The 576,716-nt window shown below is 38.4% G+C and overlaps 4 protein-coding genes and 1 non-coding gene across 5 annotated transcripts; 2 read left to right on the plus strand and 3 right to left on the minus strand.

Moving 5' to 3' along the window:
• Positions 1-35,862: 35,862 nt before the first annotated feature.
• Positions 35,863-370,971, minus strand: LOC139689989 (uncharacterized). The gene is made up of 14 exons (XM_071587153.1): positions 370,853-370,971; positions 302,500-302,727; positions 264,680-264,813; positions 214,169-214,352; positions 202,528-202,651; positions 199,724-199,867; positions 125,548-125,751; positions 113,536-113,604; positions 105,027-105,136; positions 88,856-89,070; positions 81,623-81,761; positions 71,713-71,818; positions 69,831-70,196; positions 35,863-36,609 (listed from the first exon to the last, which is right to left on the minus strand). The coding sequence occupies exons 2-14, from the start codon at positions 302,670-302,672 to the stop codon at positions 35,863-35,865; spliced, it is 2,715 nt and encodes a 904-aa protein (XP_071443254.1). The 5' UTR covers positions 302,673-302,727; positions 370,853-370,971.
• Positions 370,972-418,220: 47,249 nt separating this feature from the next.
• On the plus strand, positions 418,221-419,765 carry LOC139690686 (tubulin delta chain-like). Its single transcript, XM_071588187.1, has one exon. The coding sequence runs from the start codon at positions 418,239-418,241 to the stop codon at positions 419,610-419,612; it is 1,374 nt and encodes a 457-aa protein (XP_071444288.1). The 5' UTR covers positions 418,221-418,238; the 3' UTR covers positions 419,613-419,765.
• Positions 419,766-437,231: 17,466 nt separating this feature from the next.
• Positions 437,232-555,355, minus strand: bma (SCY1-like protein bma). The gene is made up of 17 exons (XM_071588122.1): positions 555,183-555,355; positions 491,088-491,462; positions 478,800-478,920; positions 478,123-478,218; positions 472,717-472,862; positions 470,637-470,767; positions 468,411-468,525; positions 467,909-468,054; positions 462,456-462,609; positions 461,510-461,759; positions 459,352-459,520; positions 458,114-458,298; positions 457,590-457,843; positions 445,882-445,944; positions 441,869-441,886; positions 438,358-438,498; positions 437,232-437,476 (listed from the first exon to the last, which is right to left on the minus strand). Exons 1-17 carry the CDS (start codon positions 555,348-555,350, stop codon positions 437,450-437,452), a joined length of 2,559 nt encoding a protein of 852 aa, XP_071444223.1. The 5' UTR covers positions 555,351-555,355; the 3' UTR covers positions 437,232-437,449.
• TRNAI-AAU (transfer RNA isoleucine (anticodon AAU)) lies at positions 473,225-473,298 on the minus strand. The gene has a single exon. It is a non-coding gene; the product is annotated as a tRNA-Ile (tRNA).
• On the plus strand, positions 555,349-556,362 carry LOC139689990 (spidroin-1-like). The gene has a single exon (XM_071587154.1). It carries the CDS (start codon positions 555,349-555,351, stop codon positions 556,360-556,362), a length of 1,014 nt encoding a protein of 337 aa, XP_071443255.1.
• The last annotated feature ends 20,354 nt before the right edge of the window (positions 556,363-576,716 follow it).

The raw sequence follows: 576,716 nt of genomic DNA on the forward strand, positions 1-576,716 counted from the left end.
AATGGAAGGCCTATAAATTTCTGGAAATTTGTTGCAAATAAAGCTTGTATAACTCTTTGGTTATTTAGGTAGCAGTTACATGCAGTATATGCGTCGAACTTATTCCCGACTAATAAAAAACTCACGAGTCCTTCACTCATACAAGTAAATTGTATAAATATGTTTTGATAATACCGACAGAGCCGAATTTAAAAAGAAACCCATAATGCTGCGAAGTTTCTTATATTAAATCAAAATGAAATGCATTTTCTTCATGCATACTGTTTAGGGCATACAAATCTGGTTGCTGAGGTTGTCAATAAAATTTAGATTGAGACCTAAGGAAAAAGTCAGACAACCGACGCCTTTTAAATTTATTTTTCTGTCTAAGAATTCTCTCTAGAGGAAACAAAGTTACTTGTTTAGTTTTGAGGCACAGACGTGGTATAATTATGGATAATTGCTAGTGTTGTAGAATTCTAAGAAGAAACCAAAAATATTGAAAGTATTAAGTCTAAAGTGCACTAAAATACTGTACATGATGAATACCTTTGCGTAATTAAAGTCCAAAAGCTTAACTTACGTGTGTATTTTCATAAAAAAAACAGAGCAGAGAAATACTGCATAGAGCTTAAGCAATTTATAAATAACATAAAGAAATATGAGAGGGATTCAGCACCAATGTTTATTCGAGCCTCCTTTCGCGCCGGAGTGAGGAGTTTCAGCACATTTGCTCACGTCCATATATTTTCACGCAAAAACTTCAGTGCGAAATATTTTTAATTCTTCCTCTTATTCATAAATTTGAGCTATTTTTGAGATTGCTCGAGGGCTCAGGGGACGATATTGTCGAACAATTTCACCAACTCTAGGTGTTATCATACATTTTCAAGGTTCGACCTCGGATGGGGTACGGATCTCAGATGTTAACATTACCATTTGTAAATTTGTAGAACCACTCAAAAATGGAATATGAAATCACTACTTCAACGAATCATACGTTTCTATAGGAGAATGTCCAGATTTCAAAAGAAGAATAACGTTCACAGCTCTCTTGACGTTAACACATGGTACTCGTCATTCCAACTGAGCACAGGTTACACGACCTGTCTGAAACAACAGATGTTCAAAATGCATTGTTCAAATAATAAGGGTATACATTCTATTTTCTCCCTACCCAGCTCGCGAAGCAACCCTAAGTATTTTGGAAAAGAATATGATTTCTCCATAATCAGGTCTCGTATTAATCTGAATTGCGTGTATTTTTCTCTTGAATTTATTTGGCACTACGAATTAATGATTCTCGCAACTAAGAATGTACTCGTGAACTAAGGAAAGCAAAGAAATGATATCGATTAGAAAAACTTGTTTCTATTGTCAATTAAAATCGTTTCTTCAAAATTCCTGTAATCACTACTATTGAATGCTGACTTTATAGAAAATTGATAAAGTTTTGCTTTCTTCACACCAGTGTCTTTGATTATTGCTCATCCCAATGACTCCTACCGGATGTAATTTTTTAAAGTTGATCAAATTATTAAAAAAATGCTTGGACAAATCAAACCCATCAGAAAGTATTTGCCGATTCATAAAATGTGTCAACACGATGAATTCGAACACGATGACGCTTCTGTATGGACCACGGTGGTAGTAATAGATTATAAGGGAGATGACCGATAGCTGTGGTTATCTCCGTCTTTAGGAATAGATAAGCAGTTTGGTAGAGTTAGAATTTTCATGGAATGAAGAAAGGATGAAAAGAGACTAGGCTCTTAACTAAAGACCCCTCCCCCCCCCGCACCAACCAGATACCTCTGTGTCTACTATCACTACTTTATTGAGTCTGCTATCTCCCCAACTCAGTTATTCGTGAATATTTTCTCAATGCAGCGACTTACCATGCTACCACACCTTCTTAGGATATTTGATGCGACGGTAACTTCACTCTCTGATGGATAGCTAATCTATGCATTTGGTCTTACTCACCGTCATCTGCTTGGCGGACGAACTGGATGACCGTGTCCTTAGCCACAAGTAATTATATGTTAGCGCAAAAGAATTTAACTCATACTCTGGGAAGATAACAAAATTTCCAGATTTTTTAATCTCAATTTCCAAGAATGAATGCTATAGCGTTATCAATTAACTTGAAAATATGTATTCAGTACATACGAAAGAAATAAAACGACGTTAGTGAACACAAAAAATGTTTTTTCTATGGTAGTAACTGAATAATCCAATTATGTATTACATTAAATGCTCTTTAGAGATAGGGTCAATTTTTAAGTAGGTATTATCCTATTCCAATAGGAAAAATATTGTGGAATATGCGAACCGAGCCTTTAAAATTCATATTTGATGAATCGCTTCAGATTTATGGTGGTCACAAATTGAAAGAAGAATAATTCTGAATAATTCGAGGTATATTAAGTATGTTTTATCATAAATTATTTCAACTTTATCTACTGTCGAATTATTTCCCTATTAATCGCCGTTTCACTGATGAAAAGAAGGTTACGACGTAATTTAACACTCTTCTGTTTACAGCGATAATTTGAACACGACAAGAATGATTAATGAATGTATTCTGATTTAAAAAATTCAAAAGTAATTTTAAAAACCCATGTACACTTAATGTGCAAATGGAGATCCAGGCAGGTGTGCCTCACGTTGAGCTACCAAGATATCATAGTAAATGGACAAACTGATTTTCATCGCCGTTCTTCTTCCAACCTCGCTTAACGCATTCAGCACTCCAATTTCAAACAGAATTGCATTAATACGAGATGGATTTGGGTTTTTTAACAAGGAATAAAGGTCAACCCAAAGTTGGCAAGCGGATACTGAAAGTTCATTCCCATATGATGAAAATTTCGGTTGCATAATCGAAATCAGTCGCATGACCGAAAATATATTCGACTCTAAAATAAGGTTTTTCTCCCTAAAAATATGAGTATTTCAATTATTTTAAAATCATTTTTTTATAGAAACCTCGTTGAAATTACAGTTTTAAATTCGAGGATATAACTAAGGCATTCTGGAAAGGAGAAAAACAATTCATGCATCATTAATTTTTCCTCCCCGTGGTAACAATAAGCTACTAAACTTTGCGTTGGCTTTTCATTGAAATCGCTGCCTATCTAATTGTATGATGGCAAAGTACTTACCACCGCCAAGTATCAAAGCACCATCCGTTGCTGGGGAAACATTAACTATAAATGGTATAGTGCCGAGTAATTTTATTTAGTATATTTTTTACGTTATATGAATCCAGCTCCCTAATGATGACATTTTTTCCTATTTAAAGGACAAAGTTTCCCGTACCTTACCTTATCTGCCGGTGCCACAAGTGTCACAAGGCCCCGTCTGGTCTGGAGTCCTGGTCTTCAATGCTGCGCCTGAAATAACCTTGAATACAACAAGCACATAGGCAGCAGGATATCATTCATAGAGGATGACATACATGTCAGGACACGAGATTTGAAAACAAAGTGCATGGGGTACGATCATTTCAATGGCTTAAAATGAGATATAGTAGGTGGTGAACTATTGAAATGTTGGCCACGTTCCTCCTTGAAGTTCATCGGGTGTTTTGCGAATCCGTTAATTATTATTAAGTATAAATTGCGTTTTGTATGAGTTATAGAGATTTAAAGTGAAGTGAAAGTGAAGTGAAATCAATTAGAATGAATGAACTCATCATCAATCAGATTAAACCAATTTCAAAAGGATCTCCTAGTCGGATGCCATCTCCGAAGTTACTTACTACGCTATTGTCCGACGTTTTCGGCTAATAGAAGAATAAATAGTGGTATGTATTCTTCTTTATTTATTTACTTTTAATTATAGATATGAATACTGATGTGAAATGAAAGTTTTAAACGTTTCACATATTTTGAATGAAATGAATCTACCATGATTCAGGAGTGATTTTTGGACTGGGTTTGGGTCTGTCTGGTCTCGTTTCCCCAAATCTTGTGTCGTGTTCACATGCCGACCGATGTACGATGCTCTCGGTTCTCGTCTCGCTCCGTGATATAAACATGTTAAAAACGCTGGGCCGGGAACCTTTACTAAGTAGAAGAAAAATTAGCAGACTTTGTGGAATGTTCCGCGTTCTGAAGGAAGAGAAAGCTTGGGCAAAACTAAGGAAAGAGGCGGGAAATCCAAATTTGATAGGGATGAATGATCACAAATCCGACGTAAAATGCCAGGCTCAAAGAACAAATTTAAGAACATTTTCATATATTCATAAAACTATTATTGATTGGCACAGTTTACCTGCAAAACTATTTGAGCCCTTTCATAACAGGGTAAATACTTTTAAGAAAAGATGCGAACAATTTATATAATAATTTAATTCATGTGTTTTGTAAAATTGTGTGTAAAATTTTATCTTTGATTTTTTTCTTGTTGATTGGGAAACTGATGTAAACGGGATAGGAAGTATTTTTGTGCCAGAGATTGTTGTTTGAATTTTTCCTTTAAGTGCATTGTTTTTTTGACAGATTTTATGTATTATCTTTCGTAATATTGGTTGGATTTGAGATGTCATGTTATTTTTCCAAGGCAAGCTTGATTGCAATACTTTGGACTTGTGTGCCCCTTGACATATCTGCACATGTGCGTTTTCATAATAATAATAATAAAATAGTATGCATTTTTAATCTCGCTTACACGCGCTTTTGAGGCGTTATTTTATCCATTTGTGAGTTTTGTAAGAGATGAAAGAAACTAACGAATCCTTTAATCCACCATTGTCGTCTTTCATAATTCATTTCACAAAATCATACACGATATTTGCCTACAGGTGAATGACATATTATAGGACACATACATACATACTGATAAGAATCGCCAACCAATGCCAAATTGTAACTGTAAGCAAACCTTTCCCGTTCGACCGAACTTTTTTCGGACTTGGGTCGTGCTGAAGCTGTGAATTGGGAGGATTGAGCTTTAGTTTCCACGTGGTAACCATAAACCCACGATTCGTCACCAGTTATGACCCTCTGGAGCAAATTTGGACACATCATTAGCAATGTTAATGCGTTGCTGTTTTTGGTCAAAATTGAGCAATTTTGACTTGAATTCCGCGGCGACCCGTATCAAGCCCAAATTATTGGTAAATATCAAATGTCATGAGCCAATCGATATGTTTAGGTCCTCAGGAACGTCTCTGACGGTGATTCGACGATTGGGCAACACTAATTTCACTTCACTTCATCAATGTTTTCGTCTGTTGTTGACGTGCTCGGGCGTCCGGCACGCTCTTCGTCGTTCAAATTTTATCGGAGCTCTTAGAACATTTTGTACCACCGATATACGTAGCTTCGGTCCAAGGTAGGCTCTCCACTAGCCACAGTCAACATTCGGAATTTGTCCTCGCACTTAATTTCGTTTTTCACACAAAATGTGATATAGAACTTTTCATTCATTTTTAAAAAACAGGCGAAGACAATTAAAAACACGTCCAAGCAAAACATATGTCAACAATTAACTGAACATTCAAAATGGCCAAACTTTTCAGCATAAGTGAGTGACATAAGTGCTAACATAACGCCACAAAAAATCAGATGTAGGCAATCCGCGAAAATTGAAAATTCGCGATAATCTTTGAACAGGCATCGTGTGTGTGTGTGTATATATATATATATATATATATATATATATACACATATACATTTATGTACATGTAGGGGGGTGCGCCACATAACTTCCTTTTGTTAAAGCGTTTTGCGATATATATATATGTATGTGCATATATATATATGCACATGTATGCATATATATATATATATATATATATATATATATATATATATATATATTTATATACATGCATACATATTTAATAACCAAACAGTTTTGAAAATCTGGTAGCAGTAGTCTTCTCTACTCAAGAGTTGGTCTTGTGAATGTCTGGCGGATACATGAACTTGTATAAGCAATTTTTAAAAGTCATTAAGAATGAACTCGGTGAAATTTTAGAAAACAATGGAATTATGATACTTAAATGAAATAGTTCTTGAAAATAGAAATTGAGTTGGTATTATGAAGGAAATTGCCCTTCTACCTAGACATATTAGGAATTGCATTTTAATGATGCTAACCAACTTTGTTATACATGAATATTGTAAGAAAAACTCAAAGTAGAGCGCTATCAAGAAATGCTATATCAATTTTAGTTCTAAAACTCAGATTATTGTATAACGAGTGAAGATATTATAGAATCAAAATACTTCTTGATGATTTTTCACATTTTATTACGGTGCCTATTGGACCTGGTCCCACAATAAAGTGTAGGAAGTGTTTTATCTCTAATGTGCCAGATGAGTCATCAAAATTATGCCTGATTCCAAAGGAATATATAATGCTTTCATGGTGGCTGTGGAATAGGAATGTAAAATTATAATTAACTTTAAATCAGCGATCGTTTATGACAATGAGCAGTTGTACGGGATGAAAAATGTCTATAATTATTTTATTTTCAATCTTAGATTAAACCATTGATAGTAACATTCTAATATTTAATTATTTTAGAGCTTAAGGTTTTCGTAAATGTAACATTTTGTTGCTAAAGAAATACTCTTACCTTCGAAACAATGTTTTACCTAGGGCAATTATGGTGAACGCCGTAACAGGGTATAGGAACTCGTAATCATCAAATCATTTAGGAAGTACAGGGTTGGATGAGGTCTATAATATATAAGGAGGGAAAAGGGCGAGGGTAAGGTAAGAGAGCGAGATAACATTACGGAATGGTGAAAGACTTAGGCTCGTATTTATAGACGGCGCTCATCTCTGGGGGACACGAAGAGGTCCTTTCTACGTCAAAATTTCCCAAGTTTTATCGTAGGAGACTCCTCATTAACTCCCAGCGCTAGGTAATCATATGGGAAGTTTAGACGTAGGGTTCGAGACCAACAGAGCTGGCGGGTGACTATAAATGTAGGCCTAAGTCGACAAAGAATAGAAGAATGGTTGGAGGAAGAAGGTCTTAGGGGGCTCTCAGCTGTGGATCGGAGACCTTACGGGGGTGTTGTGTGAGATGGGAAGGTGGTCTGGCACTAAGGGGAATTCTCGAAACCGGTTACATCATTAATCCTCCGGTACGCCTGCCACTGATTATGACGCGAGTGACGCATGGCTCGTTATGGACTTATTTAAAATCTGTGGACATATTCAATTGTAATTCAGATATCAAGCAAAATTTATTGCGAGAGTTATTAAGCATGTCAGCTTAAAAGGTTTGGTCATGAAGTAAATGATTGAATGCCATTTAATAGTAATTTGTTTCAACGTGATAATTGAAATGCTCGTCCATCTTGTATGTTAAACTTGTGCATCCGCGAATGATGCTAATATGCGTGTAGTACATGTATAGGGGACCCCCGAGCGAATGATATTCGGGAAATCCTTTCCAATATGGGCACAAAGAAAGTTTTTTGTCTCGTACTCGTAGTTAGGGATAAATTTAATCGATTGAGAGTAGTATTAATTCTGTTGCGTATGATGCAAGATGCAGTGTGAGACAGTCAAGGCCATGATAGGAGTTGAATGTGGAACATACCACTATTAAGCATTTTCAAATGTAGGCTTCGGGAGAAAGTGGGTGGTACGTAAGATTGGAGCTCCAAAGAAATGGGAGTCAAAGTCAAAAAGCTACAAAACAGAAACGTACAAAGGTGATATGAATTCGTGCTTGAATAATTAAGCTCAACTTGAATCAGCCGGAACGAAAAAAAATATATCGGAAACGTAAAGGAGAGTGAAGATTGTGAGAACTTGAAAGGTATGATCATTGAATTCGTTGGAAATGCATATGGAAAAGGTGTTGAAATGCTATGAAAGGCAATGCCTTGTGGAATGCAACGAAAGGTTCTGTGAATTCAAAGAAACGGGGAAATGAGAGGATGATTGCAACTAAAGGCGAGAAAGTTCGAGAGATAGCATTTGATGTGCTCATAGGGAAAAATAAAGAATGCAACAGCGCCGTGAAATACAACAAGAAGTCAAATGCAAAGGGCCAAAGGAAAAATATTCCGGATGACTTTAAAGTAAATGAGAAACTTTTGAAATTGGGTACAAGGGTGAATAGATATGAAATGAAAATAAGAGGTGATATTTTCAAGAATGAATTCGGAGTTAGAGAACAATGGAGGCCGTGGTGATTTATGGAAGTGAGTTAGAATACATTAGGTGATATTGAAAATGAATCAAGGAAGTAGATGCTAATGAAAATAATGTCGTTACAGGATGTTTTTGAAAAATAGAATACTGGCTGACAGGGATGTTTTATTTATTGAATTATTGAAGTTTTCATGAACTTCTTTTTGTTTGTGCGAATTTTTCAACTTATTTACATAATTTAAGTTCTCCTGCTGACTTATCGAAAGAATGCAATGTGCCGTTGAACAAAGCGAAGGGGAGTAAAATGGGATGTAGAAATCATAGTGCTAACTATACCGGGTAAAATATACTTTGAAAAAAACAGGCAATCTTTGGCAAAATTTGGGGAGTGAGTTGTGGTTTTTATTTATGCAACGACGCTATTGGAGCGAGATTGAGACTTTATAGTCCCTTCTTCCACCTAACTCTTACATATTACATTGAAGATAAATGCGACTTGCTACTACTTTTATTAATAGAATGGAATGTATGTATCATCTTTTTAGCTTCGGCAAGCTCTTGAGGACTTTGTTGGCGTGCAGAAGAAAAATTTTGCGTGTCGAACATTTTTCGATTTGGGGATGGGCAAACGGTAAAGATAGAAACGTTTTGGAAGCTATAGAGAGGATATAGAGTGAGAAACAGTTATAAATGCTGTAAAAGTTAGGCATAAAAATAGTGAGACAAGTGTATAAATGAATGGGGCGTTGAGTGATTTTCCTGAAATAATTCGTGGGGTGAAATAAGGATGTATAAATTCATTTTATTAGTTCAGTATTTTACAGTCGTTGGATATATGTAGTATTAAAGCCTTTGCTCTACACGCCAAAGGTTCAGTATTGCTGGTTCAGGGCCAAAAGATCAACGGACAGTCCGGATAAGTCCAGCGTGATAACTGAGAATATTATGTCAAGTACAGTCAGGTTCATTGCAGAAGTGCAGGGATGGGCTTGGAAAGGAGGAGAGAAATATGATACTATATGGAATTTAAACGGCAAAATAATTGATCAGGTAAATGATGTGGAATTAAAAGATCTCAGGAAAGATTAAGAGATAACAAGGCGTGCTAAATGCTGCAAAAAGTTTGTTTATTATCTGAAGTATATAATAAATTGGCATTTTAAGGTAAAAATGGCAATATATTGAAGTACTTCTCACCTCCTTTTTATGCTAGTAAAATTAGGGTGTCATGATGAGTGTAGGAATCGGCTAAATTCACTGGTATTAGGAAACCTGAAGGAGAATAGTGGTAAAAATAAAATAGTTAAATTAACAAGGGGAATGGGCACTTATGGCTCAACTGTGAAGTAAAAACGGGAAACGTCCTATATGGTATTAAAAATAAATAACCTTGTTAATGCACACAAATAAATGTATAATGAAAGTCAAATAAAGGTTGGTGATTTTGGCGAAGTAATTTCGGGGAAAAATAATCCCACCCTCGGAGCCAACCCACGTAGGCTTCATAAGCCCCGTGCACGAGATTGATTCTGTTTTATTTATTTTTTATTTACAAGATTGGTTGATTTTTTACGCCTGCTACAGATTCCCACTTTTAATTTAGAAGAGTAAGGGTAAGAAGTATGTGTGTAATGAATGAATGCGGGTTCAAGTTTCCGAGAGTACATTAATATTAAGAAGTGTCCTACACTTATTTGGTGAGATGATGGATAAGAGTCAAACCACTCAACAGGTATATGAGAGAAGAGGGAAAGGTTTAAGGTGAAGGGAGGGACCGTGAAAGTAATGGATGAGCCTGGTCGCAAAAGCTCTCAAGGTAAGAATTAGTATGCAAGTGTAGGGCAGCGCATAAAAAATGGTAAATGGGAGTGTTTTTTGAAGAGAAAGTTTTGAAAGGTTCATTTATGTCTAGGTCTATATATTGTGGCATAAAAATAACATATGATTGAATTAATTGAAATACCTCTGTTATAAAAGTAAATGGATTTAAATCTTATGAACCTTTGGCAATAAATTTCATGCTCTAATGCTGTTCTCCCGGGTGATTGAGAAGATATTTCTATGTATTATGCAAGTAAGAATTTTGTGGAAAAGTATGGTTCCTCAAAATTATCTTCCTTAGGTTTTGGTTCTGTTTCCAGATTTCACCGTGTTTGTTAACTCAAAATGTATGCGAGAAACGGAATGAAAAACTTGTTACCCTCTAAAATCAACCATTTTAATTTCATAAGTTGGCCTTTATCTAATTTATACGTTATAATTTCTTAGATAATATACGGGGAGTCTCCAGTATTCCTTAATTCATTTAGATGCTCTACCAACTTCATGGCACTGCGGTGTTGGTCGAGTTCTGTATTAACACGGCACTGAAGTATTATTGTTATTCAAAGTCTCTTTTAGTTTCTTACTTTCCGTATGTTGCAGAACAAACTTGCGGATTGTTTTTCCTTTGACTTTAGTGGCAATAGCAATATATATATATATATATATATATATATATAGTGCACTAACATAGCAGGTGCCTCCATAATGCCTGAAAATACTTAGGTAATCACTTCGTGCAACAACTCCGTACTTTCAATGGCTAACGGCGTAGGAGGTAGGGATCGTTAAAGCCATACCGTAGCCTCGTGATGTATGTGCGAAACTTGAGTGAGAATACACTCTTCTTATAGGAGTACCTACTTATTCTGTCTTGCGGAAGTGAGGAGAGTTGAGGAAGATTGCCATATATCTCTTCCCATTCTCCCTGTCAGTCGATTCCCTCCTCCTCTTCCCCTGCGCCATTTACCTTCGTCTCATCATGTTCTCCTGTATCGCCACCCTCCTTCATCTCATCCATTTCTATCTTGTCTCGGATTACGCTTCATTGATCCCCTTAGACCCGTCGTGGAATGGAGGCTAAATTGCGAGCATCTTTTTGCAAGGAAATTACATTGAGGGAATATGCAACCTATTTTCCCACAGATGTATTCAAATTTATTTTTCTACGTATATTTGAAGCTTGAAATGCCTTGTTCAATGTGAATAGAACCACGTGTAAGGGCCCCGACGTAAACTAGGCAATGCGTTCCATACACTAACAAGGAAATTTTATACCGAAATGAATGAGAGTTGAATCCACGTTAAATGATAGGATGGGAAATGTGATGGCATTAAATAGACGTATCACTTAAGTTTAAAGCATTCACGATTCAATGAAAATAATAAAATCCAATATTTTTTGGTAGAAGCAAGTGTGAAAAAATACTTTATCAAGTTCAAAATTGGAGTTAATTTAGTTGCCAATTGTTATTCTATCTGAAATGTATTTTGAAATCTACTCAGAAATCTCAAATTATATTTGAAAATACATGAATAATTCATAAAAAATGAAATATTTTTGTGATATTCACGAAAATGCTTCACTTAAATTCTCTACGCGCTTTAAACATAGTCTTATTAAAAATTTAATGGTGTACAATTTGTTCCCTATTTTTTTCTTTTTGTTTGCGTATGAAAGGCTTTGCGTATTTAGTTAAAAACATAAAAACTTTGAGTGTTGGCAGGCCGCCCAAAAGTGTAAGAGATTTTGCATCAGCTATTTATTTTTGAAATAAACAACACATTTTTGAGAAAAACCTCTGGTTCTTTGTTATTTTCATGTGGGGTTGAAATGTTGCATTGCTAAGCATATCACCAATATTATTTAGGCATAAAGAATTTGAAATTATATGATACAAGCTGACCCTGCGAACTTCGTACCGCCTAACAATCAATGAACAGTTTAGTTACATCATGTATAAATCAAGAACGGATGCACCTCTTTTAATCACATTTGACTTGTTATAATAGTGGAATAAAAAATCAATAAAACTACGAAAAAAAGTATTGAAATGGCTTGTCAGAAAGGCATTTTCTTTATTCAATCTACACATATACCTGTATACGTTCGGGTTTATTCTCTTGAGTCACGCACCTTCTGATGCACAAAAGTTTTCGTCTTGTTATCAGGTGGAAGAAGATATAATGCCGAGGGTTTACGAACACGTGAACATGTACATATTGTGACCATGAGAAAAACATGGGTTTTCTAGATTTAGACCACAACTATTCAACGATTGGCCTTGTGATTAGTTAATAGTCATCGCGAATGCAATACGAATTGGAAATTGAATTCATTTAAACTGAAAGGCCATATTGGTTGGAATCGTGGGAATCCTCGGAATGAGAACTTCCTCTTCTTTGAATATTCCTTTGAGTAGTAACGCGTGAATCACATTGATCATCAGTTTTTTAATCATCAAACGCGTTCCATTGCATAATTTTGGTTGGCTTAGGTTTCGAAGCATCATGACCACCGAGTCTACCTTCAGCTGTTAACTGTGCGGTAGTAAGCCAGGCCCATCCAAGGAGTTTAAAAATTCAGATGGACAGTTGGTGACTTCGTCTTTGTTTGTTGCAAAGTCAATAGATTTGAATGCAGGCAGGGTACCGACGATTTGATTCTAAATTGCGAAGTTAAAGTCATCCACATCTTTGTTCTTGGCCGCCAAAGTTGCTCGCTCACTCAACCATTTGTGATATTGGTGGTTATCAATGATATTCGGGAACACTTTGTTGAAGAGCTTATCTTTCGATGAACCGTAAATGCAAAAATTCCGAGGAAATTAAACCAATCCGCTCGATTCGTCGACAGGAACACGGCCGTTACCGATATTCGACATCAGCAGATGCATCGTTCAGCAATGCAACTCTCATATTTGTGGTCAGTTGAAATTTCTTCCCATAGCGCCACAGTTTTGATGATTTGAGGCGAGCGTTTATTTCATCGGAAGAAGTTGATCTTGGAATGACTGGCAGCTTTTGGCGGAAATCGCCATACAGTAAAATCATTGCGCCACCAAAGCATCTCGAGTCATTGCGCAGATCTTTCAATGTCCGGTCAAGTGCTTACAATGCGCGTTTGTGCGCCATCGTGCATTCGTCCCATATGATGATTTTAGATGCTCCTAAAATTTGGCTATTGCGAACTGTTTCGAAATTTTACATGTCACTTGTTCAGAATTTTGAAGGTTTAACGGCAACTTTAATGCTGAATGAGCCGCACGGCATCCTAGCCGTATGCCAGAAGAAGTAACTGCTACCGCAATCTCCGATCTCGCACGAACATTGTTCAAAAGCAATGATACTCGTATGAATGTCTTTCCTGTTCCACCAGGGGGATCCAGGAAAAATAAGCCACCATCCATCATCAATTGCCTTCATTAACGTATCATGTACTTCCTTCTGTGAGGGGTTCAGCAGGGGTACATTCGTTTGAACTGATGGATCAAATTCACGCCGATCATATTCACGTTCACGTTCCAATTCTCTACCAAATGCGTCCTTAATTCCACGATCTGGCGTTGGCATTTCTTACTTCACTAATAAACTGCCGCACATGAAGTAACACATGTCTTCAATCAACAGAAAGCCTGGTTATGCATCTCCTCATTTACCTCAGTATCGATATTTCTTGAACTTACACGAATTCGGTGTAAAATGTCTTCTGACATGTTATCCTTGTATTTGTTCCACAGGTCACGTGGATTGGATAGGAAGCATGTCGAATGGACGATAGCAAATAATGTGCGTATCTGACTTGGAGATGCAGAAATAGTTGCTTCAGCCATTGTCGTGTCCCAATGATTATCGCTTTCAAGCAAATTGAGCTCTTAACATGCTGCACGAAATGTTGGGCACACTATACCATCAACAGTTTGTAGTGATTCGAACGATGTTGGCCCTCGAACATTCACCAGTAACAACCGCAAATAGAAGTATTCATCATTCTGTGGATGAACTGTATTAATACGGCCAAGAGCATCAGTAGAACGCACGTCCGGACGACCAGGAACCTCGTCACGTTGCTTCCTACGCTGAAATTTATTCGATGAAGCGATAGGATACGTTATTTTTACGATATTTTAATGGATATTCTGCTATTCTGGGGTGAGACGAATCCAGAAAACCAAATATAATTAAAATCGGCAATACGATTCAATATTTTACGATGGTATATTTCTTGAAACGGTATTTTACGATGCGATACTTTTACGATATTTTAATGCTCATTCTGCTTGCATGCTCGCATGTTTTGCAAATTTTTATTTAAGATTCGGAGCAAGTTTATTCAAAAGTTTAAGATTCTACATATATTTTATAGCAAGCTAAAATTGGCAAGCTGGCATAACCAGGTAAATTTAACAGTATAGATGTATTGGAAACGTTTTTCGGACAAATGCATTTATTTTTCTAGGTTTTACCCATAATATCGAAAGGTAGCTAGTGAGATTATGCAGGATTCAAATAGAAAATCCAATGCAACTTAAAAATGACTGTATGGATATGAATCTAATATTCTGAAATCGTCGAAAAGTGTTTTTTTCCCGCTGAGATAAATATGCTTTATAAGTACTGGGATATCAAGGGAAGAAGACCAATTGGCCACTCTTCATGACTTAAGGGTGAACAGCAAACGACAGAGAGCTCTTTGAAACTAATTGGGAAATTTGAGAAAAAATCTTGCTCGACCAAGGCCACAACTCTGCAGCGACAGAATATTACTTTACTTTAAGAAAACATCTGCCGGAGGGTAATGCACATCCGTACTGAAAATTCTGGATATTGCGTCATGGCGATTTTACCTCGTTGCCGCTGCATGATGACATCTTCTAAAGCTAGCAATAACTACGACGGTTCTCTCTTTTTCCACAGTTCTTTCTTGCTCTTTAAAGGAGCTCGATTTTGGTTTTAGTCTTTTTTGAGCCACCAGTGTCGTTCCTTTCAACCTATCCAATATTCCCTCTCCACTGCACATGGTTACGTAAAGGACGACTATTCATTTCTTGCTGGTTGAAGGCATAAAGTTTAGATACGGCGCACGGGCAGTGAAAATCTGAAAGGAAAGGTGGCTTTGTAGACAGAGAATAGTGGCCGAGCGGGGCGACCCGGGAATGAATACCGGTCGGCGAGGACACTCGGAAGGAGAGGACGAGGCTCCACGGAAAAAGGTCTCATATACTCGTGATAGAATTAAAATAAACGTCATTCATTTTTTGGAAGTCCACGGGAGTTATTTATTTTATTTAGGAACTTTATTTGAATCTCCTTTGGATAAACTCTTTAAAAATTATTTAGACGTTTCGCATCCGATGCTGGTCGTCAGAAATGAAGACATTCATAATGATTTGTCCCCGAGGACTCACCGGACGCAGGACGCGAAAAGTCGAAATAATGTCAAACACTTTACTCAGGAAAAACAAAAAATTCTCTTATATAAAGCAAATGAAACTTATTCAGTTGCCGAGGACATAATTTATTAACTGGTAATGGAAAAAAATATGAGCAGAAGTGTGTTTTGTGGTGCTACCAGAGGAGAACTGCTTAGCCTGAGGAATGGTTAAAAAAAATTGAAAATAAATTAGCTTGCAGAATTGTTTCTTTCAAGGAATTAAATGATCAAAGGGCTCCAAATCCTTATTCTAACCAAATTTTTCGAAAAGAAGGAAATAAGAGTTACATCGACGAAGAAAGACAAATTTTGACATCGCGATGAAAGACCGTGATATATATATATATATATATATATATATATATATATATATATATATATATGCCGAAAATCTGTTACACTAATCTCGGTAATGTGCTATCTGGAAATACTGTAAAATATTGTCGCTTAACGTGTGGTATTTAACCAAGAGGAGTGGAATAACTTTTTAAACTTTGATATAAAGAATATTTAATGATAGCAATTCAAATTTTTTGCTGCCACAATTCACACACACAAGACTCGTCTGATAGCCCAGATGAACCTTTGTGAGGATCTGTTTCCGTGCTTATCGCAGAATACGTAACAGAGGCGTTAGGAACACGTTTCCCACTAAAAAGATCGAAACTGTTTGGCACAGATGAGCGATTGGAAAGTATCCATCATGTAAGAGTTTTATTGCAATGGAAAATATTAATAAAACTGAGTTGAAACATTTTTGAAAACTTTAAGTAGTCATTGTCTTTGTCAATTCATAGCATTTTTTTGTTCACATTTTGCAAGTTGATTTTGAAATGTGATAGTTACCGAAAATTGGTCTCATAGGAAGTAATTTATAACTTAAATCGCTTAATTTAAGATATTAATCAACCTAACTATTGGAAAATTATTGACAAACTTAATTTTGTTTTTACCGTAGTTAAATTTTAATTTTATTCTCATTTTTTGGCAAATTTTCGGCCAATTTATTCATAGCCCAAATAATCAATATTGCGATTAAATAACAACTACTGAGATACTCAATCAGTAATGAGGAATTAAGAGCCCAAAATCAAAGAAACAAGGGAACTTATGAGGATAGCCAATCCATTTTTAATGTCGCAAATTTCCCCTCAAGGTAACTGACTATCCTTCCATAGCTAGCTGATGGTTGTTCAGTTAATAATGCCCCGATCTTACTCCCCTCTTCACTGTTATCGTGTAATTGGGAGTAGATATCCCTTTAATTATACTAATGGAATTAAGGATAGTGTAATAAAATAGTATATGTTGTCATTAGAATTATTGTTGATAAGGGAAGTCAGCATACAAAATTACCACAAAGGCTTCGAAAACAGAGCGTCTACTTTTATCTTAGTGTAATTTAGTATTTAGCACTCTTTATGTATTGCTATCTACTATACAAATTTTCTTGACCTATTCAATAAAGTTTAGTTATTATATGGCAATTTAATGTGTGATTATATTTGTTATATTATGAAAGTTGCACAAAATATATCCTCGTTTGCGCGAAAATCTTTCTTTCTTTTCCCTTGTAAACCTTACAACATGATCGTTCTTTGTAGTTCAAAGCCTCTGATTTTATCTGAAACGAGCCAACATCTTGAATATTAGAGTAGAATTTCTTTCAAGAACTGTTCATAAGATGATTTATTGTTGACTACTTGATTCCCAGTAAACGATAGATAGTATATCAATATGTGTAATTATATCAGTCGAGGTAGAAGACTATTGATTTTATGGGAATTTGATAGATACTTCATTTTGAGCATGTTTAACTTAGTTGCGCTGCCATAAACAGACCTTTTTTGGTCATTAAAGCATAAGATTAAATGTAAATACATATTATATAACCGGTTTCTAAGCCTCTGACATTTTAGTGACGTCCAGGTGCGATCACTGCCAGATTTGTGTCCTAAATGAAAAAGTACATACAGCCCTTCGTAACGGTGTTATAATCTACACTGATTTAGGAGAAATATTTTGTTGTTGAAGGGAATAATATTATAAGCAATTTATTAATTTGTTCATTCTAGTCGGTTATTTTATCATGAAACTTAATTTAAACTCTTTTCTCCTCGTAATGACTCTAGTCAGAATATATTAGGGCAGTATTTCCCCACTGAGAACCTCCCAATATTTATTATTAGTCCCATTCAGCCATGAAAGCTATGGTTCCATGAAGCAACTGCATTTTTAATTGATGATGTATTTTTGGGTTGAGCTCTCAGCTATTCGAGGATGAAAACAATTCATTTCGCTAGGCACTATGTGTGGCACCAAGGAAAGGCTTTGCCAGAATCCATATCTCTTTTCCCTGCGTAGGTTTTCTGATTGATGACCCAAGGAGGTGATGCCACTTTTTTTAAATATCTGATCCACTTTAATTGAAGTAAGAATCCTCTTTATTCGGTTTGAAATATTAAATAAATCTATATTCAATTTTGAATGAATGTGATGTATAGAACACCTTGTTTAAAATAAAATCCGAAAAATAATAGAACATTTAAAAAAGAAGTGAACGTATTAGTCTGTAAATAAATCTAAATTAATATCTAAAATCATATTTCATAAAAGGCTACAGAGCTGTAAGTTATATTGATTGAGTTTATAGATTGAAATAAGAAACAAACGACCTCAGGAAAATACGTGATGTAAAAAGTCTCTGAACAATCAAATACAGGATGATAAATTTCAGGTTTTCATTTTTTACGCATAATACTGATAAAACAGAAATATTACTCCGTAGGGGTTTACATACTCCTACACACCGATCACGTAAAAATGTAAATTTCAAACACACAAATTTTCATGGGGAGAAAAATTTAACAGATTCTTTACCTTTGTCATTTTACCGTCATATTGTCAGAGGAAAATTTAGTCATATCTCTCAAAGAGGGCGTTCTTTATCACTCCGGCACATATGGCTCATAAAAAAATAATTTAACAAATGTATCGCCGCAAACACATTATACATATAGCCATTGCTCGCGCACTAGGTTTTCTATCGCTTATATTGTCTTCGATTGTTTCTCCAGAAGTGCTGTTACGCTTCCACATAGTTACAAGTAGGCCTATTAATGAGAAAAGTACGGGCTGCGTTCATAGCACCGATTTTATGCCAAAGGCTACGCACCCAGGTGCCACTTCAATTATTACCTCAAAGTTTTAGGTTGACGCTTAGGTACAACGCTGCAGTTTAAATTGATATTCGATCATTCGCTTATATTCATGAACTACAAAAAATCCAGGAAGGCATGAATCCTGATTATAATATGGCACTGACTATAATGGTGGAGAGAAAGACTCTTTCCCTCATGCTTTGGCGGTACTGAGTAATGGAAGGCTGTGTACCTATTAAAGTTCCTCTGCATTTTTCTGATATCAGCTAATGAACATCCTGTAAGCAATAACCTCAGCGAAAATTCTCGCATTCTTGAACTAGATACCACGCCCATCCGCGGCGTTAATCGTTGAGGAGGTATTTTACGCTTGACTATGCTAAAATTTTGTCGCATTCTTTTACCTTTGTGGTAGAAGCCAAAATAATTAGTGGACATCTATGGTCACTGTTTATATCACAAGCAACTACTACTCCACAGGTTGGTTTCACACAAGTGACTGACTTACTTTTTTATTTAACTAAAAGAATAATTATTTGATTGCTTTGATAATTGTTGATACTTTGAAAAAATTAATACTCTTCCGTAATGGTTCGCCTAAATTTAATTTGAGGTTACCGAAAGTCACATCCATTTCTCACTGAATAGCTGAGTAGGTATTGCTTTCCACTGTTAAATATTTCTTCGCTTCACTAAAAAAATGATAATTTCTTCAAACCTATCGCTGTTTCAAAGATTTCGAAAAGCTCTCATGAGCACAGTGTATATCTTTTCATTGACATCCCATGAAATACATTCAGATGTTCTACATTGCTCATTTATTGTCACTAAGAAGTCTTTATGATCAAATAAAAAGGGTTATTAATGAAATTTTAACCTCGAGAAGAATATGTTAACGATTATTCTTCAAGTTCACCAGTAAACAAAATCGTAGTGGTTCAAGTGTGCGCCAAGATGTGACCAAAAATCAAAATATGGTGCATTACTGCAGTATTATCATTATAAATTCTTTTTCCTATCCACTTGAGAAACTTCCCTTAAGTTGCGACATTGCTATAACAAATTAGGTAATAAATGAATGGCAAAAATTAATTTTAAGTAGACGAGTCTACTATTATCGGGGAGAATACGTTGAATGGAATATTAATATTTCATCTGATACCTTTCGCGTTTACTTGGCAGGATTTTGCTGCACCCTAGCCCTTTCAAAATTTTTGACTTTTCACACTTGCATCAATTTTGAAGAAAGAAAAAAAAGTGAAGTTAGAATGACCGCTATATGATCGAGAAGGTGCCACTGTTTTCCACATAGCCCCATGATATTAATTATACATTTTCAAATTGAACCAATTGAAAATTATGGTCCTTTCAGTGCCTCATAAAGGAGATTTCAATGAAATCAACAAGGGAACAATTCCTCTCTGAGAAATGTAATCTCGCGATGTGGAATATTACGCAAATATACACTGGTTTCAAAGCTTAAGCATTATATCAATTATTCTTGTATATGAAAAAACGAAGGTTGTTAACTTTAGCCTAACAAGTAAATTTACGTTAGTCAAAAAAACTTTCATTGTTTAGGCAAAATCCGTTGTAATGAAAAACAATGCGATTAAAGCTGAATTAGGACGAGATGGGGAACACCGGCGATGCTGTTCTAAGATCGGCAAAAGCTGCGATTGCTTACCTTCTGGGAAATGATTATGGAAATTTAAACTTGAAATCTAATAATTTCTGCAGCTTACATTGCATAATTGACATCTTCTGCGGAGATTATTTCTGAAATTTCTGTGTACCGTGACGTGAAGTGAGTACAGATAATTTAAATTTTTTCGGTGATAATTATCTAACGTTCAAATTATCGAATATTTTTTAACGTTGTTTGACAAATATGATTTATATGATAATGTCTTAGGTAAGTTATAATCGTTTATCAGTGGGTCAATCTGGTAGTCTCTTCAAATAATTAAAGTGTACACGTATGGTGAGCGAGAGCTCTTAGAGATGTAGTCTGGGATGTGCTTGATCACCGAGCTAAATGAATATACTCACCTTAAGATCCTAATAACTGTAAGGCCATTGAGGCGACCAATTTAGACACATGCAAATCTGGCCGTTGAAGTCTTTCACTTCGAGCGAATACTATTACATGATAAATGTTGGAATGTCCATCTCATCAGGTTTGGTTAACAAAGCAAAGTGGCATGGGATTTCACTCTGAATCTCAGGCTTTGAAGTTCTATGCTCTCACTTGAGAGTCGGCATTGGGAGATGTGACATTCATCCTCCGTTCTAGAAGGGGGTTAATGAGTATTTGCTGACCACTTTGGTCCCAGCTTTGTGCTGCACTACGGGATAGCATTCGGCATGTTTAATAAAAAATATATATATTAAACATATGTGTTATATATATAAATTAAACATACCGGATATATATATATATATATATATATATATATATATATATATATATATATATATATATATATATATATATATATATATGTGTGTGTTAGATTTTCAGATTTTCCTCGGTCAAGGAATCATTTGGTATTGAAAATGAGTTTTTAGCTTTCTTGTCACTTTCATCTCCCGAGTCTTTTTTCTGAAGCCGGAAACATTTGGGACTTCACGGAGTAAAACTTGTACCTTGCTCGCCGATGCGGACGCTATAATATAAGTCAATAATCAATGCACAGCGTTCATTCATGCAGAAAATTTGTAAATGCTTAATTGAGTAAATTTTTTCAAATAAATTTGTGAAATATTCTGGCTTACTCTTCAGTCATGTCAGCCAAAGATGAATTTAAGAAGATAAATGCTATGGAATTAGAGGATATTTGTCCCTGATTCTCGCTCTGTCACTTATTTACGCCTTTTACCAATGCAATTTTTACCGCGTTTCATCCGCAACACCATCTGAGAGAGTGGAGGTATTGGGCCTGAATTACTCCTGCGGCAGATGCACCTGAGCAGCGAACAGAGGACAGCACTTTCATTTTCGGTGGCGCGGACGTGAAGGTGTAGATTTGGGTAAAAATATGTGAGGTGGTATCAGCAACATGAGCAAAAGCTCTGTGTGTGTCATTTTATCTAGGCCTCTGCCCCCTCATGCTGTGCTATTTATTTGGTATGACCCAGTTTTTCTTGATTCCACAAAACTTACATACTTCACAATTACTAGTGTAGTTAGTTCACAATTCTAGTGTATGTTGTTGAGTGGTCATCGGATGCATCATGATGACTTTCTAATTTTAAAAACAAATCATGAAAAACAGTTGTAGTGGAATACCATACAATTTATAAGGAAAGGTTTATCGCTTAAAAATGAATACTTACTGTTGGATTGGGTGATATAAATTAACTCCAGACCACTAATTGACCCAAGAGGTGCCAAATTTTATTCCTAGTCTCATAATGGTCTTTGATTTTCAAAAATTGTTACGAATATCATCAAGTGCATTAATATATTTTTTATTTCGTGGCATACATGTATTGCATAGGTAACAAATGTCGATATAAATTTAACGGTATCTGCGAAATGGATTAAATATTACGTCTAATGAAATCGTAAACATCTGACGGGGCCAGAGAGGACTTGAACAGAGAGTTTTTACGAGTGCATAGTCAATCTTTGCAGCTGCTATGTCGGAGCCAGCTTGCAGCAACGGTAGAGGATCAGCTCACGCTATCAAAGCACGCATTGCGATTAAGGGTCGTTTTGGGTAGCGGAGCAAAAGTGTATAAATGAACCATAAACCGTTGTTCCTGGGCGAGAACTTTAAAGACGGGCCATTCTGACGAGGGGAATTTTGCACGGGGAGAATTGTACTGTATAAAGTACCATCTCAGTTCGTAGTTTCCTCGTTAACGACCCCCTCCTTACGCCTTTTAAATTTACTGCTTCCGAGTTCACAACCTATCGTGAAGCCTTCCTTCCCGATTCGCTTCCTGTTCCAAGCTCTCACGGGAGCCGGTGTATCGCACACCTTCCGCTCGTTACCCGACGACCCATCTTTCTGTTCTCCCGCTCTCCCCCTGCCTATTTATCTGTCTAGCTCCCTCGCTTTCCCTCGACCCTTCTGCTTCCCCATACTCCATACACCCCCTCTATATTTTCCCTACCTCTCTTGTTCCTCTTCGTCCTGTGAGGGGAATTGCCACATTATCGGATAAGCGCCTCGCCATTCCATTCCCCGTATATCTCGGTAACCTACCACACTTCCAACCCCCTCCCACCCACCCTAACTCCCAACTCGCCTCGCTCGCCCCTCACTTAAGTGAGTTGACTCCGACTGAGTAAACTTCATAAACTATGACCGTAGGGGGAAGGGAAGTGAATGGAACAGTGCGTGGAGGTAGATTGAGAATTTTATTTACGATCAGCCTATAATGAGATCTTTTTTTTTCTTTGGGGTTAGGCCTTTCTTCTAAAATGGGAATTAAATCTCCAGAGCGATGGTTATTAAAATATATCATTTTTCTCATGCATTAATTGTGATATTTTCTGTATAATTCCATCTCTTTTTCCAATTACCATAAACATAGCGTTGCTTGAAAGGGGTTTTATCGCTTAATAAAAATCTCATGTATGAATTTCACATTATTTAGGGCTTTGAACGAGGTCAGATCTAACATCCACTATCAAAAATATCTTTGGAACGATTAGTTTATTGTTTTTATCGAAGCCTCATGTGCATGCTAGGTTGTGGATGACGCAGGTCGATAAAGAGTTTTCAGTTATCCGATTCTCTGTCTAAATTTTTATCTAGTACGAGAATGATATGAAATAGGACAAAAAGCTATCATTCAAGATACGGAAATCGATCTATTTTTATTTTAAAAAAGGCGTTATCATATTAGCACTAAAGCTAGAGTAATTGTATGCGCTTCAAAAAAAATGGAAATGAAATCTTGTTACTATTTGATGGAATCTTCACATTATAATAAACTGTTCATGGCGTACTTACTATTGATGTTTGCTAAAGAAAGGTCGTGAACGGTTAAAATTTATTACTCTTACATTATTATTAAACAAATAATAATGCGTTTTGAAGCATTTGACGGGAAAAGTGTACATTCCCTTTATCTCTCTGCTAGAGCTGGAAATAGCCTTGTGCAAATATGAACTGTCTCCTGAAAATTTTCCTTCATGCGAGTGCATAGTGGGTGCTATGGTAAGAGGTACTATGAACTTTTTTAAAATCAACCAAAATCGATTACTCTTTCTCTGTTGATTTATCCTAAGTTTCAACTATATGCGAAATGCATTGGAATATTCCTGTAGCAACAAAGCTAAATATCTTAACTGTTGACCTTATCGTATCGTAAAAATTAACTCAAGGAAATTACACCTGGGACCATTTTCTCTGATGCACGAGTGCTATAGGTCGATATTGTGTATTTATAATTTGCCCATTAGGAGTCCAGTCCAGCTGATTGTAACAAATAATACGCAACTTATACATGTATGCCTTGGACAGTATGCATTAAGTATGTCAGTTTTGTATTCATTTAAGATTTCAGAAGACTTTTAAATTTGCTTGTAGCCTCTGGAAAGGGACTTCAGGCGGCGCTCCGTATCATATGAATATGACAAACCGGGATAAGTGGATTTTGGGAAATCGATGCCTGTGAATAGTGTAATAATAATAATAATAGTGCGGACATTTTCACTACTTTTGAATCATTGCATTGGCAATCTCAAAAAAAATTAAGGGGATATTTATTATGCTTGCTCGAATAATACTGGACTAAAGATTTATTATTTTCTAAGCTTTCCCCAAGTCAACTGTGAGAAATATTGTTGGATCATGGCAGCTGCTTCATCGTTTATTTATTTGTTGAGTGAAAGAGTCTGGAATCCCGTAATTTTGATACCGGACCCTGGGATCCGAAAACTCGGGATTACCTGGGATTGTAATTTGGGGTCATGGATACTTAGCCTTAGCCTTTGGGGTCTTGGATACTTAAGACCCCGGGCTAGATTTCTTGGTGAATTCAGGTTCTGGTAACGACGAAATAAAAGCTTGGAAGAATAATGGCTACAAGCAATGTTGTTTAGTTTAACGAATGCGGCATCTCCGAGACAACGACTATGGCAAGAAAAATTTACGTTGCATCAGATTAAGTCAAACAAAAATCTCATCACTTCTCATAGATAATGCAAGGAAAAAATGGCCAATGTTTATATCTACAGTAGAATCCGTCTAATCTCGCCTTAGTGTGTCTTGGGGCTGAATCAAAAAGGTACGCAATTAAAAAATATATTCTTTCAGGGATGTGGGATCTATAGTAAAACATTTCAAAGGCATACGTTGATGGAAAAGATTTTTCCTGCCTTATACCTAGCTAGAAGAGACTTTCATAAGCTGAAGTTGCATATTTTCTGAAATCTCTTTCTCGTACTTTAAAATTAATTTAAGTAATGATATAACGAGAGTACATCATTAAAGCTGCTAAACATGGTATTATTGAAAAATATTTTTTATCATTAACCCATATAATTTTATCATAACATGGGGACCATACCCATTTAAATTAATTTTTAGCCTTGAAAGTACAATTTGAACCAGTTACCGGATTAACCAGCGATTCACTTATCTGACTAAGGGTCTCGTCCCTCAAGTCTCTTATATATATGTGTATATATATATATATATATTTAGTGAGGGATGGAAGCTCCTAGGTTCAAATCTGAATGGTGCTTCTGGACGCTCACAGTGAAGAAAATTTGTTTGCTATTCTGGAAGCCAGGAATCTGAGTTAATCTCAGATGGCATAAGACCCAGATGATTAATCTGGCCCCAAGTCGTGATGTGAATTTTGCATGTCTTAACGTTCAGTACCATAAAGCTAGCATTTGTGGGTATTACGATGGCAGTTTTATTAAAGAGAAGGAATTCAGTAAATTCTTCGCAAATAACTTGCGATCAAAAATGTCGTGCGTTAAAAAATCGAGTTGTCTTAAAAAATCAAAGTTCTGTTAACGTCGTTAGATTTACATATGAATTTCAGTGGACTATATAATTAATAATTTATTTTATGTAAATGTATTTTAACATGTTAAAATAGAAGCTGCTTGAGAAGGCTTTAATAATGTGAAGTAGAAATAGGTGATTTTCCTTGATCATTGGCGGAAAGTGCTCCCGTAGTTCCAAAGCAAAGTTTAAGTCGAAAAAAGGATTAATGGTAGTTGAATTTGCGGTCAATAAACTTAAGCATAGTCGGAGTTACAATAAAAGAACTCGTCTCTTTAAAATTAAAAGCACATCCATGTTTTTTCTCTTTTATTTAGTGAAGGTAATTCATAAATTTAACTCAAAGGCTATGCATTCTTTGTGTCAAAAAATAGATTGGGTATTGAATATATCTTTTATTTCCATTTGCCTTAAATGCCAAATGTTAAAAGAGATAAGGGTTTGCAAAACTCAGTTTCCTTCAGTGAAGAAGTTCAAGCGGCTATGGTCGCATTAAGTTGATTTTCATGAAAATTTGTATCCGATTAAATGCGAAAACACTGCACTGTAATCCCGCCCAAGTAATTATTATTAATGTAATGCTGGTGATACGAGTAGGGAGAGCGAGGAAACGGAGAGAGGATGGGGTCAAAGGAGGAGTTGATTCCTGAACCCACGGCAAGATGACTAGTTTATCTACCTTCTCCCATCCGCCCCTTCGTCCGACCGTGAGACGGGAGTGTTAATGTAAGTAATGCTGAGACTGCGCTGTGCATAATTAAAAGCGTGAGGAGTCGGACGTGGGAGGAAGGAGTTAAAATGGCAAACGGACATGCCAGGAATGGAAGATTCACGGAGAGAGATGGAATGGAGAGAGGATAAAGAGGTTGAGAGAGAGAGAGGGCTTGGCGGAGAGAGAGAGGGAAGGAAGTAGTTTTGGGAAGAGGGACTGACAGAAGGGAATACGCTCTGACAGATGGAGAGACAAACCCCGGGCTGGAAGGGGGGAAATCCGTAGGGAAATGTAATTGGCAGATTGGGACTCAGGAGGGAGGGAGGCACTGCCGATCCCCTTGATGCGGCGGGTCAAGGAGAGAGCAAATGGAAGGGCAGGGGGAGGAAAGAGAGAGAGAGAGAGAGTGGTAAAGGTGGAGGTGAGGCAGGATAGGGATGTCGTTTGGCAGGGAAGAAGGAGTACAAACACCCTTGGCTTAGGTTTTCCGGGAGACGTCACCCGAGTCCACGGACCCATGCGTGCACTCGAAATATGTGTGGCATTCGACATACCCGCAACAGCCTTAAATTGATGAAGGAAAGGAACACATTTCCCAACCGAATTCCTCAATTCTTTTAAAAAAAGTTTTCAATGAGGAGAATGATTTGAAAGGAGAGAGTGGAGCGCGAATAATTTGGGCGGGTGATGCCTTCTGTTTCGGATGCTCAAATCCTGGATGGATTTACAGGGAACGACTGCTTCCTCCAGACAACGCGGAAAGAATACAGAGAAATGGAATACATTTATTTCTCAGTTTTCCCCATAGCATAACTGAGTGGTTAAAAAATTTTTCAATAGAGCGATTTGCTCTTTCATTTCATCGCTTGAGATCCAGTGATCCGAAGGAACTCAAATTCACGGCGGATCTCTGCTCTAAAACTTTGAATCCTTTTTTAATGGGGTCTCGGGAGAACATCATAATGCGCAATATAATAATCCGGAATGGTCGAGTGATTTTTGCTTCACAATGTATTACTTATATCGATAGATATTCTTTTATGCAGTATTGATTTTGGTGGGGGAAATTAAAAGGAGATTCCTAATGGTATTGAATTCTCGTAGGCTCTTAATTTTTAGATTTTCACCGAACCAAGTAAATTCATTTCTTAGCAATTGAACAGCAGACCCGTTAAGTCCATTTACACGGATACTCACGAATGCAGGTAGAAGGTCAAAATGTATCTTCCTCACAGCCATGAAGTGCTGACCATTAAGACTTGGGGTGGAACGTGTGATATCTTGTGAGGACCATGCGAACGAAACTTCGCATTACTTGCATCACAGATTCGCGAACAAGTGAGCTGACTCCCTGCGGAAGTGTAGTCAACTGGCGATATCTACACAACGGGAAGGATTCGACAAACCAAATGTCGACCACAAGAGACGGAGGGTCTCCCTAAAGAGAAGGGCATCGATGGATCAGGGGTGCATGAAGTTAAATATGGGTATGCATTAAAAGCTCTAATGTATTAGCTGCGCCCAGACTCGTTAGGCATTAGGGAGCATGCTCTTAGGTGCCTAAATGTTGCGTGCCTAATGAAAAGGCAGCTTGAGTTTGGACACCCTACACAGCAGTACTACCATTTATGTAGCTGAGAATACGAAATAAAGAGATGCTGTCCGAATGTAAGCATTTTGATATTTGAGATAGCTTGTGCAAACGTTTGTGTGCAGTTGCGAATCCGCGGAATGGTTTTTGTGAATCCTGAGATCACTCTATAATTCATTCTGTAGTCTTTTATTAAAGGTCCCCATGTATTTCTCTTGATTAAGTAACTTGGGCGATTTTTGGAATAATTTCGTATTCATTTTCTCTTATGAGCTATATTTAACTCAATAGATAATCCATTTTTTATGTTTTACTTTTTATCTTATTATGTAGTATTTTACTCCTGGGTAATTTTTCGTTCATAAACCTTTGTCAGTATCTATGGAAAGCTCCGCCTTTTTCCACCTAGGGTTAATAAAGCTATCGTTTTGTCAACGAGTTAAAGTGTACTCTCTCAAAGAAATAACCAATGCTATTGCAATCGACAAATACCATATAATACACTCCCACCATGGCGATTATTCTTATGCTAGCTGTCTCGCTTTTAGCACTCGGAATTATGGGACTTGGAATATGGCATATATAGGATACACTTCTTGTGTCCTAAATCCGAGGACCGGAAAGGAGCCAAGATTTACGCGCTCTCGCTGCCTGACGAGTTTGGACACCCTTTAAGATGGCATTCACCCTAAATCGAGCTATTTAGGCGCCTAATTGGTGAGTCTGGACGCTACTATTACGTTTTCGGATGTTGATTAATCTCAATACCTAAGGAGAAAAAAAGTACACTGTTACAATCAGAAATAATATTATGATCCTCGTTCACTTAACAGTTGTCGTGCATTAATAAGATTTTTCAACCCGGCATAATTTTAGGATGATTTTTACGGAAATAAATCGGTATCATGTCTCTAAAATTATTTAACGAAGTCCATGACCGAATTCTGATCAATGGATATGGTAGATAATCTAGGGGAGTTCGGGCAACGTCTAGCATGTAACCGTTTACTTAAAATAATTATTTTTGTTTATTTCGTCGCCAGATTTTAATAAGTGATGTTTCAAAGCACCAGTATTCATACGCATCAGTTTCCTGTCCCACTATTCGTATTTACTTATTCTATAGTAATACAATGACAACATGAAATGCATTTCAAAAATATTTAAACAGCTCTAAAAAGAGTAATTTTCTTCCGGTTATTCATCTCATATTTTTCCCGATGTGAGACTCAAAGGACTTAGTAAAGTTATTCTTTTTTGAGCTTCAGCTCTCCCATCGCGTGTCATTAAGTCAGATAAGTCGGTCTTCATTCTTTTTCTCTTGATTTCCAGCGGCTTTTCTAATGTAAAATGGAGTTAGTTGAGATTAGCACAAAACTGCGTACCATTGTATTGAAACAGTTCGTTGTGTTTGTCTGTTATTTCTTCGCCAAATGATTTATAGTGACCTGGAAAGTATGTTTCACCATCGATCAATTAATTGATACTAATGATTTGCGAAATATTTATGTTTACCAGGGTTGTTCAGTGCATTTGGAGAATTTTTCGATATTTGTAAGTTGTGTGTACAACTTATTTATCTGATTTAATGCAATATCGGATTTACCTGAATAAGAGAAAAATTTGTTAAATATTATTTCTTAATTCAATTTTAAAAATATACTTGATCTGGATTTTATTTTATATAATCATGTATTTATTTCATGTAATTTGAAACATTTTTCAAGTTGTTATTTCACCTATTTAGTCATTGGTGTATTATTATTTTAGCCTGTGGTAACAAGTAAGCGACCTCTCAGTAAATGATTTTAACATGACAATCGAAATCAGATGAGAAATCTGACGACTAGTTTAGTTTATATTTTACAATCTTTAAAGTGTTACTTGGCGGAAATCTTTCACACTAGGCGTAAATGAGGGAAGACTAACTTTTCAGATTCCAATCGAATTTTTATTTCTGAAACAATGGTCGCCCAAAACAAGAACTCTAGTTGAATCTGCAAAGTTAATCCTCCCTCATTTACGTCTTTATTATGTTCAATGAAATAACTAGGAGTTCCATAGTTTAGCAACTCATTTGACGAACAAATTACTGTACTTGAGGTTCTCTCTACATACCGTTCCAATAAGGATTTTAATACGACTGATGAATCATCATCATCGGAATTTTAAAATTTGGCTCTCGACTTGACGAGTCGGCACACCATTTATTATTCCAATCCTATTCCATTACGCTGCGTTGGATCATAACATTTCCGCTCTCCAGTTCATGATATAGCTTGTTTGTTATTACGTTTTATTTGTCCCCCTTGCAGAAAAACTTTTTCACCCACTTATGAGGATTCGCTCTCGGTGGGACATTTACATACTTCATCCCTTTTCTTCAATTTGTAACCTTTAATTTGCAATCCATATTCTATTGAAATGCATTAATTGATTCCAGTGCATGTATTGAGCATTCTTCAACAAAACTTAGTCGTGATTTATCTGTAGTGAGTACCTATCTATAATTACATATACTCTTCACATTTTATTTCATATAGTTTTGGATAGGCTATGGAGTACCAAACCCGCTGCTTTTTCACAAAATGATTAAAAACGCCCTATTTAAATATACGCCGTAAACCAATGGATATGATAATTGTTGTGTCAAGAGGGGTGAACCAATGGATATGATAATTATTGTGTCAATAGGGTTCCAAGTTTAATGAATTCGCGCGCACAGGAGTGGCAAACCAGTGATAATTGAATGCAAGGGTGCTACACGTGTATCAAAAGTCCCTCAGGCAAAAAGGTTTTAATGTTGCCCATTGGTTGCTGGAGAACGAAAAATAACAACGACCACGCAAACAGCGACGCAAGCAAATAACATCAGTACATAATACTCTGCAAACGCTAACGCCTAATGCAAAAAGGTGATAAATTCACACTTGGTTATATATTTTTTATTTTTACAATTTTACGTTTCTATGCCTTTTTGATTCACGATCTCCTCAAGCTTCAAAAATATTCATCAATCTTAAACCACGAAAAAGAATCAAAGGCTTTGCGTTTCCACAGAAAAGAATTTATTGCTGTCGACTAGTTTCACTTACGTGTAACGAAGCTAGTCGACAACAAGAAATTATTTCCTATAGAAACGCAAAGTCTTTGAATCTTTCTTCTAGCTTTACTAATAGATTTTCACAAAGTATCGGCCTAAACCATTGCTAAAATTCATCAATCTTTATTGTTTGTTACCAAATATATACTAGGGTAATCCCAAAAGGAAGATCTCCTTTTTACATTTTTAGAATTATAAAGATACATTTTTTATAAACAGAAAAACGCATTTATTTTCAATAAATTATACATTATTTTTAAGCTTAAGTATTATTCTATTCTTTTACATAATTTTCATTACAGTTAATGAATGTTTTTACTCGCTGGGGTAGTTTTTGTACGTCCATGTTGTACTAGCTCGCCGCCATGTCGTTGAGGAAGCGTTGGACCTCATCTTTTACCTCGTTGTATTAGCTTGTTACAAGTTACGAAACCTAGGTATTCCACTTCACACCTGAGATCAAACAGCAATCACGTGAGTGGTTGAATTACTCTTCGCCCAAGCCGCGAAAATTCAAACAAACATAGCCTTCTTGCAAAATCGCGGCAACTGTGTTTTGGGATCGAAGCGGGCATTGTTAGTCGAATGCATTAATTTTGCGACCACAATAAACGCTGCCAGGTATTGTGAGATACTTAAACAACACAGATGGAAGATTCAGAAGAGGAATGTTGAGCAATAGTATAAGCCATATCCACGGCAACACCCGTCCCCACGTCGTCCGTCAAACCGTCTCTCTCCTGCAACAGTTTGGATGGGGCATCATCACCCACCCACCCTTTCGTCCGGACTTGTTACCCGGTGACTACGACTTTTTTCCCACGTTGAAAGAAAATTTGACCGGAAGGCGCTTCAGTGACGAGGTGAAAGTTGAGGTCCAATACTGGCTCAACGACATCTTGGCGAGATGGTATGACATGGAAATAAAAGAGCCATTTCAGCTCCTGTGAAAATTCATTGACCGAAATGGAAAATATGTAAAAAATAGTGGAATTTAAGGTCTGTAAAAAATGTATCGGTTATTCAGGGTAATATTCAGGGTAACGTATCTATTCTATTTATAAACAATTGGAGAGCTTCCGTTTGGGATTACCATCGTAAATAACTGTGAAGAATGGCCCGTGAAGATAGGAATCTTTAAAAGTTTCGTATTTTGAAAAACATCAGTACATTCAAGTAGATATAAATGTAAAACTTTAAAGGCGTAGTAAATGCATTTATATATGCTTAATTTTTACCATATGATCCTTTATTGATATTCCAAGAAATTACGAAACTTTTTCTTTCATATTATTAATATCAGGTATGAATTAAATTTCAACGTTAAAGTTAAGAAAATAGGTCCATGAATAGATTTTATTCATGTAAATTATGCTCCTGAAATTTTGAATTATCACAGAGCTGGATTTCTGATGGCATTAAAATGAAAATATGAATTCCTATTCTGCTACGAACGCAGCAAGGTGAGCCTCATTCCTAATTGTTTAGTGATGTTATCCATGAACTTCAGGGAATAGTTTTGAAGAATCCAAAGAGAGTAGTAACACTTGTGAGAAAATAAATTAAAGACAATTCCTTTTAATTACAGAATTAACCCGGAATTTAAAGGCCTTTTGAATTTAAAGTAATTCTTTGATTATATTCCTCCAAAATGATTATGTTAACGGCATTTTCGCTAAACAATGAAAAGAGCTTCCTAGAACATATATCTAGAAGACATTTGTCTCAAAATTGAGATTTGTTCGTTTTTAGCGTACATTTTAAAATACTTAGTGTCAACTGTTCCTCCTTTGCCAGCTTGAAAATTTATCTGTTTAATTTAAAACATTTCACAATGAAACTACTTCCTTGATATGATCATATCTGTGAAAATATGATTTCCCTGGGGAGGCAAAAAAGAGTGTCTTTGCTCGGAAATAAAAGTTTGTTGAAAGCCATATTCACTGCGGTTAAGATAAATGTAAACTTCAAGTTCATCGTAACACTACGAAATGATTGGGCGTTTGGGGTTCTAGGGAAGTAAAATTTAATAGACCACATTTCTGGTATTGAATAACCTGGTAGTGTAGAATGTACTAATTTTATTCACAAAAAAAACGGAAGGATTTAAATATATGGTCAAAACATTAGGCACATATAAATTTCTTTCATAAAATCTCTTCATCTTTATTGACGATTTCATCCAATAAAATGAAATTTTACATACACTTATTTACACATAGATTACCACATCTCATATTCCCATTTTTTCCATTCGACGATATTACATATTTTTGTATACACACATTTAAACTTATGAAACATGTTTGGATAGAGAAAATACATTACATAGCCTATTCAGTTTCTTAGTTGTTATGATATTACTGGTTTCACGATAATCATCCGAGATTTTGGTAGCGCGTAATGTTTTCATCGTCAAGCAAAAAAGTAAAAAAAGGAAATATTACTTTGGCGCTCGGGAATAAAAAAACTGGAAGAAAACTCGACTGGTCGTACTTCATCCACGGGATCCATGGTCTCTTTCATTTAGCTTCTTCGTATCATGGCAATGGGATACAAAACGATCGTTATTTCCGGAACACTTCATTAGCGTACATGTTTCGAGGTCAAATATTGGTAAAAATGCCTTTTTTTTTAAAAGCCTAGGAGACTTGGTTGGTTTGTAGACGGTATGGTGTGGGAGGGGGCAAACGGGAGGAAGTAAAATGCTGACCTTAGGAGGGGGCTGCAAATATGCGTGAGTTTCCAGACTATTTATCTTGCTCTATGTTGGTCGTGGATTATTTACGAAAATGTTTTACTCTTAAAGACATTCACAATGGAAGATATGGATATTATCTCATTTTTTCTTAATCGTAGCAGTTTGCGTGAAGGTGCTCCAAAAATTGTTTACACTTATTCTTATTCTAGATTGAAGAATGCCATTTCCGGGATAACTACTCTTAGTGGGAAATTGCATGCAAAGCAAACTATGTGCCTTGGCAGGTGCCGAGAATTCGGCTCGAAACATTATCATGCAAGATAAATATTTTCGGAAATATTTATTTTTTGGAAGCGAACGAAAGAATTTCATCTTGCTTCGAAGATATCTGAAAATTATTCTTGGCAAATGACTACGTTAATTTTTTTTGAAGCCCGTTGGCAAATTTCACTGTTACGCAGAGTAGTGAATACGATTCACCATTAAGCTCAGTCATTATGTGTGCTTCTTCACCTACGGATTTTGTTGGACCCAGTTCCTGCCCCGTCTAAAAAGTGACGGGTGCCACTCGAGAAGATCGATGAGCTCGTCCCGAGCCGTAAACATCTTTTGCAGCTATATTGAAATGCGCTTGAATTGTTCTTCCGCCGTGCTCAGTGCCACTTAGCTCTTCTCCCTCCCCGCTCACTATACGCTAAGACGAGACCGAAATTAATGTAAGGCACTTCCAATTCCTTTTAGATACTCAGGCAGAAAAATCCAAACGACGGCCGACGCTACCGGAAATACAGATGATTGGGTAACGGACCAATCTCTCGAGAGCGCACTTCCCTTTTCAGTCGTCGCCTCATCTGTCCCTCGAGTACGCTCTTTTCTCGGCTGGAAGAATTCGTCACATGTGTGTATATTTTGTTCAGTTTCCAGTTATCAGTGTTCGGTGATATGTTTGTGGACAGTGGAAATATTTTTGCATAAAAGGATACCTCAAAATGAAAGGAAAGATTCGATGATAGCATTGAAATCATTTTTCGAGAAGGTAAAGAAAACAGCTTTGAGGTTTTGTTGATTGAGCTTGGTTCGTTGGTTATGGTTCACAGGAGAGATGGCCCTCGAAAAAATAAGCGATGCTTTCATTTCATCCGCGCTCCGTATCAACAGCGAGAAGGAAAAGGGAATATGACGAAGTGAAATATTTGTCAATCATTAAAAATCGCCTAGAAGAAGGGGATTAGAGAAGAGTATTGTTATAATAACAATCTTACCAGAATTGGCGACTGTCAGAGCGGGAGGGAAGAGAATCAATAAAAAGAGCGCAGATCTCATCTCCTCTCCCGAAGCCCCTTCCACATCCCCTTCTCCCTGCCACTTCCTCACTCACCCAATCTTACAAGGTTTCCGTTTTTTCCTTCCTTCACCCCCTCCGGGTTCCTCGTCGTCTCCTGACGTCCCTCGGGGGGATCCTAACTCTGCATTCCGAACCCCTCCCTCTCTCTCCGTCTCCACTCTTTTTTTTTCTTCCTTCTCACTCATTCTCACAAAAACATGCTCACGCAGACTACTTTTATCCCCTCCTTCATCATCACTTATTATAAAAAATGGGAAACAACTTTCATATCAAGTTACCAAGGGATTCATTCGATTGTTTGCTTGCCTGATTGTTTATTGTTTCCAAACTACTTTTGCGGCATGTTTAAGTTAATTGATTTAGGAAAGTTCCTCCCTTACGTGGTCTTTCCCTTCCCTCTTCTACTTCGTCGTTTTTATTACATATATTTTTCCCTTTACTCCTGATATTCCCCTCTTAACTCAACTTCCTTTCTATTTTTTTCTCTTCGATGGGTCGCCCGCCCACTTCCCGGCGTCGATTCCGTACCCAATCCCACACCCACCTTTCACGCCTAACCTCCAACCCACACCACTGCTTCTTTCTCACCACTCCAACCCCCCAAAATCCTTCCCCCGAGGCCCCAACGACTATTTCTTCGCCGCCTTCCCCACCTTCTCTCTCTCACTCAACTTCTCGGAAACCTCCCATCTTATGTCTCCAACTATTATTCTCCGTTCCCCACCACCCAACCATATCCATCTTTCACTTTCCCACAACTTCCCTTCTTATGGGCGAGGAGTTCCCTTCCGCATATTTCTCTCTTCTATCCTCCGCCCCCACCGCGCCATCGCTCCTTCTTCCTGAGCCGCACACACCGCGTCACCGTCACCTCACTCTCTCCAATCCCCATCCCACACCACTCAAACCGTCACTTCCTCGGTAAATCTGTTCTTGTCATCCAGGTCTATCACGATAGCGTGTGTCCTCGCGTGGCCGGAACGTAAATCGTTTCCCTGCCTCCGGCTTCCTCCGCCCCTGCCGCCGCCCCCATCTCCAGCAGCCCCCCCATCCCCGCCGCTCGACCCCACCTCGCCTCCGGACCCCGCCGCCCCGTCCCCCTCCGGCCGTGCCCCACCCCGCCGTCTCCTCTTGCGCACCGCCCCGCCCGACCACTCGTCTCCCCCGCCGCTCCACGGAGCGCGGTGGGGCGGGGTCGCCGCCTCATCCACCTCCTTCTTCTTCCGCCTCCAGCGCATTTTCTTCTTGCTCCCCACTTTGCCTTCGCCGTCGTCCGCCTCGCCCTCCTCCGCTACGCCGTTGTGGGCCGCCGACTCCTGCTTCCCTCCCCCTTTCCTTCGCCTCCTCGATTCCTCCTCCTCCGTACCCTCATCCCCCTCCTCCTTGTTCCCTACAACCACCACTACCACCTTCTCTCCCTCCTCCGACTCATTTCCCCTTTTGCTCCCATTCCCCTCTTGGCCAATCTTGCTTGCCGCCCCGCCTTCCCCCACCTCGTCCTCCTCGCCCAGGGCAGCGCCGTCGACGCCACCGACAGCCTCCAGCACTAGGGCGAGTTTGCAGGCCAGTGGGGCGGTCGCCTTTTCGTCTCTCCCGGAGAGCTTGGAGCAAAGGGAGTGTATCTGCTGGACGATGCCTTTCCATTCCTCCTAAGTGCCACGAATGAGAAGAAGAGAAAATTATAATGAGCGAATTGCAGTATTTATGTATTTATATTATATATATATACATACATATATACATATACATATATATATATATATATATATATATATATATATATATATATATAAATATATATATATATATATATATATATATATATACACTCACACGAGTACATACACACACACATATAATTGCATTTTTTGCTATGTGTACACACACACACACACACACACACACACATATATATATATATATATATATATATATATATATATATATATATATATATATATATATATATATATATATATATATGTGTGTGTGTGTGTGTGTGTGTGTGTGTGTGTGTGTGTGTGTATTTTATATGCATGCATGAGAAGAGAAAGAGATAGGAGGATATTGCATTTTTATAGCCACTTCGGTTAAAAATCGGGAAACACGAAAAGGAAAAGTAGGGTGAAGTGCCAATATTGGTTTAGGAAATATCATGAACTTTGAAGGAGGGAATCGAGTCCCATGCCGTGTTTGCCTAAAACAAGACCACGCGCCGGAACAAATTTCCCAAAATCATTCCCGATCCCGGGGTCGAAGAAGGAACGAGGAATTGGAGAATGGGGTTTAGGTGAGGCGGGAGGGTGGGTAAAGGTGTGGGCCACGAAAACTCACACACTCGCTCACGTGCCCAGCTAACCCACGGATAAATGCGAACGTCACGCGAGGAGGAGCAAGGGCCGCTTAGGGGGTATAGCGGGCGGAGGGGGAGGAGGAGGGTTGGAGGAAGTCAAGAGCGTTGGGGGTCGATGGAGAGATTGAATGGACTCGAGCGATGCAGCGACTCTCATTCAATTGCGGCGATGCGAGAGGAACATGTAGCCGCTGCACGTTATCGCAAAATTCGTCGAAAGGGACTGCCGAACGTTTTATTGCTCGAGGGAGCCGTTTTCATTCCATCACCGCGGACTCCTGCACCTTGGGGACGGGGGAGGGCGTCTATGGTGGGCGAGGTATCATGACCGACAAAAAATTCACGTATAAATGAATCGAAAAGAGATTCAGCTGCTGGACAGGGTTTTCACACCCCGCCATTGAATCTCTTGTCGAATCAAATGATTTGCGAAGGCGTCGCCGAAGGTGGGGATGGAGAGAAAAATGGGCAGGGAAAATCTGCGCATTACTATACTTATTTTCCAAACCGATTGTAGGCTGATAATTTGTTCTAATTTGAGTGACGTGAAGTCATTCTCAATACATTTTCGTGCTCACCTTTTTGTTTATAAACTGAAGTTTTTACAGTAGTTTATGCAATCACTGATACAAAATGTGTGTATGTGAGTTCATGCTAGGGATATATCCTACTAAGTTTACCTTCTTTCCATAAATCGTCTTCAAAGGAGCAATGCTGGACTCGGGGTCGTTCCAATTGATGTCGAGATATCAGTAAGGATAGAGAAAAATAAAGACCTCTCCTCTCCGAAAGGAGGCATAATGGTGTGTGCCTCCGCCTACGGAGAACCCCTGTGGCTCTCCCCGCCCCAGATTCAATGAGTGCTGCAGACGTTCGTGAAAGGAGAACGAACTATAATTTGGAAACCGCGAAACATAGCGTAGGGGTGAGTGTGAGACCATTCGAGTCGATGAATTAACTCGTCTAAATCTGGAAGCTGCCTTCCCTCCAGCTCAGAGGATGATGAGTGGGGAGGGGGGAATTTCTTTTTGGAGAACGAGCCGCAATTTCAAATTGTTGGGCGTGGTTCTTACTCCTCCCGTTTCAGGAGTTGGACGGATGGGGAGGTCAAACATATCCCCTTTCAAAGGTCAGGAGAACTTTTTTTTACCGGAATCACTCCGTGATATTTAAATCTGAGCGACCCTTAAAAACTTATAGCGCGCTGTCTTCTGAAAGGCAGTTCGTCGGAATTTATTTAAGAGCGAAGCGGCATGAAGGGGGTTGAGCGTGGGGCGAAGGGGAAAGAGGAAAAGCGAATAAAGTTAGAAGGAAAGATTAAAGAGGTGAAGAGATGGTAGGGGATATATTATTGGAATTATTTTATAATTTTTCCCTTTTCCAAACACGCGTCATCATCAACCAACAAGGTCGACCGCTCAGCGTCGTCTATTCAAGCAATTTGAACGGAGTTTTCCTTCTTTTCCGACTGTCCCCAACAGTCCGAGCATGGATGGGCCCTGGAATCGGTCCAGCCCTGTCAACAGGGTGGCGGTAGGGAGGTTCCTGAGTATGAAATGAAAAATAATGGGGAAGAGGGATTTTTTTAATCAAGGTTTTGCCGTTTTGGTGGTGTGTAGAGTAATGGTGGAGGGGGAGGTGAAAGAGTTGTCGAAGAACTTGAAAGAATTGGGTCGTCCACGGCCGAAAAACAACCGAAAATAATCCCGGCGGACGAAATAAAAAACGAGCAGCGGGGACCGTATGCAGAGTGAGAGGGAGAGGTGAGGAGGTATCCAGGCCGACGTGGCCTCAGGCGAAATAATCGACCGCAGTGTTGGCGAAGGTGCTCCGACCAGAAAAAAAGAATTTGGAGAAGAAATCTCTCCTCTCTCTTTCTCCTCCATGTCTTTATCTCTCTCGGTATATGGGAGTGAAATATACATATCAAGGACCTCTTTACACTGACGAGATTAGGTCGTAATCCAGAAAAAGTTTTTGCCGGATGGGCATGATGTAAAATTGCATCTTGCGCCACGGGGTTCCCCGGGCTGCTCTGGGGAGATGATTATATTAATGCAGGCCTCTCCGGTAGGGAAGAGGGGGAGGAAAAGACAGGGAGGGAGGAGAGACAGTGAGTGTGAGGGAGGGCGAGAAGTAGGAAAAAGGAAGGGAAGACAGTATCAGAGAGAAGAAAGGAGAAAGAGGGAAGAAGAGAGCGAGTGAGGACAAGAGGGGGAGCAGAGGGAGGAGAAAGAGGGAGAATGAAAGAGATTGAGAGAGATAAGAAGAGACTGAGAAAGAGAGAGATGGAGGTAATTAACCATGATAGAGAGAAGAGAAGAGGAGAGACAGAAAGAAAGAGAGAAAAATGGAGAAATATGAAAGAGAGGGAGAGAGATAATTAACCAATTCCGCGACCATGGTCGGCTCTAAACCCGGGCGTACTCGACACGCGGTTTTTGTGAACCAACTTGCCATTTTTTACCCACAAAGGGTTCGTTATGGATATTAAGGCCTGCAAGGTGATACGATAGACAGGTGAGTGGGCAGAATATGGCGTTATTAAAAGAAAAACTCGTTTATTGTCCAACGTAAAGAGAAACAATGCTGGAGCTGTTGGAAAAAAACGAGTAAATCTGGGAAGTCAGACGTTAGCAATTTTATGTTCTCTTCCACGCTCGCTCATGCCGTCCGAGGTTTAATTCCCTGCTGTCCGATGGCTGTTTCCTTTATAATGCTAACAGTTCCTAGTCGCTCCCAAAATGAAAAGATATGAACACCATTATATCTTAGTTTTAAATGCATGCTCTCAATATTTAGAAAGTTTCGCCGGGCTCTTTTAATAGTGACCCTTAATTATTTCAGTGACCGTAGTTATACCTAGAATGTAGCTCTGATACAATGACCAAACTTTTTATTGAATATTATAACAATGGTCTAATGACAAGTTGGTAGTATGATGTCTACAAATGAAATAATAGTTAAAAAACTTGCGTCCTCGTCCTTTGGTCCTTATTTGCATTCCGGTCAGACCTTGATTTGCGTATCCCTTTTCTCTAAATAAGTATTGTGTGGCGTGTTAAACTAGCTATTGTATTGTTACATGTAAACTGCAAGATTGAAAATACTGAAAAGAAGGCAAATTAATGACATGAAATTTTTCAAACTTAAATAAATATGCATGTTCATTCAATTTCTAACATGTACGATGTTATCGACAGTTTCAATGTGAGCGCCACGAGCACTGGTTTGCCGAGTCCAGGCGCACAATTTGATTGAGTATTAGCTGCAGTTGCGAGCGAGTGAGATTACGAACGAGTTTATGGAGCACAGGATGTTTAAGTGGATGAGCTAGCTGAATTAAGGAAACACAAATACCCGCGAGGCATATATTTCAGCAAATCAAATCTATTTGCCACAAAACGTGCATTGAAATACAGGAAGCAATTCAAACGAAAATCGAAAAGATACGTCAGTGATTTAATACGAAGACGGATAGCGAAGAAACTGCATCATGCGTATTATTCGGTAGTAAGTTCGACAATAGCATACGAATAGACTCCATAGAGCTGCCTCAAAAGGAAGTGTTTCGGGACCCCTTTGCCTCGGATTACGATAATCTTCATAAACTGTGTAAACTGAAAATTAAATGCTGACAAAAAATTAAACTGGAAGATTAAAAGTTATATTTATATCCCGTTAAATTTAAAATTTGGAGCTCCTGATGACCTGGCCGTGACCACAGTATGAAGTGTGATTATAACGTATGCATTTAGGCATTGAGCAGAATCAAAGGAATGGAATAGGAATGAAAAATATAGCTCAGGAGTTAATCAAAGAATCAGTGGTGATCATGCTTTTAACATATTGGCAGTGGTAGAGCTATGACCTTACATACTGCAACTTTCCGTTTCTTTCTTTGCTAGCTAGAATACCACCGATACAAATTGCATGTATTTTTATTTAAAAACTCTCACTAAGAGCTGAGATAAGCCATTACCTCTAACAAGTTATAACATCATAAACCCCACTTAGCCATTCGACAAATTGCCTCAAATGACTCCATTAGATAAAGCGCCCTCCCACCTTAACGGAATGTTCAGCCAAGCTCCCGTCGTTCTGGCGTGACGCTGATATCACGCCCTCCGTTGTGCTCCCTTAATGAGACGCCCTGCAGTGCACCATTCATTAAGTATTCCCTGCCCCCCCCCCTGACTTCTCGCGCAGCCCGAGAATACTGCAGTAGGCGTTGTCAAACCATACATGTGCGATAATCCCTTGTCGTTTATAGAGACGCTTGCGATTTCCTTTGACTGTGGCTCGTAGGCAGTGGAAGTCATTCAATCTGAGAATAGTGGCCTTCTATTTGTGTACTTAGTGACATCATCACATAATGAACGGTGCTATCCTTATGCTTCTATATCCTGCATCTATGGTCATATAATCTTTGCCACATAAAATATCAATCTATTTTATTATGCTTTAAATTTATATTATCATTGATTTGCTTCAATTATTTTGAATATTATTATTTTTCTATTCATTATAAATCTATTCATCTATCATTATGCTAATATATTTCGTTTAAAGATGCAGAGAAAGTTGTAGAATTAGTAAAGGAAAACAGTTCTCACGTAACTTAAGTATTGAAAGTGTGTAAAAAGAGATTAAACTTCAAGAAAGGATTTCGGTTACATACTCAATGCCTGTGATGAGATTCATAACGTATTATTATGTGCGATATTACTTCTCTATTTATTCTATTTCTATTCCTTTTTTGTTTGAAGTTTACTTCAGATCAAGGGGTGCGGCGTTAGTTATCAGTGAACATCTCCAATTATTTTTAATAAAGTGAAAATGAAAAATGGAATATTTAAATAATTCAAAAATAAAAAGTGGTATATATTAAATGGTACGGGAGTGTAAAAAGGCCGAAATATTCACGAAACATGAAAAGATTAAAGGAAAAAATTGGTATACTGCGCTTTGAAGACGATATTTCTGTGATGGAAAAGGGTTCTGAAGAGTACGTTTGTAAATATGAAGTAAAGAAGATTATCAGGGTAGAAAAAACTAACAAAGCTGATTCGGCAGGAACTAATAGTTTCGCAATTACTAAACCTAGAAATTAATAGAGGAAAGGAAATGGTAGTTTTTAATACGTAGAAAAGACAATGGAATATGTTTTACATTGCACTGGCAAATATTATAAGAAATAATTATCGAATGAGGAATCCAGCCGATATTTTTATTAAAATCAAGTTAATGCAAAATTTAGCTTAAAGTTTCTCCAAAGTTGACCATCAAAAGGTCACTGTTGTTTACAGTCATACTCTCTTATGATCAAATCTCACTTTTAGATGTTCGACCCTCTAGCAATAAAGGTTCAGTTGTTCAAACAATTTTAAATGGCTGCAATAAATTTAGGTCTAGTGATGACTTTTGATGAGGTAACATTAATCAAATAGGACGTCAAATGATGATATGAAATCCTACGTCCGAGGAATAACATCTGCCAGAGATAGATATTGCAGTATGTCCATTTTTTAGCAGTGTGTAGAGATCTATTGATCAGGTAGACTTTGATTGCATATACTACTAAACTGTACATGCTTCAAACACAGTCAAGAGGATTTCACTATTATTCTGCTAGATTTGCAAATCGAACTGAACTCTAAAAATCCGACAAAAAAAGAGATATCTAAATTTTATAAACGATAAGAGCTTGCGGGGAATTTAAGGATTTGTGTAACTATGAAAAAAAGATCCTTCAAAGTAGTTACTTTGGGTGAAAGGGAGTAAGATTCAGACTGTATTATCCGAGGACAAGTTTCGTGGAAAAGGCACATTTCATGCAAAACTATTCATTCGGTCGGCGAACATTTTCACAAGACCAATACTTTTGGAAGTTAGTGGTTTATTTAACAATAAAATTTTTAACGCGAAACCAGTAATTACGAAATAGTTTTCATTGAAAAAAAATAAAAAAAACTAGTGGAGGGGGAAAAAGGAGCACTGGGTATCTCGTATTATCACCTAAGTCAGGAGGGTCTTGTTGGGAATAATTTTTTGTAGAGAATAAAAAAAGGGAGATTTTCTCTTTCGTAATTGCTTGTGACACAGCACACAATGTTAATCCACCTCGAAGGGCTGACTGGTACTCATTAAAACGGAAGGGGCTTTTTGTTTTGATATAAGAGTGGATTGAATGGGTGACGTTTTTGGATGAGAAGAAGTGATTTTCACTTCGCTGAATAAGTTGAAGACATAACGCTGGATACCTCCATCTTTACGATACCCCTAGGTAGCCGCAAGGGCGCAAGGCGGGATGTTTTGGGAAGCCAGCTGTAAAAAGTGATGACGTCTCTGCAAAAGGTAGATATATTTTAATAGCTCTTATGTTCCTCTTTTTGTGACATATTCCTATATTGTGAAAGGGGAAATTTTCCAGGGATGTTTCTGTTCGACAGTCGGTCTAATTTTTTTTCAACTACTACTTACTGATCTGTTTATAAGACCATCATTTAATCCAGTGCCAAGTCTTCATGAACTCTCACCCTGGGCTTAGTACTAAATATTTGACACGTTGTGTTCTTCCCTTGTGTTATTTCTTTAATTGGTTGGATTTGCTTTATTTTCACTTGTGAAAGCAATGAAATTTATATGGAAGGAAGTTAGAATTTAATTTTCGTGAACCTTCTCTCCGTATCACGCGATCTCATCTCAAGCGGTCGCAAACCTCGTGCTTGTTTTGAATGGCTAATTACAGCTCCTACCTGTAATCCGTGGATCGCATATTTACTTTCTCTTTTGCGATTCATAATAGAAACAAACATTCAACAAGAATCCGCTGAGGCGGCCGTCAATGGTTGCGAGATATTTTTAGGAATCCATTTCATTGATATCCGAAAATGAATGATATGACAGGCCTATGCGATTCGATTAAATGGATACCCAAAGAAAACTTTGAATTTCTTGAGATACTCCTGTTATTGGACCGAGGGTCTCAATATGGATAAACTTAATCTTTCACGAGTACGCCGTACTTCCTGCTTCGAGGTGTGCAATGCAGTTTAGCGTAGAGGTGTGGACGATAAAATATTGCAAAAAAAGAAAGCGCTGGTGGTATTTCATAGATGTTCAAAAATAGCGGGCTCGAACGGAGTGACAGCCGTCAAGGTTGAATGAATGGAAATTTTGAATACGGTCCAATGAAGGCCAATCTCTTTCCTGCCTGAAAAAGACGAATATGGATGGCCTCTTCCCATTTCGTTGGATGAGGATCGGAGGAGGGAGAAATCCAATGATGGGACCATTGGGAGATTAAAAAGTTGGGAGTCTTATTGACAAAACGTTATCGGCAACAGTATGTCGTGGTTCGCGAGGCACGGGCTTAGGGGTCCGAAAACCTGGGAAGAGAAAAAAATTGGAAGCTAGGTACGCTTATATTGCACAAATGATGAGAGAGGAGAATCGGGGAAGGATAATTAGGGGAGTTTTGAAATACAGCGGTGAATGGGAGTAGGGGTAGTCTTGCAGTTCCCCACAAAAGATGAGGGAATGAGCTGGAACCATGGTAATAGCAGAGCGATATTATCCTTGTGCTTGACACTTGAATACGAAGAAAGATATATTTCCTTTATTTTATAAAAACGTGGAAGTAAAAAAAGTTTTATCGGGAACTCTGATAAGAAAAAGAGGAAACATAAAGGTCGAGTCATATCCAGAATTCGGAATTGTACCTTGGTGGACAAGTGTGGCGAATAAGAAATAAATGGCTAGAATTAAGTTGATTCAAATATTCACCTAGTTAACCTGATTATCTAAAAATTTACTTTTTAAGAACATTTTACTCTAATCTACATGTATATGAACAATATTTGACTGAATACGAAAGTTGAAAATGAGAGGCAAATTATAAATGTTTTTAAAAATCTGTCTCCCGTTGGCGTTACTTCGTCGATTCTGCTTACCTGTATTAAGGTCGAATCTTGGATTTTCCTATGCTTATTCAGTTTATTAGATTTGATTCATGATTAATGGTTTTGATGTGCTAATAAATATTATAAGCGAGCAAAATGTTTGGTTAACATCACTCAATTATTTGTCCAAAGCAACTCCACCAATATGAGACGTAATTCGTAATTTTGGAAACTAATTATGCAAAATTATTTTAACTCATAAATATTAAATGAAACTACTTTCTTTTTCTATTAAGAGACATTTATGGGTTTATTATTCTAACACATTATTTTAAAAATTTCAAGAAACTAACTGATATAAGATTAGACGAAAAATCTTCTTATAATATTTGTAACATTTTTCATGTTAATAAAATAAGATCAAGCTTTTTAAGTTGAAATTTAATCTTCTTAAGATGAATTGAGCCACTTTATTATGCATCGCTTGTTCCTTTGATGTCCTGGTGTTGAGCTTCAGGCATAGAGAAAAACGCAAAATGTAAGCATTTCGTCCAATGGGTTGACCTTGGGTGACAGAAACTTAATAACGAATTGTTTCGCTGACGAAGGTGAGTTCAATTTGTTTATTTTACCTAAAAGAAAGCTTAGGCGTATTTCGTATATTTTTGGCACTGGCAAAGATGGAGGCATGACTTTTAAGTGACATAGCCAAGAAAATATTTAACAGTGATATCATCAAGGGACCTTTAGTATGCTTCGTCGCATTGCAAATGTTTTTAAATCGGGGCTATAAATACATTTTTTCCCTACATTGGACAAGTAACGGATGAGTCTGGTCCACAATGCGAGACCACTGAGACACACTACTTTCAGTCTCCGGATAGTAATTGAAATCAACATTTTTTCCGCCTCAGCAAGGGCCGTCCGTGTCGAGGCTGTGACGTCGGTCGTATGAAAGACTGGGGAAACATATTATCCCATCGCGCCTTTCCATCCCTGAGAGTCAGAAAGACGACAGAGAGAGAGAGAGAGAGAGAGAGAGAGTGAGACACGCCTGGACCCGGGTGGAGATTGAGCCGGGATGAGAGTCCCCTGCCCCGACTCCCGTATCCTCCGTCACCCGCGAACAGGGAAGCCGGCGTTGCCCACAAAGACCTCGGCTCCGGGGAAGGGACCGCACCGCGACGGGAAAATTTTCCGACGAACTTTATTGGTCGGCACGAGCCAGGACGATAAGTTAGCGGAATTTTGCCGCCGCTAGAACAAGGAAGGCTGCTTGGTGGGAGGAGGTTGTGTTCGGGAATGAGTTTTGGTTGGCAGAAGGGAGGGCATAGTAGTGGATGGAGGTGGTGGGAGTATTTGGAGGAGGGAACCTCTCCCCTTCGGCGGTGATTTTCGTACAGTGGAAAGGTGCGAAACGAGTTATCGATCACCGTCCTTCCCAGGCCATGCGTGGCGGCAAGCGCGAAATCAATTGAGTGGCAAGAGAGGGAGAGAAAGAGGGAGAGAGAGCCGTGCTTTATTTGCCCGAGCGACATGGTGGCAGCGGTACATCCGACGTAATGCTTTTGCTAATGAGCTCCGCAATGCACGTGTCAATTGGGGGAATCGATGAGTGAGGGTGGAGAGGAACGACCGTAGTTGGCGAAGAGAGAGGCAGGGACGGATGCTTGGAATTAATGGAGTGCGGAAGCTTCCGCTCACAAGTCCCCCGTGGACCGCGTGAATGGCGGGAATTTCGATGAGAATAATTAGTTATCCGCCTGTACTCATGAGATTGGTTTCTGCCTACATCCGAACGGCCTACCTCAAAGTCGGCGAGCGTATTTCACTTTTATTTTTATCGGATTTGACAACACTCTGCGGGAAGGCGAAATAAAGGCTTCTCTCTTCACTCGTGGATTTTCGCCCGCACGTTAATGCACGCAAGCGAGGCTTCTTGTGTGTCACCTCACATAGCGATTAGTTTGATTAAATTTTTGAATTGGAAGGTTCTGAATAAAAGGGATTTGGGGAAAACGCTGTACGGAAATCAAAATTCGTCTTTGGGAACACATGCATCGAAATGTCTCCCTTAGAAAACGAGGGTGGTTATTTGCCATTCCCTTCTGTACGAAAAGAAGACTAAAAGAGAGGTTTCAGTGTAGTTTGGCCTGCATTGAACGAGCCAAATCTACCCGTGAATTCTTTATATTTTTGCTCCATTTCCACTTAAGTGTTATAAATAAAATTTGGGACCTCCTCGGGAATTTATTTTGAGGCCTTTCATCCCTATGTTCCATTAAAAGTAGTACTTGCGCTTAATGAGCAAGGGAGACTTAAGGGTATTGGGTCGATGTTTTTGGTTTGTACTGATTTCATTGAAATCTGTCAAACGTATTCATAAGAGATTTTGATGTGCATAGAATTTGGATGAGAATGAGCAAGTTTGTGGGGCTATTTGTGGAGTTACTCAAGGTTTTTCGAGACTTTGAATGCACAACCTCAAGATACATGTGATATTATTCTTTTGGACCAAGTGTTTTCCTGAGTTTCATTGAATGCTATTGTTAGATACTACAAATCATAAGGTTGTAATTTTTTGTAATCTTTACCAACGATATATCTTAATTATTTTCCCCGCATATAATCCCCGTTAGATGTTAAACAGTTGTGCCAACATTTCTTCCAATCCTAGAAGCACTTCAAAAAATTATTTTTGTGATCTTGTTCAGCTCCTCCGTCGATGCAGTCTTTATCTCGTTAATCGTAGCGTAGCGTCATCCTTTCATGGGCCTATTCAGTTTCAGGAACATTTAAAAGTCAATGGGGGCCAGATCTGGAGAATACGGTGGCTGTGGCATCATTATTGTGTTGCTTCTGGCCAAAAATTCGCGCACAAGTAACGATGTGTGAGCTGAGGTGGCGCAAAAGCCAATTCTTGTTCTTCCATAAATCCGGGAGTTTCTGGCGGATTGCTTCGCGCAAATTGCATAACTTGCAGGTAATATTCCTTATTTACCGTTCTACCCTGTGACAAGAACTCATGACGCACCACGCCCCTGCAATCGAAGAAAACTGTAAGCAAAACTTTCACGTTCGACCGAACTTTTTTCGGTCTTGGGTCCTGCTGCAACTGTGAATTGGGAGGATTGACCTTTAGTTTCCACGTGGTAACCATAAACCCATGATTCCTCACCAGTTATGACCCTCTGGAGCAAATTTGGGACATCGCGGAAACCTCATTAGCAATGTTAATACGTTGTTCTTTTTGTCGAAATTGAACAATTTTAGTATGAATTCCGCGGCGACCCGTGTCATACCCAAATTATTGGTAAAAATCAAATGGCATGAGCCAATCGATATATTTAGGTCCTCAGAAACTTCTCTGATGTTGATTTGACGATAGGCAAATATTATTTTCTTCACTTCATAAATGTTTTAGTCTGTTGTTGACGTGCTCGGGCGTCCGGCACGCTCTTCGTCGTTCACATCTTCTCGGACCTCTGAGAACATTTTGTACCACCGATAAACGTAGCTTCGGTCGAAGGAACCCCCTAACTAGCCACATTCAACATTCGGAATATGACCGAGCACTTAATTTTGTTTTTCACTCAAACTTTGTTTTAGATTTTTTCATCCATTTTTTGGAACAGGCAAAAATCGAAGACATTTAAAAACACGTCGAAGAAAAACAGCTGTCAACAATTAATTGATCATGCAAAATGGCCGAAATTTTCGGCATAAGTGAAAGACATAAGTACCAACATAATGCCACAAAAAATAAGAAATCAAATATACCTAACCCGCGGTAATTCAAAATTCGCGATACTGTTTGAATCGTTACTAAATCCTTGTCATTTACCTTCTTATAAGTTTCGTTCATTGACGAGGAGTTTCCTCATCATACTCCTTCATTGGTCTCTTTCTGTCCTTAAGATCTCCAGTATTCCCTATCATTGCTGACACTAAGAGAGACTGGATTAATAATTTTAAAGTTTCTGGGCACATTTTCTGGCGCACCAAATCTTAGATAATATATTCGTCAAAATGTAATGAGTTCACTATATTGTACCAAACAATTTTGATTTCGTTGACTGCGTCAGCCGAATGCTATCCAGCATTTAAATGAAGTTATTATTTGATAATATTAGTTTCATTCGAAAGACCCTTTTAAAATACCATTAAATGCCTTATTTACACATCTCATAGGAATGACTAAATCATTGTCATAAGTAAGCGCAAGGAAAAAACTAGCCCTTTAGTAGTCGAACTCTGGATCGAAGGGATCACTTTTTTCAATGTTTTAAATAATTTTCATAAGGACTGCATAGTGTTCAAAAGTTTCTTCAACTTTTGCAATTACTGAAATGCGGTAATCTCCTGGACTGAGCTTCGTGCTCAAGAACTATACATAAACGAATAAAAAGACACGCAATTCACAGATAAGACTCAGACTTTCCCGGAGGAGTATGTTTGAAAAGAAGAGGACGTGAGGAGCATAGAGATCCTCTGATTTCATTTAAAGGAAAATGGGAATTGGGAAAGGCTGGAATCTTTTTCTTCCTCTTATTTTTAGGCACGCACGTAGTAGGTCCGAGGAAGTAGGGGTTCAATTGAAGGAAATTAGACCTTTTAATCGATTCGCAGCGCCTCTGCAAAAATTAAAGTGTGGAAACATGATAGATGTTAAGGCAAAAAAAAATAAATTTGAGCTGTTAAAAAAACATAATTTCTTAAAATTGAATTTTTTTAATCGTGCTAATAGGAAAATTCTAAAAGTTAACAAGTATGAAGACAGCCTACTGAAACTTGATTGAACATTGGCTTAGAGTAATTGTGTGTGAGTGAGAGTGTTTAGGCGTATTTATAATTCTTATTCCCCAAAATCTTCGGCAATTTCTTAGATGAGGAGTCCTAGACTTTCCCCCTTTACGTAATAATAAAAATATTCTGTATCTTATGACTGGAACTTGGATCACATCACATGCATTCTAACAGGTTCAATATGAAAATTCAAGTTAATCATTGAATCCCATTTTTTAATATCTTAAAAAATTGTAGAAGTTATCATTGTAAATAATATGTGATGTCTGTTTCTTGACATTAGAAAATATATTTACACGAAGCCAGCATAGCTTTATAAAAAGTAATTCATATGAACTCACTTGGGGAGGACATAAATACAAATGGTGGATAGTAAAGTGGCGGATACTAAATTAGATTTACATTTTAATTAAACTTAAATAAAATAATCATGGCGGTGATGGCGACAGACAGTTAAAAACGAGCGTGATTACCGATTCCTCACCGAATCAACGAAATAAAAGCTCCGAGCTACTTTTTCATTCATACAAATTATTATTCTCAGAAATAAAAGGCCAAGCCAATCTCATTCGTAAAGCTGCCACGTATTTCGGGAACAACCGGCCTTAGAGCTCACTGGTATCCTATGATGAGCCAAGAGTGCGACAAGATTCGGTACAGTGAGGGAAATTAGATAACTGCTGCCATGTGTAAGAGATGCCATTCTCTTCTCCAGTTAGAAGTTGTACTCGTATAATGAGATTCGACATACCCGTGGATGGCTACGTAGGAAAGCAGAGGAGCATTTCATTTAATTGCCGGGGCAAAAGATGCTCCTCGATGATGCTAAGAGTTAGGCAAAAATTGGGTTATATTATTCTCGTGTGATTAGAAAGCAATCGAGATAGCCAAACGGCTATCTAGTTGGAATAGGGAAGGTGACCATCTTTTCAACTGTGCACGTGTGGAAAAGACAAATCCGCTCCAATTATTATTAACGTACAGCTTATATTTCTCAAAATTATTGTCAAAACTGGTCATCAGCCTTCGGAACGATATACAAGTACATATGGAGACTACAAGTAAAAAACTCTTCAGTCAGCTCTTGTCAAAATTCTCAGCAGAAAGAACGAAGCGTAATATTTTGAAGATGTGCACTGCAGGAACTCCAGAAGGTTTAGCGTAATCAGCGAAAACCAGTGTGGACTACATTTATAGCGTAAGGTACAAAACGATATAGCGAAATACTGTTGACTTCAGCTTGGACTTGGAAAAACATCTGTCCTTGTGGGACTATTATTAAGGATTCTATGAGAACTTGAAGCAATGATGTAAAGCATCCGTCCTTAGTGGACATGTTTATGCAAACAAGCCGACGTAGACAAATAAACGGGGGACTTTCCTCCTGAAATTTCATTCCAACGTTGCATCTTCTTCTTGTATTCGAATGTTCTGCGTAAGAAGATAATCAGTGAGAAATCCTCCGCATATGACTGCACTTCTTAAACTAACGATTATTTTAGTCGTACCACACAGCCGCGGGCGTCGACCACTTTGTGGTCCCGCGTGAGGGTACCATAACACCCTTCTACCGGGATTACAAATACAGAAAACCATAGTATTCTTTCAGTCTGTTAATTATAACTTTAAATTCAAAGCGGTTCGAAAACGAAAGTTCATGCTATTTGGTTAATCAGAAAATTTATTTAATTAATTTGAAAGGTAATTCTTAAACCTTTATGAACTACTTGAAAAGCTTGAGTTTACTTCTGGCTTTTCGGAAATCTTTCAACCACTAGTTTGTTGCCTACGTTAGACTATTTTGGTGAACAGAGGTATCGCAGGAATGGTTCATGTGACCACGCGTTGGTTATCGTCACAACTTAAAATATAATGATGCAATATTTTGTAAATGATAAAAGTATAGGTTGATGGTAAAAATAAAAAAACACTGGGAAATGGTCTCCTTAAATTTAGGTACGTTCTTTAATTCTGAATTTAAAACCTTATGAAATCATCAATTTCATTTTCTTTCTAATCGAACTGTTTACTATCGGCGCACAAAGAAGCATCGCTGAACTTAAAGCATGGTTCATGCTGCCACAGGTCCTTCATAGACATATGCTCTACGGTATTTTGCGGAAAGTTCGAGAACTCTTCTCATGAATGAGCGCTCCTTCATCCATAATCGATTACTCGTACTCTTCTAGCCTCGCTTGAAGGGTAACATTTTTGGTGTGATGCAGAAGGTCCAATACAACTTAGAAATAAAGTTTGTGCTTCGAACAAAATGATGAAATTTTCGCTGTTGTAATTTTCTTACAATAATGCTATATTAATAATCTGAGAACTATGATACCAATTTGCGAACGCATCGACAGCTATGAGAGGGTTAATAGCTCAGTATTAATTTACATTTCAGGCCCTTACCTTATTCCAAAGAAACTGCGGGAGATGCCGCAACAGTAAATTTTAACGGAGTCATCCGCTAATGTGCATTTCAATTCAACAATTTCAGAGTGTAAAAATCATTCGCCTTGACTGGGATTCGAACCCAGATCCCTCATTATCCGGTCGAGTGCTTTAGCCACTTAAGCTACCGAGGCGTCCTCTTAAACTCTGAAATTTTGGGGCTTTTAAAGGAACAAGATGTTGTGACGAAATACCGTACATACAATGTCACAGGCATTCGTAGTCGTGCGCGAGGCGCCACAGTCCACGAGGTTAAAGCCAACTTTAAACACTTATGGTGTTTTCACTTTGACAAATTCCAAAGAAACTGCGGGAGATGCCGCAACAGTAACTTTTAACGGAGTCATCCGCTAATGTGCATTTCAATGCAACAATTTTTCTTGCGACAATCTTTCAATGCAACAAGTTTCTTTGGAATTTGTCAAAGTGAAAACACCATAAGTGTTTAAAGTTGGCTTTAACCTCGTGGACTGTGGCGCCTCGCGCACGACTACGAATGCCTGTGACATTGTATGTACGGTATTTCGTCACAACATCTTGTTCCTTTAAAAACCCCAAAATTTCAGAGTTTAAGAGGACGCCTCGGTAGCTTAAGTGGCTAAAGCACTCGACCGGATATTGAGGGATCTGGGTTCGAATCCCAGTCAAGGCGAATGATTTTTACACTCTGAAATTGTTGCATTCCCTTACCTTATGTTTATAGCTTCGGTTGTTTACGGTGAAATTGGTAACACAGTAGTGTTTCATGTTTGATCGCCGAAAGTTGTTTGTCTTGTTTGGTTGTCTTGTTTATTTACCTATTTCACTTTAGTTTAGCGCATATATGTTACTTTCAGAATCTGCTTAATAATTGGCTCTTCAATGAATGTGACGAGAGTTACGTACTTTCAAAATCTATGTTCTGTAATTTTTAGCCCGTCATTTAAGAGCTCTCGGCCTCGGTATTCAAAAATCGCGAGGGCCTAGCATTTTCACAATTACCAACCACGTGGAAAGGTAGGTTGCATTGCTTCGGGGTGTTTTTTTTTATTTGTGGTGCATTTTACGTTAGAGGAAAGTAATCACCATTTTCTTTTTATTTCTTGGGGGATTTTCAATGGCCATCAATCTCGACTTGGGGATAAACGACGAGTCGGATAAGGGTTGGGTGAGGATTAAACAGGGAAATAACTCACGGAGTTCGTTTGCTCGCTGGAGAATCTTTCGATGATTGGCGCTTGCAGAATCAGCTGGATATTGGTGACATTCTCATTTTATCGGAGCAGCAAGAGATAATGGGTGGTGTGGTGGAAGGCAAGGGTGCGGGGTTAGGGACAACATTTAAATATTTAAGGAAGGATCAAAAGAAGGAACAGGAGAAAGAAAGGGAGATACAAGGCCGTTCCAATGGCAAGGCTATCTTTTTCAGGCAAAGAATGATTACCAAAAGCACTAAGAACGATCGTTAAGAAGCGAGCTGGCAACAACTGTTCCTGACATTTCAAATTGTGTATTATATTTTTTCGGTAATACATTCAATTTCGAAATTTATATATTTTTCAAGACTCCTGAGTTTAAAGACTAGCTTTAGGTCATTTGAAAAATCAATGAATTAGTTCAACTTAAATTAATTTATTTGACAAGCATATTTGTAATCTACGGATATTACCCTTTGAAACAATAAGTAGTCTATGCCTATGCCCACAACTTCATTACTTGGCGGTAACGAGATGAATAAGTCGACTGATTCTCAGTAATAGCAACATTTTTATTTTGAAAACTTAGAAAAAAATATGCTTTGTAGATGAATTACAGCGAGTGGAATGACATACACGGTTTGTATAAAATGTTTCGGTAAAAGCTTAGGCCAAAAGATTTATTTCAAACATTGCTGCAATGGCTCAAAGTTCTTAAAAGTACATCCCTTGAACATCAACATATCAAATCAGTTGCGGTTTGGCTTTGCCAGTGGTTTCCACGACTCGAAGGCTTCCTGGTTGGCGGATTCCGGAAGGTCCCAGAGGGTAGGTGTACAAGCTTCTTTGACGGGACTTAGGGTTCTATGGTGGTGTCCTTTGATGGAGGATTACACTTTTGGGAATAGGAAATCGTTGTTTTCTGTTGTCCAAAAAGTCGGGGCTTCTTCAACACGTTGCGAAAGGTCTTTGCCAACAGACAATCGACTCTGCTTTTGGTCGTCCGTCAAGACCTTCGGGACGAGTTTAGCGAAAACTTTAAGCATCGCCAAATTTTCAGTGATAATGGTGTAAACTGTCACCTAATCAATGCCAATACAATCTGCAATCATGTGTAAACTCAACCGACGGTATGAATTCAGCACTTCACGCTCACGTTGTCCGTTCTTGACGTCGATGGCCGTCCAGCGCAGAGCTCGTCCTGCACACTCTCTCGGTCATCTTTGAAGAGCTTGTGCCGCGAAAAAACTGCAGTTTTTGACATGATTTTATACTTGAGCACTTGGCAAATCATGACCAACGTCTCCATACCCGATTTCCCCAGTCCAATACAAAATTTGACATATCGCTTTTCAATCGTTCGCTGAATTTTGGTCTTGAACCAAGTCACTTGACAGGGTGATAGGGGGAGAGAGAACCGGCTCCAAAGAAGGCGAAGACCATTTTATCTGCAGGCAAGGTCATGGCGTCGGTTTTCTGGGATACGCGTGGGATAATTATCTTTTACTATCTTGAAAAAGGAAAAACTATCAATGGCGAGTATTATGCAAACTTATTGCGATATTTGAGCGAAGAAAACAAGCAAAAGCAGCCGCATTTGGCTAAAAATAAAGTGTTATTTCATCAAGAAAATGCACCAGCTCACAAATCCGTTATTGCAATGGCGAAATTTCATGAATTAAAGTTTCAATTGCTACCTCATGCATCCTATTCGCGAGATTTAGCCCCCTCTGATTATTTTCTGTTTGCAAACTTGAAAACATGGCTCGCTGGTCAATGATTTTTCAACCATGAAGAAGTGATGTCGGCAGTTAATGGCTATTTTAAGGAGCAAAGCAGTTCTTATTTTAAAAAGGGTATCGAACTTATTGAACATTGTTGGGAAAAGTGTTTACAGCTGAAAGGAGATTATGGTGAAAAATAAATACATTTTTTCCTAAATTTTAGCGTTTTCTTTGTTGGGTCGGGTACTTCTGGAACTACCCTCGTATTTGATTTGCCGTTCGCTGTTTTCCACTTCGACCACCGCTCTACGGAATAGTCTTGCTAGATTGGTGGCTCCTATCGGCGACCGAATTCAATTCATTTAATCTCCCTCCTTCTTTATTATCCCTCCCTCCACCTCTCGGCTGCATCTTCCCAGTATTGAATTATTATCCTTATCTATTAAAGTCGTTACTCTCTCCTGTTGAAAAGTTTAAGGTGATACGATGGCCGTCAGATTTCATTCCCAAGAAACACTGTCAGTTTCTATGCATCCTTTAGAATAGTGGACTGGGGGAATGTGGTCCATGCAGGGTGTGTGCCGAGTGCCCAGCGTTAGGTTCCCTGGCTGGGGACGAGCCCTTTTGTTATTACGGTGCTTCCTCTGGGTCTTCTTTCGAGTATGATTTCCCCAGGGGCGTCCTGCCGTGCTAATGTCGCGCCTTCTTGTTATATACTGTGAGTATACCAAGGAAGGCCTCCATTGGAACCAGTAAGCTCTGTGTTGGTAGTCTCCGGATGCTGTCCTCCCGTGTTTCTCATCTCTTCTCCGTCTTCTTTGGTTCCCTTCCCACCTGTTTCCCGAACCAGTAGGTCCCTGCTTCGTTTAAAAATCAAAAATGATTGACTAAAATATTTAACAGTTGTGTTTGTATAGTAGTCAACTCCCGTAGAAGCAAATCTATTCGATTTTATTTACGCATTCATTGAATACCTAGCATAAAATTAATGCTACCATTTTTTTTCTTTTCAACCTTCCCATGATCCCTCTACGTGGCTGAAAAGCGAGTCACGATTCACATGAATTCCGAATGCGACGATTAAGGGAAACTATTGTGTGCGGCTATAAAATGTCACCATGAATAGAATAAACAAGAGAGCTGTATTATTTCACAATGATGGATATGCAAAATGTCTATTAACAAAATAAACGTGTACATTGGTGTCAAGCAACTTTGAATGACGTTTAAAATCGCATTGCAAGCAAGAATTGAAAGCATCATTTAGTGTGATATATTATTTTAGAGTAGTTTTGAACGGGCTGCTTCACGTCCATGACGATAATTAACTCTCACTCGTAAAGTGAGGTTAAATAGGGACGTTCTCAATTAACTTTTATTTAATTTCGCATAGATTTACCCATTGTATTTCGATAAAATACGGCCTAAATTTATTTATAATTTGATTTTGGCAAGCTATTTTTTACTCCCGTCGAGTATTCCTAATCACTGAGTAAATTATCATCATTATTATTTTTTTATCCTCATGCTTAAATTATGTATACTTTATGCATTGTTCTTTTTATATTGATTCTTATGTACACTCCTATTATATTTCATACATGCATTCTTTATATTTTACACGATCTTCCTTTTAATTTGAAAACCACAGAAAAGCTAATTTTGTGCAAATGAAACCCACTCGTATTCCTTCAGTGGTTACCTCCAAAAAATTGAACATGTATGCAGCGACAAGAGCGAGGTCTGATAAGGACACTCAGGATCAACCTTAACTTCCTTAATGGGTGAAGATTAATTATCGCCTTTAACACGAAGCCTTTGGTCTAATACCGCTCTGGAATGACATGTATATATTTTGAATGCGTAACAATGAAAACTCAATGTTTATATCATTGTGTGCGATTTTTATTCCTTGCTTTTTTGTCATATATTCTTAAGTTTGCATACAAATACGACTACATAACAAGTGCTTGCATTTAAATGACAAATATGTAGCAATTGCGGAAGGTGATACAATTTTGACCGAAATTGCAATCTATTCTCGATGAGTTCATAGTCGCCCATTAATGATTCGAAATCATGAACATTTGGTCATGTTTCGGGTCCCTCGTCGTGTTTTGCGTGTGTAAATGCAACAGGAAACAAATCACGACATTCCTTTTATGTTACAAAATTATTAACTGTGTGAAGCATCCAGAATGTGTGTTATTGTATTTGGTTTGTCGAAAGACTAGATCAGAGGAATACGCCCAGACAGTCCAACGGCCTATTTTTTCGAGTCCGTTGGTAATAATTTTAATTTTTGAGAAACCAAAACAAGTGTGATTCCTCTCTCCTGTCTATCTCTATTTAAAGTGAGCCTTAATCCTCGAGGGGTATATAATCTCCATTGTTAGGTTGGCAACCTTTCAGGACCACAAAAGATAGCTCAATCTGAATATTTATGATGCAGATTTTGTATGCCTTTATGCTCGAATGGAAAACGCGAAACGGAGGTGAGGTTCCAATAACACGGGAAAATCACCGAGCTGAGAATTTAATTTGTGTTTGTAACCTGCATATGCATGTAAAATTACTAGGCAAGAAAATTATACTTGTGGTGCAACAAAAGCATCCCGCGGTTGATTAAGTGTTTACCAAAGAACTACATATGTTATTTTTTGTCTACAGTTTTACAGTCCACATTAAGCGTTGTGAAAGAATGACTAAATATTTATAGTTTCTAATTTAAAATCACATAAATACACCAGTTGATACAATTTTTCGGGAATATATTTTTGGAATGCTATAAAAGAATTTTCATCAATACCTTTCGTTTTAAGCGTCTATTTTAAACAAATTAATCAGGTAGTAATAAACATGGAGATGAATTACTCTGGCCTTTGAATATAGAGCACAGTTTTGTGAAAATAATTCCTTAAAATTAGAATAATCTGTAACGATATGTCATGAATAAGGTGTTCGCATTATTTCTGTGGCTAAATGTTCGATGGCGTCGCATTATTTCACGTGAATGACTCAAAAGATGAAGTCAGTAGCTTTTATTTGCCGCGAGTTAAATGCAACGCCTAAGTTAATCTTTACTTGGTAATGAAGTATATCACTTTGGTTGGCCACTCAGGCAAATTCCAAAAATTTTGATTAATTAGAGACCTTTTTTGTAATGTCTTTTGAATGAGAATACGTTTCAAATGACTTAGGAAACTTTTCGTAGTTGTGAATAACAGTGACTACTAGTATTGTACTCGTTTGTTGCATTGGATTTTAACTACTATTCCATCTGCAGGTATTCCACAGTCTATACTCCAATAAATCCATATACCACAATCCCGATCAAATAATGTGGGTGCAACTACTGTTGCGCTAAACTTTAAATTGTAGAGTAACCATTGTGCATCAGTTGGGACATCTTTTACTATTTTAATAGAGGCAATATCCATGAGAAACTAGTATGACACCGGGTTACGTTACCGGCACATTTTTACTGATCTAAGCAATGAATCCATCTTTCTTCCATTGTCAAATTCGTAAAAAGCAAAAAGCTAGGAGTAAGAAATTACTATATTAACAGACAAAAATAGTATTCTTAAAGCCAAGAGAAAAGTGAAAGTAGACTCATGGTCTATAGGCGCAAACGGATCACCATGCGAATCAAAATGAAAATAAGATGCCAACGTAAATGCATCATCCAGAAGATAAGTATGAGTAACTTAGCCCAAAAACAGAAATTGTAATTTTAGCAAAGATATTTGTCCCACACCAATTTATACATTTTGTTACATTGGTATTCTAAGATGAATTTTTAGCCTCGAATCTCAAGTCAGGTTGCTGAAGTCTGACGAAGTCTCTCGAACACTGAAAAGGGCAGTTATTAGACGGTGATTGCCATTAATGGCGAGTGTCTGAAGTCACTTGTGTTCAAAAATTTCTACCTTCTATCGGGGGTATTTCTCGAAATGTATATCTCCGTAGCTACGAAATAACGTATCTCTAGACCGAGGACTTGGGACTAAATACCCATTGTGGTACGGCAATAAGTCTCCGCATACTACCTTGATCAAAAATTTCCCGGAATTTATTCAGAAAATTAAAAATACAAGTTTATTCATCTAAATCTATATTGTCCCCTTCAAAGTAATCCCCATCGACTGCAACACACTTATGCCAGCGCTTGATCCAATCCTCGAAACATTTTTTATATTCGGTTTTCGGTATGTCCATCAGTGCTTCCTGCGATTTTTCCATTACTTCCTCTCGGCTGCTAAAACGCGTTCCCCGTAATGGTTTTTTAACTCGATTGAACAGAAAGAAGTCACAGGGAGCCAAATCAGGTGAATTCGGTGGCTGTTGGATGGTATTTGTTGCATTTTTCGTCAAAAAATTACGAATAATGATAGCACTGTGCGACGGTGCGTTATCATGGTGCAAAATCCACGAGTTTTCTGCCCACATTTCTGGTCTCTTTCGGCGAATTGCTTCACGCAAACGTCTCATAACGCCCAAATAATACTCTTTGTTTACTGTCTGGCAAAAATTCATGATGCACTACACCGTTGTAATCCATGAAAACCGTCAGCATTGCCTTCTTTTTTGACTGAAAACGACGTGGTTTTTTTGGTCTCGGCTCATTTGGTGAACGCCATTCACTTGCCTGATGTCTGGATTGCGTGTCGTACTCATAAACCCACGTCTCGTCACCAGTAATGATCCTTTTGATGAATGTGGGATCGGGTTTAGCCTCGCAAATCATGTCTTTTGCGACGTCAACACGGTCTCTTTTTTGCATGAAATTGAGGTCTTTTGGCACCAACTTTGCTGCTACACGACGGAAACCCAAATCATTAACCACAATGTCTTGGGCGGATCCATAGGCAATGTTCAAGTCCTCCGCTATTTCTCTGATGGTTAATTTGCGGTTATTGACCAACATTTCTTTTACTTTATCAATTTTTTCACCGACTTTCGATGTCGATGGTCTGCCACTGCGTTCATCATCTTCGATTGACTCACGACCACTTCTGAACCGCTCGTGCCACTGGTAAACGACCGTTTTTTTTAGAGAATCGTTGCCGAAACACTTTTCCAACATTTCCAACGTCCGTGCGCCACTAAATCCGTTTTTTACGCAGAATTTAATACAAGTTCGTTGTTGCAAATTTAAATCCATTTCTGAAATTGTAAAAAATCGCCAACACACACAGAGATAGATGTACTCTTGGCTACGTAACTTTTGCAAATGTCAAGTTATGACACTAAGATTTAAAGGGAATATCAACAACAGATGTACCAATTTAACAAAAAAAAACAGAACTCAAATCGGAACGATGGGAGCGCCACACGGTGGTTATTCCGGGAACTTTTTGATCAAGGTAGTATATACATTCACAAGTAAATATCCTGGTCCTGGTTAAATACATGGTCCTTTATGAAAGTCATGCCAATGATTTTATTGTGACGCGACTATCCATGGCAGCGCGCTACACCTGGCCGCGAAATGTGGTGGGGGGTCTGCCATGCCAACGCAACCGGTTGCCAGTTTGCCCCGACCAGACTGAGTGGAAAGACATGCCTCCAGGTGAAGTGTGTTTTTAGACCTTATCGATTGAGCATCCAGCAAATTGCTGACACCCTACACATGTCCAAATTTGCGGTACATGGATTAGTGACCGGAGATCTAGAAATGCGCAGTCTGCGCGAAGCTTGTGCTGAAAGTGTTGGCGGAAGACCAGAAAAAACTTCGGGTTACGCGCTGTAGAGAATTTTGGATTTAATTCAAAATGATCTGGAATTTCTTAACTCTGTCGTACCCGGAGACGAATTCTGGATGTTGCAGCACGACCCAGAATCGAAAACGCAGGTAGCGAGTGGCATACAAAATCATCCCCGCCCCAAGAGAGCGCGAATGAGTAAGTCTTGCATCAAAAATATGCTTATGTCTTCTTTGACGGCCGAGGATTCGCCCATTTTGAGTTGGTACCGAGGGGGAAACTGGCAACTCAACCTTTTACCTGGAGGTGCTCAAGATATTGAAACGTCGGGTCGCGCGCGTGAAGGCTGGGATTAAAGACACAGTCATGCTCCATTGAGACAAGGCCCTCAGCTGCACGTCCTTCATTGTTGCCAACTTCCTAACCCGGAGCAACACCCCTGTGGCCTTTCAGCCCCCTGCAGTCTCGACTTTTATCCGTGCGATTTTTTTGGCTTCCCCAACTGAAGAGAGAGCTGAAAGGTTTTCATATTATTCCCAATCCTTCCATATTATTCCTACACTTCTAAAACTCCCCCTCCCAACTCCTCCTCTCGCAAAAATTTCCAGCCCCTTTCTAGTAAAACCTTTCCCGCATTTCCTCCCTTCTCTTCCTTGAGAGAGTTGGCTTGGACCACCGAATATTCGAAAAATAGTGAGTTTCTTTAATTTTTTGTGTTTCTGTTTGTCTTTTTCAGTTAGTGGTAACTTCATATACATTCAATAATATTTAAATAATTAAATATACATACTATATATAATGTGACGGCACAATAGAACACAAATAGAATAGCAACATTTAAAAGGACACTCACACGGTAAAATGTTCGAGCTTTCGGCCTTCTCCGAGGCCTTCTTCAAGTAAGACTATATATATGCATGTATGTATATATATATATATATATATATATATATATATATATATATATATATATATAGTATATATATATATAAGTGTAAAAATGAATATATGTATGTGTATACAAGGTGTGATCAAAAAAAGCCCAGCCTGATTTTATTCTGCGCTCACCGTCAACCAGATCGAAACAAAAGACAGTGCGCCATCAAGCGATATACCTAATGACTAAAACGAGAGGTGTTGCGTTTGTTTACGTCGAGTCGTTACGGAGCAGCAGCGGTACTTGCCTTAACCTCGCAGCGTCACTTGCCCAGTTCGAATACGCGCGCCCCTCTCGCGAGCCGTAGAACGGCGGGGCGCTGTCTGTTGGCGCCGACAACGTATGTAAGAAAAAAGAAGAGCGGAGCGCGCCGCGCGCGGAGAGTGCCGGCCAACACGTGGGAAGCAGAGTTCGTTGTGAGATGCCCGAGAGGGAAGGTCTTGTGCTATCATCGTCGAGTCACCGACAGCCTGCGAACACCGGGGGTGCGCGTGCCAGCAACCGACCTCGCCGTGTGGGCCCACCGCAGGCCCCGACCGGAACATCGGGAGCCAGCAGTCGACAGCGAGGCGGCCATCTTCGGCTGCAGCCGAGCGGCCACCCAACATCGTGGCCCAGCAGGCGTCGGCACCGCGCGTCATGTTTGCTTGGGAGCGCCCACACCTTTTCTTGTGATAATAAATAGTTCTTATGAAGTTTACTCGTCGGAGTCCATTTTTATGCGCCTCCTTGCGCCCCTCGTGATTTCAGCTGAAGAGCCGCTGCCCACCCCGGGGCACATAAAAGGTGAGCGAGCCCTCCCCTGGGACGAGGAGTGTGATGGGCCAGGTGACAGCCAGCGGCGTGACTCTGCGGCTAGCCATGCGGCTAGCCTGGCGCCCTCAAAACAAGTAGAGTCGCGGCCTCCCTTGTCTCGCGGTATCGGGGAAAATTTATCTATAAATTAAATACCGCGTCACAATATATATATAGTATATATATATATATAAGTGTAAAAATGAATATATGTATGTGTATACAAGGTGTGATCAAAAAAAGCCCAGCCTGATTTTATTCTGCGCTCACCGTCAACCAGATCGAAACAAAAGACAGTGCGCCATCAAGCGATATACCTAATGACTAAAACGAGAGGTGTTGCGTTTGTTTACGTCGAGTCGTTACGGAGCAGCAGCGGTACTTGCCTTAACCTGTTCGACGCCGTGTACAACGGCAGCGATGAAGGAGCTAGAGGAACAGCGTGTGTGCGTGAAATTTTGTTTCAAACTTTACAAAAGTGCTATGGAGACATTTGGAATAATTCAGCTAGCCTTTGTTAATGAAGCTGTGAGTTGAAGCCAGTTTCGAGTAATACAGTCGTTTTAAATAGGGCAGAACGTCGACAGATGAAGATTCGTGAACGGGGTCTTCCACTCGACAGACCCCAACTATGTCAAACTGGTGTACGATTTAGTGCGAGAAAATCGCCGTTTAAGTGTCAGGGAGATAGCCGAGGAAGTGAAAATTAGATTTTGATCCTGTCAGACAATTTAAACAGACATTTTGGGCATTACGCGCGTCGCATCGAAATTCGTCCCGCAGGTGCTTACTGATGAACAGAGACAAAAACGTGTGGACTCTATGTCAGGAACTCCTGGATCGAGCCAATGTCGACCCAGGGTTTCTTAAAACCATCATAACCGGTGTAGAACCTGGGATTATGGTTATGATGTTGAGATAAAGGCCCAGTCTTCTCAGCGGAAAGGTCCTCATTCTCCGCGACCAAAGAAACCTTGCATGCCCCGGTCTAATGTGTAGGTCATTCTGGTGTGTTTCTTCGATTTGCAAGGGCTGATTCATTAAGAATATGCGTCTCAAGGTCAAACCGTCAACAAATATTTCTACTTGAGGGTTGTGAAGAGGCTAAGGGTCGCAGTGAGCCGGAAGAGGCCGAATATGTGGAGAAACAATTCATGGAGTTTCTGCCACGTTAACGACCCGGCTCACACGACGCTAACAGTGACAAGAGTGTTTCTCCAGAACCGGAACTTCCGTGATCCCGCAGCCCCCCTACTCCTCAGGCGTGGCTGTATCAGACTTTTTTTTGTTCCCAAAGCTGAAATCAACCTTGAAAGGGCGCAGAATCGACTCTACTGCCGACATTAACACTATTTGTACGGCGGACCTGAAGAGGACCCCTGAGGCAGCTTACCAGGCAGGGTTCGAGAGCTGGAAGAAACGTTGGCAAAAGGGGTGTCGTCAGCCAAGGCATGTACTTAAAGGGCGACAAGTTAGATTAAGCTGTATCCGTTAGTTATAAAATAAGTCCTGTCTTTTTTTGATCACACCTTGTATACATATATATATATATATATATGTATAATATATATATATATATATATATATATATATATATATATATATATATGTATAATATATATATATATTATACATATATATATATATATACATATATATATATATATATATATATATATATATATATATATATATATGTATAATATATATATATATATATATTTCTATATATATATAATTTGAAGGAAATTCTCACGGATGTAAATAAAAATATACACCAAGATCTAATCGAGAAGGCGTATATCTGACTCCTTGATTTCTGGATAGAGCCAGGTTTTAATATCAGAAACTGATTACCCCAATTTCCAGATATTTTCGCACCTTCGCCGCTCCCAAAACCTTCCATATTAAACCCACACTTCCAAACCTTCCCTTCCCACCTCTTTCCCTCCAAAACCTTACCCTGCTCTACCCTTCAGTCCAGTGCCTCGTCTCCTCCTTTGGAAACCTTATCCTAAGTTCCTTCTCTCCCTTGAAAAAGGTGGTTTGGCTTCTGAATTCAGGTGATACGTGTGTTTCATTTTTGTGTATTTCTTCGCTAGAGCTCTCTTGGTGAACAGCACATTGTTATTCACATCTGTGAAACTTTCGTGCAAATTATATATGTATATCATAGATGCATCTGTGTGTGTATGTGGGAGACCATAAACACATTAATCAACCCGAAGGTCGCTTTGGTAGGTTATGGTAGAATTCACCCAGTACTAAGCCCGACGGCGTGTGAATATCCCACATTAGGGTAGGGGGGGGGGCAGTTCCTTTCTCTGTGCCGGTAATGGTTTCCCAGAAATATCATATGCCCGAAAAATCACATAGCTAGGGTGGAGCTGCAAGCTGACAGAGTGGCTTGCCCAGGCATCGAACGAGGGCTCTCCGTCCAGTAGTTCAATGGTCTCCCCTGGACTACCACGACCCACACCCACCATACATACATGTTTAATGCATGGACTTGTATATATGCATATATATATATATATATATATATATATATATATATATATATATATATGTGTGTGTGTGCGTATACGAGTGTGTATATATATACTATATATATATATATATATATATATATATATATATATATATATATATATATACTCGTATATACATATATAATTAAAAAATGGTGAATACACCAATTTCATATTTAAATGACAAGCTTATTTGATAGGCCAAGTTCATTCATCCCTTTCCTTTTTCAAAGAATATCAATTTAAAAAATATTTCGGCGTATTTTGAGCATCGAGTTGGTCCTTTACCGGACATTTTTACCGGGAAAAATACTCTTTCAAAGTTCGAGATATTTACGAGTATCTCGTATTTAATGAAAGATCTCAGGTTTTCGCGGCGTATGGTATTCAAGAAATTCTCTAGAATATCTCTCAAGTAGTGCTTCACCCTGCAGACGATGGCAGAGTCAGCCTTCGAAACGTCGATGTACTGCAACCTGACCCGTTGGGAAACCCGAGAGAACTTCTTGAATCTTGTGTTTAGTCTTTACATAATTTATTGCGGTATTGCTGCATCAAATTCTTCGGAGACATTTATTTGCAAATTAAGTTTCCTTAATGAGAAAATATCGCCTTAGGATTCTTCTCAGATAAAATTTATTATTCTAAAACTTAGAGTATTTTTGAGTTCCTACTCATCAATAGTTTTGAATTTTTAATCAGGGTATTTAAGGTTATACAGGGGATTCTAACATGTCGGTTTATTGCATGTACTGCTACACTTAGTTTACTGTGCTGTATGATGGACGCTTTGAAAAATTCGTTGTTATTCCACCCTCCATAAAACATTGTAGTTTTCCCAAAAAATATTCGTAAAATATCATTTCCGGCGTTGAAGGTAGGAAATATCTAGGGGAATACACACGCGCAAAGGTTAGTTACTCCTTAGTAATAATTGTCTATTGTTTCTTGTTTGTCAAAGAATCCATCAGTTGTACTCACCGTAGCCCAAGAACAACGTGGAGTTAATTTTTACCGGAAAAAGTAACTTTCTATTTGATCCTCAAGAATATGATTGCAGAATTAAAAAAAAGTAAATGCGATCAACAATAATAGTGCAAGATATAATTTGCAAAACCACCAGAATATCAAAGCGTCAACGAGAGTCGTTATTGATTCAGACCTCTAATCCACTTTTATTGTTATTAAATCGTAAAATTGGTTAAAATACATTTCGATGATAATATTAGATAATTAATAATTGAAAATGTAATATGCGGTCGGAGTGAATAAAATGGCCAATGATAAAATAACATGTTATAATTGTGTTTACAGTGAAGCCGCGAATCAATAATAGCCAATTCGTTAACCTCAGAATGAGTTTTTATTGTTTTTTGACATTCCCTTTGACAAAAAAGTCTTATTCTTGAATAAGCTCAGGTACACATTCAGTGCCTCTTCAAAGTTAATAGTCAACATTTCTTTTTAAATTCCATTCGAATTTGTACAGAAATTAGCTCCAAGGAAATTAACTTTCCATTTCACGCCTCTACTATCGTTAAAGATTGTGGATTCGGACAGCCAAAATCAATTGTATTTATTATGATAGTAATGAAAGTTTTAGCTGGATCTTTCTAGTCCCAATTTCATTTTCAAAGGTCGCTCGCGTTACGAAAATAAATAAATAACACTTAAATAAAAAAACGGCCATTAATGAGCTCGAAACGGTTTTAATCACATCCGGTAAGCATCTGGGTGAAAGATTCTGATAATAACCAATTAATAACACTATATCTAAGATATTTCTGCCGTTCTATCTATTTGGTTAACCTATTTTTCAATTAAATAAAATCTAAACTACATGTTGAGGGTGTAATTAATTTAATTAACATACGTATGTGCTACGTAGTAAAAGGCATCGCAGATTCTAATTTACACATTCTATGATAGGTTGCCTTCCTGACCAAACTAGGTTTAGATGCATTCATAATACATTGAACTAAGTTATTAAAAATCCTTTTTAGCATTGAATTCGTTCATGTTTTTCAATTCTACTCTTTTAAAAAGTCCACTCTTGGGAAAACCTGGAGCAGTTATTTTTGAACGTTGGTTTTCAAAGATACGGCTATGAAGTTTCATTGAGTAATAATGCTTTACTATTAAAAAGATACATAAAAAAGAGCAAAGCCTGTTAAACTGCAGGAGTTGACGCCAAAATTATGAGATATTTGAATGTTAATAATTGAAATGAATACACCCTAGTTCGCACTTCGGCTGAAAAATTTTAGAAATTCAAAGAGAAACAAAGCATGTATTCGTATGTTGAATAATTTGCTTATTGAGCCATGAACAACGTGATCAAATTTTTACACAAAAGAGAATGGTAGCGAGACTATAAGGGAAAATTAAATGCTCACAACAAACAAAGTTGATTTTGCAAAATTATTTTAATTCAGGTAAAAATTGCAAGTGTTGAGTGAAATATGTTCCCTGAGCTAAAAGAAACTGTTTTTGAAAATATAAACTTACTCTAAACCGGACATGTTTGGGTGAACAGTGTTATGCTCGCCATTTTAACAAAAGTCCGAAGGTCCTTGGGAAGACGCTTGGCAATGGAAGTCATTCTATTGCGAATGATTTTTACACTCTGAAATTGTTGCATTAGAATTATAGGCTTTATCCGTGATCTTTTTGAATGCCGTGGAATGCATTAGGTATACAATTTCCCGTTGCGAGTGAGTGCATGCAAATTCAGTGCATCGTCAGATGACGTTACAAAACTTTCTGGGATTGGACAACTACTGTGTTTCTTTATACACTAATTAAAGTAATCTTGGAAACTGTCAAATCTATTCAACGTGTGATAATTGCACCGTTTGAATGAGAATCCTTTAGCGTGAGCAGGTTAAGCAAATTTGAATTCCCGAAAGATATTGATACAATATAATAATTCGGTAAAGTTTTTTCTGTAGGAATTGAATCCATGAAGTCCTTTTATCTCATACAGAATATCTGGCCATCTTATTAATCCACAGCAGTGAGAGGCTAACATTAGGTTATATGCAAGTATCAAATGGGACATCTTAAAGGGAAGCAGGGTTCTCCTAGTTGCCGAGTACCTCTCACTCTCGCATTACGATCGATGACGTGAATGAATGAAAATGTCGAGGATATTCTTTTACTCCTGAAGGTTTAAAAAATGCGTCAAGAATGCTTCATCGTACTGCGTCATTCCTGAATCTCTTCTCCCTCAAGATACAGATAACGCTTGTTTCTTACACTTTAACTTTGCATCGTAGACCAGAAAGCGCGAAAATTGTTTTAATTATAAGGTATTCATGGCGTGTTTATGTTGCTTATATTACTAAGCACTCACTTTCTATTTCATAGCATTACCAATTCCTCTCTTTCTCTTGTCTCTATTTTAATTTTGAGTGAAACATTCTCAGGCTGACATTTTGGCATTCTTCGCCAGCGTCTTAATACATGTCGGTACTTGTAGTTTTGCTCTGGAATGAAATCTGTTATTGGTTTTATGATTGAGTGTACTGCTTCGGAAGAAATATAGAAAGTAAGTATTGGGTATTAAATCAATAACAATACAATTTGCTCACCTGAAATTCAATCCCTATCGCAGTACACTTGAAGTCAAAGGATGACGAAGGAGGCTTTTCTGCTCTGCTTTAATTAAGCTTTGGATTTCTGTGCCTATCTTTGTATTGGGGTATTAATTTTTAATTGACGCCCGAGAAATGAAGAAGATGGTTATTCTATTTAATGATTGAATAGCGTAATTCAAGTGGGAGTTTCCCTAAAAGGAGAGGATCATGTTTCGAAGAACTATAAAATGAGGTCAATCCATAAATCCTTCTTTGCCAGTTGACAAAGCACATCGATTTTTGTGAATTAATCTTTTGGTAATACCGTCTTAGAGAGTTCAAAGGCTTCGCTCTCTTAAGGATAGCTCGTCACTTCCAAAGAAGAAAAAGACATGAGAGAAAGATTTCTTCTCCGCTATCGGAATTTGTCCCAGAATTCGCTTGGCTGTCACGCTCAGGACCGCGTCCGTCTAGAGCCCAGGGGCAAGAGGAGATTCAAACCAACTTAGCACGTATCGGTCATCGTTAGAAGTCCGAGCCCTTTGACAATCCGAGTGGAAGCTTCAGGACTAGAAGAATGACTAGCGGGGAGATAAGGGGGGAGGCGTGGAGGGGGCGAGAACAAGCCGAAGGAGGAGGAAGAGGACCCCTTTTGACGGAATCGAGAAGGTCGGGGGTGGAAATGGGAAACCGGGTCCCCATGTTTGAAAACGTGTCGTCCTTCTTGTCCTCCCAACCCAACCAACCCCGGACCCAAAGCTCGGATAACAATGGTCGTCAAGGGAATAAAGGTTCTCTGAGAAAGGGGAGGATGTGTTTGGGGTTGCTGCGGCGTCGAGGGTGAGAGAGAAAAGATGAGGAGATCGGCGTGGGGGTGGGCGTCGCTAGTCGGAGTAGGGAGGCCTTACCTGTGGATCCACGTTGGCAGAGACGACGGGCGACGAGGCTCCGTCTCTATGCGAGGGTGGCGGCACGAGTCCCTTGGAGGCGGGGGCCAGAGGCTGCAGGGTGGAAGGGGTCAGGCCCCCGCCGCCTCCGCACACGGTGGCAGGGTAGGAAGACGCCGGAACGGCCATGGACTGCTCGGATCGGGTATACGAGGAAGACGATGGCTTGGAGAGGAACTTGGCCGTAGGTTGGGCGCGAGATGCACCCAGGGAGCCTCCGATGCCTCCGGCGCCGCCGGCCCCACCGACGCCAGCGCCACCTGTGGCACCCTCCTCTGAGGAAGACGAAGAGCACCACTTGCCCCGCCCCTTGAACACCATATATGCCTGCGGGACGTGAGGAAGGGTGTGAGGGGTCGGATGGGAGAGGCGGGATTGGGGAGTGAGGGGATGGGATGGAGGCGGAGAGGATCAGGACGCGAAAGAGATAAGAGTGAGATACACACATATGTATGGAATTGATAGATCGAGTGGTGACGAGGGTCGAATATAGTGGCGGGAGAAAGAGTAGAGGGCATTCGGCTGTTGAGAAGAAATCGAACGTTTTGGTACACTAAGGGATCGCTTTCGAGGGAGGGGTCGGAGGATGGGAGAAGTGGTTGGAGGGAGGGGTGGGACAGGGAACGAAAGAGAGACCGAAAAGGATGAGAACGTATCCGGGTGCAACCTTATACGTATGTAGTCATCCACTCTATGGGAATCAAATCGAAAAGGGTGCTTAGGATCACAAAGGAGGCATGGACACGTCAATGGGAAAGATACGACGAGGCGGTAGCGCCAATCAGTTGCGAGAGGAGGACGTATTGATTGATCGTTTCTCCCAGTGAGCCATGGTTTTATTGGGTCCCTTTCAGTGTGAAGTGTGCTATGATTTTCCGCAGCGCTTGTGATTCACTAGGGTCGTAAAGAATAAATTCAAATCTTAAATGATGGCTGTCAATTCATCAAAATGTAGGCATCCGAGGTATTTCATTACTAATATCGTAATCTTCAATGGCTCATAGCTTGAGTACCAAGGTTATATTCCTTGTTTTTGGATTCACTGGTGCAGTGTGGGTTTTTGTGACTTCGTTTATGCCTGTAAATTTTTTATTTTATTTCTCACTGTTGTTATTGGTAACCGAAATTACTTGTGTAACCTTTTCTTCTTGTAATTATTTTGCAAGCCGTGAGAAAGTCCCACTGCTCCGCGGATCTTTGAATTAATGATTCTCTCCTTAAAAACCTCCTTCAGCGCAGTTTTAATTTGTAAGATCAGAATTTCTAATTTGAATGAAGCTTAAACTGAATTTAGTGTCTTAGAATTCACTATAATTTTCCATAAGATTGAAATAAATAAGCACAAATGTATTATTGTACATGAAGTATATAAGTATATTGTATGTGAGGACAGTTGCATTATTGTATGCTTATATTGTCGCATTGCCGTTTAAAAACGCTTTCCATATGTTTTTATCTTCAGTTGTGACTGGAGTTACAAAATATTGCAAAAAGTACATTTTAAGAGGAATATTTCTTGAATGAAATGGGTCATGGGAAATTTAAACCAAATGTTCATCATGCCCGTTAGAAGATGGAAGGGCAACTGGTTCCATTTTATAGCCCTACAAGATCATTTTTTATCCTCCATTCTTAGTGTTAATAATTATTCAAGAAATAACATCCATTTTGTAGTGAACTATCACAAAAAATATTATTTTATTTAAAATGAAATCCTCTATTCTATTGATTAATTACTACCAGAACTTAACCAACTACAATTTATGAATATCTACCTCAACTAAAGCCATAGTAAGGTATTTGAAAGGAAATGAAATGATTAAAACATAGTTGATATTTTTACCTTACTACCGAAAATGAGACACAGCAACATAGTGATAGTGAGCTGAGTGTGGCAGAAAAATATCATGTAGAGGAGGTCGGGATTGGCTGGCGACTGCAGGAATATCCTGGTTGGAAATGAGAAAAAAAGGAGAAAAAGATAATTGATCTACAACACAATTCTCATTTAATCTATACCATTATTTATACGAGCATAGCATATTTTATTAAAAGGTGCGAATAAATTAGAGTGACATATGAGGCATCTAATAAGTCACACACCGTAATCATGGAATCTGGCAAAACAGACTCTTTGAAGAAATTATGTCAAAAGTGTTCTTCACTATCCAGGTAAAATGTTTTCCTAAAGATATTTATTTTCACTGACTGCGAAACATTCACTTTCATTATATTCAAGCTTGCAAGAGATTCGTTTGTCATGAGGGACTACTATGACGCCAATAAGCGAGAGCATTTCCAGTAATTAGGGGTATTAAATATGCTGGGTAAAGAGCTCTACATCTACATCGAGAAATTGAAGGCGCCCTTAGTTCGTGTTCGAAAAATCATGCCCCTAAAGCTGCGCGGTGGTTAATTGTAAAGTTAGGCACTGTCATACTATAATGGAAAAAAATACATTCAATTCACATCTGAACACATTGTAATAGCATTTAATAGGAATTATTCTGCCTTACAAATTACGTTATAATAAACTCAACAAACTCATTACGTTATAGACTGCCCGGGCTACCTTTCGCCTGGCCCACCCTTCGACCTATGGCATGACATGGGTGGCCTAACCAGGAGCAAATGTCATTGCTCCCACATAGAGAGCTCTAGGGGGCATCAACATGCACAGGCCCTTCCACCATGTCAAGGTTGAAGTCCACGAGGAAGGATATGGTCATTATGAAAGTAATGCGCATAATTTAATGAGACTATTCATGGCAGCGCGCTAAAACCGGTCGGGAAATGTTGTGGGGGGTCTGCCAATCCAACGTAAGCTGTACCAGTTTGCTCCGAGCAGTCTGAGCGGAAAGACATGCGCCTTCGCGTGAACTGTGTTTTTAGACCTCGTAACACGGCGCGATGGAGCGTTCACTTGAACAGCGATACACCATCTAGTTTTGCGTGCAGCTTGGATATAATGCGACCGAAAGATTCCAAATGCTTCAAGAGGCCTTCAAGGACGTCTGTATTTCAAGGTCACTGTCCGGGAGGGGGCACAATGTGTTCAAGGAGGACCGGGAGGAGGTCGCCGACGTACCCCGTTCTGGACGCCCAAAAACGGCCAGAACCGACGAAAACTTGAATCGTCTGCGGGAAGTTTTGCGTTCCGACCGTCGATTGAGTATCCAGCAAATTGCTAGCATCCTACACATGTCAAACTTGCGGTAAATGGATAGTGACCGAGAATCTGGAAATGCGCAAGGCCTGTGCGAAGCTTGTGCCGAAAGTGTTGCTACACGTACTTCATCGTTTACAAGTTCCTGGCCTGGCGCACCCTTGTCGCCCAGCCCCTTTACAGTCCCGACTTGGCTCCAAGCGATTTTTTTTGTTTCCCCGACTGAAGAGAGCTGAAAGGAAAGCATTAGGAGACCGAGGAAAACATCCAATATTATGGTAGAACATTCCTGAGAGACATCCCCGTCGAGGAGTTTCAGGGTACCAGGTTTGGCAGACACGTCTCCGTAAGTTTAATGATGCGGGGGAATGTATTTTGAAACATTTTAATTATTTTTACCAGTGCGATCAACAACTATTTTTCCCATAGAAATAAATAAATACATAAAATCATGCGCATTACTTTCATAATGGACCAAGTATGGATGCACATTCAAATACGAAAATCCGCCAAATAGCAAACATAGTCATTCACATAAATATGATTACAAGGAAAAGGGATAGGAACGCAAACACAAGACGAACAAAGGAATGGTGGGGAAGATGGGATCGAGCAGATCAAAAGAGCAAAATAATTTCCTTGAACGGGACTTAAATCATCGATCTTCGACTTGCCGCGTCGATGCTTTTAACCCTTTGAGATATCGAGGAAACGTTTTTTATTGGAGCTAGGGTACAAAAATCTTTCCTGCAATAATCTATTTTGGAGATGCTTCTATCAGTTACTTATCCATTGAGATGAGTAACTTGCACGATTCACGATAGACCCTCTTGAGCTAGTAGTCAGTTTTGTGTTAATTTAATTAAATGCATTGTGATTACCTGAGTCAAAGGGCTTTACTCAATACACTTGTAGTACAATATTAAACCTCAGAAGGTCAAATGTTCCTCTGTGAAATTCCGCGTAATACCCATACCCACAATTCGACACCCTTTGGTAAGCTCTGGAACACCTTATCAGTAGACGATCTTAAAGTTTTCCTTTTTATTTTCAAAAAAAGGCGATATAAAAACTCGAAGCAAGAATTACCACCACTAATGAATGATTCAAGGATTTTAGGCCTGTATATGTTATTTGAAACTTTTGCTGATTTCCTGGAATCTCAAAATATTTCTTTTAAATTTAGCAATTTAGGCATTTATAAATTATTTTTTACCACCTGCAAGATATATTTAAAGTTAAGAATTTTTTTTGTACCAAAAATTGTCACTGTCTATTTTTTCTAGGATTTCTGAATCAAACCTATCACTCTAACAGAATGGTTTAAACAATTTGAAGAATAGAAAAAGGAATAGAAATTAATTTTTACAAGAGTCAAATTTGAATTGATAAAATTTCCCTGGCTGCGTTACTTCATTTCATTTTTATTTTATCATTCAATATTTTTTAACAAGTGTGTTAATGGGCAACTTTAATAATTTGACGGCTCAAAGGAATTTCGTAGTTGACGGCATATTTTTGCGTACGCCTTTTATTTATTTTTTATTTGAAGCGGAGCGGATTTCGAAGTAAATTTCATGATTTTCAAGATTGTTTGAATTAACTTTTTCCCTCTTTTATGTGTCCAACAGTTGAAACGAAGGACCAAATTTAACTGACGAACGTAGCAATCATACAAACGTAGCAAACGTAATATAGGGTGTGCTCCAAAAGTAATGCTTTGTCATCGAACATATTTGCACAAACACTTAAAATTCTTCAAAGAACTGTCCTTGGACCTCTGCACATTTTTTCCAGCGACTCTGCCATGACCGGTACGAGCCCTTGAAGGCGTCTTCAGGGACCTCTCTCAAAGCCTTCGTCACGGCTGATTGGATCTCTTCTGTGGACGAAAAACGGGTTCCTTTCAGGGCTGCCTTAACCCGAGGGAACAAAAAGAAATTTGCTGGGGCGACGTCAGGACTATAAAGGTCGTGGGTGCAGCGTTGGCACCTGGTGTTTGGCCAGGAATTTGCGGAATCGTAGGGCATTGTGGCAAGGTGCGTTGTTGTGATGGAGTTGCCAGGTAGCGGAGATGTCTATTTTTTGTCCTGATGGCCGTTTTTCGGAATCTTTCTAGCATATCCACGTATTAGGAAGCGTTAAGTATCTGTCCTCAAGGAACAAACTCCTTATGAACCACTCCTTTACTGTCTGAAAAGACAATGAAGATTGTTTTCACTTTTGATTTGCTCATTCTTACCTTTTTGCGCTTGGGGGACAGGTCGGTGTGCCACTCAGAGCTTTGGCGCTTTGTTTCTGGGTCGTATTCAAAAACCCAGATTTCATCAGCAGTGATGACGTTGTCCATATAATCAGGTTCATTTTCACTACCTTGCAAAAGTTCACTTGAAATTACCGCTTGGTTGGTCTTTTGGTCGTCTGACAACACCTTGGGCACGAGCTTGGCGCACACTTTCCTCATCGCTAAATCTTCAGTAGCAAAGCAAATCACAGTAGTATAGAAGTTCATTTCATTGGCAACCATCTGGATACTCAATCAACGGTCAGAGTCCAACAATTGTCGAACACGAGCCACATTATTGTCGGTTTTGCTGGTTGACGGCCGTCCAGAGCCGTTCGTGAACCTCTTCCCGGCACTACTTATAGGACTTTAACCATCTTGAAACTTGTACGATAAATAGAACAGAGCAGAGCCCCCATAAGCCTCACGAATCATTTTGTTAGTCTCCTCAAGAGATTTTTTCAGTGTAGCAAAAAAGTTATTTGCGTAACGTTGCTAGATCGTGGATTCCATTTTCTTCGTGACACGGTTGGCGCGCAGAGATCAAAAATAACTGACGTCCTGCTACTTCCATAGCTTGGAGAGCCCTGAGATTAGTTTCGCTTTAGCGAGTTAGCGTCCCCTTCACTTACTCCAAGTAATTTGATTCCACTCAAATCAATAGGAGCGGTGCGGGAAATTCAATTGCATTACTTTTGGAACGCACCCTGTAGTTCATAAGTTATTGTTAAAACAGCCATGGAGACTAGCCATGTTAGAGCCACAAAAAATGTGGGCGAAGAACTTTTGGTTGTAATGAAATTCTCATACAAAAGGAGAAAGGTAGTCTGTTTAGAACCCGAGAGATCGATAAAGTCTTATATTTGTGAAATTTAATAATCTCTCTTGAACCTACCATTCGGGCCAATGCGCCAGTACCAAGTCGATAGTCATGATTTATTTTTAACGATCCACTCATTATAAATGAAAAATAGTTTGCTTTTCTATTTTCACCTTGAGTTCTGAGACCATCAAATCTGAGACTCCTGCAAATATTATTCTCAGTGTTTCTGAATTGATGTCACAGAAAAAATTTTGTGTGTGAAAAAATACTGTTTATTAATTCAGTGATCATGAATTTTGACAAAGTAGAACCTATAACTATCGAATTTATCATTCTTAGTGACATTTGAAATTCTCGAAGAAATTTAACATCTCTTAAAATCCTAAAGTTTTTCTTCTCTGCACTTAATTAATGAACACGTAAATGTCCTTATCTATCATACTCCAGCGGTTTAGGATGTTATAATGTATCATTTATTTCACTGAATCCTATTGAGCTGATCTAATTCAGGCTTTTATGCCGTGCTCAAGTAAATTGTATCTAACCCTTTCAGAATGGAAGTCATTGAAGGATTTTCTGTCCCACGAAGCCTTCATGGCGTATTTTCAGTACTCAAAAGGCACTAGTTATTTTCAATACGATCTTGTAGAAGATTTATTTCTGCTCAAGAAAGCATAAGTGATTAGCAGTAGAGGAAATAAGTTTTCAACAACAACATTTACAAATGAATCCCATATTCTGGGATCAATCAAGTTTTGTTTTATTTGACTGTGTTGCTTATTAAAAGCTCTCAGCCGTGTAGTTTGTTTTGAATTATCAATAAGCCTCCCTCCCTCTTCTATCGGAGTTTTTCACAGACAAGGTAGACGTAAACGAATTTTCGGTAGCGCATTCACATCTATTTGAATATCCTGTAGACATCGACGAGAAAATGTTAACCGACCGTAATACACTCCTAGTGTGAATAGTGTAAATTTTTCTATTGTACTGCTATTTGAAAATTTAAAAGTGTAAAAGTGATTCGCCTTGACCGGGATACGGACCTACTATTTAACAATTTAAAAGTGTAAAAGTGATTCGCCTTGACCGGGATACGGACCTAATGTCAAAGGGAGTGATTTTTACACTTTGAAACTGTTGCATTGTAACGCGCGTTGGCGGGTGACTCCATTATTAGTCACTACCGTGGCAATGCTCGCAGTTTCTTAAATTGATATTTATGTTGTAGCATAACGATGTTCGTTTGAATAAAATATACATTTCACTCTCATAAACACGCTAAGGGAACGCTGAAATAATCATTCGCGATGGTTCAATGGCACCTGCGGCACGATTTCTTGGGCTGCAATTCACTTGTATCTATGCACTCTACTGGCATGGTATTTCGTGCACCACCAAACAATAGGCTGCTTTGGTACTTGCAGCAGTGATAACATTCGGTACTGGAGACCACAGGAGTGGTTGTAAAAACAGCCTAAATTATTTCATTCTTTGCCTCCGAGTTCAGTGCTTGTACATTCAGAACTGTAATTTTTTATAACAACTTTCATCAATTCCTATGGTGAGAAAAAAGTTAGTTTCGTATTTACAGAGATTTTCAATGGTAGTAGTAGATGCAAGAACTCAATGCGACTTGATGTGCTGCGTTGAACTCTCATTGTTGATAGTACGCGATGGGCTATGGATATTACGAATAGTTAAGAGAAGAAGTCGGGTCTGCTACTGGACGAGATTTTGGCCACAATGCTTCAGCGATTTAGCTTTAACATTCATATCGCATCTCACCTCCATTATTAGTTTTTCCTAAAACACTTGCTACTCGCAATACAGCTATGTGCAATTTTAAATGAAAGCCCTACTCAGTTCATATAATAATATGAAAAATGAAAATACTCAATGAAATTTTGATTCACTTTGTGTCTCTGCTGAAACCACACTTATTTGTCCTGGAAAGAATTCCTCCTTTTTAAAACAAAGATTTGATATTGACTCATAAAAAATTAGTCTGGCTCCTGGCTTTTATTTCCTTTGTATTTTCTTTACTTTCAAAATAATCATGTTTGTTTGGTCTGAGAATGTGAATATTTTTTGGTTCAGTGCTACGAGCGTATATGGCAATAAAAAAAATCCCTCAAATCAGAATTGTATATTTTCTCCACTCGTTGAAGCGGCTGCGTACAAAGAGGCAAGCAAGCTCTTTTATGAGACCCATCTAGTGCAGCTGTTGTCGAGATACTCGGGGAATTATTTCATGGGGTTCCCGGAACGCCTATGCCAGACATATCTCGCCAAACTCCAATGCCGTGGAGCCCACCCTGCGTTTAAAAGGGGGGTTTAGCAATTCGACCGTTGCGAGCAGCATTTTGTCTATTCGCTGTGAAAATGTATTCCCAAATCGTCCTTTTAATTTTAGTCGTGTATTTAAAACGTTTCTGAAGGCTCGTATCTCGGAGAGAAAATCATTGAGGTTACTGTGTGAAACTGCACCAATCATTTTTTCCCGATAAACATAATATATAGTATTTTCACGAGAGATTGCATTTCTGCATTGCAAAATTGAAATTCCAATGGATGGTTCTCCAAAAGAGAAATGCGAAGTCGACAAATCGATTTGATCACATTAAGAATCTTTGCTGACTTTATATAATTCCGAAAAGTCTTCACAGTGCTAATTTGTGGCTCCCAACTTTAAAGAATTACACAATATTTAAGTGTCACCTATTATATTTGGTTGAATTTTATTCGAAGGTGAATTATTCATTCCTATCGTCACCCGAATCTCCCAATTTATGCTATGGCATGAAGCTTTAAACTATGTTCTAAAAACGAACTTTAAACTAAGCTCTAAAAACGCATTTTCAAATACGTAAGAAGTTAGGCATGCAACATAAAACATATAAAATGTTAATATTCTACAAATTTATAACTTAGCCATAAAAATTAACGCCTTGATATTTACCTATTGTAGATAATTTATAAAATATGAAATGAAAATTCTGGATAGTTTTTTTCGAAATGCCTTTTTGAAGAATGTTTAGGCAATTCGATTGCAACCTTAATTAAATGATTTTTGGAGTGAAGTAGGAAAAACTGCTGCCATACGAGTATTTTCTATTCTTGCTAGGTTTTTTACGCCTTGATATTAATTTTTAACTTATTGTATGCGATATGAGAGAACTGAAATTGGGTTAGTAATCTTGATGATTTTTTAAGATAAACTAACTTTTTATGATTGCGTAATAAATATAAAACATTATCCGCTTAATGTTTGCGTATATGCAAGAGCACAATAGACAAGAAGGTCATTAACTTAGTAACTAATTCACACGTAAGTTGACGGCATGGTTATGTTAAATGTAAATATAGGTATTACTATGCAGACGTTTAGACATGCCTACTTCAAAGTGCCACGAGGAAACGAAATAACTATATATTTTGGTGAAAAAGAATTCAGAGCACATACACAGAGTTGTATTTTCTCCAAAACAAGGGATTTTACGAGTTACGATGATACGTTTATCAATGAAGTCTCATTCGTAGCTGAATATTAATGTGGCGGGTGGCCTGGGCTTGATCACAGTTAATGTGTATGCAAAACGTTTGTCCTGAATTTGGAGTATTCATGTGTATGCACGGCAGCTATCCCTATTTCCCTATTTTAGGCTTCGTTGGCGTATTTTACTGGATACATAATTACTTTCATTATTTTCGACTGGTCCGGATTTAAATTTGGCAGTACGACCGGAGGGGTTACGATGGCATTGAACGAAAATGAAATTGTAACGAATAATGAGGCAACCCCGGTTAAGCCCAAGGATATTATTTTTCATTTGGAAGAAAAAAATGGGCAAGTTTGTCATGAAGGATCATTTGTGAAACTCATTGCAATGTGGAAAAACTGATGGAGGTCTTGATATGATTAGCGTGGAATGTGGTGTAGAGGAAAAAGAAAACCTTCGGAATCTCCTGGTTTTCGAATGCTCATCTGGGTTTTGAATCTCGATTTAAAAGCGAGTCGAAAGGAAGAGCAAACCTGAATGATGATATTTATTGTTTTTTTGTGATTCGTAAAAATTGATATTCTGGGCTTGACGTTGCTGATGCTTTAGTATTGGCCTAAATTCCTCAAACGGAATATTGTGCATTTTCAATTTTTCCGTGACATTTTATGCTATCTTCATAAATAATTTTAAAGCATTAATTATTTACTAATAAATTACCTGTAAATTAATGATTTCGAAAAATATACGTGAGCCGATGAGAGATTAAAATGCACGTACATCGTTTGAGTGACCAAATAGTAGCATTTATAAAAGATGTGTCACATAATTAGATTCGATTCATTAAATGGCCAATTTTTGCTACTTAATGAAAAATTCTGTTAATATTTCTTTTATTCGCAAAATTTAACACCTATCCAATAATATCCTTCCGAGTCCAAATTTCCTTTTATCCCATTCAAAGGGAAGTGCTAGCATCAGAATAATCCTTAACCACCTGTGAGTACGTAGGAGGATAGGACTCAATGAATCAATATGCTTGAAAATTGCCTAAAGATCTTTCACTTATTCACTGGCATACGTATGTACATTCAGATGCTTCTAGATCGAAATTAAATAAGTAATGTGCTACTTCATAAAACTGCCCAAAATTCTAAATATACGGAAACGTTGCCCGGGTTTGAGCTCAGGAATGTTTTATGATCAAATCAGATGAAAGGAGGGGGCAGTAAAGAGATATAAAAATTTTTAAAAAAATCACCTGCGACTATGTTAGCTCGTGTGTCAAGCGAAATTCAAGGAAATTAATTTTCTAATCATGGCCGTATGGAAATATGATTGTCAAAGTCGATTTTTTTAAATGATCTCGCATTTTTCCAACTAAGGTCACATTGGACGCTGTATTCCTGCTCCCACCTTACTATTCACACTTGAGTAATACGGAATTGTAAGGTCAACAAACATACACATCATTTTATTGTCAGCCATTTAAACGGAACATCATGATTTAAGATAATATTATAGTAGTCTGAAAATACGTTATTTGATTCTACGACTGTGTTTTCCACATTTTTCGCGCATAATGTGAAGTGAAGGTGATCGATCTCTTTGTAGAACAAGTACCAAGCCTATGGTAATACCTATACTCATTTATTACGCATTACTTAGAAAACATTTTCTCAATGAATCAATAGATATAAAAAAACGCTTGCTAAATTCAGACACCATTTGCATTTCTTGTAATCGAAGCAAGTTCCTTTCGACAGTTGCAAACATTTTTCCAACTATTTAGCTATTAAAATTTGATTGATGAAATGGTACTATAGCCGTGCTTAATTAAGATAATATATTATTTTATCTGTCTATCAATCAAATGCAAATCTGTGAGGAAATTGATTCAAGTTTGCGAATAAATTAAATAAAATAATCTTAAAAGCGTTAATAATAATTAAAGAGAACTGAAACAGGACCTTCACTCACATTGATATGTTTAGGAAGAGGGAGAGGAGGAATTCGTTATATATTGCCATTGAGATGAATCGACTCTCGTTGAATTCGGACGGCGCCTTCCGCACGACGATGCACAGCCGAATGCCCCACACAAGGAAGCACACCTCCACTGTCAAAGGAGAGAAAATTAATCAGTGTTCAGTAATAATAAAAAATTTAGAATTTGATTTCACTCATGATTAATTCAAATCCCACAGTTTTATCAATTTTTTCCCTTGAGAAACTTCATTTTATGGGATTCAAAGTAATTTATTTATATGCAGACAGATAATGGAATATTGGTGTACATTATGTTTTTTAATGATTAATTATTTTGCTGTTGCAAAAGAATGATATGACACTACTTAATGAACCATTGTGAATTGGGGATTTTTGTTGTAGGGATAATTTAACAATAGAGAGTGCATTAAAATGTCATTTATAAAATTTAGATGTGAAGTCAAAGCGATGGCATTGTATTTAGAGTTAACAAATAATAAATACGTTTATTCATACAAATCATTACCTGATCAACACAAGGTTTTACCTTCTTCTTAAGTACATTTATTCTTTCACCTCTAGTCCAACTAGAGTAAAACCTTTTTAACCGATATTTTGGAACTAGAAATCGTTTTGGCCTTTTTACTTACAGATATCACAATTTACATAGACACGCCTGCTCGAATAATTTTGGAGGAACGTCAGAAAAGTTATTCTAATAGTTAACAAATTAAAATAGCTAAAAATAAATGATATATAGGTAAATTATGCATAGGTTGCCACCATCAAATGAGGAAGTCAGTTTTGAGGCTCACTTTTACTATCTTAAATTGAGAAAAAGGACGAAAGGAATGGCACACCATCATTGTATAAATACGCAAAAGCAGTAATTCCGCTCCAGTGGCAGAGAAAATTACTCTCTATCAAAATGCATCATACGTAATTTTAAACCACTTAAAGTTATCATTGATATTTTGGACCTATCACGTACTACTACATAAATCAATTTTTGTATGTCTGTGTGGATATTTATACGCATCGGCAATATTTTGGGGAAAGAGCGGGATAGGAACCTATAGCGACTACTTTCATGGCAGATAAATTCTCAAAGTCAATCTACAATAATTTTTTCCTATGATATTCAGCCAAAAGACACCACCTTATAATTACTCTCATGTGAACAAGTTACCTCAAAGTGTCCCGCTTACCTTGCAGTCAAACTGAAAATCCTCAGACTCCTCCTGAAACCCTCCCAACTCTAAAACGTTCTTCACGTCTTATTCCTCTCAAGAGATGCACGTAAATTATATATAGCGCGTAAATTATAGTGTCATCAACCGCAGCACTTCATGAAAGTTTTCCTTTCCACTAGCATCTCTTTTAGTTCCTGGTTAGGATTTCAACCGTGGCAAACATTTTGAAAATTGCCACGTTTCAACCCTTTCCGTCCCATCCCATACAGTCAGACAACAAACGTGATAACAACAGGATCGTCATGCATTTCGTTGTTTGAAGCTTTCCAGATGCCTGCTTAACTTACTGCACTAAATCACGACAACTTCTCCGTTTCCAGCCCTTTTCATAATGGTCCCGTAATTCTCGCCCTTTCTCTGAAGAAGGTGTTTGTAGCACTGAAATAATTCGAACCACATCGTCTGTTTTTGGTGCGTGCGCTATATTCACGCCCATTCAGTGGACATAGTCATATGCAAACACTTCCAGCGATTGCATTTCGGGACAATGGTGCAATAAATAATTGAAAACGGAAGGTAGTTCCTTATCTGAGAGTTTACATCATGAATTAACAGAGCCACCGAATTGACATATGTAATAATAGCTCCTAAATAATGAGTTTTCTAATAATTATTTTATGTATTCTTAGAATACTTCGACAAATATTAAATATCGATCAGAAACCCTTACATGAACCGCATGATAAAAGAATAGTAGTTAACTTACACTCAGCCTTACTCAAATGGTTTGTTTCAACTACTTAATACCGAATCGTGGAAAGATTATCGTTTCTGTGAAGCAAGTTGGAAAAGCTGGTAAATAGAAGTAAGAGCCAAGGCACAGACCTTCGGCGAGTTTCATTTTTATCCAGGAGAAGCTTCATTAGGTGTGATACTTGTAGTTCAGTATTTACCATGATTCGATCACATATTATCCCAAACGATCACACTAAAAACCCCCGGAAAGAGAATTATGCATTCTAACTTTTAATTCAAAATAAAGTGAATGACATAAATTTATTTTTTAAATCTTTTTTCTCTCTACAACATTAAAGAATTTTGATATCACACGCCTTCTAAGCTACTTTAAAATTATTTGACACCAGAGAAATTGTAATCATTGAATTTTCTCGAAAGAAAAATTACGTACATTTTTGAAATATTTCTTGCAAGACTCATAAACCTGGAGGTATGAATACGATAAACTAAGTAGTAGTAGTATTTAGGGGAGGAGACCGAGAGCTGAGGTCATTTGCGCCATAGGGAATGGACAGGAAAGGATGAAGGGTAGAGAGAAACCCGGCGTCGGCATTAGCCTACTCTTTACGAAATGCGCCAAGGGGTCCGCCGCTTAACGTCCCATCCGACGGACGGCGTACTCTCACCAAGTGCCCTCCACAAAGCACCTCAAATAGGGATCGAGATACCTCTGAAAAATACTCAAAACCGCCGGGATTTGAACCCGGGCCCTCTGGGTGGGAAGCCGGTACGTTAGCCCCCACACTATCGTAGGGCGTTGGATTGATAACCTGAAGGTCGCTGGTTCGAATCTCAGTGATAAACTAAGGCATAAAAAGTTATCAAATTCTTACAAAGCAATAATACCTTCTCATAAGTGGGCCAAATATTCTGCTAAGTGGTTTTTTATTTATATTTAGGAAATAAAACCATTTGGAGTGTTTTTTCTCTGATGATTTAGAAACCACATAATTTCCTAATGATGCGGTAGTAGTGGTGGTAAACACTGTTTACTAACTTCAACGGTCTCTTTTTTCTTCGAAAAGTTTGAAAAATGCTGTACTAGCCGATAAATCCAGGATAAATGTTTGCTTTCTCTTAATGTGACCAACCGATTGACCGAAACACCGAATTTAGCCAGTGAGCGACCCAAGAAAATAAACGGTGCATGACAGTAGAAGTCACCATCAAATCGTTGAAATAATTGTAACCGCTGATGGCGCTCTAATAAGCTATTTCACACATATGTGTATAGCCTGGCGAACAACATTGACCAAAAAGAAATTATTCTCTCAGGAGAAGAAAAATTCGGTCTGACAAGAAGAGAGGAATAGATTATGATGCTCGGGAAATCACTCTCGCCTGAGTGTTCACTTTGGGGCTAATGCACCAAAACACAGTCGATAATCAATTCTTTCTAGCTAGCGTTTATGGAGCCAGTTGACCTTAATTTCAATTATTGTCTTATTGTCATCCTAATTTTTAGCAGAAATCCTTAAAAGAAATAAATAATACAGAAGAAATGCATATTCAATAAAAAAATAATCCATTATGAATGAAACTGTATGAACAGTGACGGTGACATTGGCGCGGAAAATTCTTCGATTCAGCATCTGGAATCAAACTATTAAATTAATTTCACCAGATCATTGGACTGGCAATGCATGAATGCATGAATGTATGAACCATTGTGAGGGCCACGCGCCAAATAAAGTAGACTGAACCACTTGGATTCAAATACCCACACGTCCAGATGGTGTCAATAAGTTGTTGGGCATCCAGTTAGTCGATGTTCAACAGTGTTGTGGGCACAAACGGGTCGCCCGAGTTTCTAATGTAGACTCATCCGTAGCAGACCTAGGGTTCAGACTTGGCTCAACTCAGGTGCGGTTTTTGGACAATTTGCTGATGTAAAGAGTAAATGAGAGTAGAGTATAGGGTAAGTTCAAATATACTCAACGACTGTAAAAAGAAATACAGTCGCATAATCATGGACAGGGAATAAAATATTGAAAGTTTTTTTCTGCTTTACTTTAATGGGAACGTATAGGGAAAAGGCAGATAAGAGAATGAATAAGAACACTAATATTGGCGAATAAAATTTTTTAATACAAACAGAAATAACGCACTCAAAACTGCAGCGTAGCAAATTATTGGAGATGACTGAAATATTTCGAGCGCAAAATTTAAAAAAAAACAAAAGAACGCCAAAAAATGTCGTGGGGAAGGGGAGATGGAAATGAATGGCTGGTGAAGTGCAGGAATCGGAAGGGAAATGGAGATTGAAAGCGGCGCAGAGGAGAGAGAGGGATGTGAAGCGATGCGTGAGGGGCAGGCTTGGAGAATCAGGGTAAAAACAAATGCACGCCGGACTGCGAAAACCCCTGAAATCAGCAAGTGGCTTTCGCATCGTCACTACCTACTTCCTCGTGTTTACTGCATTCATAATTTCCCTCCACCGAGAGCCGCGGTCATTAAGCACAAATGTTGGAATGTTTTTACGACCGAGCGAACTCCTGCTCCGGGCATTAAAGCTACGTGGGATTCATGTGAGGCGCAAGAGGAGTCAATATGACGAGGGGGAGCGAGCGTATCAGGAGTCCAGGGGTCGGGAGAGGAATAGGGAGTGGCGGGGAGTGGCAAGGCAGCGCTCTGGCCCTGTAACCTTCTATCCGCATGGTAGGTGTTAAAAAGAGCTCTCGTCCTTCACGCAACATGCGAACGCTCCATGTTGGGAAGGGTGCTGATTTCTGCTTGGCACCCTATGGAAGAGGTGCTTTCGATGGCAACTTAAACAATGATTCCGAGTGTATCGCAGTAATTATTCTGTTATGAGTGGTCTCACATCTGTTTTTGATGCCCTCGAGCTCTATATACTGAGGGAACCGATTTTGAGGGTGCGTTTGTATCAATGTGTTAGGGGAGAGTAGAAATTGAGGTTTTATGAAACTTCTGGGAGCATAACGTCGAATGTGCCTTTAAAAAAAAATATTATAATCGATTGGATAGTTATTAAGTCGAAATTTTTATGAAAGTTTGATCAATCGAAAAAGCATTAACAGATGGCATAAAAAGAAAATATTATTCAAGGGGGTATTTCGTCCATGATGACATTTTTTATAGGAGCCTCAAGTAAATCGTAGTTATAGAATGAAATAATCATGCTCCAGCTTAATTACATGGCACCCTTTTAGGACATGCCATTCTATAATGCTTGTAAAATATTATAAACGCTTTTATTTCATTCGACAGAAATAAAACATTTAAAAAACTCACCATGTAATTTGATTAAAAATTTCAAAATTGCAAGATGTATTATAACAGTACTTATTATGGGAACTTTTAACGGCAGGATGAACTGTTTTAGTATAAGTAATATAAAATTCTGTGCGTTTTTAAGTGGCACATTATAGAAATGTATTCATAACTGTACTAATATGATTACGTTGACGGGTTCCCATTTGGCCAACATTTTATTTATCGAAATAATCTGGCGGGGTTGAGACCAATAGTCCCTTCTTCCACCAAACTTTTACGTTACAGACATTACATTGAAGATAATTACATACAACTAAGCCTTAGATGGAGGAAAATCCACCTAGGGGGGAATCGAACCCGCGACCTCTGAATTGGTATGCAAGGACGTTACCCCGCTGCCATCGGGGTCGGCTTTCGAGGTTCTTTTACAGTTAATCAAGTGTACTAATTTCAGTTAACAGTTTTACCAAATTTTGCGTTTGAAATGAGGGAAAAAACTTTTCTGAAAGTAATTAATTAATGCAAAAGAAAATATCGGATAGATTGAAGTAAGGTCATTTTCACTCTTTTATTGTTGTTGTTGCATTGAAGGAGATTATATTTATATCAAATATTGATATTATTGCTCTAACATTAAAGAAATATCTACCATATTTCAGCAGCATACCAGAATGCTCTGAATTTTTCTAATAATGCCATATACGGCATCAATTGGGCATTCTGTTCTCCGAAAAATGAGAGTTTACGCATATGAATTGCCCTTTATAAAAATAATATCTATTAACAACCCGAAAAAATAACAATTGGTACATTTGTTTCAAATTCCTTGGAGATGAACAGAAATGAATCTTATCGTAATGGGCGTAAAGGACATTCTCTCAGACTTAACTAGGTAGAATTTTTCCAATCCATTACTAAAAAAGAAAGAAAGACTCGTACTTTTCCACAGATTTTATTATTATTTATAGAATTTTTCCAAGTTTCAAGTGGTGGTAAAACACTCTACAATCCATGAATTGAATTACACGGATTAGGGAATTGCAGCGTTTTTTTATCCATTCCTCTCTGATGAACATATCCTTCTAAACGTCTTTGAATCAATTAAAAACATGGAAACTCAACCACAGCCAGTAGTTTATTGTTGGAAATCTAATATACATTTATAAGGATTGACTTATATCTCGATTATATTATCTGCCTCCCATGCAATTATCTTGCCGTTAAAATCAAAATTGAGATATTAAAATAGATTACAGCGTTTTAATTTTCCCTTCGGCGACTTTCAATCAAAATGGATGAAAAAACAGTATAATAATATAATAAAACTTTGTGGTATATAGGCTTTATCTTCTTAACTTGCTATTTGATGGTACAATATTTATAATGTTAAATGTGACAGAGGCAAGATGAAACATTTATTTGTAAATTAATTGACTAGATGAAAATTAAAAAAGATATTGTGATAATATTCAGCAAAAAGCGCTTTAATTCTTACCCTGGGTTGAAATAAATACTAATGTATGGATTATCATATAGCTTTTAAAGAAAGGAATCAATAGTGGCATGAATCTTGTTTTTTTCCGAAATAAAATAGAAAACACTGGAAGAAAAATGTTCAGCGACTCATCAAAAAAAGGGATTACCTCAAGTGATATTGATACTTACTGTTTCAAAGCACTTCATTATCTAATTTAAGCCGATTTTTTTCACGTGTCTCTGGGTACAGTTTCATAGAATTCAATTAGAGGTGCTGACGAACTGACGGAAAGAATCAGAGAGTAATCGAGAGACACGTTGGTATAGAACTTAGATAGGGGCTCAAGAGGAATGATCCCGAGGAGTGTGATTGCCCTCCTCGAATTTATAAGGGCACAGGGACGCTCGTCTTGGGGCATCAGCTAATTTCGAGCCACGACTCATACCACGGCTTCCCTCAGTTCGGGATATGAGTTGCGCCCACTCTTCCATCTCTTCGGGGGATACCAACAACACTTACAGCTAGTAAATGAGTGGTCCCACCAATCCGTGCTGCAGAGATACGCCTTTAGGTCGTCGGCTGTCTTCCCAACGATGACTTCCGGGGGTGCTACCAGCGTGCGGATGCCGAGGAAGACGCCTACGACTGCCACGGCACCGCCGAGGCGTTTGAGCAGGTCTGCGTCCGTGATTTTCACCGCTTTTGCAGATCTAACCCGGAAGATGACCGATATCCTGAGGAGAGGAAAATGAATAGCATTTGACACGTGCTGCATTCGTGGGCCTCAAATCTAAGGGACAGCCAAATGAAAACCAAACACCCGCTACAACACCCAGTCCGCGCACCATAAAAAACGTAATTCTTTAACTGCGTGCGTCTGTGAGTTGTCATAATGCAGTTTTCCTACCTCAACGATGCCAGTATCGATGCGTAACAACATTGGTTCCACCTTTCACACGGGCTGTGTGATATATAGGGTGTTCGGTTTTCATTTAACTGCCAATAGTAAATTACTACTCGGTCTGGTGGAATTCCACTTCGGTGTTAGTTGGGGGAGGAGCAAATACCTCCCGATAGGGATCAGTAGTAACGGTTTTTTTTGGAAATGAGGGCATACGCTATTTATACCGTCCTATTATGGAAAAGTTGTGACGCAAAGGTAAAGTCAAAAAGAGCTCGTACTAAGTTGTTTAAAGAAACCTACCCTCTTTAGCGAATATTAATGAGGGTATACATTAATTGGAATCTTTTGTCTATGCATCAGGTTGTATCTTCACCATGACGACCTTATTTCCGTGGTCATACGACCACGGAAATAAGGCGAGTTTCTTATAGTAAATGTAATAGAACCTAGTATTTGGGTCTAATGAGCGTCCTGGTACCCAATCGCACTTTGACCATCGGATATATACTGCTTTTTACTGAAAAATGTCGTTTCAAGAGTGATAATCATATGTTTTGAGAAATGTGGATATCTTTTACTAGTTATCGTATAAAAATTATAAATTACATTGACACAAGTAATATGATCACAAAAATCTTGAAAAAGTTGAAGTTTCTTTTCATTATGTGTTTTATGATGAATTTTATGGTGTTCCTTTATTTGTGCCAATGAGCTAATCTTCGTATGGGTATATATCTTGGACAGTAAGGTGTGTTTTAAATGAATATTTCGTCTGTGATTTACTCCTCATGTTAACTAAACGTACAAAATGTTTACATTGAAATCATACTGTAAACGTTTCTGTCAAAATGTTGTCAGCAACACAAATATTTCTAAGTTGGCAGCTATGTCACTTAATACTAAGATCTATGCTTTGTAGAAAACGTGTGCTGAAGAAATAAATATTCCTTTCTTCATTCAGTAATTTTAAAATTAAAATTAATAAAATTAAACTAAATTTAAAAGTGGGCATAGTATCCTTGAAAATAAAGTATTAATTAATTAGATTACAACGAAGTTTGGTTGCTACGATGTAATACATGTAGAAATTCAATTGAGGTTCAGAAGATACTGCTTCAAGGATTTAGGAGGCTTCGCACTTAACGCGCTAGGGAATACACATTTAAATGTTTCGTGGCATCTCAAAATGGAAAAAAACTTATTTATCATTTGCAAAAGCTACATTTTTATGATCATTGAGCAACTGATCAACGATACTATTTATATTGCCAGCTAAAAATTTTATATATATCTATTTATGTTTATACATGCATACTTTTATGCACTTGTATTTGTATGCATACACATGTATAATAGACCCCCTTGTTTTTTGAGAACACTCATTCTATTAAATATTTTTTGGCGTGTTTTCTCCCCGTATTCATTACTATATTTTAAAAGATAAAATTATCAAAAAGGATTCATGTGGAATATACTCTTTATTAGGGAAATTAACGGGAAAACTGGCGGGGGCCATGCAGATATTAAAAATATTGGCAATACTCTATTTAGAGAGACATTTCGTTAAATTTTCAGAATGTATCGGGCCATCCTCCTCGAAGGGAGAACCTTCATGCAGGAGCACCACAATGGAAAGTTTCGGAACTTCGAGCAAAACAGAATCTCTCCAAGCTCTTCTCTCTCGAATAAAACTATCGTTTTAATTTCTTGGGAAAAAACGCTGCACTAAACTTTTCGCTTCCATGCTTGTCATATCTGACTTTGATACTGATGAACCCAAGTTGATGAGCTTCGAAGTCGAGAAAATCTCCCGAACCGGAAACACCTCCCTTTTGCACCGGAAAATCTCTGGGCTTTTGCTCACAGTAACCATTCGGTCTTTAGTTCCATAGATTTCTCCCTATCCTTTTATTACGCCTACAATAATATTTTTTAGTATTCTAAGGTTTACGGTAATTTTTGGAAATGCACAAAGTGAACAATGTTGCATGAATAGATTTCGTTGCTACTCAAAATAAAACAAACCCTCTGCCCCCCCACCCTGAAATAGGCTTTTTTTTTAATTTTCATGCATCCTTTTTATCTGAATTTCGTCCAACATGCCTTTTTTTCTTACCTTTTCCTCGATAGTCTAAAATTCTCTCTTCTATCACAGCCTTCGATATCCCGTTGCTAATCAAAATGCTCTGCGTTCATCTTTACTGCCTCTTTTTGAGATCTCCCAACAATGCTCTCTCCTTACTATGCCTTGGACTTTCTTGCTTGTTTTACTTTCGGTCCATTTCATTTTCTCCATCCTTTACCACACCCAAATTTCAAAAGCTTCCAATCTACGTCTGTCTCCCTGCTTCGGTGACCACGTTTCCGCGCTGTACATAACTACGCACCATATCAAAGTTTTTACCAGTCTTTTCTGAACACCCTTACTCCAAGTCCTTATCATCATTTACCCCCTCATTGTTATGGCTTCTTTTCATCATGAAATTCTTCGTCATATATTCTTAATACTTTGAACATTTTGCTCGAGAACACTTCCGAGAGAGGTTAACTGCTCCACCAGCACTAATTTTTGTCCTAGTCCTAGCTCAGAAAACCGCGTTACCTTTATTTTGTTTATATTTTTTCTCCTCTGATAACTATCGCACTTGCTTTCCAATGCGCTTAGTAAAGCTTGCAACCCATTGGCTAACTGGCAAACTAAAGCTTTATTATACGCTAGCGTAACTGATTTTATGAATTTTCAGTTTCACATTATTGAATTAGTTTCTCACCTCAGTTTATTATTGAAGTCTGTGCACTTAATGCAACAAAACCAGAGTGTAAATATCATTCATCTTGACGGGGATTCGAACCCGGATCCCTCAATTTCTGGTCGAGTGCCAGTTAAGCTATCGAGGCGTCCTCTTAAACTCGGAAATTTTTGGGGCTTCTCCCGCAGTTTCTTTCGAATCTGTGTACTTAATTTTACCTAAGCCTGAATTTACATTCTTCCATTCCTATCTATAATATATCTTACATATTATCCTGTCGGTTATCCATGGTTTTATCCTCCCTTTCCTATTAACTGTTCCTATAATTTCTTTTCCGGCTCTCGTATTCCTTTCTTACTATGTTCCCATTTTTCTTTTATTTTACCCGTATCCCTGCCCCTTTTAAAAGTCTTTCTACAGCCCCTGGGCTTGGCTTTCCTTTCCTCCGAGGTAATAATTCAAAAATCTATTTCCTCAACCGTCTCCTCTGTATAATTCTCTTAAATCTGACGTTATTGTTTATCAGTAATGAATTATGATCTGAGTTCGCACTCACTCCCGAGAAAATGAGAATCAACCGAGCTGTTCCTAAATATGTGCTTTACAAAATTTTCTAATATTTTTCTGAATCCTCGGTCATGTTCCGTCTTTATCCACTCCTGTTGTGGTGTTTAACCCAAGTGTTCATTAGGATTGACCCCTTTCTCCAGCAGACATCCATTGCTTTCTACCCGTCGTCATTCCTTGTTACTAAACCGTAGTTACCTACCTTACTGCCATATATAGTATTCCTTTGCCTACCGTCGCACTCTAATCTTCCATCTCTGTGAAATGCCTTCTTCCAGGAACACCCGTAGGTATTTCCTATTATTGATCGTGATATTCCATCATTCGACTCTTGTATTTACGACGCTCCTTCCTTCCTTTTTATTTAAAAATATTGCCACCTCTCCTTCAAAATATTGGCTTCCTTTCCCTCTGCTGCATATTACTCCGTAGCTATCGCTCCGGTAATCCTCGCTGACCTATCATCATATCTCAGACAGCCCCAAAAATCTATGTTTCCTCTATCTTTCTCCGGATTATATTTTCTAATTTACCCGTCTTCAACATCTTTCTAAGATTCCAAGTTCCTATCTAACTGGTTAATTCCTCTTCTGTACTGCTGGTCTATATTTCGCTTTCTTTCTTCACGGATTTCGTAAAATGAAGATCTCAGAAGCTTTGCCTCTCCTGCTACCGGGTACAACACACGGCCGATTGGGTGGATTGCAGTAGTTTCCTGGATTCCTTTTCAGTATGCTAGGGGTAAGAAGTTATTATATGATTTTTGCTGAGGAGTAGACGCTATGCGGACTACCTTTCGCTGAGTCCTTCCCTTCGAAATTCTTGGCTTGAGTGACACAATTAGGAGCATTAGTATTGTTCCCTTCAGTATAGCACTATGATTTATTAGAACGTATTCCACGTCTGGGCTGTAGTCCATGGGGAGGTTATATATATATGCCTCCCTTGAAATATTATAAACAATATTTTTCATGTGCAGTTTTCTTGAGGTGATAGATTATATCAGTTGTTTCAATAAAATTGAACTACTTAAGATTTCAGAGCAAATAAAAGCAAGTTAAATCTCATTTAAAAGCTGAATCTGGTAGCCGCAGACTTTCATTCATTTAACGCACTTATACATATATATTCGTTAGCAACAAATCGACTTGCTGGACAGTGAATTGTGAGTTCGATCCCGATTCTATGCTGAGTAAAAGTGATTCGACTCTGGGATAGCGTATGATGAATTAAAGTTTAATGGATACCTATAGTAGGCGTAACCGGAAAACAGCAAGTAGTACAGTATTTTAATAAGCATTTTTTTGCGATAGATTCTCCAAATAAAGGTGTAAAATTGACGATTTAGTTTTCTCTAGTGTAATGAAGAACGAAGAACGTCGTTAATAATTCGTCATTTCAAAATGCGTTGTTTACCGTAGCGGCACATATCTAGGACAACTCCTCGTGTTACGTGATCCATGCGTTGGATTCATTAGACCACATCCGTGCACAGAACCCGCAAGAGTACCGTCGGTTATAGGCATGAAATATTTGGACGTCTAACGGCGCTACCTTACAACTACACAAGCGTACCACCGTCGCTCTCTATTACCGAGCGTGTCCAAAACGTTAAAAGAATTTTACGCTGACTTATTTTTATTTTTTTTCACGTTTATACACTTGATGTTGGCGTAAGCATTAAAATAATGACTTTCTTTGCAGAAAAAATACTTGAGGCCGCACGTTCACTGGTGACCGCAGAAGAAAAATGGGTGTAGTAGGCACGATAGGAATGCCGGATAAGGCCTTGAATCAGAAGAAACCGCTACAAATGGCAAATAGTACTAACGTTGACTCAACGAAGCGAGCGAAAAAAAACTTTTACATAATGATTATTTTTCGACATACTATATATAAGAATTGGAGGGCAGGGTAACCAGAGAAAAGAATATCGTAGGCAATGAAAACATAATGCTTCCGGACAGTGACGGAAATGAAATGAATAGATATAGTTAACAACACAAACGTTCCTTGAAGGGAAAGTGAGTGAAGGGAAAAATATTGTCTAAACAAAGGCGAAGAGAGGAGGCACTTCCCTTCAGTGCCCATCCTGAGATACGATAGCTCACTGAAGACCGTAATTGAAGGTAGCATACGGAGGGAAATAATTCATGAGAACCGCCAAGATGAACTAATTGTATGTATCATTAATAAAGGTCGTATTTATTTTATAAGGTAAACATTTTCATTATCTAAGCAAAGTAAGATATCTTCCGAAATGTTATACAGATTTTCAAGAGCTTTCTTTTTAATCCCATGCGCTAACTTAAAGGGAAAATTATTTTAAATGATTTACTGGGGAAGAAGTCCCCATGATATGTATACGAATTTACAATTTTTTGGTAGGTTAAATTGAGACAAAGTTCGGCGACAGAAAATTATTTATTTAAACTTAAAGACATAAATGTCTCACATTGAAAATACAACACCCTCGGCGTTTTTGCGAGTTCCATGGATTTCAAGGCACGCCAATGTTTTATAGCAGTTTCCTCTGGCTTCATGCAGTATTTAATGGGAAGGAATATTTTAGTGGGAAAGTTTATACTGGAAAAACAAACCTAAATCGGTAATAATTTAAAAGAGCACTATGCGCAATACTACTTGGGACGTTGGAAATTTATGAAAACGGACCAATTACTTGGAGTTTATTCGTTTCTGCCTAAAGAATGATAGAAAGATACGTCTGATTCAGTGAAAACCAACAGCACCGAAACCATTTTAATATGCCATTACCCGGAAATTAACTTAGGAACTGACTTACTGAAGAACTTAAATAAAAGGAGCATTTCTAATTCAGAATTCCGTCATCTATTTGAGTTTCACCGTTCCTGTTGAACATTCCCTTCATCGAGACTGGCTCCTATTTAATATTCCATATATATTGGTTCTCAAAGATTCAAGTTTACAAATTTAATATTATATACTTTAAACAGATACCAGGAGTAAGAGTAGCATCTTGGAACATTTACTTTTTCTTATTTTTAAGTACCTGCTGGGTAAATTTTCAACGATAAAACTTATATCGGCGATAATTCTTGAAGAAAATATCGCGAAAGCAGCATGCAGTAGAGATATTAAAAGAATTGATTTTGTCCGAAATAGCCTTTTTTGTCTTCTTCTTTTGTATTTCAGAGTAAAGTTGTTTTAATTAAAAAATATAAATGTTTTATTTTTTAAAAGCTTACATTAAATTACGTAACTTGTTAGATCCAGGCATATTTATTTTAGAAAGTATAATAATTCTCTGTGTAAACAAAGTTTCAGCTCTATGAAATAACTGCTGATTTTCAAGAGCCTTTTTTAAATCCTATCTCATATATCGAAAGGAAATTACACTTAGCAATATATTGGTGAAAGGGTCACCGTAATGAATACTTATTTGCATGCATAAAAGTTTTAAAGGGTCCATTAAGTTTTTCAAAATGGTTAAAGCTTTCCGTTTAAATATCATCATCGGATATCGATTAAATTCTGATCATTTTCTCTAATCCCACATTTTATCTGTCTGATACATACTAATATATGTTTCTTTTTGTAATGGGTAAGTTTTAAGTCATGAATTGGTCACGTGACTTGTTGAATCCCCGTCTGAATTCAACAATTCAGACGGGGATTACACGTCAAATTTCACCGTCGACATTTTTACATCAATTGATCTAAAATACATTTGAACGATGGGGAGTCAACGCTTTGGAATACATTTGAAGCCATTGGTTTAAATCTGAGAACAATGATCCTTCAACGTTCACGTTTCAAGCAAAACTCAGTCATTCATCACGCTACATATCCTGAATAAAGCCATCAAAAACACACTCGCAGTGCATTACGTTGAGGGTTTCCCGAGGAGAAGTTATTGCAGTAGCAGTTTCACGCGAGGAGGGGGTTTCCATAGGGCGCATTTCATGGCGGTCTCGGCAGTTTTTGCGAGCCATTCTCAGACCATGCCTTAAGGGCCGCGGGGAAATTTATCTGGTGATGACACGCGCAAATTAACTTTAAAGTGATGCCTCGTAATATACCTGATGCCTGGATCTACTGAGGTAACCGCCATCATCCTCAGCTGACCCCGTAGGATCCCGAATATCTGATATAAATAGGTAACTAATTCATGCGTTAAAGAGTATTTATTTTTATTCTCTGCGTGTGTTTACATTTGTTGTCTCAATTGTTCGTAGTAGTTATTGGGAAATTCCGCCGACAGCTAATTATCTACGGAGTAAGGAGGCAGGATGAAGACCAATCCGGCTTCGGCATTAATCTACTTTTAATAATAGGTACCCAGGGGTCCACTGTTTAACTTCTCATCCGACGGACGGCGTGCTAATTTTAAGAGCTCTCTGCGAAGCACCGCAGATAAGAATCGGGTTATCACCGAAAAATTCTTCCACCTCCGGGATTTTAACTCAAGCACTCGAGCTGGGGAGCCAGCACATTAGCCACCGACCATCCCGATCCCCTTTTTGGGCTCAAATCGCCATTCATCACCACTTCGTCATAATCATATGATTTGACCTAAGGGACAAGTGCAGGAGGGAGGGAGTATTGCTAAACACTAAAAATATGAATACGGTGCGTGCATCTCACTCTTTATTAGCTATTTTAAATATTGTGGAACAGCCTTCAAATATGGTAATAGCGTACCAATCAAATATGTATCAGGAGAAATCAAGCATGAATACGTCACTCATTCGTTAATTGCAAGTGCGTATCAGCCATCGGTATTGGTATGCTTGAAAATTCTGCTCTGATAAATTTACAGTTCTGAGATAAACTTCACCCATAAAGTTTCGGTCTTTGAAAAAAAGAAACGTAAGAAAAACAAGTATTACTATATGTTGATCAGTGATGAAATGATGATATATTAATGTTTACACTCTATATATATCTACATATTAATCACTACGGAGTTCTCTGTGGTTCATTATTTACGTAATTATTTATTTCTTATAATACTCATTGATATAACAGGATTATGTGCAGGTTAAGTGCCAAATTAAGAATAAATTCAAAAATGAAATGTACTTAGCAACTTTTATTCCTTGTATTCCGGTGGCGGCGGGTTAACGTCCTCGTTTGCCAACCCAGAGGTCGCGGTTTTGATTCCCTGCTAGGTGGTTTTTCCTCCACTTTGGACTTGGGTGTATTTAATTGTCAAATTGTTATATCAATGTGCAAGGTCCGATGTAAAGGTCTAAGTGCTGTTTTCAGACTAATACAAAATAAATAAATACATTTCGTAAATTACTGCCATTTAGGTAAATAAGAAAACACCTGCTTTAGTGGAAAATTTGTGAAATCACCTATGGTCAAACCGTCTCAGATAATGAAGCAAGACGTACAAAAAGCTCACCGTTGTGGAAGGCCGAGGGTACAAAAACAAAACAGCGCTGACACAGGTTATGCCAACAAAAACCTTTCGTCGAGTGAAATAAGGTTTTACGGGGAGCCTAAGCTTAGAAAGGAATCAAGAACAAAGTGAGAGACAGGGCTGGACCAATAAAAAGGTCAAAAATGAGACAAGTGCGAGTGCACGGAATAAAGCCGAGATATTATTCTAATATTTATTTGTACTGATAGACATGGCTGCGAATTGACGTGGAATAATCTCTTAATGGTAGAAAATATTCTACCGTTGTGTGTGAGACACTGAAGTGCAGTGATCTGAGGCCGTAGTGGATCTTATTGTCAAATGATTAAGTGCAGAATTCCTGGAGAAATCCATAGTGACCAATGTTTCTGGGAATAATTGAGCCCGTAAAGGGTACGGAGGGTACGGATAAATTTATTGTTATCCTATTTTTCAAAATGAAATAATTTCATTTTAGGGTATTCGTTATCTTTTTGCAGTTCATTACGATTGAGATAGCACAATTCCAAATAAAATCAATATATTTTAATCTCTTGCTCATTTAAAACCTCATATACTATATGTACAATGTTTACCGCCTGCGAGGTATGATTTTATAACGTTATAAGATAATATTATCATTCATTTCATATCGAATATATTCAATGAAACGTTTAGCCTTTGGTTAAATTAACCCACCACCTACCGCCTACTAGACTGAATCATGGAAATATTCAAACTTATTAAATTATATGCAGCTCACTGGTAGCATAAGGGAATGTGATGTTAACAGCCAAATATATAATTCCGTCAAATTGAAATTTCATTTCACTGAAATATTTCATGAATAAATAAAATAAAATTTTTCTTGATAACTTCTTGATTACTGCGTGAAGTGATGGACAATGGAGTTAGCTTTAATGACGGTGAATACTTTTCATATCTGAAAAACACAATTCCGAATGCTAATTCCGAATCCTGGCTGGATCATTAACATCATTGGCTGTGACAATGGGGGCAGTTCTTTGCTTCCAAATATATTGAACTGAAAGCAAATTGTAATACGCACAGTTGATGGCTAAACTTTGATGATGGAATATTTAAAGTATTGTGCATAAAATTGGAAATGGTAAATTTACCATTGCTACATGCGCTAGAGTAGCAGTGATTAAAAAAAAGATTTTTGAACTTGTTACTAATGATAATTCTCCCTTTTTATGCTTTTTCTTGAACTTTCTAAACGATTGTCAATTAAAACCGAATAACGACTTATCCTTTTGAGCTGATCTCATTTTTGTATATGCATAACATAACATGTAAGCACATAAAGCGAAGGTTTAGTTGAACCAAATGTGATACGTATTTTTTCCGATTTATGAATGTCCTTAAAAAGACATCCAAATTGTTTCGTTACTTCTTTTATGGGCTATTATCTGCCATACCGTTAAGAGTTTAATTACATACAAGTTTTCACATGTATACCAATTAGTACTGGTTAAGACAGTAAAGAGTAATTAATTTAAGCTAATTTGCGGAAAACTAAATGTTACTTGTATTTTCCCTTGGAAAAAATCTCATTTATAATTATTCTTAATAATTCTCAAGGAAAAGCTTCCGTCAATAATCGCTCCCTTTGCCCGCCGTCATGAGCCAGTTTCTCTACATTTAAATAGTTACATTTCGATAGTTATTTACAAAAAATTATAAATCTTTATTATTTCTACATACACAAATCTTTCCTTGATTTACGATTTGACAAATGTCATTAAAAATATTATCTTTGGATTAGCAATCCTAATTAGTATGCTGGTCGGCCGGAATATGTAAGGAGTTTGAACCTCCTTCCGAAATGACCTGCAAATTTATTTGTTATTTAACTTGTAAACATAATCCAGATGTTAATCGTAGAAAAATGGCTCAAATCTTTGGACAAGAATGGCAAATATACAATGTCTATCAGCCTTGAGTTTGAACCCTATAAACCACGAATTTAATCTTAGATTGACTTTGAAACGTTAATAACTCGCCTTAAACTAAGCCCTATGAGGTGTGAATATTCATATTCATACTGGGGAGATATTTTCTATTCCCTTCGTCCGTTTCACTAGATCCTGCTTCCGAGCCTTTAAACCTTAATGTTAAATGAAGCTCTTCTGCTGACAGTATTGAAGCAAGTTTTATAATATCTTTAATCGTATGTCCTCCCTTCCATTGTTAATCATTTCTTTCATGAATCAGCATCAACAAAAAACTCATAATCCCAGAACACATCCGTTGTCGGGATCAAGTGAGCTGTAGATTCTTGATTCCATAATTCTTCAGTTCGACTTATTTAAGTTAAAAATCACGGTTTGGCTGCCGTATTACGCACTTCATTGTTTTTCGGCTTGCATGATATATCATAATTACTGTAATAGTATTTTAATGATGCATTCGGTTTCTCGTGATTCAAATTCATCGAAAAATTATTCTTTACAATATTAAGCAATCGCAGCAAAATCATCAAATTTCACGGTTTCCCTACTACCTCGTTCCCTCTTGGAGCTTGGCGTGAGGCTTCTCCGCGGTGTTTTTGCAAAACAGTGTATCGCCGGCAGATCTTAGAACTCGCGCTCGTGGAACTCGATCCTGCTGTAACCCATATTTAAAGGTCTGCCCAAACGGGTAGTTTGGCTTTTAATTAAGCTTTATGACCCCATTTGCGCCCCTAAAATCGGAAGTATGTTTCGAAGATGACGGAAAAAGCGGGATAGCAAAAAATTCTTGCACCCTCTGAAGAACTTTTCATTCTGAGTAGGGTAAGTTTAATTATCAGTTACAAGTATATGCACCTGTATATTTACCTGTTATATACCTGTACATTTTCTTACCTTTTCGCATTAATGCTTAAAGAAAGTGCGTTATAGGAATAAGAGAAAAATCGAGAACCATAGGACGGCCGGTTTCGATGAAACGGCGAATTTCATAATTGATCGGCAAAGTCTTCAAGATTGCACTCGAAGCATTTGCTGCATTGGAATCCAAGAAATGAAACTAGAAAGATTTTTTTCAATTCAAAATGGTAAAGAATTTATTTAGCCAACAGATTTATTTTTTTCAAAATATATTTAGTTATCATGGCGCCGTGAGGAGCTAACATGTGGCTTTTAATCATTCTTTTAAAATATAATCGTTCAAGGAAATTTGATTGTTGCATCATCAATATTTATTTCACCCTCTTATTTTCCCTCCATCCCTAATCCTGTCTAGGAATTGTAGGCTTTCTCGTCAATTACCTGTTTTGTTGCCCTGCTATCAAACCCATTCAGTTTTTTACCACATTCCGGCGGGATTCAAAAGGTACTAGGTGACATTGAGTTCATGATAAGTCAGTCTTTGTATGGAGTGAGGTAATGAATGACATATGAAAAGAAAGAAACCCACCTTTGTTGTACTTGATCACTGAAAAAACTTGCTTGAGTTATTTGCTTGAAATTCTCCAGAGTTTTTGTTGCTTTGAGTGATCGTATTTATTAAATGACTTAATAAAAAAAAGAGAAGAACGAGATTTTTGAATTGAGAAGAGGTTAATAAAATGAAACATATTCTGTTTTTTGGTGGCCTCTGTTCCATCGTGGCCAGAATTAAGATGATATAAACACTGACGCCGATTTTCGAAAACTTGCTTACTTTTCCTCGGACCCACCGTTACTATAATTAAACGAGAATAAGTACTGTCAATTATCGAGCGTCTCCCAGCTATAATATGCTTATCCCACTGCCCTCATTGCCTCCAGCGAATAAAAGATACCGCGAGACACCTACATGCATGATGCGAGTTGCCTTTTAATAGCTAATGGAGGGTATTTATGCTGTCGTGCACTTTAACCGAAATTGAATTGGAAGATCTTTTATGCACGGTGTTTAAGTAAAAGATTCCATTGCGACTTATCATGATCACTGAGGAAAAGAAAACACGCATTAACGAAACTTTCTACAGGAAGCAATCATATTTTCCAAACTTCACTTATTCGTTTAAGTTGCTGTACTATCGTTTTGGTAATATTTACTCCCGTACTAAACTGCGTTGAACTGCACTAAGAAAATATTATCTCAGGATCAAATATGCCAAAAATGACCTAGTTCAATGATCAAATTGTCACATTCACCTCTTGGAAATATGTTTCAGTTCATTTTAATTAGATTCAAAATGCACAAATTCAAATTTTTTGGAGAAAGGAGCAGGGAAAAAATGGCCATGAATGCTTAGGTACAACTTTAGGATTCATTGAAGTAACTTGCATAGTTTAATAGGTAAAATATTTATTTTCTGTTTTTATCCATGTAATTGATTGAATGCGTTATCGAATAATATCAAGTGCCACAGATTTACTTAAAACAAGATAGAAGCTACATAGCATTAAAATATATTGACTGGAATAATAAATACCAAGTGTCTATATAATTTTCTGCTCTATTTTACGTCTTAATAATTTTATCGACTACTTGATAATGCAAGTTTCTACTCTTAAATTGATTTGAATTTTTTACAGTGGAAACTAACTGAATTTTTGTAAATGATATGCTCTTACCCTGCTGTTTTTACAGTTATAGACAGTCTTTATCATACACCATTGTGAGATGATCTTCATAATATACAGCAGTGGAACAAATAAAAAAATCATAAATGAAATCCTCATTCTGGTTCTGCTAAGGTAGTCAGTTCTGGCTTGACAGCAGGTGTCACATAAACAAAAATAATAGCTTAAAGTGTTACAATTATAAACTTCATATATTTCGTCACGTTTTTTTCCAAGCCCTAATTAATTCTGTATAATAGCCATACTTTTATTCTCTCCTTCACAGCATTAACGACTGTAATATTCTTAAATCTTAAGGTATATCATTAAAAATTAGAGGTACAGTAACCTCCAATTTTCTTTGGTATGATATATTTTTGTTATATACTTAATATTGTCCCTCAATGTTAATTACTTTTTATGTAAATCACGTGTTTTATATTTGCCATAAAAATAGTTTCCTATTATGATAGCATATCTATGCAACCTGTCTACCCGCAGAATTCCTCATTTTTCAAAGGTATTTCTTTCATCTAGAATATTTGTATTTTTTGATCTAGCCCCAGATATTTTCTCTAGGATTTTATATTCAAACCATCAATTTAGACCAAACGTAATTACTTTTAGAGGATAATTTGAAAATGTTGCACTCCCTAACTCATATTCGTATCCCAACCCTGAGGGTGGACATGATTGATACCTAAATATTTATCAGATGACGTGGTCCATAACCGTTCCCAGTTAATTAACGTCAATCTCTTTTTATACATGCAGGTCTCGTTACTACCACACTTCGGCTCAGAAATAAAATCGATTTTATGCTTCGAGGGGTAACTGAGTAAAAACTCAGCTTCGGAAACACGTCAATTTTTACATCTCCGTTAGCATGTCACGTTACTCGAGTACAATTCATTTATCCCCGTAAGTATATGCAGTACTTCATTATACAATATTGCCTATTTAAAATATTTAAGGCTCTCATATTTTTCGTATAATTTTTTAGGCCAATCTAGGCATGTTTTTCAAAATTTAATTTATTTGTACACCAAGAGAGAAGAGATTTTCCCTGACTTTTTTCTGAAAAATTTAACTTAACGATAATAAAGGTTGCCTAACCAATTTGAAAAGGAATATATACAGGCAAAACCCGAAAGAGTCACTATTGAAGAAGTATGAATAGTCTCGAGCTACAGGATGCGTTTTGAAAGTAATGCAATTGAATTTCCCGAGAGAGAATCAAGATGGTTGCCAATAAACTGAACTTGTCATCTACTGTTGTATTTCACATTGCTACTGAATAATTAGCGATGAGGAAAGTGTGCGCCAAGCTTGTGCCAAAGGTGTCGTCAGATGACCAAAAGACCAATCGAGCGGAAAGTTCAAGTGAACTTTTGCAGCGTATTGAAATTGAAAATGATAATTTGGTCAACATCATAACTGGTAATGAAACCTGGGTTTTTTAATTCGACCCAGAAACAAAACGCAAAAGCTCCGAGGGGTACACCGACCTGTCCCCCAAGCGCAAAAAGGCAAGAATGAGCAATGCTGCATTTGAAAACAATACTCATTGCATTTTTCGACAGTAAAGGATTGGTCCATAAGGAGTTTATTTCTTGCGGACATACGGTTAACGCTGCCTACTGCGTGAATATGCTGGAAAGACTCCGAAAAAGGGTCATAAGAACGATAACAGACATCTCCGCTACCTTGCAACTCCATCACGACAACGCACCTTGCCACAATGCCCTACGAGTCCGCGAGTTCCTGGCCAAACATCAGGTACCAACGCTGCCCCCACCCCCCTATAGTCCTGACATCGCCCCAGCAGACTTCTCTTTGTTTCCTCGGATTAAGGTAGCCCTGAAAGGAACCCGTTTCTCGCCCATAGAGGAGATCCAATCAGCCCTGACAAAGACCTTGCGAGGACCCCGAAGACGCCTTTCAGGGCGCATACCGATCAAGGCAGGGTCGCTGGAAAAAATATGTAGATTCCCAAGGACAGAGCTTCGAAGAATTTTAAGTGTTTGTGCAAATACATTCAATAAATAACTTAAAAAAATGAAAGCATTACTTTCGGAACGGATTCTGTAGATATTTGATACCTGTTCATTTAATCATGTGACACTACTGCCCTAAAATGAAATGAGTAATTAAAATACTCGAATTAAAATAGATAAAAATAGTCGTTTGTAATTGGAAATATTATTCTCGGGTCCGCAGCAACGTTGACTGAAGTGCAACCAAAAGGTGTGGCTGTGGACCAGTGGGAAGAAATTTTGTCCATGTTTCTCCTCATTTTTCTCTTTATATGGCTTAAACATAATGGATGTGGACGAATATTTATTTTACTAATTTACAAATGATTTGCAGCTCAGCTATTTTATCCTTACTTTCATACTCCATGCTCTCATAGACTCCATAATTATGTAGATGCCTACCAGATGACGAATCACAGCACACTCCTTGATCCCAATTAAGGGGAGCACCATTTAAGAATATTAATCAATGGAAGAAGACTCACCGCCAAGTTTTAAGCATAAGTGCGCCATAGGTTAGGCTGAAACCAATCTCTCGAAGCCAGACGCGTGCAGTGCATGTTGCGACACTAGGCGGGGGGTACATGACCACCATCTGAAATAAAAGAGCAGAAGGTGGATAAAACGCGTGCACACGTACAAAAATTACATAAAAAGTGAATGATGAATTGCGAAAATCGTGCAGCCGTGTAAAAATAATTCATATTTGTATGGGAATGCAATAATTTTTGATGAAGTATCTGGATAATAAAAAAATACATTATATTTGATAGGTAACTCATATTAATCTTCGGGAGATTTTTATTTAGTTAGTCTATAGTTTAAGGTATAGCTTATAGGAAAAAGGTTAACCTGTTCTGCATATTAAAAGCTCGCCGAAGAAGACATTACGTGACACACTATATCAGGATAAACCCTTCTCCAGTTCTTTCAGTCCCCATGGCCCCTCTTTTACCTTTCACACCCCGCCTACCCGTCCTTCAACCTGCTACTACCATCTTCAAAATTCCATCCCCGTGCAAAATATGCTGCATACACCTTTACTGAATCCTTTGGATCTTTGCGACTGTTACTCTCTCCTCTCTTTTCATCATTGGTTCTTCGTTTGCTTTCCGTCCATTTTACCTTGTCCACACTTCTCCATCCACATATCTTCCACTCTGAGTCTACCTATAGTTTTCCTTCAACGACCAAGTTTCCGTGCTTTATAGAATTAGTTTTTCAAATAAAAGTATTTTATCATTTTTCCTTAACATTCTTGCTCAATGTCCCTGTAATCAATCAATTGCAAATACGAAAACATTTTAAAATAAGAAACGCTAATCGTTGATTTAAATCAAATAGATTAAAAGTATTATCAACTTTCATTTCAACATTTTATGTCATCCTGAATTGGCAAATGGTATTTTTGTTTGTAATTGGCGGATTGTATTGTATATTACGAAAGCATTTGAAATCAGCCTCGGGGAATATGCTTAACATAATCATATGTATTAGAAGTATAATTTATTTTTCAGAAATCATTTGCTGTTGGTTCAATTTATATTCCCTTCCCACAACACAAGGGGCTTGGTTTGTTTTTCATTTTTGGACCGTGTATATCTGACATTCTCCTGATTTGTATCGTCTATACGAGAGTTCTTTGATTGATACGAGGGTCATCCGGAAAGTAGTACCCGTTCGTGCCGCATGAAGTGCTGACGACGCGAGTAGCCGCTGGACGAGGTCAGATAGCTTCAGTGGCTTGTCTGCCTTCTCTGAGCCAAGTTGCGTGACGCTAGCATTGCCTGTGTTGTTTCTGTGATTGTTTACAATGTTTAAAAAAATTGAGAACGCCGCCAGTTGTGAAGTGAGGGCAGTGATTAAATTCCTCAATGCAAGAAACGTTCGCCCATGTGATATTCATCGCCAATTAAAGGAGGTGTATGGAGACAATGTAATGGACGAGTCGTCTGTTCGGCGGTGGTGTCGCAACTTCAACATGGGGAGGGGGAACACACACGACGATGAGCGTTCGGGGAGACCGTCTGTCATTACAGACCAACTGGTGAGCTCAGTTGACGAATTCGTGAGGAACGATCGGCGCGTCACAATTGATGACATCTGTGAGCATTTTCCCAATGTTTCTCGAACAATTGTTCATGAAATTGTTAAACACCATCTGCATTATGCAAAAATTTGTGCAAGATGGGTCCCTCGCGTATCTCAATGAGCTGGCGGCGAAGGACTATGCAGCAGGAATACAGAAACTTGTCACACGTTATGACAAATGCCTTAATTTGCTTGGAGATTATGTTGAGAAGTAGTTTAAAGTATCCTCTTTCAAATAAAATTTTTTATGTTTGTTAATATTTACTTTTGTGTCTTTATTTCACGAACGGGTACTACTTTCCGGATGACCCTCGTAATTCAATATGTTCGTCGTTCAATTAAGCTCAACCATATTTGACGGATCCGCTGGTAGCCGAATGGTGCTGTCGAAAACTCACCTGTTCGGGGTTACAGTGTTTGATTGGCTGATGTGTGTGAGGATCGGAACGAGTTGGCAATTCTTGGCCCAGAATTCCGGAAATATCCTCGGGGGAAAAGCAGAGCATGAAACTAGCGGCCAGGAGCACGGATACGAATAACTATAGAATCAGTTCTGTTGACGTCAAGGAAGATTGAGAGGAAAACCAAGTTATTCCTCTGCTTTTGAAACTTAGAATAAGGGATATTGTTCGAGTGAATTCCAAAGCCTCCGAACAATTAACACTGAGTAAATTGGTAATAACAAGACAGTAAATATTTTTCTTGAGACTCATTAGAAGTTGTGATATCGTTATTTTTTACGTATATTTCATGTAGGTTATCCTGGAGAATGTTTTAAGCAACCGAGTGTATGTATCGATAAGGGTATGGTAGGACGAATTTCAGGAGTTACACGTATCTGCGAAATAAACGGCCGTGGTCGATGAATGAACAGTCAAGGGTGATAGCCTCAGGGTGAATGTGATCAAAATCTCGGCTGAGAAAGAGAAAGAGTAAAAACCGATGATTAGGTAATTTTGCATTTGTCTATATTGCGCAAATATGCACGTTTATACGCTTATTCACCAGGAAATGATAATGATTTGGGAATAATAATTGGAGTTTTACCCAATCTATTAGATGAATGAACAATATTGGCTTGCTTTAAGTTATTCTTTTCATTAATATCCCACGACCATTGGAATTTTGCTAATAAAGACTATGGAAGACTTTCGATTATCTCTTTGATCCTCTTAAAAAATAATTATAAGAAAATATTATTAAGTGCTATGGGTGTAAATAATTTTTGATGTTCAACTTTTTTGTACGATATCAGTATGGTGATGATCATTTCTCTCCCATTATTTTACAGGTTATAACGCTTACAAAACTTTAATTTGAGACAACATTAAAGATAAGTTATACACAATTGTAGAAATGTTGTAGAGATGTGTTGCCCTAGTGAGTTAGGCAGGGTTATCCGCTAGTTGGGATCGGGTTCAAATCAAGATGCCTCTGGGCAACCTTGATTTCAACCAAATTGTGTGAATTTTCAATTGCCAGCGCTTTCTAATAATCCCAGAAGACATAATAAAAGGACTGCCACGAATCGTATCTTTTCTAAGCTTTAGTGATTAGAATGTGGCGATTTCAATGTCAGAATAGTTCTCACTCTAATAACAACAATCTTGCTGGAGAATATGTTAAAAAAGAGATTTCATAAAAATGTTTTCTGAAAATCCGATTGCATTTGTGTTTTTGCTCGAAGTATACATACTTGACAGTTATTCCAAAATTGATGTGACGGTTCTTTTCCCCGAAACGTTATATTAAATGATAAAAATCATCTTCTTCGTTGGTATGCACATACGATGCATATCGCTGAACATTAAGCTCCGTTCAGTTAGTAGGGAATCAGAAACACGCATCACATTATTTTTTAAGGTAACTATAGAAAATAAAAGGTAGTCTGTTGTACTGTTATTGTGAATAACACTAACAGTTTGATTTATAAATGCCTTTTTAAATATTAACAGTTAATTATCAAGGATTTATATTATTACAAATCAAAACAAATTGTAGAAATGATAATTATTACATGCAGAGTAAGCAAAATTATACTTTTCATTTAGAAAAAATCTTCGAATTCTAAAAATACTATTTGCAAACCGTGCCTTATCTCTTCAGGTATGGAGAGGGAGCAGAGTTAAAGTTTTTGCAAGATATACCCAAAATTGCATAATTATAGGAAGATCATAATAGAATCGAGTGGTGCATATTCTTCCTGAAAATCGATTGCTCTCGGTGCTTGGAGCGCTAATTCGAAAGTCAGCCTCTTTAATTGGCGTTTTTCCGAAATCCGTCCACCATAGATAATTGTTTAAAAATGCTACGTGCTGTATATTAATTCCAAGGAATATAAAAACGCCTATATTATTAAGTAATCTACTGGTTAAGGTAGGTTTTGGATGGACACAACTACCAAAGAAATATTTTGTGAATCCTAACAAAACACAATCCAGCAACCTACTCTACATCAAGTCCTACTTCATCTCTGTGTACTTCCTTCCTCCCTTCATCCCGTCCAATATCCCTATCCTGTTCCTGTCCTTTCCTTGTTTGCATAGCATTCTCCTCTCTATTACAGTCTTCAGCATCCCACTGCTGATCAATACGCCGTTCATCCATTTTTCCTGGATCCTGATAATTTCTCCCGAAAAACTCCTATCCTCGCCCACCGTACCAAGAACTTCCTCATTTGTTTTCCTTTCTGTTTATTTCACTTTCTCCATTCTTCTCCACGCTAACATTTCAAAAGCATCCAATCAATGTCTATCCTCCTGCTTCAGCGGCCACTTTTCCAGACCGTACATAACTACGCTCCATATCAACGTTTGACGGGTCTTTTCTTAATATCCTTACTCAACGTCCCTGTCATCAACTCCCTCCTCCTTGTGAAAGCCTCTTTGCCTAGCGCAATTCTTCTCCTTACGTCCATAAAGGTTTATATACTATGGCCATGTTGGTTCAAAACACTTCGGAGATACGTAAACTGTTCTACCTGCTCTAGTGTTTGCATTCCTATTTTAATATTCAGCTTAGCCTTTTTCTTTCTGGAAAATCGCATAACCTTTGTTTTATTAATATTGATTCTCATCCAATAACTTTCGGCTCTCAACTCCTTGACCGACTGACAAACTAGAGCTTGGTTAAAGCAAACCTAACTGATGTTATGAATTGGCCTCCAACTTTCATCCCTACCTTCAGTTCTTACCAGGCCTCTTAAATCATTTCTTCCACATATGTATACGTTGAACAGCACCGGTGACCCTGCCTTACACCTCTTCCTAACACTGCCCATCTGGACTCTCCGTTCCCCACTCGCACCTAAGTAGTCTGACACATGTACAGGTTGAAGATTAACCTCCTATCTCTCAAATCTAATCCTATGTTCTGCATTTTCCTCGAGTTTTTCCAATTAACTCTCTCGAACGCCTTTCCGAAATCTACAAAAGAGTGTGTCTATAAAAATCTACAAAATGTGTGTGTGTATATATGTATATATATATATATATATTCACACATACACATATATATGTATATATATATATATATATATATATATACACACACACACATACATAAGCATATACACACCTACATACTTTAATTACTAATTATATACTTAATTATATCCCTGAGTGAAATCGAATGATGTGTATGAAACGCTTTCATCATCTTAGATGGATGATCTTTAGGAGCATGAAATAATAGTTTACGAAATAAAAGTTTATATGACTTAATTATTTCTTGTTTGTAGCCTAAAATCCCGTTTTATAAATTTTTTAAAGAATTTTAATTCATGCATTAATTTAAGGGTGACATTTTAATGCGGATAATCGAGCGTTTAAATACCTTTATTTCTTCATTAATTTGCCTCTGCCTGCCTTGGCTTCAAAATTGCCTTTTTAAACTACTCCATTGCAAGACAGAACGGAATTCCTTTATGAGTTACCAAAATTATTGCAGGTATCATAGGAAGAACTTTTCGTACCTGCTAATAATTTTCATTTTCAAATCTACTGGTAATAAGCAATAAGATTAAAGTTAATTTGAGCAATACGAATTCCATTGCAACGGCATTGCAAAGGCATGAGCAAATTGCATTTCTATGGCAAATAAATGGAATTCGTAAATAAGAAAAGGTATTTGAGTTGTATGCATTAAGTATAGTAAACTGAAGCTAGTGTTTGGACGATATTTGAAAACGCAAATGGCACACACAAAAACCCTCCACTGGTATTTTCCCACAGCTCCTAGCCAGCTGTAGATATTTTGCTGCATTGAATACTTATAATGCATTTGTTGGCTAGTCAGAAATAGCAAAAGTACGTCATAGTAGAATCAATTTACAAACGAAATAAGGTCAATTTCACGGTGCACCAAAGGTGCACGCGCTCTCCTTATCGCTAATTGCACTCGGTCCAGTGGCTTTGGTTGTCGGACAAGGGAATGGCTGAGGGACGCCCACTCATACCCGCGTCCACCCAGACACCCACGCGCTGCCGTCGAATGCGACCGCAGGACGAGCCGCGCCTCCAAGTGTCACATTCAAATTTTATATCGCTGCTGCCATGGTTGGGCAAACCTGTGATTGCAATGCAAATTAACAAACTCATTCGGGTCACGTTAATACGCCTTTTTTCCAAAAAACGATGGAATGAATAAATAAATGCAAGAAGTAACAAGAGTTCATGCTAATGCTCATCTTCATGACACACTCGAAAACATTTATTCTTTCTCTTTATCTTGGGCAAACTGCGTCGTTGTCATAATATTTCTTTCCAGGCTGTTGACACTTTATCGTGCTATTATAAATGGGGATTATAAGAAGTTGGTAGTTCAAGCAAGCGTTTGAATTATTTTTGTGAAACGATTAACTGAAAACAGGAGGAATCCCAATATTGAATATTTTTTATTGAATACTAGTTATAGAGTATAAGTTGCACCCCTCCAATGGACTACAACCTCGACAAGGTGGAAGGGCTTGTACGTTCCGATGACCCCTAGAGCTGTGCAGGCGGGAGCAATGATCCTGTAGTTACTCTTGAAATTTTGGGGAAGAGTTTAAAAGGACGCTTCGATAGCTTTACTGGCTAACGCACTCGGCCGGACATCGAGGGATACGGGTTCGAATCCCGGTCAAGGTGAATGATTTTTTTCACTCTGAATTTGTTGCATTGCAATGCATATTAGCGGATGACTCCGTTCAATGTCACTGATGCGGCATCTCCCGCAGTTTCTTGGAATTTAGCCACTAAGAAATCACAAAGGGGAAGAAGTCAATAGGATATACGATCGGTCAGAGGACATAATCGCCAGTGTTCCTGTAAGAAAATATTGGAAAGTAATGGCGGATTGGAATGTCACTGTATGCTAAGGGAGAAATGAAATTTGGTTTAGGATGAGGGTAGTGGTTTAGGTACGATGAATGGCCGAGGGGAGAAAGTATTTGAATTCTGCAGGAGAACAGGGGCTAGAAATCGCCAACACTTGGTTTAAGCTCCACAAAAGGCAAATGTTTGCATGGAAAATTCCAAGTGACTCAGAAAGGTATCAGTTTGATTATATTCTGGTTAGGAAAACTTTAGGAACAGTGTGATAAATTCGCACAGCTTCCCGGGAGCGGATGCGGACTCTGACCTCAATTTAGGTCTTATGTAGTGTAGAGTCCGTTTCAAAAAGATAAAGCAGGGGAGGTGGCTTAGGAAATCAAATATGAAAGCATTAACTGAATTGGCAAGGAAGGAGTATCAGGAGCAGGCAGTAGACAAAATCATGAATGAGGGAAAAGAGCTGAGCACTATCGAGGAAAAATGGAAATGCATCAAAAAAGGGATATCGGAAGCTGCATAAGAATCTATAGGACCCGTTAATGGGAAAAGGACAAGGGAACAATGGATTACCGATGAGATGGTTTTATTATAAATTAGAGAAGTAATTGTAAGAATTTAAACACAGAGTTAGGCAGAAGGAAATGCAAAGAGTTAAATAATAAATTAAGACGGGTAACAAATAAAGCAAAAATATCATTGTGAAAGACGCCGCGCGAGGTTATGGAAAGTTTCCATAGGAAGGGGGAAATTGGTGTGTTATACAAGTAGGTTAAAGTTCTATAAGGAATAAAGAAGGGTTTATCTTTGTTAATAGCTAGAGATGAGTCGGGTAAGGTAATAGCCGAAATAGAAAAAATCCAAGAGAGCTGGAGGGAAAATATAGAAGAACTAAATGGTAAAGAAATTAGGCCAATAAGCATAGACATAGAAAGGGGATATGACATAGATGAAGATAGCTTAGGTCCTGGAATATTCGATGAGGTTATGGGAAGGGTATTAAGGAGGGTGATAAGGCTACATCATGTGGGGACTGCAGGACAGTAAGTGTGATTTCCCACGCAGCTAAAGTTGTTCTCAGGATCACGAACAATAGGATTGAGAGTCGGGCAAACGATTACTTAGGGGATGATCAGTTTGGGTTTAGCAAGGTTAGAGGCACGCGTGATGCCATTGCAGTAATGAGATCACTAATCGAGAGGAATATAGAATACAATCAGGACGTTAGAAAGAGGTGTAGAGCGGGTTTGTCCTATATCACCGATGCTTTTCAACGTATATATCGAGGAAATGATTAAAGAGATTATGATTCAAATGGGACATAACATTCTGTTAAGTGTTAAAAGCGGGAGTAATCAAGTATTCTGAATTTAAGAAAACGGACGATCTATGTTATGGGGTTACTAAAATAAATGATGTTTCAAAATAGTTTTCAAGAAGTGAAATAAATATATTTCACATATTGCTTAGAATAGAACACCGACAAATGTACTGTTCTCTTTGTATCAGAGCAACATTCAAAGCTTTCTTAAATAGAATATTGTGATATTTAGAAATAATCACGCACTTAGGATTCATAATAAGTACTCACCGTGCAGTAAACGAAAAACGCCCCTAGGGTGATAACTCGCAGGAGGACGGGGCTAGCTGCACGCACCACCTGTAAAAGAAAAACATGGAAACATTCAAGGAGGGGCATCTATTTCATAAAATGCGCAACGCGCATTCACCACGATTAATTTAAGTTTGTTGTCTCAGGCGCAACTTTATGGAATTTGCATAACATATTGAAATGAGATGAAATAATTTACTTTGTAATTCGACACACTTTATTTAAAAAAAAACGCGACCCAGGTTTCGACGTTGAAGATCATCATCAGGTGGTCCTCATTGAAACCACAAAAGTGACTTTGTGACAAAAATTATTCATTTTGAAAATAAAGGTCAAAGGCTCGAAGCTTTGGAGCAGTTAGAAATTTTGAAATGTGTCCGTTGAAAGATGAACTTGCCAACGAAATTTTGTATCCCTCCCACTCCCCACTCCTAGACCTACCACTAACCTAAGTCAAAAGTGTAAATCTCTTTTCTTCCCAGCTATATTGTAACCTTTTTACCCCTCCAACGTCCCTCTCTGACCAACCCCCCTCCTTTGATCAGAAGGTATATATAGCAAGTTTACTTCTATGAGGACCACCTGATGATGACGTTCAACGTCGAAACCTGGGTCATGTTTTTTTTAAATAAAGTGTGTCGAAGTACAAAGTAAATTATTTCATTTCATTTGAATAATTAAAGTTTGTTGTAAGTGGTGTTTTGTATATCCCAATTCAAATTACTGGCGATGATTACTTCAATCAAATAGTCGAAAGCCATTTATATTTATTAGAGGAAAGAATTAGCTAATTACAGTCAATGAATAAATCTTATTAAAATACTTATGATACTCAGAGAAGAACAGAGGTCATTAAAATTTATTCTCCTTTACTCTACTATCCTATTTTACATTCTCATTTGAAAGCAAATGTAGAATCAATGGGCATTGTATATTGGTACCTTTTCAAACTACATACAGTAAATTAAAGAACCTACTATTGCCAGAGCATAAGTAATGCATGGCTATAAGATCCTATAAAGATGGCAAATACTGAATTTCTGTATTAATTCATAACAGTTAAAAAGAGACTTTTAAACTGTAACGCTTATGTGTGCAGATTTTATGCTTGACTTCGGCCCAAAATCGTCCAAAAGTTTATTTTTCTTCCGTACTGTCATATTTGGTTACAGTCAAAATATTCGTGTAGTCCATGCGTAAGGGCATGGTACCGTACCTTCACCTCGTCAAAGGCCCAAATCTTACTTCAATAAGTTCACTGAAGAATACAGAAAACACTGGTAAGAATTTATCTTTGTCATTTTCTTATGTTATGAAATGTGGAAAGACGTAATTGGAAATTTAAATTAGAAGTGGAAGTTTCAACCGAGCTTCGATTGATGGCGAACATAAAAAAATTTCGAAGTCTCGTCGGTCACATGAATACTGTGGTTTTTTGCCGATGCGGACTCTGAATGACGGTGATGCATTGCACAGTGGAGAAAATGCTGCATAAAATTGCTCAAAGTAATATATTTTTAATGAGTAAAAGTAAAATGGTAATTTACATAAAACTTCATTTGGAGACAACTTCTAATTTGCAATGAATTTCAAAAAAGGTCGTTGTTATTAAAAAATATAAGAAAAAGGATATTAAACGTGTTTATAATTATGTGCTATGATATTTCTCCGAACGAACTTTAGTTACAAATATTATTTTCGAAAAATTTAATGAAAAAGAAAATCGGGGCATAAAATATCGAAAAATGGTAATTAACATTCTACACGATATTAATTTGATATTAATTTGATTGAAATAATTCTCGGAAACGGCGTTTACTCAACTAGAAAACGAAAATGAGAAAGTAATGAGCTCATAGAGGCAAGCTTCATTATACAGATAATCACCTGAATGTAATTAACTAATGCTTTCAATTACCCAAATACTTTTACGTTTTTGAAAGGAATTCTCACTCCAGGGGGAGCAAGAGAAGCATGGGAAATAAAACGTGATTTTTAGGGAATGAAGTAAATAAAGCCGTGATGTTAAGGAATTAATATAGCCCCAAAATATGTGAACTGTGTAAGGATGTACTTTAATCAGGGGAATTTACTGATTTCCGGATGGTTACTCAAGGATCTTTCAACTTTGTAAAATCTGCTTTTACGATAAATAAATGAATCTTATAACTGCATAAATAACTTTGATTGATAACATGATTTTAAAGTGTATCCATAGAATAAAATGGACTTAGAAACACAAATATAAACCTATATATAAATGCTGGGAAAAAAGTCTATAATGGTAACTCTCTGGCGACGCTTCACGAAATACCCGCATAAACTTCGAAAAGAAGATTAGTAAACTTCAAATGAAGTTTGCCAACTAAATATGCTACGTGAATTAAGGTAATATTAGTAAAGCAGTTATAATAGGGATATAATTCGAACATTTTTTATTTTATTTTACTACTACTTTTCCTTATAGGTTGTTAACCATGATAATAATTTTGAACAAAACCTTCGACTATGCCTATAAATGTTAATTTTAAAGAGGAATTTTCATAAAATTCTAACCCGTGTGTGCCGTTGTCCTTCCAAATATACCCATCTTGGCTGCGCGAATTGGAAGAAGAAAATATTTTCCTGAGTTAGGATAATCATGGAAAATAATGTTTGGTTTTGCAGTAATGGCACGTCGTCGATGTATGTGATACCTCAGTAGTCATTGTGGCTGGTAGCTCATGAAGGCCCTTCGAAGAAGAGTTTGAGTGCCTATCTTATTACACAAGCGGAAGGAGATCCAGGATTTTGGCACACGCAACAGAATGGGTCGTTTACGATACATTTAGTTTCACCATCCCTACGTTAGGAATGTCTTTGCTATTTGAAATTGGCGATAATATGATCGTGATAATCACATCCACTAAGTAGGCAAACGGAATACCATAGTTATATAAGAACTGGAAAACGTGTCCTCTAGGCTAAATGTGCAACAAGCCAGGCGGTCAATTCATTTGTAGTTGCCCGGTGGATTTCCAATATGAATGTAGAGATATAAACTTACGAGCTCTAAAAGTAGTTTTATTAACATGATCTCAGACGATAAACTATGAATAAAAGTCGGAATTTTTTTGCTGTTTTATCTAAAACAGATGATTTTTGGGAAAGAAGTCATTCTCAAAGTTTAACTCTCAAAGTCAGCCTTAAATTTGGAAATAATTGAAGTTTTAAGACCTCATTGAAACTTCCCAAACTCCCTTCGGTCTGACGCTTAAACCACTCACTTCCAAGCTGTCAGTAAAGAGGTTATCAACAAGGGTGACCCCTCAACTGCTATTGAAATTCACCGAAAACTGCCCAAAGATATTTTTCCAATTACACGTGGGACTTGACAGACAGATGGTTATGTGCATAGCTGTATCAATACTCACATCACATTGATATAAACTATGTATCAGATTGATGTTATATGATATGCATACATACATATATATATGTGTGCGTATTTTTGTGTGTATATGTGCATACATGTACATTCCCACGCGTATTCTTGCAAAAGATCAATTCAAGGACTGAGACAATATACATCGCCCTCAGAAAAGGATGAGCGACATGCCTACAAATATGCTCATGCTTAAACGCAGTCTATTGTATTGTTTTCAAATAGATGAAATAACTTACAAACAAATATTAAGAAATTTCTTTACCTTTTTCGATAAATGCTTATTGATAATTTAAAAAAAATATTCTATATAAAAACCATAGACTAAAGATATTACCAATGATAATAATACCAGTACTCAACGGGCTCAAATAAGGTATTTTGGCCTCTGTACTTTTCAGTGGTTGATTGCATTGGGAATTTATCCAGTGAATGAGGTACAAAATGCGCATAATTCATCATGTTTCTCTTTTCGATTAAAAAACCCAAAACTGTTGCGGTAGATATAAAAGTCACATTTTAATTAAAATTCTCCCGAGAGAGAACCATCGCATAAAGCGAAATATAATTGGCCCCAGCACTTGACGACCTTGGAGTAATATATTATATCATATGGACGAAATAAACTATATTTTCGAGCATATAATAGACACCTATTATTATCCGTTATTCGACAACTATTATTATCCGTTCATATATCGTAGTTCATGAGTTATCTCAAATTAGAAAATTTATCCATAACACCAACTAAAATTATTAAGTATCTTATTTCTTGTGTGCAAAGCTATTGCCCCGTACTTAATGTATTAATCATAAGGTGCATTATGGATTTTCTAATTTTAATTAGAGAAACATAAGTAATGTGGATAGCTGTGTGTTTTACCATTTAATAAATTAATCTGTTTTTACAAGAAAAATATGTATAACAAGGTTAATATGTTGTTTCGGGATTATTGTTTTCTGAGGAAGTGGTAGGAAGGAAAGTAAATTGTAATAGATAACCGAGCCATCATTTATGAAACACTCCAAGTAGTTTTTGTTGTAGTTTTGCTACAATTAAGATTCACTCTCAGCACTGACATCCAAAGTAATGTAGTAATGTGGATTATACACTTTTGACGAAAACTGTGCACACAAGTAAATTTGATAATAACTCACTTTCTCTTTTTTAATTGTTTTCAAGCTTAAGTAAGTGTCTCCACAAATGTCTAAATAACCGTTAAATTAATTAAAAAAATGATAGCCGCTCGACTCGGTCATTTATTGACGCCCGGTTCGAGGAAAATTTGCCGATGCAATTTAAGCACCCTTAAAAGTATACTCTTTTCTCATTGAGGGCTAATGACATCATGATGGCGCTTATTTTATCATCAAAACACTCACAAAACACAATAATCCTTGACGACCAACAAAGTCAGCGTAATTTTGGTATGTATACGAGAGAAATATGTTTAAAGGGGCACATTATTATAACAGTATAGTTAATTCATCCAAGTAGTAATCTGTCGAGTGAATTAATATTGTAAAAGCATTATCTTTTATGCCGAAATGACAAAATAATTTTCAAGCCTTAAAGATTGCCTTCCGTAAGTTTGATTGCTGGATTGCGTACGTTTAGAGAAGTTTCTTATGCATAAAATTCTCATATTTAGAATTTGGGGACCGAAATACAGAAACAGAAGTCTGTCCACTCCACTATTGTAATAGAGTAGATGAATTTAACAAAGCAAGGAGTTAGAATGTATTGTGGTGTTGCATACAAGGTTTGAATAAAAAGTATGTATAGCATTTTATCTTACGTGTGGGTAAAGTGCTGAATTCAGACCGTCGGGTAAGAGTGTGCATGATTGCGGATCGTACTGGCATTTATAAAATGACAGTGCACACCATTATCATTGAAAATTTCTCTATGCAAAAGATTTGCGCTAAGCAAGCCGCAGGAAAAAGTGGGTCAACGTTCAAAAGATGTACTACGAAAAATTTTGAGGCATTGTAGCGATATCTGAAATAAACATATTTGTCTAAAATTAAAAAAAAACATAATTGAAAAAATAAAATACCTTTTATACAAATATGTTGGTGATATGTAGCCTTAAAATCGTGTAACGTAATCGCCTGTCAAATTTCAGTGACTCTACAAGAAGATTAAATGAAATAGAGACGTTGGTAATATTCGAGAATATAGCCAACAACGAAATACTTGTTATTCTATATCTACTCTATATTTGAGAAGTCCAACAACAATGTTGACTTTCGAGATATAGTATTCCGTTGCATGACACAGGAAAATTAATTCTTTTCGGTTCTTATCTGGATAACTTCTTCAAACCTTTCGTCGCCAATGTACATACTAATTTCAAATATTTTTAAAAAATTCAGGCATGGAGATTTCACTGAAAATACATTAATAAAACTAGATTTTGCTACTTTAACTGATTTTAGTGGATAAATCTGCTCTTTTGGAAGTTCTCAAAGAGGAAATTTATTGATACAAATTAAAGACGCTCATCTTATCTTACCTTGAATAATTATGTTCTGAGTTTAAAAATCAGATGAAAACTTGCGGGTCTTTTTCACCGATTCCTCAAAAACGATTCACCACGGCTTCAACATTTTATTTGAAATGTTAGGTCCGCTGCATTTATAGGTACCTGCGGTTTATAGAAATTTGTTCAGGGAAATTTGTTCCGGTTCATTTGTTCTATTTATTTATGGTTCCATTCAAAGGTCCCTTATAAGTACACATAAAAGTAATATGCTTTAGTATTACGATCGAATTTATTTATTCATTGCTTAGACTTCAATGATTTCAGTGGACTAAAAACTAGGGGAGCATTAAATGGGTTAATTACTGTGTTTTTGTTGTGATCTTTAGCCGATATATTAATTTGTTGACGATGATTCATGATAAAAACTTCCCCTTATTTAATTTAAATTAATTTAACAATTTTCTATATTATGGTAAATAATTCACCATTAAAGATTCGTATTAAGGGAGCGATTATATTCTGCTCGAAGTTTCGGATTACACCACTGTGAATTTTGACGGTATAGCCAATAAATTCCTTCTACTCGTGAGAGTATTATATAGCTATCAGTTAACACAGATCTTGTAATGAACATGCTTCTTATGTGCCTAGAAACTTGTACGATTATGCATTGGCATTTTAGAATCTGATGAAACACTTCCTCTCCTTTGGATTATGAAAATTTCTAAGTAGTTAATTGATAATAGATTGAGCGGTATGCCCTTAAGATTATATAGGACATATATGAAACTATATATGTCATTTAACCGAGGGTGTTAAATAAGTATTTCTTGATTTATTACCGTTTCATGTCTAATTTTAGGATATTAAGACGCATTACAATGTACAATTACATCATTTGTAAATTACATGTTTTAAACGAAGTATTGTGCTAAGAAGAAATGTATCTTTCTATAGTGTATGGTGTGATTGCGGAGTAATTTGAGGTTTTTGAGCCTTTCTTTAAAGATAAAAAACAACTAACGTTAAGGTAAACTTTAATTAGATTTTTCTTTACTATAAGTGAAATCATTTTTCTAAGAACCGAATTGGAGGCACTGGCTCGGATAAGGTTTCAAAGCAACAAATCTCATGAAATGGCCCAATTTTCGTAATTTCCCAATGGGACGGGCCAGTAGATTCATAAGCATTCCCAGAACGAATGAACTTGATGGAGAGGGTCATTTCATCCGGTTTATTGGCGAAAAAGTCGGTGAAAGGGAGAGGGGAGACACCACACAGGCAGCCAGAAGACCTGGCGTACACCTGATTAACTGCAGCTATAATCGATTCCGTGAGCTGAAAAGATATTCCACTAAATTCATAGTTTACATCATGCTAAAATATAGTTTATACTGATACTGCTCTTAATTAATATTGAATTATTTCTCCATAGTTCGTGCATGTGAGTTTGATAATGTTTCAACTTGCGCATTTTAAATTAGCATGCCTCTTGATGAATATTCTACATCTTTTTTAATTCAATCAGTTAGCTTTTTAAAGAACATTTTCTTTTTACTACTACTACCTACTGCTAAGGTTTAATTAAAATAAAACTCATTGTTTGGGGAATATTTATGCTGGTAGTTTCATGAGGATCGCCTCTAGCTATGCAAAAATGTTAAGCCGTCTTACTCTCCAGAAGGAATTGATGAGGTCCATATATCAAAGTTTTATACTCAACTTATCAGGTATTGTTTACATTTATCCATTGCACACATCTATAAACTATAAATATCTAGATTTATGAAAGAGCGATTGGTACACATCAATATTTAATAATTGGGACAACTTCCACACATTAGCTCTTCTTTGTCATATACGTAATCAAAAAGTAAATTCAGTTTCTTTTAATTTTTCGAAATCTAATATACCAAAGCTATTTGGTGTATTCTAAATTCTTCATAGCTAAATATGTCAGGGTAGGTGACCTCTGATGAAGTTATTATTTTTAAGCGAAGTTGTCGCAAGAATCGTTTTCTAAGAATATTTCCAGCTTGATTACCCTTGTTTGTGCTACAAATTCTTAAGCATTAAAAGGAATTAAAATTATTTTAGCTTGCCTTCTTTATATTTAGTTTGCTTTTCCTTTTGGTGTAAAATTATTCAGTGTATTTATTCAAGCAATACATATTAAACTATTTTCAAAAGAATAGATGGTTTGTTAGAAGATTTAGTGACAACAGTTGGTTAGTCAAATATTGTAATCTAGGTTGATTTAAAAAATAAATTGCGATTTAAATTACCTACTTTTTAAAATAAATTTCCCAGCAGATAAAAAATAAATAAAAATGAGATCGAAATGGTTTCATTTTACAGTAACACTGTAAGTATTGGACTAACACCAGTAATCATTTATTTCACTGTTGGAAACAAATAATATCTTCGCATTTAACTAAATAAAGTGGGAAATGCGTAATTTAACTCGACGGTAAACGTAAAAATGTATGACATTAAAATGAAATCGTGAAAATTCAGTTACGTTTTCAAGTAATGAATTTGCTTTAATATATTTCATACAAAATGCCCACTCCTTTTGTTAATAGATTAATTAAATAATTATCATATATGAAGTGTATATAATTATATTAAAGTTTTTCTGGTTTTTTAAACCATTTATTTATTTGCCGAAGTATATTTTTACTTATTGCGATCCACTTTGAGCGTACGATGTAGCGATATTCTTTCCCGTCTTGGTTAGATTTTTTGCGGATTTTTACTGTTGTTAAACCGATAACGCAGTTTCATTGGTGGTAAATATAGATAAGATATTTTAGCTATTATTTCTGAGTAAACCGTGATAGACTGAGTTTCAAGTTTTTTCAAGAAAAAGTTAAAGTAAGAAACCTTTATATCGTCTACCTTTAAATTAAAATTTAAGCCGAAAACATTTCGTTATTTTATTTTGTATCATTTAAAAACACGTTTCTTTATTCGATACTCATCGAAGACGACGTTGCCTGAACAAACAAGCAGTCTTTTTGCTTGAATCTCACCAAGGAAAGAAGAACGTAAATTGACTTTCTTTCTGCTCAAATGGATATAGAAGATACGCCTTGATAGTGAAAGAAGACTGAAAAATGTTTGCTCAAGTGAATGAGTTGTCTGTTTGAGTTAATCTTAATTTTTATTCACACAATTTTGAGCTGAATATTTGGACACCATTCGTTGTCCGCTCATAGCTAACAATTATTTTCCAGTTGAATGGTTCGTGATTCTGAGGCATTAGATCTTGCCAGTACTTATGGTCGAGTTTTCCATCAATATATTATTTGACTTCGCGACAAAATAGCCTGATTACCGTGTCATGCAATACTTTTGGATTGGCTACTTCTTCATACCTAAGTCTGATTGTTACCCGAAGCCCTTTTTATCATGTTATGTTCTGTTTTGGAAGAGGGTAGAATCCACTCAAAATAGATCAAAACTGGGTCCGTAAAATTGTTAACTTATGGGAATTTGGAGTGTTACTCTAGAATTGAGCTTAATATGTATTATGATATCATCAATGATGTGCTTAATGTAGTTATGCTTAGGGCATGAAAATTGCGTAAAACTTTTCTGGAGCATGAAAACAAAATCTATTGCTTTTGTAGTCATCAGGCGAACATTTTTGTTTGTAGTTGTGTAGCTGTATAGAACATTTACATACTGTAGCTTCAGATTCCCAGGAAAAGGATTTATTAACTAACGTTTGGATTATTTACAACCATATCACCTCTATGTATCAGTTCCCACAGTAAAACTTACGCATTTTCTGCCATTCGCATACACTTCATTAGCTTTGAATCCACACGTGGTGATTAAGAGAAACAGGAAACAAAGGAGGTATGAAGGACAGAAGTCAAGGAAAGATCAAATCATCTAAATATATATTCATTCGGGCTTAAGGGAAAAATCGTAAAATATCGTAAAAGACTACGTCCAGGCAAAATTTATGAGTTGGAATTTGGTATATAAAAGGCATCGAAGCAATGTGAACCTCTCGAGAGCAATTCGTGGAGTGAAACCCATCGGTTTGCACCACCACTGACGCCAGCGAGTTGGCGGGGATGTTGTGGCAGCACTGCGAGCTCAATCCACGTAAATGTGATTTTCTGACTGGATATTGAGTCTCAGCATGGCTAAATGCTGTACTGTATCTCCTAATATGACACAAATATATGCATTTGAAACTAAACTTCTATTAACTACAAACATGTAAATTAGATTCTAGCTTCTGATAACCTCTTTTACAGTGGGAAACTATATGCTACTTTTCTGTACTCCTGTATCAATATGACTGTTGTAAGAACACTTGGTTTAACCGTAATACTTACGTACTTCTATGTGGTTTGCGGGAAATCTTGAGAAAACTTTTGGAAAAAAATAAGGACAACATGACTTTTAATAATATACGTAGGAATAGAAAACTTTCCTGCCAAAATAAAAAATGGAAGGAGAATGTGCTTTCTCTCAAATAGTAATGCCTACTTCTTATCAGAGTAAATATTTTGGGAGACGAAATGCAAATGTTGATTATTATTCTGACAATAAATTGCCCATAGTGGTTCGTTCGTATTTATTTAACTGGAAAATTCAAATCAGATGTTTTTAGATTTATAGACCATTTTTTGTATAATGCCAATGGGAATCCGGCTAAAGGCATTAATTCATTCAATACAAATTCGTTTCAAATGGGCTTTAATATATTATCCATGCTTCGGGGTGTTCACGCATTTGCAACAAATGAGGCTGTTGACCAAAAAATAAAAAATTACCGAACCTACCAAATACTGGGAATCTCCAAAAATAACTCAACAGCTAAAAGGTTTTAATTTTTCTATGAATAATAAATAAATTACATACAGAGATGGAAATTGCGAATTGTGTTTCGGGTAGCATGAAATACAGCCTATTAGCAGATTTAAAGTGAGAGAGATAGCCATTTGAGACAGAACCTTATCTCTGTACCATTTAATTCGGAAACGAAAGTCGTACGGGTGTTGGCAATAAAAGGATATAAAACCTTTTTTTCAGAAAATAAAACGCTTTGCTATTTTAATCGACGCTCACATTGTTATATTTCCCAATAAATTCGAGAGCTTCCACTTGGATCTCTCGGGCTTTGAAATATATTGGGCTGACGATGACGCTGCCTCCAGTGTATCTCTCGAACCAAAGAGTGCGCTTCATCAAAAAATTTAATACTTTATTTCTCCTAGAATTCTTTTACGGGGCTGTGGTATGGATGTGGGGGAACAAGGTTGATTTCAGATTTATATGCATCTTATTATGTACTGCATAGGTATAATGATGTGTGGAACTTGTTTTAGTATCAAAATCCATACCTTAATGATTAACGCCGGACGCTTGGAGGGTAAGTGTGCCGATTAATGAAACAGGTGATGCGGTTCTCCCGACTACTGCGCGGATTCTTATGAGACTGTAAATAAACGTCATCAATCAATTCCTTCACATAGCATATGATTATGTAAATGAATTCAATGAAAATATAAGTAAGTAAAGTTCGTTTGAAACAATTATAAATGGGCGTTTCACCGCAGGGGAAGGATGGTAAATTCGTCTCATATCCTAGGAAGTAAACTTGGCGAGAGCGAGCGATATTACCATTCCAAATCAAGCCGCTTCCGAAATCATCTTCCAGGTTTTTGGTGAGGCCTACTCTGGGAGATATAAATGGATAGTACTGACATGATTCGATAAGATTTTTAATGTGCTCAGCAGGGGGAACATAATTCAAACGGAAGTTTCAGTCCACAGCCGAGCCAAACCGCTCTCTTAATAGGAGGATGAAATTGCCGTCGGCAACACCACGACTATTTAGCGCAACCCTCTTGGGAAATTACCCAGGCGCCCAATCCTAAGGGACCGTCACAGAATATTAGTTGGAGAACCATATACTTCGTGAGCTGGCGGCGTCGTCGACGTCCGAAACGGCTGAATTTAAGTAGGGCGAGATATCCCCTCGGGCCCTCTGGCCGACGGATTTCAATCGTTTGCATGGTGGGGAAGCGGAAGGAGGCGGGTTGACTGTACCTTTACGTGGGCGTACTTCCAAGTGAAAAGGAGCAGTGGGGGCAGGAGCAGGATGACTGTGGCCAGGGAGAGGCACAGCACGGCAGAGCGGAGGACCCAGTTGAGCGCCGCGATGCACGGGCTGCCGTCCACGCACCGCTCGCATCCCTCTGCGCAGGGGACGCACTCGAAAGAACCAGGGTCCGCGTAGATGGATTCCTCACCCTGTTCGAGAAAGGGAAGGAAAACGACGTTAAGGGACTTCAATTCGAGTACAAACGGTTTCGCCTGGAAAGGTATACATAGTAGTCAGTAGTAGAGGGTCTAGACAATCTATAAGTGGGCGTTGAGGTGGGGGGTGGGCGGTGGGGTATTTTGATGCTTGAAAAATATGATGATACTTTTGCTACAAGAACGTGTAAAAACTATTGCAAAAGTTGAAATAAAACCATCAGTTTTGATACCGTGTCACACCATGCTGTAGATGATCGGGGCATAGTAGGTATTTAAAAGTAATGTTAGTCATGTAGATATTGTCCATTATGACCCAAAAACAGTCCCCTGGTGGAGACCCATGGCCTCCCTTTGATCCGTATCGGAAGCAGATATATTTCTTTTTTTCTCTATCAGGAAACTTTATGTCCTCATGCTACTTTCAAATGTTTTAAACGGCAATCGAAATTCCAATTCCAGGTCAGTGTATTTGAGCTAGGAATAGTTCCCTTCAAAAATCCCGCATTCGAAACGTTAGATTTCCCCGGAAAATATTGGAAAACTCATCGGCGTTAACGAACATTTGCGGCTTATTCTGGGGATATTTGATAAAGATTTCATTATTCAATTGTATTTCAATGCCAAAGAGTTCGATGATGGTGTTTCCCTCTTTGTACAATACATCCTTGGGTAAAATCCACACTCGTTTTTCTTATAGAGCGGAAATTCATATTAGTAGGCAACATTAATTTCACCGCCACAAATTACATCAACTGTAAAATCCAATCTCGGCAGAGAAAATAAGTTTTGGTGAGGAGTGTGACACAGAAAGATGTGAAGGAAGGTAGGGAGTGTAATGGAGGGAAAAAGAAGTGATGCATTAGCGTTATTACAATTGGAAGAGTCGAAAGAAGTAGCGTTCCCAGTTCCATAATGTTAAAAACCTTATATGAAAAAAATCATTGCAGTGCTATTGATTCCGAATCAATTTTTTAAATTTCAAACTGAGAATAGACAACGAGTGAAAGAATATTGTTCTATATTTTGCCGTTGGGCCATGATGATAAGGGTTTTGGACATTTTTGTAAATTACTTATTCTAAAATCAAAAGCTAATGACTTAGTATTATTGATTACGCAGCCCAATATTACCAAATGTGTACTTTACCCCGCATATTATATTAAAATACGATCTATATGGACGATGGATATAATTTTCAGGAACATTACCTATGCTAAATCCAAAAAATCAGTACAAAAGCCTTTTAAGTTTCTATTATTTTTTTCTAGCAAAATTTCATTAGTTACACACGATTATATCGATATTGAGTACATTTCTCCGGAGGAGTTTATATTACTTTTTTATTAGGAAGGACAGCTATAGTATTTAGTGACTTGTTAAATTTCCTTAAGATTGAAATGAAACTATTTCAGAGTGTAAAAATCATTCACCTTGACTGGGATTCGAACCCGCATCCCTCAATATCCGGCCGAGTACTCTCGCCAGTCATGCTATCGAGGCGTCCTTTTTAACTCAGATATTTTGGGGATGCCAAAGGAACAAGACGTTGTAACGAAGACGGGACTCGAATCTAAGCGGTCGCCTCGATATCTTAACTGGCTAAAGCACTCAACCGGACTTCGAGGGATCCGAGTTCGAGTCTCAGCCAAGGCGAATAATTTTTACACTCTGAAATTGTAGCCTGGTAACGCATATTACCATGGGTAATGCATTACCGTAGCGGATTTCCGTCAAAAGCTACTGTTGCCGCATCTCCCGCGATTCCTTGGAATTAACTTAAGAGGGTAACTTACTGAATTAATACTATTATTGAAAATATAAAAATTTCAAAGTGTGATGCACAATTACCCGAAGACTTTGATAAAAGTCACTGTTGCCTCATCTCCCGCAACTTTTTAAAACTATTATTTACTCTATGTCTGGGGACCCTGTGGTATCAATTTCGCCGGAGTAGTGGTTTTAGGGGAGCCGACCGACAACTGAACTCATTTGTGCCATTGGGAATGGATAGGAAAGGATGCTGGTGAGAAGCCGGCATTAGTCCGCTCTTAACGAAAGACGCCGAGGGGTCCGCAGCGCAACGTTACATCCGACGGACAGCGTATTCACTCAAAGTACCCACCACAAAGTACCCTCGGGTGCCCTCTCGAGAGATCCCTACTTAAGTAGGGATCGCTGAGTTTGGTACCATGGAAAAATATTTTCCGCTTCCGGGGTTCGGACCCGGACCCTTGTGGGTGAAAATCCAGTACGTTAGCCACTGCACCATGTTGAACCGCTGCCTATTCGCCCGAATAAAGACGTTAATCTATCTCTACTATATCTATCTATCTGCTGACAGAATGCATGGTAGTTTCAGTGAATTTTTTTTTGTCTCGCGTATTTAATTCCATTTTGTTAAAATGCATTACTTATTAGTTATTAAACACTTGTTAGCACTACTTAAGAGGTTTATTACGTCACCGAATCAAATTTAATTTAATTCTATTAAATTTCAATTTATTTATAATAATGCATTTGATGTTAGCTGACATTTAGAGGCTATTTTGTTTTATTTCCCTGTAACAGAATATTTTAAGTGGGGAATATTGATAAATGAATGGATCATAGATGTATGGATGTTCAGAATTGTACGAGTACTAGTACATAAATGCTTATATTTAGACTTGAATTGTGAAACATCTAAAGTTATGCAGATCTATACAAGGTGCATGGAATAGAAATCTCTTCGCCGCTAAATAAACGTATAAAAATCATATGTAAATAAAAGCTCACAAACTTTAAAATTTGTAAAGTTTCACAAAAACTAATAATAACAGACCAATGAATTTCTCCCTCCCTGTCTTTAATTAATACTTCAAAGAGTAAGAAAGCAATTCGCAGCAACTTTTTTCATTTATTTCAACTGGGCAATCACTTTATTATATCTATTTTTCATTGAGAAATCTTGTGATATCTTACAAAGCCATAAAAAATTGAATGAAAAGCCGACTCCTCTGAAAGCATCGAATATGATATTTTTCGAAATGCTCAAAATAATTTTTGAATAGCAACGAAAGCTGAACCATACTGAGTGGGCATTTATCTTGCTAAACGATGGACCTAATTTAATGATGAACCGTTTTGAATTGATATTTTTATGTTAAACATCTACATCTACATCTACATCTACTCAATACCCCGCAAGCCGCCGCAAGGGCGTGTGGCGGGGGGTGCTAGGACACCACCCATAATTTAGAAAAGAAAAAAAAAAAATCGCATGCAATAACGAAAAAATCACATATAAAAAAAACATGGCATACATTCATGCATGAACACTTACACCCCACACACATGCAAACACTCAAACTACCAACTAACATACACATGCACCTGAAAGTAACATCCTGGCGATATTTACGCGAATTGTAAATGAATATAATAAATTCAATAATAGCTCATCTTTGCCTTATGATCTGTATTGTCTCCTAAATATTTCATCTCGCTATAACCCTTAGTGGGATATCCTATGTAAGTGTGTGTGATGGGCTATTTTCGTCATTCAATTGCAAATACCCTCGGGACGGGATCACGTCAACTTCATTATATGCACCCCACAATATTCCGTTACTGGACTTATCTTCATAGCAAGGAGCTCGAAAGGAATTTAACATCGTTCCACGAGAACTTCCTTTGGGAATATATAGCTCGTACATGTAGCTCAATCATCTTGCTTGGCTTATTAGCTACCTTCCGTCAAAGACTAGAGACACGGGTGTAGAACTCATGTCTCCACATTGTTTCAATTATCTCCAATGCGGACTCATGTAGTGTTCACACTTTCCTCAATTATCGCAAGCTACGCTTTATTTTTAAATTTTTATGAATTTGTTTAAGGTTTTCGGAAGTATTCAAAGCCTTGATGTAAAAGCCACTGTATGAAACCGCTTTTGATATACAGGGTTACTACGAAAAAGTATAGGTTGTGAGATGGAAAACATATACGTATGAGCAAACTTGAGTTCAATTTTTCACTCTTTTAAAAAAGTATCCTTGACATCAATTATATTACCCTTTGCTTATGTGTTTATAAATACGAAATAAGTATCAGGCTGCAAAAATTTAGTGCAATATGATTAATAAGTTTTATCTTAAAATATATGGAACAAAATTCCTGAAACAATAGTTCGCTCAATGAATTTCGTTAATAATATTCAGTAACTGGCAAGAGTATAGGCAGTTCGAGCTATTGCTACTTATGTGGGGAAAAATTGAAAAGGAATCTTAAATTGGCCATCAAGCGCTTTACTATTATCTGGATAAACGAGAAAGGACAGAAAAAACGTAATACGTTTCATTTCAAATGATTTGCTCCAGAATTAATTGACAGATGAGCTTCCAGAATTAATTTTCATCGGCGAGAACGCAACGTGAATCTCTACAGTCATTTTAAAATAATTTTTTAAATGAATGTAACAGTTTTCCAGCTGAGTTCTTGGCCAGAGATGAGAGCTAGAATTTAAAGTCCCTAAATTGAAAGAGGTGTCGTAAACAATCTATAAATCCTACGTTTTGGTGGTTGTTTACGACTGGGCAGATACCCTTGATTGGTTTATGAAAAATCGAAATAACCCCCGATTCTTCTCTTTTACGGTGGTGACGCCACTTCTGGGCAACGATTAATACTTAAATTACATTGTTCGTTTGACTGGACTTTTATATAAATAACTAGTCTGTACCCAGCTACCCAAGAGAGTTTTTCATGCTCAAGTTATGACCAATCTAGCGACGGACGACGAGAAAAATTTATTCGTGTTTCAATGAACAAAATTTATTTCAATAAATAAAGGGTCTAACAGGCGGTTTGATGTTCTACCTCAATGGGTAGAGCGTTAGGCTACGGGTCGAAAGGTCCCGTGTTCAAATTTGAACCGACGGCGATCGATCCTCTGGGAAATTGCAGGTGGTCCCGATCAAGGAATAGCCAACACCCTCGCCAACTTGATGCTCGAATTTCACCTGCTTTAAGAATTCGTACGAGGTGAGCCCTACAACCATTTAAAAAAAGCAACGTTTGAGTCGATAACTACGGTTTTCTTTTGGTTAGGGGAACCTATGATTTTATGGTGGTTTTAAGAAAGGAATGCATCGTGTTATAGAGGCGGAGAGCAAGTTATGTGAAACTGTGAGCATGGTATTTGAAACAGCATATACAATGTGGCACTAGTAGACAGTATATCTTATGGGATGCGAAATAAAACACAGTCACTTTAATTGAACTTCATATTGCCGAGAACGCTATAGAACCTCATTAAATAGCACGAGATCACGTTTTTCCGACTGCTTTCCTCATTAGTTAGGTTAGCCCGTCTTAAAAGGAGAGCTACACCTTGCAAGGAAGCCAATTGAATTATGCTTTTAATTTCAAACGAAATTTGAGACTAGAGCGCCCAATGAATAACAAACTAGAAATATCTCATTGGGAGGATTATCTTACCGGATGGGCTATCAAAGGAAGAAGCTACAATTGAAAAGGATTCTAGTAAAACTCAGTATAGGAAATTTTAATTGAAATAAGAGTCATCTTCCTCATCATAATAGAAACTTTACAGCATAAATCTAAAAAAATAAATTGAATTTTCTTTTCCTAAAGGATGTTATATATATTTTTATTTTTTCATGTTTCAAAAACCATTGTTTTTTGAAGGAAAGTATGAATATTTCTCTTTAGAACAGGTGCTTGGAAAATATATGTTCATAGTGGTTCATTCAGAGCTCGAAAAACTCGGATATCTGGAATTGGAAAATAAATTTCGGGAATTGCTTTCTTTTTTGAATTTTATTCTCGTTTGATCGATTATTGAAAGAAATCAATCATCAAATCACGCTCATCGTTGGGTCATCATTTCCACTAATTCATTTAAAAAAATATTTTTTGATGTATTTACAGATACTACATTTTAGAAATGTTTTCAAATTATCTCTCTTGGTAGTTCATTATCTTTTGGAAAAAGTTTCAGATAGAGTGAATAATCTTATAGGTTAGATAGATAGACCTTAAACAGGGTCGAAGATTTTTAAAATCTATATCAATGTTTAATATTATAGGCCAACTCTTCCTCCATCGGAAAATAACGTGATATTATCTTCATATAAAACTAGTATTTTTGGAATGCTTTTTTGAAGTCATGACCGAACAAATCAATCGTTAAAAAAAATAACTAGTGGTTAAATTTTACCTTTTAATAATTATCTTGGAAACAAACACACACACACACGCTTGTGTGTGTGTGTGTGTGTGCAGCTAAAGCAATACAATATTTAATGGAAATGGGAAAAATACTATATGCCGTGGTAAAAAATGAATCTACTTGCGGCTTGTCGTTTGGAAGCTTAGCAGTAGGCATCTGCATAAAATCGTTTTCTTCGTTACGAGATTTAGCCGAGTTGTTTTGATAAATAAAAGTGAATGAATTCTAATATTCGATGTTTTCAGGCTTCACTTCGTGGATATCCATTATCACTGAAGTAAAAATATAAATGTATATTTCCACTCAATTTTATTCATTACAACTAGTTTCAACACATCGACGTCATGCTCAGGTACAGAGTTACACCTATAGGTCGATTATATATATATATATATATATATATATATATATATATATGTATATAATTATGGTGGATGTGAAGAGTGAAAATATGGCTGGATTTGGTTGAAGTTGGTGGGGGTGGTTGAGGGAAGCAGGGGCGGCGGCGAGTGGGGAGGGTAAGGTCCCAGGAGAATGGAGGTGGTCAGGAAGGTTCATGATCGGGGGTTATGAGGCATTCGTGTGCATATATTCTTACGCCGTATTTTTTAATCGGGTTTTTGAAATGAAAATTTTCGTTAGATCGAAGCAGAATCTTGGGGAAATTTATTTGGTTTGGTATAGTGGTAATGTACGAAAGCTGAGCAACGAATGTAAATATGCACCACAAATGATGGAAATAGTTTCTTTCTTTCCCCGATTTAATTTATTTTTCCAATCTTTTCTGATTGTTAAATATAAATCAAAAATTTGACATTGAACTTTATTGATTTTTAAAATTTTTATATTTCTCTGTTGCGATAGAGAAAAATTGACAATTTTGACATATCCATTTACTAACATTCCATGTCCCAAAGTATTTAATTCAAATTAGAATTCAATGACTCATTTCCATGTCCTCAAAAATGGGTAGTTGGTATTAAAATGTATGCTATCGTATGAGGAAATTCCAGACTAAGAATCGTTTTCTAATCTAATAAGGCTAAAAAAAACACTCGGCTTGCTTGAAATTAAGTTGCTGGCGCCATAGATTTTGTGCCTTGGACAGTTTGAATTTCAGTGATTGACATACCAATTAAAAAACGTTAATGAGCTATATTACTTTGCGAGCAAGTTGAAGTTGTTAATAATTACCGTAGTAAATCATTTCAAAGTTCAATTAACCGTTTCTTTTTTAATTACTCATCACAATTTTTTTGGAATGGGATTAGATATTGGAAATGGATATTTATTCGATTTCTTAAAAAATTAAGAACAAAAGTATTATGATACAGATAAAAATATTAGGCAATCAAAATTATGAAATATATGACTTTCCCGTATAGATTTTATGCAGTGAAATTTTGGGTCCTTTCGAGCCTCTTCTGGCTCCGAGGGAAAGGATCAACAGAATTTAGAGCAGATGATGACAAATATTCAATATCTCGCTGTGTATAGGTCTTCTTCCAATGTTTGGTATAATTTCACTGTTCATAATGAGATGAAACGAACAATAAGTCATGATCAATATTATACGTATTGATTCTTCAACAACAAATCTTTGCAGGGTTTCATAGCACGAGGAACAAGAAGCTGATAATATTTTCATCAAGTTTGTCAGGATCAGTTTCATCCCGCTTACAGTATTTTATATTCATCTAAATACTGAGAATAGAATTCGCGATTTCGGGATGTTGAGGCCTCGAAATTGTTGATTAACTTGAGAAACTCGATTAACCTCACGCCGTATCAAACTGTCGACCCTCGAAATTGTGACTGTCACTAGCATATTATCGCAAACTATATGTCAAATTCATATCAACTGCAATATCACATATGTATATAATTATGAGCAACTATATAATATATTTTTATACTATCAATACAAAATATATAGCGCTGAAGGCGCAGAATCTCCAGTTTTTAGTGACAATATATAATTTAAAACAATGGACTTGATACTATCCATCCAAAAAATCCTAGTACAATGAAATTCATATTTTACAATTAAAAAAATAAAACAGCTGACAAAAATTTTACTTAGGGAATGCATATTAAAAATTGTTGAAATTCGAAATTGTATGTATTTAACTCCTCGTGAAGTATGTTTAAAATTCTAGTCTTAGCTAACCGCTCAATAAGCACAACGCACTCGTCATTTTCCACAGTACTTTCACTTTTATACGACGCGACGATCGTTGCGACGCTACATTATCAGGTACGTAGACATGGGTACAAGGATAATATAGTTCGAAAAGGGGGGCTCAGGTGAGCTGTAGATTGTGGAAAGGTATTGTGGAAAATCAAGTGAGAGTTCTTATTTAGCACAAAAAAATCCACCAAGTGACGCATACTACGGTTACATTTATAAACTTGGCTTTCATCTTCGCTATAATGGACTGAAATATATGTGGATCTGACTTCTGTGTTGATGCATGATTTTTTTGAATTAGTATTAGCCTATTTTGTGTAGATTCATGATGACTGACGGAGAATGAAAAATGAATTAAATCTTTAAATGGAGAAACTTGTATTGGAATGTGAATAACCTTGTCAGGGAGTTCAATCTCGTCAATTTACAATAAGAGAAACTTTTCGATTAATGGAAGAAAAAACTTCAAAACTCACTTATTGAAAAGGTTTTTCACCTCAAGAAACAGTGAATAATGCTTGAGCGGTGGTGATATTTCAAGTAATCTTCTTTTCTATAATATTAAATGTAATTCTTATGTCAAATTATTGATTGACCGACTTTACATCTAGGCAACTCCTTAATTTGGAAGTTAGGCGACAAATTATATTTTCTGAATGACAAATATTTTTTCTCCCCAAGTCGCTCATTTAACTATCCCGTCACCACCACAGCCACCAAACTGAAAGTTGATTTGATAAGTGAGGGTAGTTTACATTGTTGTTACATTGTTTACATTGTGCCATGCCGGTTGTGATATTAAAACACTTTTCGCAAAGAAATCTGCTACCCAAGAACCTTCACAGATCGGGTAAATCTGAGAACGTACAAAATCATCGAGTGATTAAGAATCATTCCATGACTTCCAGTCTATAGTTTAATGTAAAAGTAGTCAGTTATATTTAATGCATTGAAAAGATTACCACAAAATCTTAATAGAATATTTTCAATGGCTAATTGGGATGTCCTCCCGTGTAATTCTAGTTGAAATAGTATTTAAGCCTACTTGGGAGTGAAATTAATTCGTACTCTTTCTACAGATAAATAAAGACCACTACGTTATATCATAACCCCCCAAAACGGAGACCCCGGAGGTATTCGAACAGCCGCCGGGTAATCAGTTTGGGATGACAAGAGTTGTTTCATAAAAAATTTTACTGTCGGCCTTAAATGTGTTAATTCGTTTTATTTTATTTTCCATTTCTATTAGCCATTGTACTCTTGGTTCGCCAGAAGTAACAAAAAAAAATCAACGTGAATCGAGGAAATAATTTCATATGCAGAAGCGCGAACAGGAACAGTCAGAACGAGCAAACAAAATTAACATCTATGGCTTGGTTGGAACAACCGACGCTGCTTCCTTTTCTCTATGAAACTACTATTGTCTACTTGTTTCAATTTATGGGTAAAGGATAGTCATTAATTTGCCATGTTCATCCTTTGGAAAACGTAAATTTTTCTTTACTTTTATTCTTCGGGGTATTTCAAATAATTTCTAAATAAATTATTTCCGTTTCACCATTTTAAACTTTTGGGAGATGTAATTGTTAAGAGAAAGAATATGGGATGTTGCAATTCCATGTTATCTCATTGTGTTATCCCATGGAGGTACCACTTCTTCCAAAAATCGTAAACTCTGATGGTAGTTTCTGATATTTACATTTTCCTCCTTTATATATTATTAAGGGTCTATCATGTATTGTTATTTAGTAGAGATTTTGTAATCCAAAATTATGACAACTGGGCTATTTTGGTTAGCTTCTAAATAAAATACTAATTTTAAATACATGGCTTGTAATAATGCACCATTTGCTACTAGCAACCATAATCCTCAGTCAGAACTTTGTGTTGCTGTCCAATGATAATTAAACTTGACCTATCTGAAACAAATGGGAAACTTGCTAAAGTGCACTCGAGCACTACTGGGGCTGTAAAGTGGCAGGCACAATGACCAAATCTTGGCTTGTTCTGGCATCCCGAGGTGACACCAAAAATCGGTCTCCGAGACACCGCGACAAAAGTTGTGCGTAGTTCCCTGTAAGTGTCAAAAGCTTCGTCGAGCGCGCACCCGGGGAGGGGCGTCGCCGTTTTCAGAAGCCTCAAGACCGCGGTGAGACTCAGGTCCGCGGGTGCCGAGGGGATCTGGGCTGCATAGCCGCTCGTGGTTCCGCCTCCATTCGTCTCAACCGGCGGAAGTGAGGGATGGAGATGAGGAGAGAGTCGGCGCAGGAACGGGCTGGTGTTGAAGTTTCTGGGAACGGTTAAGTTCGAGAGAGAGGAAGAACCCGTGGGAGAGAGAGAGAGAGGAAGCAGCCGAGAGAGAGTGAGAGAGAAAGCCGAGGGAAAGGAGGTGGGGGCCTGTGAGTGCACGGCGAATTAAAGATGCCGCAACAACGGCCACGTGGGAGTTAGGTGACGGTGGGGAGAAGGCGATGCGTTTCAAAGTGTCTGTGTTTACATGTGCAGGGAGGCATGGAATGGAGGGAGGGTCGGCTCCTCGGTGGGATACGAAGGGCCACATACACGAGGAATCCCAAGTCACACGAGTGCCCGCGATTGCGACTGACGTAGCTGTGGAGCGGATTTGAGGCTGGAGGGAAGGGATGGGAGCACAAGGAAAGGGGGCGGAGCCAGAAGAATGGCTCCTCTCCGTAACAGGCGGGCGGGCGCAATGCGGGAATGACAATTCGGTCTGCGCGGATGAATAGATTCCTGGCAGATCTATGAGCGTGTCAATAATCCCTCGATTCTGCCGTCACCACTGCGACGGGAGGGGGCGGGGCGCCCACGCGAGTTGGCCAGGGATGAGAGGCGGGCAAGATAGTGAACCTCACGGGGAACAAAAGGAGCGGATCTCTTCACTATCCACGACCCCTTCTACCCAAATATGAAACGAAGGTTAGTGGCAGTGAGGAGGCGTCAGAGAAAAGCAAAGCGGTGATGTTTGAACGTGACGAGTTGGGAACGCCGGTAGAGAGGATCCATAACGACGTTCCACACGTTTGACGTGATGCGGCGCGTCTGTCGTCGGTCAATTGTGACTGGGCGTAGTACGGCGACCTGGATTTGCCAATGGTCCCGTCGACCATGTCATTGTACCTGGGTCTGCATACGAAGAGGGTATCTAACCCTGAATCATGTCCATCAATTTGACCCGGGTATTGAGTAACGGATAGAGATTTATTGGGGTTTGGTTCAAATGACAACTTTCCTCTGGCCCTTTGGCGTTCAATACCAAAATATATATTTAGATGTTGAAGTTTATAAGTAAGATTATGACCATTATTCTTTCCTAGTTGCTTATAAATTGATAAAAGTTATCATCATATAGATGGCATTGTCATCTGCTTTAACAAAACTTATTGCGAATTCGCTTGTTCAACATATTTTCTGTAACAAATGATTTAAGAAATTTGGTAAGCCCACAACTTATTCTGAAACATTTGGAAAAGTAAGGGCCGGGTGAAATTTAAGAAAAACAATCAGAGCATAGCAACGTGAGTATTCTAGTTGTTTGTTACAGTTTTATACGAAAATTTGCTATGTTTTATTGTTCATTTCTCAGTGTTTTGTGCGAAAGATTTTGTTGGAATTTAAATTTCTTAACTTCAAATTTCCCGAATGCATTAACTAACTTAATGTTTTATTACTTCTTACTGTTCATCCTAAAAAGTGTATGCATTTTCAAAGACTGGTATATATTCATAATTTTCCTTTGCAGTTAGTTGTTTGTTTCCCTTAACGGAATTTCTGGCACTTTTTTAAGTCTATCATATTTGGGATTTTCTGGATCATTAATTAAGTAAATAATATTTGTTCCTTATCGTTTGGATTTACAAACACATATTAACTACATAAGACAAGGTTTCATCAAGGTACAAGGTTTGTTAGGTACATTTCTAATTGCGTATAAAGCACGTTGAGCAGTATTTGTTCTGTATTCGAAGTCAAAATAATGCCAAATCCGTCCATATTAAATTCGTCCCATTGTCATTTATTGGTTTCAATTTACTTTCACTCTTGGAATCATGAGTTGATGGGAAAGTGAGTGTTCATGGAAATTAATGTGTATATAACTTTTACTGCCGTCTGATAACGAGTCAATCAACCGAAAGCGCGCCTTTGAAGTTGAAATAAAGATATGTTAATCCGATGTACTCTTTGAGCGCTTAACATTTCCTTAGTGTTCGTGGCTATGGCAGCGTAGTTGGAAATTAAAGTGTAATATCCAAAAGATGTTCCCTACATAAAAGCATTATCTGACTAAAATCATCTCAATTTAAAAATAACGAATTTATCTAATTAATTAATTGATTTAATTGTTATCCTCGCAATTTTCTCAAATTTACGCAAAATTTCCCGCTGCAATCCTGTTTCGATTGGGGCATCTTCAGCAGTTATTTCTTATCTTCTGCTAGCTAGGTCAAGGTAGTTATACATGTCCTATGATATCATATTTCCATCATATTTTCCTTGCCCTCTCTCTTTGTCTGCTTTTTTTGGTGTCCGTTCAAAAATTCTCCTTTGTCGAGTTCGTTAATCATAATGCGTACCTTTGAGAATTGTATTTTAATGAGTAATTCCACGTTCTACGTTGTTGGTGCAAAAATTCTTCTTAGTATTTTCCTTTGTAAATTTCTAGTCCCTCTTAGTTTTGCTGTATTTATGTCGCTACCCATTTATGTATAATCGTATTTTTATTATTCATTTCTCATTAGCTCTCAGTTTGAATTTTTCAGACAAACAATATTATAAATGCAAAGGTTCTTGAATCCATACAGACATAACGCAGTCATCTGTGAGTGTCCTCAATAGTATTTAATAGTATTTAATCTGTTGTTGCATTATTTTAATATATACGAGGGCCATCCGGAAATTAGTACCCGTTCGTGAAATAAAGACACAAAAGTAAATATTAACAAACATAAAAAATTTTATTTGAAAGAGGATACTTTAAACTACTTCTCAACATAATCTCCAAGCAAATTAAGGCATTTGTCATAACGTGTGACAAGTTTCTGTATTCCTGCTGCATAGTCCTTCGCCGCCAGCTCATTGAGATACGCGAGGGACCCATCTTGCACAAATTTTTGCATAATGCAGATGGTGTTTAACAATTTTATGAACAATTGTTCGAGAAACATTGGGAAAATGCTCACAGATGTCATCAATTGTGACGCGCCGATCGTTCCTCACGAATTCGTCAACTGAGCTCACCAGTTGGTCTGTAATGACAGACGGTCTCCCCGAACGCTCATCGTCGTGTGTGTTCCCCCTCCCCATGTTGAAGTTGCGGCACCACCGCCGAACAGACGACTCGTCCATTACATTGTCTCCATACACCTCCTTTAATTGGCGATGAATATCACATGGGCGAACGTTTCTTGCATTGAGGAATTTAATCACTGCCCTCACTTCACAACTGGCGGCGTTCTCAATTTTTTTAAACATTGTAAACAATCACAGAAACAACACAGGCAATGCTAGCGTCACGCAACTTGGCTCAGAGAAGGCAGACAAGCCACTGAAGCTATCTGACCTCGTCCAGCGGCTACTCGCGTCGTCAGCACTTCATGCGGCACGAACGGGTACTACTTTCCGGATGACCCTCGTAAATAACTCTAGGTTTTTAAAAGCTATTGGAATCTGAAGTAAGCTTGGCATCGGGAGTTTTAAAAGATGATTGTTATCAATAGCTTTGTCAAAAATCATTATATTTCGCCGCACTTGACCGACGGAATCCTAAAAGTGTTGCAACAGAATTATATGAAATAGATAAAAATTGAGCATGCATCCATAAAAAAATTTGTCATTCCTACTTGTTGAATTTTGGTGAATATTTTAGAATATTCCATCCGAAATGGATTAGAAATACGAATTCAAAAGTTCAGATTTCCATAAAGGGAATTGGCATGCACATTTGGCCATAATTCCTACGAACTGAAAGACATGAATTTAAACAGTCCACTGAATGGCTGAAATACCTTTCATGAATCGTTTATGCAAATTATTTGATGATATGTTTGTAGCTTTCATGCAAAATTGTTAGCGGCTTGAATCTCGAATAATTATTGTCTGCTTTTGAAATCATCGAAAAACCTTTCATATGACTTATTTGAAAATTGACCAGTGAATTAAAAGCTTAATGGAATGGGGAGCTAAATCGTCAAGCATTGCACGTTTATTTCTGGAAGAATAAAAAAAATCTCCATGTAGGCTTACAATACGTGATGAGAATGGCCGTTGCTATGGCGGAAAAACATCATTGGAGAAACGGTGAGGAATAACACCTCCATCATAAGGTCATCGTAGCCAAAATCCTTCAATATTGGTAGGCATTGTAAATACTCCCTAGTGCTACATGAAATTTTTGAAATTCTATAGATTGGTGTAATAAAAGCTTTTATTGTCTGCTTTTAATATTGGGTGGATGATTAGAGATACGAAGTGGGGCTTATAGGATTAGTAGAGAAAAATTCGGTACTTGGAATATTATGTGCCCTGTTGTACGTTAAACAGGACACGCCCTTGGATATTAGGTCATTGATGGCGTTCTCCATTCGATCTCTTTCTTATTTTACAAATACAATAATAGTATTAGTAGAAAAATGCTATCATTTCAATGGGTCGGACACATACCTAGGAAACATGCGTCCCCGCGCATACCATTAATCACGGTTAATGAGGGTTTTCTAAAGAATGCTAGTCAAAAATAATTTATGGCAACTTCAGTCCAGCAGTGGTCAGGTATTTTACTAAATTGACGGTGTATCTCTAGAATCAAGTAAGTCATGGGAAAAGGTGTCTACCGTAAACAGTTATGAGGGCAACATTTTTTGGCTGGAAGTAATATCGAATCCCATGAAGTTTTTTTATGTGCGCATCAGGTTAATAACCGCAAGTCTTTAAAATGTAATACCGGCAATGCGGGGCTCAATGTTGATATAAATTCATTTTCACCATTTTGAAAGGGGAGCAAAAAGGTTGTAAATTTTCATAAACGGAAAATTATATGCTACCCCGCTTCCACGGTTTCCTTGTGCTTTCATCTCCCCTTTCTCTCGATGACCCAAAACCGATCATGTGGAAATTTTTCTCTCCTTTTAAAAAGATATTCAATTTTTTCCGTTTCCTCATTGATGTTCAAATTTAAATGGCTTACTGCAAGGGAGCGGCGGAGGGGCGAGAGTGAAAGGGAGAATATGTATATATATTTAAATGTTTCATGTTTGAAGGGGAAAAGGCCATTAGTTAAATTAAATCACAGAATATGTGATATTTTGACACAAGGTAAAGATAAATAATCACCCTTTATCCAAAATTACATCTTAAAATAACTTTGTAAATTGATGTATTTTTTTACCAAAAGTAAATAAATGTGTACGTATTTGCGTGTCGTCCCCTTTTCACCATTCCTTTATCCGATAGAGAAATTAAATATGGTATTCTCCACCCGAAATACCATTTTTTTCGCGTGTAAATTAATGATTTTACCGTTCCTCTCCAACAGGTCACGGGCGACAAGATCCATCTGTCTATTAACGACACAACCGTCGTCACCCGCCCATGTCGTGAAGCTGAAAAATTCTTGATGCTATTTATCATTTACTCATATCTCCGTTCCATTTAATCTGTAAAAAGATATGAAGTGACGGTTGTTTGCAAAGGTTAACGAGTTAATTTCCCACTTGTGGCCGTTAATAATATGATTGGAGTTGCTATCCTGCTGCCTGGAGATGACAGCAGTAAACAAGGGAAAAACCCGAATATCAGGATGAGAGATTTTATTTACGCGTAGAGTTTGCGCATTGGCTGCATCGATGGCTTCAACAAGCGTTTTCATGAATAGGACGTGATGGCCCCAAGGATTAAAAGCAAAATGTTCTTTGAGAAGTTGGCTGTAAGCTTGCCCTACTTTGATCAAAAGTTCCCAATTTCGAAGCCTCTGAGTGTCTCCGTGAAGGGATTTTTTAAATTCTATGGGTTTTTCCACTTTGTAGAAGCATTTTACATTACTCAGAGTATAACCATTTATCTCTTGAATATTTGATGTGACATAAGGCTTCGGCATGCGTCATTCATTTTCCTAGCGTTAATATTTTAGAATACCTAAGTGGAGATAAATGGTAACCGTTCTCAGATGGGATGACTTTTGGAGGCGTTTTTGAGCAGTAATTGCGAATAATATTCCCTTTAATACTGCACAATGACATGATATTCCTGTTAACAGAATAGCCTAGGTAATTGCCTTCAGCATAAGGAGATCCTTACGGTATCCACTTGTGAAACCATGAGGGCTAAGGAGATAATAATTACCGACCCGAGGTTTATTTCACATCAATTGAGTGGTTTTTGTCCTCTGCACTCGATTTAAACCCTCCTTCGGGGTCCATTTGACACCTCTTTTCTTTAAGTACTGAAATATTGCGTCATAAGCATTCAAAATATTTACTAAGTTGTAATTGCAGCAGTTGTATAATTCCTTTGTAATTTTACATTTTCCCCTAAGGAACAAAAACAACGGTAAAACTTCAGTGTAATGTTAGTGGTTAATGACAAACATACACAATATTTTGAAAAATAATGCCAGAGATTGAAATACTGGACTATTGTAGTCAAAGAGCTTAGCCTCTCCGCGAATTTCACTTCATGTACTCAGGGAAAGCAAATGTTAACATTGAGTGGGCCTAAACATCCAAAGATAAAGAAGAAGAATCACTTTGACTAAATTTCAACTACACTACCCTTTGGTAACGCAAAACTCGCAGCATTAAAGCTACAAGCCTGACCTGGAACAATATCTTAACCCTGATTAGCGGGACCTGCCCAGGTTCACCAGTAATCTATTATACCCGAGTGTGATATCTTAGAAAGGAGGAATAGAATAGAATGTTCTGCAGAAAGTATTTAAGCCATTCAAGTTGGAGAAGCTTCTTTTGGTTCGCGCATCCGGTTTTAGAATAGCCAATTTAAATTCAGCTTGCTTTGCACAGAGGAACATTCATTCTTTAGCCCAGTACTGCCTGTCTCCTGGGATAAATAACGTAATTTGGATTTAAGGGAACATCAGTTTTCCATTTAACTCGACGTTTTTTTCATATGATTTCAACGATGTCTCTAGCGATTAAGATTTCCATTTTTCAGCTACAGAAAACCTATATTTGTTAAAACCTACGTCTGAAAACCTAAACCTAAACGTTTGAAACTACTCCCATAAAAAATTACCTCTTTTCCAGAAATGAACTTCATGAACTTTTTTTTAATTTTGGGCGAGGTAATAATTAACGCAATAATTATAGAACATTTTTTCACTACCTGCATCCTCCTAAATCCTGTCCTATTTCCTTACAATGTTAGTATCTAGGATTTTTTTCTGATAATCTTTTTTCAATTTGCCATGTTCACATAAAAATCCCGGAGAAACTCCGCCAAAGTTGAAATAAAAACGGAAGTCGAATATTTGCAAAACATCGGTCCCGTAGCATGCGAGCACACTGTCTTCCGGATGATCTCCGCCGACATTTTGATGTTGCTAAAAATTTGCTCTCAAATAGTTGTTAGAGAGACATTCAGAAAAACTGCGAACAGTTTAGTACACTTGTATTTAGTTATATATACAATGTACTGTGTGAGAAAATATTAAGCTGTAAGTTAGCCATAACTACTTATTAAAAGTAATAGGAGTGGCGTGTATTTCCGAAAAATGAAGATAAGACCGATTATTTTCCCGTCTGCAGTCCTCGAGGTGGTTTACTCTATTATTAAGATATATCTTTGCATGCTCCACACTTTATTTTATACGATCAGTTACAAAGTCCATTTGAAATCATGAAGACAATTAATTACCTTGAAAATGACCCTGTACTACTGAAATCAATGGAATAGAATGCCATGTACGAAACATTAAACTATTTGCAAATGAACAAAAATTGTAAATCCCTAAAAAATCTAGTCTTTAGAAATAAATTGTTTTCTGTCCTTTGCATTTTAAGTTTGTTAACTTTTTCGGGCGCTGTTCAAATCAGTCCAACGAGTAATATTTTTTAATATAGCGATATAGTAGAATTGAACCCGTGTGCCTTTTCTTTTTGCTAATGTAATTGAATTTAGTGCCTAAAATATCGTAGAAATGTATCTTTGAAACATTAATTACTTTGGGTTTTCAGTTAGTTATTCTTAAATGTTAAATATGTTTATACAGCTGCAAACCCATATCAAAATAATTGAATGCAAATTGAATTACCTTGAGAATCGAAGTAAACCTAAGCAGATGTTGGATAGAATTCACATAAACCGAGAAGTTTGGGGTACATGAATCAGATTACTAAGGTTCCTTCCTGTTGGCTATCCCACAAGATTGGAATTTAATGTTCCGTTGATTCGCTGAGCATAAAAAGTTCCATCTTCCGGAGTTTCGGGAGGGTAATTTCTTCCACATTACTCATGGGAATAGGGACTTTCGACGTCTTGGCATTATACCAGACCACCATTTTCAGTATGTCGTTAGTACCGATTCATCCAAGGGGACTGATTTATCAAAATCAATAAAGTTCCATTTTCCCATCTATTCAAATTCGTGAAAAGAAATATTTTTGGAATACAAAGACAATGTCATCTGTCATCATCATAAATATATCGCGTGAAAATATTAAGTATTAGAAGCTAAAACGCCTGTTATACTCATGACGAGAGATCATATGCATAACTAAAAATCTTGTGCATTGCAAGAAATTTACTTGCATGAATTGATCTTTTAAAGAAGATCTCACACTCCTATCTAGTATCCCGAAATATTCTATATTTCATGCTTCTTTGTCTTATGAATGCTTTTAAAGCCTACCTTTTTAACAGGGTAATTTCCAAGTTTATGGTAACCATCCTCTTTAAAATGGAAGACCCTTTTAAGCACTTCAGTTTTCTTTCGCTGTAACAACGTTCATTTTTGAATTAGCTAACTTCCCCCGATTCCGTTCCAATGAGCGCTTATTTCAAGATGAGTTTAAAAGCACATTAATCTGCATTAATAAAAGAATAAATATGGCAAAAAATAATATAAATGTAATAAAAATATCTACCGCAATAATACAGAAATATATCACTCGCCGTCGGGCTTAGTACTGGGTGAACTCTACCATCACCTACCAAACCGACCTTCGGGTTGTTTACTATGTTGTGGTTTATGGTTATAAATACATATATAAATATATATATATATATACACACACACCCCACTAGATGACTGACTGAAGCACTCCTCCACGGTAATTCCGAAAATACTGAAAGTTTGAAAGTTTATATTGGAAACGCCTATTTTGGAAACGCAATAGGAAAATGGGATCTCTAATGTGTCTTGCGTCATATGCTCGATATTACTACACTTCCTATGTAGCGTTTTGATTATCATTGGAGATGATTTCACAATATTTTGTGAAAAAATCGGCTTAGGAGATATTGAGTTTAAGCTTTCAGGGATTATACTCGTATATGAGCACCTTTTTTGCCTTCAACTTGAAGGCCTTTGATGTAGACGTCTGATTTTTGGGACAGCAAATTTGTTATTCATTCCATTTAAAAACATTGAAATGTAAATTTACTGTCTTTTACAAATGCATTTTACTTTATCCATTGAATTACGAAAACATAGATGTACTGACTTAAATTTCAAGTACAATATAGGAAAAAAAATTTCAGTTTTCCTAATCTTTCAACGTTTATTTTGCCTATCGTAAATGATTTTTCCAGAGCATTCATTCGAATGCTAATTTTTATTAATTTAATCCATTTTCTGGACCACCAAATTGCAATGATGTATGTAATTTTATGATTAAATAATATTACTGATCAATTTTGGTAGGTAGCGATGAATAGAGGTTTTAACACCGCAATATTTTGATCCAGATTTTTTGAGATTATCCTATCATCACTAGTACTCTTACGTGTCTGTTTCACCAAAGAGATAGCTAAACCAATCTATTTAAATGCAACTTGACAAACATCGGTTTGTCAAGTTGCATTTAAATTTAGGAAATACGAGTATTGCAATTAAATAAGTCAATTTTTTATAGGCTCCTATTGAGGGAGTAATGAAAACGTAATTTTTCATCGATTGATGGTATCATACCCATGTACTTAAATGGAGCACAATGCAAGAATAAGTATTGAAAATATCTATAGTTTTCCTTGTAAATTACATGTAATTTAAAATTTTTATGAATCTTAGTATTGTGTTAGTTCCAAAATAATATTATTTTTTACTACATTAGGCCCGGCTTCATCACATGTCTCTTAGTAAAGTAAGCCGGATAGCATTTTCTATTGGTTACATAATATCTGAAATAAAATGTATTAGAGTTAATACTTAGTTATGTCTTAGAAATATCTTAGACAGGACGAATACTTCTTCAAGTCACTCACTCGATTCACTTAAATTGGTGAATATTCTGCCTACCTTAAGAGGGAAATTTTTTATACGAATACAGATTTGTTATTTGATAAAAATATTTAGAAAACTGTACAATTTAGGTTTTTTATTCTCGCGGAGCTTTCTGAATGCTCTCGTTAAAGGAATTCGAATGGAAATAAGAAATACTTCAATGTCTTCGCACTATATTAATGGCAAAATGAAATAATTTCGTCCTCTGTGGTATTTAGCTTTTTCTACTCATGAATTTCTTAGGAAGCAACTTAAAATTTATCATGGCCCCGGTTGATTCCGAAAATAAGTTCGTAAAAGTTCAAATGAAATTCAGAAATTTAATTCAAAAGACGCGAGGAACACAATTGGGTCTGGGCCTATCTAAGGGGCAAGGGGAATGAAGTGGAGATTGCCAAGGGAGTAGAACAGGCTATGAGCAAGAGGTGAGACGAAGCACGAGTTTAAATAGGCTTGGCGCTGTTGGAGAGGAGTACAGGCATGGGAGAGAACATGAAATGAAACACATAATTGCATTACTCTGATGAACATACAGACATTGTTCTAAATGTGGAAACTTTTGTTCAGACTAAAGTTTGCGAATCCCAGTTGGCCGATTGCGAAGTCTAATATTCCACAAGACTTCTCTCGTCAGTTGCATTCATCGTATGTGATACCGGCTCCTCAGAAGCATAAAACTGAATGTTTATGTGAATGAAGTTGATCTTTATCATACAGTCCTTTGTTATCAACTCATGAAAATTAATATTGATAAGCATTGAAGTTCATTTTAATACACACATAGGGGGTTTAGTTTCGATCAGTTTTATTATACTGAAAATCATTCTGCTATCTTTTGCAATTTAATTTTCTTCTGATTAATGATCATAATCTTTTGCATCTCGCCTCAGGGACAAACCACATAAAGATGGACTGCTGATCGATGATAGTGGCAAACCTTTGTTGAAAGGTTAAATTTACATTTCTCTAAATACGCAGATCATCAAGCTGAAAATTTTACATTTTAATAAGCACGGCTGAGAATATTCCATATCAATGCAACAAAATTGAGTTATGGTTCAGACGTGGTATTTCACGTTCGTTTCTCATTGATTTTCTCTTATTTCTCTTGGGAGCCGAAGGGAAGGCTTTGGAGACATTAGAATTTAATTTTTAATACGGAAGGCATACCACGCGGAAGTTCGGGCAATTTTCCACTATCCTTGGGAAAAATAATACTTCCTGGAGTCGCAAGAGGGTGAAGGCCGTAGGTCGGGAGGGAAAGACCGGGAAAAGAGAGGAGGAGGGATGATGGAAGAAAGATGCAAGTTTGGCCCAGCTACTCTCACCCTCTCCTCATCCCACCCCCATACCTCCTCTCCGTCCCCATTTACATACCATCCGTTGCAGCAGGACGTGGTCGTGGACGGACAAATGGGCTCAAGGTGGAGGACGGAATTCACATATGGTGAGCCATTCCCCGAAATATTCGACGCCCCCGTAACCCCGCCTACCAAGATCTAACTCACTTCACTTCACGCCGCATCGTAACCTAGTTTGGAGGAGGAGTTCTCCTTTCTCCACCTTGCATTAAAATTCCTCGCCGCCTTCGTCTCACACGGCACTCACCCTTTTCCCTTGAGCTCGGGAAATTCCCCATTTCTATCTCTCTCTTTCTCCGACTGATTTTTTTCGTTTTATTTCATCCCTACACCTCTCATCGTATAATTTATTTCATCCATACACCTCCCTCCCACTTATCTTTCCTCAAATCCTAGTCTACCTCACTAAAGTATTTGTTTTTTTCTGCAACGACGACACCATCGATCCGCGATACGAAAGAGTACAATTCCTCCACCACCCGTCCGTCACCTTCCCCCGAAACCTTCTGTCGAAGCCCTTGCGAAAGGTCACGGCTCGGCAGAAAGGGACGAGCGCTAATGTGGGAAAAAATAAAGGGGAAGGAGAAATGGGAACACAAATATTAAAAAAACACCTTTCTTTGAATATAAAGGGCGAGGAACCCTTTAAGGGGACCTTTTTCCCAAGAAGCATGGTCGCGAAAATCTCACTGTATACATGCCAACATGTTCTCGTCTCTGCCCGGGGTATCTCCCTCCCGGAACCAATCACGGTCAGATGATAATGAGGGCCGATTGGTGGAAGTAAATTAGCGGTGGGAGAAAGGGGACATTTTTGGCATAGCTTTCTAGCTGAGGAATAAGCACGTACTATTGTGGCTATTCTGAATATGATGGGGGCATGAGAATGCTCACTGTCTCTCACATGGTCTCTTCTTGGTGAGTGGGACCATTGCCGGCTTAATCTAAACGTTGAGGTTGCGAATAGGACTCCGAGTGTTGACGTTTTTCGGCTTTGATGCTTCGAAATAAAGAGCAATCACGACACTAAGTGGCCTCGACTATCAAGAGCGCATGCTGCTGAGATACAATGTTCCGAACGGTTACAGAGGATGAAGCTATCATGAACTTTTAAATTGTACGAGATAAAGAAGAGCAACGTGTGAAAAGAACGCCTAAGAAACGAAGATGCCGCTAAAGAAGACGGAATATGATGTAGAGAGGCTGGGTGACTACGTCAACTTTGTAAGCTATATAGTCCATGACACATTTCGATATTCTCATTGCGTAGTTTTGTATATCTAGATGTCGATTTTTGATTCATTTGCCAATAGAATTAGACAATTTTCTCCAGCGTTCGCGTTACTTGTTCATTCTATGTCCGAGAGGCACCGGTTCCATGTCATTAATTAGGGAGAATCAATTCTAGTGAAAATTTTGGCTCTGAAGTGAACATATCTATTAATATATCTGCCTGTGTCCATAAAGTTATTTCTTCCAGACTTTAACTTAGTCTACTTATTTCCTATCCCAAACGATTATAATGCGCTGGTCTTCATATTTTTAAATGAAGGTTAAAGATAACATAACTCAACACTCACGATTGGAATTTCCGTTAGATGTAAAATGAAATACCAATTCCATCAGTTCACCGTCATATCATTTCAGCTGCCGGTAGTAAAACTAGCCATTTGAGAATTTGCGTCCCTGCAGGAGAAAAAATGAATTGTCGATGACGTCTATTTCTGTTTTGATTTACAATTTGTGGGTCGCGGTAGTCCAGGGGGTAGAGCGTTGGACTGCTGACCGGAGGGTCCCGGGTTCAATTCTCGGGCGAGGTACTCTGGGCAACTGCCCAGCTCCACCAAAGTGATTTTTCGGGTACCAGCTCTTCCTGGTAAACCGTAACCGGCACAGGGAAAGGAATTGGCCCCTTTACCCTGATGTGTGAATTTGACAAGCCATATAGGGCTTAGTACTGGGTGAACTTAACCATCACCTACTATAACGACCTTCGGATTGATTAATGTGTTTATGGTTTAACAATTTATATGTTAAATCATATAATTAACATACCAATTGAAATTTGGCACATTTTTAGCATTATATAAAAACGACCTTAATGCATATCAACCAAACCTGCTTCCATCAAAAATATATTTTCCTAAATGATATTGAATATTATTTCATAATGCATTTTTTCAGACGGAACTATCTAATTCTCAGTCACATAAAAACAAATAGTTGGCGCAACGTTTTTTTTCGGAAATAAGGATTATCCCAGAAAAAAGGAAAAACTGTCAAGCAAGTCTAAGCATATTTCACAATTTCCTTGGCACTAGCCGAGGAAAATGCGAAAACTCTATAGAGTCTATTTAAGCAGATTTAATTACTAAGTAGGTATAAGCACTCTTAAGCCGATTTCAGTCTCCCACGCAGAGGAAAGGAGACCCTTTTTGGCTATCAAACAGTTCATTGTGCTAGCGCTTGCCGAGGTTGAACGGTAACTCGCTACAGGTAGCCGCTTATACTTAGCAACCTTGGCCATAACGGGTTGTAGTCCAAATTCAGTACCTGTAGTGTACGCCCGCCACTTCGCATATTTCGCAATAGGTAGGAAATCTAGCGATATTGATACTATTTCTTCGTTATCTCGGACTACCTGAAGGGATATATATATATATATATATATATATATATATATATATATATATATATATATATATGTATATACACACACACACATATAATCTACTAATCTTTTAAAATAATTAAACAAATCTCGTGTATTAAAATGTGTTAACCTCCCATGTAATAATCCCTTTCTTATACGCTACATTGGCCTCCCTACGTTTTTAATCTCCGTTGTTCTTGTTTCTCTTTGTCATTGGAATACAGAATAAAATGAAGGTGTGGATTGGATTGATTATCCCTGTTCCCTGGCGCTGCTTCTTTTGTCTGTATTTTCTTTTAATCCTCATGTTTTGCTACTTTCTTAACAGAAAACTTAAACATGATTTATACGGAAAAATTCATTATGGTCATGGCAGAGAGACTGACATTAAAAATAAGAATCACGTTAGAGGCCATTACAACATGCATAACTGATGATTTCAAGCTTTTATTGTAACCGTCCTTGATTGTGTCACCTATAAAACTTAAAACATGGTAATTGAATGTAGCAATATATTGGTATTTGGAATTTGTTTTCATTTCACGCAGCTATTTTACTTCAAACAAGTAAAAGTTAGTAACTTTAAGTATACAAACAAATATTTTTATTCAATCGGAACGTTTCAACCTAAAAAGCAAAAGCAGCAACCGCTTGATGAAGAATGACGCTACCTTAAAAAATAACCGCAAAAAAATCAACTCTGAAATCAAAATATTATCAAACAATTATAGCTGACGGGGATGTGTTCGAATTCGACATAAATATGCAGTCACCTTAAATATCTGCACTAACGCTGTAATATTGAGTTGATAAAACCACCATCAATTATTTTACTTTTTGTAGATTCTCTATTTTTAACTCAGGAATCGAGTTTCATTAATAACTTACTTGGGTACTTTATTAGTATGATTTCATACCTACATATTCGAGAAAAATCTCTATACAAATAATTAGTATTCGTACATGTTTCGCATGAGGTTTGATAAAATTTCAGCTCAGCTGGTTCAAAAAAGCCTGCAGACTTGCGGTCAACCCTCAAACATGTGATCGGATTCGAAAATGTAAGGGCAAGGCGAGGCTTGATCTGCCAGACCTAGTCATTCAGATGTCGTCACGTACCCTATCTCCCCATGATACTCACTTTCCGTAAGTATTGGACTAACGAATTTTATTTTGCCGGAAAATCGGCTCACGTATGACTAGCAAAATATGTACACCTGTTCAAATGCGAATTGGAGCAGCACCAGCGATGCCCTTTAATTAACGGCGTACTTACAGTACCCAACCAAAATAAATGGCACTTCGGTCTGAAAACGTCGACTCTAACGTTGGCCGTTGTTGCATAAATATATAAAACACGGAGTTACCAAAATTAGCCTTTAAAGAGCAGCATCTGCTGCGATAATCTTCGTACTAATTTTGCTGAGCCAAAGCCTATTTTCTGATTTATGTTAGAAAGGGATCTTAATAAATATACTTAAAAACGTTTTTAAAAGCACAATGCATCAGTATGAGTTGCAAAGTTCCTTAATCCGTTGCACACGCGTATGTGGGTACGGTAGGTGAAGCTAAGTAGTTAACTTAATTCCCGGAACATATCTGACAGAACCCATGTTATAAAGACGATTTATTTATTCAGTGAAGTACCCTCATGAAAATACACCTTCTAACAACCCATAACGGAAGATGGGCAAAAGAAGTATGTATCTTATTTCCATCGAAAGAGGTTTCAACTAGAGAATTCCGTCAGCGATACGTATCCCTTGGCGCGGTCCAATCATTGTGAGCCCAAGGGCATTGATTTTAGAACCGGTGGCAGATTGACCCCTTTCATCCCCTCTCCACCCCCTTAACCTCCTCCACGCCTTTCCTCGTCCCCTTATCCTAGAGTGCGTTCTATCGGAAGCGATGTCACTTTCGTCACGTTTCCCGAGGAGACGAGGAAACCGAGGGTGTCTTGAAAAATCTACTAACCAGAGTCAAGCTCTATCGGATATTCGGCGAGCGATCAGGATTCGGCGCATTCGAGCCGGGGCGAGTCTAATTTGTTGCGTTGTGACAATAACGGAGCCCCAAACGTACTTTGCTCGCTCTGTCCTATATCCCCAAGCGTTGGAAATTTCATCCGGACTGCGCATTTTTCCCATTTTACGCCGCGGTAGCCTAACTCGAGCGTCCGCGTGATCGACGCCCGTGACAATGAAGCATTACGTGCTCTTGACCCGTTTTTGAGTCATTAGCAAAGGATAAAAGAAAAGCTGTTTGTTTTCTCTTTGCATTCTCTGAGGTTTGCTACAGCGCTTCGTGGTTCTGAAAGAGTGAGATTATTCTGATCCCTTGTATATTCATAACAATTTCGTGTTTGTTCAAGGGCGCATGAGCGGTGATCGATGTGTACAAGAGCGAGAGGAAACGGAGGAGCGAAGCGGAATCGGGGATAGCGTCATGAGGGTGGTTTGGCTGAAAGGGATGGGTGGTAGAGGGAGGGGAAATATTTAGCTGAGGTTAAGAGAGAGAGGGAGGAGGAGAAAGCTGGAATCCTCCGTCCGCTGCGACGACACACCGAGCAGTCATCCGGATTAAATCAAGTTGCCGGGCCACTGCCGGGGTAACCTTCCCGCATTTATAAATTTGAAGTGTGTAGGACGAATGAGTGGAGAGGAAGTAAGAGTGAGGGAGAGAGGAAAATAGAGAGAATATCAAAATCTTGCTAACTCTATGGTATTCCTTCGAATGTGTGTTTCCCGCTCCCGTGGGTAACTGACGGCAACACTTGCGTGCCAAAAATGGTTCGGGCTCTTTTGAACGTCTTTTTTAAGCTTATTTTTGGAACAAAATCGTAAAAGAATATTAGCGAACTCGATCCAGCCACCCACGTTCTTAATATTCCACCAGTTTTCTCATTTTCTTTACAGAAATAGAATGTTTTCCCGGTGATTGTGCAAATAGGTATATAGAGTGAAAAACAGGTCAATGTAATTAGAATATTATCCTGAAACGAACTTTCTACCGCGGAAAAATTAATCCTCGTATACTTTGAACCATAAATTTATTTATGGATTACTTTACATTTTTTTACAATTCTGTTTTTTATACTCGGTAAAATTGATGACCCTGATTCGTCATTTAAACTGCAGCTAGTAGATAGGTAAATTCATGAGGCAAAATAAAAGGTGACTCATTTATGTTACCTAACATGAATTGCCTAAAATTATTAGTTGAATAATCAGTGTCTTTTACTGCCTTGGCAGTTTTAATAGTACAGGTTTAGTACCAGTCACAGTACCTACTTGGGTGAAATGTTTAACCGTGGATAAAAGGAAAAGTACTCTAATGGGAAAATGGAAATTCTTCTGGGAGAAAAAATTTAATCACATAAAATATTTTTTCTACCAAGCGATTTATTGTGTAAATATCACCTTGGTAAAAACAAACGTTTTTGAAAGTCAAAAGTCATTGATTCTTCATTTTTAAGATATTACCCTTAAAAAATATCATCCATTATCCCTTACCTGAGAAGTTAATTCTTTAATAAATACTAGGGTCTTAGCTTATAATCTGTAACTGTTATAGTTTTCTACCCAACGCAACTCTTACATGTATATGTTTATATATATATATATATATATTACCTTGATCAAAAAGTTCCCGGAATAACCACCGTGTGGCGCTCCCATCGTTCCGATTTGAGTTCTGTTTTTTTGTTAAATTGGTACATCTGTTGTTGATATTCCCTTTAAATCTTAGTGTCATAACTTGACATTTGCAAAAGTTACGTAGCCAAGAGTACATCTATCTCTGTGTGTGTTGGCGATTTTTTACAATTTCAGAAATGGATTTAAATTTGCAACAACGAACTTGTATTAAATTCTGCGTAAAAAACGGATTTAGTGGCGCACGGACGTTGGAAATGTTGGAAAAGTGTTTCGGCAACGATTCTCTAAAAAAAACGGTCGTTTACCAGTGGCACGAGCGGTTCAGAAGTGGTCGTGAGTCAATCGAAGATGATGAACGCAGTGGCAGACCATCGACATCGAAAGTCGGTGAAAAAATTGATAAAGTAAAAGAAATGTTGGTCAATAACCGCAAATTAACCATCAGAGAAATAGCGGAGGACTTGAACATTGCCTATGGATCCACCCAAGACATTGTGGTTAATGATTTGGTTTTCCGTCGTGTAGCAGCAAAGTTGGTGCCAAAAGACCTCAATTTCATGCAAAAAAGAGACCGTGTTGACGTCGCTGAATCCGATCCCACATTCATCAAAAGGATCATTACTGGAGACGAGACGTGGGTTTATGAGTACGACACGCAATCCAGACATCAGGCAAGTGAATGGCGTTCACCAAATGAGCCGAGACCAAAAAAACCACGTCGTTTTCAGTCAAAAAAGAAGGCAATGCTGACGGTTTTCATGGATTACAACGGTGTAGTGCATCATGAATTTTTGCCAGAAGGCCAGACAGTAAACAAAGAGTATTATTTGGGCGTTATGAGACGTTTGCGTGAAGCAATTCGCCGAAAGAGACCAGAAATGTGGGCAGAAAACTCGTGGATTTTGCACCATGATAACGCACCGTCGCACAGTGCTATCATTATTCGTAATTTTTTGACGAAAAATGCAACAAATACCATCCAACAGCCACCGAATTCACCTGATTTGTCTCCCTGTGACTTCTTTCTGTTCAATCGAGTTAAAAAACCATTACGGGGAACGCGTTTTAGCAGCCGAGAGGAAGTAATGGAAAAATCGCAGGAAGCACTGATGGACATACCGAAAACCGAATATAAAAAATGTTTCGAGGATTGGATCAAGCGCTGGCATAAGTGTGTTGCAGTCGATGGGGAGTACTTTGAAGGGGACAATATAGATTTAGATGAATAAACTTGTATTTTTAATTTTCTGAATAAATTCCGGGAAATTTTTGATCAAGGTAGTATATATATATATATATATATATATATATATATATATATATATATATATATAATATCTTCGAAATGGAACGCTCTTCGGCGACACACAAATATATAAAAACACAGATGTAGATTTTTAGAATATAGAGACACAAAGAAAGGACACTCTCAATTTGTTATTTTACGTTTCGACAGCTCGGCTGTCGTCTTCAGAATGGCGTTCTCGGGGGAGAGTGGAGAGGACATGTGCGGGGGAGAGGTGGGGGAAGGAGAGGTAAGGGACCAATAGGAAATGAACAAGGGAGTGGGGGGGATTTGTAGGCAGCCATATGATGCATTCAGTGGGCTTGGTTCAGTCCGGGCGGTTTAAATGATTCGGCCACCCAGATATGCACCATCTCGCGGGTTCTCACCTCTATTGTACTAGCAGATTTGGAAAGATTTCAATCACCGAAACGGAGAAGCAATCGTCAAAAGATTGATTGTGGGAAGCAGTGTCAGTAGGGATGGGATAATTAAGAAAGGTGGGAGATTTGGTGGAATATCGGTGGTTATTCATGCGGAGGGAAAGTGCGGTCGTGCATTCGCCCACGTAGAAGGCAGAGTAGAAGTTACAGGAGAGGCGATATATAATATTTTTTGAGGTACAGGGGCCGAGCGGTTGGGAGTTGGCACTGAGTGAGGGGGAGGGTCTTAGATGACAGCATTTGCAGCGTGGGCGGTTGCATGGTGCGGATAGGGGCGGGGGATAGACGGGGGTGCTCGCAGTTGGTTTTGTGGACTTGAAGATGTCTCGCAAGTTCGACGGGCGTTTAAACGAAACAGAGGGACAATGTGGGAACGAAAGTGATGTGGACTGAGTGTTATTAATAATTGGGAAGAGGTCACGCATTAAATGTTTAATTTTGTGCGTTCCGGGGAAGAAAGTGGTGATAAGATTAGGGCATTCTGGGCGGTTTGGTTTGGGAAGGGCAGTGTATTGGGTTGACGGTTTGAGAATTTTACTGTTTAGCTGTTTTTCAGGGTACCCACATTTTCTGAGGGATTCATGCAACTGGTCCAAGTATTTCTGTTGGGAGGGGGTGTTGTTGCAGAGACGACTTTTGACGACTGCTTCTCTGTTTCGGTGATTGAAATCCTTCCCAAATCTGCGAGTATAATAGAGGTGAGAACCCGCGAGATGGCGCATATCTGGGTGGCCCAATCATTCAAACCGCTCGGGCTGAACCAAGCCCACTGAATGCATCAATTGGCTGCCTACATATCCCCCCCACCCCCTTGTTCATTTCCTATTGGTCCCTTTACCTCTCCTTCCCCCACCTTTCCCCCGCACATCCTCTCCGCTCTTCCCCGAGAACGCCATTCTGAAGACGACAGCCGTGCTGTCGAAACGTAAAATAATAAATTGTGAGTGTCCTTTCTTTGTGTCTCTATATTCTAAAAATCTACATGTGTTTTTTTTATATATTTGTGTGTGGCCGAAGAGCGTTCCATTTCGAAGATATATATATATATATATATATATATATATATATATATATATATATATATATAAAGATTATACGGAAAAACACAAAGGGGCGGCACAATAATGGGAAGGCACAATAGAACACAAATAGAATAGCAACATTTAAAACAACACTCACACGGTGAATTGTTCGAGCTTTCCGCCCTCTCAGAGGCCTTCTTCAAATGATAGCGAGGGTGAGAGCTATCTTCAAGAGAGTATATATATATATATATATATATATATATATATATATATATATATATATATATATATGTGTGTGTGTGTGTGTGTGAACTCGCAGGTTCTTTCTCTCTCTCACACACACACATACACCACGTATGTATGTATCCATTATTTGTGTATGTATGTATGTATAAGTACGTATGTATATATATATATATATATATATATATATATATATATATATATATATATATATATATATATATATATACACACACACGTGCATGCATGCATGCATATGTACACAAACGCGTCTTTACTCCATTATGTCTGTGCTGTAAATTACAATCAATGGGCCAAAATGCCAATTCCATCGCTCGTTTGTGTGATCCTTGCGGAAGCAGATAAATCTGGAGGGGAAAATAATTTTCCAGGAGCGCCATATCCAGGAATAAGTCTTTTCTCCTACGTTTAGTAATATGGACGATACGATTAAATCCTTGCGGCAAACTCTGTCTTGCGACTCAGCAAATCGATTTCTCAACTGGCATGGTAAACCGGTGCAGCGTGACTCTAAATAACGTTTACGCTCTTCAAAATTTGACCCTATCTTGGCGCTCAATCCCAGTTGGGTGGACGTTGGGAGGGGAACGAAGTTGCGGATGGCCGGTTTACACGAAATCCGGTAATGTCGATCAATTCTGAAAATGAAGCCTATTATATCCATGAGTGCATATGGACTCATTATAATTGGCCCTTCCCTTAAGTTATTCCTTCCCATCTGATAATTATTTAGTTCAAATGGATGCAACGAACGCATAAATCATGATATTTGTTCCAATAATTAGAAAATAATCATTATATCTTTTTACAGATTCGAGTGCTTGTATCCCTCTTAACCAACGATTTCATGCCGATATGCAAATTCCTGAATTTCATCCACGATATACGGGTCTCTTCATATATACACATCTATCGATTCTAATGGCTTCTCAAATACTTCTCTGAATGATAATGGCGATAATCTAAATGCCAGTAAATTCAGTGCCGCACCACTAAGAACCTTGCAAATCGACGTGCAAAAATGCAATAATCCACAAAAGAATGATTTTTTTATCCTCAACGTATTTAGTTTAAGTTTACTTATTAGCTAAGAAAGGTTGCCGAGAGGTTGAGCAGAAAGCTTTAAATTATTCTGCAGAGTTGGAAGACGATTAATACAAATTGTTAGGAAATTATAGGAGTTTGCAACAAAAAGATTATAAAACTGGATTAAGTCATGGGTAAATATCTTTAGTGCCTAATTTATATACAGTTACAATTGTGACTACCCCAAATTTTGAGAGGTAGCCATTATACTCTATTCCAGTGAAGTATAAATATATAACTTGATATTCTTGGTAATTTGATGAATTAACTTGGAGGAGAGACCTTCTACAGAATATCTATTTCTGAAAGATATGATATAATGCCTCAAAATCAAGTGGCAATCGCTCAGCTGCCGAAAAATGTTCATAATCCCCTACCCTTCAAATGCTGAATTCTCTAAATTTAGAGAAATAGTGTTCTACATATAAGACACTATCCCAGGCGATAATGGTGGAAATCTTTTATACTAGTCGTAAATGAAGGAAGACTTACTTCCACTAAATAAGAAGGTTCCACTAAAATTAAAAAAAACTAAAAACTGTTAAAAATCTAGTTGAATATTCTAAGTTAATCTTCCTTCAATTACGCCTAAAATGGTGTCCTGTCAAACTCTTTTGCTATTTTCTTAATTTCATGCGTAATGATTTACGTTTATTCTTATCAGCTTAGTGCAAAATATATATTTTTAATATAAAAGAAACTTTTAATATCCCCTCGTTCAATTATTTGCCTCTCAGTAGAAGTAATTTAAGCTAATATCGTAATACTAATAAGAATAATTATCAGAATCCTCTCCCCATCTTTTATGAAATTCTGATACTTCTTTATTTTGAAATGTCTACCCTATGATTTCTTCACGATAGAATGTATACAAATTGGCATGACACAGGAGTCAGTGGGTTAAAGGACTTTTTATGAATGAGATGAGCAGTAAATCTGCTTTTAAGTATAAAGTTAAGAAACTTCTTCTACTTTTCCAGACGCATCTTTACATAATTATAGATTTAATAACGCAACTTGTGCCCGAATACCTTAAAAATCTATTATTCTAAAACAGTTGATGCCCATTTTCCATCAGAATGATATTTACCATGTGTTTGCTTAACATTTGTTTCCTTGAAGAATTTGATACATAAACGCACAAATAGATTTTACAGCCAATTTCTCCTTTGATAACAAAAATGGAAGTATCCAAAAGTCGTCCTCTCGGGCATAATCGCATAATCTTAATTTTAATATAAAAAGATACCCGTTAAATAGCGTGTGACTCAATATCGCCGAGCCATTCAATTTTTTTATTCAAACCTAAAGCAGTTTTTTCTTAATTTTGAATGGCATTGTATAAAATCAACATTCCTTGCATCTTAAGATCCTTTCTCTTTACTGAGGAAGGAAATATACGTAACTATTATAATTGTGCATTGCGAATGCCGAAGAAAAGAAACGATCCCTTACTGAAATAGACTGAAAATGAATGCATTTCTAGAAGGAAAATCATGCACTAGGTACTATGTTTGGTTTATGAATTCAAACACTCTATAATTGGGAAGATCAGTAAGACTAACCTCCTGGTTAATGAAAATAGAAATAACTCAAGAGATGGCTCGAAACGCAGAGCGGACATTGGAGCATAAATGTTGTAACTTATTCAGGTCATTGTATAATGACAGAATGGCATATAAAAATATAACTGAAACGTAGTAAATTTTCCTTCCATTTAATTTATTTTTGTTTATTTGTTATTTAAATTTTATTGAATTCAGACTCGTTATTCCTAAAAAATAAAGGCTTTCAAATGTTACCCTCAAGCGCCTTAGTCTTAAAGAAGGAGAATAAGCAGTTTGACTTTTGGCTCAAGCTTGGCGCAGAATGAGCGATTATCTCTATGGTGATGGCGCAATTAGTATTCGTTCGCCCATTTCATGAAAAGTTCCGTTTTACTGCAGCCTATTTGAACCGAAAACTGAGCCATGATTTGTAAAAAAGTACCTTCCCTTGCTTAAAATCTTGCAAACCACAAAGATGGAACGACGGGAAATTTCCAATAGGAATGAGAAAACCTTTCATTTATAACCGATATGAAATCACTTAAGGCTTCACAACAGTGAAATGCAGAGCAGGTGATTTACTGTTGAACTTGATGGCTACGGAATCACCGATTTTGAAGTATCTACTTGTATTGCCTCATTGATTTATACGGTTTTATTCAGAATGTATCTCACAGCAGCCATGTCGGTTCCTTAGATTTTCCTACTCCTTCAAAAATATTTTACCTCCCACGTAGGGTGAAAAGTGTACTTTGATGTAATTTTAATTGAAACTTTTTATGGTTGTGCGCTAGCGTTTTTCAATTGTACAAATATTTCAGTTAGAATACTTTGATAAATTGCATAAAATAATTGCATGGATTAGTCACACATAGAACACTGTTTAATTAGTAAGACGCTTATTCCCTGACTTCACTTGATCACTTTTATGATCGGTGACTTCAAACATTGCAGATGACGAGAACAATTCCCAGATATACATTTCCGTGCCATATAGATTCCTAATAGAGGGGAAAAACTGAGCAAGAGTATGTGGAGTCAGCAGAGAATAGGCATATTAGATACTGTAGGAGGAGGATGAATGGAAGACGTGTAGGAAAATGAAGGGTTTATGATAGTTCCGCATTTCAGAATGTGTTTTGTTTGGACAGTAAGAGAAATATATCACTGTATCGTGGTATAGACTTGTTCATCGAAAACCTACCTTAACTGGTAGAATACCAAGAATACTCTTAGCTCCCTAAAGGCTGGCTGTGTGCAGTTACCATGCCCCATCCATGTCTTATTTGTAGCACTCTTCGATGGAACATTTTGGGAGAGTATATTCCTCTCGGTGTGGATTGAATTATAACGGCATTACCGGTGCTTCCAAAAGTTGGGGACTCTTAAGATAGCAGAAAATATCAAGGGGAACACTCAATCGGCGCGCGGTTTCATTTTCCTGTCCCGTCGTATGTATTTTTGAAACTGCATGCCTGATTAGGATTTTCATAATCTACAACTTATATTTCCTCCAGTGAAAGTAGAAAATTTAGAAGCGTTGTGAGTTCCCAGTACAAAGGCGTTGAAAAATGTTAGGCATGATATATTCCAGGACGCTTAAGTTGGATTATTAAAATGTAATCATCAGTAAATAATCCGATTCAGCCACTTGTACCAATGGTAATTATAATTGGATTTTTGACTCATATTTGAACCAAATGACTTGGAGGAAACATATTTTGCTTATTATTTCAATTTTTCCATGTCAAAGCTTTTAAATAATCACTCAATCAAATTTTAATCTGATCCAGAATAAAGTAGATTTGTTAAATTTAATGGTTTATGGTTATTTTGTGTGGTATCAAAAATGAGCTAAGGTTTTCCAGGCGGCATGAATGGCGTGCAAAAAGAATTGCACGAGAAACTGCGATAAGGCATTTATTTACATATGGACCCTAAGCAGACATGTAGTTTTAACATTTTTCAGTCACATAGGAATTTGTGAAACATAATTTCAATCCATAGGGTTCTGTCCTAATTACTAATCATACGATCTCTCTGTGGATAATTTATGCCATTCTCTAGATGCACTAAAAATACATCAAAATACCACCACCCTTTTAACGTCCAGAATATTTATAGTTTTGAATCTTCGTAATAATTATAAAAAATACATTGGTACGTTATTTGGGTACACACGAAAGGTATCGCGTGCTGGCATTTATATTAATGCACTACCTTAAATGCATGCACCTTAATGCAACTCCTGAACTAAAGAGCATTCATGATGTCCGAGGTGACTTACTCTATACCGATGAAATGTCAAATGTTCCAAGCGTTGCAGAAAGCAGGAGCGTCCTCCTTCGCTCTTTATTTGCTGTGGGCAACTCATGATCGATACAGAGAGCTCTCCTTTCATTATGTCAAGAGCTCAGCAGGATCTCTTAAAGCATGACTTCACAAGACTGATGAAGTTCCGGATCTCGCCCTAGACCTACCGCCTTCCGAACGCTTTATATTCTCTTCTTTCCTTCCTTTCATCCCCTCTCCTTAACGCTCCAATTAACCGCTGACTCAACACAAAGGTTTTCAGTGATTTCATGGCGTATTTTTCACCTCACTCAAAATTGAAATTAGAAAATTGAAGTGTGTAACTTGTTTGGATGAAATTAGTTGTTTAAAGTCAAATAAAACGATAAAGTACAGGAAGTAGCAAAAAATACTGAATTTCACGCGCACCGTACAGTAGGAAATTTTTAAAAATGGATAACAATTATGTGACGCCTATGTGGTATTCTTCACACTAAAGGATTATATGTGAGGGCAGCATTATTAAAAGAGGCAGGGGACCGAAATTGGATTTATATGAGGTGAGAGGCATATGTTAAGGGCCCAAACGGTCACAAGGGAGTTATAGCACATAGGCAACCCAGTTTCAACCGGAATTCATTTTTGACAAATGAGATAGTTATTCAAAAGCAAATCCCTATTCCATGGCTCAGAACCTTCCCATTATCCCCTTTTCAATGAAAAGGATGGTAAATATTTCTGCTTTATTTTTTTCTCTTTTCGTGAGTTTCATTGAAATTGTTTAAGACGAATTTGTCATCAATAATGTAAAAATATCGCACCCAGGCGCCGAATATTCAATTCGGCAAGAAATAGACATAATATAAGTTTCTTTGTCTATAATTTAATTTTAAATTCAAGTAGAACTACGAATGAAAAGGTGAAGATGAAATGGAACTGAGACATTTTGCTTTTTGTCCGATGACTTAGGGCACTATAATACTCGTTTCCTGTGTTATGCAATAATTTAACTTTCGCTTTTGAATCAGGTTGAGTAAATTCAATTTCATGGTGTTTGAAGTAATTAAAAAAATCAATTTCTGCAAAATATTAAAATTGAGATTTTTCAAAGTAATTAAATAGTGCTTTAGAAATGTGAGCTAGGAGAAAAGTTAAAATGTACGGAAAGGAAAACCAATGGAGTGCCAGGCATGGTGTGGGAGGAGAGAAAGTTGTTGTGAGAGATGAAAAGGAAGCAGAAAAAGTAGATACAGAGTATAAAATTACCAATGGAATGCTGAAGGACGTGACCGAAGGGAAAATGCCAGGCAAACGAGAAATTGGTAAGACAAGAATAGGCTTGATGAATGGAATTAAGGGAGGTAGAAAGTGTTTGGAATTGAAGAACAGTTAAATGCATTGTGGAGTGTTAGGTTTTCTTTTTGGATGGAGCTGGGAAATGTAGCCATTAATTATAACTAAAGCGTAGTTATGCATTGATACGTAATAATTAGTGGAGATTTCAATTGGTTGAATTTTGTGTTCATCACGTTGCTAGCTTTAATTCGGGAAAAGCGAACCCGAGGACCGATTAAAATAAATCCGTTGACACGACTATTCTGCTGAGAAGTGGGTGCAGATGGACTTCTAGTCGATCCAATCAATCATTCCCACTACGCGGCCACCATGGTATACTCCGCTTATAGCTAATTAGCTGACGCGTATGATACTATGGATTGGAGGAGGAGTGAGATTGGGCTTCGGACCCACTCAAAACGGTACCCTCGTCACTGGGAGATAACTCGTGGGGAGCAATGGAGGGAGGCACCAGGGAGGGTGGATGGGTTGACGTGGGATAGAAAAATGCGAGAGACCTTTTTCCGGGAAGAACTTCAGATGTATTTCGATCAAAACTCTGACCTGCGTCGCCCAACACAACCGCCTCCTTTCCCTCACTCCTACTATATCTCTCTTTCACCCTTAATCTATCCCCCTCCCCTTCTCCCTTAATCACCATTTTTCCCATCCACCCGCTAACGAGTGCACCTCTCACCACCCTCCCCTCCGGTACCTCCACACTCCCGCATCCCCTTCCGAACGGATGCGTCTCATGGCCTCGGGTAATCCCGCCACCCTCTCTCTCATTCCGCCCTACTCCCCCGCCACGCCCCTCTCTCCCGGCGAAAGCAGCCGCAATCATCCGTCCCCTCCCACCTCCGAAACCGCACACCACACATCCCATCCCATTAGCCTCGGGCCCTTCTGCTAACACTCCTCCCGGATCCCTGCTCTCTCCCCTCTCGCGCTCAAACTCCCTCGTGATCCCCTTGGTGTGCCACCCTCAACCCCCTCCCCAACAAGTACACCATTCTATGAACTCTTAACCTATACCCAGGCCGTAAAAGTTTTTCCGGCTTAATGCACCGAAGTCATTTTCGGTACTCATCGCATACTTGCTTCTTATTTTATTGTGCTCTCTCGCGTTCTCTTGAGGAAATTAGTTCACATGATGGAAATTCACCCGGACACACCCCGAGATTTATTATTTCCGGTCGCTGCAGGAATGATTTATTCCACACATATCCATCCATTCCTCACTTATCCTAGCCACGATGATTTTTTCATTTATTTTGATGCTTCGTAGTCTGATTGGAATTCATCGGGAGTAATTTTTTTCCACTATCTCCAATGGAAAGCTCTTCCGAATGTTATTGGTATTCTCGCCAACTGATACTCCATGAAGTAGGCTGAATCCCAACACACAAGTATTTATGAGCGTTTGTATATATATATATATATATATATATATATATATATATATATATATATACTACCTTGATCAAAAAGTTCCCGGAATAACCACCGTGTGGCGCTCCCATCGTTCCGATTTGAGTTCTGTTTTTTTTTGTTAAATTGGTACATCTGTTGTTGATATTCCCTTTAAATCTTAGTGTCATAACTTGACATTTGCAAAAGTTACGTAGCCAAGAGTACATCTATCTCTGTGTGTGTTGGCGATTTTTTACAATTGCAGAAATGGATTTAAATTTGCAACAACGAACTTGTATTAAATTTTGCGTAAAAAACGGATGTAGTGGCGCACGGACGTTGGAAATGTTGGAAAAGTGTTTCGGCAACGATTCTCTAAAAAAAACGGTCGTTTACCAGTGGCACGAGCGGTTCAGAAGTGGTCGTGAGTCAATCGAAGATGATGAACGCAGTGGCAGACCATCGACATCGAAAGTCGGTGAAAAAATTGATAAAGTAAAAGAAATGTTGGTCAATAACCGCAAATTAACCATCAGAGAAATAGCGGAGGACTTGAACATTGCCTATGGATCCGCCCAAGACATTGTGGTTAATGATTTGGGTTTCCGTCGTGTAGCAGCAAAGTTGGTTCCAAAAGACCTCAATTTCATGCAAAAAAGAGACCGTGTTGACGTCGCTGAATCCGATCCCACATTCATCAAAAGGATCATTACTGGAGACGAGACGTGGGTTTATGAGTACGACACGCAATCCAGACATCAGGCAAGTGAATGGCGTTCACCAAATGAGCCGAGACCAAAAAAACCACGTCGTTTTCAGTCAAAAAAGAAGGCAATGCTGACGGTTTTCATGGATTACAACGGTGTAGTGCATCATGAATTTTTGCCAGAAGGCCAGACAGTAAACAAAGAGTATTATTTGGGCGTTATGAGACGTTTGCGTGAAGCAATTCGCCGAAAGAGACCAGAAATGTGGGCAGAAAACTCGTGGATTTTGCACCATGATAACGCACCGTCGCACAGTGCTATCATTATTCGTAATTTTTTGACGAAAAATGCAACAAATACCATCCAACAGCCACCGAATTCACCTGATTTGGCTCCCTGTGACTTCTTTCTGTTCAATCGAGTTAAAAAACCATTACGGGGAACGCGTTTTAGCAGCCGAGAGGAAGTAATGGAAAAATCGCAGGAAGCACTGATGGACATACCGAAAACCGAATATAAAAAATGTTTCGAGGATTGGATCAAGCGCTGGCATAAGTGTGTTGCAGTCGATGGGGAGTACTTTGAAGGGGACAATATAGATTTAGATGAATAAACTTGTATTTTTAATTTTCTGAATAAATTCCGGGAAATTTTTGATCAAGGTAGTATATATATATAAGTAAATGTGTATACTATAAGCAGGATGAGTCAGAATGGACTCTATGCGTTTAAAAAAATCACTGAAGAGCGCGCAGGTAAATTAGCGGAGTGGAAGTAGTGGCGTTAGCTAGGAGAAACGTTATTTTTAGTAGTTACCATGCATTGGTCAGGTGAGTATCGAGGCTTTATCATAGAAACTGTATTTAAGAACAAAAATAGTGTGGTGGCGACGCAGTGGGCGCTCTGGTCTAGCGATGAAGCACATTTTCACCTCTCCCGCTCAGTAAATAAGCAAAACTTTCATTACTGGGCGACTGAAAACCATCGTGAACTTCACCCAAGACCTCTTCTTAGTCCCAAAGTGACATTTTGGTGTCCTCTATAGGCATTATTGGGCCTTACTTCTTTGAATTCCGAGGTTCAACTGTTATTGTGGCCCATGTGCGCTATTGCGATATTCTGGAGAACGTTTTACTCCCCGAAATGGTGAGGAATATGACACAAAAGCCTTTTGCTTTAACAGGATGGTGCCATGGCTCATACTGCCCGTCTTCCACGCCAAACCCTGCAAGGACAATTTCCCGGCCGCCTGTCCTCCTTACGATGGGATGTTCCATGGCCCCCTCACTCTGCGGGTTTGAGCCCTTTTGATTTTTTCTTTGGAAATATTTCAAAGCTGAGGTTTACAAAGTTCGACCAAGGACCTAGGAAGCTCTTATGGAGGCAATTACAGATTTCGTTGCTAGAATAACGCAAGATATGCAGAAAAGAGTTTTCAAAAACGTTTTTCAAAAACTCGACATGTGCATCGCTCACCAAGGCCGTCACATGCATGAAATAATTGTTAAAGCCTAATATAAAAAGGCATTGTACAAATTTACATGAAATAGATATAAGCAAAAGGGATATACTACCTTGATCAAAAAGTTCCCGGAATAACCACCGTGTGGCGCTCCCATCGTTCCTATTTGAGTTCTGTTTTTTTTGTTAATTGGTACATCTGTTGTTGATATTCCCTTTAAATCTTAGTGTCATAACTTGACATTTGCAAAAGTTACGGTCGGTTTTCGGTATGTCCATCAGTGCTTCCTGCGATTTTTCCATTACTTCCTCTCGGCTGCTAAAACGCGTTCCCCGTAATGGTTTTTTAACTCGATTGAACAGAAAGAAGTCACAGGGAGCCAAATCAGGTGAATTCGGTGGCTGTTGGATGGTATTTGTTGCATTTTTCGTCAAAAAATTACGAATAATGATAGCACTGTGCGACGGTGCGTTATCATGGTGCAAAATCCACGAGTTTTCTGCCCACATTTCTGGTCTCTTTCGGCGAATTGCTTCACGCAAACGTCTCATAACGCCCAAATAATACTCTTTGTTTACTGTCTGGCCTTCTGGCAAAAATTCATGATGCACTACACCGTTGTAATCCATGAAAACCGTCAGCATTGCCTTCTTTTTTGACTGAAAACGACGTGGTTTTTTTGGTCTCGGCTCATTTGGTGAACGCCATTCACTTGCCTGATGTCTGGATTGCGTGTCGTACTCATAAACCCACGTCTCGTCTCCAGTAATGATCCTTTTGATGAATGTGGGATCGGATTCAGCCTCGCAAATCATGTCTTTTGCGACGTCAACACGGTCTCTTTTTTGCATGAAATTGAGGTCTTTTGGCATGCTACACGACGGAAACCCAAATCATTAACCACAATGTCTTGGGCGGATCCATAGGCAATGTTCAAGTCCTCCGCTATTTCTCTGATGGTTAATTTGCGGTTATTGACCAACATTTCTTTTACTTTATCAATTTTTTCACCGACTTTCGATGTCGATGGTCTGCCACTGCGTCCATCATCTTCGATTGACTCACGACCACTTCTGAACCGCTCGTGCCACTGGTAAACGACCGTTTTTTTTAGAGAATCGTTGCCGAAACACTTTTCCAACATTTCCAACGTCCGTGCGCCACTAAATCCGTTTTTTACGCAAAATTTAATACAAGTTCGTTGTTGCAAATTTAAATCCATTTCTGCAATTGTAAAAAATCGCCAACACACACAGAGATAGATGTACTCTTGGCTACGTAACTTTTGCAAATGTCAAGTTATGACACTAAGATTTAAAGGGAATATCAACAACAGATGTACCAATTTAACAAAAAAAACAGAACTCAAATCGGAACGATGGGAGCGCCACACGGTGGTTATTCCGGGAACTTTTTGATCAAGGTAGTAAAACATGGACAGGCTATGCGTGCCACGAAACGCACTGTTCGTATCTTTTATGGTGTTTTATGATTGCTTTCCTACTGCCCTTTCCTCTTGGGTGTCGTCTATTTCTCCTTCGGTGGGTGAAACAGCTCCCTAACACCATCTCTTGGCCAAGGAATTTGGGTACTTTTCGCCCCGCAGATTTCAGTATATATTACGTTTCCTCGATGGCTTAAGTGTTTATGGTATCGGCCCGGCAAGTCGAAAGATCTGTGGTTCAAGTCAAGGAAATATTTTTACACTTGTGATCTGCTTGATACCGCCTTCCCCACCTCATCTGTGTTCGTCTTTTAGGCGTGTTAGTATCATTTTCATATAAAATCGTGTCGATTTCCATGTGAATGAATATTTGTTTGCCATATGGCGAGTGTTCGTGTTTGAGTGTGTGTATGTATATATGTACGTATGTATGTATACATAACTATATATATATATATATATATATATATATATATATATATATATATATATATATATATATATATATGAAATTCGGCGGGGGATTCGTAAAATGAGTTAGATGACCAAGCATTAGTTTGTCAGTCAGCCAAGGGGTTGCAAGCATTGCTGAGTGAATTGGAAATTCAGTGCGAAAGATATGGGATGAAAATCAATATTAATAAAACAAATGTTATGCGATTTTCCAGAAAGGAAAAGGCTAAGCTAAACATTAAATTTGGAGGGCAAAAACTAGAGCAGGTAGAACAGTTTACGTATTTCGGAAGTCAGTTGGACCAACACGGTCAAAGCAGTAGGGACGTAAGGAGAAGAATTTCCCTAGGCAAAGAGGCTTTCACAAGGCGGAGGGAGTTGATGACAAGGAGGTTGAGTGAGGACATTAAGAAAAGACTCGTAAAAACTTTGATATGGAGTGTAGCTACGTACGGCGCAGAAACGTGGTCATTGAAGCAGGAGGATAGACGCAGAATGGAGGCTTTTGAAATGTGGGTTTGGAGAAGAATGGAGAAGGTGGAATGGACCGAGAAGAAAACAAATGAGGGAGTACTTTGTATGGTAGGCGAAGAGAGGGGTTCGTTGGGAGAAATCCTATGGAGGCAGGAAAAATGGACGAAGGGCGTATCGATCGGCAGTGGGATGTTGAAGACTGTAATAGAGGGGAGAATGCTAGGCAAGCGAGGAAAGGACAAGAACAGTATAGAGATGTTGGACGGGAGGAAAGGGGGAAGGAAGTACTCAGAGATGAAGAGGGACTTCATGTAGGGTAGGTTGCTGGATTGTGTTTAGTTTTGTTAGGAGTCACAAAATATATATTTGGTAATTGTGTCCATCCAAAAACTTACCTTAAACGGTAGATTATAATAATAATATATATGTATATATTATATATATATATATATATATATATATATATATATATATATATATATATATATATGTACGTATGCATATTTGTGTATGGATGTGTGTGAGCATATATGAAAATACAAAAAAGAACACAAATGCGTTCGTTGGATTGCTTTAGCTGTACCCTCTGCCTTTGTTGATAGAAGAAAAGTGTATGGTGAAGGAAGACAATATGTTGAGTGGGCAGAAGATGGGATGCGGTAGGGGAAGAGAGGATTCAGTGTATTTTGGTGATCCCTGGGGGTTGGTAGGACTGGAGTGTTTAGGTACATGCGGACTCACGTGTCCTTACTTCAATGTTGGTAGCGATATTGAGGAGTGATCCTAGGGGAGAAAGAGAAGTATTGATCAAAATAAAAGTTGTGAGAAGCAGAATGCGTAGGAATAGGGAGGGTGGACACGGATGTAGATTTTTTTTTAAGTGTGATGATTATTTATGCGGAATGAACCAGAAGTTGAACATACTTCCACATGGAAGTATGGCCAAATGTTGCAAATGAGAATGTAGATAACATTCCTGGAGAGATGGTCCATGTGGGAGGGGTTTTGAGCAGGTGGAATGAGGCTATAGGGGACTTGGGAGGGAGGGAACGGAATGGATGAGAGGACATTCATACAGCGGGGAGAGTTTTAGTGTGATGGTCAATGGATGGAAGTGACAAGCGGGTCTGAAAACGGGTTGGTGGATTTTAAGGTATTTTTAGGTGTTTGGGGCGTTTGAATCATAGAGGGGCATTGGTAGGGTTAATAGAGAGGTGGTGGTGTTACCGATTTTGTACAATTGAAAATAAATATTTCAGAATAAATTTTTATGTAAATGTGTTCCAATGAACGCAATTCAATTAATAATACAATAATGTTACAAGTAGGTGATACAATAATTGACATTGTTGCGTGTTTTTGGGGCATTGAGAGTATTTGGTGGAAGGAGAGGTAATTTTCCTTTTCAATAGTTTTCCAGACATCCGGGTTTCAGTTGCTCGAATTGTATATTGTCAAAGTACTTATTTAAAGCGGATGTGTTTTCACTAATAGGAAAAGTATATTTAACGGAGAAAGACGTGTCTATACTCACTAAGGCCATCTATTACATGGATCTAGAGAAGAAAAATATCATCGATGTATCGTGTCTATAAAAGTTAGATGAGTTTTCCCGGGAAGAAACCTTTGGCTACCCGTAAAGATGTGGCATTAGCTGGTTACAAAGGGGTGCTCGGAGGAATGTCTGTTTTAAAGGTAAAAATGTTGATTGAAGAAGAAAGCATTTTTTTTCAAGAGAGTATTTGAAGTAGTGAGTAGAAACTATGTGGAAGGTAGACTGAAGTGTCGGTTTTTGGGAGAGTGGTGTAGGGTCGTTTACCATGATCGCGTGAAGTGAGGCAACGTCAGTAGTAGTCATGAGAAGGTTTTGTATTTTGAGGGACGAGAACGGAATGAATCAGGTTGAGAAAGTTTTCGCTACTGTGACAATGGAGGGGAAGAGTTGAATTAAATGTTGCAGATATCGACCCACGAAGGTGGAGATTCTTTCTGTGTGGACATCAAAACAGGGTTGACGGAATGGAAATGCGAGAGGAGGACTACGTTAGCTCTAAATTAACTGAAACAAACTTAAATATATCTTGAAATTGGGAGTTTCTATCTTCATTATGGGGGTACACGCAGATGCGCCGTTGATTTTACGAAAGCCTGCTACATTGTAATCTTTGGTATTAAGCAGTACTACTATGTAAATCCTTGTCTTAAGCGGTGATTATAATAAAGGGATTAGAGAATAATGATTTGAGAGCTTATATTTCATTTGCGGAGAGGTTATTTTCGGGTTTTAGGGATTCATTGAATAATTTTCTTGAAGAACTTGGAAGTTTTGAAACGCAAAACTCCCCAGCAGTCTTACATCAATCCTGCCAACCCCTAGGGCTCAACAAACTACACTTTATCCCTCTAAGGCCACCAAACGCCCTCTGCTGCTCCCTCAACACCCTTCCCTTCACACTTCAGTTTTTCTCTTTTGATAAAGGTGGAGGGCCACCGATAGAACGGTTCAACGAATGTGTGAGTGCTCTTTTTTGTGTTTCCATGGATAACATGTTTGTCTTTATGTACTAGTGTGAGTATTCTTGATTATGTATACATGCAAACCATGTGTATATATATATATATATATATATATATATATATATATATATATATACACACACACACATTCAAACACGAAATCCCGCCAAACGGCGAACAAATACTCATTTATATAGAAACAGATATAAGGAAAAGGGATAGGAACACACATGAAGGACGAACACAGGAGAGGTGGGGAAGGCGGAATCAAGCAGACCACGAGAGTAAAAATATTTCCTAGACCGGGATTTGAACTCCGGATCCGGATGGTTAAGAGCCACCGCCCGGCAAGTGGAAAGATCCACAAGGAAAGAATACATTATTTTCGGTGTGTTTCAATTTTTGGGTAATTTTTTTATACACCATACTGTACAAGTATGTGCGTAGTGTATCTGGATTCTTAAGCATTTCTTCGACTGGAGTTTTCTTAGCAGAACTTAACTTACAGGTATACCATCCATTTGTGAACGCACACTTGGAGTTATATGAATTTGAAAAACCAAAAAATGTAAATAGCCCAGCTGATATTTTATATAGCACTCGTGCATTACATATTTATTGGGTTCACTTTCCTAATAGCAATTATCAACTCTAAAAGTTAGGCGTATTTGGCCTCACTACTCTACACGACTACACTCAATTACTTCTTCCGATTTGATACCATTTCCTCTTCTCATCATTTCCATTTCTAGCTTTTTTCTTTTCCCGTCCCCAATATTCCATTTGTTAGTTTTCGTATGAGTTATTGATAATGATACATTTGTCGGGGCTATATTGTCTCAGCTGAAATTAGGATCGAATATTTTTTATGTGTGGAAATTTCACCAAGAAGTTTTATTTTACCCTCATTAAAGTATTCTATGGAAATTTCGTAACTCAATATAGTATATATTTTCTGATAGGACCACCTTTTCAGAAGGAATTATTTGGGAATAGCGTAACCAATATATGTATTTGGGGACTGATTTTTCTGCTATCGACACATTATGGCAATACTGCACACGTCATGTAGGCTCTTATCCCCCTTTCTATTGGTGCTGAATTCTTGTGTGATATCTAGTACAGGTTTCATTTATGTTGATTTGACACTCAATGAGCGTCTCTAAAGCCCTTATAACATCGCGCTCACCAGTTGATATGAAGGATCCAGAATCAAAGTTCGAGTACACTATGAATGTGACGATGGCATTTTTTTCCATATTTGAAGTTCCTACGCGTAAGAAGTTGACCTTCGGAGTACTTTCAAACTTAGTCGTTACTTATATTTGTTGCATTATGCACTGAGCCCAGCAAGCTTAAATTCTCATATATAAGCAAATGCTGACGCGTGTTTTATTTTTTCTTCCTTTTATCTTTGGTCTTCGTTGTCTTCAGAATACTTATCATGCAAATGAAATAAGTTTCAGACGACTACCATTCGATATCCTGTAGCATTTTTGAGAGGTATTTATGTGGAATTTTTAGTGGACAAAGTTTTAATAATCAACACCGAATGAATTCGGTCATGGCGAAAAATCGGTCGTACTTAATGTATTTACTCAATTTCTAGTTATTAGTAGAAGGCATGTATGTATTTATAATATTTCTAATGTTATGTTTTCCTGCTATCATTGAAAATATTAATGAATTTGATAAAATTTCATCTTAATAGGGTACTAATTAGATAAGTTGGTTTTTACCGAAAAAGACTATTGTACGTTTGCATGGTTGAGATAAATAATACGTGCAGAATAATAAATATAGCGTTTATTGTGAAAACTTTCTAAACTTAAGAAGGTAATTGCGCAGAAAACAAAACAATGTAGGTACCTTTTTATGAAATAAAAAATGCAGTACTATGTACACAAATGATATTAAAAATGGAAGATTAGCAAGTTTCCAGGTCTAGCTTCATTTTATGGTGATTAGATCCAATACTAGTACTAATTTATTTTAAATATATTGTTTTTGTAATTTTTTGTTTAAGTGCACGCCGTGATTATGATGCAAGAGCTTAGTGCGCTGCTTGAAATTTCCGTAATGGCTTCCCTCACCTACAGCTGTTTTCTCATCGGGAAACGCCTTCAGAAACATCATCAAATGCTTCGCATCATTCGAATGTTCTCGCATCGGTTTCGGAATTCATTTTTAATCTACCCCCTTCAGTTCGATGGGGGGAACTCCCCATCACCGGTGAAATTACTGCATGGCTGCATCGCCGTCATGCTCGATACATAGTCAGAATTAGCCAGCTCTCACACCTTTCTCCTGCACTCACGGGGATTCACTCACGGAGCTGTTTCATTACAAACGGTCGGTCTATAAACGTCGTTCACGGCGTCTCCCAACCGCTGCCACTGTCGAATGGGATGGTGAGACAGGCAATTTTGGATGATGGAGGAATGCGGGATCACTGCTTTAGCGATGTCATCCAGGATGCGCGGGCGCTCGGATTCAGTGGAATCATGGAAAGGCAAAAATAAATGGATGCCACTCGCTTCGAGCGGATGGGTTTTTATTATTCATAAGGATAAGGCAAGACGAGAGCTCTTCCGGCTCACCCATATCAGCTGGCAACTTTAAACTTCAGCCTTTTTGTTCCTTTCTTCTTTTAGCTCTTCGTCATGTCGTATTTATGATTTCATTTCAGAATGGTATCCACCTCGAACATCGCCGCTCAGAAATTCATATCCAGTGACCTTTGAACTTTTTCTCGTTTTTCTTCTTCCGCAAGTGTTCATTCCATACCAGTGGTAGCTCGTTTCCCATTTTCGCTAATTTTAGGATTCCCTACACCATTAAATTCGAGATAAGTCATTTACCGGAGTCGCTTCGATTCCCTCGATTAACTGGGCAGTAGTTTTCATTGGATGAATATTGGAGGAAATGGGTCTTCGAATCTAACTCAGATATTATTCGAACGTTTTTGAAGCAGCTAAACAGGCTGGCAAAACGTATCCGTCGATTGTGTGTGGTCGGAGATCAATTCAACGGCAAAATGAATTAGATGTCTCAGTAACTAATATCCATGCTGAAATCATGAAAGAATTGTTTCGTTTATTCTAGAACTCTGATGAGTTTCTGTAAATTGTTTTTTCTATCTTTCCACGGACAAAGTTAATTTTCAATTCTCAAATACCCTAAATGTCAATGCCGGAGGCATTCATCACGTTGCATTCATAATGCCATACGGTGTATTAAAACAATTGCGTATGTTCAGAGTATTTGTCTCACACCGAGTAAAATCGCCGAAGATAAGTTTTGGCGTATTTTCTTATTTAATAACTCTTGCCTGCTATAAATAGCTGTGCAGTAGAGTTACGCTGGAATCGGGGTATCGATTCCCTCCTGCAAAAATTGGAAATTTACAATACTGCTTCCATATTCAACGAACCGCGGTAGATAACGAAAAAGTTACTTCAACGGGGTCTTACGCTGATGACTATCGAAACGGAGGAACTTCAGAGCATAGAAGTCTTGGCCTGAAATCGTACCTGAATCCCCTCGATTTATGGCATAGCGTTTTTTGAAGCACTCACTCAGAAATTGAGGGTGGTCCGGGTTCGAATCCCGGTCAAGCTGAATGATTTTTACGCTGTGAAGTTTCTGCGTTTCACTGCTTCCATATTTGGGATGACGCTTGCACATTTTAACATGTCTCAGAATTTTTTATCATGAAGAAATGTGGGTTTACTTTTTGAAGATTAGATTTATGAGTTTGAAGAATGTTTTATTATAGAGTTTATATGTGCCACTGGAGTTGATTACATCATGAGATGGGACTAACTCCAGATTCCTAGCTATTCATATTTTGTATTTTACACATAAGGTGATCTCCTTAAACCAGTGACATACCCAAGGGAACTCTTAGATATTGGCCCTAAGTGCATCGAGCTTAATGAGCGAGGTTATTCTTGTAGCCATCAGAGCAAAGATTCATCAAAATAATTGGTTTTCTCTGTTCTCTGGAACATTCATTTGCCTCTTCTTGAGACCATTGTGTTGCTTTTAACATCGAATTCCTCCTGCGATTGGTGGCAAAGAGTCAACGCATGGCATAGGTCTGATTCTTATCACCATGAGTCGCGTTCTAAAATTGGCGTAACGCTGCTTGTTACATAAAATTAAATTGTTTTCCAGCAAGACAAATTTGATTGAAAATCCTAACCGGAGGGAAAACGTTGGATGACAAACATTGTTAAATTGCTGTTACACTCAAGAGTGGTGAGCAGGTGTTCAAGTAGATTTTCTTGGCAATTTAATTAGGTGATTTCTTTGTCGGGAATACTGGAAAATTAATACAGTGCCGTTGTCTTATTTTCAAATATATGAATGAACTTCCTCTCAGATACCAAAGCTCTGCGACTTTAGATTCGTTTGAGATTTAGTTAGAAGTCGCAGTGAAGAAAATCTACGTCTGCGATTCCCTAACTCACATTCTGACATAGTGTATCAAAAATTATGGTTGAGAAAATCTCTTTCTGTCGCAAAAGAGCATCCTCAATGTTCAAAAATTGTCAATACTAGAATCAAAGTTGCATAAATTCAGAAAATCGAATGTACCCGAAAAAATTTTCCAATCTTTCAACGAATAAAAGATCAAATACTACCTTTGTGCTGGAAACTTGTGCTTAAATAACCCGAATAAAGTTCTGTTGGGGAAAAGAGAATTCTCAAGGGGACCGAAAACCAAATGAAAAACAGTTATGAAAGAAATTTATTAGGGTAATTTGAAGTAGTGGTACAGAAAGAGCAAATATAGGAATATTTATCTAGTATTAATTACATCTTTCTTGCGGTAGCTAGCTTTAATGGTGGCTGTGAGGCCGCACATCCCGCTCTTAAAACGCCATCTGTTTTGAATTCAGGGGTGTGATTCAGACTCAGCCGTCACACGGGCGTGTGATAACTCTGCAGAAACTGATACCCACGCGCATTATTATTAAATGAGACTGTACATTCTGTCAAAGGAGCAGTTAAACCCGAATCTGAAGGAAAAGAATGAGTAACAAAATAAGGAAAGAAGACTATGCTTGTGAAAACAATAATTCTTTGAAAGTTTGAGAAATTTGTATAAAAATGTTAATTTTGCCGGAGGCTGACAAAAGTTCACAACTATTTCCTAAGCAAATTAATGATATTTGTATCATGTTACTGTAAATAGAAGAGCACATGAGTCATCAATCTCTTTGGAAACTGTTGTTTCCCCAATAGTACCTCTTGTAACGTTGTACATTCTTTGCCAATAACTTAATATGGAATTTGATAACGCCCTCGACAAAGCTAGGCAAAATACCAAAACCAATATTCCATTCTGGATTATTGGAATTTCCATATATATGTGCCAACTCTTGCAGGTGGTCAATTCTACGGTCAGGGAAACGGTCAGTCTATGGGAAACTTGTTTGCAGTAGTAGTTTTAGGAGTTTGTAGGGTGCGTCGACAGCTATGGTCATTTTGCACCACTGTCATAACGTAAAACTTATGTTCCTTTTTAAACTAGGAATAAGTAAACAAATAAATACGAATAAATATATACATAAATAAAATAAACAAAAAAAAAAGGAAAATGCTAAAATCAAAAGCATTAAAATTATGAGCTCCAAAGCTAAAGCTGCCCCATTAAACCGGTTGACCTTAAAAAACTTAAGACTCGGTTGATAGACCCAGAGTCATCCCCTAAAATATTTTTTAAGTCTCCCCTTATCTTCAACATGTCTCTGGCCCTTTGGTATGTTGTGCATTCCGTCAGGATATGTTTTATCGTCAGGGGTTGGAAACACTCATTGCAGCGGGGCTGTTCTTTTACCTCCGCAAAGAGGTACGAATGAGTGAGGGCAGAGTGTCCTATTCTCAGGCGCGTAATCATGACCTCTTCCCTCCGAATTTTCCGGATGGAAGAGGACCATGGTGAAACGACCGGTTTTATTGCCCTGAGTTTATTATTTTGCAGAGACTGCCAAGTCTCCTTCCACTGATGCAGGACCGAGTTCCGCAAGGCAGCCTTTACGTCCTCCATTGGAACCAAGGTGGAGTCGGTCTCGGGTTTTCGAAGGGCATCCTTCGCTGCCTGGTCAGCTTTTTCGTTACCTCTTATGCCGACGTGACCAGGAGTCCATATAAAGGAGACCCTGTTCCCCTTTCTCTGAAGGGACAACAGGGTATAATGGATCTCCTGGACTATCGGGTGCACAGGTGCAAAGACCGATATAGATTTTAGGGCGCTCAACGAGTCTGTGCAGATGAGGAAAGAGCAATTGCTTTCTTTTATTTCTCCTAGGGCCGTCCTTATGGCTGACAGCTCGGCTGTGAAAATGCTGCAAGAAGTGTGCAGTTTTTTCCTCACGACTCCATGGTAGTGGGACACGACCGCATAGGCACATGCAGATTCTGACTTTGACCCGTCGGTGTAGACTGGGACAAAGTCAGAAAGTGAGCCGAGGACGGCACTGAGGAGCTGCTGGTATTCGGAATCGGTCGTCTTGGCTTTGCGGCGTGCACTGGCAATGAGTTTAATATCCGGCATTGGCGTTAACCAAGGCGGGTACTTAGCATAGGAGACGGGGCATACTTGAGGAAATGTAAAATTTACCGCGTTAATAAAATCATTAAAACGAACGGCAAAGGGCCTAGTTGCCCTTCTCCGCCTGTTAAATAAGTCTAAAAACCGTTGGTTAAAAACTATGTTAAAACAAGGGTGGACTGTCTCTGATAAAATTTTACAGGCATAGTTGCCCATTAAAATCATCCTGCGGGTTTCCAACGGAGGCTCCCCTGCGTCTGCAAGTAAGCTTGGGACTGGGCTTGTTCTAAATGCCCCGGTGGCCAACCGTATCCCAGCATTGTGGACACATGTAAGTGGTCTCAAGTAAGACTCTCGTCCTGAGGAATACACTATGGAACCATAGTCCAGTTTGGATCGCACCAAGCCTCTGTACAATAAAAGCATGCTGGTGCGGTCTGCTCCCCAAGTGGAGTGAGTTAAAAACTTTAAAACGTTGAGGGTTTGGCGACACCTCTCACGTAACACGCGGATATGCTCCCGCCAGTTCAGCTTTTGGTCCAGGATCATGCCGAGAAAGCGGACGGACTCCACAAATGGAAGAATCCTACCCAACAGGGTTAGGGTCGGGGTAACGTGGTAACCGCGAAGACGGTGAAAGTGCACGCATTTCGTTTTCTCCATGGAGAAACGAAATCCGTTCTTTCGCGACCACTCTCCCAGTTTGTTTAGAGTCACCTGGGCTTGCCTGGAAGCGTTTGGCAGTCGTGTCGACCGGCAAAATATGGCTAGGTCGTCCACATAGAGCGATGCCATTGATGCATTCCACCACGTCGTTGATGGCGATGGCAAATAACGTCACGCTCAGTACTGAACCCTGGGGTACCCCGTTCTCCTGTGTAAAAGATCGGGATAAGTGCTTCCCAGTCCTTACTTTAAAAAGGCGGTTGGTTAAAAAATTTCTGATAAATAGGGCCATGTTGCCTCTAAATCCCCACTTGTGGAGCGTGTTGAGGATTCTCCATCGCCACACACTATCATAGGCCTTCTCCAGGTCGAAGAAGACTGCTATGACGTGTTGACGTTGGAGAAAGGCTTCCTGGATGAAGTTCTCAGTGCGAACCAGATGGTCTGTCGTGGACCTGCCACGCCGAAAGCCGCACTGAGCGTCGGAGAGCAGGTGTCGACTCTCCAAGCACCACATGAGACGTCGGTTTACCATCCGTTCCATCACCTTACACAGGCAGCTGGTGAGAGATATGGGACGGTAGTTGTTCGGGTCATTTTTGTCCTTGCCCTGTTTTGGGATTGGTATCACGATGGACTCTCGCCAGGCATTTGGAAAACTGCCCTCGTTCCAGAGTTGGTTGAGGGTATTTAGGACCTCCCCAATCGCGGTTTCCGGAATGTTCCGGAGAAATGCGTTGTGGATTTCGTCCGCCCCTGGCGAGGTGTAATGGGAGTCTTCGATGGCGGATTTAAGCTCCCAGGACGTGAAAGGCTCATTGTAATATTCGCTTGTAGGACCTGCACCAAAATTGAGAGGGACTCTCTCGCATCGCCTCTTCCGGTTCGCAAAGTCCGCGGCATAGCCCTCGTCACTGCTATTGGCCGCGAACTGACTGGCAAATATGTTGCTTATTTCGGCAGGTGAATTAACCACCCGGCCAGCAACAAGCAATGGCGAGATGACAAATGAGCCCTTGGACCCGGAGATTTTCTTCACTTTGTCCCATACCTGACCAAGTGGCGTGCGATGGTTGATGGTAGAGACGTATTCTATCCAGGAAGCCCTCTTGGCCTCCTTCACGGCCCTTCGAGCTCGCGCTCTCAGGCGGCGGTACGATGCCAGATTAGTTGCCGTGGGATATTTTCTAAAAATATTCAATGCTTTTTTCCTCGCCCGAATCGCCCGGTCGCATTCCCCGTTCCACCAAGGGACAGGAGCTCGATTTATATTCCCGGACGTACGAGGGATACTTTTGGTAGCTGCCGCCAACAGCGTTGAACTTAGTTTATCGACGTTGTGCAACGCGTCGAAACTTGCGTCGTGTTTATATGTAAACGTACGCTTGAAAAGTGGCCAGTCCGCACGGTTAATACGCCACTTTTCCGGAGGTTTTGAAATGGTGGGCGAAGAGTCTTCTTTGACGAGTAGAAGAGGAAAATGGTCACTCCCACAGAGATCGTTGTGGGTGGACATTTTCAGCTTTGGGGCTAGACGTCTCGAGCATAGACAAAGATCTATTGCTGAGAATTCCCCATTGAAGCTGTTAAAACGGGTTTTTTCGCCACTATTTAATAAAAACAGGTTAAAATCCTCAATAAAGTTGGATAAAATTCGACCTCTCCTATTACTTTGGGTTTCTGGCCCTCCCCAGAGAGGATCATGGGCATTAAAATCTCCCATCAAAATGAACGGCTGAGGAAGCTGGTGGACAAGGGCTTCAAGGTTCAGGCGAGTCACCGGTGCACCCTCTGGCAGATACACGTTGCATAACGTCATCCTCTCAGGGGTGTGCACCGTGACAGCGACGGCCTGGAATGGAGAGTTCAGTTGGACTCGCGAGGTGTAAAGGGCCTCACGGGCCGCAACTGCTACTCCCCCTTGGGCTCGTTGGCCACTTAGGTCATCCGTTCTAAAAACAGTGAACCCCTTCAGAATACCCTTATCTTCAGCCTTAAAATGGGTCTCTTGGAGACAAATACAAGAGGGTTTAAAATCTTGGATTAAAATGGCCAGCTCCTCCTTGTGCCGATAAAAACCATTGCAGTTCCACTGCAGAATGGAACACATTTAAAATGTTAAATTAAAATAAATAAATAAATAAATAAATAAATAAATATATAAATAAATAAGATGACTAAAAAGGGAGATGACCAACTCTATTGAGGTTATCGCTTGAAGCGATGTTTCCTCTTCCACTCGTTTGCGAAGACCTCAGTATCAGAGATACTCTGGTCCTCTTCAATTACCTCCGGCTTCTTTGGCTTCACTGGAGGCGGCGGGGAAGGTGTATTCTCACGCCCTTTTGGCGTGTTCCCCTTGGTGGTTTTTAGTGGGCTCTTCTTTGAAGGGCCCACAGGAGTAGGTGGCTCCTTGTCCACCTTACTCTTTCCATCCTTCACCCTTTTTGGTTTAGGCACTTGCGTGGTTTCTATTGGGGATTCTTTCGGGATCTCTGTCTGCGTGGCGATGGTACACTTTACACATTGCGTGGTTGCAACGGAAGCAAAGGACCGGGAGAAAGTTGGAGCGATTAGCGCCCTGTATTTTCTCCTCGCTTCCGCATATGGGATTTTTTCCAGTGTTTTTATCTCCATGACTTTCCTCTCTTCTTTCATCTTCGGGCAATCACGAGAGTACACTGGGTGTGTACCCTCGCAATTCACACAAAGCGTTTCCGAAGAGCACTCTTTATCCTCGTGCGCGTCTTTGCCACAGCGCGGGCAGGTGGCCTTGCCCTCGCAGCGCGACGCGACATGGCCGAACCGTTGGCATTTGAAACAACGCACGGGATTCGGGATGAATGGCCTCACTGGTACCGATTCATAGCCCACAAACACCTTGTCGGGTAGTCTATCACGCGCAAACGTCAAGATCACGGAGGTGCTGTTTACGTTTTCTCCGTTGCGCCTTGTGGTGAGTCGACGACAATCAGTCACTCCCTGAGAGAACATTTCTCTCTTGATTTCTTCGATGTCCACGTATAGAAGGTCGTAGTGACTGATGACTCCCCGACAGGTGTTAAGAGTGCGGTGCACCTCCACCTTAATCGGAATGTCGTGGAGCGTTCCCATAGCAAGTATTTTTTCGCTCTGTGTGTCGTTCAGGGTCTCTATAAGTAGTGTACCATCCCTGAGCTTCTTCACGTTCTTTGGGTCCCCAGGCACAATCTGTGACAACACTCTGCGAATTAAGAAGGGAGAAACCTTTTTCAAGGTCTCACCTTCCTTTGCACAAGACATAATTAAATAGCGCTTACATGCGCCGATACACTTTTCTCCCCCGCCGGTGTCCGGACGGGATCTTTTTAGTGGTGGAAAGGGTTTTTCCTCCATAATAAGAAATGGTTCGTCCCTCGGCCTCCCCACCCACCACGGAGCCACACATTTGGGACGCCACTCCGCCAAACCGGAGCGGTCGCCAGGGCTAACTCGAGGGATATAGCGCTTCTGAAGTGGTTGTCTGTTTCGGGGTGGATCTTCGGTGCAAGGGCCCACCAAAGCCCTTACATCTCCGACCTCCCTACGCAGACCCCCACAACCTTGGCACTCGCCACCGGAGCGAAAACGCGACGGAAGCCGATTGACCGGGAGTGGCTAGCTCCCGGCCTCCCGTTTACACGAAATCCGGGGCCGAAGAGGGGTATCACTCCCCGGTCCATACAGGGCATCCGACACCCTGCTGGGAACCAGAAAGCTCACCCTCCAGGATCCCCTTCTCTCCCTTACGGGTCTCCAGGCACGGCAAACACCTGGGCGGATCGCAGGCCAGATGGTATGGCCGCTCACAGACAGTGGATCCACAGCACTGTCCGGACGCATCCCTTGCTGGCTTGGGGTTTGTTTTCGGAGTTTTCTCCCCGCCCTTTTAGTCGCCTCTTACGACTGGGTGGCTACGCTACAAAAAATATTTCTTAAATTTCTATTAGGGAATAGAATTCTCAAGAAGTTGCAAGTTTTAAAAGGTTCATTTTTACACGTGAAATGGTTTCATTAAGTTAGTTTGGAAATATTCCGGTTCAAAAAAATTTAATTGTAGGCGTATTGATGTCTCGTCAGCCAGCGCCATTCTAATAAATTTGTGCAATGGAAATTATATCAAATACATGCTAACATAGATTCAGAAATATTTTACTACATTGCCTATCATCCGCTTCTTTAATAGTCCATCTGTTTTCATCATATGGTCAATCATTATTTTGCATTCACACCAACGGTAATTGGTGTATCATAAACAATTTCATATTCTTTCCATCTTTAGCTTATTTTAAATACCCACTGTTTATACGGGAAAATGTGTCATATGGATTTTGAATGAAATAAATCTCATTTTTATAACCTTGATATTTCTTCGTTATATCGTGCGGCTATTAGCGAAATTATCGTTTAGGATACCAATGGAAAACAAAAAAAATATTAATTCTCAATCATGGGAACTCTTTAATGGAGTGGCTTAAAAAGGTCGTGGGGTAAAAAAAGGAGTTGGGCACATAGTTGAGGGCAAATTCACTTGAAAATTAATAGTGGAAGACTAAATGCCAAACAGGGCCTGTTATATGTTGTTACATTTTGCGCGTTTTGTTTCTAATTATCTTTGAAAAAACTAATTGCTAAAAAAATTCAAATACGGTACGAACTGTTTCGTGTTTGTTTTAGAAAAAGCAAACATTTTAATAATTTTGAGTTTCCGAATTACAATGATGACGACGACAGAAAATACCCGTAAGCTACCCAAATTGATAACTCTTAAACCCTAGTTCACAAATCATATGATATAAGAATTAAATATAACGATAACAAACTAAGAGCACTGAGAAAACTATTATCATATATTGCAAAACCATTATTGGAAGGATGCATTACAAATCATTCAATATTTGCAAGTTTGTACGGCTCACGAGTTTACCATGAGGAACTACCATTGACATTGATCGTTAACCGGTGTGTAAAAGCTGCAATTAAAGGCAATCTTCGTTGGCCTTGCAGCTCATATAGTTCATGAGCTACCACAACGCTAATTATGAGCTTTCAATCACGATTGACCTATTCGTGTGAATGGTGATCGTAGCTGAGCTCACTGAAGTGAGTCACTTGGCGCACCAATGCTACATTGTCTTGATGCCTCGATTGTCCCGGACCCGACCGAACCTGAATGTCGGTGTAATGGGGGAATGTAGGGCTCACCTGTTACAAAGCCCTTCGGTGTGTGAACTTACCAAATTCAGGCCAGGTGGGCAAGGCCTTCGCATGGTACCGCCTGAGGTTTTTCGAGGAAGTTCCGCGGTGTTATCCAATAACTGAGAGGGTTTCCACTCTTTTGCGTGCTCCCAAATTTAGATGATAACTTTAGAACATAATTTAACGTATATGTATTTTATGCGTGAATTTATGGGTAATAAATTTCCACGAGTGTTTATGCTCGTATAATTCCATTTTTAATGCATATTTTGCATTAAAATGAATTCTAGCGAACAATAACCTATTTACATTTTAATTATGTTGAGAATTTATATTTAAACAATAATATAAATGTTACAGGTACTTTCCCGCTTTTAATATTCAATTACGGCTGAATGCTAATATGTTAATATGTTGCCTTTGAATATAAGACTATTCCGCGAAATAGTTATGATGCAGTGGCATAAATGTATTTTTAATTTCCATTAATCATTAACTGTACAATTTTTTTTATCGCAAGAAGAGCCATTTAATTAATTAGGACATCAAAATGACGCTATTCGCGTTAACTACTTTTTAATTTTTCATTGACGGGTTTAAAAATGGGTGGTATCCGTCCCTGATAAGTAGGAATAATATAATTTCATATGGGAATAATTTAATTGTATATACTCGTCATATGTGTGTACCCAATTTAATCGTACAAGAAAGATAAACATTGGCAAGGATGATCGTTAAAACCTGCAATCCAGGAAACTTAAAGAAGATCCCGTTAGCATGGTATCCGTTGATTAGTTTTTAATACGAACGTTAAATTGTCAAGTGAGGTAAGTTTGAAACCTTCATAGTTAAACATCCTTTTAACTAATTAGTTTTTAGTGGAATTTTTAAGCTGGAAACTAATATGAATGGGATAAGATATTTTAAATAAAATCAAAATAAGTGATTTTGCGCCAAATAACAACTATCAGCAGTAATAACACGTGAATACTATAGATATATACTTTTGCTGTAAACTCAGCCACCTGAAGGGGACGACCCTGCAACTTAACCGAGATGGAAGAGGAAACAGAGAGGGGCGTTATCGAGCGACGATTTAAGAAGCTACTTTTCCCGATAGGAACTAAGAAATTGATAATGGTTGGAATAAAAATGAAGCTTGGAAAGGGTAAGTCCAACCAAAGAGCATTCACATGCGCCTTGCACAAACATATAATTAAGTTTTTTAAATGTGGGGGCGAGTGAGAACGTTTGCATGTGATGACCTAGGTTAGGCTCAATTTTCAGTTGTTAGTAACTGTTTAAGATTATAAACTTAATCATGAAAACTTTCTGACCCTCTCCATTGCAGTTTCAACGCTGAAAGATTTCATTTAGGGAAAGTGCCAATATCATTGAAACACGCCCGACAACGCGGAGCTTTCTTGGTTGGACACCATTAAATAATATCTACGATAGTTTTGCAAAACAGTAAGATGACCCAATTCACTCTCGCAAGCACTTTCACTCAATGTAACTCACAATTCAGTGGTGGGTTCATGTAATTAGGGCCATGTCTAACATTCAGTGGTGTTATGTTTAATACAATTCACTGGTAAATTGGATTATGCATAACAGACATTAATTTACGAAGTGTTAAATTTTTTAAATGCTTTAGGGGAAAGTTTTTGTTATATTTTGAAGCATTTAAGCATCAATAATATGCCATTAGCTGTGTTTTAAATGTACAACATAACACGTCCTCAGAACGCTTTATATGTGTTGACAATTATTTTGATAGAATAGGAACGCATATACTCACTAGGATTATTTTTTTACTAATATTTTTTCATTTCGCAACATTAATTATCTAAGGCCATGGGCCAGGGCTTAGTTTTTTCCTGTCAAACCTGTGGTTTCCGGGGAAGTTTTGGTACCCAAAAATTTTCACAACATGGGCTCAGCTTAAACACCACCCTGAATCGAGCCCTACAGTTATTATTTCAGCGCTCTACTCAATAGACAACCACGCCCCGGCACTGTATGTAAGTTGTCATATTTTAATCGGTACATGCTTTCGTTGGCTTAATTTATACTGAGAACTAACAAAACGTTTCTGATTATGAATTGAAGTAGTAGAGAGCTTTTCGAAAAGTAAATTCATAAAAGATGTAAATGCGATGCTGGAAATCACAGCGGTGGGTCCCAGAAATTTTGGATAATAATTACAGTACCGAGTTTGATGGATGAAAAAGAATATTTAAAGGTTGTAAGTACGAAGAAATTTCACTATAGAGGCAATTGATAAATGGAATGAAGAGAGAAACTGCGGAAGTCTGGAACTAATCCAGGAAACGTAAGTGCAAAAATTACGGAAAAATAAAACTGGGGTTAGGCAAATGGGATCTCAAAGAAAGATTTTGGTGAAATGAGGACACCATTTTGGAAAAAAAGACAATCAAAAAATGAGTGAAAAGATAAGTTTAAAACTGTCTAGTGGAAGGTATATTGACACACGGAGCCGGTTGTGAAAATATAATTGAAAAGTTTGATGATGTGGATCAAATATAGCGGGAAGAAAATGTAACGACCAGATATTCAATGACACAAAGAGATTGAAGAAGCCAGTATGGTAAATGGTCTTTAAGTAGCACGTATCCAGGATGCTTATGTAAGTACCCTAGTGGTCCTTAATGGTCTTCTCTTCCGGATTTACGATGAGTACTTGCAGTAATACGTAGTTGTGCTCTCACCAAAGAAAACTAAAGCTAAAACCAGCAGCCAGTACAAAACTATTACCCTGATTGCACATTCATATACCGTATGCATTAGCGTTATCCGAAGCTCTATAGTAAAGAATATATGTTGTTCCCTTGATAAAAATATCAATTTGGATATCGTAAAGAAATATAAACAAGAGAATAATTAACACTATCCTTATATATAGTTATCGAAAAAAATTAATATGCTATAAGCCAACATTTCTACCATTCATAGATTAATAAAAGGCTTTTTGTAATGTAATGTGGGGCCTGATATTTAAAATATGGAATGGGGTAGGATTTTTTAAAGACAGGATCATCAATGGACTCTACACAAAGCCGAAAGAAATAATGAAGATAGACGATAAGAGTAGGACCGCATTATCTGGACGGGTGTCATACGGAACTGCTCAATGTCATATCTCGTTTTTATTATATACATGGTATATATAAGAAATTATTGAAGTGGTTCAAGATATAAACAGAGGCAGGCATAAAGGTTTAGGTTATGAAATGATTGCTTGGCGGTATGCTGGTGGCATAAAAATTTTTCCGGTAGTGAATAAAGCCTTCAAGATGCAATGATAGTCATGGAGGGACTTAGTAAGGAGGAGTATCAACTTCCACGGAAAAAGTCCAAAAAGGTCATAAATGAAGTATGAATACTAAGCCCGTACAACAAAGGAGGGGAAATCTAGCCAAATATTAGAGTTGGAAGGTTAAGCTAAGAGGCAAAAAAAATTAAAATTTTGAAAGTTAGATTCTGGGGAAGGAAAAGGTGACAAAAAATACTTATAGGCAGCAGGGGAAAAGTAGCAAAAATGATACTTTGTTAGAAAGGAAATGTTATAGTGGTAATATATTCTTCTTTAAATAAAATATAAACTATTTTTGAAATATATTGTCCAATGGATAGGAAAAATGATCAGTAATGAAAATAGATGAACGATAGAATGATTTACTTCAAACTTTAGTGATAAAGGAAAATGTCAAAGACCTCATGAACCAATAACCTTCGATGAAGAGGGTTTAAGATAGGAAAAGATAATTATACCTTTAGGAAGGAAATAAAGACAGACGGATGAAAATTATGGAACACATTATAAAATAAAACAGCCAGATAAAATCTATAATTGAAGAAATAACATAATTTAAAAGGGAGTGAGGTGCACCCCGGATAGAGAATATCTTACATAATTATAAAAGCTAGATGTAGTAATTGTCGTGAATCGGAAAGAAAATGTTTAGCTCAGGAAGGTTGGAGAGCTGTTATGTCCAGCCAATTAAACGATCGAGGACCACCAAAGAAATGCAATAATTTTTATATCGATCAGTATATACAATGCTTTTGATCCAGCCATATTTTGCAATGTTTATTTCGCTACACACGTTAAACATTACCCTTCAAGTGTCGAAATAAATATTAAACCCCTAAGGTAAAGTTTAGACACCAAATAATTAATTTACAATGTTGAATTTGTTTGACGGCAAACAAATTTAAATCATTTAAAGCCGTGGCACTTTTATCCAGGTAATATCAGATATTAATGATGGAGAATTTCAGTACAAAACTGTGGTAATTGTGAAGGGCATCGAAGGGTTGAAAAATGTTTGATATTTGAAGTTGCGTGAGCGATTACTATAGCAACTCATCAAGTTTGTCAATCTGAAAATTCTTGGTGACATAATTCAAGTTTGTATTAAGCCAATGAAGTATTTCCCAATTTTTTTTATCTGAATTTCCATTTTTGTAGGAATCCGGATGCCATCAAAAAATCCACTAACTTCTGGGCTCTCTACGCTAATTCTTTTGGTGAAAGGTTAATCAAGTAATCATTGCACCAATTCAATTTATTCGTCTTTGACTTTACGAGTATTTTATAGCCTTCCGAAATTCATAAAGATGGAACACCTTTTCGCCCAGTTGTATCATGCATAGGCTCACCGTCATACAATAGCCTCCGAACTGAATACCATTTTTAGACAATCCACTAGTCTTTCAGGAAAATAGTTAAGTGTTAAGAATTCCATTCACTTAACACGTATTCTTCACCATCTTTCTTTGCCTCCCAACTTCAAACTAGTTTTTCTTTGACGTAAAAAATTATTTACTTCTGTGCCCATTCAAAAAAATTTGTTACTCGCCAAGGATTTACTGAGATACTCCAACATGAGCCCTGTGTTTACCAAAGAGCTCCATCTACTCATAGAAATGTGTGCACACCAAAATTATTTTTTATTAAATAGTTTCCTCTACCATAAAACGGACAGCTTAGCAATGGGATCTTCCCTGTCTCCTCTATTAGTAGAAATATTTCTGGGCAATTAGAATCACAATTATTAAATTACAGCCGTCTTATCCTAACTAATATTTTCTGATGGTATCGCTATGTGGACGACATCCTCAGCTACTGGACTTGGAGTATGTATAAGACAACTAGACGGTTTACTTAATCTTTTAAATGCTAAGCACCCTAAAATTAATTTCACCATGGAAATCGAATCCGGGAAAGAGTTGAACTTTCTTGACCTTTCCATATCTATCATACAGGTAGATAATAAACATAGTTTTGCCATACGCATGAATCCATATCACAGTGATGTGATCATCACAGCCTATTCCTGCCAACCTACGAACCAGAAACTGTCAGTCTATCATTCAATGATACACCGACTTGTTGATTTACCCCTACTATAAAAACTTTCAACCTTGAGCGGGACACCATAAAATCAATAGTATCCAATGGGTATAGCGCAAAAATTGTTGCGAATCCCTTAAAGAAAAAAATTAAAATTAAAGCTATTTTACAGTTATTCTCCCTTACTCCCACACAATAAAAGCTCAAAAAGTGGTGTCGTCAATTATTTGTAGGTGATCTTTTCAATAAAATTGCCCGAAAATGTAGTAAAAGAAAATTTCATGTCTTTTTATAATCCACATACTCGGGGAAAACTTCTTTGTTGCAACTAAGACAAACCAGAACCCCTCTTACAATCCGGCATTCACCAAGTAACATGTGATTCCTGTGATACGTGATACATAAGCCAGGCTGGAAAAAGCTTCAAGACTAGAATAAAAGAACATGAAAGATACTGGAGGACTTTTGATGTAACATCACTTCTAGCTCCCAATCACTGAACTTTTTCTATTGGCGCATATTTCTTGAAATTTCAGGTCAATTATTAAATTTCGACGGCTTCATTTCATGCTTAATAAGCAGAAAGACAGAATTTAGAGACACACTCTTATATTGACTTTGTGATACATTGCTGGGCCAAGTTAAAATGGTATTAATATTTTTATACTAAAATAAAAATAAAATTGGTGTGCTTCCATACGTAAAAGTAAGAATACTACATAGGATGATTTTTATAGATTTCTGTAAATGTGAATGGCTAGTCATAACTTTCATCATGATTTCGTTGAATTTTTTGGAATTATAGCGTAGAAATGTTACCTAACAATGCCAGCTCGCCCCATCTGTGTTTTAGATTCGAGGGAAATCATTTCACTGAATTCCTTTTTCTACTTATTGATTAACGTGGAGTTAAACAAATCTTTGCGACACTTCTATGTGATATTGAAACAATTTTTAAGGGAATCTATGGTGTTTTCTCTCCTTACTGTTAAATGATCGGCACGTTACTCATTCAAATTTTGTAAACAGAGAGAAAACCATTGCACTCGAATAAGTCGGTGGACCCCTATGACTTATTGAAGCGTTGGACTAGTTTTAAAGAAATGAAAACCAAATTCATCCGAGTAATCAAGGGAGAATTCAAGGTAAAAGTGGGATATTTTATGCATTTCGATAGAAGTTAAAAATATGAATCGAGAGAAAGAGCACCCTTCATCCCAAAAGAGGCCAGTTTTTAAACACAAAGTACGTGTTGCAGCGCCAGGTTTAATAAAACTCGTTCCGAAACGGCAGCTGAGTTTCCTATTCCTCCTGATTCCTAACTTGTATAACATGACAACAGTACCTCAGGCCGATCGATATCTGTAATGGACATCTCAATTTCATGAAGTATGCCTCCGTTATTCCAATTCCTTTTTCAAAGGGCGAGATGGGAGAGAAAACTCGTTCTTGGGATAGGTCTCTCTTTGAAGCTTGTATGATAACTCTCCCAGTGGTTCATCGTAAGAATCTGCTTAAAAACATCTAATGAGTATTTATTCTTAAAATTCTAAATATCTGTATCGATATATTGTAATAGCCATAGAAATGCCCTCGTTGAGAAGCATAAAATAGCTCGTAATACGTTGGACTAAAAACTAGGCTAGGAAGATTTTCAGTCAGACATCTTTGAAATTTCGTTGTATGTGCCAAAAATAAGAAAGTTCAACACATGCAAGGCGTTTGAAATTTTAAGGCAGCAATACAAAGATATTAATACTTTTGAAATGTTATCATAAGTACCCAAATATTTCTTTCTTAATCCATTCGTGTGTGTAAATTGAAGTGTTACCATGGCGAGGATTCTACTGCGTAATTCGATTAATAAGTGACGGACTGCGTCACTGCAGAGCTTTTTACCTTCAGGTACAACAATATTTACTTGAAAATGAGGAGAACTTAGGATATTTCTAGGTGTTGATGAAAATATAACATTAAAATATGCTTGATCACGACGTTAATTTAGCATGATTACGTTAAAATCTCGACGAGGTAGGGCACTCAATACAATCACAATGCAAATTAACACATAAGCAATCTCTCTTAAATTTGGCATCTCTTTTTAGAGAGCACTGCGCAGTTGAAATAATGTACACGGTCCAATTAGTCATAAGGAGAGCTTGGGAAAGCGTGATTGTTTGATCTCGTCGTCTTGCACTCGTGGATACGATTCATAGACCGGAACAGACTTCCCTCTTCGACTCTGACGGCTGTCGCCGGGAAGCCGAACACGCGGGCTTGCAAAAGCAAGCGAGGAGACGGTATCCAGGGCTGATAATAATTATTGGGGCTCAGGTGTTTGAGTACTCTCCGCTCGACCGGTGTTCTTAATGATTTCTGCCGCAACAGCATTTACGTATATAAAAGCATGCCTTTCGATGCTGGAACGAAGAAAAATCCACCTCATTGTTTCCAAAATTACGCTTCTTTGATAAATCCGAAGAGGAAGTTATGGTAATTTATTCATTCCAGTGGTATATTTATCTTTAAACTCAATTCCAGGAGCATGCCTCTCCCGATTTATGTCAGTTTTATTCCGTCTCAAAACTTAAATAGGCTTGGGGAATATATTTGTGCGGCAAACCCTAAACTTTTGGAATAAGTCGCACCTTAGATGAATCATGTTTTTTGTTTCGCAGCAAGGTTCAGATGATGAATTATTCAGGGTGACACCGCATTTGCAATGTCACTCCAGGTGGAGGCGGAGTATATTCCACTTTCATTTTTCTCCGAAAAAAGTCTATTACAGCGGTCTAAGGTTTTCCATTGTAACTATTGTATTTTTAATCCCTCAGTAATGTATGCTTCATATGGAGTCGTAAAGAAATGTCTAAAATAAAACTATCTTCTAATGTAACGAAGATATGAAACAAGACGTTAAGGACAAAAATTATAACTAAATGCTAGTATTTAGATGAAAATAATATGCAACTGACTGGAGAATTTTGGCGTTCTTAGTTAAAAAAGCCTTAAGCACACTACTTGTTCATATATATACGTATTTATCATTATCGTATTGTAAGTAAGTAATAGACATTGTTTTTAGTACTCTTGACAAGCTATTTATATATATATATATACGTATAAGTTGTGTGTATATACATATAATACATATATATATATATATATATATATATATATATAATAAATATATTATATATAATATTAATAAAATATTTATATTATATATTATTATAAGGTAATCTACCGGTTAAGGTAGATTTTTGGGTGGACACAACTACCACATAAATATTTTGTGGCTCCTAAGAAAACACATTTCAGCAACCTAGTCTACATCAGGTCCCTTTTCATCTCTGAGCACTTCCTTCCTCCCTTCATCCCGTCCAACATCCCTATCCTGTTCCCACCCTTTCCTTGTTTGCCTAACATTCTCCCCTCTATTACAGTCTTCAACATCCCACTACCGATCAATGCGCCCTTCATCCATTTTTCCTGCCTCCATAGGATTTTTCCCTCTCTTCGCCCACCATACTAAGTACTCCCTCATTTGTTTTCTTCTCGGTCCATTCCACCTTCTCCATTCTTCTACACACCCATATTTTAAAAGCCTACGATCTCCGTCTTTCCTCCTGCTTCAATGACCATGTTTCCGCGCCGTACATAGCTACGCTCCATATCAAAGTTTTAACGAGTCTTTTCTTAGTATCCTTACTCAACGTCCCTGTCATCAACTCCCTCCTCCTTGTGAAAGCCTCTTTGCTTAGCGCAATTCTTCTCCTTACGTCCCTACTACTTTGGCCGTGTTGGTTCAATACACTGAACTACCTATGTTATATATATATAATATGTTTATTATATATATATAGATGATTTCGTCGAAGTAACACGGAAATGTTGAATAACAAACTTGGACACCAGCAAACAATATAAGAACACAGCTCCGTCGTCATCGGAAGAAATAGAAGTAATCCTTTATATATATATATATATATATGTATATATATATATATATATATATATATATATATATATATATATAGTACCATAAAAACATTAATCGACCCGAAGGTCGGTTTGATAGGTGATGGTAGAGTTCATCCAGTGCTAAGCCGGACGGCATGTGAAATTCACACATCAGAGTAGGGGGGCCAGTTCCTTTCCCTGTGCCGGTTATGGTTTCCCAGGAAGATCTGGTACCCGAAAAATCACATAGCTTGGGTGCAGCTGTAGGTACCCAGAGTGCATTGCCCTGGCATTGAACTAGGGCCCCTCCGGTCAGCAGTCCAACACTCTATCCCCTAGAATACCGCGACCCATGTATATGTATATATATACACACACACACATTCAAACATGAAATCCCGCCAAACGGGGAAGAAATACTCATTCACATAGAAATAGATATAAGGAAAAGGGATGCATAAAGCATCGCTGATCTCAGTGTAAATTACGTTTACTGGATAGCTGAAGTGGTTGAGAGCATCCGCCCGGCAAGCGGAAAGATCCGGAGTCCAAGTCCCGATCTAGGAAGTATTTTTACACTCGTGATTTGCCTAATTCCCCCTTCCCCACCTCTACTGTGTTCGTCCTTTATATGTGTTCCAATCCCTTTTCCTTATGAGTATATATATATATATATATATATATATATATATATATATACACACATATATATACATATTTACTCACACACATGGAAATAGATATAAGGAAAAGGGATAGGAACACATATAAAGGACGAACGCATATATTATATGTAATATAAGGCAGTTAGGTAGGTAAGGCAGTTAAATCCGGATAAATGGACCTTTTGTTGAAAAGTATATTCATTAAAATAAAATAGAACTGTAGATGAAAATCCTTTTACATGAAAGTAGTGGTATTTGTCGAGAGTAACATTACTCAAAGTAACCCCCTTCAGGTGTAATGACCGCCTCCAATCTTTTCTTGAATCGATCGCACGCACTCTTTAAAACAGCGATTTCCATATTCGCGAATGCTTCTACGATAGCGGTGCTCACAGATGCGATATTATTGGTGCCCGTCTTATTGTTGACTCTTTCGAATACGCTGCAAACATAAAAGTCGAGAGGGTTTAAGTCCGGGTAATTCAAGGGCCAGAACTCCTTTGACCAGAACATATCAATGTTATCTGAGAGCCGGTTTGGACTAAATGACTCGTATGAGCTGGTTCACTATCCTGTTGAAAGACATATTGTCTCCCCGACGCCATAGTAACCATACACGGTTTACCGAAATTCTTCAAAATTTTCAAAAAATGCAAAAAAATCTCTGAAATTAGCGCCTTAGCGTTTCCTCGATTGAGGTTTCCTCACCGGGTTAGCAAAACCTTCCCCAGATTCCTCCGAAGCATTATACTTAGTCACAATATCGTAAACAGTTGATCTGTGTTACCCGAGAAATTGAACTAGTTAACTGAGCGAACGCCCAGCGAGAACACTTTCAATAATAGCGGCTCTTCGATTGTACTCCGCACTTGTACGTAACATCTCGGCCATTTTGAGGTTATGGCTGTTTACTAGACGCCCATAGCTTTCAAGAACGCCATTTGCGACCTCCAGTGGAACTACGATATGGCGGGAAATACAAATTGAAATTTTTCCGTAGCGCCTCACCCTGTATAACGTTTTGTATTGCGTTTTTGTGTACATTGCTGCAAAATCCCATTTTTTCCTATGATTACAGGGTTCATCCGGAAAATGAGTGTACTGAGCTCAAAAAAAAAAATTATTACACTTTTACATATCTTAAGCTAATATTCCTCAAAATAGGACCCTTGTGAGTCGATACACTTGTTCCAGCGGCGTTCCCATTCCTGGAACGCTCGTGCGAAGGCATCATCGGGAACCTCTCGAAGACACGTCGTCACGGCCTCTTTGACGGCGTCCAAAGTCCCGTATCGCGTTCCTTTCAAACTCCTCTTTATCTTCGGGAACAGAAATAAGTCCGGTGGTGCCAAGTCCGGGCTGTAGGGCGGGTGCGGCAGCGTTGCCACGCCGTGCTTGGCCAAGAAGTCCGACACGACAAGCGCGGTATGAGACGGCGCATTGTCGTGATGCAGCCGCCAGATGTTTTTGATCGCTGGCCGGACGCGGGCGACTCGTTTTCGAAGCCTGTCGAGCACTTGGACGTAAAATGCAGCATTTACAGTTTGTCGTTCAGGTACAAATTCGTAGTGGACGACTCCCCTTTTGTCAAAAAAGACAATGAGCATCGCCTTGATCCGAGATTTGCTCATGCGAGCTTTCTTTTGACGGGGTGATGATGGGATGTGCCATTCCGCACTTTGTCTCTTCGACTCCGGGTCGTACTCAAAGATCCACGTCTCGTCACCCGAAACAACGTTCTCTAAAAAATGTGGATCATTTTTGCAGTGATCCGCAAGTTGTGTCGCGATTTCCAAACGATTGAGTCTTTGATCATCACTGAGCACTTTCGGCACCAACTTTGCACAAATTTTTCGCATCTGTAATTGCTCCCTAATAATCTCGTGCACTATTGTTTTTGGCACATTACACTGCTCTGCTATCATCCGAACACGAAGACGACCAGAGTTCAGTACATCTTTTCGCACATTTTCGTCGGTGAGTGTCGTTGATGGGCGTCCAGGCCGTGGATCGTCGTCGACCTCTTCTCTGCCCTCCACGAACATCTTGTGCCACCGAAAGATCATGTTTCTGGACATGGCTGACTCCCCGTAAGCCTGGTTAACCATACCGACAGTTTCGGTAGACGATTTTCCAAGCTTTACCGCAAATTTGATGGAATAACGCTGCTCCAAAAACTTCGGCATCGCGTTCCGTGACGTGGGTCGAGCGTGGAGGTTCGCGTTAACAGAGCTCCTCACTACACCACAGCTCAGAGCCGACTGCCTTTTTCAGCGTCGCTTGCCAACATACCCCCCTCCAATCGCAGCCCGTCAGAGCGGTGCTGGGCGCGCCTGGAGCGGCGGGAAAAAATCAGTACACTTATTTTCCGGACGAACCCTGTATATTTGGAAAAGATTAAAATTTAGCTTCTAATACATAATGATTTATTAAATATTGAGGCGTATGGTTTTAGTATTTGTTTGTTAAGATTGTGCTTTAAGATTTATTTAGTCAGCATTTAGTCTGGCATGGAACGAAAAAACTAACTTCTGCTCTTCGAATTTATTATTTTAAATAAATTTTTAATTGTAGTAAATTTGTTCTACTTTGAACTGCTATTAGACAACGAGAAAGGTGCATGAGTCATTGCTCAAAATGCTTATTTTCTGCACGAATATTCTCTGTTACCAAATGAAATAATCCGCGAGGTGAAACCGTGTTATCCAAGCTGTTCTTCATTGCTTATGATGAAATAATATTGTGAAATCTGATATTATGGATTCATCAGAAATCAGAAATGTTCTGCAATCGTAAACAGCTGAAAAACAGCTAAGATGAACCTTCAGAAGATTTTTCCTGATTGATTAATGAAGCTCATCTAATATTAATTATCCAGGCAAATGTTTAATCTGCCTTCACGAGTTCTTGTTCGTCTCCGAATTAAATTCTTATTGCCTCCAGAAACGTGCAGTTGGCAACAAATAATGCAATTGGCTTAATTAGAATACGGCTTCTGTAATGAAAACAGTAGTTACTGCAGCTTTTGCGTAGCAAGGTACATAATGTCCGGAAGATGGTTTTAATTGAAAACACTGGTGTGGTTAAAAGAGCTTTGAGGAAAATAAACGGGAGGAGCGAGTTCAGATTTAGGCAACTCTAGGATTCAAGGAAACGTAACCTTATACTCCTTCTTCTGGGACTGATTTACTGCACATTGACCGCACCAAGAGCGCTTGAATAAGCAAGGGGTCCGTTTGCGCAGGTCCGTTTACAAAGGCTCGTTTGCGAGAGCTTCGTTTGCAAAGGCCGTTTACCAAGGTCCGAGACACTGGGGCAGAAGCAGCACTCGGCCATGACGAAAAAAACATCCCATTAACTTGAATAATAACACCTTCTCCTCCTTGCAATAAATCTCACGAAACATTTTCGTCGATATTACATCCGGATGGAATGCGTACGGCACGTGAAACATATTCTTCCCTCCCTCCACGGACGAGAGCTATACGGATGCATTCTTGTGTAAAGTGGAAAGGGTTTTTGCCATTGAGAGGGTAGAGGAAATGCGGTAATGTGTGAGAAGGAAAGCTTATAGGAGGCAAGGTCGCTGGGCCTGAGGTTTGCTTTCGTTTTTCGCGATGAAAAGCGAGTCGTAGTAGGTTATGGGTTAATTTCTAGCACAACAATTCAGGACTTTAGAGAAATGACGACGTTGAATCAGGTCCATTTTTTAGGGGTTTTAAGGAGTAGATCGGGTTCTGAGGGAATCTGTAAAAGGAATCTAAGTCCTCGTTCCGACATCTTTCGATCATTACCTAAGTTCGGTTGTGTAAAAGTGCTACTCGAGCTTGGATGTACTCAACAATTTCAGGTGTGAACTTAGGGTTCGGATTTATCCCTACTGCCTCTTGCTCCAAAATTCAAGCCATAAAAGGAGCATTTTATGGCACGTAGCCGAAATGATCGGCGAAACCTTAAGAAAAAAACAAAGATTTGTAATGAATTTTGGATGACTTTGATTTGAAGCTGACGTGAGATGGTGCGCGAAAATTAAACCAGTGAAAAACAAATATTCAGAGGCTCGGATTACGGGAGTAAAGCTCAATTGGTGGCTCAATTGAACACAACTCCACTTCATTAGCATTTAAGCATGCGTTACATGTATCGGGTATGAATTTAATAGTTTAAAAATCGGTAATAATTAGCTACATTATATTTAAATGCAGGTATGTTTTGAAGCATTTCTTTGTCCTTCACAAACAGGGAAAATGTGTAGTGAAGACACACCATTAATTTTAATAAGTAAATTAATAAAAAACTATATATACACATGCATAAATTACATTAAATTATTATATATATATATATATATATATATATATATATATATATATATATATATATATATATATATATATATATATATATATATATATATGCACAAATTATTAAATATACATGTATCCTTTTTTTGGGATCACCCTAGTGTATTCCCAAACGAGTCATACTTAACCATATGGATAGATATAAGAAAATAAAGCATAAAATAAACTTAGATCCAGCTTTAATAGAATCATGATTTGCACGAAGCACGGAGTGACAGCCGTGACTAAGTCTTATCATGAAAATGAAATTTTGAACGGAAAGGGTCGTGTTCATCAAGTCCTTTTCCTGCATCGTAAAAGTTAATTATCTTCAAAACGATAAAATCGAGCTTCGAAAGCAGGACGTGTAGAAGTTTTGGGATCTTTATCGCTCACCATTTCTCGCGATAATAGGTTTATTACTCTTGGGTTTTCAGGTAACGGTCTAATGGGTCATGGGGACTTGGCCCGTTAGAAGGATTTGGGGAGTTGGGGAGCGAAATTTATCTGCGTGAATTAAGCAGCAAGAGACGAAAGAAACTATTTGAGGGTCTACTTAACTTATTTATCCAAAATAACGGAAAATAATGTAAAAAATGATAATCATAGCTCTTTTATTCTTTTATCTCTCTGGTGATGTACGTGCTTTGGAGAGACATGGAAGCATGAATGCCGAGAGCCGTTGATAAAAATCGCCGGGATTTTCGCCGATGAATAGAGGACGGTGAAAGAGAAAATAGTAGAAGAGAAAATGGATGGAGAGATAGTTGGAGATCTGCCAAAGTACCCCCTCTCGTTCTCATTATTTTATCCCACACCCACACTCCTTTCTATCCCTCCCTTTCTTTTTCTCTCACCATGATAAGCCGCTCGTACTCCAGCTCCACGTGTGTCCCGTTGTAGTAGCGAGACTCAGAATCAGTGTCTGGGAAATAGAAACCCTCCCGGCAGACGCACTTGTAGCTCCCGCGACGAAAACCCAGACCGGGGATGGCCAGGCACTGTGATGAAAGAGAAAAGTTATATTGGTAGGGCAACTAAACGTCGAAGGTTTACCTTAAAGATAGTTATTTTTTGTGAATTATTATTTGATAGACTACTTTTTTTAAGCTAGGTTTTCAATCAACAGATACTGTACACTTCTACATTTTTTACACAACAATTTGCATCCCACACTACAATAAACTGTTCTTAAATTCCGCATACGATCTATAGCCCTTCTTTCCGTCCAACATTCCTACCCTACTCCTATCTCGCTCGCCTAACGTCCTCCACTTTATCACTGTCTTCAGAATTCTATAGACAATCAAAATGCCCTGCTTTTATCTTTCCTGTCTACTTTGAATTTCTTCCAACAACTGTGTCTCATCGTCATGCCTGGTACTTCTTCGTTTGACTTACTATCCTTCCATTTTAACTTTTTCATTCTACTGCTCAGCCACATCTCAGAAGTCTCCAATACACACCTATCTTCTTGCTTTGACGAACAAGTTTCCGAGCCGCAAACAACCACGCTCCATTCCAATGTTTTCGCTAATTTTTATTTGACTGTCCGTGTCATTAATTCCCTCATCCTTGAGAATACTTCTTTGCCAAACCCAATTCTTCTGCTTATATCCCTGTCAACATGAACATCGTGGTCGAAGAAACTTCTAAGATGCATAACTACTTGGGCTAGTTGTTCCCTAATATTTAAACGTTTGACTAAGTTTTACTCCGTCTCGAAAACCTCACAAATCACACAAACTACGGTGTGTATATTTTTAGAATTGGAGGAATAGCTTTATTAGCTGTATGGTCACACTCATATCTTTGACTGAGTATGGAAACGAAGTACCATGAATATTGGAGCCTATTAAATGCTAGTAAATTACGATTCCAAGTCTGTAAATGGGGAAAGGTTACTCGTAGCTGTGAAAAGGATTAATCTGATAAACTCATTCCCAATAGGATTTATCAAAGCATGGTTTGTTTCTACTCTCGTTGAGGTTCTCGTCCAAGGACAAATTTATTGTTGTTATATTATCAAACAAAGGGCATGTAAATGTGCGCGAATCGATTAAGCGTTTAATTAAATCTTGTGGAGTAGCAATTGAAATTGAATGTAGCCATAGCAACTTAATTTCTTTAAAAGGGGTTCAAACTCCTTTGAATGGAGAATAACGAGATTTCCGAAGAATTTAATGTATTTTTAAGGGAAACTGGCAGAGTGGACGATTTCAGTTTTTCAAAATCACAGTGATATCCAATTATTTAGTGTATATTTTATTAATAGTGATGATGGGTCAATTTTTTCAGAGCTTTGGTATTGCGTGTAGTCCTTAAATTAACCGTTTTCTCAAATCGCATTTATGCTATTATAGTATAATTAATGTTTATAATTTTAAATTTAATTAATTTCTATTGTGTTTATTTATTCGGTGCGCGTTATGTCTCCATTTTCATCTGCACCGCATTTTAGAACAATTTATTCAGTGCATTTTCTCTGATGGAACCGAGTGGTAGCCAAATTAAGAACTAAGGAGAACTAAGGGTCATATAAACTCAGCCGCTTTAAGATGAGATTCCCATTAGCTTTGTAAAAACATGTAGGAAAATTTAATTTTTTTTTGCAAATATTGCATTCAAAAAGGTGGTCTGTCAAATTACTAATGTGAACAACTTTAATCAGAGATTCATTGAAATATTTCATTATTATTTCAATTTAAGCTTCGGAATTATATTCACCCATCCTCAGATTTTAATTAAGTTTGCGGGAGAAGGAATTCTGTATCGTGTTAAAATCTGTGGTGAGGCATGTTGCCAGGGAGGTTTCCGACTTTTAAAGAGGATAATTTCATTAATTTTTCGCAAGTTTCGTTCCTGAGTAATAAGTTGAGTATTATTGTGCGGTGGAAAATTATATTTACTTAAATTACGATGAAATTCTTGTGCCTATACATTTAGATGACAAGTCAATCATCGATTTAAATGCGTTTTATAATAAATTAAATTTCCAAAGCAGGAAGATTTGAAAATTTAATTTTTTTGCACAATATTTTCGATCACGTATTTTTATTACCGGAGTAATGAATTCCAACGTGTTTATTTCGCGCATTGGCGTGCACACAGGACAGTTAATTTATTTTTTCACGTGTGATTATTAACCATAATTCATGTAATTCGTCATATTGCTCTTGATTTACGAGTTTATTTTATTCTCTTTTGAATGCGCATTTAGTTACAGTGAACACACCAGTAATAATTAGTATCGATACTCACATTGACGATGAAATTGCAATTAAAGCTGTGTACGACGGCCAAATTTTCTAAAAAATATCAATGAAAATTTTGCCATTTAAATTAATTCTTCAGAGGAAACTATACACAGATAATAATGCAATGATCCACTGAGAAATTAAATCAAACCCCTAGTGAAAGATTTACACGCCATCAAAATATGGATCAATTTTCGCGTTCCTTTCTCCCGAAAATATAATGTTCATTGGTCACATATCATTTGGCCATCACTCTCTCCTTTAACCCTGAAGGAAGATTAACCAGGGTAGAGATATCACCTCTCCATAATATTTTTTATGCCGCCAACACTTTTACCGGGCCAATAAAAACATTCACATTTGGGTCACTGCTACCACAGCTGTGCCGTTAAGCGGGCACTAACCTCAGTTGTCCTTTTCTTGCACTTGTCCGAGGCAGCAAAGATATTGAGCTGAGTTGACGTTGGTGGAAGAGGGCACTGGTCGATATCAACGCGCCTGAGATCAATGTCGATGCCGCTCGTACCCCTGGAAGAGAAAGATAAATGGCGATATGAACTCAATTTCTATGCTACATTTGAGTATTCTTTCGATCATTTGAAGATGAAGAATAAAATGTTAATAGCATTAAGGAAAATGATTACAACATGTGGAGGTTTTCCAGTACCGTTTTGTAATCAAAAAATAAGTTGCTCTAAGATAAGTGTACATTTTTAACACTGCGATTTGGCTTTAAGTAAGGCTCGCTTCTTTTCTTTGTAATTTTTTTACGTGACATTAAAATGTTACCAAATACACTGAAATTGCTTTAATCTCTATATAAATTGGTGGTTTTTGATTTTTTAATTTTTTTCTGTGCATACTCTCATGCTGGAATTCAATCACATTTTGACATGTACACGCTGTTTATATCGAATTATTGAGCGTTTTTTCTCCATTTCAGTGTATTTTTATATCGTTTCACTCGTTATTTCTCGATATCTTCTTCTGCGGCTCTTCTTTGTGATCCGAAGATTCCTCGCAGCTATGGTATTACGAAATTTGCCCACCCATGTACGTACCTGCAGCATTCCCTTCGCTTCTATTATAGAAGAAATGACGCGACTTTGAGTACACGTAAGCCTTCCTGGGGTTCGACTCAACCTATGTTATTGGTCAAACTCATTAAGAGGTTATTTCCTCAAAAATCCACCAACACATTCCAATAAATCCCGTATAATACATAAGGGATTGCCTTCTTTGGCTCTTTCAATTCTTCGACTACTCTCTAGCGATATGGAATAAGGAGGGAGAGTGGAATCTGGAGGAAGGGAACCACTTGGTCCAAAACTCTCCAATAAAGAGTCCAATCAATCAATTCTATCCCTTGCTCCTTCCTGCTCGGCATTCCCCTTCGTCCTGCCATTTTCCCCGACCGCCACGGACTCCCCCCTCCACTCCCTCCTCCCCTGTGCATTCTGGCTGTGGTTAGTTTGCCCTCCTCCTCCTCTACTCCTGGGTCGAGGGTGAAGGCGATGATGGTGGAAGTCCGCGGAGAAGCACACACTTCCCCACATTCCGAATCGCCACACGGGAGTCACCAATACATGAGAGGTGGATTAGGGAGGACGGACGGAGATGCTTGAATTCCCCATCACGTGAATCAATTTCAAAGTTAGAGACCGATCAAGAAGCAAATATTTTTTCTTCATCTTGTCTTCTTTCTACGGGGTCTCGCCCATTTCCCTCTCGGAATCCCCCTGAATTATTGTTTTCAATTCGGGCCCGGTTAATCAAGATTCTCTCATTTATGTGCGCGTGTGCGTTTGTGAGTCTTTGCAATGGAGAAAGAGAGAGAGAGAGACGGCGAGAGGGTGTATCCGGGGGCCGAGGCTATTCTTCTTGTCGGACGTGTTCACCTCTCTGCTGTAAAAGCTGGCTCCGCCGGCGAGTAATGTAAACTGATGAAAGACTCCTCGCGCGGCCCTTAAGATTCAATTCTGCCCACGTCCTACAAGGAAGGGACGATTGCACGTCTCTGCTCGTCTATATCTCCACTCTGAAAGTGAACTGAGAGTTTCTCCGCCTCAGTAGTGGTATATAAGCTCCGTTTTAATAGCTCAAGTCCAGGAATTTCGCCAGTTTCTTATATGATCCTACCGAAAAGTTTAATCCAACGGGAACTTGCATTTACGTAGCCAAGAGTTTGATGACTTAGTCAAGGAAACAGGAAAATTTTCTGAGTTTAAATCAACTAGAAACTGGCGGTTCCGAACAAATTAAAGTTCTTCTTGACAAATTTGAAGCTACGTCTCCGAGCGTCTAGAGTAAAAACTTGCGTGAAGTCATCTTTGCGTTCTGGATACATCCAAGAATGTTAAAAATCAGCTTTTCAGACCTACTTTAACAATAAAATTTATACTACTAAATAGGTTTTAACCAACCGTTTTATCAAATAGTCTCTAAAAATAGGTAATATATACAGGGCGCAACACCTTAACTTCCTTTTTTGAAAGAGTTTTGCGTTTGAAAAAAGGAAGTTATGTTGCCGCACCCTGCATAAACGAAAGTACAAGGGGAATTCAAATGAAAACCGAACACCCGACATAGCATAGTCCGCTAAGAGCTAGAAGCTAGATTTTTACCTATCGATAATGCCGTCAATATGGTAGGAGAACTACATAGTGTCAACTCACAAACGCACAAGTTGTTGAGTTTAGGACCTTGTTGTGCGCGGACTGGTTGTAGTAGTAGGTGTTCCGTTTTCATTTGACTGCCTCATTTCATACATTACCCGAGAAGTTGAAGAACACCATTAGGTAAGACTTCGCTGAAAGGCTTTCTGCTCTTGCCAAGAACTAATATATATATATATATATATATATATATATATATATATATATTAGTTCTTGGCACATATATACATGTATATATAATATATATTATATATATATTTCTATAATGCACAAAATTTCATCGCAGGAAGATAATCACCAGAAAGTATTCCAAAATTATTTTAGTGCTACGTATAAACCAAACATATAGTATATAACTGACAACAATGTATTTTTATCTCACACTTTGTTTTACTGTGAACACGTAATATGAATTATCCAAATAATCAACACTGACTAAAAAAACTGAAAGTTGCACGGTAGGCTATAATCTACCCAAGGAATAAGAAACATTAATCCTCGATTTCCTCTAATGAAAGATATTTCTTGAAGATAAAATGATAAAAATAATGAAAAATTATGTAACATGTACATTTTTCTTTCTATTTAATACTTAATATTCTATATAATTCTAATTCTTCTTCACTCGTGTTTTGCTATAATAATTTTTAATTTTCACCCAAAAATATCTCTGCGCCTACCATTCATCTTCTAATTTTATTTTCTCATGTTGGATCGTTTTAAATGGTCAAGGAGACTAAATAAATATACGTTTTCATGATTTCATAATGAATTTTGGCCAATAATTTCGCCGATTATAAATTGGAACTTTTAAATATTCATATGTTATGAACGATATGGTGTTTAACCGAGCCAGATCTTTGAAATATTATTTCTATTTCAATCCAGTTTTCATCCTACTAGAGAAATACTAAAACCGTTAAATTCATAAGTTGAAGGGAGATTGGTGAATGGAGCACGATAAATTGGTAAGGGTCATCTAGAAATGATTCATTAACTTCGGACGCGCAGGAAATAAAGCAAAGGAGGATCTACTATTAGAAGCGACATCAAAGAAATGCTAAAAAAATTATAACTCTGTTTGATAGTGAAGAAGGAGATCTCATCCTCTTAGCTCATCCCAGCGCCCTCTCCGCGTCGCAAATTCGAGAATGCCAAGGGCAGACGTAACAAGTTGGGACATGTGACACTAACTCTTTCCTGGCTCCACGTGAAGGATTTCGGATAACTGCGGAAAAGTGGCGTTTGGTCAAGTTCCACTGAAGGGTTAAGGGATAGGAGTAGAAGGATAGAAAGATTAGAATGAGAGAGAAGCTTGAGTGGTTGAGTCTATGAAACATGATAATAGAATTCTTCAGTCTGTAGCCGTCAACCACTCCTCCGTCGTGGTATCCTTCTTCGTACTCGTTCGACAACGTTTTTTTGAAAAATTCCGACTTCCCGCCGATTTCGATTTTGACGGGTGGTAGGGCGGTCTGAGGTTATTTCGTTCATTCGACTCTACAGGATGCGAGACTCTTTATCCCTAATACATCTCTCTCTGCCTCTCGTCTCTCTTCTCAAGGATTAACGTCAAATCTCTCCATCTCTGTTGGACTTACAGCCTTTTCCTCCCCGACAGTGTCACCTAGATTCAAACAATCGATAAGGTGAGGTAAAAACGCGTATTGTGCGATTCAAGGCCAATTCAAATCGCTCACTACGTTGTGTCGCTCCCTTAAGTGGGCCTTGGGTGTTGTCCCTATGGAAGCATTATGCCAAGATTTTATCCAAACCCTAAACAAGCATTTTTTTAAATGTACAAAACATTTTGATACTCTGTAGACCATCCCCTAAAATCAAAGATTTGTAAACTATAAATTCAATTTAAAGGCAAAATTTTCATGGAATGCATTCGCCATCACTCATAAATATTCAAATAGTAAATTTTTATCCCAAGAGTGTAAAAAAGTTCACTTTCAGCCACACACTGCGTAAAATAGAATATAAATATTTAATTATACTAACGTATCCCTGTTAAATTAAATTTAATTTTGTCTCAATTCATTTTACGTAGTCGTTATTTATTATCCCAATGAAAGAGGTACCAATTCAATATTACCCAATTTAGGGAAAGGGCTTAGGAAATCGAAAAGCTTATCAATTGGAATATCGACATAATTTCATGACTAGAGAAATCATTATTGAACCCTAAAAATAATCCACACACGGTACGGAAATTCGAAAAATTAGACATTTACATGTAAATGTTTACTTGACTAAATATCTTAGCAAAATGTGTTGTTTTATTTGTATTAGGGCCACTTTAATTCCTATTTAAGGCCAAAGTTAACACTGTGGAGTGGCTTCGTACTACATCATTTATTCACTCACGAGTAGCACCTAATTGTTAAAGGAACTTTCTACGTACTTGGATAACTATTAAGTAAAGAGCTGTTCAAAACTGTATAATCAATTTTTTGATTATCATTCTTTAGTTCCTAAGATAATTCTTGTAGAATAATTGAAAATAAAGTCGTGGAGTCAACAAGCTTGTCTTTAGAAAGGTATTTGCTAATAAATGCACGCAATGCCGTTTTAATAGCTTATGATAATTTCCTTAATGCCCTCGTGATTTTATCACGCAATACTGTAGCGGTGCACACAGCACACTGATTTCCATCAGTGTTAACGGGTAAGCAAAAAATATTGGAAAGGAAACAACAAAGTTCTTCCAGAGATCTTGTCCATGGCTAATTATTATGGTCAAACATGCAATGCCGTTTGCTAAATGGTAGGAGCATTTCCTGGCCTGCTTTGGAGGGATTTCCTATCCGTATTTAACCACTGCGTTAACGATGAATATTAGGAGAGAAATAATTCAATGCCAACGGCGGCGGCGCCTATAAGAAAAAGGAAATTAGAATAAAATTGTCTTTGAACTTGTTCAGTACATATTTTGCTTGAGTTACGTTGAACACTGAAAAAATAAGAAAGGTCATCCTTTAGACTGGGATTCAAATCAATTCACATCTTCACACAGAGCGTTGGACTGCCCCTCCGGTGGGCAGTCCAACGCTCTACCCCATGGACTACCTTGGACTACCCCATGGGCTACCTAAGTATTACTATTAAATTATTAATGTTATATTACCATTAAATTAAATTGATATTACTAGCATTTCAATGCGAACAGAGTATTTACGTGCGCAAGGGTGGGCACGTCAATTCTCTGTTCATTATTAATACGAGTCGAAGTTTGAAGTAAACGCTAAAAATCACACATTTGAAAAGTTTCGAGCGGAGTACAATAATCCAAGATGATAATAGGAAAGTTTCCATATTATGATGCTCGCAGTTCAAGTTCCACGCCTTATGAATTCCCCGTCAATGAGATCTAGTGTGAAAAGCTCATCCTTTGTTCGGGCATGTCTACACAATCCCCCTTATTCTTCTGCGTAGTAAAAATTTCTATCACAGAAACGAAGTTTGCTACTTTTTCAAAAATTATTTGGAGTGCAATTAGATTGTAGAAGTAGAAAATTCGTAAAAATCCCTCGCAGACAGTGGTGTTATGTCTTACGAACACACAAATATGGTTTATATAATACGTGCATATGATTCGGTTCATTGAAGGAATTTTCAGTGTTCTTCTGCCATAAATTCCTTTTATCATAAAAAGGTAATATTGGGATGATAACTTACTCATTTATTAGCTCTTAAAATTCGTACAACGCACGCTAAAAGTTGCGTTAATTTGAATTTCCTGCGAGGGCATCCTCCTTTTCCGTTTGGATGAATATGGTAGGAGTTAAAAAAGATATATTTTTCTCTCCGAATAATAATGCTAATTCAATTTCACGATGCTAACATGGAACATAATTTACCCAGCACGAAAGCGGTAGGAAAAAGAATGGCACCTTTCCCTCGGACATTTTTATCATGCGGAATTCCTTCGTTGTGAATTCAATGCATAATAAGGCATGAGCCGGTGTGACCTGGATATAAACTCTCGGTACCATGCACATGAGTTGCGCGCAGCTGCAAGCGCACTTATGCCGCCGTGTAGGTGTTTTTAAGAGCACCGAGGTATTTCCTTGAGGGTCTTGGGGATTTTTGAGATTTCAAGCGTGGAATTGTTGTTGTGTTGTAAATATTTGAACGGATGGATTATTAACTCAGCCCTCGTATTTTTTTGTGGAGTGTGTTGTTGGCTTGGGAATTTTACTCTCTTCCCTAACTGGATCATACTGTTCTTTTTTATCTACTGACGCTTGTTTACGCTCGTTGCACCGACAGTACTCTGCATCGCTTTGCCTAATTATTTTTTCCCATGAGCTTGAATTGGAACCCCTAGTTGCATGTTTAATCTATAAACCTCCGTTTAACCCCAATCCGTAAATTAGTTTAATAGTGTGGAGTAAAAATCAGCACTTAACGCTAAATTTCCATTAAATGCCCCTTCTTTATTATGAATGCTTTTTTCGGGAGTATCTGAATAAATAAATGGTAAATATTAATCCGGGAATGTAGCACCTATTAACGTTATAATACTGCCATAAATATTAGATGAATTTTTCAGATTGTTTCAATGTAAGCACAGACGCATTTTCACGGTTCAGATTTTCCTGTCATGTTGCAGTGGCATCACACTTATTGAAGGTGGTGCATCTCTGTTCTTACGTAATATTCTTCATAAAAAAGTTCCCACACGATTCTTTTGCCCTTAAATAGTGTAAATAAGTATAAGAAGAAACAGGGGGGACTTTTATTGAGGAATATTTTATTTATTTTTGAAACGGTAAAGTAATAAACTACTCTTATATCAGTAATTACTGGAGACCTATGTTGGCCTCCATTAAAAAAATACAAAAATTAACAACGCACAAGGACAAGGACGATTGCCTATTTTTGGTCACCTGCCGTGAAAAATTAGCGCTATAAACTTTATACCCCCTGTGAAATTAAAAATTTGCTGTCTCCTAAAATGATGCCCAATATTTTATAGTAATCAAGTCAGATGTGTAGAATAATTCCGTTTTATAATTTATTGGCATGATTGCTAGATGAACAAAAATGGCAGATCGACCTTTATTATCATATCAGTATAGCCGGTAGCTCTAAATACTCAATGCTACGATATACGAGGATATAAATGGAATTGATTTCAAAAAATAGTTTTATATGTCATCAGTATTTAGAAGTTCAAGCGGATAGCAGCTAATTCAATAGCTGGATGAAGGTACTATTTTGCGAAACGTCAAAATATATTTTTACCTCCGGAATAATTGGCAAACCTGGCATCATCCGATTACGTATACCTGAGAGCTCGCTTTCTTAGATGCTTCTGGGAAAAAAGTTATTTCTCCAGTTTCTTAATTACAATGGAAACAAATTTTCAAAAATTTATTTTACGGTCCTAAAACCCCTTTTTCCACGTCTATCAAGCAAATCATAATAGAACTGACGGCGTGATGTTGACTTTCTGTGGAATGTAGGCTCTTAGGTCTCCGTGAGCTTTTCCAATGCGATAAGAATTTTCCAGTTCTGTGAGCAACCACCATTTTGTCGAGTTGGATCCTATGAGAACACTCACTGAGGACAGATATGACGCCAGCATGAGCCACGTTCCGGCTAGAGAACCAAGAAGCCGCTCTCTCTCTCTCTAGTTGACGTTACTTACGGCTTACAGCGTGTATCTTGCTAGTTTTTGGAGCGTGCGCTCCGGAGAAAGCCGAGAACGAGTGCACTCTCCGAAGAAAAAATCACCGTGGGGATATTATTTGGAATTTTTGAGCGCTATGTCTACAAATATCTTGCCGAATATTCCATCAACTGGGGATGAAAGTAGAATTTAGAATTTATTCAACGACTATTTTACGTAATAGATTTTTTCATGTATACATTATTATACAATAAAAACTAAAATCTTTATGTTTGCGGTTTTGGAAACGTTCATGGGATAATTTCATGCTAATGAAGTTTGCACTAGCCTTTACCGGGACTGAATTTATGAATTTAATTCGACTATAACAAAGATTTTTAACAATAGCAACCACTTTATTAGAATCGTGTTGTTTGAACAGATGGAGTGATAATTAATTTACAATGTAGCCAAAAATGGTTCGTTGTTTTAAATATTTTGCTTTAAGAGTAGAGCTATTAATCCCTTTTAATCAATAAATGTTATTAAAGTGAGATCAAAATTTAATTATATGTGTGAAATGGACATTTACTTTATTTCTGTATCGGGATTAACCGAAATACGGTAATAAAAGTGCGGAGGATGTGAAAAATGAAAATGACTACTTCTTAAAACTACCTTCCAAACATTGCAATGCTAAAGTTTCCATTCATTGCAATGATGAGTTAAATACCACAGTATAATCTGGAGAGATTAGTCAGAATTAAAAATGTAAGTTAAAAGTAAATTTAAAGCTGTACTTTCTTTCCCCAGAAGAAAATTTCAATTGCATTATTCTAACTAATTCTAGATTAGGATTCTCCTTTATCAAGTAAAACTTCTCCTACATCAAAAAGCACCGGCTTTATATTCCCAAGCCTTTGGCTATAAATTATTAAGATGTACATGAATCTTTCATGCAATGGCGTGAGAGCACCGATATATCTTCTGGCATGAAATTTTAAGTTCATTCCTTCAAGCTTAGGGAAAGGAATTTAAAAAATAATTTGATGGAAGTAATACATTTTTATTGCCAATGCTCAGGTTGACAGTTAAGATTTATATTATTTAATGAAAGTTAGTAGCTCGAACACTTAAAAAGTTAGCATTATCGGTAGTCAACATTTCGCAGTATTTTTTGAGGATTTATTCAAGAAATTTGAGAATGCAACTAAATCAGTGCCGAGTGAAGTATTATTTCCAGAAATCCTAGAGTATCATTAAAATGGGACTTATATCATCCACAGCATAATGTGACGTTTGAAGTTGAATAAAAATATGAATGAAAATAAAAGAAGGCCCTGATATCAGCTCGTATTAGCCCGTCTAATTTTCTGCGGATTGCAAGCATTGTTCGGCAGAAGTTTAAAAAAATGTGAACGAAAATTGAAATGAATCGCGAAGTTATTTGTGGATTTAAATGAAAGCAGGCGACGCCAAATGCTCTAAAAAGCAGCGAAACGTGAAAAACTATGCCGTCATTAAAACGCTATGAAAATAAAACGTAAAAGTCACTCCAGGAAGATTGAGTCTTCAAAACCGCATTCAACTGTCACATATATTCTCATCCCTTCATTCTGACCCGAGTACTAAGGAGAAAGGCGTAGGAGGAGCGGCTAAAAAAGGAGATAGTTCGGCGGGGCGGGGGGCACTCATCCTGGATTCCAGGGTATTATTAAAATGCGGATTGCATCACTAGAAATTAACATCCGTTTTCATATTTTTCCTCTCGAGAAAGGCCCTCGTTTCCCTGGATTTTGAGGACATTGCAGTCTTGAGAACTGCAGCCCGTGCTCATTGGTCACGTCAGAAATTGAGAAGAAACACGAGACTTGTGTCCAACAAATAAATGCTGAGATTTTTTCCCATAAGACGCGCTCGCGATTTAATTTTCCGGAAATTCAATTTATATCATGCCACCCTTACTGGGAGCATGCTTTTCGTAGGCCACAAAAAATTTCATTTTATCGCCGTGATTTACAAACCTCTAGAATGGTTAGGTCTATCATTGGTTGAAAAATATTTAGTTAGGCATAACAAATTATGGCTATTTCCCTTTAAAAACGGTGTAGTATTGGCTATTTTTCTTTGTCAAACTAATGTTTCGGACACGAAGGCTCCTGAAGCCAAGAGATTAGCAAAAACCCAAGGGTATACGGACCAGCGGAGAAATCCGGAGAACGAAAAAACTAGTAAATTCGCTTCTAATTAAGAGAAAGCCAGGATGATCGAAGCTTGGATAACGGATGTTTGTCAATTGATACAATGAAATGTAACTATCACTGTGGTTAAATGAGCACATCGAAAGTTCAATTTATATTATTCAGCAAAGGAATTGACATAAACAAGCTATGCTTTTTCATCTTTTGTGGTGATTTTCTCTATAAGTGTTAATTTACTTTTAATCAAAAATAACTCAGCCTCAGCCTAAAGCCTAGCCACAGAAAGTAATTTTCTATGTGGTAAATTTAGCAATTTATATAAGGTTTTCCTAATTGAGAAAGGTCTTTTGTTGCTTATTGTGTTAGCTGCGTCTCGGCTCTCCAGCAAGCTGGAAGGTGATAAACTTGAGTAATTATACTTGAACAAATTTTGTTTACAAAAATAGAATTAATTATTGGTATTATTCCATGAAACGTGTGTCTTGAATCTATTATCAGGTTGCCAAAGCCTAGTTCTGCTATTGATACGATTTAAAGAGGTGAAATTATATCATAAGCCTTACAGAGTCACCATAACAGTGGTGAGCTCAGTAGAATTCGGCTTTCCATAATATTATTATTATAACCATTTAAATATCATAATTTTCCGATTAATTCAATGTTATATAATATATATTATAAAATAATATAATTTAATGATAACTGTAATATAATTTATATTATAAAATCAACAATATGTTTTTGGAGAAGCCTACAATTTATCATGTGATACCAGCTTGCTGCACCCATTTATTATTATGCTTATGTTTTTATTCACGTTGAAAAGAGTCAGCCGTAGTCCATTTTGTTTGTTTATTAAAGATAATCTTTCCATTATTCGTAGATGCTGTAAGTACTCTGAAAACTTCTATGCAACAACCTTGTGCTAGAGACAGCTTAGGGTTTAAGTAGAACCCCAGAAGTTTAACTATTTATGTCTTGTATCATTTCTTTATTTAATTCTTAACACTTTCTTTACTTATTCTTCCTCCATTAACCTCTTATATCGTTGTTCTGTGCCTTCTTTAAAATCTTCTCCAACAGTCTCTTTTCTTCCACACCATGCTTAATACAAGGTGCTCAGTATAGACTCTACCCATTTTATTTTCTTCATCCTTCTCCATCATTCAAAAGCCACCAATCTACCTTCATTCCCCTTCGTTTCGTATTAAGCTTCCCTGACTCAGAATAATTACGACAAGTTAATAATCCTTCCTAAATGCTTCCTTTGCTAATATAATCATTCTCTTGTTTCCTTTGGTACTATACAAATTTCATTTCAAAACACTGCCAAAATTAATGAAAATGTTTGATCTTTGCTTATTTTTACCCTCCTATTTCAATTTTTAGCTAACCTTTCGTATTTATTGAGCCGATAACATATTTGATGATGATATTTGGAGAGTGATCATTTTAATGGCTCTATTTGAAGTCTCTTCTTGAGTAAATAAAGCTCATTAGGAAATGCTCAAAAGGCATAAATAGCTAAAATTAAAGTAATACTCACTTGAAAAAATATGTACCGTTGACGTATCCAAAGAATGGCACAGTATAGGTGAGCATCCATATGTTGCCGCCCCCGCAGTCGTAGTAGGGACGACTCCATTTGCCGTCTTCGTAGACAACCGAAAGTATTTCATCCGGCTCTCGCTCCGTGTGCGCCGTCTCGTTGTACGTGTACGTGTTGTATCCTAAAGAGGGGACGGGAATAAAATGTTATCTAAGCATTTATATCAAAACAGTATTTCAAATCACACCAACCACTTTAATGATCCCCATAACTTGTGCTGTAGGAGGAGAGGTGGATGTTTATGCATTATGCGAGTAGTCAGCGTGCACCTATTCACCACGCAGGTCAAAAGGAGAGTTATACTTGCCTGATTTTTTCGCCATGCATTACTCTTACCTTCTAGTTTCTTCGGAAATATGAAGTTAGCCTGACGCAATATAGATTCTGTAAATATGGAATATGGTTGGAATATGAAAATGTCTACATATATATATATTATCGTGAAACCTTTCCTAATTGCTGACCATTGCTATCATAAAGAAACAACTGTCTTGAGGAAATTGTATGCAAAATAATATTTTCCTTTTATTTTATATTGTATTGTGTGTATTATGAGTAATTAAAAGAACGTCAGAAATGAGTGTTTAAAAAAAATTGCAGTAAAGGGTGCTAGGTTGAAAGGAGTACGATGGGCGTATATTTATTCATTGAAGTATAATACTTGAGTTGATATTTTTTTAAGCATACCTTTGTAATTAGTACCCAACGCATTTACTTCTTTAATTACACCCTCAGTCGCTCAATCACCTCATCACTGCGCTAGATTTTTGGGAAAATATTTTTATAAGAATTTCAGGTTTTTAAGACTGTGACATTACTGATCTAACGAATGTAATAAAATGATTGGGAGCCAGGACTTAATACTACGTACGAGCTTAGCATAGTAAATATTTGAATTGATGAAATGAAGACATGGAATGTAGGTAATATGAATAGGATTAATTCGCTCTAAACAACGTAATATCTGACATTTTTGTGAACATTTAAAGGGAGAAAAGTTGAAGTGTTTTCGGACAAATTTTATGCTTGATTTATTAAAAAATTCGTTTCTTGACAAATGACTTCTCTCTTGTAACTAAGAGGTAAAGCCGGACTGAAAATTCATCAAAAATCTTTCCAAGAAAAAATGCCTTAAGCTATTAAATAAGGAATATTGGATAGTAAATATTTGTTGGCTATGACTGACATTCAGATTTGACTTAAGTGCTTTCCTTTACATAGAAATATACTTTCTGATCAAAAATTTAACTTTTGGAGGAATGATAGTTTTCGAGGCACGAAATGAGAGAAAAGACAAAAATATAATTTAACCTTTGGCAATATCATAATTGCATTAAATATCTGCAATTTACTTTTGATGATGAATTTCTGAAAGCTAAAAGGCTATCGCGAGAAACGGCTGTTACATTTTTAGGTTAACTACTTTAAGAGGAAGAATGTTGTTAGTAATCCGAAAAATATTTTTTCAAATAATTATGGTCATTAAATGCTAATTGCTCATTAAATTATTAAGAATGAAATACGTTAGTGTGAATTTACGCTTTGAGGTTAATTCTATGACTTTAGAAAGTTGTGACTTTTAATGTATGACTCGAATTCAATTTCTTTTCACTTCATATAGAAAATATTTGCCTTATCACGTTCTATAAATCACTCTTTTATATACCCAGCCGACAAAGTGGGCATGCCTAGTAGATATTATTGTAGTTTCACGAATATTACTGCATCTCTATCAAATCCCTTTAGGTGTGACGTTGCCATCTTACTAAGGTGGCGTTCAAACTTTTCTCCATATGGTGTTAATTCTGGTCAGCTGTTATTTTACTTGTAATGCATGTTTTCTAGAGTGAAGTAGATTAGACTTTCCTGCTTCTGAAACATTACAAATAGCTTCCCTAAATTTTTTCAGTAAGAATTCATTTTTGATTTTTCCATCGTTCATTGTAATGCAATAAAATGAGTTCATTTAAGTGTTAGGTTAAAATTCCAAGGAACCATGCCTTCTTAAGAAATGTAAATAGATGTTGCTTCTACGAGAATTTCATTTTAAAATAACATAAAACTCACAAAACAAAATATTTCTACCAGATTAAATGTACCGTGGATTCAAGCAGAAAATTTACTAACTTTTCAATTTAATTTACATCTAAATGAAAAAAGTATGGTTGTACTTTCATATTAAGAACTGTAAAAGAGTTGATTGTAAATAAAATGCCATCAGGGAAATTTTCAAAATGTCACGGTTCCTTCGAATTCATTTAATTGACTTCAAATAAATTGAAACAGCAACATTCATTGTGCAGTTACTTTAACTGACGGTTGTACTTGACATTAAAAGCCCCTTATGAAATATGCATGAAAGCTTGAATGGTACCAGTATTTTCTTTTTAAAAATCCCTCGGTGATCAACCCAAAAGGTCGGTTTGATAGCTGAGTGTGGAGTTCTCATACTAAGGTATGTAAAAATTACCTAACTGTGTATGGGGGGACCGATGTTTTCTCTATGCCGCCGGTGATTTACCAGGGTAATGTAATACCCCAAAAATCAATCAGTTTGGGTGTAGCTGAGCGGTCTCGGAGCTGTTACATAAAGCCGAACCGGAGTTGACCGGAATGGTTGAGTGGCCCTCTGGTCAATAGCCTAGTGCTCTATATTCGGGACTATGTTTCATCTTTCAATTCTATACAAAACTAAAAGCAGCTAAATATAGCTAGTTATAAGCATTTATCGGCAAAATTCGTTTGGCACCTGGACAGTTAAATTTTGATATGTTCGTACAAGTAAAAAATGTACTACTATGTAGTAGTAAAATCGTTACCATTCCCGTAAATAATGCCTCCCTTCTAAAAACTTGTATAGCTCAATTTTTTAATTTGTCAAAATTAGCATTGAATGCCAAACAAAATAACCAATGGGATATGGTTTAACGACATGATTGATAAATTTCCAAAATTAGGAAAGTATTCGAATTGGTTCCTCTAAATCGATTTTTACATATAGCACATTAAAACAGTAATTGAAATGCTATGTACTTGAGGTATTATTTTAAAATTATTTTAGTTTAAATTGTTAAAAATATATTTGTTTTTCTTCGCTAATTACTCGTGCATGTTCAAGTAAATGGTTTTTAGTCTATTTGGACTCTGTAAGGAAAAAAGCATTCTATTTATTCACTCTACATGTGGTCAACAATAAAAGTGTGTGTTCTGTGAAAAATTAAAACGGTTGGGCGTAAACCAATCAATAAATGTGTTTTAAAATGCAAAAATATCTTCCCAATTGTATTTATTTTGTCTGCCTTCTATTTTGATTATCTAAATTTCGTCGCCCATCGGAGTGTATCTGGAGGATGTTGGGAAGAACTCGGGAGAATTGATCGCTGAAGAGGACCAACAATTTTGTATTTTCCGAAAAAACTTCTCTCTTACTTTCCGTGCGCATAAAGAAAAAAATGCCTGACTTCCTCGGTCTGTCTATGGAAATTAGACTACAGCTTTGTATTCCGTTTCCGGGCATAAATGATTCCACTCGGATTATTCTCTTCTGCTTTCTGCAGTTTATATGCTTTCTCCTTGGAATTGATCCCACGAGTGGGTTTAGCAAACAAGGCTTTAGGGAAGGAAGGTTCGGTCACGGAGGATAAACCGTGCATTATTGTCACCACCACTAGATGGATGATCGAAAGGACCCTGAGTAAAGGAAGCGAAAAAGCTGGTGAAGATAAAAAGGACTTCTTCTCCGCAGGTGAAGCTCAAAAAAACTTATCCATTATATTTCCGCATGGAGGGTCAAAACTTCTGTTCTTAGACTAGGCTTGAATATTGAATAGTTTTTGACACGAAATGCCATTTCAATATCAGTAAAATCTGAATAAAATAGTGCTGATGATATGTATGACTTTACCGTACCATTACCGTTTCATGTGGATGCCCGAGGAGATTTCACTTAGTCGATTTTTCCAAGTGGCATGCTATATCCTTGCCACAGCCGCAGACACTAAAAACACTCGAATGCGTTGATTAAATTTCAAATAAGCCAACCGTGAAAATAACGTTACAAATACATAGGTGTTTGCTTCTGAGTATTTGTGTCGAAATTTAATGCATAAGGATTTCAAAATAATTTTATACCGCCTTGAAAAACACTAGCAAAATTGGTGTAAAAAATCTGTGCCAGACATATGGGCTGCTTCGAAAATTGTTGAACTCATATTTAATACATTGACAGGATCCCGCGTCACAAAAGGTTGGTTCAGGCGGGATTATCGATAAATCGGTGAAATGAGAAACTAAAATTGCTTGTTGAAAATAATGTTTCATATCCTTTTATATTTTCTTACTGTAAATGTGTCTCTGATTTTCATAGATTTATGAGTAATTAATAAATCATCATTATTATCATTGAAAATTGTCTCGTTGAAGGAGATATAAAATCAAGCAATGAAAACTATTGTATTAGGGCAATCAAATTATATAGTGTCAGAGCTAATTGTAGTAGTGATAGTGGTAATGACAAAAAAAAGAAAATTACGTCAAGAATATATACTGCAAAAATACGTCTAGAATACCATTAATAACTATGTTGACCCTTGACACATCATTTAACTTGGTCTCGTAAGAAGACATAACTATATTTTATGTCACGTTACGGAATAAATAGAGATAAAAGGGGTAAAAAGGCTGCCATCATTACCTCCTAGAAACTGAGGTTGAAAGAAGGAAAATAACGGTCGTTCGGCGTGACAAATGCGGCGGGCGTCGGGTAGTTCCCCGACGCGCAATACGTTTCCTGGAATATTTCAGGTGCAAACTTTTTATGTGCCCGTTCATTTTTAATAAAAATCAATTTCAAACGGTCAGCGGCTAAACGTAATCTAGGTTAACAAGATTGTAATATTTTTCGATGAGTATAGAGACGATATTTTCTTCATGACAGTTTACGTAACGGTGGTATGATATTGTAATCAATTATCTTTTGTTAAATATCGGCGGGTAGTCCTGCGAATAGTGACAGAGAAATCCTACATTTTTTAAGCTTAAATCATTCATATATACTTGCTTGTCCTTTTGCATAAAATAGTCGGTTGATTTTGGTTCAATTTTTGATTGACATTTTTAATCATCATGACTCTTTCATTTTATCTTGATTTTATAACTGATATCTAACTTTTAAGAAAAATGAATCGACGCAGGGTTTAAATTTTTATAAAATTTTATTCATCCTTAAATATAGACATCTCTATTGCTCAATCGTTTTCTCTTCGGTGTTATGTACTTGATATAAATATTGTTTAGGTACTGCATTGAACGTCTCGAGAGCTACAAATTCGAGAAGAAAGTAAATTTGTTAAGTAAAGAAAAGATATAAGTATTCACGAGGATTACATATTTACCATAATTGCAATCAAATTAAGGTTCAGTTTTGGGCTATTCATCTTTAATATATTTTCCTGATATTGGCAAGAAAAAAGCAATTTAAATAGAATCTTATGGCGGGTGATGTATGCAGTTTCGGTGTAAGTTCAAGTATTAAATTCATTCTTTGATAATATATTTCTACACTTCTTTTATAATTAAACTATTCGCTCAAAACACACAAAACCATTTTATTTCACCTGAAATTTTAAAGGGTATTTATCAATTATTTACTGATTTTTAAAAATGTCGACTATGGGTATGAAAAATAGGTAGAAAAGGAGAAAGTAAAATTAAACCAAGCAAAATAACCAAAACATCATTTATTTTGCAAGTGTAAAAGGTGTTATCTTAAATGACCAATTTATTGGGAAAATTTTCGAGTCCATTGAACCCATCTTTAGGCCATTTTCCCCTTGAAAAAGACGTTTAGAGTGGAGATGGTAACTACGGCCGTAGTATTTCTGTTTGATTTATTTATTTTGAAATGATTTTTAACAAAAACACTTGAGAGAATTATAGCCCAGTGGTTACAGTTTCATATGAATCCATCGAATTAATGTGGTATAATAAATGACGCCAATTCAAAAGCAAATATCATATGATATAGCGCTTTAGAAATTATTCGAATCTGACTGTTCTGATTTGAGGCACCTACAACACGCTTTGGAAAGATATGATAAGTTATAAATTGAAAAAAAAATATGTAAGAAAACATCATGGGCATTATGGCCCGATATTTAACAATGATGAGAATATAATGAAAAAAGAGATTTATCTGTAATCTCAGGGAAGAAGAATGGAAAATTTTAATTGAAAATTGAATAGAGGTCTCTAAAGACTGGATGGAATTGAAATTAAAAGATATTTCCATGACGGAATGAATTTATTTGTGCCTAACCGCAATGAGACTGTCCATGATCTCCAAAATTTATGACACACTCATCTACATTCGTTTATTAAAATTTAGAGAAAGGTATTTCACAGTTTCTGAAATTATCCTTCGGGTATCATATTTTCTCAGATTTATTTTCCTGGTTACCAAAGGTTGTATTTTCAGGTGCGGTGTAATATTGCGTGTACGTACACTTTCTCAGTAATAAAAGCACGATTCATGTATAATACAAAATGATGTCTACCGTTGACACGACCTGAAACTTAAATACGCTACAAAAATATCTATTTAAGTGTGTATTCCAAATCCATTTACATCGAGACAATAATACATAGGCGCAGATCACGCAATAAACATCCAAAAAATATGGATAACACCAGAGTTGTTGTCTCTCTCTCCTTGTGTAGATCAAATATACTTCGATACTGAAGCGAGGTGCAGAGAGTTGAAGAGAGTGTAGATGAGAAAAGAGAATTGGCTAAATTAATGCGGTGCAAAAGAAGAATTATTGGCTCGAGTGGGAATTATTTGCTCGGTTAGATGAATCAAAGAACCAACGAAGACGTATTCTGCGTATGGAGAAAATAATAAAAACTTCCAGGAAAACTTAAGGCGAGAAGTGTAGTTGTAAAAAGGGATCAACTTATCGCATTCATTTTTCCGAACTAATAGCTTGACAGTTGCTGAAGACAGCTGTGTGTTGGGCAAGGAGATGAAAATAAATAAGAGGATGAATCTGGTAATGAAACATGATCGTAGGAGACGAGAAAATGATCAAAAGGCGTAAGACATGATGAGGTTAGCCGATATGAGGCCTGAACAAGGCGCTTCATTAAATAAGTTCCAGACTTGAATGGTTTTGCCTTTTATGATGCATTTTAGAAAAATAAGCTCGAAACACGTTTTACATATGTGGCGTTTAAATCCTTTATATCAACCTGAAAAAGACTTTTACCCGCATAAACGAGCATATATTTTACTCACATACGCATGTTAAGTATATATTTCCGTTTGATGGGACCCATTATTTCCTTAATATGTCTCACACGGGTAAACTATCAAAATAGTTTTGGGCATATTTTTCCAGGCCTATATCTACTGTGTCTCTCCCCATGAACAAACCCTTCGCGTGGTGGCAGAGCTCTCGCCTTACGATGACCCCTAGAGATGTTTGGTAGGATAAATGATGTTTGCTCCTGATAGGGTCATCCACGCCAGGTAGGTCGAAGGGTAGGAGCCAGACAAAAGGAAGTCCGCGCAGCCTCTTTCCCTTAGGTGATTACGAAGGCGACCGACCCCAGTAGGGCGGGCATTGAGTGATGGGGTCACGTTAAAAAAATATTACGAAAAGCAACGGGAAACCACCTTAATTTATTATCCCATGAGTAAACTGATGAGCTCTACAGATAAAATTAGTCCTGGAATCTGCAGGACTCGGCACAATGGACGTGTGTTGTGCGCGGCAGCGACAGAGGCTAGGCTCATACGGGTTAAAATCATAAATTTTTAATGTTAAACTGTAAAGTCCTATTCAAAAATATAAAACGGAATACGCATAAGAAAATGAAATATAAAACTATTAACCAGAACGACCGGTAAGGGGTATCAGGAAGCTCTAGAGAAAGTAATGGGTGAAACACGGAGCTTGGTTTAATAGAAATAAAATGGAAACGCATTAAAAACTGTAATCGAAAACAGCAAACGAAACTATAAGAAGAGTAATGGGGATAAAGACCAAGAAAACATGACTTGCGGATGTAGTGATAGTAAAGAAAGACGAGAGGAGAAAATTGAAGAATGTAAATAGAGAGCTAGGTAGGAGGGAATAGGAAGAGATAAATGGTTGACTGAGGCCGAAAAAAACAAAGCGAAAAAGCGTTGTGTAAATATTCAGTGCGATGATGCAGTAAATTTGCAAAGAAAAGGTGAAATGGGTGCGCTATATAGGAAGTTGAAGCACTTTAATAAATACATGCAAACTATCAAAAATATGTCAGAACAATTATTAAATGAACTAGGAAAGATCTAAGTGAGATGAAAGGAATAAATAGATAAACTTTATGGTAAAGACATTAGACCATCAAGCGTAGGCAATGGCGGAAAATATGGCGATTTAGGATAGCTTATCCCCAGGCATGGTTGATGGCAAGATAGAAAGAACATTGAGGGAATAGTTATCAAATAACGTCGGGGGAAGACAGCATTCCCGCGCGACTATTTCAATGCTTAAGATTACTTTGGAGGAAGAGTTTATGTGAACTAATGCAAAACATTTATAAAGGAGGAATTTTGCTGGAAAATTCTGTCGATCACTACTAGCTCCTATTCAAAAAAAAGGGAAAGCATATGTGTGAATTAGAGAACATTAAATTTGATTTTTTACCCTGCCAAAGCGGTTCTCAGGATTATCAATAAGAGAATGGAGAGTAGGGCAAATAATTACTGGCGAGAAGACCAATTTGTTCTAAGAAAGAGGAAAGGCACGAATAAAGAACTAAAGAAGTCTCCAATGAAGAGGAACATGGAATAAATAATATCAGGATATATTTGCTTGTTCGTACATTGCGAGAATACTTTTGATACCGTGAATTGGTTAGAATTAATGACGGTACTGCTGAAAATAGAAGCGGATTCAACGGACAGGAGACATATTCACAGCCTGTACATGTCACCGACTGCTCAGGTGGATATAGTGGAAGGAGAGTCAGCCTGGACAGTGTTAGGATGCGGGGTGAAGCAGTGGTGTCCATTATCACCTGTGCTTTTAAACTTTAAAATGGAGGCAATTGTTAAAGAGGGATGAGAAGAACTGGAGATAGGAATGAAAGTCGTCGGACGATTCATAAAATCAGTTGTTTGCTGGTGATCAGGCTTTAGTTTGCCGGTCAACAAAGAGGTGGTAAATATTGCTGATTTCAATAGAAAGTCAGTGCGATAGCTATGAAATGAGAAGAAATGTAAACAAAAGATTTTTAAGATTATTCGTTTTTCAAGTGAGAAGTTAAACAATAAAATTGGAAATAAACTTGTCTAGGTTAAACCCGTCTCGAAAGTGTTTTGGACCAAAATGTTCCAAGTAGTAGAGACATTAGATTAAGAAAAAAACTTTTATAACGGGGAAGCAAGGGATGACAGGGATGTTGAGTAAAGATGTTAAGAAAAGGCTTGTTAAAACTTTAATTTAGAGCAGGGTTTTGTATGGCGCGGAAGAATGGTCACTGTAGCTGGAAGATAAGCACATATTGGAGGCTTATGAAATATGTGTTTGGAGAAGGATGGAAAAGGTGAAGTTGACTGAAAGGAAACGAACGAGAAATTCCTAGGCATGGTGGGGAAGGAGAGAGGATTCTTGGCAAAAATCAAAAGGAGGCAGGAAAGATGGATTCAGACTGTTTTGATTGACGAAGGGATGATGAAGATTGTGATTTAAGGGAGAATATTGTGGAGAAGATTGTGATTTAAGGGAGAAGAAAAACGAGGAATACAGGAATAGGGTAGGTATGTTGAATGGAATTAGGATAGAAAAGAAATATACGCAATTAAAGAATGCAGCCTTACTGTAGTGCCCGATTTAAGGTTGTTTTTTTGTTAGCAAGGACTGGTAAATGTATTTTTTACAATTGTTGACTGTGTCCATCCAAAACCAACTATAACCTGTAGAATATCAATATTATATATTAATATATATATATATATATATATATATATATATATCATGAAATCAGCTGGAGTTCCGTGCCTGGTTACGTTTTAGGCCAATTCCAGACCGAGAAACGATGTTCTCAGTAATGATCGGACCCTTTTATGAAAGTTCTCCGTTGAAGTGCCGTCGACGGGAAGAGGGTAATAATTTCCTTGTCTAAGAAGATAAAACCTCGGGCTTGACAGCCAAAACCTCTGCACCCTAATTGCCAAACTTTTATCCTGAAGGTATCCTGGGCATATTGACCCCACATAAATGACACTAGGTTATTTTTCGTCTGTATAAGCTTCTGGTGTTCTTAGAATTATTACTTGCACTTAGTGAAAAAACTAAAAACGTATAAGCACGTAGGAATACTTCTAGTGGATATTCAGTGCGCAAAGTTTCTTTGGCGATAAATAATCATTAGCAAGCCATTCTACAATCAGATAGGTTGGAGGATTTTACCCTGAAAATAAATAACTGTGGTAGTCCAAAGTTATCGTATTATTAAGATATCCAGTGTATCTAATCGAGTAGAGTTTGAACTTCGGTGGTATCAGAATTTTCAGTGGTATTCCTTTCCGTAATTGATTAATAAGTGGGATGAAGTTCAAGTGAAGTTAATCTCCTCTCAAACAGTACATGAGGCTGTTAGGCTACATGAGGCCTCTGGATTGAGTAGGCTAAGAGCGACACATTATTCTATACTACTCCTCACTTTTATAATATCCTATCCATTAGATATCATCCCTGATGGATAAATAAACTTCCGATCTTGATTTCCTCCCTATGAACTATTCTTACTACAAATAGGAACTGATATGGATATTTATAATTAATGGTAATACAATAAGAAAACTAAAAAAACGTAATTTTGATCCTTGAAAGCTTAACACCTAGAATAACAAAATTTTTTAGGTGAATCGTCTTTTGTGAAATACTATTTTCGGTCTCTGAATCAGAACATTTATTTCTTTATACTTTTAGGGCTTTAGAATCGTTTCCCGAATAATAATTATGACACTGTTCTTGGTCTCCAAATTTGTACAAATACATTTTCCGCATTATATTTCCAAAGGCGTGGTAGTCCCGTGGGTAGTTCGTTGGCCTACTATACAAAGCGTCCAGGGTCAATCCTGGGCAACCCCTCTTAGTACCTTCAGCTTCATCCTATATGCATAATTTTTCACGAACCGGATCATTTTGGGAAATCACTGGCGGAAAAGGAAATGGCCCTTTGATGCATGAATGCCACGAGCTGTTGGGCTTAATATGAGATCTCCTCCCTCATCTATCATAAAATTCGTGATCAACGTTGATAACGAACTATAACTGTTTGGTTATTTGTAGCCAATAAATGGTTAATTATCATTACTTATACTGATTTAATAACCAATTAAGGAATATCTTTATGACATTTTAATGTGGTATTTATTTTGAGAGTATTTAACTGCAAAATATTTTCTTATATTACGAGAAACGGATGACTCACGATCTCTGGAGAACAAGAATAATTGACTGGAAAATGACTCTTTATACCGCCTAAATGAGAGCTTAATGGTGGAGGTCATGCAGCATTTTTTCATCTTCTTCTGCGCAATATTAAAATATAAGTTAAATGATTATATGCTGATTTTTTTAAATTTGGCGATCCTGATAGCAATATTACTACAATTACTTACTCTTGTCTGGGATGGTAGTTTGAAGAAAGTTTCTCAACCACAAATCGTCTCAAATTGCCCTAAGTTTCTCGCAACCTAATTTTTTGTTCATGTCACCGATAAGTCCTTTCCGTAGAAAATTTCTTTACCCCAGTCAGGATAAACTTAAACGGAATTAACTGCGTATTTTTTCTTCCAGTAATTCCTCGTACTTGAATTGGGGACTTCGACAATTATTCGGTAAGATGCCCTTCCGTGAAAATTTCCCTCTTTGCTCGTTTTTTCCTTCGCGCCGGCTGTTTTCTCCTCTCCTTTCCACCTGCACCCTTGTTCGTGGGAGGATTTCCATGTTACTCGCGCCGAGATAACCTATGGTGACCTGGGCGGGGGGGGAAGAATGGAATCCATCTGAATGTTTCTAGTTTTATCCCGGGATACTACTTGGTTTGCTCCACTTCCGAATACTTCCCGAAGCTCACATCGTCCCCCGCCCCTTCGTCGCAAACGAGGCGAGCATTCGGAAAACGAAAATTCAGCGGCACGTTTCCCTCCTCGAGGAGCCGGCGCACTTTGAAGCGCTCCTCGAGAGGACTAACGAGGGCACTTCTCCATCTCACACTGCCGGTTATCCTCCCTCCCTCTCTCCCCTTTTTCTATTTCTCTCTCTCCTCTCACACCTACGACTCTGACCTCCTCATCCCCTCCCATCGACTCATCTCATCCAAACTCTCTTTTGCACAAGGAAATCACATTACATCTGGCCGAGATCCGTTTGCAGTGGAAGAGGAATTGAGAGACGGGAGAGGCTGTTGATATCCTCCCCCTTTAAGGCTCCTGCTCCCAGCCTGGTCTCCCCTCTTCACTTCAAGCATCCTCAAAGCCCATTACTTTCGATTGTTCCTTTATCCTTGTTCATAAGCGAGAGGACGGGATTCCATTTAATCGCCCCCACTCCAATCTTCTCTTAAATCTCTCCCTCTCTCTCTCCCCCTCCTTCCTTTCTGTTGCTTCCTCACGTTCTTCCGTATCTCTTTGCCTCTTCATATCTCTCATCCATGTATCTTACTGTCTCTCCCCCTCCTCCTCCTCCCGTACTCTCTCTCTGATATTAAGTCCGTGACCGGTATTGGGCTTTATAATTAGTTGCAATCTCTCCCAGTGTAGCCTTCTCACTCCGACTCTTCTTTTTCCTCATTCGATCCCCTTCCTTCCTTCCTTATACCCCCTCAACACTACCGCCGCCAATTAAATCTGGAGCCCCCTTCTGCTCTCCCCTACTCTCCCCTTCACCTCCCCCTGGTCGCCCTCCTCAACTTCTCTTGGCAGTGGTGGTATTCGCTCGTCGACGCGACGGGAGAGCGAATCTGCCGTCCACACCATCCCGTCTCGCGCGCACAGCATCCGCTCAAAGCTAAGTCGACCCCAATTTCTCCCATATCGACGTTTCACTAATAGCGCCTTCTGCCCCATGAGTCCTTTCACCCACCCTCCCATTTTTTATCTCTACTTTTTCCCTTCCCTTCTCACTGCCCTCTCCCCTGCGCCCCCTAATCCCCTGGAATCTTCCCACTGCTCCCCCCTTACTCCCGTCAGGGGAGCTCAAACTTTTTCGTTCAAATGCCGTGTGCCATATGGACGCTTCTAGAATAAGACGTGTTGGCCGCCATAACAAAAAAAGAATAGGAGAGAGAGCCACATATGGGTCGTTTTTCTTCTTGTGTCTTACCCCGTCGTTACCGTTGTTGCCAACTTGTTTCCGTTTTGTTTCTCACTATCGGCGGGAACTTCCTCCGACGTCTCTGAAAGTTGCTCTAGGGTAAAAAAATCTCCTCCTCTTTCCATGCATACCTTTTTATTCCATGAAGAAAAAATAAGGCTCGCATTTTCCTTCTAGTACTTTTCCCATAAAAATATATTTGAGGAGCAGCATATGGGTTAAATTAGTTAAGAGGATAAGAAAAAGTTGACTTGGTTGAAGAAAGCATTTTTTGTTGATTGATTATTGTTTTGATATATTTTCAAACGGTTATATAATATATAATCTCAAAAATGATCTTGTTTTGGCATGATCGAAGATATCTTGATTATGATATACGTAATCATTCTCTTATTACACGTGTACACCTATATCATAGGAACAGGATCTTTTTCTTTGATTTTTGCGGGATGCCATGTTCAAATGCTTTAGGCCATTTATAATTTAGTGGGGAGATATAAAATATAAGAGAGCAATATTCAAATTAGATTATATACAAGCATCAGAGGTGTGAAACCAATTCTTTGAATTGCATCCAGCTCATAATATTTCTATTATATTTTTTGGTGCATTACGAGGGTTACGCAGTATTTCTCACGTGGTATTAATGGTTATGTAAAAATTTCACTTTATGCTTCAAATTTTATATAAATAAGTATTGTTGCTAATAAAATCTGCGTTAACAGTAAAGGAATTTGTCTTGTTCAACTTTCTCTAAAAAGATTAAAATTATACCGAAATTATGCTTTCATCTATATTCTCTAAAGTATATCTCCATTATTTTCAATTCGTATGAAATTATGTTATTCTTAGAAAGTGAAACATTAGTTGTTCAAGGCAGGTATTTCTAAAATATCTAATTGGGTTTTAAATTTAGCTATCTTGTTTTCATTGTTAATACTGGTATTTCATTTCCACTTATGTTTCCCATGTACGTTAAGAACTAACTGTATTGAAAAAGATTAAATTAATGCAAAATATTTCTTTCTGAAGCCAGATTTCTGTCGGTCACATTTAGTATTTTATATTATGTATTAATATTATATTAATGTCAGTGTAGTCATATCTTTTTTGTTTTTTTTTCTGATTTGAATTATTTTTTATTTCATTTTGAAAATATTGCACACAAAGAGGCGAAGACAATTTCATTACAAGAGATCTTAAGCAATCGGATGAAAGTATCAAACGGTTTTAGTCATTGTGTCCTTTACTTTCACATGCCTCTGTCCTATTTAAAGCGCGACTTAGTGACAGATTCCATTTCCATAGATAACATGATATCCATAGCATTCGCATCCTCCATTTAATTCACTGCCGCCGTTCTCATCATCACTGCTTATACCACCTTATCAAACCTCTTCAACCGTTATGGTAATCGTTCCATGAGTTTAACCAAGCGAGCAGTATATTACCAACCAATTTCCTTTTACTAGCCCTTCTTCTAACCACGTAGAGAGCATCATAGTACCTAGACACGTAGCTCTCCTGCCTTATCTAGGTTTACTAGCATTCTCTGTGAGCCCTTAAACTTGCGACGGTTTACTTCACAAATTCATGATCTTCATTTATACACCCTTAGCTTTACCTTAGTTGAGAATGTCTTCCTATTCTCCGATAGATTTGTCTCAACCCTTACTCCGTGGAATAAAACTCCCTGGCGATTATTCTTCTACTTTCCCATCACACCGTCTAACTCACAGGGAGAAGTTTCCCCATTTTACCTTTCACCGCTGAATCGCCAGCTTCTTTTTTCTCGCTCCTTGGTTCTTTTTCGCATTCCCGGGGAGAATAAATCTTACCGGCCGCAGCACTTCATTTATTCTCCGGTCACGCACCATCCTTCTCCTTACCGACGTTTCTTTTCACCCCTCTTTTCCTCCGAACTGCACCCATGTTCTTTTTCCTACCCGTAAAACTCCCTTCATTTGTCTTTCGATTCGTAAACACGAAAACCTTTGGCCACTTATCGCCAAACGCTACTCTTTTTTATCTCTCCCGACTTTGCTCGCAGCCACCTCGCTTTGAGAAGCCGCGTACGTATTCCGACCATAATGTCCCTCAATGACGCTCCATCCGACTCCCCGGATATAACACGCCTGTGCGTGGAAAGGAAGCATAAAGAGACGGAAAGGATTCCTTCTCGTCCCCCAAAAAAATGAGCTCCTTTGTATGCCTCGTCCACTCCCATGCCTTACTCTCTCTCTGGTAAGTATTCAGTCTCCGTGGGGGAGTACGGATTTCTGGAAATTAGTCTTATTTTTTGATCAGAGAGTTGGCTGTATCAGGTCATAGTTGGGAAACTGTCACGGCTGAGCTTCTGGTAACTCTCAACTTGGCGCGATAGGTTTGAGGCGTTAAGATCCTGGAGCACCTCGCCGAGCTGGTCGGGAAAAGGTGGGGTAGGTACTCGTATTTGTAACGCTGTGGTTGGTAGGTAGATCTCTCTCCATTTATCCCCTTTTTACTCATTCCCGATGGTCCGTGAGAACAAAATAAACCTAATGAGCCTGGGATCTTTTCTTACTTTTTGGGGAATGGGTCGGGAGGAGGGTAATTTTCTCTGAGAGTCCTGCATAATCCTCGGAGAATGCTGGCGCGGCAAACCGAGGCGAACTTCTATTTAACGGGCGCCGTTCTCTCCCTTCACCTTTTCCTTGAACCACTTGTGCCTCATGTGCGCGGACGCTATTAACCCGATCTTAAGGAGATGCACCTCCAAGCATAGAATATACCTACACCAATTTGGGAACTTAATGGATCCTTCGACCGTTGTTGCTATATATATATATATATATATATATATTATAGTGGGTCGCGGTAGTCCAGTGGTTAGAGCGTTCGACTACTGACCGGAGGGTCCCGGGTTCGTTTCGCGGGTAAGTCTCTGGGCACCTGCAGCTCCACCCAAGCTATGTAATATTTCGGTCACCAGATCTTCCTGAGAAACCATAACTGGCAAAAAAGAAACGGGAAAGAAACTGACCCCCTACCCTGATGTGTGAATTTCACACGCCGTCGGGCTTAGTGCTGGGTGAACTCTACCATCACCTACCAAACCGACCTTTGGTTGATTACTGTGTTTATGGTTTTATATATGTATACATACACAAACACACAAACATATACACACACACACACACACACACATATATATATATATATATATATATATATATATATATATATATATATATATATATATATATATATATATATATATATGTAGCGCCAACCTGATTATTTCTCATTCAAAGCACGCGTTAGCAATACCTTATGGATTCATTTCAAGAAAATGACGTCTACTTTAGCTCCTTTCAACTCATTTCCCCTTTTTGGGCACGTATTCCATCCTCAACTCCATTATTCTCGGCCATATGGGGCTTGTCCCACTCCATTCCTTTACGAGTGCCATCCATCTCACTGAAGGTTAATAGAATGTCACAAAATACTTCACGGGCATATTTTTTCCTGATGCATGTCTCCTACGCTCATCGTCTTTTGATTTAGTTTCAGTTGCCCAACGACCGGGTCCATAATTCCCAATCTCCCGGATATGGCCCTGATATTTCACACTATTTTCTTCCTGGATTATAAAAGTTCTTCTCGGGTGTTCGACTTAAAGGATATTGCGTCATTACATCAACAAATTGTGTAATTTCCTCTATTTCCTAATGAGAGGGAAAGATTTTGGGTTTTTCGTAAGTACTTGAGGGCATTTGCAGATTTAGTTCAGTTATGGTAGGCTCCAATTTTAAATGATGGCCTTTTTTTCTGAAAACCAGTATTCAACGAATGTGAAACCTTCATACCCGTCTTTTTCGTATTGAGCTTCTTAATGCGAGCAGAAATACAAGTAAATATTATGCGTACACGTGTGTCTGGTTATAAAAACCCTATTCACCTGGCAGTACGAGTGAAATGGCGGTATTTTTTCAGTGGCAACCGGTATATTGATCACCTGATCGCATAAACGCGATCATATACAGATATACATAGTATCGTTACTATTAGACCATTCAGCTACTCTTTATTATATTTATTTTAATTGTATTATCTATAAAGAATACATATTATTAAATTTAAATCCTAAGCGCCATTTGCACTATACAGAGCTGCAGATAAAAACTGATTTTAGGTTTAATTTAACCGAAGTAATATATATCTGAAGTGAACAGATTATTCTATCTTACACACTCCTAGGTATTATGAACATAACTAAATATTTGCCTAAAAACCAGAAAAGAGAAATTAGATATTATAAAATTTAGACTTTTATGTAGATATTAAGAAAATTATTGCCTACGCATGATTTCAGTTTTTCGATTTAAAAAATACATTGTCTCAATAAACTCTCGGTCAGGCTATGTTTTTTCCTAATTTTATGCTATCATAAACATGGCATCTCTGTTAGTTAGTTACTCTCTTCATGTTGAGATTATGCCTTTATTTTTATCCATAAAAGAACGAAGAATATTAATACTTAAATATGTCCAGGACAATGTATTGGCTGCATTAAATTATTTTGGTTTTTCAAGCATAATTCTTGAGTTAAATTTTGTGGAAAAATTCAAGAGAGATTCGTCTGTAAAAACTAATCGGATTAATTCTTAGTTTTGTCAAAATTGGCAAAAATATAATGCAATGATATATCAGAATTTCAAGGCTTCATATGAGATTTGCGTTTGAAGTATATTCTACGAAACTTTTGCATACTGGTGGCGAAATTGATGTCTATTTCCCTTGCAGAAAATATGCATCTAATTGTTGCTTGAATCACATATGCCTAACATTGCCAAACTCAAAGCAAAGACTATGCAAAGGTATCCAGCGAATCATTCACGAATCATTGTTTTTATCTACCATGTTTGTAATTTCTTAGTTTTAAACTAACGCTGTGTGGCAAACTTACTTCCTGCTGAAATTAAATCTTTGCAGACTCTCTCCTCCGCTAACCCTCCAATTTCTCATTACATCGCAGCGGGGAGAAAACTCACTGTTATTCCCAACCTCCATAAACCCCTAACTCGCAAGCTCCTCCCCGACCGTTGTATTTTTTTCCCCACATTGTTCAGCTAACAGCCCAGTTAACGGAGGAGGTTTCCCATAACCTTACTCAACAATGCCTCGTGTGATGTCATTACTTAATCAGGCCTTTTGTGGTCACCCGTTTGGAGTATAGACGTGGGGAGACTGGAGCGTGGACTTCAATTAGTTCGGCCCCCTTCGACGCACAGGCAAGCCAGTCCACAGTCGCTCGACCTTCCTATGGCTTTTTTTCCAGCGGCTAGGTCCTCTGCAAACACACTTAAGCTTTTATGCAACGCCGTGTCTTTATGAAATGCAATTTACCGCTGTTATTTACTCTCTGGACCAAAACGGCTATTGCAAGAATTCCCGACGTTTACACGGCTGAACGATTTCTGTGTGTAGCGCCTGAGGTGCGGGGTGTGTGTGGGTATGTGGTAAGGGAAGTGGTCGAGACCTTTCAACTTGAATTACGGCCCCCATCTTCCACTAAAGTGCGAAACTTGTGGGTTTGAAGCCATCGAGGTCGATCCATTTGGCATCTCATTTTTCTGGCAATAACTACACCATCGAGTCCAACTAGCTCGACCCAAATGCGCCATTGTATAAACTGCCCCCCCCCCCGACGCTACTTCCAGCAACGAAGGCTAATTTATCGAAGAGAAACTTCGTAAAAATTGATGGTTGAATGAATTGTACATCTATCGTAGAAGTAGTAGTATTTAGGGGAGGCGACCGTCAGCGGAGGTCATTTGCGCCATTAGGGATGGACAGGGAAGGATGAAGGGTAGAGAGAAACCCGGCGTCAGAATTAGCCTTCTCTTGTCGAAATGCTCCAAGGGGTCCGCATCTTAACGTCCCATCCGACGGACGCAGTACTCACTCAAAGTGCCCTCCACAAAGCACCTCAAGTTGGAATCGAGATACCACTGAAAAATATTCAACACCGTCGGGATTTGAACCCGGGCCCTCTGGGTGGGAAGCCAGTACGATAGCCACCTATCGTAGATGAATATATTCCTAATCAAAGAGACAGTAGCCACATAAATATATCAAGATCCGTTTTATTTTCGGAGCGATTTGGAAATATAATCCTCAGTACTATAATCCACATTTCGCTTCATGTTCGTTAATAAAAATGAAAACCTGTCTTAGTCAAAGTCCAGAAATTTTATGTCCTGCATTTGATATTCGATTTACGAGGTTGATAATTATAGCTGTTCGTCTATAGCACATAATAGTTTTGAAAATAACAGAATAGTATTGATATTTAAAACATTTTTCTCAAATAACGTGATCATAGAATGCTCCCCTGATGTGATACTAAATCTTTAAATGCATGTTTTCCCTTAATAATCAATAAACATATGGAACCATATTATTTATTTGGCAGGAAAGCCACCGAGTTCGGAATTTTAAGAAGGTCCGTGCGATTATTGCGCTGTGATACGGAAATCGTTTCTTAATCCTGAGAGATGATAGGCTGATATTTTTCATATCTTTGTTTTTATTATCACCTAATATGTTTTAGCCCATATCATAATAATTCACAGCAAGTGCTTACTGTCCTCTATTGAATGCTGTTACTAATCCCGAGTTGCTTTCTTTATATATCCAAAATAATTGGCAAACAAAATTCTGATCATCAAAATTTTAACTTTATCCTATCATTAACTAAAGTTTTTCACAATTCTAAACTTCTCCAACGATTTTGAAGCTATTTTTCCCCTGCCCGAAACGACCATTTAGAAATGTGAATATTTGAGGAAAAATATCTCTTGGACTGTAAATGAGGAACGCTCTCCGTAATTCGAAACGGTTTTAAATCACAAGACTAACTCTCCATAGCGCTTACGACGATTATCGTACTCACTTCCGTTTTCCAATTTCCTTCGCTCTTCCCTTCATTTCATTACGAAAACCGATCCTTCAAGTTTTCTAGAGCAGGAGAACGAGCGCGCGTCAGCATTTCGCGGGAACGCCATCCACTTCTCACGTGTCTCCCCATTACTACCTGCCGTACGAATGCTTCTGCTTATGAGACGGCTCCTTTTTCTCCTCCGTTCTAGCATCTCTCAGCCCGCCCGGCAACGAGAGACCCAGCCTTCGAAAACCTGCACGTCGTATTCGGCAGCCGCGGCACCATTGCATTTGGCATAATACAGCGCTCATTTTCGACCGCGACTCGAGAAGCAACTACTTGGCATAATGGGGGGGTAGTGTGGGAAGAGAAACCAGGGGAGAGAGAGGGAGAGCGGAACGGGGGTTGAATGGACGGGCGGCGGCACAAGCGCAACGGAGTGAGGGGGGAGGGTGGTGAGGGGGGAGGGTGGTGAGGAGAGTGGGCGGGGCTTAAAGGAAATAGTCGGTCCTGTAAGGGAATCTGTTGGGAAGGGAACGGGAGGTTGCGGTGAATGGGAATCGCTACCGGGAACGAGGGGACACGATGGTTGGCGGACTGGAGGGGAGGGATACTTTTTCTGAAGGAGGAGAAGTGTGCTGAGAGCATTCGGGAGGGAGGGGAGGGTGTGGTATTTGGGTGAGGAGGAAGATATCGGGGGCAAATCAGGGTGAGAGGGAACAAGTGTAGGGTCTAAACTCGGGAGTTACAGAAGGGGATGACAGTCAGGGAAGGGAGTGAAGGACGGTCGGTCTGAAGATTGGTGGGGGTGCTGGAAAAAAGCTAGGAGATAGCTGAGGGAAGATATGGGAAAGGTGAAAGGATGAATCGAACAAAAGCTTACGTTTGGAAAGAAGGGTTAGTAAGATGGCCTAAGAAGATAGCGTGGAGAACGTATATAAGGAGCAGATTGATCGATTTTTATCTTTATTGGAGTGGGTGGAGGTATAGACCATAACACCCCCGCCCCCCTTAGCAAGCAGGGTTGAGGATCCGACGTGCATCCATCTGGTGCCAAAGGAAGAGTGCGGTTGAGGGAGGCGGGGTGGTGGAACAAGGCAGGAGAGAAAGGGGGAAGACCGAGGGCTGTGAGGAGGAAGTCAAAGGGATGAACTTTAAGGGAAAGGAAGGAAAGGTACGCGTAGAAGCCAAGGGAAGACGTGAGTGAGAGAGTGAGGAAAAAAAGGTCCTGTGTTGGAAGATGGATTGTTAGGGGAGTGCGCCCAAGGGAAGGATGGGAGACTGGAAAAATGAGGAACTTAGAAAAGCAGTGGTGAGAAGGAGAAATTGCGGAAGGGAAAACCCGCTTGTGTGGGAATGACGGAGTGAATTTCGTGAGCCTGATTATGTGTTGGAATGACACAATTATGATGAGAGTAGAAGTGCGACATTTGGGATACATATATGATTTGCGAAAAGTTGAAGGAGAAGGCAAGCGGGTGAAGTTGAAGAGTCAGAGAGAGTTAGGAAGAGTGAGAGAGAAATAGGAAGGGGAAGAGGGAGGGAAATAGGGAGGTGAAGAGGGAGGCGAAGGGGGATGGGAGGAGGAAGGCAGGAAATGTAATAGGCTGAGTGGGGAGAGTGGGAGTCGAGGAAGCGCGCTCGGATCGGAACCTGTGCTGAATGGCAAGGAATAGTGGATCGAGGGAATGAAGTGGAGGATGAGGTTGGCTGGAAGGTGTGCTATTTGAGGAACCTCGGAGGACCAAGAGAAGGGACAGGGTGGGAGGTAGTGGTGATAGAGAGGGAGGGAACAGAGGGAGAGTAAGAGAGGGGAAGGGCTAGTGGTGCTTGCGGAGGAAGATGAGGTGTAGGGCGGTTCTCTGGAAGACCGATTTCCCCTCCACCTACCACGCTCCCACCTCGCCTCGCCCTCTCAGGGCTTCTCGTCATCCTGCGACCTCTTCCCCTCCCACAATCTCCCTTTCTCTTAGGCCAGCTACCGCTCCCTTCCTATATCGTCCTCGCCCTCCGCCGCCTCCTCCCCTCTCTCGCTCGCTTTCTCTTTCCCTCGGCTATCGATCGCTTAATGCGCTTATCACGAGAGGTCCCTCAGCAGGGAGAGAGAGCGGTTTCAATGAGAGGGTAGGAGAGATTGGGGGAGGGAGGAGTGCGAGAGGCTGGGAGGGGGACAAAGCTTCCCTCATCTGAGGTGGGGACCGGAGAGGAAGACGCGATGAGTGGCGAGGGGCGGGTGGGTGGTGAGGGAGGGAGACGTGGGAGAGAGCGGGGGTGGAAAGTAGCGGACTTGGATGAGTCGGCGTGGATGGGGTTTGAAAAAAAAGAAGGGGGTGGGGTCCTTCCGACCGAACCGCGCATGCTCACGTGGGACCACCCCATTGTTTTTTTTATTCCCTTTCCATGAAGAAGTTTCCCCCGTCCTCCTAATCCCTCCTTGTCGCAGCTACTCTCCCACTCCTCCATCCGCTCCCCGCGCCCATTTTCCGCCTTCTCAGGTCGCTCCCTCCACCTCGCCTCCCTCCTCCCTCCCGCACCCTTTGCGTGGATGAGTAGAATGACTGCTGCCTTATTGCCCCACTTGAATGGGAGGCTGGGAAGAGGCAGGGGGAGAGGAAGAGGATGAGAGAGAAAGAGTGAGGGAGGTTGGTGTGATGGGGGAGAGTAAATTTTGGGGTTGGGAGGGGGAGCGGCAAAGGGAAGTATTTGGTGTGGGAACGAGGACCGAAACGAGGAGGGGATATGGTAGGCGGGTCTAAACTGAGGGTTTTTGGAAGCTGTCAGGGGCGTTTTTTCAGTACGCGGGAGAGATAGAGAGAACGGGCGTGATGAGGAGAGGAGGGAAGGAGTTACGCTCCCGCAGAGAGAAGGGGGATGGAGGATAAGTTGGGTATCGTTGGGAATGGGAGGAGGACGGACGGGATGAAGAATGGGAATGGGTAAAATCAGCACGAGGGAGTGAGAGTCGGAGGGGCTGACATCCCGGGGGAGAGGGTGTGGTAGGAGGGGTGAGGCAAGGATGGGCAGTGGAGCGCGTGTGGGCATCCAGGGCGAGGAGGTGAGGTGGGGGAAATCCGACTGGTTTCGTCGTCGCCGACAGGGTGAGGGTAGGGGTTGATCGGGAATTTTTCGAGTCGGAGTGGGTTTTTCGAGAGAGAGTTGAGCACGCAGATTCGGAGGAAACGGGGATAATCCGAGTGTGGGTGTGTTGGCGGGAATGGATTTGGGAAGGGAGGAGTTAGAGGAGGGAGAGAGCAAAGGGGGTTAGAGCATGTGTGATGACACGGGTGAAGGCTGAATGGGGTGGGGTGGCGAGAGGGGGTATGTGAATGTGTTGGTGATGAACGGTGGGGAGTAGTGCAACGACGTGTACAAGGATTGGAGCGGGGGCGTTCGAAAATTGTGGTCCGAGGACGAAGAACATGTTTGAGGTTTAGGAGAGGGAGGAGGAGGAAGGGCGAGAAGAGCGGTCCGGGCGTGGTGGGGAGATCGTATAGGGGAATACTTTGGAGGGAAGGTTGAGAGAAGGATTAAGGGTGCCGGAGAACTAGCTTGAAGGGGGGGGGGAGTGAGCGGGTTCCGAAGAGGAGAAGGAGAATAAGAAAGGGCGAATGTGCGGACCGGATAAGAAGGGACGGGATTGCGGGTTTGGGAGGTAGGCAGTTAAAGCGGTGGGCTGGGTTAAACGTTAGATAAACTCGGGGGGAGCCATCATTTGGAATTGGAGGCGAATCCTACATGATTGGAGCGTAAAAGGTTCCGAAACAAGACGGTAAACTTTATACGCGATGAATAATTTAAGGTGTGACGTGTTCAATCGTCGCGGAAGGAGTGACGGGCGAGTGTTTGATTATTTGTATGACTAACGAGTTTGGAGAGGGGAGAGAAGAGAAGTGAACACACGGAAAGGATTCAGTAGACGGGATAATCAAGTGTAACTATTACAATCTGTTGGGCAGCTCATGCTCCAAAGGGAAACTCTGACACATTTTGGAAATCGATGGTTAGCGGAGGGAGACTGTGGGTAGGGGGAGGAAAATGGAAAGTGCCCAATCTGCGGACATCACAAAAACGGGAGACGATCCATGGGAGACGAAAGGGGTCGTCGAGGAGTAGTTCAGTCGGGTGCTCATTCGCCTACTTTATGCAGATCAGGGATTCGGAGGGATAATTACACTTTCCATCCCACTTCATTAGATAATCATCTCTGGGGTCCAAATTGTCTCGGCTCGGTCCAAGCGGTACCACGTGTACCGGTTTTTTTGGTCCGCAGTGGGCTGGATATAAGGAAAAATGGTGCATTTTTCTCGTTCTATGTAATTATATATACTATATATATATATATATATATATATATATATATATATATATATAATATATATATATATGATATATATATATATATAATCAATATATATATATATACATATATATATGAAATATATATATAATCTATATATATATATATATATATATACCGATATATATATTGATTCTGGGAATAGTAGAAGGTCTTGCCCAAGGAACACATGGAGATTCTTAAATTTGGGGAAAAATGGAATAATTATGCAGCGTTAAACTATTCCCAATAGACTGGTAATAACAGAAGTTTTCTCTGTTTTGAATATTCCACAAAGAAGTATATTACAAATACTGCTTTACAAATATTTATGTTTCCAAAACCAGAAGAAAATCGTAAAAAAGAAACTTTTAAATAATTCTTAACACTCATTAAAGTATTTTATTTCTTTAGTGTAAAATATTGTCGATCACCATAATTTTGCAGTACAAGTGCCATGTAGAATACCTTGGATTAAAGTGCTTTCCTTTATAAGTAAAAATTTTTAAATCAAACATTTAAGTGCTCAAAGGAGTAGCGCAAATATCCAATATAGATAGAAAATAACTTTACCAAACTTGATGAATAGTAAACATTATATTTATTAGGAATTTTAATTGAGTTATGTGCCGACTAGAACGTGATGAATTTTAATTTGCACTTCTAGGGTAAATGACACATGTTGCAGGTATCAAATTAATAAACACACATCCGAAATTATAATTAACTTAATGCAATATGTCATATCAACTTCGTAGAAAAAATATTTTTGCAATATCAAAGTTGGTTTAAATTTAAAAGTTTTACTGAGATGGATAGAAAAAAAAGTAATTTCGTCAAGTGTCACTGAGTGTATATTGATTATACCCGAATTCTAAACATTTATGTGTTTTTATTAGATGTTCTCGTTTTTCATGCTAATAATGTTTTAGTTATCACGCTGCCAAAACCTCATTTCTCAAAAAACACACCGAGAAAATGGTTAAAACGTGTTCCTGCGACCCCAAAACGTGTAATTTCTCTAGAATTTTAGTCTTTCTTGAATACAAGGCACTGAATGAATATAAATTAATCCCTGCCAAGATTGGTTGGTGGGTTTCCCTAATCCAAAGGTTACGGTTTCGAGTCCAACATCGATGTTGTTTAAACCCTGGTGATTTGGCTTCAAGGAAACCTGTTGACGAGGGAATAATGGATTATTTGGATATCAGGGATCAGTAAGGACATGGGAGGAACATAAAATATCTGGATATGGTAATTATGTCATTTAAAATATTACTCGAAGCATCAATACTTCTTCCCATTGAGGAATAATAAATATTCAGTAAAAAGGGGTGAGTTACTGAATAGTTGGATATTTTAATTGCATTGTAGCAAATTCATTGAAGTTACACTAATAGAATTACATTTCTCTTGAAGTTAATGATTTCTGATCGCTTTTTTAGCATGACTGATTGCCTTCCGTCATAGATTTATCTAATGCGCTACATATCTACTACTCACACCCATATATGTAGTTATCTAAAAACATTTTCATGGCCTATAGTTCTTCCAAATTACATATTCTACGTTACTCATTTTGCGCATCCTGGTTTAATTTGACAGGATTTTTCAAAGCCGACCGAGAAATAATCTAATAACATTAACGGATACGCAAACATGCATTCAGTGACTCCGCTATCATAAGATAAGGTTTTGTGCCATATCAATAATCCTTTAAGTTACTTTAGTTTCATTTTTAAGGTTCGTTGGCCTCCTTATTAAACTGTCTAGGATCATGTAATGATTTGATAAGAAGACTTAAAGGTTTAGTTCTATGCTACCTGAAAGTTTCTTTAATTTTTAAGGTATTTATCTTTTTCAATTCAGGTCTTCCAAGATTTTACCCATTAAATTGGGACATGTTTACCCGTTTAAATGGTAATTAATAACTTTGGTACTTAGCTAGACAACTTTTTAAGCTTTAATTTACTTTTGGATTTCAGATTTACTTGAGCTTAATTGAGAAAAAAATGAATTTAATCTAAGGATATTGACCAAACGAGCTAAAATTGAAATTGTAGTTGCCCTCACAGATTATATCCTCTGATCGCTGTGGTGTTTATGGAACACATGGTGTATACTTTATTAAGTTCTAGGGAAACCTCTGAGCAATTGAAATAAGTTTTTTCAGCTAGTGAATGTTTTGGTATTTTAGTCTATTCCAATCTTAATAATCTATTATGACTGAATTTAATAGATGTATGTCTTTAAAAATCGTTTTGTAATACTTTTGCTGTATTAATCTTATTGTTTTCAATTTTTTAGAAAGTATTTTCCAGTTAATGAAATTATCCAGTTAATAAAAAAATAATTTAATGTGTTTCACATTATTTCTTGAATTTTTAAAAAGGTTAATAAATAATTAATGTGGAACAAACTAATGCAAGAAAAGCTTTAAAGAAGTGATAAAAATAAACGGAGGCAAATTTTTATTTACTTTACTAATAAAAATTGCGAAGTAGTTTTTAATAAATACGAGGGTCATCCGGAAAGTAGTACCCGTTCGTGAAATAAAGACACAAAAGTAAATATTAACAAACATAAAAAATTTTATTTGAAAGAGGATACTTTAAACTACTTCTCAACATAATCTCCAAGCAAATTAAGGCATCTGTCATAACGTGTGACAAGTTTCTGTATTCCTGCTGCATAGTCCTTCGCCGCCAGCTCATTGAGATACGCGAGGGACCCATCTTGCACAAATTTTTGCATAATGCAGATGGTGTTTAACAATTTCATGAACAATTGTTCGAGAAACATTGGGAAAATGCTCACAGATGTCATCAATTGTGACGCGCCGATCGTTCCTCACGAATTCGTCAACTGAGCTCACCAGTTGGTCTGTAATGACAGACGGTCTCTCCGAACGCTCATCGTCGTGTGTGTTCCCCCTCCCCATGTTGAAGTTGCGACACCACCGCCGAACAGACGACTCGTCCATTACATTGTCTCCATACACCTCCTTTAATTGGCGATGAATATCACATGGGCGAACGTTTCTTGCATTGAGGAATTTAATCACTGCCCTCACTTCACAACTGGCGGCGTTCTCAATTTTTTTAAACATTGTAAACAATCACAGAAACAACACAGGCAATGCTAGCGTCACGCAACTTGGCTCAGAGAAGGCAGACAAGCCACTGAAGCTATCTGACCTCGTCCAGCGGCTACTCGCGTCGTCAGCACTTCATGCGGCACGAACGGGTACTACTTTCCGGATGACCCTCGTATTTTATCGGCTGTATTTGTAGCAATAGGTGTTATTGCAGTAATAGATTTTCAGTCTAGAATCTCGTAACCTAATAATGTCTATATCATATTAACGTTACATAATAATAATCAAGTGGTAGAGCGGATTCACGTTAGAGTTAGTTGAGCAATGTCTGTTACCTTAGAATTACGGGAAATAAGCTTGCAATACATTTAAAACATACCCAAAGAAGTGTATTTACAAAAGAATGTATGCAGTGACATTTGTGAGATTCATAAGCTTCATTATGACACAACGCTATGTTGCTTGTTTACGCTTGCTAGAGGCTCAGTTTGAAAGTGAATGAAAAAATTTTCGGAATTAAAAAACCCATGGGTTACAAAGATTTCATTCCCATCCAAACAGTTAGCCTGGGCAAAGAGCCAAGACGCGAAGGTGATAAATGTTTCCCCATTAAAGATCTTGGGAGAGAGAGATACATGACTGTACATTCAACCCTTTTAGTAACTTGTTGAATGGTCGTTGATTTTTTTACCATAATAAATTTCAGATAATTATTCTCTGCACAATATTTTATTTAATAAGCTTTTATTTATCCTCTAACTTCATGTAGAAATAAATTGTGCGTATGTAATGGTTTCATTTGAAAATTAAACCAGTTATTAATAGGAATTGTACAAGAACTGACAAGAGATAATTGCCCGTTATTGAAATATATGTTGTTCAAATAGATTCATTTTTTGCAGGAATTATCAGAAAATTCGTTCTTAAATGTTCATTGAAGTACAGTATTCGAGAGAAACGGTAATTTGTAAACAAAATAGTAATACTCAGGTTTATATTAGGCCTAATAATGGTATATTTGCATTGTTCCTTATGTATGCAGTGGTTTAGCTACCAATATTTTAAATAATTATATATATACGGATAAAATTATTTTATGAAGCGAAAAGCTAAGCACAATATAAAAATGCCGAACACTTTTAGCTGCATCACGTGTGTGGGCAAATTGTTTTGTCTATTGTATCTAAATGTCCTTGTTTTCTCATTGGTGCGATTGAGTGTGTGTACACGAGTTACGTACATGATAAAACGCTCCCATGCACATATGCAAGAGGACTTCAACACTGAACTATAGAAGGATGTTCTGTATGCGTACAAAAAATTTAGAATAAAACTAGATATGTATATTTTTACATCGAGACGTTGGGCAGAGTAAATTAGGTCTATTTAATGAATGGAATAGGTTTCGTTAGGCAGGGGGATAAGACAGGATTTAGATTATCACGTGTGATTTCCATTTTCTATGTAAAATTAATGGTGAGAGATACATGAGAAGGATTTGAGAAAGTCATTGGAGGGGGAATGATCAAGTCAGTTAGAATAGCTAATAATGTAATTATATTTAGCCAGTCAGGCATGGGATTGTAATCATTGCTGAATACATGTATATTATAGTTTGTTAGCAAGGGGTAAGAATCAGTAGAAATAAAACCAAGGTTGACTTTCTTAAGAAATACATATAGGTGAGGTAAATAAACATCAAAATTTGGGGATAATAAAAAAGAGTAATCCTTCACGCACCTAACATAGCTTGTTGACAAAATTAGGTAAATATAAATCCGAATTTCAAAGTTTTACAGTGAAACATTGTGATTATCATAGAAGCTGTCATGTATGTATCAACGAAAGTAGCCATCAATTTTTTTCGAGATTTTTCCTACTCTTAAGTATGAGAGTTTCTAATTAATGCTTCTGTAAGAAGCCCTTTCCGTTTTATGCACGATGAATGGCTTTTTATAAATCCAGTTTTAAATTATTAGAAAATGACTTATAGTCCTTTGGCGGGAGTTACAGTGTGGCAATAAAATGTAATGTTCCTTATTTTTAAAGCAGAAATATATTTACATCATGCCTAATGCTATATGAAAAGGATTACATAATAATTTAAAGAAATATAATTTTAAATGTCATGGTTTTCTTAAATAGTCTTGTCTTTTTCAAGTAGGAGATGCACCAATATGAAATTTTATATTTTGATTAACTCTTAAACTAAGTTTTAGGATTAATTTCTAAAACTTTAATCGAAGAGCAATGAAGAGTTTAAAGTAGCTTCATTAGTTTTCAATGACTTTTATCTTAATTATTTTAAAAAACAATAAATTATGTATACCTTTTGTCAGTGAATTTTGTTGAGATACTGCATAAATTACGATTCATTGAAAGGTGAAGGTTTTTAATGAGAAGAGTCAATATTTTAGCTGTCGGTGAATATATAAAATTTGTCTCTCAAAGTTTTTTACATAGCTTTATTCATCGCTGACCCTCTTAATGTGTTTTGAGATGAAACCGTCACTGTACCAGGTGTAGGCGAGTGTATCTCACTTACATCTGTGCAATTGTGGTGGTTCCAACTCTTGGTATCCTAATTGAAAAATCAAACGTTGTTAATTACGAGTATAATCCTTAGCAATGATAGAACACCGTTAGTCAAAAATCATTATTGCCATAAGTAATGCTAATTGCTCGCTTGGGAGTTGGAGAAAAGTTAGGCATTTTTTTGAAGGAATCCGCATTAAATACAAGTTCATGCTCGTAGAAATATGAATTTGCGTTGGATACAAAATTAGCCATTTGAAGTTTAATTACCTTTAAATGTTTATCTGCACAACCTCTATCTCATTGAATCAGAATTTTTATATCTCATGCAACATAATTTTTCTGACAGCAGTTGACATGTGATAAAAATTTTCCATATAGCAAACTCAAAATGATTTTGTGAAAATGTTCTCAATCCTGAAAGCGTTATTCAGTATTACGATTCTCAGTGGTTTTCTCTGGATCTGAGTGCGTTGAATAAGGTTCCGTCATGAAATGAAATCAATAATGTATAGGGTGGTATTTTCTAGTCCATTTCAATGAAAGTTGAGCAAGATAAGATTTTTATAATATATTTACGTTCTACGCTATTATAAATTTATTACTGATATAAAATACCTTTTGCCAGTGAATTTCGTTGAGCAACTGCAAAAAATACGAATTAATAAATAATGAATATTTTTTAATGAAAAGGGACAATATTTTAGCTGCCATTGGACCTAAGCTTGTCTCTTTCACAGGTTATGATATAACTGTATTCAGCCTTGGTGTCATACGCAAGAATATTCTTTGGAAACTCTAAGCTTTCATTGGAGTCCGGCGGATATTACCTTCTATATAACCGAAAGAATCTTAAAAATGATTTCAATGACAATTCAATGACGCAATATAAAATAGTGCTTTGCGTAGAAATTTTACACGTATATAAGGTTATTATGGGCCTTAGGCCTATAAAATGAAATGTTTGTTTAAGATAATTCCTAATCATGGTTATGCAAAGGCGTTTTCCTATACGATTTGTTTATCATGTCATAATACTTTTAAAACTGCTCTAATACGCAATGAAAACGCAAGTACACTCATATGTTATTTGGATTGTAAAAGTGGCAAATATTTAAGAAAGAGAACATTAGTTTCAAGAAACGAATTTCCAATGATGAAGTTTTCTGTAGAATTATTAGTAATCACACTATTATTTTTCCTGTTGCTAAAGTCTGTAGGCTACTTAAATTTTTTCGTGGTAAAATTCTCGAAGAATTACTTCTTTGTTTCTGTAAAACAGAATAAATTCTTATATCTTCAGAAAATTAGGATTTTAAGTTGCATTTAGTCTTCTAATGTAAAACATTTTACTGTTATTGTAAACAAAATATTTCCTTTGGCTTATTCGGGAGAGGTAATGATATAATACTCGTCACTGAGAAATGTCTTTCAGTATTTTTTCTGACAGGACACAATGCTAGCCAATATTTTTGATGGTTATTAGTTTACCACTAAAAGTAATTAAACTTCATTATATAAATTAATTATATATGCTCTCTCAAAACAAATTACCTATCCAGGTGGATTGCGAATAGAATGTAATATTCTTGATGAAATCCATGTGTGTCACACACACAAGGAATGTTATTGTTCTCGTGTAATTTGTATGCGCCGAAATTAATGTTTTCCTTCTCCATAGTTATTGATTTCAATTTCAATCAACTTTAATTTTTGATCTTATCCAAACGGTAGTGCCTAAAACTTTGATCTCCATTGGCATGTAAATATCAAAAGCCAAGATAGAAGAGTTTTTCATATTTCGAAATATCCATCATATTAATTCACAAGAAACATTATGAAGATAGTCAGAATCAGTATGAGGTTAAGATATCTAATGCCATCTCAAGAACAAGATATAAAATAACAATACTACATTATTGGAATTCATATTTTGGTGAATATATTAATTTCAGCAGTTTTGAAAGCAATGCAACTGTCATTTTTAAATAAAATAATTCAATAAATATTATTTCACATTATTCATACAATGTAATACTACCACTCTCTTATTTAAATTAATACTAGGAACGTATTTTGCCATCACATATATAATTTTTTAGGTTTACTTTTATTCTCATTTTAGCCACCATTCTCTAGTAAAGGAACTAGATGGTGTCGTGCAGTCTATTGTATTCATCGGTATGTGTAATGTGATTCACTTATATTTTTTGGAGGATTGATTTGCTCATGTTTTGCTTACCAGATATACATATCCCTGTTCTTTCTGGCATAACGCACACTTTACCCAACTATTAAAGTTTCTAAAGTTTCTATTAAAGCCTCTGATAAAGTTTTTTAATTGTTGTCGTCAGACACTCGTTAATTTAGATGGCGAGGTTTTTCTCGGCGTTCAAGGCAAGATGTGGTGTGGCCAGTTTGAGTTTACCCCTCCCTTTGCTTCGCCAGAATTTCAGAAATTTTCACAAAAATGGGACTGCGACCTGGAGGATATGGCTGGGAGTTTGACCGTCAGGACGAGGACGACATCCCATGGTGTAATCAATATCCTCGCCGACCAACTTGACACTGAGCCCGGTTCCTATATCAAAGGAGGCCATATAATGGGAACCATTCTGTTGTGTCATTGCAATAACGTTCATTTCAATAATATTGCAGTAACCGTTCTTACCCAGTGTGTCTATCGCTCTCTCAAAGTCTTTATATCAGGGTTGTATTCTTTCTTTTCACCTCTGCTTATAAAAACACTGCTTCTAAAGAATCGAAAATAATTGAAAAAAATTTGATTGCATCTCTCTTAACAATTTGCTGTTTTGAGTGGTCATACAATATTCAAATTAATTACGGTTATGACGTCGATTGACACTTAAAAATATATCGGACATTTGTTAATTTTTCAAATGTTATTAGCAATAATGGATATCGAATTCAATTCAAATAATTTTATTGAGTCATAATCACCTAAAATCATGAGATTCTGTCCATTTCACGAGGAAAAACTACTTCAAAATTTATGCAAAAAGTGCATTTACCTTAATTATTATACGACTTTAAAATGACCAATTTATTGTTGAAATATCGATATTTTCAAATATTTTGGAACAAATGAAATACACCTTTACTCTTAATGTATGCTTGGCTTATGCATAACAAATTGGCAAAATGAGAGCAAATATTGATGGCATTACCTCTCCTACATAGATGGTTTAATTGATTAATACTGGTTCATGAAATAGTCAAATGACAAATCAGCCACGTATTAAGGGAGTTTTTCTTTGATTCCCGGGTAATCTTATAAATATGATTTCTCGCTACATGACATTCATAAATGCAATATCATCTTTATCTCGTGCGACATTCAGTTTCTGTTTCGTTTTTCCTAAGAAAACCCAATTGCTTTATTGTATTTGTTTATATTTTAGCATTTGTTTTAACGATTGTTGGCAAACCGTAATTTCTCCTTTTCCTGATTTCCCGATTTATTATTCAAGATGTCATTCACTTTTGATGATTGCAATGTTAAGTATACCTTTCTCGTGACCCTGTTTCTCCATTGCTCTTTAAATTCTTATTATGAGGAATACCATGCGCCATGTTATCTCGTGAAAGTATTATTAGACTCGCTTCGTTTGCCTGTTAACTGTTTGATTAAATTGGTCTTCCGAACTTTTATTTTATTGTATTCTGAATTAATAACACCTCCCTGGACATTCAACAGCGAAGAGCTATCAATCAAGATCAATGCACGGTGTTGGGGTCCATGTTGGGGAAAGAGTTTAAGTGTGATGTCAAATTACTTTTTCTGTTAATTAAAAAGTGAAAAAGATGTTTGTATTGAATTTTTCAACTGGTTCATATTCTGAAAAAATTAATTATTGCCTCGGTTCATTATTTTACAATAAATTTCTCTCCTGCCTATGGAATTCCATTGTTTAAAAAGCAGTTTATAATAATTGCGAAATATTTTCCTTAATGAAATGTACATATTAATTAAAATATTCATGTATACTCACAATGTTTCTACAATACATTGATCGATCTAATTCTGCTTTTTATGTGCCTATCTGGTACCAAAAACGGTATCAAATATTTCATGTGTCTCGGTGGGTGTAATTTATACGTGTACTCGCTATATAAAGCGATTCTGGCTTGTTCTTCTAAGTGCACGACACAAAGTGAGCACACGTCTCTTGCGAGAGCATCCATTTCAATCACTCTTAAAATGTACCGACGGGCGCAGTGAATTACATGCACCGCAAGCAATTGTCAATTTGCGTGGGAGAGTGTCACCCCTTTCATCTTGCTTAATGGTTAATGTAGCCGGCGTCCTCTTTGGCCCAAATAGCGGAGAAAGCGAAGTTGACGGCACGATGGAGGTATTCCTCTCTCATAAATGACGGATTTGTGCGGTTTGGGCCACGGGAAACGCCGAGGGTTTATTTGAAGCTCCCCAAGTTTTCTACAAATGCACACGTAGCGGTAAAGCATACGCAAACCGATACACACGCGCCTCACCACGCTGTGTTTGAGGCAGAAAAATCCTCGAAATTAACCTATGAGCAACCGCTGCATGGAAGATTGTAAAAAAATGTACGATCTATGAGAATTTGGCTGTACGCTTCGTGACTAGCATCCTTTTATCAAAAATATAATCGTTAAAAGGTGTTAAATCATTCAAAACCGTTACGAAAATGTAAGCGTAATATTAAATAAGTAACTTTCCTTGTGGTTTGCCTTTAGTGTCAGGGTTTCTGATTTATTTCTCCCGAATGAAGCCAAAAGAACTTTTTTCCATTTAAAAGCTAAGGGTGGGGACGGAATGGGAATCTGGTGAAAGCTTCTTTCTATTTCAATTCTAAAACTTTTTTTATTAAGCAAGACGCAAGCTATACAGCTATTAATTTTTAAGTGTTCCGTGCTAAAGCTAAGAGGATCGATGTGAAATACCTTGCTACGAACAACGGGCTATTTCCCGACCCTGGCTTCTCGTTGCCTTGACGTGTTAACAGCGGTGGTGGGAGCGCCGTTGCTCATGAAAAGCGGCGGTATCCTCAGGCGAACGCTTAGCTGTTTATCCTTCAACCTTCACGTGATGTATTTCCAGACTATGAACTTATGCGTCCCTATTGCGGCATCGAAAATATTGGGGATGGTAATGGTAATGCGTCACACATCTTTGAAATTTGATGATTTTCTAATGCCCACTATCACCCTCTCACGATTTTCCAGCAGACTCCCATATTTTAATTCATATTGCACCAAACGAACTTGTTCAAAATTTTAAAATTTGTTCTATTATTTCAGCGCTGCATTTTAATATCTGAAATATGATACGACAAATACAAGTCAGTTCAGTTTTATATGCTCCAATTAAAGGTGTTTCTTTTTGTATCTCAATTTATTGGGAGGAGCTCCCTTGACTTGGAGAGTCCTACGACTCCCTTGAAAGTCACGACAGTAAATTTTTATTGAAATTATGCTCAATTTGTAGCATTTCAGCATTTGATATTAAATGTCACACTAATTGTGGAATTCACTCATCAAAGACCGTGTTTCCTTGAAAACCATACCTCAAGTGTCGTGTGGTATATGATTATCATCTTGGTATCCTAGGGGCGTTTAAATTCTGACTGAATTGACGTTTATTTTGAAAGAAATTGTACACTCAAGTATCTTTTATATTCTAATTGGGAAATAATTTTTAATGATCCAGCTACTATATCCCCATTGGAGAGAATATTCTTCGATCACAGTTTAATTCTTCTGCACCTTACTCTCGCAATCTGCTTTCGAGCATGTTTGGTCATAGCAGTGTGATAACCCCAAAAACGAGCATTCATTATTCTCCATAAACTGTAGCAATACAAAGGTATATATTTTAATATTTCTGGTCCCAATTAAGTTGATTCTTATGAAATTAAACAAAATTCTTGACCGTTTTACATCGATACCTACTCCCTGACCCGTATATATCTTCTTGTCTTTAACATTACAGAACCATTTGCCAGTGGAACCGATGAGCCAATACGTTGCTGTCACTTGGGTTCTAAGAAATTTAAATAGGCCAATTCATTATCACGGAAGCTTTTGGTTGAAAATTTCTAGAGTTTTACGACACATTACGTGTGAGTCGTTACGATGTATCGCTGTAAGTGTTGAAGGTAAAAATGAGATGGAACTGAAGAATAAAGAGATTATCGCCTCTGTTTTTTTTACAATATTAATGATTGGTCTGGGATACGGATAAAAGATAATGTTCCTTTCCGCAAATATAATGCATGAAATGCTGTTAAATTGGGTAAAATTGGGAGACCCTATTGATATAGGCTATTGATTATTATAAGAAATATTTGAAAAGTAACAGACTACTCGAAAAATCCATGAACGCGTTTTCAGGAAATACTGTGAAAATGATGACATGATTATTGTATGTCATATTTGATGGTTTATGAGTGCAATATGTGGTTGAGACCATTGAGAGACCCGGGGTGGTTAAATTGATTAACCTCATCAAAGAGTGATTTATTTTAGAATTTCAAAGCCAAGCTCCTCGTATTGCGTCGTATTTTTTATTTATCGTTTGCAATTGGAATAGGAGTGAAAAGGAACTAGAACATAGCATCGCAGAGATATAATTGCTTACAAACTGCTTATGTAAAATCTTCGTCTTTCAATCAATTAAGTCTAGCCTAGTATCTAGAGAGAAACGTAATGGCAATGTCAACAAAATAATCAGCATGGTTCGCTTGGCTAGGTAAGGTTTGGGCCCACTACTAACTAAACTTAAAGGTATTCAAAAGCCAAACATTAGCAGGTGGTGCTAATTCATGTGGCGATTGAGGTTTACCACAACGTTTTTTTGATCTGAAAACTTCTCCACTTTTTTATTTTGTTTTTCTTCTTCGTATAAAAATATGGCCCGGGATTTCTAAACCCGGACTATGAAGGCAGTATTCAAATGCGTTACTAATTAGCAATCATGCCCTTTTAACAATTAGTCAAATAAGTGTATTATTTTTAACAGAATATTTACATTAAAATATGTATTTTCGTGTTAACCAATGTGTCTATTTTTTTACGAGTTGCCACAAGTAAATGTTTTGAATAATTTAATGACATATTATATTGACATATAAATTGACTTCGTCTTACCGAAGTAACAAAGAAAAAGTGCTTTTCCTATTAGAAATTTCATGTATACATAAATCATAAATATTAGTATTTTAGTGAACATCAGCGCAATGAAATAAATTCGGAAAAATGAAAACTTTGCAAGTTCCACTGAATTTCATTTGAAACGACCGGTTTCATCAAACAGTCAGGATCATCGGGATCTGGCATAGGCTGATGATGTCGAATGTTCGACGAAACCGGTCAATTTAAATAAAATTTAATGAAACTGACATGTATTTAATTTTCAAAATTCATCATGGAGTCATATAAAATTTAGCTGAGTATCATTGAAAACAATGGCAGAAAGCATATTTTTTTGTGAAAGAGGAGGATACCTAGTTTGCGTCAATTACTGCAATTTAGGCACCATTGTTTATTTCTCTCTCAGTATTTCATCATCTGTTTCAATGACCGTAGAGAGGTATGAACCGTATCATCAAAAACTATTACATATGTTTGCAAACGTTAATGCTGATATTAACGAAACACATTTCGGAGGTTCCCCAGTAGAGGTGGCTGATACGCTCAGATATTAGGCAGACGCTCAGGTTTACTGTGATTTTTGAATGCAGTTAGTATGAAATAGATATTTAGGTACTCAGTGTTTTGAGTTGAGGCCGGTATGTTATGTACAGAAAGCAAATAAGGGGATAAGCTTTTTTTAACCGCAATCGAAGCGACCGACCTAGATCTCTATACGTATGGAGAAAATGCCTCTCGTAGACGAATTTACTCCATCATGGGAGCCACTCTCCCCCGAAGTGCTCCGTCAGTGGTGGACTCGTCCTCTATATTAGCCTACTCCTCTCCGTTTTTCTTCATTTTGCCTTCAGCCTCAAATGATAAAAACGTCAACGCTCCGTGTTTTCTACCCGTAATATATGAAATGCATATCCAACACCTGGCTTATGACCTCCTCTTCTGGCCAGCATGCTCTTGGAATTCCAGCAAGCTACTTTTGGCTTCTTATGAGTCTTTCTGGCTACCAGGCTCCGTCGTTTAAGCCAGCTCCCTTTAAAAACGAGGATCGAACTGCTGTCTTGTCTGTGCAATGGATGAGCTCAAATCACTTATCTAAGCGGATATATATATATATATATATATATATATAGAGAGAGAGAGAGTTCTATCCCTCTCTTCCTAGACGAAGATGGCTGCGACCACCGAAATTTCGAAAGTTAGTGAGTCTCTTTTTTGTGTGCAATGTAACGGTACAATATAAGACAAAATAAAACAGGTAACACATAACACATTGAGAACACTCACACTGTGGATTGTTTGAGCTTACGGCCTTTTCCGAGAGAAACATGGAGTCTGGATGGCGAAGGGGGGAAGGTGCAGGGAATACTGAACTGAACTAAAGATGGCGGTTAAGGGTGGGAATTTTAAAAGATCGGAAAGCTATGTATATATATATATATATATATATATAATGTATATTATATATACATATATATATATATATATGTGTGTCATATATACATAAATGTGTCTTTGTGTGTTGGTCGCGGTAGTCCAGGGGTAGAGCGTTGTACTACTGATTGGAGGGCCCGGGTTCGATATCCGGACAAGCCTATTTGGGTACCTGCATCTAAAGCCAAACTAAGTGATATTTCGGTCACCAGATCTTCCTGAGAAACCATAGCTGGCAAAAAAGAAACGGGAAAGAAACTGACCCCCTACCCTGATGTGTTAATTTCACATGCCGTCGGGCTAAGTACTCGGTGAACTCTTTCATCACCTATCAAACCAACCTTAGGGGTTGATTAAGGTTTGTATGTTTTATATACATAATATATATACGAATATATACATGCATGCATAAAAATATCCGGCTAAAATATTCGGATCATTGCAACAATAAACGATGCGTACCAATTTTTAATTATGTGTTAGTTCATCTTGTTACTCGTACCTTAGGGGTTCAAATAAAAATCTGGTTCCCTCAAACTGTTTTTGTGGTTAACCAGGAAATTATTTCTTGGGTTCGACGTGCAAATATTCCTTATAATTATTGTCTTTATTTCAGCGCTATATGTTACAACTGCAGCTTTGTCCATTACCTATAGTGACTAAGACTTATGTTATGTTTTAGACTGGTTATGATGAAAATATAATAACCTTGGGAAAATTTATATAGTTTAGCTCGATTCATTCATAATATGATATGATTTAATCGATTTTTGTGGTTTAATTCTTGAATATTGAGGGCATATTGAAGCGTAGTGTTGTACGTGTAAAAGCTTTATTTGCAAGGAAATATTTCATTAATATTATTCCATTATATTTTCGTGCAATTGATGGATACCTTTATTATATAAGTCCTACCTGAAAGTTTGAAAAAGTACTATGGTTTAATGTGATGGTGAATAGAAGAGTAATGATGATAAAATGTATCTACGAATTGGTTATTCGAGATGTTATATTCTTCCTTTAAACAGCAGCGCCGACATTTAGAGTTTGAATTTATAGCAGACTCACCATGAGAGAAAATTAAACCGAAGAAAATTCTAAACGCATTCATTCATTACTCCGATTCAGGTAATCTGATGTTACACAAAATAAAAGAGGCAATTTTGGCTCCAGGTTGCTAAGTTTTGTTCAATACCAAGTTCTGAAAACGCTACTCCATGCAATGCATAAACTTGGTTCATGGGGAAAAGAGGTGCTGTATTTTAACGAGTTAAATATTTCTCTCATAATGTTCGCAGTACACAAAATTTCGAGCCCATTAAAAGGGAGATGTATCAAATAAACAATCACACAATTGTAACAGGAATTCTCCTGCCATTAAATCAAAGAATTTTACGTTTTTTAAGCTGAATTAGACTTCGAATCATATTATGGAAATTAATATGTGGATATTTTGGAACGCATATTCAAATTGCAAGCATTTTCAACTGCGAAAATCTAGCCAGAGCTCAGTAATAATATTGGCAATAATATCATATAATATATACATGGACCATTATGAAAATAATGCGCGGGGTTTTATTGTGCCGCGACTATCCATGGTAGCGCGCTAAATCCGGTTGGGAAATGTGGTGGAGGGTCTCTCCTTCCAACGCAACCAGTTGCCACTTTGTTTTAAGCAGTCTGAACGGAAGGACGTGCCTCCATGCGAGGTGTGTTTTTCGACTTTGTAATACGACGGAATGGAGCGTTCGGTTGAACAGCGATACGCCATCAAGTTTTGCGTGTAGGTTTGAAAGAATACAACCGAAACATTTCAGATTCTTCAAGAGGCCTTCAAGGACGACTGCATTTCACGGTCACAGTCCGGCAGGGGGCACAAGGCGTTCAAGGAGGGCTAGGAAAAGATCGCCGACCAACCCAGTACTGGACGTCCTACAACGGCCTGGATAGTATATACCACACCAAGGCGTTACAGAGTAAGAGCTTATAATTTTATGCATAAATGTAGTACGAATTCCGAAATGATTATATAAACTGTTCAATTCAGATCAAATTTTCTGTCAATTTTTGAGATTGAAAAAATCCAATTTTTTCAAAAAAGATCACAATTTTTGGACACTAATGGCAGGTTATTTTTCAATCTTAAATAAGAGTAAAATTTATTCTCTTCGACAAGGTGGGACATTTATACTACCAAATTCCCTATCTAGCAATTATATCTTGTAACAACGTATATTATGATTTATGCCAAAAGCTGAGGACTTTTTGTTCGTTGTAAATAGCTGTTGCCAAATTCAATAGCCTCAAATAAATACTTAAAAAGTGCATAATGTTTTTCTGTAAATTCTTCGCAAAATATCGATGGTTTGGAACATTTTTTGCCCCTCAAAAACTCTTGTGCGGCTTAGAACATCATCCCCATAAGTCTGTTTAATGAGTTCAAGGATCTACGACGCGTAGATCTCGAGTTTAACGCAAAAATTCACAGCATAGCGTTGCTCGACGGTGCGCTCCATACTGGCGCGAGGACACCACAAACAATCACATGTCACAAAAATCCACCTCCTGTCTCAAGGCATACCAGGAGGTGACTGAACTAAAGTACGCCTGAGTGATGGGGGACCCTTCTACCGATCCAACCGGTCAGACCCCTGTCCACCACTCCGTTGAGGCTACAGAGAAACAGTCACGATACTTACTGTACTGATCCTGTATGGCAGGAGATTACACAGCGGGCATGAAGCATCAAAAATTAATGTTTTCTTCACTTATAGTTACTATGTAATTATTTAAAATATTAAAAATAATGCAACTCATTTTAATAACATTCACTTACACTACGGTATCTAATATAGAGATTCTAGAGTTCAGGAGAAAGCAAAAGCCCTTCTATTACGTCAATATTGCATGCGAAGGGGTATATCACCATTTAGTAGTTTATATATGCCATCAATTCTTGATTACACATTTGCTTTATTAATAATGACCCTAAATTCCTTTAAAGTTTAACTCAAAGCCAGTTAATGTATATTAAAAGGAGACACATAAAAAAGAATGGACCTTGAGACTGTTTCAATGGTTTCAAGAATTTCTCAAACTTGATTATACAATTATATAATTTGTATAATAAGCTTTTCAGTTGACGTTTATTTTTCCATTTTCTAACCTTGAGGACTATTGAGAACCGATGATGAACTGAGATGAACCATGATGAATCCAGGATGATGTCAATGTTAATAAAAACTTAATAATTACAGATAATCATGAGTAGGAAAAAAGGCAATATAAAATATAAAAAGTTAACCACTTATAGACATAATCGATGCATAACTAAATAACACCGCAGAAAATTTGAATTTCATGGTGCCTGAAATCGGTTGAGTCAATTCTGTAGAATATTTTCAGTTATCATTCGGAAAAGCTCTTGCGCTCTTACTTAATGTAAATCCACTATTGAACTATTTATTTTGGATATATTAAAGTTTAAACCGAGTGCTTGGCGTTTTTTATTAAAATGAATATTGGCATTTAAGTCAAAGATAAAACTGGTAAGGTAAAAATTAATAGGTAGTGAATGGCTCCTAGTGTGCGTGCAAGGGGGAGGGAAGGTATATTTAAGGAGATGAGGACATGTGAAGGTCATGAGAGAAACTGGTTTCAAGAGGAAAAGGGGCCTTTGGAAGAGATGAATGGGTATGAAATCTGGGAAAGTAGAAGGGCGATATAGTAAGAGGTAGGAGGGAGTGAGACAGCGTTAGAGAAAGCAAAGAGGAATGGCGAGGGAGGCAGATCACCAGCTTTGCTGGGAAGAGATTGAGTCTTCTTAGTATTTTCATTAAGAGGGACGGCAAATGCAAAAGGATGAATGAAGCACGTTCTTAGATTAGGTTAAAAAAAGTTTTCTTTGGCCGCTGTCGATCAATAATAATTAAATCCCACTGCTGTCGGTCGGGAAAACAAGTTCCGACTCGAAACTCAAATTTACACGCAATGCAGTCACGAAATCCGGGTTGCGCACGCTTTAGGATAACTGTATTTGTGGTTCCTTTAGAGCAGTACTTTCCAAACCTTTTCGAGGCACCGCTCTCTTGGATCCATAACCCTCTACTGAACGCCCCTTTATCGGTAACTTTAAAATAATAATCAAATTCATGAAACAAAATAACCAAATGAGGAAGATCAAAATTATTAAATTAAGCATAATGACTAATCAACTGTTTATTTACAATCCAATAGATGTATAGTTTTCTTATCACATTTATGCAAAAGAATTATCACACAATAAAAGGAACTTAAGTGAGAATGTACTTTTTACATAAAAATTAATTATCAAAACAAATAATTCTGTAAACCTTTTTTTAGAAGTTTACATGTGAATTTTTTACTTAAATTAAGTTTGATATATCATTTGAACATTTATAATTTATGAAAATAGAATAACCAATCATATTTTGTTAAAATTAGTTAAACGATTAAGTAGCTATTTATTTTAGTTTTTCGTGGTCTAGAAGTCATTTAAGGAGATTCTTTTACCTAATTTAATGACGCATTTCCATCAAACAAAATTTAATGTCATGGATGGGCTTGATAACCAGATAGCAGTTTTCCAACGTCCGGTTTAATGTCATTTAGCAAGAGTCTTAAATCACCGCGTTCACAAACCTGAATGATGTTTCTCTGTTTAGAAGAAACCGGAATGAATGAACTAAAACCACGTTCCATCAAATGTGAAATCGGAAATGCAAGGAGTTTTTAACCACCATTTAAAATACAGGATACTCACGATGCAATCAATACTCATGATATTTTTTTTAACGTTGGTTGCAATTCAACACCATTTTGTGTTCCAATTAATTCTTCCTCTAATACTCCAACTTCCTCAACATCTACAAACCCATTAATCACCCAGCCTGAAATTTCCAGCAAAAGAAGATCCTCAAATCGCTGCGTCATATTTTTATGCAAGGTGACTCAATGGTCACTAAAGACTCTGAAATCATCATCACCCATGCCAGCTTGATATTTATGTTAAACAGGGAAGGAAATTGATAAAGGTCACGGCGACCTATGTTGCGCTCAAATAAAAGCGACTTGGAAATAAACACAGTCACCACAGATTTTGACTTTATAAGATTAGTTTCATTTTCCGGCAATTTTAAATTCATTTCATTGAACGTAACAAATAGTTCAGACAAAAATGCAACGGCACTCCTAATGTATTAAGGTTTTCGCTGAAAAAAGCATCCTTCTCCCAAACAAACTGCACGACAGTGTCAAAAAATTATAGAAGCGCCGTATACAATTACTTTTGATGGTCGACGAACTTCCGTGTGTAGTAACAAACGCTTGAAATCTTCGTCGTTCTCAACCTATAGCCCTCGAAAGGTTTGATCTTTAAGAGCATAGGCTTTGATTTTTTTAACCCCGATAATTACTTTGTTTATGAACTTATAAAGGCAATTACTCAGCATTTTAGCCACCAGATGTTGTCCGTGAATGACAAAAAGAATAGCAAAAATATTTAGTACATTTTTTCAAGCATGTAATGCAACCAAGGTGACCACCAGTCATTGCCGGAGCTACGTCTGTCACAACAGCAAGGATGTTAGAAAGTGGAATTTTTTCGTCCCTGAAGAACTGCTCTACGATACGAAATATTGACTCCCTTATAGTTTCAGTCTCTAATTGCCTTGTAAAAATACAAACTCTTGAAGTAGATTTTCATATTTAATAAAGCGAAAATAACCTAGAAGCACAGATTCATTACCTGTCAAAGTTACGTGCAACTGTAATGCAAATTCTGTTGTTCTCAGGATGCTGCACAATATATCTCCTACATTTTCTGCCATTTATCCTATTCGTCGTTGAGCTGAAGTATCTCTTAAGGGAAAAATTTTTATTGTATCATATGCAGAACAGTACTCAAGACTTCACTTACTGCTGGTAAGATGAGTTCTTCACCAACTGAGTATGAATTTCCAGATTTGGCAAATAATAGTGAAATATACTCTGATACACGAAAATCATCAGTGATATGTTTTGAAGCATTACACAGCATACTTGAAAGAGTTGGAACATTTTGCCTTCTACCACGAAGTGACTGAAAAATTTTAGTCTTTTCTGTCTTGTCAGGATGTGCCTTCCTAAAATGATCAATTAGTCTAGAAGGTTTCATCGCCTCATTTAAATCCACCCTTTTCCATGGTAAGCACAGGCATAGGCTTGTTTCTAGATGTGTCTCTATAAATCCGTACCTAAGAAAATCCACATTATAATGTCTACATTTCTTCTTTGATGAGTCATTTCCTTTCCTGCCATTCTGTTTATACACTGAAGGTTTTAATATTGAAATTTGTAAAAATAAAATACAGGGTTCGTCCGGAAAATAAGTGTACTGATTTTTTCCCGCCACTCCAGGCGCGCCCAGCACCGCTCTGACGGGCTGCGATTGGAGGGGGGTATGTTGGCAAGCGACGCTGAAAAAGGCAGTCGGCTCTGAGCTGTGGTGTAGTGAGGAGCTCTGTTAACGCGAACCTCCACGCTCGACCCACGTCACGGAACGCGATGCCGAAGTTTTTGGAGCAGCGTTATTCCATCAAATTTGCGGTAAAGCTTGGGAAATCGTCTACCGAAACTGTCGGTATGATTAACCAGGCTTACAGAGAGTCAGCCATGTCCAGAAACATGATCTTTCGGTGGCACAAGATGTTCGTGGAGGGCAGAGTAGAGGTCGACGACGAACCACGGCCTGGACGCCCATCAACGACACTCACCGACGAAAATGTGCGAAAAGATGTACTGAACTCTGGTCGTCTTCGTGTTCGGATGATAACAGAGCAGTGTAATGTGCCAAAAACAATAGTGCACGAGATTATTAGGGAGCAATTACAGATGCGAAAAATTTGTGCAAAGTTGGTGCCGAAAGTGCTCAGTGATGATCAAAGACTCAATCGTTTGGAAATCGCGACACAACTTGCGGATCACTGCAAAAATGATCCACATTTTTTAGAGAACGTTGTTTCGGGTGACGAGACGTGGATCTTTGAGTACGACCCGGAGTCGAATAGACAAAGTGCGGAGTGGCACACCCCATCATCACCCCGTCAAAAGAAAGCTCGCATGAGCAAATCTCGGATCAAGGCGATGCTCATTGTCTTTTTTGACAAAAGGGGAGTCGTCCACTACGAATTTGTACGTGAACGACAAACTGTAAATGCTGCATTTTACGTCCAAGTGCTCGACAGGCTTCGAAAACGAGTCGCCCGCGTCCGGCCAGCGATCAAAAACATCTGGCGGTTGCATCACGACAATGCGCCGTCTCACACCGCGCTTGTCGTGTCGGACTTCTTGGCCAAGCAGGACGTGGCAACGCTGCCGCACCCGCCCTACAGCCCGGACTTGGCACCACCGGACTTCTTTCTGTTCCCGAAGATAAAGAGGAGTTTGAAAGGAACGCGATACGGGACTTTGGACGCCGTCAAAGAGGCCGTGACGACGTGTCTTCGAGAGGTTCCCGATGATGCCTTCGCACGAGCGTTCCAGGAATGGGAACGCCGCTGGAACAAGTGTATCGACTCACAAGGGTCCTATTTTGAGGAATATTAGCTTAAGATATGTAAAAGTGTAATAAATTTTTTTTCCTGAGCTCAGTACACTTATTTTCCGGACGAACCCTGTAGATGTTAATTTAATAGAATACACGCATGAGTTAATGATAAGATGTGGGTGCAATCTTAAAGTGGTTGCTTTTGAAATAAAATTGCTGATAACATATGAAAAACATCGAAATAAAATATTTATGTGATTGCGGTATAATTTCAAACATATAGTATGTAATCAAGGCTGAATATATGTATTTGTTCTGCATGCCTTGCATAAAACAGGATTTATGTTATTTTGCTCTTAAACGGTAGTAGTTTCACTTCGGTAAACTGAAATTATTAATAGAGGTTATTTATTTTATATAAATATTGTACGTTCCATGTACAATATTTATATAAAATAAATACGCATGTAGCGTGTGGGGTCCGAGTGAAAAAGGTCTCATTCGGGGAATTTAGAAGGTTCAACGCCGGGCAGCCCGTTTTGTAAAAAATTCTTACGATAAAACCCAAAGCGTCACCGAAATGCTCATGGATTTGGGGTGGGAATCATTAGAAGATAGACGATTCAATGCAAGATTGAAATTATTAAATAAATTCAGATCCGCATGTTTCAGCACCGAGGTCTCGCAAATTATTCGTACTCCTACATACATTGGTCGTTTGGATCATGCATATAAAATTCGGGAAATACGAGATGCCAGAACTAGCCGACTCAAGAACTCCTTCTTCCCACGGACAATACGGGATAGCAACTGCAGGGTTATAGATAGCAAAAATTCCACTTGCCACCCTCAGCGTCTAAAAAATAATTAGTTCTACTTAAATGCATACTCTTCCACTAACCTTATGTGTTTTGCTATAATAACCCATTATTTCCGAATGACCTCATTCGTGTTCTGTTCATCTGTTTTTAAGTTTTCCTTTCAATCCCTCGTCCCTCTCCGCGGGGGGACATTCCTGCTACCTGCAACGCTGGGTCGCATTCCCTGCCTTTTACCGACTCTTTGGGGGGTAGAGTGTTTTGTGGTGCATTTTCATGTGGTAGTGATGTTTCACATTCTTGCTTGTTGTGTCCTGGCTTCCGTGTTGTAGGATGGCTTTCGTGCTGCATCCTGGGGTGCATTTTTAGTTGTTTTGCGGTATATGTGTTTGCATGAGTGTTGGATGAAGGGATTTTTGCATGAGTGTGTGCGCTGCTGTGGGTGTAATTTTCTGTGTTGTTTGTTTGCATGTGGTATTTTTCATTTTTACGGTTGGTGACCTAACACCCCCCGCCACACACCCTTGCGGCGGCTTGTGGGGTATTATGTAGATGTAGATGTACAAATGGTATACGCTTATCACGCACCCGTGAATTCGAAAACGGTGCGTAGGGGGGTTGAGACAGAGGTCTGCACATGCATCTTTGCCATCTTCCCTAGAAGAACCGAACACTCGGCTGCAAAGTAAGGTCCTCTCGAATTCGATTTATAATACTGGTCTTATCAGATGAGGATGACATAATATTTCTTTGGCTCCTATTCTGTCATTATGAATCATATTAATCCATGACACTCCCTTAATAGTATTAATAAGAAAGGCATATAAAGGGACTGTTGCGATGAAATTGTCTTTGATTCAATTTTTGGATGTTTGTGTGTGCGTAGGTTCAACTAAAGTTAATTCGATAGCAAGGTCACCTTTTCATTTGATGATATATTATTAAGAGGAATTTTGTTTACCACTCAATTTACTTATGAAGGCGAAATATTTCCAAAGTTTTATTTTTATTCAAAGAATTATCGTGAATATTACCCATTGTTTGAAAAAAGCTATTCTTCATGGAATTCACAATGTCAGCAAAACCGTGACTTAGATCAGTGAATCGGGAATTTATTTAATCGATACCTAGCCGGCAAAGAGAAATTTTAATCGTATGTGTAAGAAATATGAGAGAAAAGGTCCTCTTTTTGAACTATTTATTACTATCCATACTAAAAGGAAAGACTTGAACTTTTCCACAGATTTTATTATATGGTACAACGCGTTTCACCGGCTTGTGGCACCATCAGGTACGTACCTATGGAAAAAAATCTGTGGAAAAGTAAAAGTCTTTCCTTTTAGTATGGATATTAAATACTTCCACGAAGTGAAGCCTAAAACAATAGAATTTATTTATTACTATTTCAAGAAACACAAACAAAATATACTGGTCGTTTTGTTTTGGAGCATACTTCGCCATCATAAAATAATACAAAAAATTATGTAATACAGGTACAATACCTGTATTACTACTATAACAAGAATTATATCATTTAATTAATGAAAAATAACTTACAATACAGCCTTGATAATATCGTTGGCACCGAATGGTTTGGAAAATGATTATCTAGGTAAATATTTTATATAAAGCCACCGAATCTAATTATCAGATGATTTGATTTCTCTTTGGACTCGCATACTTACTTTCTGAACCTTATCGCCGAAGGACTCAGTGTCGTGAAGCTGAGCCAATGATAGACAAAATGAGATTAAACCTCTTCAAAATTTTTCCTTGTTCGAGAAAAGCTTGGAAAAATTTTTCAACTGTTCATACATTAAAATGTAAGGAACCAAATGGTTTACTCGTAAATTGCTCCCAGATGCGGTAAAAAAATGTAAAATTTAAAAACGAAGATTTATAACGGAGACAAATTGAAAGTTACCGAGTCTTCGCAAATACCACATTGTTAGGACCCTCCGGCGCCCCCTGACGCTTCCTAGCATCTTTTTGTCCCCATACACTAGAGCACCACCCCAGGGGGGTGGCCGCGCCCACTTTAGGAGCCACTGCTATAGAGCGTTTTCCCCACGGTAGCTAACTTTTTTCTTCCTGTGTCTGACTTTTTAAACTTAATACCGCATTTTCTCTATTATATGGGAAGGTCACAGGTGTTCAACCAACTCTGAAATTTCTAAAATTGGTTTTTTGTACTTAAAATTCCAACGTCCAAATACGTGTATGATAGCCTTAAAGTACGCGCTGCTCAGTATACTTATTCCCTTCTCCCTAACTCCTAAAAACGACGAGGGTATTAAAAGAAAATGGATAAGATAATCAACTTCTATACAATATAACTACTGAAAAGCGCGGGGATATAATCTTTCTTTCTAATGCTAGTATTATGTTTTGGAACGACCAACGTAAAATGCATTACAACTTGAATGAATCAAAGAATTAGCTTAAATTTGCTGTTCAAATTTCTATCTCCAATTATAAAATGTAAGCTACGTGTATACCTCAATGAATTGTCGAAAATTAAAATATACTAATACCGAAATATCGGAGATTACTTTAATTAGACGAAAAACAGTTTGCTGAAATAACACAGCGTTCTCAAAACTCTTATTTAAGATCTTTTTAATGATTAGAAATTTTGTTCAGATAAGTTAATTGTGTGTTAATTAGATAGAATTTCAGGTAAAGTATGCTGAAACTTTCCGCCGCCCTCTCAGTGATTTAATTTTCTTTGCTTTTCTGCATAGGATTCTGAGTTTGAGAGAATGTTTTATTTATAAAATGGTTATTAATGTTCTCTTCAAACTAGATCTACGTAAACGTTTAATTATCATGTTAGTTCGAACAAAACTCTTTAGCCAGTATAGTACTTGTAACTAGAATAATTTTAATATCTTCCAAATAGAATATGCATTTCGTTCAACCTAGTTTAATTTTGTGTTAGGTCTCCAATTATTTCATAAGCTTTTTATTTATGGTATTTCCAAAACCATAAAAAATATCTTAGCGCATGGTAAGTTTGCTTTCAATATATATATATATATATATATATATATATATATATATAATTACCGATATTAAAATAATATGATGAAGCATCTGCTATAATTTTATTTCTTCGTTCTCAAATATGATTTACGTGAAAAATACTAAAAATGTTTTGCGTCAATCAAAAATAAAACGTGAAAACTTTTATTAATTAAATGATGGATCTTAATATTTCTTTACTTACCCCGACTAAACTGGTTGAAGTTTTTAATGACGCGGTTGGCGTTCTGTCTTGCAAGGAAAAACCATTCCGAAGAATTTGTGAGGTATTTGTATTCCACTGCAAGATCTTTCACCAAAATTGGTCCTTCTGGTAGCCTAAAACAAAAATGGAAGCATTGCATTAAACATGTGCACTTGTAAATAAACAGTAAAAACCAATATTTGCATGGCAAATAATTAAGCCATAATTTATATGAATGAACTCATAAATATATTATTCCTTACTTAAAAGATTATATAATTTTTTTACCTGAAGACCGATTATATTTCATTGCGTTCATTTCCAAATTGAAGGTACATAACTTAATTTCATTGCAGTAGTTGAAACATATAATAAGGTTAAAAGAGAACTTTTATGGAAAATGCCTGCCCTAATCCACACTAATTATTGCAAAATTACCATTGGCTTTCCGCAGTAGAAATCTATTTAAATGTTAAATTATGATGATGTTGGAATTCGGTAGGCAGATTAAAAACAGTAAGTTTTTCATGCCTTATTTAATACCTCAGATGTTGTTGAATTTCTCAGGTAACACAAAACGTTCCTGAAAGTGTAAGTAGTATCTTAGTTGAGTTTGATAAATATTTTAAAAACGAAATTAAATGGCCGTGCATTGCATTAAAAATTGAACATTACGGATAATTTTTGCCATTTATTCCACAATTCTACGTCTTTGATGGAAACGTGCAATGGTTTTAATGATTGGAGGTCATGGCAATTCAACTGTTTTTATGTTCTTATTACTTTTATAATCAAAATCATGATAATCAAACTAGTTTATATTTTAATATTTGATTTCATTAGTTTAAGGCTCCTCAAAGATTCTAAAAATACAACATTTATCCTACAGATGTTCAAAACATCTTACTTACAAAGACTTAACGGAGTAGGAATTATACCTGTAGCCTGTGCTAAAGCGGCCATAACGATACTTAAAATGTAAAACGGAAAATAGTATGCTTTATGAATGATTTTATTCGTGGAGTTACTATATTCTTACCCAACGTTTGTTAAAAATAGCGAGTAATAAGATTCATTCTCACTTTAAGGAACTGTTTTTATTAACCATTTTGACATATTTTAATTTGTGACCCAGGTGATATTTTTTGCATTGGGAGCATTGCGGGAACTGGATTTAATTGCATTAAATACTTGCTTTAATATATAATGTATAATATACTCGTATAATTGCATTAAAATCTTCATTTAATGAGTATTATAGAATATACATGCACAGGTATATTATATTCAAGGTATTTGGAATCTAGTACTAGAAGGATATCAGTATAAGTTTCTATAAATGAACGTTCAGTTCCTACAGGTTTATTTATGAGTCGGTAGAGAATAGTCAATTTATCTAAGCACTTATTCCATGAAAGGGAATATAAATATTAACGACCAAACCTCTTTAAATGATAAACCTTATGAACGAAAATCCTCTGCTTAGTACAATGCCAGTTAAAATAATTTTTCATGAAACCTTGTGGACATAATTCGTTTTTATATTGTCATATGTTGTATCGTCAACGGTTGTACGAATCTGTGTTAGTGACTTTTAATGAAAAGTTCCAAAATTTGGCATAGAATATTTATTTATTCATTATTAAAACTCACATGCACAGATAGACAATGTCAGGTCGCAATTTATTTTCATCTCGGTGAGCAATCGCTAAAAATCAGTTCACCTTTACGCACTGTTGCATTAAAGCACTTAGTAATAATTTGTCATGACGCCCAGTATCGCTATCCTAGTCTGCGGGATTTAATTTGATATCTGCTTACTACGATAGTAGTGACGTAATTGTACGCTGGTAGTTTTGAGAGAATCTTGAGGTGATTCTACCTGTGATATTCTGCTCAAATTGTGTTTTTCATTATACATAGCGTTTAATATGGAGATTTTGCTTTTATTGAAATGACTCGAAACATGAAACTTATTTAACATGCAGAGTGTTCATTACCTCTGCGATTCTTAATCGCAAACAATAGCATCGCAATAGTAATTAGTATGTAAATTGGCAAATAGTTTTTACCTCTGCTAGACAATCGAGTGCAATTGCTACACCTGCTCAGGTTCTCTCGCAGCGCCCTTTAATTATCAATTTTGAATTCCTTTCAGCTCTCCTCTTTTATGCAGATACTTGAAAATGTGTTAGGTTGGCGACACTACCTGCATAAAATATTAAGGACTCCCTTCTCCCTCGGATGAAACTTGCCTTTGTTCTTTAGCCTGGATCAATAATTTAAGCGTCTTGCTCATTTTTTTTAATAACCTTATATTGCTTGCTTATGTAGGCTAGTTTGAGTCATTCGCTAGGAAATGCCTTATTGAGTGATGGTTGTTTTTAGTTTTTAACAATTACTGAAGTTAAAATATCCTAGTGTTCGCATTTTTTCACATCATAATATGTTCATTCATATCCCTTAAGGAAAAAATGAAAACGTTGTTGAGTTGGTAACCCGATCACGAAAAAATACGTGAGATTCCTCGTGATAGTAATACGTTAAATTGGAAAAGGTGTCGTGAGTTAGTATAAATTTTAAATGTTGTTGTCTCAATTCTATCTAAAAACTATATGCATTACATACTTTTTCAATTCCGCCTATAAAATAATTTATCAGTAACATTACGGTTCATAATTAATAGTATGATTTAATTCAACGTACCCCGGAATTAATTTCAATCGACTGAAACTATACATCCCCATTGATAAACATTGTTTTTTTAGAGTGTTTCATGAAGGGCACACATTTCACATCCATTTCCCACTCAGAAAGTATCGCCTCTCTCCATTAGTACCTCTCCCAATGCCCTAAGCCACAAACACCGAGCCATTAACTTCTCCTTGGCATATCTGATTTCATCTATATTTCCTTCGCCTTTAACGATAAATTCTACTTGTAGATCAAATTGTGTGCCATGGGTAGCGGGTAAAACCCTTTCTGTACAAACCTCTTTTTTGATCTCGCATAGAAAGAATTCCTGTTAAAACAACCCCTGAAAGTTCTATTATGGCTCAGATATATTTATGATATTTTCCTTCTTTGGCCATATGGTACTCAATCTCTGAAAACTTGTATTTCCGATTTTAATAATTCACCCTCTTTTCCTTCGCCTATACTGTTTCCTTCTCCCAAACCACTTTCCCAGACGTAAACATATCATTAATATACAAATATTCCACACCACTACACATATGAAACTGACCAACAAACAACTATAATTGTACTAGAACAGTTGCCACTTGTATCTCACCAAACGCTCCATTCCTAATTCATTTCCATACGAGGACACAAATTCTGCAAGCATCCCGACTCCCTGGATAAATTCATCTCAAACCTACACCATTCCCTCCGTCATTGAGGTTATCCTGAATGCCTCCTGAACAAAAGAATCCAAAGACATGCTTACACTCCCTTACTTTTCAGCAGTAAAACACCCAATTTCAATTTTTATTACCCACCTTCCTGGTATAGGGTTCCTGAGATCCATCCTTAAAGACTTCTACCCTATCCTCTACAGCCACAACTCCACCGCCAACCTTTTTCCCAAATGGACCTCCGTTACTTTCAAACGCTCTGCTAACTGATTAGATCTCCTAAAATCAATCAATCCGCTAATTAAATTCCCGCTCCATCCCAAAGCCACACCCATGCTATGAAATTAACCAAGATGCAAAGCACGTCCTATTGTCAAAACCCGAATCCCATCCCTCTCCAAGCCGCTTTGTAATTTTCTTCTACCATTTTCCTACTCTTTGCGCACATCCAGTAATGTACTCGTGGTTAACCTTCAGATGTGCCAACTATGCCCCGCATTCTACATTGGAGAGTGTACTTCACCCCTAAATATTAGGATCAATAACTATCGTGCGTCATGCAAGAATTCTTTCCTGATTTGAATGCTTCCTGCCCCAAAGCACGCATCCGAGCATAATACTCCCTTTAATAAATGCTATAGTGTCTCTATTCCACCATCCCTCCTACCCTCCGACCTTCCACTCAAGCTCAAAACAACATAATAGGGATATATCTGGCTCCTGGATTCCTGGAATGAGCCAGGGTTCAATATCAGACACTAATTATCCCTTCTTTTCCCAGAGGAAGGTGGTTTGTGCACCAAAAATTAGGAATACTTGTAAGTTTCAGTTGCATGTGTTTCTTTTTTGTTTTTGTTCGCTGGCGCTATCTCTCATCTCCGTTTTGATTATATATATATATATATATATATATATATATATATATATATATATATATATATATAGTATATATATATATATATATATATATATATATATATATATAGTGTATATATATATATATATATATATATATATACGATTGTACGGAAAAACTCACACGAGCGGCACAATAATGGGCTGACACAATATAACACAAATAGAAAAGAATAGACACATTTAAAAGAACACTCACACGGTAAATTGTTCGAACTTTCGGCCCTCTCAGAGGCCTTCTTCAAGAGAGACTCTTGAAGAGAGAGAGAGAGAGTCTCTCTTGAAGAAGGCCTCTGAGAGGGCCGAAAGTTCGAACAATTTACCGTGTGAGTGTTCTTTTAAATGTGTCTATTCTTTTCTATTTGTGTTATATTGTGTCAGCCCATTATATATATATATATATACGTTTGCAGCCACCTTCATTATTGTAGTGAAAAACGTGACGCCGCGTCATTCTGAGACTGGGACAAAACAGAGAAATTTACTTTAAGGAGGCAAGATAGACGACGCATGAAATTGAAACGCATAGTGGTTTATTTATATGGTTCTTAAAGAAATTGTAATATTTAAAATAATATATCCTTTAATAGATGCTACAGATGAAAGTACTGCGTGAGTATGAAAAAAAATATTCAAGATGTAGTTTATTCAGGAGTTTAAAGCAGGCGAAATGAATGTCATCATGTCATTCATGCAGAGTTGGCAACCTATGAGATCCTTTTAATAAACTGATATTAATCCCATCAGACTTTTCCAAATAACAGCTGATAAGAAAAATGGCGTTGCAAGAGGAGATAATACTGAGATACATGTAGTCAAATTCCACCAGTATGCAAGTTAAAAGACACCAGTTTACTTGTATGAATCTCGGAAAAATTAAAGACTGAAGTTGAAACGTGGAGTCAAAACTCTACTACTAAATTTGAAGGATAGTCTGATCTGCAACTATAGGAACGCCATGGTGAGAAACGGGTGTTGTGGAAAGGAAACTTTGACGATACAATAGGGAGAGAGCAGTCTTTCCCTCCCGTATCTTTAATGTTTCCTTTCCGCATCACCATTTTCTCAGGGCAGGAGCGAGGGAGGAGTTTGGATAAGAGTGGAGGGTCCCCCGAGACATGAGGATGAGGAAGTGGTGAAGTAGTTGAGAGAGGAAAAGGGCGGACGGAGAGGAAGGCGAAGGAAGTGAGGGAAGGGATTTAGTAAGGGGATTAACCCGCGGCAGATTTTATGGGAGAATGTTTGTAAGTAGGAGATTTAAGTTTGACTGAAAAGAAGGCTATTGTTTAGAGGCAATGAAGTGCTCTGTTAACAAAGGGAAGCGAGGAAAGGCTGTGAGGAATGGGGTGTGATTTTAATGGGGAAGGAGATACGCTGGGTGCATGTACAGATGGGTTTTTGCGCTCGTAATACGAAAATGATGAAGCAGACAGAGGGATGATGGGCGGAAGTGAGGTTGTGGAGGAGAGAAGGGCGCGTGGCGTGCTTGGGGAGTGTTGAGTGCCTCATTTGGGAAGAGCCACGATATACAGTGAAAACGACGCCATGGGGTGCTCCGGCCAGTCACTTTCAGTTGTTCCAATTGTAGCGTTTCAGTCCCATTTACAAGTAATTAAGCATATCATGCTAAGCGCTCCACACTCCTAGGTTTACAGGAAAGCACATGGCCCTCCATTCACTTGGTTTTTGAGACAGCTTGGAACGAGCCGGTGACTTTTCAGTGACGCAATACATGAAGCAGTGCACCGTCTTCAGCAAAAATGAGACGAGAAACGCGCCATTATAAAACTATCTCGCGGCTTGGATCAGGCAAACGAGTTATCCTACGTAAATATTAGGGTGTAATGAAAAAATTTCAAATCATGGCTAGCAAAATATTTTAGTTAACGCCAATCAGATAAATTACTGAATTTACCTATTTTATGTTATGTTCATTTAGTTAATAATAATATTTTTCTTGTTAAGACAGAGATAATTTTTCCTTCAAAATTTAAATTTACTAGGATCTCAGGTTTTCCCGGTGTATGGTATTCAAGAAGTTCTCTCGGGTTTCCCACCGGGTCAGGTTGCAGTACACCGACCCGGTGGGAAACCCGAGAGAACTTCTTGAATTAAATTTACTATATTATTTTCTTATCTTGCATTTAAATGAAATCCATTGCCTCCTAAATGTCTCCTTTTAACAAATAAAACTAGCTGCTTGGCAATGTGAGCATATGAAGTCAAACCTATGTTTAAAAAAGGGAACATGAGAACGTTTTAAACCTGCATAGTTATGAGTCAGTGTTTTATCCACATTACGAATAGATAGTGATGACCTGAGTTTGTAGGGTATATCAATTCAGAGGAGAGTTTCGGAATTCCACGAATTGAAGCCTAAGAAATAATATAGAAGTCGCCTGAGACCTTACCTGAAAGAGTCATGAAAGTTTTCATGGCTATGTAGCGTGGGAATGCAGTGAAACATAAATTAATTCTCCTTCCTCAATCTACAGGAAGAACAAACACACCTCTGGAAGTTCTGTGAAAGTAATGTATTCCATATTAAAGCCGATTAACCTCCGACTTCAGAAGAATGGAGTAAAAATAATTTTTATGGAACTTTTCTTTTATTTTCTGTTGATAATTCGGCATTCACTTGCTGAACACAAGTTTGACTCAGAGAAACGCATTTATAAGCCTCTAAAAAAACCCTTGTACATTAGGTTATTGAAACAATAACTTAATATACCAGTATTGATTATAGTTTAAAATGCTACTCAGGTATCTGATCTAAAGTACGTTACGTAAAAAAATGAAATATTTTTAATAGCTTTAAGATGACCGTTGTGAGAACAGTTATATTTTCTGGGAAACACTAAGTAATGATAATTCTAAGAACGATAAGCTAGTTTCGTCATATGACGCTGAAAAAATTTTATTTATACAATGAGGAGCTTTTTTACTGAGATGGTAGAAAACATGTCCGGTGTTTCTTTTAAATGTAGAGAAAAGACGTTCACTGAGAATTTTGGCCATAATATTTTCTCCCAAAACATCAGGAAGAAGCAGATGCAATAGGAAGGTTCACGTAAGTTATTATCTTTTGGTAAAATGCCATTAGATGTAATGTAGTATACCAGAACCTAAATGACCTTCATAGTGACTTCAAATTAACCAATCATGGCCGGCGAGAAGCGGACCAAACTTTGCCTATTTACAACTCTTGACGTCGGAACGTTAACATATGCAACTCACCATCTCTTTCGTTTCTCACCGCACCACCTTTACCGCTGATGAAATTACATGAATTATTACGGTTATTGCTCAAGATAATTACCTAGACCTAATGGGCCACCATAAAACTGCATTCATTGAGACTTACGTACTATAAGATGCTTAAAAAGAAATGGGAGAAATACGTGGCTGCGTTGCTAACGCCACTGTTGTAACTTATGGGCTACATTTAGTAACCCTAATATAAATGCATCGAAGAGATTCCTCGTGAAATTTCCTCTTTTTTGCTCTCTTCGTGGTTCTTTTGATGAGTTACGGGAGAAATGCTCCATTCAGTTTTCCTGATCTGGTGCGCAGCCACCACAAATGTGGTGGTGAAATAATATCAATGAAATAAATACTCTCTACGCCCGTATAAATTTCTTTAATAGAAAACATTGTCAATGCCGCCTGCGGAGGAATAAGTGCAAATTATAATTTATGATGAATATGTACCTTCAGTAGCCAAATTATTGTAAAATCTATCTCTAAGATACATTAATAGCTGGCAATTGCGCCAGGAGAAATTGATTTTCTAAAATATATTTATTACAGTTAAAATACATGACAAATAGATCAGTATATATGTTATTCAATGTATACATATTTACTCGTAATCTTTAACTTCCTTTGCAAATAGAATTTTTCTTGCCGATAAGATAACTAATTAACTTTTGGGCTGCTGCAAATGCCTTGTTAAGAATGTTTATTAACGATTTCATCAGGGAAAATGTATCTTGAAAGATAATGGGATAGAGTTTCACTCTTGTGATGTGGAATCAATCATGTTGAGGAATTGTTTTGACAATAATATTTAAATACATTATATTTTACCTGTGTGTAATGATTAATGGCAGACAATGCCACGAAATGAAAATTGAGCTTTTTTATGATAACACGATTAGGGCATCCAAAGGCTAGTTGGTAGCTGAACGATACTCAGGAAATAACATATTTTTCATTCAAATTCTAAAAGTTACATCCAGAAGCGTTGACTACGTTTGAGCTGGGTCATCTCAGATTAGGATTATAATCATCTTCAAATGCCTAAGGCATGATTCAAATTTTAAATAAGTTGCTAAAATATTACGAAGTCGGTGAGTCATTCTTATAGAATCATTTCTAAGAGTAATTAGCAATTGGAATAGTTTCTTCAAGTTGCTTCAAACTAATAATTAAACGGTGAAATATATTTCATTTCAAAATAAACTAATTCAATACTTTTAGAAGATACATTTATATGGAAATATACATATTAGAAGTAAACGAGAAACTGTAAAAATATAGCAATTGAAATAATATTTTCGTGAATTTTGTCACGTAAGCTATCATGTCAATGTATACTTATCATTCCGACAAACCAAATTTTTCTTAAGTCAGGACTCGAGGTGTCACTACCACCAAAAATGAATTTTTATGGCTTATGATTCAAATATCTGCTGTTTAAATGTCAAAGAAATAGGCATTCAAATTTAATGGGATAGTTCGCAGCTGCTTCTCCCTGCACGTTGCCAAGCTCTGGTAGAATGGACATTTCATGGGAAATAGCAATTACCTATTCCGAATAACTCTCAGTAATTATATGATTCCAAAGAGAATACACCTTGTGTATTTTGGCAATTGAAACTATCATTTTTTTAATGTACCGCTAGCAAATAACAAATCATGTGAAAGTTAAATCTGGCCACATTTTGACCTTCAATTAAATGTAAAAAATTATCATGGCCAGCATATTACTTTCTCCGTTCGTGAAGCATTAATATAACTCATATTAAATAAAATTAAAACAATTAATTCCAATTAATGTGAACACACATTTAGCATACAGGGATAATTCTTTGAGGCAAAATGTTGTAATGCTATCAAAATGAAAATAAAAAGTTATTAATAAATCGAAAACTATATCAATTCATTCATGTATGCATTATGAGTTAATTCTAGACAATTTGAAAGTAATAAATGATATGAAACATTTTATCTAATACTGGAATGGGACTCCTGTGAATACGTCGGCATATTTTCTCTCTTTTAGTAGTTGCGACAATGAAAAAAAATATCTTAGAAATAACGACCTCAGATCTTCACAAGAAATGGCTAATGATATCGGCGGATGAGTGTGTTCATGTATGTGCACGGGATTAGAACTGTGGTAGAAAGGAAAATACTTATGAACTGTTGATCAATCCGTGCAACGTGGAATGAAATTTTAAATTTTGTTGTAAGATTATAGGAATTGATTAATTAATATCACTGATTAAAGTAGAGCTGATGAAATTGGATCTGTTTAAATGTAATTTACTATAAAGGTAGCTGTAGCGGAGGTACTCATAAGTGCTCACACAATTGTGAGAAATAATACAGCGAAGAAAATAATTCTCTTTGACCCAGATTCTAATCCGGGATTATTTGGTGACGCTGTGTCTGACACTTAGTCGCAGCATCTTGTTTCTTCAAGGCCCTTGAAAATTCACTGCATTTTGTAACACTTCCTGAGGAAGAAATAAAAAATGAGAAAAAACAGCCCCACTTTTAATTTTGTGACGCACTTCTTTTTGAAATGTTTGCTTGCTGTGCGTTTTTACCTCATCTTTTTCACAATATAGACAGAAGACTAATGCGCTGAAATACTGCTTATTGAAATTATTGTAGTTTAATTGGCCTAATCGTTCGGCTGGAAATGGAGGGAACAATGTTTAAATGCTCCTCAAGATGAATATTTTTGCCTGAGTTAATATTTTTGTCATATTGGTACACACTACTGAATTATTATTAATGGCGCATTTTGAATTATTGAATGAAGATTTTTTTATCGAGCTGTTTTTCAAGCATGCTTTCCTATTCCTGAAATTTTTTTGCGAGACATTAATTATATATATTAGAATCTTCACCCTACACCTTTAGCTTTAAATTGACTGAATTTTCTAACATTATTTTAACTTATTTCATTTTTCATTGAGCTCTTTTTCTGTAAAATTTTTAACTCTTGTACCAATGTAAAAAATTTAGTAAATTCACTGCATATATTGAAGTTATTTGCAAGAAAGCAAATCATTACCATTAGCCACGTTAAGTATTAAACCTGGCTATTATGTATCATGACTTTTTCTTTTTAATTTTTTCATATGTGAAAAAGTAAGCGATTACATCAATATTGGTTTTTGTGGATGAAATTATCTGTAGCTTTAGCTAGGGATAGTAACATCACCCCTCGTGCGAGAGAAGAGGCAGCTGCATTCAGTACTTTCTCAAAAACCCTTTGATGTTCCATGTGCAAATACTTTTGCAAATGCTCGAGACCATTCTTTGTCAAGAAGAGAGCTGTTGATTATTTTTTGGATCAAAAATGTATTTTATTATTCTGTGTAGTATCTTTCCTTTAACAGTATAGGAACTTTCTACGTTAACCTATTTTGTAAGTGCCATTGATGTTGAATACTTTTGACTAAATATATTTAGATATTGACTCAGTGAAGATGAATAATTCTCTTAAAAATGAAAAAGCATTTTTATTCGCGTTATTTGAGACTCTGGTTAACTGTTTTTTATATGAGTCATTTTGATCTCTGTGAATTTATTTTCATTTTTCTCAATTTACAGCTCAATTATCCCCTCGGTTGCTCTGTTATTTTTGTCCTCAGTCATATCAGTGTGCAACTCGTTAATAACCTTAGAAGATAGATATTCTTCCACTTTTATTTTTACTCAAAGTCTTAATCATTTCAGAGTATTTAATTCCTTCTTACCCATTCTCATTGGCTCGGAAGGACATAATGTCTCATACGCTATCTTTTGGTCTTTTTGTAGGGTTTTACTCTGCCGTATATGCTTGCGTACGTCACTTTTATTTCTCAATTTGATCAATCCATTAAAATTCCGCTTTTCTGTCAAGTGTCATGAAACACTTGCAGCTCTAAATATTTATTAAAATTATATTCATTTTTAAGTAGATAAATATTATCCATTCTGTCAAAGTGCTTGATATGGGTTTTTATTTGGGTTTATTTTTCTATATAGGTACATTAGAGCATGAATTATCCATAGTCATACTGATAATATGGTAATAATACGTCCTAAGTGCATGATTAATGGGAATGAAATATATATATATATATATATATATATATATATATATATATATATATATATATATATATATATATATATATATATATATATATATATATATATATATATATATATATATAATGATCATTGTCAAGGGGCGTAATAATGGATAATGCGTATTTTTTATCGACATACTACCTTGATCAAAAATTTCCCGGAATTTATTCAGAAAATTAAAAATACAAGTTTATTCATCTAAATCTATATTGTCCCCTTCAAAGTAATCCCCATCGACTGCAACACACTTATGCCAGCGCTTGATGCAATCCTCGAAACATTTTTTATATTCGGTTTTCGGTATGTCCATCAGTGCTTCCTGCGATTTTTCCATTACTTCCTCTCGGCTGCTAAAACGCGTTCCCCGTAATGGTTTTTTAATTCGATTGAACAGAAAGAAGTCACAGGGAGCCAAATCAGGTGAATTCGGTGGCTGTTGGATGGTATTTGTTGCATTTTTCGTCAAAAAATTACGAATAATGATAGCACTGTGCGACGGTGCGTTATCATGGTGCAAAATCCACGAGTTTTCTGCCCACTTTTCTGGTCTCTTTCGGCGAATTGCTTCACGCAAACGTCTCATAACGCCCAAATAATACTCTTTGTTTACTGTCTGGCCTTCTGGCAAAAATTCATGATGCACTACACCGTTGTAATCCATGAAAACCGTCAGCATTGCCTTCTTTTTTGACTGAAAACGACGTGGTTTTTTTGGTCTCGGCTCATTTGGTGAACGCCATTCACTTGCCTGTCTGGATTGCGTGTCGTACTCATAAACCCACGTCTCGTCTCCAGTAATGATCCTTTTGATGAATGTGGGATCGGATTCAGCCTCGCAAATCATGTCTTTTGCGACGTCAACACGGTCTCTTTTTTGCATGAAATTGAGGTCTTTTGGCATGCTACACGACGGAAACCCAAATCATTAACCACAATGTCTTGGGCGGATCCATAGGCAATGTTCAAGTCCTCCGCTATTTCTCTGATGGTTAATTTGCGGTTATTGACCAACATTTCTTTTACTTTATCAATTTTTTCACCGACTTTCGATGTCGATGGTCTGCCACTGCGTTCATCATCTTCGATTGACTCACGACCACTTCTGAACCGCTCGTGCCACTGGTAAACGACCGTTTTTTTTAGAGAATCGTTGCCGAAACACTTTTCCAACATTTCCAACGTCCGTGCGCCACTAAATCCGTTTTTTACGCAAAATTTAATACAAGTTCGTTGTTGCAAATTTAAATCCATTTCTGCAATTGTAAAAAATCGCCAACACACACAGAGATAGATGTACTCTTGGCTACGTAACTTTTGCAAATGTCAAGTTATGACACTAAGATTTAAAGGGAATATCAACAACAGATGTACCAATTTAACAAAAAAACAGAACTCAAATCGGAACGATGGGAGCGCCACACGGTGGTTATTCCGGGAACTTTTTGATCAAGGTAGTATATCGCATTGCATTTAAGTTGTAACACTAAAATATTTAAGCTACCCGTCCAATTTATTGAGACAGAAAATTTTATTTTGGCATTTCATTAGTTTTTAATTAAAATAAATTAGCATATCTTTTTATTTCAGATTTATATGTGGAAACTGAGAAAACGTTATAATTTCAAGAAATATACTTCCTAAAAAAATTGTTGTCTCAAGCGTAACTTTATGGAATTTGCATAACATATTGAAATAAAATGAAATAATTTACTTTGTAATTCCTCAAACTTTATTTAAAAAAACATGACCCAGGTTTCGACGTTGAACGTCATCATCAGGTGATCCTCATAGAAGAACGCTGGCTATATGTATACCTTCTGATCGAGGGAGGGGGGTTGGAGGTATAAAAAGATTATAATGTAGCTGGTGAGAAAAGAAAGTGTGAAAAAGAGGGAAAAGGTTCCCTGAATTTCCTCGACCTATCCATTTCTAAAGACAAAGACGGGTTACAGTATTCCATTTTTAAAAAAGAACTGGTCTCGAGCATTTGCAAAATATATGTACATGGGACATCAAAGCGTTTTTGAGTAAGTACTGAATGCAGCTACCTCTTCTCTCACACGAGAGGTGATGCTACTATCCCTTGCTAAAGCTACAGATAATTTTATCCACAAAAACCAATATTGATGTAATCGCTTACTTTTTCACATGTGAAAAAATTAAAAAGAAAAAGGTCATGATACATAATAGCCAGGTTTAATGATTAACGTGGCTAATTGTAATGATTTGCTTTCTTGCAAATAACTTCAATGTATGCAGTGAATTTACTAAATATATTTTTACATTGGTACAAGAGTTAAAAATTTGGCAGAAAAAAAGCTCAATAAAAAATGAAATTAGTTAAAATAATGTTAGAAAATTCATCCCGCTTAACACTTTAACACACAACGATTCTAATCCAATCTCGAAGTTTGACGCATGGCTAAGATTTACCTGAAAATGTCCAAAGTTCGAATGGTACGATTTTTACTACTTATTCAACAAGTTATATAATGCTGATTGTTTGGTGTACGCTGCAAAACCGAAACATGCATCGAAATGTCTTTTGATTGATAAGAATTAAAGCTTAAAATTAACTCATTCTAACTCCCCATTTTTCGAAATCCCTGTATTTCTCTCATTCAGTGTTATTTCCGATTCCAAAAGCATAAGAAGAGAAGTAGTTATTTTTTTTAAATACCGTCCTATCTCGTAAGATGAAGTAAATGTACTGATTACATGAAAACCACGATTGTAGATTAGTTCTTACCACATTAAAATAATGGGGAGAGAATATTACATCCTCCTCAAATTATCATTCTCCGTAGCAAGATTTGACGAGACAAAGTTTTTATGCTTACATATTGGAGTTAAATGTCATTCTAACGAGAGAGGCCAGGGATATTCGAGTATAAATGATTAAATAGCCAATAATTCTGTTTATCATGGGTGTGAGAAGTCTCTGGTTTAAGCAGCTAAATATTTTCAACTTGCCATCGTTCGTGCAAATTGGCTGAAAGGTGTAAGCAATCAGTGAGGAGAAGCATTAAGAAGCGTTTTGCCAGGATTTTTTCTAGTGAAAACAAATACATGGGGCGTCATGTCTGTAGAGAAGAATACGGCGTGAGCATGATACTGAATCACAGGGATAAACTTTCTATAATGATTCATTCAAAAGAATAAACGGCGAGTAGCTAGAATTTTAGCTAAAATAAATACTAAAATTTCAGATCACCCATCGTTTTAAATACTTCGTTATATATTGCAAAGAAGAAAAAGAGGAGTAACTTTAATAGATAATATAATACACATTTGGGAGCCAAAAAAGTCGTATTTCATCGATTTTTCTTAACCTATGCTCTCATCAACGTCTTGGAATTCAATCAGTAGTCTTTCATCAGCTCTCCGGTCTCTTACCTTAGTGTCAAAAATTAGATTGAGTCATATCAACTCTAAAATAATTCTGAGGATGGCACTTATTCCATCAGGAAATCAAAGAACAAGAAATAATTTGAAGGTGGTACTTACGAAGACTGTTTATATCATTTGTGAGTAGCAGGTTTTCAGGAAAGAGTTGCCGGAAGAATCATAATAAATCTATGTAACATTTTCTTGAAATTTTTCTTGTGTGGCTCAAAAAATGTATCTAAATCAGCAAATAAGATGAAAAATAAAGCAATTCAAGACAATGATTTGTAGTTAATAAGGCTGAAACAAATAACTTCAAGCCGGGAAACGGTTGGGAGAAGGCACAAATGAACAATTTCCAATTCCGCCAAAAAATAATCGTGCACGAAAAAGATTTTATTTTCCGCTAGCAGACAATTTTTATTCAAAATGAAAAGAAAGTCTGATTCTCGGTGAGGATAGTGTGAACCAGTGAATGAAGTATAGCCGTTACTAGTTTTAAAAATATTCCTTCAGGGGAGTAGTATGAGTAGATAAATCAATAACTCACATTGAAACTTAAAATTTCATTAGTTGATAGAGTAAAATCTACAAATCTGTATCTTTCTCTCCAATTTTTTCTTAACTTGAAAATATGGATCATTTTCCTCGTTAAAAAATCTCATTAAAAATAACCATACTTATAATTCTAGCTAGCAGTCTCCCGTGGCACACACATGCATGGTTTTACGAATTAAAGTGATTTATAGTACTCGGCTTATCGAAATAAATCCTTGGACCTACCCAAAGCTTGTCGGGCCTCTGAATTTATTCCTGAACTTCCTGTCTGGTATTACTTATGGCTTAATTAACACTTTAGTAGCTGTAAATTTACGAGATCATAATATCCGTATCTCCTCTCTTTTGAGAATTTTAAGCAAACCTAAAACACGCTAATACTTCCTTTCATGTGATCCCATAATGTTAGCTAAAGAATTTTTTTATTCCCTTTTCCGGATGAAACCTGATAAAGATTGATAGTGGGGTTAAATCTGCAAAATCTGACCGTTTTCCTTTTCCTAACTTGGCGTGTCCACCTAAAACTTCAATAGCCTCACTCTTTCCAAGCCTCCAAAAACTTCTAAGGCCTATTAAACCTGGAAGCCTTTCACATATGCGGCACTTTGATGTAAGCCGGGGATCCGAAACCCCACACAGGCCTGCTGGACCTCCTGATCCGGTAAATCTGATACCATTGGAATATTTTTCCATTACAGCAAAGCGTTATCTTTTTAATCTCACTGATTATTTATTAACTTAAAGGATTAAACATGGATAATATTTGAATGGTAACATTAAAAAATCAGGTATATTTGTAATTTAAGTTGTACGCTCGATACAGTAGAGGAAAACCGTAGAGCCGTTTCTGTTTTCCTTTAATTTTTCTTCCCCAAGAAACCTTAACAACTGCCGTGGGGTAAGCAAAGTACTGCAAATACCCACGATGCGCATGAAGAAAAAGGAGCCAATAAAATATGTTCGCTGAATTTAAAAACCGATTTTTTCTAAAAATTTGGAATTAATATTTCCTCGCGTGATAAATAATTCTTCCCTCATTTCCATCTCCGATGAAACTGTAAAAAGTAAAGAAAACCGCTTCACTTCATCATGTTGCTTGTTAATAGATAGAAAATAAAGGTTGGCAATGAAAGAGGGATAAAAGGTACTATTGATTTGTGAAGTGTAGGCCGTTTCGTTCATATTTGATATCTCACATCAGGAGCGTGGGCATGATCGGTGTCCAAGGTGCTCGATTTCCGCTAACTCTCCGAAAAAAACCCTCAACTCCGACACGGGAGCTTTCGAAGCGAGGTGCCACCTCTGTAAGGTAATGAAGAATGATGACCGCACCGCAGCACAAGTTTGAAATGATCAATCACTGCTCTCGTGGCTGTTTTCTGTCCGTTTTCAGATATTGGAACTTCACTCTGACAAGAGAAAAATTACTTCGTTAAAATGAGGGTACCTGCCATCTCAATTTTCTTTCCTTTCGGCACCTACACAATGGCGTGACTCTTGAAATTAGTTGTCGCTGTGAATAAATTGACACAATGTCCCCAGGTAATGCGTTCATTCTAATTTTTAGCTATCTTTTTGGTATGCAAAACACTTTTATTCCCTGACACTTTTAAAAATGATAGAGTAAAAATAATGGATATTTTTATATTTGTTATCATTTGAAACACTTATTGTACTCTTTGAATCAAACCACCCCAACATAGTTTATATTTTATGAAAATTTTTGAAATAATTCACCGAAAAGTTAGCAACTGTTTCCCAAGGACCTTTAAGGGCTCTTCTAAAATACTTCCAACAAACCCTACGAAGTTTTATCACGGGTCACTAAGAAATAATATCCTGAAAGCGCTTTGATAAAAGAGTTGCACGGTATTTCTTATATATGCATTATATTCTTGGCGGAGAATGAAAAAAAAACACGATTAAGTCTCCAAAAATTAGGCAATTGAAGACGAGAATTGTTTTACTATATATAATTTAAATTAAGTCTTTAGAAAGTTGCCTGATCTTTATTGCTTGAATTTTTCTTCATTGATTCATATCCATTTATTTAATAAATGAAATATTTGAGTATTATTTATTTATTAGTCAAAATAACACTCACCGAAGTCTCTAAGTCAATCTAGTAAACCTTTATTCAATATAAACCCAACCATGTTAAGGTGTAGCGAGTATTCATAGTGAAATTTATTGCCGTCGTTTACTTCGCTATTTAATGCTGTGTAACAACAGTATTGTATGTATTTTCCTGTAGATACCAAAGTAAATGGGTAAAGGTTAAATCTTTAATGAAGAAATAATGCTTAGTTTATTTAAACTTGTCATACCTGCATATTTCTATCGTAAACTACCAAGTTGTGATACTAGTAAACGTTCATACACATTAACCTTTGTGTAAAATCAGTCAGCCACGACCATTACTATTATACAGGGTCTGTCCCAAAAATAATTAGGATAATTTTTTGCCACCAATACAGTTGGTTTGAGTGGAGTGATTGGTTTTGGAAAAGGTAATGGGAGATCTTGGGAAAGCAACGCGGCCCACTTCAGTTAACTGTCGGCATTTGAAGCGTGCGGATTACTGCTAGACTGGACCCCTGTTCGACGGTTATGCCACAAATACACGATGCCACTTTCCATGGAGCAATGCTATGCAATGAAATTGCACGTTACGCTTCTAAACTTGGGTTCGGAGACCGTTACAATGGTTAAGGATGCTAATGGAGGTGGAAAAATGTCCTAAGTGATGGTTTTTTGGTTGCATAGGATGTTCTGGGAGAGTAATGAGGACGTTGACGATGAGGAATGCCCTCGAGATCTAACAAAAACACAATGTGATGAAAATGTGCAAAACGTTTGACACATACTCTATTCTGATAGACCCCCAAAAGTCAGGATATGAACAGATTGCAATATTCAAAAAACCACCGTGCATTCTTATAGAAGATTTAGCCATGAGAAAGGTGTGCCAAGATGGTCCCCAAGGTGCTGTCTGAAGACTACTTGTGTGACAATCTTACCTTGGACCTCCTGGATCACTGCGAAAGTGACTCGAATATCTTGGCATTTTAAGGCGAGCCACGCTCAATTATCATGTTTCCCGCTTCGTGACTACAAGTGTGCAAGATTAATGCAAGGCACAAGGGTTGCTATTTAAATTCTGACCCTTGACAACAATAAGTGCTTTAGGCGCCATTTGACGTTTCCATGTCAAATGTTGACGCTTTTAACGCTAATTTTCTTCAGAAAATTTTGTCGTTTGATCATAACTTGTGTTGTTTACAGTGACTCGAAAATTTTGTCTCGACGAAAAAATTGAGTTAACTCGTCAGCAATTTCGTGCGATGATATTTAACAACTTTCGACGTGGATTATCAAGACAGGAGTGCATCGATGAACTTACTTCCACTTTTGGCGATGTAGCCCCATCCTTTGCCATTGTCCAATGCGAGCATAACGAATTCCATCATGGCCGCCGTCCGCTCAGCGGAGGCTCGTCGTGAAGCCGTGAAGGTTGTCCGAAAATCAGCTGTTGTACCAGAAAACATTGATGCTGTGCAAGCGGAAGTATGGAGACGTGTTCTCGTGCTGTCTCAACGTGAGTCAAACAGCGTGCTGTTATCAAATTTTCAACTGCTGAAAAAGAGACTCCTACTGAGATTCATCGTCGTATAAGGCTGTTTACGGTGACGATGCTGTTGATAGGCCTACTGTAAATCGATGGGTGATAAAATGTCGTGTTTTTTAGCCTGGAAAAGGCATAATTGATGATGAAACGCGCAGCGGAGGTCCGATCACGGCCACAGACGATAAACTAAAGGGACAATCATCAGATATACTTCGCGGGAGCCTTAAGATTAATTTATGTATAGATTTTTCTCCAATTAAATAGTAAATTTTACTTTTTATTATTCTTTCTCTAAGGCGCACAAAATTGTGATTTTTTATGCAGGCGAGAAACGGTTTTCATTGGAAAATGCAGGAAACTCTCTATGGAATAGACAAAGAGATCATAAGCATAAGGCTGAAAGAGAAAAAGAGGCTGAGAGAATGAGCCGTAATAATAAGGGTTTTGACCATTCCGTCACAACTTATTCAATGCGAGACTATTTGGAAGTATATTTACTAATTTCAGAGAAAAATAATTCGGATTATCCTTTCTATTTCGTGATTTTTTCACGGTACTCCATGAAAATATGCAAACATACCATTGTTTTTTCAATTTTGAAGATGTGAATTACCTGAAAGTCATCCGCTCCTAGCGATCCTTTACGGTCGTCATGCATTCAGCACAGCCTATTCTTGGCGATCTTTTTTTTTCATTGATTCGAATAAATCTGATCAAACGTTCCATATATCTCTAGAAATTGATTTGTTCTAGATTCGTGTTTGGTATATAACCATCATGTGAAAGGCGTGAAACAACTTTCTAAAAAAAATCCACACATTAGTTATCTGAAGAGTTATCGAATCAATCAAAAAAATATATAAATGAAGCTCAGTGAAGTTAAATGAATCCCAATCATTACGTAAATAACATTAATCAAAGATTTCCAAATTATGCCAGATTCACATTTTTTCTATAATCTTATATTTAAATATTATTACCGTTAATCATTGCCTAAAACATAAATAAATAAATCATTGCCTAAATCATTAAATATTATTTTTCAAACACCTTTTCTTATATTTCGATTAATGATGAAAAATATTTAACTGTAAATTTCTAACTTGTTTTTTGTTTACAACTTTCCTTGGCCTGTTCCCACCAGTGGTAGGAACCTACATCCCATGAGCTGGACCAAAAAACATTTCCGGGCCTTTTTGCGACCTTGGAACTGGGAATTTTGCAACCTTCTTGAATTCATACTCGTAAAACTATGACAGTAAGTACCTTCATTGTCCATCCTATGTCGTCACGCTTGCTTCGCCGACGCCACTGATAAGTTTGAGAAAGTCCTCCCCTTTGATTATTGTTTAGGCATCTAATATTGCTTCGGATATTTCGCAGGTGAGTTTCCTTTGAGGAAAATCATTTTATTAAGAGCATGAAAGAGTTTAAAATTATCATGGTAAAAGCATTATGAAATATAATACCATCGACGCGAATAGACACCGCAAATCATGTGAGAAAGAGTGTACATCCTTAAATACTTCTAAATAAACGAGAGCGATTCGTAAAGTAAGGTCCGCTATTTTTTTCATGAAAAATCAAATTTATTCTCAACTTAGCTATATTTATACATAGTCGCCATGACGATGAATCACTTTTTACATCCTTGTAACCAGCTTTTCAATACCGGCGTCATACCTTTCTCCCACCGCGTCATGAAGCCAAGTGACGACTAACGACAAACATTATACATATCCTCTCCTGTAACTTCTGCCCTGCCTTCTGCGTGGGCGAATGCACGTCCACCCTTTCCCTCGGCTTGAATAACCACCGCTATTCCACCTAATCCCCAACCTTCCTAAATTATTCATCCCTACTCACACTGCTTCCCACAACCAATCTTTTGATGACTGCTTCTCCGTTTCGGTGATTGAAATCCTTCCCAAATCTGCTAGTATAATAGAGGTGAAAACCCGCGAGATGGCGCATAACTGGGTGTCCCAGTCATTGAAACTTCCCGGGCTGAACCACGCCCACTGAATGCATTCAACAGCTATTGGTCTTCTACTTCCCTCACCCTTCCCTCGCACATGTTTTCTCCGCTCTTCCCCGAGAACGACATTCTGATGACGACGGTGGAGCCATCGAAATGTCAAAACTACATACATGAGTGTCCTTTCTTTGTATTTCTATATTTTAAAAATCCACACCTGTGTTTTTACATTTTAGTGAGTCGCCGAAGAGCGTTCCATTTCTAAGAAATTTGTATACATATATATATATATATATATATATATATATATATATATATATATATATATATATATATATATAAACCATGAACACGCTAATCAACCTGAAGGTCGGCTTGGCAGGTGATGGTAGAGTTTACCCTGTACTGAGCCCAACCCCGTGTGAAATTCACACATCAGGGTAGGGCGGCCAGTTCCTTTCCCTGTGCCGGTTATGGTTTCAAAGGAACACCTGGAACCCGAAAAATCACATAGCTTGGGTGGGGCTTCAGGTGCCCAGAGTGCCTTGCCCGGGAATCGAACCCGGGTCCCTCCGGTCAGCAGTCCAACGCTCTACCTCCTGGACTACCACGACCAATATATATATATATATATATACATATATATATATATATATATTTATATATTTTATATATATATTTATATATTATATATATATATATATATATATATATATATATATATATATATATATATATATATATATATATATATATATTTATATATATTTATATTTATATATATGGGTCGCGGTATATATATATATATATATATATATATATATATATATATATATATATGTATATATAGAAATGATATGCGTACAAATACTACATCGCTGTTTATAGATATTGTTTAAAATCTTACATATAATGGTGAATAGCGGCACAACCACCTTTATGAGCATTGTAATATGGGTGACGGGCGAGAAGAGAGAAGGTGCGGCAGGAATTGCGTGGAGACGGGTTGTTGAGTGATGAGTGCTCAGAGGTAGAGTTGAACGGAATGCTAAGGGTATTTCGTTGTGAGCCATGTCATGACCAGCCGGGAACACGCACCTATGCGCCAAATGCATAATGCTTCAAGAGTTTTAAACTATAATGATTTTTCTGAGAGAGGGTGCGAATCAATATCAGGGAAATTGAAACAGCTATTGAAAGAAACTCGTTGGGAAAGGTGCCTTTCGGATCTGAGAGACAGGCTGTGTGGATTGAACGGTTTCAAGATACGAGGTGATTTTTTATTCAACGATAGAGGATTTCGTTGGATTGTACAATGTAAAAGGAGGGTCAGTGTTTTTTTTTGTAAATTTTACCTATGTGTATGCTTGATTATGGAGATAACGTCCTCGTTTTGTGAGAAATTTGTAAAAGCGGAATCAGACTTTTGCAAATGCTATGGCTCAAGCCTACACTTATTTCACTTGAAAATACTATACCACCTTCTTTCAATCCCCCTGGCGATATTCACCTCTCGACTTCCTTCTCTTTCATTCTCTTTTGTTACTTCTAACCTACCATCTCCGTCCCGTATCCTAAGCATAATCTTGACCATTCCAAATGTAGAATGAATAACCAGCTAGTTGTAGCTCTATCAAATTTACATGAGATTCCAAAGCTAGCTGAATATTGATAAAAATAATTTTATATATGCTTTGTACCTGTAGTTAAAATAGTAAGAACATAATTTCATAACTAATTTCATAGTAATGTACTTTTTTAAATCAATAATAAGGCATGGATTGAGAAGACAATTTTTGAAAATTCAAGAGTAAAAGCGTCTCAGTTTGCATCTTTTAGTCTAGATTCTAAAATAAGGTTTATATAGCCTAACTTTGTTTAAAGTCGGGCTTGTACACCGTTGAACTTGTATTGAATGGAATACCAACAGATATTAAAAATATTTTAGTCTCTTAAGAAAATATATGTATTAACATATTTAATGCAGAAAATTTGCTTAGCGCAGACGGGGAATTTGTGGTACACTAATAACGACCTCTCTGTGTAATGTGGAATCCAGACCGAAGTCGAAATTGTTTTGCATGCATGGCCTCAGCGTGCTTCGGTGGAAGGTGGCGGATGAAATTTTGGCGCGATTATTCATGGCATTGTTTTCTGCTGAAATTATGTTGTGACGTGTTATTCCAAAAAATATTCTATTCAATAATTTCAAAAAATTGTATTTCCTCAAACAATTAATTGATTAGGCAATATACATTCGTATGTGCGTATACTTGTATGAAAGGAAATTTAGTCTGGGATGTACTCTAGGTTTCATAGGGGGTGAATATATTATGAACTTTCGTGCCTGTATCCGTAATGAAATAAGGTACATATATTTCATATTTCATTTGGCTTAAGTTTTGTCTACGTGACTTAAATCTATTTTTATCCTTTTAAATGTAACAATACCATAGAAAAACCATTTTTACCTATAATTAGGGTAATTATAATTGCTGCAATTTGGAAAAACTGATTCGGAAAATTTTTAAGGTTTTTTAGAATCCACTTTAAACGGTTTTCACTGAGGTCTAAACTGTTGAAGATATGTGATCTTCAGGCATTTTAACAAATAGAATCTTTCGTTGTTCAGCGATTGTATTTATTTTGAAAATAATCACTGCGTGTAATGTTAACTTTTTATATTTAATAAGTTCAAACTTTAAAACAGACTGGTATAAAAGCTGGAAATGCATGATAAATAAATAATAATGGCACTAGCGGTCTAAGCACGTCCGTAGCTCCCTGCTGGATACCAGCACTAACTAATTGGAAACTCCTACGACGTCACATTATAGATGTATTAGGTAGAGCGGGGTTATCCCACACTGTCCGAAAAAAAGCCACAGAATCAAAATGTAAAACGTTTCCCAACACGTTTCATTAAAAGTCCAGGGAACCAAAAAAAACTCGTTCTTGGGATTTAATCCTATCCTAAAACATTTTATTGAATTTTTTTAATTTCCTGAGGGGAAAGAACGAGGATAAACTTTTCCTGAAAGTTTTCAAAACTTGCAGCCAATCTGAAAGTTCTACATTTACTGTAGGCCATTTGTTTCCCTCTTTTTCTCCTAAAAATGCCCAATATTTATTTTTCTCTGACAGCGAGGATTTCAGACATTTTTTTCAGAATAGTTTTTTTCCAGAATAATTTTCAAATAAACTTAGGTACTTATTATTTTTATTTCTATTTCTCCTGTTTAAGATAGGTTTTGGATGGCCACAGATTACTCCTGTATAGGGACTTAACTCTTCTAAATAGGTACTTTTTTAGGATCGGAAACTTCATGTACAATCCTACGACGGCATGCACAATAGAATGGTCTTCAATGTATCTACAATAAGCGTAACAATATCCTTACTTTTACTACGTTTTTCCTAGGAGCAAAAACTTGTTAATCATGCTTTGGAATAAAATTGAAACTCATTCACCCAGAATATACTAGGGTCATCCGGAAAGTAGTACCCGTTCGTGCCGCATGAAGTGCTGACGACGCGAGTAGCCGCTGGACGAGGTCAGATAGCTTCAGTGGCTTGTCTGCCTTCTCTGAGCCAAGTTGCGTGACGCTAGCATTGCCTGTGTTGTTTCTGTGATTGTTTACAATGTTTAAAAAAATTGAGAACGCCGCCAGTTGTGAAGTGAGGGCAGTGATTAAATTCCTCAATGCAAGAAACGTTCGCCCATGTGATATTCATCGCCAATTAAAGGAGGTGTATGGAGACAATGTAATGGACGAGTCGTCTGTTCGGCGGTGGTGTCGCAACTTCAACATGGGGAGGGGGAACACACACGACGATGAGCGTTCGGAGAGACCGTCTGTCATTACAGACCAACTGGTGAGCTCAGTTGACGAATTCGTGAGGAACGATCGGCGCGTCACAATTGATGACATCTGTGAGCATTTTCCCAATGTTTCTCGAACAATTGTTCATGAAATTGTTAAACACCATCTGCATTATGCAAAAATTTGTGCAAGATGGGTCCCTCGCGTATCTCAATGAGCTGGCGGCGAAGGACTATGCAGCAGGAATACAGAAACTTGTCACACGTTATGACAAATGCCTTAATTTGCTTGGAGATTATGTTGAGAAGTAGTTTAAAGTATCCTCTTTCAAATAAAATTTTTTATGTTTGTTAATATTTACTTTTGTGTCTTTATTTCACGAACGGGTACTACTTTCCGGATGTCCCTCGTATATTGAATTACCAGAAATATTTTATATTAGTGCATAAAACATGAACTATTTAATCCAAGCCGACTAGCAAGTCTTAGTGTGAAGACTAAAATTGCAAATATTCGCATATCCTGATTTGAGCTTATTTTCCACAGAAATGGAAATTTTCATGAGTAAATAATTCCTATAAAATTGACATCATGTCGGATTATTTATTTAAAAATTTAGTAAAGTTAATTTTCGATAAAATTCCCGTTGAACTTTGGCATTCGATGAATTCGCGTCATTATTACTATATTAACATATAGGTGAAAGACACAGGGCGAGAATATGGAAAGTCAGCAAAGAAAAGATAAAATTGGCACGCCTGTTGTAGAAGGTAAAAGTTTTATGAGTAAGTAATAAGGTAAAAACCGTACTCAATATTGAAGATGTGTCAGGGAATTATTAATTCAACCAGGAAAGAATGCAGAGAGGATACAGGATCGCACCCAAAAGTGGTAGGACTGATTTTTTTACAAGAATTTTATTGACGATATACTTATATCGAATTAATAATCTTCAAAGTATGCTCCTTGAGCTGCTACACACTTAGTATAACGTTGCTCCCATTCCCCGTACGCCCGCTGGAAATTTTCTTTGGGGATGCCGTTGATGACCCTCGTCGAAGCCTCTTGAACGGCTTTTATCGAGTCAAAACGTCGTCCCTTGAGCTGTATTTTCATCAGGGGGAAGAAGAAGAAGTCCGGTGGTGCCAGATCGGGAGAATAGGGCGGGTGCGGCAACGTGGCAACGCCGTATTTGGCCAGGAGCTGTCGGTCGACACTCAGAATTTTCGGCACCATCTAAGCGCACACCTTGTGCATGGCCAAATCCTGTGAAATAATGCGTTGGACGTTGGATGCAGACAGACCCAACTGGTCTTCAATTTCTTCACGGGTTAAGCGTCGGTCTGTGTTCAGCAGTGTCCTCACTCTGTCCACATTCGTGTCGGTTCTTGCCGTCGACGGCCGTCCGGAGCGATGGTCGTATTCAACGAGCTCCCTACCCTCTTTAAACAACTTGTGCCACTCAAATACTGTGGAACGGCATAAGGCAGTGTCCCCATAAGCCTGCTTGATCATATCGAGGGTCTCAGTTGCCATCTTCCCGAGTTTCGCAAAAAACTTCACGGAATAACGTTGCTCTAAATTCAGATTCATTTTGTTATTCGACGCGGACAAAAAACTTGTTTCACTAAAAACGGTGTCCTCACTCAACGACAGCCCGCGGGCGACTGAGGCTGGTGTCGGTCTGTTGCAAAGAGCCCCCTCCACCTTACCCTGCCAGGAAGACCCCCCTCCACCGTTCCGTTCGTGCCAGAGAAAATCAGTCCAACCACTTTTTGGTGCGACCCTGTATATATATATATATATATATATATATATATATATATATATATATATATATATATATATAATATATTAGGCCAGCAAGCTTAGACATAGAAATACAATATGGCATAAATAGATAATGCTTAGGTCGAGGTCATACTTAATGGCGTTATAGAAAGGGCATTAAGAAAATTTTTATACGAAAAGGTTGTGAGAATAGGTAACATCACCGTGTGTAACTATTTATGGGTTTATGAAAACCTGGGAGGGAGAGTTTTTATGGGTTAATTCGCAGATTTTTATGAAGGAGGAGTTTGGACGGAATATTTTGTCAGATAACTGCTAGTACCTGACTGTAGTAGTACTGCTAGCGGAACAATAAGTTTGATATCACACGCATCTAAAGTGGTACTTAAGATTATCAATACAAGGATAGTGAGCAGGCAAAACGAATACTTAGGGGATGAATTTGGGTGGAGGAAGAGGAGAGGCACGCGTGAAGTCATTTCAGAAATTAGGTATTTAATAGAGAGGAATGTAAAATAAAATCAGGATCAGAATTTGTTTGGTGTACTTCAAGAAGACTATAGATAGAATGATTTGGGTAAAATTAATGAATATATTGCAGAAAATAGGATTAGATTGGAGAGTTAGGCATCCTAACCGCAATCTTAATGTTTCTCAGACTCCTCAGGTGCGAGTTTCAGATGGAGAACTGAATCGATAAAAGTGTTATGAGAGGCTAAAAATGCCCGAGGGAAACTGAAATATAAGTCGGCGTAGAATTAATGCTACCAGTTAGGTTTTCGGATAATCAAGCTTCAGTTAGCTAACCAGCCTAACGGTCAAAAGCATAACTTTTGATATCCAGCAAGGTAGATGTGGAATGAGTGTAAAAAACAAAGGATATAATGTATTTGAGATAAAGGCAAAGTTAAATTTTAAGTGGGAAATCTAAAAATAGGGAGGATAGAACATGCTTCCTATTTTGAGTATTTTGGACGAAATTTGTCAAAGTAGACGGGACACAAAATAAAATATTTAATTGAGCAAAATATCTTTCACAAAAAGGCATTGATGACTAGGACGCTGAGAAAATGGATGTATAGAAAAGTCTTTTTTCAAACTTTGATATGGGCCATGGTTTTTACGGTGGAGAAATATGGTTGTTGAAGCAAGATTTATGTGCTTAGATTAGAGGCTTTGGAAATGTGGTTTCGGAGTTGGACGGAAAGGTAAAATGGACAGAGTTGATAGGTTGGTAGAGGTGGTGATATTTGATGGGGTTGATACCGCAAGGGAAAAATCGAGTTACTAAGCATGGCGGTAAATGGAGAATATTGTTGAGAGAAATGTAAACGAAGCAGGAAAGGTGTATGACGAGGAGATTTGTTAGCGATGAAATATTAAAGGCTCTGATAGATAGGAGAACATTAGGCAATTGAGGAAGGGGAGGAAAAGGATGGAAATGCTGAACGGAATGATGGTACCAAGGAAATGTTTAGAATTTTTGTTATGTCAGGTACCAGGTTATGTTTCATTAAGAGAGGAAAAGAAATGCATCGCCGTCAGTCTTTGCCCATTAATAACCTACCTTAAACTGTGGACTGCCTATGAATGAATCTTTAAGATTTAACATGTTAAGGAAAGAAAATGAGACGAATGAATAAATGTACCAAAAATAACTAGTCCGTGAAATAGAAGTAAACTTTTACAACGATTGTTTTAATAGATTAATTTATATTCAACCCTGGGAGTATGTAAGTATGTCATGACATACGTACATTAATGAAGGATAAAATTACTTAAGTATAGGATGAAAAAATTACCTCATTACCGGTACTATGTTGATGCGCTTTTCAGTGTTGGTTCATATTTATTGCTGTGATAAGATTTTTGACCGTCTCTTTAAAAGAATTAGGAAGACGTCGTAGAATGCAAATCAATTTGTGAAGTATTTCCTACGACCGATCATCTTTTTAATATTACTATCATTGATTTTTAATTTAAAATTGCCGACCCAGGCATCTCCTGTCAATTCACTTTTTTCAGGTTCAAAGTCATTCAGGCGAATTTCCGATTCTTCCTCAGTAGTTTTCCGCTGTATTTCCCACATCATCCACGGTACCACTTTGCCCAAATAATGGTGCAAACCTTGTTAAATATGAATAGATATTGATCCACAACCATTTTTCGAGAGGCTCAATGCTACATAGCAGCTAAATATTGCGTGATAAAACGCAAATACTCGTAAATACACCATGTAGAATTGATTAGCACAATAGTTCACTTTGACTGCTGGTAGCGTGTATAGTTCAACCTTAAGAAAGAAAAATCAGATCACTATTATGTGTTTCGAGGTTTCGAATCTCACCTCATTGATGGTTCTTTTGCAAGTACTGCCGTCGTATGGATTATGACAAATTACTTGTTTTAACGATGATGCTATTACCTTTACTTCTTCATTCGTTAGTGAACTTGAAAATCCGAATGAATACTACAGCGTATATTAAAATGTAAAATTTTCACCTAAGAAAACAAGGTATCAATATTCCTGCGACTAATTTTTCCCAGCTATAAAATTTTTTTAAAATTCCAGTCGTCAAGTTAAATTTAAAGTTATGACTTTTTAAATGTATTATAATTGAACATGTTAAGTACTGCCTACCTCTTCAATCAATTGATTACAAATTAATGGCATAACTTAATGCCATAAACAATTATAGATTTGGAATTTCCATGTGCGGATTAAACTATTATCATAAACTCTTATAAACTAAATTATTTTAGCCAAAGAAAATTGCATTTTTTTGTCAATATTACTGTTGAAAGTTTCTTTTGAAAATTGAGATCACTACCTATTTATTTATGTCGTGGACTTGAAAAGTCGAAGTCTACACGTGCATAGACGTATGGCTAGAATATAAAACAAATAAAAACCCGTATTTTTATGCGTATTGTGTGGGTGGCTCCAGGTGGCCTGTGTGACATCGAAACCAAGCGAAATTGAATTTCCGTGACGGCATTCAGTAAGTTAGGAAGTTAGCATTGAGGAAGAAAGTACGCTTAGGGAACTTTTTCAAATAATTCAATTCTATTTATCCGGAAAAATGCAAGGCTGTGTTCATTTCAGGGGAATATAAAACTCAAGGCAGGATGACAACTCATCTTAAATTTTATCAATTTTGGGACTTCGTGTCCTTCTCGTTGTTTTTTTTGCCATTCGGTGGTCATCTGACTGTGGCCGAGTTGTCAGAGACAGGGAGACGCCCGCTCACTCTTTGGCAGCTGACGGCGAGCGCGAGGACGGGTGGAGACGGGGGTGTTATTTTTCCGCATGGTCTCCCCACGAATGCGGAACCAGACGACGTTCAGGTCGGCTCACCCTCCGATTCACGGGCGTCCGTGACCTTGCACGTACTACATAATGCATGGTTAAATGCAGGTTCAACTTCCTTTGTCAGCGTGATACACGGTAGACCATCACACAGAAACCGCTAGCTCAGCGTTTGCAAATTTTTCCACCTCTTTCTCTCGCCATCTCTGTCATTGCCATAACGGGAAGATTCTTGGCATCTCCTTTCCTTCTTTTTCCTCCTCCAATGGTGGGGGTAAGCAAATTACGTAAAGCAAGGGGGGCGTAGTGAGAGGGTTGGATGTTCCGGAACGTGAGAATGGATTTTCACGGTATCCCTCGAAGCGAACCCAGGGCTACGAATGACATACTACTCATACCTCTCTCTCTCCCTCTGTTCGTCCTTCCTCGGAGCGGTACTCGTATTTCGACCTAGAAAGCGGGTCTCCTCCCCCTTTACAACGATGGGGCTCCTTTGTGTGTTTGCTCCATACCCATGGAAGTGTGGTGGTCTGGATGACGTGCCATAATCTCTCCTCAGAACTTGATTTTGCGTGGTTAGGTCCCTGCTATGGCTGAGACAATCATGCACTACGATCGGCGCGTGCCCCTCCTTGTTCGCTAAGTGCGTAATGTGTAAATCAGGCGAAGAGGTCGTTTGCCTGATAATTGTACCGATTCGAACGGAAAATTTGATCTTAATCCCGTGTCAGTTCAGTCAGTCAGGAAAGTTCCCCTACCATCAGAAAGGATGCACACACCTAAATTCAATGTTGTACCCCGTCAATTTTTCTATCGGAAACATTCAAAATGTCCATTCTATGTCTGCGTTCACTAAATGTATGGTTTTCAGAAGAAAACTGGGCAACTTTTGAAACAAGTGTTTGCTTACATTTTTAATTTATATGTCCAAATTTCAAAGCACGTAAATTAAATGGTGATAATTTTGGTCAAAAATGAGTAATCTCTAGTAGTGTGTCGGGTAAGGTAGGTTTTAGATGGATGGAGGGACTAAGGGATACATGAAACCCCACATTATACCAAAGCATCTTTTTAACTCCATGTGCTTCATGCCTCGCTTCACGCCGTCGAAAAGGGCTTCCTTCCTCTTCCGCGCATACCCATCCTTTTCCCTCTATCAAATTCTTCAGCATTCCAAGGAATCTTAGATTCCAGTTTCTCAACCTTCTTCAAATTTCTCCCAACAGCCTTATCTCATTTTCTGTCATGACTAGAACTTTGCTTGTTTTTCTTTCTTCACATTTTATTTTTTTCAATTATTATCCAAACCCGCATCTCAAAAGCCTCTAATCTAAGTTAAAACTCTCTATCTACACACTATTTTCCCTCTTACATCACGGCCATGTTTTAGGCAGGTATAACGTCAACTTCATGCCAAGTATCACTGCTCTTTCCTCTAAATCGTTACTCAAGGTCCTTGTCATGAACTTTCCCCTATATGCAAAGGCTTCCTTATCTAAAGATATCATTTTCATAGTAACTCTACTTCATCCATTGCCATCTCTAAAAACTTTCTAAAAAATTGAATTATCTAGAAAATGAATGGCCCTCATCTTCATTGTCTGACTTAGCCTCCCTCTTTCAGAGGGATCTAATTAAATTTGAATTATTATGATCAACTCTTATACCATGCCTATCACACTGTTTCTACAATGTTTCAAACAATTATTACAATATTTTTATTGAGCAAATTAGTAAAGTTTGATTATTCACGAATCTACCTGACTTGTTCACTAAAAGCAGCCCTTTCTATGCATCTTACCATCTCCACCGCCCATGCGCTGAAAAGCAGGATAAGGTATCAGGAAGAGTCGAGGAGTTAGATAGGGTATAGAATATCTTGTCTTACTCCTAAAATTACCAACGTCAGTAATTAATTCCGTATAACCCTGCTTTGATTTTACCAAATACGTAAACTCAGTCAAACGCCTTCTCGAATTTGGTGAAGCAAGCTTTCTGTTCTAAATCTGCATTTTTTCTAGCAGTAATCTCATTACTGCTATGGTGTCACACCTAACTTCTTATCTGAATCCAAAATCATCATTGTCGTAGCAATATTTAGCCTGAATCCTTTTTTATGATCCTAAATACTATATTCGATGAGTTATAAGTCGAACCGGAGGTTCCTCAGTAATAACATATTTTGAGGACCAATGTAGCGGTCTTCTTGGCAAATTATTTTATGTTTAATGTTACTGGTGTAATGTATTTACCATATAGTTATCTCTTATATTCTCTTCACCTTGTCTGTAATCCTTCTTGTTTGAATGATATTCCTACATCTCTTAAAGCCTGCATGGAATTTCCTGTCGTGATTCCAGACAGTTGTTTCGCTGGCCTGCATTACTTCATTTTGCCTCTATAAAACCCCTCGCACTGCTCCTACCACCGTGGTTTTTCGCTCAAATAATTTCTCACAATAGTTTATTAATTGGTTCTTAGTTCTTTCTCTTCCCTTTTTTTTAATGATTTTCCTTTTCATTACCTCATCATCGGTCAAAGAATCCATAATATTCCAATCTTTAAATATTGACTACTCAAATTTCGGTTTGCAGATATCGTTATTTTTTGTTATCTTCTCAAAATTTATCCTTTGTTCTATGCTACTCACTTCCTTGTTTTTACTCAGAATTTCATCAAATTTTGTTTTTGTTCCAGTCAAGCGTTTGCATCATATTTCCTTGTCTTTTTTTTCTTTCTAATTATCTTCAATGTCATGCTACACTTGTATCAGCATAGCCTAAACTACCTGATATCTTTCTGTGCCCCTCGGCATTATTCACGCATAACTACGTTTCTTTTTTAGTTAACTTTGGGATTAGTCATAACAGCCATTTTACGCGTTGGTTATAATGAAGCTATTTTTCTTACAGAGGGCTATAGTTTTCCCCGTAGTTTTTCCTTTTTCATAAACTGTACTCTCCTCCTCACTCTCATTTCTCTAACAACGCATTCGAATTTTGCGAGGCGTGTACAAAAAGTAATGCGATTTTTCAAATTTTGCTGGCAACATGCATTCAATTTTCGATTTATTTTATGTTTTTGTGTTGGTACACACGTTTTAAACATTTCTTCATAGCTTCATTAATATTGCATATTTAGTTTGCCCTGGACAGATACAAATGTTAGACATGTTTTGGTGTGCTCGGCGCTTTTCTGCTATCAAAAAAATGGATCGAACAATTTGCGTCAAATTTTGTGCATAAAAGAAATAAAGTGCTTCAAAACACTTTAAATGTTGACAGTGGCATTCAGTCAGTCTGCTCTAAGTAAAAAAAATGTTTATAAATGGTACAAACTCTTCCAAGATGGCCGTTAAAATGTCAATGGCGAACCTCGCTCTGGACGTCCAAGCACCTCAACACCAAATGAAAACGTTGAGGCAGTGAAGAAAATTTTGATAGAATTGAGCTCTTACGGCTATTAGTATTGAATAGATGAAAAACTCCAATAGCCGTAAACAGTTTACCTTTCAAAACAAAGTACAAATGAGATTAGTTGGCTGACGCCTCAAGTAACCAACAACAGCAAACTAAAACCGCTCCTGGGAAACACCAAAGACAAAATACCTACAACTGAGAAGTCGGGTATTTACCAAATCAATTTTGGGAGTGTGCCAAGCTTATTATATAGGCCAAACACGTAGAAACACTCTCACTTGATAAAAAGAACCCTACTCCCACTACAAACACAATAAACCAGATAAATCCAGTATGACACAGCATTTAATTGAAACAGGACCCTACATGACAAAAGACAAACTGAATCTTTTAAAACAAACGACGAAAAATTTACTTGATGAGAGCATTTTGATTATCAAAGACATAGGCAATATCTTAAACAGCGACACAGTGCCTATATTTCCTATTCCTCGTTATTCTTCCTGTTAAATTTGAAATAGCCTTTTTGCTTATTTTGAACCTACGGTCAACCCCTTCAGCGCTTGTGCTTCTCATCCCTTCCCTTCCACCATTTCCTTTCCCAAACGGTCAATACCCCGATTTTGAGGTATTCCCTTCAATCTCTGTAATGTTAGCCCCCTTCCGTACACCCAACGTTTGTGCTAAGCCCCTTCACTTCTCCCCTCCCCCCTCTTTGCAACGGTCATTTTCTCGATCGTGCAGCTTCCCTTCCCCTTCACAGCGTACCAAATCTTCTCATACTCCTCAACTGTCAGTTCAGTCTATTGGCTCCCGTCCCTTCGACCCCCCCCCCCACATTTCACACTATATATTCTTCGGATGCTCTTATTCGTCATCAATTCAACTTGTGTTGTTGTGACGATTCACCTTCAGTAAGTTGAAGAGAGCTACTTTGTGGCCGAAATGCGTGTATTCGTATTCACCTTTCTTATCCCTTTCCTTATTTACCATTTACCCCATCCTTTGACTTGTGGCGTTAGCCAACTAATCTCATTTGTACTTTGATTTGAAAGGTAAACTATTTACGGCTATTGGAGTTTTTTTATCTATTCAACAGTGAAGAAAATTGTTTTGATAAATCGTCCAGTCACTATTAGAGAGGTTACTAAGGATTTTGGCATATCGTTTGACTCGTGCTATGCTATGGGTTTGTGTTATGTGCTATGTTTTGGGTATGAGACGTTTGTCAGCGTCATTCGTTCCGAAACTGCTTAATTTTGACCAGAAGAACCGTCTCATTAGTATCGCTTAGGAGCTGTCGAATGGCGTCAATGCTGATCCTGATTTTCTCAAAAGGATCATAGCTGGTAACGAACCAAGAGTTATAACGTCGCAACCAAAGCCCAATCGTCCCAATGGAAGAACCCATGAGAACCAAGACCGTACGTACGTACAAGTTTGTACGGTCAATAAGAAGGATTACCTTGAAGTCATGCGCTACGAAAAGCAAGAAAGAAAGAAAGCCACAGAAGCAATACGAAAAATATGTCCGAAATCGTGAGAAAACAATTCATGGTTTTTCATTACAATAATGCACTTGCTCACTCACCGTTGTTTGTTAGAGATTTTGGGCCAAAACGAACACCACAATAATGCCTCAGCTACCACATTCACCGGATTGGCCCCCTGCGGCCTTTTCCTGTTTCTAAAACTGAAGAGACCTGGGGATCGAGATGGTGCGGTGGCTATTGTATTGGTTTAAACCCATAGGGCCCGGGTTCAATTCCCGGTGGTGTTAAATATTTTTCAGTAGTATTTCGACCCCTACTTGAGATGCTTTTTGGAGGGCGCTTTGAGTAAATACGCGATCCGTCGGATGGGACGTTAAGCTGCGGACCCCTTGGCGCCTTTCGCAAAGAGGAGGCTAATGCCGACGCCGGGTTTCTCTCCACACTTCATCCTTTCCTGTTCATCCCTAATAGCGCAAATGACCTCAGCTTTCAGTCGCCTCCCCTAAACAGTACTTCTACTGCTGAAGAGACCTACGAAGGGACGTAGATTTGCAACGGTTGAGGCTATACCAAAAAGTGCTTATCACAATTGCTTCGAGAATTCGAAAAAGCATTGGCACAAGGGTATTATACTTGGGGGGATTACTTTGAAGGGGACAATTTGAATATTGAAGAATAAATACAAATTTCATTTAAAAAATATTAAGTCACCTTACTTTTTTATATCACTATCAAAGGGATTCTCCCTGGACGCTTACACCGATTTCCTCTAGTTTTTTTATGTGTGACCTCCCTTTGAATAGTTGTCAGATGTAAAATTAAGTAAGGACCATGTTCGTTGGACCTACGGTCTATCTACCTCTACTGTTATATCGTATTTTTGTCGCAAATTTTCTGTGTTTAATTACTTTCCTTCCTCTCATTAATTTCAGTCTCATGCCATTCAGCCCCATCATAAATGTGATCACTCAATTATTGCTTGAATATTTTTCCCTCGCCTCAAAATCGGCTTAGCATTAAAAGTCCATTCATACGTTGCCGGTTCTCTTCCATTGTTTTCTGCCCCCCCGCAATTTTGGTGACAACATTTTTCCTGTTTCCCATTGCCTTCCCCATTAGTATTTTCATCGTGGCCTCATCCCTTTGAATGCCCATGTCACCAGCATCAAACGCTTATAAATCCGTCTCAATGTGAAGCCAAAGCAACGAGAACTGCTTCTCTCTGGCTTCTACCAGTCGATCTATCTAGTATGCGCACTGCACCAGGTGTAAAGCTACCCCCGTCAGGCAGATATGGTAACCATCAAAGCAAGCAATTACTTCAACTACGTCGAGGTTGTAATTCTGGTGAGGTATTTGAACAGCGGTTTAGTTCAATCTGCATTATCTTATAAACTTTCGTTCACATATACGTGATTTTTATCAGCTCTTATAAAATTATCACAAATATCATTTCTGTTCACTATTATCTCATCTGTCTCTTTTTGAGGCAATTCAATGATCCCGTTTCATTTTATTGAATTAATACAGTTCTTCAGCCAAAGAAATAAATTAGGGCACATTAGATCTACAGGTATAATAATGGATATGGCATTCCAAACTTATCCCTTATTCATTGAAAAACAACAGTTTTTACAATTATTTATTTTCGCTTGTAATGCATTTTTCATTGCAAGCCCTATTTCTCTGTGAAAGGGGTTAAATTATGTGTGGCCCATATAATACATGTGCGTCTTAATGGGTGCAGTGGACTTTTGCAGTGCAGTGGACTTTTTATCGCTCAGACATTTTAACTAACATTCACCCACTCAGCAACCAGCTCCACATTATGTTTACTATATTTACTACAGGTATATCGCTCGCAGGGACACGTCAGGAGTATGGTATCATGTGCTCTAGATAGTAAAAGGTGTGTTCCAAAAGTAATGCAATTGCATTTTACTCGCCGCTCCTATTAGTTGGAGTGAAATAAAACCACTTAGAGTATATGGAGGGACGCTAAGCTATGTCGCGAAAGTCTTAGTGCTCTCCAAGCTATGTAAACGGCAGGACGTCAGTTATTGTAAGCCTCTGCGTGCCGACCGTGTCACGTAAGACCAACCGAGCGGAATGGTCAAGTGAACTTTTGCAACGTATTGAAAATGAACCTGATTATTTGGACAACGTGATCACTGATGATGAAACCTGGGTTTTTGAATACGACCTAGAAACAAAACGCCAAAGCTCTGAGTGGCACACCGACCAGTCCCCCAATCCCAAAAAGGCAAGTATGAGCAAATAAAAAGTGAAAACAATGCTCACTGTCTTTTTCGGCAGTAAAGGAGTAGTCCATAAGGAGTTTGTTCCTTGAGGACAGACAGTTATTACTGCCTAATACGTGGATATACTGGAAAGACTCCGAAAAGGGGTCATCAGGACGAGAAAAGATATTTCAGCTACCTGGCAACTCCATCACGACAACGCGCCTTGCCACAATGCGCTACGAGTCGAGTTCCTGCCAGGTTCCAACGCTTACCCCACCCCCCTATAGTCCTGACGTCGCCCCAGCAGACTTTTCTTTGTTCCCTGGAATTAAGGCAGCCCTGAAAGGAACCCATTTTTCGTCCATAGAAGATATCCAATCAGCCGTGACGCAGACCTTGCGGGAGGTCCCCGAAGACGCCTTTCAGGGCGCATACCGATCAAGGCAGAAACGCTGGAAAAATGTGTAGATGCCCAAGGATGCATTACTTTTGGGACGCACCTGTATGTTGTTTGTAATTTTGGCAAAGGAGTACTTGCCTGTATGCATATGGGCAGTAGAGGTGATTATTTCCATACTGGTGGGCATCATAGCAGTTTCCGGCGGCGAAGATGTCCTCGTCGAACTCAACCATGGAGAAGACTGAGGCATGCAGGAGGTATTCCGACGCCAGAAGAGACGCCGGCGCGTATTTCCACAGTCGGGTCAACATGTTGGCCCTGTTGACGGCGACTTCGGCCTCCACGCGGAATCGCTCCTGGGCATACCTGTAAGAAAATACCCCAACGTGAAGTTAGACCACGTTCAATAGAGGAAGTTGGAAAATCACCATCAACTTTTACTTAAATTGAATAGTTCCACAGTGTATTTCGTATTTTTAATATTCTATTTTTTACTAAGTTATCTTGTTAAACGACCAAATATCAATAACCTTTTGCTTTCTAACAGCTAGCTGCACATTTAAAATCATGGAGAAGCAAGTAGGTTATGAGGAGTGGGTCACCCAAAATCTATATCCAGTGAATTTTATATTTATAAATATTTACATTTTATGCTCAATCACCAAATGCATAAGATTTTTTCATGCATTACATGAAGTACATGTGAAAATCCAGTGTACTTGACGTGAAACGGCATAATTGATGTTACTTTAGCAAAATATTTTATTTTTTGTGGAAGCACTTGGACTTGGTATTAATTAATGTGGCAAACAGAAACATCTGGACCTTCAGTGCTCTCCGCAAGTCGCAATAAGTAACAAATAGAACTGGGATCTTGTTCAAACGACATCTCGTTTGGATAGTAGAATGAGAAAGTGTGTGTTCATCTACATCTACATAATACCCCGCAAGCCGCCGCGAGCGCGTGTGGCGGGGGGTGTCAGGTCACCAACCGTAAAAAGGAACAATAGCACATGCAAAACAACAACATGGAAAATTACACCCACAGCAGTGTTCCTATTACTCGGAAGCAGGATACTAATAGTCATGTTAAATAGTATTATAAATTATATTATGAAATTTGCGCTATATTTAACTGGTAATATAAACTACTACGAATTTAATTTTTAAATTTACAAGTTTACCGTCCATTAAATATGTGAATGTGGTCTATAAATTGGCGTATCTTAGAGCTTAATTTTCCTGAGGATTTTAGGAGCCTAAATATTTTCACTGTAATGAACCTTTTCACGTCACAAAATATTGCCTCGACATAATCATCGTTCAAACCTTTTCTCTCAAATAGATTGTGAAATCCAGAAGCTCACACCCCGTGAGTTAAAAATGCTTGATTAAATGCGTATTTTCATGTGAACTTGGTATAAAAATACAATTTTTTTCTTTGTGATATTATATCATTGTATTTCGAATGGTTCAACTATTTAGTGCAGCAACTGAAATGTTTCTTTTCTAATAAATCGCAGTGTAGGGGTCAATGATATCTATTTCTAATTAATTAAAGAAATGAAAATAATTTACGGTGATTCCTCTGCATTTAAGTAAACGAATATAATTTACTTCATTCATGTTTAATCTCATATGAAGAACCGTATATGTATATGTGAGTAGTTGAGACTATAGTGTCCTACTTTGTTGCCGTCGCATGCTTCTATTTCGGTGGTGTACGTTTCATGCTTCCTTTGTGAATGCAAACATGATTCCTTCGCCATCGTTGAGTGTGCGCGCACGTACTATGTGCACTACTTGGGAAAAGTTTATTCGATAGGGAAATATTCATCGTCAGACTTTAAATCTTGCACGGTACGTACTCACGCAAACGGTAGAAATGTTAAAGTTTCAAGCATCTTTCCATCATGGCTTTTTTAGCCTACAAAATGAATGGAAAATTGCAATTGCTGTGCAGCTGAATCAAAATGTGAATCACAAACGTAGAATGATAGTAGTGATGCAAGAATTAAATGTTTTCTTGGAGATATATAGTGTAAAAATTTTTCGTAATCATTATTTGGATGTAGCACTACCATATATTGTTTAGAGGACGCCTTCTTCATTAGAAATGAGGTAATGAACCAATTAATGTATCTTTAGAAATAAGGTTCTAAATTTAGTGAAATAAGAATTATTTAATTGCAAATATTTTTTAAGATATAGCTTTGAGCAGCAGGTAGTTTTTTATATTAAAAACTGAAAGCACAAGGCTTAAATTTATTGAATCAAATAATTAGACACATGAAATGGCCGGAATTCCTTGTCTAATGATTGATCACATCCTTAAGGTGATTCCTATCATAATTATTTGGCTAAACAGTCATTCAAAAATACGTCATTACTCAAATTCGTAAAAATTAGAATCAAAATTTTTAATTAAAAATCATTTTATATTTTTGCCATGAACCTCTGTCTAATTAGGGAACTCCTCGGTCGTCGTGACATGAACTCAGGAATGAACTTTAGTGGGCTGAGTATTGCGCCATTTTTAAGAATATTATTAACATAAAAGATATCAAATGATTATTGAGAATAGGATAGCTACTGCTATATGCTTTTAATCGTAATATTTTGCTATTACTTGCTTTAATTGAACCTTTTCTGCAATGATATGAATGTGGTGTAACCCAAATATATGCATGAATGTGGGGAATTCAGGCAATGCTAGCCTAGTTTAATGCTGCGATAGCAGATACATAAGAAATATGCTCTCTGTGAACCGGTCTGCAGAGGAGTATCATGGTATGCGTTAGTATTATTGACTCGTGTTCGGATTTCTTCTCTTTTTTATATTTAATTTTAAGAATTCTCCACCCTGGGCATAGAGGTATGTCTACGGTGCGAAAAACGGTAAAAAAAATGTCGCATGTGCATCATATTTGGCTTTAATATTGATACAATAATGTTTTTTGAATTGTTAATGAAGATAGCTATTGTTATATGCAGAGTTTCCAAAATATCCTATGAAATTAACGACACATTTATGCAATAAACGTGAAAGATGCAGATGGACGATCCATAGGAGAGAGTATGGTGTGAGAGCACTTGCCATCACTGGCGGTTCATTGCAGTGAATTATGGAACGAAGATTTGATCATAAGTAGGACCGCAGACAAACTTGCGTCAAAAGGTTTGAGTGACGACCAGAAGTACGGCCTCGTCCAGTCAGCAGGGTAGCACTTTTAAATGCGCCACCGAGTGGATAGTATTATTTTTTGAGTACTGAGGATATTGTCCGAAAGGATGTCCCCATCATAGTCGGATCCTCGAGGCGGTCTGCTCTGTGGCAGACCGCCGCTCACACCATATTCAATGTGTTCCATCCAAGAACAAAACAGTCGCCCCTCACACTCGCTAGAGCACCTCCTTTTCTTTCTTCTTCTGCCATTTGAAATAAAACTCAAGATAAAAATAAATTACACAGTATAAGAGATCCAGGCCGATTCGCAGGGGATACTGGTCCCTCTGAGGAATAACTTACGTATAGATTTCCTATCCTAGCGAAGGGGCTGGGATCGTTGCATACGTAATTATCTTGGTTACTATGAAAACGTTGATGTGATTAAGGCATGAGTAAGACCCAAATTTTTGCATTAATAATTTTATCGATATTTTGGATGCTCCTACTAATTTTTTATAGATCTCTTAAATTTCCCTTTTATGTGCTCATAATAGCTCATGAGTTACCTTTTGAGAAGTGTTGGACCTCATCGTGCTGCCGATGCCTGCTTCAATTTGTGAACGGAGTTAAACCGGCTGGTACTGCGTAAAGAATTGCTGTCAAGTAATGAGAGCCAAATTTAAATTTCTTTCATTTTGATTGGCCTTTCAAAATTGATATGAGACTGTAGTCGAATATCATTTCATATCTGGTGTATTTTGAATAAACATCAATTCTAGTGGAGAAAGGTTGGCTACATTCCGCGCAACCATTCCTCGTGTTCACCCTTGCCTTGTTAGATACAATTCTTAACCCCAAGTTTTGAGAAAATATGAAAGAAAAAATTTGAAATTCCTCAACCTGTTTCAGAGATATATAGTAGTTATGAGTAAAATTGTGCAATCTTAAGTTTCATTCAAAAAAACGCCATTTTCCATGGAAGATAAGTCTATCTCAGCATACGATATTGATATAGTTTCATTCCGCCATTGCGTTCATAAACATAAGAAACTTGAGAGACCCTATGGTTTATATTCTATGAGGAATATGCATAAATGTAATATCATTGTTATAGCTAAATTACAAAAGAAAAATTGCATTTTCTTTGAAGAACGCATTTTTTGTTAGGTGAATTCTACCTCGTGAGAGTAGAAAAGCTAAAAAAAATGTGTGATAAATGGTATCAAAGAATCATGACAATGCTTTCCGCAAACAATTAACACGACATTCTTTTAACATTTCAATTGAAGTATCATCTTCAATGACTATTTTTAATGTGAATTAAATTTTTTACCATAAACATTAATTTCAGTTTATAGTGAGGCAATTTGATTGGTTGATATTTTTACCTGAATCATCTGTTAGCGCAGCAAGCTTTCACAATGAAGTGCGGCAGGTGGAGATGATATGCCCTCGGTACACAACCGGAATGCAAGAGAACTAAATTGAGTACTAATTTTACTGTACCAGTTGTTTTGTGAGACACGTGATTGCCCCCGGTCAGACGGTTAAGTGTAGCTGTTTAATTCCGACTACAGGGGAGTGTTGGTGGTCCACCACTGGTGGGTAGCACAGAAAACTCCTGGAGTGGGCAACTCCATACTCCGGCATGAGCTGCAGGCATCTCGTAGGCGCCTGATATGGACAACATCCAACATTTGTACTCAAAGGGCCTGATTCTCCACAAATGAGGACCGCGGTACCACGGGAAAACAATTCCATCTCGGGGATTCAAACCCGAGGAAGTAGGATTCCCATTAGTGATGAATTTTCACGCAAATCGAATTCTCCACTTTCGCTCCCGTACCAACCATACGTTTGATAGAAGCGCGTCTTGCACTTTTCTGTTCTAGGCTGTCGGGAGAAATCAACATCATGCCAGGGACACGTGCTGCAGTAACTATGATAATCTCTGACCTCAATTTTACGATCAAAATAAGAGCATTGAAAAATATTTGAGTAGCAGTGTTTCCTTTGAATTTATATTGATGTAATATCTGAATACTTCCACGTAAACCTGAGTGACCGGGAGCTTTCTAAAAGTCATATTGTCTGACTTCCTGTCTTCGTCTCTGAAAAACTCCCATACTCTTTGCATTGCGCCTTTCTTTTCATAGTGGATTTTTTTAAGACAACCGGCTTAATGACCTATATGCGACTTAAATAAATATTTATTTTAGTGACATAATCGATATGCCCTCTCGCGTTATCATCACGGGAGGCACTTGAGTATAACATTGGTATATTTAGTACATTGTCAGTGTGTGTATGTATATGTATAGTACATATTAAAGACAAACAAATTATTGACAAATGAAAATGACCTCTTTCAATGGACTTGTTTGTGTCAATGTTTTTATCGTGTATTGAATTTATACTGTGTGTTGCCTTGCCTTGTGTATGTATGGAAAATGTATGTATGTGTGTATATATATATATATATATATATATATATATTGTGTGTGTGTGTGTGTGTGTACGTTTATGCATGTATTCCGGATTTATTGTGTGTTCTTACCCCTCTTTCTTATTTCTATATCCATGTGAATTAAATATATTTGTATATATATACACACACACAATATGCATAGGAAACCAATCCAGAAAAACAAACCCACAGCTGCCCTAGAGGGCGGTTGTGTGCTTGAACTAAATTAATCTCTTAAATTAAACTCGTCGGCGGTTGTGGCATTCAACTAGACACCGGGAAGGAGGAGGAACAAGCCACCTCCCTCCCCCTGGTCCTCCTAGCAGGGATCCTCCTCCTCCCAGAGGCAAGTTACGATGGGCGGGATGTACCGCAGGGGCGGCCGGTGACGCCGCCGCAACGAACTCTTTCGCCTCCTCCCCGCCCCCGTGTCCTCACTAATGAAACTCCTCTCTCCCGCCGACACGTGTAATCACGTCGGCAGTAGGAGGAGCGCGAATATTCATAGAGCCGTGACAACGGGTACCTATTGCGTAAACTCGACTCCTGAAAAACGAGACCTTATGCAACACAGCTGGGAATTTTTATGCATGATATTCTGAATCCAAAGCGAGGGAACACCTCAGAGGATAAGAGCCTGGCAAACCTAGAAATTATTTAGCTAAAGGCAGTAAATAAAAGAATTAATTGAAACTTCACGGATGTGATTTAAACCAAAAGATAATAAACGGTATCAATTTCTTTGCTATCTCCACCTAAAAGTATATGGACGAATCAAATTTCAAATGCACGAAAGTTTTGTCTTAAATACCTCATTATTTATTTTGTTTTAATTATGTACAAGAACGATTAAAAAAATAAAATGAAGTGTATAGTCATCACCGTCGATACGGCGAATGAAAACGCTATGCAGATCACAGAATAAATTTAAGAAATTTGCAAAATATCGAGTGGTATATCTACTGCTAATCAGAATAAATTGCTAAAAATATTCCATGTTTCACTTCTTAAAAAATAAAAATGAACAAGCAAATGCTAAAACACTGATATTTCCAATTGGCCATAGCCAACGTTTAAAATACTTTAATGCCTTCATTCCATCAGAGCTAACATTTGAAGAAACAATGCTTAGTAGGTACATATGGTACCACTAAAAAGCTACAAGTAATCTTTTTCATGGTGAAAAAAAGATGCTTAAGGATATTATTTGATGACAGGTGCCCTTTGCATGTGTTAGTTATAACATTCGGCGTGTATTTGTTATCCACATCAAGACAATGCCAATCCTGTGTGAATCAAAACTGTGATAAAGTCAAGTATTCAATTTCCTCTCGCACAATCCGCAGCCAAAACACAGGAAGAAAAAAACAGAACGCTTAGGGATTGAACGTACTCCCTTTCACATTCCTTCCTTTGTTTTTCCGTGGCTGGTTTCCTAATGACAGTTGATACATGCCCATTCGGATGCTTACGTGGGGCATAGTGTAAATGTAGGTGACTCCCTCTCTATTGTAATATCTCTCTTTGTTAAAATCTCATTTTTTGGCCTAAAAATTAAGGTAGCCAGTTGTCTTTCTTTCGTCTTAGAGAGAAAATTTCTCTCTCTTCCACTTCATGCGTGTATTCATTATTTCTAGGTAGATTTTCAGCCGGAATGCCACGCGGCGCGAAGAAATGGGTAACTATTTGTTCTTTTATTAATCTTTGGGTCACAATTGCCGCAACTATAAGAGGGAGTGGGAACGTGAATGAATGTAACGCTGAATGAACGCTCCACTCACTTTGAAACGCACAGGGGTGGAACAAATGAGCAGAACCCGCGGAGTTCGTATAAAATATATGTACCTACTGATTGCAGCATTTTTCCTCGTTCTGCCTTGGATTTCAATTATGGTATTCGTCAACCGTTTGTGTCGCACATAGTTGCGTAATTAGCTCAAGTCGTGAGTATAATTTCAACAATTTGCTAACATATTACCGGTTTTGAAACCAATTTTTAATTTGAAACCGTTGTGAAACCAATACACAATTATTAATTTCAGATTTTATAAGTGCGGGATAAACTGTTTGCCGATAAGACTAATGCAATTAACGGTTTTATAGTAATTTCTTTTGAAGAAGTAACAGGGAGGAAAAGGTTTTAGCTAAGGCCAATAGCGGAAAACACGAAAGAAAAATGTTTAATTAAGAAGTGATTTTGTGAGAACGCTTCTCATTGGAGAACCTGATGTCAATAAAATAAGTGCCATAATTTACTGCACATTTATGGGTGAGAAGTTAAACAAAAATAGCATTCCCTCATTACTTTCAAGTGTATCGATTTCACTTTTTTTGCCGAAAAAAAACTTAAGTAAACGGAGACTCCTGAGACTTTATTTAATAAACGAGAACAGTGGGCGTAGTGATTTCTATCATGGCTGCACTAAATAAATCAATGGCTCTAGCCAAACTAATGGTCTCTTTATTTTTCGGACCTATTTATGGCATAAGAAAGGCCGTTTTCCTTCTGAAGGGGTCACTCATAGCTTAAAGATTAATAGGCATGAGGCCGTGGGTCCGTGAAAAGTCCAAGCAACGCCTATTCCCGCCCCCAAAAAGGGTCGGCCGTAAGCGCCCATCTGTATTTATGGCCAGCCCGCCAGCGATACGACATCGACCCGCCCAATTGCTGGTAAGATTCCCTGCCAGTATCCACCCTCCTCCTAAACACTGACTGTAATATAAGGTTAACGTTTTCACAAATAAATCGTATTCCTCTCTATATACCCTTTACGTCAGTGTCAATGTGATTCCGGTGGGAGTGCACGCAGAATTGCAGTAACCCGATCAATCATACTGCAAATGCCATCTCAATACTCTCCTTATACCTTCCGTTTTCCATCCTACGATCAAAAGCCCGGACATCAGCTGTTCCGAGAAAAAATATCTCGGAAGAGTCCCGGCTGCTCTGAGCGGAAAGCGATACTTTCCTTCCTCGAGAAATATCGGAAGAGGTCCGGTGGAGGACGACCGCTCTTGCTTTCCGCTATTCTGCAAATATGGAAATGAATCAATTCTCCATAATGCATTAGAGATGTGTTCCAAAAACCTCCACTTCACGGAGGACCATGACGGCATAATACTAAAATTTCGCACACTTTACTCTCGATAATGGTGCTGTAGGTAAATGACAATATGGTTATTAATAACTTGGGGTGGGAAAAAATCTCTATCTTGTCTAAAATGAGTCTGTTAATGACAATCAGGTGTTTTAAGCTTATTTTTCATTCTAATATTATGGTTCCTTTCTTGCCAAATGTTCAAAAAAGTTACTACGTTTTTAACTTGTATAGGATAAGGCATTTTATTTATTATGTATATGATACCACTAGCACAAAGTCAAACCTTTCCACCATTCATTCATAGAATCTGTCTTTTTTGTTTCCTCGAACTTGAATTTAGGAAGTAATTACCTCCTGTAACTACCAGAGGAAGTTATGTGGATTAGGAAATTTGGATTTAATGCCTACGTTATGAAATAAAATTTAGAAATTGTTTTGCAACAGCCAAATAACTGCAACCATAAATAAGAACTTTTATGGGCGCTGATAAGTTCTCGTGGGAACATACTAGTACTAGTGCAGTAGATTGAAATAGGTAGGTGTGTTGAGGAGGATACGCTGCACTAAAAATATCCCATTTTACGGCGTCTAGAGATTTTGAAACCGGATTTTATGCACTAAAATATGAATTTAAAAGAATCAAACATAACAAAATGTTTCATCTGGACTCTCAACTAGTCGACAACAATAACATCTTTTCAGTGGAAATGCAATATTTGATACTTGATAGTCTTTGATTCTTTAATTGTTTGGATTGGATTTCCACAAAGTGTCAGCCTCAACTATCTCTCAAATTTCACCTTAAGTATAGAATGGTTTGAGGCGTCACTTTGGGGAAGCGATTCAAATAGAACAAGAGAATACTTTCTTCTTCCACAGGAAATGGTATTGTATTTAACATATCACGAATTCCTTCCAAATGAACTATCGTTTTTGGAGAAAGGTTTTTAATACGTCACAAATGTCTGAATTACGGTCAACTATTTTTAGAATTTGACAGTGGACTGAAAGGTGACCCTCCTTTAAGAGGATAAAGGTACCTAATAGTTTGTTACTCTAGAACTTGAAAAGTATCACTCAAAGCCAACCTTCAATCATAAGAACAACCGTCGGGGATTGGCCGCTTTGAAACCCATCAAGAAGTCTATTCTAGATTCTGATCTAGTCTAGTCTAGAAGTCTATTCTAGTCTTCTAGATTCTGAACGCTGATAAGGAAAATTCGGAAAATTCTCGGAAAAGACAGTTACAGTCCTTTATATTAGGAAGTGTGAAGCAACCATGAATGGTAACAGCATTATCAAAGTCCAAAGTGACCCAACAACAAAATTTCAAAGAGAGCGCAACACAAGTAATTAAATCCTGCTCCGTGATATTTCAACCACCCGAAGTGCATAGTTAAATGCAAGTAAATCCCTCGGCACCCTGATTTTTTGGTCTCCCAAAAAACAAAAAACCAGATGTTCCCATCCGACCGGTGGTTTCCGTGTTTCAATATTTCGACCCCTGATCACCACCTGGCAAGAAAAGCAAACACCATCTTCAAGTAACACACCAAGTTCGCCCCAAAATTTGGAGTAAAAAACTCCTCCGATTTGGCCAGCAGCCTTTTTCCGAGTGCCTTCACCCAAGAAACCATCCAGTTATCCGAGGAAATCCTTTTTCGGAAATGGGTTTCATTTTCAGTGATTAGTGAGTTGTGTTTGGCCCCAAAAACATGCGTGTCCCAGTTCTACAGGTCCTGTATTTGAAGTTCAACGACAAATACTTCTTACAAACCTAAGGTCCGGCCATGGGATTCCCTGTATCTCCTCTTCTAGCGGACATCTATATGGACCAGGTGGAAAGTGTTATGTCCTCCTCATCTAACAACTTGGTGAAAAACATGGTCTGTTGGCACCGTCGCGTCGGCGATATATTTTGTGTGTAGGCAGGTTCAAAAAAGACAACTCGATAGCCTCTCGATATTTCTAAATTCCTTGTAGAAAAAAATTAGGTTCTCAATGGAGTAAGAGTTTTACGAGTCCATTAATTTTCAGAAATTTCTATCACAAAAAATAATCCGCAACTGAACTCCTCAATTTTCAGGAAAGATATTTGCACAGACCACATCATTCACTTCACTTCAAGGCATCATTTCCCCAAATATTAGCGGCGTTAAACTCAATGGCACACCGGTTGACTTATGTTCCCTTGTCCTCACAAAATGCCCAAAAAGATCTCCAAATAATAGAAATGATAGTTGAAAATAACGGTTTCTGCTCCCATTTTTTTGAAAAATTGTATCAGAAAAAATTAGAAAAAATAGCAGTCACATCCATTTTCGAATCCATCCCCAGGAAAGACACATCCTTTCCAGAGAACAGAATAGAAACAGCCTTCTATAGTAAAGGGAACTTAGGCAACCTTTTATCAAACATCAAGGACGAAATTCCCATCATGGAAAAGAGTGGTGTGTATAAATTGCGTTGTGAGTGCTCTGCTATTTAAATTGGACAACCCGGGAGGAAATTCCGGGAACGTTTGAAAGAACATTACGCCTGTTTTCAAAAACAGAAATCCTTCTTCCCATTTTGCCAAGCACATACTGGACAAAAACCTTACAAGTGACTTTGTTCCTGAGATATTACATTTGGAGAAGAAAGGTTTAAGATTAAATGCCCTGGAACGTTTGGAAATTTACAAGAACACTCATTGTTAGGTTAAATTGGTTAATGAACTAATTTATTCCTCACGCTGCTCCCTCCTGAACCTCCCTCTGTTCCACAGCCCCTCTCCCCTCCTGACGCAATACTCAACCACCCTTTCCCCCTCCCACCCATACGCACACACCAGTTCCCCTTCGATTTCCCCTCCTCCCGATTTACCAGCAACTACCCCCTCCTCCTCTTTGTCTATTATATGAAGCTGTTTGTCCTTTGTATTTCACCTGATGATGATTTTGTAAGTCGAAACCTAGGTCGTGCATTATGAAATACATGTGGAAGAACGAGGTATTTTCTTTTCCGTTACCTAAAGTATACCTTTGAACTAAAAGTTTCAATCTTTTCAATGTTTTATGATACTATTGCCCTAGAAAATGAGTATTTATTTGTTACTTAGTGTGTAAAAGCAGTTTGTACAAGACAGAATATCACAGGGAACATATTTTTTTAAATATTGTTGATAGCAATAGTATTTCGGTTAAATACGACCCTGTGACTGAGCATTGCAAATCTTCTAGTACCCGTCTATCACGAGGTTAAATACCCTTGAAACCCATTTTGAAATCAGATTTTAACAACGTATAACTTAATGCAACAATTTCAGAGCGTAAAAATCATTCGCCTTGACTGGGACTCGAACCCAGATCCCTCAATATCCGGTCGAGTGCTTTAGCCACTTAAGCTACCGAGGCGTCCTCTTAAACTCTGAAATTTTGGGGCTTTTAAAGGAACTAGATGTTATGACGAAATACCGTACATACAATGTCACATGCATTCGTAGTCGTGCGCGAGGCGCCACTGTCCACGAGGTTAAAAGCCAACTTTAAACACGTATGGTGTTTTCCCTTTGACAAATTCCAAAGAAACTGCGGGAGATGCCGCAACAGTAACTTTTAACGGAGTCATCCGCTAATGTGCATTTTAATGCAACAATTTCAGAATAATGATTTTTACGCTCTGAAATTGTTGCATTAAAATGCACATTAGCGGATGACTCCGTTAAAAGTTACTGTTGCGGCATCTCCCGCAGTTTCTTTGGAATTTGTCAAAGGGAAAACACCATACGTGTTTAAAGTTGGCTTTTAACCTCGTGGACAGTGGCGCCTCGCGCACGACTACGAATGCATGTGACATTGTATGTACGGTATTTCGTCATAACATCTAGTTCCTTTAAAAGCCCCAAAATTTCAGAGTTTAAGAGGACGCCTCGGTAGCTTAAGTGGCTAAAGCACTCGACCGGATATTGAGGGATCTGGGTTCGAGTCCCAGTCAAGGCGAATGATTTTTACGCTCTGAAATTGTTGCATTAAAATGCACATTAGCGGATGACTCCGTTAAAAGTTACTGTTGCGGCATCTCCCGCAGTTTCTTTGGAAACGTATAACTTATTTGAAGGGATATAAATGCTTAGATAAATAGTCAATGTTTTCATGGACATTTTTATCATAAAGGAAGCAGTTGGGGAGGGATATACGATCGTAATAAGCTGGCAGACACCATATTTATGGATTCCTGATCATGATTCATGTTACATGTATTAAGTCGCCCTTTAAACTTAAAATAACGTCCCTCGGAAGCGCTGCGATATGTAATTCCAAACAGTTGCGTTTGGGTAATTGATTCCTTTTGTTGATTTTGAAAATAAAATGATGGCATGCATAATGGATTGGTTACAATTGATTGTTTCATATTGATCAGAAGGGCCTTAATCGAAAGGAGATGCTTATTTCATTAAGCCTTTCCTTTTAAGTAGTTTTACGGTGTCAAATTTGAAGTATTATGACGAATAAAGAGGTAAAAACATCAACGTTTATTCAAGTTTAATCAAGCTTTGAAACAGAGTAGAATCACAAAGCATTGCGATAAAATTACAATGTACATTTGAATAAAAAGTGCATTGTTTGTCAATTTTTCGTAAAGACTGAAGTTCCAGTTTTCTTTTTTCCCTTACTGTTAAGTGAAATTTGATTAGTAAATATAGGCAGCACATTATATGAAGATTCTCATGAAAAGGGGTTGAGTTTTTTGTTTCTTTGATCCCTCTCGAACGGAACGATTATAAAATCTGTCCGAACTAAATAATGACCACGCAAGAATAAATTCGCATCGACGGCCATTACCTTGGAGATAAGCCAAAAATACAGTCCTGAGAGTTGGGATTTCAATTTAAGATATACCTCTATGTCTCACTTTCATGAAGAAAAAAGTGAAAAAAACGGAGGCAGAAAAATACGATTTTGAGATGAACTCGAGGGCTGATATACTAGTACCTGTAAAAGTTAAAGGGTCGCGCGTTGAAAATTCAATTTATATGTAAGAATAACTCAGTCCGTCCATGATGAGAATTGGTGGGGCTGTAAAATATTTTCCCTGGAGTGCTGGGTAGTGTTCCTTTGAAAGGTGAAATTTATTTTTGTTAAATTGAAGTATCCTTTGAGAAGGAGCAGCAACCAAACTGAGGTTTGAGTACCTCTTTTTCTCCGCGACGGAAACCGTTCTATTTATTTCGTTTTGAATTATCAGCAGTATTAATTTACTTAAAAAATTCAGGTCTTTCTTGAATGAGAATTCCTTGACAGATATCTCTGTACATTATAATCAGAATATTTTTTACCGCATTCAACGTTCAATTCCGTCATTCGATAATCACATAAAATTTGAGCCCCGAAGCACACTAGAAAAGTATTGCGCTTCATAAATTTTGCAAATTTATTCTAAATGCCGTACAAAATTAGAAATTATTTTTTTGCACCACAGAAGTTGGTGGGACACAAATCCTCAATTTAAAAAAATTATTAAAAAATCCTTCGGGAGTAGCTTGAGTATTAAGTTTCCTAAAAGAAGCGTCAATAAAATCAATGCAGCCAAAGGGTGAAATTTATATCATTGTGAGTGAGCGTGTTACACTATTCATTCACAACTTTGAATATAAAAAGAAAGGTGAAACATTTCTTTTCGGAATCCTCAATACGCTTTCAAATTTGACGTTAAAGCTATCAAAATGCGACGAGATATTCTCATTCATGATGTCTGCAGGACCCATTTCGTTATATTCAAAGATTCCATTAATGCGCGAAATATAGATAAATCCATCAGTGCAAATGTCCAATCATGTGCTCCACATTTCTCTGTTTCCAGCATTATTGAAGTCAATGCTCAATCGTTTCGCTAGGTAGTTGGTTTTAATTACATCAGTGACTTATATCTGTAGATATTTGAAGATATCTTGAATGGAAGGTAACATGAAAGAGATAGGCTAGCTTCTTCCTAGATGACACTGCTTTCGTAAGGTTATTCAGTGTATAAAATATTTTCGGTCAGAATTATTTTCATTATTTCGTCATTTTTCATAGCGGATACCTCCGCTTCCTGAGATACCTCAACGATAGATGTAGGGAAAATTGGTCAATAACGGCTTGCAGTTCACTCAGCCGTAAAATAAACGGTGTGAATTAGACTCAATGCTGCAAAGAAGACGCTCATATGACTTCATTATAAGAACACTGGTAGCGGTAGCTTGTTATTATAATGCAATTACCATTTCTTCTAGGTCTTTGTTGACCATTTTAGAACACAAAAATGAAGATCATAAACTTGAACAAGACAGAGAGGTAGATTTCTAGAAAAAAATACCTGCTACTTAATTTTAGTTCAATTTCTTCGACATTATAACCATAATGGTCGATCGCCACATTTCTTCGCGTATTAGATATTATCTAACGCTGTTCACAAATTCCATTATTTTGCCAATACGAGGTTGTTTCAGAGCTAACTCTCAAATTATAATACCTACAACCGAATTGTTCTTTGGTAAAATTCACGCTAGATAAAAAGAACTTGATTATTTGAGCAATTCTTGACCACTGTATAAAATAACAACAGTTGTGCAAGTACTTATCTTAGATGTTTATTCGAGTATTAGGGGATTTTTCTGAGGGAAATATTTGAATACACTTTTTAGGAATTAGTTGACAATATATTTAATCGGTATGAGGAAATGCGTAAGCACTCTGATTCATTAGAATTATTTTTTTGTTTCAGAGAGTTCTCAGAATTGAGCATTATTTTGGAGTATTTTTATGCCTTAATTGTGCATTCACCTGGTTAGCTTGAAAATTCAATGCCTTTTAAGAATAAATTATTGATCAAAGTGTTAAGGTGGTTAAATCTCTTTCTGAATTCCTTTTCAATCAAGAAAGTTACCAAATAAATGAATAGTTTCCTTCGAAATTGATGAGTTACTTCGAGACTACGTTTCTCTTACAAATATCTCCATAAAATATACATGGAATGAGTTTGGCTCACCAAAAGATTTCTAGTTTTAGTTTTCTGACTAAGAAATGAACAGTAAGATCGATTGGATAAATAAGGTCATATTCAATGTCCAGTGTTTAAGAGAAGTTTTTAGAGATGATTTAGCATTATGGTAAACATACGTTTGTGGGGAAGAGATTTTAAAATATGATAGAATCATGAATTTAATACACTGTCCTTGCAAATCGCATAGTTAAAAAAAGATACTTGTGATAATTGGTACCATATTAGACTTTATAATATTTATGACAGTTGGATAGAAATACGAAAAATTATCGTTCTAGTGAACCTCTCAGTGGTGGGCCATCCCTCGTATGCCAAATAAGAAAAATGTTTACTTAGGTTAAAATCTGATGTTGCTATTCCGATGATAAATTATGGGTCGCGGTATTTCAGGAGTAGAGCGTTTAACTACTAACCAGAGGGCCCAGGTTCGATTCCCGGGCAAGCCTCTCTAGGCAGCTACAGCTCCACCCAAGCTATGTGATTTTTCAGGTACCAGACCTCCCTGGGAAACTATAACCGGCACTTGGAAAGGATCTTACCCCCCTACCCTGATATGTGATTTCACACGCCGTCGGGCTTAGTACTGGGTAATCTAACATCACCTAACAAGACGACCTTCGGGTTGATTACTTTATTAATGGTTTGTTTCATGGGTTCTTCACCAATGAAAGACCACAACGAAAATTAAATACAAAGAATGAAGAGGGAAACAATCATTTTCAATTTTCATAAGCATAGGAACAATAAAATGTTCCGGTTCATTTATCTTTAAGATGGGGAGAAAAGAGAGCCAACTGGCCTACCATTTCATAGATGGGAGAGCACTTACAACGTGGACTGAAACATACTCCTATGCATAGAAGCTGTGATTAAATGTGGTAAAATTAAAGCAGAGCAAATGGAGATAGGGTTAAGGCCGGGATGCCAATTATCCCCGTTGACCTTTAGAGCATTCAGTGGAATGAAATAACCCAAGTAAAGGAATAAACGAGAAGACTTTGTGCAAACCCACGACGAAAGGAATGGTATGGTGCGGTATGCAGTTGGCATAATTAGCAGTGGGAAATAATGCAAAATGTGGAGAACAAAGCAAAAGAGAGTAAGACGTCCAAGTAAAATCTACCAAGAGGTTTTTATCCCCTTTTGTCGTCTCTGTAAGTATAGGTGAATTTTTTAATGACTTATCTGCTTACTCTCTCTTCATATATCTATGTACCACTTCACATGAGAGTTAATCAATAGAAAATTATAATGTTTTTAACAATATACACGCACTGGTACTCATCCCGCAAATTTTGAGATAAAGTGTGCTGGGAGTAACACACAAAAGGTCGAAGTAATGAAAATGTGGTGCAGCTAAAGAATAACGAAAACAAAATCGAGAATCATGTAGACCGATGAATAAATCCCTCTAGGCTTGGAATAAGAGAAACGTCTATGGAGGATCCCGACCTGAAAGATACGAAAACTAATTGAGCTTTTTCTTTTCGCGAAGTATTTTACTTAATACAATAATACGAGGGTCATCCGGAAAGTAGTACCCGTTCGTGAAATAAAGACACAAAAGTAAATATTAACAAACATAAAAAATTTTATTTGAAAGAGGATACTTTAAACTACTTCTCAACATAATCTCCAAGCAAATTAAGGCATTTGTCATAACGTGTGACAAGTTTCTGTATTCCTGCTGCATAGTCCTTCGCCGCCAGCTCATTGAGATACGCGAGGGACCCATCTTGCACAAATTTTTGCATAATGCAGATGGTGTTTAACAATTTCATGAACAATTGTTCGAGAAACATTGGGAAAATGCTCACAGATGTCATCAATTGTGACGCGCCGATCGTTCCTCACGAATTCGTCAACTGAGCTCACCAGTTGGTCTGTAATGACAGACGGTCTCTCCGAACGCTCATCGTCGTGTGTGTTCCCCCTCCCCATGTTGAAGTTGCGACACCACCGCCGAACAGACGACTCGTCCATTACATTGTCTCCATACACCTCCTTTAATTGGCGATGAATATCACATGGGCGAACGTTTCTTGCATTGAGGAATTTAATCACTGCCCTCACTTCACAACTGGCGGCGTTCTCAATTTTTTTAAACATTGTAAACAATCACAGAAACAACACAGGCAATGCTAGCGTCACGCAACTTGGCTCAGAGAAGGCAGACAAGCCACTGAAGCTATCTGACCTCGTCCAGCGGCTACTCGCGTCGTCAGCACTTCATGCGGCACGAACGGGTACTACTTTCCGGATGACCCTCGTAGAAAGAGCCTAGGAATGAAACTGCAATAAAACGCCAAGAATGAATTGCTGAAAGCATGTCATTAACATCAACATTGGGAACATTCGAAGTCGCGATGATACAGTCACGTTAGCTAACGACCTAAATGCAATCCAGACTTGGTGCGATACATGCCAATTGGAATTAAATTTGAAAAAATGCGTAGTAATACATTTTTGGGAAAAGAGTAACACCCCCCCATTTAGTTACAAAGTGAAACAAACAGAAATCGCGAGGGTGGATTCCTTTCAATACTTGGGTGTAACAATTACTCACGATCTGTCCTGGGGAAAGCACATACGGGAAATATGCGGTCGTGCTAATAAAAAATTGGGATTTGTAAAAAGAGTACTGGGTAAATTTGATGAAAAAATGAAGGAACGATGTTTTCTTGCCCTAGTCAGGCCCCACCTAGAGTATGCTGGCCATATATGGGATCCTCAAGAGGTAAATTTAATTTCGGAATTGGATCGAGTTCAGCGGAGGGGGGCTTGATTTGTCAAAAATTGTAATGACCAACGCAGTAGCGTAACTACTTTGCTAGAAAATTTAGGCCGGGATTCCCTTGCGTTAACAATATAGATTAAACTTATCAAAAACATTTAAAGATGGGTCCTTTTCCGATGACATCAAGAACATAATACGAACCCCAACGTATTACGGGCGGAGGGACCACGAATATAAGATTAGAGAGATTGACTGCAAGACAGACAGGTTTAAATGGTCATTTTTTCCAAGAGCAATAAGAGACCAGAATGCTTGTAAACGAAATCCCCCAGGAGTCGCCTCGACATAATAAGTATTAACCTACAAGGTAGCGACTGCGCATGGTTATACGATCATATTTATATATGGAAAGAATGTAAAACCCAAAGCCGTACACTTAAAGCATTCCAAAACCAACTGTGACGTTGTGCTTGGCGCAGCGTCACTTGCCCAGTTCGAATACGCGCGCCCCTCTCGCGAGCCGTAGAACGGCGGGGCGCTATCTGTGGGCGCCGACAATGTATGTAAGAAAAAAAGAAGAGCGGGGCGCGCCGCGCGCGGAGAGTGCCGGCCAACACGTGGGAAGCAGAGTTCGTTGTGAGATGTCCGAGAGAGAAGGTCGTGTGCTATCATCGTCGAGTCACCGACAGCCTGCGAACACCGGTGGTGCGCGTGCCAGCAACCGACCTCGCCGTGTGGGCCCCCCGCAGGCCCCGACCGGAACATCGGGAGCCAGCAGTCGACAGCGAGGCGGCCATCTTCGGCTGCAGCCGAGCGGCCACCCAACATCGTGGCCCAGCAGGCGTCGGCACCGCGCGTCATGTTTGCTTGGGAGCGCCCACACCTTTTCTTGTGATAATAAATAGTTCTTATGAAGTTTACTCGTCGGAGTCCATTTTTATGCGCCTCCTTGCGCCCCTCGTGATTTCAGCTGAAGAGCCGCTGCCCACCCCGGGGCACATAAAAGGTGAGCGAGCCCTCCCCTGGGACGAGGAGTGTGATGGGCCAGGTGACAGCCAGCGGCGTGACTCTGCGGCTAGCCATGCGGCTAGCCTGGCGCCCTCAAAACAAGTAGAGTCGCGGCCTCCCTTGTCTCGCGGTATCGGGGAAAATTTATCTATGAATTAAATACCGCGTCACAAATGGCGCCCAACGTGTTGCAGCCTTTCTATTGTTGTGCGAGAAAAGTGACAATTATATTTCGAGAGTGCGCATGAGGCGCGAGTGTAAAATGGCGTCGCGTCGGCCTTGACGAGGCAACAATAGTGTGAAGGAGAGCGAGAGGAGTGATACCGGCATGGTGTGCATAGCGTGTGTGTGAGCGGGAACAATGCGTGATTAACATCGCGCGAGCGCTAGTTATTACGTACAGCTCCTTCGCGAGCGGTACAAAATTTTTCTAATTGATTTATAAATTAGTCCTTTTTTTTGGTATACATTTTCATGAAATTAAGAAATTTAAAATTCTTTGTGAGGGAAGCAGTAAATAAGAGATTATAATTTCTACTCAATCTTTTGTACTTGAATGTGGTTTGTGCGGTTGCTTTGAGTGGTTGTTTGGCGTTGAGGGTGGGAGGGAAGCTGTGAACATTCCCGAGGCGACTTGTTTCCAGTTAAGTTGCGGAGGGACGATCGGTTTCTAAGATTAACTACTATTATTGGCGTGAGGGAAGCTCCGTGCGTTGCCACGTATCCCCAGAGTGGCAGAGGATCCTTTGAAAAGAGGAAGTGGAGTTTGTAATTTTTGAATTTTGAGGTTAGGTTATGCTTTTAATATAGAATTCTGATTTATTCTACCCTATTTGTTATAATAACTGTAGAACAGGGAAATATCTTTAGATTAGGATTAAATTTTTGCAGTAAGCGTATTTTAGGTTAGGTGGGGCAAATCCTTTAATTATTCAATAGGTTAAGAATTTTCTTCTTCCTAATTTACAATGGAGGGTGACACTGGATTTTTGGCGAGATATCAGAGAGATATGAGGGCACTGCTACGGCATTCAGCGGTAAAGGCAGAATTTGAAATAATTAAGGAAATGAGTGAAGAAGAGGTGGAAAATGAGTTGTCAAGTAAAGGACACTCCTTGGTAGGGCCACTCTTAGTGCGCAAAGAGCGATTATTGCGGGCTAAGCTTCTTTTGGCACAACCACGGTTAGGGACACCTTGGTCAAAGAATTGGACGAGGATGTGCAGCCTGACGATGTAACCCTCTCAGGAGCTTTATACGCCTTAAACTGGGACGAAGACCTAGATGCAGGGCGGAAAATGAAAGGAGCATGCAGTAAGGGGCATAAAAAGAAGCACATCGAGACGGAGAAAGTTGCCGCAAGCGACGGAGAAATTAATGAGGAACTGAACCCCATGCGGACCATTACAGCAAACGCAGCGGGAGGCCCTCAGCCCAAACTCCCGCTGATGGACTCATATGATTTTCCGCCGCTGGGGGAAAGGAAAGAAGCGTCAGATTTGACCAGAGAAAAGGAAAAACTGCGCATTCTGCCTTCGGAAGCGAAATCAAATCAGAAAGAGATACCAGTACAGAGCGACCGCAACTCTGAGGAAATAAAGGAGTTGCGGAGTCAATTGCAACAGCAGAACGAGATGATCAACAACCTAACGGATGGAATTAGCCGAATTTTACAAAAAATGGGCAGTGAGAAGAACGATAAGGAAGTGAACTTGAGAAAGGGTTCCAAGAAAAAGTATCGGAGGGAAATAACATCCACTTCGTCATCTTCTTCAGAGTCGGAGGTAACGAGCGGGTCGTTATCTACTGACAGCAGTGATGACTCGGACGATGCATCAGGGGACGATGGACATAGACAGAGCATCAGCTATGAGTTAGGAAGGGCCATAACGAGACCTACGTGGTCTAGGCCTTCACAGGCGAGAGACCAGGGACCGGGCTTTGACGGAGCTTGTTATTCCTGCGGAGAGTCGGGACATAGGGCAAATGCGTGCCCGAGAGTCCAGTGTTTCAGCTGTGGCGCAAGAGGGCATATCAGTGTCAATTGCCCCAGTCGACCTGGAAGGACACAAGAAAAGTGCCAACTTTGCGGCAAGGTCGGCTTATTGGCAATTAATTGCCCTAATTGCAAACACCTGTTTACTCGGCAGGAAAACGGACAAGCGGGGAGTCGCCTAGCCCAAGCGGCTTCCCCGCAAACCAATCCGTCGAACATAAATCGGCTGAATTAGATTTAGATAATCATAGGAATAAGTCGATTAGGTTAGGAAATGGTGATTCGATTTTGGAAAAGCCGAGTTGGACAGCCAAATTCTGCGAACCAAATTCGATCAAGGGAGATGTAAATAGTGGAATAAAGGATTGTATAGGGAAAGGAAGGGAGATAAACTCAGATGGGCCAGATGAAACATCTGCTCCTAGGTCGAGTTGGACAGCCAACATCCACCACCCATCTGAGGCGTTGGCAAAGATCAAGGATGAAGAACTCTACAGATCGAGGTGGACAGCCAACCTCTATCGATCTGGCCAATGCAATGGAGCTATCAGGAAAAGCTCTCCAGCTGAGCAGTCGAGACGGACGGCCGACCTCCACTGCAAAGCTGATATTTGCTGTCCAGCCGTTGATTTCGCCGAGCCGAGCGGGTCAGCCCGTCACCGCCCATCAAATCAACCGCATATGGGGCAGAAGGCGCATTGGTCGACGGAGTCAGCTCCGCTCTGCCAATCCGTTAGGTCGGAAGAAAGCGAAAGGGTCAAGTCTTTGGTAGGATCGAACAGGCCAGCCTGTCTCCAGCCACCAAAGCAAGCAGAGAGTGAGAGAATGAGTGAGAGGCCTCAGAGCATCTCGTCGGTGCCACAAAGCCCGCCGAGACATGCGTGGAATGTAGATTCTGCCCAGTCGCTTCACGCGGGCCGGAAATCAGAACAGGAGAGCGATTATGAGAAATTACCTCAAGTACTGTTCACTCTGGATCGGTTTTGTTCCGACAAAGGGACGGGCCGGAATGAGTCAAGTGAGAGTGTGATATACCCTGTAACCATTGAGGACAAACCTGATAGGCTGTGTCCGGTTCAGGGAGGGGGAGTCGGCGTGGAGTCCACGCCAAGAGTGAGTTTAGCGAGTGTGACGGCAGAGAATAGAGACCAAGTCTCAGTCCTGATCGGGGGAAAAGAGTACATTGCGCTCTATGACCCCGGGGCTCAAGTGACCATAGTAGGTCTCGAGGTGGTGCATCGTCGAAGTAAAATCCATGATTTGCCTGATGCACTATCTTGTATGTACGAGCAACTTTCTGGCGAAGAGAAGATCGCTGAAATTACGGAAGTAAAGGATGAGCACTACCAACGCAGAGTCGAGGAAGTCAGCAAATATCCGGAGAGGTATAAAAATTGGAAGGTCGAAGCGGGCCACTTGTATCGTTACAAGTACGATGAGCTGCTCGATCCAATCGCTGATTGTGAAGAGGGCTGGAAACTCGTGCTTCCAAAAGAATGTCGAGAGCGGGTCATAAGGGATGCCCATTGTGAACCTTCATCGGGCCACCTCGGAGTGGAAAAGACCTTCGATCGAGTCGTACGAGATTACTATTGGAGAGGGGCCTATCACGACATTCACAACTTTGTGAGGCAATGTCAGGAATGTCAACAGTTCAAAACGTCGCAGCAAGCGCCTCAGGGACTATTGGGTAAAAGAACGGTAGAGAGACCATGGAGCGTCGTAGCAGCAGATCTCATGGAGTTTCCGCTTAGCAAAGCCAAGAACAAGTACTTAATAGTCTTTCAGGACTTATTTTCAAGATGGGTGGAGCTAAAGTCGGTCAGAGCTGCTACGGGGGCCAACGTGGTTAAAGCACTTGAGGAGCTTGTCCTATTTCGCTGGGGAACGCCGGAGTATCTCTTGACAGATAATGGAAAAGAGTTTGATAACAAATGCGTAAGAGAAGCATTGGCAGAGTATGGAATAACGCATACAACAACGCCTCCATACCATGCTCAGGCAAACCCAGTGGAAAGATCCAATCGAACGCTGAAGACGGCCATCGCGATGTTTGTAGAAAAAGACCATAGAGACTGGGATCAGCATTTACACGAACTAAGGCATGCAGTCAACACCGCGAAGCAGGCCTCGACTAAGATCTCGCCAGCCTACTTGAACTTCGGAAGGCATCCACTGCCAGTGAAGAGTTTGCGGCGCGAGCTTGAGAAGGGGGAAGGCATAGAGAGCAGATTGGATCCACAAGCGTGGAAAAAGAGGGCCGATAGGTTAGGCTTATTACGAGATCTAGTAACCGAGAACATAGAGAGAGCTCAGGAAAAACAGGCGCGAGCGTATAATAAGGGTAGAAGAAACATCGAATTTAATGTAGGAGACCTAGTAATGCGTAGGACCCACCATCTGTCCAGTGGGATTGATAGGTTTTCAGCCAAGCTAGCCCCTAAATTTGAAGGACCAATCGCGATACTAAAAAAACTGTCTCCAACAGTTTATATCGTAGAAACGCGTTCCAATAAGCAAAACGCGAAAGTAGATATTGGCGACTTGAAAAGATATATAGCACCAAGATCCACTCGTCAAAGTGGTGAGTCCTCCGAGCGCCAAGCCCACGGAGCACACTCTCAAAAAAATTCCTTATGAATTTTGGTATTATGTAATAGGTCAGCATTGTGTGTTTGCCTCATGTTATCTTGTCTGTGTGTCAAAGTGAGCGATTTATTTTTCAATAATGTGAAAATCTCTGTCGGACATTATTGTTGCTACGGCACATAGCCCTTGAATTGTGGTGAATGAGAGTTTACAAACGAGGTGTGATGTGTTTGAGCGGAGGACGTACTGCCTTTTATAGAGTGAATTATCTGAGCGAGTGATGCTTTTGTTGAAATTTTGTGAGAAATTCCCTTGGAATGTATGAAAGATTCATGCCAAAAGTTTGTTCATACCAAATGTATTACTTGATGTTCATAGAGAATGTGGTTAAAATTAGAAAAAGTTGTGCTATCCATTTTCTATCCAATAGCTGAAGACAGAATCTCAAAACTGAGTGAACTACTGGTAGAAATCTGTGAAATTGTTGTTATTATATTGTGTTCATAGGTTTCAGTTGCAGGCTCGTTTGTAAGCGGTCCACTCGGACGAGTGTCCGGCTTAGGGAGGGGGTATGTGACGTTGTGCTTGGCGCAGCGTCACTTGCCCAGTTCGAATACGCGCGCCCCTCTCGCGAGCCGTAGAACGGCGGGGCGCTATCTGTGGGCGCCGACAATGTATGTAAGAAAAAAAGAAGAGCGGGGCGCGCCGCGCGCGGAGAGTGCCGGCCAACACGTGGGAAGCAGAGTTCGTTGTGAGATGTCCGAGAGAGAAGGTCGTGTGCTATCATCGTCGAGTCACCGACAGCCTGCGAACACCGGTGGTGCGCGTGCCAGCAACCGACCTCGCCGTGTGGGCCCCCCGCAGGCCCCGACCGGAACATCGGGAGCCAGCAGTCGACAGCGAGGCGGCCATCTTCGGCTGCAGCCGAGCGGCCACCCAACATCGTGGCCCAGCAGGCGTCGGCACCGCGCGTCATGTTTGCTTGGGAGCGCCCACACCTTTTCTTGTGATAATAAATAGTTCTTATGAAGTTTACTCGTCGGAGTCCATTTTTATGCGCCTCCTTGCGCCCCTCGTGATTTCAGCTGAAGAGCCGCTGCCCACCCCGGGGCACATAAAAGGTGAGCGAGCCCTCCCCTGGGACGAGGAGTGTGATGGGCCAGGTGACAGCCAGCGGCGTGACTCTGCGGCTAGCCATGCGGCTAGCCTGGCGCCCTCAAAACAAGTAGAGTCGCGGCCTCCCTTGTCTCGCGGTATCGGGGAAAATTTATCTATGAATTAAATACCGCGTCACACAACTTAACAACCAATACCCCTCAATCAAGTTCACAGTCGAATCTGAAACAGATCGGTCCCTCCCCTTTCTTGATCTTAAGATATCCAGAACCCCCTCCAACCACCTCTCATTCAACATCTACAGGAAACCAACCCACACCAACAATTACATACACGAATCTTCTTTCGATCACAAAACACACAAATTCGCTGCCTACCACTCCCTAGTACATAGGCTCCTCAATGTACCTTTGTCCAAAGCGGATTTCATAACAGAATTAAAACACATAAAACACACGGCTGTGGTGAACGGCTACTCAGAAAAGCTCATTGATAACATCTTAAAAAAAGACAGGAACAAAAGACATCTCCAAAATAACACCACACTGTATACACCAGGTGACAAGAAATTTGTCAAACTACCTCACCACCCACAACTAACAAAAGGTCTTCCTTCTATCTTCAAAAAAATCAATTACACACCCACATTTGTTAGTCAAACTAAACTGAAACACCTATTTGTCAATCCAAAAGATCCTATTGAGACCCTAGACAAATCTGGAATCTACAAAATCTCCTGCCCACATTGTGACCTTTCTTACATCGGGCAAACTCGCAGAAATATTCGCACACGCTTTAAAGAACACGCTGCATGTTACAGACTGGGAAATTTCAACAAATCATCCGTCGCCCAACACATACACGAAAACTCACACAACATCACAATTGAAGACCTACAGCTATTGAAACATGTGCCTAATCACCTACTCGACCATTACGAAAGTCTGTACATTAACAAAACAAAAGAAAAACTCATGAACAGTGACAAAGGCCCAATATCGTCATCCATGACCGTCCCTTCCCCAACGGTCAAACGACCATCCCCCCCCCCTTCGACCTTCAAATTTCCCAAGAATTGTACCTTCTCCTGTTGGCCCCTCGCCCACCCACCCGTGCTTCCCCCCCCCATAACCTTCCCCCGTCCGTTACCATCCCCCCCCTCCCCTACTTAACTGCTACTTACATATTTTGGCTCCGACTAATCATTCTTCTCTGAAGAGGCCTGCTTAGCAGGCGAAACACCTGGTGTCAAAAAAAAAAAAAATTAAGTGTACGGCTTTGGGTTTTACATTCTTTCCATGCACTCGGCCGTAGTACGTTCTTTATCTATTTATTTAATATTTATATATATTTTTTTGCAGGTTCCCCTTACCTTTCCCCATTTATTTGAAAAACCCTAACCCCCTCATCCCTTACCCTTTCCTCCTGGTGCTGCACCCCCAATCACACACCTTTTTGGTGGCTTGCAGGGTATTGACGTAGATGTAGATCAAAGGCGTCAGATCAAAGAACTATGCAAGAATGAGGATACTGATCAGAAGTGGAATGTTGCCGAGGGCTGTGCAAGTACAATTCATAGTGCGATCTATAATGATGATATTCTCAGATGATGGCTTTCAATTACGTTAAATTACCTCATCCTTCTATTAAAAATTGATGCTCTAAACTTAATCCACTTTCAAATAAACCCAACTTACTTATTCCGTCTAATCTTACATTATCTTCCTTCTTAACCATCGGAGGGTTATTGGGTTTTCCGATTATGTTTATTCATTTAGATAGGTCTCATTCCGTCATCGCATACTGAAGATCATCCGGTAGAGGCACTGGCAAAATTTCTGGATAGCATTGCACGTGCCTTCCGGTTGAATGAAGGTGAGGAGTAATTATGGGCGAGGGAAAGTGTAAACGGCTCAACGCTGATGGTTGAGGGAGAGAGACTCAGCCGGATGAAAGTGAGGAAGGCGTACTTCACACGGTTAGGGGAGGGCGCCATAATACGGGGTGGAGCAGAGAGGAGGCGGTGCTTTAAAATCCAGCGGGATGAAGCTAGTCTCACCCGCAGTCTCTCAGAATCCTCTGCCACACATAGTCTTCCTAATGCCTTCTCCATGTTTTCCCGCGTTATGCACTCCCTCGCCAAACGCGCCTCTTTCCTCCCGTGCTAAATACTTCTCGCCTCGACCATCTTTCTCTATCTCTCTCCCTCCCCCCCCTCTCTCCCCCTCCATCTCCCTCTTCGCTCCCTGCCTTTCTCTTCTCTTGATTTCTCCCTGTCCGCCTCTTCCACTCTCTCCAAATCTTCTCCCGCCGTCCCTTCGACCCAGCCAACTTCCCTCCAGTGGGAGTAACACCACACTCGCCGACTACCTCTTCACTGCACTCTTGCGTCTATTTTGCAGAGGCCTGTATGCCACTTGAAGAGTAGATGTTCAAAGCGCAACATACACAATTTCGTACGAAATGAGGAAGGGAGATGGAAGAGATGTTATGTTCTCTCCCTGATTGGTCGGCGTAGTGGACGCCCTCGTTCTGAAATTGGTGGCACCGCTCGTAAAAGTTCTCTTCAATAGCATCCGTCGACTTGCATGGGGAAGCGAATGGAAAAAAAATTACAACCGCTCCGACTCTCCCGCATCCTTCCCCCGCCAGTTCCACCATTCTATTTAATTTTATGAGATTTTGTTAAAAGAGGTACTTAAAGATGCTTTTCGAGCATTTCGGTCGTAGTTTTCCATAGTTTTAAGCGCGTTGATTTGCTATTCGAGAGCTGCAATTCCGCTTTTATCACTCGGCACCAAAAAGCAGTGTTACCTTTCCATGACCAAACTTGTCCAAAACGACACATTCCTTTAAATTCGTTTGGCTACTTCTCTTTCATGTAGTATTTCCTGCGCATTTTGGTAGCTCCTTCAGTTTTGTCACTGAAAGCATAGAATCATCTAGTGCTGGCATGTTATGAGTGAATTTGTATTAGAATATCTGGATGTATATTAAATTTTCAAAACGCTGTAAAATATCAACTAATTGGGCTAGCATCTGTGATGATTCATTCTGCGCAAACTTAATGAATAGATATCCTGTCATTTTCATTAATGTTGGTCAGTACTTATTTAGTTTAAATGAGGACCCGCAGGTTAAGGCTACGCTCATAGATCGCTCGATATCATGAGAAATTATGCAAGTGGATGTTTCTTGTGATTACGATAAAAAATTGTGAACTGAAAAGACTGAAGTAAATCTGGTGATGACGCATTTTTCGAACATCATTATTACTCGATGCCTCACATCCATTCAATCTCTTGTAAGAATTTGTCACTGTGAATAATTTAAAATTTTCACAAATAGTCGTGGACAGAAGTTGATAACTCAATTTATAACAAAAATAGATTTTTTAGAATGGCAATGTCATAGAAACAAAAACTAAAACTTTGATGAATTACTCTCCTATCCTATGGGCTTTGGAAATATACCCTTTTCATCCTACAGAATAAATTATTCAGTCAACATGAAGGAAATGCGGAAAGAGAGCATTCGTTATGTCCTTCGTGGTGATCAACTTTAAAGCGGGCTAAACGCGATAAAGAAACCTATTGGTCTTAATTTCGCTCTAAATGAATTCATTTGTTCCGCCTCGTCCCTTCCCCACCAACTTTTCTTTTCCCCTTCCATTTTTTCCATCTCCTCTTGCATAACCCAGCTTCATAATGGGTTCAAAGTTTAAAGGGTTCCACTTAGTCTCTTGTCTCTCAGTCACTCTCCCTAACAGTGGCACCCGCAACCAGTCCTCTCTGCTTTACTCCCTCACCGCTCACTTTCCTTCCAAGCCAGGCCGTTCTCATGACTCCAGCCTTCCTGCTGCTTCTTATTCTGTCTTTTCCTGTTCCTCTTCTCTCACAAAGTCATTCCCCACCACGCCCTTGAAACACAATATGATAGAGATATAAACACACATACACGCCATTATATATAAATATATAAAGACACAACACACACAACTGCACACACCCACACATTTTTACACACACACACATTCAAACACAAAAACCCGCCATATGGCGAACAAATATTCATTCACATGGATACAGATGTAAGGAAAAGGGATAGGAACACATAGAGAAGACAAACACGGAAGAGGTGGGAGAAGAACAGGTGGGCAGAATCGAACAGGTCCCGAGCGCAAAAATATTTCCTTGACCGGGGCTTGAACCACGGATCTTTCGACTTACCGGAGTATGTATCGTATATATGTATATATATAAATAAATATTTATATATACATATATATATATATATATATATATATATATATATATATATATATATATATATATATATATGTATATATTTCTACATATATATGTATACACACACACTCCCAAAAACTTAAGGAAAATGTTCACAAGAGTGAATTGAGTCAGTTACAAGCGCGGCGATGTTATATAATAGTAAGATACACAAAATAAAGAGTCAGTTTTAGTTTTTGAATATTTCTTTGGCCCGACCACACATATATATGATTATTTATCCATTTATTATATATTTATATATATATGTACATATATATGTATATATATGTATGTGCATATATATATATATATATATATACATTCAAACACGAAATCCCGCCAAACGGCGAATAAACACTCATATATACAGAAACATATATAAGGAAAAGGGATAGGAACACGTATAAAGGACGAACACAATAGAGGTGGGGAAGGCGGAATCGAACGGATCACAAGAGTAAAAATATTTCCTCAACCGGGACTCGAACACCGGATCTTTCCACTTGCCGGGCGGATGCTCTTAACCTCTAAGACCCACGGATCTCAGAGTAAATTACATAAGACCCACGGATCTCAGAGTAAATTACATATCCTCGATAGCTCAAGTGGTTAAGAGCATCCGCCCGGCAAGTGGAAAGATCCGCTGTTCGAGTCCCGGTTGAGGAAATATTTTTACTCTTGTGATCCGTTCGATTCCGCCTTCCCCACCTCTATTGTGTTCGTCCTTTATACGTGGTCCTATCCCTTTTCCTTATATATGTTTCTGTATATATGAGTAATATATATATATATATATATATATATATATATATATATATATATATATATATATATATATATAATATGCCTACCGCGTCGTCATGAACAAGCGTAGCTCAGAAAAGGCAAATGAAACTTCCTAGGCCGAATGATTTTTCCTTTTCTTATCAAAATAACACCTAGGGCAGCATTTTTCATGTCACTGTAGAAGTTTTTTTATAAATAATTGAAAATGTTGACAGTAAAATGACACTTCCCATAAACTCTTAAAAGGTAAGGTGGTGGGAAAACTTGCAGAAGCAGAGAGTAATGCTGTACGTTATTATCATTTATTTTCTATTGAATTAGTCGATTAATGTCTCATGATCTTTTGAGAGTAACTTCTTTTTAGAGTAAATTTAAAATTGCTACCAAATGTCCAGGGAAGTAAAGCGTTAAAAATAAACTGCCGTGCTGATGTGAAATAATTGAAACATTCATCTATATGTATAAGTTCATTCCGTCAATTTGTGGGTAACTGAATAACAAGCGGAAAGAAAAAAAAGAGTGTCTACTTGCCGCTGTGCAAATGTGGATTTATTGGTGCGAAAGGTTAAATTGCATTTTCTTATTGAAAACTCGGAACGTGAACACGCAAACGAGCAGAAGGAACTCCTATATTCCAGGGACGCAGGTGTCAAATGTAAAATCAATTATGCGCATTTCAGTAACGGGTTAAAGCCGAAGTACCAAAGGGATGATTCGCCATTGACTACACTAGGGCTGATGTCACGTTGGGGTAAAAAAGATACCTTCTCGTCGGGGTCACAAGCAAGCAAAAACTCTGCTTACTGGACTGGCTACCGATTTGAACATGCGTGGTACTAAAACCAACCTTATCTGAAGTGAGCAATCATCCAACATATGTCTGATTGCCTTACCAATAGTTAGTTAGGAGTAGCACTGTGCATAAGGTCTTTGAATTACTGAAATTGGGCAAATTTGTTGAAATTGTCGCTGCAAGATTTCGAGTTGCTTCTCAATCGCTTGGTTAGGATTCCATTTTTTGGCTGCTACATAGTCCTTGATATGCCGATTTCAGGAGTGATATAATTCAAAGAACGTGAAATCGTACAATTCCTACCCTATCTGGACACTTGTTAACGTATTCCAGTTTAGCCTGATTTTGACTCCTGTTTTCTGCATTACCTTACCTCTCTTCTGAAGCCCTGTGATAGTACAATCATCCTAATATGTTAACATCGCTAGTGGCCTCAGCAATCATTGCCCCCCTCCCTCATTTACCTTTGCAAAACATTAACTATCGCCTAGGCCCCAAGCGCACAAAAGGCACGCAGATAACTCATCTGTGACGTAAAGTTGCAAACCTGAAAATCAATAAAAGATTCCTTTCTATATCCGACCACAATCGGAGCCAAGTCCTTAAAATTGTGCCAATGCAATAATGTATGCTGGCATCTGTGCCCGGCGGGTGCCTGTCCTTCTGAGCACCATTGCCCACTGCGGTGTCCGTCGACGGCCACCGCCCGCTCTCCACCATAACGGTCAACCACTCCAAAGGATCAGTCTCTCGGTGCCATCATGACCCCGAAATTGTGGCCACCGCTGGGCAGTCGTGAGTGGGAGGAAGAGAGGGCAAAGCGGGACCATTAAAAGCTCACTCCCTCACACACTCAAACAAATACAAGTGAGTGGAACGAATAGAGATGGAAAGAGAGAGGCTGGAGCCCCTTAAAGCGACGACGCCATAAGGTGCAAGCACTCGCTCTTTCCCTTGGCCCCTCAACCCCACCGTTCCTAAAACCTTTCCCACTCTGTCATCTTGCTTCGCCTCTTTTTCGCCGCACCCACCCCTGTCCAGGCAAAATGAACCGGCGCTGTGAAAAGGTTCCCTTTTCTAACGGCGCGAGGAGTGCTCTGTAATTGCGAGTTTCCCGAAAAAAAACGCTCTCGGAAGCTCGAAACGCCCCTCAGTGAGTGTAAGAGGACGCTTCAGACTCGCCACTACCGCCTACTACGATATTAACGACGGGATAAAATAATTTTCCATCGTCTTCACCCCCTGAAAGCGGTCCTTCACATCGTCATTGAAAAAGGGAAAAAACTTATCTCCGCCTGGCAAACTTGGTAAAAATATCTTGGATCCTTAGAAAATTAAAGTCTAATAAATAATAAGCAGATATCCTCGGAAGTCCAAGTCATGATAAGCTACCCTTACTTAAGAGGATTATTTGTTATTCATTGTATAAGGAAAAACATTACTGTGATTTATGGGAGGTTTTTGGAAAATGTTATTCAAGGAATTCAATTAGCTCCAGAGGTTTCATAAAGATTAAAAAACTATTAAAAGTTTCGACAGCAAAACATGATCCTTCACTACTGGAAGATTTTTTCCCCTCATTAATTACAAAAATTAAAATCCCTTAAGACAGAAACATTTAGGCCTTATGTGTGATCGCGATTTCCGTAGTGATGAGGATGGAAAAGATTGATTATTTAGGACACGTGCTTTATAAATGGTGCATCCAATAGTGACTTGAACATCATTAATTTTTACGCATACTTGTAATGGATCCTAATCTTTTGCAATTAATCTAAATTTAGAATGGAATATTAATGTTATGGGTAAGGCAAACGATACTCTGTATGCCTTGAGCGAGGAGTTCCGATAAATTATTTATGTGCATTCCACAAGGAATCGTGAGAAAGTAGACTAAACCCCTCACCTGATGCAGATTCCTATCTGTTGAGGAATCAATAGGATCGTAAAATGGTGGATGGAACGGTAGTTATTGGATCGAGTAAGTAGAATTCATACAGGAGTTTCCGCTTAATATTCCAATCACTTACTACCTCTTACTACTTCTGATGGAAGGTTTCGCGCAGTAAAGCAAAAGCAATAAAATAGGATAAAGAAACGGTTTGATATCAAAAAGACTTATGGAAGATCAAATTTGGTAATTTTGGATGCATGAACAAGGTACCTCAAAACATGCATGCACACATTTTCGTCACTAATGATGTGACTTTATGAAGCCTTTGATCTGCTTTGAACCGTTTTTACGTCGCGGGTTTCCCAAAAATTGAATCGGTGAGCCAGGAACTTGGCCAAAACGTTAACTGTATTAAAAGAACAGAATTATCAAGTGTATTTATTTAGACAGTATCACCACAAAATTAAAAGGAAACAAAATTTCAATTCCATTTAACCATTTATCAACAAATGATGACTATCTTAAATGTGACTCCCAAACTGATTGAGATGACAAGAAAATATGATTACCATAAAAAGGTTATTGAATATCTACCTTTTAATGTCCGTGAACAAGTAATATAATCATTCATTTTGATTTTCATGTCATGTCTAGCAGTTAATTAAAATACATTTTATATCGTTCTTTTGGATCCAATTCATATCTGGTTCAGCTAACATTATCGGGAGGGTTTAATGCACCTACAGTTCCCAGACAGAGCGCCATGCTAGGGTGGTAGTCATAAAAGATGCGTAAAGTAATGAAACCGGAGAAAGTAGTTTCCGAAATACGCATGAAAAGAAAAGGAAGCAATGGTGGTTCGGTTCATTGTTCATAATGGTGGACTGCGACGGACGCGATACCCCCACAACGGATAGCGATCATTTTGAAACAAGAAGATGCAAAGGATATGAAGCAAAAGCATTGCGTGAAAATGAAAGGTTACGAACTTGAATTTTAAAAAAATAAGTAAGGTGAAACAGTTGAAGAGAAATCGCTCCCATAGAATAAATATAGTCAGCAAATTATGGAGAGGGTAGTTAAAGAGGGGGGCAAGGGGAGATCCGCAAAATTGAATGGCTTTTACGGCAGTCAAAATCCCGAGAGGGTGAGACGCCACTTTTAGTGGGAACTCGGAACAAGCGTCACAATCAGCGCAATTATTTTAATATTGTGAGATCATTTTGAGGGCTGGGGTGTGAAAATGATTAAATGCGGAATGGTGCGATCTATATTAGTAATTTCGGTGGATTAATTGGGAAATTTAGAATCATCTAAAATACAAGTACGGCTAAAAGAAATTTAAATATTTTTCCCACTACTTTTGCTCAATTTCTAGCAAGAGGTTCTAAAAAACACAAAATAACGCACACGGAAGCACATTCTCCAATAAAGCGTTTTGCCTGAAGTAGAATTCCATAGAGTTGGTTCTTCACGTAATAATAATGTATTCGCAAAACGAATTATTTTCTCAGACGTATTAGAATGATCCCAGGTAATTCCAGTTGGCAAGCTATGCCGCCAATGCCTAATCATCAGTTAATCGTAAGCTTTTCATTTAATTTAATTCGTGAACGCGGTAGAATTAGCAGCGTTATCCTTTTTATGGAAATACTTCAAAGCTGGTGAGATAGTGTGTATAAAATATATTTGGAATGAACTCGCACTGAACCTCTCTCGTACAGAAATGCTAATTAATCTAGAATCACAAAGGATTTTTAATTAAGTGCATTGGGGTTCCAAATTGCTAGAAGCCATCATTAGCCCATAAAAGAGAAATAACCGAGACAAAATAATTTGATCCAGCGTCAAAAAATTATATAAATTTTTATATTACATCATCCACGGGCTCCATGTCGGTTGTCAAATTAGCTGACTCGCATTCCAGCGTAGAATGACGTTTCCCGCTTTTCTCTACCTTCGAGGTGGGAAGTATTTTCCATCGCTGGTTTGAGTGATTCACTAGTTTGAGTGACGGCTGCTTGCTATACCTGAACATTAAAAAAAAATTGTGCTTCAATGCTTCCGAGGCCAGTAGCTATGAATCTATTCTATACTCTTCATGGAGCATGAATGTGAAATTCAATTTCTCACTACACAAAAACACATTTTTTGCTGTGATTTACGGTGATTATGCACTCGTATTAATTTTTCTTTGTGTTAAATATCCGTTTCTATCTATTATTTGAAATCGAGTCAAAAACCAATATGCTTCCGGTGGAAGCGGTTTGACGGTGTTACGGTATTGACATTCCTTTTTAAGTTAAACAACAATTTTCCTGGGAATATATATAAATAAAGTTCTAGGATCACATTTGTTTAGTTGACAGTTCAAAGCAAAAATACGGTACTTTTTAAACTCAGTAGTGACAGCTTCAGAAGGTAGATGATTAGGTATCTACAATTTAATATGAATGAAACTCAATCTTCATTCTTTTCAGAGGAATTATCCTTGAGGAATTCCAAGAAACTGGGGGAGATGCTGGAGCAGTAACTTATAACGGAATCATCCACTAAGTCTGTATTACAATGCAAAAAATTCAGAGTTTAAAGATCAGGAAGTTGAGAGCAATGAGATTTCAAACGAACAGTTCATCACAGTTTATTAATTTCACGTACAAATTAGAGACGTAATGTCTTCAGACCTCAGGAAACTGAAGAGCTTCTCTATTAAAGATGACGCAGAGGTGCCATATCATTTTATTCCCAAGGACGAGAATAAGAGGTGTGTTTACTAATACATTTACCCATTAAACTAGTTTATCCCGATGTGAACCTTACATAAAAATTAGTTACCGTCGAGTTTCTAACACTCATCTTTATGAAGCGAAATTCTAACTCAAAGATTCGTGGATAAAAGCCAAATGGATATTTCACGGGTGAATGAACGGATAATAGCAAGGGAGAAAAATTTCCCAAATCAGTGGAAAGTGTGTTCAAGAGGAAAAGAGAAAGAATGGAATGGTTTTACAGGGGGAGAAAAAGGAAGAGCTCGGGAGAATAGAAGGAATAAAAGTGAGAAGAAAAAACAGGTTCAGGACGAGTATCCGAAAAATATATAAAATTGCCGGCAATAATTAAAATGTCTCTGCGCGCCAAATATATAATGAGCACCACGGTAAAATAAATTTGCCATAAAAAATATATTTTCATTTTATGGCGTTGTGCGGTTTCATTTGATTCGAGTGTCTCGATTTCGTTCATTGAATTTTGACTAATAGCAGTGACAGCAAAATAAGAACAACAGCTAGTTTTACCTCATTTTTATAAAAAAAATAGTCGAACAACGATTTTCAATGCTTAAAAATGATAACTAAAAATCTCAGAAATAATATGTCCTTCTCCGCAGACGGCATAAATTGGATCCTAACGTGTTTCACCAGGGTGATATCTGATGTACTGGTGATACCAGGGTGAAAAAGATATCTGATACAATGACGGACTTGATTTAGAGCCAAATTTTATCTCGCTGTTTTTTTTTCGATTTTTGCTTGGACCAAAAAATACTTGAAGCAACTTAATTGAAAGCAATAATTAAATAATAGTCAATTTAGGACATTGGTTGACTGAATTCAGCCTGAATATTGTAAAAAGTATTTTTGGAGTGTGGGAGAGTTTTTGGCGGTTCAGAGGATTGTGTCAATGTCATGGGTACTGCGGATTGAAACATATTGTTTTTTTGGACCAGCATGTTATGCAAAAAAAAATAACTTCAACGAATTAGTAATAAATGATACCTTATAACTCTGTTGCTGATGAGATTGGGAAAATATTTTGTGGAGTAAAGGCATAAATGGATCATGTTAGTAATGACGCATTATTTTTAACCTACGGTATTTTTCGAGAAAAACAAGTGATTTCATTATCTCAGAGACGAAAACCCTTGCAATTTTCCATTTATGAAAGATTTATTATCGAAAAAATCTTTATTAGGGGAAAATTTGCTAGAGTTTTAGTCTTTGTTGATATTATTATTGTGTGCAACGATTCCACCACGTCACACCTGAATCTGTAATTTATTTAAGATTTTCATGCCTAATTTTTGAGAATGGATGCTTAGTACTATGGAAATGACTTTCAATGCCTTTACACTGCGGTGTAAGTACAAATGCTGCCGAAGGCATGGTGCACAAAAATGGTTTATCCTTTAATTATTTCCAATTTGCTTTTATGGGTAAAATAAACGTTTCAGGAACGGAGTTCGAAACCTTTTCGAAATGAGCCGCAGAGCATACGAAACCTTTTCAGAAGCCAACCGGGAAAAGACACACAAAAAAACGAGGAGAGACATTCTCTCATTCGAAAGAAAATAAACGTTCATGTGCATGGACATGTTGACAGATGCCTCAGTTCCTTGCTTAAAACTAATTTTCCCGAGACCTACTTTTTCCGAGCGTTTACGAATTTAAAAAAAGAAAAGCTGTTTCCTTTTGTACAGTTTTATTGACAAATACCCGGTTATATTCAAAGAAGCAAAACCGGGATTTGCAAACAAAGAAATTTGTTTCAAATGTTAGAACATATTTTTTTATTTTAAGCATTCTTTGCTTGAGTGTTACAAATAGCGGAGAGGTGAATCGAGCCTGATTTTTTCTCCGAATAAAATCTAATGCTCGCCCCTCCGGCTTTTTCACTTTTACTATTTTTTCCCCTTCGCGCCATTTTCTTTCCTCTTCCCTCGTTCTCTTTGTCTTTCTCAATCTTCCTGGACCATTTTCGCTGCATCTCCCCTTTTCTCCGATCCCGTGCCAATTGTCCCCCGATCATCTCCCTCCCTTCCACCATTCCACCTCCATCCAACCGAGACCTTTTTGCCTAAACCCCCACATATCCCTTCTCGCCCACCCCAACCCCCTGAACTCTAATCCCCCTTACAATCCGCACGCACCCCCTGTTGCTCTATTCATCCCTCCAGACCTTCCCGTCCCTCTCTCCAGATCCTTCTCCCCTTCTCAAATCCCCTCTCTTCCTCCTATCGCCTCGCTCCGTGTCTCCTTTACCACCATATCTCTTTCTGTTTTCATTCGATATTCCTCGGCGTTTCACCGCCCACTCACCCCTCTGCCATATCTTCCCGATGTCCCAAATTTCCTCCCTCGCGCCCGCTCTCCCGTTTCCACTCACGCCCTCCTCCCTTTTGTGCCCGATCTATTCCCGAAACGAATCCAATCCACGGAATCTCTTTCGGTCTGAATGTTTTCCAAGATGTTATGGATTTGCAAGGATGCGACCCATCACACGGGATGCCGAAAAAAGAATTCTACGAATATCAATTATATATTCAAGGTATTGTACTGAAGGAATCTAAAAACAAAGTTTGAACGCTATTTTCGAGTTGTAAGGGCTAAATAAATGTGATGTAAAGTGTCCAAAGGTTTTGTTGTCTTTATTCTTAAAAGAATTTGATTGATTTCACGTGTTATATTAACACATCGTAAGAGAACGTCCAAAAGATCACTAAAAATATTTTTTATAAAGTGTTTTTTTATTTAGTAACGTAATGCTTTAATATTCAACCTAATAAATGCAACAAAAAATAGGTATGGCACAAAAATGTAGGTATTTTTCATCGCATGAAATGCAGTTGTTTTTTGTGCAGGGATATATGTCCACAAACATTTTGTTCATTCATATAGTGGAATTGGGAAATGCACAATTTGGGCATTTGCACAAGGAAGGGCAGAGTCATGAAATAACAATTGAAAGGTAGAAGCGTATTTTATTCAGTGTGTCATATTTCAAATATATAGTAGTAAGTACCTTAAAACTTGTTGCAATGAAGTAGCAAATAACGCGGGTTATTGAGATCAAGTGTAATGGAAATGGAAAAAAGTTATGACATCTCCGACAGGTGAAAGGGAATGACGATGAGAATATATATCAGATTTAGTGGAAATGAGAGCATAAAACCAGAGGGAGTGACCCTCTAAGGTTAAGCGAAAAACAGAATGAGACTCACAGACGATAAAACCCCAGGCTTGAGAAGAAAGGTCTTTTGAATATTAGCACTTCGGCGAAAGAAACCACTGCCTATTAAGGAATACTGTCTCCTTTGTTTTCGTGCTTTTGGCTTTGCTATCTTTCAACTTTAATCAAATTTCGTATGAAAGTGAATGTTTTTTTCATCCACATGTGAACACATTTCATCTATACGTGAACAAGTCACAAGCTTGAATAATGTTTGATAGCAAAGACGTCAACTCGAGCCCTATTTGGTCGGCTTTTTTCTTGCGATCACGAATGAATGAATTAAATTTTCGATCGTATTGAGTGTAAGAAGATTGTAGGACACAAGTATGCTCGGGAGCAAACTTAGGAGGTGGCCGGATAGATGTAAAATCAATAATTTGGGGCATCCATTGTTCGCTCTCGGATTATCCGCTTACCGAATTGTCCATAAGTCTTCTGGAATGCGACGCGCACAAAGCGAGAACAATCGGCGAAATTCCCATTCTCCTATCTCCCTGCTTTTTTTGCGCGAGTCGCAAGCGAGGGGAATTCCTTGACCGCGCAATCCCGACCGGTAGGGCATCCCATATGTTCAAACCCGCCTCAAATTTCTTTCATTTTTACCGAAAAATGTCAAGCGGATTTCGTCACGCAAGCGCCTTTCGCTATTTTGCCCTGAGTGACGTTTCGAATTTTTCGTCTGGAAAAATACTCTTCCACAAAGTCCAAGTAGGAGAAAAGATAGAGTCAAACAGTACGCCTTGATGCTTGTCTGTCTTCAATCTCTCAGATTATTGGAAATGTGACGTAAAATTCTGTGTTATCAGAGTCGGTATTGGTAACAGAGAAAATGGTTTTACAAATATGTTCCGTCATGGATGACATGGACATTTGGAATATCGTATCGCTGGTGCTGAAAGACAACCATTTTATTTTCGTCACTGTCAGAGTCCATCCTTTTTTGAAAACGTATGCAGAATTTTTAATTTATTTCATCTAACAAACATTCTCTCCACTCTATTATTCCCATTGTTATGATTGTGAAATGTATCGAAATGAAGAATGATGGAGTTAGAATTATTTATGTTACCTTCAGCATTTTTCTTCATATTAATTTTTTTATATGCATACATTATATAATCAATCATAAAATTCTATAAAATATCAAATCCAAGTGTAGCGTTAAAAGAACCGGATAAATTTTGACTTTTATTCAACGTCGTTTTGAATTTGCTCTCTTTTCTCTGAATTATTATTAAAGTAAAATATGATTGTTATCAGATTACACCAATCGCATAATTGAAATGATAAACTTTCATTAAAGGATGATGTTTTTTTACTCTCAGGAAATACACGTCGATTATATGGGAATGAGACCTCAAATTTCTCTGTTTACTGTCAAAAGAAAAACCTGAAGACAGACCTAACCGGTGTTTCAAAATTTTTGGTAAGTAACAATTTTCTTTTCCTTGACTTTTTTAAATATTTATGTTTTTGGGGATATAAATTTAACATGTTTACCATTGTAAGCTAATAAGGGGCGTCTAACGAAGCTACTTCGAGGTATCTTCGAGGTATTCTCTCTAGAGCTATTCTAAAAATATTTTGATTTCTTTCCCTTTTTATTTGTGTAAAATATATGTCATTTGGTTTTTTAACAAAATGTCAACCTAATCCATTATAATGAATGAGATGGGGAGCTGAACCTCAGCTGGTTGCTATAATGACAGTGGCTAAATTGTTTACGAAACCCTTCTGTGGGCTTGCCGTTTTAGTAATCTTTTATTTCACCTCACATGCAACCGTAAATGTTATCTTTCAACGAACGTTTATAACCTAAATTTAACCGAATTGGTATCACAAAATATATGGGTGGCATATTTTTTGGATCGTGTAAGCGTGTTTTCAGCCTATACAGTTTAATTGTATTTGTTTATTTAAGTAATTGCCTTTAACAATTACCGTGTGGAAAAGTGATCCAGCTACTGCTATTAGATAGAAGTAACACTAATTGGGGAATCTGCCCAAAAGATTTAACTTTGTTTGGATACACATTCATAAAATTTCCACAGGGCTGCAAAAGGTTTGATAACAATGTGCGAAAATAACGAATACTATAATGATGAAATGAATTGAACTTAACTCGGCGCTTTAAAAGTTTGTATTTTTCGTCAGATGATTAGATAATTGGAACCCGAATTAGTCTTTCCGCTGTTGAACTCATGGATTGCACCAAGACTGTGAGCATGACCTAATACTATGATATGATACTAATGTTCCTTCAGTTTATTTTTTTCATTATGTTCGACTTCCACCACATCACGCCTGAAGCTACTCAATTTATTCCTTCAGTTTCATGTGAAAAAATTTGTAAAAAAATTGATTTATAGTACTAAATGAAATTGTGTTAACTATACCAAAATGTTCATGTACTTTAAAACTCGCTTGGTGAGAGACAAGATAAGTTTGAATACGAAAAGATGGCTTTAACACCGGTGGTGATAAACGTTTGACATTTTTTCAGCTTATTTGAATATTTACTATTTTTAACGTTGTTCTTATAATTTCGCGTTCGCTTTAAAAAAAAAGACTATGCACAAACCATAGGGATACAATAACTTTAAGTTACATTCTGGATATCTATCTTAAATGACCGTTCAAAGAACTCTACTGGACATACAGTGGAATTAGGCGAAACTTAGGCTTCTTTTGCAGCGAGTAAAATTTTCGAAAAATTCTTGAAGGTAATAAACGCTCATTTTTGCTGTAATTAATTGATATAAAATGGACAACAAATATTCTCTAGTGAAATTTTGCAGCCGCATATGGTGTTAAGGAGTATCATAGAATTCCTATGCGATGAACAATCATACGTACGGCAGTTTATTTTTTTTTAAGAAGAACAAATTACCTTTTCACAACCTATGGGGAACAAGCGTCTGTGCATTTTACCTGTTTTATGAATACTTTAACGGAACGAGAAGTGAGTGTTTATTTAGTCAACTCTCCATTAAGAATCATAAAATAGTAAAGTGCATAAATAATAGATCAAATCGCGATATTTTTTTACTAAGCAAGCATGTGTACGATATGCATTCAAACTTAGTGTAAAACTTTTCCATTTACTGAGCCAGCGCCCGCCAGGAGATGAAAATGTAAAGACTGCTGGAAAAATGTTTGCACCTTTGCATGTCCAAGATTACATGTTTTAAGTTGTGTGTTTTAACTTGTTCCAAAATCTCTCACTTCTACAACGATGCGGTATATGCTTTTCACCCTCTACCCTACCCTTAAGCAGCTCAGATATTTTCCGATTCCAGTTTCGCTGAGATATATTTAATTGGCCTTCCCTTTACATCCATTTCATTCGCCAAAAGTGTGATTAAATCTTCGTTTAATGATCAAGATCTCTGGTATTGTCCAATAAGCCTAAAGCTCCTTAGGAACCCTATACAAATGCGATTAAATTGATCCATTCCTTATTCTTACTGTCTAAAATCCTAATTATTAAGAACCGTTCGCAATAATGGTAGTATATTGCCATGGTGTATTAGTGAGAGGCATCCTTTTTCATGATAAAGCCAATATTCTCTCTCAGGGAACAGAGTTTTTAAAGGAACAACCGTACAAAAGGAGATATATAAAGGAGCTCGGAGGGGGGACGTTACGGACCCTTTTTTCACGGTTTCTCCGAAAGCACGAAAAGATACTTCCAGAGTGAAAAATGATCACCAATATATAGAAAGGGAGATAGAGGCTTCTTTTTATTAGAAGAGATGGAAGAACGGGGCGTGAGAATTACCCGTTTGGGCCATGAAGTGAAGCAAAAAAAAAATATGGCCGATAAATGGTTGAAAAACACAAGCCGCAGGAATTAAATTTTGAGTTGCGTGACGCCGTCAGATCGAAAATCCTCGAAATCCTGGAATTTTGGATTTCATCTGCGGGCGATGGATGGAAATTGAAAACGAACGAAGGGATAATATGCGTGACAATTTAAAGCTTTATTCATACCGATATATAAATAAACGCTCTGCGGGCACTTCATTATGGTCGCTTGGCTGTTATCCGCTTATAAGTGATTAAATCTTGTCATTAATTTTTGTTCTGAGCTCATGCAGAGTTTCTGCGGCTTCCTTCAATCTGTATCGGAACTTTTTAAAGCAAGTAGAGCTCGCTAATAAGTAAGTTTCGGCTGGTCAAAAAAGTACAATAATGATATATAAGCTACTGTTTCGGTCAGGTCCAAAATACTATGCCACAAAAAACGAGGCTCAAGTTAAGGATGGGAGAATGGTTTTAGATTGTAGCCCCGCGAAGAGCAAATAGCTGGCCGAGTGGTGTTAGATGTAACATGACATCTCCCCGTTTCACAGCCGTGCATCACGTAGGAAAAAGTCAGGAAATTTCACCTTTAAAAGGAGCTGAGGACGTTGGAGGGGATGAAATGTTAGCTTTTTTCGTTTGGACAGGTCACTATGAGCCAATTACTGAAACCATCTCATTTTCAAAAAAAAGAGCAATACTATATACATATATTTTTTTCAAAAGACCCGAAATTGAATTCTTGGGAGGAATAAAATAGTTGTTTTGTGCCTGGATACGGTGATGAAAGTGATCGCGCACATTATTACGCGCACGTAGACTTTTATCGTTCTCATTTCAGAACTTTTTATAGTTCTGGAATGGTTGTTCTGTAGGTAGTATTATTCTGCTCAACTATTATCAAAATAATTTATTTTCACGATCTCCGTGACCTTTAAGAGTTCATTTTCAAATGCCACGCATTTAAAGAGCTCCAGTTTTGGGAAGCTGAAAATTTCATGTAACCATAGGATAAATGGCATAAATCAATGTCAATGCATAGCATACGATCCGTAAAGAGCAGGCCATGTACATTTTACTGTTACATAGCCGTTATAGATAAAACTAGAAAGTAAATCTTGGATGTTAAAGGTACATATAAACAGAAGTTAATTTAGGAAAAGTAAGTCAAGTTTTTGTTGAACTAAATTATTCGATCTTTGCTATCAAAAGCTGTTTCGAAATCTCAAAGTGAATTTGATTATGGTAGTGCAATAAAGGATTAAGATCTAGACTACAGTGGTAACTTGTAGAACTTTTTGAGCATTTATAAGTGTGAAATCATATTTTTTAATATGAAACGAAAAGTCCTCACTCAGTAGCCGAGTTTTTGAGTCTTGGGATTTTCTGATTCTTGAAAGTCATGCAGTTACTTTGCTTCATTTAGACTTTTTCTGAGCACGCAAAACCTAATAAAATGTAATTCAATTTATTTTTTCCAAGAGGAAACGAGTTTTGATCAACAAATGAAAATATACGACGAATTTCGGTGAAATATCATTCCACATATCGTTCTAGAAAACTGAGTAATGCCGTTATCATTTATTTTTTCCGATGGTTCCGGAAATAAGAATAAAAAAATATCAAGCCAAGCTCAGCATCTGGAAACGTTGGGCATTTCTTGAATAGTACATCTCTGCTACTCCTTCCCCTCTTCCATTTCGATAAATGAACGTCTCGCGAATAGATGAGGGCACGGAGCAGCTCTTGCTTGGTAAGAGTGATGGGGCACGGAGGGTGAGGAAAGGGAATGAGGAGCTGGAGTGGAGTCACAAGCCCCGCGGACTCTCCCCCGCCCTTCCTCCCGGTCCCACACCGTAGGCCCCACCCCTTACCCCGCAGAGGTGCACCAGCTCAACCCCGGTAGACACGGCGTCCGGTGTGTATAGTTATACATTTTTATGGGCGCGGAATTTCATTTGCGGACGGGGAACCGGGAGTGGATGCAAAAGGGGTCCCGGTGACAATGGACACAAAACGCGTTGAATCGTGTAATCCCGGCTCGCACTCCTTGTCTTCCCAGTTTTATTCCATGGGGAACGGCCGAGGGGGGTCCGTTGGCAAGAGAGTGGAGCACCGGGAAGGGATGGGCGCCTGGGGAGCGAGAGTAAAAAGGGAAGGAAGTTTGGAGAGCATTAGGTTTGGAAGAAAAGGAGGTGGGCAAGTTGGGAATGGGGGGAAGGAGCAGAAGGCAGGAAATATGAAAGGTGTCCCATTTTGTGTGTCTTGTCCCTCGAGGCTGATGCAAATCCACGTGGGGAAGAAAAACGCGGGGAAAAAGAGAAGGACGTAGCTGAGAGCTGATGTTTGGATCCGGAGGCCGAGATTTGTTGGCTTGCATTATATTTCGTGCCCTCGCGACTGTATTTTTTCACCTCCTTCCTCCTTATTTGAGGAAATGAAGGAAGTTGGAAGCGATTCGAGGGCCTAACGGGAGAGGACGCGACGCGAAACACATTTTCTATGGATATGTTGAGTGTGTGTGTGAGTTTTGGGCAGCGACGAAGTTATGGATCTGGAAGCGTGGGGGATGGCGCGTGTGTGATAAGGAGGTGCACTCTATCCCCGATAGGTTTGCCTCCACCTTAGAGGCGGGTCGTGCCTTCATCTCAGGCCAGGAGGGGGTGGGGATGAGGGGGTTAGAACGCACTTCGTGCACACAAGTGTGACGTGCCCAAGTGGAATGTCTCAGCTGCTCTGTTCTTCTGCCGCGGCGGAAATGGCGTGAGCCCTGGGATATAGCTTTCCCAGTCTGTCGGCCCGGAGTAACTGTATAAATCCCGCTTCAGACTAAGTGAACCCAAGCAATTACGGATCTCAACGTCCCAAGGATTACATTAAATTGGCTCGGAATCGGGAAATGTTGATTTTCGGAGGCCATCCAGATGGAATCGTGTGTCCAGCTTCCTCGGGATGACGATGGTGACAATATTTATGTGCATGTTTCGGGAACGGCGTTCACACGGAACCACTTAAATGTTTAGTCACATTTTCTTATCTCCCATTTTCCTTGCGCTCAAAGGACCGAAGTAAACAGGGCCGTCCTGCTCAGCCTCCTATCAACTCTTCTCAGATTGTCAGGATAAGTTCGGAACCTACCGGACATTATTGAGTGCTTTTTGATACGCAATAATCCTCCTAAGGAACAATAATAAAGGTTTTTTGTACTCTTGTTTCGCATTCGTTGCTTATTATTTTCAAGTTCCATCCCGTAACGTCAAAACGCACCGGACTGAGCCTTTTTTTTATTATTGGTTATAGTAGAGATGACTGCCGTTACGTACGAAGATAACCCGTATCGTCGGACATTATTTCGGCCGAGATTGAGAATGCGCACGGCCAACAAATCCTAATCCAAATTTAATAAAAAAATTTGAAACGTGCGGCGGAGGCGTGCAATCACGGGGCGGTTTCTCAGACGTGGCGCGGGGTTGGAACGGGGGGGTAGAAAAAAAGGAGAGCTGCTGCGTGAAACGCCGGCCTGCTGTTGTTCCATCCTATTCCCCCCCACCCATCCCCTTCATCGCATTCCCCAGTTTTATCCCGCGCTCATCCACTGCCCCGCGTGTAGTTCCCTTCGCCAAATAAAAATATACGGGAGAGAAGGGATAGAGAGAGGGAGAGAGACATAAAATAGGATGCGCCGCCGTTTTGCGGTAATGTAATACGCCATGGGTCTCGGGTGATGATGAAGAGGTCGAGGGAGCGGTTCGGCGGCGTCGGGCGCACAGCACATCCATGGGAAACGGACGGACGGGCGGCGATGGGGGGTAAAGGGGGTGGTGTGGGCGGGGGTGGACATGGGAGGGCAAAATTGTTTCGAAGAGTGTGTATATATTTGGCGAGGGACGGAAAGGGGAGCGGTCCTCGAGGAGTAGCGGCGTGTCTAGATCGGGGAGAGAGAGAGGGGAGTAGGTTAGTCGGTTGAGGAGGTTTTATGGAGTGGTGTGAGATGGGATGGTGGAGGAGACGGGGAAGAAGGGAATGTTATAAAGGCATAGGGAGGGTGTGTCCAATGGCTTTTGGTCAGGGCAAGGGACCAGGGAATGTTTGGGGAAGAGAAGGAGAGATAACGACGGTTTGGACACGCGAAAAGGATGGGAGGAGATAAGCTGCCAAAAAGGCGTAAGGAAATGAAGATGGAGTGCGATAGGGAGTGAGAAGGGAGTGGGCCCCGGAGAAAATGAATGGATCCCAGGGGAGGAAGGAGCGCGTGGAGGGAACAAGAGGCCCGAGTTTTAGCGGTGACGGTGAATACAATGTTTTGAAACAGAGGGAGCGTGCGGGAGAGAGGAGGGAAGGGAAAATATGCAAGAAGAGCGGAGGCAGTAGTAGGGTGATTTTGTGGGGGAGGTTGAGAGAAAGCAAACAGAGAAAACAGGGGATTAATGATAATATTTAGAGAGGGGAAATAGAAAAAAATAAGAGGAAGTAGAAGTGGAAGGGAAATTTTGGAGAGGAAATGGAATAGATGTAAAAAAATTGATAAAAAGAAGAAAATATCTGGAGGGAAACATCTGATTCGTCTGGCTCGAGAAGAAAACTTTTAGGCGCATGACCCGAAAGTCGCGGGTTTGAGTTCCGTTCGGGCACAAATGCTATTAAGTAATGATTTGATTTTTTTCCTGTCGTCAAGAACACTCAGATGTCATAGAACTTTTGAAAGGTAAACATTACGACAGTCACATTAATTTAACCGTGCTATGCAAAAAACGGAGGATCAGCATGATAACTTGACTGTTCATAGCTATCAGTTCCAATAGCAATGTATGGAATACAACGCGCTTTGCAGCACATGTAAATAAAATAAAATGATTAACCAAAACACAGACAAAACTCACTTCGATGTTTCGGTAGTCCCAGCCACCTTCATCAGAAAACATTATAAGGAGTCTCTCTGATTGACTCTCACTGAGAGTGACTGAAGGGCAAATGAAAGTGAATCTCTAGGAGATTGTTAATTGCAAGTTTGCATCAAGAATAAGTGAAAGCCATAGAAGCGCTATTTTATGTGTGTGTATTTATATACATATATATATATATATATATATATATATATATATAACATTATACATATGCATACATAAACACATAGCTTGGGTGAAGTTGCAGGTGCCCAGAGTGCCTTGCCCGAGAATTGAACCCGGGACGCTCCGGTCAGTCATCCAACGCTGTACCCACTGGACTACCACGACCCACACACACACACACACACACACACACACACACACACACACATATATATATATATATATATATATATATATATATATATATATATGATGAAAATGAAGTCAGCACTTTTGGACAAAGACAAAAACACAGAAACAAACAAAAAACGGAAAGGAGCTCACCCGGTTTTGAGTTTTGTCCTTATTATTTATTCCACACTTCCGTGTTACTTAGACGAGATCATATATTTATATATACATATATGGTTTATATATATATATATATATATATATATATATATATATATATATATATATATATATATATATATAGATGATTTCGTCGACGTAACACGGAAGTGCCGAATAATGAATTGGACAGCAGCAAACAATATAGACAAACATAAAAAGATCACTCACGCGTTATTACTTGATCATTTGAACGGAATTCTCCTCCGTCTTCATCGGAAGATAGAGAAGTAATTACTTCTCTAAAGTCATTACTTCTCTATCTTCCGATGAACACGGAGCAGAATTCCGTCGAAATCATCAAAAAATTATATATATATATATATATATATATATATATATATATATATATATATAGTATATATATATATATATATATATATATATATATATATATATAATGGGCTGACACAATATAACACAAAGAGAATAGAATAGCAACATTTAAAAGGACACTCACACGGATAATTGTTCGAGATTTCGGCCCTCTCAGAGGCCTTCTTCAAGACTCTCTTGAAGAAGACCTCTGAGAGGGCCGAAAGCTCGAACAATTATCCGTGTGAGTGTCCTTTTAAATGTTGCTATTCTATTCTCTTTGTGTTATATTGTGTCAGCCCATTATTGTGCCGCTCGTGTGAGTTTTTCCGTTCAATCGTATATATATATATATATATATATATATATATATATATATATATATATATATATATATATATATATATGTATATATGTATATATATATGTGGGTCGCGGTAGTCCAGTGGGTAGAGCGCTGGGCTGCTGACCAGAGGGTCCCGGGCTCGATTCCCGGGCAAGGCACTCTGAGCACCTGCAGCTCCACCCAAGCTATGTGATTTTTCGGGTACCAGGTCTTCCTGGGGAAACCATAACCGGTACAGGGAAAGGAACTGGCCCCCCTACCCTGATGTGTGAATTTTCACACACCGTATAGGGCTTAGTACTGGGTGAACTCTACCATCACCTACTAAACCGATATATATATTATATATATATATATATATATATATATATATATATATATATATATATATAATATGTATATATGTATATATATATATAGATATATACATATATATATATATATATATATATATATATATATATAATATATATATATATATATATATATATATATATATATATATATATATGTATATGTATATATATGTATATATATGTATATATATATAGATATATACATATATATATATATATATGTATATATATATATATGTATATATATACATATATATACATTTACACATTCAAACACGCAATCCCGCCAAACGGCGAATAAATACTCATATATACAGAAATAGATATAAGGAAAAGGGATAGGAACACATATAAAGGACGAACACAATAAAGGTGGGGAAGGCGGAATCGAACGGATCACAAGAGTAAAAATATTTCCTTGACCGGGACTCGAACCTCGGATCTTTCCACTTGCCGGGCGGATGCTCTTAACCACTTGAGCTATGATATAAATTATTTTATTCGGTTCAGAATATTACAGAGTTTGTTAGCACTATGCATAATATCAGGTCACAGATTATGGGTACATCATGTTTTTCTTTAGTATAAGTGTATACATGGACACATACATGATACATATACCACATACATGTCCACTTGTACATACATACGCACACATGCACATCCACACGCACAAACATAAGCATATGCATACAGACGCATACTCGTGAATATGAAACATTTAGAAAGAAAAAAAGAAAGGAAGACAAGGTCCACAGATATTAGGAGGGAGATTTTAGCTAGCAATGGAAAATTATGTATTGTAAGAAATTATCAATGGCAGGGTTGAAATTATCGATTCAATCAGTCATTCAGCAAACAAAAAACTCTTCAACGATGGACGAAGTGTGCCCGGCACCGGGTGGCCAACGGACATCACTTCCCAGAGTTCTGATCGTGGCTAGCGTCGCTCCGGTCGCGACTCGACCCCGGGCGACGAGTGCTTCGCCGTTTCCCGGGACGCCTCGTCCAACGGGTCGGCGAGCGAGGACGCGGCATTTCGCCACATCCCTCCCCCCCGGCCTCGTCCGAAGAGGAAGAGCCAGCCGTGGTCTCCACGAAGACCGGGTAACTCGGCAGCGTTCCACAGGGGGCCTTCTTCGAAGGAGCACCGCTGGGGGCCGCCAAGGGGCAGGACGCACCCTCGGGGAGGGTCGGAGTGGCGGACTGGGGCTCATCTGCGGAAGGGTTGTGGTCGGGAAAAATCAGGGGAGATAGTTGCTTGTGGTCCGTATCTTGAGAAGCGCTGGGAAGATCGTCGACACCTTGGCTGTCCTTAAATTGGGAAAGAAGATGGGGTATGTGGGATTTTTGACTTTGGGAAACTTGTATGCGGGTCGACTTCCGGGGTCGGTGACGCTTCCTTTACAGTCAATGATAAAGGGGTCGAGGGATGAGCTGTTGGGGACGGGAAAACATCGCAATCAGATGCATCCTCCTCACCTGTCACCAGAGGTTCTTGGGGTGTTTGAAACCCCGTGATGCAAGGATTGCGTAGCGAGGGCGTCGATGGCGTGAGCGGGGGGAGGGGGGGCGAAAGACCATCCCTCCTCATTTGACGAGCTCACGGAGACGGGGGCTGGAGGTCGTGTGATATTAGGCGAGGTGGTAGGTACGTGAGCCATTTGTAGAACGGTATTCGAGACCAGGAGCTTGGGTCTGTCTGTCCTCTTCTTTTTCGGTTCCCTTTCCTCCGTTGACGATTTTCGCTCCCGCTGACATTTCCCTCCAATTGAAGGGAGATGCGGGGGACCGACGGGAGCAGCCGGGACCGCACCCTCGATGAGTAGAAGCGACCGCGCTCTCTCCTCCACAGCCACTTCGGGCTCGTCCATATCCACGGCAGCGTTAGGGTTGGAGGGCATCGTCATTGCCTCCACATAGCTCTTACCTCCCTGGTTCCGAGGGCAGGTCTTGCGCTCGTGGCCTTCTTGGTTACAGCGGGCGCAAGTGTGGCGCTGACCCTCATAGATGATGATGGCCCGGTTGCCGCCGATGTGGAGGTACGAGGGGATATTTCTCTCGACCGTCATCCGCACAACCCTGGTGCCAGTGAGCACCCGCGCCATCTTGTCTCCCTCCCACCTGTTCTCCCACGAGCGATGTATTTTACCAAAGCGTTGGAGCTCGCCTGTTATGTCTTCCCATGGGGTCTCCACGGGGAGACAAAGAACCCTGACATTACACGGGCTGCCGGAAGTCTCGTCAATTGTTATTGTCGTCCTCTGGTCACTTAAAGACGGAAACGGTAGTTTCCGCGGAGTATTGTCTAAAATCCTAGTCATTGTAGCTACGGTTGCCAACTTCAGGAATATCAAATGGCGATTGTATCCAAATTGGATCGCCACTATCTCTTCGGGTGTGAGGCCCAGCGACTCTAACGTGAAGAGGTGGACCTCCAACGGGGTAGGGGGCTTCGCCTTCTCGTCAACTTGCAAGGCGAGCGTGTTTAAGCGGCGCACAGCCATTTGAAGAAATCAAATTTAGCAGACTAGCATGAAGAAGGAAAGCGCAACAAAAAAAACGAGCACTTTAAAGGGGAATAAAACACTCACGAACGCTCCCTCCCCGCCACACGCACCCGGCGGTAGCAAACAAAAGGAGCCTAAGCTCTACACCAGGAGTCAAGGTCACTAATCCACTGAACAAAACAAAAGTACGGCCTTCCTGGCGAAAGAAGTCGAGAGTCAAACTGCACGCTTCTTGATGAACTAGGCGGTCAACCGCCGCTCGAAACAAAACACGATCGGAACCTCGATTTCCGAGAGAGTCCGGCAGTGCCGCTCTCCAAACCCCGGCGACCGAAGCCTCGGACGCCGGCGATTTTAGACACTCGGTGAACACAGGCACGTCCTGCTATCAAGGCAGCTATCGAGGAAACGTAATATACCCTGAGATCCGTGGGTCTAATATGTCGCCAAGCGCCCCGATTCTTTAGCCAAGAGATGGCGTCAGGGGACTGTTTCACCCACCAAAGGAGAAATAGACAATACACAAGAGGAAAGGACAGTGGTTTATAATTCATACAACATCATACAGGAAAGGAACAGTGCGTTTCGTGGACGCATAGCCAGAAGAAAGAGATGAGCCACATTGGCCAAATACACATTCAAACACGAAATCCCGCCAAACGGCGAATAAATACTCATATATACAGAAATAGATATAAGGAAAAGGGATAGGAACACATATAAAGGACGAACACAATAAAGGTGGGGAAGGCGGAATCGAACGGATCACAAGAGTAAAAATATTTCCTTGACCGGGACTCGAACCTCGGATCTTTCCACTTGCCGGGCGGATGCTCTTAACCACTTGAGCTATCGAGGAAACGTAATTTACCCTGAGATCCGTTGGTCTAATATGTCGCCAAGCGCCCCGATTCTTTATATCTGTCGCCAAGCGCCCCGATATATATATATATATATATATATATATATATATATATATATATATATATATATATATATATATATATATATATATATATATATATATATATATATACACACACACACACATATTTATAATGGCCTATCTAAAGTTTCGGAGAGTTAAACACGCATCACATATTGAAATATCGTTTACCTCACCGCACAAAGTGATGGAAACGTAAAATAAGGCATTGCATTGGAGTTGTGGTATCTAGGGGAGGCGACCGACATTTGCAGCATAGGGGATGGACACGAAAGGATGAAGGGTGGAGAGAAACCCGGCGTCGGCATTAGCCTACTCTTTACGAAAGGCGCCAAGGGGCCCGCAGTTTAACGTCCCATCCGACGTACGGCGTACTCACTCAAAGTGCCCACACTGAAAAATATTCAACACCGCCGGGATTTTAGCCCAGGCTTTCTCGCATGGGAAACCAGTACGTTAGCCCCCGCACTACTCACTGATCTCCCGCATTGCATTGGAGAGATCAGTGAGTGAGTGAGAAGAAATTGGTAAAGGCACCGAAGGGAATGTTAGACAAAGTGAACTTATTGGAAGTTGATGTTGATAGAGGAAATAAAATTCTATTTTAGGGAGTAGTTTGTGGGAGAAGGGGAAAGAAAGAACTTATATCGAGAAAAGATGACAGAGGCAAGGCAAAACCTTTCAGGATGACAACGTACAACGAAATGAAAATACGGTTAGGAAAGGGGAGATTGGCTGTCGAATGAAGGAAAATAACATGATGAAGGGAAGGAAATGATATATATACATATATAGAAAAACCGTGCGATGATAGAGTAATATAAGAGTGTATAGTATAGATAGATAGGATATAGATTTTTTTGAACATTTTGTTCCATTCTACATTGTCCAAGACCCAACGACAGAAGAATAATCCATCACCTCTACAAGAATCAGTTACCAACCATGAAAACGAAAAACGGAAGGAAAATACAAGTAGAAATAAACAAATGAGTATGACAAGGATGTAACCTCTCGCCAGAAAAATGCAACATATATCAGGAAGAAGCAGTAAAAGAAACACAAGAATTGGGTGGCAAAGGAGTCGAGGTAAATGGAAAAGAAATCAACATGCTCCGGTTTTCAGATGGCATCGCAGTAGTGATGGAAACGCGAGAGGACCTGCAAGCAAATCTAGGTGCTATGGACCAAAAGCTGGGAGAATTTACTATGAACATCAACAAGAGAAAATTATAATCCTTGCGTGTGGAAGAGGTGAGCTGAATGCAGATATCCCAATTCGAGGGGTGAAACTAGAGCAAGTGGAATCCTTCATCTACCTGGGCAGCAGCATAACATAGGATGGAAGATGTTCGACCGGCACCAAGAGAAGAATAGCCCAAGCTAAGAACGCATTCATGAAGAAGAGGCAATCACTATGCTCAAAGAACCTTCGACTGGAAACAAGGAAGCAATTCGTCAAGACACTTGTGTGGAGAATGGTGCTCTATGGTTATGAGACTTGGAACATTGGAAAAGTTGACCAGCAAAGAATAGAAGCCTTTGAAACATGGTGATGGAGGAGAATGCTGAAGATTAAATGGATAAAGTAAGGAACGAGGAAGTATATAGAAGAGCAGAAAAGGATAGGGCCACATAGAGAACTCGAAGAAATAGAAGGATTGGACACACATTGAGGCACAATGTATTTTTTAGGAATATAATGGGAGAAAACATAGAAGGAAAGATCCCGCATGGAAAGCCAAGAGACAACACAATGATGATGAGGATATAGATTCACATTTCAGTTTTTCCTGCGGATATGGGCGTTTAGCAATGCGAGATCTAATTAACTTTTATCACAAAATGGCACCGTAGCATCCAACATGCAAATAATCCCCGAATTTGCCAGATGCCCATCGATCAGTAGGATAAATATGCATCAAGATACCTCGCCAGGTGGACCGCAAGAGATGAAAATGAACGGACATTTTCGAGAGAGAATTTTAGCACGAAACGCGTTTTAGGTTTTTATAATATGTTCGACACTCGTAAATTTGGATGCAGCTATTTCAAAATGTATGAAATTGTTGAATTGGTAATTTGTTTTTATATTTTTATTTTATTTGACATGAAATAATGATATTAAAAGAATTATTTTTTGCAAATGTGTGTATGTATATATATATATATATATATATATATATATATATATATATATATATATATATATATATATATATATATATATATATATATGAATGCTGTCAAGCGGTATTTCATCATGTGCAAAAAGCATTGACATATGATATTTCAATTCAATTAAACAAAAGTACTTATTGATACATATTGAGACTGAAATTCCTTGCACGTAAACCATCGTCTACTAATTCGACCATTTTATTATTTAGCCGTAACCAGGCCCCGGGGATTGCGCATTTTTTTCATTGAAATCAACTAATAAAACACCCCACTGTGCAAGTCGCGGTCGCTATACCCTGCTTAAATAAGAAGTTAATATAAGCGGGAACCGGAAATCAACTGCCAAAAGTCAGATCTCTTAAGCATGCGTTTGAAGACGGTATTTTTGTTTGACGGGAAAAGGGAAAACTCGGGTACAGTAGGGAAAAGGGGAGAAGAGAAATTCGGAGAAGAGTGGATACTGAGAGGATAGAAAGGGAGATGTCGTGAATGAAAAATAGAATGGAGAATTTGCGGTTTAGGGAATTCGGGGGAGAGAGGGAAGGTAGGTGAAATGCATGAATGAGGCGGAAGGAGGACCAGGGGGTGGGGTGGGAGGGAAAGAGAGATGGAGGGAGAGTTTGAGGGACCCCGAGCGTCATGGAAGCGAGCATGGGTCGGAAGAGGAAGGCAGAGGCGATGGGATGTTCGTGCCAGGAGGTTTCGATGGGAAAGGAGGGGGGTGGAGGAGGAACGGAGAGGACGGGCGGGGGCATTATGGGGTAGGGTGGGAATGAAGACGGGGAATGAGGTGGTGAGCGTAATGCAGTGAGGGATAGGGAGGGATAGAGGGATAAAAGGAAGGCGTCGAGAACGGGGCTCAGAGCGGAACGGAGTTTGGGGGCTCGGGAGGGGAAGCGGCGAGAGTTTCGCGAGGGTGAGAGAAAGAGATTGAGGAAACTGGAGACGAAGGAGGAGGGATACCGGTCCGGGGTGAAAGGGGGACGGAGCTAGCTCTGGCCGGCGCCCGTGGTGGAGTGGGACTGGAATGGTTGGCGGGTATAAACGAGGAGAGGAATGAGAGTGGATGGGGGGATTTGGTGAGGGGGGAGGAAGGAGGGCAGCGGGTTGTAGGGGGGCGCATCGTTTGGTGACGCTGAATCGGAAGTCAACGCCGGAGATGGGAGGGTGGAGAACGAGGAGAGGGGAGGACTCTGGAGGAATGAGTAGGAGTGTGGAGAGGGAAAGGGAAAAGAGGAAGGCGGAGAGACCAGAGGGAAGGAAGGAGCATTTGCCGAGGGGCGGGTATAGATTGGATCCGGCAGGGGTTTGGGAAGATTGTGGGGAATGTGAAAGGGGTGTTGAGCGTGCGAAGTGGTGTTAGTGTGGATTTGAGGATGAGTGAGGGTTTGGGGGAGGGGAGCTTGTACGGAGGTGGGAGGGGCAGTGGAAGAGGACGGAACGCGCGAGGGCGCCAATCTTACACCCCGATAAAATGTGGATAACGTAAAAAATAAGAGAGTAACAAATGGCGTAGGCTACTAAAAAACAGGTCACCGGGCGTCAAAGATGTAATGTTAGTCCGATCGATGCAAATCCGTCCGTTGCCAATCGAAAAACAATAATCGATGCTCCCGAAGGGGAGAGTCTAGATAAGGATTTCCTCCGAATCTCTGAAGTATGAACGGGGAGTGTGGCGAAGAAATTTAATCTTCAGAGATAAAAAATCTCCATCCCGTGCTATTCGTTGTACATTTGAATTGACACCCCCTAAGTTTTAAACGTCATCCTTGTCTAAGCTTGAGCGTTTCATTTCCGTTCCTGTAACTGAGCTAAATGTCCGCCTCTTGTGCAATAGACGGAAATGTCAATGCAACTAGAAGCTTTCCATAAAGTTTGTTCGCCATATATCCATTCGTCTCATCAAATAATTAAATGGTTAATCTTTAATATGTAATGTTCAATAGTTTCAGAGTTTCAGCAGGGTTATCTATGTTTAGAATTAAATCGATGAAAGCATTTGCCCTTTCCTATGGAACACACTTGGCTCGATGCTACATGGGAAATAATTCTGAATATATCCACTGCCAGTCACGCTGAAGGCGAAAAGAGAAATAGCGTCGTTTTTCAAGTCAGGGCACGTTCGGCAAAACTAGTGAGATGTGAAAAGGAAAATCACATAAAGCTTGTTGATATTCAGCTCTCGTTTTTCCTTTCGTTCAAATTTATGGCTGGAGGAGCATTGACTGAGTTTGTTGTAATCTTTGCACTTCATCGAAGAAAGTAAGCTGTGTTTTAAAGATTGCGTTATTTAATTTTAGATAACTCTATATTCCTAACGTGAATAAAAAGTATCAAATTTATATTAAAGGTTTTCAGGGAAAATTATTTTACAGCAAACCTAAATCAGGTTACCTCTTTTGGAACCCTCGTATATTCGCAATCGCGAGTGGAGTAGCAGCATTTATTTAGAAACCGTCGAAACCTAATTTCAAAATATATGCGACTTTTTTCTGCCGTAACAAAACTGGCTCTTCTAGATAATTTTTATACCTATTTATATGACAACCAATAATGAGATTGCCGTATATATTTTTTCATTGCCAATGCTTGACTTAATCAGAATGAAGTACACAAATGACGGTTTTGGACCAAATATGTAAAACGAACGTATCGTATGACGAAAGACTAAACGCTGGAGTAATATGTCACAGTATTTTTTATAATATTTTGCAAAAGATATTTTTAGGAAGATACCGCGACGATTAGTCGTCTTCCCCGCATCAAACATTTAATGTGGTCATAAAACTGACCATTATCCAACGTAGCAAAATATCTATCAAAAGAAAGCGTCATCGCGGTAAGAATCTGCACAAAGGTTATACTATGTAAATTAAAGCGAGATTACAGGAGAAGTGGTTTCTATAGCAGTTTAATCCGAGCACGCATTCCGGCCACAAATGTTGCGTGTGATGTTTTCCATGCTTCCAGATTACCTTTAGAGATTACACCAATACGCCGAGAGATGGAACGCTACATTACATTAAATTAAGTGCAGTGATTATTCTGCTAGCGTGTACACTAATCGGGAAAGCGTGAATTTAGCTTAAGAATAAGCAGATCTTAAAATGAATTATAATTCGTATTTAATATAAAACCAATGAACTGGAAAGGAACTACACGGAAAAATATTTTGTAGATTATGAGGGAGAGTTCATGTTCGCAATTTAATTCACTATGGTGAAATATACCATGATTAAGCGGGAACCGGAAAACGACAAAATGCCATTAAAAATACTAAAAACTGGATAATTAAGGAACCGGCACACATTTAAAAACTAATTAGAGACATTCCTACGCATGAGAAATATCTAGGCACCTTTATCAGAATATAATTCCACCCGTATTAAAAAGAAAAGGGTGAACACATGTTGAAAATTTCGACCAATTATCCTGAAGCCCCATTGCATGAAGATATGTATTTACCGAAGTACTCCATCAGAGTAAACTGCGTGAGGTTAATAATGTGAACATTACTTTGAATAAGGCGTATAGATATTTCTATTTCCCCCAGAAATATTTAGAAAAGAACACAATGACCCTCAGTGTATTCGATAATCTGATTTAAACTTTATACAACATGCACTCCTTGCCTAGACCTATTGCTACGTGTCCTGACAGAGCTAGATATAAAATTCAAGGCTGAATTGATGTTTTATTATAGACTCCGTGAATCGGAATTGAAATTGTGGAAATGAGATCTCCATTGAAAGGCAATAACAACAGAAGAGGAAAATTAATTGGGCACATATCAAAGCTCATTATTTATTTGAAGCCATAGTGGGAGTATAGAAGGAAAGAGTCATAAGGGTTTAGACGCAGATTATGGAAAACTTCGCCACAATAAGCTTTAAAGAAGTGAAAAAACTGGGTCGAAATACGTATTAATGACATAACTTACATGGTAGCTAAAAACCATCATTGGATTTAAAACCTGAGATGGATGCAGTTAATTTCAACCACATGCACGATCATATAAATCTTTGGTATGAACCGCATCAAGAAAAACGTTTCCAGAGACATTTTATAAATTCTTATTCTTATTCCTAAAATATAGAAATTTTACTTGCTAAAAGCGTGACAGTAAAATCTTTGTCGTGTTATCATATGGTTACATGAACCTCATTTTTCAGATATTTATTTACTATCGTAATGCTTTTCTTTTGATAGATTCCGTGGTGTTATACTTTTTATGGTTTAGGACTCTGATTATTAATCCGCGTAGTTCCTTATTGTTTGGACAATAGGTTTTCTGGCATTGCAGTTGGTGTCTTCTGACCGTAAGCCTTCTGGATAAAACACGCAAGGTTGAAACACCGGAGAAACTCTTGTTTCAGCTAAATGAACCCACGCGGAGGAAGTCTATAATTTTTATAGTGTTCTTTTACAAAAATAATTTAATTTATATCATTAATATTAGGCAGAAAAATGAACTGCATCCATCCCTCTCCAGTAAAACTACTTCATTGTTAATATTACCATTGAAAAACACCTGACGGTTTGGACTTAAAGGCAAAAATTCTGAAAAATGTTTTCTAATTATTTGAGAATCACCTTTAAACTGTAGTTTTTTTGTGTTCCAAGTATTCATTATTTAGCGATATTTCTTCGTAAGGTTTTGTTTCATCTTTTAGCTATGGTTGTTGCACTTGAATCGTATCTCTAGGATGAGTACTCTCCCTCAGAAATATTTTGTTTTTTAAGCAAAAAGTATGGTGTACAATGAATGGCACATCTATTTCTATAAGATGAAAAATGTGTCTCTTCAAAAAAATACAAAAAATGTCTTGGGATAATTAAAAAAGTAAAAACAGTGTCTGAATTCCTTGCGGAAATTTAAGTCATTAGAATAGTACTAAGCTAATGATATGAGTAACTGAGCAGGGAAAGGAAAACATGGGATGGAGTACCCGCCCACTTAATAATGATTTTCTTCCCTTTCAATAAAACTCTAAGGCAACGGTAGACTTTCATCGAAATTTAGCGTTGACTTCGTTGGGGAAAAATTCGCTTCACCAGCATCTCACTAATGGCCTTCGCATCGAACGAGTATAAGCGTGGGCACGTCTGAGTGCGGATATTACAGCGACGCCGGAATGAGCGTAATAACCGTAAACAAACGTAAAACCGTATGATGTTTTTGGTAAAACCGAAACGGAGGACAATTAATGAGGAGAACGTGTGCTTCCTTAGCGTGTGTATCGTTTGAGGGATTTGTGATGGTTCTCTGCATTGCCACAACGAAGTAAGCGTAAAAAACCCTTCTGTGTCCACCAATTAGGCAAATGCAGAAAGGTCACGAAACAAATCCGTCGTACAAGAACGCCCACGGAAGATTGGAATCGCGGAACAACGGAGGTCAAATCCTGTGATTTACAACGCGATTGTGCCTCTAAAAAGCGGATCAGGAAAAAATCAAAGTTTTCTAAATAGATGTACATGCAATGATAGAAGACAGCTTCGGTGGCATTCCACAAATATTAATGGAATAAATTAGACGCCTTCCGAAAAATTATGCCAATATTTGTAGCCATAATGCGTAATATTAAAATTGACACAGAAATATAGTACCTCGTTGTAATCTTATGTATCAAGACACTTTGTATTTAACACCTCAGGTATGTAAAACTCTACAGGTTCGCTCCGAAAGGTGGTAGGACTGATTTTCTCTGGCACGAACGGAACGGTGGAGGGGGGTCTTCCTGGCAGGGTAAGGTGGAGGGGGCTCTTTGCAACAGACCGACACCAGCCTCAGTCGCCCGCGGGCTGTCGTTGAGTGAGGACACCGTTTTTAGTGAAACAAGTTTTTTGTCCGCGTCGAATAACAAAATGAATCTGAATTTAGAGCAACGTTATTCCGTGAAGTTTTGTGCGAAACTCGGGAAGATGGCAACTGAGACCCTCGATATGATCAAGCAGGCTTATGGGGACACTGCCTTATGCCGTTCCACAGTATTTGAGTGGCACAAGTTGTTTAAAGAGGGTAGGGAGCTCGTTGAATACGACCATCGCTCCGGACGGCCGTCGACGGCAAGAACCGACACGAATGTGGACAGAGTGAGGACACTGCTGAACACAGACCGACGCTTAACCAGTGAAGAAATTGAAGACCAGTTGGGTCTGTCTGCATCCAACGTCCAACGCATTATTTCACAGGATTTGGCCATGCACAAGGTGTGCGCTTAGATGGTGCCGAAAATTCTGAGTGTCGACCGACAGCTCCTGGCCAAATACGGCGTTGCCACGTTGCCGCACCCGCCCTATTCTCCCGATCTGGCACCACCGGACTTCTTCTTCTTCCCCCTGATGAAAATACAGCTCAAGGGACGACGTTTTGACTCGATAAAAGCCGTTCAAGAGGCTTCGACGAGGGTCATCAACGGCATCCCCAAAGAAAATTTCCAGCGGGCGTACGGGGAATGGGAGCAACGTTATACTAAGTGTGTAGCAGCTCAAGGAGCATACTTTGAAGATTATTAATTCGATATAAGTATATCGTCAATAAAATTCTTGTAAAAAAATCAGTCCTACCACTTTTGGGTGCGACCCTGTATTTCTATAAAATCACTAAATGGAATTTTATTTTAAATTTGATCGCAAATATCTCAAGTAGACAAGAATTTAACGCTTAGTCAATTGGAACTTAATTGCTAGAAACTATCAGAAGTATATTTTTGTCCATAAATTTCACTGTGTTTCTAGGTATACCGTCAAAAGCATCGATATAAAAAGCTTTCGGCATTTTTTTGATGAAATTTGAAAAAAATTAAATTCTGATATAAAACACTAAACATGTTTTGGATCCAGTAAGTCGGGGTAACATATTATTCGCCCACCGCCAAAAAATCGTCATCGCATCTAGAAAGAAAAGTGGAAAAAATTATTAAACACGGTTAGGTCCTAAATATTTGATACATTCGCGTCATTTTGTTTCCTTCATGATCATATCATGCGATTTTAATTTATCTTCCCATATTAAAGCAGTAAAATGACCGGATACAATGCTAATACCACTGTCTCCTTTTGTTCTAGCAGTTTCCTATTTCAATTTCCGTTTTCGATAAGGCATCTATTCAATTAATCGTTTACTAAATTATCATAACATCGCAGCACGTCGCTGCTCTCACATTTACTAACGCAAAAAATACCCCGCACAATTTTGAGATCACAAACGGTAGCCAAAACAAGGACTTTCCCAAAAGGAAGCAACGGTGTAATCATGCGCCAGAACGACCGTTCCGCTTCACCATGCAGCACACACGATGGGCTGCCCCTTCCATCGCTCGGGAGGGATCGCGCAAATTCTGGAAATACTGTCCGCATACTTCCCGCTGTCAGAGAAACCAGGTCATCGCCCACGAGGTCAGCGCACAAAGTGCTCCATTAAATGAAACCAAGCGCAGGGAATTTTTCCCTTACCAAGTGCAAAGAGACTTCTATTCTAATCCATTCGAAATAATGTTCTCCGCAAATAATACTGCTAAATGATATAATTATGGATAAATGTTGATAGACTTCGTCCGTGTTTAATCCCCTTACACTTCATCTTTGCCATGCATCATCGAACCTCTGAGTCGTGGTTCAAATGAACTTATTTTTCGCTAAAAAGTGATTTTGCGCCCCCCTTAACTTGACACGACCCAGGCAAAAACCTTGACCTTGAGAATAGGCACATTTGCGAAGATTTCCTCTATTGCTGGCCACCGTTGATGGAATCTTTTAATTTCTGGACTCGAAGAATCCACTAAGCAAATGAAAATCAAAGATTGAGGTGCGAGTGCAAAAAAAGTGAAGGCGATTTCGTAATACTTGGAATGCACGCCGTAAAGTGAAGACTTGTGTTTCGCGCATCGCGGACCTCCTCTGCGGAGTCGCATCACGTAAAGGTCGCGTACTGCGACCGAGAATTGCGAAATCCAATGGGAGGAATTCAAGGTAGGTGGATTCTCACTTTGTAGTTGCCGTAGTGAGAGAGCCTCAAAAGTTCCACTCGTCGAGGAATTCCTCCGGATTTCACACCGGTTCAATTGTCTCCCATTGCTAAAAATTCCTACCCTAATTTTATCGCTCCAACTCTAATTAGCACACGGGAAGAGAGGTGAGGCAGAGGTTAGGGTTCGGCTTGCAGAAGGACGGAAGGATGGCCCACAGGAGGGGAGAGACACCATAAAAATGCTCCTTTTTGGGGCTCCGCACGCTCCAAACGGAGGGTGGATTGAACATGAGGAAGGGAAGTGTACATTTGCTGTGTACGGAGGATAGGAGAGGAAACCTTGGGATAGCGTCCTCCCCACCACACTCCCACTCGCCCGGGGGCAATAAAGTGAAAGGTTCAGGAAGTAGGGAATGCCTTCGGATGTCCCACGGAATCCCCTGAGCTGCGATCTCCTCCTACCCCTCGTCCCCACCCCGTCGTTAAATACTTGATACGCCAGGAGGGGGGGGGGTTAGTGTAAAAAAAACCCGCAAAACAGGGGTCGCGTCGTCCAAAATATTGATTCTGGCCACGTGCGGCAGTCCTCCCACATAAATTCAACAACAACGAACGCGGGATGCTTTTGAAAAGTGGGGGGCACATTTCCACGGATGTTCTCGCCCCACACAATAGTTCCTTCCCACTTCCCGGCAAACTATAAGGAGAACATCGTGGAATAGGTGGGGGGGGGGGAGGAAAAATTGAGGAAGGTTACGCTGGTCCGTTTCTCATGGGTTGGATGGATGAGAACTCAATCCAAGGGCGCATCTCTTCTTGTCTGCGAGAGGGATGCGAATGGTAGTCGGGAGTGAAGCTTTGGAAATAGAAGTCCGTGCGTAGAAAGGGGGAGAGAGAGGGCTGTGAGGGGGGCTGCGAGGAGGGGGGGGCTGTGAGCTGGAGGGAACATTTTTGGCTCTACGGGAGTTCCATGCCCGTCGGGGCCGGGCTGCTCAATTGAAAGTGGTCGATAAAGTGGGGGCGGGGTCGTTTCTTCTCCTGTCCCTCCCGCTCCTCGCGTTTTGCCCTTTATTTCTCTCTCTGAAAAGGAATATATAGAAAAAAAATACGCGTGAGGAACTTGAGCGTCGGGCGCATACCGGGGAGGAAAGAAATAGTCTGCGGTTTGCTTCGCTTTCTCTCCCCGCCATTCTTCCTCCACACCTGAGGGTGAGATGAGTGTAAGTTGGGATGAGGAAATTGGCGAAGATGAAAAGGAAGGAGGAGAAGGCAAGAGCGATGTTAGGGAAGAGAAGAAGGCAGGTGGCGGTGGCAAGTGGAAGCGATTCGAGTGAAATAAGAAGCGAGTGCAACAGGACCGTAAGTCCGCTGCTGAAGGGAGCCTCATTTAAGGGGTAAAAAAAAACAATCAAGAGTGCCAAAGTGGGAAATGAAAATGGGAATGAGGGTAGAGGTAGAATGAGGGTAAATATATAATTCTGGGCCGTTGGAATACAGAGGAGGGACAGTGGTCATCATAAAGAGATATCACTTTTCAATTTTAAATAGAGCTATAATAAAAGTGGATAAATTAAAAGTGTTTGCATCCATATACCATGAACGGTCAACCATCACAGGAGATGTAATAGGATTAAAGGACTATTCGGAAAGAGAAAGCGCTATCAAAGCGCCACAGAGGAATGTGAATTTCTCAATGCCGTGGTGATAGTTGCTATTGCCGAATTAAAAATAAGTTAAAAAATGAATCCCTCCTCTCAAAAGAGCAGTCTGATTGACACGACGTTGCGCTTGAGTTGAATGTGATATTAAACTTGAATTTGTAAATGCTCCGCACTGCCAAAAGAAGATAAATGATCGGTTCCCCGAATAAAAACGTATCCTTTCGGGAACGCCGTCATCTGCGGTCCACCATATTAAAACCGTAAAAGAGTGCCTACTTTACCACGTTGCTCATGTGGAAAATTTGGAAATTTCATGTCTGGGCTCGATCCCAGTTACAATCAAGCAAGACGGGTTAATTTATTTTATAAATATGGCATGCTTTTGCAAGCTTCTGACAGAAAATTATGTTCATAAAATGCAGATGAAAATTTTGAATGAATGAAAATGAAGAAATAATTGGAATTTTAAAAATATATATACATTCATGAGATTATACATTCAATCTTGTCGCTTTAAGCTTGTAAACAAACATATAGCTTCCTTGAATTTCAAAAATTCTATGAAATTCAATAACAAGCGAAAAGAGTGGTCAGGATATCATAGGTGTTTAAACGCTCGTGTGACTTTAAAATTGTATTATGCGGGCATTATAAATGTCCTTGAAAAAAAATGAATAATTTTTAATTGAAAAATATTTTTTTAAAAATTAAATAATCTTAGCCGTTGTCTCTCAAATGACTATTTCCTGATTAATTTAACGGTTGAATCGCTACATTGTGTTTGGAGTCGGAGCAGGATATACTCGCCGACCTAGATTGCGTGGAGTTCCCGGTTCGACTTTTTATTTTCTGCAATCTACTCCATATTATGCACTCGGTTCTTGTTGAACATGGGAGGGTAAGTGAGCGCTATTATTTTGCAAAGTTCTTCATTCCGTAATTCCTAAACCCAGCCGATATTTTTCCTTTTCATCGCTAATTCTCGCTCCACTCATTTCTTTCTTTTTATCCTACTCCCTCTCTCTCTACGTACCTTCACTCTCTTTCCTTCCATCCCTCCCTCGATTTTCTCTGCCTACGACAGGGTATCAGTAATTTCCCCGACTGTTCACTGACTCCCAAACGAAATAGGCCCAACAAAACAGATTAATTCGATGATGTCATCTAAATTTTGCCAAGAACGATTAACAACTAGCATCCACGAAACTAATATATTTTGGTCAATTGGTATAGATGAAATTTTAAAGAAATTCCAGCAATAAAGCAAAACTTTGTTGAATATTAAAGCTATTATATAAGCAAAATGTAATCACACGTATTCAGTAAAAATGGTAGAGGGAATGGGTAATTTATTGCCACTACTTCAGTCATGTTCTGTGAAGCGTTACCTGAAATCTTCCTTATTTTATCTACTCCACAGTTTCAGACTTCACTTCGTGGAAGTATTTAATATTTATACTAACAGACTTAGTACTTCTCCATACACTTTATTTTATGATACAATGCGTAAAATAAAGTTTAAAATTAAGTTTGACATAAATTCTGTGGACATGCACAAAATGTTTTCGGATGAGAAATATCCACTGACATATCACTGGATGAGACCAAAATTGAACGGAGATTCGTTTATCATATTTGCGGGTGAAGATTAAAAAGAATAGCTAGAAATAACATAAGAATGTACATATATATCTAAAAACTGAAATAAATACTGTAATCAACCCGAAAGTCGTTTTGTTAGGTGATGATAGAGTTCATCACAACTAAGGCCCACGATGAGTGAAATTCACACATCAGGGTAGGGGGGCCAGTTCCTTTCCCTGTACCGGTTATGGTTTCCCCAGGAAGACCTGGTACCCAAAAAATCACATAGCTTGGGTGGAGCTGCAAGTGCCCAGAGTGCCTTGCTCGGGAATCGAACCTGGGACCCTCCGGTCAATGGTACAACGCTCTTCCCCCTGGACCACCGCCTCATACGCTTTATTACCCTTTATTACACTTTACGACCACCGTCCAAACTTGAGCTTTCGGCCTTCTTCAAGTAAGACTGAAAATTTTGGAGAGAAGGAAATAGGAAACAGTTCCTATATCCCCGGATCACACAGACTGAAAACTTCACTTAAAGAACTGTTTCCTATTTTACACGACAATGAGGCGACCTCATTCTTACTACCCCAATGCCCATCTCTCGCATACAGACAACCCGCCAATCTCAAAAACCTTCTGAGATCCACCAACCCTTTGGCTCCCCCACCTGACAAATTTCCTCTTTATTTCCCCTACTTGCAACCGCCCCAGATGTAAAACATGTCTACTTATCAGTTCCAACGCTAATTACCTCTCAAAAAACATTATATATCTTTTGTCATGCAAAGAATTTACTTCATTTTACAAAGGCGAATGCATTACCCCCTTATCCATTCGAATGAACAATCACCGCTACTCCTGCAATTCTGGCTCAATCTCTTCTCCTCCTATCCCTTCACACGCTAATTCCCACAACCTTTCATTCGACCAGTATTTTACCCTTATCATCCCAGAATCCCTACCCGATTCAGCCACCAATATAGAGGCGAGAACTCGATAATCCGCGTATATACTAGGTTTCTGATCTTTTAAAATTCCCACCACCCTTAACCGCCATCTTTAATTCCCCTCCCAGCATTCCCTGTACCTTCCCCTTTTCCACCCCCCAAGACCGCTAACTTCTCTCCGAAATTTTCAATCTTACTTGAAGAAGGCCGAAAGCTCAAGCAATCTACAATGTGAGTGTCCTTTTAAGTGTTATCTATGTTATTTGTGTTTTATTTTGCCATCCAAATATTAAACTGCTCATGTGAGTGTTTCTGTATCATATTTGTGTATAGCTCCGTTTCTTTTATCTTCACCTACGAATATGATAGACAAATATCTGTTCAATTTTGGTCTCCCCAAGTATATTAAAATAAGGTATATCCATTTTGAAAGATTTCGTGCTTATTCACAGACCTAATGTTCAACTTTATTATACCTCATCCCTCAACCTGCCTCCATCCCTTCCAAGTCCCCTTCTCGCCTAACTCTTCTATATGCATCCCTCATTCCTACCGCCAGGATACCAGCTACCAGCCACCGTCGTCCCAATAGTGAGCAGAAGTGTTTATCTCCCCCCCCTCTCTTATTATCTCTCTACTGCTTTAGTTTCCCTGTTCTTTGGGTTCTCCATATTTCCCCCCTTTGTCCCTGCCTACCTTACTCCTCACTCTTTTCTTCTTCTCCTTTCCTCAAACAATATAAATATGTTGTATTCACAGTTTGAATCTGGTCTTGGACCTAAAGATGGTTCGATGAACTGAAACGCGTTTTACGTTACATATTTATCTGCGGAAAAATGCGTATTTGTTTTTCTCATAATAAGATTTCCCTTATTTTTTGTCCTCACTTATCTTGCCTTCAAGTCATCATCATCATTTGATTTCCTTTCAATGCAATAATTTCAGAGTGTAAAAACTATTGGCCTTGACCGGGATTCGAATTCGGATCCCTCAATGCCCGGTCGAGTGCTTTAGCCAGTTAAACTCTGGAGGTGTCCTCTTAAACACTGAAAATTTGGGGATTTTAAAGGAACAATCTGAAATTTTGGGTTCTCTGCAATTTGATTTCCTTTCACATTATCTCTATCTCTCTCGTAAGGTGAATTTTTGCATTTTATCAAACGTTTAGATCAAGCAAACGCTTTGATCCCTCACATAGAGAACATTACTTTAGCGACGCACAATAAGCAATGCGTTTGCTTTTTAGCCAGGGAACCCTTAAGCACTCGTCAAGTGCGATAAACCTCATTGCGTGGTTTCACCTCACTCCCCTAAATAACCAAAAATTTTTGGTAAACATTTTCCGACGATTTATTTTCTGGAGGGGAGTGACGTCATTGGATTCCCTCCCCCCCCCTTGTCAACATGGCGAGCGAGCAGAGCGGGGCGTACCTGTCCACCACGCCGTCCCCGAGGGAGAGCTCCGTCCCCGCCGTGCAGTTGCCTCCGAGGGCGTGTTGCTGCTGCGACTCCACTATCCGCAGGAAGCGGCTCACAATGTCGTCCTTGCCCGCTTTCCAGCCGTGCACGCCGCCCCCCGCGCCGTCGTCCACCTCCTCATCTTCGCCGACCCCCGCTTCCTCGTCCTCGCCCCCCACTGTGTGCGACAGGCCGTGTGTTGGCCGCTCGTCCTCCCCCTCCGCCCCGAGCACCCCGTCCCACATCATGTCCTCCACTCCCAACTCCCCCGCGTCTCCCACCGCCGGACCCTCCCCCACCGCCTCCTCTTCTTCCTCAACCTCCCCCTCCATCACAGGAGCACTCCTTCCTCCTTTCCCGGACGACACTTCGGGACTAGGAGGGGAGGCGGTGGCTCTGGTGTTGAGGGCGGCAGTGGCCTCCGAGAGCGAGGCGGTGGTGTTGCCACTAGTGGCATTCGCGGGGGGGCTAAGGGTGGCCATTTCCCGGGGAGGGAGGGGTAACGCCGCCGCCTCGTCGGGGACCACCGGGGGAAAAACTCTCCGTTGGGAACCCATCGTCCTGTGGGGGATCCTCATAACCCCCGCCGCTGAGCCTTCCTCCCCGTCCGTGCCCCTCCGGGACATCTTGCGCCATCGTGTGTGCAACCTCCACTTGCGGTGTCGTAGGTGCGACGGCGAGACATCAACGGCTCCCGGGAGCAAATCCACCGCATCCTTGCCGCCGGCCCCCATGGGAGTCAGCATCGCCTGAAGGTTCCTCTTCAACCCCGCCTCCGCCAACCTCTCCTCCTCCGACCCCGGCTCCCCCTTCGCGTCCGCCAAGGGTCCTTTGACCGTGGGGGTCCTCAGGGAGCCCCTGGCTTCTTCGACCCCCGAATCGGGGAAGGTGGTTATAGAGATCTGGGATGCCGGGTGCGGATTGGACTGGACGAGGAGAACGCAGGAAAGGAGGCAGGCGAGGAAAATAGGGAGATGACGTGGATTCATATCTCGCCTTCAGTCGGAGTTTGCTGAGTTTTCGTGCTCTCTCTCGCTCTGTCTCTCAGTCACCCACTCACTCGTACTCTCTTTCTCTCTCACTAAAACTCACAAACACTGTAACCGTCGTGCCCACGGTCTTAATAAGCCCTTACGCTCCTAACCCTGACATCCCTAAGGATCCTAATCCGCATGGCTAACGTCTTTGGTCGCTTCACAAGCGAGCGGGGCGGCGGGCGCGGGCATTCAGGCCGGCCGTCCACTCCGTGTCGCCGGCGAGTTGGAGGGACCGAGCGCCCTCGTGCGGAAACGATGAATAAAGGGGATATATTGATGAAAGGGCAAGCTCGCGTGTCTCATGGCTCTCGGTAGAGTGTGCTTCGGGCGAAGGGATTCTATCAGGGTCCGCATATAACAAGATGTGGGGTGAGGGAGATATATTCACCAAACTGAATTTGTTTACATCGCCACACGAAAAATTTCTTGTTTGACTCCCACGCCAAACTACCTCGAAAGATGGATACAGGCGGACGATATTTACGTCATCCGATGGTGGATAGAATCATTCGCAGCCCGTGGCATTCTTTTTTTATCACTGCCAGATTGCTAAGGGAGGGAGCAAAACGCTAGGGATTTCGCTCAGTCAAAAGATCATGCCGACGACCCTGGCTAGATGGATACCCGTTTTTCAAAAGGATAGCCTTTATGTCAGAATTAGCAATCCGTTTCAATTCAGATTATTATTTCGCTCTATAATTCATCGGGAGAGTCTCTTCGTGGTGATTAGTACGAGAGAGCGACACAAATCATTGGGAAGCCCGAGATCTCCCTGGGAGAGATATGTAACCGCACACGATACCCATGACGGATTGGGTGAGAAATGGGATAAAGATGTTGAATGCACAGGAGAGTGAGAGATTAATGATGCTCCTCGCGAAAGGAGCAGGAGAGAGAGATAGAGAGAGGAAAAGGGAGTCGGAAGAGAAGGGAAATAAATAGAATCAGGAGTGTCAGTCTAGCCTTAGCCAAAATTTGAGAACTTGAATTTGTATACACGGATATGGTCTTGATTGTCCCACTAAAACCCAATTACTTAAATGAGCGCAACCAGGCCCCACTTTCAGCGTTGAAGGGCTTAATGAATTAACACAAACGTCCAAGTTTGCTAATAACTTGTGACCCCGGGGGATGTTGCCCTGGAGTGATGGGAATTAGAAATAATTACAGGGAACCATCTGAAGGTGAAGTAACACTCGTCGAGTGCGTAGACTCTCCGAATAAGCGAACGAGTTCAGAAACACGAGAAATGCCTCAACATTTCAGATAAATAACTCATTCATGCGTTTATGGGCTTTCCTCCTTCTGAATATTAAAATATTCAGGTACTAAGTACGCTCCCACGTTTAAATAACCTCTGTTAAAGGTAAACACGTGCGGAATCCCTGGTTCTTCTGCAAACACATGGGAGGAATGAAAACGATTCCACTTCTCCTGAGCACGAAAAACTAAGAAATCGGTTCCTCAGTTATATAAACTTATTTGAATCTCAGTATTCATAAAGTATAATTACAGAATAACCGCTAGGGCCTTCATCCGCTGAAAAAGGAATCCGGGGGAAGGACGAGGAATTCAGAATTTCGCAAACAAAGAGGCGGAAAGGGGAAAGCGAGGGTGGTGATGATATGTAAATATGACGGGAAAGCCCTCGCTGGTCGACCGACCGGCTAAAGGAAACGAGGTGCCCCCGAAAGCGGAAACGAACAATATCCGCCGAGATTCTTAAAGGCAAACCGAATCACTCGTCGGATCTCCTTGCCTTGTATACTCAGACAAATTTTTTTTTTACGAGCTCGGGCGTTACTATCGTTTCAATAAACAATGCAGCGAATGGCTTGGAGTAGGTTTGTCCACGGAATCGGAACTCGGGGAAGTCATTTATTCACTGTGGCGGCGTGAAAGTAAATGAGCAGGGGAATCAATGAATTGTGATGGTGGAAAAGTAGTGCGGTCGAAAATTGGCGAGGGAGGAGAAAGGGGAAATCAGCCGTCACTTCCGATGACAAGCGAACGGGAGAACGAGAGAAAGGGAGGAAGGAAGAGATGCCAATGAGGTCCGTCCTGCGGGATACAATGTGGGCGGAGAAGGGAAGGGGGATGAGTTAAAAAAAAACGATCAAAGCCCGGGATAATGAACGCCGCGACGCAAAAACGGAACGAACATCGGTTAGGGAATGTTTTCAGTGTCCGAGGGAAGGGGTGGCGTGGAGCGGGAGAGACGCAAGCAGCAGCGACCGAGGACGCTTGGAGTAGCGAGACGGTGATTGAGTTCAATTCATTTGCGTCGGAGGAAAGAGGAAGGGGTGGGAGGGAAGGATTAGGAACGTTGGGGGAGGAGGGAGTGTGGAGGAAAAGGGGGCGAGTGAATGGGGAAGGGAGGTTGGAGGCTGTGGCTGTGATGGCAGAGAGATGCGATATCTGGCGTCCGCCCACGCGCAAAAGGGACCCTTGGGGTGGAGGGAGGGGGTGAGGAGGACAGGGGGGAAGGTGTGGGGTGGATTGTTGTGGGTGGCTGGGTGGGCAAGAATTGCGGTGGGGGTGGGGACTTTAAGGAGGAGATTTAGGTGTGGTGGCGGGCCATTCGCTCGGTCGAAGGAAGGAGGGCGGTGGAGGAGGAAGGGCAAGGGCGGGGGACAACCGAGGAGCACATAGAAGTGGAAATGGACTTTGTTCGAAGGTTTAAGAGATTTCCCGTTGTCCTGGGATGGGTAATGTGGATGCTGTTGGTGGGGTGGGGGACGGGAGGAATGGGTGGGGGAGCGGCGTGGGAGGGCTTTCAGGGCGAGTTCGATCGAAGATGAAATGCTTGCAGTGGGTGGGGGAAATGGTCGGGTGCGGGGAAGTGGGCGGCACGGGGTTTCGCGGGGAGGAGGAGAGGGTGCAGGCTTGGTTGGGTGGAATAAAGGGTATGGGAAGAGGGGGGGAGGAGAGTATGCGATTGAGCTGGGCCTTGTCTCTGATCTCGGCTATTTCCCCCGCTCGGCCAGAGGATTTTTGATGAGAAAGCGGAACGCTAAGGAGAGTGGAAGGGGCAGTGGAGGCGTGGGAGGGGGTGGAGTGCGTGAAAGTGTCGTGTGGAGGTGAGGGGCTAGGTGGGGAAATGGAGAAAGGGATTTGAAACTGGAGGAGGGGGGGAAGAAGGAGAGACACTGGGGATAGGAAGTTGGCTGGGGGACAGTGGATTTATAGGGAGCGAAGGAGGGGACTGCGTGTCGTGAGAAAATGGGTCGGGAGGCGTGGGGTGGCTAATGTGTGGGGTTCGAAAGCCCGTAGGAAGAACACACGAGGGATGCGGCTGCGTTCGAAAGAATTAAGTGGAGTGGGAGGAGAAGGCAATTAGGGAATCTTACTGGTCGACGGAGTGGAGGGTTAAAGATAGGGAGGAGAAGAGATATAGAGAGGAGGAGAAGATAGATGGCCACTTTCAGACCCGAAATCCCTTTATTTTTCCTTACTTCCTCCTTCTCTCTCGTACTTCCCTTAAAAGGGGAAACGCCGAGGAGGAGCCATCGGAGGAAATTCTAAGTGGCATCGGTGACGTTTTTGTAATAGCACGGCACGAGTTTCCCGCACCAGGCGAAGGTGCGGCGTCGGCGGGAAGGACGACGTCACATGTCCGCCCGCATTCGCGGTGCGATTCGTGGCTACTGGCTTCGGCTCGCACCGCGAGCGGCGCCCAATCGGTCCGTTGAGACGTATGTCCGCGGCACACGGGCGGATCCCGAATCAATCTCTTTCAGAATCCTTGCGGGAGGAGGCAAGGTGAAAAACGCGGAGGACAAAGACCTTTCTGTCCCGGGCAGATAAGATCGGCGCGCCGCGAAGACCTGCTCGCGAGGCGGTCTTCCACGCGACGAGAGATGATACTCCTCGATGCAAAAAACACAAACACAGCAGCTTCTCCGCGTGGGTGGTCGAGTTGGGAAACGGTTTCGGCTGATGTTCCGCCGCCGAAGGTAACGATGTATATTTCCGCACTCCCTCCCTTACGCTCCCCAGCAGTCTCACAAACCAGCCGCTGGACCCGGTGGGGCAGTGACGTGAGAAGACTCGGCAGAGAACGCCCAGAAAGCACTCCTGCTACCCTTGGAAACCCTTTTTCTCGATCCCGGTGGCCACTAGCGTATCGGCCGTGAGAGTGAGGGTCTCTTTGTACAATATCTCTTCCTTTGTTTATGTCCTGTCGTTTGTATCGCTCTCTTCCTCCTCACCGTCACACACAAAGGGGAGGGAATTGTGCTCGGGTTAGAGCGTGGCCGCTTAGTCGCCCGGCGGCTGTGGGTGCACTGTCGGAGCGGCGAGAAACACAGAGCAGTCCCGGAGCGCTGACTTCTCCCCGCTTGACTATTCGACACATGCCGATCCGAGCGCTCGCTACTCGGGGAGTGCACGGGGCAGAGGTGGCAGCGGCGGAGGAAGCAGCGGAGGAGGAGGAGACGGTAGCGGCGGCGCAGGGAAGCCAGGGAACGCGGGAAAGGGCGGCAAAAGGGTCTGGGGAGGGGAGCGGCGAGGGCACGACGAGGAGCGGCGGGGCGGGAGTGCGGCGGGGTTGGCCTGAGGAGGGATGGAGGGTAACGGTGGTCCTCCGGAGCGGGGGTGAGAGGAGATGGGAGAGTGGATAGAAATTTCGGCAGGGTGGTTTCGGAATTGGGGAGATGGGCGAGGGAGGGAAAATGGCGAGGGAAAGTGAGGGAAAGAGTGAAAGCTGTACATGTATGTGTTCTGGGGATAGGGGATATGCTACAAGGTGTGAAGCGGGGGAGCGATGGATTCGGGAGGATGCGTAGGGTTGTGCCCGGGGGGATGAAGATAGACGGATACACGAGGAGTTACTGTAGTGGAAACGGAACTGAGTTGGGGGAGGGCGAATTGATGGGTGAGGCGGAAGGTGTGAGCTGATAGTAAGGTGAAGCATGGATAAGGACACGGTTTGGGGTTGTGCGTAGAAGGGTCGAGCTACACGGATGCTGCTGTGGGATCCGTAAAGGCGGACAGGAACGGAGTGAGAAGTCGGGATTTGCGCTGAGGTTAGCTTAGTGGATTCTCACGCCGGAGTCCCTCGTCCTATATTTTGGGAAATTGGCATAACATGGAGGCTCATATCCTACTTGAATGCTGTGAGAGTCATATGAGTGCAATGCCGATATTCACTAACCAAATAAGAGAATGTATGAGCTATACAATTCCGTGAGTCTAATCAGACGGGTGCTGTCGTCGCGGTCCCCTTCTTCACCTTCGCTTTCATTGTTTATCCCAATTAACAATTTGAATTGAACACTGATTTAATCTCTACTCCCGAATGGTTCCCAATTTTCAATTAAAACACTCAGTGCTGGGAGTTTAGATACCGAGTGTCAGGAAGTAAGGTTTAAAAAGCGAAGCATATTTGAGACACATGGAGGCGATTTTCAGTTAGCATAGAGAATGATATGAAGAGGTTGAGGGAGTGTTAGTTGGGACCAAAGGGACAGTTGGACAGAATAACGGCTCAATTGGACCAAATGACATGGAGACAGTCAGATCATGATAGAAGGAGAGACTTCATAACCTTCCTTAACTCTCTCTCTGCCACCCATCCCCAAGCCTATCCTTTCCCTAGCGGCTGAAAAGGGACGAGATGGGACGGTGGGACCGTCTTCACTGAGGGCGAAATTGAGATCTTTCGTTTTTTCTCTCCAGAGAATCCTAAACTACTACCCATGTCGTAAACACTAAGGGGAAAAAATGACGGCAAGGGGCCGAAGAAAAACTTTTGAAGCGTGGGAGGGGGAGAGGAGAGGGTGTGTGAGGAGGCTGAAAGCTTAAAAGCAAAGAAAACGAGGGAAAGAGAGGAAAGGGAAGGGATGTGGAGCGGAGTAGAGAGGGCCTATGTGGATGCAAAATGACAAAAGTGGGGGACAAGGAAAGGGCCGTCGTTGGGAAGAGAAGTATCGGTGGAGGGGAGGGTGATTAATGCAGGGAGGAAGAGTAAATACGGGGGAGGATTGTCCAGGAGGGTCGGTTGGGGCCGAAGGAGGCACAGGCACGGAGGAGGCGAGAAGGAATGGCAGGGGAGAGGAAGAGAAAAGGTTTGCGAGGCTGACGACTGAAGTTAGGGATGTAGCGAAGGAGAGAGAGGAGTATGAAAGGTGAGATTGGAAGGAGAGAGAGAGAGAGAGGGCGTCGCTCAGAAAGGTGGAATGGACGAGTTTGATACTTGCGGGGATGGGTTTCCGGCTTCGAGAAGGGTGGATGCGGGTGAAGGCAGCGAGAAAGACAGGTACAAGCAGGAGCGGGGTGCAGAGTGACGAAATAAAGACGAAAAGAAAAAAAAATTTGATAGAGATTGCGGAGGCGGGGAAACTGAGAATGGGGGTAGGAGATGGGGCGCAGACGGTGAGGGTGGTTTCGGCGGCATCTGAAAGAGGCAAGGGTGGGAGAAGGGGGGCGGAAAATCAAGGCATAGCGACCGAAAAAAGGAAATATCAGCCAGAGAGGGGTAGAGCGCATGACGAATGATATGAGGGTACGGCATTCGGGAGGAGGAGAGAGTTAGAGAGCGGGAGAAAGAGAGAGATATGATGGGGCTTGGGTTCCAAGGACACAGATAGAGTGAGCTTTTGAGGATACAGGGAGAATGAAAGAGGTGTTGGAATGGAGAGATAGAGAGAGAGGCGGAGAGAGAGAGGCGGAGAGAGAGAGGCGGAGAGAGAGGTGGAGAGAGAGAGTCGGAGAGAGAGAGGCGGAGAGAGAGAGGCGGAGAGAGAGAGGCGGAGAGAGAGAGGTGGAGAGAGAGAGGCGGAAAGAGAGAGGCGGAGAGAGAGAGAGAGGTGGCGATAGAGAGAGGTAGCGATAGATAGAGGTGGTGAAAGAGAGAGAGAGAGAGTTTTACAGTGAGGAGGAAAAGGGAAGGGAGGGTAGGAGGAGGTTTCGAGTTGTCTTGCCTCTATGTGGAAGGACGAAAATACGTATCGTAGAGAGAAAATGGGTGTTAGGGGGTAGCGGGTGGAAAAATGGGGGTTGGAGGGAATAAGGGATGAATATAAATTGTATAAGGGAATACGGGGTTTGAGGAAGGGAAAGGGTAAGTGATAGGGAGGCAGGACGAGGGAAGAGGCCGGAGTGTGGGAAGGAAGTTGTGGAGGGGAGAATTGAGAACAGAAATTGGAGCCTAGGGAACGTACGTATAGAGCTCGAGGTAAGGTGAATGCGAAGGGAAGATAGGCAGCGGAAAGAGGGTGAAGGAAGGAGAACGGAAAGGGAAGGAGGGGGTGAAAGAAAGGTAGCGTGGAAGGGAAGGAGGGTGAAAGGAGAACGGGGTGAGGCGATAGGATCCTTAGAGCTAGGTTTGTGAGGCGGAGGAGGAGAGGAACTGGCTTTCGTGGGAGACGGGAGTTCGCACGGCGGAATAGTATGGAATGACGTGTAGAAGAACAGTGGGTTGGAGAGGGATGCGTATCTGGACGGAGGAACTGAGAGGCTTGAGAGGCAAGGGCGACGGTTTAGCGGTTATGGGTGAAGAGATGGATTCGGAAAAGGGAAAGATGAGATCTTGAATGAGTTAGCGTAAAAAAAAGTGACGACCCATTTCTTTAACATGGGAAGCATTTGCATACGAAAATACACTTTAATAAAAGAGGAAGGATTCTTAAAATTTTCATTTTTGTAGTGTAACCCGTGATGCATGGGTGGAAACTCGAAATATTGGACGTGACGACTTCGCAGACGTTGGCATGATGACATCAAAGGGAGGCGGGATTTTAAATTCACAGACGCGCATATCCAATAGATGATGCATATTACACGGTGAGCCGCCAACGAAGGAGAGATACGGGCTTTCCGTGAGCCCGACAGCCGTATGGAGTTGTTCTCGTGCAGTCTCAACAATCACGCTGAATTTTGGGACATTGCTGCTTTTCAGCACCGCGTGCTATCACGCCGGACGCATAGTAGTTTGAATTATATTTCACTTACGTGTAGTTAAACATGCTTATGCCGACGCAATTGTGTATACATAATATTGTCACGTAGATAAATTACCATGGGTATGACTGAATCTCGGTACCGATTATTGACCTATTTTAATCACAATGGAGCTAACGTGGGCACTAAGTTTGTGCACATATCGCGTAGTAAATTTGCGTTATATCTTACCTACCCAGCAGAATATAGGTATTGTCTCCCCTTTCGTGAATGTGAGTGGTAATAGGTAAGTTGCCGTGAGTTAAGAATGTGCCAGATTGGCCCTGGTTTCGCATTGCTTGGAACTGAATCACGCGGGCGAAAGCTCTACATTGCTACCCGATACCTGTCAGTCTGTAAGGGATACTTCTGAGCTGTAAGTAGGAACCTTGGGCCCACAGCTAGAAGACAAATAAATCGCGGGACCAACTGAGGGAAAATACGGGAAACTAAACGCTAACAGAGCTTCTACACCGTTAATTATTTTCCTCCAACAGATACACGGTATCCCTGCCTTGTAATATCACGCGCGTATATCCCTAACATATGTTCGTTCCCGCTTGAGGAATAAGTTTTCGGGCTGGAGAAAAAGAAAAAGGCAAGGCGGTTAAGTCTGGTTCCTCATCCGTCGTCGTTTAATCACTAAGACAAAAAAAAGAAACGGGTATTCTTTTGTTCCGGAGAGTCAATGCGTGAACCTCTCCCTCTCTCCCGCATTCACGGAGAACACTCCGCAGCCGTGCAAAAGTTGTTCAAACCTGTGGGAGTGGGAAGGCGGGAAAAGGCGGGAAGGAGGAATGGTGTGGGATGTGGTGGTGCACAGAGGAGGAGAGGAAGAAGGAGCTTTAGAGATGACAGAAGGAGTGTGGTGGTGGGATAGCTGGGAGGTCGGTGGGAAGGGGAGAGTCGAGAACGAATGGTGGGCGGGAGAGCACAGTAAGGGCAGTCGGATTGATGTGGCGTAAGGACCGAGGACGAACAGGAGAAAGGGGAATGTATGTTTGAGAAGGTCGCTAGAGGCGGGAGGCTCGATGCGGGGGATTGGTGAGGAGGGGCGAGTGCATAGACGTTTGGGGGGGGGCTGAGGGGTAACCCGGACTTTGGAACAACAGAAAATGAGTATCGAGGGAATAACTGAGGAAAAGCGAGTGAGAGAGAGAAGACGTGTTGGGGGAGTGATGAAGGAGGAAGGGTAAAAAAATTGGGCAATAAAGAATCGGAAGGAAATAAGGGGGAGGGGGCTGGTGTCGGCGGGGTGGGTTGGGGAAAGACGGAGGGGTGACCGGGTTTTGGTAAGTGGACGGAAGAGAGGGGTAGATATAAAGAGAAACCGGAGTGGGGGGGAGAAAGAGATGGAGGGTGTCGAGGGGAAGGGAAAAGGGATAGTAATGGAGTGGAGAGAATTGAAAAAGCAAAGGAGGAGAGAGCGCGAGGGCTGGTGAAGCGTTAGATGAATGGAGGGCAGAGGAGTCAGGGGCGAAAGTAAAGGAGTAGATACGGGAGGGATACGGAGTGGGAGGGGAGTGGAAGAAAGGAGTTTCCGTGGGGGTGGACTGGGAGAGAATGCGGGCAAAGATAAGAAAGCGGGAGATGTGAAATAAGGAGGAGAAGGATGGGATAGGATGTAGGGATGACACCACGAGTACGAGTAGGGAGGGCTCAGGCCGTGAAAGGGTTAACGTGGAGGAATAAAAAGTGGAGGGAAGTGCGTCGGTGGAACATATGCGAATGTAATACAGAGAGTATACAGTATGATGTGCAGTGGACGGAGGGAGTAGAATAGGTGAAATTATGGAGGCGCGAGGAAGAGAGGGAAGCCGAATAGGGGAAATATTGATCAGGGGTGCTTTTATTTGTCAGAGCTGACGAGAAGGATCAGAAAACGGGAGAGTTTTTTCGAGTGGAAGAGAAGGAAATGTGAAGGAAACCTGGCGCCAGGGAGAGAGGGTTTAATCTTGAAAGAAGGAGATGAAAAGGAGTAATAATACTAAAAGTCCTCGGGAAACTCATAGCCATAAACATTTATGTCTGCCGCAACATTAAAGAGGATGGGCAGGCAACCCCAGCGACAAGAAGAGGCATACTCCTCCGGTCCAATACGGCAAAAACAACTGAAATGCCGCGAGCAATATTGATGCGCCACATGGCAAAGTTAAAACGGGCAGATGTGCATCAAAAGCGGTCTCTTTTATTTTTTTACCCCACCGTGGGTGAAAAAGTGGGGCCACTCTATCCTCTGCTTGTAAGAGTGTATGCGCTACATTAGGCTTTACATCCACGTAATCGTTGCTTTTTACAACTAACTGCCCCGTTCACTCGAGTTTATTAAGCCTCGGTTCGTGACTCCGAGTCACCAGATCCCTCACCGACGACCATTCGAGGAATGGGCTGTGCACGGAAGAAGGAGAGGGAAAAAAGGGAATTTTCTTAGCTTCATGATTTAATTCAATTTTCATTCTTATCAAAGAACCCTCCGGGAGAGAAAACGCTCCGAGTTTGAAAGGGGCGTCGGCACCTTTTCGAGAGAAGAGACACCGAGAAGCTCTCCTGCCTCCCTCACCATCCCTTCTCGGAGGTCTCTGCATAAGTTTGGGGGTAAGGGGAAGGGTGGGAGGATAGACCACGCTGAGTGGCGCGTAAAGTCTTCAAGGGGGGATAATACACAGATTTTCCTCTCGTTTTCTTTATATTGGTATAAAAAGCATGGGTATATAATATGTACAGAAGCATGTGTATATGTATGTAAAATCCTGGGGAAGACGGGACGAGGAAGATGATGTGGGAGATGGAACGCGAGGTGTGGGAAATGAATAAGGAAAGGGTCGTCTCCTGAAAGAAGTGGAGCGGGGGTAAGGAGGAAGGAGGTATAAAGGATGGAAATGAAAGGATGGAGAGAGAGAAAGACAAAGCGGTAAGGCGGTCAGGGTGTGGGAAGTGTTTTGGCGGTATGGAGAGCGGAATGGTTTCGTCCGTCGTCTGATTTGGAAGAAAACAAGAGGTTGTCGTATGTGTGCGTGCGAACCGGAGGGAGAAGGGAGAGAGGGAACGGTCGAGAGAATAAGGGGAAGAGAGAAAGGTTGGAACCCTGGATTGGGTCATGGAGGGGGAGAGGATGGAGGGAGTGAAAGAGCGATGGGGAGGGGAAAGGGAAGTAGTGGGTGAGAGTGGAATGGAACTCACGGAAAAGGGAGAAAAAAGGGCGGGGCTGAGGGGAGGAGGAGGATAGGGAGGGAATGGCAGATGGAATGGAAGATGGGTAGGGAAGGTTGGCGAAGAAAGGCAAAGGGAGAGAGGGAGAGAGTAACGCAGGGGTAGGCTGCAGGAGAGGGGGCGGAGGAGCGGATGGGTTAGGGGCCGGTGGGGCGCGGTCTCTCTTCCCTCCCTCAGCTCACTGGTAATGCGGGGCGCATGCCCTCGACAAAATGAAGAACCAAGGATTACAAAAGCCACTGGAACACGGGGCTACGCACAGGCAGCGGGCAGCGCTGCACACACAATCGCACGCACGCACAACCATATGCACACGCACGCACTCCCGCGAGCGCCGGACTCTCAGCTCTCGAACGCGCTCACATGCGAGAGCATACACGCACCCCCGAATAAATGACCCTTAGATGTCGAGGCGAAGCTTCCGGTCTTCATGTAGCCCTTTTTTATGTAGCTATCGTAGTGGTGGATGGAAAGTGAACAGTGGGTTGGGGTTTTGAAAGGGGGGTAGGTAAACCCAGGTTGAGGGGTTAGGGGAGACTAGCAGTAGATGGATGCGAGGGAGTTGGTCCTCTTGGGTAACAAGGGGTAGGCGGCAGGCGTTTTATGTCCCAGTTCGTGTAAATGTTTTCTACTTTTACCAGCGTGCGTTTTTGCGGGCATTTGCTTCTCTTGATGCTCACGTCACATTCGGCGGGCTGCACATTCGCGAGCAAAGGAAGGACAAAAACCACACGACTCCGCGAAAAGTTCATTAAAGCTCAGAAAATGTCCGCCGAGAGTCGTACCGAATGAAATATTCTTACGCTCCCGAGGGGGTTGTCGTCGCGCTAAAAAAACAACGGCAGTGGTCCCACCCTCCCCCACCGTCTACCCACCCGCATTGAGTAACGGGAGGAGGAAGGCATCCACACGGGGATACCTTCTCCGAGTTGCTGAAGGCGCCGTGCGGGAGAGATGAGTGCGCCACGTCAAACGGCCCGCAAGAGACAATTCACGCCGCGCGCCAGCCGTGAGTGAGGACGTCAGGAGTTGGGCGGGAAGAGGGAGGATGTGTGTGTAGGGGGTCGATGGCGGGACCGATGGGCTCCTCACGTCGGCAAGAGGGAAATGTGGCGAGGGAACAAAGTGGATGAAAGAAGAGGGAGTGGAGGAGGGGAGTGAGTGGAGCGAGAGGGAGCGGAATGCGGGGGTAGAGAGGGTGTGATCTGTGAGAGATTAAGAACAAAGGGAGATTAGAAAAAGGAAATTGAGGAAAAATAGAAGGTGGATTGGGGAGATCGGATGAGTCCCACGAAAATGAGAGGAACGTTTGTTAGGAGGGGGTGAGAGAATGAGAGACTGCTGATGGGGCAAATGGAAAAATGTTCGTGTCCGAAAGGGAGGAGACACGGGGAAGCTGGAAGCTGTGTCTTATGTGCTTCCCTAATTTATAAGAGGAGTGCAGTGGTCGTGGGTGTGATTCCCTTCACCTTCTAGCTATTTCATCGTGATTTCAAATGAAAGAGTGTCGTGCTCAGTGTTAATAAATTATCTAAATAAGTTTATCTCGCTTTATGATCAATGGATAATTTGTCATTAGGTTTCTTTGCGCATCGTAAGCATTGACAGTCAAAGTTTCTGATTTTCAACTTCGGTTTAAAAATCTTTGTGATAGGTGGTATAATTATTAGTGCACCCACAATTATTCGATTAACCTTAAAAATCAGTATGGCAGAAGTACGAACATTATGTTTATATTCTGGATGGCCTAGCATAAGGGATGGAAATGGTGAAATATTAGAAATTCGTATTGAAAGAATATTAGAAAAGTATCACTGAATAGAAGTTGTGTTTGATGTTCCCATTGGCTTAAATAAAGTAAGAGGCAGGAGACACATACTACCCAAATCCACAAGCCAGAAAATACTCCGCCATCATAAACTGTAAATGTGGATTATATTGTATTCCGTCGCGTGATAAAGGAAAATTATTTGTCTAATCGGATCTGCAAAAAGTTCCTTGAAACTACAATACATCTAATAGAAGCGGTACTATAGTACCCTCACACTAACAAACACTCAATTTTTACGCGATGTATCCTTTAAAAATTGTAGTAAAGGGATATACACATTTTGTGAGTTGTGCGCTGATTATGAATATTGCCACGCAAAACATTTAGTGCTATAAGTGTTAGCAATAAATTTCAGAAGATATTTCTTTGAAATAGTTCTTCTTTTCATTAATACTCTCAATCAATGAATAACTGATCGCATCACTTTTCCACTTGATATCAAGTGGAAAGGTTCTATGATCACTTATTCAATATGTTCAACTTCCTTCACATCACGCCTGAAGCTACTCTTTAGAGCTCGCGATCTTTGACATTTCACCCATAGAAAGAAAGAAATAGTAGTCCTTGTTTCAAAATGAATCTGACCTATAAAATAGGAAATAAACCATAGATTCGACATGATATAGCGTAAATCAAGAGATCCCTTTCACCTTTTGTACTTTAGTCTCTCGAACAGAGACAAAAAAATACGACATTCCTTTTACCACTGCAAAACAGTATCTCAGTGAATGGCATAGTGGCAACGCTTTAGCGTCAGCCATTCACGTTACCAAACCGTTCTCTCCTGCTATAAACTCTAGTGGAGGAAGGAGGATATAAACGAAAGGGAAACGATGGGGCTTAGAAAAAAAGAGGAGGGGGGGATATTGCATGGGAAGGGTAGGGAATGAAATGGGACGAGGAGGGCGGTTGGATAGATGGGAGGGGGCGAATATGAGGACGCAGTGAGGCGAGCGCGGCTGGAATAAGGGAGGGAATAAAAATGAAGACAAAGAGGAGGCAAGAGGCCGAGAAATAGAACAAAAAAACAGGCAAGACGGACTTATGAAGAGAGAGAGAGAGAGTGAGTAAGAAATAGAGGCTGTGAAAGGAATAGAAGGATAAGAGAAAGATGGAGAGAAGAAGAAAAAAACCATTTCGGAAGAGAAAACGTTGAGAGGAGTGGTTTGGTTAAGGCAAGAGAAGTGGAAGTGAGGGGGTTGGGGAGGGAAGGAATGTTGCAGGAAGGTAGGTTTGTCGGGAAAAGGGAAATAAAAATAAATGAGGGATTGAGACTGACAGGGTGGAGGAAAGGAAGCTGGGAGGAGGGAGGGAAGGAAGGAGGTGGGTCGAGGGAGGGAGTGATGGAGGCGAGTGTCTGCTGGTGAGGGCGGGATGAGGGAAGAAGAGGTTGTGGCAGAGAGGCTGAGGCAGAGGGAGGGAACTGTCGAGGGACAAAGAAAATAATTAAGGGTGGTGGGAGGAGGGAGGGCGAGCAACTTTGTCGGGAGGAAGGAGCTGCGGAGGAATGGAGGGTTTCTGAGAGAGCTGTGGGTGGGTCGGGTGCGGAGGTGGAGGCAAAGAGGGGGGAATGAGGAGGGACGGAATGGTGGAGAAGGGTCTTTGGATGGAGGGAGAAAGGTGAAAGCGCGGGTCGTGTGTGTGTGGGTTTGTGCGGGAGTACGTGGGCGAGGGAGAAAGGAACACGAAATGGATGTCAGAAGGGGGAGGGAGAGATGGAGAGCGAGGGAGGGAAAGAAAACGAGGGAAGAGACGAGATGCGAAGAGGAGGGCACTCTTTTGGAAGATGGACCGAGAGAGAGGGAAAGTTAAATAACGAGGAGAGTGAAGAGGCAACGGGGTGATGCAGGAAAGGAAGCGGAGGCGGAGATTAGCGAGAGGAAGGGGGTGAAGGGGGGTGATGGAAAATATTCTTGTGGTGGATCGGAAGTGGGGGTACACGGTTAGTGAGGAGGGGCGGCGGGAGGAGCAGGAGACATGAGGAGGGCGGTTGGAGGCGGGGAGGCCAGTAGAGCCACATGGGGAAGGATGCGAGGGAGTAGGTGAGAGGTAGAAGGGTGCCGGGGGTTAAAGGGGAAGGGCAGAGAGGGGTGATGCTTCATTCGAGGAGGGAGAAAGAACCGGAGGAGCGATACCCCTCCCCCCCTAAAAGGGCGAAAGGGATCTCGGTGACACGAGAGGTGTGGGACGGAAGCAAAAGAATGTGCGAAGGTCGCCAGGGGTGAAGCGAAAGAAAAAAAAGGGGACACACATATTATGATTAATTAAACGGCCAGACATAAATTAGCGCTGCAATTAGGACTTCCGAGGCCGATAATAATGTACTTACACGTGCGGGCGTGTACGCGAGATTAGGCTACAAACGCCTTCATCAGCCAAATGTCTTCTGTTTGAGTTTTCAAATATTAAACCGTCCCCCTATTTCATCAGCTTTAATCCTCGTTAATGACATGCGGGAACCCCGCATCCTGACCCATTCCCTCTTCAATTTCCGCATGCGTTATCGCCGGTAAATCTTACCGGCGATTTTTGAATTGGGGTTGTCGTTCCGGGAGATGTGAAAATTTCGGTACGGTGGTGGAAACTGAATCAGTAGGAAGATGCAATTATTGGAAAATTCGATTTTTTCCGTTATCAATCAACGAAACAAACGAGATTGGCAAATCTTATGCGAAGGAAGAATAACGAGTGTTGTGGATGACCGTAGGATAAGGGAAAGATTTTGAAATTGGAATTCAATTAGAAAGGAAACTTCTTCGCTTGTTCGCGCAGAGATTTTCCCCCTCAACTTTTCTTAAAATTGATTCACTTTCTATCATTTAACACTAAGCCGTTTGCAAATATGTATTCGCGATTAGATAAAGAGATACAGACGTTTATTCATAATGTGTTATTTAAAGCTTTAATTCTGATAGATATTGTGGTGCATGGGGGCGATGCGTAGCATGCAACCTGAGTTTTTGTACCACTTCTCGTGTGGAAAGTCATATAAAAGTATAAAAATCTCTAATTCAGTCGTAAAAATGAGTCTTGAAGTTATCGCTTTGGGGGATTAGAAGTTAATGCTCGAAAGATGATTGAAAGATCTTTCTCATCGGCATTCCACCAGTGTTTTCGTAAGTACGCTTGAGACATTGTTTTCGTATTTTTTTGTTACACGAAGTCCACTCAAAATGTTAATCCACCTTTGTTTGGCTAAATTAAAAGTTTTGAGCTTGAAAATTAATCGATGCGTTCTTAATGAGGGCCTTCTCGAGCGGAATGGAGTGAGAGAGAACGGGTCGGCTAGGGTCGGAGCGAAGTGTCTTAGCACGGCACCCATTTGGCTTAATATTCAGAAAAAGCGACGAAGGGGAGATTTGAGCGTAGCACTGTAATAAAAAAATTCTGAATGGGTAAATGGCAGAATCTCAACCTTTTGTCCGTACAAAATGAAAGAAAATGTTAAGGCAATAACAAGTAAATTCCGTGTTTAATAAGGCGATATATATGCGAGGTGCTTCAGAAAGTACTAACACTTAAAACTGAAACTTACACTTGAACATTATTTTTATGTTTCTCGTACTTCATTTTGTATATATACACACACCAATATATATAATTATATATATATATATATATATATATATATACTCATTTTATATCGGAACAGATATAAGGAAAAGGGATATGAACACACATAAAGGACGAACACAGGAGAGGTGGAGAAGGCGGAATCAAGCAGATCACGAGAGTAAAAATATTTCCTAGACCGGGATAGGAAATATTTTTACTCTCGTGATCTGCTTGATTCCGCCTTCTCCACCTCTCCTGTGTTCGTCCTTTATGTGTGTTCCTATCCCTTTTCCTTATATCTGTTCCTATATAAAATGAGTATTTGTTCGCCGTTAGGCGGGATTTCGTGTTTTATATATATATATATATATATATATATATATATATATATATATATATATATATATATATATATATATATATAATAGGTATAATGAATTTAAGCGAATGGTTCACAAAACTAAGAAATATATGGTGCAATAGATCAAAAGCCAACAGAGATATTAAAAATATTTCGGTGAATTCGTTAGTCGGAATACTTTATCATGTCGAAATAGTTAATTTAAAAGGATTAAGAGGCGCACTCCGCGCTTTGTTGCGGGTTAGTGCATTGTTCCCTAAACAGATATGTAATTTTAACCTCGGGTCACATTAATTTAGCCTCCTTCCGCCGCTGCCCATGCCTCTTTTCCTCTTCATTATCCTCCCCCCTTACCTTTCGCAGATACACTCCTCTCTCTCTCTCCGTGACTCGGCCAAACCTTTCCCGTTGGCTGTCGAGAAGACTGTCTCCACCGCCAATACCAACCTTTCGTTGCCACCGCTGTAACAACACCCTCCTCCAACCACCAACCAACGTTACCCGCATCCCTCTGTATATTTAACAAATGACGACGAAAGCTTGGAACGACCGCCCTCCCTTGGTATGGTCGCCCACTTGTTTTTCGATTAAATGTACAGTTTGCGGACCGAAGACGAACTGTTATCCACGGAAGAAATCGCCAATAAATTATTCCCCGAAGCATTCATTACCGTCAGCTTGTACATAAAATCGATACTTGCGGTAATTTGTCTTCTCACTGGAGACCATCTAATCCAAAAATTACTTGTTTTACAAAGTTTAAAAAAATCTATTTCCAGGTTGAAGCTCAATGGAAAGAATTTGAAGGGTGGGAGAAAGAAGAGAGTTTGGACTGTTTGCATCGGTTTGGAGTAGCACGGAGCGTAAATCAGAACGTGAGTCATTGAAATGTCCAAGAAAGTTTTATTTCCAACCTCTGTCCCTCTTTCCCCTATGATTCATTTCTTTTCAAAATTTACTCCCCCTAGAAGGTTCTCCGCGCGTTTCCTGCCGAACAAACTCCTCTTAATTTTCAATCACCTTCTCTGTTTGATTACACCCCTTCCCGTGATCATTTAGCTATCCCGCCGAAACTTCTCAGGAGTGGATCGATGAAGTGTCTGAGAGACTTGATTACATTCTACGTTGAGTAGTATCAAACCTGTGACCATGCATTCACTCAAAAATAAGTATAAATTCAATGGGGTTCCAAAATAATACGCGAAATATCTTTGTGCTGGTTGAAACACTAGTGACTCTGAAAGATTTGACGGATTGATACCTGTATTTAAGGACACCATTAGAAAATTTGGCCATAATACATAGAACTAAGAATTAAGTTGATAATAGGTTTAATTTGTTAAATGTAATGGGATCATCATCTCTTCATAAGGTTCAAAAGAAAAATTTAATGACTAGAATGAAGTTTTAACTCTTTGACTCGCGATCTTGAAGAAAGGGAAAAATTTTCCCAGGTGGTCTTTTGCGGAAAAAAGACTTTTTTTGATTAAATCAAATTAAAAATAAACGAATGTAGTGGTACTTCTACTTAAACCTTTTGCAATTTAATATTGATAAACTTATTATTGGCAATGAGATTGGAGATGACTAAATTAAGTAAAAAAACTACATCCAACAACAAAAATGTTTGAAAATTAAGTTATGGACTTTTTCTAAGAGGGCATTTCTATTACCAGTGTCTAAGTAAAACCTTATGATACTTTAGCCAGAGGTGAGTTAATACGCTTACTAATGTGAACAAATGGATAGTCCTTTTTATCAATATTTGTAGAGAATATTTATATGTATATTGGCCATTTTCTAATAAAATTGATGAAATTCATCTGCTTTGAATATATTGCCGTATGTGTTCTGATTTGGTAGAAAGAAGCATCATTACTTCTCAGTTGCTTCCTCAGTTCTGTTTTACCCTATGAGCATCGAACGAATATGGTATATATTTCGGGCGTGAAGTAGTTTTTTGTGTATAAGAATTTTTATTTTAATGGAATATTAAAAATAATTGACTTAATAGTAAAATTCTTCATGATTGAGGTCGTATAAGAATCGTTCGCTAGTGCTAAAAAATACAGACCGTCGTTTTAAATTAAATTTTCAGAGATGAAATGACGGAATGAAAAATGTATTGCTTTGCAAATAATTTTGCTATTCTCTAACCTCGTAAATACCCCTCTACCAAAAACCGATGATGTTGCCGCACCTAAGTAGAATTTTAAAATTTAAATTTCAAATTTAGTTTTTGAATGATATCCTGACAAATATTATGTTCTTTGTGCCAGCACTTTCTGATATTTTATTTTTTAATAAAAGTAAAATAGTTAGGTTTTTTCTTTCCCACTGACTTATACATATATATTCATATGCTTGCTTCATTTTAGTTACATGCCCGTACGATCAATTCTAAAGCAGAAATAATTTAATGTTCCGTGTGCTAACGAGACAAAACAAACGAAGAGTGATATACGAATGAATGAATACATAAATGAATGAATATATGAATACCAATCTATTCTTTATAGATTCTCCGTAACCTAGTAACATAATCGAAACCTCTCAAGAAATAAATAAAAAGTTACGTTCTTTTGGAAAAATACTCTGCTGTGTTTCTGGTTTAATTTCCCGTCAGACGATTAATTACTCAATTAATAATACTGAATTAATGTCCCTCAATTCTTCATCAATTACAAAACAGAATTTTACAACACGAACAGATTTTCCCCGAATTCCAACGTCACTAACTACTTCCCGTGAAAATTCCTTCATAGTTTCACGTGATTGTAAGTGAGAATTTGATTCTTCTGCCCTTATTCTTTAAAAAAATAGCTCAAGTGTCTTTTCATGAGAGTACTACATATTTTAATGAAGTATACTTAAGAAGGAGCCTCAAAACTTGTGAATCGAGTGAACCGTGCCGCTTTCACGTACACATTCAGCCGGAGAATCATTGCACACTCCCGAAAAATCAGTAAAGATTCGGAACTATTCTTGATGCAACACTCCACTAAAAACACATTTTGTATTCAGGTCTTCATTAAAATAACTTAAAATTAAAAAAAATCCTAGGACATTATTTTGCAAATGCAACAGCCTCTAATGGTTTCGATTAATAGGTAAATATAATGGGACCGTGTAATTTTATCTTCATTTTGACAATACTACTGTGCCATCGCAAGGGCATGGGGAATGACGGGTATGGATATCATTTGGAAATTCGTTGATGCCCTAATTTGTTTATATTTTCTCGGTGGCGTAACTTTATTAACCAATCAACCGAGCTTGAGCCATTTCACTGCTAGAATTAGGTGTAGATGAAATAAATACTCACAGAGAGGTTTTCTACAAATGTGAAAGAAGAAAGTGAACTTTTAACATCGTTATTCAAACTCATTAATATCTTGGAATGTTTGAGTATATAAATATATACACGCATGTTTATGAATTGAATAAGGGTTTATTGTCGGCTGTAGTTTTTGTTTGTGAGGAAAGGTAGAACAACTACAACTATTGTTGTTTACCCTGTGCACCAAACATTTACCTTAGACGGTACATTAACAATTTAAAAAATCACCTTTTATATCTCATTTCATGCAAATTTAAAAGTTATTGTGTAATGATCTGAGACCTTAACTGCCGCAATCAATAATCAAATGTCTCTCGGGAAAATTCTATACTTGCCTATTTTTGGCGTTTTTTTAAAGAACACCATGTTCCTTGATTCACCATTTGCCGTTTTATTTAAAAGTAATGTTCTAATGGAAGCTCATTCACATGAACGTTTCCTTTGAAACTGGTACCCGCGAGGAGCTCTGAACCTAGTTTACGGGGTTCTCAAATTGTTAACTATAATAGGTTGTCAAACATTAGGGCGTTGTTGCTTCTGGTTACTAGTTACTCAAGTTGCAACGGCTCAAGACTATAAACAAGACGTGGAGCTGAATCAGATTGAAGGAATCAAGGAACACTCCCCCTGCACTGCAACACCAGAGAAAATAGCGGCGACGTCTGTTTATTGTTGGATATTGAGCCAAGAGGGAGCTTACGTTCAAATAGGATAAACGCCGTTTTCACGTCAGTTCGAGCAGACACCTTGGAGACTAAGCGACTCTGAATGCCTCTTGGTATTCATGAACTTCCATTTCCTTTATATCCGAGTGGGGGGACTCTTTGAGTATGTGAGCTAAACTGGATATCTTGTGTCTTTGTCGGACGCCTTTCATGCGCAGGCACCATGGGAATTGAGGAGTTCAATTCTCACCCCAAAATCGACTACACCTCGATCCAGGTCAAATATAACGTTGATATTGTTATTTTAAACTAAATTCAATGCTTGCATCATTCCTATGCTCGCTGTGGAAAATCTTCACAGATTGGATGGTATTTTATTTTATTAAAAGTGGGTCTTGTGCTTAATGACAGATCCATGAGCTGAATATTTCTCTTTTTCGAATTGCATATAACTTAATTATCTTCAGTTATAATTAGTACGCAATGAATTCAATGCATCCTTTCATCCAATCAATCTCCTGTCTTCCATTTCGTGGAAGTTTCAATTTCATAATTTTACTAAAATTAAAGCGCTTCATTTTGGATTAATTTTACGTTAGAGAATTCTAATAAATATTTTAATAGCATGAAATAATACTGTAAGCTTTTAATAATTCGCAATTAAATTTAGAATTATTCCTTAATTATGAAGTGGTTTTTTTCCAACAATAAGTCCCGGCGATTTAGTAGTCCTTAAATACGTATTTATTAATGAAGTGACTGTTTTCGTCTAAAGGCTTATTTATATAGTATTTCAGCAGACTTACTATTTTACATCTTATGCACTCCAGATTAATATTTTGTCGCTAAATTTTGCCAAAGCTTACCTTTCACAACACATTAAATACCATCGTTTTAAATTTAACATAATTCATTCTCATTTCTCCACTCATACGTGAAACCAAATATTTGCTCCCAAAACTTATTTATGCTCCGAAACATTATTTATTTATATATTTCAATGCTTTTCGTGCACCCTACCGTACACTGTGTATGAATGCAGGGAATATATAATTGATCTATTAAAGCGACCAGTAACCCACGGGGAAAATAGATACGATGTGAGACGGTGACCTTGTTTAGTTTTTTACGGAAGCTCTTTAATAAAGTATTATAATTATTTCTTTAATATCTCTACTCATACCCCAGCCAACACAGACTCCCCATAAGTCTCATGTACAATTAAATAGTTCTTAGCTGCCATTTCGTACTGGCCAAAGCAAATTTTCAACGCAACATCTCGTGAAATTTATAAATGACTCATTCAGTTAACAATATAATTCTTAGTTTGAACGGTAAATTATTCGAATTTTAAAAAGTGGGATCCCTATTTATTTAACTGCCCTTGTTATTTTGTTTTCAACCTGATTACTTTTCCCCCGGCTATGTCTCAATTGTACATCGAGAATGATCTCCTAAAAATAGCTTCTTATTTTCAAAGCATTTGAATTTTTCAAAATAATAGAGAATCACACTTCAGAGACGTTTTTACTAATTGTTAGCTTCCTTACTGAACTGCCTTATAGGCTTTGAAATTACTTTTAGTCTATCGCCATGCTTTCTTTGCCTGAGGTATTTGTGGTCTACTAGTATGTTTTACTACTTTTTTCCGTTTCCACTTCCAAAATTAAGTCAGTCCTGCTTTAAATGTTTCATTTTAATACCCTTATTCCACAGACCTTTGTACTTTTTTTTTACTTGAAGCATAATATTTCCCGCGCCTTCTCCTTGTCAAGAGGTCTCTTTTTTGAATGCCCTTCTCTGTTTGTCATGGCAGCTATGCTGTCACCAGAACTAAAACAAACACAAAAAACGACACTATTTTTTTATGATTTGGTGACACAAAAGAAGGGTTTGATTTTTAATATTTCTCGAAGTGTCGGTTTTTTCACCGAAGTATTCTATTTAAGTCATAACTTATATTTTTTACACCACTGATCTTTAATTTATTGAACACAAATCAATAACCTTTTTTACCTTTTGAATAACGTCAGTATTAACTTCAAATCAACTCCGGTAAGAATGGAATTGAATGTGCCTTATGACTGTAAAGAATACGAATACGTATACAGCTTGTCTCTGCACTTCCGGGTTCTCCATCCGCGTTATTCGTCTTCGGGTGACGACGGCCATCCTACCAGTGTCTTCGACCTGAGAACGCAGGCAGGATTGTCCGAGAAACTGTCGTCGCCCGAAGACAACTAACGCGGATGGAGAACCCGGAAGTGCAGAGACAAGCGGCTCAACGCCGTGGAAACCGTCGTACGAATTTTATACAAATAAATAGTTACTACGAAATAATGAGATACGAAGAATTATAAGCTAATACTTTATCAGCAACGATTGCTGTTTCTCAGAAAAATCAAAGCGCTCACGTTTTGGAAGCTCATTTGCTTGGTCTTCCTTGTGATTTCCTGGTATTGGCTTAGTAACCTTTTTTTCTGTTTTATTAACTCCTAAACCTTTCCCTATTACTGATTTGTTCACATTTTTTGTGCTTCATTATTTCTTTTCCCTTGTGTGATGTTAACACCAGTAATTCCATACTCGGCCACCAAGTTTCTAATAAACTGTGTAAATTTTTTTGAGTAGTTTGTAAATTTGAACACTTTTTCAGAAGAGAACATTAAAATGTGTATTTTATTCAGGCTTACGTTGTGAATAGCAACATCGTTTTCTTCATTTTGGATTATACGTCCTAACATCAGTCTCAAGTAGCTCTTCAAGCTAACCTATTCCTGCCAATGTTTTCATGCCCTCATAGTTCATTGCGTTTAAGTGAACGATTACCCTCCCCGTAATTCACTCTTTAATAATCCTTAGTCTCTTAAGTTTATTTTACTATTTATCTTTATATTTACAACATGCCTTGGTTAAATCACTAATGCCCATTTTGCGACAAAGGTAAGCATAGCATAAAAATATGCACAGTTGTAGTTTATTGTTGGAATTGTACTTTGTTTCAAGTTCTGAGCCAAAGATGATGTTGATTCAAAGATCAATTTGTATCCTCTTTGCGAGTGTGAATGGCAGTGAAGGAGTCACAGAAACACAAAAGCGTTATTGCCGAGTGAGTTACATACCAGGCATCACTTCGTAGCTATGACGGATTAACGGGAACACGATCCTTTTGCCGTCGGATACATTCGATGAAATCTCAAGGTAGTAAAGAAGAGACAAACGAATCATTCAGATAATTTCAAGTATACCCCTAAGAGGGAAGAATTGTTTCACTCCGATGACTGATTCCGCTGTATGAGAGAATCTCCAATGGTGATGAAAAAATAGGCAACCGTTTTTCACTAGACTTCCGAGTGTTACATGCACCATGTAGGTCAGAGTTCATCCAGTTGTTTGATATGCTAAGCAGTTAATTTTTTCCATGGAATCATGAAAAGAAGTAGAATCTAAATCCGGTGATGCCTAAACAGTCTAGTTCAAATTGTCTGAGCGAAAAATTGAATGTTTGCTAACGGAAAGAAAACAGAGTAAAGATTTTAGCGGAGAAAATTTTCCCTTGTGGAAATTAAGCACGCATTGTGTCTCCTAATAGTGTGCTGTGGACCGACGAATAATCTGGGATTTTGAACGGAAATATTGCCCAGAAAAGTAACAATCTCTAAGTTAGGCAATGAAAGCTGATTAGAAAGACGAGCGTGGTGAGACGCGGCGTGCGTTAACATTCTTACAATAAGCTACACCAGAGGGCCAAGGGTCCTAACGCGATAAAGCACTAAAAGCGGTATGCTTATGTTAATAATTGAAACCAATTTCTATTCTAAAAAATCGCTCCACTGTTGAAGCTGAGGGACGATTTTGAAATATTTTAGTTGATTAAAGAAAAAATTGCTTTCATTGAGTCACATGCATTTATAAACGAGGCAGCTAAAACATATACACTTTTTATATTTCGCATGAAATATTAAAATCGTATGTGCTCGTATTCATCTTATTCTGCAAATTTTCTAATCAAATTTTTTTATGCCGGAGTACATTATTATATTAATAAACATTCATCCATGAAATAATTCAAATAATATCAATTTAAAATTGGTGCATTATACCTAAATGAAAAAAAATAGAGTGATGGAGCACATTATTTATAAAGGCGCAATATTTAAGATCGAGAGAGTGACTTTAGGAGCCAATTTTGTTTCACATGTTGTTGAAAAAATGACTAAAACATCACTGATGGAATTTATAGCAGGTCATAGGAGCCTCCAGTTTTATTTAGAGAGCATAGGAATAATCATGAATCAAACATAGTTTCCATATTCGAGAGGTTACTGTACATGATACGTACAAAGATCTGTCTGAAAGGCAGTAGTACTGAGTTGATTAAAAAAATGTATTGCCAGAATCGATACATTCACTCAAAAGTCTTCAAAGTAGAAACCTTGTGCGTCCACACAGATCTGCCAGCGGGTTTTCCACGCTTCGCATGCCTTCCGGAAGTCAGCGCTCGGAAGGCCTCTAAGGTTGGTGGGTGGGGTAGAGGAAGAAGTCTGGTGTCTAAAAGATTTGGTTCCTCATTCGCATGGTCGAGAAGCTCTGAGCAGATCCGCGTGCGAGTTTACTTTTGTTCGTCCGAGAGCACTCGCTCCACCTACTCCACAAACACCTTTCTCATACCAATGTTTTCGGAAATATGTCGATGAGCATCACTTTTAGGAATGCCCAGTTCATCAAAAACCATGCCAACACTTAAGCTGCACCCCCTGTTCAACAAAGTCTTTAGTCTTGGAACATTTTCGTCATTTTTTGAGGTATTTTTGAGGTCTGAACGTTCTGCGTCTTCAATATCTTCTCAGCCCTCCGGAAACAACTTGCGACACTCAAAAATATCCGATCTACCCATGGCATTATCACCACAAGCTGCCTTGACCATGGCATGAGTCTCTTTCCCGATTTTGACCAGTTTCACGCAAAATTTGATTGTGTAGCGCTGTTACAATAACCGGTTTATGACGGAGCGTAACGAGGTCACGTTATGGAGGCTTCGAAAACGAAAGAACCGCACTCCTTAAAGGCCGGAAACCTGGTGCCAGCTTGCTGCCTTTCTTGAGAGACTCCCCTCCCTCGAACCCAGCCAGACAAACGCTGTCCGTTCGTCTGTCTATCCTGAAAAACAACTTTTGGGACAGAACGTGTATGATATTAGAAGTTCACTTACGGTGAACTGGTATAGTAATGAGATTCCTGAGATTTTGGTGTTAAGGATCTTCGAGATTTTGGTGTTAAGGATCTTCGAATATCATTGTCCACCGCCATGAGTCAAGAACCACCAATACAATTTTCAAATGGCTATTAAAATAATGATACCATAAATCTATTACTGTGATTTCGTTATTGTACGATATCATCTTGCGAGAGTTAATGATGAACCGGTGATTTTCGGGTTTCTTCACTGTGGCCTTCAACATAGCCAGTACAATCTCTGAAATTGACCGTAGAGTAAAATCAAATACAGCGAAGCAAATATCATGTATTGGAGTTATAAAAACATATTATAGGATATATTTAGGAAATTACGTATTTAATCATTAATATTTTTCAAAAGAAAGTATAATTCCGGTTAGAGGAGGAAGTAAATGAAAAATTCTCCTCGCGTTGAAAATAGGAAGGATAGAAATGTTCTTCTTCGTTCTTTATTCTAGCATGCTATTAGAAAGATATTTTATCGTTTATAAGGTAATAAATAGGAACGAGCTGTGAAAACTGGGTCAATTCAACAGTATGTAGATGAACTCAAAATATTTGCATCATTATGCGACACGGCGAAATTTATTATCTTACTTGAAGCACTAAATCTAATTCTTAATGGAACAGGTCTCTCAGTTTAAATTCTCTCCAGACTCATTAAGAACGTGAATATAGTATTCTTGATTTTTGCCTGTTAACCATTCTACTTAAGAATTGCTCATGCTTATATTGGTAGATCACTGCTTATTAATGAAATATTTCCCAGCCAGTCAGTCTAATAAGGGCGTATCTTATGCAGCTTAATTGCATTCCACAGATAAAATATCATGCGCTTAATGAGTCCTTTTATGATAACACAAAGAAACATCTGCATGATCAAATCTTTCATTTTAATTTAATGCGGTAAATATAAAGAACCTTTAAAAGTAAAGAGAATTTTGATAGAGTGAAGGTATAAATTTTTGATCACATTTACTTTTGCACCATCCTTCATACTGAAGATGATGCTTCTATTGAGGAATTGCATAAACAAGATTCACGCATTTATGAGTCATTTCCGCGAAACGAAATTTAAGGCAACAGAGTGATAAAATTTCGTCGTGGAGAATTCTGCCTCTTCCCGTCGCGTTTTCTTCGTAAGTCACGTGATAGCACAGAATTTTATCATGCGGCAAGGTCGTTACGAAGCCCTGAGATCCCGCGTCATATAAACTCCCACAGCTTTAACGTCAAACTCGGATGGGAGCCAGCTTGCTCCACCAGCTCATCTCCGTCTCATCCCCACTCATTCCCGGCATACCCTTCACCAGCCCTTAGCGCGTAACTAATTTTCGGCTATAATGACTTACACCAGAAGGGACCACTGTTCTGAGAACCGCAGTGCAGCGCTTAGCAGTTATGGTAGACCGCGTAGGGAGTCAGAGGACAGCATTCTACGCCAGGAGTTATCGACGAAATGCCGAACTACCACTCATATGGGACGCCGAGTCAATAAATCACCGCCTCAAAAAATCTCTCATTGAAAAACCACTTTGGCCCGCTGTTTTCTCTTCCCGTTTTCCTTCTGGAGTTTGAAAAATCAGATTTTTTTCCACTGGGTTCAAAAGAAAATCGTCGTAAATATCGCAAAATTATAAAAAATTTGGCTGATCCTGAAATATGAATATACTTAGATCTTTATCGTCTGAGAACGAAGGTGTTGAATGAAAGTGCCTCATTATTTCCTTTTTAAAGGGATCTCACAATTTGTCAGCAGATTTGATGGCTTTAGTTTGAGAGTTACAATATGTTTGATCAATTGAACTTTTTGTACTCATTTAAGAATAAAAATGAGACGGATTGTTATTCATATATTCAATTTCATTTTAAAATAGTTTCGTTTTGAATGTAATAAAATATCAATGCACATTCAAGCTTGTGTTTGACAGCAGCCGACAGGGATCGCCTTCACTTCCTCGTATCGGTTGCATACATACTTATGTATTGAAAATAGTCGTCAAGTTTAAAACTTTTAATCTCCTCATCAGGAAGCACTTTTTACTTAAACATTTAAAATCATAAATATTGACCAACCTTTACAACCTCGATGCGTTCATTAATACCGTAATAACTGAATTATTTCCTTAGCACTCACAAACTACTTGTGTGCAAGCGATTTTTATTTACTGTGCATGGAGACCGTACCTTATTGTTCTTGAAAGATTTTATTTCAGGTACTCAGTAATGGTCATCATTCGTAGAAATGGTTTGACGCTGCCTTTTTGCCTTGTAGTCCTGTTTACAAGTATCCTATAATTTCCTACATGCAAAAATTCTTTCACTTCTCATTCAGTAAATGTTTGAGAATCGTATCCCCATTTAATCCGATTAGTTTATCCAGAATTATTTTCTGTTTTCATTAGACTTTTCTCACTCTTTTCCAGTCTTACTTTTATCGAACAAATACCGATATATTGACTATCATTTAAAAACTATCGTTCGGTCCGATATATAAACTTAGATGCGCACACAAAATATTAGAGGAACAAGGCAGGGAATCAATCACGGAGCAAAGGTTAAGTTACAGATTAAATCTATTGCACACATTGGAAGGCTGTCTTTTTAGCAGTAATGTTGAAAATGTATTATTACCCTCATTGTACTACGGTAGGAGTCATGTTAATAAAATTAGAGAGATCAAGTGTAGAGCAGATAGATTTAAGATGTCATTTTTTCCACAAACGATAAGAGATCAGAATTATATTGATCGACCGCGGTAGGGTCATATTCGGGTCGGTGTGCGAAGTTGGTGCCGCGAGTACTCTCGGCCGAACAAAAGTAAACTCGCGTGCGGATCTGCCAAGAGCTTCTCGAGAATGTGAATCAGGAACCAAATCTTTTAGACACCAGATTTCTTCCTCTTCCCGCACTTTAAATACCCCCCTTAATTCCGTGCTGAAAGGACGTCACCACGACTCGGTGGGCGCGTTACAACAGGCCGAAACGAGGGCCCTTAGCAGCGTTCCGGGCACCGCCTTCCAGAAGGCGCACGAGGGGTGGAAAACTCAGTAGCGGCGGAATGTTGACGCACAAGGTTGCTACTTTGAAGACTTTTGAGTAAATTTATCAATTCTGACGATGATTTCCTGCAATCAATTCTTGCGGCTGCTAGTACTTTTGGCATAGATCTTATACGATTTATGAGATTGTATTCCGAATTAAATAAGTTATCATTCTAAGGGCGGCGGAACATTTCACCTAAGAGAGGCAAAGGAGGAAAACATATTCTAGTCATTTGACGGTTTTTAGAGACTGTTATTCAATGAAAGCAATTTTTTCGACCACCATTTTAATTAAGCATGTTAATTACAATGCTATACTTGTATTTGTGGCTACATTGGCGTGAGATAATATTGCTCTAGCTTTTTCACTTTTTTAATTATTGGAGCAAAAGTAAGCAAATTTTCAATGTCAAAAGAAAAATAACCTTGCGTTCCTGGATAATCTTGTCTATTTGCTCTACTTTTCAACGCCCCCTTTGCTATACGTCTGCTTAACAGCAATCAATATGGTGACTTTGCACACCAACACTTACACCAGTTACTAAAGGCCTTAAAGCTGGCCGCACTCAAGCAGGTGGAAATATTGTATAAAGTAATATCTTCAGAGGATCCTTAACGTCCATGTGTACAAAGAACAAACATTTCCTCAGCCTATCACTCCGGATACTTTCACCGCACAAACGTAGCGCAAACAGCAACCGTAATCCACCTTTCATCCATTGCCCTCTTAACACTTTCCTTCAAAGAAACTTACAATCATTTCCTACGACCGTACGAGGCAAACCCCCCTACCAAACTACCCAGCAATTACTTGTGTTGTAAATGGCTGCCGACGTAGACACCAATTAAGTCTACGTTGCGTGAAAACCCCCAGTCCTAATTTTATGTATCATGTATACATTATGTATAAAGTGTGCGTTCCGAAATTAATGCAATTTTTGTATGTCATTTATTGAACAGGTTTGCACAAACACTTAAAATTCTTCAAAGTACTGTCCTTGGGCCTCCACGCATTTTTTCCAGCGACTCTAAGATGACCAGTACGCGACCTGAAAGGCGTCTTCGGGGACCTCTCACAAGATCTTCCTACGGCGGATTGGCTCACTTATATGGACGAAAAATGGGAAAAAGTTGGTCTTTTAGTCGTCTAACAACACCTAGGGAACGAGCTTGGTGCATAATTTCCTCATCGCTGAATCTTTAGTAAAAATGCGAAACAGAACAGTAGACGACAAGTTCAGTTCATTGGTAACCATCTTGATACTCAATCGACGGTCAGATTTCAACAATTGTCGAACACGAGCCACATTGTCGTCGGTTTAGCTGGTTGACAGCCGCCCAAAGCATTGTTCGTCGTCGACCTCTTCCAGGGCCTCTAAAAATCCTTTAACCACCTCGAAACGTGTGACTAGGACAGAGAAGAGTCTCCGTAAGCCTCACGAATCAATTTTTTAGTCTCCTCAAGAGATTTTTTCAGTTTAGCACAAAACTTAATCGTATAACGTTGCTCGATCGTGGATTCCATTTTCTTCGTAACACGGTCGGCGCGCAGTTTACAGTAACTGACGTCCTGCCGCTTCCACAGCTTGGAGAGCACTGAGACCGGTTTTGCGGCAAAGCTTAGGGCCTGCCCCAAAAAAGCCCAAAAAATGGGGCAGGCCTTCATCTGGCTCGTGGATTCCTGCCATTGCCCAGGGGTCAATATTAGACATTAATTACCCAGATCTTTACATAATTTTATCCCCCCTCCACCCTCAACACCTTCCATATTATTCCCGCACTTAAATCCCCTTCCTAACTCTTCCCCTTCCAACTGTTCCCCTCACAGACCTTTCCCCACCTTCCGTTTCCTTCCAACTTTCCCAGCCCTTTCTTTCCCTTCGTTGTGTCCTTCTCTTCACTGAGAAAGGGGGCGTGGAACACCGAATTCAAAACCTAGTGAGTTTCTTTTCTTTTTTTGTGTGGTTCTGTATTTGTGTCTTTGTCCACTAGTGCATATACATTTTTATTCACGTCTCTGAGACTTTCAAAAAAGTGGTATACTATATATGCATATATATATATATATATATATATATATATATATATATATATATATGTATATGTATATGTATATATATATGTATATATATACCACTATACCAACATAAACACACTAATCAACCCGAAGGTCAGTTTGGTAGGTGATGGTAGAGCTCACCCAGTACTAAGCCCGACGGACTGTGAAATTCGCACATCAGGGAAGGGGTCAGTTCCTTTCTCTGTGGCGGTTATGGTTTCCCAGGAAGATCTGGTACCCGAAAAATCACATCGCTTGGGTGGAGCTGCAGGTGCCCAGAGTGCGTTGCCCGGGAATTGAACCCGGGACCCTCCGGTCAGTAGTCCAACGCTCTACCCCCTTGACTACCGCCACCCAAACATATATATATATATATATATATATATATATATATATATATATATATATATATATATATATTTATAATCATTATAATTATTATTATTAGGCAATCTACCGGTTAAGGTAGGTTTCTGGATGGACACAGCTACTAAATCAATATTTTGTGACTCCTAATAAAACACAAAATCCAGCATCCTACTCTACATCAGGTCCCTGATAACTTTCTTCCTTCCTTCATCCCGTCCAACATCCGTATTCTGTTCCTTCCCTTTCCTCGTATGCCTATTCTCATTCTCCCCTCTATTACAGTCTTCAACATCCCACTGCCGGTCACTACCCCCTTCATCCACTTTTCCTGCCTCCATAGGATTTCTCCGAACAAACCCCCCTCTTCGCCCACCATACCAAGTACTTCCTCATTTGTTTTCTTCTCTGTCCACGCACCTTTTCCGTTCTTCTCCACACCCACATTTCAAAAGCCTCCAATCTACGTCTATCCTCCTGCTTCAATGACCACGTTTCCGCGCCGCACAGAACTACGCTCCATATCAAAGTTTTTACAAGTCTTTTCTTAATATCCTTACTCAACGTCCCTGTCATCAACTCCCTCCTCCTTGTGAAAGCCTCTTTGCCTAGAGCAATTCTTCTCCTTACGTCCCTACTACTTTGACCGTGTTGTTCCAATACACTTCCGAGATACGTAAACTGTTCTACCTGCTCTAGTTTTTGCCCTCCTATTTTAATGTTTAGCTTAGCCTTTTGCTTTCTAGAAAATTGCATAACCTTTGTTTTATTAATATTGATTCTCATGCCATACCTGTAGCACTGAATTTCCAATTCACTAAGCAACGCTTGCAGCCCCTTGGCTGAGTGACAAACTAAAGCTTGGTCATCAGCAAACCTAAGTGATTTTACGAATTCCCGCCCACTTTCATTCCTACCTCCAGTTTCCAATTCCCATGCTTCTTTTATCATTTCCTCTACATACAGGTTGAACAGCAACGGTTATAATGGACAACCCTACCTTACGCCTCTTCCTAACACTGCCCATCCTGGCTCCCCGTTCCCCACCTGTACCTGAGCAGTCTGAGACATGTAAAGGTTGCGGATTAGCCTCATTTCCCTCCAATCTATTCCTATTATCTGCAATATACTCATTAGTTTTTCCCAATTCACTCTATCAAACGCTTTTTCGAAATCTACGAAACAGGCAAATACCTCCTGGTTGTGTTCTATATTCCTCTCGATTAATAATCTCATTTTTGCAATGGCATCACGCGTACCTCTCCCCTTCCTAAAACCAAACTGGTCATCCCCTAAGTAATCATTTGCCCTACTCTCTATCTTTTTTTTATGATCCTGAGAACAACTTTAGCTGCGTGGGATATCAAACTTATTGTCCTGTAGTCTTCACATGATGTAGCCTTTATCTTTTTCGGAATAGGAACTAACACTGATGTCACAAAGCCGGCCGGATTCCTTCCTCATTCAGGGGTCGTCCGGAAAATAAGTGTACTGATTTTTTCCCGCCCCTCCAGGCCCGCCCTGCACCGCTCTGTCGGGCTGCGATTGGAGGGGGGTATGTTGGCAAGCGACGCTGAAAAAAGTAGTCGGCTCTGAGCTGTGGTGTAGTGAGGAGCTCTGTTAACGCGAACCTCCACGCTCGACCCACGTCACGGAACGCGATGCCGAAGTTTTTGGAGCAGCGTTATTCCATCAAATTTGCGGTAAAGCTTGGGAAATCGTCTACCGAAACTGTCGGTATGATTAACCAGGCTTCGGGGAGTCAGCCATGTTCAGAAACATGATCTTTCGGTGGCACAAGATGTTCGTGGAGGGCAGAGAAGAGGTCGACGACGAGTCTTCGAGAGGTTCCCGATGATGCCTTCGCGGGAGCGTTCCAGGAACGGGAACGCCGCTGGAACAAGTGTATCGACTCACAAGGGTCCTATTTTGAGGAATATTAGCTTAAGATATGTAAAAATGTAATAATTTTTTTTTCCTGAGCTCAGTACACTTATTTTCCGGACGAACCCTGTAGATACAACGAATCAGCCCATATAGCCTCTTCCTTCCACATACTATATATATATATATACATACACATATATACATACATACATATATATACATATACATATATATATATATATATATATATATATATATATATATATATATAGATGCCACTACCTGTCGTTAGAGAAAGGTAGTAAGACAGGTAGTGGTATCATCAGCTACACACTACTGTTGTATGCTATGCGGTTTAATACGAATATTAAAAACTTCCGCAAAGTAAATCTAAGGCTAAAATTTGTGGATGTAGCGGATACTGTGAGGTAACAGGATGCTGAAGGTGCTATTATAGGGAAAATTCTTGTAACTTGATGGAAAGGGAGGAAAAGAATAGGCATTTTAGATGGTAGTAAGAGAGGTAGAAAGTACGCACAGTAAAATAATGAGTTATTTTACAAAGAATCTAGAATGGGGCTTGAGGGTTTTTTGTGCCATGTTAGTCCGAGCTTAAGACCACAGTAGTATTTAGTGTCAGGGTCCATCAAAACCTATCCTAATCAAGTAGATGATTGCTATTAAATAAATTACTTCAAATCAACAACGGCGAAATGTGATTATATATAATAATAGACCAATGTCCCAAGATTAATACCATCAACGGATTATACTAAAGGAAATACCATAACTTTAAACGAATAATAAAGAATTGCTTAATTTTCCAACTTAATCACTGAAGTAGTCAGTAAAAATGCCGTTTCCCATGACACCAAAAGATTTCTTTTTTCATTGAAAAATATTTACTCTTTGGATCACATTGGTGGGAATTTAATTCTATGCAATTATTTTCACGAATGATCTTCTTATATCAAATATTGGTAGAATCATTGCAACGAGGCATTTTGTACAGCGTATCTTATGTGTTTTCAAAATGGGGTAGAATCACTCCTTGTCTTTTAAATGGCTTATTAAACTGGAAGGTGGAGACAAATTTTAATGCTAGAATGTAGGTCCACACAAAAAGTTTGAATATTCTTTCAAAACAATTTTCTTAATAAGTTAAGATGTACCTGTATTTTTATGCTATAGCACGTATTTACGCCTATGGAACAACATCAGCTATCTCCTATTTCCAGCTTTATTAAAGTGTTGAAGTTACCTTGGAAGGTGTACCGGTACTGTCAGTAAATATTCAACGTTAATGGAAAATCGCCCTCCCTACTAGAAGTGACCACTAACTACGATATGCTATGAGGCAAGAGATAAAAGGGTAAATAAGGCTTTGCACTTTAAGCCGACTCAATGCCTTAAATTAGATTTATGTAGATACTTCTGACTGTTCAAAACTTTCCTTTATTTCAGTTCTTCCGAACACGTATATCGTAAAACCCTCTGATATACGCTTATTCTCTTACCTCAATGGCCAATATTCTGCGTCGTACAAAATAACGTTGAACACGAAAGTTTTCCATGACAAATTTTCTGTATCTTTGCATGGGGTAATTGTTGTCAACTTACTCATCTTTGTGAAAGCTTCTATAAAAAACCTGTTTTTCATTTAATGCCCAAAAAACTATAAATTTTCGTCTAAAAGGCTTCCTGAATAAATTAAGTGTTTTTGTTTAAAAAACTTTAAAGCCTAACTTAATCTTCTTAAGAACTTCATTATCTTATTCCTTATTCCCGCGTCATCAATGCTGTAAATGTACCCATTTAAACTCTTCCTCGCTTTTCCCTTACTCTTGGGTAGCTCTGCAGGCTATTTTCCCCAAAACCTTGAGTACTTCCATTTCCTTTAACGGCTTTTATATTCCGCAATCTAGCATGCCTCGGCCTTAACTATCAGCATTGACATCACATTCTCATGCCTAAACGTAGTAAGCAAACATTCGTATTTCTTCACATTTGTATTCCTTCCACCTAGAATGATGGCTCTTCTGCTTTGTTTGGCACCTTTGCCGGTGATGATTTGATTGCCACCTTTGATGGCACCTTTGACGGTGTGCATGGATTTTCCCTTCGTTCTTCCTGGAAATTCTTTCGCTTTCCTATACACGTTTAGCGCACCCGCAAACTCTTTATAGACTCTTCATACTGTTCTTTCCACCATGTAATGTCATCTAATCACTTCTCTTCTTAGTTTATTTTTTAAATCATAAAACTTTATTATTTTGTATTTTTATATGCTAACAATTTTAGTGTTGATATTATATGCGCATGGTGTTTGTGCGTCATACGCTTATTAGCCTCATGAAATCGCAATAATCAAGAGAGAAAAACTTCCTGAGCGAATTCGGGAATTTCGGCTTGTAATAGTTATTCTTACGCTTGATGGAGAAAATTTCTCTTGCTCATCGAAATAAAAAAAATCTTTAGGGACTTCGAATTGGGTTAAAATACGACTATGCATTTTAATTTTCTTGCTCTGTCAATATTTTCTTAACCTCTTGCTCCAGCGGTCTCATCAAACACAATTTTGAGCCTTTGATTAAAGGTTTTGATCGCGATCAGTGTTTACACAAAGTTACATTCCAGTTTGAGCACGAAAACGTTAACGTAAAAAAAAGGTAAAAGCTCAAATTTTTCGCTCTCTCCACCAATATTAAGAGCGTCGTACAGATTTAAGGTTGGACTATTTGCGAGTTTTGCTGAGGCAACGACTGACCATTTTTTGATACAAATTGAAAAATTGGTAAAATATTAAAAGATAAAATGTTGTGTTAATTTTTCGAGCTTCATTGTGATATGTCGCTATTCTATTGTCGTTATGCGTTCTTATTGCGGTGACTGTTGCGGTGTGTGAGATATTTAATTGTGGCTGTTATTCCTGGCCACAATTTACAAAACCCGTAATCATAACACGTGATGCTTTCTCATGACACCAAAAGTTATTTTTCAGCTACAATTTAGGGTCGGGTACCATGTTTCAGGGCCATTTCCAAAAATCAGATCCAACTCCTAATGCTCATGACCATTTACTGATACCCAGGGCCTATGCCGACAACATCTAAGGCATGTTTATTATGTAATATAACGGCATGAGCAACTATTAACTAATTATACGAATGCGAACGAGCAAGTTAAATGTTACTTCGTAAAATACAATTTATAGCTACTCTAAATTAAAAATCGAATTATTTGCAATTACTTCAACAATACTCCATAATCAGCATTTATTCATTTTCCCATATTATGTTCCAATTGAAACCCTTACTGTCCAGATATTAGGGAATTTGATATCACAGGATACACAAGGTCTGTCCTGAAATTAGTATGGCTTATTTTTTCCCGGATAGACGGACGGACGGGCGGTGTTTGTCCGGCTAAGTTTGAGGGAGAAGAAAGGCTGCAAGCCGGCACCTGGTTCCCGGCCTTTAAGGAGTGCGGATCTTTTATTTGCGAAAACTCCATAACGTGACCTCGTTACGCTCCGTCATAAACCGGTTATTGTAACAGCGCTACACAATCAAATTTTGCGTGAAACTGGTCAAAATCGGGAAATCGGGTAGATCGGATATTTTTGAGTTTCGCAAGTTGTTTCGGGAGGGTTGAGAAGATGTTGAAGACGCAGAACGTTCAGACCTCAAAAATACCTCAAAAAATGACGAAAATGTTCCAAGACCAAAGACTTTGTTGAACAGGGGGCGCAGCTTAAGTGTAGGCATGGTTTTTGATGATCTGGACATCTCTAAAAGTGATGCTCATCGACATATTTCCGAAAACATGGGTATGAGAAAGGTGTGTGCGGAGTAGGTGCAGCGAGTACTCTCGGACGAACAATAGTAAACTCGCACGTGGATCTGCTCAGAGCTTCTCGACCATGTGAATGAGGAACCAACTCTTTTAGACACCAGACTACTTCCTCTTCCCCCACTTCAAATATGTGCTGAAAGGACATCACCACGGCTCGGTGGAAGCGTTACAACAGGCCGTAACGAGGGACCTTAGAAGCCTTTCGAGTGCTGACTTCCGGAAGGCGTGCGAAGCGTGGAAAACCCGCTGGCAGATCTGTGTGGACGCACAAGGTTGCTACTTAGAAAACTTTTGAGTGAATGTATCGATTCTGGTAATATATTATTTTAATTAACTCACATTTACTGCCTTTGATACAGACCTTGCATGGTAATCGGTGAAGCCTCATGTGTAGGTAAGTAACCCTTGGTATTTCATGTTCAGAGCGACCCGCGACTATTTTTTCATATTCTTCAAATTTTATGTTTTAAGAATAAATGGACTTTTCTTTAATTTCAAACAATTTGTCATAAATTATTAAAATATTCGTTGGTGTTGTTGTATTTAATTCAATTTAAAAAAACACTACATATGCTAATGTCTTTCAAAATATTGTTATAGGCGACATTATGATAGTCTCATACTTAATTAACTAAATGAATATTCCAATAATTTCCGATATCTTTCTCAAATAGTTCTGATGTAAAAAGGTATTTTCACCGTCTTTTGAAAATTTTTATTTATCGTCATCATTATGTTAATCCTAGGATTAGTTTACTGCAACCATTCATTTTACTCTATTCAATTTCAATCCCTTTAATCCGTGATACCTTCTCTGTTTTACGTCCTCCTTAATTTATCCTATGTGAATTTTTCTTGGTCTTCTCGTTGAATATTGCCTTCTATTTTTCCTCCTATCATATTCCTAAACAATCCGTTGCACCTCAATATGTGTCCAATCCTTTTATTTCTTCTTTTCCGATGAGTTCTCTATATGGTCCTATCCTCTTCAGCTCTTCTATATACTTCCTCGTTCCTTACTTTGTCCATCTAATCTTCAGAATTCTCCTCCAACACCATATTTTAAAGGCTTCTATTCTTTGCTGGTTCACTTTTCCAATGTTCGAAACTCTAGGACCAAGTCTCGGAACCAAGGAGCACCATGCTTCACACGAAAGTTGACGAATTGCTTCCTTTTTTCCAGCCTTAGATTCTTTGAACATAATAATTGCCTCTTCTTAATGAGCGCCTTCTTTGCCTGGGTTATTATTCGCTTGATGTGGGTCGAGTTTATTCCATCCCATGTTATGCTATTGCCCAGATTAAGGATTCCACTTGCTCTAGTTACACCCCTCAAATGGTGATATCTGCATTCAGCTTCCCTCTTCCAAGCACAAGAATTTTAGTTTTCTTCTAGTTGATGTTCATATTATATTCCCTCAGTGCTTGATCCATAGCACTTAGAGTTGCTTGCAGGTCCTATCGCATTTCAACCGCTACTGCGATTTCATCTGCAAACCGGAGCATGTTGATTTCTTCTCCATTTACCTTGACTCTTTTGCTACCCAATTCTTGTGTTTCTTATACTGCCTCTTCCAGATATACGTTGCAAATTGCTGGCGAGAGGTTGCCTCCTTGTCTTACTCCTTTGTTTATTTCTTCTTCTATTTTCCTTTCATTTTTCGTTTTCATTGTTGTAACCTGATTCTTGTAGAGGTTATGGATAATTCTTATATCGCTGTAGTCCAATACAAGCGCTTTTAGTATCTTGAACATCTTGCTACATTCGACGTTGTCGAAGGCCTTCTCCAAGTCCACGAATGCCACATACGTGTAATGGCTTATTTACGTGTCTCATTTAATCGGCCAGAACTCACAAGCTGAGAATTGCCTATCTTGCTCCTCAGTTTTTCCTTAATCAGAATTGGTTTTTTTTAAGAAATTTCCTTCCATTCTTCGGCTAATTATTAGAGCAATAATTTTTTTATGCTTGAGTCACCAGGTTTAATGCTATGTGTTCTTCGCATTTATCAGTTTTTGGTTTCTTCGGTATTGCAATCATAATTCTTTTCTCGAAGTCTTCTGGTATCTTTCCGCTGTCGTAGCTCTCTTTGACTAATCTATAGAGGGCATCCTTCACTTTGACCACGAGCGCCTTGATTATTTCTCCGTTTATTTTGCCTACTCCTGGTGCCTTGTTGTCTCTCAGGTCTACCACGATTCTCAGGAATTCACTTCTTAATACCTGCGGACCCTGTTCATATTTACCTATCACGCCCTCATTTTCATGAAGTCACCATCTATCGGTTTAGGAACTTGATAGAGTACTTCAATGTTTTACTTCCACCTATTTCCAAAGTCGCCATCATCTATTAGTATTTTTCCATTAGCGGCTCGGATGTTTTGCGATTTCGTTTTCCATTCGCCGAATTGCCTCTTCACTAGTTTATAAGCATCTCACTATTTCTTTTTTTTTCATGTTGTCATATATTTCCACGCAGCAGCTTTGTATCCATTCTCCCTTTGCCTTCTTTCTTTCTCATATGACCTGGTTCCGCAACTGTTTATAGAGGTCTTCTTCACTTTCATTCCTTTGATTCTTGTATTTTCTTCTTGCGTCTATGAGACCTCTTATTTCAGCTGTAATCAAAGGCCTCTTAGATATTTCCGCCTCACTCACAAGGAGCTCGTCTGCAGCTTTGGTAATTATAATCTTCATTTCTTTCCATCGACCGTCAGCACTGGTATTTTCATTGTTTCCTTCTACTTCCCTTTCGATGGCTGTGGTGAACTTTTCTCGTGCGCTTTTCTCTTCCAGTATCTTTGTGTTCCATCTGAGTTGTTGTGTCTCTTTCTTCGTCTTCTTGTATCGCAGTCTGCAGTCCATGATCACCAGGTTGTGATCGCAATTTATATCTGCGCCGGTGCAGCTCTAACAGGTCTTAACTTGATTCTTTTATCTCTTTCTGACAAGGATGTAGTCAATTTGGTACCGTACTTTGTCTCCAGGCATCTTCCATGAGAATCTTTATCTCGGATGTCGGTCGAAGATGGTATTTGCTACTACCATGTTTTTCTCATTGCAAAATTCTATCAATCTCTCCCGCGGCGTTTCGTTTTCCCAATCCGAAGTATCCTACGCTACTCCCCTCTCACCCCTCGCCAACCACAGCTTTCCAATTACTTTGAGGTTTTCCTTCCCTTTTACTGTTCCTAAAACTTCTTCCAGTTGCTCGTTTACTCCCTCTATTTCCTCATCTGAATGGCTGGACGTCGGCATACTATATACACCTACACTATCACTCTATCTACACCTACACCTACTCTATCCGCAGGCTCTGCCACTTCATCTATATCTTTTCATCTATATCTACATCTATCATCTATATCTTTTCATAATATTACCAGCTCGATATTATTTTCCTTGCCCATTTCTTCGAGAGTATGATGCCTACACCTGGTATTTATGGTCATCTTCCGAGTATACAGTATCACCCTGTAGCTGTCGCTCTAGAAGTTGTCCTCCCCCGCCCACTACCATGACGTCTATCCCCAGCCAATCCATCTCCATCTTTGCATATCCTAATTTCCCGTATACCCCTAATGACCTAACGTTCCATATCCTCATTCTGCATTTATCCACCTTGACTGGTGTTCCCCTTCCACGTTGTCCCCACCCAGAGATCCCATCGGGGGTCTTGTTTAACTCCGGAATATTTTACCGGGAGGAAAGCCATCATGTCATATTTGAACCCAAGGCTGTATATTCTAGGGAGAATAATGCGGTGGTTTCCCGTCGCCTTCCGCATCGCAGTACTGCGGCCGATACCGTGCACTTCACTAACGCTCGCAGCTGTGGCAGCTGATCCTGGCCAACCCACTCGGTCTGCGCCATCAGGGCCTAATGGGGAAACTACTGCCTTTCACCATGGCTATCCAGCATAATTGACCTATTTCAGGTGAACATTGAGTTTGTTATTGGGGTTTTCTCCCCACCCTTTTAGTCGCCTCTCATGACAAGCAGGGTTACTGCGGGAGTGGTCTTGGCCCCCTTACCCGCAGTGGTAAAGATAGGTATGATATCCATGAGGATCCTTAAAGGAGTTCGTCCTTCTTGCCATCTCCATCCTATACCGTTCGCCATGTCATGGCTCTTCCACCTTTAAGGACTGTTTCTAGTCCCTGGGGCAAGAGGGTGCCCCATTTTCATCGAAGGATGGAGGAGAAGGTTTATACCGACTTTCATTCGGTCTTCAGTGCCATGTAAGCCACCCTTAGGTGACCATTCCCCACCACGAAGAGATGTGACTGGACATACCCCTTCATTGAGGATTGAGACCTGAGCGAAATTTCTCAACCCCTCCAGTACTTTAGGGGAATTTAGTTTTTATTAAACATACATAAGTGGAAGACTTAATTCATCATTCCTGTCAGGAATAACGGCATTCTCTTCTAATCTATCTTTTATCTACCACAGTTAGGTGCTAGTGAAATACTTGGTGATTTGTTTCTTGCGAAGTATCGGCCGCGCAAAATTTCCTTTAACTTCAATTATTTCTTTCTTGAGTGGGCGTTAAAGATAAGGGTGAAAGTCCTCATTCACGCCTTATTCATTTATTTATTTTTGCTTCTCTACGGGTCATTTCAGATTAATTACGGCCACCTGGTCCTCATGGAGACAATGGAATACTCTGCTATTTTTATAAAGAACTCTAATGCCATTCTTTCCCAGTTGAAATTATCGGATCCTTTTCCGATGAGACATTTGCGTTGAATAGCTTGTTCTTTATCCATTTTCTTCTCTTTAAGTAACCATAGGTCTAAATATCTTCCCAGTCATTTTAGTCTTTTACAGTTACGATAAAATGCAGTTTTTGCAAATTAATACTTGTCAAGATCTATGACACATTGCCAGACGTATAGTTCTACTGAGAGTTGAAATTTCATTTATCTACCTTTTTTGTGGAAATGGGTACAGCTGTGCTCATCTGGAATGCAATAGCTATTTTTCCTGTTAACAGGTGAGATATTTTCTTCTGTTTGATTGATATCTTATTTAGCATTTTTAATGAGCTTGGAGGCGATATTATCACTAATCGGATCTTTTCAGTGCAAGTGCTCAAATACTAATTTAATTCTGCCTTCAGAAAGTTTTACTCCATTATTTTCATCTCCCACATATTTCTCTTCAACCGTTTTGGCACTGGGCTTTTTGTCCTTGTAAAGTTTTTTGTCATTAATTCCATTTTGTGATTATATCTTCCCCTTTAATCTGAAATTCATCGAGACTGTTACGAATAACATTTTATCACGCGTTAAGTTCCTTAAATAGGTTTATCACCACGTTAAAGGCTACTTTAACCTTTGATTCGCCAGTTTGCTCTGCGCTTTCAAACTTCACTTTAAGTCACACAAATCCTTCAGTCGCCCTTTCCACGGTTTTGTTCGCCTTCTGACTAATTTTATGCCTTAACCTTGTTGCAGAATTATTGTCTAATTCATAATTGCTAATATTTCTGACGACATTTTTGCCATTCTTTCTGACGGCTTTCTTTATGTTCACAGCCTGCTTCGTCATTTTAAGTGTCCATTTTACATTTTTCTTCGTTGATTTTGATCCACATCAACATACATTCCTGAATAATTTCCCAAAATGCATTAAAATACGTTCATGGCTTGCATTTTTTCAGTTTCGTCTTTACAATTTGTCCAATATTGTCGATGTATATTTTTAAAATTTTCCTCCCAAATTTTAGTGACTAATTGAGGGAAATGGGTCGTAAATTATAGCTCGGTTGAAAAATATTTATATCCGTCAGTTAAGGATGTTTTCAAATAAGCAATTTTAAGAGAAAAGATTTGGTAAGTGTTGCCTATTCGGCTAATATTTGAAGCTCTCTGAAACTTTTCTATTTATTATTCTTCAAATTAATTTGCAATGAAGAATATTCCTTATAATCAAGCAGCAAACTATAAAATTAATATTAACTGTATTTCCATGGTTTAGGCCGTTTCACTTGAGAAATTATGTTGCGCATTATTATGCCAGAGTTAATGGCGTGCAATATTTGGCATGAAATGCTGGAAAAGTCCGTTTTACTCGTAAATTAATTTGAGAATGAATTGGAGCATCGCATTGATATAATTATCGGCTGCTTGGATATTCTACAAGTGGTCGACTTAAAGGTGTGCATCAAGTAATGGTATATTGTAATTCCGACTAACCGTGCTATTTTGATCGAAGCTTGGGTATTTAAATGAAAAGCGTGTCTGATGGCCTAGTGGTGTACCGATCTATGCCTCGATATGGATGTATTTTGCGATGCATAAATTTATGCGACAGAAATGTATATGTAAATGATGAGTAGCGTAAGATATATACGGTCAGTATGTTGATGAATGCAGTCACGTTCATAGTCAACCATTCATGTGGATATTGCCATCAATCTACTTCTGTTAATCAAAATTTCATTGTAATTTACATCTGGCAGTCCATCAAAATACGTCAATACTTTCTATCCTCAATCCGTATTTCGTGCTCTCACGTGGAAATTCAAGGTTGCTGGAATTTAAAATCCCTATTTAACTTAAGGCATATGGCATGTAAGAGGAATCGCAAAAGTGCTGCTAACACTGAATTAATTAATAATTTCTAGCATATTTACTTGATTTTTTTTAAATAAATGATTTTCCCAACGCACTTTAATAGTGAATAACTGATCGAAGCACTTTTCCACTTGATAATCAAGTGGAAAAGTGCTTCGATCAGTTATTCATTATGTTCGACTGCCACCACATCATGCCTGAAGCTACTCAATTTGCACTTGAATAGTGTTTAAAAACAATAATAACTGTTTAAAAATAAATAATAACAACCAAATATTTAAAATAACTCCTAATAACGTTGAACCTAAGACATACGTTAAGTAGAACGCTGAATATTTATATGTATGTAAAGAAATTATTGATAAGCACTTTGATATGTAGCGTGGTGGTTCATGGATCTGAAACATTATCTTTAAGACAAGAAGATTTAGTGGAGATAAGAGATTATATGTGCATTTAGAAAAATGGATGTAATCAGTTCGACTGAGAGGGAGACCTAAAGATGAAACTTTAAGTATCGTGGGCGAAGAGAGGAAGTTACTCGGGGAAAGCTCAAATTGGCAGGAAAAGTGGGTGGAGAAATTATGGAGAGATATTTGGATGTTTAAGGCCTTTATAGAAGGGAGAATATTCGGCAAGAGGGGTAAGGAAAGGGGGAGAATAGTCTAATTAAACAGCATGAAGAGAAGTAGAAGTTACAGACAACCGAAGAAGGAAAGTTATCGTGACACGTAGAAGATAACAGTCGCAAGGGACCGTACATAACCTATAATAGGCTGTATGCCTTGAATGAATGTGTGATTTAAACAGATCTGAGTCCTGGGAACTATGAAACCCGTGCAAACTTTGGTGGGTTTTCAGGTTGGCAACGATGGAGGGAAAGCCATTTCGCATTAATCAAATGAAACGCTTGCTCGGCAGGAGATTGTAAGTAGATTTGTAACTAATTAAACTTTGGAACGAATAACTAAAAAATGGAGATTACTATTTAAAATCATGCGGTCCTTTCAATAAAAACCTGATGAACAGAACACTTTTAGCGAATGTGAAAGCAGATGCTCTGAGCATATTCCGAGTTTACTGGCAAGAAATAATGTTACAAAACCACTTAGACTAATTTATCTTCTCTCCGATTGCCTCACAGTCAATTTAAAATCCACAAATGAGTAATTTTTCAGATTGTGAACACGAATTATTGCAAACACACCAATTAAAAGATAATAATAAAAGTATAAAATACTTTTAAAAACAAATAGAACCCTCTGTTCATAATTTGATTAATTATCTTGCATCACATAGTGCCGGAAATAATCGCCTTTTCCTACTGATACATATTTGCACGATAGCCATCTTTCCTTCAGTATTGACTTCTATCACAGACTGTGCATGGGGCAAACTCGCCCGGGACACTAACTCCAACTCGTGGTTTGAAGTTTATCGATAGGTTTATGAATGGAGAGCCGAAATGCCTGACACATCCCCGCATAAATCTACTTAAGTTATGTGCCGTTATTCCTGGGACTATTTTGGTTGCCTGGGGCCACTGATTGTTCCATTTATTATATATATGAAGTACAGTTCAACGAGTGCTTTGGTTTCGGAAAAATTTGATTTTCACATTACTCTCCTAAAAGAGCTGCAAGAATGACTGAAAACGAAAGGAGAACCTTGACTCTCCGTATTTTAATGCAGGAAAATCATGCCCGCTGCAGTCTGTGACGCCACTATATTTCTCAAAGCATTGAAAAATAAAGGTGCATGGATAATGTTCTAAGAAGTGAGGAATAAGGTTTTGAGCTTCAAGCTGTACTCTAAATTACTACTCTTAATCACTAGCTCTATCTGGTTAAATTATTAGCACTCTACTTGTGGAGCAATAGTATCGCTACAAAATTATGGAATTTTGTGATCAATGATTAATTAGTCGCCTACCCAATCCTTATAAATGGTAGATGTGTAATGGAACGTCTTCTTGTTTCTCAAGGAATATTGGGAAGGGTCAGCAGCTCGCAGCCGCTGCGTTGTAAATTTTTTTATGAAAATCTTCTGTCCTTATGGAATTATAGTCCAAGAGTCTGAACATACTAGGTTGGAATTCCTATCCATTCTGCAGAATCGTACGCACGGTCCACTATAATTTATTCCTTAATCAAATCCACTTTGTAGTTTTTAGGGCTAAATATTATATTTAAGCGATAAATATAAATTTAGACGTAACGACTCTTGATAATTATTTAAATTGTCACAATCGTTTCTGCCATCAGTGCGATACGAGAGAGTCGACGAGATATCGAATTTGCGAGATATCGAACATTAAATCCGGTAGAGTGTTTGATTTAAGTGTGAATTTTCTTAGTGGAGCCACCATGTAAACACTGTAAATACATGTATAATATTTGTAATGCACAATATTCATCCATCAGAAGATACTCTATATTGTTTGTGTGTAATTTGACAGTTGGGTTTTCACAAATCTTCCCTATGGCTGTGATAACTCTTCAATTTGGTCAGTGTGGAAACCAAATGGGCCATGAGTTATTTAATCTTATATCCCAAGATATGCAAGTAACTAACCATGGTGTGAGTAGGAATCGGAACAGTGAATACATAAGGCACAACGGAGCCAAATTCTTTCGAACATCCCCATCAGAGGAAGGTAACTTAATTGCGCGATGTGTTTTAGTGGATACAGAGAAGAAAGTCTTGAGAGATGTTTTGTGCAATAATACCAGCTTACCGTTCACATATGACTCAAACAATGTAGTATCAGGTGAAGGAGGATCTGCGAACAATTGGGCGTACGGCTATTACCACAAAGGTCCGGAATTATCGGATCTGGCTTTGGACGTTATAAGAAAAGAAATCGAGAAGTGCGATGCTATTTACACATTCCTTGGACTCCTTAGTACCGCCGGTGGAACTGGTTCGGGTGTGGGAAGTCACATTCTAGAGTGTGTGAGGGATGAATACCCTCGTAAAACTCTTGCAAACGTTGTTGTTTTACCATTTAGTAAAGGTGAGGTTGCAGTACAAAGTTACAACACTCTGTTTACCCTATCTAATCTTCTGGAGGTATCAGATTCCATTATTGTTTTCCGTAATGATCATCTCCATCACTTGTGTTGCTTTCAGTTGAACATAAAAGATGCTAGTTTATATGACTTGAATGAACTTGCAATGCGACAGTTATCGTCATTATTTCTTTGCAACTGGGATGATTATGGATTTTTAACCAACCTAACTCCACATCCAATTCATAAATTTATAACCTTAGAATCCGCACCCCACGTACCTCAGAATTCCGTCAAGTTTGAAACCCCTATCGAATGGAAAACTCTGGCTAAAGAAGCTAAAAGGATAATTCAAAACAGAAGGTTATCAGAGCAGAAAGAAAGCAGATTGGCTACTTTAGCCAATGTCGTAATAACTCGAGGTTCAGGTTCAGAGCATAGTTCTGTGTTTGACCCATTCAAAAAAATGATGTATTTTCCCAAGTGGGTCCCGCCAAATTTACAATTGAGCATGTACCATGAAGACAGAAGGTTTTTGAACTTCGATAAATATTTTACTTGGGGTACAAATAGCTCGGATATATATTGGCCATTAAAATGCAATATTGAGAAGGCTTATAAGTTGTATTCGTATCATGCTTATGTGCATCAGTATAAAGCTTATAATGTTAAAGAAGAAGATTTCTTGGAAGTATTTACGAAAGCTGAGTCAGTCTTGAAAGCTTATAAAAGCATTATGCCAACATGATGTTTTCATGTTATTGTGAATACTGTAGGTTTTTTACCCATTAGTGATGATACTGTTGGATCTACTCTCTTTTTTGTATGCCTTCATGTATATTTATTTAAATATCTATGTGCTTGATATTGAAGTTAAATGAACCATTCAAGAAATCGTGCACTAAAGACATTTTGTACAGAATTTTTGAGGTAATTTACAGATATTGTCACTATTTAGACAAATATTTAACATCTTGTAAATATGTGAATTTATTTCGGAATTACTATTATAATTACATTTTCCATCGCTAAATAAAATCCACATTTATTTGTTCAGTATTTTGTACAGTTATATACTTGGGATTGATTGAAGTGCAAATTGGCCAGCCAAACAGGTTCATTTTCTGAGTGAATGCCCAATCCTTGCCTCTTCAGTTTTCTGTATTGGTTGCTGGAGTGAGGGTAATAATCAAGAGGTAAAAACTTCATTATGATGCTTATCAGAGATTATCCACAGCTATTTCTATACCTGTAGAACTATATAAATACCTGTGGTCTATGCACAGTAATAAGAACTAAGTCTAGTATGATAATGTTAACATCCGCAATGAGTACCATCAGCAGTGTTCCATTTAACTAATGTACTATTGAACCTATTTTGCTTTCACCTTTGAAACCCCAGGAAGAGATTTGATAAAGCATAAATTTATATGCAAAATGTCCATAAACATTTCATATTTAAATGCAACAATTTCAGAGTGTAAAAATCATTTGCCTTGACTGGGATTGGTGAATGATTTTTACACTCTTAAAGTGTTGCATTGAAATGCATATTAGTGGATGACTCCGTTAAAAGTTACTGTTGCGGCATCTCCTGCAGTTTCTTTGGAATATGTCATATTTAGTTTTTGGCCCTTTCTCTTTCTAAGCATCTTGAGTAGGGTTTGGTGGTATGTATGTAATCAAGTAATTGACTGTTATAATTAGCAAATTTTCACCAGAGATTCCATCTTGGAAAGATTCTTTAGGGTTAAAGTGGCAATTCCAATCCTCTTTTTCAAGTTTGTCTGCAAATGATAATCCTTGTGGCTAATGAAATGTATTGATTCTCTGGTCTCCTTTATACTGTTGTCCGACCTCATTGTGTCTTCCGTCATAGTATACATTACTTCTGCTTGTTAACTGTTGTCTCTAAAGGAACTTCTCATGTTGATTCAATGTAATTCTAGTGAAAGTTCACTAAAACCTAGCTTCCTCTGGGCCTTACTTTTGTAGCTTACAGTTTTGTGCTTCATATGGGATTCTGGCCTTGTTTTCATGATTTCATGCAGTATTGGTCATAGTGTTTGGTGAGATACAAAACAGCCTGTAGATCAATGGTATGTTTATTTTTTATGGTAGAAGTGTTGCTTTAATGAAAGGAATTAAGGTGTTTTTGGATGTGTTGTAAATTCATGAAGGGATGGAAAAAATATTGGGCAAGGATGGAAGAAATGTTAGTTTGTGATTTATGTCAAAATAATCAGAAATGAGTGAAAGTTATGAGTTGCTAAAATTGTTATTCATTAGTTGATAGGAATTTGTATTATATCATTAATTCCTATATATGCCCTCATACATTTTATTGATAATCCCCTAATAATGCTTTATTTATTATTAATTACTATCTGATTAGTATGTATTGCCCTATTGCTGAGACAGTGGACATACATTTATGGAAAATGACCTGATGCTATAAATGAGCACACCTGACTGACAGTTGGTAGAATTGACATTGACAAATTTTGTTATTCAATTCCCTTGCATTTGTGTGGCAAATCAGTTTTTGACCCTCTGAAATATGATGTTTTAGCGTATTCTGAACCTTTGAAATAGAAAAGTAATGAATTTGATGGTTTGAGGCTCTACTTAGTGAAAATTCATGATCACTGAATAAGTTCATTTGTAAATATAAAAAAGTTTATAGAAATAATAATCTTATTTATTCAGTACTAGAAAAGTAATTATTACTTTCTAAAAGTAATTACATGTTATATTGAAGTGTTCGTTGATTTTTTCAATATGTAGCAATTATAAGTACAGAATATGTGCGTTACAATTAATCACCACGGATAACTACTTTACTTCCTATAAGTATTAATGCAATATGTTAATTGTAGAAGAAATAATTTTTATATATTTTGTATATAAATCATGCGAATGCAATAAATGGTTTTGAAAGAGTAAGCCTTCAGCAAACAATAGTTATAATTAATTTTCTCTTTGTTATCACTGTTTGCTTTGCCTGTCCTTGCAAGGTTGCATTCGATTACATTGGAGTGTGTTACTGTAGTAGTTGAACTCGTAAAATACATGAGTATGGATCATGAAGGAAATTAATGATCAAAGTAAGTAAGAAATATCCTTTGGATTTAGTAGTATTTCTTGGATATTAAAAAATTGTGTAATGGATGTGAAAAAGAAATTTTAGTTACAAGAATATTCAGTGTTGACTAACTTGTATGTATTTAATGCTCAATCATAAAATTAAGTAATGTTCTCTTCTGTAGCTATTATTTAGAGTCACATGTCATGGTTGAGATGAATAAATAATTTCTTGGATCTATCCATCATGGAAAATACTCATGAAATCAGCATATTGTATCCTAGTAAATATGGTTCTTTATTCAATAATACTTCCAATAAATATGGATCGACTTTTTCTCAAAGTTAACATGGGAATGAGTGAAAATTCACTGTAAGTAAATTTATTACTCCATGTAACAATTAAATGGGATTGCTCCAAGTAGATGTGTACTGTTATCATTGGTACACCCATTATAGTAGCCAAATTTATGAAGACCTGAGAAGTTGTTTTTATGACCAAAATCGGTACAGATTCCAAAGTTAGAGCAATACTTATTTCAAGCCTACATAATGAATCAGGTAGATAATTTAAGAAAAAATCTAGAGACTATATCAATAATTGTTACCAAAAGTGGTGACTGATATATTAATATAATGCCTCACATTTTTAAATAAAATGTTCTTGGGTGTTATGTGACCAATTCAAGGAACTTTGCTGCACACATATGAGAATTAGGTTTGATGTTGAATTTGTCTACCCATATAAATTTTAAGGAATGAAAACCATCTCGCCCACATTAACCTATATCCCTAACTTATGAAGGGCTATACCATATAAGTGAGGCATTACCTACAATTTAATACAAGCAAAAACATCTACACACACTTTTAAGGAGGAGCACAATACAAATATCCCTGGGGTTGGAACCCTTGCTAGAAAGGGCAACTTCTGCAAGATATAGAGCTTCTGATCTTGGAACACTGGGGAATAAATTTGTGACATCAAATGATACCATTATGGGCTTGGGGGTAACTTTTCTTTAGACAGCACCTCCACAAGTTCTTATGGATTTTTTAATCCATATTTCGGGGAAAATTTGGAAACATTTTTGAATAAGGTATTTAACTTATTAGCCCATGAGTGGTTTTGGGCCAAAAAATTTGAAATAACCGGCCAAATAGGTATACTCACACAGATTGCTTACAATGATTTTGTGGATTTTTGGCTGACCGAAGAATCTGGACACTGATGGATTCATTTTTATTAGGTTGCATTTCTCCAGGATGCTTATTATTACTTCATAAGAGTTGATGGAAGCTTCGCACACTTCCTGATATTTGGATGTAGAGTCCTTAGTTCAAACTAATGCTTTGTTGTTCAAGATGGAATCTTCACATTTCTTTATATAGTCGCCCCTATCCAGGACAACTACTGCGTTACCTTTGTCTGCCTTGGAAACAATAAGGTCTTTTTCGAAATTGTCTTTGATTGACAGCAAGGCTTTGTAGTCTTTTGTATTTTTATTGAATTTTATTCGATGACTATGTTTTGGTAACAAAGGATTGAATCTGTGAGAGGATGCACTCTTTCGCACCGGAGACATCTTTCTGGAGGGCTAAGTCTGAATCCACGGCTAGATTTTTCAAATCACAAACTAAAATGAGAATTAATGACTGATCGTAGCAATTTTCCACTTGATAAAATTTTTTGTTTTACCACTGTTTTGACATATTACATCATCATGGCGATGTAATACATTGAAACCCGGTCATAAAATAAAAAAATTTATCTGGTGGAGAAGTGCTACTTATTAATTATGTTCGACGTCCACCACATCACGCCTGAAGCTACTCAATTTGAAATGGGAATATTTGGGCAATATTTCAGTCCTTTTTTAAGTAGACTAAGTTCTCCAGGTTTGAATTTATGTTTGGAAAAGTTAACTACTCAGTTGTTGAACACATGTGGGGTATTCGTCGTTGAGTGTTTGTCTTGGGTCAGGGCAACTAGCTTTCTTGAGACAACCTCCTTTTTCTTGAAGTTGATCTCACTTGCTCTTTAGTGGACACTATCAGCCAAAGTGGTCCATTCAGCCCAATCAATAAAGTAGATGACCAATCCAGTCAAAGTAATCACTCATCTCTTGCAGACTTGCATCTCTTAGAAAAATCCCTAATTATTTCCTTATTCTCTCCTTCTGCTTTCAGGTGAGTGTAAGTGGAATGCTGAAGCTTTAACAGAGGTAACTGAACACCAGAAAAGACAGGAGTATTTACATTGGGATATGGGAATGAAAGCAGTTGGGAAAAGTTTAATGGGCATTTGAAATGGAATAGCGATATCAGTAAAGGAATCAATAGAAATGGTAGAGAAAAAAGAAGTGAGGAAGCAATGAATTACTGGAAATATGATAAGAGAAGGGGATGGAAGAATGTAAACTTAGAAATGAGGATGAGAGTCTACGTAGTAGTATAAATGATAAACATAGTTGAGCAATTAATGTGTGTGAAATGTGGTGGAATGATTGATGCAAAACTATGGAGGATTGTTAGAGTGAGAAAAGTAGAAGTGGTATACAAGAAAACAAGAGAATTGGCTGAATGTAGCAAACTAAATATGTCTACTTTTGGAGAAAAGATGCGAAAGCTATCGATGGAACTAGAATAAACTCTGGTTAGGTGGAAAGAACATGTGCAAAGGCATTGTATTTGCGTAAGTTATTTTTAAGTTAATTGTGTTACATTGTTAGCATAATCTGTACATTACGAGGGTAATCCCATAAATACCCGGCCCTACAAAGAAAACACAAGATTTTTGGTAAAAAATGTATTTATTTTTCAACATAATTTCCTGTCAGCTCTATACACTTTTCCCAGCGATGTTCAGTAAGTTCGATACCCTTTTTGTAATAAGAAGTGTCTTACTCCTCAAAACAGCCATTAAATTGTCAATATCACTTCTGCATGGTTGGAAAATCTTTGACCACTGAGCCATTTTTTCAAGTTGGGGAACAGAAAATAATCAGAAGGGGATAAATCTGGAGAATAAGGTGCATGAGGTAGCAATTCAAACTTACATTCATGAATTTTGGCCATTACAATAATGGATTTGTGCGCTGGTACATTTTCTTGATGAAACAACCCTTTCTTCTTAGCCAAATGTGGCCGCTTTTGCTTGATTTCTTTGCTCAAACATTGCAATAAGTTTGCATAATACTCATCATTAATAGTTATTCCTTTTTCAAGATAGTCAATGAAAATTATTCCATGTACATCTCAAAAAACCAATGCCTGCAGATGAAACGGTCTTTGCCTTCTTTGTAGCCAGTTCTCCCTTTTGAATCCATTGTTTTGATTGTTCTTTTGTCTCGGGTGTGAAGTAATGGACCCATGCTTCATCCATGACTATGAAACGGTGCAAAAATTCTGCTTTGTTGCTGTGAAACTTTGCTGAACACCCAATTGAAGCATCTTCAAGACACTGGTTTTGCTGGAGTGTGAGCAAGTGTGGCACCCATCTTGCACACAGCATTCTGATGTCCAAATTTTCAGTTAATATGTGATGTACTGCACTTTTTGAAATGCCTAATATTTCTGCTAGCTCTTGCACTTTCAGTCAACTATCATCCTGTATCACTTTGTGGAATTTTTTTCACCATTTCTGGAGTCATAATCTTATTTGGTTGACCAATCCGATGCTCATCTGAACAGCTCGTATGGCCTCACTTAGACTCTGCTACCCAATATTTTACTGTTGTAAACAAAGGAGGAGACTCACGCGGAGTAGAATTGAGTTCAACTTTTATATTGGTTTGTAAACAGATTGCTATTGATTAACTAAGCTTCATGTTATATATGCTTGAAAATAAAGGGCTGCCTGATAAATTCCTGACATTTTTAAAGGGTACAACATAAAGCTTAAAAAATTATGTCTTTATAGCATTCCATTATTTTTTATGTACATTAGCAATAACCAGCTGTGCATTATTAAACAACTTTGGTGTCTCCAAACTTGAAAGAAATGCTTTATAGATTGTGTACTTTCTAATACAGTTATATTTTTAAGCAACTACCACCATCTCTAGGTCAGGCCAGGTACTTATGGGACCACCCTCGTTTATGAGGTACAAGGTTCATTGATTTGATTTCAGTATTGCATCTTGACTGCCATTGCAAGTGGTAACATTTGGTTTGCATATTACTGCTGCTGATGATGAAAAATTCTTTCTACTAAGATATTTCTTCACATTGTGGGACAGGGAAAAGCCACATGGGGCCTAGATATGAAGTATGGGAAGATTGAGAAAAAGACTTCTATTTGATTTTCATGGTGGGTGTCATAAACCCCACCATGTAAGCATACACATCTGACATGCAATTTTTCTGTTACTAATGTGTCCGTGGCAGCCAATAAAATTTTTAATATTTCAAATTTTGCTCGCAACATATTTGATGATCTTCTCTCACTGGGGCACCAGCGGTGTATTAGGGCAGTGACTGGAAGCCAGGGTCCACCTTCATTTAAAATTCTCCCCCTCTGTAAACATTTTAAACCAACTTTTAGCTGTGAATTGAGAAGGGACATTCTCCACAAGCCTCCTGTGGTAGTACTTATGCTCCAGCTGATGATTTGTTCAGGCAAAAACATAATTTCAATGTTGCATCACATGTTACCACCACCATTACAATTTGATGGAATATTTTGGATATCAATGGATGCTGTTGGTGTAATACTGGAGTCTAATAATTGAAAGTTGTACCACTATATGACATATCTAATATAATAACGTAACATTAAATTTTTACTTGATAAATCTTGCTAATAAAAACTATTGATCACTTTTTACTGATCAGATGTTGTGACAGAACTTAGTAGAAGTAGTGCAGAGTGTAGCAGTAGACTGGAGGGATAGGCAACTTAACATGACATGAGAATGGCTTGAGCTGCAAATAAAAGTGAGATGCTAGGTGATTGAGTTCAGTTTTAATTAATTAAGTGAGATTTTGCAGAGGATCAAGTAATAGTTAGACAGCCAATGGAACTGCAGCTACTGATGAGTGTTTTACTGGAGCAACCTGAGATATAATGGATGAAGATTAACCCCAAGAGCAAGTGGAACAGTTCATGTAATTGGGCTGTATTCTGGAGGAAAAGTGGGCCAAAAGAGCTTTTACCACTGGAAGGAAAATCATTATAGACGTACACATCATAAATAATAATCTAAGGAAAAGTTTTTAAATGGATTGTAGCACTGTACATATCTGAAACCTTGTCTTTGAGCCTAGAGGAAGAGCATGGATTAGAGGCTTCTTGAGATATGGGTATGGAGAAGAATAGAAAAATATAAGTTTGCAAAAGGGGAAGATGAATGATGAATATTTCAATATGTGGTGAAGCTGCCAGGGGAAACCTGGAAAAGGTAGAAACGTTGGGTGGGGGAAATCAGAAAATGGTAGGATGTAAAAGACCTTGATAGAAGGGAGAATGTTGGGTGAGCAGGGCAAAGGAAGGAAGAGAATAGGCTTTTTAGGCAGCAGGTGAAGGCAGGTAGAAGTTACTAATAGCAGAAGAAGAGATTGATGTAAGGCAAGAAAGAGGATCTCATGCTACATGGAAGATAATATGTGCTAGGGATCGTCCAGAACCAATCTTTAAATTGTAAAATGCCTTGAATAAACTAAATATGCTTAATGAGCAAAGAGTATGGGCCTCTAAAATTCATTATGAAATGGAAATCATTAGAAGTTGAATATTTTTTTCTGCTCAAGAACTGAGCTATTTCTTGTCACATCCCTATTGTATGTTATTAGGACTATTATACTGTGTGCATAATTAGACTTTTAAAAACTATCTTGGTGCTTGCATTGCACATAGAACTCACTGCTATATGGGTAGCAAAGTGTAGAAGCTAAGCTCACTCTTGAATCCAATCAAACTGCTATTTAGATCAATGTTTTACCGATTAAGAGTTTGTCCATTTGTATTGCAGTTTACATATGCTGCATATTCATCATGCTTCCCATTTTTAAAAGTTTTGTTGAGTATGTTTAATTAATTTTTATATATATTTAGGCCATAACCCAACCTGAAATGCTAAATATAAAGGAATGATAGAAAAATGTGCAACTCCTATGTTGTGAAGACTGTACCAAACCCTCAGCTATAAGGATTATTTTGCAACCTCATTATTCTCCTGTGATACCACATTTCCAATACTTCCATTCCTCTTCTTTCTAACAATATTTTTGGCATGCCTTTCAATAATAGAGAAGTATGTTCCAGATATAAAATTAAATGAATTACTCCCTTTTTTCTTGACTTTTGTTTCTGGCTGTTGGTAGACTTCTTTGGAAAAAATGTCCTCTTCTCTTGAATTATTCAGCTAAGTATTTCATGATAGTTCTTCCATTTCAACAATTCTGATTTATAAACAAATGTCCACCTCTTTTAGCTTTATATTCTTCTCATTCTAATATCAATGTGGTCTTCTGCTTTGTTATAAGAGACCATAGCCTTTGTTGTGCTTTTATTTGTTTCAAATTTCACCTATTAATATTTTCTTAATTATCGAGCATCTTAAGAGGGGCGAAAATTCTTGCAATTTTCCACTAAATAAAATTGTAAGAGTTTTCGTCTTTGTTGTTATGGAACAGTTCCACCGCATCACACCTGAATCTGTAATTTATATATATAGCATCTTCTTCAGACCCCTTTCTCTTTGTCGCATTAGCTTCGTTTTATTCAGCATTTTATTCTCTGTGGATTTCCATAGTGTAAGTATTTCCTTGGATTTGATTCATTGCTTCCTTGTTGTTAACATTGGAGATGGTGGATGAGAGAGCACCCCCCAAGCACTCCAGCCTTACTCATTCCTTTATTTTTGCTTCTTTCCTGATGAGTCAGGTTTATTTACCACCATTTGGTCTTCATATAGGCTGTGGCTTGCTCTACTATCATCATTGGACATTCTTAATGTCTTTCATGACAAAAAATCCTTTCATCAATGTCAGCATTATCATATGAGTTCCAAAAATGAAATGAATGTCTGCTGATTCTTTTTCAAGGCTACAAGTAGGCAAATGGTGAGAGTAATGTCCTTTACTTCCCTACTTTTTCTGAATAAAAATTACCTCTAACTATTTATTCTTCTGTTTTAAATTCTTATCCTTATGGAATTGATTTATGTCAAGATCTATGATTATGAGTATCACGTTCATATAACCTCTTTTTTTAGAGTGGTGATAATCATGCTCAGGAATTATCAAAATTTTCCAAGTTGGGTACAAACATGTCAAAGATGGGTTTTTTACAGCTTCATTAAATTCTTTCAGCTTTTCATGAGCCTGAAAGCAACATAATAAATTTGAGGGACCTTGATTATGCAGCCCTTGATTTCTTCATCAAATTCATTCTTCAGTGTAGAATTTGCTTTGTCCTGAGTCTTATGTCTTTAGTGTCAGCTTTTCCCCCATTGAGTATTTTTATATGGAGTATTTTTTATGGCAAATTAAAGATGGCGGTTAAGGGTGGGAATTTTGGAAGATTGGAAAGCAAATATATACATGGATTCTCAAGTTCTGACCTCTATATTGGTGGCTAGATCGACTAGGGCTTCTAGGATACTAAGAGCAAAACACTGGTCGAATGAAAGGTTGTGGGAATTGGCGTGTGAAGAGATAGGAAGAGAAGAGAGTGAGGTAGAATTGCAGGAGTACCGGTGATTGTTCATTCGAATGGATAAGGGGGTAATGCATTTGCCTGTGTAAAAGGAAGTGCAATGGTTGCATAGTAAAAGATAAATAATGTTTTTTGAGAGGCAATTAGCTTGGGAATGAGGTGAGGGGGCAATGAGGGGGTTCAGGGAGAGGTAGGTAGATCTAATATGTAGACAAGTTTTACATCGGGAGCGGTTTCAAGTAGGGGAAATATCAGGAAATTTGTCACGGGGGGGCGCCAAAAGGTTAGTGGATCTCAGAAGGTTTTGGAGATTGGTGGGTCGTCTGTATGCGATAGATGGGCATTGGGGTAGTAAGGATGAGGTCGCGTTATTGTCATGTAAAATTGGAAACAGTTCTTTAGGGAAGGTTTTCAGCCTGTGTGATCCGGGGAAATAGATGGTGCAAAGGTTGAGTCCTGCGTCAGATGTGGGTTTGTTTTTATGTGGTGTGTGTGGTCAGGTGGAGCAGTGGATTTTATTTTGTAGTAGCTTTTCTGGGTAACCGCGTTTGATTGCAAGATGTAGATTGTCAAGGTATTTGTTGAGAGTGGCTGTGGTGTTGCAAATTCGGTGTCCGCGGATAGAGAGAAAGTAAGGAATCGAGCGTTTCGTGTGTTCAGGACAGCTTGTGTGGTGTAGGTATTGCTGATGGTTAGTGGCTTCGATGTGTACTGAAGTGGTGAATTTGTTGTTTTGAAGTGAGATGTCTGTGTCAAGAAAGGTGATGGTGGAGTCTGAAATGGAAGAGGTGAATTTAACAGTGAAAGATGAATTTAAGGTGGATAAGAAATTATTGAGAGACTCAGAGCCATAAGTCCAGAGAATAAAAATGTCGTCTGTGTAGCGGACCCAGAAAAGAGGTTGGAAGGGTTGCTGTGACAGGAAAGTCTCTTCGACATGGCCCATGAAGAGATTGGCTTATGATGGTACCATCCTCGTTCCGATTGCTGTGCCAATTGTTCTGTAGGTAAAAACAATTTTGGAAAGAGAATGCATTTTTAGTCAGGACAAAAGTGGCAAGATTGAGGAGAAATTCAGTCGAGGGTATATGTAGTATATATAGTATATAGAGGGTATAGAGTGTATAGAGGGTATAGAGTATATAGAGGGTATATGTAGTATATACGAAAGTGGCAAGATTGAGGAGAAATTCAGTCGAGGTCTATGTAGTATATATGAGTATAGAGAAAGTTCCATGCCACATAACTTAAAGTGCCTGGTGCAATGGTTTACTGTTAAATTAGAAATAGTGTTCACATGAGTTCCAAAGGATTTCTAAGCTTTCTTAAGGTATGGCCATCATCTGAAGGAGTGCAGTTATTAATTAATTCCATTTATTGACATATTCTTTTTGAAAACAAATCCAGATTGCTGAAGCAATGTTTTATGAGACCATAGCTTTCCTTTTAATGAAAAAATGATCTGTTTTAATCATTTTTTATTTCTGTTCATGAGCAAATTATTTGTGAACAATGGTTTTGATGCTATCTCACAAGGGTCCCTAAGTAATGTTTCCCTTCCAAATCGTATCATGCATGATATCTTGTTTCTAAGAAAGATTTTGAAATGCTACTATTAGCAATCCTTATGCATTTGTGGAGTCTAAACTCTCTGCATATAATTTTGTCATGCCTCACTACATTGTTTATGGTTAAATTTTTTTCTCTCTGTTGGCAGTGCATGCTCATGTGCATATGATAATAGCAAATAATTTGATTAGAATTTACTGTAGGCAATATTACAAACATTATGCTAAATGAATGAATGAATGTAGTGCTTGTATTATTCACTATTGCATCGATTGGTATGTATCAGACTAGGGTTGCCATTGAAGCCAGGATACTTATTCCAAGTGGTTTAAGTCTTCACCGTCAGTCATAAGCAACAAAAATGCTATTTATTTTTACAATCCTCCATCAAGTGCCATTTCCAAATGAAAACATCGAATTATCTCATGAAATATGCTCCAAAGTGTTTTTCAAAAATGTACAAGGGTCATCCGGAAAGTAGTACCCGTTCGTGCCGCATGAAGTGCTGACGACGCGAGTAGCCGCTGGACGAGGTCAGATAGCTTCAGTGGCTTGTCTGCCTTCTCTGAGCCAAGTTGCGTGACGCTAGCATTGCCTGTGTTGTTTCTGTGATTGTTTACAATGTTTAAAAAAATTGAGAACGCCGCCAGTTGTGAAGTGAGGGCAGTGATTAAATTCCTCAATGCAAGAAACGTTCGCCCATGTGATATTCATCGCCAATTAAAGGAGGTGTATGGAGACAATGTAATGGACGAGTCGTCTGTTCGGCGGTGGTGTCGCAACTTCAACATGGGGAGGGGGAACACACACGACGATGAGCGTTCGGAGAGACCGTCTGTCATTACAGACCAACTGGTGAGCTCAGTTGACGAATTCGTGAGGAACGATCGGCGCGTCACAATTGATGACATCTGTGAGCATTTTCCCAATGTTTCTCGAACAATTGTTCATGAAATTGTTAAACACCATCTGCATTATGCAAAAATTTGTGCAAGATGGGTCCCTCGCGTATCTCAATGAGCTGGCGGCGAAGGACTATGCAGCAGGAATACAGAAACTTGTCACACATTATGACAAATGCCTTAATTTGCTTGGAGATTATGTTGAGAAGTAGTTTAAAGTATCCTCTTTCAAATAAAATTTTTTATGTTTGTTAATATTTACTTTTGTGTCTTTATTTCACGAACGGGTACTACTTTCCGGATGACCCTCGTATTGTTCTTTTTAACAATGTCCGTTCTGAGATCATGACATTGTGATTTCCTGAGTAGTGTTGAAAGAATCATCTAGGTACATACTAACTGCATTTGTGGATGTAGTTTCAATGAAGATGTAGGAATTGCAACTGCTAATAGCTTTTGACTGATTTTGAATGCTACTAAGAATCACAGCATAAACTTGAATGATTTTTATATTGAAAAAATAGCTTCCTGTTTGGCAGAAAAGATAATTTCTCAACCAATAATGATAATTGATTATATTTTACTGTTGCCCCATTGGTTAGGGAAAGGCTGTATTACCTTAAGTTTTGAAGATACTAAATCACAAGTAAAGAACATTATGCAGCAGTTGAGATTTTCTAGAATTGTGTAATTTGGCATTGCAAGGATTGCTCCCAGGAAAACTGTATTGAGTCCAGCACTTATTGTATGCTTAAGATTTTGTGTTTTCCCAGCACATGATCATGGTGAAGTCTTTGTGGATTTTTCAACCTGGTCAGGATTTCTGCTGCCAATGTTTCAATTACTTACTCATTCATTGAAAAGTCAACAGCCGACCCACTGACCCAGTGGAAAACCTGCTAAGACTTCACCGCACCTAAATATGTAATTCAATTTTGTACTACCCTCCATTCTTGTGATTGAATGGAAAATATCTTAAATATTATGATTGGGTCGTTGCATCATTTGCAGTGTTTGCTCTTTGTGATAATTTTCTCACCTTCGTACGAAATATCTGAGTGATATTGTGATAATAAATGACATTTTTGACAAGTTTTAAAAATTAGTTTTGATTGGTATTCCCCATGCTTTTTGAGATATATCAAGATTCTAATAAATCTCACACCATTCTTTTAAATTCTCATGCTTATGACGGAGGTCAGACTAATTCCTCTGTCCTTTGAGTTGACATGTACTTGTTATCACAAAACTAAATGGGCCTGTCATATCTGTTATGCTGGCTATCGTAATTACTTAAAATTTTTATACAAAATACCTTAGGTATATACATTATACTTCTAAGATGTATTAAGCATGATTTTTCTTGAAGTGTTGATGATTATAACGATTGCGACCATTCAGTCTTAAATTTTGAATCTCTAATTGATTAGAAAATGTCTGCTATGTTACCTTAATACGTTTCTCATTGAAATTTCTTAGAATATGCAGCAACAACTATTCGCTTGTCTTGTGGTTATATCTATGGATGACCTATTACCAAAATTATTTAATACTTTGATAAATTGTGATAATTTTATGAAACTTTTAAGATGAACAACATTAGCCTGTATATTCATTGATCCCAACTTCAATTTCAAATCACCCCATCAGATCCTGAAGTCAGGCTAGCAAAGGCATTGCGGGCCAAAAAAAAGGCAGGCAGATTGAGTTCTTGTTATTTAAAGATTTTGAGACAATTTCAATGGCAGAGCATTGTGCTGGCAATTTCATCTCTCTTGATCTGCAACTTCTGGTGTCTTATGACGTTATCTTAATATTTGTTCATAAATGTCATCAAACCATTTCAGTTCAACTAGGAATAAAGGTTTAAAAGATTTGAAAGAATTACAATATATAGACATCACATTTATTTTAGGTTGTCCCTGTTTTCTATAGACATACATTACAAATACAGTTTCATATGTACACAAGACATTCATCTAAAAGAAATTCTTATTTTATAACTAATTATTTACATTGACGAATGAAAAAGAATGTTTGGTGCATTCTTTCAACACTAAAATATCTTGTTTCAGCATGTTGAAACATTGTTAAGAATGAAGACATGATTTTAAATTTTATGAATGGAAAAATAAGCTTTTAAAGAGTAACAACTTGCAAACTTTGGAAGTCATTAAAAGTTTAGACAGCAAGTTGTTCTGTAATATTGATTATTTGTTTATTTATTAGGCTTGGTTAGATTAACTGTTTGAATTAATTATTTTGGCTGTTGAAAGAAGCTTCCTGTTAAATTTGGCAACAGATTTATTGAAGATACTTAAATGCCACATGTACCTGCATTGATACATTGTTTGATTCACCCTTAGTCAAACATTTTTCTTCAAAAACAAGTAGAGTAACTTGAAAAATGTATCTTTGTACTTCAAGAAAGGATAGTCATAGGAAAATGTATTATTACTCTCTTTGGACAAAACACACCTAACTACATTGAGCAAGTAGCACAACCATTGGAGGGTTATTAATGAGAAAAGTTGAAGATCACAGCATCTCAGTAAAGTCAGAAATTGCTACTAGACTACAAGGCAGTTCAAGAGCAGATCAAGATTGTATTAATGTGACAATAGAAATATGCACTCTGAATTGAAATTTTAAGTAATCCCTTATTTCATCTTTTTTGTTAAAATTTTATATTCTTCATTTTTGATCATGTTTGAAATTAATAAGCCATTAAAAGCATCAGTGTTTAATAATGCAAAGAAACAAATTGATAATTTTAACAAACAAATATTTAACTCTGTTTTTAAAAAAATGTATTTTTTATGCCTTCAATTATTTTTCTGTACTTAAAACCTAAAAGAAATGGTATCTTTTTTGAAGAAGTACCCAAGGCATGATGTAGCAGAGAACTTGGGATGAATACAAGCAGAATTTTCACACACAATTAGGATAGTGCAATGCATCAGATATTTAGAATTACTGTATCAGCCATGTTGCAGGACTTATACGAAGTGGAAATTATTATCATCAATATTTAAAACCATCTGCTGAACCTGGTTTCTTTTTCATTTATAGCTCTACTGATGTATTAAGCTGTTTAAGAAGTGCCATCACCTAACCACATACTACACATTTGAGAAAAATTCCTGTATTTCTTTTTTAGATCAAGGAAAGTAGTTAGAGCTATTATTTTTAGAGCACTTTTTGTATGTCACATCTTTGTTAGATCTTTCTTTCAGTTTCCATAGCAAATCCTCGCTTTCACAAAACAATAGCACCATGCTATAGTGAGTTGATCTTTAGAGCTAAGAGAAGTTAAATTTACTGTAAGATCTAAGATAGAATAAAATAGATATCTTGAGTTATAGTACATTTACTCCTTTATAGTGTTTTCCTTACATTACATCAATAAGTGAACTTAAATTACCAGATAATAGGATTTCATATCCTTTCAATTAAATACCTATTACTGTCCTCCATTGCCACACAATTATACACTCACTGTTTTTAAAGGCCTAGAGATGAGAAATTTATTGTAAACCAATGCATTAGGTGCCATAAAACATGCCATATAATAAAATCAACTTATGTGAAATATATTGCTTCTTTGGGGGATTCAAATTTGACTGAAGGTCTATTGTTACATAAGAACTATGAGCTTCACCTTGGCTTTCAAATAGTTGGTTAATGCATCTCAATATTACATTCATTGTCATAGAAATACTTATTATTTATAAATATGAAGGAGTAATTTGTGTATAAAATTAGAACTCATTAGAAAATATTGGATTTTAGACTTCATAATACAAGCAACTATGAAGGTTTTGACAAATTCTTACAAACCACTATTTTGAAACATTAATCCTCATTCAACCCCTCAATATGTTTTACAGAATGCTTATTATTGAGAAAAATTCATTAACAAAAATTACCTGATTGACCCTATTCAATAGATTTACTCACATTTTTATTTTTTCACTGTGCAACATTCTTATCGCTTGTCAAATTGTCATAATAAAAGTTAGCAAAACTTAATTTTAGGTTTAATTTCTCTTCAAACCAAACTTCACCTGAGGTAAATGCAAATAAATATGTTAATAAGTTTTCTTTCATGGATACCATCAGCATTAAGAGGAAAGTTGACTTTGAGCAAAAGGACACATAATATGGATGCATTTTAGTATTTCCACTGACATGGATTGAAAGTACATGAAACAAAATGTATGGATAGGTAGGTGCCTAGGTTTGTTTCAACTATAATTCTAAGCAATATATTAAAACAAGTTGATAATCATTAGTTGTATAAATTTCAGTTAGAATGTCAGTCACATCGTTAAAATATGTTTTTCAAAAGGTACATTTATGAAATGTACTGTAAAAATAAGTTGCTGTGATATTTTGCCTGTAATTTCTCATCACATTGCATTCTAAATTAAAGGTGGATCTCATTTTGATGCGTTTTGATATAACAGCACTTGCTATCACTTGTATGAATCCTGTAGTTCATTTTATTTCATCATTCTTAGATAATGCACACGTTCATGCCACTTAAAACTAAACTGTAAAAAAGTATACTTTCTATCTTTGAGAATTTTGTACACAAGTGCAATAAAGGAATATATACCAATGCCTTATTGCTTATATTTCCTTTGTGCCTTGTGTTTGCTCTGGAATATTTAAGTATAAATAGTTAGGAAATTATAAATATTACCTGATTTTCAACTTTAGATGTGACTAGTCAATTATTCATGATTTAGATGTGTAAAAAATGAAGCCTGTGAATTTTGCTATTGTTTATATGCATATTTTGGCTAATTGTCTTTAGTGCTACAATTATCCATCACAACTTAAAATAAATATAAAAAAATAGTTCATTGTATGTTGCATCTTATATGCACAAGCCACCTCCAAAAAGTAGAATAAATGTTCCCAAATCTGAATCCAAAGGTTTCAATAAAAGTTATTAATTTACAGTGGTAAAAAAATTGAATTGAAAAAAATTATTATCGTTTTGGTTTTAGAGCTTTTCCCTTTGAAAATAATTCAAAGTGATTTTTTTAAACCATGGGTAATTTCATCGATATTGCTCCTTAAATTCTTAAGCGCTTTGTTACTTCATAGAAATTGAAGTGATTGTCTACATTGGAACATGATTTTGGATTCAGTACTTTTACATGCTGTTTTATCATTATTTCCTTTTTTATGCCAACCTGACCCTAATACAATTCCTTGGCAAATCTTCCTTTTATTTCATATGCATCAAAAACTTGTATTAAAATTATCTAAGGAGCACAGGCTAATTGCAAAGTTTACTAACACAGCACTGAAGTTTAGAACCATGTGATGTAGGAGTCCTTGACCTCTTCTGGCAATCTAGGATTTCCCAGAAAATAATTGATACTGGAAGAAAAATGAATAAAAAATCATATTTATTATTGGCAATATGTTTAATGAATAATTAATTCAGTGTAAACATTTATGTAACCCAATATATATGCTTATTATCATTATTACAAAATCAAATATAATATCTCTCTCATTACATATATAATTAACTAGTTCAGTTAATTGAATTTATCCTGCAATAATTTTCCTTGACCTGCTGAAACAACATAAATGTATAGACAACTGTCCTGCCCGGATGTTTTACCAAGGCCATATGAATGTTTGATTAATCTTGATGCCAGTAAATTTTTCAGTCCATAAACGTTCTAAAGTATCTTTTAAAATGCTACAGATGTTACCAGGCAACATGACATTTATTACGCTTATATTAGGTTCACAGTGGTAGTTAGTCAGATTTGATGCATAAACTGTATGTTTGGTTATTCTCTAGGGGCAACAATCAGCCCAGGGAAAATTGCATGTAATTAATTAATTAATTAATGCAATGCACTGCACTAATTAAGCCATGCATAATTCTATGCTTATGGTGAATGAATTAATTGAATTGAATTGAACTGATTTTGTAGTGAATCATTCATTTTACACTTGACCAAGCTTTACCCTGTTACATTTTGATCTGCAGGAATTAGTATACACCAATATCCAATTTGCAGTGCATATATTCTTTAGTGTTGGATCGGTTGGACTTCAAGGCAACATTAAGATATAAAATTATTATAGTCTAGTTAAGTACATGCAGGGCTAAATTTCCAATGAAACTAGATCCTTAATTCATATCTGATGAATATTAATGCATTTTTTAGCAAGTTTGGTTAAGGTATAAGGGTCTAGAAAATGGCAATTTAATGTAAAGTTGTGAAAAGTAAATATCTTACCATGCCAGAACCTAGCTGTTGAAGAAGTCCAGAGCCTTGAGAGCCTGTAAGACAAGCTGAAGGGCGCCTGGACTTGATGCTACTCATGCTCGACGACAGCAAGAAGGGCACACTACTACTTGTGTTTGGCATGCTGCCTCCCTGATCAGTTAAGAAAAGGTATAAGTAAATTTGAATATTGTAAAGAGTGAATAGTATCTATGCTTAGCCTTTAATTGTTATAGCAATCATGTTGATATGTACATGTATAATTCTATCATTAGAAATGGAACAGCATAATTATCTATTGAAATCATATGGCTTCTAGGATATTGTTTGATTTTAGAATCACCAATGAAGACTTGGTGGATAAACAAAGCAGCTGACAGCAGAATTTTTGCTTGCTTTAATATTTGAATTACTCTTTTATAATATTAATTACTGAGCAGCAATGAAAGTATCTATAAAAGATAAAAATAATAATGTATAGACACATATGCATTTGCTGAGTTGGGCAAAAATAAATCCATTTGCAGCAGAAAGCAGGACATATTCCAGGGATCCCTCAGGAAAATGATATCAGAGCCTCTTTTTCAGAAGTAGTGGATTATATTGCAAAAATACAAAACCTTACTGACTCCAGCTGATATAGTGAAATGAAATGTGATTGCCAGTTAATATCCTTCTACAATAGAAGGATATTTACTTTCTGAAGAAAACAAAAATAATCATCCTCTTCAATTATGTAGAAGTAATGAGCTCACTGAGCTAGTAATACATATGTTTTCATTATGATATTTGATACATATCAATTAGATTGTGATGTGCATGTATTGAAACTTCTGTAACAACTCTGAAAGAAAACTGTACCGAAATGAATTATACTTGAGGAAGAAATAATACCTAGGTGTCTCGATGAAACTTTTAGAGATTTGGTAAATCTCAACTTCAACTATATTTCGTATTTTCACACTCAATGAAGCCTGTGGTTACTAGGGCTAGTAGTAGAACATAGCTATTGATTTTAATGGAAATGCTTGCCACATAAGTTTATTCCTTTTGTGTGTAACCCCTAAACTCTCTGGAATGATGAAATGATTGTTGTAACTGAAGAAAAAAAATAAAGATTTTAGTTGTAGTCACCTTCTTTGGCAAAAATTTAAATATTAATAAATGTTTGGAAAAATCTTTTGTATCCTCTCCAATTACTCATAGTATCCTCTTGTCCAAGTTTGAATCTAGAGTATGCAGTGTTACCTCTTCATTTTACCTGCTCACTTCTCGCTCTCTTAATGAAACTTGTTGTTGTTTATTTCTCCAGTCAAAGTTACCTTCTTAATTCAACTTTGAACCTAAAGCCTGAAAAGTGCCCAAAAAAATTCTCATATAACTCTGCCTGCATTGGAAAAATCCTACATTGCTGGGTCCAAGCCTGGATAAAGGAAGATAGTTGTCTGTATATTGTTAAATTATGATTTAAAACCTTATTAGGCTTTAGACCAAAAATGGATTATGGCCAAGACAATGGAATACTCTGAACTACTACTACTACTACTACTGGAAGTAGGCACAAATTAAGAGCAACAGTGAGCCAGAATTAAGTTGAAAAAATTTTATAGCAGAAATGTATGAAAGGTATGGATAGGAGAGGGAATGATTAGAAAAATACAAGTCACAACTGTCTTTGAAGATTGAAAAAGTTTGTGAATTTTTAACAGGATGTGTCATTGTGTATAAGTTGATAGAAGAGGTGAAAGAGAGAGTTTTGCCCATGATCTCTAAGTCTGGATTATCAAAAATTTAAGGAGTAAGGGATTGAGTTATGCATTTGTTCAAAAATTATTTTTGTGTTGTAAATAATACATATTCCTTGCATTTGCTATCACAGTAGTGATAGTAGAACAATATTTTCAAAGGGTAAAGCCTAATTAACTTAGATGTTGAATTTTTTGAGTTGCATATTCCTACTACTATTCTAAATTGACAAAACTTTAGAATAGCTAAATGCTTGCCAGATGTTTTCCTGAATTCAATATCCTGAAACCTTTTATTCTTAATGTTCATTTTTCTGAATTAACTTTTTCCTAAAAACCTTTTCCTCAAAGGCCATTTTCTAAAATCTACTTTCCCAAATGACTTTTCCTTAAATGTCATTTTTACAATGAATTATTTCAGAATGCAATAATGTTTCTGTTGCTATGGAAACTTTATGTAATAACATAGCCTACGTTTTATTATGACTTCAATGGTGGCATTCACTTTGAACAATGAATACTACTGTAATGCATGGTAGTAAATTAACGGTTTAAAGCAGTTTTATTCATTCATTTTCAAGATAAGTACAAGGAAAACCATAAATTTATGCATATTAATATTTTATAAACTGTGATCAAATAATAATGTGTATAATTATATTTTTTTTAACTTTTGGGAACATAGTCAATTGGGCAAACGTAATTAAAAATGTAATTCAGGAAGTTGGATTTAAGAAAATGTCCAGTCAAGCAGTCATAATACTTTGGAAATGCTTGGATGTTCTACCGGAATGTGGGCTATGTACATGTAACTTTATTACTCAGCCATTTCCTGGGGTAAATTAGTAGATTTACACTTAAATACCTAGCATAGTGAAGTTATGTGATAATTATGAACGATGGAATATTATGAAGTTCTAGGGTTGTTAAGAGTAAAGTCAAATTTAACGTTTAATGATGCAAATGTTATTGAAAACAATTGAATATACATCCCTAAGAATTAGCTGCAATAAATTCTTATGTGCATTGCTTTACTTGGAAATTGTGTTTATTAAGTATTCTACCACTCACTATACAAAGCAGAATAATGACATTAAAGTTTTAGTGACTCCGTTAAAAGTTGTCTATTTTCTTCTAATTTATGTAAATATGAAAGTTGCTAATTCAATCCGGACTAAGCTACATATTGCATAATTATCTTGGAATACATATATGTATAGATTAGTCAAAATGGTTAAGGAGAAATGTAAACAGAAAAAAGATGAGTTTCTCTATCCCTTGGTATTTCCTCCACCTTGGTATAAATTTTAGATGTGATAAGAGATCTAATTGGAAAAACACTATTAAATTTTAATTTGGCCAATATCTGCTTTATATTGTAGTACCAACAAAATGCAGTTTGGATGAAGATATTGTGCTGCTATGGGTGATCATTTGATGGACTGCCAGAATATTGAGGTGAATAACCAGAAGGTATGCCTCAAATTTGAGTAATTTAATGGTATTTTTATAGAGACTTATATTGTAGCCCTAATTTTGAAGATGATTACTTAATATGCCCTACAATATTTCAGTTTTCCAGTAAATTATTCATAGGTAACAAAATGTAAATCATCATCAGTAAAACTGAATATGAGATTTATTTATGGAACACTTAAGCTATTGAGTAAGGTACCCCATATGCTAATGTTAAGTCAGATTTGGTAACATTGGTTATTACAGTGTTTAATATTACCTTTCAAAATATTCAACACTAGAGGGTTTTAAATAATACTCACAATCATGCTCCTTGCAAGCTAATATTTGGGAAAGGAGAAAATAAAGAAATTAATATTTTTGGGAGAGAATAACACTACATTGTAAATTTACAGAATTCAGTATAGCTCTTCTTTTTAAGTGATCAATATGTTATGAATTGTTGAGGATCAATCAATGAAATGTAATATCTGTTGCCATTAATCACATGAAATGTAAAATGGGTTTTATTCATGAGTGGTATTATTAATGATGTAGTAATACACTCAATTATTTACTTGGATCATATCAGTTGTGATGACAAGCATGGCCTCAGCTCAGATAAGATTATTTTTTTGTTAGCTGTGATTTGCGGGTATCCATTTCAGAAATATGGCATGAGAACATTTGTAATAAGCAGGTGTAATTACAGCAAACATAATAAACAGTCAATACACTTAGCTAAAAATCTTTAATGAGTATGGCACATGAAGGCTATAAGAGCATAAACAAGACACTAGCATTTTAAGGCACAAAAAGATGCACAATGTCTTAGCTGTCAACTAAACAAATGAGCAGTCATTTGGATGTGGTGGTCAGGATCACAGGTAGCTGAGACAGATGTATGTATAGACGGACAAATCAGACAGGCAAACTGGAAACAGACGGACTCACAGAGAACAACGTTTAAGCGGATGAGTTCGGACAATGACAAAGGAGCGGTAGTGCGCTTTGGACAGAGGTCACACATGAATAAGGTAAAATCAGTAAAGCCTTCATCTGTTCATTTTGTACTGGCAATCAAACTGATTGCATATGATCATTAGTTAACATGAGCTTGAGGACTTCAAAAAAATTTCAATCAATAGGCTAGTAGCCTGTTAACTAATCTTAGAGCTCTGAAATGAACCACTTACTTTTAAAGTTAATTAATTCAATCATTTAGCATACAATAATATAAACCATGTGAAAATGCTAATAATTGCATATCTGCTTCATTCTCACCAAAATATTTTGGAATGATAGAGGGTATATATATATATATATATATATATATATATATATATATATATATATATATATATATATATATATATATATATATATATATATACATATATATATATATTTATTTATTTATTTATTTATTTATTTATTTAAATAAATCAATAACAGCTAACATCTCCCTTTCTTATTGAAAGAAATAAAAATATAAAGGTGTGCATAGCAATCATTTCATCACTACTAATATCTCCATCCCAAAAATGGAAAAATTCATAGTAGAACCTCTTATTAATAAGGAGCCTAAAAAAAACCAATTCTCAGCTAAAGTTATCCCATTTGGTTGTACAAAAAGCTTCAAAGTTGCTTCAAAGTACTGCAAATTTATATTTTTCATTATTTACAGGCACATTTGGGTTCAAACTATTCTTTGAATTTTTAAGATAATGTTTTGTAATTGTAAGACTTCTAATTAAAATGAAAGCTTGAAGGCTATACTGATAAAACCTTAATGGGAGTATAATATATACATGTATTTATGTTTGTACACAGGGTAAGGTTACCACTTTTTTAGCATCAACACTGGGGCAAAAACATCTGCAACATACAGAGGGAGTGATGGTAATATCAAAACTATGAAAATATCCATGATTTCTCTCATTCTCATTTAAGAAAAATACAATTATATGCATTGCCTAGCCTTATGGTTTACACTTAAAAATATATTTTTGGGAAAATTGAGGGAAATAGTATGGCTTCCGGGGGCAGAGAGCCCAGACGGAGGCCTGCCCCCGGAAACTGGGGACGTCTGGTAACCTTAGCATAGATAAATGAATGTGAACACAAACAGAGGTGAGAAGAGGAAGAGGAAAAATAAAATTGACATGGTGAGGAGGGCGTTTATTGGATAAGTTTAATCGCCTGAGTAAAGTAATGAGGTTTCGATTCCTCTACGTATCTGCTTGACCTATGCACATAAATATTCATTTCTGAGTGATGATTTAACTTGCAAGGCATTACATATCTTTTAAGTATGTGTTGGAACATGACAAAGAAGGTATCCTTGCATGAAGATATTTGACGGATAAATTAATTTGTTTGTAAGTAATTAGAAATTGATCTGTAATAATATATGCTCAGAGTTTTAACAAATACTGTCCTCTAATTCGGTATAGCTGAGATGAATTTGTTTTTGTCGAATAGCCTTTATCAATTATATCAAGATTTGTGTTCTCATGCGAATATATCTTTCTTTCCTTTTATCGTTTTCCATGGGGCTACTCACATTTAATAATATTTTCCCTGGAAACCAAATTCAAGTGAAGTCTGAGTTACTAATGGTAGAATAATATTTTTGAAAGTTCACTAAAGCCATTTCTTTTGCCCTAATCTCTCAATGAACTTTGTTTTCTCAACATAATCGTGTTCTCTATCACCAGTGCCTTATTTTTTTTGTTTTTCCTCTTTTTCTTCTTGGGAATTCTTATTTTGATTCTTCACACCATTTTTCTCCTTCTTCTGAACGTAATTATTGAACTTAGCTAAAAATATTTTGGTTTTGATAAAGGCAATTGAGTTATCTTATTTCCGTTGCGCCAATGATAAATGAAGAGTGCGCAAGGATGAAATGGCATTGGTAAATTGACTGATATAATCTCGGTGCGTCATAAAATACTTTGTCTATATTTCGCAAAAATTCGTTCTATCAGGCAACATTATTTATTTTTTCAACTCCAAGGAATTAAACTGTTAATGGCCAAGCCGCTATTTGAAGACTATGGATAATACGTTTATATGGGTTAAGAATCTTTTCGGAAACGGCATAAATACATTCAGACCATGTATTTCTTCTTCAAGGCCTTTACCGAGGTGAAACAAGTCCGGTGAAAGAATTGAAGATTTCACTTGGTGTTGATAAATTTAATTAATTTTACGCATGAAAGAGATAGTCTTGCCTGATTTGCCTTATTCTTTGACGAAAAGAGTTAGCCATTTCAATAATATAAAATGTAATCCGGAAATTGGCGTATTTGATCGTCTACAAATCAAGAGTTAATTAACTCTCTTTTGCTTCAGCAATTGCTTTGATGTGAATTCTGGAAAATCCTTTCTTTGGCTTAAGTATTATATTTTTTTATTCTAATTCTTCTTTCACGGTGTCGGAAGAATGGTTCTCTGCGGCGTGGTTAGCAAAATTCCATTTTCAAGAATTCATAGTTCTTACCTGATTGGTAGAGAAATTGAGGGCAATAGATTATTAAATGTGTGACATTTTATATGACATTCATTTTTTATAACTTAATCATGAATTTCGATGCCAATTAGGAGCACCAAAATTGCAATAAAAATGAAGTAATTGAGTATCATTTCTGAGATAATGAGTAACTTTCCTTTTGTTGTTCTTTTCTCTTATAGAACTATCAAATGAGATAAAATTAGTTCCATTGCTTGTTTTTGATGGTCGTGATTGCCGGGGTGGAATCGAATGGTGTGTAGGTAATTGATATTGTGGATAGGGCATTAAATGGTGCGTGAGTACGTGCTATCTCCGCCGAGCCTTCTTTGAAGTTACGATAATCCCAGTTTCCCAGTTCCCTTCTTCCTAAGCTTTTCACCCAATCCCTAAGTATTTGTCCTCATCAACTATTAATCGTCCAGCTGTTCTAAGCCGTGGATCACTTCCCACCGTAACCGGGCTAATTATTTTTTCTTTTTCCCCGCTAAACCTCATTTCTCATTAATGAAATATTTTTATTACTGGCTTCTGAGATAGCCTTTCCCCAAGGCTATGGCAAGTCGACGCTTTGCACGGAGAAAACAATGTACCTCCTCTGATATGCAATCCATCTGAAAGTGACAGAAGATGATAAAAGCAACAGATATTTTTCAGCAAGGGTAGAACACATTGGACATTAACATTGACATGGGAGCACAGAGTACGAAGAAAACATATTCCATCAGGTATGATGAAAAAAGAGAAAGCAGGAATTATATGTAACCACGGAATGAAGAGGTGGAAGAAGGAGGAACCATTAACACGTGGATCTTAACTTACATACGTCGTAGGGACGGATAAACTAGAGCCTTCTCGCGACACGGATCCATACTGTAGTGTACCCTGTGTGAGAAATCAATGGAAGTTTACGAAAAAGAATGGAATGCCGATCATTTTGGATATTGAAAAAAAAGGCGTTTCAAAAATCAAAATAGCATACACATGTAAATAACACATCAAACTCAGGCTTTTTCCAAGTTATCCTAAAGATAAAAATTTTAGTTAATCGACAATTGACTTGTATTCAAAAGTTGTACAGTCTTGAAAAAAATACAATAATGGTTCTTTTCTAATCTGCGTCCGTCTTTCAATCCAGCATTATGGATGTTTTACTTACCATATGTTCCACTGCAAATTGAATAAATTCATTCTGCAGTTATTTCGGTTGCCTTCGGTGTATCGATTAATTTAAAGGTTCCCAGTTTAATCTGTATCAGTTTCATGTACGATTTGAAAATACTGGCTAACTTTGAAAGGTTTCATCATGCTTTGGAATAATAAGGAACATTAAAAAATAAGAAATCGGATTCTCGTAGAATTTAAGGCGATCAAGTATTACGAATACTTTTCGAACTTACACTAAACATTTTCTTTGTCAAAATGAAATTCAATTTTAGAAGGCGCTTAACTTCGTTGAAAATTGGAAAAAAACAATATAATTATACAATCTCCTATTGGTTGGCTGAATACATAATATAGTATGAGAATCATTCCTTTAATATAATTTTCAAATCATTGCAACACTAAATTTCATGCTATGAAGTATGCAGATTTAGCACATAATGAATTTTAATAAATAAATCCTATAAATTTGAATTATTTGTTTATTTCAAACGTTCAATGCTTTTTAATGGCGCAATCAAACATATGTAACCTTTATTGTTGCAGAAGAAAACGTACGAACACTGTAAAATCTAAAAGATTTATGAATAATTTATTTTTAAAATACATTTGTAATATTTCAAATAGTGGTATGTCACTTTTTATATTTTCATACAATTATCATAAAATCTCTATTCCAGGAACGTGAAGGCTTAAACATGCGCTTTAGCTCCGTGGAATCAGTTACTACTAAGCTGATAGGTCTAATGAAGTACAATTAGAGAGCAACAAAATATTTTGAACTGATAGGTTTCTCAGGTTTGGGATCTATCAAGACCCACTATGAGGCAAAATATTCCTTTAGGTATCATTAACTACATTGTATTGATTACATTCAATCCACTTTAACTTATGATAGGTACACATTCCCTTTTCATAGAAATGGTTACAGCAGATTTTCCGCTGGGGTCAAAAAATTAACTGCCGTATTCATTTCCCTCGGGTTGATCAAAGGAACAAAAATTGTGTTCCTGTTTCCGATTGCTTAGTACATGTGTAACACTTGTATGTGCCAGTAAATTTGAGGTGATTCACATTATGAGTGAAATGTATAGCTGAAAGACTTGATGTCAAAGAGAAAACTCAGATGCAAAAATTAATATGATACAAAAATAATAATTAAAAATTACCCATACAAATTTTTTCAGAGTAGCAAGTTTTCTTCAAAATGATACAGAATTGTCTATTTATTAATATCCGATTCATGTCTAATAACTCATGTTGTTCTCTAAGGTCTACAAAATTGACTTTATGTTAGCCTCGCAAGATCTACCTTTAATCTCCGAATATAATACCCTTATATGTTATAGTTGGAAAATACCTACAAAAGCATTCTGTTGGTGTTATTAATCAGCTTGCTTTGATTCCTGCTTATGCTGCTGTTTCTTCGTTCAAAGAGTCACTAAATTTTCTCTCATACACTCTCTTGGTCTTGGGAAGGGATTTTCAGTGCCATGTCATGATGGTCGCCGAAGCAAGGAACGTCCCGTACACATGAGGCGCTTGTTGAAGCGTGTATCAGGCGTTAAGCTTCATCAATGCGGCACAATAGAACCTCTGTTGCTCCTCGTTCCCTTGGGTCATTTGAGGCTTGGATTTAATGAAGTGACGCATTGCTTTCACGTGCAACAGATCATTACTTTACGGGTACATTTAAAATTTTCTCTTAATTCTTATCTAGTTTGCCAAATAGGAAGGATGTTAAATGAAGATGATTAACTGTGATTGAAACAGTGACATTATATATATGTATATATATATATATATATATATATATATATATATATATATATAGACATATATATATATATATATCTACTGTCGCAATTCATTAATACGATTCCTTCGTTTGGCTCTCTTCGGTGCCTATTGATTATTATTGCTCAGAATAACTTCCATCGTGCCTAAAATTATATTTAAAATTTGTATGGCATCCCAGTCCGTCATACAAGAACCGAGGTTTCGGCGTGCAGCTGTGCGCTTGCAAACTGCCATTCGCTAAAAGTCAGTCTGCAAGCAATACGTAGGGTTTGGACTCAATAGCTATAAATTACAATTGTGCCGGTGATTTCACACACTACTCCGGAACATTGTGTCAACTACATCAGCTTGATAAAACGAAATGAAATGTAATTCGATGGATTGAAATTTAATTTTATCGAGTTGCCTGTGGTATTGTTTCAGCTGTGCAGCAAAAAAATTAGAACCGTTCGTTTGTAGTCCATTAGTGTGTCCCTTGCAACCACGGCCTTGTTTACCGCAGCGATCAAAGGGAATGAGCGAGCCTATCAGTCGCGTATTCGAGTTGGGAGGAGCCGCGTGTCCGTCTTTCAGCGCATGGCGAGATGTGCTCTCAAAGTCGATTCGGTCCTCTGTGCCTTTCCCTGTATAACGGTCAGCGGGTTGACGGATTACGGGAATGATTTTGAATGCGGCACGCGGAATTTTTTCCTCAGAATTTAAAGACGTTTCTTTTGTAAACTTGTGGGCGTAGTCAGTATTTAGCCGAAGAATTTGCCAAAGTTCTTTGATAAATCGCGTGATGATGACGTTTCATTTTATTCATTATTCTTCCAATTTGAAGAATTACGTCTTCAAATTCTCCTCTCTATCCGATACTAATTATTTTACTCTCTGAGGGCTCATCTGTACTTAGCTCACGTATTTATTCCTCGCTCTTCCTCATTGGTCCTGCCCGCTGTTTACAGTATATTAATTTCCTAACTAGAACATTACTTCTGCAAAATCTGCCGAGTACATATGTTTGTTTTTCTTAAATGTGGTCATTGTATGAATTTCGTCTTTTACTTTTCTTAATACTGTACCGTTTCTCAATGTATCCCTGAACTAATATCCAGAACTGTCATCTATCCACAGGTTTAAAGACTTTGTCTCTGGCCTGCTCTTTCAGTGGTTCAGGTCTCAGTAATTCCATTTCACTTGAGATATGTCTGGCGACATTCTTGTCCTGATGTCCATCGAACTTCTTCCATCTCGTATTCTATTCCTTTCGAGGTAGGTGTAATCATCCACTCGCACTAATTTTACCCTGGTTACGAATTTTTTACCTTCTGAATCTCTGCCTCATTTTTAGTAGAAGGCTTCTAGCTTTTATTTGTTATTAATATTCTTACATAAGTTTTGAAGCACTTTATCAATTGTGTTCAATTCTGTAAAGTCTCAGAAATCGTTGCTATAGCTTCAGGGCAATCTACTAAACAGAGTATATTAATCTATTCCTCTATACCTAGACTCCTTTGATACTCATTCATTGTTATTCATTCATTGTCTCTTATAACACATGCTAACAGTGCTGGTTAATTTGAAGAGTTGTCTAATCATTGTATTTAATTTAGAGTAGTATTTTTCTTCTGTCTTTCATTTTCAGCGTGGTGACTTGCCTCTTGTTGAGGTGGAAAATTATTTTTTCCCCTGTAATGCATACCAATTTTCATATATTGAGTAATTTGTGCCCCTGAATTTCCTCAAAGGCCTTGGAACTTTTCGAATGTCACATCAACAGGTTATGTTTTCGCAATTTTTCTAACCAATTTCATTTGGAAAAGTGTATCCTTTTTCGTTTACCTAATCTTCTTTCAGTCCGAATCGATTTTCCATCTGGTTACCTTCAGTTATTCTTTCCATTCTTCGATTTATAATTTATATTAGTATTTTTGAAGTTTGTGACACCGCATTCAAAAGTAAGGGGCTCCTCGCAACTATTTTCTTTACGCACTTAGCCAATATCCAACTTCAGGAGATGTCTCTGAGTTTTCTCTATCGGATATCTTCAATTTTTGCCTCCGAGTTAGTCGCAATTGCCTCTGTTGATTTTGTCAGTTCCGGATCCCTTGTTTTTACTCAGGTATTCATTGTTCTGTCGTATTTCCTTCTCATTACATGGTCTGTTCAAAAAGTGTCACGAATTTTGAATTTTCGCGGGTTACGTTTATTTGATTTTCGATTTTTTTGTGGCGTTATATTTGTACTTACGTCTCTCAATTATACCGAAAAGTTCGTTTTTTTCGATATTCAGTTAATTATTGACAGCTGTTTTGCTTGGACTTGTTTTGGCTTGCCTTCGATTTTTGTCTGTTCCAAAAAATGGATCAAAGAATCTGTATTAAATTTTGTCTGAAAAACGAAATTAAGTGCGTGGACGCACTCCGAATGTTGACTGTGGCATATGGAGAAGCTACCTTGGACCGAAGTAACGTTTATCGGTGGCACAAAATATTCTCAGAGGGCCGAGAAGATGTGAACGACGAAGAGCGTGCCGGACGCCCGAGCACGCCAACAACAGACGAAAACACTGATAAAGTGAAGAAAATAGTATTGGTCAATCGTCGAATCACCGTTAGACAAGTTACAGAGGAACTACACATATCGATTGGTTCGTGCCATTCGATTTTTACCAATGATATGGGCATGACACGGGTCGCCGCGCTCGAAATTTGTACCAAATTTTCGACCAAAGACAGCAACGCATTAACATGGCTAATGAGGTGTTGGACTCTGCCCGCGACGACCCAAATTTGGTCCAGAGAGTCCTAATTGGTAACGAATAATGGGTTCATGGTTATGACGTGGAAACTAAAGCTCAATCATCCCAATAGAAGCTGCAGCACGAGCCAAGACCGAAAAAAGCGCGCTAAGTTCAGTTGAATGTGAAAGTTTTGTTTACAGTTTTCTTCGTTTGCAGGGGCGTGTTGCATCATGAGTTCTTGCCCCAAGGTAGAACGGTAAATAAAGAATATGACCTGTAAGTCATGCGCAATTTGCGCGAAGCAATCCGCCACAGACGCCCGGATTTGTGGAAGAACAAAAATTGGCTTTGGCACCATGACAACGCCCCGGCTCACACATCGTTGTTTTTTTGCGCGAATGTTTGGCCAAAAACAACTTACTAACGATACCGCAGCCACCACACTCCCCAGATCTGGCCCTCAGTGACTTTTTCTTATTCCCGAAAATGAATAGGTCCATGAAAGGATAACGCTACGCTACGATTGACGAGATTCGGACTGCATTGAAGGAGGAGCTGAACAAGATCACAATAAATGATTTTTTGAAGTGCTTCGAGGATTGGAAAAAACGTTGGCACAAGTGTGTAATATCTAATGGGGATTACTTTGAATGGGACAAAATGGGTATTCATGAAGAAATAAACAATTTTTTAAAAACACAAAGTCGTGATACTTTTTGAACAGACCTCGTATATCTGGCGCCCGGTGGTTTACGCCCCTCTCGCTCTTGACTTTCATTAAACTTTTTCTGAGATTTCAGCTATCGATTCTTCTCCTCGTTATCTTTCTTCCATCTATTTTCAATTGCTTGATCTTCATATAGAATTAAATTATGTGTAAAATTTATTATTTAATGGGTGCATTAAATTTATCCCCAGCGTTTTGGTTCCATTAATTAGAAAAATTATTCCAAGAAATTGCGGGAGATGCCGCAGCAGTAAATTTTGGCAGAGTCATCCGCTAATGTGCCTCAGTAAACTGTTGTATAAAAAAATTATATTTTCATCTAAATAAATTGCGCGAAAGTAGCATAGGACCGCGACAAAAAATTATATTTGTCGACATTCTGAAACAGTTGATACCTTAGTCGCTAAATAGGAAGGGTTATGTTATGCGCACCCTGAAGAATGTATGTGATGGTATCTCACCACGGAGCAGGGATATACAGGGGGCGTTCCAAAAGGAATGGAATTTTTAAAAAGTAATTTATTGAACAGACTTGCGCAAACACTTCAAATTTTTCAAATACTGTCCTTGAGCCTCTACTGAGTTTTTCCAGCGACTCTATCATAACCGGTACGCACCCTGGAAGGCGTCTTCGGGGACCTCTCGCAAGGTCTTCGTCACAGCTGATTTTATCTCTTCTATGGACGAAAAACGGATTTCTTTCAGAGCTGCCTTAAGCTGAAGGAAAAAAAGGAAGTCTGCTGGGGTGACGTCAGGTCTATAGAGGGGTGGAACAGCGTTGGCACCTGGTGTTTGGCCAGGAACTCGCGGACTCGTAGCGCGTTGTGGCAAGGCGCGTTGTCGTGGCAGAGTTGCCAGGTAGCGGATATGTCTTGCCTCGTCCTGAAGACCCTTTTTCGCAGTATTTTCAGGACATCCATGGAGAAGGTGGTGTTTACTGTCTGTCCTTGAGGAACAAATTCCTTATGGACCACTCCTTTACTGTCGAAAACGACAATGGGCGTTGTTTTCAATTTTAATTTGCTCATTCTTGCCTTTTTGGGCTTAGGGGACTGGTCGGTGTGCCACTAATGTTTGGTTTCTGGGTAGTATTAAAAAACCCAGGTTGTATCACCAGTGATGACGTCCAAATAATCAGGTCAATTTCCAATACGTTGCAAGAGTTTACTTGAAATTTTCGCTCGGTTGGTCTTCCGTGACATGGTCGGTGCGCCAAGGTTTACAGCAACTGCCGCTTCCACAGCTTGGAGAGGACTGAGACCGGTTTTGCGGAAAAGCTTAGTGTCCCCCTAACCTACTCCTAGTGTTTCGTACGCACTCCGACCAATAGGCGCGGCGCGGAAAATTTTATTCCATTACTTTTGGAAAGCACCCTGTATCAGTACTTCAGCAGAGGGTAAGAAGAGTCAGTGGTGACGTTCGAAGAAATTCGCGCCAAAATCATTGGCTTCAACGTTGAAACTAGCGTTAACTTCACTGTCGTAAATGTAACAGCTATCAATTACTGACGTTTTTACGTTTATGAACCTGAGATCAAATTGATCGCCATCAATCGCATATGGAGGGGAAAATAGAGAGAAAGGGATATGGTAAGAGGGAGGGAAAGAGGAAAGGAAAGAGAGAGAGAGGGGAAGGGATAGAAACGTAGAATAAAAGATTGAATAAGGCTTAAAAGTAAAGGTGATAACGTATATAATCAAATAAGACTGAGTTCGTGACCATGGCTCTTTGTGAAGAACGAGCGATTGGTTACGAAAATTATATAATTTGTCTTCTAATTTCTCGCTATGAAAGGATGGCGTGATCTTGGCGTTGGCACAAATTATTGTAGTTGGGTCGCTGATGTAATCATTTTTACCGAAAAAAAATCGTTAAGCGTATGGATGGTGATAACGCATGACACAAAACCCATGATCGCACCCTTAGTTACATCACGCTTCCGCCAAATGAAAGTAGGTCAATGATCTAGAGGAAAAATTAATAGATTGTTCAATTTCTGCATGCGTGAAACTCATCTTTTTGGAATCGTTACATGCAAAATATTTTCGGTCCTGAAAGTTTTACGACTTTTCTTTGCGTTTCGTTTTCTAACTAATGATCTTGCGGATGCTAATACTAATATCTGTTTTGGATACACATTTTGGATGCACATCTATATTGGATGTACAAGAGCATGAAACCAGCAAAAAGTTTAATTCCATCCTTTTAACCCTTCCCCAGATCACCGCATTTTCTGATAGGTACATAAGGGTGTGCAAATGTATAGCTGTAGGTACTTAAACATACAATTCGCCTAGTAGTACCTTGGGGCAGTGGAATAATAAACTTTGTCTTTGGGAAAGATATGCCTGATTGGTGATACTTGTATTGGTATCTATTGTAACCCTAGGCCTGCGCATTTGAAAGTTATTTTAGAACAGAGCATACACTGCAGTGGTCTGCTCATGAAAAAACTTAGGTTCTTTCAAGGAGTAAATTGTGAAAACCGCCATTAGGAGGATGTGTTTTCACACTGCTGGAAGTATTACGGAATGAAAAAGCGAGACCTATGTTTTCGTTGACTCTGAGGTAGTTCTGTTCGATTTATTGAAAGAATCCGAACTTAATTGAAAGGCGAGTAACACGAGTAGCGACGGCTCTAAAAGTGATATCCTGAATGAAGTTGATAAAAGTGCCCAGGAAATAGGGGGGGCGCAACAAACGATACTAGCCCAATGTGAAGTTTTTTCCCTGAAATACATTTTTTATTGTGCCTACATAACTCCTATCTAATACGCAGCAGAAAATGATATTATTAATATTTACTCTCTTTCATTGATTGAGCTTATTTAAAGTCAGTGAATAACACATCATAGTAGGATCAGCACAAAGGCCAAGGGCGAATGTTGTATATACATACAGGGTTCGTTCGGAAAATAAGTGTACTGAGCTCAGGAAAAAAAATTTATTACACTTTTACATATCTTAAGCTAATATTCCTCAAAATAGGACCCTTGTGAGTCGATGCACTTGTTCCAGCGGCGTTCCCATTCCTGGAACGCTCCCGCGAAGGCATCATCGGGAACCTCTCGAAGACACGTCGTCACGGCCTCTTTGACGGCGTCCAAAGTCCCGTATCGCGTTCCTTTCAAACTCCTCTTTATCTTCGGGAACAGAAATAAGTCCGGTGGTGCCAAGTCCGGGCTGTAGGGCGGGTGCGGCAGCGTTGCCACGCCGTGCTTGGCCAAGAAGTCCGACACGACAAGCGCGGTGTGAGACGGCGGATTGTCGTGATGCAGCCGCCAGATGTTTTTGATCGCTGGCCGGACGCGGGCGACTCGTTTTCGAAGCCTGTCGAGCACTTGGACGTAAAATGCAGCATTTACAGTTTGTCGTTCAGGTACAAATTCGTAGTGGACGACTCCCCTTTTGTCAAAAAAGACAATGAGCATCGCCTTGATCCGAGATTTGCTCATGCGAGCTTTCTTTTGACGGGGTGATGATGGGATGTGCCATTCCGCACTTTGTCTCTTCGACTCCGGGTCGTACTCAAAGATCCACGTCTCGTCACCCAAAACAACGTTCTCTAAAAAATGTGGATCATTTTTGCAGTGATCCGCAAGTTGTGTCGCGATTTCCAAACGATTGAGTCTTTGATCATCACTGAGCACTTTCGGCACCAACTTTGCACAAATTTTTCGCATCTGTAATTGGTGCCTAATAATCTCGTGCACTATTGTTTTTGGCACATTACACTGCTCTGCTATCATCCGAACACTAAGACGACAATCAGATTTCAGTACATCGCGAACTTTTCGCACATTTTCGTCGGTGAGTGTCGTTGATGGGCGTCCAGGCTGTGGTTCGTCGTCGACCTCTTCTCTGCCCTCCACGAACATCTTGTGCCACCGAAATATCATGTTTCTGCACATGGCTGGTAAGCCTGGTTAATCATACCGACAGTTTCGGTAGACGATTTCCCAAGCTTTACCGCAAATTTGATGGAATAACTCTGCTCCAAAAACTTCGGCATCGCGTTCCGTGACGTGGGTCGAGCGTGGAGGTTCGCGTTAACAGAGCTCCTCACTACACCACAGCTCAGAGCCGACTGCCTTTTTCAGCGTCGCTTGCCAACATACCCCCCTCCAATTGCAGCCCGTCAGAGCGGTGCTGGGCGCGCCTGGAGCGGTGGGAATAAAGCAGTAGACTTATTTTCCGGACGAACCCTGTATATGATTTTTAGTTATTTGCTATTATATTTTTTTAGTTATCAAGTTTTTTTTTTGTTTTCTGAAAAATCTAATCCATTTTAATACACTTATGTGAACTCATATAATAAAGCGTGGAAAATATAATCCGAAGCTGGGAATCATTATAATTAACATGCGGTAATGACATTTTTCGGCAAGGCCACCTGGAAATTCTTCTCTGTAGTTGTAACCTTTTTACGGAGGGAAGTCGGATTGCCGCCAGACTAGTTACTGAAGTGGAAATGGATAATACGACAACATGAACTTAGCAGGAGGTCAATCTTGATTTGGGCTGAATTTAAAAGAATTTTTTAATAGTCTTACAAATCCTTTTTAGCAGTGTAATTTGTGAAAGCACCCTTAGTGAAAATTATATCTTTTGAAAATTATTGCGAATTCTTTGGTTTCATCTTCGATTTTGAAATGACTCTCGGGCAAACCTGCAGGGTGGAAATAATGTGGACGGAGTAGTCATGGTTGCGGTGTAAAATTTTCAAGAGTTTATTCTTTTTAACCACATGTACCATGGTGCAAATGGTATTTATCCGGTGGAGAAAACCACGTGGATGAGGGATTACAGAAAAATTGATTCTTTTCGATATTATTAGGATACAATTTTGCGATTTTTCTGATTTCATGCAAATTAGAATCCGTATTGTAGGAATCAATGGGAATTGATAAAACGGATATTATTTACTTTTCAAAGAGGATTAACTGAATGGTGAGATCAATTATTGGTGTTTTCAAATTATTTGATCAAGAAGAAGAAAATGTATTTCCTGATAAGACCAAACTCCGAGATTTAGAAACTATGTTACTCAAAGTTTCACATGTTCAATTCATTTGCTAATATTATATCAAATTAAGCTGTATGAAATATATGCAAAATGCAAGTACCAATTACCGATTATTTCATTTTGGCTTATATTTATTTTGTATTCCGGCCTCAATACACATATCTATGGCAACAATATAGAATATATATATATATATATATATATATATATATATATATATATATATATATATATATGTGTGTATATGTATATATATATATATATATATATATATATATATATATATATGTGTGTATATGTATATATATATATATATATATATATATATATATATATATATATATATGTGGTGCATTATTTAATTTTCTGACTTATGAGAATTACTGTAGTTTTATGTTCAACAATGCTGATAGCTCACCAATTAATCACTCAATTCATGAAAACAGTAAAATTGTAATTATAGGATTATAATTTCCAAAAAATTGTTGCATGATGGTCTCATTTCCATAATAAGAAATCATATTGTTTTGTGAGAGAAAATAGGTGGAATGTATTTTCACATTTTAAGCATTGATTCTTTAGCTTGTCAATTTAGAATTATTATCTTTCAAATAATTTGCACACTAATGTTAAGCACAGCAAGTCTTAAGCATCAGCAGCTCAAAATAAGAAGCACAACGCATACGCTATAAAAACGAACAATTTAGAGCAATGAGCCAATATTTAGGAAACACTGACATTTTGCCTATACACTTTCTATCGATAAGTAAATGGAATTAATAAAAAATTATTGTTTTTTCTCAACACATTACATATATAAATAATTACATTTTAATATTGTTAACATAATCGAGGCATTTCATGTTTTTCGGCCTCAATTCTAATGAAAGTGAAAGTTAACAGTAGCAATTTAAGTTTTTTTACAGAGTTATGGCATACGAGCATAGTTAAGTAGGCATGTATTAATTTTGGCAGTGATGTCAACGGTTTGAGTTTTTGTTCCTTGAGCCTAGAAATTAATTGAGTTTGAATGAAAGCATTATAGTGGATCCGAGAGTATATTCTAGCACGCGTCTGCGTGTACTTACAGTTGGAGGCGATAAATTGATTGTCGATCCGCGCCTTTCCTGTGGCCCGATGCTGGAGTGTCGCCTGATGGGGAGTCCGGAACCCACCGGGGTCCCCCCCGGGGAGGAGGCGCAAGACGGCGCGATGCGTATCTTGGGGGGCATCATGAGGGCGTTGTCAGACAGTCTTCGGGTGGGAAAGGCATTGTGCACGCGCAGAAAGTTACTATCCGGCGAATTACCGCCGAACCACCAGCCTCCCAGGATGCCCGAATCTGAAACAGTTATGGCGAGGGGGTCAGCGGCTTCTAGGTAGGCCACCGCGTAAAGCCGCGGCTAAAAAGATACACAATTTCCTAATTTCTACGGAATCCGTCAAAAGAAATCAATCGTTAGAGAACGGAGATGAGAGATAGAGAAAGAGAAACATTAAAAAAATTTAGGGTCTAGGGTGTGCAGTGCGTAGGGTTTAGATTGATGGTGTTCACACCGATGATCACGATTACATCCACAGTAGTTATAAAATTGTAATTTACCCAACAAACCTGCAGAATTTTTCCTTGCCATCATATCCTCTGCACTCGAAGTCTTCCTCTGCTCAATGCGCAGGTTTGGTATGTTAAAAGGCGGTGCGTGCATATTGTCCGAAGAATACTGGTGGCGCAAGGGGCGATGCCGCTCTGGGCTGGGTAACGAAAGGTTATCCAGCTTAAGCTTATTTCGTTGGTTCCTGTAAGTTATCGTGGAGAGGGATAACATTAAAATTTGTTTCGAATGTCTGTGGTTTAACAAAGTAATACCAAACACAATGTCATTTCCCCAACACCGCTCTTATAGCTAATGAAAGTAAGATTTATAAGCTGACATTAAAAGCCGTAAAAGGTCGTAAATAAAGGAGCCAAAAATTGCTGCTGTTCATTAGCCAAGAGGAGATGTTTCCCGGGAATTTGATCACGGGGTCATGGAGGGAATAGTGATGGAAAATTAGCTATAGAGTGTGATGATGCGTAAAGATTGATGTCCTGTTTCATCCTCGATACAAGGTACCTGAAAGCTCATGTTGAACGTTAAATTACTGAGAAATTGAATCAAAATAATTCCACACCCAAGGAAAAAAATTATAATTAGATACACAGTGAAAAATCTACCACTCAAGAATCGTGCGTGGTTTATAGTTTTAATCAATATTTGGGTCTTCGACGAGAGTCTCAATGAAGTTCCATCACTTCAGCGTTCATCGGTGGTTCAGTTTTTATTTTTAACTTTTGCTCGGTCTTAAATTGAAGAAAATAATTTGAAACTCAGGCCGAGGCTATCCAGTGGGAACTCCAGTTAATAACCAGAAAATTATCATTCTAATCTGAAGAAAGAATTACTTTTACAATTCTATGATTAATTTTCAACTTTAAGGGGTGTTCATTTGCTATAGTTAGGTTGAATGTTGCAAATTGCAGCTGAAGATATTTTTGATGTGAGAGGAAAACGACATTGCTCAAATGGATTTAATCCAATTTTTTTATTTAAGTGATCTCTACACTATACCCCACAAGCCGCCGCAACGGCGTGAGGCGGGGGGTGTCAGGTCACCAACCATGCATCCACAATCCCATTTATGTCTTCCCTACGCAAATATCAGTTTGACCATGAACTCGAAAGACTCATATGCAGCAATATTCATCAGTGATCAGTTTCATTACGGTGTTAGTTCAGTTCTGAAGTAAAGAAGTGTTTTCTTCAGAAAATTTGGGGGTGTACAAGATAACGGTTGTGCAAGTGTACTTACCTATCTATGTGGTCTAACATTTCTTGAAGAACTTCGAGCAGTATTGTAAACTGTTCCAGATTTAACGAGGGGTTGACAGTTTGAGGGATTAAAGAAGGCATCACTCTGGTCGCCATCAGATTTACTGAGAGTCCATATTTCTTGTCGCTCAGCATTATCCTATAAATATCTGAAACACGAGTAAAAAGTAATCAGGACTGTCAATTCGTTTGAATATTTAATTATGTTAGTATACTCATCGAAATCTCAATTTAATGTGCATTTTATCGCAAAAATACGAGCAAACATACTATTAAAGTTTCTTAAAAATAAATAAGTAGAAGTCTCCACCATTGTTACAAACACACTTCTCGGCTTGTCTCGCCAACTCGTGGAAATTTAGTTATTTCTTTAACAACAATTAAGAAACAACCAATATGGCCTATACATTAGATTATGTGAAAATTTGATTATGAACAAAAAATATATAATTAAGGGCAAGCAATAACATACGCCGTGGTATTAAAACATAAATGGAAGGCACTTTACCCAGACGAACAAGCAACAAGGTTCAGAAGCAGATAATTAAGTCATCACGCAACCTTATGCTAGTTGCATATAGAATGACCGCTTGGAGAGAATAACTATCGATTAAAGCTGTGAAAAACAAAATGAATGAGAAGAAAGATGAATTATGGTATTTTAAAATGTAGAAGGCGGAATAAGGAGGGTCTCGGGGTAACGGAAAGACGGTAGTGGGGTAGATGAAACTGAAAGGGCTTGGGTTTTGCAAGTCAAGATATGATGGCAGAACTTTGGAATCATTTTGTTAGACCTACGGTAGATAGTCGTGAAATGAGAAGCATGCAGAATAATATTCATTGGAGCATGAACCCTCAACTGATTCCACTTACCTCGCACAACGAAATGTTGCTTTATTAATTAGCACGTCAGCTTAAAGACTGTTTTAAAAGTATCAGTTTCCAAGTTCATCATGCCAAATATTCTGTAGTATATATATTTTTTTCATGCCTCTACTCTTCACCCTTACCACTCACTGCCCATTAAGGACGCGTAGTATATATGTTGCTGAGGTATTTTATTTATTATAATGGTCGTATGACATCCCTTTATGTACCTGCATATAACCTGGAGTGGGAAAATACTTCGACGTCTACATTCAAGTGCACCTCTTGAAATTTACTCTTGCTAAATAGGTATTTAGGATAGATTTGGGAGACTGAATGCCTGGGAAGTAGTTGGTGCAGATAAGCAGGGAATGCAGGTTATTATTCAGAGGAGATGAGGGTGTGTAATAGCTGCCACCCACCTCGTTCTCTTTACTATTTACTATCCGTTTGCAGTCAGCGATTTTGCAATATTTCCGGCTTAATTGATAATTTTATCTCTAATCTAGATATTTTATTTTAAACCGTGGGTATGCAATGAGTCACCTGAATAAAAAATCCTCAGATATATTTGTGCGCTTAAAAACTCCACATATAATAGCCCGCTCATCTTCTCAGTCTGCACCATAGATTCCCCAGACGTAGTTTCTCAAATCTTTCCTAAAAGACCTTTCCTCCATCCTGACCAGTGAAAAAAACCACGTTTAACATATATAAACCTTAATCCCTCCGTCCTTTTTAAACGTTCCACCAATCTCTAGGGCATCCTGAAAATCACCATTACCCTATGCAAATCTTCAGTTACCCATAATCCCCACCGGCCCCTTTCAATCGAACCAGATACAAAATTTGTCCCAATATCATTACTCCTTCCCTCCCCTTAGAACTTAGCCATCCTCTCCCATCCCAAACCATTCCCTTTTTAATATCCAGCAATATATGTGTATATATATATATATGTATAATCTGCCGACAAAAATGTAAACTATGTCCCTACTTCACCAGCGGTAAATCCAATAAAACCCTCGAGCTATGCATCACCCATCATCTCGTCTATAGTAACCCTTATTTCCTCTCAGACTTGACTTCCAGTTCCCAAAAATGCATCTCTCCAGAGTATTTTTATTGACCGTTCAATGTTTTAATTTTACCCTTGGAAATACTCTCTGATATCGAGCAACGAAGTCAACAGAAGCTTCTTGTGACGAACTGAACTATTTTTGAAGTCCAAGCGGGAAGTCAATATGCCCATTATTTTGTGTAATACTCACTGACGACTCTCAGTGTCACCTCGGGGTCTTGAAGTCGGACGTCCCACAGCATTGGTAGGACTTCGTCTATAATGAGGGATCGGTCGAGGCGGTCCAGGGTCCTCTCCACGCAGCTCAGAGCGTTGAGCACTATCCTGAGGTCCCCAGAGTTCCTCTCGTACACTTGCTTCGTCTTGGGAAGAACCATTCGCCGTATTGATGTCTCGTCCAAATACTCGTGCACGTTGGTCACGGCAAGGAGAGCGGCGCTCTTTTCGAAGAGGAAGCGGAATTTTATTTTAAGGAATGGACGAGCGTACTCTCTCTCAATTTACCGGGGGGGGGCAAATAATAGGGTTATTTTCGTGAATTTGAGTGGGGCTATTAGTGTCGTTTCCGTCTTTATGAGGACAATTTGTCACGAAAAGGGTGGTGTAAATATTCATGTAAATATTAATTCACAACGTTTTGAGGTAATCGTCACACGATTAAATAAATTTACGCATTGAAAATAAAATCATAAGAAAGTGTAGTTTAATGGTCTAAAAGGATATTATCACTGGAAATTTTTCCTCAGTTATTCAACTTATTGTAAGATCAATCCTTTTGATATCCTCTGTGAACGTACACTTGGAATTTCATGATGAGGTAATGTCAGTGAATTAAATTTATCAATTTACTAGTGATATTGTGATAAGTCTTATTTTTTAGATTTGTGGATTTAATTACGGGTTTTGACAATGTTACATTAAGCTACTCTTACTAGTGGTGGCAGTTATGAAAATGAAGAATATGTAATAATAAAAAACTCCAAGTGAAGTTAAATCACGGCATATTATCATGCCCCAAGTGTATTTCATTGGATAAAACATTAACCATAAGTCAGTAAGTAATTATAAATTTTCATTTTACTCTTATGTGAAGTATTCGGCGAATAGGTTACACAATTATTTCTCCATAACCTTACCTGCACCTGCAGCGTAGAACTTTCAAAGGCATTGTATAGCATCGGCAACACTTCTGTTCGTATTTCATCTCGTGGAGTCTTCTCCAGGATCACGTGCAGACTTTCTAGCAATGTAACCGTCGCCTGTATCGTCTTCGGAGTGGAAAATACGTTTCTATAGGAGAAGGGAATGTTTTATGAATATAAATATAGATTTATAGAGAGAGAAATAGACATAACCTGCTTCTCGACCGCGTTTATTCGAATTTAGGAATGGCTTTTAGAAGTAAAATGGACTTTTTCTTCAAAAGACATCGATCCAGTCAATTTACTTATTTTATGGAAATATTTTAGTCCTATACATTCGTTTAATTATAGTAAATGTGACTATGCTGAAATTATTTGTCATTTTAACTTAACTAAACTTAAACTTAATTTTACCTTAGTCTAAATTGATTTAATTTAATGGCTGATAAAATTTAATTTTACTTATATGCTGATTAAAGATACCAGCTAATAATTAAATACATTTCGAATTAAGCTAAGAAATTGATTTATAATATATCGTTTCTTCAATTTTCCTATGGCAAGATGCCTCATTTAAGTTAAATTGAACTTGTTTTACTATGGGGTAGCTGTATCATCTAATTGTTGAGTTCCAGATACTCAAAAGAATATCTTCTAAATAAAGCGTTCTTGTAAAACATTAAATATATATTTTTAAGGTAATCTACTGGTTAAGGTAGGTTTTGTATGGACACAACTTCCAAATAAATATTTTTTTTCTTCTAACAAAACATAAACCAAAATCCTACTCCCTCTTCGTCTCTGTTTACTTTCTTCCTCCCTTCATCCAGTCCAACATCCCTTATCCTATTCCTGCCCTTTCCTCATTAGCCTAACATTCTTCAACATCCCACTGCCGATCATTATGCTTTTCATCCATTTTTCCTGTCTTTTTATGATTTCTTCCAAAAAATCCCCTCTCATCACCCACCATACCCAGTAATTCCTCATTTGTTTTCTTTTCCGTCAATTTTACTTTCTCCATTCTTCTCCACATCCACACTTCAACAACCTCCAATTTATGCCTACTATCCTGCTTGAATGACCATGTTTCCGAGCTGTACATAGCTACGCTTCATATCAAAGTTTTGACGAGTCTTTTATTAACATCCGTACTTAACGTCACTGTCATCAACTTCCTCATCCTTGTGAAAGCCTCGTTGCCTACTGTAATTCTTCTTCTTACTTGACCATTTTGGTCCAAAACGCTTCCGAGGTACGTATACTGCTCCACCTCTTTGGTTTTGCCCTCCGAATTTCATATTAAGTTTAGCCTTTCTCTTTCTGTAAAATCGCATAACCTTGGTTTTATATAAATTAATTCTCATCTCTTATCTCTCGCACTGAAATTCCAATCCTATCAGCGATGGTTGCAACGCCTTAGCTGACTGCCAAACTGGAACTTGGTCATCAGCAAACCTTACTGATTTTACAAACTCCCCGCCGCCTTTCATTCCTATCTCTTGTTCTTCCCACGTCCCTGTTATCATTTCCTCCGCACACACGATCAACAGCATCGGTGATAGAGGACAACCCTGCCTTACTAACTCTTCCTAACACTGCCTATCCGGATTCTACGTTCACCACTCACACCTGCGCAGTTTGAGAAATGTACAGATTGCGAATTAGCCTTCTGTCTTTCCAATCTATTCCTATTTCGTGCATTATACTCATTAGTGTTCCCCAATTCACTCTATCAAGCGCCTTGTCAAAATCTATGAAACAAGCGGATACGTCCTAATTTTATTCTATCGTATATTCCTCTCGATCAGTGATCTCATTACTGTAATGGCATAGCGCGTGCCTCTGCTCTTCCTAAACCCAAGCCAATCATTCCAAAGTAATCATTTTCCCTACTCTCTATCCATTTGTTGATGATTCTTAGTTCAACTTTATCCGAGTGGGAAATCAAATATTATCGTTCCATAGTCCTCACATGATGTAGCCATTACCTTTTTCGGAACTAACACTGACCTCACCAAGACTTCCGGCCAGATTCCATCCACGTAGACGCATCGAATCAGCAAATAAAAACTCTTCCTCCTATATTTTCCAAAACCGTTACCTAGTTCTGCCGGAATGTTTTTTTACCCCCAAGGCCTTATTTGATTTCATTTTCCTTGATGCGCTTTCTATCTCATCGTCGAGTATACCTGGAACATTAAATGCAGTGTACGGCGACATAACTTCTTTTTTGAAAGCGTTTTGCGTTTGATCAAAGGGAGTTATGTTGCCGCCGCACCCTCTGTACTGTAATATACAATAAATAAATATTCTGCGTATTCTTTTTTTTCGAAAATAATATTTCTGTCTCCAATGTGGAAAAATATATTTATTCATGCACTTTATATTTTATAATTGCTAAAAGATAAAATTTAGATGGTCGAGAACCGACCGATTAACTCTTGCTATAACCACATATTGGTTTACTTTCTTCTTCGAGTAAAAATGTTTTTGCTTGTAGAAATTAGGTATTCCTTTCACGGCCATAATATCGTTCATATGCGTTTTCAGTTTTGGAACTTCCTTTGCAAATGCAATATCGATCGACTAGAAAATCTTCCACCTTCGCAAATGGCTGTAAATGCTTTCCACAAGGGACTAAATATAATCATACCTGAAGATGATTCAGGTATCTCATACCAACGACGGTTTCGCTAAAATTCTAAGAACAATTATCTGGTCGGGTTTGCTGCTGCAATGTCTTTAATCTGAAGATGCCATCTGTCATGACAGCGAAACCGCGATTGCCTATATATAACCAACGCAAGGAGATACCCATTTTATTCGACAGATTTCGCCTAGAGGCTTTCGAGAGGACTTGAGCAGAATTTTATTTTCACTGGTTTCATGTTTGTTATGATGCAGTATTATACAAATATATTTCATACTACATATATTTAATTTAACTGCACAAAAATACACTGATATAGAAAGCTAATTCATTAAGTAATTGATGTTGAATTGAGAGATGCTGATTTTAATAGATCGTTGGCTGTATAGAGAGACTCCTGGATAAAAGATGAAATTGCTTCGGTGTTTCAGATTCAATACCAAAAACATAAAGTTCCTCTTTCTGTAAATATTTACTCTGGGGATCATATAATAATATTCACTGTTACGCCTAGCAACTGTAGGTATATTTTGAAACATTCACGGCTTGATACTAGATGTGTACAGCATCAGTGAGCCTTCTTTGTGGGAGTTCTGCATCCGATGCAAATAATTCAGAATTTATACCATAGGTTTACATGTAGGGCTTATTTTTCGTCCTGCGAGGACTTTGAGATTGTTAAGGTATAGAAAAATATTTTCCCATGAAGTTACTAATGCTAGTGAGCTATCTAAAAATATTTAAAAGTCGATGAATTGGACGGAGCACATCTATTTTTATTTGGCCTCAAGGGACAAAATCTACCTCCCGGGAGCCCTCGTGGCCGGCATTAAAACGTGTTTTTCCACTCAAACTGCTTCGCTTCGAAACCTCTGAAGGTTTTATCAAATTTTATAAGCTGGTCTTTTTCTTGTCTTTTTTGCTAGTTTTAAGTATGAGAAATTCCATTCGTCGATATTGTTTTCAAATATGTTGATACTTTTCAAAGTGCTTTTAGACATCTTACGGAAGGAGATAAGGTCTTTCGGAGATATGCAAACATGGCAGAAAAAAGGATATAGGGCATATTGAGTGGAAATGGAATGTTGAAGGTCGGTAAGAGAGGAAAATGCCAGATTAGTGTGGTAGAGGTAGCAAAAGAATTGGCATGCTGGGAAGAAAGAAGGGAGGTAGTATGCATATTAATGTGAAAGCGGTTTATTGTAACGTTGTATAATGGAATATTTATTTAGTATCATCTTAGGCGGGGCTTAGAAGTGCATTTAGGCTTAGCTCGAACTGGATCTATCAAAGCCTACCTTGACTGGCAGTTTACTCTCAAAGTAAAGAGCTTAGTACGAGCTCGTATTTCAATGGGCGGAGGGTATGGCCTCTGATCCCGGTCACCCTCAACTTCTCCCAAATCGAGCTATTTTTCGTGTTGGCTCTTCCTGTGAAACTGCAACCGGTAAAGGCGTAGACTGTCCCTCCACCCTGATAACACGTGGTAGGGAGTAACACAAGGGAGGCTGTGCCTTCGCCTATCAAAATAGACTTCAGTTAAATGCTGCGGCATTGTATCTCCTAGTGCTCGAGTTTACGACGTGCTATAATACCGTTTCCTTCATGACATTGCAACTGAATTTTTTTCAATTCGAGTTACTCTACGAGTTACGATTATTTCTATGAATTCACCCGTTCTGTGGATTAACTTATTACTATTGTTGTAGATGCTTTCATTTGAAGGAAGGAAACTTTATAAAACTTTTCTAAAATAGATTTATCCATGTTAACGCCCTGCGACGCCATTCGTGGAATAATTCCATCTTTAAAATTAAAGGAAGAGCTTGATTTTCCTCGTACTATTACCAACTAGGTCCCGGAATTTACCGCAATAGTGATTAAAACAGGTAATTAATGGATGTTGTAACAAATGCTGCCGCGAACCGACTAAACTATTACCCAATCATAGCTAATTAACTGTATTTGAAACAACAAGTTAATCCTTCTAGTCCATGTAGATTAGTGCAGTTTGAATAACAAAGAGAGTTCTCGTTGCTTATTATTTTGGAGAGATGAAAGGCATTTTCTAAGCCTTCATACTACAATGTAAGGGCATCTAATAGTCCTGTCTTTCGATTGGACGCGAAGCCTGGTCTCGAATTCTCACACTTTTTCTCGGCGGCGATTTTTAGAGACATTTTAAAACCAGCCGTCGACCCAAAAGTCGATTGCATGGATAAGGGTAGAGAAATTTTTATATTGCAGAGAGGAGGGCCAGTTGTGTATTTCCCAAAGGCTGCGGATTTGTGAGAATGCCTTGAAACAGATAAAAAGTAACTATCAGGTTATCTGAGATGCCTGTATGGAGAGGGACCATCAAGATTAAAACCTTGATCCTCCAGGCAGCAGGGGAATATACTGATCACTAAGCTACTTCGTATTGATAATCTACCTTAATTTTTCGAAAATAAGCTTTCGTAGCATTTGAATTTTGAATTACTCAGGTTTTCCTCTCGATGATTAGGGTCCCACAAATTCTTGGAACTCATTTTAGAGCTCAAAGGATGCCATTGAAAAAAATACTTTGGTTCGTTCAGGTTTTCAATTTTTCCTGCTGGTAGTTGTCGGACTGAATTCTGTCTCTGGACTAATCAAAACTTTTGCCTTCCTAGCGGGGGTGAGTACGTATTGCTCACCAACTCGTGAGAAACGAACGCCGACGTGGGTTTTTACGCGTTTCCTTGCACCAAATCAAGCTGTATAGCAATTGTATCTCAGAAATTAAGTGAAACGATAATAAGAAACCACTCACCGAAATGCTGGTAAGATGACGGACTGATACTCTTCCGCAGAGCACTCTCTAACAATGTAAAGAACCGGCTGCAGCACAGCAGCGAGAACTTCCTGAGTCCTCATTTCCAGTTGCAGATGAGGCCACACATGTTGAAACCATAGTTTCTGCAATGAAAAATATTCTCTCATTGAAGACGCTCTGAGTTATTATTTCTGGAAAACGTCCACCGAAAGACTATATGAGTTCAATTAAACTTAAAATATCTCCCAAAACATTAGTCTTTCTACTAAGTCAAGTTTAAATGGATGCTCCGGAGAAAAAAAGTTGAAGAATCCCGTCATAACCCTTTCCCCGTTATATTTATTTTATTCTTAAATGTTGAAAGTATTCGTATTCCCTAGAAACGGGAAGAAAGGTTTTATGCACACTCAAAAAATGTATACACAATAAAATAGTCATGAGTTTAAATAATTAAGCAATTCATTTCCGAAGTGAGATATCATAATTAGGATAAACTTACCCTTGGGATATAAGGTAGGACATCCTTTAACGTATTTCTGTAAAAATGGGACTTCTGTGTGGGGTCCTTCATGTTGATGACATCGAGAAACTGAAGAGCTTGAACGGCGGGGTCACTGAAATAAGGAAATCGGGCGTAGCTTAGTAATCTATACAGACACGTAAAATGATGACTTTTTTCCTGCAATGACTTTTCCCCTATTGATACATGACTGATTGCCATACATTGGGATATGATGGTAATGAAGAAACGAAGTAAAGGAATTGTATTAAGTTTCAACATGGAAGTGAACGTAAATGATGAAATAACTGGAGTAACCTCATTCCATCTGGATGTCCTTAAATGTGATTGTGGAATTAGATTTTGTCATTCCAATGAATAGAGAATTGTCCGATAAAAAAAGTTGCTTGTACCTCGTAGTTGAATCCTTTGCAGTAGTGCATGTGAATGCAGGCTGAAGACCAGGGGAATGGCCACGAATCTTTTGCCCCGAGTTATTACCAACGTCAATCACATCACGATTTTTTCTTGGAACACAAGTATTTGTGACCCAGTTCCATCGATTTCTGTCTGCGAAAGGGAATCCGTTTTTTAATGGGTCTTTTTTTTGCAAAATATGCAGTGCGATGGTCGTGTCGAATGATGCATGTGGGATATGAATATGCGCAGCCGCGCTTCCGAGTTTTTTTGCGTCATTATCTTTTTCACGAAATAAAATCAGAGACATTTCCTGCCCTTTGCTTCTACATTACCTCATATGAGATAATAATGATCACCATTTCTTCTTTGGGTAGCAATTTTAGAATCCCTGCAAAATTTATTCTATAGGAGAGTAGTGTAATTTTTTTCGTACACTTACGCTCAAACTAACGTAAAAGTGACGCTGTCCGTTCTTCCCCTGCTCATATTTCTGCTGTCTTTTGCTGTGATTTTCGGACTGCCAATATAAGCATCTCAAAAAATTTCAAATGAATGTAATAGCAGATGAATTTATCGTAGTCGTTCCAATATTCAATATTTTGGAAGAGGACTTATTAAATGGAGCTTGTCGTCGACTCCGTAATGTAATCGGCTCGGTCGGTTGGGAAATCAGGAGATCGGCTCAAGTAGTAAGTCGTCGTTTCTAAATGAAATGTTACTATCATACTCGATGTCACATTATAAATAATAGGCCTTTTTATTTTTATGGCTGTATTTAAAGGAATATGGTAACTGCGCCTCTTCTTAAGACGAATAAATTGCCAGACTGCGCAAAACGTGAAGTACAAAATAACAGGACTTTAAATATAAAATCAATTGCTTGCTCTTGGGAAAATTAAGATATCTTCAAACGAATATGAACTAAGAATTAATATTTTGAAATATCTTAAAGATGTATTTTATGGGTGGGTTAGAAAAAACTTTATTAAAATTATAAATTAACGAACATAAAAATTAATTTGGTCGAATGTATCAATGTCAAAATTTAAAGGTACTAGTAGGTTTTTAACTTTGCTTCTTTCTAAATAACAATTTTAGTAGCGATCAGTTGTTTAGTTAGAGGTGTTAGAATGCATAAAAGCAATGAATAGATAATTCTCCATTGGTTTTGATGGCATTCCATACATTGATATTGAACTGAAAGTGTAAATTTTTGCTCAGAGACAAAAAATGGCTACCTTCAAAAGAATGCCGATGCAAGGGGAAAATTCACACCTATATGAAGGGTTTGCTACATGTATTCCTTGTAACTCATTAGTCAATACATTAGCTCTCATAAAAGTGACGTGTCTGGTATTCTGCCATAAATAAATCCTTTGGCGTATGAAAAAAGGACGGCTACACTGTATTGATTACACTTTTATGCTTTCAGCCGCATTAAGGCAATCAATTTGAGAAACTCAAAATTAGCGATCCCGTGCTTATTGACGTAACGGTTAACTTTTAGTGAAAAAAATTGCAAATTTCTGCGTCCGACGGTTGACATTAGTATATGGATTCAGATTTGATTTTAACTTTTTGATCGATGAGCTCATTTATTTAAATCACATTTAAATTGCTACACACTACACATCTTAATGGAATGTTTGAGAGTCATAAATACCATTAAATATAAATTTGGCTATTTTCAAAGAGAGTGGAATAGATTTCAATTCCTTATTTCCCAGTCTAAGGTATGGACACTTTATTTCATTATTTAATTTTAAGTAGGTGGTATATGTCCATAGATTTTTTTGCTATTTTTACCTGAAGTACTTGATGAGCGAGAGGAGTTGTGCAGTAGGCCTCAGTCTGGTATCCCTGTCGAGGAGTCGCTGAACTGCCTCTTGCAACGGCTGAGGGATGCGGGGCATCACAGTGGTGATCTGATCCTCGAGCTGAAAACACCAGTTTTGTTAAATTAAAAATTAGAATTGTTCTAATAAGATGTCTTAGGGTTTCTACTAGACGGACTCTAATTTCTAAATTGACCGGCTCATGTAAATGCCATGCATACATTTCACCCTGTTTCTTTTCAGGTTTTCCACTGCAAAGAAAATCTTGGTATTATGTTAAGAAAGGAAACTTGTTCTCTTTCACCTGTTTCTTTGATATTGTCCTATCCTTGCTTAAATTTTTCACTCATCACGTTCGAATACTGTTTCATACCTGCTCTTCTTTTCATAAGACCATAATATTTCTCGTCTTGAGATTCTTTTCGGCTACGATTTCGGCTGGTACGCATCTGAGTGCATGTTTAGAAAGGAAAAATATTATCTAATAGGGGCGAATTTTGCTAACGGTTAACGTGTTAAGAGTATCTTTTACGCGTTCTGTGGATATAGAGTGTGTTGTTTACTGGCGCGAAAGATCCGTTTCCAGAGGGTGCGTTATCCAACTAGTTAACTGACTAGGTAATGATGGACCTTTACTTATATGTCACAGTCGAGTATTAGGCTATATTAATCCACAAAAATTCATAATTCCATAGCCTATGCAAATGGTTTGCAGAAAACTACGAGACCACATGCTCGGATGTTGGAAAAGAAAAATTTCGCTTGAGTGTTTCTTTAGTATAGAATAATACGAATTGTAAAATTTAGATTAGTGAAAATTGAATTCCTTTTTGTGCAAAAATACCGACAGGAAATATGGAAATTGTTAATTATAAATATAACTGATAGAATCGGAAGATTTTTGATGCATGCTTTCTGAGTACCATGAAAACTTGCTAAAGGTTCTAAGATCGGAGACATTTTGAAAACACATTTCGAGCCCATTTATTAGTGCGGTCTCCATCTACTGCTTGGCTTTTACTATAAGATTGTCTAATGTTTTTCGAGGTATAATCATAAAATATTAGTTATAATTCTACAGTTCAGTAAGACCAATGATGTATTAAACAACGGAGAAGCATATACAAAAGGTCAACATTTCTCACAGTTGATTAAGCAGAGGCATTAAATGCATTATAACTATATAAACATAAATATGTGCATTTTTCATTTTGAATCATCTTACTTGTAAAATATCTAAATTATAACGATTTTTGTGCATATTTTCTTCCATCATGTAGTCAGAAAGACTTTACTAGTACGCATCCCCCAATAAAAATTTTGACGTATCCTCGGCGGGTCACGGGATTATTGATCAAGCGGGATGATTGGCCGCCAGTTTCTTTCCAATTATCGTGTCGAGCTTAAAGCTTTTGAAGCCGGAGCGTAGGCTGATTTGACGTGGCAAAGGCTCTTATTGAACGGAACAGTTCATTTACTGTCATTACCTTTAATATTATTTAATCCTTCCTATTTTTTTTATTTCAGTATGCAATGTCAAAAATACAGATAATAATCATTTATTCACCCAAAACGTTTGTAGGGGTATTTCTGTGTATTCTGCCATTTGGCTCTGATTATTATTTATTTAAAAGAAATCATGTGCGAAAAATAATGAGATGAAAATTTATAGATAATATTAAACTATAATTTTAATCGTATGAGTGACTTTGAAAAAGTAGATTCCTAAATAAATCTTTATAATTTTGACTTCATTAGGTGAATTATGAGTATCTAAATGATTTTATCCTAATTATCTAATCGAACTTTATGGTACATGTTTCTGTTTTTGACAGCAGCATTCATCAATTATTTTTATCAATTCAGAAAACTGTTCAAATTTTTTACAGTTTTTCAAAAAATTTCAGTAAAAACTGAAATATTTTTTTAGAAGTTGAGCTTCATCGTATTAGCTTCCTGGTCCTACATACCTATGGAAACTTGTAATCCATTAAATAAAATATCATGTAGCCACGTCTTGTGGACACTCAAGAGTAATATCTCTCTCTTACCCCTTCCAGCTGCTTCAAGTACGTTGAGCTGCTGTGGTTGGCCTGGATGAGTGGCTTTCCGCAATTAAATATGGCGCATATAACCATCCCCAAAGAGAACATATCGCTGAGAATACTGCACGTGGACGTCGTCTGCACTTCAGGAGCTACGGGAAAGAAAGCCATTATGATCAACGTCTTGAAATGAGGTACAAATCAACTTTATAGCACTTAAACAAATATTTTCGTAATTATCATTATAAATAGGATTAGGGCATTACTGAAAGTTAGGAAATAAATTTTAGCCAACTTTTACATGCAATAGAATGCATGAAGTTTGAAAGGAATGATTATAAGAGTGTGTTACATTTCTGCCATTGGTTTATAAATCGTTATTATGACCTGAATTATATCCTGACTCACTGCACGTCATTTTCCAAAATTTTAAAAGAGCATCCGTAGTTATGCGTTGCTATATCATATGTATTCTTTTGACAGGCTCGATTTTGTGAGAAGGAAAAAAAAAATATGGCCCATGGGGGGATCGAACCCACGACCTTCGCGTTATTAGCACGACGCTCTAACCAACTGAGCTAATGGGCCAGTTGCGATTGAGGGCAGGAGTAAAACAGTATTTATAAGAGACACTATTTCACTTTTCTGCAAGCTTGCGAAATTTAGAAAAGGGGAACCATCTTGTTTTGTAAAGATTTATTTGAAATTGAGGTTTGCTGAAACATAGAATTATCTGGAAAAAATCAATAGCATGAAAATGGAAGCCCTATCTTGCTTTTTTGATGTGGTGCGTCGTTTCTCCGGAGGCTGCGCTCACGTCGACAGCCCACGCCACTCACACACCTCTCCGCCCATTCAAAGTCTAAATTCAGAACAATTTGCTGAAGTGCTGCACCCGCGTCATTCGATTCTCACATTTCTTATGTAAACACTTTTAATTTCCAGCATTTAATTGTTTACCACATCAAACCTTTTGTTCCCTCTTTAAATCCATTTTGATTAAATCGCTTCACGCGAGATGAGAGGTAAGGTCACTGTATTTGAGTTTTGCGCTTCAAAATTCAATTTCATAAAACGAAAGTAAATCTTTTATTATTTTACCCATTCTAACTCTTAGATTTCTCTTGGTTATAATATTCGAGGGTTTTATCCATACTGGTTCCCCTTAGCACTTAAGGAGACTGGTGTAATTAGGTACCTTTGCGTTTTCCTGGGTATTCAGTTGTTACGTTGGAGAGAGAACTGAGTTTTTTACTGGAAGAATGCATATAAGATGGTTTGGTGTATTATTTCCATTTCCGTTGTCGCCATGGGAAATAATGAGCGTCTTACTTCCATAGAACTGCTGCCTTTGATCATGAGCATCACAATTTGAATGCAAGGTAGCCTGAGACTAAACCCGTACGAAAATAGTGGCATATATGTTCATCTTGTTTTCTCATTATTACCGAATGCCTATTGGGAATGATAATGGTAAAAATAAATTTCAAGGATAATCAAAAAAGTCCAACCTAACAAATGACCAATTATAGTGACTCACACGACAATTTCAATGTTCAGTCTGAGCGTTGTTTGGTCATTAAATAGCAGTGTATGCAACTTTCCTGCTCTTAATAATTGAAGTTACTTCATGAAGTTAGTCGAAATGCTATTTGATACTAAACATCTTTTTCAAAATAAAATATATCTTTCTTTTTAATCACATACATGTTTTATGATTTATGAAAAATGTTTTGGTACTCCTGGGGTTTACAATTGAATTGATATTTTTTGAGAGATGACATCAACATATGGAGCACCCATTTTATGGTTACATTGACGGGTGTAATAGTTATTTGCAAGACATTGAGCTTGGCATCAGGAAAATCACTCAAAATCCGTGTAACAATAAAAATGTTGAATCAAAGATTAGTAAAGTACTGGAAACCTCATTTTTTAAGCTTTTCCCTGCAAGTATTCACCTAATTCTCGTTCTTGAATTCAAAATACTTTTCACTTTAGTGAGTGAATTTAGTTTCATTACGCGGAAATCAGCTGTACTGGTGCAATTGCAGTAATGATGAATGACTATATGTTTTTGAAATTGTATTTGAATATCTCACAAGTCTCATTGGCATTTGGTGGGAAATGATGTGCCCAAAGAGATGCTATAAGTACATGTTTATTGATAGACTTCGTTTTTTCGCATTTATTCATGAGAGAGGCGACGGTTTTGAAAGCCTAGGAAATTTCATTCTCATTCCCCTTTTCTATGGTGTCAACTGAGTTCCAGCCTCCCTTCGTTCCGACGAGCCGCTCTTCGGCTGCGTGAGTTCACATGATCATACCCTCCACCCCCAACCCCGCCTTGTTCACAGGCATCACACTCTTGCTCGCATCGTCACCTTCACTGCTCACAGTGTTCCCCGTCTCATCATTTACCGCCCTTCGATTCTTTGTTTCCTCATTTTGCGTTGACCCCCGAGGGGAGATTCGGGTACATCCGAAGGAATAGTGCCGACCTCCCTCTCCTCGGGGGAACGAGCGTGGCTGGCGATGCATGAATGGAAAGGGTGGTTGGCCGAAGAGGGTGAGGATCGTGTACAGTTCAAAGGGAACAGTGAGGGATTTCTAAATAAGCGATGCCAATCGATCATAGGAAACTTTTAATTCGTTTTATTTCCAAAAAAATCCGCTGTCTCGGCTACTTTGAGGTAAAGACGGAGCAAGCTGTTATTTTGACAGCGGCAGATGGAATGGAAAGCGAGAGAAAGGTCGTTCTTCTAGGTCGTCAACGTCCCGGAATTAATTTAGATCAGCTCCAAGTTCGAGTCTCATCTTAACGTCATCCTTTGAAGCTGCCAGAGACGTGCTCAGTTGTGTTTATATTTAGATTTCCTTTTTCCCTCCATCTTAAACCAAAGCGTATGCTGCAACTTCAACTATTAAAGGAAGAATAGACTGTGCACTTCAATTATTAACATGATATTTACATGACTGATACCAAAAGTCAATGGAATTGTGATAATTTGTCAGATTATAATGATTAAATTTTTCATTGACCGCCTCATTCCTTATTTTAATGCTGATTATCTCTCAATATAAAACATTAATTTTATAACCTCTTGATGCTCCCTAGTGTAAAGCGTCTTTGTTTTTATTTCGTTTAGGGCTTCTTTAGATCATAGTCCTTTTTCATTCAAGTAAATAACTTTTGATGTGGAATCACTTCTAAACTGTTAGTCGAGAACTACTAAAGTATTAAGATTTTTATCTAATTCCTTAAGTAAATGTGTAAGGTGTCAATTCTGTAGCCAACATTGAATATTTAAGATATAATCTATACCGATATTTCGGTCAACCAGGTGACCATCAACTGGAGTTGGAAATTATTTCGACAACCCGGAAGACTACAGTAACGAAGTACTTCCGTGGTCAACTATTAGTTCGTTCAACAACGTGGTCAGTTATATATGTATATATGTTAATACTCGGTCATATATATATAATTGAAATTAAAACCTGTTACGATATTCCTTTAAACCGTTAAAAACCACCTTTAACTACACCTTTCATTACCGCTGTTTCTACTTGACCAATCTCCTTCTGTTTCAGCTTCCATATGAAGTGGGTCTACCGTTTTGCAACAATTCATTTTAGTTAACTTATGCCCACATATGCCACACTATTTGTCGTCTCAGGTTTATATCATTATACCTTAGCTTAATACCTGGATATGCACGCCATTTTTCCCAAATTTTAAAGACCGTGGGATCATTAAATCTTCTGCGACGGCCTTGCGTGTCCTTATAGCCCTTGTTAAGCACCGCAGTAATGAGCGAAAGAGTCCACGTAGCTCGTCACCGACCACATAGTCGTTGCATTTTGTTGCGTGTAATGAATCATTTCGACGAGATATGTTTTACAGCAGCTAGAACCATTAAAATTAATTTTCACATGACAGGTTCCTCTTGCTAAAATATATTTTACGCCATATTTAAAAACATATAGCTTAGATATTAACACACATGTGTTTTTGAGCAAATATTAATTTTCGTAAACTACGGGTGAGAATCTGAAAAAGCGACGTGAGTAATTTTCGAGTAATTTTTGAAATCCTAAAACGATCGTGGAATATTAATTTTTGAATTTTAAAAGTAAAAACTCCAAAATGGTTTGTAAAATTTAAGGTATGCATTTATCTTCGAATGTTCTATGTGTGGTAGGGTTGGGCATCTGTACAATGGAGCGCTTTAATTCAAAGGTATGTCCAAAATTTTGCTTTATCAAACAAGACTTCTTAGCTGGACGCCAGTTAACTTACACATGATTTAATAATATTTGAGATATGAAGATAGCAATTGATATTCTATAAATTTAAATGACTTTTCTCCCCATTACACAAACAAATATACCCCAATATTTAAATTAGCTATGCTAATTTGAAGTATTCTTAAGAACCACCAACCAGGGTTACCACTAATAAGTAATTCCTAAGATAGTTCTTACCTTGAAAATGGATAATAAGTGAGAATAAGTTGTTTTTTGTGATCTTTTAGCCTTTGAATCAAAGTTGTACCTCACATTTTACAAGGACCGAGGAATTTCTTTCTCGGGAATTTCCCTCTCTACAAATCTAACCACCCAAAATGAAGGGTATATCGCTAATGAGGGTAGGCAACAAAGTTGGAAAATGACTGAAACCATTGATAAACAAACCGTTTATCGGTAAGATATTATTATTTACGTAAATATAAATACTACCGTAATTTATTACACTCTACGTTACATTGCTGTCAAGTGCTGCTTTTACTTTTAGCACCTCACATAGCTCGAGTTGGGTAAACTGTCGTATAGATGTATTGCACAAGCAAGTAAACTCCGAAACATGTCACCAAACGAAATCTGAACCCAAAGTTGTCAGAGGTAGCAATAAAAATTAATTAATAATGATAATATTATTGAACATCATGGCAAGGGCATTAAAACTTACGCCTTGGCTTACTTTCTCTACGTTGAAAATCATATTTTTCTGCCGCTCTCGGTTTGACAACTGCTTAAGTATTACGACATTTTTGGAAATGGAAATTGCTCCCTTGAAGTACGGAATTACGTTCGTGAAGGCATATATACCTCTACTTTCATATATTTACTTCGAGGGGGGAAATATTTTTTGATGACATTCGTGGGAAAAAATGCTTTTTGCCGTGAAAACCGGGAATCAATGTTTAAAGTAAGGCAACAGAATGTAAGCAAAAATAGTGAGCCAACGGTGTTTTATAGCACTGCGACCACTTGAAAATATCTCATTTTCAGAGGAGATAGAAGGCCTTGAAAATGATTGACTGCCTTTGACGTCTTGGAAATGAGTTAAATAAACGAATCGATAGTGCTGGTTGCTATTTATAGATATGAAAGTAATAAAACACTCACCGAGGTAATCGAGATCAGGTTGCGCCATTTTAGGCAACCGTGAGGTCCATGGCTGGCATGTGACTGGTTCCAGGCCGTCGACGTCGTTCACTCTCTCTTTAGTTTGAGGAATATAATAGCAATGAGTGAAATTAAGAATAGAAAGCATATCATTTAAAATAACTTAATAGCTATGGTGTTACTCCTGAGTCGACAGTTCATATATGGATAAGAATAAAAATTAATTGAGTACATAATGCTTTATGAAATGTAAATAGGCCATATGTGGAAGATATGGCTTATCAAAAGTATTAGAATTAATTATATGTTATTCTTTAGCTATCAGCAAAGTCTATAACGTTTACTTCACAATTTTTAGCAAATTTTATGTTTTCAAAAATATCTTTATTGAAGCCTGGTTAATCAAGAAAGGAAAACATGCTTTTACGCAAGCGTCAGATGACCTTTGTGATCGCCATTTTGACCAACTTCGGTTACTATGAACATAATGCAAGAAGCTTTTGAATTAAAATAAATCTATTTACAATTTAAATTCTGAGTAATATCACAAGCGGATATCCGTTTCCCTGTAAATGACACATCATTCTGTCTCGAATGTCCAGCAGTACTTATGATGTTTTAGTTCCACTCTCCGAAAGGAATGGAAACAAACTCTTGGTATCAACTGTCAACCTCACCCGTGAACTCAAGTCCTCCGAGCTTCCAAGTTCCTCTCTTCGTCACTAGAATACTGCTCGGACACACATTTCGGTGGATGACGTGCCCAGAGTAGTGTAAGAATGATAAGGCCTCGGTGATCTGAAATAAATAAATTGTAATCAATCTTCCAAGTTTCGTTTGAACGTTGCACGTTATTGTATCTTTCATTTTCTCTGTAATTATTAGTTCCTCACTTCGGTTTAATCACGCATTAGTCAAACAATTTTCATTACCTAGACAACTCGAAGTCAAAAACATGATCTATGAGATAAATTCAACTCATACACTGCTGTGATAACAAACGACTGTGAACTTAAATTTGTGCGGATGCGTTCTTGTTTTTCATTGAGGTGACTAATGCAGCATGTTTTTAACTCATCTACAAAGTGTTTGTAGCTTCATATTGGCTTCCATCGAAGTGAATAAAAATGGGAAAGGTCAAAGTGAAATATTGATAGAAATGAGCTCTTACGGCTAGTAATATATAATAAATGTGAAACTCCAATAGCCGTAAGAAAGAAAAAATAAGAAAGGTGAATACGCGTATTCGTATTCACCTTTCTTATCCTCTCCTTTTTTTTTACCTTTTACTCCTTCTTGACTTGTGGCGCTAGCCAACTAATTTCATTTTTACTTTGTTTAGAAAGGTAAACTGTTTACGGCTATTGGAGTTTCACATTTATTATATGTCAAAGTGAAACTTTGGGAAATAAATATTTTGTTGATCAATATGTAGAGGAATACAATAAGATACCCTTGTGGTGAGTTGACGATTAAGTAAATATGTTGCAAATGCCAGCCAGACAAGCGCTGGAGTTATTAGGAACATTTCATTAGGAACGTTTGGGTCATCCAGCGTACAGTCTTGACTTAGCCACTAGTGATTTACATATGTTCGGGCTCCTAAAAAATCATTTGGGTGGCCGACGTTTTGAAAATTATGATTCTGTAGACCGTAGAGGTTACTCGTTGGCTTCGGAAGCAAATAAAAATCGTTTGGGTGGCCGACTTTTGAAAATGATGATGCTGTAGACCGTAGAGGTTACTCGTTGGATTCGGAAGCAAATAAAATTCACCTTTGCTGCCCACTATCAAGGACTTTTAAAAAGATAGGATGAGTCTGAATGTACAGGGTGAATATACATAAAAATGAAATAAATTTCATGAAGTTTAAATGATTATTATTGCCTCTAACCAGTTTCGCCAGTTATTTATTTACTTACCTTCGTAATAAAGTTTTAAGCAATTTTAATTTTTTTCTATGCATAATAATACGAGTAGATCTCATTTATTTGAAGTAGTATTATTCGTGCAGATGACGCCTGAAATTGCTTTGGAAATGTGTTATATTCATGCTACCTTGCTCTCCGCTTGTTTTGTTTCACCATCTATATTTTCCTAATGGCTATTCAAAACTTTCAATGGTAGTGTTGTTTTAGTAAATCGACTTTGTGCTAATGTCCTCATTCCTGGCGAAGAGCATTAAAAATACCACGGAACTTAATCGGATGATTTATATGCGTAACGCGCTATTCAGTCGTAAACTCATCGCCAATAATATTCAGTTCATTTTTCCCCTTTCGAATTAAAATAAACTGTATGTGTCGTGAAGAGTGCGATAAATTCTGGACTTATTTATTATTCCGAGGAAATATGCTAAATCTAATGTTGCCGACGTTTAAAGAGGAACTAGACTTGTGAAACCGTGAGCTAGACTTGTGGAAGGAGATAACTTCAGGCGTCACTTTGTGGAAACGATACATATTGAAAAAGAAAACTTGGTTTTTCCACATAAAATATTTATTCACGACCTAGGTTTCGACGCTCAGCGTCATCCTGAAGATGACGCTGAGCGTCGAAACCTAGGTCGTGAATAAATATTTTATGTGGAAAAACCAAGTTTTCTTTTTCAATAGACTTGTGGAGATTCAACCACTTGACGCCGCCCGAGAGGCTTGTCAATTCTCCTCCGTTTTACCCGACACTTTTCAGACAGATATATCGCCTGCCTGATATCAAATTTTCATTTTGATTATGCCATCCCATTGCGCGCATAATTAACATGTGGTCATCGACTTCCTCTCCATATTACCCTACGGCTGAGTTTAAGCATAAATACTTATCACATAATCTGTCCTATAACAAAATATAAGGTGGGAGGTTTAATTTTACTGCGCCCCGGAAATTTCCTTTTACGCCGCTACCACCACGCGGTCTTTCATCTGAAACCTGATGCCTTCTATCACACTTCTTATCTCTCCCTCTTTCCTCTTTCTCTCCGTCTCTCCCAAAATATATTATATTTATATACATATATATATATATATATATATATATATATATATATATATATATATATATATATATATATATTTGTTTGTTTGTGTGTGTGTATACATAGACACACACACGTCTTCTCAATAAGAGGCTAAAGAGAACACTTTCCCCGCCTTCTTTTGCACTCCGACCTGAAACACAGGGGATTTTCGGGATGGAATTTCCCTAGTGGGTGTGTCATATATCGTTTTCCGGCCGCACGTGAGGCGAGATGAGAGGCATTGAGAGAAAGAGAGAAACACGAGGGAAGAGGAGTGAGAGTTGGATAGGACTGAAGGAAGTGGGGGCTGTACGAAGGAGAGAGATAACAGGTGCCACACGGGTTGAGCGTAGGACTCCACGGTAGAATGGTGGGCTCTGTGAAGGAATAAGGGAAGAGTGTGGGAGACCTTGTCGACTCTGTTGACTCGCACCATCGCCAGGTAGCAGTACAGTATCCCTTGAACTTTCTATTGCCCCGATGTTCCGCTCCCATTCCCCCTCCATCTCCTCGCGTGATTTGTGGACCCCAACTGCTGTAGAAGAGGTCTCGAGTTTCTCGCGCTCCCGGGTGCTGTGCTCATTGTTTTGCACGCGAAGCCTCGAACTCGCGATACTGGTGGAAACTAAGGGAAACAGATCTATTTTTCTCTCTGTCAATGCTTTTGGTTTTAATGAAGTTCAAAATAAAAATTTCTTGCTCGAAAATCCTTTTCAAGACCTGTTGTCTCCCGAAAGTAAAATTGCCTACAGCATGATGTGATATGGTCTCTATGTTCATTTGATTAACTTCTAATTTACTATGATTTTCACATTTTTTTAAAATAAAAGAGTTAAAAAATTATTTTTTTCATAATCAAATGCCTCCTCCTTTAGAGTTCTTCTAGAACCGCTCCTAGGGACTCAAGAATTTCATTTGATGGTGGACTATACAAGATTACAACTGGCAGAGGTTGGAGTGCAAAACTTATTTCAGTTTTTACAAGTGCACTCTCCATAGGAGTGGAGTGAGAGAAATAGAGGTATGAGGCTGCTGAGGTTATTTGCATCTCTGATAATGGGGGAATAATTTTGTTGAGACTGTTGGAGCGGTGGAGACTAGGTGAGGAAGGAAGAAAGATCGTCAGAAAACCTATGCTGGTGTAATATTAATCTTATACCCATACAGGATCCATAGGTTAACATCACGCATGCCGTGCGATTTATTGTGCGTCTAATATTCTCCTCAGTATTTCCAAGTGGGGCAGAATACAAATTGAAAATTCCGTCACGGACACCAAAGCTTATCCCTTGGCTCGGATCAGATGCGTAGCACGGGATGTAAAAGGCAGGGAAACAGCCTTCAAATATTTTACTTATATCCGGAATTGAAGGATTTGTGTCAAGAGCTTTTAAATGTGTACGTTGAGCCCTCGAATACCTGCAGACTACTGTTACGTACTTCCTATCCTCCCACTGATCCTTCTGCTGAACATGCTAGAAATTACGCCAAATAGCTTGCTAAACTGACTGTGAAGAGAGCAGATACAACTTGCATTACGTGAAGCGGGCCAGGAAATACAGAATGACACTTAAAGGGGAGAAAATATATATATTGTAGAATAATGGGCTCATATTGGTCTTCATTTTTTTTTAGAGTTGTAATGATGTTGTTGAGGACAGCATTTTTCCTGACGTTAATCGAAGTAAGAGTAAATCATTTAAAGATATTTGAGGCAACACTATATCTAGAAATTCAGGATCAGAAAATTTACCGTGAATGAAGAAGGTAAATTTTGCATGAAAATGAATTTATACGTAGGATACTGATTCAATGACTAATTTGGTCATGAATGAATTATTTTCTCTCTATTGCATCTGGATTGAGTGTCAAAGTAGTAGGGACATCACAAGAATAATTGCATTATGTGCAGAAGTTTTCACAAGGGGGAGGAAGTTGATAACAGAAACTTTAAGTGAGGCTGCTGCTACTCAATCCTGTAAAAATATAAAAAAATGAGCAAGGAAACCTTGGTTATTAAGTGTGGTTTTGTACGGTGCGAAAATATGGTCATCGAAACAAGGTGTCATGTGTAGACCGGGACCTTTGAGATGTGGGTTTGGAGAGGCATGGAAAAAGTAAAATGCACAAAAAGGAAAACTAACGAAGAAGTATTAGGCAGAGTGGGGGGGATGAGAAGAGTGTTCGAAAGAAATACAAGTTAGGCAGGAAAGGTGCGTAAAAACTGTTTTGATTGGTGACAGAATACTGAAGACTGTGATAGGCATGATGTTAGGCAAGCAAGGTAGGGGTTGGGAAATAATAGGCATGTAAAATAGAATGAAGGATGATACTTAGAAAATATTTGGAATTGCAGAATAGTTTCAACGTATGTGGGTATCAGTTTGTTTCTTGTTAGACTAAGGCGAGATATAGCAAAGAGCAGTATTATGTCCTTCTAAAATTTACCATAAACGGTAGACTAGCAATAAAGAAATAGAAATTAAAAAATAGACACCCAATAGAGGAGGAATTTAACTCGTGACTCGAGTTAACCCTTGCAAATAGATTCGTGGGTCGTTTATTTATTGTTATACTAATTTGTTTTTCTATTTTTTTCTTAAGGATTTATTGAATGATCCATGTAAAAATTTCGAAGAGACAAATGTCCTTCGGTTAGCCGTGAAAATGAAATAAATCGCAGAAGGCACAAAATATTACTATGTAAAGTTTGATTTCCTTTTACTAGTTTCAGTAGTAAATCTACTTCTTCCTCTTTTGCTTTACAGTTCATTTTTTCTTTATTTTAAACTTCCGTATAGGTCCAAACGCTCTCAAGGATGATTTAAAAGAAGAATATTTTAAGTTCTGAATTTAATTTGTCTCAGCAAGATAATTTCTAGTCCCCGCAGGTGTTTTAAACTTGGCTCGGTGTGACGTCAAAGTCAAGTTTTTAGGACTGCTACTCAATTCATCCGTCGCACAGGGAAGTGTTTAGGAAGTTATGCAACGTATAATCTAGTTTGCATCGCTTTACTTAATTCATTCATAGCAAGCACTTCACATTGTTTTCCTCTTAGAAATTTTCCGAGATAATATTACAAAGAGGATCGAGTAATCAACAAAATATTTTCTGATATCAATACATCTATAGGAGGAAGAAGCATTTATTTTTAAACCATGGGTTTAATTTTGCAAGGTTTTCTGTCAGAGTAACTAAATAGTCTGGTAATGTTTGATGGTTGAATTAAATAATTACAAGCGGTAAAATGTTAATATAGATGCATTAATATGAGCTTAAGCAAATTGTCGAAGTTACATATATTGGTTTTAGCAAGGAATAACTTTGGAATGATTTAGTTATAAAATTATTACTGTGCCCTTTATCATACTTACTTTTTCCTCTATCCACAACAACCCTTTGTTGAGGATATGGATGTATTAATATTCATAACATTGTCTATCGTCCAGCTTTGGATACACCGGCGAGTATTCCTTATCTTAGCTCAGAATGAGAGAGTACATAGTAAGTAGAGTAAAAATACATTTCACATTTATATCAGTATACATTCATGGAATAATGTTTTCACTATACGGCCATCCATCAACGGATAATACTTTCCTTTTTTCTTTTCTTTTCTAGCTTTCATAGTTTAATACTTGACGATTAATCTCCTGAACTGCAATAATCATTGAAAATAATTCAAATAAAACATTCTTTTTGTTGATTTTGTTTATTTTGTAATTAAACAGTAATTAATTTTTCAATCAGCTCAAGTGAACATGCATAGGACTATGTGAGCAAATGACATGAGCAAGTTGATTCTTTCTTTTATTTCTTGCCGTAAAAACTCTCTGTTTGTGAAGTAATGAAGGAAGAATTAGCGTAGCCAGAGAAAGATATATCATGGATGTTTATTTCTGTATTAGTTGTCTATTAGGATTTGCGATTCCTCTACTCATATTGAAAAATCAAATTCCTGCTTCCTAAGTTTGGGAATCCCGTGACGGAGAACCCTCCCTAATTATTTCCTTTCCCTTCTTGCTCCCTCTGTGCTGCAATAAAGCATCTTTCTGGCTTCATTATTGATTTCGGTTGGGTGCTGACATAAATAGACTCCGCTTCTGTAAAAACAGTGACGCCTACGCCATAATCAAACCTTTTCCTCAAAAATACCCAAGTCATGATAATTTTGAAAAATTGAGCTGCTTCTTGCGTCAGACGTGGAATTAAGATTTCCTCCATCCTCGATTCTGTAATAAAGGAATCGTAAGTCCATAAAATGTCAGCCGTAACTTTTCTCTCGGAAAAATTACTCTTTTTCCCATTTCCTTAATTGATATTTTTCGAAACTTTTCCTCATTCTTCATTTTACTTCACCGAAATCTACCATCGCCTTATCTTGCCATAAGACCCACGTTTAAGTATTTGAAGAGTATGGAATTTACACTTTTAATGGTAAATTGATTTTAATATTAAATCTCATATCCGTCAAGCAATTAAACTGTCAACCGACAAAGTAATCAAACAAACTAGAATTGTCGATATTCTACTTTCTCATATTCAGAGAAATTGGCCTAAGTTAATTTTGATAAAAACCGCTCCTATTAGCCTACCTTAAACCCGTGGTGTAAAACACGTCTACTTAAAGAATATACAATTATTTGTGGCTTCATGAAGATAAAAATAAATTATGACGCCTACCTTGTTAAAGTTACTATAGTCTGCCCCATAATTTCACCTTCCTAAGGACATCCGTGAGGTTTTTTCTCATGCATTTGCATATGGCGTATCAAAAGCATCGTAGTCATCATCACTGGTTATCCTTTCTAAGATTGGTTTCATGGAGCTTTCCTCTCAATTCTTCTATCACCTAATCTGTTCATGTTTACAGAGTTATTTTAATTGACGTTTGCCATTATATGTTCCATTCATCGCATAATTGGATTTATTCTGCAATATTTCTGGCTCTATTTTTCCACATAAAATGCTTCCATTGGGCTATTCTGGCCCAAAATGCGTCCAATTAGGTTATAGTCGTGTCAAGTTCTTTTTCTCCTATCAGTCATAGAATCTTTTTGATGTTTATTTGTCCCGTATGTTTTATTTGTATCATTTTCTTACATTTCACATTTCGTATGCTTTCTCTCTCTTTTTTGGGGCAGTTGTTGCCTTTTCTCAATTATCAAAGAGAAGCCCACTTCCAGTACGAGTGTTCACTCAAAAATATTCTAATGAAGAGCTTCCTTTTTCCCCAACTCCTGGTTATCGCCTCTTGGTGATAGAGTGCCTGATTCTTTATGGTCTATACTAATAATTATTTCCTCTAGTTTCTTCCATCATGGCTGATTATGCTTCACCAATAATAATACATACTTTTCTCTTTATTCCATTCTTTGATTCTCCAGTTTAATACATGTTTTGCCTTCTGCCGCTGTGATGGATGCAGATAAATCAACACTCACCACTTCTACATTATTACATCATCACTTCTATTTCTTCCGATGAAGACAGAGCTGGATTCCGTTGAAATGATCAAGAAATAACATGTAAGTGATCTTTTTATTTGTTCTTATATTGTATTTGCTGTCCAAGTTTGTTATTCAACACTTCCGTTTTACTTCGACGAAATCATCTCTATATATATGCATATATATATATATTTATATATGTATATATATATATGTATATATATGTATATATATATGTATATATATATATTATATATATATATATATGCTTGCGCTCGAGTGTCAACATTCTTTGCCAAATTGTCAACCAATTGAAAGTCCATACTTGGCTGAATTTTCTTCGCTTTTCATCTTGTCATCATATACTACCTTGATCAAAAATTTCCCGGAATTTATTCAGAAAATTAAAAATACAAGTTTATTCATCTAAATCTATATTGTCCCCTTGAAAGTAATCCCCATCGACTGCAACACACTTATGCCAGCGCTTGATCCAATCCTCGAAACATTTTTTATATTCGGTTTTCGGTATGTCCATCAGTGCTTCCTGCGATTTTTCCATTACTTCCTCTCGGCTGCTAAAACGCGTTCCCCGTAATGGTTTTTTAACTCGATTGAACAGAAAGAAGTCACAGGGAGCCAAATCAGGTGAATTCGGTGGCTGTTGGATGGTATTTGTTGCATTTTTCGTCAAAAAATTACGAATAATGATAGCACTGTGCGACGGTGCGTTATCATGGTGCAAAATCCACGAGTTTTCTGCCCACATTTCTGGTCTCTTTCGGCGAATTGCTTCACGCAGACGTCTCATAACGCCCAAATAATACTCTTTGTTTACTGTCTGGCCTTCTGGCAAAAATTCATGATGCACTACACCGTTGTAATCCATGAAAACCGTCAGCATTGCCTTCTTTTTTGACTGAAAACGACGTGGTTTTTTTGGTCTCGGCTCATTTGGTGAACGCCATTCACTTGCCTGATGTCTGGATTGCGTGTCGTACTCATAAACCCACGTCTCGTCTCCAGTAATGATCCTTTTGATGAATGTGGGATCGGATTCAGCCTCGCAAATCATGTCTTTTGCGACGTCAACACGGTCTCTTTTTTGCATGAAATTGAGGTCTTTTGGCACCAACTTTGCTGCTACACGACGGAAACCCAAATCATTAACCACAATGTCTTGGGCGGATCCATAGGCAATGTTCAAGTCCTCCGCTATTTCTCTGATGGTTAATTTGCGGTTATTGACCAACATTTCTTTTACTTTATCAATTTTTTCACCGACTTTCGATGTCGATGGTCTGCCACTGCGTTCATCATCTTCGATTGACTCACGACCACTTCTGAACCGCTCGTGCCACTGGTAAACGACCGTTTTTTTAGAGAATCGTTGCCGAAACACTTTTCCAACATTTCCAACGTCCGTGCGCCACTAAATCCGTTTTTTACGCAAAATTTAATACAAGTTCGTTGTTGCAAATTTAAATCCATTTCTGCAATTGTAAAAAATCGCCAACACACACAGAGATAGATGTACTCTTGGCTACGTAACTTTTGCAAATGTCAAGTTATGACACTAAGATTTAAAGGGAATATCAACAACAGATGTACCAATTTAACAAAAAAAACAGAACTCAAATCGGAACGATGGGAGCGCCACACGGTGGTTATTCCGGGAACTTTTTGATCGAGGTAGTATGATGACCTGAATATTTGTGAATATTTTACTCTTGGGGTGAAATTATGGATAAGGATCATTATATTTGAAGCAATAAGAACCACGCACGCTATTATTTTTGAAAAAGAATGTTCCTGCGTTGGCCGCAAGTTTGGCTCAACTTTAGTAATGCAAAACAGATTCTTTCAAACTGCCAGTTTTTGGAGTTTGAAAACAATTTTGTAATTGCAGATGAAAATTTCATACTTGTACTTCTCAAGTTAAATTAATATACATATTATACTTCTCCATATCTTCGCTTCATATCTTAAGATATTTTATTCAGACGACCTTGTTCTCGCGCATCAGCAGCATCATTAAGCGATGGACCTTACCTAATGATGTTACTAAGCACCCAAAACAAGATCGTTGGAATAAAATATCTTGATAAATGAGAAAAGTTAGTTTAAATGTGAGTATATTCCATAAAAGTATTCCCGTCGCAATCAACCATGTCTAGTTATGAGTGAAGTAAGAGCGAAATATGAATAAATAATACGATTTAAATTATCGTCACAATGCGGAGAACATCCAAAAGGTTTACGCCAAGGCACGACGTTTTGGGCCTGTCCGAGCGTTAGTGCGCGGAGTTTTACCCAGTGAATGTTTTACCCTCTGAAACCCACTTTATTACAGGGGATAGCCTGGATACTCCTATTCGGGAATAACCTTTCCCACTCTACGAAAATACATTCTGTTCTCTCTGCAGTTTGAGACATTTGTTGGAGAATGTTATCCTACGTTTCGTATTACAAATATTTTCTGCAGTAGATTTTATGTTTATTTTTGCTGTGTCTATGGCTCTTAAAGTTACCATCATAACTTGCATACTTTATGCAAATACGTTACCGCCCCTCCCGTACGCTAATTTTAGATTATTTGTCTATGTATTATGGCAGCGCTTATTATAATGAATGGAAAATGGATTTACTGAATTCATTCTGGTCAAAATAATACCTCAAGAAGTGGCTTTTGATATGACAGAATGGGTTTTGAAGAGGATTACCTGGATTTCTGCCTATTTCCTCTCCACAAACGTATTTTTGCTAGTCATAACGTACTCGTAAACGATCGGGTAAAATATCATAATTCTGATGCTTTTCAACCTAATTAAGCAAAATGGGATATTTGTTGCAAAATAATGATAAAACAGCATATTTTAAAAATAATAGAAAAGAAGACAATGGCATTATAGTCAGAAAATATTTATCGAAGCGTTGACATGAATTGTTGGGTAATATTTTGTAAAAATGAGTCACAGTGTTCCTATTCAACGTTAGAGAGAGTGACGTGAAACAAATATTCTGTTCCTCCAAAAATGGCATCGTGCATCTATGTATAAAGTCTCATGCATTGCCCTGAATTCATTCCGTTGTTTATATTTGTAGGCTTGTTGTCAGCAGCTCGGTCGTAGCCCTTCACCTTGCTCCTTTTATTTTCCTCCTAGAGTTCTCTGTCGCCGACCCGGCCTTAACTTTATTCGCCTTCCATCCCCATTTCCCCCTCCCATCCGCTCATCGAACGGAAGCGTAAAAATCCAATGGCTTGCGTTTATCGCCCTCGCTTCCTTCCCTCCCATGTGTGCCCATGTCTCTTTCTCGTCCCTCGTCAGAGTGATGAGGGCAAGAGCCGCTCAGGTGTACCCGACATGAATCGGGAGTAGTCTCCAGATCAATAAAGTCGATCCCGCTGTAAGGTAACACACGCACACACACACACACCCGCGGGCGTGTATACTCTTGCGCGCTCAACACTTAAATACCCTTGCACCCCTGTAGTGGTGTAGAGAGACCTTTTGCTGGGGGCATAGGCACTGCAGACCCCTCTTTTGAACCAGAGACGATTATGAATGTCAGATCTCGTAGAGCCCATGGATATCCAGACAAACTCTGGAAGTCCTTTGCTTATTGCGAGCACCAAAAGTAGACCATTTGCCTGTAACCCGAAAATAAATTACTGTGATTCAGTGGATTATTGCGATAGTCCAGCTTCGACGCAGAATGGGCACGCAAAGACAAGGCCATAGTTCGACGTCTTTAAACCATCACTATTCTTTTCATGTCATGCTTTGACGCTGTGATTTCAAATGCAAAATTTTTCGTCCACCGCTTTGACCTGCATTTCAATTGGCAGTGATATCTCGAACACTCAGAGGTGAAGTTTCACGATCAGTTCATCACAAAATGAAGAACGCACCGTCATCGGGTTTGTCCTAAATGGAGTTTTACAATAAAATTGCCCTACTAAGTCACCAACTGGATTAGTATTTCCAGAAAATACAGAAATTTATGGTACGAATGAATGAATTTTGATAGATAATAATTTTATCTCGATTGTCTACTCACTTCTTGTTACACCCCTTCTTAATTCATAAATGTATCTTTACCCATATCAACTAGACACTCCGATTAAATTTTTAATGACACGTATGAAAATGATTTATTTTACCTATTAATTGAACCGTCACAAAGGAACTTTTCAGTAAGAGTTCATATTTTTCATCACGGATTTTACTCCTGAATTTTCATGGGATTACTTACGAGTAAAATATGACATATTTAGTGATGCGGTAATATCACTGTCTGAATAATTCATCAGATCAACTGAGGAGTAATTGTTCTTAGCTTCGGCACATCGATGGTTTTAATTCACTGTGCCATGTAAAGCTCCGAATGGTGACGTAATTTAAAAGTAGAATATTCCCGTGGAATAAGAGCCTGTGGATCGGATGATAGTAAGGAAAAAAAAATGTTATAGCAGACTTGAATGCATTGTAATTACCTGAAGAATGCCGTACTTGAACTCAATGTCTAGGAATCTATATTCTCTCGCGAAGGGCGGTGGTGCTGCTGGTGCTTTCTCTTCCATTGTGCCGGACTTGGTCCCTCCGCTGCCTGGAGTGGAGTTACCTCCGGGCTGCCCCTGGGCCAAGGGCCACGACAAAATGTTCGAGAGGCTGGAGAGAACGGGTTCTGCCGCGAATGCAATCGTTTCGCTGCACTCCTCAACAGGATGCAACACCTGCAACACTTTCGGATGTCGAAACCTCTCCAGTTGACGGACGCTTGCTCGAAGAACTTCTGCCACGGTTTCTTTCCGCTTAGGTTTGTGGAGCTTCTCGGCAATTCGCTTCTCGAAAAGGAAGACAGATACCTCCTGCAAGGAGACGAAATCGACCAATTAGAATAATTCTCCTGAAATCAAATGTCGAACAAGTTGAGGAAAAGAGAATTACACTGTTAAAATAAACAGAAAAAATAAAGTTACCAGCAGTTTAACAGATTTTTAGCTTTCGTTTTACTACGGGTAAATCCAAATACCGTTAAGTCTTCCAAGTAATTATGAGTAAAAGTAATCATGACTCGAATATATACGAGGGTCATCCGGAAAGTAGTACCCGTTCGTGAAATAAAGACACAAAAGTAAATATTAACAAACATAAAAAATTTTATTTGAAAGAGGATACTTTAAACTACTTCTCAACATAATCTCCAAGCAAATTAAGGCATTTGTCATAACGTGTGACAAGTTTCTGTATTCCTGCTGCATAGTCCTTCGCCGCCAGCTCATTGAGATACGCGAGGGACCCATCTTGCACAAATTTTTGCATAATGCAGATGGTGTTTAACAATTTCATGAACAATTGTTCGAGAAACATTGGGAAAATGCTCACAGATGTCATCAATTGTGACGCGCCGATCGTTCCTCACGAATTCGTCAACTGAGCTCACCAGTTGGTCTGTAATGACAGACGGTCTCTCCGAACGCTCATCGTCGTCTGTGTTCCCCCTCCCCATGTTGAAGTTGCGACACCACCGCCGAACAGACGACTCGTCCATTACATTGTCTCCATACACCTCCTTTAATTGGCGATGAATATCACATGGGCGAACGTTTCTTGCATTGAGGAATTTAATCACTGCCCTCACTTCACAACTGGCGGCGTTCTCAATTTTTTTAAACATTGTAAACAATCACAGAAACAACACAGGCAATGCTAGCGTCACGCAACTTGGCTCAGAGAAGGCAGACAAGCCACTGAAGCTATCTGACCTCGTCCAGCGGCTACTCGCGTCGTCAGCACTTCATGCGGCACGAACGGGTACTACTTTCCGGATGACCCTCGTATAATAAAAAATATTAATGGTAAAAAAATTGGATTCATAATACCTCTTCATAATTGAGGCGTTGTTGCATATACAATGAGACTCAAACGTATTGCGTTTTCATTCTCATTATAATACGTATTTAAATATGACCCGATATTTTCCTAACTGTATTTCATACAATATCCTTGTCTCTTTTAACCTTGTCTCTTTTTATAACTTGATATCAAATATTATTTCTTTCTTCAACATTGACTGCTAACTTTCATGGTATAATAGCGATAAAATGTTCATCTTCAAGCAACTCGTATTTAAAATTCGGGGCATAGTTTGCGCATCACAATCGATTCTAATTATTCGCAGTGAAAAACCTGTTAGAAAACCCAGTGTGATTTCCCATTTCATTTTCCACTATGGGAGTTGATATATCTTTTTTGTATCCCAGTGCTTATGTTCCCAACCTATGCAGTTTCTGAAAGCGGCGTGTAAATTTTACTGTAACGAGTAAATGAGAATATTGCATGCATGTGATAGATGATAGAGAGTATGTTCAAGCCATTCTGAGAATGCCTTTATTGAATATAAAAAATATGTAAAATGCGATGGATTTTGACATCAGGATCCGCTTTGTCTTTTTTCTGTTAATTTTAAGGTGGATTTTATCCCAGCATAAATGTTCTTCTTTCTCCTTGTATTGTTGACGGGGTGAGGCTACACCCTGTGAAATTACACGTATCATAATTTTAGGTCTTAGTTGAATCCATCCTAGTAGATTAATGGTAATTATGAAATTTCAGTATAAGAGTGTAATGAAAGAATAAAGAGCCGTGTAAAAGGAATATTTATTATGCCATGCACGAGATGACGCGAGACGTTAAAACGGACACAACCAGAAATTGCTACATCCTGATAGGTATGCAACACGTGTCTCTCAATTGTTATGTTGTTGCCTAAGTTTCAGGACTGCAGTGGGATTGTATAGTCGTTAACGTTTCGGGAGACTCGGCCCACCAAAATTGGTCAATTGCATGCATACGAGGTCTATCCAATAAATGCGCGAATTGGTGCAATCTAGGGGCCATGACGCGGACTATAACCCTCCTCACTAGCGGTGTATGTTACCTAAGACCTAATGAACCGTCTGTGCTTGGCGGATCGTCGAGCTGTGCGTATGGTGCCAGTTATATTATTTGTTTTTGTCCTTGTTTATACTGTTATTCGAAAATGGAAATTGACGAAATCAGGGAGCAACGAATCAGCATGAAGTTTTTTGGTAAAGTGCGGTAAAATTTATCGAGAAGTTACTGAAATGTTTACCGCTGTTTACGGTGATAATGCTCTGAAGAAACATCCGTTTTCAAGTGGATTAAATCAAACCAAAAAATCAAGAAAAAACCGATCGAAAATCAAAGTCAAACCCCTGATTTTCTGTGATGTTGAAGGTGTTCTATAGTGTTTTTCTTCCTGAAGGACAAGCAATTTAATGCTTAGTGCTACCTCACAGTTCTCAAGTGTTTGAGAGATCGCGTGCGTCGTGTGCGACCAAATTTGACTCAAGGCGATGGATGGATCCTTCACCATGAAAATGCACGTGCACATTTAGCATTGATTGATCGCCAGTTTTTGTCAAAAAAATTAATCACCATCTTTGATGATCCTCCTTATTCGCTAGATCTCGCCCCCTGTGACTTTTTTCTATTCCCAAAATGCGAAAATGTGATGAGGGGACATCACTGGGAAGATGTGGACACAATAAAACAAGAAACGACGAGAAAACTAAAAAGCCTAACTGCCGAGGACTTTCAAGGTTGCTTTAAACATTGGAAAAGAAGATTAAATAAGTGCATGGTAATAAATGGAGAGTACTTTGAACGGAATAAAATCGATGTAGACCAAAGTTTGCAAAATAAAGTTTTTATGGCCTCAGTGACGTATTTATCGGACAGACCTCGTAAATACACACAAACTTACTGTACTACATATTCTGAATGGTAAAGGAAAGCCATAGGGATAGGAAAGGCCAGTTGGGAATGTAGAAGGGTATTCACATTTCACATGTAATTCTCTAACCCAATAGGTGGGATATGCATTAAATCGATGGATTAATTTCCTCACTTGATCCATTTCAGCATATTCTTTTCACCTGGTTCGCCAAGTTGCCTACCCAGGATTCTCTGAAATTAAACTATTGATTTCTTATAAGACTTTAACGTCATTTTCTCAAGATTATCGCTTTCAGCAGCATTCATTGGAGTGATATTCGCTTAAATCTTGAACCTTATTCAAACTGTCAGCAACTATTTTATTTGGGAGAATTTTCAGCTACATTTGGGATTTCATCATTGAATTTCTTTATTCTAAAGATTAAGTCCCCCTTGAGTACAAAAAACCGTTGTCACATGAAAATTCATATTACTAGTTACTTCAATCACTGAAATTGATGAAAAAGTTCAAAGGATTTTCTTCTCACGTTTTCCCACAAAATCGGACAGAGTTTCCGTGATTTAATGTGAATTAAATTTGATTAATTTTCATTGAACTTTTTTTGCCCCCTTTTCATGAATTTTGGGAATGAATGAAAGAGAGGAGAGAAACACCAAAAAAAGCTCGATGTGATTTTCTTTGTAATCCATCGAATAATGGTAGGGTGTCACAAATCACTTCACTTGACGTTTAAATTTTAACCATTTTATTGTAACATGAACATTTATGTGCGCACAAAGAACCCGAATGCTCATTCTGTTGTAAATACACCTGAAGTGGTTACTAATTTGTAAGAAATAATTGGAAGCCATTTTTAGCATTGGTTTCATTAATTAATATGGCTGTTTTGCAGTTATGCTTTTGACGACTGTTTGCCTGAAAATGCAAAGAATAATTTTTGATGATTTTTGTTTCCGAACTGCTTGTTGGTTTCCCTTTGACAAAATTAGAAATCACTGGTATTTTGCAGGCTAATGGTTAAATATAAATTTAACTCCTTCATTCTGGGAACGAAAAATATTAAAATTAAAAAATTAAACTCTTGAGTTTGACACTCCATATCATTCACAAAGACATTTTAAAAACTTTTCCGTTTATTTTTATAATAATTTTCTTTCTCGGCGCTTAATTAATATTGACTTTTATTAGACACTTTTATAAACTCTCCCACTTTGATTCAGCAGCATATAATTTAGAAATTTTCTTGGCCATTTCTTTCTTTCTTCAAACCTCAATTATCCGAGTGACAATATTCTTGGAAATTCAGCATAAAGACTAGATACGACAAAACTCGTCCTTAAAGAATAATATACAAATTATAATACTTAATTGTTAGATCTACTACGCGTTTCATAGTCTTGATTATTAATTTAGACCTACAAGGTCTTGAAGAAGAGTAGTTGCATGTACTTATAAATACCGTATGTCTGCCGTACTGCTTTTGTTTGCACTTTTTATTTTTGTTTACTGTATGCTAAAAAAAGCCGAACGGAAGATGGAATAAAATGATGAACCAATAAAGAACAACTGCTGAAGTAGGAGTATCATCCCATAATTGTAACAAGCAAAAACCTCAGACCTATAACCGTTGTGAAACGTTTTTCCGGAAGCCATTATGACTCTCCTATGGCCTCGATTTGCGTGGTGTCTGATTACGTTGACAGATAACCACAGTCATTAAGGAACCTTCTCCTACATTAATCATCGATGTATTACTGTAGACGATAAACGCTCCAACAAAAACTCTGAATGAGATTAAACGTCCAAGAGTACCCAAAGAGTACGAAATGAGATGAACGACTAGGAAGCGCGTAAAAGCAAATGAAGAGCTGGAACGAATTTACTTGGGCGTCATTTGGCAAATCCTCTTAACACCTAAAAGAGATTGAGTTGCTATGTCATAAATTGCCGTTAAGATGGACATTTAAGCCGGTCGTATGCGATGTATCCCCGATAATTTTAGCCCAGATTAATTTTGAGAGATTCGCAGTCAAGTAATTTAAACTTTCCATTTATTATTTTATCTTTATTTGATATTGAATGCTTCCAATTTAAATGGACTGTTGGAAAGCTGAAATCTTATTTAGCTCAAAATAATTTGATACCATTAAAATTCAATTTTCGATTAATACCAAGACATACGTGCAGCTTTACGTAATAATGATGGTGAAATTCTCCAAACCAGAATATTAAATGGCAGGTTTACCTCTCCAGATTGGGGTCATTTTAACAAGATTTTGACTGCTTTATTGGTTCCTCAGGGTTGATATTTAGTTTTTAATCAGAAGCATTCATATCCTGCCTGATAACAGAGCGTTCCCCCTTTATTTTTAATGAAGAGATGTTCCTCCCTACTCATAGTTTTTCCCCGAAGAAGTTATTATACCACCGGTGCGACTAAGCATTCTGGATGCAATTGACAGATAGGACGTGGAAAGAGTTGGTCTTGGGTCGTGGGTCATTGCGTTCCGCTAAAGGAAATCTATTCTCTCTTAATGTTAAAAAAAGGACCGCACGCGGTAAATTGTAGCGAAATCATTAGTGGTTTTTAAAGCAATGCTTGCATCTCTTTTTCCCCAGGCCTCTCTGAGGCAGAAAAAGCTTTCGCCAATTTCTGAAGTGCCATGTCAAATATGAAAGCATGCTACAATAAAGTTTGCCGCGACTTGGATCAAGTTGCCAGATTTCATTGTGGGTGAACCTCATTGTCTCCGTGTGTGCCTCAGCGAAGTTAGCGCTACAGAGGCATGGTTAAGTTTACCCTGTCGATTTAATTGTCTTTGGAATATAATCATAAGACTATGTTAGCCACCTATCTTCTGTAGATCTGTGTTGAGTGGGCTCATATTACATTTTAATTTACGTCCTACTTTGATAGCCCTTAAAAATAATTTCTCCTCAGACAGTGAGCTTCTCGTTCTTTTTGGAATAGATTATTTCGGATGAGAATATGTGTACATATATATATGTATATATACATGTGTATATATATATATATATATATATATATATATATATATATATATATATATATATATATATATATGCACACATACATAAATATATTTGTTTATGTTTGCCTTCGGTGCATTGACCCACATATTTATATGTGTATATATATATTCATTTATTTATGTATTTACTTGTGTATTTATGCATTGCCAGTATAATGTTCATTAGTCTTTTATACCCCAATTTCCCTGCGTATTTTGAGTTATAGGAGAATAAAAAATATATTTTCTTTAGATGTATTGGAATTGCACTAACTAAGGATGCGACACATTTTCCATGCCACCGAAAAATAAGACAGTAACCCGGGCAAAAACTGGGAAAACCTGAAAATTCTGACATAAATGATTTTTTCTTAATGCTCTGCTAATTGTTACGCAAATAGGTTAATGAGCGCGGCTTGTTTCGCGGCATTCTCCCTCTGTCATTGGACCTTGTAAGACTCTAGTTGCTACAGGGCCACGGCTCTGAATCCATAAACGCCATACCCACAGATGTCATATCTACCTTGTCTTTACCTTTTTGACCGGATATTCTCTCTAAAAATTTGTTCACTTCGTCTGTTGGGTGAAATAGAACGAATATTCCCTCATTCTGTCATACTGTAAACGCGGAATGAGATCATCGCTTGCCGCTGTCAGCTGTAATGATAAAATTGATCTTGTGTTTCGTGAGGCGAAATTTTATTCTTAATGCTACGATTTTATTCTGCTTTCAGTTTGCATTATATTAACTTTTCAATATGCAAATAAATATTCTTATCCACATTAAATTATGATATTCAGATAATCTGAAAGTTAAGAACCTAAAAGTGAACATTTTAATTCAACCAATTTTCTAGGCATAAAAAGTGCTGGATATTCAACGCTGCGGAAACAGATTGTCACTTGTACCAGACCAGAGGCTTCGATTTCCTATTTCTTAGTGTAAATACTGGACGGGGATAATAGAATGGAGGATTGAGTTAAAAGTACCTGAAGTTATGACGAAAGTAATGTAAGTATAATCGAAATTTAAGAGTGGGTAATGTGGTAAGGTAGCTTTCGAACTTGAACCCCTCGAAATGCTCTCACGTCCTAGGTGGGATTTGGAAAATTTTGATCCTGCGCTTTTATCCTCTAGAATCTTTCTTTCTCTGCCGTAAGACATTGGACATATTTGTACGCTGCTATGAGAGATCATTTCTATAAATTATTGACTCGGTCTTAACTTCAAGTCAGGGTCAGTCTTCATTCAGTGCTAAACGAATACTAACAAGTACTACTGCGTGCGATATTCACATATGTAGGTTTGGAATCTCAATTTTTTTATTGCTGCCACCTGTGATTTTCCAGGAAGTTCAGGTACCACGGAAATCACAGACAGCTTGAGTTTAGCTGGTAATACCTGAAGATATAATCTGGAATAAAACTCATCTTTTCGGTTAGTAGTCGCCTGCTATACCCACTGGAAGACCACACTATTCATCATGGAATCATTAAATAAAAGGAAGCAAATATCAAATGACAAGTAAATCAAAGTGATATTACTTTCAAGTGGCTCTTTTGATACCACGTACAGGATTTCGAGTTCATTCATTTTAAATGTCTTCACCCTATCTACTGAGTTTCATGTTTTATAATGAGTGATTATTTCAGTCGTTTCACAGTAACGAGTATTATTTTACCATGCTTGTTCGTCCAGGTTGCATAAATAATTCTCTCAAGGGCCTGCACCTGGGCATTTGCTTAAAACTTCATGAGAGACAAAGAATAACACAAGCCACGCTAAGATTATCTACGTAAAAATTAGCCATATTAGCCACGCTATCACTCTGAAAGGATAGCACACGCTATCACTCTGGACACATTTAAAGGCTAAAATTATCATCAACTTAATTATGGTATTTTCCACCGCTTACCCCTCCTCATCTAGCTCAATTAGGGAGTCATTCGGCTTCTCCAGAGTTCAGAGTCTTTGCAACGCCTCACATCCTATCCTTATGCCTCCACTATGCCTTCTACGTCTTCCTATTTGGTGATCTCTTCAGGCAGCATTAGAATGCTTAAAGCAGCTTCCCATCATAGATGAAGTAACAATAGGAGTGTCTTAATAGGATAAATTTCTTTGTGTTGCTGGCTGAGTAAGGTAGGAGGTACCGAAACCGGCCGTGGTGACTCGTTAGCCCCACCTTTTCCTTCCATACCCCCGCGAGGCCAAAGATTTCGGATAGGAAGCGAATTAATTAAATAAATGCTGATCAAGTAAATTGATGTATATTATGGGGTGCCTTTTTCATATAAACTGTCCCTCATTCGTCCCGCTTCATTTTACTCAATTCTGTTCCTATTTTGTGGGCTCCAGTTGACTTTTTCCAAGGGTGGTTGGGTGTCTCGCATGGTGTTGAGATGGTGCGCTCTTAAATATACGTTTGAATTCGTTGTTGACTTTAAGAGAGGTAGCTAAGGAAATACGCAAAATGCTTTATGGGAAAGGAAGGCTTTGGACTTCAGATGACTCGATCATGAATGCACGAGATAATGCGTCACCATAGTGAATTTATATATTACGAGTAATGAAAATTAGTTTTTCACCCATTTTTGTGTAGTTTGTAAACAAAGTATTACCTAAATAAACAATCTTCTCCTCTCAGAGTTCTTAATAATTTTGGAAACGTGCTCTAATACTTATTTTGGATTACTTCTGAGGCTCCAATTTTTTCAACCATGCAAGTTCCGCAGTTTTCTTCAATATATTAATTAATATCATTTTAACGAATGCGGTTAGATGTTATGTTTACACTTTAACATTTATTACATAATTGTGCAAATGAAATCTGTTTTTAGTGAGAATAAAATGTAGTTATCCACCATTAACCCATGCTCCTCCTGATGATAAAGTTCAATTGGTGTGATAAGAGCTACAAATAGAAGACATTTTATCAAAATGACATATAATTGGCATCTCGATGCAACCTCCTTAACCAAAATCTTGAATTTGTCCATGCGCGCGAAAAGGGGAATGAAAATTAGCATGAAATCTGTAGGATTTTGTTTATCGTCATGAACCTACATCTTAATTTTAATGAGCAAATCAGGAATAAAATATTCTTTCGTACTGAACTTCTAACGTGAGGACGGAGGTCGCAACTGTCTTCGAGAAGCGAACTTTAATGGAGTATTAAGGTAAATAGGAAAACGGAAAGCTTGTCACATTTACAGGCTCGGATATCTTAAACCCATTAACTGAGTGTGTAGCCTATGGTAAAATAATCCCCTACTCATTTTCCTTAGCCCCTCATCTGTGTATTCGTTAAGTCTTGAGTAGCTCTGCACCCTTCGAATGGTATTCTTTAATTCCGTGAAATTGTAAAAAATTGGAAAAGCCGGCGAATTTCTTTCTCCTTTACAAGTAAAACCCTGAGCCTTAAACTTAAGGCTCAGGGCACTTAAAGTGATAAGTATTGCTCCCGCAGCACAATTATAAAGTAAAGCCTGCTTATTTAGAGTTTTAGAAACTTTCAAAGGCAATTTAGAAATCACTCGAAAATTACACTATTTACTGCTACTTCCTTAACCCTTGCAGTAGAGGAACTTGTGAGAAGTTGAGTTCGGCATTAAACATGGAATATTGAGTGTGGAATTAAGGGTAGAATGTCTTCACAATCGTCTCACCCTTATTTCCGTGAGCTCATGCAAATGCAAATAACTCTTTAAGGTTTTCATTTTTTGGTATTTAATTTGACCTGCCCGAGAATGATATTCAAATGAGTTTTAATTCACAAATGCCCACTTTTATGCTCAACGGCTACTGAAATAACTAATAAATTTTGTTATTTTAAGTATAGTTTTCCCAAAGCTTTGATAGATTGATCAGTGCAATTAAATTTAAAATATCGTAATTGATTTTTGCAATAATAAAGATATTTAATTTTGATAAAATATTTAAAAATTTGATGATTTTCTAAATTAACCTTGTATTTCAAGCTTTGAATATGTATAAATAAAATATCGCAATATTATCTTATCTGTTCGAGTTTGATAATGTAAAGTAAGCTAGAAATGTAGTAAGAAAAATGTCCTCAAGTAGTTTGGTAAAAAAGTCACTATTTGCGGCATTAACTCTTGTGATACATTTCATATTTGGAGTCTGCCTCGCATTATCTAGCTTTGGCAATTTTGAGCATCTGAACAAATGTAAGTATCATTAGTCATCATGTATGTCGAAGACATGAATGGAAGATTTTTATTGTTCTTTCTTTGTAATTTATGATAACAGAATATTTAGAATCGCTCGTTCATAATTTCCATTTAGCTTTTTTCCAACGTGCAAATGCTTGTGTTCGAATGAAAACTAAAAGTAAAAATGTTAATATTAAATTTAGAGCTCTCGCTTATTGTTCATGAGGATAGGCGAAGTCATTAGCATATCTTTCTCGATGTCCCGCACCATTCCTTCCAAAATGCTCGAGTTTATCCCGCTTTCCACCCTTCACCCACCCTCTTTCTTCCTCCCACCCCTTCGCCTTTCACTCCAACATCCACCTACCTAAGTCCCCCAACCGCAAACCCTCCTTGCTGTCCCCATACCTGCCCTACGCATCCATACCGCCTTTCCTCATACCTCACCTTAATTAATTAAATTGTCTCATCATAACTTTCAACCTAATGAATTAAGTTCCCCGGGAGGAGGGAGTGAGAAGAAGGCCTACATCCAAGACATCCCTTAACAAGACGTCCGCTAACCAGTCTTGATGCTAAAAACTTAACTGTTTGTTACGAAGTGGTCCTCGACAATTACGTTACCGTGAATTATATGGCCCCGTAATTCCTCTCCGAAGCATATAGTAGACGGACACTTTATTCTGGATGAATCATAGTCATTACCAAATTTGCGGTATCCTATTTCAGAATAATGTAAAACAGTTCTAAATGACTGAAAATCAACAGGTAGAGAGCTCTTTGTTACTTGTCTTAAATATTCTAGTACAATACGGTATATTCAAACATTGAACACTCAGTATTGTTTGGTTTCTGTGATCTGTGCGGATAAATAAATTGTTGTTTGTCTAGAAGAGTCTATTGGTGCCTCTGGGTACCCTTGTCGATTTAATGCTTAAGTTTTGAGTGGTATCAGGTTATAAATACTGGCATAAAAACTAATCTCCAACGCGAAGAAGCAATCATTCATGGTCGATTGCTACAATTTTACTGTTTAAGCCGATTTCAGTGAGTACTGCAAAATAGTTGTTCGATCACGTACTCGTATCAAATCTAAAAGTCTTGCCTCTAACCGTTTTTTTTAATTAAAGAAATGATATCGAGTTAGTTTATTCCCTGGTTTTTGTGTGTTTTATTTTAAATGCACTCAACTGAAATATGCTGGCGAACCTCTCTTTGAAAATTACCTTTGTAACAATATTAATTAGTTAACAAGGATCAGGTGCATGCAGGACAAACCACGGACACCTAAAATGAAAATTAGAAGAATAACCCACCTGAAAGTTCGAAAGACGCCGTTACCTATTATTACGCTATTTGACGAAACTATTCCCATGATATGAGAAATGATACAATATACCGAAATTAAAGACGCGCCACTATCGCCAATTTAATTTTTGATTGTTCATTGTATTGACTAATTTTATCAATAAAAAATTAACCTCTAAATACAATCCTCCTTGAGGATCGGTCAAATATTCGCGAAATAAGTTTAAAATATGCGAGTGGCTATGGATAGTTTCGTCCCTTCAATCCATTTTAGGTATTCTATAGCACTTGGGATTTTTACACGTGCATTCTGTATTCATATCCGGATGATAACTCTGGATATCCCTAGGTCAACTCAATGTGTTATTTTCTGCAAACCAGAATTTCGAGAAATGACATGAGACGTCTTTCCATGGCACGAATTTAGCATCATTTGATTCTTGGCGACAAAAATTGATTATTTTTGTAGATGCTACATAAAACCTGTGAGTTATACGAAACGACAGTTCTTTCTCCCTTCTAGAGAAACTAATGTTTATGGTACATATTAAACAGGTGTGGACTCAATCTTTGTTAACTAATTACCGCGTCGCGACCCAAATGAATTCATTAAATTCATAAAAGTACTTAAAAGCGGCAGGAACATAGAAGGTGCTGGAGGGGAAATAAGTATGGTAAGTGATGTTTATCTAGACTTCCTGGTCCAGTATTTAAGTTGTAGTGAAAGGAGAATTAAATATTACACTGAACGAATTTCTACAGTAATTTAATTGGTAATTTTTCCAATGGGATTACAAGAGAAACTGAATTATGCTTTCAAATATTCATCCTAATATGCTGCGTGGAAATCCTTTACAGTGGCGTTTGGCCGTGAAGATGCGTGTTATAGTTTGCTTCGAGGAAACAAATATAGAGTTGAAATAATATCAATGCAATTTTTTTCAACTCTTCATAAGACGTTTAAGGGAAATAGAAAGCGATGAAATAAATCATAACAAAGTTAGGATTTATGAACGGTCAGGTAGAAGCTGATACTACGTTAGCGTAAGTTGTGCTAACTAAATTAATACCTTGTTTCTTAAGCCCATACGGGTGTATCCTCTTTTATAATTTAAAATGATAAATTCGGTCGAGTATACAATATTGAGGAAATTGAAAACAAGAAAAGAAACCAATTGATGTAAGTCGCAAGCATAAGGTGTGTACGAAGTACGTGGGAACAGTGTGTGTACGCATTTCATACACGCTTTGATGATTACTCCATTATTTTCGAGCCTTTTACATTCCAAGAATTAATACTCGGGGTGGTGTAAATTCCTGGAGAGAATTTTCCTGTTTTGCAGATCGTTTGTCCATGAAAAGATCCGCGCACAAACTATTTCGTATGTAAACTTAAGTGCCCCCGCAGCACTAGGCGAAAGGAGAAGATTCAAAGGAGGGCAAAAATTTCGTGGAGAAGGCTCTTAAGGAGAGAAATCACCTCCATAATCCCGCCGAGTCATCGGATTAGAGGGTGAGAAAGAGACATCCAAGCATTCTGTCTCTCTCGATGCAGATTTAATGAGCGGCAACAGTTGGAGACGTCCCGCCGCGCTCTTTCCCCACAGCGGGGACTCCGAGAGCTCTCATCAACGTCCGACCGCAGCTATCATCCCTACCACTTCTTCAGAGTTTCTCTGCCCTGATCTCCTTTGTCTTACACTCCTGGTTCCTCTACTACTTGCCGCACCACACCTCCTTATTCCCCCCAACCCCGGTTTCACTCTCTCAGTCGGACTGAGAACTCCCGCAGACCATCCTCTATCTCCCCTCTCACTTCCCACCCCGCGCTGAATACTCTCCTACGGGGACGACGACCTTTCTTCTTCATATAGTCCCCTCCACCGTTTATCCTCGCATTCCAGGCCGGTCTTCCATAACATCTCTCTCCCACCATGCTATTGCATCCATCCCTCTGTTATAAATACTTATTACATACTTGGTTTTTAGTTTATATTTGTTTGCGTGATTTTATTATTAATGTATTGTCATGTATTTATTTATACATGCGCATCCGTTTTATTTACCGCCCTTACTCGTGTACACGTAAATTTTGATTTTATTTTATTGTACCAGATTCACACGCCGTTTTATCTTGAAAACGAGCACCTACTCGTATACAAGAATCCGATTACACTGTGAAGCTCGTCTATGGAATATGGTATTCCAGAATGGCAATATTTGGAACAAAGCATAGGTATATTCAAGTTTTTCAGATATCATGAGGTATTTTTCAGTTTCATGGTTGCAACTGTAAATTCAGCATAATAGTTTAAGAAACTTCAGTTGGATCAGAATCCATGGATGAAGACTTTCATGCAGACTTGTAATTCATTTGAAAACACAATGCCCTTGTTGACAGTGGTATTCTGTTTTCAAAGTGAAGTGTTCAGAGGTTCCCTTTGAATATAGGGCCCATTAATGTAGTGGATGCTTTTGTCGGAATATCAAAATGTTATACCCACAATTCCTGACCACTTACATTTATTTCATGTTTTCACTTTGCAGGAATGTCATATGCTAATTTATTGAAATTAAAATTGCATATCGCGAGAAGAGAACTACAGCGATACATTTTCATAACTTCAAAAAGGCCACCATGAGCTTACGGGTGGGTAAATCTCCATTAAATTGTTTATATTTTACTTATTTTTCGTTTACATATAACGCTTGAATTAATTGTCACGAAAAACTTTCAGTCCGAAGTTGTCTGTGCAGAATAATGCCTCATTCAACTATAAACAAAACATTTTTTTTCGCAAAAGTATGGATGAAGTTAAATAACACTGCATTAACATGGTGCAGCGAAATTTAAAATACTTTTTAAGCTTGTTAGGCTGTTTTAACCGCTTTAAAATCCTTGAGTGTATTAATTATGAAAGCGATCATCTGACGTAGTTCCTATCAAATGCATTTTTTTCAATATTGTTAACGTTAATTATTTTACTGTGAAAAATTGTTAATGATATAAATCAGCAGCTTGCGATTAAACGGTGAAAATTAAAACGTAAACTCTCAAGGCTTTAGGGACGATTTTCGTCGCCCTAAACAGGACAAATACCGCTCCCGAGCTCTCCGTCGACCCTTGGCCTATGCAGTGGGTCGAAGCGTTCGCCCACGGCGTCGGTATATTCCCGTGTACCGCCTCCTCACTGTCCCACTCACTCTACAGCTGGCTGTAACGCGAGGCTCGTTTTCACCCCCGCAGACTGCAGGTGCGTGGAAGCGGATAAGCGACGTGAAATCATGGAATAGGCGGACCCCTCGAGGAAAAGAGAGAGATAATAATCCGTCGTAGCTAGAATATGGACCATTTTTTTCGTATTTTTTTCTGAATGTCAGCGTAGAATACAGGCGAGACAGCCGGAGGAGACGTCCTTTCCGGTATTTGACAATACGAAAAAAAACGAGCCCGAAACAATGGCGGAAAAGAAGCTCTCAAGTCTTAGCTTTTGTGCGTGCGTAAACGGCGTGTTTCTTCTCCACCTGTCGTATTGCATGTACTTTCGCGTACCCGTACTTTCGCCCCCTGGGATACTTGCCTACTTGGTTGTGGAGTTTCCCCGTGCGTATAATTCTTGTATGCCGCGAAAAGGTGATTGGAGTGGGTGAAAGTACGCTTACGCGAATAAAATTAAATTTGTTTGTGTCAAATATACAAACGTAATAAATAGATTCGCGCTTGGGGTTGGTTCATGTCCCTTTCGTTTTGCCAATCGTCCTCATTCCTCCTCGCCTTCCGTTCTTTCTTTCCGTCGTCCCCACCCCAATTTTTTCCCATATCACATTGCCATTTCCTCCGCTCTGCCACCGACACTCAACTCACTCGTTCTCTCCCTCCGACTCCGCCTTTCTCTCTCTCTCTCTCGCACTCATATGAACCCAATCCCTTTTATATTCCACGACCTCTCTTTCTCTATATCTCTGCCTCTCTCCCTCTCCATCTCATTCCATTCCCATTTCATTTCGGGTTTACCTTTCCTTCTCTCCCTGGAGCTTCCACCTGCCTTCCCGCCACTACCCCGATGCTCTCTTTCAAAGACGGAATTTCAAGAAAAAATGCTCTTCAATTCTTCTAATACCTTACCTTTTTCAAGCATTTCTTTCCTTCCCTCCCGACCCCTCCATCTCCCGCACCTTACGATCTCATTCTCCGTGGCGACCTTTCTTGAAAAATGAAATTTTGCTTGGCACTAATCTCTTCCCATAGCCATTGTACTTTAATGGGAACCCGCATCGAATTCACAGGCATCATGCAAAATACATGGAAAAATCTATAAGAAAATGGGATATTCCTACATGATAAGCAAGAATGTTGTAATGGGCGATGTAGTGGAAGTTTTAACGCAGGCAGTCGTCAAAAGTAAAGCTTCCTCTCACTCAATTTTTTTCTCCCTTCCTCTCACGCATTCAAAAGAAGCCACGAACGCACGAAAACGATGATGCGTTTTCACGTATATCCGAGGGAATATGGAAGGTGTGGTCGTTGTGCCATCACGGAGAGCCGTCCATCTCCTGCGCTATCCTTTCTTCTGCCCCCTGTTCGTTTCATTTTTTGTTTGAGGGTTTTTTCGGGGAGGGCCCGTGTTGGTGAGCTTTTTAGAGGGCTGTGATATCCGGCGCGCCGGGTATTTAGAGTCCATCCCCTCTCTCACAGGTTTGCTCTTCGCCAGCGAGCTGACTTTGTTATGGAATAATGCTCGGTGAACGTACCGACCTTCCAAAACTCCCTCTGAGCCCGTATCTCCGACGCGAAAGCTTTTCATAGTGAAAGTCGTTCAATGAGTCAACATGCCCAAACGTTTTTCACTTCTGTTCAGCTTCAATAGGGTATTTGGAGGTCGCCGAAAGGACAACTCCATTTTGAAACTGAAAATTGAACTATAGCTGTCAATCTCAAGCAATATTCTAACGCTCTGAAAGCAGCTTTGGGCTAAAAAATGAGTAATCTATGGACTTCCTGCCTGCATATAGTCTTGTTTCTACTATTTTAGATTATCTGAACTGATTGGGAAAATAGGTCATTAGGAATATCACATTGTTCGTAAAATTATACATATATTTTAAATGAGTAGAAAGGTATTTGCTCCCTAGAATGAATCTATACGCAATATGATATTACGGTGATTAGACAGGCAAATAAGAAAACAAATTTCACATAAACCATTGCACTTTATTTTTATAAAAAATAAGCATACAGTGATTTTATTAAATGATATCTGTTATGCATATCATGCATGATATTTATTAGTGAAAGGCTTTCGGATTGGTGAAATTTCGAAGAGCCAACGTTCGGAATCATTGATGGATTTCACAGGGGCTCCTGATATACGATCTTTGCGTGGCAGAATTGAGATTCTTCGTGACTTTCTCGTGTGAAAACCAGAAAACAGACGAGATGATCTGAATAAACCAACCACAGTTATCAACGAGAAGATCGGTTTGCTAGGTGAGGGTAAAGCTCACCTAGTACTTAACCCAATGGCGTGTGAAATTCCCACATTAGGGCACTGTGGGTGTCAGTTCCTTTCCCTGTGTCGCCTGCGGTTTCCAATAAAGATTTTGCACCCGAAAAATCACAGAACTTAGGTGAAGCTTAGGGTGCCTAGTGGCGTCCCCAGGAATTGATCCCGGTTACTATTTAGTGGATCAACGCTCTGCCCACTAGATAATCACGTTCCCTGAGTTAAAATTATGCTCGTATGTATCCGAATTCTTTACTTTTCGTTTGAAGGTTCAGGAGCTAAGAAGCCCATTAGAACAAGAAACCTCTCGTTGTGGGTCATCAAATTTAAGTGATACCCCTTCCGACATAAAATCCCATTATAAATACCGACTATACGTATATTTTTTCATTCGATGCAACATTTGTTAAGGTTGTGTCGGCGGCTTGGATCATTATGCTGCAATGCAGTCAACTCTTTATCAAGTTTGTGAAATTATTTAATGAATAACTAATCACATTATGGAAAGGTGCATTCTTTCATCACGAGGCTTCCATCTGGCTTAACTATTTGTGATAGGGGTCGGTGCTATTGGACCTGTTTAACTTAAACGAATGATGGCATTTTAATAGTACTTTCGGAGTCACAACCTAAGGTCATCAGTAAATAGGGTGACTGTTGTGTCACGTCTTCCATAGCAAATGTGTTGACCCCGGTGGAACTAAGGGTGCTTTCTGGGGGACCTCGACCGTGCGTCAGCATAAAAAAATATGCTAACCCCCGGGTGGCATCGTTTCACACCTCTTTACAGAAACCTGTTGCGCTGCCATCGGGCCTAACGCTCAACAAGTGGGTAGCAGGTTAGGGAAGTGTGGTTACGGAGCATTCTTATTTCACCACCATCGATATATTTCCCATTAGGTCTCTTCCGCGACCCATCTTTAAAACATACGGCCCTTTTCTTCGGCTAGTTCTGCACAGTTCACATGAAAACTCACGCTCTCCACGATCACTGGCCTTTGAGCGTGGGCATAACGACCATCTGGAGATTGGTTGTCCAGCAGTTCCTGCCCGGGAAAATAAAATAAATTGAAAGCACATCCCCCACCACACCTCTCCTCTCCGGAAGGGTAAAGAGGGCAAATGGAAAGGCGAGGGAGAGAAGATACCCTATTTGCGAGTTCATACGCGCCCTTTTTATGCATAGTAAACATGCATATACATGTACGATATATATCTCTCTCAAGCGAGGTGGTTTGAGGAAGCGACTGCCTTCTACGAAAGACGTCCGCCTGACCTCTTTGGATAAGGTGGGGGATGGGATCACAGTGGAACGGCATTGACGGTCGATCTTGCTACTAACCTCTAGGGAAGGGGGGTGCGGGAGGGAAGCGAGGAGAAGGGGGGCATCCTGCCGCCACCGCTGCTGCCTGCCGTCGTTTCGGGGAGGGGAGAGAGCCCACTCCAAGGATAATCAATGGGTTGAAGGGGAGCCGAGGTGGGGTAAGGTAGAGGGGTTGAAGAGGAGTGGAAGTGAGGGAGGAATCTGCATGGGGCCGAATGTGGGTCTCTTGAATGGCTGACGCTGTCGCTTCCATTATCACCGGTGAAATTTCCTCAGCCAGGAGATTACTAGGCAACGGATCGTTCTTTCAACTATTTAGTTCCAGCTCCGCGGAAGTGGGTTATGTGGGGAACTTCGTGAGCTAAGGGTCCATTCACGTCGATTTTGTGCACCTAAAGCAATTGGCCTAATCGCTTAGGCCAGTCGCTGTCGATGGAAAGCTTTGACGGAAAATTTAACCTCTTTGAGTAATATTAAACTCTTGATAAAGGGCTACTCGAATAAAAACTAGAATACTTATATCGGCGGTGTAACTTAAATAATATGAATTTTTGCAATTTTGAGCTGATTAAATGTAGTAGGTAGTGTACCTTAGGCAGAACTCAACAAAGATAGAAATATTTAGCTTTTGAATATTTGATTTTATGTATGAGGCTTAAGATAATGAACCTTAGCAATATTTAAGTTATGTGATAAGTTACTTCCCATAGTCCACTTGCTTACCGCATTAAATTATTACTGTCTTCGTAATACTAATTCATGGAATTTGTTACGTAATTAGCAGTTTTATTGCATTCGATCTACTTGAAACCTTGCTATTTTGTGGTACAATTACTACACCTTTTTGCAAATTTCATCAAGCTCCTTTGTTGATTATTTCTTTTAAATATCTCAAATACCGTTACTCAGTCAATACAGGGTATGAACCCTGTTTATATTCGGATAGCAAGGAGTAAATTATCAATGGGGTCCCATTGATATGGGAGTAGTCATTGCGGACCAAAAAGCCAAAGCAAATGTTCATATTCATTTACGTTCACACCATATTAGGCAACCTTCAAGGGGTACCCTGTAATATTTTTTATGATTATAGCAATATTAAATTAGACATTCTTAATCGACTGGTAATCGCTGAATATGAGCACCAATTAAAAAAAGTAATGTGGTTCTAAAAGTCAGCGCGAAGGATAAGTCATCCAAGCCAGTGGAGCCTTTGATGAGAAATTGATTCATGTTTTTCTCGAAACATTTTGTTACCTTTCGAAATTCTGCAGTCAAATTTTGCGGTTGACAGCATTCGTTCAGTACGTTTGCCAAGAGGTCATGAAACTGGGGTTGTAATTTTCTCTGGCCTGTGGACAAGACTCGGTTATTGATCTCCGCAGTGTAATTTCTCCTGGAGCGAGTCCACTGCACGAGTGCATTGACGAGTTTTGGCGCTTAATTTTCCAAAGCCGAGGACTTGTAATGGGAGACGTAAGTGGTAGGAATGAATATCATCATGATAAATATTAACGTTTTGGGAGAAAGGTGCCTTCGTGGTCCGCCAATTTGTTGTCCCTCAGGGCTTAATGAATGAGGGCTCGTAAGAATATTACTCTCACTTTTTCTTCGCCAAAAAAACAATCCGAAAGTATTTTCGCATATCTCATCGACGAAATCTGTGAAGTTATGCATGAGGAAATTCCTTTATAATATTAACAAAAGCATGTGGCTGTGTGAAAGGGGTGGAAACATGCGCCAACGAGGAAAATGGCATTTTCGCAGTGGTAGTTATGCCGTGCCCAATTAAAATTATGTAGAATTTTGTTTACCTATAAACGGGAATCCCTCTACTACCATTATGCATTAACCCTAACCCTTAAGTTAATATAATGCATCCATTCTTGTCATTCTTGTTTCAAATGTCATGGAAGTTACTCTGACTACTAACAGAAATAAAAGTAAGAACAATTTAGAAAAGTAAGAAATAGATCGTCGAGTCAATTACCAATCGAAGAAAGCCATCACCCGGAAATTTTTTTCTCTCTAGGTATCAAAAGAGTTGCCAAAAAAGAGCTAAGAATAAAAAATGGTGCAGAGACCTCAATTTCACAAGTATAGGATTACAGTTTTGGAAGTATTATAAATATAGGTTATTTTCGGAGCGGGCGTGCAACTTGAAGACTAAAATGTTAGCCAACAAAACTTAGGGAACAGTTCCGATGGGTGACAATAGTGGACAATAATCGTACCAGAGGCAAGATGATATGAATTATTTCTGCTTCAGAGTAATAATTAATAAATACCTGTATAATCATAATGGAAATCAGTAAAACGAAAACATTACAAAAAAAGGCTTTCGGTGTCAATTAATGGAGAATAATTCAACGCATAAATAGTAAGGTATCGTAATGTATATTAGCAGTACATACCTGGCAAAACGATAAACGTGAATGGAAAAACATAATCGTGATTAATTAGTGTGTTGCTAACTTTTGGTTTCTCTTGTTGTAGACACGGGATATTTCGGTATAATTACATTCGCTACTTGCGTGTCATGCTGCTAACACCTAAAATGAAATACATCATTAAGTAATATGGGGTATTAGCCACAAACTGCCCGGAACCTCTTGGCTAAAAACTAGCAAAATCGAAAAACATTTCTTACACCCTTACTTGGCGTAATTACTCACCTAACTTAGGCGGTGAAAATTGTCTTCTCTTGGTCGTCCAATACAAATACTGTGAGAATCAGGGATGGTTATAGTGTGTGAGTGAAAGCGAATGATGACCATTAGCCAACAGTGTGAATGTGAGAGTGAATTCATGTTATTTCCAAGACTAAATAAAGCCTTGTGATTATACGAGATCTCGTATCAAGAGTGTCCAGTCTGACCCCGTTGCTCACAGAAATCGTGTTTAATTACTAAGAAAACAACTCGCCGTCAAGGCGACTGGCGACTAGCGTATGACTCCGTTAAAAGTTACTGCTGCGGCATCTCCCGTAGTTTCTTGGAATTTACTAAGAATGTGATTGAATTAGTATTGCTTTGGGTGATAGTTTATCCTACTGCTTTCAAAGATGAGCTGTTGAGTACAGCACCTATCAGATTAGTAATTCTTTCGGTCGTCAAGAGAGGAAAAAAGGAGCAGTAATGTCGCAATCATACGAAGAGCATGAAAAGAAATCAATATACTTTCATGTAGTCTTCCAATGGGACCAAAACCGAGTTTAGTGCCCCCCTTGTCGAGTGGAGAGCTTGCCGACCTTGGATTAAGGAATTTGGCTCTGGCTACGGGACTTTGACAAATGACTCAGACGTCTCCTTTGGGATTTTGGTCGACGACACTGAAACTTGTTTCTCTTCCCTTTGCCCTTGAATGAAGAGAGCGTGTAGTCTCACGTGTAGGTGTATCGAGAGTCGTTTAGGCCATCGCCACTTGTAGTGGAGAGAATCCGAGTGGATTGGTGGCAGATATCTCCTTGACGACCGTAATTAAGGAGTAAAATTAAGATAGAACTCGTTGAACTGGTAACGCCAAACGCACATTAATCTGTTCACGGATTGAAAGATCCTATATTATGCATAATAGATTCTGAGTAATATCAATTCAAGAGCTGATAGTAGCCCTTAACCTTCTTACCATATTTTAAGTGATACATAATTTACTTTTTCAGCTATTTTTTGTGATTACGTGTATTAAGGAGATCCATCGTTGTCACTCGATATTCTGTTTGTTTACAAACACCTATAATGAAATAACTCTTCATGCTTTAATAAGCATGCTTCTAGTCGTTCAACATTTTATTTATGCAAGGATTGTATAAAAGATATCGGGAAAAGTTTTTGTAAAGTAGATTTATTTCAGATATTGCTAAAATGCCTCGAAACTCTTCAAAGTGCATCCTTGACCGTCGACACAATTTTGCCTACGGCTTTTTCACAACTCGAAGTCTCCCTAGTAGGCGGATACCGGAGTGCCCTTGCTAGGTTCTTTGACGGCACTTAGACTGGTGATGTCCTTTACGACTTTGCAAGACACTCGACTCTGCTCTTGGTCGTCCATCAAGACCTTCGGGACAAGTTTAGCGCAGAACTTTCGCATCGCACAATTTTCAGTGATAATGGTGTTGGTAAAGGTAATGGTCGTCTCGTCAATGCCGATACGATCTGCGATAATGCGCACACTTTTGCTCGTCGGTTCTTGACGTTACAGCTGTCCAGCGCGGGGCTAGTCCTCCACACCCTCTCGGCCATCTTTGAAGAGCTTTTGCCGCTTAAAAACTGCAGTTTGTGACATGATTTCATCCTTAAACACTTGAAAATTCATGCCCAACGTCTCCGTACCCAATTTTTCCAACCCAACACAAAATTTGATATTGTACCACTGGTCAATCGTTCGCGACACTTTGTGCTTGCACCGAGTCACTCGACAGGGTCCCACCATCGTCACGATATAGCCTGACCGAACGCTCGCTGACGATTGGCGTTTGGCGCGTGTTAAAGGTCAGAACCCCCACCACAGAGCCTGCTTGCTGCGAGGTACATTCACGTCAGGAATAATTGTTCCCGATAATTTTTATGCAAGCCTTTTGCATATGGTGCCATTCCATATCAAAATAGAAGAAGTAAATGTTACGCGCCCCTGTGGAAGTGAATATTGTTCGAGATGCCAAACAGTTGCGCGGCTCCAGTTAATATTAGTAATCATTATTATTCCGGAAAACAACACTATTATGTAACCAGACTGGCAGGTAAAAAGCCTAGCTGAAACCTGTATTTCTTAACGCGTTTTCCTTCATTCGAAAACAAAAATTGCATATTTTCCGTTCACTACTTGGAAGTTACGCCCTAGTTTGATTTTCCTGAGGGATTATATGACCGAAGTTACTTCAAGTGCCAGCCAATCGCGTGACATAATACCGATGGAAATCCGTTAACTAAAGGTAATGGCTTTAATTTCTGGCTGCTGACTCGCTGATTTTTTACACTACCACTCACTATACTCGCCGTGTAGGGATGACGGAAACCGAACGAGTGAGTGAGGGCGTGCGGGAGAGAATCCTCGGCGAAGAATACCCCTCTGGATTATCTCACCTCCTTCTCACCTCCACTCTTGCCCTCGTCCCACCCAAACGCACTGGTGGTCGGGGAGAAGGCAGAGGGAGAGGTGAGCGCCGGATAGGGAGAGAGTGGAAAACAGAAAAAGAAGAATACGATGGGACGATGTAATTCAATTTTCTAATGAACCTGCATATGCCGTACTGTTCTCTCTCTCTTTCCCTCTCTCTGCCTCTTCATATCCCATCAGACCGCGCCCCCCGCGATGGCAGGAGGCGGCAGGGAAGAGGATGAAATGTTTGTTTCCGAGACGAGCCTCGGGGGGGGGATGGTGCGGGCGGTAGAAGGGCAAGCCTCTACTACCCCCACATTTTCCCTTGCCTTCTCCCGCCTCCCATGGGGCCCGGTGGTCGTCTTCGTGTGCGGGTGCGTGTGTGTGTATGTATGGGGAGGCGGATTCGGGAGAGAGAGAGGGAGCCAGCGTCTCGATGAGCATGTGTTTTGCCCTTCTCCTCCCCTCCCCCTGTCCCCCTATTCTTCCTCCCATCGCCCCTCCTCTTCCCCCGTTCATCTCGCTGGGGCAGGTCGAAGTTTGCGCCCGTGGGGGTGGCAGGTGAAAAGGGGGAGACGAAGAGAGAGCGGAAAGGGAAGCGGAGGAAGGGGAAGTGGGTGTGGGGATTAAATGGAGCCCGGGAAGGAAATTGGTCTCCTTTCTCTATGGCACGTGCGCGGGATATGTGTACGTGTAGATGCTTGTCGCTGCTCTCATTTCGCTAGCTGGGCGCAATGCAATGATAACAAAAATGTTGAAAATATAATAGTATTGATATTATTGGTGATGAGCGCCCATATTGTGAATCCACTCTTCTATGAAAAAATGAGTGGAAGTTTCACGTCCGAGTTGGGAATCAATCCGGATAAAATGGCCGCCCAGAGCTATTTCCAAAGGGTATCACTGGAAGAAGTGAGTGTACGTGTGTAGATAAATGGCAAGGAGAGGAGAAATTGTGGCCCTGAAAATCTAAGAGTCATTTGTTTTCATAATCTGAACGCGTCGTGAAAAATAGAATATTCTAAAAGAAGCCGAGTACGAGTCTGCTTGGTAATCTAAGAATTGTTTGACTGGAATTTACAGCGCTGGTTTTGGAGAAACTTAGCGTATTCTGTAAATTTCCTGAAGTGACTTGGAGGATTCTTCGGCGGTGGTTAAGGGTTAATTCGAGATTAACATTTACAATTGAAAAATTTACTCAATTCATTTACGAATTTAGAAAGCAGTAATAAAATATGGTGTCCATAGCAAAAATACCTTTATAATAATATTCAAAGATATGTTTGTACGAGGTAAGATGGTAGACATCAGGTATTCCTAGAGTGACAGTTACTGAGTATTAAGTCTTGTGCGAGAGAAGAGTATCAATGCGGATTAACTCTGACACTGAACGGGGCACTGACGAAAAGTGTAGTGAGTATGTAGTGGGCGAGTGAAAAAATTCTAATGCCAGAGATAAAAGGCAGCCCGACCAATTCAGTAGTAATCGAGATGTGCATTCCGGCAAGTAGTCAGCGGGAGGAAGAAGTTGACAATTTATACGTCAAATTAGAAGAAATAATTAGGAACGTCCCAAGAAGGAAGCTCCTAAATGAAATGTAAGATTGTAACGTAGGGTTAGGAAAGTGAAGGGGTGGAAGAGAGGGAGGAAAGTATATTTAAGGAATTAGAAATGATCGCGGAGAGGGAACAGTGGAAATTGGCAGAAGGAGTGTACTGAATATTAAAACCAGGTTTAAACGTCATCGCCTACTCAGGTATATTTTTAAAATGCTCGAAGGCATTGATAGGTACCAGTTGGGTTTTATCATTGGTCGACATGCATTTAAAAACAGCGTAATCAACGTAATTCCTGGATGTAAATGCAGATTCGAATGAAAATTTGTCTCCATGAATGCAACTTAAATTTTAAAAGAATTAGGAAAAGGCAGAAGAGTGCCAAACTGGAATATTTACGATTTAAAGGCACTGTGAATGAAGGAGTGCCAGGAGAAACTTGGTTAGTATCTAAGTGAGGATGAAAAAATGTAAATGTTTGAGGTAACATAGGCCGAGAGGGTAGTTAAAGAATGGGACAGAAAGAGCAGCAAAGGAAACAATAGAAACATTAGAGAATGGGATTATTAAAAATCCATGGGTCATGCTTAAGAGGATTGATGAAAGAAGAATAGAGAGGAACATTAACAGGGGACCGGAAAGAACAATGTATAGAGAACTAAATAATAAAGTTAGGCGAGAAACTAAAATAGCCAAGGTGAAATAGGTGAAAGATAGTGGTAACCAGAAATTTCAGATGTAAGAAAAAATAGAAATGCTATATAAGAAGGTAACGGAATCGCCAGAATATAGCAAGGGAAAAACTATACCTACCAAAAGGATAAGATATGGAAATCATTTAGGAGCTAGAAGAGATTCAGGAATGGTAGGTTGAATGAGTGAAGAATTTAGAGAAATATTGAGGGAAGGGATTCTTTGAACGCATACGTAACATTTATGAGGCAGAAGTTTGGCCAACAGGTTTCCTCAGGTAAATTTTGATCCCCACCCTAAAAAAGTGTAAAGTGGTTGTATATGAGAACACTGTGATGATAAATTTGGTTTCCCTTACAATAAGGAATTATCAATTATAAAAGAGTACCAACACAGACGTAGGAGAAGGTTAATTTGACTTTAGAAAGGAGAGTGGAGCGCATAACGCTGTTGTAGCGATGATAACATTAGTAGAAAGGAGAATCAAATATATTCTGAATGCCCATGTATTTGCTTCGTGAGAGTTTTGAAGCTCTCGAACATATGCTGAAGAAATGTTGAGGGTTTCATTGAAAGAGCTGCTTGAGCTGGGAATCAAAGTGGGCGGCGAGATAACCAGGTCACGCAGATTTGCAGATCATAAAAAAATGGTGATTCAGACAGGCAGGGGGTGGTAGTTATTATCGAGTGATTTACCGATACAGTACGGGAGATACGGGATAAGGATTAACATTAAGAAAGCAAACAATTGAAATATTCGAGAAGCAGGAAAGCTAAACTAAACAATAAGGTAGGAGGGATTACCTAGAATAGATGTGGCCGTTCATGTATATAAGCAGTATTTTAGAGGAAAAGGGGCATCGTATGGGGCATTTCAGGGAAAGAATTGTGCCAGTAGAAGAGGGATTTGCAAGAAGGAGGAATCGATGGTGGGAACAATTATTTATGGTGTGAAGAAAAGATTATTAAAGACGTTCATATGGAGCGTAGTGCTTTATACGGATGTGAGACCTGGCCTTTGAGGCAAGAGGATAAGCGTAGACAGGAGGCTTTAGATATGTGAGTGTTGCGGCGAGTTGAAAAAAATTAGTTGGCCAGAAGGGAAGACAAACGTTAAAGTTAAAAATAGAGTGAACGAAGAGGGGAAGTTGGTAAGGTAAACCCGGGAAAGGCAGAAGAAGGAATGGGAGAAAGATTGACAAGTAGTGAGATGTTGAAGACCGTGATAGAAGGGAGAACGTTGGGTAAGTGGGATACGAAGAGCAAGCGTCAGCTTTTAGATAGCATGAAGTCAGGAAAAAGTTACGAAGAAATGGAGAAAGAAATAAGGCAGGGCAAAGGAAGAGGAAGTTCTCGCTACGAACTAGATAGTCGTTAGATACCATTCTAAACCTACGTTTAAATAGGAGAAATATCTTCATTGAATCGTCGAATTGAATTTTAATGAGTTTAAGTCAACAGTAAGTTAAAACTGCCCAGAGCTAAGGGAAAAGTTGTCGAGATATTTCTCCCTGAAATAAAGCCCTCGATAACTACTTTTTGTTTGCACTTTTTGGTAATAGTTTCATTCCAAGTGTATTATTTTAACTAAACAAAAGTTACTCGAATCTTAAGGGGCAATAAAAAGAGACGTTTCAGGCGTGATATGGTGGAATATCATAATTAATTAAAAAATTGGCGATATTTTACGCAAAATAAAATTTGTAAATGCGACCGGTTTCAATGTAACTGCTTCATCGTCAGGTAACACACCGAGTGATGAATATTACCTGACGATGATGTAGTTACATTGAAACCGGTCGCATTTACAAATTTTATTTTGTGGAGAATATTGCCAATTTTTAATTAATGAAGGGGTAAAGCTTAATTAATTGAAAGACGTAAACATTGAAAATTGTCGTAATTTTTAAATTCATATTTTTTCCCATTAATATGCGCAATGTTAATTTAACCGCGACTATCTCATGTAACTCTCAGATTTATCTTTAAAAATGAAAAGGCGCATTATTTTAGTCTTCCTTATCCAAATGTAATCTTTTCTAATTTTAAGCTCCTAAAGCTATTTTTCATCTTCAAAAATGGTGAAGGGAAATGCTGATACTAATGGAAATTTATTATTCATAACAATCAACACTTTGAATGTTTCCCTCGCGGAAAATCCCATGCCCAACCCACGAAATGGAGGTAAATGCTGACCTAAGAGGAGCCTAGGAGGAATATTAGCTGAGGGGGAGCCCTGAACATCGATCACGAGAACAAATACTTCATGAATACACGCCATTTCACAATCTCTCGGCAAGTTTCGCGCCAAATAAATTGCCCTCGCAGATCACGCTGTCGCAGAAGGTGAATTAGAGCTAAGGCATTATTCGACCGTTTAAAGGGCATTTTTCTGCATTTTACCGCTACTTTCTTAGATGCATTTGAATGCAAAATATACCTATCATCTCGTGCGCATAAAATAATATAATAATTAGTAATTTCGTCCTCTGGTGGTTGATTTAACTTTTTTCATTCTTGGCTTAATTGTCGGGTGGCTAACTTGAAGACTCGCCTAATAATTAGAGCCTGCCGAATTAATTAATTAAGAATTTGCAATCTTTATTGGCTCAAAAATAACATTTCCGGTCATTTTCAAATTGGCGTAAGTTTGAACTTTTTACCAGTTTGAGCCGCTAGTTAATTGTAATCAAATTTATTTTGAATAGTGTTTTATTTTATCATTAAATTATCAGTAAATTTTATTGATGCCGTTAAATAACGATAAAGAGAATGCCTGTGATAATTTTACAATTGGTAATCCAATAGATTGATAATTACGTTCTTTTAATTTAGAAGATATGGAAGATATTTCATTGAAGACAAAATGTTGTAGCGTTTATCTCGGATATTTACTTTTCTCATTCATTAATGAAATGTATCTGCTCTCCTTATATTTATTATGAAACTTGCTTTGACATTTTACTTCACTTTCACCATTATTGACTTGAAATATTTTTACATTGTTGTGGGTTTATTTTTTTCCATCTGAGGAATATTATTGTATTTTTAGCAAAGGAATTCCTATTCTAAGGTTTAGGTTGGATTTCGTACGAGTATACTACTTGTTAAGTGGTATTAGAAGTAAATGTTCCCCACGATTTTTTTCCTTCGATAATACTTTTAGGTATGTAAATGGCTTGAAATTACTTGAACTTTTTTAGGATATAATTATCTTTATCAGTAGTGTTTTCATTCGACATGTTACACGTTCCAATCACGTGAAATTTCCATACGGGTTCCTCAATTATTTCAGATCAGTAAGTTTTAGTATTATATCTATATTAAATTTCCCAACAAGGAGAGTGATGTGGTTTAAAATGACGTAGCCAAGCATGTATCATTCGCTACATGCGTGCGGCGAAGTAGAATTGAAGACTTATGAACGACTGCCTCTGCCGGTGCACGGTTCAAGTATTTATGTCTTACTTCCGGAGAAGGGAATGCTATAATTCCCACGCGACTGCTTTCCAAGCTGCGATACGAGATGAAGGTATAGTGGCAGTCCGTTAGCTCCCTCATGTCCCATAAATACACACTGAAAACTATGACGCAAACTTATCTGCGATATCTACTGGCCAGTAAGCCCGAGTTACCTCCCACTCGTGTTGATTCGTGAAAGTTTAAAGATTAAATTACGCCACATTATACCTGCGAAGAATTTGAATACTCTCTGGTTAGGTTATAATGTTGTTTTGTTGGTCTCAAGTATGTTTTTAAATAACAATATCCTCGATTTTTGTCCGAGATGTGGGATAATCGTTAGAATAAAAAGCAATAAACGTCATAATGGGCAACACTTATATTATCTATAAAAAGGTTTCTGAGAGCATATTTCTGTTTTAAATCATGAATAAATTCAACGACGCCGGGACAGACACTTATGCGGAATTCATTTATGTAAATGATTCTTGTTACATATTATATGGTGATGATGGAGCATTAGAGAATCTTGTAATTTGGTAGAAGTTAGCCAAAGGTTAAAGCATTATGCAATGCATTTTTAAGTTAGAAGTATTTTTACACGCATGCAAGGTTTTTTGACATGAAATTAATTTAATGAATAGCGGAGCAGTGTATCACTATGTACGCAAGAATACGGTTTGCATAATGCAAATTGCAGTTGCAAACTAAATGTAAAACTAATCTTGTAAACTCCTTATTGAGGCCCATTATTTTACGCATATCATGCCGTGGAAGCTATATGCGAAACACCTCTCCCCTCCATGACATTTGGATAGATAACAATTTTGAATTCGCATGCCCTGCTCGTTTCCGTAGTGTAAGTGCATGTGTATGGACATTGATACTGATTTTCATGGCTTCAAAATCTTGAGAGGACTACAGACGGATTTTCTCGGATGGCTTCCTGCGGAAAATTCTGCATAAACTTATTTGCATCCATTCCGGAAAAAATGTTAAAAATTTGTCTTTTTTCAGTGTGAACTAATGGCTCTTCATCTTTTTTTTTTATACTATGATTATTAAGGGAACTTTTTGCCTCATGTCACTTGGTCTATTTAGTATAATATTCTTTCTGCTATCAAAGCGGCATTAGTAATTTTTAGTGGACACTCAAGCGTGCTTTCATTGTTCTGTGTAAAGGCTAATTATGGGGCTGGTTCGAAATGTTCCAGTGACAGTGGTAATATTCAGGCGATTTATAGCTTACACTCTATTAGAACGAGCAATAGGGGCAGAGCCGTACACGGTATTTTCTGTCCTTTTTTCCTGCGTACGAGGAATATTTACCTTCCATTGAAAGGGAGTTGGTAAGTGTGTCAGCTATTAAACCATCATATATTATGACGCAATATATTTTTAGTTACATATAACTTGGGTAGTTATCTAAAATAATTTTTTCAATAGATAATGAAAAACATGAACATAAATTTATCGATTTTACTGCAGAAGGAGGAACGTGGAAAAGCACTATCCTACTGATTAGAGTTCCATGAATCGATTCCTTGGCATCCCTTTGAGTACCCTCACCAGTGTGTTTTTCAGTGAAAACAGATCTTTCTGAAAAGCGCAGGTGGCACAGGAAGGGGAACTGTACTTCGAACGATGAATTTCTCATGCCGTTCGGTCTAGTACTATGTAACATCTCTTCTCTGGTCTATCAAACCAACCTGCAGGCTGACGGCTTTGATTATCCACCAGGCTAGTAAATAATAATGTCACGTTAAAGACAGTAATGAGGAAAAAGCGTAGTAAACATAGAACAGGCGAGTGATAGAATATTGTTAACAGAAGTAGAATCGGAGCCAAAGAACTTGGCCATATGGGATCGTAGATTTTCGCGGCGTTCAGATGAAAGACTCTCCATTCTCGGGATGTCACCGCGTAGGTTTTTTTCTGACAACAGTTTCGCCCGTGTTTCAACGAGCGTCTTCAGGTCAAAGTGAACCTTCGACCTGAAGACGCTCATTGAAACACGGGCGAAACTGTTGTCAGAAAAACAACCTACGCGGTGACATCCCGAGAATGGAGAGTCTTTGAACTTGGCCATTTTACAAATCTACATGCCACGAAGCAATCAACCGAAAAAGAAGACCACAGGGTGTAGGATCAAAGGTAATATATTTGCGGGTGTTCCTGGAAAGAAGCACTTGGTGGATATGGGATATTGAAACGTGGTGAAGGGAGAGATGGGAGTGAGGTAGGAGACTATGGTTTAGGAGGAGGGAATGAATGGGGCTGAAATATTTAGAGTTCTAAAGGAGAAATGGTTAAAACTATAACAAACATCTTGTTTAAACACCAAAATAAGCGCAGGAGAAACGTGGATAGCAGCCAATAACTCAGAGGGATACAATTTAGACCATATTACGGCTTGGCAAATATTTAGTAATGGGGTAGAAATAGTTTATTTAATGCAGAAAAGAAGAGTGTATTTGAGGGATAGGCGACATCAGAAACGAGAACGTCTCAGAACGCTCAGATATGTGTGATGAATGAAGAGCCGGGATGGGTAGTGTTAAGTAAAGGAGTTAGACAGGGATCCACATTATCAGTCGGGTTTTTCAACGCATGCATGCGGAAATGCTAAAAGTTACATGGATAAAAATAGAGATCAGAGTTAAAGCCTTTGGGAATTTTATAAAAAAATAGTCAAGTTTACAGATTATCAAGTTTTAGATATTCGTTGAAAAAGGTTTATCAGCATTGCCGAGCAAATTAAAAAATCAGTGTGATAGGTTTCGGATAAATACCCATGTTAAAAAAGCGAAGGTTATGTGGTTTTTGAGCAAGAGCAAACCAGAGTTAAATATAAGTACGAGGCCATAAAATAGAGAAATTGACATAGTTTACCTATCTTGAACGTTTTTTGACCTAAATAGTCAAAGTAGTTTGGGCATATAAGAAGAATTGCATTAGACAAATGAGCATTCACAAGGAGGAGGAAATCGATGAAGGGAATGTCCGGCAATGATGTTAACAAAATACACTAAAATGTTAATAGGGTGCATGGTGTTGTACATTAGAGAAGCAAAGTCCTTGAGACACTATGAGAAGCTTAGGTAGGAAGTTTTAGGTGATTTAGGTGTGGAGAAGAATGAAAAATTTGAAATGGACAGAAAGAAAAACAAGCGAAGAAGTCCTAGACATGGTAGGTGATGATAGAGATATCTGAAAGAGGGTGGAAAAAATGACAATTTGATTGAGTTCAATTTGATTTTTAATGGGATGTTGAACGCTATGATATAGGAGGCGAATGAATGTTAGGTAAGTAAAGTAGGGGTAGGTGAAGGACAAGGTTGTTGGATGGAATGAAAGGATGAGGAAACTGCATAATTAAAGAAGGATTTATTGTAATAGTGGTTGTCCGAATGTGTTTCATTAGGAGAGGAAAATAAATGCATCGCTGAAAGTCTGTGTTGAAGAACAGTTTATTTGAGAGAGGGGTGACAAGTTTCGTTTAGTTATACGAGGAGTGGAAGTACCAGTGATGGGATGATTATGTTGAGTCCAATCAAATGCTATCTTAAACTTTAACTACCAAATAATAATAACTCATAGGCATACGTGTCCCAGATTACATGTGTTTTCTACTGACTCAAATTTCTTTTTCTACAATAAAACACTTTTTATACTAGCATTGTTTATTTTTCAGTTAAAAATTACAACATTTTGCTTTTCTGCTACCAGCTTTGCCTTGCTTTTCAGCTCTTTTTATTGTGGGCTAATGTTGATGCATGCATGGCATAGTCAGTGCAAATTTGTGTCAAAATATCCACATTGAGTGAGCCATTCAGAGGAAGATGCAATGCTTTCTGCTCCTGCGTTTATAATATTAATGAAAATATAGCATTGTATTGCATCTCCAGTCAGGAAAACGGCGAAATTTTCTGACGCGTTTTTTCATATCCTCTTTATATAAGGTCAATAAACGTCTTTCTTGCGTAATACTTTGAAAAATCACTTCTAATGTGCCATTCTGGTGATAACACAGAAATCACTGAAGAAAGAATTATTCGAAAACTATGTTATATTTTTGAGATAATTTAATTTCTATGTATAGAATAATATAGGCAGTTATTACAAGTAACTTTATCATTTAATCCCGAATACTGTTTAAAGTAATTGGGTGGAAATAAATGGGATTAGTTCTTTCCTTTCCCGATTTCAGTAGAGAGATTATTGATGTATTTCGTTAGGGAATATTTTTAGAAATATTATTATTATGTAATTAAAAAACGGCTTTGGATTTGTCATTAATGCGTAAGCATTAGTGTTTCATTTTTTCTAAGGTTTGTTCGTATTGTTTTTAGCGAAAATAGTGCCCAGTACAATTTTATTTGACTCAATAATTTAAAAGAACTGTTGATTTCTGAAAAGTGAAAAATAATAATGAAATGCTTATACGAGATATCTGCAGTATGTAGTGTATTGTCTAACATTGGTCTTATACGAGGGTCATCCGGAAAGTAGTACCCGTTCGTGCCGCATGAAGTGCTGACGACGCGAGTAGCCGCTGGACGAGGTCAGATAGCTTCAGTGGCTTGTCTGCCTTCTCTGAGCCAAGTTGCGTGACGCTAGCATTGCCTGTGTTGTTTCTGTGATTGTTTACAATGTTTAAAAAAATTGAGAACGCCGCCAGTTGTGAAGTGAGGGCAGTGATTAAATTCCTCAATGCAAGAAACGTTCGCCCATGTGATATTCATCGCCAATTAAAGGAGGTGTATGGAGACAATGTAATGGACGAGTCGTCTGTTCGGCGGTGGTGTCGCAACTTCAACATGGGGAGGGGGAACACAGACGACGATGAGCGTTCGGGGAGACCGTCTGTCATTACAGACCAACTGGTGAGCTCAGTTGACGAATTCGTGAGGAACGATCGGCGCGTCACAATTGATGACATCTGTGAGCATTTTCCCAATGTTTCTCGAACAATTGTTCATGAAATTGTTAAACACCATCTGCATTATGCAAAAATTTGTGCAAGATGGGTCCCTCGCGTATCTCAATGAGCTGGCGGCGAAGGACTATGCAGCAGGAATACAGAAACTTGTCACACGTTATGACAAATGCCTTAATTTGCTTGGAGATTATGTTGAGAAGTAGTTTAAAGTATCCTCTTTCAAATAAAATTTTTTATGTTTGTTAATATTTACTTTTGTGTCTTTATTTCACGAACGGGTACTTCTTTCCGGATGACCCTCGTAGCATGAAAGTGTTTCCGAAACATCTGAGACATTACTTCAAGCTGTTATTCTATTCCATCCGTTTTATTGATAAAGGTTACAAAGGTTGAAATGTCATCTTCCAAAAAATGAAACTATTGTGATTTGGATTGTTTCGATTTTCCACCATATTTATTTCTTCACAATAGCGAAACCATGATCGTCAATAAATAATAATGGTAAAATTGCTGTGATTCTGTTATCCAAACAAGGGAGAAAATCCACCGAGTAACGGCTAAAACGATGTAAAATATTTCGATTTAACTGTCAATTTAATTATTTATGGTTAATAAAATTGTTTTTTAATACATTTTTAGTCTGAAAACATCGAATTTATTGAAGTACTCTGGATTTGTGTATTTGCCCTCATGGCTGCCCCGATAGACCTTTGACTAAGAAATATTTGTTGATGTGTGCACTAAGAAAATATTTCTTCGGCCATAAGATGAGATTAAAAATTATGCGGCGCGTTTTTTTTTGTTGCTTGGAATGGGATTTAAATTTTAAATGTTTCCGCTAAAATTAAAAGGTTCCGAAGAACTTATTAATTAATCCATCTTCGCTTCTTGGTTAGTTAAAAACTGTATCACGCATGCTCTCTCCTATACCTTTAAAAGCAATCTCTACGCTGCAGGGCCCACCTTGCTGCATTACTCGAGGACTAAAAATAGCTTTGGTCCTCAAGAGCGGGAGTCCTTGCACTCCTTATGCCAAAATTAGGGACAGTTTTTCAGTGTCTTCAGCGGCAAAAGAAAATTTCTTGGAATCGAGGAGCGACGAGAGCGTATAGGTCCCCATAAAATAATAAATCTAAAATAGCAGCGGGATTGTTAAAACTCCCTCGTTTTGTAGACTCTAAAGAAACTGCCATCGGAGTGGAATGAGCCATAGAGTTGGTTTGCAGATAATGAGCGCTTGATATTATTAATACGGTTAATTATCGAGGATGCGGAAAACGAAAAGAAAATATGAAAAAAAAGATAATTCGAAGAAGGAAATGGGATGTGATCTAAAGCACTAGGGGTCGTGAACACGGACAGATAACATGTTGGCTTCGGATTCTATTTAGAGATATAGCGTATTCCTATCGCAGCATGCAAGCGAGTATCGGGAGAGATGAAAGGACGAGCTGACGCCTACACGGAAATAGAAGACCCCTTGAACGAGGAAAGATGAACTTCCATCTGCTATTTTGACCCTTCATATATGACGTCTTTTGTCGCGTGTGTGTGTATATATATATAGATACGATTGCAATATCAATCGTCGAAAGGTCACAGAAAGAAATGGTATTTTTTGCGTCAAAAATATCTTTTCATTTCCTTTTGTTAACATCCTAATTATTTCCGACCACCGTTCCATTCCGTGAACTGAAGTTTTATGTATACATGTTTCCAAGAAAAAGCAAATGAAGGTGGAAACAATTCTTGCGCCTTGAAGATTTATTTTACACAATGATCCTTCTCTTGCCTTCTGCTCCGATAAGGCATTGCCCTCGGAATGAGTGGTGCGCGTTATGGCCGGAGCGCGTTTGTTGCCTCTCGACCCGGGTGAAGTATTAGTCTCCTCACGATCGATTAGCCTTTAATCCTGGTAGAATCCTCGACACATGACGTTCTATCTAACTAATCAAGCTCGCAGGAACAGCTTATCCGCAAGAGCATTTGGCTTGCGACCAAGTAGTTACAAAACCTTTGGAACCTAAACTACGCACGTTCAAGTTTCAATAACAGTGTGCCATTTTTTAATTGAATATGAATGCGATCATATGCGTCTAACACCACATTGAATGTACAACGACAAATTAAATGAAATACTCATGGAGTTACATTCAGGGTTTCTTACGTTGACATTAGTTAATAAAAAGGCATTAAGAATCGTACTCAGAAGTATTAAGAATCCAGAACATAGTGTAAGCTTGCTCTATTTTCCAGATTTAAAATTTTTACAAGAACTAGGAAGTAATCTGATGTTTTTTACTTCCTTAATTTTTTATTTATTTACTAAGGTAAATGTTACATTACTTTTCAAACCTCCGCATTCATAATTCTGCATTAATATTTTACTGTTTTCATACCTGTATATAAAAGTAATTCAGGGATAAAAACTGTCAAGTTCATAGGTTTCTAACTTTCTTAACTTCTACATAATAAATGTGTTATTATCGTAATTTTTTGAAATTATCTTCATAAGTTACTCTTGGGTGCGATTCTGAATCATTTTTTTATAATAATATGATTTATTGTTTATGGCACCTTTATTTTTGACTTATATTTTTTCGACATGGGTTTCTATGTGGCGTATATGTGATTGGGAAAAATGAGTGTCAATCTGGAGATGCATTAATCACTGTTTGAAGTAAAAGCTGGTAAAAATGTTCATTGATTGAGTTTTTAGTCGCAGTCGTCGTGAATAGAGAAACACATTATCATATATTATATACTGTTGAGGTGAGAAGTGCACTTATGAAAGACCTTTAATTAGATTAAAACTTTCTATTCTAAACGAAAGGCACCAAAACAATGCGCGGTTGTACGTCCTTCCTGACTTAACCCGTGGAGTTTGAGTAGTGACCCGTGGCATGCGGAACTATTAAATTAGATGCGGTGTCAATATAATACGATCTGATTCATATGTGGGATAGGATAGCTTAGTATTCCTGGAATGTAATGTTTTTCGTAGATGTGGAAAGCAAGCACAAAAATAGATAACAAGTACTTCAGCAAAAAAATAAATGTGAATCACATAAGCGTCAATTAGAGGCCTTTTTATACGAGTATTGATCAGTCTATAGATGAGGTTTCAAGTTCATAGTCATTAGCCACTTTGTGTACATATTTTAATGAAAGCGTTCGTGTCCGGCCAAGGATACCCTTGGCGGAAGGGTAGGGTTTTCAGAGTAGTAGTAATATGACGGTTCGAGTGATGATAGAGTAAAGACTGAAATCCATTGCTGCCACCGCATGATCAGGAGTATTTTTCAGGTGGCGGAGCCTGGCTAATCAGCGGTCAGGTTTCAAATCTGAGGGCTCCCCTAGTCACCTCCAGCCTCAACAACCCTATGTAAGTTTTCGAATTCCAGGTCTTCCTGGGATCCGCAGGTGGCAGAAGGAAAGAAATAGACCCTCTCTACTCTTATCTTTGAATTCCGCACGATGATTGGGCTTCGTGCGAGGTGTTGTCACTGTTATACTTAGCTATAAAGTTAGCTTTAGATTTTAATTCGGAGACTCCGCAAAAAGTGCGCCCCATTACTATGTTTTCCAAGAAAATGAGTGAAATTCAACAAAGGAATGCGAAAAATACTAATACAATGGGGAAAATAACATTTCCCAGAATTTTTCCAGCCTACCTTGTGAGTATAATAATGTTGGTGGTTTGAATGTTTAGTAGTTTCATGCATTGGAATAGCCTTGCAAAAACGCCTATCGCCGAGCTAACGGCACCTTCATTTATATTTAATATAATAACATGTGCGGGTATATAAACCCAAAACAAAATTATAAACTCAGAGATCGGTTTAATACGTGACGGTAGAGGTCACCCAACTGCGTGTTTACGCTAAAGGTAGTCAGGCTTTTCCCTTTTCCACCTGTGGTTTCCCGAGATCATCCGGTACTCGAAAAGTTACGCAGCTTGAGTGTAGCTGAAGCTCCTCATTGTTGTCTCAGATAATCGAACCAAGACCCTCAGGTCACTAGAGCTTTAGCCCTTAGACTTCCGAACCCTTCAATTATGTATCATTTTCCGGATGTTTCAAAGACGATACGTAAGAACCACAAATATTCATAGTCCATGATCCGAATAAACTAAAATAAACAGCTTCACATTACAAAGTGTTCCTCATGCCTCTGAGACTTTTAAGGTTGGCTGGCATTAATGAATTGCGAAATACATCTCCGAAATGATAAATCGCACTTCGAGATAGTTTAAAATTTTGTGTTCTGGATAGCTTGCAAGCCAGGATGTCCTAGTTAAAGATAACCGGTAAAAAAAAAGAAAAAAATATAATTTAAAAAAATAATATGTGAACTCAAAATGCGAATTGATTTTAGTGATATTGAATTTGATTTGAAGGGAAGAGAATCAAATCATGAGCCTCAGGCATCCTTTGCATCGTCCATTTAAGAGTTATTTTGTATTTTTAATATATTTTCGCAATTATTTCAAGCCGAATGTTGGTCAATATGAATGAATCTAGTGCTGTTATATGTAATTTATGCTTAGGATGTCGTTGAAAGATCTCTTTTAAAGTGCTGACATTCGCTTTTTTCTGGAATTTCACTCGAATGATCGTATGTTCGTGTATTGTAGGTTCAACGATGTCTATCCTTATTAAAAAGCACTTAAAAAAACTCAAATATGGTTATGGTTCTTAAAATTCGCGGCCTATGATATTGATCTTTTTCTTTCTTTATGCTTAGAGAGTGTCATTAAAACTGATTATTTAGAAAATTGACATATTTTAAGAGTTGAGAGTTCCTGTGTATTGCGTGTGTTTATCTATTACTTTATGTGTGTTTCAATAATGGATATAATGCGCTAAAACGACATTGGCAAAACATCGAACCTTGGTGATGTTAGGATACATGAAAAAGCCCCTTGTTTCTGTGGACAAGAGTAATAGTCCTGCTTCATGTGGGAAAGCAAAATGTCCAGTTCTACATTATTGAAGAGTAGATTAAGTGAGAGATAATGGAAATGCTGCGTGAGAGCTGACACAGTAATTTTCTCTTATTTACTCCCCCGTTGACCCGCTCGCCTATGGAAGGGATGAAATTCATCCCTTCCATGAAATTCGATCAAGAATATCTTTGACTGGCGGGAGTACTTTGGCTCGTTCATATTACAAAGTATTGTGCTTTTATTAAATTTTAAAACTATGATCCTCGTATCTATGTGGTAATGCCCTTGTCCTTAGTTTTACAACTCTGAATATCTTCATGGGGGGTTAGGGTAAGACTGACGTGAAATGTTTATGTTCGCCATACCACGTTGGTTAAATTGCCCTGAAATCGAGGAAATCTCGGTATTAAACCAACCCTTTCCTCTCGAGAATTTATTCTTGCATCTCGTATTGAATCATATTTAAATACATTGTTATCGTGTAGGTTTGATTTTACCTAACCTATTAAACTGAGAGCGTAATTTGGAGACTTACATACCTATACTTTCTTACATACATCAATATTGTTGTATTCCATTACTCTCACCATTAATACGAGGAGAAGAGGAGGCTAATTTGAAGGGTTTTGAACTACGTAGTAAAATTTATCGATTAAGTGTCTCCGTTTCTGATTAGTATTAGAGTTAGTCTCCAGAATCTACTTGTAGGCATACTCCCTATTTCTACCGGAAATAAGTTTACAATGCGTTAAATAGGCAAGAATGTAAATGTACCCTTTACTTTTAAATCATGAACATCAACTCTTCCAGGGGGCTACCTTAAAAGCTGTCATATGTAAAGAAAACTACTGAAGCAAGGTGATTCCATTCCTATCTAAAAACGGAAGAAAGTGAAGTTGCAGAACGTATAAAAGGGTGTGTTTAGAACGATTATTCGTTGTCGAAAGTAAGAGAAATTAGTATATTAACGACACATATTTATTACAACACAATCGAAAAAATGTATTGGGTAATAGAAAAATTTAATGGACAATGATATGCTTCCACTGTGGTATAATTGAAATTTATACGATAATTTTACGAAATAATTTGTGATTGGTTTTAATTTGAGGAAAAATTCACAATGTATTTCAATTCTTAGAATTTCATCACATGAAAGAAGTTGTTAACCAGCGTGTCAAAATGGCGTATTTGTCGTGCAAAAGCACCCGCAGAATAAAATATAAGTGTAGTGCCTTTGATGATAATTTCGGAAGCAAATTTCGACTCGACACTAAAATCTACGAAAGTTCTTTGACGTTTATTTAGGATCCTCAACCCATGTGATGATGGTCGGTGATATATTCTTTATCTCCTTGCCCTCCGCCACCCTTGCACGACTGCCCAGACAACGGAACGAAGTTAATGAACAAGATTACTTGCTGTAGCGTTTAGAATGATAAATAACAGTGCAATTATCACGTTATACTCTTGACCACTTCATATATTATATCATAACGTATCTTCGTGAACTTATGGATAAAATGATGATAAAACTTTCATAACAGAGCGAATGAATGATATGGTACAAACACTGATATACTGAATTTCACTGACTGAACAGTTTATTTCACAAAAAAGTTATCTCGTCAGGAAAGAGTGTAAGGTGAGATATTTAACTCAAAGAAAAGTGACTAAATTTTACTTAACTTTCAAAATTTTGCTTTTTGATGTTTATCATCAAGTATTAATTGTACACAGCTCCTTAATAAAAGTTTCAACTTTATCGGTAAGAGCATTAAATGTTTGTCGAGCAATTTTTAATTTAAGACCTTAAATTTACTAATTACCTACTGATATCATATTAAAGGTAATTTAGCAGTTCTATGGATGCATTTATTACAGAAATTAATGTTATTATTGAAAATTAAAACTACCCGCAGAATAAAATATTTTATGTGTTATGCGCGCTGAACGTAGGCAAAATCTCTTTGTGCTTCTTAGCCCTCTCCCTCTGAAAATAGTTATTTTACCAAATCATTCGGTCTTTAGCCCGTCTATTATCATCATAATCTCGTTTTGGTTGAATACATATATTAATCAAATACAGAATGGTGATACATTTCTGGTAAAGGAAGGGGGTTTGTATGGTGATTAAGTGATTCATTTCACACCTTGCCGCCATTGCACGTTCAACTCGCTCTTCTTAGTTGGTAGGGCATGACGAAAGATATTTCGTGGTACTCTCTATTCTTAATTTCGGGGACCGCTTTCATTGGAAGCCCGTTCACTCAACGCTGGAAAATATTCTGCGCGTCAATACAGGGGAGGGCGTAATATTTCGAGACGCGGTCGAAAACTGCTCACTGCACTCGAGAGAATATTTTCGTCATAAAAGTGGAAGACGCGGAGGTGCATGCCAATTGCTCTTGAACCTGAGAAACCGCAAAAATATAGGCTCTTTTAAGAGTGGAAACGGCTTGGGGAGGGGAAATTGAGAGTCGAGGGTGGCGATGGAGAATGACTATAGGGGTGTAACTCGCGGGGAGAGAGAAAGAGACGGTGAAAGGGCAGCAGAAGGACTACGTGGTTATGAGAGAGCGGTCGGTGACTGCGAGTGGCTGAGAGCTAAAGGAGCTAATAAAAAAAATATTGGAATTCTCCTTTAATGGATGGAAAAAGTTGGTATGCACCTTCAAATCACTAAATTCGTCCTTTTGGTGAAGTTTTACGTTGAAAAGGGATGACATCTGTCTTTTAAGTTTTCGGGGAAGCGATTATTTTTTTATTGCGGCAGGCATTCAACTGATAGCTTGAACTCTCCAAGGTTAAAGAATATTTAATAGATTTTTTGGAAAAAACAATTTTACTTCAGGAAGTCGGGCCGTATACGTATACGCAAACGTATATAAATTCTAAATACTTATTAATTTACCATTTATTTTCGGTCCCCACTATTTGGCAAAGTATGAGTCTATCGCAAAAAATGTACTATTTTATAAAACGTCGACACAGTTCACGGCAAATTGTGAAATGTCACAAATTCAACCGGTTGAATTTTTAATACCTTGAAATAATATATATTCCATAATTCTGTCTGCGTGTATAATAAATGATTGATTCAATATCAGGGAGGTCTACGGAAAATCTAAATAATTAAAATCCTTTAATTAGAAATTTTTTTCGATGCTCTGAGAAGGGCTTGATTACTTAAATATTTGTTTCGTACGCGAGTCTGCGAGTACGCACACTTCTGTAGCATTCCCATTTCTCAAATCATTATTTTAAGTATTCTCAAAGTTTTTCTTTCTTCTAAATTTTAAGATATTGTGGGTTGCACTTATTGAATTCATCTGTAAGTAAATTTAAAGGTACACTCCAACAAATTCAAATTGATTTCATTTCCTAATACCTTATTATAACTCCAAGGATATTCATAATCCTTCAGAGATAAACTAATGCTTAGTCTTCAAAAGTTACTTTCTGCCGCTGATTTTTTGTTATTTCATTAGAGATATGTGTTCGTTTTTTTGATCATTTTTAAGCCCTGACGAACCTAAATCATGTAAAAAAATTACATTTACATGAAGTTCTCATTGCGCTCCTGTGATTTCAAATTCTCCTATCTGGTGAGATTGTTAAAATATTATGGAGTCTTTCTTACCTTAAATACTAGAGAGTAGTAGATTTAATAAGTCGGTACAAAATCAATTCCCCTTTATGATGAAAATACTGAGCTCTTAAAGATAAAAGAAAGGTAGAATGAATTAGAAGTATCAATGACATTATTTTCAAACTCAATTAATGTAATCATGAAATCTAATGCAAGCAGGTAGCCATTTCGTGTTATCGTTTTAATTTTCTAAATGTATTTAATGGATAAGCCGTCGAACGAATTTCTTAATGCACCCTGTGATGCTCCAGATTTGATTTCACAGTGAAGGCTCCAAAATAATACACTTAGAAAAAATAACCGCCACGCGCTACGCATTTAGTGAGTTTATTTTATGTTTTTAATGTGCCCATTACATATTACTGGATGAAAAGAATTAGTCGTGTAATATGAAACATAATTGTCTTTTAAATTGACATTAAATGCGCAAAATAATACGTTAGAAAATGCTTATTTTAAACGCATTAAAATAACAAATCACGTTCTTTCTCGCCACTTTCCCTCTGTTACTCCATTTTCTTAGCTGTTTTTCCTCTAAAATGAATCTTATTGTAAAAATCACTTCCAACAGCGCACGCCTTTTCATCCGATCCCTGCTAACCATTCCTCCCACGAGCTCAAAAACAATGTTAACTTCGACGCCGTAATTCACTAAGGGTACCAATAAACCCTTTTTATCTTAAAACGTTGTTGCTACTCCACCCACATCCCTACCTATCCTCTTTTTATTTACTCGGCCATTCTTCCTATCCCTCTCCTCTTCGCTCCGTCGTTTAATTGACTGAAGACTAAATAGGAAACTTCTCTGTTTCCGGTTCGCCGTGACAAAGGCATCAATCCTCCCCCAAGCGTCCATTATCGACTGGGGTCCTCGCCACCTCCGCCCTATGTCGCCCTTTTCATCAGCCTCGGTCGAAGGGTGACCCTCTCATTCCCAAACCTACCGCTCCTCTCCCCTAAAACCCCCTCTCTCCTTCCCCACCCTGCCTCATTTTCCCTCCCGTGCTCCTTCCGACCCCTCCGAACACTTCCTCCAGCCTCTCATTTCTTTCCACTTCATCCGCCCCCACTCAATCATCCCGATTAAGTTTCGCTCTTTTCCACCTCCCCTTCTTCTTCTCCCACATACCTTCGGCATGGACAGCCCCTACTCTGGCAATTATTTCCCTTCCTGTCCGGTAGCTCGATCTACTTCCATATCTCTCTCCACATCCTTGTAATGACACTCATCTCAAACTAAACATTCTTTTGGCATGTTCCTTAACCAAATCCTAATTATTATTTTTTTCCGTCCTCCATTTCCGCTGTCTTAAGGAGGGGGGGGAGGGGGATAAAGAGAATTCCCCTTTTAAGCAATCAAAACTCAAGAGCAAGGTAGATTTAACCTTGAGGAAATAAGGGCTCTTGATGTTCCACCAGTGTGGAAGTTGTGTATAAAAATAACAATAAGTGTCTCCTGACGGCTTTGGTAAATTTTGCAGCCGAAAGTAACGTAACCGGGTGCATTTGGCATTAATTTCTCGGTTTCCAATCGTAAATATCCTTTTTAACGTAACGAAACTAAGTAAAAGATTTTCTCTTATGGATGAAAATAATGGTTTGGTTTTGGAAATCAACCTTTACAGCTTAAGCTTAATTAAATTTCTTCATCTCTTTTTTTTGTTAGTGGGAATCTGAGAATAATTTATCGTTGTGCCGGTACCATATGCATGCTTATTGTGTATTAATGAGCATTGCAAGCCTATCTTACCTTACTTATAGTCGTTATTCAGGTACATCTAACTATAAGAAGTTTGCTTCATCGGGCCAAAAAACTGATGTTCATCTCGATAAGACGAGAAAAATATTTCAATGCTCACTGAAAGGTTATGCACATATAGTAGCCGGCTAAAATGTGCAAATATACATATCATTTCTATTCGAATATGAGTAAACATTTATGTATGCATGCATTTGATACACAGTCGTGAATCAAACATTGGCCAATCATTGCCCAGCTACGAGGGCGATTCGAAAAGCAAGGTCTCCTATTTTTTTCATGAACAATCAAATTTGCGTACATCGTTGCAAAGATTGAGCATTTAGCTATTTTTCTACATAGTCGCCTTGACGATCAAGAACTTCTTCCATCCTTGCAAGCAGCTTTTTAATACCGGCGTCGTACCTTCCTCCCGCCGCGTAGTGAAGCCAACTGACGACTGCTTCTCCGATATATATTCGTCAACATTTAGTGGAAGTGTACGATGAGAAGTGTATGGACATCAAAAACGTACGGAAGTGGTGTAGGGAGTTTTTTAATGGCCGGGAAAACGTCCACCATGAGCAGCGGTCGGGGCGGCCGAGTTTGCCGGAATCAAAGGTGGCTCCAATTGACGAGATGGTGCGCAATAACCAGGGAATTACCTTTCATGAGATAAAGAAAGGCTTTAATGAAGAGAGTGGCCACTTCTCAGCGCAGAATATTGTGTCGGAGGTCCTCGGCTACAGCAAGGTGTCTCACTAAAGGAGTGTATTTGCATCATGACAATGTACGTCCAAATGTGTCACATCAAACGACCACCCTATTCAATTAATTCGGCTGGGATATCATCGACCACCCTCCTTACAGCCCGGACGTTGTCCCTAGCGACTACCACTTGTTTCCCGCTTTTAAAAAACACCTTGGAGGACAGAAATTCAAGTCAGACGAGGAAGTGCAAGAAGCAGTCGTCAGTTGGCTTCTTGACGCGGCGGGCGAAAGGTACGATGCCGGTATTAAAAAGCTGGTTACAAGGATGCAAAAAGTGATTTATCGTCAAGGCGACTATGTAGAAAAATAGCTAAATGCCCAACCTTTCCAAATATGTACGCAAAGTTGAGAATAAATTTGATTTTTCATGCAAAAACAATAGGAGACCTTACTTTTCGAATCGCCCTCGTATATTTAGCTTTCATATTCGATATAAATCATACGATTGAGCATTTTTTTTTAGTTTTGGCATGGTTATTTGTTTTTCTACGAGATATTCTCATTTGTTCCAAATTATAAAAGGACTTCGTACTAAGCACAAAATAATCGTGAAACAGTTGAAGGTGAATGTTTTTACTTTTAGCTCTAAAAATTAATGCAGTAGCTTTTCCATTATTGAACATTCTTATCCCTGTCACAACCTCACTTCGTTTTTGTCTACCCATTCTTACTCCGAATTCATCCCATTCTATATGATGAATTGTATTGTTGATTGTAATTATTCCTTTGGCCTCTCTTTCCTTTGATTGTTAACCATTTTCAAAAGATCTTCTATACTTTCTATAGTTTCGATTTTACTATGAATTTTCACTCCTTCTCCCACTTTAATTTTTCCTGTACTTGCTCTTACTACATTTTTACCTTTGTTTCTCTCCTTATGAGTTTTATAATCTTTGTCTGCTATTACCTTCTTGTAGATCTCTTTTTTTGCAGTCTCAGAATTTTTTACTTCATTTCGTCGGACAACCACTTTCATTTTGCCATTCACGTCTTAGGTTAATCATAAATTTCTTGCGGCGCATTGAACTAGCGATACCTTTGTTCTGTCCCGGGTCACCCTTCCTTTTTTCACATATATATTTTTAAATATATCTAATTTCTGTCACGATTATCCTCAGAGAAGCCTTTACACACGAACCTCATTCTTATGTTTTTGTTTTGCAATCTTTCGAATATTACTCTCAGGTTCTGTAGTCTTATACGAGCCCTATATATTTTGCCCACGTAATTCTCCATCCAACCCACCCTCTCCCTAAAGTTCTACGTGCAACAACTCTTAATGCCCTCTTATAGTTTCTTATTACAATTTCCCACCATATACGATGGCTGTTAAATAAAGAAGGATCATAAAATTGTTTTTCGCATAGTTTATTGTGAGAAGGTTTAACTTTATTTTATGTTGCTTACTTAGTGCTTAATGCATTTGTGGTACAAGAGTCATTAATTTAAGCGGAAGCCGATGAAAGGTGAAAGATGTTAAGTTTGCTTACGGCAACGATGTTTAACATGCGATGCTGCATTTAAATGTTGCTTTCGGCTAAACAAATCGTCAGTCTTGGCCTAAGCAATGCTAAAGGAGGAATATGGGAAGTCTGAAAGATCTGGTGCTTTCCCGGCGTATTAGTTGGGTGAATTCTTCTCGGGTCTTCCACCGGGTCAATGGCTCCATAGCTGCTGACGTTTCGATTCCCGACTCGGTCATCGTCATCAGGGCTGATTGCCGTTCCGCCAAAAAGTGGAACGGCAATCAGCCCTGATGAAGATGACCGAGTCGGGAATCGAAACGTCGGCAGCTATGGAGCCATTGACCCGGCGGAAGACCCGAGAAGAATTCACCCATATGGGAAGTCTGTTCTTTGAGACTATGAAGGTCTATAGCAATGCCAGAAATAAGCTCAACTGTGTAAAAAATCAATTTTTAATGAAAGCGGACCCGGTACTCCAGTGACTGTCTTACGGAAATAAACACTAACACCGTTGCTGCCATTATTAGTGAAGAGCGTAGAATAATGTTAATAATACTGCCAGAAACATTGATACATTTTATTGGTTGCCATCCGCACGTTCGTAACAGATAAATTGCACATGAGGCTTTTTTGGCAACGGCCACAATGGAGCGGAAGTCACTGTAAAGTGTGTTCATTATCCCCACAGTTCAGACGTAACATCATGTGACTAATTGCTGTTCCACAAGTTCTGAAGAAACTGTGGATGCGCTTCTCATCATCGCGTTTTGTTAAATACATGGCTGCCCTAGTTGAACTGAACATGTTGCAAATTGCAGCGGCTGCTGCTAATGCAACACTGCAGTCAATTTAGTGTGACCTTTTCCACATGCATACTTAGCCAATAAACAAACAAAATGTATGTACATTAATAGTACGATTAAAAATATATGATCACTAAGTATTGAACAAACCTCGTACGACAACGCACATCGATGCATACAAATGTATGAATGCATGCTTAAACCACGTCATTGAGACAAATAATTCCTTTTTTTATTTCTACACTGATCTTGTACATGTATTTTAAATATTTTTATCCACTCGAATGTCATAAAGGGCTTCCCCGCTTTTTCAGAACCTTCTCTCCTTGAGAAAAAAAAACACTTCAGCCCCAATCCAGCGATTCGTATCTCCTATGACTATTATTTTACATTCATTCTAGGTTTCTTCTAATTTTACCCAGAATTCGCACTTCAAAATTTCAGTCATTGTACCCATTTGTGCAGTACACACTCGCAAATACCAACTTCACTTCTACTAAAAAGTCTGCACATTGTTTAGCTTTGATACAATCCTTAACTCCCCTCCATATTTCACATTTTTTTCTATCAATTTCAATGACATCAGATCTTTCTTGTGTTTTTACGTACACATATTCGTCTCATAATCATTCATTACCTTCGCCATCTCTTGTTAATTTTCATCGATATTCCAGGTAAAAATTGTAGTACGAGTGTCCGGTTGTCGATGGGGAAATTCATTATTGCTCTGCGCCATATTGTCATGTTTTTATTCGTCCGAGGATTTTAATGGATTTTCATGACTAAGGAAATATAAGATATGCCAGGTACCAGTCTTTTCAGTTCCATTGCCACATGCTAACGATTGAGAAACATTATTGGTAAGTTTTAATGCGTCCAGTTTGCCAGTAGATGATAAACCAAATTAGAATCTTGTATTACTTCATGCCCGCTTTCACAATATCATTGATCTCTTGATTACCTTGATAGCTAGCATAACTTTACCCGTGCGACGCCACAATGAGTTAAATGCAGTATATTGCATGTGCAGAACAATAATAAATTTATTATAATTTATAAGGTACTCGAATCTTTATTATATATTTGCATAAAACAGCTTCTTGAGGAATAAATTATTCCCCAAAGGGTAAATATCAGATATTAGGGCAAAATTAAACTTCAGATAGTTGAACGAGCTACTAGTAAAAAAATATATTTTCTGGCAGTATATTTTTATCAAGGTTCCAAAACAGATGGTCATTGAAGTATCTCATTACTAAAATAACAAAAATGTTATGCATAACATTTGAAATTCGGCATTTAAAGTCACATAACCCAAATATGTTAACAAAATTGGCAACTTGTGAAATATATTCTCTGGAAAAAGAGTTGTTAAAAACTAGTATTAAGGGTCTTACCACAAAGACTTCCTTTCTATCTAAGACCAAAACTTTTTTCTTAAGCTTAGCGAATAGCCATTTTACTGCACCTATTTCTCTCAAGCAAAGGAAAATATGCATCTTTCATCTATTATTTTAAATTTATAGAAATATATATATTAATTTATTTAAATTAATAGATGAAAGATGCATATTTTCCTTTAATTGATACATATGTATATATATATATATATATATATATATATATATATATATATATATATATATATATATATATATATATGTATATATATATGTATATATATATATATATATATGTATGTATATATATATGTATATATATATATATGTATGTATATATATATGTATATATATATACTTATACATAGCTTATGTCTCAGTCATACAATGATGGCTAGGCATATAGGTGTCAGACGCAGTATCTAACTTGGATCAGGTAGCCTCTTCATCCCGAAGTATGGCATCTGCCTCCGAGGCTGATTAGAAATGAGTAGATGCAGTAAATTCTATCGATCGACCTAAGTGGAATACGTAATCAAACCAACTCATTATATATCTCCCTGAATAACAATTCACTCTCGTTGTATTTTCTTTGAATTAAAATATACAGGAATCGCCCATATTACTTACAGAATTACCTAATTTTAATGGTTGTTCTATACTCGGTTTCAAACCCCTGACTTTTTTCAATGATTGTCGGCAGTTCCGTAATGAGGCAACAAACAAACTATTTCCAACAACAAAACAAATTTTGCCCTATTAGGATAATTCTCAAGGCCAATAATTGATCTACTATATGTATTTAGGCCTGCAATTGGATTTTGGTCAATGATTAAGTCGTTATAAATGCTAATGATAAAAATATCAAACGTTTAATGGGAAAAATTTGCTATACTTTGAATGGAAGATACACGTAACTGACAGAATCGTCCAAGAACTAGTGCTGAACCTACATTTCATTGAATACCCCCTATTTTTCTAAATTAGAGAGTTAACTTTCCACCATATTCTGTATAATAGCAGTCCTAAAGAAATACTCCTTGCCATTTTCAGTCGCTGCATTCTCAAATTACAAATTACAAAAAGTAAATCTTGGCCCAGTTCACATCAAATCACACTTTTCACTCCAAGCTATGTCTATTTTAACTGAATATCTTACGTCGCTTCGTTATTGCTCAGGGTTTCCTGAGTCCCTTTAATGCTAATGATGTCAAGATTACATCTTCTGACATTAATTAACAAATTCTCTGATATTCTTCCCTCTCTTCCGACATTAAGTTTATGGTCAGAGGAATGAGCATGGGCTTAAAATAACCGTCGCCGCGTCATAGGATTTGATGGCTAAGATGGGCCCTTTAGAAGTTTCCGTGTGAGAAAGAAATAGATGGAATGAAAGTAGACGACGAGTAAATTTGGAGGAAGAAATATGAGTGGAGGTGGTGGAAAACACATGGCCATGAATCGTTCTTCACTCACGCGTAGCGTTTCCAACAAAACGCATCTAGTGTCGGCTCGTTTGATTCTGGCACAAAAATTAAATCCGATAATTACATGTACTACCCGTAGTTAGAACGTCGTGTACTCACAAAAATATGTTTTGTTTGCGTGCCTTACGAAACTGTTATTAAATACTTGCGAGGTACAGGGTTCGTCCGGAAAATAAGTGTACTGACTCCTGGGCTGGGCGCGCCGCTCCAGGCGCGCCCAGCACCGCTCTGACGGGCTGCGATTGGAGGGGGGTATGTTGGCAAGCGACGCTGAAAAAGGCAGTCGGCTCTGAGCTGTGGTGTAGTGAGGAGCTCTGTTAACGCGAACCTCCACGCTCGACCCACGTCACGGAACGCGATGCCGAAGTTTTCGGAGCAGCGTTATTCCATCAAATTTGCGGTAAAGCTTGGGAAATCGTCTACCGAAACTGTCGGTATGATTAACCAGGCTTACGGGGAGTCAGCCATGTCCAGAAACATGATCTTACGGTGGCACAAGATGTTCGTGGAGGGCAGAGAAGAGGTCGACGACGAGTCTTCGAGAGGTTCCCGATGATGCCTTCGCGGGAGCGTTCCAGGAATGGGAACGCCGCTGGAACAAGTGTATCGACTCACAAGGGTCCTATTTTGAGGAATATTAGCTTAAGATATGTAAAAGTGTAATAAATTTTTTTTCCTGAGCTCAGTACACTTATTTTCCGGACGAACCCTGTATATTCCTATAGTTTAAAACACATTTCTTTGGACTTCTACGCAAGCGCCGCTAAAATATGCCGTACAAATGAATTTTTGCACAAAAAAACGTTTCATTTCATCCTCCTCCCCGGATTCGAGCGGAATAATAGACTGCAAAACAACTGCCCGCGTTGACTATCGGGCATTGTCTTTAACGAATGAAGGGAATGCGAATAGGACGCCACGTGAGGATGCCCATAGGGCACAGGCACTGATTAGCCTCGGATGAATCAAGCTCTATTACCGTAGTGGAACTCTCTGAATCGAATACTCTCTTCATTGTGCTTAGCACGATGAAGATTGCTGTGTCAATGACTTCGCTTATCAAATAGTCACGCATACCTATAGCATGGGAGAATGGCGTGCTAAGTTATTGAATCCGATCGTATACGGTGTTTCTGCAATCTGGGGTATATAATAGTTATTTAGTTCTTGAATTTCATATTTAAGTAAATATGTCAAGTAAGGCATCCTCTTAGTAGAATGTGGCAGATTTCTTACGCAGATAGCGTAGTACGGAGTGCGCTCTTTTCCCACTTATCAGGTCACCCTTTGGTCAATGATATATTTGACTAAGTTGGAGTTATAGTTATTTCTTGGCTACAATAACTTCTCATTGTAAATAGTCTGTTTATAAAAGGTACGATTGTTTATTTCAAGATATAAAGAACCCGCGGCTTTTATTTCAGGTTCTAAGTTAGCGCTAGGCGCTTTCAAAAGATAATTCCATGGATATATCGCAGAAAAATTCCAATATATTTTATCAATTAATGGAAAATTTGGTTCTGCGCAGCCAATCTTAAGTGAGCTAAATGTTGGTATGTTTAATGTGAAATTAAATAAAATTAGAATGTTTTGGTATGTTAAGAGCTTTTATAATTTAATTGACACACAGCAACATTATGAAGTGAAATCGATTTGCGAAATACTTTATTCACTCTTTAAATGCCATTATATGCTTTTCTGCGAGGATACGTGTTTTACGAAGAAATTAATTTGCTCTTGTTAGCAATCTGCACATGCTCAATCTACATTATCACATTCGGTTTGCAATCTGCTCGTGTAAAACTACAAAAAAATAGAAGAATATTTGTCGCTTAGAGGAGATGCTTCTGGTTAAAAAAAAAGCCTTAAGGTTTTCGAAATACTTTGAAAACTAGAAAATGTTTGTTAAATGTTTGTCGGTAGAAATACAGTGAGTTTTTCTGAGGGAGATACCCAACCTTTTAAATTTTGTATAACATTTGTAAATAGTTTATTATACGTTTTGAGTCAGGGTTGACTATCATGAGCATAATTAAAATAAACAAATGAGGTGAGCAAGGGAAACAATAAAGAATTCAAATAAAATTGCCTAAACATACTGAATCAAACAAATATAACCTGGCTGCTAAATTCACGAGCATGCTAACATCTAGAATGGTTGCATCATATAAAGCATTCTATCTTACACCTGTATAAATATCAGAAAATAATTATTATAAATGTTGGCATTATAAATAATCCTTAGTTATGTTCCTTATTCTGTTAGTTTTAAAATATAAGTTTCATAAAGTAGATTTATGGAAACAAAAAAAGAAGCTAGAATATTCCATTTTTCTGATTCTATTAATAAAGGAAGCAAAATTTAAGAAGAATTGATATTTTCTGAAGGCAAGCTCCTTTTGGAGGCATAAAATGTTATAATGTACGGTTGTTATTGATAATATGTTCCTTTATTAGTGCTAGTATTCTACGTCGGCACATCATTTATTGCTTTGACCCTCCTAACAAACACAAATTAAAATCCGATGCTACGATAAACTGTTCTTCAAATCCGCATACTCCGACATACCTGTCCTATTTCTAGCCATTCCTCGCTTGTCTATCATTCTCTCCTCTATCAGTCTTCAACATCTCATTACCAATCAAAATACTCTCCATAAATGTTTCTTAACAGTCTGCACTTCCCATATTTATTCAGTGCCCTTTTTATCTTTTCCATTTCATTTCATCTCTCCACACACATTTCAAAAGCCTCTGATCCACGCTTATTATTTTGATTTAATCACCATGTTTCCGCGCAATGAAAAACTACGGTGCAATTCAAAATTTTAATGAGTCTTTCTTTACCAACGTTATTTTACCAAACATCTCCTTTATCAATGTTCTCTCCCTTGCAAAAGCTACTTTACCTAACGTCATTCTTCTTCTGATATCCCTACTACTTTGACTACTTCGGTCAAAAATACGACCGGTATAGTTACATTGCTCCACCTGGTCTAGCTTATTAACACGTATTTTACAATAAACTTAGCTTTTCTATTTCAAACAAAAATCTCATTAACTTCGTTTTGTTCACATTTCTTCTCATCCCCAACCCATCGCACTGAATTTCAAATGAACTCCGCAATGCTCGTATCCCCTTTGCTTACTAGCTAACTAAAGCTTGATCATCGGCAAACCTAGATTTAATGATTTTTCAATAGATTTTCATTCCTATCTCCCGATCTTCCCTTGCCTTTTTTAAAATTTCCTCCTAATATGCGTTGAAAAGTACCGGCAATAATGGACACTACGTTGCCCCTCTTCCTGACACGGCTCATCTCGATTCTCCAATAGCCACTCGATTTTGAACAATCTGAGACATGTACAGGCTGTGAATGAGTCGCATATTTTTCCAATCTACCCCTATTTTCTGCTATACATTATTGTTAATTTCCTATAGTTTACAATCACCAAAACGAAAAAGAGAAATGTGGGTAAGGACTCATAATTCGTAGGAAAACGTTTGGGAACGATACAGGAGGATTTTTGACTCTGCTACGCAATGAATTACTGAATAAGAACATTGGCATTTAGTTATTATATAGGAATTTCTTTCATTTATAAACTAGAGATATTCAATCTTCGTGGGACTTCTCTCGCCCAAGATATATCTACCGGCAGATCGCGGGAAATGACTTCCCACAAAAATAATGTGAATTTCAGCGCCACATTCGGTAGTCCTTTGAAACGTCCCCGCTCATCTGTGACCGGTAACTGAATTCAAGATTCCGATACCAAATATTTGTCTGCTTTCTGCTTATTTCTGCTTTCAGAAATAAAAATCGAATGCGACTCATTAACTTCGTATTGGAATTCCTCTTTCACACGACTTGCTTTTAAATATTCTGCATCCAGTTCTGAATTGAAAGTCGCCCTTTATAGCCTTCCGTCTGATCTTTATTTGTTTGATCCGATTTTGCTAGAAATTCCAATTGCACCGAAAGGTTAATAATCTATCTGGATTTACATGGTGTACCTTATTTCAAGAAATGTTGAAAAATTTACAGTTTTCAATGCATTTTATTGTGAATCTCTCCCCAAATGCATGCACGCGGTGGGAACCTCATTTTTCATCGCCAGCTTGCTTCCTTTATTATGAATACGACGACACGGCACGACTATATCGCACGCAGGGTGAGGAAAGACCACTTAACCTTTGGGAAGATCTCTTATTTCTAAAGTTGGCATCCCGGATGCCCTTGTTTCTACCACGCTTATCTGTCCCGACTCTATCGATCGACCCATCCCTCCCACGACAAACGCCAATCTTTTTTTAGAATTTGCAACTGCTTGTACCTGAAAAAAGGGAAAACGGCGATGGTATAGGCCCGCGTCGAAAATCTTCCCCGCGAGAAGGGAATAATGCTTCTGTACGGAAACGTTGTTTTGGTTTTTGAACGGCTAGCTGATGCATTTCGTGGAAACGGCACGATATGGGGAGATGTCCCATGAGCTAGTTCGGAGGCGTAATGAGTGTTCTGCTGTGGGCACGCTGGCTCGGGGACCACGTGTCGCCTGGAAAGGGGGCTGTGAAATAGCACGTTAAAAAACGGGGCGAACCATGCAAAATAGAGAACTCAACAGGTGGGGTGAGGGTGGATATCTGTAGACAGCAATCGCCTCTACTTCATCGTCGAGGCAAGAGTGGGCGGGTGGACATCGGATCGTCGAGTGGAACCGGAGAAAAAAATTAATAAATCTGCGGACGGGGTTATTTTGAACGGCGCGAGCAGTCATTGATTTGACGTTCCCGGGGAGATTTTTCGGGATGCGCCCTTTGCGTCATGGGGCCTAAGCTTATAGGATACACGTGTAATCCACATTCGACCCAATCGGTCCGATAAATTATGGCTTTTCCAGCGTGATGGCCTGAGGACGCTTAGCTCAAGGTTTAATTGAGATGGCTTTTAGAGGCGAGGCAGGTGTCTGAAAGAAGTTTGGTATCGAAAGGGAATCCTCAGTTTGTAAAATGCCACATGAGTTCATTCCTTGTTGTTTTCTCGTGCGAGGTCACCGATACCAATGTGTTTCAGTAGTCCTCAGATGGCAATAGCCAAAGCTTTCCAATACTTTGGACTCCTCATTCTCAAAAACCTGGGCTTATTTAGTCATGAATATTTGCAAAATCCCTTGCAAAGAAGTTGTAGAATCAGGACAATATTCTTATAACTAAGCAGGAGTGACGCCGCAACTTTCATTATACCGTGAAGAGAAAAGAAACGTATTAAAAGAAATGCCAGAAAGAATGAATGAAAAATATTTGCCTGAATTGGATCTTAGATTTCCAGGAAAAAGATTTATGGTTATTTTCTCGGGAATATAGTATAACCAGCACATGAAAGTTAAATCTGGACCCAATCACTCAATTCTAAAAGTCAATTTTAAAATCCATTAGAAATAAGTAAATCACAAGGATTTATTAATTGTCTTCTTGAGAAACGAGTGCCTGATGATATTCTACGATAATCTACTCAAATACCGACTTAGGTTATAACTTATACCCTTTTCTTTCGAAGGACGTGGTAGGCACCCCTTAACCTCTCACGAATCACTTCTTGGTGCTCAGGGCTATGCGTTCCCAGGCTTTCTGGCCGCGGACCCCTTAAAGTTTTTCTCGAATTTTGACCCCTTTACTGTTACATAATTATAATTGGCCAACCACAAAGTCAATTTTTGAAGATGCAAAGTGTATTTATCCATATTTTCATCTTTTACTTCTAGTTGCTGTAGATTCAAAAAGTAATGGAATCTATTCGTAATAATGTAGATTTAAACAAACCTAATTTAACTTGGAAGCCTGAAATAATTGTCCGAGCTTGAATAATCGTGTCATATTCACCTCGTAGACGAGCCATTAAATTTTTAAATTTAGCTCGCCAAGTAGAAATTATGGTAATTATTTATTTTCAGTTCCACCCAATCAACACATGTAAGTGGAGAGCACTTTAAGTGAATACGCCATCCGTAAAATAGGACGTTAAACTACGAACCCCTTGGAGTCTTACTTTGAGCGTAGACTAATTCCCGTGCCGAGTTTCTCTCCACCCTTCCTCCTTTCCCATTCATCACTAATGGCGCAAACAACGGCAACCCTAAATCTGCTACTACTTTTCAGCTTGTCTTTGATTCGACTTCACTACATTTGGTTCATATATGCTATCGCGCAATGCGATTAGTTGACAGATCAATATTTTATTCAATAAGTAGTTCATGTGTGTACTTCAATTGGTCTTCAATCCATATTCATCTTGTCATTCATTCAATCTTCGGCCCGAGTTGGGATCATTCATTTGCCATGAGCCAACCGATATCTTTTACGAGTCGCACCGTAGGGTAAAAACTGATATTAAGACAATAGGTTGTAAAGACAATTTCGTATTTTCATATCATATGACATTTTCTTGGAAATTTACTAACAAATATTGTGCATTTTATGAGCCATATTATCTTTTAAAATATTAATGAAAATGCGCGCTCAGTGATCCGGGTGTATCTCCGTTTGATCCGCACTGCCGTCCACTCCGTCATAGAATCAGTGCATCGGTGTGTGTCATCTATCCCTGCCCAGAGTCATTGAGCGTTTGCCGACTGGTCACCAATTGTGATAAGCCGTGCTAAGTAGATCCTGTTCATTCAAATTGCTCAGGAGGTGCCCACCATTGGGGATGAATCTGCTCAATCCTCCTCGCACCTTGCATCTCAACGTCGTTCAGAGGAATTGAGAGACGTGCGTTTCTCAGCTGCGGCGGGGCACACTGAGAAAGATCCTTATCTGATTATACCTGTTCAATAGGAATGAATAATTGGGCTTAATACGCCCACCAGTGAGGTTTGATGAAGTAATGATGCCCGCACCAATTAGTGAAATAGGTTTATAGATATTTAGAGAATGAATTTTACATTAATGGCGGATATTTCTTCTGATGGCAGTAACGACCAATAGTGTTTCACGACGAATGGAGTTCTTAAAATGTCTATTTTTCAGGATGAGCTTTTCAAAAATTACCGAGTTTATGAGAGAATCCCAATAAAAGAATAATCAAATAAATGTTGGTGGAATTAAGTGATTTGTCTTCCACATGAAACTTTGAATTGCCATTCTCACTCGTAGTTTCTCTTTATTTGATTCAGGGAACAAGCATTAACACTGTGACCATATCTTAGGACACACTACGAGGAGGGCAGTGGTTGTCACAAAACCTGATTTAAAATTTAGTCTCAGCAAAGACCACCTCTCCAAATGTGTCGACTATCGATTGAGGAATCACACAGAATAGGATAGTATTTATAAAATATTACAGTTTATTTTGAAAAAATAATTAAATATGATTTATATATGCATAAAATACATATAGAACAACTTTATGACCACCACATTTATTTTTTACTTGTGTGGTATACATTATGCAGTTCATTTAATATGTTTTAAATAGAGGATCTAAATATATCTATTAGGTCTCTAATTCTCAATGATTTATTTTAGAAAAAATATATAATATTCCCAATCTTAGATATAATGCAAATGTCTTTACATTTGCCATTTTTGTACCTTTTCTCAATTAGGACTTTCTCTATACGCATAATTAATTCATTTCCAAATTTTTAAATACTTTTGTGCAAATATCCGATTTAATCGCAGTGAATCCAATTATGTTTACATTTCGAATTGGTAATTTTCATCATTTCAAGTACGATCGTTTTTAGTTTTGGTTAATGTTGTCATTACCCATAAACAATATCATTTTTAACTGATTTTTACCAGCTATTGTAAATCGCATATCCGGTGTTTCATTCATGTCGAATCTTGTCTTCTCTTTCATTAATATCCTATGCCTTTTTAAAAGGAATATCTTTTTTTATTAATAATGGAGACGCTTGCTGCATGCCCTTTTGACGTTTATTTTTATCAAACTCGAGAACTAGGGAGGTGATGTTCTATATCTTTTTTAGCGTTCCATCTTCTACAATGGTGAGTTTTGACTAAGACTGTATGGTCAAGTTCCTACTTGAAAGTGCAAGTCTTCTTCCTAACAGTAGTAACAATAAAGAAATTTCAATTGTAACAGGCCTGATTAATAACACTATTTTTCATAAAGATTTCAGGAATACAATTAAAACAATGACTTTGCGTCAGTTGAGTTTTGAGTGGAAGAGAAACGGTAAATTAGAAGGTCGGGAGCACTTCATCACCTCGTAGTCTCTTCTCAAATCACAATGCTTGTTTGTAACTATGACATAAACGAAAACTTAACTGTTAATATTAATTCCTTAGGAAATAGAGATGTGGCGCATGAATTTATATGTGTTTTTGGTACAGACTGCTTGTGATCTTCTACATAGTAGGAGATCAACTCTGAAAATATTTTTTGACTTGGTGATATTCATGAGTACCAAAAAATAATATGTACGCAATGATAAAAGCGTATTTAGTTTAACTGAGCTGAAGCAGATAAGAGAAGAAAACACAGTATCGAGTATCGGAGTACCAACAATCCGCCTTGAGTACATAATAAGTTGAGAAATCGCCTTCGAGGTTGTCGTATCTCCAAGCCAAAGGAATTAAAAGGGGAATAAATACCATTCGGGTTGAATTAAATTTTGGGAGGAAGCTCCTTGTGGAAATCCTATGCAGAGAAATGGCGTCCTTTTGGGTAAAGCCGAACACCGTGTAACCGTATTTGATTTCTGCCAACCAGAACCAAACTATTTTCTCTTAAGCTGTCTCAGCAGAGAGAACCGCAGACGGAACTGAAATCGAACAACTCTTTAGGGAGGGTAACGTAACAATAACCTTTTAAAAGTGTAATAATAATTAAATAATTAGATTTAACGGGCAGGAAAATGTTTCCTTGAAGAGAATGAAGGAATAAGGTCAGGAAACTAGGGAAATTACATAAACTATCTTAATCTTATCCAACAATGACATATCATTAGAGCAGGAAACTTGAGCTCTACGGTCTCGTAAAATTATAAGTTTAAAGAATCTACGCTGTAATTGCAAAGAAGCGTGAAGGTAAAGTCCACTGCATTAACCGCAGACTGTCTAAGCTTATCGGTGAGCATTTTTTCTGTATTAGAAGGACAGAAGAGCTGCTTCAGTTTATTCTCTTCCTTGAAAAAGGTGGCAGCGCTACTGATAATTCGGAATACCTATATGTTTTATTTTTTATATGTTTCTGTGTTGGCAAGTAGTATATATACATATAAATATATATATATATATATATATATATATATATATATATATATATATATATATATATATACATATATATTCCCAAAATTAAAATGATGGATAATACAGAGAATATCTCAGCCCAATCGGCCGTGTGTCGTGCCCGGCAGCGGGGGAGGCAAGGCTTCCGCCGTGATCATCCCACGAAACCCTTACCAGAGAAAACCGACAGCAGCAGGACAGAGGGCGCAGGAGGAGAAGAAGACCAAAGTAGTTAGAATAGGAACGTGGAATGTTAGGACAATGTTGAGGACAGGAAAATTAGAAAATATTAAGCGAGAGGTGGAAAGGGGAAATATAAATATTTTAGGTCTATGCGAGGTGAGATGAAAGGATAGCGGGAATTACTGGAGTGTTAATTATAGAATAATATACAGCGGCAGGGACGATAGCCGACGAGGGGTTGCCATAGTATTCAATAAAGAGGTAGGAAGAAGGTTAGTGAACATAGAACTGGCAGCGGATAGAGTATGGCTATTTTTCAGGTATACATGCCACCGAGAAACCATACGGAGGAAGAGGTCGATAGAATATACGATCAGTTAGCGGACATAATCGCGTGTGTCCCTGCTGGGAAACATTTGATAGTGATGGGGGATTGGAATGCGTCGGTAGGCGAAGGAAAAGATGGTGATGATGTGGGGGAGTACAGTTTAGGCACGAGGTATGACGTGGGGAGAGGTCAGTTGAGTTCTGCAGGAGACAGGGGTTAGTCATCGCTAACATTTGGTTTAGACACCACAAAAGGCGTAGGTGTACATGGAAAATGCCAGGTGACTCAGAAAGGTATCAGCTAGATTATATCCTGGTTACACACAGGTTTGGGAACAGTGTGATAAATTCGCACAGCTTCCCGGAAGCGGATGCGGACTCTGACCACAATTTAGTTGTTATGAAGTGTAGTGTCCGTTTCAAAAAGATAAGGCTGGGACGGCGGGTTAGAAAATGGAATGTAGAAGCATTAAACGGGTTGAAAAGGAAAGAATATCAGCAGACTGTAGAGAAAATCATGGAGGATGGTAAACAGCTGAATCACCATCAAAGAAAAATGGGAATGTATCAAGAAAGGGATATCAAAAGCCACAACACGAAACCGCAAGCCACGAAGCAAGGGGTTTGTTGGGAGAAATCCTTTGGAGGCAAGGAAAATGGATGAAGGGCGTATTGATCGGCAGTGGGTTTTTTGAAGACTGTAATAGAGGGGAGAATGTTAGGCAAACGAGGACAGGGCAGGAACAAGATAGTAATGTTGGACGGGGTGAAGAGAGGAAGGAAGTACTCAGAGATGAAGAGGGGCGTGATGTAGAGTAGGCTGCTGGTTTGTGTTTTTTTAGGAGTGACAAAATATTTATTTGGTAGTTTGTCCATCCAAAAACCTACCTTAACCAGTATATTTTCTAGTAATATATATATATATATATATATATATATATATATATATATATATGTATATATGTATATATATATTTATATATTTATATATGTATATATATAGTTATATGTAAAATATAAATATATTTATATATATATATATATATTACTATGTATATATATATATATATACTATATATATATATATATATTTATATTTATTTATTCTGCCTTCCCCACCGCTCCTGTGTTCGTCCTTTGTACGTGTTCGTATCCCTTTTCCTTATATCTATTTTCATGAGAATGAATATTTGTTCGCCATATAGCGGTCCTCGTTTTCGTGTTTGAATGTGTATTTGGCCAATGTGGCCGTCATCTTGTTTATGCTATGCATGTCACAAAACGCACTGTTCTTATCCTTCATGATGTTCTATGATTGCTTTCCTACTGTCCTTTCCTCATGTGCCGTCTATTTCTCCTTCGGTGGGTGAAACAGTTCCATAACACCTTCTCCTGGGCAAAGAATCGGGGCACTTAGTTGCATAAAGATCCGTAGATCTCAGTGCATATTATGCTTCCTTGATAGCTCAAGTGGTTAGAGCATCGGCTCGGCATGTCGGTAGATCCATGGCCCAAACCCTGGTCAAGAAAATATTTTTACACTTGTCATCTGCTCGATTCCGCCTTCGCCACCTCTCCTGTGTTTGTCCTTTATACGTGCGTGTTCCTATCCATTTTCCTTATATCTATATCCATGCGAATGTGTGTGTGTGTATGTGTGTGTGTATATATATATATATATATATATATATATGTATGTATGTATGTATATATATATATATATATATATATATATATATATATATACACACACACGCACACATTCATGCAAGCAAGGAGAATACCTTTCAGTTGAGCGATTGGATGCTTTTAATATTTTTCAATATTTTATTCTGTAATGGAGCTATGTTTTGATCACGAAGAATGGATAATATTGAAATTGTGAAAAAGAAATGAGATAGACTAGGAGGCTATTTTTTTAAGATTGAACCGCCCCATTTTCTTCCTGGAAAGTTTAAAGTATTCAGTCGTTTCAATTAAGCAAGGCAACGTACTAAAATTTAGGAGGTTTCTGTTACATCCAGTTTATGTGAGGGAGGAATCGTAGTTTCAAAAAGGATTTTTTTTTTTTTAGTTGCCCTAACTCGCCAGTGTTTTGACAATTTCGTCGTATACTCGTATGACGTACAATGATAAAAATAAACCAGTGCTAAATCTTTTCAGTAGTGATATAGTGTTATAATACGAGAAAGGAAAATATTACATCATTAAGCAAGTGGACAATGGTGGGACATAATTCTCCTAATTTTGTATCCGATGAATATACTAGATATTTTCATATTAATAGCTGTTTGAGCTATCTAATGTTAATACTTTAAGGATATCTAGTAAGGGCGCAGGTGTTGTTGCATTTCCGTATTCATAATTTCCTTTACATTGAATATTTATAAAGCAACCAGTTTTGGTAAGGAAATATCAAATTTGCAACGCAATCACTGTAACCATTGGTTTCGGGTTTTTTATCTATCGGAGTGAGGTTTGACATATGTCAAGAACCCTTTCTTTATTTTTGTATATTAGTATATTGAATTTGTTTGCTCGGATTGAGATTTTATATCTTTGATTTTATAGCATTTTGGATCATCAAAAGGGTTATGATATAAATAGAAAATTTTTTCCACGAAAAAGAATGCAGTTTTAAACTGAACATCGTACATTTTTTTCGTCTGATAATGAAAGATTTTAATTTTTTAATGTCTCTCTTTCCTCAAAATAATTCATGCACGTAAGTCAGTAGTTTGGACCAACTATATCACCAAAAAGGTATTTTATGTATCAGTGGAACTTCATCGATGCTGCAATGAAATTACCGTAGTCCTATTCATCTTTTGTTAGCAGAAAGTAAAGAGACGAATTCAGTATGTATAGTGAAGTGTGTTTTAATGTTTACATAATTTCCTTATGCATAACTTTACAATTCAAATGAACCATAATTTTATCATTCTTGTTCGACATCCATTACTCATTTGCATTGCCAAAATGAGCATGAATGAATTAATGGTGAATACATTTGGAATATGCTTTCCTCTATTAGCCCTCGACGATTCATAGAAAAATACGTCTTCTTAGAGATTCGTCAACATTTTCTCGAAAGGATGATTTTTTTGGATGTAGACGTCTAAAAAATCTGTTGCGATTATTGGCTAATAGGATTTTATTCATAATAAACAAGATGGCAACCACTTTAGAGTGCTTATAATATTGGCGGGTCGGGTGAATATTTATGGTTATTCATATATTTTTATCTACTATGAAAATGTAGGATAAATGAGCGCCAATGATCTGCTAGAGTGCTGCAAGTTTAATGAAAACATACAACGCCAAATTTATTTTCCACAGAAATATGAGCCTTAGGGAGGCATCACCTAAATTATGAATGGCGTATGCGTTGAAAATTGACGCAAAATCTCGGAAGTCCTGTTAGCATCCGAAACGTGTTTCTTTTGGCCATGTTTGATTAATAATTAATTTAATGGAATTTTTAACTCCTGAAATTTGATGACTTTTTCCTCATTCGATTTAACGTTTTAATTTTGAGTTTCTAGTGCTCGTCAAATTTATCAGGGATCCGATTTGTGTGACAGTAACTTCAAAAAACGTGCCTTTATTTATTTTTAATCATTTCCATTAATTTTCCCGGATGCCATTCAAAAGTGTCGCTTTCCAAAGGGAGGTAGATCACCTGTCCCCGACTCACCTTCCCGTCGCTTTTCCGGTACGCATCGTGGATTTTCCACACGAGCTCAGGGCCGGCCGTCGCCGTTTGCTTCCCGATCTCGAAGAACTGCATTATGGGATTGCCGTCGAGCACGTTCTGCGGCGCACCACCGTACTTGAACTTGGAGAACATGGCGGCGGCCGGCATGGGAACTGAGACCGCCGCTGAAGAGGACACGGAGGCCGGAGAGGAGGGCGAGGCGGGGGTCGGCGGCGGAGGGGCGGGGAACGGGGATGAACTAGGTGACCGCGGCGAGGGCGAGACCTGGATCTGGGGTACGACGGCCGCCCGTATCCGGGCTTGCGCCGGCGACAGCGGCTGCAACTGCTGCTGCTGTTGGATCGGCGGCTGCGAGATGGACTGCCGGGAGGTTTGCGGGATAGGGACCCGGATTACGCAGGACGCCCCGGGGAAGCGTGCCTGGTTGGGCCGGGGCCTCGGGGCGATCACGGAGGCGGGGGTGGGCTGTCCTGCACCGGAGACGACGGCGATGGCCGATGCGGAGGCCTGTCCCTCGAAGGCGGAGGGCCTGGCGGGCGGCGGCGGAGGCGCTGGTAGAGGGGGCGGAGGTATACAGGGAGGGGGCAGGGAGGCCGAGGGTGAGCGGGGCGGAGGGGGTGGGAGGGCGCGATCTGAGAGCGGCGACCCGGGTGGCAGAGGCGGCGGCGGTGCGGCAGCGGGGGGGCAGGGGGGCAGGCGGCGCCGCCCGGGGGGACGCGCCGCACGAGAGCCGGGATCTCCGTACCCCTCCGCCCCCCCCGCACCCCGCCCCACCTCCGTGGCCCCTCCTCCCACCGCGCGGCGCTCTCGCCCGGCCTTAGCGGAGGAGGGCAGGAGGGGAGTCGGAGGAGGGGGGAAGGAAGGCACGGGAACGGTGGGCCGGAGGTGGTGGACGAGGGAGGAGGGGAGGGAATGGGGGCGGCCCGGGAGAAGGAACGCCCGCCGCGGGGCCGTCTACCATCGGGCGCGGAGGAGGAGTACGGTGGAGGATGGCGGAGACTGCTGTGTTGGGTGCTGTCGTGCCGGACGTTCCTCTGCGGATACCGCCCCTAATGACTCCGGCGGCGGCGAGGAGAGGAGAGCGTGGGAGGGCCTGGAACGAAAGGGAGCGATTGAGCCAACCGAATCGGCATCGACCACGCGTCGCCACGTGAGATAGAGAAACGGGGGTGAAGACAGAGGATCCGGGAAAAGCGAGCGGGAGTATACAGGAAGGGAAAGGATATGCAAGGAGAAGGGAAGGAGGAAGGGAATAGGAGCAAGTCAGTGGAAGAGTGGGGGGTTTTGGGACCGGGTAGGTTTAGGCGGGAGCGTTGATGGGGTAGGAGATGAAAGGATAAATGTCAATGGGGATCGCTGGCGAGGTTTCAGAGCACGGCAAACGGCGGGGTTGCCGGTATCCATGACGTGCCACTCGCGCTCATTGAATTACGAAATATTGCACAGCGTATTCAACGAATTCGTCCATTAAATTGAAATTGAGCAAGCTCTAAACAGATCCTCTTTCTCAGCTCCGCACGTAATTCGCATAAAGGCTACCAAGAAATGAATTCACCTCAATATGAAGTGGGCACAAATGCATAGTTGCTTTCTAAGGTATAATTGTACGTATTTATATCTCCTTACGCGCACAATAAAATGAGCATAAAGCCACATCCTTGGAGGCCATATGTATTAGAGTCATACGATGATGTATGTTAAAAATAAGTAGCAAAAAATTGAAATTGGTTTCCATGAACTTCTCGAGCCCATAAACCTTTATTTGGTTATAGAGGCTGTGATCCTCAGAATGGCTTTTGGGTGAAAAGCTCTCTCCTTATCCTTCTCCCTTTTTGCACTTACTGCTGCTGAACGAAACATCTACAGCTGCTAAAAATGTGCTTATATATGTTCATGCGTATACGTATTGATCGTCAAGGACAGAAAGGCCAAAAGAAAAATGAAGACAAGAAGTATTACATGACTGGGGAATGCTTGAAAGGGGAAAAGGAAAATATACGTGAAGGCAGAAAGAAAAGATTTTCAGTGAGATGAGAGCAAACGGTGGTTCATTTTTATATATGTCCATGTGCGAGTTGAGCGAGGGAGATAGGGAATCAAGGGTGGGGAATGTGGGGAGATAGGGACTGGAATGGGAGGGAGGGAACGGACGCGGAGACAGATGAACAGCGGCCCGCGCCCTCACGCACCTAAATTCGTACGCGGGAAAAAATGCGAAGCGCAAAATAGAAAATAAATAACAATGTCGGATGGGGAGAAAAAGGACACGATTCTCGGGTTGGCGGTGCGTGTACAGCGGATTAACGTCACGATCCTCATGCATGGAAATTGGAGCGGAGATCGCTTCGAGAGAGTCGTGGATGGGGATGGGAGGAGGGAGAGGCAGTAGGAGTAAAAACCGAGGTGAACGTTTGGAGGGCTTTATTTCTGGATGGGGGAATTAGGAAGGGAATGCATAATTCAGCCGAGAGATTTTGGAGTGAATTTGGCCTGTTGATCATTTCGGACAGCACGCTGGAGGTTGGGAGACAACATATGAAGTGTAGACTTGATCAATTTAAAAGCATCCTCGGCTACTCCCCCTAACTAGGGCGAGAGATAGGGCAGGATATGGGTTCCGGGTTTCCCTTGGTGACCCTGCGGTCGGGGATGGATATAAATTATTGATAAGGGACGGAAAGTGTGCCATGGTTTCGTCGGTTATGTACATCCCTTCTTGCTCGAATTAAATGGCATTAAAGTGATAAACAGATGGGTATTCACGCATTTAGAAGAGCAAAGTAGCGATTGCCAAAAAAACCCAGTCATTTAGCATTTTGGCATCCTTTGCATTAAATTTACGCGGGTCAAATAGAAGCGCGGTGTGTCTACATATGTTTTATGCGTCATCATATTCATTACACCTGACATTTGACTGAAATCATTCTCCCGATTAGGTATAATTTTGCTTGAAAATATTTGTTTAGTGATAAACAAGCACAGTTCAGCGCTTATTTTTTGAACTAACTTGACTGTCTATTTTCGAACACTGTCACGTAGACGACTGCAATAATTTATTTCTTTGCATTTTTCTATTCTTCATGCAAATGCTTTTCTTCTTTCTTGCTTGTAATTTTCATCGAATGTAATTCTCTCTATGGAGCTGAAAATACTTCTTATATTCCCATCTTGAAACCATTGCTTATGAAAAATCACTGTCTTTGGTAGTAAGACAACATTTTTGCCCGCCAATGGGCTGTATATATTATATATCATGTTATTTTCTTAGTGAATTTCATGCTCATTCCGCGGAATTGAAATATTTATATTTTTATTTCACTAAATCTTGCCGTGAATAGGCTGCGTAGCGAATCAAAACCTTTTTGTTGTATGGGACGATTTGCGCAGTAAAATTGAGTCCCACATTCTATTCACTCAAATATATATTTCCCTCTCACAAAGCATACATACATCACCCTCTCCCAGCTCAGAAAATTTGGGGCGATCCCTGGGAAGTATGCTTGCTTCATATCTGTTAATTAATTTACTTCTCTAGCATTTAAAAGAGAGGGCGTGATAATGTCAAATGTTAGTTTCAATAATGGGTGGAGCAGTGAGTTCAGAAACAAATTGATATGATAATAATTTAATAAATTGAATAATCACGGATTCTTTCATCTGTCTTGCGGTATTAACACCATTCCACGCATTGACTGCATATCTCTGGAATTCACAAGTATGACAAAGCGAATGTAACTGAAACTGCCAATTCTGCTAAGTTCAGGACTCCCGTCATGTTATCAACGTAACACTCAAATATCATGTTACTCCCTAGTACGATAAAGTAAAATGGTAGTTTATCGAAGACAAAAGAGTAACAACTGCATATTCACGTTTAATATCCTAATGACGCAAACACCTAAGTACCTCTTCAATCAAATTAAACTCCAAAACTCATCTAATGCATATCATACGAGTAACTCCGGGTCTTAAATGGTTATACTATGTTATCGAACGACCGTACATAATGAACCTTTCCACCAGACTTCTTGAAGGATTTGAAGTTCCTTTCCTACGTAATGCGTAATAAACGGTCACTAGAAAACTTTCGAGCGTTTAGCAACAAAAAAATTATTCTGTAATATGTATGATATTATTTACAGTTTTTTCTGATATTTTCTTCTAATGCCTTAGGTAATTATACTAAAATTTATATTTTATCTACATAAAATGCCTACAGTGTTATATAAAATTAATTTTAAATTATACAGTACAATTTTGGGTCTCATTTAATCCATGCGTCGTTTATTTTTATTGCATGGTTAGTTTTATTATGCTTATTTTTATGCATATATTTTTAAATACATGCTACATGCATGTAACAAATTAAGAAGGGCGTAAAATTTAAATGTTAAAATGGAGGGTTGCAGTAAACTCTTAAACACTCTCAAGATTGATATGCTAATGATGATGACCTAAATATATGTATATTAATGTGGTTTTTCAGTGGTATAATTTTTAGGGCTGTTACTCATAACCATGAAGTAAATGGCATTGGAAATTATTTTTGATTTTTTACAGGGCTGTAAAAAAGTTTAGAAGAATTATGTAAAGTCCCAGCGTAAAATAATTTTTTTCAATTCGATTACTATTTTAATTCCGTGTGGTGAAGAAAAGACTATGGTCCCCGCAGACTATTCAACATGGCAATTTGTTCGTGACAGCTACAAAGGGACACGAAAGTGACGCAACCCCAACTTCTGGTGACCGGCCGTTCAAAATTCTGTTTTGTCGCTATCTTGGTCAATTTGATGCCACGTTAATTAGATACTCTTACGAGATAGCACTCCATTTCTCGATGTTCTTTAGTCAGAGGATTCACCTATGATATATTTAGAGATTCCATAGCTGCGTAAAAAATTGATGGTGCCATGGGAAAAACGACTGCCTTCCCCTCCCTAAATGTGTGAATTTCACAATCTTAAGGGCTTATTTCATCGTGAGTTTCACTTTAAACTAACATAAACTAACCTTCACGTTGACTACTCTGTTCGTAGAAATGTTATATCGAGTGCCTATCTGAGAAATAAAATCTGGTGAGTAAAATCTGGCGAAATGGCTGAGGAGTTTAGCACCGTATGAATTAATAATAACAATATCTTAAGAATAGTGGATAGGCCATTCTATTCATTGCTTACCGAGATTTTTTATTGAATCATAAGCAAATGTCTATCGAAGATCCATTGAATTCCTGAGGTATGCGCCAAATAGACACACACACACACACATACATATATATATATATATATATATATATATATATATATATATATATATATAATTGATTAATGATGATGTAGTAGAATGGATTAGTGATTGACAAATTTTATGGAGAAAGAAAAAATTCTTCCCCTTCCCTTAAGTCTACACAACGACACACCGAAGGCCGTATCATCATTTTTCATATTAGGAGTGTTACAGAAGTTAGTCAGAAATTGGGTACGGCTAGTCGTCAAGTTCAACCATTCAGTCTCTTTGAAGTAATCTCATTTGAATGAACTTCGCGAAAGTGAAAAAGAAGAAAATCACTTAAGTAAATCATAAAGTGGGAATTCGGATTACGCGGAAGATAGGTAGTAAATACATATTACGAATTGCCGAGCATGATATGGTGATGGAAGGTGTTTCGTTCAAAAGTTTGGAAAAAGATGGGAAGAGAAGAAGGAACTGATTATATACTTCGCTTGGATGGACTCGAGGAACGCGCGTCGTAGGGGAGCCGTGGGAGCGGTAAAGGGGGGGGAGAGAGATAAAAAGAGACCCTTGGAAGAAGCCATATAGAGCTTTATAGGGTGGTCTGAAAAATTCTGACGCTAGGAAAGATGATTTTATGTAATTGCGCAGCGATTTGACGTACACATCGTGTTCCCATGAAATAATAATATATGCTATTGCTCACGAGGGAGAACTTATGAAATTACCTTGCCTGCGAGAAAAAGAGGGCCGTATAATAACTACTCCATAATTTGTATATGACATAAATTAGAACTAAAGTCAATATATTTGTCTATTATATAAATATATTGACACACAGGTAAAATGAGGAACTCGCATAGTTTTAGAAGCGTGGTGATAGCCCTTTTGTCAACAGTTGAGCTATACAACTACATCTGCTGGTGTCCGGACGGGTGACCTCCCCTTTTCTGACACGTCCGTTAGTAACACGAGCAATTTTAATAAATCTTTTATATGGTAAACATAATTTTTGTGCATGGCATAAAATTATATATGGATATATATATATATACATATAAAATTATATATTTATGTATACCGTCCCTCCACATGGACTACAAGCGTGGTGGAAGGATTTGTGCGTTCTGATGACTCCTAGAGCTCAGCTGGTGAGAGCAATGATAGTGAATTACCTTTTAAGAACAAGAAATGACCGCGGGGAGAAAGAAGGTTTTCTGTTCCACTGAAGACAGGACTTGATCATAACAAACACCTACTTGAAACACCACAATAGGCGTAAATATGCATGTAAATTGTCGGGAATGCAGGAAGACATCTATTTGTCTATACTATATTATTATCAGGCATAGATTTAGAAAAAGCGTAATGAATCCATTAATGTGTCTCAGGAGATGATCTGAATTCAGAACATAATTTACTTCTAGTGAAGTGGAACGTCAGATTCCATTTGACTAAACTGGGAAGAAGGTTGAAAAAATGAAATATAAGAGCATAAACCAGGAATATAAAAAAGGAGTATTAGCAGGTTGTACAGAAAATTTAATGAGGAAAGGAAGATGGGTACAAGAGAAGGAAAATTGGAATATATAAAAACGTATGGCGAAAGTCGCAATCGAGATTATAGGAACAGGCAAGAAAACCGTGAGTTACGGAGGTGATCGCAAGAATTTGCGAAAAAATTAAATGGAAGGATGAAAACTCAGACTTAGATAGAAGAAACACAAGGTTAGGTAGAAGAAGGTACGAAGAGTTGAAAGGAAAACTGAGTCGGGAAACTAATTGAGCTAAAGGAGCGGGGTAACAATAACAGGATATGGAGGGTTTACAAAGGGAGCATGAAATGGGTGCACTGTACAAAAGAATGAAAGATCCATTTGAACATTAGAAGTAAAACGCCGTGCACGATATTAATGATAAGTTAGCAATATTTATTATTTGACCTGGAAAGGTAGAATACGTTGATTTTCTACGGGTGGAGGATGAAAGAAATAATTGCGGGTATGCCTGAAAGGAAATATTTGCTGATTCGAGAGAAATGGAAGTAATATATCGGGGGAAGTATTTTAAATACATGATGAAATACTCAATAGGGATGAAAAGAAAACATAGAGGGTCTTTATGGTAAATATATCATCCAAAAAGCTTGGGCATAGAAAATATATCGCGGGGAAGGAGAAATATATGTCCAGGAAAAATTGAGGACGAGGGATAAAGTGTTTTAAGCGAAATGAAATCAAATAAATCCTCAGGGTTAGATAAACTTCCAAGCAAACTATTTAAGGGTTAAGGAAAACGTGAGAGTAAGTGTTTTTATAAGCTGATTTCTAGCATTAATCAGGTAACAATTTGGCCGGAAGATTTCGTCGGATTGGTGTTTGTTTGCATTCCAAAATCGGGAAAGGCAGCCAAATGTGAGGAGTGAAGCACATTAAATTTGATTTCACACGCAGTAGAAACGGTATCAGGATCAACAATAAGAGAATGGGGGGCAAATGATTACTTAAGGAATTATCCATTTAGGTTCAGAAAGCGGAGAGGTACACTTGATACCATAGTGTGAATGAGGTCACTAACGGTGAGAAACATAGAGTAAAGTTAGGACGTATTTGTTTGTTGCGTATGTTTCGAGAGTGATTTCCAATTAGTAAGTTGGGTAGAAATAATTAATACATCGTAGAATACTGGGGTAGATAGTAGGTATAGGAGGTATAGGAAGAACAGGAGATAGGAATGAAATTCGGCAGATAATTTATGAAATCAATTAGGTGTGCGGATATTCAAGCTTCAGTTTAAGGAAGGTGGATGCTGAGTATTTTCATTGATGATGAGATGGTGAAGAGTTCGATAGAGGGGAGAATGATAGGCAAGCGATGAATGGGAAGGAACGGGATAGGCATATTTTACCGAATGAAGGGAGGAAGTAAGCATCCGGAACTGATATGTATATATGTACACACACACTCACTCACACACACACACACACACACACACACACACACACACATATATATATATATATATATATATATATATATATATATATGTATATATATAGCTATATGTATGTGTATATAGGTGTACGTACACAAATACAAGCACTGTATGTGCATATATGAGTAGTGTGGGAATGAAGAATGGCTGGGTTGGTCGGTGGTGACAAGAAGGCAAATTAAGTTATCTCGTAAAGGAAAAATGTTCATCATGATTAAAAAAAGAAATGCCACAACTGACACTGATCAATAAACGTAGTTTTCTCTAGCGAAAGATACGCAATCTACTCCCTCTACACTCCGGCAGCCTAAAGATCGCAGTTTGAAGGTAGCTTCACCTTCATTCACCGTTCCTCAATGGACAGAAACATCTTCTTTTCTACTTTTAATGGATATATAACTCGCCATGCGGTGCATCGCACTTTTTACGTGGTTCTTGGCGCCCTTCTTCCCTCTTCACAAGAAACCATCCACTTTCCCATTATTCCAAGGCTTCGCAATATCACTTGACCGCTCGGCTTCTCCTATACATGAAATATTCTAGAGGTGATGAGTTGTGGTTTTACGAGGTGAGTGTGTGTTGATGACTCGGGTTTTATTTTATTTTAAAAGAAATCAAAACAGCTTTGCAGGAAACACTCGAATGGGCGAGGTACAAGTTCGGTTTTCGTATTTGAAGAGTTAGTGCAGAATAAAACTGCTTTTACCAGAAATCATTTGGTAGTAATCATTGGTGATCTACTCATCTACTTTTGTATCGAATTACTTAGCTTTATTTGCAAAATACATGGCATATTTGTTCATTTTGTGGTAATTTAAAAGCCACGGAAATACAATACATTCATTTTTTAACGTTATTTCGTAATTTTAACCAAAGTTTAATTTTGGATTAATCATACTATTTCTATAATTGAACCTCTTGGTTTCGTTTAAATGAATGAATCGGTTGTAAGAGATTGTTTGAAAAAGTGTTTCAATTCTCCACCACAGTAATCAACCCTAAAATTAGTTTCAACGGTTAGGTTAGAGGTCACCTAGCACTAAACCCAATGGCTTTTAATACTCACAAGTGAGGGGGGCCGGTTTCTTTCATTGTGTCTCCTGCGGTTACCCTCAAGAATCTGTCTACAGAAAAAACTCACAGTTTGATCGGAGTTAAGGGTGCCCAGAGGGTTTACACGAAATCAAACCTAGGCCCTCAAATCAGTAGCCTAGCACTTTACCCACTGGATTGGTAAATCCACAAGTTCGTATTGACTAATTATTTTTAAATAATTCCATTTTTTTCAAGGATGTGGACGCCTTCAAGTACTGCAGAGGATATACAACGAAGAAGGTTTCGCCACTGCCAGTAAGTCTCATTTTACTAATTTGTTTTTTGGTTGCCTCTATGTTTACATTTATATGGTTACACTATGAAAATTAACAGTATCACTCTGACCCGTTTTATTCACTTGGCGAATGGTGTGCATAAGTAGGTATTTTTACCATGAAAAGGTAAAAATATCTACTAGTTGCGTAGGTAAGTAGCGTTGATAGGGCGATGATACACGCATGCAGCTTACTTCAAGAAATACGAAGTTGGAGTTCTATCTTCTCGTTCCAAGTCATCTCTCTCGAGTCGAGCCTCTTATTCATGGTCTATTGAAATCTCCTCCACCACTAATTAAATGCTGAGCAGTGTAACTTTTTCGTATCTCTCGAATAGCCTACGTATTACCAGGAGATTAAAAAAACTGTTCGATTAATATAAAATTTTTAGAAAATTGATTATCCTAGATATAGTATATCGTTAAAATCTTCAATTGTAATTCTCAAGGAGATTGGAAAGAGCTTAGAATAGAGATGCTTTTCGAATGATTTCAGTGTTCCCATTCTGAACTAATGGTTGAAATATTCGTAAAAATAACTTAATGCTACACGGTATCAAGGGATAAATAATGTTAGTTCTTCGAATTTCAAAATATGCCGTATACAATTATTGTTTTTACCTTGATTTTAGGATTAAAAAATGGGTCTCTTGTGATTTCAAAATAAATTTTTCATTTAATGCGCTCTTGGAGTGTTGCTTCTCACTGGTTCTTTGCCTACCGTTTAATTAAATTTCTTCACTTTTGCGTAAAGTTAACTGAATTGATATTGCGTGCTCGCCACACATTCCTTTTTTTCCACATGCATTTGAGGAACGAAGCCAAATCTGAAGCCTGCACGTACACTCCTAATTAAAACTCAATCTTAAAAAGGAGAAGCAAACTCAGATAATTCCATGGAGTTGTCAAACAAACTAGCCTAGACTATGTAATAAAGTAAAAATTCTGCGCTTAGGGCATGGTATTACTTAATTATGGTCTATACTAATAGAATTTGCCCTTATTCACTGATTTTTTTATTTTTCGTAATTTTGAATCATGTTCTTCTAGTTATTTAAACGTGAGAAATGGAACTTGAAACAAGATCAAAATCAGGCAAGGTCATATTTTTTTCAGTTGTACCCTTCAGTTAATTAAAGATGGCACCAAAGTGTATATACAGGAAGTAGAAGTTGCAAAATTAAAAAAAAGGTACATTAGAACTGAGATTCTTTTATGAACTCCAGAGAGTCAATTTCCAGTGATATGTTATTCTTTAACTGGGTTTTAGTAGTCTTTCTGATATAATACATGATTAAATCGTCGACATGGTCCAGTCGTCGCTTATATAAGAAGCCGAACATCATAGTGTCATTTCGGGGTCCCATTTCTGCAAAGCTTTCAAAATCCCTTGTAGTTTAATAATACAGCGGCATACAGCCGCATTATACATATGTATAGTACAACACTTCATACCTTAATGGATTTCGCAATCTTTAAATTACAATTTCGCTGCTATATTTAAGTCTAATCATTGAGAACCTATAAATTGACTTGTAGTTTTGAAAAACAAGTTCCAGGCAGTAGAATCTGTTATCTACTGCTATACCTATCCATATTGGAATGCCGTTGGAGCAATCCAAGCTCAAATTTATGTCCGTCGGAAATGAATTTTGAACACTGGATTCTTCAGACTTGACGGTTAAACGAGATCCTAACAGTCACGTACTGAATCTCTTAATTTACCCTTTTTCGTTCTCTTTTTCTTAGCCTCTTCGTTTTCCAAATATAATGTGGGCCGTAGTGTCTGTTTACCCAAAGAAAAGTCACCATTATGCCATTCACATGACGAAAATGCGTGAGCCACAGTTTGTGATGCAATACAGCGAACGAAGAGTTTCTGTAATCCCTTGTGATTACTATTGAGGGACCGGGACGGGTTGGCGCTTCGAAATAATTTGAACTCCCTGAGGCATTATTGGAATAAAAGTGCCGACTCAGTTCGTCATTGGCTCCTGTGGCATGTTTTCACTCATTCCAATAGTAGTGAGATCAGCTGCACCATAGTATGGATTCGGCTTTCTTTTTCGTAGAAGAGGATCTGCAGAAAAACAGCATAACAGTGCTGACCGCGAAATAGATTCTTTTCAGATCCCTTCATCAGTCACTCACCAAAATCCCGCTCCCCGAAAGCATAATCTCTCCAAAGAAGACGTGACAATGGGCGGAGTTCCGAACCGTTTCGGAATTTCCTCTCGGGGCGGTGGAAGAGCGTGGTATGAAGCAACAGATGAGAAGGGTAATAGAGAGAGAACACGATAAGGGAAAGAGAGAGGTGGAGTAAGAGAGGGAGGGAGTAAGTGAGTTTGGGGGTGTAATCCTAATGAGTTCCGGTCGGTCGTCCACGGGGCGTGAGATGGAAGATCGATCGAACCAACCTTGTGAACCCTGAGAGAGATAGAGAGAGAGAAGTGTAAAATTGATTCACGCACTCCCCCTCTCCATGCCCGTAAAACAGAGGAGGAATTAATTCGGAAATATTAATAGGGTCGCATTCACGGAAGCGCTCAAGGGAGGAAAACTAAGACTGCACTCTAATTGAGAAGGCTTGGACTCTGTGAAGAGGGAAAAGTTTAAATTATGATCTAGGTCCTTGCGGGAAGAATGTGAATAAACCTTCTGTTATCCTCTGCCGCCTTTGCAGAAAGCTGTGCACCTGAGTGCCTCGGATAGTACCGATTTGTTGAGATCTTGGATTTGGTGGATATCCCAAATCCCTCCGTCTCATGGTATTGAATTTCAATAGGCAAGTCATAGTCATTGCCGCCTCAGCTATAGGGTTGGCTCTCACGCATATGAGAAAAAGAGAATTGCATACCTTCACCAGCTTGGCATCGATATTTTCTTTTAATTGGACCCATTTTCGGCTCAAGCGAAAAATTTCCCAAAAGGAGCAAGCAAAGTCAAAGAGATCGACCCTCGAGGGTAAAGCTGTGGTTGTGCGCTGTGAAAATGGTGAAGAAAGGTCAAACAGTTCATTCTCGCGTGAGCAGAGCTGGCTGGGGCTCTTTGGGAAGAAAATAGCTCATTCGCTTGATACTAAAAGAACTTTTTTTAGCATGTATTAGAGACATCAATTTCCTTTATGAATTCTTTAAAAATTACATACATTAAAATTATTTATTTTTCTTTATTATTCTAGAAACTTAATTGATATATTGTGACATTTTTGTCCAAGTGTGTATAGGAAAAACTAATCTGTTTTAAAATTATTTGTGGTTGTGGTAGTTAAATATAGTGTACGAAATGCTTAGCATTTTGTAATGTTAACAGAGTATAATTATAGCGTGCATCAGTTTTTAATCCCTGACTACTCCTTCCTTGATCAAAATAAATATTTTCCTTAAAAATAGCTCATTAAAAAAAATATTTTTTGAAAAAGTTGGTAACTGCGAGAGCTTTCCCTCTCTCATGGTCCCTTATTGAAAAAGAATAATTCAGTGTAAAACTATTTAAATTTAAGCATTCCTCTCTTCTGACCGATATCTGAAGGTAATTCTCCTCAGTATATGATAACAATATCTATTGCTAACCCTGACTTCCAACGTGTCTATCGTTTGTCGCAGCCGAAGATAAATGTCTCACCTTTTCATGCCGCTTTTCTGAAACGAAGAGACAGAGGGAATTTATTTTGTCGAATACTTCACGACTTGGGTTTTAGGCGTTACCGCCGTCGTAAAACTTAAGAATTCTTAAGTTCACCATCATCGTAACTTTTATGTGAACCTAAGGTATACACTACGCCCTCGAATTAACTTCAGGCGGTTTGAGTTCAATTTTATGGCAGTAAATCAATCCCGTAAACCCTAGTTGATCGGCTCCGAAGAGCATAGTTTGGGGGCTCGGTTGTGGATCCGTGAACTGTTGCCGTAAATTTTCAAAGGGTTTAGGCGGTTCGTCGGAACTAGCTCCCCTTTTCCGCGCCAGAGCTGCCCCCTCTTTCTCCCTGATACAACCGTAAAGTGTAACATGCATCACTTCGCAGCTCTCCTGGAGGCGTGCGCGGGGATTAGCATCCTTGTAGCTTCGTGAATGGGAAGAAATTGAGAGATATGGGTGGAAGGCCAGCGGTTTTGCTTCACGAAACGCCCGCGGGTGGTATCCAAAGGACTGACCCCATGCAACGCAGGCATCTATGCAGCCAGTTTCGGGGACCTTTACTTCAAAAGTTAAAGTAGTCGGTGCAGCCACGCACTGCGGAGGATGGCTGAAGGAGAGAGGGAAGGCGTAAATTTGAAGCAAGGAGTGGTGAAAGAAGAGGGGAAAGCATGTCTTTTTACTTCTCCCCCCTCTACTCTATTTGTGAGCAAGACTTTATTTTTGCGTATCTTTTCGAGAAATAAAAACCTCCTCTTCCTAGGGCGTTCTTATACGTGTGTGCTGACGTATTCGTGTCTCCATCTCCCGCTCGGGTTCCCTCTTCTTTTAATCCCACATTCTTGCGCTCCTCTCCCGTTATTACCCCGCACCTCCGCTCAGCGTAATCGCCGCGAACTGAAAGGCGAAGCGCAGCCACGCACGAAGTCTCGAATAGAACGCAGACACGAGCCCAAGAGAAAGATTACGCTTCACCTACACGCGGCACCTCGTAAGCCCGCCATCTCCAATGACACGCGTACCGTCTCCTGAGAGTCAACACTCCACTCACTCTCTTATGGAACGGTTTTCAATGGGATAAAATTGGGAAACGCACTCTTCCGGGTGCAATGCTCCCGAAATACTAGGTGGAATGTGATAAATAGGACGAGCTGAAAGTAGAATAGCGCCTCATGTACGAGGAACTTCGGCTGTGCATTAAATTCAACTAAGTGATTTTTTGTTTCTCAGCGAGGTGCTATATAAAAAAATCATTATGGAGTAGTGATTAATATTTTAGAATCCTTTATTCTTTCAAATTCTGTATTTTTATTTTGCCGTGTAATTTGAATGAGTAGATATCCCGTTTTAATGCGGTAGGATGTTAAATGCTAAAAGGTGGCAAAACCCCAAATACACCATATAAGAATGAATGGATTTATACATAAAGTCATTCATTTATGGGCCCTTAATGCTTAACAATATGTACACTTACCGTAGTACAGAAAATAGAGCCAACCACAGTTATCGACCCGAAGGTGTTTTTAGTAGGTGAGGGTACAATATTAAGCCCAACGGTGCGGCGTATGAAAATTCTTCGGTCTCTTCCTAAATGGTGCTCTATGAAGGCATTATTTTCTGTTACCCACTGAGAAGGACAGAGAAATTTTGAAAATAAAAGAACATAAAAACAATTAAGAATAGGACATTTTGAAGTGTCTCTTCCATATTAGTAAGTGTCACCGAGTCATGCTTTTTTCATGGCATCTGTTAAGAGCCGTGTGGGAATAATGTTTAATCTGAGTGAAAAAATGTACAGCCTTTCGATTAAATGTCTAATTTTCATCTTGAGGGCTTTCATTCTGATTCATGTTCGCTGCACTGTTTACTGTTGCTTCCAACAGCGTGGTGTTACCTTAGCAAAATTTTGTAACATTGAGGAATACGCGACCCCCTTTTTCATAGCCGACAACAAGTGATTTAGAGTCTCCATCTCGGGCACTCCTCCCGGGAATAGTTATTTTTCACAATTACACCGCAATTGCACCCGAGTTTCACCCTCCTGAACTGCAAGGGGCGCTGAATTTCTCCACGCAAGAATGCACCCTCCGATGGGCGAGCACGCCCGGGGCTGATCACCTGCACATTCACGAGATTTTTTTCCCCTCGAGTGCCCGGCACCGTGCCGTGTGAAAGGGGAGCAGAAGGACAGCCTCGTTTCCACGCCTAAAAGCCTGTGTTACTTCAGCCATTACCTCTCTCACCCTCACCTCTTTCCCCTCCTCTACTCTCTCAGCATTTATCTTCCCAGCTCCACTTCGTACCATTGTCCCCATTTTGTGTGGTTATGCCCTCATCTACTGTACTCTTGTTCACTACGTAATCACTCTGCTATTATTTTGAAGATTTCCGACCGTGCAGAAAGTTACAGAGATGGGATTCCACCCTAACAACATTTTCATTTGCAAAGTAATTTTTTTATTGCCTAAGATATTTTTCCACCGAATTAGAAGAAATGGGTTACTACAAAATTCTAGGGACCAGAAATACCCTCGGGGTACTCCAATTAAGTTTAATTTTGGAAATCTGTTAATTTCATGGTCACGCGGATGTAAATAAGAGCCCAGGAATCGGGATTTTTGTAGAAAAATATTATTTCATTGCTTCAATTTTCAACTGGTAGCTAATGTAAACATATCCATATTTAGTAGGCGAGTACTAGGCGAGAGTTATATTAGGGAGAGCTTAGGGAAAAAAGGCAAATTACTGAAATCTAAGCAGTGGATGGATTTTAGATTGGTTGTCACAATCGGTGGGGTATTCTGTAAACTGTGACTTTTTATTGTATTATTGCCTTTTTTTCAAAGTAGATTCATTCAGCTAAGTGTATTTATCGAACCTCTGGTCAATTGGCAGTGAGTTATTTCCTCTTTATTACCCACCCTCTGTTTCATAACCATTCGCCTACCTACTTTTGCCATTGGTGTTGAATAAATGCTCAATATATAATTTTGTCCATACCATACTCTTATAGGTATTCAATTAGACCATACTCTAACAGATTCTACTGTGGATAGATATGTCCTTTTTATGTAATGATTCTATCATGAATATGCCATAGTAAGACCTCTATCCTACCAGCTAATCCAACAATATGCTCTGTTGTCTTATTCCTTTGTAAGAGTATAACTTTTGCAATTTTTCACGCTGAGGTGCTGTCTATTATTTCCTGGATAAGTATGATTAGTTATATCATTTCGGTTATGACCAAAAAATACCCATGCCAAAGCGATGAGATATAACTTAACTTTCCACGTCAAGAGCTCATATTCGATTCCTAGAGTTATGGAGCCATTAAGTGACATTTTGCTCCTGCTTTGAGAAACAGAAAATAATTGAAGCGCAATAATTTGGGCCTCTTATGAATTATAAAGCAGTCTGTGTTTCAGAGGAAATAAATGTGAGAATACTGATTCGCAGTAGATGCTATTTCCGATATAAGTATTCGTAATAATTTATTCCAAGAGTAGTGAACATAAATAGAGAGATAATTATTATGTAATCAGTTCATGTCTGTAGAAACGTGAGAAATCGTTATAAGAAACTACTAAAAGGGTGGAAAGGAAAATATTATGAAAGATATATGGCGCAGAGAAAATGAATGGAGTCTAGAGGATAAGAATGAATCATAGCCAAAAAGCCTTTGAGTTGAACCAGATATTTGGATGAAAATAAAATGTGAATGAATAAGTTAGTTGGAAGATGTATGGAAACCAAGTGATAAGAGCAGTATTGAATAGAACGAGATTTTTTTGCCTGTCGATCGCCCGACGCCGCGCCGTGTGAAAGAGGAGCAGAAGGGCCATTGCTCAGTCTTTTAAATAAGATTCTAAATGCGCATAGGAATAAAATAGAGAAGACCGTAAAAGCGATTGGTGGAAGACTTGGAGGAAGACTGTAGAAAGTTGGAAGTACATATAGTATGTGGAGGTTAAGAACAGGGAGCCGAGAATACAGTGATGAGGAAGGCCAGGATACTCCAATGTCTGTATTGCCGGGTATAATCAATCAAATCGATTCCTGGAAGCCGAAAATGAAGGAAATGTGACCTTTATTACACGTCTTGGAAAGGTAAAAAAGTAAAAGTCCACAGAAGATAGAATCGATAAACTGTTGTTTATTTAGGAAAACAGAAAAAATGAGTTTCGTGCGGTAATTAAACACTTCTATCTAAAACAAAAGACTTAGAAGGAGATCAAAGTCGTGTAGGATGAAGTTCATAGCACATCTGCCCCTGTGTTTGCGACTGTTTACAAATTGGTAAATGTGTTAAAACGTGGCCTCACATCCACAGATGATGAGCACCGTTCAGGATGTTCAGTGGAAGGACCTCTTCTGGATTGAAAGACGAAATCTTCGCTAGGGTTTTGAGTAATCGACGTATCAAAGCTCGCGAAATAGTTGAGGCTACAGGCATATGACAAGGAAGAGTTTTTTCAATTAGGCACAAAAATCGGGTGCACTAAAACCTCGGCGAAATGGATGCCGCGTTTGCTCTCAGTCGAGAATTAACGCAATTGTGTAGTCGATTAGGAGGCTGGTTTGGCGGTATTCCGTCACAGTCCTATTTTCTGCGTCGGTGTATAATTTTTAACACTACATGGATACACTACTACATTCCAGAGACAAGGTAACAGTCGAAACAGTGGATTTCTTATGGCGATCCGGCTCCGAAGAAGGCGAAGAGGGTGAAATTGGTCGACAAGTTGATGGCCACGGTGTTTTGGGATGCACAAAGAATAATCTGCATCAATTTCTTGCAAAAAGATGGAACGATAAATGTGTTGTCATCGCGCCGGTTGAGCGAAGAAATCAAGGAAAAAGTTCTTATTTGGAAAAGAAAATATTCTCTGCACGTGCACGTCTGCGCAGTTTCGATGGTAAAAAGTACGGAATTAAAGTGTGAATCTATCTAACGTATTTTCCATATTTGGTCCCCAGTAGTTTTTTTCCGAATTTGAAAAAATGACTTCGCGGAAAACGATTCACGTAGAAGGAGGAGGTACCGTCAACACAGACGTCTATTATGAGAACCTTCCGAAACCCTACTTTATGGGAAGCTTAAAAAGGTTGGTGAAACGCTGGGGCATTTATCGAGGTAAAAGGAGATTATATTGAAAAATAAAAAAATCCAAAATAATTTGTTTTTCTAAGGTCTTATTGAGCAAACCAAGTATTTATGACAAAGTAGTACTTTTAGGAGAGGAAAATTTGGTTTACTAAAGTTTCATTCCCATCCCGAAACCAGCATTGAAAAGGATAGGGTAATGAAATGCATAGAGTACAGGAAAATGAGTTTTAATTCGCCTGAGGAAAATGTGGCCGGGCACAAAATATTATAGAAACTTCAATTTTTTCTCGGTTACCTAGGAGAGGTTTTGGAAGTAATCCAGCGATTGCAAAAGCTACACTTGAATAGATGCCTCCCCTCAAAATAACTTCATTGCGATGAAGCGTCATTAAAATTACAATTAAGTAAAGCAGTTGGAAATATAGCGGATGGAAAATTGAAAAACTCAGCCGAAGCTGACCTTTCTTTGCACTCCTGAAGGAAAGCTTTGGAAAACTATATGTTCTGGCTAATTGGGTCAAGAATAGAATGTATGAATATTGGGTTTATAAGTTTCTAAAACAAGCAGAAGAAAAATGGAGCCGTATAAGGAGTCCCCAGATAAAAGAGGAGTTAAGTGGAATATTATGCATATACTCGTCCAAAATAGGAAAATAAGCCTGTAGTAGGTTAATAAGTGCTTGGTGAAAATGGTTGAATGATTTATTTTCAGAATTACAAAACAATCCTTTGTATGGAAAAGTGGAGTCTGCCTATTGAATTGCAAGAAGTCAGTTCAAAGGGCTTAATGCAAGATGCAATTCGGGATGAAAACAATTATTCCAAAGCGAGCTGCTCCATTTTCATTTTTAGAAGCCTTAAAGATGAAGGTTAATTGGTACAAAATCGCCAAAGGTGAATGTGATGTTGACTAAGACAATAGAGAAAATATACGGCTGTGGATAGAATGGTTTATATTTGTCAAGGTCATGCGCTGGACGAGAGGTCTTGAATCGATGATATGCTTTTGAAGATTACTAAAAATGGATGGAATCATACTAAAGCACTTTTTCAATAACGCAGTGGTATGTTTCATACTTAGTTGAGGATAAAAGTGTAAATTTGAAAATTATAATAATACAAATATATGTGGCTTCGAAAATTTTCATCATAATGGCGTTCAAAATAATGGGGCATCAAATATAGCAATTTCAAATGAAGAATTTTTTTAATTTAATTTTATATAGAAATCAATTTGGATAAAACATTAATTTAATAACAGTCCATACACAAAGTAGCTTGGCCTAGGAAATTTAAACAAGGAGTAGGGAAATTTTGCTTTCTGAATGAACCCCACGAGCAAACCTGCTCTTTTGTTCTCTTGAAAATTAAAATTGTTACACAAAAACCATAGATTGAATTTTTTTCAGACCCCCATACTTTCATTTTCTTGAAAAAATAACGATTTGTGGCTGTTATCTTTTCGCGATTTTCGGATTCATCTTGTCTAAGCGTAAGCCATTTACCTGCAGTTCTTCAATTCCCTTCAGTCACCAAAGATAGGGATGCACTACTGTGGTATGCTCCCCTGAAAATGGATTAAACCTTTCTAGCCAATAGTCGTGAAGAATTGTTGGAGCATTAATGACATCGCCATAAATGTTAAATACCAAGAAATATAAAAATGTGACTACTTGGTGTAGACAAATATTACATGAGGAAACGCATCCAGGTAGGCTGTCGGTATATAATTAATGTAACAAGACCGAGTCACCTCGGTCTTCACCAACGGCTAAATACTGAAGGCGAAAATAGGCCAAAAATCATTGAAGAGATATGTACGTAAAAAGAAAATGTACAAGGATCTCGCAAAAGGTGAGGTTTGCAAGTAAGAGGGGAAAGCGCTAATTTTCATAAGATAAGGAAGCAAAGCCTTTGACAGCCTTTTTCTTTATGTTGTTCGAAAGGAAATATTCAGAGCTAATATGAGGATTTTTAATTTTCCCAGCAAAGGAAATCCCTCAATCAAAGTATTCTAGTTGAGAAAGCTATGTTTTATTATTCATGACTTTTAGCCAAGCAAGATCCGCAAAAAAGTTAATCATTAGATAGAAAAGAGAAGCAATATGTTTTATTGACTCACATACTTAGGTGTACAATAGCTTATACAAAGATACACACTGCCTTTAAATATTCTAAAAAAGATTGATTCCATGTTTAATTTCATTTCCAGTTGAAAACAACAGATATATTTCGGTTATGATATACAATGTCTAGTTTTGTTAAAACATATTCCTGGATTAATTCAATGAACGCAATAATGGTAAATTATTTTCTTTATTTTGCTATACGGATATTATGGACTCTTTGCGTGTAATTGTGAGGAAAAGATTCAAAGGAAATATTTGGATTTTAGCGACACTTCCGAAAACTCAGCACATTGTGCGCCACTCCTATTGAGTTCAACCACGTGACCTCACTGCACCTAGCCTCACGTCGCCATGACGCTCGCGTGCGCCGTCCTTGCAAAAACACCGGCTCATCAATGTTTCGCGTTCGCATCTCGAGGCCTCGGAAAAAGCACCCCCCCTTTTCCCCTCTCTTTTTTGGTTCGCAGGCCTTTCACGATCCCCCCCGCACCGCTCTCCCCCCCTTCCACCCACACACGCACAGAGACATTAGGGAAAAACCAGCCCAAAACCCCTCCCACCCACCTGTCTTCCGGCCGATGACAGAGCCAGTCAGTCCATCTCGGCCCACCCCTGCAGGTCGCTCCCTTCCGCCTACCCCCCCCCTCCCCGCGGCTCCCATCCATCCCACCCTACCTCACCTCCCATCCCATCCCATCCCTATCCACTCTTCTCCCACTGATTTCATTTGCCCTTTAACTTCCATAATTTGATTCCCTTCCATCCCCCTTACTACTCCTACCCCCCCTTACCTGCCCACTCCCCCTCCCCGTCTACCTCTCCTTCACTATCCTCGTGGCGTAATATATTTTATCGCCCACGGTTGCCACCCACCCTAGTCGGCCCCCACATCCCGTCCTGCGTGTGCGCTCCTCGACCACCCTCCCTCCCTCTCCCCGCCTCCTCTTGCTTTCCCTTTACCTCTCTCCCTCTCTGCCCTCTCTGCCCTCTCTTCCCAAGCGCATTCATTCCCCTCCTCTTTCGCCAGCTCCTTCGCTTTCCCA

The sequence above is a fragment of the Hetaerina americana genome, unplaced genomic scaffold, assembly GCF_022747635.1.
Source record: "Hetaerina americana unplaced genomic scaffold, ioHetAmer1.1.p SCAF_3, whole genome shotgun sequence".
In the NCBI taxonomy this organism is placed as follows: Eukaryota; Metazoa; Arthropoda; class Insecta; order Odonata; family Calopterygidae; genus Hetaerina; species Hetaerina americana.

What these genes read in the sequence shown, in the direction of transcription:
- LOC139689989 (XM_071587153.1), bottom strand. Translation starts at nt 302,672, where the DNA reads ATGTTGACCCGACTGTGGAAATACGCGCCGGCGTCTCTTCTGGCGTCG. An exon ending in AGTACGAGCGGCTTATCATG is followed by an intron (nt 125,752 to 199,723) that starts GTGAGAGAAAAA and finishes TTTCTCGAACAG; the next exon opens with GGTGAGGAATCCATCTACGC. An exon ending in CGTTTTTCGTTTACTGCACG is followed by an intron (nt 105,137 to 113,535) that starts GTGAGTACTTAT and finishes CTTTTATTTCAG; the next exon opens with ATGGTGGTCATGTACCCCCC.
- LOC139690686 (XM_071588187.1), top strand. Translation starts at nt 418,239, where the DNA reads ATGTATAATATTTGTAATGCACAATATTCATCCATCAGAAGATACTCT.
- LOC139689990 (XM_071587154.1), top strand. Translation starts at nt 555,349, where the DNA reads ATGGGAACTGAGACCGCCGCTGAAGAGGACACGGAGGCCGGAGAGGAG.
- bma (XM_071588122.1), bottom strand. Translation starts at nt 555,350, where the DNA reads ATGCCGGCCGCCGCCATGTTCTCCAAGTTCAAGTACGGTGGTGCGCCG. An exon ending in GTCATCTTACCAGCATTTCG is followed by an intron (nt 462,610 to 467,908) that starts GTGAGTGGTTTC and finishes CTTCTCCTATAG; the next exon opens with AAACGTATTTTCCACTCCGA. An exon ending in ATGTTAGACCACATAGATAG is followed by an intron (nt 458,299 to 459,351) that starts GTAAGTACACTT and finishes GATAACTTACAG; the next exon opens with GAACCAACGAAATAAGCTTA.